General features: G+C 45.9%; 1 protein-coding gene across 1 annotated transcript; it reads left to right on the plus strand.

Moving 5' to 3' along the window:
* The first annotated feature begins 277 nt into the window (after positions 1–277).
* LOC138304050 (bactericidal permeability-increasing protein-like) lies at positions 278–324,691 on the plus strand. Its single transcript, XM_069243745.1, has 15 exons — positions 278–465; positions 3,302–3,416; positions 8,848–8,976; positions 16,026–16,181; positions 31,878–31,941; positions 145,872–145,935; positions 146,412–146,503; positions 154,688–154,864; positions 191,809–191,865; positions 252,427–252,597; positions 256,658–256,725; positions 259,014–259,056; positions 272,952–273,015; positions 306,966–307,042; positions 324,283–324,691. Exons 1-15 carry the CDS (start codon positions 354–356, stop codon positions 324,319–324,321), a joined length of 1,428 nt encoding a protein of 475 aa, XP_069099846.1. The 5' UTR covers positions 278–353; the 3' UTR covers positions 324,322–324,691.
* The last annotated feature ends 252,025 nt before the right edge of the window (positions 324,692–576,716 follow it).

Raw genomic sequence — 576,716 nt, forward strand, 5'->3', positions numbered from 1 at the left:
CCACTCGGAGTGTGGGGCTGGGTTCCAATTTTGTGGTGGTGTAATACCTGAGCTGAGCAGCCCACATACATTGCCCCGCACTTGAACTTCCAGGAGTCGCTCTGTCTCGAGCTACAGTCACCCAGCCTGGCATTCGCCTGAGGTCCGATGCGAACCTCTCACATGTTTGCGTACTAAGCAACAACTACAGAAAATGTTGCAACACGGGGCAACCCCTAAAGAGAATTTTATCTGCAACTTCCGGATTCCGCTTCAATCGCAGTTTCAGTTCCATCCTTCAGCCAATAACACTACGAGCCGACCTCGGTGCCAGCACAGGGTGCCCAGATCTGCCAGAGTGAGCGAGGTGGAAGATGGTACGTGCTGCGATGCAGGGGTTTCTTTTGGTGACGTTGTCTGCTTCGCTATCTTGGGCTGCTAATCCTGGATTTGTGGCCAGAATCACGGAGAAGGGTCTGGACTACGGTATGTGTGTGGGTTATTCCCCATCTTCGAAAACAAACCGCACAGCTTTAAGCAATGTTTGCAATGGAAATCTAGAAGTTCTGTTACTACCTATTCCAGGTTACCTGTTCGTTACTGAGAAGTGCCGGTATCTCCCAACATAAGTATTGTATCTATGTTGAAGATGCAGGTAATCTCCCTCTTAAATTAAAGAAGTGAAGGGACTGAGTACCTGATAGTACCTTCCCATATAAATCACTGGGTTTAAGTGAAACGGTTCAGACTTGCGATTCTTTTACCATTTCCATATTTCACAGCAGACATATTTTGAAAAGAGTGCTACTGCATTTTTTTAGATTGATAATTTTCAGATTGCTTCTCTTCTAATTATTGAAATCAAAAGAAGAGACGATATTCCACCTTTGTGGGTTCGGAGTCAAAGTAAAGTTTTTATTACAGTAAAATTTGAAAATGTTGCCCATCCTGGTGCAAATTGCAGCTCACCGTTTACAGGTTGGTTTCTGCTGGATCTCGTAGCTGGCATTTATGCCCCTCGATATGTGCTAGACAAGCCACGGTGGAAACAGCAGTTCGTTTCCGCTCCATGGACCTAACCAATTCATCACAAGATTAGTCTATGTAAGTAGAAGTGGAGGAAAGGGTAGTCATTCTGTACTTATCATGCTGATGCGCTATTAGTTCTTTGTAGTGAATGCTATATTGCTGTAGATTGATATTCTCCACCTTAATGTAGTATAAGACAACTAACACCCAGGGTAATGAGACATTTCTGTCACTACTGGTCGTTGCCTTAATCGCAAATGCCCCTGTCAATATCCATCAGGAACATCTTCTTCTATTTTTTCTGCCAATATCCATTGCCTGCAGCATACATCAGTATCCAGTTCCAGTGATGGTAGAGACATCACTATTCAGTGAAATCTCTTCTAATCATATCTCTTTCTAAGTTCGATACACATTCATGGTGTATAAATGTCAACCACATCAATCAATTACCCAGGTGTTAATTGTACGGCGTGGCTTGTCACCTGAGTAGGTATCCAGGCGCTTGCTGCAAGTGTTTGTTCTAAAAAACACGTTTTCAGTCCCCTTTTGAAGTGGGTCAGCGGGGGTGCAGTGCAGAGGTGGAGGGTGTTCCAGGCTTTGGCAGCGAGGTGGGAGAAGGTGCATCCTCCGATGCGGCAGCGGCATATGTGTGGAATCTTTGTGAGGGCAATGTGTGCCGAGCGGAGGTTCCTACTTGGTTGGTGGAGGTGAAGGCAGTAGTTCAGGTAGGCGGGTCCTTGGTTATGGAAGGGCTTTGTACACATGGGTCAGGAGCTTGAAGTGTCATCTTTTCTGGATCAGGAACCAATGGAGGTCCTTCAGGTCCTGGGTGATGTGGATTCTCTGGGGCAGGTTGAGGATCAGTCTGGCAGCTGAGTACTGGATCATCTAAAGTCTTTGCATGACTTCAGTGGTGGTGCCTGCGTAGAGTGCGTTGCCATAGTCCAGTCGCCTGGTGATGAGGACCCACGTCACTGTCTTCCTCATGCCGATGAGGAACCACTTAAAGATTTTGTGGCATGCAGAGTGTGTGGAAGCGGGCTGAGGAAATAGCATTGACCTGGCACCCAGTTGCTACTTCACCACAGTCAGGTGCCTCTTCATCGCCAACATGTTTTATTCATAACCATTATCTTGTAAAGTGCTAATATATAGAATCTGCAAGGATATAACATATAACATATCAAAATCTAATCTAGGGTCATTATTCCGTGACTTTGCCTCACTATGCATACTATGATCACCCACTGGTCACACCCATGATCAGGATCCACCTGCAACATCTATCAACATCTGCATGCCAAAATGTCTCCTCCCTTTACCAGTAGCCATTAAAACCCACTGACAGTGCTCTATAAGATTTCCCATCAGCATGCATTCAACTCATTGCCTATCATTCAATAATAAACTACGGCCAACATAGGCTATCAATGTCAGTCTCCCTGCTGTTATCTCTCATTTGAATTATAATATTTTTTTCTAACTCTCACTATCCATTGGTATCCACAGCCAATGGAAACTATATAAAGAATCACACAGAGAACATGCATACCAAATGTCTTAAATGTTTGCATATAGAGCATTCTTTTTCATTTCTCACAGCGACCTTCATCAGTGTTTGGAGAAAACATTAAGGTAATATGTGCCTGCATATACTATGAATGGCTATTTATTTATTAAACACTGCATACTCATCCGTCTTTACTAACTCAGAAAATATGTGTCCTTATCACTGAAATTTGCACTACTCAAAATAATGACCTCTGGAAGGTAAGGACTTAAGTTCCATACACACACTGAGAGGTGTGAGAAGTGATATAAAAAGACAAGAAAAGTTCTCACCCCTATATATTTTCCACACAAAACGATTGGCTGATCACTGTTTTGGGATTTGGCAGAAGGGGCACATAATCCCAACATCTGAGAGGTGCCAAAGAGAATATCCACTCTTGACGGTTCTTCTAATGATTGTGTAAGTGAGCTAGAGGTTGCTATTAAAATGATGATGTTGCAAACTGGCAAGCCAAAACAGACATATATCACAAATAAAATACTGGCATTCCAGTTCGCACACTAGAAGAGAACCTGGTGCGACAATCATGTGATTAGGAGAAGTTCCGGAGAAGTCTCTGCAGAGCATTTTTTACAGGTAGTTATTGAAGGATAGAGATAATGAGTGTGTGCCCTCATCAGAACAAATTGTTTTTTTGTGCATGGTGAGGTATTATAAACAATCCGCCACTTTTCCAGAACCGTTCTGGTTTCATATGATTTTCTTGTGTCACTTTAGCTCGGCAGGAAGGATTATGCGTGCTGCAGAAAGAGCTCTCTAAGATCCAGTTGCCAGACTTCTCTGGGACCTTCCATGTGAAACATTTGGGACATGTGCACTACAGCTTCAATAGGTGAGTGGGTATGTGTAACCTCTATGAGCCTCCCGGGTGTGTAAAGGACTATGGCATGCACACTAAAGAAAGCAAGGCTAGTGAGTGGAGTGAAAAATCACAAAAAAATGTACTCGTTCAGGATGAAAGGGGTCTAGAAGAAAATATTGTCTGTGTATAGATCTCATGCACACTAGCAGAAAGTATTGCCCCTGGTTTTCAAACGTACCATAATATGTAGTCAGACGTTCAGGTCACGGTCTTGGAGCCCATGTAGCGACACAAGTGAGAATAAGCAGACATTATATCCATTTATCACCTACTAAATTCACGGTCTAGGAGGGAACACACAATCCTACAGAGCAAAATTGAACAAATTTGTGGTGGCAAAGAAGACAGGAAACCAATAGCGCAGGAAAGCGCGGGCAAACCTATGGATCAAAAGGAACCTGTGGGTGTTAAGCAGGGCATGCATATTCATTGTGAACATCCCGAAAACCTGACAGGATTATATTGATGAGTTGCCTGAGAAACCCAGGCTTTGCAGCAAGAGGAAGAGAAGTGACCGCTCCTTCCCCACCACTTCGCACATATGGTTATTATGTACCCTTGTATGACCTTCCTGCGTCCAATTGTAAATAGAGTGCGCAGGGTTAAAGAATAGCAGTGCCTGGGAAAAGGGAAGTGGCCTGATAGCTCATTAACCAGGTACCACGGAAATGTGTGCATAATACATTGCATAGAGTTGCCAACGTGAGTTACTGCCACTGGTTGTGATAGAGCAAAGGTGTTAAGAGCAATGTTCCCTCTAATTATTTTCACCTGTGCGCGGTAATAGGCTGTTTATGTGCACAATTGTTTTGCTCTGTGCGCCACACAACTTTCTGGTAAGACATGGCCCTCATTAAGACATTGGCGGTAAGTACCGCCAGCCTGTTGGCAGCACTTTCCGCCATATTATCGCCGACCGCCGGGGTCGTAAGACCACCTACGCGAGCATGCCATATACTACACTATGTGATGATTGCGAGGGGCAGGCCCATACAATAGGTCATCATTATACACCTTAAAGCAAATTTTCTAACTATTGCAGCTAAAAAGCAAATTACATTCAAGACTATTATCAATGGGAGCTCATAAGATCATTCAAACTTCAATATTCCCAGAAGCACATTGCTCTGCAGCAGAAAAATATTTACTTGTAACGAGTCACATATTTATCAGAAGCTCTGTAGAACATGTGGATGGTAAAATACAAATTATGGCTATCTGAAAAAAACAAGATTGCAGCATCAACATGCAGAAGAAATATTACCCATTATACCTTTTCCGAAAGGGGATAAAACAGTCATGAGAATAACAATAGAGAAACAATAGAGAAATGTCCATCAGAATACATGCAGCAGGAAAATATGGCAAGCTTTAATACAGTGTGAATTTCTGTGTGTCCACTATGCTTACCAGTTAATGTTTCGATGGAGACGCACATAGTTATTTTGCTTGCCCTTCCTTTGATGTGCCACAGATGGCCTATCAAACAGTATATGTCCCACAAAATGCATGGCCGTAATTTACTTCAGCTACAGACTGAAAAGCTGTAAAATTTGTTATAATTTGTAGGTGTCGCTTGTATATGTTTGACTCATTGGTTACTAGACAACACAATGCCTATTACGACCTGTGTCTTACAATTCTTGTCCTCTTTCTCATTCTCTCTTTCCATTCCACCATGGTCCAATAATATATGTCCCTCCTCAAACTTGCTCTCATTCAGACTTCTCCAATCTTACTCTAAATTTTTCATGCTTAGTCACTACTTGCTCACATTCTGTTGCACACTCGCTCTGTCCCACTCATTCATTTGTTGGAAGATAACACGGTCTCTCTAACACCCACTTTCTCACTCACCGTGACACACATGCTCAGGCATTCTCTTAATTTGCTCCGTATTTATTTGTTGCTCACTAACTTTTCATGTGCCCACTATCTCGCTTAATCACTTTCGCTTCCTTTTTCTCTGTCTCGTGCACTTATTCATACTCACATTCACCAGGTCACTTAATCACTCTCATACTTGTCACTCGCTGTATCTAACTGTCACCATGCAGCAGTGCTTAATTTGTGCTTGTTGTTTCCAGTGCAGAGCACCGGCACTTACTTTTGAGGGCTGGCGTTTAATTTTCTGCCTCAAGCATTTATTGCGAGCAAAAGACACATTTGGGAAAGACGGAGGAAGAGAGAAATGAAAAAGCATCACAAAGGGAGAGAGCAGAAAGCTGCAGAAGTGAGCTGAAGGGGCAGGGAGAGGCTGTAAATGGATTGAAGAGGCTCGAGATTGAACCAGGATTACGATGCCTCAGTATTCCGTGTTCGCACATTTAATTGCAGCAGCCGCATATTTAAGAGGAGGGCTTTGGGCACCTGCACGTTTTTATTTACAAATTAAGCACTGCCATGCAGATATCAGAAAAGTTCTTACACACGAAGAAGGAACTGACACTGTCAAAACACGTTAATGTGATATTACACTAATTATAACTTTACATGATACAAGGAGTGTATTCTACTGTTTTCACTGCTTGAATGCCACCTTTCAGAACCTGTTTCCCAAACACACTATACTCACAAAATTTGCAGTAGTGTGTTTATATAGCAGTTTAAACTGGTACCATAAAAAAGGCAGTTACGACATGTTTGCACGTCCAACTGAATCTCCAATGCACATAGGAAAGTGCTAAAAACCTCTGGCAGAACTGCATGATTCTCATACATACTGAAAGCGAAACAACGCTGGTGTCATTTTCCCTGAGAGTAATCACATTTATATCCACCTTGGAGTGTCCTATGGTGTTCCATGCTGTGAAGGAAACACATGCATTTAAAAGAACGAGGGTGGAATAGCTGGTGGATGAAAAAAAAGAGCTTGGGTCTGAAGACAATTCAAAAGAGATGCCAAAAGCACTGGTAGCCAGAACAAGTGAGAAAAAACCAGCACATGGAATGCTTTATTTTCTTACTTCTGAGAAATCAGACTGCCTTTCCAGTTTCTGTTTCATTCTACTTTTTACACAGTGTGGAAAGATCTCTTCATCTCTTCACTTGTTCAATAATTTATGGCCCAGAAATTGCTTGTGCAATGCGCGCTCTTCATGACCACCTGCACGCTGATAAATCTCCTTCTGTGCGGGCGGACAGGTGCGCAGCTTAGAGGGAACATGGGGTTAAGAGCCAGATGTACGTGACACACAGGTATGAACAACTACTCGCATTCACATACCCTAAGGTCTCTGTTTTTTACATTACCCAGCTGGATAAAATCCATAACTAAGCATAAAACTTCCTAAGATAGTTAAAAGTTGCCTAAATGGTTTAGGTGAGTACAGATGATATGTTAATCAGCTGTATATCCAGGTCTGTTCCCTACTTTGATGCTTGACTTGTAGTATAAAACCCAGAGAGAATACATCTAATCCAAGTTGAATTAAAAACATTCAGTACGTTTCTTATTAATTTGAATAAAACACTTAAAAATGAAGGGCCTGATTGAGAGATTTTGTGGAATGGTTACTCTCTTCCCCTTATCCCAAGTGCCATAGTACAGGACACTGATACTAAGGCAGACAGGTCATCTGTCATGCTGTGACAGAGTAACCCTTATGCCAATCTCTAAATCAAGCCCTAAATATTATGTGGTGTATCATACCATAGATCTACAAGACACTAAGCTTAGCATCCAGTGTATGAATAATGAATACACGCTCTGCTATTACCCTAGATCAAATTTAGTAGCCCTAACATTGACTATGAAAAATGTAATCATATACCTGAAGGTGGTCCTAACAGATGTCAAACGAACAGATCCTCATTTTTTCAGGACATTTCACATACCAGTGATGGAAATTATGGTGATCCAGAAAATCCGGAATGAGGAAGCAATTATTGAGGCTTATTAGACCTGACACTCTTTGGTGTGGTCTTCCCCAAACTTTTTGCCTTCTACCCTCCTATTTGCTAAAATTAGTTTTTGTTGGCTTTAAGACTCTGTGCTCTTTACCACTGCTAACCAGCGCTAAAATGCTTTTGTTCACCCCTTAAAACATGGTAGAATTTGCCTACAACTGATTGGCACATTTAATTTACTTGTAAGTCCCATGTAAAGTGGTACAACATGTGCGCAGGACCAGTAAATTAAATGCCACTAGTAGGCCTGCAAAGTTTATTGTGCCACCCACTTTAGTAGCTCCTTGAAACATGTCTCCGGTCTGCCATTGCGGTTGGGTGCAGTTTTAAACTGCCAATTGGACCTGGCAAATATACCTTTTTTCAAGCCTAACCTCCCTTTTCAATACACATAAGTCACCCCTCGGGTACGTCCTGGACAGTCACTAGGGCAGGGTGCAGTCTATTTAAAAAGTGGGACATATACTTTTAAATTGTAAATGTCCTGGTAGTGAAAAACTCCCAAATTAAGTTTTCACCGCAGTGATGCCTACCTCTTCCATAGGATAACTTTGAGTTACCTTATTACAGTTAATATGTGTTGAATCTTGTTTGGGAACATGTTTGGTCTCAAATGAATTTTAGTTTAACATCCCCATCAAAGGTAAAGACAGAATTTAAGTTACCATTCTGCAAATGCCACTTTTAGAAAGCTGTAATTTTCTTGCCCTACCATTTGGTGCATGCAGCCCGTGTCTTTGGTCACATGACTGTGATTAGCTGGCAATTTGCCTTTGTGTATTCCTCCCAGACATTGAGACATAGGATGATGAGGTTTTGGCAGGATGGACCATCCTGCTGGAATGGGTGGGGCAGAGATATCCCCTGCCCCAATTACCTTTCAACGGGCTGCCTCCAGCACACTCACCAAGGGGCTTGACACCAGGCTTTTCTTACCCTAGACCACTTGGAGCCTGGGCACGGGAAGGAAGGAAGTTCCCAGAACCATATCTGTGGGTGTACTAGAAGTTTCACCTACTCCAAAACTTGGGACTTGGAATATTATCCAAGTCCCAAGTTTTGGGAGTTGGATAATATCCATAATATAATATTATCCATATTATAATAATATCCACAGCAGCAAATCCTGTTCAGTAGGATCTCCCAAGAAGGGTATCTGCCCTTGTGGAGCCCAGTTGGCTACAGCTTGCAGCTTTGCCCTGCTGGACTTCTTTGATTTAGAAAAAAGTGACAAAGTCTGAAAGTAGAAATCTTCACCACAACTTCATCCAGCAACTCCCCGGATATGACACTTCCTCTTTGGACTACCAGCTGCCTTGCCCCTCTGAACTTTACCTTCTCAGAAACTTTTTGATTCACACAGTGAGTTATATGTTTGTATGTGTTTTTGCGTGCATGTGTGTACGCTTGTGTTTTGGTATTGAGAGGATGTCTATCTAGTTTCAGCTATGGCTTGGAAGCACTTCTGAGGAGGTCTCTTTCTCTCTTGCAGTCTGGTCATCCGTAACTTCCAGTTGCCGAACTCCCAGGTTGTGCCCATTCCAAAAGTGGGTCTGAAGCTTTCCATCACCAATGCCTTCATCCAGCTGGACGGGAAGTGGCATGTGCACAAGGCAGCTGTGTAAGTTGCAATTGGGGTCCATCCTAGTTTTGTTTGCTGAAACAACTGTACCACTTTTGGCTCAAAGGTTAATTCAGTTCCTCCTACAGTCTTGTTGATCATTCCAGACCTCGCCTGAACACACCCGCATCCAACTTTAACATAAGAACATTCAAGTATATGTGTTTTTGAAATAATTGAAGTCTTATTTTAGTTTGAAAAGATTTATTCACCTCTTGGTTAAACCAGAGGATTTGATTGAGCTTCAGGGACCTACCAGATTGGCTGTAAAACAGCGAATCGAGCAATATGTTTCTAAAAATAACCAGGACTTTATTATGGTCTCCAACCAATGTAGTAATAAGTCACACTGTAAAATGTACATCTCGCAAAAGTTTCTGAGAAATTAATATTATGAGGGCAGCAGCACTATGTGCCCCCCCCCTGTGAATGCATGAACGGTTATCTGTGAAGGACTTCCATTCCTGAGTTTGTTTGCTAGCATATTAACATTTTTGCCTGTAAAATCCCTGCAAGTGTTCCAATGCATAGAAAAACATTAGAGAGAGCCTGCTGTGGTCCCTAGGACTACTACCTATTCCTCCTGAGGCCACCTCCAACATTCAGAAAGTAGAAGCTGTCCTACTGACCAGCTCCACTCAGTGGAATAGCACCCTAAATGTTTGTGACTAGAATAGAATGGCAGCTGCGAACCACTGATACCTTGACATCTGAATCACAAACTTCTTTATGCAATGTGATATGAATCGCAAAAGGCATATGGTTGTTGGAAAATCAACGTTGACATACAAGTTACCTTTAGCACATTTCCACTCACAATTTCGTGGCTCCAGGGCTTGTTGTTTTGCAAGTTGAAGGCTTTGCATCTACATCTTTCTGATCCTCTATGACGCATGTCAGCATTCTCTTCAGTTCTCATGAATGGCTGGGCTTGGCAGGCTCATGGATTGCTATTTGTTGTATTGTGTCTGATCGTTTTTCGTACGTTATATTCAGCAGCTCACAGGCGCTAACCTCACGCCTATTTTCTTTTTACAATTTCATTAAAGGCTTTCTTAATTTCAGACATTTCTATGGTTGCGTATTTCTACCTCATGTTTAGTACAGAGATATTGTCAATCAAAATAAAAAACATGTTTGTGAAAGAATCCATGGGCCTTACGAGCGAATGTATTCTGCCCCGTGTGTAACCCCTGTATGAGTAAAGCTGGAATTATGATTTGGGAGGCACTTATTGCATCCAGTAATTATTGGATGTTTAAATGACTCAACTCAGCCTTGTTAAACCTACGGAAATATAACCAGGGAAATGTGTTCGGTATTTAATGTATCATGCAGATTTTGGTGCATTAAACACGAAAATCCGCACGTTATCCCTCAGAAACCCGTAATAGGCACTATTTAGCACACCAGATAAATAACGTACTCTCGGGTATCGTTATTTATGAGGTACAATAATTAGGGGCATATTTACAAGCCCCCTAGCGCCACTGGGGCATCACTTTTTGTCACGCTCCGGTGGTGCTGTGCATTAGGTATATTCACAAGGAGGTGCTAAGCCAATTTTTGTGGCTTAATGCCACCTCGTAAATGTGCCCTCCCTCCCGGCTCAGTTTTCTGCGGCAGAGGGGTGTGCAATGGGTGTTACTGTGGCTGTTCCACAACAACACTCATTCATTTGATGAAGCCCCAGATTTACAAGAATCTGTAATTCTGTGGCAGCGCCAAAAACTAACACAATCCCAAGGGTAGTGTTGGCATAGCGCAATGAGGAGAAATACTTTCATTTCTCCTCGTTTTTGCTTTTCCCATGTGTACTGCATTATACACCACACATAGAAAGAGCAAAACCACCATGAATGATTGTTTCTGTGCAGGAAGGTGCCCCTTCCTGCACATAAACAATCATTAAATAATGATGATTTGGTACTTCTATGTGTGCTGCATTCTCCAGCACACACATATTTGCCAGGTCACCATTGTAGATTGTTTAGGGACAGGAAGGGACATCTTCCTGCATAAAAACTATGATTCCCTTCAATGCAGACACCTGCACCTGCTTGCACTGGCAGCTACATTTAGCGCCAGCACTAGGGGAAACACAGGGGTGCACCGTATTTTTCTAAATACTGCACATCCCTGCATTTCCGAACTGACGCAGCCTGGCGCTAACAATTTTGGGACAGCACCTAACTGCTCCAGTTCGTTGTAAATATGCCCCATAGTGCCTTGGTTTCCGGGACACTCATAATCAGGCCCTATATGGCTTGTTTAACAAGGCAAAGTGCCCACAGGTTAATAAGTGATTATTTGAAATGGGGTCTCCAGCTGGAAGAGGTAAACACCCTTGTCCAAGTACGGACTACAATCCTAGTCAGGGTAAGTCACACACAATCCAAATTATCCTCTGCCCACCCTCTGGTGGCTTGGCACTGAGCAGTCAGGCTTAACTTAGAAGGCAATGTGTAAAGTATTAGTGCAATAAATCATATCGTAGCACAGTGAAAACACCACACAGGTTTAGAAAAATAGATATTATTTATCTGAATAAAGTAAGGTCGGAATGACAAACATCCAATAAGCACAAGTTGAAATATCACTTTTAAAAAGTTTAAAAGAGTCTCAATCCTTAGAAATAAACAGTATTCCCTTTGTTACACACAGTACCTGGTATGTGTAAAGAAATAACAACGCACGGAGACCGCAGAGGAGGAGATGTGTGAAAAATAGAGTGTTGCGTCTAATTTCCTGGCGCGACACAGACGATGCTTCATTTATTTCCACGCTGCAAGGGGTTTGCATTGTTTTTCGGTGCGCAGTCTTCATTCCTCACTGCAATGCAGGGATATTTTGATGCCCAGGGACGATGTGGGGAAAATCCTTGACAGGTTGAAAGAAGGCACGGGTGCTGCGTTGATCCGGTAAACGATGAGTTGAATTTTTCCATCGCAAGGCAGGCGAGGCGTCAAAGTCGGGCTCCATCATTCAGGTCAGCTGTGCAGCGATTTCTCAGTTGCAAAGCAGGCTTTGCATTGTTTTCTGCAGGCATTGCGCCGATTTTCAACGCACAAGGAATTTCTTTGAAGAGATTACATCTTTTTGGCCCTGAGACTTCAGAAAACAGGAGGCATGCTCAATTCAAGCCCCTGGAGAGCACATCTGGGGAAGGCAGAGTCCTTGTCAGCAAAGTCAGAGGCCAGCAGGGCAGCAAGGCAACAGCAGGGCAGAGTCCTTCTCAGCAAAGCAGTCCAGAAGAATCCTCTGGACCATCAGGCAGTTCCCCTTGACAGGGTGCAGGTGTAGATCCAGAAGTGTCTGAGTTGTTGGGGTCAGAGACCCAGTTAACATACCCAAAAATGCCTTTGAAGTGGGAGAGACTTCAAAGAGTGGTTTTGAAGTGCACAAGTTCACGTTTCAGTCCAGTTCTCTCCGGCAGGGTCCTAGTGGGTATGCAAATGAATGTAGATGAGACTGAGTGTCCTGTGTTTGTGGTTTTCTGGGTGAAATGTACAAGGTAGCTGTCAACCAGCGCAGACCAGACATTGATTGGGAGACAGGCTGTAAGGCACAGATGGTTTTGAGTGCATAGAAATGCTCACTTTCCAAAAGTGACATTTCTAAAATAGTAATAATAAATCCAACCTCACCAATAAGCAGGATTTTCCATTGCCATTTTGACCATACTACATATAATCTGGCCACCCCTTTCAGATTGGGATCTACCACTCAAAAAGTATATGAGGTCAGCACTTATGCTAGTCTATGAAAGGAGCAGGCCTCACAGTATTGGAAAAATAATTTAGGAGTTTCCCATTACCAGGTCATGTAAAACATATATGTACATGTCCTACCTTTTACCTACATAGCACACTGCCCTTTGGGTTACCTAGGGCCTACCTTAGGGGTGACTTATATGTAGAAAAAGTGGAGTTTAAGGCTTGGCAAGTACTTTTAAATTCCGAGTCGAAGAGGCAGCGAAACTGCACACACAGGCCTTGCAATCGCAGTCCTGAGACGTGGTTAAGGGGCTGCATATGCAAGCAGTGCTGCAGGTCCACTACTAACATTTAATTTATAGGCCCTGGGCACATGTAGTGCACTTTACCAGTGACTTACAAGTAAATTAAATATGCCAATTGGGTATGAGCCAATGTTACCATGTTTTTAGGGAGCAAGCACGTCCACTTTAGCTCTGGTTAGCAGTGGTAAAGTGTCCAGATTCCTAAGGCCAGCAAAAATGAGATCAGAAAAAGAAGAGGAGGAAGGCAAAATGTTTGGAGTGACCCTTCAGAGAGGCCATTTCCAACATATCCCCCTTTCAGCCTAAAGCCAGGGTAGACTAATCAATACTTTGATGGACTTCCCTGCTTAGGGCGATAGAACATGAATAGTGGCCCACTACCGCAGTGGCCTTGCCAGTTCTATGCCTTTCTGGACTCAGTTGGGCTCCTCTGTCTATACTCTCTGGGGCCATTGAACTGACCCATTGGGAACCCTTTTCCTCCTCTGTGGACCCCGTCTGTGAAGCTTCTAACCTTAATTTGCTGACAGATGCATCCCAGTAGGCAGACAGTTCCACCATGGCCAACAAGGTGGTGTGCCCCATTCCACCCCTTGGGTCTGACGTCTGTCCACAACCCAGGGAAAATTCTGTCCATAGGGACAGTAACCAACAGAGGCCACTGACAGTTGTCAATGTCAAGAGCCAGGCCCCAGGCCATCCACTGCAAGGTGGAGGCCTTGAATGGGGCCATTGGGTAAGCTTCTCCTCCAGTCTTGGGGCTGGCAGGGAGTGCTCTATGGGCTCCTGAGGTTTCCCTGACCTCTGAGGGGTCTCAGAGTGGGGGGCAGTAGCCCGAGGGGTCTTGTACCCCTTCTCCACTCTACCTCCTACCAGTTCGGGGGGGTCCCCTGACACTGGGTTGAACAGTGGACAGGGGTGAATCGTCCCTCACCCTGCACCTCCGTCTGGGACCTTGTAACCTCTGCATGGGAGTGGTACCCCCAGGAATCAGAATTGATGGGGCATCTGTGTCAGTCGCCCCACCCAGCTCTCATGACACTGTGGAGTTCCCATCAGGGGATGGTCTTTCGGTGCAGACTAGGTCACCCTCTTGGGTCCCCTGTGGGAACAGTCCAAGCTCTGGGGCTGGAAAGGGGGCACCCGGGGCCTCTGCCCACCCCCACCTCTCCTCCTACCTTAGGAAGGGACATGGGACCATTCCCCCCCCCAACCCCCCCCCATACCATTCTGAGACCTGTCTGGGTCACTGTGTACCTCCCCCCCCACTTTGTTGAGGGGAACCCGAACCACCCTCCTTAAGATTACTCTCTAATACCTCTCCAGACACTCTGGTACTCACCCAGAGGTCTGCCTGCTTTGCAAGTTTCCTGGGGTCAGATAACTTACAATCAACCAGGTGTTAGCATAGCCCTGGAAAACAGTAACTGAATATGTGCTCCCTGGCGATCAAATTGAACAGCCCCTCAAAAGTGTTTACCATACTACCCTTCACCCAACCATCCAGTGCTATGCAAAAGTGTCCCACAAAATGCCCCCAGGACTGATGAGGACTGCCCCTGAATCTTAACCTGCACTCTTCTGGGGGCAAATCCATATCTCTTGACAAGGATATCCTTCTTGGGGGGATACCTCAACCAGTCTCTCACATCTAGGGCCGGAAGGGCATCCCTCCCATTACCAGGTGCATGCCTCCATAGGACAGCCCCCCAATCCTCCTCAGAGATTCTGTGTGCTACTAGAGTGACCTCATACAACTCAAACCACCTGGCTATGTCATCCCCCTCACTGAAGTCAGGCACGAAATCTCCAGGTGTGGTGGCTTTTTCTCTCAGTACTGGACATAGTAGTTTTGCTGCCACCACTGGACCCTACTTGCTGTGCTTTTAAGTCCAGTTCCCTCAGACTCAGTTCTTGAGCCAATATGATTTTTCTTTCTGCCAAGGCCCTCTCAGCCTCGGCTCTTCTCTAATCTGCCAGGCCTTGGTCAGCCTCAGCTCTTCTCTCCTCTGCAGCCAGTTGAGCTGGCTGCAGCTTCAGGTACCTCTCAGCATGTCTGTCCCTCAGTTCCTCAGTTGACAGGGTGAGGGAGGAGACACTGCTTCTCACATATGATCCAGTAGGGGACCTCCTCTCTGTGGGCTCCCCTCTCTCCTCTGGAGCCACTGCTAAGTCATTTTCCTCATTATCCTTCTCAGGGCCATCACCCTTTTGGTCCTCTGCTGCCTCCCCTAGCCAGCGTGCTTCCTCAGAAGCATATAGAGTATCCTGCAGGTCCTGCTTGGTGGACCTCTTTTTCACAGCCAGCCCTCTATCCTTGCAGAACGTCCTCAGCCTAGCTTTGCTGAGGCTTCAATGGGGACAAGGTCCATCTCTTTGTAGTCTGCTGTGAAGTTGGAATCCATTTCAAATCTTTTAAGGTATCACAGGTGCAACACAAAGTCACAAGTTTATGAACGAGAGGTAGGATTACAATTTGGAAAAATGACCAATGGAGAGAAAAAAAGGTGAAAACAACTTGTAATGACCTTTAGATGTGGGTGGTAGTGTACACAAGTCACTGTAAGGCACTGCACAAACACAAGTTCTATCCTCACCGCTGATCAACGGTGTTAGTAATAGGGTCTCTAGTTCGCAGAGGTATACTCCCTTGTACAAGTAGGGACCACAATCCTATTCAGGGTAAGTCACACACAAACATAAAACATAAAAATTAAAAAAAAAATCATCTTAAAATGAGAGCAAGGTTCCTGTTGCTTCAAAGCATACGAGGGTACCAAAAACTATTGGGCACCTCATGTTGTTCCATATATTGATGCACACTAATCATACTGAAAAAAGTTTGAAATAAGGAGTTTAATTCTGTAGGGTAATATGATTTAGCATAGATGAATATGAGTGCAATCAATCAACTTGGTGCTGTCATTGTTTGTTGAAGTACGCATCAAAGTTCAATCAACAATTATCACTGGGCAGATTACTAGTTTATTTGAGGATTTAATAATTGCCTTTTGTCTTCCCTTATTAGAAAAGATCATGGTTCTTTCGACCTCAAGGTGGAGGGCCTCTCCATCACAGTAGACTTGGCCTTAGGCAGTGATGGCTCTGGGAGGCCCACTATCTCTACATCCGGTTGTAGCAGTCACATCTCCAATGTCCGGGTCCACATATCGGGAAAGCTGAGGTACGTTACTGTGCTAATGTCCCTGTAGAAAATGATTAGCTTGTACTAAATTTTGGCAAAATATTAATATGCATGTAACCACACAATAGCAAGTGTATTCTGGTAAAGATTCAGTTTAATGAATCACCACTTGAAATAGTATTTTCAATGATTGAAGAAAGTCAACCAGTTGCCTCTGTAGCCTAATGTAATGTACAGTACTGTATTGAAATGTTACACTTTTCATGATTCTAAGGGCCTGATTTATATTTTGGTGGATGAGTTACTTTGTCACAATGGAGAAGGATACCCAGTCCGACAAATATAATTCCCATAGGATATAATGGAATTTATACTTCCGTGTATGAGATATCCGTAACGGTTGAGACGGGGTAACTCATCCACCAAAATATAAATCAGGCCCTAAGTTCTGATGACTAATAATGGGTCTGTGTGAGTTCTACTCACTCATCTCTAATTCTCAATTTATCTTGAAATTGTTGTAATTCCTGATGCTGAAGCAGGATCTCCTAGTAGAAATGAGGCACGTGCATACAATACACACAAAGAACATGTCATTTATAATCACACCGGTGTCAGAAACATAACGACTTTGCAACTCAGCAAGTGACTGGCTCTGTAACCTCCTTCCCCACCCCATCAGACAGTGCAGTGGAGCCCCTGTGGCCAGGAGTTTAACCAGCAGGGGATCGAAGGGGGGGGTGCATGGACTTCTCCTATAAGTGTTCCATTGTCCCCAAATTTTTACCCATTTCTGTGGGAAACCAGGCCTTTCATATGTTACTCTCTCTGCCAACATGCACCAGTCCATGTCCCATTTCCAGGCCTTCAACTGTGGTGCATATGGTGCCCCTCACCCCCAGGGCTGTGCTATGTTTCCCTTGGCCACCACCATTCCAATGGTCACCAATAGAATCTCTGTTTTCCAGAGGTTCGTAACGTCCCATCTGTTAACCAAACACCATTTAGCTGAGGCTTACATCCCACTCCCACATAACTCATTCATGCATGCAACCACTGATGACCAGTAACACTATATACCCGGACAGTCCCATATTATGTGTAGGGAAGACCTCTCCATTCCACAACCCCTAAGGAGGGTGCCTCAGGTGATCTGACCATTTTGGCCTAAACAGTTCATGTAAAACAAGACCTATGAATTTCCAGCTGTACCAAGCTGAACCTAGATATAATTCCCACCTCCTGTGGGTAACCAGGGCCTCACCTCACTCATCGTCATCAAGGACTCCGACATCCTGCTCTCATTGCATCCTCAAGTGTTTCAACATGTCTGATGAGTTGTTGATTAATTTCTGGTATGTGAGGGATATAGCTTTCTTTTGTAGATGTTCCTCCAGGGGGGAGGATTCAGGTAATTCATTCCCCTTCGGAAGTTCGGATTGGAGTGCCTGTCACACCTGAAGATAGTGGTGGCCTTTGGTGGGTGCCAATTTAAACTCCCTCTGTAAGTCAGTGAAAGAAAGAACTTGGCTCTGTGACAGAAGGTCTCCGACCTTGGAGAGGCGGATGAGGTACCATATGTCAAACCCAGGGAGAGTCCCCTATGGTGCCCAGCACCTCTAAGTCCCAGAGGTGAGTGGCCTGTGTTAATTTCCATCCCCACCCCAGCGCGCATAGTGTTGCGTGCCAGTGGTTGATCATTACCACTGTTGGACCGTGAAGGCGTGTCCGTCTGGGGGGGGCTGCATAGATGGCCCTCAAGTACCCTACTGGTTGCATTAGGAGTCTATCCATGTGGTACATGGGTTTGTCCTGGGGAGTGTGGGGTCAGTACTTAATAGTCATAAGTTGCATTGCCTAGTGGTATTTCTTAATATCAGGAAGGGCAATCCCCCAGCGTACTACTCTCTGGTCAGTTCAGCCAATGCTATCCTTACTGGGCCCCCATCCCAAAACAGAGTTCAGAGTTCACTGTCTATTGCTTTAAAGTAAGTTGGTGGGACAGGAAAAGGTGTGTTGTGCAGGACATAGAGAAAGTGGGCGAGGCCCATCATCTTAAATAGGGCAGCCCTCCCCAGAAGCGAGAATGGCAGGGATCACCAATGTTGGATGTCAGTTTTGAACTGTGTCAATAGGGGGAGTAGATTGAAGGAATGGAATCAAGCCGGGTCAGTGGTGATATAGATGCCCAGCTTTTTGAATCTGTCTGCTACTACTTACGCAGCACAGCCCGAGGCAGCCGGGGTACCTCCCCTCTGAGGACATAAATCTTAGATTCTGTCCAATTGATAGCATATCTGGAATATTGCCCAAATTGGGTCCAGATGTGCATAATCTTGTCAAGGGTGACAGAAAGGTCTGTCACATAGAGCACGATATCATCGGCATAGAGGGATATTCTGTCCTTCCAATGCTTAGTCCACCGTAAAGCACATACTCGCTAGTCCATTTTCACCCAGGCTGCTAGGAGTTCAAATACCAGAGCAAAAAGAATGGGAATCCCTGTCTGGTACCATGTCCGAGTGCGAACACCCGAGATGTCTCTCCATTTACTACCACCTGCGCAAGCTCGTAGGTGTAGAGGAGTCATATCCATGCAATAAAGCGAGGGCCAAACCCCAGTCTCATAACACAGCAAACAGGTAAGGCCATTCTGCTGTGTTGAAGGCCATACGAGTATCGAGAGAAAGGACAAGAGCGTCTTCCCGTAAGGTTCTGATCTGGCCAAGGACACCATGGAGTCTGCACAGGTTCAGTGATGTGTTGTGGCCTAGCATGAAGCCTGATTGATCCAGATTAATCAATTTGTGAGCAATAGGGATAAGTCAGGAGGACAGCACTGTAGCTAGTATCTTCAAATCAGCACTGAGGAGAGAAATGAGCCTGTAGGAGCCACAGTCGTCGTCTGCCTTTGCCTCTTTATGTATAAACAATATGTAGGCCAGCTGTTGGTCTATAGGGAGCAGTCCTAATTCCTGGTTTCCCTCATACATCTTTTTTAAGTGGGGCAAGTTTAGTGGCTGTGAGTTTGTCCAATTCTATCGGAACCCCGCTGGGGCCCATCGCCTTACCCGATTTCAAATCTCTGATTGTCACCACTGTTTCCTCAGTAGAAAACTCTTTCTCCAGGAGCTGTCTGTCCACAGTGGTTAAGGTTGTGAGGCAGATGTCTGCCAGAAGGTCTGAGGAGTCCTCCCCTGTGGCGGTGATCCCTGGGGACTATAGTCGGGCATAGTATGTTGCGAAAGACTCCACTATTACCCTCCCGTCACTGACCAACTCGCCAAATGTTGCCCGAACCCCATTAACGCACCTATTTGCTTTTTCCCTCCTATCGAGCCACACCAAGAGCTTCCTGGCTTTGTCACCCACCATGTAGAGGCGCTGTTGTACCACCCTGTGCCAGATCCTAGCAGCCTTCTGCATCACAGTGGGGTGTTTTTGTTGTTTGAGGGACACAATGTGGATGGTGTCAGATCTCTCTCATCCAGGAAGCTCGGCCTCCAGTTCTAGTATTTCATGTGCACAGGCCTCCAGTTTAACCTTTTTTTTCCCTTTCTTTTGTCTCACTATCAGGAAAAGTCCTACACCCTTAATTACAGCCTTGAAGTCCTCCCACATCATTAGCGCAGAGTCCACAGAGGATTAATTTTCCTCAAAGTATCGCTCCATTGCTTCCACAAGCGTTGTCCTAACTTTCAGCACCTTGAGGTACCAAGGGTTCAGAGTAATGTATCTGTGGTCCTGTCCATCGCCTTATCCATAGACCATCCGTAGTGGGGAGTGACCTGAGAAGCCCCTGGCCTCGTAGTAAACCTCCTGCATACGTGAAAGTTGATGAGACAAAGTGATAAAGTAGTCAATACAGGAGAGACCAGTGTCTGCCACAGAATGAAATGCAAAATGCTGTACAGTGGGGTTAAGGGTACGCCACATGTCTATGAGCCCCAGGGGTGCAAGGAAGTCAGTGAATGGTCAACAAGCTGAACCTTTTTTTCTCGGGGAGTGACGGTCAATGATGTCGCACAGTGTCATGTTGAAGTCCCCAACTATTATTAATTCCCTTTTGGGGAGACTTAGTAGTAGTTGCCCAGGAGGTGGGTCTCCTGTAGGAGGACCACTTCTGCAGAATGTCTCTTAAAGTATTGCAGGACAACTCCCTGCTTGACCCTGTCCCCAAGCCCATTGCCATTCCAGGATAAAAGGTGTAGGGTCACTGCAGTTACAATGGTGGGCATGTTGTGGAGTCTACAACTTGTAGGGGGAGGGTGTGTCTAGTCATGGGGCCATGGAGAAGGAACAACTGCATGCTGGAAACAAAAGACCATGGTACCCAAATGTTGGTGATTGTAGTAGTGTTCCTTGCCTGAATGTAAACAATACTAAAATGCAAATAACATCCCTTTACAAACAAAACCCCCACTCTGCCTTCCTGCATTGTGGACATAGAACTACCCACCACCTCAACTGTGCAGAGTGCCTGCTGCCCCAAAATAACATAAAACTAACAGGAGACCATGGCAACCACCTATTAGCACCTTGTTGTTGTACCAAGGCACACCACAAAGGTAAGATTCTTCTTGCTGTGTCAATAAGAATTCCAATTCAATATACGTGTATGGTAGAGTTTTTATTCATCCAAGTATTCCATATGGTGACATCCACCATAAATCCAGAGAAAGATCAGCCAACACGTGTTTCGTCAACATGACTTCCTCAAGGCACAAAGGTAAGTAAAATTACAAGTCGCCAAATATTTGTTGATGCAACTTTCAAACACCAAGAAGTCCTAATGATGCGGTACTCAAGACCATGGACGTTGAACCTGATTAATTAGGCAACAGACACGACCATGATAAGCTTGTCAGATCGTGTGAAGATTTCCATACGATAAATATTGGCTACGCCAATAAAAACGCTACCATACACCTATATTAAATTGAAATTCTTATTGACACGGTAAGAAGAATCTGACCTTTATGGTGTGCCTTAGTACAACAACATGTAACTTTTAAGGAGCATTTGAATTTTTCAAATGATACTACTGCATCCTCAGTGGCTGGATGCTTACCATTTGGGCACACTTTATGTTACTAGATACTAATGTACTGATTTTGTTTGATATACTACAATATACATATGTATAGGAGGTACAAACTTCGCGCACAGCCACTGTCCTTTGTATCTATCTATTAGCACCAAATCCACTCCAAAAACAGGAATATCAATACCAAGACCAAGGGGCATATTTACAAGCCCCTTGCGTCACCTTAGCACCAACATAGTGTCATTTTCTTTACGTTAAGGTGGCTTTTCTGCCACGCCATATTTACAAAGTGGTGCAATGCTTGCATTGCACCACTTTGTAACCCCTTGCGCCACATTATGCCTGCGCCAGGCATAATGTATGCATGGGGCATGTTCTGGTGCAGCGAGGCCCAAAAAAATGGCGCAGTAAAATTTACAAGATTTCACTGTGCCATTTTTTCCGTCATTTTTAAGCCTGCGCAGAGAAAGTGTTAAAGTGACGCACCCATTATATTCAATGGGCCTCCCTATGCTTTGCTGCACTAGCGTCAACATTTTTGATGCTAGTGCAGCAAAGCGCCACAATAGCGTCAAAATTCTTCACGCTATTGTGTTAACGACTGCAATGATGTGCCGTATTGTAGCCCAGGTTGTCTGATAATCATATTGGATCCTTGCAGCGACACAAGACTTCAGTCTGTAGATTCAGGCCAGTCTTTCTAGGCCTTCCTGATTCCACTCTTGCCGAGAAGAGTGATGTTGCAGGCTTGGTGGTGTGGAGCTACGTTGTCACCTTTCATTGAGTGTCGACTGGCACTCCGAGAAGAGGCCGCCCCCTTGATGTCTCCTTGGTCGGTCCCAATGCCCAGTCCTTCCAGCCTTTTGTCAACCATCAAACCAGTCCAAGGTCGTTTCTGGTGTGGAGAAGAAGTGAGCTGTGCCATTGATTACCACTCTGAGCTGTGCAGGGAATAGCATTGAATATTTGATGTCCATGTCCCAGAAGGCTTTCTTGACCTCTGGAAAGCTGCGGTGTAGTTTCTGCAAGTGAAGTGTAAAGCTGGGGACGAAGGTAATGTTTGCATTTCCAATATGAAGTAGAAGAGTGCTGAGTGCCATTTGGAAGTCACATCCCAGTCCCAGTACTTGAATATTTAGATGTTAACTGGATAGGGTGGTGCTCCTGGCTTAGGTGGAGCACACAGGACCTGTTGAGTCCTCTCCACAGAGAAGTATTTAAGGAGGCTACATGGCTGCAACTTTTTCAGGATGAAGTCTTCCACAAAGAGATCAACTGTTGGGCCTTCTGATTTTTCAGGCACTCCAATGATGCGTATGTTATTTCTGTGGGAATTGTTCAGGCCTCTTATCCGAATTGTGTTTATTTTGTGAATCCCAAACACTTATTGCAGTAGAATTTCCATTACCAATGCTTTGTACTGAAAACCACTTAAAAAAAGCTGACATTGTAACCGATGTAAATCATGCTCTGCCCAGGAAAGGGTCTTGCTTCAGAATATTTCACTTTCTCCATTCTTACTGGTACTACGGTGACACTTATATTTGTTTATGGCCGACTTCACCTCCTAGTTTGTTTAATTTTATGATGCAGGTGACACAAGCCCTATTACTAGGACCTTACAGTATCATAATTAATGTACATTACTAGTCAGATTTATTTGATAAAGAGATTATCCCGTGATACAATCTTATATTGATCTAATGGTAATGGAGTAGCCCTTGACCTTTTCCAATGTCTAGCACACTGCTCCCCCGTTGCTGCCCTCATAACACAGAGGCATCGCCCCAGCCTCGAGCTCACCCGGAACGTCTCCCCTGTAATTGCTGACTGCCATTACTGTGCCCCTATTTGTACGTTCTGTTTTTCGATTTTTTCCATAGTATTTTGGTCCCAGGACTTCCCTGTAATTGTTGTCTGCCATTGCTGTACCCACATTTGTAAGCTCCCATTATTGTTTTTGCCACTATATTTCGCCCCTTTTTGCACTTCTGTTTAGTTGCTACTTTATTTTTTATCGCCGTTTTTCCCGCACCGTTTCCGACCCCCTGCACACCTGCCTACCAGCCGGGTCCTCCCACCTCCCAGGCCGACTGATGGAGGCCGCTGCATGGCTCCAGTGAGTGGCCCTCAACCTTTTCCAAGGTCTAGCATGCTGCTCCCCATGGCTGTTCCTCATAGCCAGATCCACAGCCTCGAGCTCGCCTCAAACCACGGTTCGGTCCCAGGTCTCCCCTGTAACAGTTGTCTGCCATGACTGTGACCGCATCTGTAAGCAGTGTTTCTACTGTTTAGGTTTTGCCTGCGGTGAAATCTATTATATTTAATATAAATCTTAAAGGGGGCTTACATTCTGCCCCTTCTCACCTTGTCCTAGCTTTAGTGCAACATCTCCAGTTGTTTACCTATCGGGACACACATACAGTGACACCCATCATTGGTGTAAAAGGTCATTTATTTAGGACAGGATTTAAACATGAACATCATAAACTTAAAACTGTAACCCCCCATTTTATCACCCCTAACTTTTAAAGATTCCTCTAATCCTCATTCTCACTTCCAAAACCTTCTTTCAATTCTCCTCCCCTAGACACTCCCCTATTCCTCTCATGCCCTCCTTGCTTGTAACATACACCCCCACACTCTGATCCTTCACCTCCTTGTTTTTCCCCTTGGAAAGGTGGACAAGCCCGCATCTGGGTCTCCACCCTCCCCCATCTTCTGCCATCCAGCAAAACCCACTTGGCGTTTTGCTGCCCCACCCCAGGAAAAACCGCTGTCTTTCAGTTTCCTTTTTTTTAATTTTTTTATATCTGTTCTTTAAACCACAGCTTCTCTCCCCATAAATCCCCTAACATCAACCTCAAGTCTGCCAGATAATATGCATTTCCCAACTGCGACAAATGCACCCCATCAGTTCTGGACAATGTCTCATCTTGTTCCTGGATGTCCTCATGCCTCAGGACCTTGATCCCTTGAGCCCAGCAAAATACTCTCATTGCCCTGTTCAGTTTTTTACGAGCCCGCTCGATGGCTCCATGTTTAACTGCCCCTCTCCATACCCGTCTGGGCACAAATTCTGTCCACACCAAACATGTCCTGCATAGCTTCTGTCTCAACAGCTCCAAGTCTCGCTGCATAAGATGCATCAAAGTGAGCCCCAACAGCCTCACCAAGTCATTTTCCCCTAGATGAATCAGTAATAGATCAGGACATCCCCGTTGCGGCATGTTACTAGTGATAAATGGAAGCAAACTTCACAACCTCATTCCACTTTTCCCCCACCAACAAACTTCGTGGTTTCTGCTAGGCAGTCCCATCGACCTGCCGTAAATTTGCTTTTCCGCAAACTTCGCCGCCCAGTGAACGAAGGAATGACCGACCAGCCATGTCTCCATCTTGTCTTTCTGTGGCCCAGCCACACATCCTGAAAAGAAAAAACACTGTAAACACTGACCTGAAAACCTAAATTTCCCCCCACCATTATGTCTATGTGCCTTGTACCACCCTCCTGTGCCTTACAACCCATCACAGCCTAATATAACGCTCGCAGCATCTAGATTTCCATCTACCTATGGCCTTATTCTTAGCCCAGTCCCAACCTAGATGGGCTGCTGCTGTAGCTGCGCCAATCCTGAACGAATGTGTGCCAAAGTCCATTGCACGCCACCCCGTCTGCCCAAGCGCCATCCTCAAAACCGCAGCAGCTGATAGCTAGTAAGCTTCCTCCCTGACACATGCATAAACACCCCACTTTCTCCCATCATACTCAGCTGTTGCTTAAAAGCCATCCAATCTTTCACTGGGCACGCCAGTTCGTCACCCCCTTTGTCCAGCCATACCCATTTTCCTTTCCCCAACTGATCCGTCTTTGAACCCCAGAGCCAAATACCCAACCTTTCCCTATGCATACAAACCTCTTTAACCTTTACCCCCAACTCTTTCCCTACGCCCAACAGTTCAGATACTCGAAAAACACCAAAAAACATCCAAACCATATATAAGCGAAATAAACCCACTTCATACTCATCCACACAACATACTGGCAACACATGCATTAACTCCAGAAATATCTCAAAAGTAATGGGTTCTCTTGCTGGTTTAACTGCACTAGCCCTGACCCTTCCCCAACCTTTCAACATCCTTCCTAACAAATCATTACGCGCTGGATCATATCCAATGAAAAGTTTCCCATAAAATGAAACCCCAGCCAGCTTTCCTCCTATTGTGGCTGGGGATAAACCCTCCTGTATCAGAAAAAGCACAAAGCGCAAAGCCTGTGCCTCAAGGGCCTGTGGACCTTGTGTCCCAAAATTGCCCAAAAACAACTCAAAAGATTGAAATTCCAATCATGCGAGCCTGTAACTCCGCCTCGTGGATACCGCTAAAGACATCTCCACCAGCCCCGTGATCATCATGTCCCCCGCTCCCAAATGTCTGCTGGGACCGCAGTCTTGTTCCGCTCTGCTCCTGGCGCCAACTCGTGAAAACACCGCCACTGTGAACGAGATAGAGAATCTGCAATCTCGTTGTTAACCCCGGGTATGTGTGCAGCTTTAAAAATAACATTTAGAGATAAACACCTAAGCATAAACTGGCGCAATAAGAGCAACACTCTGAGATCCCTAGCTCTCTGTCTGTTGACTAACTCTACTACTGTCATGTTTTCCACTTGAAAAACCACTGTCCTGTTGGCCAATTCCTGACCCCAGACTGCCAGTGCCACTAATAGTGGAAAAAACTCAAGGAATGCAATGCTCCTCCCTTGTTGCAGCCATTGTGGAGGCTATGCCTCGGCGCACCACCTTCCATCCCAGTAGATGCAGAAACCCGAAGATCCCGCTGCATCAGAGAAAATTTTAACCTGCCACACCGTGTCAATGTCACCGAAAGACCTGGGTACCCCATTGAATTCTCTCAGAAACATTTCCCATACTTTGATGTCCTCTCTCAAGGCCAATGAAACCCTTATTCTGTGATGCGGTAGCACTGCTCCTGACATGGATAGCCCCAACCGTCTGCAAAATGTTCGACCTCCCCTTACCACTCTGCATGCAAAATGAAGGTATCCCAACAATTTGTGAGCCGTTCTCAACTCCATTTTGCGAAGTGTGCGTACTTCTGCCAGAAAATCAATTATTTCTGTCACTTTTGTCGCTGGCAACCTGGCCACTAGTGCGTCTGCATCTAGGTCGATGCCCAAAAAGGTCAAAATTGATAGCGGCCCTTCTGTCTTTTCAGGGGCCAACGGCACTCTTGTCTGGTGAGCTAGTCTCTGGAAATCTGCTAGCACCCGACCACATGCCCCGGATGTGGCTGACCCTACAAATAGAAAATCGTCCAGGTATTGAGTCACCGTCCGGTGGCCACTTATTCTGACAAAAACCCACTGTAAAAAAGTGCTGAAGGTTTCAAATAGAGCGCAAGATATGGCGCTCTATATGGCGCACACAAATGGCTCCATCCAGCTGCATCCCCAGAAGGTCAAAATCTGCCGGATGAATAGGTAACAGCCTAAAGGCCGATTGGATGTCACATTTTGCCATTTCAGCCTTCCTCCTGCCCTTCAGAACCAACTTTACTGCATCATCCACTGAAGCATAGATCAGTTTGGTGTCTTCTTGTGCAATAAAGTCATTGACCGACGCACCTTCAGGCCATGACAAATGGTGAATCAAGCGGAACTCGCCCAGTGATTTTTTGGGTACAACCCCCAAAGGGGATATCATCAGTTGGTCGCTTGGCCAATCATAAAATGGCCCTGCTATTCCCCCCAAAGCCACTTCTTTTGCCAGTTTGTCCCGTACTCTCTGGGGCTGTTCCTGGCAGACCGCAAGTTATCAGCCCACCTCCTTTCTCGGGGACCTTGATAACCCACCCGGAAACCTTCACGAAAACCCCATTCCAACTGACGAGCCTTATCCGCATCTGGATGGATGCTTAACCAAGGCAACAGCATATCCAGCCTAACTGGGGTAGGACCCCTTTTGCCCAGTAGCGCCTTGCGCGCCCCTTCCTCTAAATGCTCTCTATTGTTCAGCTGGGCTGGAAGGTGAAAAACATTGAATGGCTGGGTGACGGCCCCCGCACTTGGAGCAGTCATGTTTAAACCTACACTGTGGTCGTGAGCAAAACCCTTTGTTGTAATTCCAACACGCCCCCGTGGTTGACACCAGTGTTTTGTTAGCTGCGCCCACCCCCCCGAGGCGAGGTGTGCCTGAAAAGGCTTATATACTACCGGCAAACCACTCGCCGTATGCGTTGACGCTGATGACTGCGCCAATGCCATCCATTGCATCAATAACTCTGGGTCCACATCGCCCCACGGTTTCTCAGGGTTTACACTCACCCGAGCCCTAAACTCCTCATCATAACTCAGCCATGCAAAACCCCCAAAATGCATCTGTGCCTTTCTTATAATGTCCATATACTTGAAAAGCGCAATGGCCCTGTCCGGATACTTTTCACAATATATACTAGCGAATATGAGGAAAGCGGAAGTCCAATTGTCCATTGTGATGGGAACCCTGGGCCTACGAGCCAGTTCCCACTCTTCCTCTTTAGACCCCTCCTTGGCCTGTATGTCCCTATGCAGCAGCTTAAATACGTCAACATATTCATGCTTCCATATCTTTGTCTTAGTTTTGTCAGCCACATGAGACCCCAGTGGCATGGCCAAACCCATATATGGGAGTCGCTTCCTATGGCCTCCTCCTTCCTTGCCCACTGTGCCCGTGTCATCCCCTGCCGTCTGACTAGCCGCTACTGTACTTGCTGTGGAGGAAGCCTCAGTGTCCTTGCTCGCCTCTCCCTTCTGTCCTGATACTAACCCTGTTGCCTCCAAAACTGACCCATCTCCTACACCAATGGATTTGCTTGTGCATGGCACCTTAGTGACCTCCCCCCCGTCGCCCCAAACTGACCACCATCTCCCCTTACCTCCGTCCATTTCCCCTAAGTTGTGCGGCGTTCTCCTTATTGCTCTACCACGTGACGTTGATTGCCGCAGTCCTGATGGCCCTCCAGCCAGGCCGGTGTCCTGTAAAACAAAAGCAGAGGAAGAGGTTGCGCCGCACTTGCACCCTCGCCCCCCCTCTTGAGGTCACTCACCTCCTCATCCCGGATCTCTCCATCTTCCCAATCATCCCCGTCATCCTCATAATCCAATTCCAACTCTTCCTCTCCTACCCACTCGCACCTGTTCTCCACATACCCCCGTGGCTTTGTTGGCATTGCAGTTGTTGTGTCCTGGCCCACATGGCGCGAACCATCCTTGTGGTACCCCCGCTCCAGCGGTGTAGAGAAGGCCGCCGCAGACCCCTCTAGTGCTTCGGACCAACGTGTTTGGACCGTGCTGCGCCCCATTGGCATCGCCCTTCTTCTGCCAACCTCAGCTGCTGGCATTCTCTTACCTCTTCCCACGTGGCCGTGTGCGCCACTAGGGCTTCCAGCGCTGACCTGCCCCTCGGCCGCACTAGCCTCTTGGCCCGTCCCCTCTCGTTCTGCGGTACCCATACCCAGCATCCCGCTCCTGAACTAGCTGGCTGTGGTCCACTGGCGTCTGCCACATCTCTGGCCCTTTTGCTTGCCTCACCACGGGTACCCGCTTCCTCCCTGTCCTTGCACAACTGAGCCCACCTGGCTGCAGTTTCCACCACAACCCTGCGCTGCTCCCGAATCCTGGTTTCCAGGTCCCATGCCTCCGCCTGGTCCCAACCTCTCTGCACAGACGGGCCCGGGGCCCGAGGGCCCCTGCCCCCCAGCCTACCTTATGTTTTGTTGCTCTGACCTGTCTTGGGGCTGCCCTGGATCTGTCTGTCCCCCCCCCCCCCGGATTTTCCTGTATACTTCCCCCGTTTTTTGCCCCCCCCCTTTGGGTAAGACAGGTCTAAAGGGGCCCACCCATCGCTGGGCCCGGGCAAGGGCTGCTCACCCTCTTCAGCCTGTAATACGGGGACCTCACCTTCTGTGTTGCCCCCTTTGGCCCCTGAGGGCCCTTCCAATATAGTGCCTGAGCTACCCTCTTCTGTGACCCCTGGTCCTGCCGCTTGTGTGTCCTGGGTCTCCCCACTAAAAATTAACGGGCTGTGTGCGTTAAGCGCCCCCACGCCCATATCCGATTCCTGTCCTTGGGCCCCACCATCTACATCCCTATCTCCATCTGAGTCCTGGGACTCGCACGCGGCAATCGCAGCCGCTACCTGGCTCGACGCAGCCCGCGTCGGCCGTGTCATGCCAACCCAGGCCTGGTCCAACACCCCGGGCCTGAGCAGATCCGCACGGCCGGCTGCGCCCAAAATGTGGAGCGCGGCCCTAACCGCCTCAGCGTCATGGCTGGTTGCCATGGCGCTGCGCAGTGCACCAAGTGTGAATTTAGGAACCTGCAAAACCCTCCTGAGTCCTATGCACCTGCGGGCCCTCTTTTGGCCCTTTCGCTAAGGCGCAGGGCCGCAGCCACCCCACTCCTTAATTATAACACGTAAAACGTACATATGTGCCAGCCTGCCCCCGTGTGCAAACTGAGCCCCTGGGGCCCTAGACCCAAAGTGTTGAGGCCGCCAAACCTCGCACTGCTACTGATGTAATTTGTGCCCAGTTATCGCGGGGCCCACGCCCAGCCCAAGCCACCAACCGGCGCCCCTGGGACACCTGCCGTGTACGTCAAGGCTGCCGAGCCTCACCCGCCCCAAATCGCCCAATTACTTAAACAGGGCCCACCCGGCCTCCTCCGTGCCCCGCGACCCCCGGGGCCCTCGTCCTAAAACGCTGAGGCTGCCGCGCCTCGCGCAATACCTACTGTAAAATTATGCGGCCGGCGCAGGGCCGATCCGGCTTTGCATGCCGGCCGACGCCCAGGTAAGCGCCCGCTGGATGGCGCGTTGCGGCTGCGGAGCCCCGCTTCCCGAGTAATAAAGGGAAAACACGCCGGAGATGTACAAACAACTTTCCGTCCCACCCTACCTCCGCGTACCCGCTCCTCTCAAAAACTCTGCCCTTCCCGATACTGGTCGGCGCAGAAGAGGCCGACCCACTCTCCCACCCCCCTTATAAACCCTTCCTATTAAAACCCACCCCCACTTACCTTAGACCAATCCGGCGCCTCTGCGCCACTTCCTGTCTCCCCGAACATGCCCGCGGAGAGACTAGACTAGAACGAGTCTCTCTCTCCGCGGGCCCCCTCCATTGTGCAAGCTCTGTGTTTTCTATTTCTTGTTTATGTTTTGCTTGCACAGCGCTTACGCTATGCTTGTTTGGTTTGTCCTCCGCTCTTTACTTAATCTCCCTGTGGCTACACACATTTCAAGCATGCTTTTCGGATGCATGTTTTTTTCTTTGTCTTCCGTTCTTTATCTAATCGCCCCGCTTTATACCACCACCAGTAAAAGCACAATATACTGCCTTTCTAAATAAACTAGTCATAACAATTTATGGAGTTTCAGTAACATACATTACATAGCTGCAAGCTAACACTTTTAACAAAAAAGTTATTGTTAATCATTTAGTCGAAACCTATTGCATTTATCAATGCTTGTTTGATTTTATGATTAGTTTTTCTTATCTAAAAAAGTCTGCATGAACATGCAGTCGGATAAACACAACGTTCAGTAAAATATGTTGCAAAGTTACAGGGTTTTATAAATTGCTCAAAATGCAGACGATGAGTATGTTATTAAAATGTATTTATTTGAGTCATGAATTGGAGCTAAGTCTTGGTTTTGTAATATCTGGTTTATCTGCATTTGTCTATCTATTCATTCTCACTTGTAGCATAAGGTCTCTGAAGTTGTACACGAGCATATGAGTAAATTGTTTGTGCTTGAATGCATCAGTTAGTTCTGTATCTCTTCTCCAATATTTTCCATCAGTTGCTAAAACATTTCTTGATTTGTTCTGTTTTAAGAGAGTCTTTTGATGCAAAAAAGGACAATCAGGTCCATTTGTGCCGCTAAACAAATACATTTTTCCTTACAACATTTTGGTTTATTCTTGTGGTTCTAATACAGTCAGATTTTGAATTCCATGGTCATTTGAAGTAATTATCTGAAGCCCATTTGAGTTTCAGCCCCTTGGACAGATATCTGTAATGCTAGGGATAATGAGAGTTGCTCATTCACATATGCATATGAGCAGGTGCTGGCAAGCTCCTGCGCTACCAGAATGTGAATCACATCTAAATCACAGCCATTGAGTGTTCTGATGTTAGATTTTCATACAAACAATAGTCCACAAGTTCTTGCGATTGTCTATGTTGCTGATAGGCAAATAGTTTGTTTGCTGTATTGGGAGTAATGACTAAATAGACTCACAAGTACCAGCCAAGTAGAGAAGCTCTTGAAGTACAAAATCGTTGCTCATCAGCACCACTGTTTGATGTGTCTCTTGCTAGTAAAAGAGAGGGAGGACGAAGGGCTCCATGTTGGCATTTTTAGTGCAATACGCCAAAGATTATGGTGTAGGTTTTGTGTACTGTATAATATGAATTTTACTATTATATTCATCTAAAGACATTTAAAAATAATTGAAATATCAAAGGGAAAAATTTGACAGAATATAATATCTAATTTGCATTACATACTGAATTGATACCTGTGGTATCGTTGCTGTAGTGCATGTATTCGATTCCTATGTCCCATGAATGTGGTGAATAAATTTACTGAAGTGTTATTCTGTGGCTTTTCTTTCTCCAGTTGGATATTGAAGCTCTTCCATGAGAAAATAGACTCTGCCTTCAGGAAGGCCATGGAGGGCAAGGTAGGTGCTTTGCACTTGGACATTGGTTTGGGGATTTGTTCTCAATTTTGCAGAGTAAATCAGAATTGCAAGTGTCACCTGATTCCAAAACGATTGAATCCTTGAAGGGTGTCAATTTCTAAAAACCTTTAGATGGGAGTAGAACTGTTCCGTCATCTACATATATCACTCCTTCACTGCCGTTTATGATTTAGAATAAGCCATGTGTAAGTAAAAGGACAATGTCTATCTTTAAAAATGAGTGGCAGTTTACTAAATAGCATAGGACAATTTTCTATAGAAGCTCTAGCCCCAAAAGTACTCTCATAAATGTGGGTGAAATCTTGTTATTTCTTGCACTCTCTTTCACGTCTCCCTTTCTCTCTTTGTTTCCCTTTCATGCGCTCTCCTCTTCTATCTCCATTAATGCAGTACCTCAGTATAAGATCCATTAGTACAGTCTTTGACTCCTTCTTTACACCACAAACAAATATGGCACAATACTTGGTGTTAGCTCAATTATGTATGATCTATAATGCATACATTCCCTAGCATTCATGCTTGATAGATGGCAGAAGATCTATCACAGGGCTGCACGTCAAAATAACTTTTCTCAACATATTTTCAAGAATTTTGCTTAGTCGTCCCCAACTTGTATTATATATACAAGTGGCATTAATTCACCCGAATCATAAAGGTAGTGGAAGTATCTCTTTATTTCCTTTGATCCTAGTGACATCACGGAAAGTTACATGGCACGATCTTTGGGTCATTACTCTATATTTTTTAAAACAATACTGGGAACCTCACACTGCCGCACACAAAGGGACCCTAATGTAGAAAAACATCATCGCAATCTAGCATTATGTTTATTTTAAAATACCACTAGCTTGACTCAAATTCTTGCTTCTGTAGTGGATAGGTAGAGTGTACAACAGAATTCCAGGGCTTCACGATTAATGTTCAATATTAAAAAAATTACGTTTACACGCACATTGAATCTCACCAAGACTGTTTTCCATACAATTGCACTTATAAAAAGTAAAAACAAATCTTACTCGTCAGAGGTAAACATGTGAAGGACATACAGAATTGACAAAAGTAAAGGTAACATCCAAAGTTCGATCCACTTATCACCGATAGTTGGGATTTTGTTTTCTCCCTTTTGCAGTCAGTGAAAATTTCGGCTGTATTACTTCTCACAGAATCTTATCTGCTGGGTTTAAAGGGCAGCCTCTTAAGACAGTTGTATTTCGCCCTCTGAGAAAAATCATACATGGGTACCTGTAGACGTGTTATATAAAATAAATAAATACACATTGTTACTCTGTTTTCGAGTCTAAAGGTATGCACTCCAAAGTGTGCAGAAGTTAAAAAACTTGGAACAGGACCTCACCCTGGCTTAAGGTATCTACCAAAGATGCAAAATACATCACCCTGTTCCACTTAACTTGTAAGGAAGGTCCTAGCTTTTTTTTCCAACTGAATGATCAACTTGTGAATTTATTTGTCAGATTTCTCCACCCAAGGGTTATGTCTATATCTGAAAGCCTCATGGGGGAACCCTATGACTTCTAATATAAATGAGAGAATACATTTGACAGATAATCATCTTGCATCAGATTCCTTAATAGTTGGAGGGAAATTCAAATGAGTCTTCTGGCTCAGGCCTGACATCGACTGTCAGTAAGTAGTCTTTTCGGATAGGCAGACACTTTTTGTGCAAAGTTGTCCCAGAAGGAATTTTATGCACCAATTCTTTCCTGACAGGAAATGGAACTTTGCATTCATTGGGAAGGAAGGCAAAAATCACGAGGTATGCCACATCTTCTGCTGCCGTACAAGTGGGAGAGTGGCCATTTAAATTCACCTATATGATATAGGGATTTCATTGAAAAGTTTTAAGATGTGAATCATATGTGGGGCATATAGGAGATATTGCCAACTGCTGAGTTCAAAGCTTGCCAGAACTAACTAACATGGCTAGGAATGTGTATACTTTGGCTGAACCCAAGGCCTTCATGATACTTATGTTTGTGATTATTTAGCATTCCTGTTGAGGGAAAGCAAGTGTCCTGAAGTCCTGTTTTGCTGTGTATGATTTCTGTGATATCGCAGCCCCTTTAACTCTACAAGAGGGAATATTTCTAGTTTAGCCACATGTTCCTATCAGTAATTAGTGAAAGAGTCACAAGAAGTGTTGAATCATTGCTTATAGGGTCTTAACCCTGAAAACAGCGGGAGATACTCATTGAAACTAACAACATTATTACTAGGACAAACACTCTACTGTATTTTCTCATTTAGTAGTGTTAGGGCGGATTTTGAGTTTGGTGGTCGGTGTACTCTGTCACAAACAGGCAGATGTACATTGTCTGGCAAACTCATTGCGTGCGAGTAATATTTAGTCGGGTGGACCATCAAGTTTATGACAGCTGAGCCTTCACTAGCACTGATATCAGAAACCCTAAACCCAGAATCCTAACTCAGTTGGGCTATTGGTGTGGAAACATCAGACCATCTGACCTATTTTGAGTAGACAGTGTAATATATGCTCTTTCTTGTTTTCCACCACCAAGGAAACCTAGCAGTCCTGAAGAGAAAAAATAAAAAAATAACCCCCACGCAATATGAGAACATTCCCAGGGTTTCGGGATCATTTCAAAAACATACTCTCAGTTGGGAGTTTGGTTTAGGAAAACAAAAACGTTTGGTGAGTGGCTGTCTGAAACATGGCAGCTGCTCATCAAAGTTCAGTGCCTTTAATGAGACCATTTAGGTGAGATTTAACAATATGGTGGATGGTAGCTCAGCCACGGTGGGTGGAGGAAAGACCTTCTCCACCCAGATGGGTGGTGAACCATCCACTAAGGTACAAGCCAGGCCCATAGTTCTTAAAACACTGCCTGAAACACCCTATGAAGATCTGCAAGCGCAGCCAAGATCAACTTTTCCATTCTGGTGAAGAATATCAGGAACTTGTTGGTAGCTGCCTGAAGCGGTCCTACTCTTAGGCTTTACCAACACTCACCAAGGATGTAACAAGAGCAATCACTAGGTCGATCCAAAGGTTGAATTCTGCATCATCCTTTACTAGCATTTGCTCCTGCTTCATGTTATTACCTACATTTTCAAAGTTATTTACTGTGAGTTTGCAGTGAGATAATCCATAGCAATAGCATTTTTCTGAAAACCTCCTGTGACATGCTCCCCTTTTTAGAGAAATCCACACAACAAAGCATGTGAGAGGATAGCTTATTCTGCTTTGTTTCTTGCAATGCCTTGTTTTTCCTCTTGTTTCCCCCCTATTTCAATGTAATACATGACAGACTACAATCACTGTATAATAGCTGGTCTCCAGTTTCCTTAGTGTGTGGCATGTGTGGCTGTAGATACACAGGGTCTGCATACTACTGCCATCTAGTGTTGAGCTTGGACATGTGCAACTTGTTTTTCTTCAAAGAAATCTTTGAAGTCACGATGTATAGTGACTCCATCTATGACTAATAATGCACATATGCATAGATTGTTTTCCTTCCCTGTTGGGTTCAGACATGTACCACATGAGCTCCAGGTCAACGCCTTGTGATGTTCATCATTGAATGCTTTTGGTTCATCCGCTCCCATTGGCACAAAACAATCATGAACTGAATTCACTTTCCCCTTTGTGATCTTCGCCATGTGCAGCAACCAGATTTCCCCTTAACGCATCTCTGCGGGGCCCTGACCCTCCCAGGGCCTTGTACTCCATCATCCTCTCTAAAAATGCAGAAACCGTGGTGGAAAGAACTCTGTTGCAGGATTGTCCTCAGTTTCACTCCAAATACCCTTGGGCTGACCACAACTGGGTAAGCAACCGCTATCTTTTGCTGGAGCACGAGAACACCTGCTCTGCCGCCCTCAAGTCCCGTTGGAAGAAGACCTTGAGATACTGACACGATCGGCGCCTCACTTGACTCACCATGGAGCACCGACAGGAGGACGATTCCCCCAATATCTTCAGGGACCTCTGTATGGAGTTAGAGCCAGAGCCTAGGCTTTCAAGTGAGTAGATCCTCCAGTTCATTCCTGAGCCGAGCTCCTACTTGAAGTTAGGATTGGAGGCAGAGGAACAGCAAGGCCAGCAGGTAAATCAAAGTTGATTAACTTCAACCGTGAGTACTTCCCCCCCTCCCCTAACACCATCCTCAGGTCGATCTCCAGCCCAGTGGGTGTCCACATTGAGCAATGAAGCCCAGCAATAGGCTTCCAGTCTGCGACAGCCTGCAGGCCACGGCCAGCACTGACAGAAGGGTGCTGAGTCAATTCCAAGTCAGTCCCCGGTGCTCAAACAGATGCATAAGTCCCAGCCTCCTCCTGTGTTGACAGCTCATTTGACTCTGGTGTCAAAAGCACTTTCGAAGACCACTTCCACTCTGATTCATCACTCTGTGCCAAAAGCCATTTTGGTGCTCACAGACTATAAGACCCCCTTGCTGTCAGGTTGACCAGTGCCAAAAAACCCTCGTACACAGGGTCCAAGGAACTGGAGCAGCATATCTTCCAGTGTCTCCCAGAGGAGATCAGCTCTTGACAGCTGAAACTTTGCATCCACCCACAGACTGGGAATATCATCACAAAACCACCTCCTTAGGTGCAGGACACTCTTTCTCACAAGAGGAGGAGCTCCACCTAAGTGGAAGAAACACCAGGACAGGTGTACTAGCCCACTATCAATTTGTCCCTCAGCTCCTCCTCCATCTCTTCTGACTTCTCCCCCTCCACCACTACCACATGGACTACATCCATCTTCTTTGCCAGGTGTTCTCCACATTCCTCCAATGAGGATGGGAAGCTCTTCATACTCTTTAGGCCCATGTGAGACCCCATGCAATCCTGATCCTAAATGTGACCTGTGGGATGACTATAATTTTGATCCGTTGGGGCCCACTGATCCAGATCTCTACCCCTCTAAATGTTCCCTTCCTAATGACACCACTTCCTACCATGAGGTCATCCACAGGTCTGCCACATACCCTAAGTTCGACCTACACAGCATTCAGAAAGATGAGGACTTCTTCAATGAAACGCTTTCCACCATTTAATAAATGGTTCAGTACTTGCCCAAGCTCAAAGGGGTGCTCCAGACTGCATTTTCCAAATTCAAAGAACCCATAAAGGCCAGTGTGGTGACACTCAGGGTAGATAAGAACTATAAACCATCAGCCTTCAATCCACTCTATATACTGGGCCAACTTCTACCAGACGTTTTGATAGATCACACTACGCATAAGCGCACTAAGATCCAGGGTACTGTTGATGCCCCCACCAAACAAAGAGAGTAAGAAGATGTAGCAGGCAAGAGGGTTGTCATGCAACCCTTGACTCACTGGAGAATTGCCAACTCAATTGAGTTACTCTCTCTTTATTACTGGACCCACTGCAACGAAAAGGAGGAACTTCTCCAGCATCTCCCAGAACAATATAAACACCACAGCCATAAGCTGGGTTCAGATTCCAAATAATTTCGAACACCACAGTCAGGAGCATCCTTGATGCAGCTGATACTGCAGCCTGGGGGAAATAACTCTAGAGTCCTCATCAGGCACCATGCTTGGCTGCATGTCTCCGGCTTCAAACTAGACACCCAACATCATCTGGTCAACCTGCCCCTTGACAGCATCTCTTCATCCCACAGGTTGGTAAGATGCTGGAAACAATTTAAAAGGCTATGAGGGCTCTCCAGGAACCTTTTCCCTGGGGTTCCTTTCGTAGGTCTCAATTCAAAGGAGGTGCCTAAGCTACCACCCCCAAGGTATCAGCCTCCTCCCGGAGGCAGCAACACCAATAGCAACCTATACATGGCTACTCCAGGAGAGCCTATAGAAGCAACAACTCCAAGGGCAGAGGTGGTAGGGGTGGAGCCAAGGGAGCCACTCTCGCTAAACAGTGACTGTCTCCCTTCGCCCAATCACACTAAACCTGTTGAGGGAAAACAGCAGGGGTTCCTCATACAGTGGTAAAGAATCACCTCTAATCATTGGGTCCCTTCCATTATGAGGCAGATTTACTGTTTAAAATTTACTGGAGGCCCACAAAACATTCCTCCCCACAAACACACCCTTTCCACCAGAACACCAGCTCCTCTTTCCGGAGGATGCACAGGCATTCATCATCAAAGGGGCGATAGACATCATGTCACCACTTCAGCTCAGCAAAGCAGTGTACTCTCTGTGCTTCCTTATCAGCAGGAAGGACAGGAAACTCAGGCCCATACTTGACTTCAAGCCCCACAACAAGTACATCCTGCCAGAGCACTTCCACATGGTAACGTTTCAAGATGTAATCTCCGTGCTGCAGCAATGTGGTCTCATGGCCACTCTCGACCTGGACTCTTATTTCACATCTCAAGTTACCCTGATTTCTACTGCTACCTAGTAAATGGTCAGCATTTTCAGTTCATATTGCTGCTCTTCCCGATCACTACAGCCCCCAGGGAGTTCACAAAATGTCTTGCCATTGTAGCCTTTAATCTCAAAAAGCGGTTTGAGTTGTATAATCCCATATTTATACACCTGGCTGATCAAAAGCGCAAACAGAAAACTCAGACCATTATAGACCTCTTGCATGATCTAAGGTTCACCATCAATACAGTCAAGTCCCACCTTGAGCCACTTCAAATACAGCCCTTTCTGGGAGCAGTTTGTCAGGAAAATTATTGCCAGTGTTGTTAAATTCTACCCTCAGCAAAAACAATTTCCCTTGTCCTTGTGCCCATGTTGGTTCCAGCGGCGTACTCACTCCCGGTGGCTCTTGCGGAGGCTGTTCTTAGAACTAGCTTCTTCAGGTTTAAGTGCCACTCAAGATGGTGGCCGCAAATCTTTGTGAGGTTAGCGCTCTAGTGTTTCTACCTTAGTCTTGTGCTGAAGCTTCTCTCCAGCTGTTTCACCCTGGGAGCTGTGCACTTCAACTGTCATCCTGAGGAGAATGAGCAGTGTTCCTGAGGAGCTTTGTTTCATAGAGAATTCATCCAGTTTTGAGTAATTATTTATTTTTCTTGTTACGGTGTGCACACCAGCTACTTTTTCCGTTCTGGAGAAGCTGAATTTCTTCCTTCTTCCAAAAACTGGCTATTGGCATTCTGAGGAGAATTTGTTTTAACTTAACAGAACTTCAAGCAACTGCAGTAAGGAATCCTTTCATATGATTTCCAGACTTGCCAATATATATATATGAACATATATATTCAAAAACTCTTCGCTTTGCAGACTTGCCAGCCTTAGAGACAAACCTCAGTGCTCAGACTAATTAAGTCCTTTTGGGCATGGCCATTGGGCTGGGGGGCATGACTCCTTTCTTTAATAAGACAGGAGTCATGTCCATGGGGGTTGTGCATCAAAAAAGTCATTTTTTTTACTCTAACCTGACCAGCGCCATTCTTTCCCGCACAACCTCCAGTTTTCCCTACACCTCCCCTACCCAACCGGGCCTTAGCGCCGGCTAGCATCATAGGTTAAATATGATGCCCGGCTGGCGTGCAGGAATGGCGCTAGCGGGCGCTATACTTTTTGATGCAAACCTGCGCTATCGCAGGTGTGTGCGTCAAAAAGTATAAATATGGTCCTGAATATCCTATCTTCAAGTGAGAAACACAGGCTGGAACTGGATCTGGAGGCAGTCTCTCTTTTTCTATTCCCATTTCCCCCTAGCGGATGCAGAGTTCAGATAATCAGTAAAGTCTGAGCACGCATCTGTTGGAGGGAGTTGGGTAAAAAGCATCTTCTCCTGTGGCAGTTTGATTTAATGGGTAATCTCCTGACACAGTTCTCAACATGGTGTCTGGGAAAGTCTACAAGAGTCAAGCACCGTTCAAGCTTTTCAGCTGTTACTGCCCCTCTTTCAGTCACATCACCATTTAATGGTCGGAACCGTGATGCGCCTTCTCTGCATGATGGCCTCTTGTATTGCACTAGTTCCCTGCGCAATGTTACACATGTGTCCTTTACAAGAATGCCTAGCAACACCATGATTAGAGAGGGAGTGTCACTTGGAAGATCTAGTATTGCTTTGGGCCAGCACTAATAGCTCTCTGCAGTAGTGGAACAGCAAAAATCTGTTGCAGTGTTGGCCCTTTCTCGACCCAGGCCTGAAGATGACCATCACAACGAACAGCTCCCTCATGGGATGGGGAGCAGCACATCTCGACGATATGACTATTCAGGGTATGTGAGCACCCCACCAACTGGTCTTCCACATCAGCTGCCTGGAGCTACTAGTGATCCAGCTATTTCTCAAGGCTTTCTTCTGCTGGGCACAACACAAGGTAATCCTCATCAGAACTGACAATATGACCACCATGTACCACCTTTAGATGCAAGGAGGTACGCAGCTCAGCTGCTGTCGATGCTGGCACAGGCCATTTGGTGAAGAACCCTTCACCACAAGATACATTTACTAGTGGAGTACTTACAGTGAATCAACAACAACTTTGCAGATCTGCTCAGCAGCTGCGGCAACAAGTCCATGAGTGGGCACTCAACCAGCAAGCCCTACTTACAAATTAAAGTCGTTAGGGGTTCCCTGGCATAGACCTCTTCGAAACTGCTGATAACGCAAAGTTTCACCTGCAAGTTTCCACACCCACAGTCCAAGGGCAATGCACTATAGATGAACAGGTAAAGGATATTTGCTTACGGTTTTCCTCCTCTCTTCTACTCCTTCTGTATGTGTTACTGCAAACCTCCCTCACCATAATCCTAGTGGCTCCCACGTGGCTAGACAACTGTCGTTCACAAACCTTCTGACCTTTTCTGTGGTCCTTCACAAGAAATGTACCTATTGGCCAGACCTTCCAATGCAGAACCAGGGCATGGTCAGGGACTCAAACCCCAGACTCATTCTTGCAATTTGGCTCCTGAGGTCTTAAAGTTTGGCTACCTAAGTATATCTCCAGAATGCACGTCTGTTCTTAAAGAAACCTGTAGATCCACTACACTGGCTGGCTATGCAGCCAATTAGAAAAAGGTTCATCCTTTACTGCCTTCCCAAACAATGACCAGTGACCTATTAAAAGCAGCAGCCCAGGACATAGGCGGTCATTCCTACTTTGGCGGGTGGCGGTCGCCGCCCGCCTGGCGGGAACCGCCAGAAGACCGTACCGCGGTCAAAAGACAGCAGCGGTCATTCTGTTTTTCCCGCTGGGCTGGCGGGCGACCGCCAAAAGGCCGCCCGCCCGCCCAGCGGGAAAGCACCAGCAACGAGGAAGCCGGCTCCGAATGGAGCCGGCGGAGTTGCTGGTGTGCGACGGGTGCAGTTGCACCCGTCGCGATTTCCAGTGTCTGCCAAGCAGACACTGAAAATCAATGTGGGGCCCTGTTAGGGGGCCCCACGACACCCGTTCCCGCCAGCCAGGTTCTGGCGGTGAAAACCGGCAGAACCAGGCTGGCGGGAAGGGGGTCGGAATCCCCATGGCGACGCTGCTTGCAGCGCCGCCGTGGAGGATTCACAGGGGCAGCGGGAAGCCAGCGGGAAGCCGGCGGGAAACCGCCGGCTTCCCTTTTCTGACCGCAGCTTTACCGCCACGGTCAGAATAGCCCCAGAAGCACCGCCAGCCTGTTGGCGGTGCTTCCTCCGTCCCCTACCCTGGCGGTCTCGGACCGCCAGGGTAGGAATGACCCCCATAGTCTGTTACCCTAAAATGTTGGTTCTTGCTTACATTTCTATGTGGTTGCACTTGGCTGCGGTTGCAGTGTATCAACAAAATAGAGAACACTCTTCTTTATTCAGAGACCCATTCATCAAAACCTTCAGGGAAGGACTTAAACAAGCTATCCTGTACAGGGTGCCCCCAGCTTCTGTATCGAACCTCAATGTGGTCCTAACTCAGATCATGAACCCTCCTTTCTCATGCCTTGACTTGTGTCCTCCACAATTTTTCTTGTGGAAAGTTGCCTTCCCAGTTGCCATAACATCGCTCAGGAGACTGAGTGAGCTTCAAGCTCTTATCCTAGAGTAATCTTTCTTCCAAGTTCAAAATGGCAGAGTCGTCCTCAGGACTAACCCAAAGTTTCTGCCTAAGGGCGTATCTCCCTTCCACCTTAATCAGACTATTGAGATCCTGGCCTTCTTCCCACACTCAGACTTCATGGCAGAGAGGGCCCTATGACCCTCATGTATTACATTGATAGAACAAAGAAGATTCACATGAAACACCAACTCTTTGTTGCCTACACTAAACCACACAACTGGTGCACTCTCTCCCACGTGGGCATAGCCAGATGGCTGATCATGTTGCGCCGCCGTGGCCGGGTCAGGGGTCGCGGCACACGCCGCGCTCCTTTTCTCCGGCCCCGGATTCCTGGATACACGCGGCAGGGCCAGAGGACCCAAATTGGGTCACGGTCCTTGCCGCGAGGGCAGCATTTGCCGCGCTTAGACGCACACATGTATTAAACATGGGAATTCTGGGTATCACTCTTTCCACCACTTACCGGTCACAACAGGCAAAAGCCGGATGCCTGCACATGGTGGTGTTTTTATGCATGCCTTTTTCCTTTCCCAGCATGCTGCTCACTTCCCCTCTTCCCAGCATGCATTGTTTCTCTTTGTTTGGACGCATGTTCTTTAGTCACTGTTATACTCTTTTCCCCAATCCAAGATGGTGGTGTTTCTACTTCCTGTTTCCTACTTCCTGTCTAGGGGTATATAAGGGGAATTCAGTTTCTTGCTCATTGCGTTGCAACACTCCTTTGGTGGTAGTCACGCTCCGGCTGGTTTCCTCTTGTGGATCCAGTATTTCCTGACCTATCTTCGTCTCCAGTCTTCCTGTACCCTCGGATCTTCAGCTCTAACGCCTTGGTGTCCTCCTTCTGTTTCAGGAAGTTCCTGTTGAAGGTTTTTTACCCTATTGGGGTTTTTCCTTTGGGACTCCTTCTGGAGGGCACGGACTGTAGTGGCTTGCTATTGTCAAACAGCACCGTGGCTACCGGAAGGGGTCGCCCCTACCTCGGCCAGAACAGAACCTGCAGGAACCAGGGTCGTTCCCCAACCCTCATCAACTTCGACGGTAAGCCCATTGAAAACCGTGACAGATTGCAACGCCCAAAAATCCAGTTGCAGTCCGGAACCATGGATAATCCAGTGGCAAATACGGAACCCACGAGCCAGACCCTGCTCATGACGATACAACAACAGGCTCAAGAACTCCAACAGCTACGTACTGAAAATATCATCTATTGACAAGCCTTTGCATCCAGGACCACTGATGTACCCTCAGTAGCTGCCACTACACCTCGTTTCTTCGGGGATCCTAACAAATTAAGAGAATTCCTGGATGCCTTGACGGTTTATTTTGCCTTTCGCCCCTCGCAATTTGTACAAGACAAGACCAAGGTGGGGTATTTGATTAGCGCCTTATCGGGGCCAGCATTGGCTTGGGCCACTCCTTTAGTGACAAGAAATGATCCTTGCCTGTCTAATTATTCCACCTTTGTCACTACCTTTAAACAGATGTTTGAGCGCCCTGGACTCGAGGCTTCAGCAGAAGAAGCTCTTTGCGATATCCAACAAGGGAATCAAGATGTATTACAATACATCACCCGTTTCAGACAATTAGCATCAGAAACATCCTGGGTGGAACGTACCTTGGTGACACTGTTCCACAGAGGTCTCAGAGAGGATATTAAGGACGAACTGGTGCACTCTGCTAGAATAGAGAACCTTAAAGGATTGATGGATCAGACTCTGACGATAGAATACCGGTTGAACGAACGAAGAATGGATAAAAAGAAGAGTCGTTTGCCATCTCACTCAGTGACGTCTCGCACCTTCTCTCATCGTACCGAGGAAGTCCGTCCTGAACCTAAGGGGACTACCGAGGAAGAGCCAATGCAAATTGATACGGCTCGAGAACCTTTATCAGCTAGTGAAAGAGAACATAGACGAAGGAAGGGGCTTTGTCTATATTGTGGTGCAGCTGGTCACCTAATTTGCACCTGCCCCATTCGTCCAACCAAGCCTTTGGGAAACGCCAACTCCCGTCCTCAGTGAGAAGGGTGAGGACGGGATATCGTGAAATACCTTCCATTTGTTCTTCCAGGGAGGAAGGAACTGCTCTTTTTCTTCTACCAGTTATCCTTCATTTAACTGATGGCCGGGAAGAAAGAACCTTGGCTTTATTGGACTGCGGAGCCGGTGGCATCTATTTAGATGAAGCATGGGCCAAAGAACGACAGATAGCACAAATACCTAAGGAAGTACCAGAACAAGTACACACGGTGGATGGATCACTCTTGGCCTCAGGACCCGTAAAATATACCACCCCTACTTTCTGTCTACAGTTTGGGAAACACCAAGAAAATCTTTTGTTTGATTTAATTTCATCACCACACCACGTCATGATCCTGGGAATTCCATGGCTCACACGGCACAACCCTTACATCAACTGGGAAACAAGAACTATTTCTTTATCCTCTCACTTTTGCCAACACCACTGCTACCTAGCAGGGGATTATTGGTCCCCAAAAGGTCTCTTAGCAGCACCCCCTAAGGTGGGATGCTCTATTAATGTCCTACAGGGAATTCCCAGGCATTATCAGGAATATGCCGATGTATTCCAGAAGCCAGAAAAACCTGAACTGCCACCCCATAGAGAATACGATTGCGCCATTCCTTTAGAACCATATACAGTGGTTCCTTTCGGGTGAATGTACCCTGTCACAGAACCTGAGAAGCAGATTCTTAAAGAATACCTTGATGAGAACCTACAGAGCGGGTTGATTGCTCCCTCTTCTTCACCTGCAGGGGCTCCTCTCTTCTTTGTGCCTAAGAAGACTAAAGATTTGCGTCCCTGTATTGATTTCAGAGGATTAAACAAGATAACTATTAAAGATCGGTACCTGTTACCCCTCATTAAGGACATCCTAGAAGCAGTCAGATCGGCAAAGAGAGTCACCAAGCTGGATCTCAGTGGAGCCTACCATCTTCTAAGAATTAAAAAGGGTGATGAATGGAAGACCGCTTTTAGAACACCCTTTGGTCACTACGAATATTGAGTAATGCCTTTCGGACTCACCAATGCCCCTTCCATTTTTCAAAGGTTCATGGATTCTATCTTTTCCGATCTTTTGCAACAAACAGTGGTGGTGTATCTCGACGACATTTTAATCTTTTGTGTTCATGCAGAGGAACACTCTAAGCATGTTCGCCAAGTTTTAGAGAGACTCCGACAACACCATTTATTCTGCAAACCTGAAAAGTGCGAGTTTGATCAGACGGAAGTAAAATACTTGGGATATTGCATTAACCAAACTGGAGTCGCCATGGATTCAGACAAGGTGCAAGCTATATTGAATTGGCCATCTCCTTCTTCCATCAAGGAGACTCAGTGTTTTTTGGGATTAGCCAATTTCTATCGACAATTCATAGCAGACTTTGCCCAGAGAACCAGCTACATTACTCAAACCCTTAAAAAAGATAATCTAAAGAAGGGCTTTTGTTGGACACAAGACGCAGAGTTAGCCTTTCAGGATTTAAAGAAAGCCTTTATTCAAGCCCCTATTCTACGACACCCAGACACCAGCAAACAAATCATTATTGTCGCAGACGCCTCAGAAAGAGCCATTGGGGCTGCCTTACTGCAAAAACAAGACAATGATGATTTAGAACACCCTGTATTCTACCTGTCACACATTTTATTCGATTCAGAGCGGAACTATTCCGTGTTAGAACGTGAATGACTCGCCTTAAAGACCGCATGCACAGAATGGAGACACTTTCTGATGGGCTCGAAAGAACCTTTTGAAGCCCGGACAGACCACAGAAATCTACAGTGCTTAAGAAACTTTCAGTGTCAGAATAGCCGGCAGGCTCGATGGGCTTTCTTTTTCAGCCAATATGACTTTTATATCACTTACATCCCTGGTTCTCAGAACATCCTGGCGGATTCCTTGTCCCGACGTTACCCTGAGTGCAGCGATTCTACTGTACAGAACCTATTTGACAATAACAAGATCATTGGGGTAGTACAGACTTTTTTAGACCAAGTCAAGTCCGAATATGCCCGTCTAGAAGAGACAGAGCTGAATAAGTTGCGTCCGCAACTGCATATAGATCAAGGCTATTATTATCATGATAAGGCCCTGTTCTTACCCACTAAAATAGTACAGACTGAAGCCTTACGTATGTGCCATGATTCCCCCATCGCAGGTCATCGAGGAATGAAAGCTACCCAAGAACTTCTGCTTCGCTCCTTCTGTTGGCCAACTCTCAAGACAGATACTGAGGAATATGTATCATCTTGTCCTATATGTGCTCAAGCCAAGACACCCCGTACTAAACCAGTAGGATTACTTCGCCCACTACCAGTTCCCCCAGGTCCATGGCACACTATCTCTACAGATTTCATGTGCTCATTACCCTCTTCAATGGGAAATCACGTAATAATGGTAACCGTGGACTCCTTCACCAAGATGGATAACTTCACGGCCTTAAGAAAGTTACCAACGGCAAAAGAATTAGGTCAAATCTTTACACAAGAAATCTTTCGGCTTCATGGATTACCTCAGGTCATTATATCGGATAGGGGTCCTCAGTATATCTCCCGATTCTGGAAACAATTCTGTAAGACCTTGGGAATCGAAGTGGCCTTATCATCGGGTTCCACCCGCAAACTAACGGTCAGACGGAACAACTCAATCAAGGCCTCGAACAATATTTACGTAGCTTCTGCAATGCTACGCAGAGTAATTGGGCTACCTATTTACTGCTTGCAGAATTCTCCTACAACAACTCAATACACAGCACCTTGAAAGTCTCCCCTTTCTATGGCTCCTACGGTTTCCATCCTAAGGCCTTTCCAACTCCCCTGAAAGATACTTCCAATCTTCCAGCCATCTCCTCCTATGTTCGACAGCTACGGGGTGTCCAACGTGTTATCCATTCCAACCTTGTGGCCACTAAGTCACGCATGAAAAAGATGGCTGATAAGAGCCGTTGCGAGGCTCCTCACTATCAGGTCCATGATAAAGTGTGGCTTTCCTCTAGATTCCTCCCTCTCCGACTTACTCAGAACAAATTCAAACCCCGTTATTATGGTCCATTCCTGATTCTCAAGACGATTAACCCAGTGTCTGTGCGTCTTCGCCTGCCCCAGACTTGGAAGTTCCATGTCTCTCAACTTAAACCTTACCTTCCTGATCCTTTCCACAGACAATTCTCTTGTCCTCCCCCTCTGTTGGTTGATAATGTGCCCGAGTATGAGGTCCAGGAAATCTGTGACTCTCGGTTTTTCCATGGACGCCTCCCATACCTTGTTCATTGGAAAGGCTACCCTATGAGTGAGTGTTCCTGGGAAGATGCCCCTGCAGTTCATACCCCTCTTTTGGTCCGTCGCTTTTTCCGGCTTTTCCCTCACAAACCTGGGGCCTCGGGGGCGGGACCTACTGTTGCGCTGCCGCGACTGCGAGCACGGGCCGCCACGGCACAGCACTCAGGGGCTGCAGCGGGCCGCCGTCGGACCGCGGGGGAAGCCGCAGCGCGGGTCAGGGGTCGTGGCACTCACCACGCTCCTTTTCTCCGGCCGCGGATTCCTGGATACACGCGGCAGGGCCAGAGGACCCAAATTGGGTCACGGTCCTTGCCGCGAGGGCAGCCTTTGCCGCGCTTAGGCGCACACATGTATTAAACATGAGAATTCTGGGTATCACTCTTTCCACCACTTACCGGTCACAACAGGCAAAAGCCGGATGCCTGCACATGGTGGTGTTTTTATGCATTCCTTTTTCCTTTCCCAGCATGCTGCTCACTTCCCCTCTTCCCAGCATGCAGTGTTTCTCTTTGTTTGGACGCATGTTCTTTAGTCACTGTTATACTCTTTTCCCCAATCCAAGATGGTGCTGTTTCTACTTCCTGTTTCCTGTCTAGGGGTATATAAGGGGAATTCAGTTTCTTGCTCATTGCGTTGCAACACTCCTTTGGTGGTAGTCACGCTCCGGCTGGTTTCCTCTTGTGAATCCAGTATTTCCTGACCTATCTTCATCTCCAGTCTTCCTGTACCCTCGGATCTTCAGTTCTAATGCCTTGGTGTCCTCCTTCTGTTTCAGGGAGTTCCTGTTGGAGGTTTTTTACCCTATTGGGGTTTTTCCTCTGGGACTCCTTCTGGAGGGCACAGACTGTAGTGGCTTGCTATTGTCAAACAGCACTGTGGCTACCGGAAGGGGTCGCCCCTACCTCGGCCAGAGCAGAACCTGCCGGAACCGGGGTCGTTCCCCAACCCTCATCAACTTCGACGGTAAGCCCATTGAAAACCGTGACAGATCAAGTGCATTGATACATGCTACATCAAAGCCAAACGGCAACTGCCTGTCACACTTAGGCCCCACGCTACCTGCCAAAAGGGAACTTCCTTCCTTCCTTAGTAACATAACCATAGCTGATACAAGTGAAGTAGCTACTTGGTCCACTATACAGACATTTACCGAACACTACTTTGTGGATGTCTTACCAAGCTAACAAGCAAATGTTGACCAGACTGTTTTACGTACCATTTTCAGTCCTCTGCCACATCCTCCAGTGGCCACCGCCTATGACAGAACTGCTTTAGGTTATATGCAGAACATGTGTATCCACAGCTGCACATTCCATGAATGTAATATGTTACTTATCTTGTAAGCATCTGTTTGTGGCATGTATTGCTGTAGGTTCACATGATTACCCTCCTTCTGGGAAGCCACGGGTTGATGCAGATGCCATTTCCTTTTTTTTCTCTTTTGGATAGCTATTTATTTTTCTTTCTCTTTTTAAGCACATCCTCACCCACCGTGCGGAAAACAACCTAACAACAAAGCTGATGCCCATGTGCATTCCCAGTCATAGGTGGAGTCACTATACCTTGTGCCTCAAAAGACTTCATCGAAGAAAAATTAGCTCAACACTAGATGGCAGGGGTATGAAGGGCATGTGAATCTACACCTTACTGGGTAGGTAATATGTTCTTTACTATCTAGTTGTGTCTCTAGTCACCTGTAAAAAGAAAATGCAATAGCAGCTCAATTGTAATAAATTATTACATATGAATTGTAATATCATAATCTCTGGTGCCGGAACAAACAGACAAAGTGAAAGAAAGGTCAGGTCACAGAGCATAATTACAGCTGCAGTTTAAACATTGAAAGGTTAACTAGCTTTTTCCTTCTTCTGACCTACTTTTCTAAAATGAACACAGATTAGCAGAAACAAGATATTTCTGGAGGCATGCTTATTTTTCTGTGTTACAGGCTGATAGAGGAAATATAGAATCTCGACATGTTTCTACACTTTCTGAGCTACTGGATATTTTTTATTTAATCTGACTTACTTCAAGCACATCTGATTTTAATATATTTTAAAAAAAATTACTGTTAGAAATTGTGTTTCTGGACGGCTAGGGTATACAATTAAGCCAGGCAGAACTCACCACTCTAGTCAGGGTAAGGGAGCTACACACAACACACACACACACCTGTGACACAATAAGTTCACCACAAAAGAGACTCCACACACTATTATATGAAAACTACAACTAGGCAATTGTCCCAGCATCACAATGAGTGCAATAAAAGGAATACTTCTATGTTGTCCCATCCAAATAGCGATTCTTTGTGGAGTCTCAAACTTCTTTTAGCATTGTGCAGTCAATTATCAACTCCTAAATCAGTTTTACTGCCACAAAGGGTCATATCTCTGCTTGTTACCGTAAAATTGTTTTGTACAACTGGATCACAGCTCTTTATGTCATCATTTAAAAAAAAAATGGAAACAACGATAAGTAGTTATCACCATAAGATTATGAGCATATCTCCTCCACCAGTAAGGGCTCATAGATTGAAAATATGAGCCCAGTCTTTCAACCGGGACTCAATGACTCACCGAAGGGCAACTCTTTTCTGGGTCTTTGGTTTAAACAAGGACATGCATGTAATGTAGTCATTCTAGCGTCCCAATTTCATATTTTTAATTCACTCAATGTCTGAAGAAAAAATTGATCACTCACCTATTAATATAAAGAAGTATACCAGATAGGAGGTCTTCATCAACATTTGCTGCATTTAGCCAGGCTGACCAAGTTACCTATGAGAAGAGTACTCTATCTCTGCTCCATTTCTGTTATTCTGAGCACAAGTGGTTTATATTAATAGCTATTTACCTGGATCGCTATATTTCGAAGCTGCAGCCAGAGCTGCAACAGGCCCCTCCCTGCTCTGAGTGTGCTTGGCAAGAGTATGCAACTTGATGCAGGTGCGCAAGTCATACTCCAGTCCATTGGTATTCTCAAATGTTGCCTTCTATTTAAAAGTGTGTATTTTTGCCGCTCCTTTCTTTCCTGGTGACAAAGTAGTTGTGTGACGTTCTCGACCATGTCCACAATGGATATCCTCTGCTGTATGGTTTGAGTGGGCCGGGTTCGTCCAGGTCTCAGATCTGTTAGTAATTAAAAACAGACATTGAAATGGGTCCCTATTTTCATGTCTTTATCTATACTGGCAAATGACAATGATCAACTTCTGAAAAATTGATGTAAAAAAACTTTAAGGTATTACTATATATAGGGTTGGGTGGCACTGTGTGTGTGTGTGTGTGTGTGTGTTTGTATATTCACTGAAAAATACAAAGGTTATAGGGACGTTATAGATAGGTTCACGTTTTACCCACGCAAACCATAGAAATTCAGGAGTTACAGTTATACTTATAGTTAAATTTATGTTAAGAAACTATAACTCAAGGCCTAAAGTTACTTAACTGCACGAGTTACAGTGTCTTCAGATAAGTATATCTATAAGTATAACTATAACTGCTGAATTCAGTGGTTTTGTGTGCATGAAACGGGAACCTAACCATAACTTCCCTGTAACATTTGTTTTTTTCAGTGAATTTATATGTTTTTTTATCCTAAAGTAATGCATAATTATGGTACATTAATACAACCACCGCTACGCACAGCCTTTAGCTGTGTGGCAGAGGTTGGCCCAATGATTCACACAGCCTTTGGCAGGGGCGGCCCCTCTGCTATGGCAGAGGAGAGTCGCTCTTTTGTAGAAAGGCAGCAAAAGGCGAAAAATAATATTATATTAGAAGTATTTTATCGACATTTTATTTTTCCGCTTAGCCAGTCTGCTGACTAGTGTAGGTGCCCTCTAAGTGTGCATGTCAGTGTGGCCTCCCAAACCAACATGTGCACTTAGAACTTTTCACCCAAGCTGTATTTCACAGCCGGGTGGAGACCAAGAACATGCTCCCACTACCTCACTGAGCCGCATTTCAGCCTGCTCAGGCCAATCCTGGTGCTTCTCTCATGTTGGGTAACAGCATGTGAAAACCGTCTGAATTGGGTAGGAGGGGAGCAACAAGAGAAGAACCTGCAGTTGGAGCAAAGGAAAACAGAGAGCTGGCAGCGGCAGGTAAGTCTTTTTTAGAAAATGTTATTATTATTCCCCCTCACCCCAAACTGAGTGCTGCCCCTCCAACCACCATTCATTGCAGCAGCCGCCACTGGGGGCTTGGTATGTGAGTGCGTGTATTTTTTAAAAAAATTCTGCTTTGGATCGGCAAATCCCTTGCAAAGTTACACAGTTGCCGCACTGAGCGTCACAGCCCAAAAACATTTGAGGGCAATTTTTGCCCATGAGGGGTCCCTCAAGGATTCCTCCATGAGTCTTATGGGGCCAGGTACTTGTATCTTGACGCCTTATCTGTTTTCTCACTTTATTTTTCCCTCCTCCGGGCCACATGAGAAAGAAACTAGCACCTGCAACTTTTCTTGCAGGTTGCGGACAGCCAATCAAGGCCTTGCTTTTCCATTGGATCCGCGGATCCCTCGTACGTTAATCTGCGAAGGAGCCACATCCCTAGATAGTTTCTTTTCCTTTAATTACTCCAAAACTACTGAACAGATTTTCTCCAAACTACAAAAGGCTATGTCAAGGCTAAGACATAGCCTTCTGCCGAATTCAGGGTAAATCTGTTCAGAAGTTCGGGCAGTAGCCATGTCTGAAAATTGCATGGGGAAAAAGTGTTTTGGACCCCACCGTTCTGAGCCCTTGCTTGACGTATCACCCCAAAACTTTCCAGACAGCACCTAAATTAACTTGCTTACTGGTTTTGAAAAATTCATGAAGATTTGTCACATGGTCCCAAAGTTATTAGCAAAACAAAAAAATGCTTTGTCTACGGGAAAAGTTGGTCCTAACTAGAATTACTTACTGTCGCTCTCTCTGCCCCCCTCTCTCTCTTTCTTTATCTCTCTCTCTCTCTCTCTCTCTCTCTCTCTATATATATATATTTATATAAATATATATATATACATATTATATATATATATATATATATATATATATATATATATATATTACCTATTGGCAGTCATCAGTAGGTAGTCATAGTTAGGACCTGGGGGCATATTTATACTCCGTTTGCGCTGGAATTGCGTCGTTTTTTTTGACGCAATTTCGACGCAAAACTAACTCCATATTTATACTTTGGCGTTAGACGCGTCTAGCGCCAAAGTCCATGGAGTTTGCGTCATTTTTTAGCGTGGACACCTACTTTGCGTTAATGAGATGCAAGGTAGGCGTTCACGTCTAAAAAATCGACTCCGAGGCATGTGCGTCGGATTTATACTCCCGGGCAAAATTCACTCCCGGGAGTGGGCGGGTCAAAAAAAATGACGTATGGCCGCTTTTGCGCCGTTTTTTAGCGCCTGCAAAAGGCAGGCGTTAAGGGACCTGTGGGCTCTGAAGGAGCCCAGAGGTGCCCTCCCATGCCCCCAGGGACACCCCCTGTCACCCTTGCCCACCCCAGGAGGACACCCAAGGCTGGAGGGACCCATCCCAGGGACATTAAGGTAAGTTCAGGTAAGTGTTTTTTTTTTTTTTTTTTGTGGCATAGGGGGGCCTGATTTGTGCCCCCCTACATGCCACTATGCCCAATGACCATGCCCAGGGGACATAAGTCCCCTGGGCATGGCCATTGGGCAAGGGGGCATGACTCCTGTCTTTGCTAAGACAGGAGTCATTTCTATGGGGGTTGGGAGTCGGAAAAAATGGCGCAAATCGGGTTGAGGCGAAAAAATTGCCTCAGCCTGACTTGCCCCATTTCTTGACGCCCAAGCCCCATATCCCCCTACGCCGGCGCTGCCTGGTGTACGTCGTTTTTTTCCACGCACACCAGGCAGCGCCGGCAGCTAACGCCGGCTAACGTCATTGATTAAATACGGCGCCCGCATGGCGCTTCAGAATGACGTTAGCCGGCGCTAATCTTTTTGACGCAAAACTGCGTTAGCGCAGTTTTGCGTCAAAAAGTATAAATATGGCCCCTAGTTTCCACAGAAAAAGCATTTTTTTGACTTGCCTATATCTTTGGCACTGTTTGATGAATCTTCACCTAATTTTCCAACAAAAAGTGCCCTGGTGATTCTTGTTGCGCATGGAAAATTTTGGGGTGATCCATCAAGCGGGGGTAAAGAAAATGGGGGTGAGGGTGTAAAAAAAGATGTATTTCCCATGTTAATTCCTATAGGACCTTGAGACACAACTACAGCCCGAACAACTGGACAGATTTACACCAAATTTGGCAGGTAGGTAGCAGCATTCAGTACACAGATTACATTTTCGCTTATTTGGTGTAAGTCTGTTCAGTAGTTTTTGAGATATTAAAGGAAATCTAAATTTGTATATCCGGGATCACAAATAATTTGCAAATTTTCACAAATATTTGCGAATAAGCGTGCAAAAAGAAGCACTGTCCTTGGCTGACAGCAACCTGACTAGAAAGTTGCAGCTGTCATTTTATTTCATGGGAGACATGGTCCCCAGGGGTGAAAATACTAATTGGAAGTGGCAGAAGGGGTCAGGATGGTGGTACCCTGACCCCAGGGGTTTGATACAGGTGAGTTTTATGGCAAATTATGGGTTTCAAACAATTTTGGGTCACCATGTGGAATATTTGTGAATTTTCAAGACTTTTCAGGAATTATTTGCAAAATATTCATGAATGTGAATAAATTTGAAAGAAAAGACACAAACTCAATCATACACAAATTCATTCACTTATGTATGCACTCAGAGACTCATGTGCCCGCTCACGCACCCACTCAGCCACTGATCCACTTACTCACAGACTTAGGCCCATATTTATACTTTTTTGTGCCGCATTTGCGTCATTGTTTGACGCAAAAGCAGCACAAACTTACAAAATATAATAGTATTTTGTAAGTTTGCGCTGCTTTTGTATAAAAAAATGGCGCAAATGCGGCGTAAAAAAAGTATAAATATGGGCCTTAGTGAGACACTGATGCCCCCACATACAGACCCACTGAGACACTCATACACCCACTCACAGACCACTCATTAGCAGTGCATTACAGGGGCGCAGGTTATAGTAAGCTCAGGTAACTATAACTGCTGAACATCTCAGATTTTGTGAAAGTAAATTCAGGACCTATCTATAACATCCCTGTAACCTTTGTTTTTTTCAGTGAATTTCTAAGGTTTTTAAAATTCTATTTCCTAACTATAACGTCCCTGTAACCTTTGTTTTTTCCAGTAATTATATATGTATATATATACATACATATATATCTATATGGATATATAGATATACATATATATATATATATATATATATATATATATATATATATATATATATATATATATATATATATATATATAAACACGTCCCTCTGTGATGCCCCGGATACAGGTATCTGCGACAGGAGATTTGCGTGTTGTTGGGTTCAGTCCCCAGCTTCAGAAATTCAAGACGCGTCCAAAGAAGATGATTCATGCGCTCTCGGAGTAGTATAAAGTTGTTTTATTCAACAGAATCCAGCCCCTGCAATGCATTTAGGCACACCCGTGCGCGAACAAGGCCGTGTGGGTGAAATGCATCGCATTTGCTGGATTCTATTGAATAAAACAACTTATGCTACTTAGAAAGTGCATGCATCATCTTCTTTGGAGGTGTATTAAAAATATATATATATATATATATATATATATATATATATATATATATATAAAAAACGATATATATAACTATAAATATATATATAAATATAACCGCCATATCCTTAATAACAAAGGCCACGCAACCTTTAGATACCCTCTGCTTGTTGCATCCCACTTAAAGCCCTGTCTATTGTGGAAAGGAGGAGCATATTTATACTTTTTGGTGCAAAACGCACTAACGCAGTTTTGCATCAAAACGTTTTGCACCTGCTTGCATAATTCCTGAGCGCCAGCCTGACACCATATTTATGGAATGGTGCAAGCTGGCGCAAAGGGTGAGCTAGCGTACAAAAAATTACGTTAGCCGGGTGGGGGCGGCGGTATGGGATGAATGGGTTTTGCACCAAAAAATGACATTAGGCAGGATAGAGTAAAAAAAAATGACTCTAACCAGCCTATCACCATTTTCTGATGCAAAACCATCCATACTGCATGAGTCCGCTGTCTCTCTGGTGTGGGTGGGGATGTCCTAGGGGACCTAAGGAGGGCACCTGTAGGCTTATTCCATGATGTTCCACAGGTCCCCTAATGCCTGCCCTGACCCAGGCGTTAGCTTTGCACCATTATTTGACCCTTCCTCCCCCCTGTGTGGGATTTTAGCACGGGGGATAAATATGGCGATAAGAGCCATAGAGTCATTTTTTGCACAGGAACGCCTCCCTTGCATCTCATTGACGCAAGGTAGGTTTCCACGTCCAAAAAATGACTTTAACTCCATAACTTTGGCACTAGACAGGTCTAGCACCAAAGTATAAATATTGAGTTAGTTTTGCACGAATTTGCGTAAATAAAAATGACGCACATTCGGAGTTTCTGATTTCCTGGCGTTATGTTAGGTTAATTGTTTTATATAGTGCAGCTGTTACTCAGAAGTGTGCCTCAGTTGTTTCCAGATAAAACGATGCACCCAACAGAAAGGTGCCATTATTGAAAGAACAGTGTCTCCAGGACTTTGCAAAATTCAAATGATTATAGAGTTTTGCCTAAGATGAAAAGGGAAGGTGTTGCATTCCCCAGCTGCTTGTACATAAAGGAACGCCGCCATAGCGTTCTCTCTTAAAGGAAGGGAGATGTCCTATTTTCAGGTGTGCCTGTAGTCACTCGAATGCCGCAAAGCCTCAAAGCCTCAAATATAGTTTTTTGTGATTTCCTGGTGGCCGTCGCATTCTTGGTTATCTGCTTGATGCAGAGTTCAATTACTCGTTAGGTTCATCCGATCCATGCTACCTGTTTGTTTTTTGTTTTGGCTTTAAAATTCTAACACAATTGTTGACCTCTTTCCATATTGTCTTTGTTAGTGTTGATCTGTGACACCTTGTTCACACCTTTCTCCTAGCTTGGACTATCAATCAGCTGCAACTAAGTCACTTTCAGATCACTTTAAAATAAGGTGCGTGAAAAAATGTGTAGTGCCGTTGTACATGGTCTTTAATGCTGGTAATTTGAGTTGGCGATTGATTCTTCGTGTCAAGACAAATACACAATGAAACGCTTGAACGCAGAAACCGTGCATCCACTGGCATTCGTTTTTTCCCCCCTCTTATTCAACACGTGACTAATTTGTGCATATTTAAGGAATATGTGCTCAATAGAGAGCCGTTGCGTTCGATTAATTGTTTAAAAATTTTGCTGCCAGCAGATGTCACTAAAATCCTTGAAATCCAATTGAGAGACTTCTCTTGTAGCAAGACATGATTATACTTCATCCATTATGGAATCCGGGGCAGTAGCACATAAAGCGAGATCTGTGGGCGCGAAGTTAATGCAATCTCTGCCTCCGTTTGGCTTATTAGTGCCTTATTTAGGCTTCCCGTTTATGCTTGTTACTCGAAATTCCCTAAAGTACGCTTTGGGGCATATTTATAGTGCTCTAGCGCCAACTTGCGCCACATTTACTGACGTTTATGTGGCCCAACGAGGCCAAAATCACTGCGCCTTATTTACAGGGCACTGTAACCCTTTGTGCTACATTATGCCTGCGCCAAGTATAATGTATGTAAAGAGGGTGTTCCCCCGTTAAGGGAGCAGGAAAAATGACATAAGGCGATCTATGAGGTTTCCTTGCGCCATTTTTTAAGGCACTTTTAATGCCTGCTCAAGATAAGGCGTTAAAAGGGGCCTTCCATTCTTTATAATGGGACCCTATGTACTCTGCCTGCAGAGTGCATCAATAGTGTCAGGAATAATGACACTATTTCCCCGTACCCTGCGCCAAGGTGCTCAGTATTTTAAGTACGGCACACACATGGTGGCGGGAGGGGGTGCTAAGGGGCACAGGGAAAGTGGCTCTGCACTTGGTGCAGCACCACTTTTCATAAATCTGCCCCTTTGTTTGTAGTTTTTATGTCTCAGCCTACCAACTGTCTGGTTTGCTAAAGACATTTTGGGGACATTCAGAAGTTAACCGAGGGCTGCATTCTGCGCATTTGCTTAGCGCCGGCTTTGTGGTTCGTAACAGACATTTTCTGGCTTTTAATTTGCTTTAGGCTGTCCAACTTGAGTGAGTCCCTCTTGTTGCCTAAACCTTGTTTACTATATTCTTTCACAAACTCCCATTCTGTTAAGAGGCCTTTAAATCTTGTTCTTATCTTGTCACATTTGCTGTGCATTCAAAGTCATAGTTAAGATGTGCCATACTAGGGTGCTTGATGTTTGCTTTCTCTGACAGAGCTTTATAGGAAGTAATGCAGATTATCCTGTGCTCACCATGGCACAGAGCAGGCAGGCTTAATTTAGAAGGCAATGTGTAAAGTATTTGTGCAAAAACTCATACAGTAACACAATGGAAAAAACACAAAAAGTACTCCACATCAGTTTAGAAAAATAGAAAATATTTATCTGAATAAAAGAAGACCGAAATTTCAAGAATCCAATGTACACGAGTAAAGTTATGAATTTTGCAAGATTAAATCCTGCTATAGTGCTTAGAAACAAAATAGCTCCAACTGGGGCAATTATGATATCGTGACAAGAGTCATTCCTAACAGGCTGATGTTACTCCCCTCGGAGTGTGGGCCGGTCACGGAGTCACACGGGCTCCAGGCACAGTACCTTTTGTAAAAGAGGAAACAAAGATGTACCACGGAGTTAGGGAGATGAAGTGTTGCTGGGGCCAGTGCGGCATCAGGTCCAGACTCGGCCAGCGAGGTAAGGCATCAGTTCTTTCCTACTGCACAAGGGAGGCAAGATGTCAGTTCCGGCAGGTTGCAGGGGAGCTGAGGAGCCATTGGTGTGAGGCGTCGGTTGTTTGTGACCCGGCAGGGTCGAGGAGCTCAACCGGCCAAGACATGGGTGATACCCTGAAACCAGTCCCAGAATTCTTGTTTCTGTTCCAGGGAGGACCTGGTCTGGCAGTTTGGGCTGGACTGTTCCCATGGGGAACAGGGTCAAGACTGATTTGCATATGGGTGGGTCTAAATTAGATTGGCATGGCAAGCAAAAAAACTGATGGATTAAACCCAGATCTGTGACTAGGGGTGAATGTTTGATTTGTTCTGCATTCCATCAATCATGTGTTGTTTTAGCATTTGTTGCCCCAAGTGGGAAGGGTATGCCCTGACGTGGGTCCTGTGCTTCCTATGCCACCAGATTCAAGCTAGCCTGGCTGATGAACGGTGATACCCTGAAACAGGTCCCAGGATTCTTGTATCTGGTCGAGGGAGGGCCTGGCCTGGCAGTTCGGGCTGGACTGTTCCCATGGAGAAATGGGTCAAGACTGATTTGCATGTGGATTGGTCCAAACTGGAATGGCATTGCAAGCAAACTGATGGATTAAGCCCAGATCTGTGCCTTGAGGTGAATGTTTTATTTGTTTTGCATTCCCTTCATCCTCTGTTGCAAACTTAACTCCATATTGATATTTTGATGTTAGACCAGTCTAGCGTCAAAATATTGGAGTTAAGGTAATTTTTTGGCAAAGTGAAACCACCTTGCGTTATTGAGATGCAAGGTAGGCGTTCCTGTCCAAAAAAAGACTCAAAGCCCCTAGCGCTTTATTTATCCTACTGTGCAAAAAAGGTGCACGGGTGGGAGGTGAGCCTAAATAATTTTCCTAAGCCTGCTTAGTGCCATTATTTAACGCCTGGGTCAGACCAGGTGTTAGGGGACCTGTGGACCCATTTCCATGGCCAAACACCATGGAAAGAGCCCCAGGTGCCCACCCCAAGCCCCAGAAACACCCTCATCCGCACCAAAGGGACAGCAGAGGATGGGGGGGGGGCATCCCAGGTAAGTATAGGTAAGTCTTTTAAAAGAAAATTAAGTGCCATTGGCAGCCCTGAAATGGGCCCCACCTACATAGCCCTTGGTGCACCGGCCATGCCCAGGTGACACTTGTCCGCTGTGGAGGCCATTGGGGTGGTGGGCATGACTCCTGTCTTTTCTAAGACAGGAGTCATGTGGTATGGATGGTTTTGCGTCAGGAAATGACACTAGGCTGTTTAACAAATTTTTTTTGCCTCTAACCATCCTAGCTTAATTTTTTGAGGCAATCGCCCCTTCCCCCATACCGCCACCCCCACCCGTCTAACGTAATTTTTTCTGACAGTACCCCAACTTGAGCGCCGGCTTGCGGGATTCCATGAATCGGGGGCCCAGCAGGTGCTCTGGAATGACGCAAGCATGCGCTACACTTTTTGACACAAAACTGCGTTTGTGCAGTTTTGCGTCAAAGAATATAAATATTGGCCTTCATTTACCGGCCCTGGGCACATTTAGTGCACTGTACTAGGGATTTATAGGTAAATTAAATATGCCAACTGGGTAGGAGCCAATGTTACAATGTTTGGAGGAGAGAGCGCCAGCCCTTTACCACTGGCCAGCAGTGGTAAAGTGTGAAGATCCTAAAACCAGCTAAAACAGGATCAGAAAAATGGAGGGAGGCAGGCACAAAGTTGGGGGAATGACCACCCTAAGGCTGCCAGCTCTAACAACAAATGACAGATTTTTATTTTAGCTAGCTAAGTAAGTGGGTTATTGCTTTCAACGCAGAAATCCTTTAGTTACTTGCATTTAATACGTTTCAATCCTTCTAATATAGCACAGTGAGATATGAAGGACAGATGACTCCTACACCTTGTAACCCTCACTGTTTTATGCAACAAACATCTTGTACTTTGATGTACATACTTACATGATTTAGTGTATCATGTAAAGTATAATATGTATGTTATTTAAAGCGCTCTGACATCCTGCACTGGGATAATTAGCGCTATGAAAGAAATAATAGAAATAAAATAGTAATAAGATAGAAATCAAATAATGGTATTTACATTGTCATTTGTGCACATACTGGGACAGACCAACACATCTTCCGTTTACAGTATATGCATTTCTCATATGAACAGGAACTCAACAAGGTCAAAAGCGTGCCTCTGTAAAGCACTGGTGAAGTAATAACAAGCTGTGAGCCTTTCTTCCCCTCCTTTCCATTTGCATCTATGGGGCATATTTATACATTCTTTGCGCTGAATTAGCGTCATTATTTTTTACTCTAATTCAGCGCAAACTTAACTCCATATTTATATTTAGACGCGTCTAACGCCAAAATATTGAAGTCATTCTTTGAATGCATGAAACCACATTCCGTCAAATGAGATACAAGGTAGGCGTTCCCGTCCAAAAAATGACTCAAAGCCCCTAGTGCCTCATTTATCCTCCTGTGCAAAAAAGGTACACGGGGAGAGGCTGGCCTAAATAATGGTGCTAAGCCTGCTTAGTGCCATTATTTAATGCCTGGGTCAGAGCACGTGTTAGTGGACCTGTGGACCCATTTCCATGGTCAAACACCATGGAATGGGTCCACAGGTGCCCACCCCAAGCGCAAGGAACAGCCACACCAGAGGGACACCACAGGATGGGGGGACCCCATCCCAGGTAGGGTAAGTAGAGGTAAGTATTCTTGAACGCTTTTTAAAGTGCCATTGGGGGCCCTGAAATGCCCCCCCCCCTACATAGCACTGGATGCAATGGCCAAGCCCAGGGGACCCCTGTCCCCTGTGCTCACCACTGGGGTAGTGGTCATGTGGTATGGATGGTTTTGCGTCAGGAAATGACGGTAGGCTGGTTAAAGGCATTTTTTTGCCTCTAACCAGCCTAATGTAATTTTTTGGTGCAAATCCCCCTTCCCCCATACCGCCACCCCCACCTGGCTAATGTAATTTTTCCAGATGCTAGCCCACCCTTCGTGCCGGCTTGCGGGATTCCATAAATTTGGTGCCTGGATGTTGCTCTGGAATACACAAGCTGGCGCTATACTTTTTGATACAAAACTGCGTTTGCGCAGTTTTGCGTCAAAAAGTTGAAATATGGGCCCAATTGTGAGCCTCCAGATGGCACCCAGCCAGGTTCATATTGGAGTATTAGGAGGTATGATGGCCCCTTAACATAACTTCTGCCTTTTTCTTTGGCCCAGCTGGAGATGAAGAGAAATAAAAAAAGCCCCCTCTCTGCCTGCATGTTGCTGCTTAGAATGAAGCAGACAGCAATGCAGGCGCTGCTAAAGTGTCCCAGTGTTACGCACAAAATGCAAAGTTGTTCTTCACAAACAACAGCATCCCATCACTGCTCCTCTAGGCACATCAAACCGCCTCTTCCTTCCCTATCCTTTGAACATGCACTTTTAAGAGCTTACTTTTTTTCCAAACAGCAAGTGCAGTGAGACCAGGACTATAAGAACTCATGGAAAAATTAAACCTACGGTAATGCTTCAATTTACATTTTAAACAGGCTAAAACAAACACAATTATTTTCCTTGCACTATAAGATACCACACAGTGCCTGCACCAGAATAAACTTTTTGACTCTAGTGTCATGTTAAAATCCAAAGTATGACTATAGTTTACTAACACCACAACTTATCACAATGCTTTGGGGCACACACTCCAACAACACCCCTTTATCTCTATTGGTCATTCTGAGCTACACTTACCAGACCAGACATTACATTTGTGCAGCAGGTACAGTGACACCATGCCCAACACATGCACAATGAACATAAACCACAGCAATATTTCACCCATCTACATATTCCACTTCTGACCCTAGACTCATCTCATCCCTCCCAATTCCCCATGCTTTTACAAAGTCCTAACTTCTATTCAGGCAGCAAGTCTACTGGCTCCAGGACGATAATGTCACTCCTTTGTGCTTTTATGCACAAATGCGCTAGTTGTAACATTATGGGGCATACTTATAATGCCCTAGCTCCACCTTGCACCATATTAACATCATTATTTTTTATGTTAATGTGGCCCAACAAGGGCGAAATCCCTGCATTGTAATAACAGAGTGCCTGAATACATGCATTGCGCCACTCTGTAACCCTTTGCGCTACATTATGCCTGCAATGTATGCAAAGGGGGCTTACCCAGTTAGGGGAGCCGTAAAAATGGCGTAAGGAAATCTATGAGATTTCCTTGCACCATTTTTTACGGCACTTTTAATACCTGCCAAGGGGGCTTCCATTTTTTAGAATGGGGCTCTATGTGCTCTGCAGGAGTAGCACCAATATTTTGGCGCTACTCCTGCAGAGTACATCAATAATGTCATAAGAACTAATGCTATTGTCGCGTACCCTGCACCATGGTGCGCTGTATTTTAAATACGCCGCACACATGTGGCAGTAGGGGGGTGCTAAGGGGCGCAGGGAAAGTGGTGTTGCACTCCATGCAGCACCACTTTCCATAAATCTGCCCCTAAATCCTCCTGCTACTTGCAAACAAACAGATATCAATATAAAAGCCACTCTGAGAATCCCTTCTCCACCCACCGAAAGGAGTGAAGTGGGTGGAATGGAGTGAGGTGGAATGGAGTGGGATAGAAAGGAGTAGGGTGTATTGGAATGGGTTGGGGTTGATTTCAGTGAGGTAGATTGGATTGATTGTGGTTGATTAAATAGAGGGCATTGGGGTTCATTAGATTGGGGTGGGGTGAACTGGTTTGTGGTTGGGTGGATTGGATTGAGGTGTTTGGATTGGATTGGAGTGGAGTAGATTGGAGTGGAGTAGATTTGATTTGGTTGGATTGGGGTGGATTGGAGTGAAGTAGATTAGGGTAAAGTGGATTGGATTAGTGTGAATTGGATTGGATTGGGGTGGATTGTTTTGAATTGGAGTGGAGCAGATTAGAGGGTCAGATTGTTTTGGATTGGAGTGGGCAGGTTGTTTTGGATTGGAGTGGGATGGATTGTTTTGGATTAGAGTGTGTCAGACTAGTGTGGGGCACATTGGTATGGGGCTGACTTTAGTAGATCAGATTGTTTTAGATTGGAGAGGGGTGGATTGTGGTGGATTGGATTTGAGTGGGGGGAATTGGGAAGGTAGGTGGGAGGATTGTATTGGATGAGGTGGATTTGATTGAGTGGGGTGGATTGGATTGGGGTGAGGTGGATTGGAATGGGGTGGGTGGTTTGGAGTGGGGTGGGTGGTTTGGAGTGGGGTGGATTGATTGTATTGGAGTGGGGCAGATTGTTTTGGATTGGAGTGGGACTGACTGGAATGGGGCACCTTGTTTTGGATTGTATTGGGGAATATTGAAGTGGGGAGATTGTTTTGGATTGAAGTGGGGTAGATAGGAGTAGAGTTCATTGTTTTGGAGTGGGGCAGATTGGATTGAGGCTGATAGTTTGGCATTGAAGTGGGGCAGATTGTTTTGGATTGGAGTAGGCCTATAGTTTTGGATTGGAGTGGGACAGATTGGTGTGGTTCAGACTGGAGTGAGACAGATTATTTTGGATTTGTGTGGGGTAGATTGTGGCACATTGCATTGAACTGGGGTGCATTGGGGAAGGAGAGGGGTGGATTGGATTGGATTGGTGCAGGGCAGATTGGATTGGAGTGGGGTGGATTGTGGAGGATGGAGTGGGGTAAATTGGGATGGAGTCGGTGGATTGGGGTGAGGTGGATTGGATTAGAGTGGGGCAGATTGTTTTGGATTGGAGTAGGGAAAACAGGAGTGGGATTGATGGGAAGGTGGCAGATTGTTTTAAATTGGAGTGGAGCAGAGTGGAGTGGAGAGGATTGGAGTGGGCAGATTGTTTTGGATTAGAGTGAGGTGGATTTGAGTGGGGCAGATTGTTTTCGACTTGAGTACGGTGGATCTAAATGTGGCATGGAGAGGGGGGATTAAATTGGGACCGATTCGAGTGTGACAAATTGTTTTAGATTGGATGCAGAGGGCAGATTAAAGTGGGATGGATTGCAGCGGGCAGATTGTTTGGGATTGGAGTGGGGCAGATTAGATTTAGGTGGATTGGAGTGGGCATATTGTTTTGAATTGGTGTGGAGCAGATAGGAGTGGGGCGGATGAGAGTGGGGCAGAGTGGAGCTGGGCAGATTGTTTTGGATTTGTGTGGGGCAGATTGGAGTCGAGTAGATTGTTTTGGATTGGAGTAAGGCAGATTATTTTGGATTTGAGTGGGGCTGAATATTTTGGATTGGAGTGGGGTAGATTGGAGTAGGCAGATTGTTTTGGATTGGGGAGAATTAAAATGGGGCATATTGGAGTGTGGCAGATTGTTTTGGATTGAAGTGGGGCAGATTGGAGTGTGAACTATTGTTCTGGATTGGAGTGTGGCAGATTGCTTTGGATTGCAGTGAGGCAGATTGGAGTGGGGTGGATGGGATTGGACAGATTGTTTTGGATTGGAGTGGGGCACATTGGAGTGGGACAGATTACAGTGGGGCAGAGTGCAGCGAGGCAGATTGTTTTGGATTGGACTGGGGTGGACTGGAGTGAGGGTAGATTGGAGTGGGGCAGTTTGGAGTGTGGCATTGAAAAGTGTGGCAGATTGATTTGGTTTGGAGTAGGGCAGATTGTTTTGGATCGGAGTGGTTTTGGATTGGACTGGGGCAGATTGATTTGGATTGAAGTGGGCAGATTGTTTTTGATTGGAGTGGGGAGGAGTGAAGTGGGGCACATTGTTTTGGAATGGAGTGAGGTAGATTGTTTTGGATTGTTACGGGGCAGATTGGAGTAGGGCAGATTGTTTTGGAGTGGAGTGGGGTAGACAGTTTTGTATTACAGTGGGGCAGATTGGAATGGGGAAGATTGTTTTTGGAGTGGGGAAAATTGGAGTGTGGCAGATTAGAGTGGGGCAGATTATTTTGTGTTACAGTGGGGCAGATTGTTTTGGACTGGAGTAGGACAAATTAGAGTGGGGCAGATTGGAGCCCAGCAGGTTGGGGTGAGTGGTTTGGATTGTAGTACGGCAGATTGGATTTGTCTGGGGTGGATTGGAATGAATAGAGCAGATTGGAGTGGGATGGATTGGGGTGGCCTGCACAATTATGTGTTAAACCATCATTTAAGGAATTGCACATAAGAAAGAAAAAAAATTCACTTTGCAATATTTAGAACAACATAATGCTCATCTTTTGACAATAACACCCACAAGCAAAAACAAAAAAAATTAGTGCAAAGCAAGAAAAGACTTGCCAAACTAAAAGAGAGTAAACTATAGAAAATAAATCTGTGCAATTTTGTTTGTCCTGCTGGGCACGTTTTTGCCAGTCATACACCTTCTATTTGCATGCATACAGAAAAAAATAGTACTTAAATTGTCAATCAGTGCTTGGTCCCTGCTCCATAGAGAGGAACAGAAATGATGCATGGCCTGCAGTGATGAATTACGCAGCTGTAAAGAAGAGTGCCAGGCAATCCAGCAAATGGTAAACAATGGGCGGGCTCCACGCCCTTATTGTTGACAACATTGTTTTGAAAGCGAGTCGCCTGTGCTAGCGCCTGCTGTCACAAGCTCCACCCTAAAAGAAAATGCTCTTTTAGACCCCGTCTTAAACTTATTAAATCACCTAAGCAACACAAGCAGGCCTCTTGCTTTTTATTACTTTTTCAGCCCTAGCCTATACGACATTCCTTAAGCACCTTAATTACATTACATGTACTACGTGCGGTAACCCCGTATGCCAAAAATAAGATCACTGTACAATAATAATTTGTCGGTCCGCAATACAATGCAGCTGCATATTTAATTCATACACCACCTCTGCCATAAAGCACTTTTTCATTCAAATAGATTTGACCTACCTGTGTTATCATCTCTTACTTATGACAATGTGCTCTTTCAAAACAACAACAAATCCTCATCAGTAATATTTCATAACACTATAGCAGGCATCTCTTTCTCCTGACCCTACCTTTTGCACATGCACTTCTATGTTACTTTTTTTATTTGTGCAACAGGTGCAGCTGCACAAGGACAATCAGGTATTAAGGATTTATTGAAAACAAATTACTGCTTCCAATTGAATTTTGTTACAGGCCACAAGGATAGCATTTCCTCTATCTCAATGCCACTGTACTCTATGCCACTGCATTCCATGCCACGGCTCTCTAAACCACTCTACAACACTCTACTCTGCAACACTGCACTCTCTGCCACTGAACTCTCCTCCACTCTACTCTACGCCACTCTACTCTGCTCCACTGCAATCTATGCCACTGCACTCTATGCCACTGGATCACTCCACATTATGCCGCTGCACCCTATGCCACCCTAATCTACTGTGCACCTCTGCACTCTATGCCACTGCACTCTATGGCCCTTTATTCTACACCTCTGTACTCTGCTCTGCACCACTGTACTCTATGCTAATGCGCTCTACTTTACTATGCACCACTGCACTCTTCACTACTGCACTCTGCACCACTCCAGTCTAGCCTCCTTCACTCTACTCCACACCATTCCACGCCACTACTCTGTGCCACTCCACTCTACCCCGCACCACTCCACTCTACCCTGCAGCACTACGCTCTATGCAAATTCACTCTACGCTAACACAATCTACTCTACACCACTGCAGCCCATGTCACTCTACTGTATGCTGCACCACTCCACACCACTCTACTCTACGTCCCTGCACTCTATGCCAGTCTACTCTAAACCAGTGTGCTCTACCCAATGCCCTATAGACCACTTTACTCAAAATCAATGCACTCTACGGCTTGCACTCTTTGCCAATGACTCTGCACCACGGCACTCTATGCCACAATACTCTACTCTACAACACTGTATCACTTCTGCACTCCACGCCACTGGAGAGTACGCCACTCCATACCATTGCGCTCTATGGCACTACACTCTATGACACTCTAATCTACTATGCACCACTTTACTGAATGCCACTGCTCTCTGCAGCAATCTAGTCTGCAACATTCTACTCCACTGCAGTCAACACCAATGAACTGTAGGCCAATGCACTCTACACCACGGCACTAAAAGACACTCTAATCTATAAGACTGCATTATCTACCATTGAACTCTCTGCTACTCTGCTCCACTGCACTCTATGTCACTGCACTCTACTCTGCACCATTCATCTCTACCCCAATGCACTCTATACCACTACATTCTATGCCACTGTAGTTTACTCAGCAGCACTGCACTCCATGGTAACGCACTCTATGCCACTCTGCGCTATTTTACTCTATGCCACTCTACTCTATACCTCTTCCCTTTATCCTTCACCACTCCACTTTACCCTGCACCACTTTACTCTACTCTGAAACAATCTTCTTTATGCCACTGCACTCTATGCCACTCTACTCCACCCTCCACCACACCACCCTGCACCACTCCTCTCTGCGCCATTGTACTCTAAGCCTCTACAGTCTATGCTACAACACTCTACTTACACCCACCACTGCACTCTACTTCCAATACACTTTACACCACTTTACTCAAAACCAATGTTTTCTAAGCCACTATACTCTATGCCAATCTAATCTACACCGCTGTACTTTATGCCACTTCACTCCAGGCCACTTTACTCCACTCTATGATTCTCTACTCCATTAAACCCTACTTCACTCTATGACACTCTACTCCACTCTGTGCCACTCCACTACATGCCACTCTACTTTGACACTCTATGCCAACCACTCTACACCACTCTCCTCCATTCTATGTCACTCTATTCCATTCCACTCCACTTCTCCACTCTGTGCCTACTCTGCTCTGTACCCCTCTACTCTAGAGCACTCTATTCCACTTTAAACAACACCATCTACACTGCTCCACTCTGCTCTATACCACTCAACAACACTCTACGACTCTCTACTCCACGCTGACACTCTACTCTACATCACTCAACTCTACATCACTCAACTCTACAACACTCCTCTTCTCTACACTCTTTCACTCTACAAAATTCTGCTCCCTCTATGACACTCCACAACACTATGCAACTCCACTCTATGCCACTCCATGACACTTCACTCCATGTAACTGTACGCTACACCACTCCATGCCTCCCTACGCTACTGCATAACACTCCACTCTACTCTATGAAACTCTACTCTACAACACTCCATGCCACTCTCCTTTATGCCACTTTTAGCCATGCTGAACTGCTGCCAAGCTGGTGTCAACATGGCTAAATCATATTGGCAAGGCCACTAGCTCTTGCATAGGAGAGATCTATTGGCTTTGCCAATGCTTGTTAAATACCATGAACTCGGTTTCACTCAAGCAACAGTTACATTGCACAAGGTTACATTACACAAGGTCACATTACTATTATTGTTTTAGTATATGAAGATTAAGGGATGGATTTAGACCTCAGTGGACGGGTTACTGTGTCACAATGGTATAGGATATCCCACCTGCTGAAGTCTATATCCCATAGGATAGAAGGGGATTTAGATTTCAGCGGACGGGATATCTGTCACAGTTGTGACAGAGTAACCTGTCTGCTGAGTTCTAAATCAGGCCCTAAGTGATTTGCCCAAAATCCCAGAATGTTGAGCCAACACCAAGACTCGAACCTGGTTCTCGAGTTCCAAAGTCAGTGGCTCTGGCCGTAATATCACACCTCTCATATTGTGCCCCGTTGCACAGTTACATACTGTTTGAGATAAAAATTAGCCACTAATGCTTGTTTTGCAGTAAAGATTCACCGCAAACACACTGAAACAGCCCAAATGGTAGAGTGCAATCAGATGTTTCACTCAGTCCTATTGTTTTTTGCTTGTTTTTTAGTGTAAAATGAGTCCTTGTGTCCAAAGTGATCAAGAGGACGCATTTTGCGTAAAATACAGCTCCAAAGGAGAGTTTTGCATTTCTCATATTTAAGTGTAATTTTATGTAATTTTGCCAACATTTGACATAGTTACACAAACAAAAAATGAGCAACTTTTGCACACCAGTACTATTATGTAGTTGAAACGCTGGAGCAGTACTGTTTTAGCACACCAGACAATGATAAATGGTTGAATGCCACTAGGAACTTTCAAGGCATTGGTTGCTTTTGACTGCAAACACACTAGCATATGTTGACACGTATAAAGTAGACAATGGAACATAACAAAATAACATAGTCAAAGCAATGTAGAAACACAGTTAAACAACATAGCATATCACCTACGATGCAGCCAAAAAATAACTCAGCGTTCTTAGATTGCAATAATGCAGCACAAAAAAGCAAGACATATTTGATAGAGACTTCTAGCTGCATATTCCTTAGCGTAGAATAATCCTCAGGCATCAGACTGGGTCTGGAAGATTTTCCGAGTCAGTTTTTGACTCACTTTTTTCTCATCTTTTGTTTAAGCTTTATGAGATATTTTATCTCGTGGTGTGTTAGGGATGTCCCCAAATAAGCCAACGGACTGTAAACCTTGTGGTCCCTATCACAGAGAGATGCTTGTGACAGACCTTCATTTGGTTTGACAATAGTGCTGGGAGCAGGATCACAACTCCAAGACCTGGGAGGACTGCCACTCCATGATTCCAAAGGCTCTGTAGGAATGTTCTCTGAAACTCCTTGCCACCTGATGTGTGATGACCCTGCGATGTTCAAGATTCCAGTTGAACAGAAATCCCAAAACAATTTGCTGAGCCACTCCGGACAATCGTCGTCACACTCCAAGTCGTATAATTAGTCCTGAAAACACAAGAAGTCCAAGAAGTCAAAGCAGTGTTCAACCTCCCCACCGCAGTACAAATCATCGGATGAGGCATGGGAGAGTCAGCACTTTAGGCCTCATTTCACTTTGAAGCCTGTGTTAGGGTTTGATCTGAGCCTCTCAGAGTCTCTTGGTTCCAGAATGACCCCCACCCAACTTCAGGAATTTTATGAGGACATGCAGCTGATTTTTGTTAGCCCTCTGAAGTGCCTATGGGCCCTACAGTTTTAGGAGGGGCCTCTTCTGGATTTGTGCCAGGTGGGCCCACCCTCAGCACCAGTAGGGCCCCAAGGATCCAATGCTGCATCTGGAGTGGCTCCATCCATGAGATCGCAACCATCCTCGAAGCCTGCTTCAGTGCCATGCTCCTGACGCCGCTGACATCCCACTGGGTGAGGCAGCACAGGCCCTGTCATCATACCTGACATGGAGCCAGATGGATGTTGTCAGATCCTGACTCTGGCATCGACCGGTAGCGTGCCTTCTGAATCAGAGCCAGTGTCTTTTTCCTGTGACAGCCCTGGAGAGGGTGTTGATTTAGAAGGATCTGAGGACTATTATGATTACCATCACTCCCTTGATGAACTAGAGGACAACTGGCATAAGGTACTGGCAGATGCCAGTGGTTTTGGTACCTCACCAGACACTGGCCTTGTCTCTCACCCTACCGTGTCTACGGAGGAATGTGCTTCATTTGTTATGGTGATGTGGAGGGTGATCAAGGTCTTGGACCTTCAGTTGTCCTCATTGGCAGTTAAGACGATCATCTTGACAGAGGTTCTTCAGACGAGAGTCACCCCTTCTGAATCTCTACTCCCATTTTTTGAGGCACTTATGGATGTCCTGCTGGGGGGGCTAGTCCAAGTCCTGCACAGGGGCTACTCTGCACAGGTCAATTGCTCACCACCATTACCCCACTCCTGGGAATGCCAATTTTCCTACCCAGCAACCCATCCCGGAGAGCTTGGTGGTCCAAGCCTCCACTTTCCTGATAAATCCTGGCACTTCCGCTACCACTCCACTGGATAGGAAACTCAAAAGGCTAGACACTTTCATTAAGAGGATGCTCTCTTCCTCTTCCAGCCTAGACCTGCAGTGGATGAACACGGCATTACTTTTGGGCCTATATACCTGAACTATGTGGGATTCAAGGGCACAAGTGCTGCCCACAGTCTTGGAGAAAGTCCAGGCCATACTTACCCAACTAATTGCTGACAGGCGAGACGCAGAAAAGTTTGCCACCAGGGGCGAACTGGACCTGATGACTAAATGGGCAGGGGAATTGCATTATCAGTGGCATTTAGACTCCACGTCTGACTGAGAACCACTGGCTGTTCAGGGATGTCCACGCTTTGCTCATGGACATACCCTTTTATAGCTTTTGCCTTTTTGTTGTGAAGGCAGACTCAAAACTGGAGCCCTTTAAGGACAGCAGAGCTACAGCCAGGTCCTTGGACCTATCCATGCCCCTCACCAACCACAGTCTCCCTTTTGCCCCTTCCATGACTATGGTGATGGCTATCAATTTCCCCCTTTCCTGTTCAGTCAACACGGCCAGTAGGATTCCTAGCCTTTTGGTACTGCGGATGCGGTTCCCACAGAACACATGGGAATACCAGCCAGAGGTCAGGCTAGTCCACCACTCCCCCAGCAGCCACAACCTCCAAAACCCTTTTGTTTTCCCTTATACCAGAATGGACACCCAGTGAGGAGAGAGATTCACAATCACTTGTCCCACTGGCAGTCCATAACATCAGACAAATGGCTTTTACAAATCATCCAGAGGGACTACTCCTTCCTCTTTCTGGGAAACCCCTACCCATGCCAATAACTTACAAACAGCTGACAGAGGACCACCTATCCTTGATCTTCTAGAAAGTGTTAACTCTTTTGGCCAAAGGAGCTGTCAAGAGGGTGTCTGCATCGAAAGTAGGTTATTGTCCTATTCCTATTACTTTCTGGTACCCAAAGAAGGGGAGAAGCCTCCATTCTATTCTTCACCTGTGCCTTCTCAACACTTTCCTGAAGAAAGAGATATTCAAAATGCTCACATTGGCTCAGGTTCTGTCTGCCTTAAACAACAGAAACTGGATGGCTTTTTGGAATTGCAGGATGCCTATTTCCACATCCTCTTCCTGCCTGTCAACCAACAGACCATATCTGCAGTTGATGGTGGCCCAAGAGCACTTTCAGTTTGTTGTGCTTCCCTTTAGCCTTACCAGCGCCCCTGGGGTGTTCACTAAGGTTATGGTAGTGGTTGTAGCACAACTGCGGAGTTCCGGGTTTCCAGTCTTCCTGTACCTTGACAATTGACTGTTGAAGGCAGGCACATACAATGAAATCGGCTCCCATTTTCAGACCACGGTGGGCCTCCTGCACTCACTGGATTCACTAGCATCATGCCCACGCCACACTTCACTCCGTCCCCGAACCCTCCTTTCATTTGAGCTCTTCTGGGCATGGTGCAGTTTCCTAGTCTTTAGAGCAGCGACTCCAGGATATTCAGGTGATGATTCTGATGTTTCAGCCTCTATCCTGGATTTCAGTGAGACTGACTCTAAGGCTGTGTAGCCTCATGGCCACCTGCATCCTGCTAGTGACACATACTCATAGTCAAATGTAGGCTCTGCAGTGGGATCCTGAAGGTCTAGTGGACACAGCATCAGGGGCTTGCCTCTGACCTGGTCCAGAACTCAGATGGAACTGCAAATTACCTGCAGTGGTGGCTGACGTAACGTGATTGTGGGAATGACAGATCTCTCTCCCTTTTTAAACTAGAGTTGACTGTCCTGACAGACCCATCACTTCTGGGATGGGGTGGCTATTTGGGTGAAGTGGAGATCTAAAGACTCTGGTTTCTGGCAGAGTATGGGTTCCACCTCAACCTGTTGGAGCTTCAGATGAGCCAATTGGCATTGAAAGCCTTTCTTCCTTCGAACAAGGGAATGCTGGTGCAGCTGTTCATGGACAACACCACCACCATGTAGTACTGCATCACACAGGGTGTGGTGGGGTTGTAGACCCTTTGTCATCTCTGGACAAGGCTGGAACAACAGTGGCAGGTTCACTGAATGCTGGGACAGATTAACTCAGCCGTTGATGCCTAGCAGATAACAAATGACATCTCATAAAGGTAGGGAGAGCCTTGGTTAGATCTGTCCACCCTCACAGAGAAAATGCAGTTTCAGCAGTCCTGTGTGCTTGGGATTCCAAGTCAGCTTGGAGACAGTTTTTATCTTGAGTGGAGCTCTGGCCTCCTGTAATCCTTTCTACTGATACCACTTCTGCCCAGATTTCTCATGAAGATCACATGGGTTCAAGTTATTCTTGTGTCTCCGGATTGGGCCCAGAAAGTCTGGTATTATGAGTTCCTGAGCATCAGTCATTCGATCATGCCGTCCATGTCGTAGTTGGACTCTCGCTCCTAGGTGAGACTGCTGGTTTAGGAATGACAGCACTTTTATTTGTAGGCGACTAGGTCACTCCTACAAAAAGTCTCAACTGCTGGACCAACTATCCCGGCTGACCAGCAGTACCCCACCAAAAACCCAAACAGTAAAAGGTGATTTCTGGCAGCCTTACGCTTGGACTCTGGAGCGCTACATCTCAGAGGAGTCGTGGAGGAACGGAAGTTACCCTTTTCTCATGTTAGCAATAAGTCTCAGTCACACACAGGCAATGAAGGAGATGCAGGAAAGTTTTCAATAGGTTTATTGAAAAGACTGCAATCTACAGTAAAATGAGCTGCAATGATAAGGATAATGAACAATATAGGAAGCATAACTGTGAAAATGAGAGTTGTGAATACAAAGAACCCCACCATATTGCAATAAAAACGAAATGTAAAATCCATAGTATGGAGAACCTGTCCTCTAATCTAATGAGAGCTAGGTATGATAAACCTAATATTCCAGTACCATGTCCATGAGAAACGCCTCCCAACTCCTGTTAGCTTGGAATGAGGTCTTTAGGTCAGACTCCATGGGAACACGAAGGCTGATTTCTGCAGCAAGGTGACGTGCAGCATAGATGGCATAGATGGCATCTGGTAAGACTCCCTCTGATAACCTTGTCTGTGTGAGACATACTTATACAGATCATGTAGGACCACTGACGCAGATATGTTAACAAACAGTTGATAAGGAGGCAGACTTCTGGCAGCAATTATGTAAACAATCCCCAACAAGTACACATTATGTTCCTGTCACACATAAGTGAGAAAGTGACATGATGAGGGGGCACAGGCCTGCAAGCGTAAGGGCCAAGCTAATCTCCTGAGTCCCAATAAAAACTAAATAGGATTCACTACACTCTCCCCATTGCCGGAACAAGGATGCTAATACGCTATATGGGGTGCATGAGTCCAAACTAAAATGCTCTAGACTAAAATAACGCTAAAATCTCATTAAAAACTAGTCTAAAAACATACAAGGAGATAAAAAGTCGACCATGACAATCACAGTAGGCCAAATGTGAATCAAATTAATAAGGCAATTTGGCATTACATTTTTAAATTTTTGAATAAGGCCAATGGTCAAATTATTTAACAATAGTCGTGATCTTGAAGAATGTCTCCGAAGTCATCAAATGGGAGCGCATCCAGGAATGACTCCACATTGTCAGATCGATGACAGAATTGGCAGACGGATCCATGGAGCACAAGTGCACGGAACCCTCAAGCGCAGGATCACCCGTGAAGGCAACATTGTGAGAAAGTAGCCTCTTTCTATCATGGTTACCCCCATTTTTGGCCTGTTTGTCAGTGTGTTTGACTGTGTCACGGGGGTCCTGCTAACCATGACCACATTGCTAATGCCCTCTCTCTTTAAATTTGATAGTTGGATACTCTTAATACAGTGTTCCACTCATAATTGGCATACTGGTGCCCCCTTATAAGTCCCTAGTATATGGTGCTTAGGTACCCAGCGCATTGGGGTTCCAGGGGATCCCTATGGACTGCAGCATTACTTTTGCCACCCATAGGGAGCCCATGCAAAAGCTTCTACAGGACTGCCATTGCTGCCTGTGTGAAATGGTGCATGCACATTTCACAGCCATTTACACTGTACCAGGTCACTTATAAATCACCCATATACCAGGCCTTCCAACCCTGAAAGCTGGGTGCAGAGTATCTGTGTGTGAGGGCACCACTACACTAGCAGAGGTGCCCCCAGGTCATCCAGGACCATTTTCCCGGACTTCGTAAGTGTGGGGATGCCATTTTACGCGTGCACTGGACATACGTCAATACCTATGTCCAGCTTCACATTGGTAACTCCGAATATGGCCATGTAAGGTGTCTAACATCACTGAATTATACCCCAATGCTGATTCTAGCGTTGGTTGTATGATTCCATGCACTCTGGGGGCTCCACAGTGGACCCCCAGCACAGCCATACCAGCCTTCTGAGGTTTTCCAGGCAGCCCCAGCTGCTGACACCTCACAGACAGGTTTATGTCCTCCTGTTGCTCAAGCAGCTGGAGCCCAGGAAGGCAGAACAAATAATTTCCTTTGGGAGAAGGGTGTTACGACCTCTCCCTTTGGAAATAGGTGTTACAGGCATGGGAGTGGTAGCCTCCCAGAGCATCTGGAAATGCTTGAAGGGCTCAGATGGTGCCCTCCTTGTCTTCCTCGCAAATTTGGCGCAAACCTAACTCCATATTTATATTTTTACGTTAGACCCATCATTATGTAAAATATAGGAGTTTGCAACATTTTTTAGATGCGTGCACCTACCTTGCGTCAATGAGATGCAAGGTAGGCGTTCCCATCTATAAAATGGCGCTATACCCATAACCCCATATTTATCCCCTGATGCTAAAATGATGCACGGGTGGGAGGAGGGGCTAAATAATGGCGCAAAGCTTGCTTTGCGCCATTATTTAACTCCTGGGTCAGACCAGGCATTAGGGGACCAGTGGACCAATTTTCCTGGTTAGATACCATGAAATGGGTCCACAGGTGCCCTCCCCAAGCACCAGGAAGAAGCACACCAGAGGGACACCAAAGAATGGGGGACCCCATCCCAGGTAAGTAAGGTAAGTATTGGTAAGTATTTTAAAAACATTTTGGGGGCACTAACTTGGGGCCTCCTGCATGGTGCAGGGTGTAATGGCCATGCCCAGGGAAACTTGTCCCTTGTGCTGGCCATTGGGGTGGTGGTCATGACTCCTGTCTTTCCTAAGACAGGAGTCATGTTTTTGGTGGTTGTGCTCCAGGAAATGGTGCTTGTCTGGTTAGAGGTTTTTTTTTTTTGCCTCTAACCAGGCTAGTTTCATTTTCTGACGCACAACCCCCTTCTTCCCTACCACCACTCCCCCCGGCTAGCGTCTTTCTTGAAAACACTAGCCCAAGTTTAGCGCTGGCTTGTGACATTCAGTAAATACGGCGTTGTTTAGTGACGCAAGCCGGAGCTAAACTTTTTGCCACAAAACTCACTAGGGCAGTTTTGCAGCAAAAAGCATACATCTGGGCCTTAATGCTTTAGCGTTGGGAATGCTTGCTTTGGTGACAGCCTCTAAAGCCGGTCCCGGGATAATGACAATAATGTGTTTCCCTTGGGCCAGTGGTCCCTCCTTGATGACAGCCATCAGCAGTCAGAAATTTTCTGTTGGTGCAAACTGTTGTTCTGCATTAGAATATAAATGTGATTTATATGCTATGGGCACCGTGTCACCATCATTAAAGGTGACACGGGTGAACCTAATGGCACTAGCAATTATTCTGATGACCACATTTGTTTTGTTGTCACATGTGTGTAAGTGTTTTGCTTCTAGCATGTCGTGCTGCAGTCCTCTAAGGATGCGGGTGTTTCACTGTCCAGTGTCTGCTTGAGAAATCTGGCCGAATTAAATCATAAAGTGGTTTGATGCATTGTACCTAATCTGGAATGTAAATTCTGCCAAAATTAAAGAAGCCAAGTAATGACTTTAATTCCCTGATAGTATTTGGTGGTTGGAGTTGAGCCCTTTTTTCTAAAAAGTGAGGGCCAAGCTCTTGCCCTCTTTCAATAGCACATATCCCAGGAACAATACACTGAGAAAGGCTATTTTAGTTTTCTTAAAACTGCATTTGTAATCAAGGGCTGTGAATCCTAGAACGATCCAATCGACCTTGGCAAGATGAATGTTGAGGTCATCATCTGTGAGATAGATGTCATCCACATAGGACAATGCCTCAGGCTCAGTATCATAAAATATTACACAGGCTGAAAACAACCCTGGTCTGTTCTTATAGCCCTGGGGCAAATGGCAAAACTGGTTTTGTGAGCTAAATGAGAATGCACTTAGGTCCTGACTTTCATTCACTAAGATTTGGCAGAAAAAACCCTAGGAAATATCCAAGGTTGTTTTGTATTTTTTACACATTATGTTGTTAATTAGTGCGGTGCATGTGACAAAGCCCAGTCAACAGCATAGGCTTCTTTTACTGCTTGCGGAACAAGATCTGAGAAAGAAGACAAAATGACATCTTCCCCATGTGGGCGCTTACAGACGTGTTCGGGTGGCCAGTCTCTTTCTGCCAATAGGATATCACAGTTGAGTTCATCCCAAAAAATAACACTAATTGTGTGCTCTCTGTTTCCCTCAATCTGGATATTTAAATCACAAGCCCTGTTAGGTTGGAGAATGCACCCGTCTGCAGTCTCAACTGCAAGAAAGCCTTTAGTTGATGTCGCATCCCAGAATCTGGCGACATATCATGACTTCTGCCGTGATGTCCAGCAGGGTCACTGCCCTCGTATTGTTCTTCAGCAATGTTCTCAAATTGGCTGACATGTTTGACTGAAATTGCTGCCACCTTTTTCTTTTTAAATTGTGGTTTTGTTGTGGGAATTTGCCTTCTTTCTTGTTTGAAGATCGCTGTGAGGCCCATATTTAGGGAAAATGAAGGAGTGTGACACCAAAATTGGCAGTGCTGAGCTCCATCATTTTCACAGAGCAGGGATCTGTCATTTTTAAGTGAATACGGTGCACCAATTTAGCTGCCAATGCAGACATCCTTGCACCATTGCGCAAGGATGTCTGCGTTGAGGGGTGTGATGGTTTATGTGCGGGAGGTGCCCCTTCCTGCACATAAACAATGCACATAAACAATCTCTAATGACGCTTTGGCACATCTGTGTGCAGACTGTGAGCAGAATGCAGCACACACAGAAGTGCCAAAGCGTCATCTTCAAATGATTGTTTGTGTGCAGGAAGGGACACCTACCCACACATAAACAATCAGTTCTGGCATTTTACTCTTTCTAAGGCATAGAAAAAGCAAAAAAACGAGGTGGAATAAAAGTATTCCTCCACATTGTGCCTTGCTAATTCCTCCCTGGGGGTGGCGTTAGATTTTGGTGCTGCCTCAGTTTTACAAAATCTCGTAAATCTGAGGCAGCATCAAAATGCAATGTGTGTTGCTGTGGCGAGCCCACAGCAACACCCATTGCATGCCCCTCTGATGCAGATAACTACATTGGAGTCGCCCATATTTACAAGGAGGTGTAATGGCACAAAAAGTGGCATTACATCTCCTTGTAAATATGGAGCAGAGGTTAGCGCCACTGGAGCGTCACGTAAAGTGATGCTCCAGTGGCGCTAGGGGCTCATAAATATGCCCCTCAGTCTTTCATCATTTCACATAGTCAGGACATTGCTCTGACTGGCCCACTCTCTCACTGCGTCTACCCGGTGTGTCCTGAAAGGAACGAGAGGGACGTGAATCAGTATATCTGTCAGGAGTTTTTAAAGTTTCTCTATTTATGAGATTATGACGGTATTGGACTTTTTGCCTTACGCAGGGTCATCCCCAGTCTTTTTGCCTCCTTCCTCCTGGTTTTTCTGACCTCTTGCTGTTGGCTCTAGGACTCTGAGCACTTTATCACTGCTGACCAGTGCTAAAGTGCAGGTGCTCTCCCATCTAAAGTTGGTATGATTGGCTTATACCTAATTGGCATATTTAATTTACCTATAAGTCCCTTGTACAGTGGTATCTGTATACCCAGGGCCTGTAAATAAAATACTACACTGCTTGCACCACCCACTGAATTAGACTTTCAAAACCTGTCTCAGGCCTGCTAGCGCAGGGCCTGTGGGCGCAGTTTTCTGCCACAGGGACCTGGCATCTAAACTTACTTGCCAGGCCCAGAACTCCCCTTTTACTACATGTAAGTCACCCCTAAGGTATGCCCTAGCTAGCCCTATTGGCAGGGTGCCATGTATGTAGAAAGGCAGGACATGTTCCACATTGCATGGCCTGTCCTAGTAGTGACAAACAGCCTAACTTGGTGTCTCACTGCTGTGAGTGCTGCCTTCTCATAGGATTGCATTAGAAATGCCCTGCCTTATGTGTAAGGGGTATTGTCTGATTTATGAGGGGTAGCCTAGGCAAGTTTGGTATGGTTGTGATGGTGATAATAAATGCTGCTTACTGGTGTGGGTGTATTTTTTATTACTATCACAGAAATGCCACTTCTAGAAAGTGTGCATTTATCTGCGCTTATGACTCTGGTGTTTTACAGCTTGACTCCAATCCACGTCTGGGCAGAGTGACAGTTGGGGCTTTGTGCATACTTTTCAGACAGCCTGTACACAGGGAGGAGGGAGGTGTCACAGAGGTGCATCTGCATACTGAATAGTCTTCCTGGGCTGAGAGAAGGGAGAGGCGGGGCACACCTGCATTTGTAAAGTGTATGCCCTGACCTCACACAATAGGGTCGTTAACCCCCCACTGATGTTTGGAGCCTGTGCTGAAAGGAGAGAGGGGCACTCCCAGAACCAGTTGTAACTGGATGGAACCTCTTCTCCCTACCATTGTAAAACACTGTAAGAACTGACTATAAGTACAAGGGAATTTTCCCCACAATTTGGAGACTTTTGGAATCATCTTGGAACTGGACACCAAAGGCTGAAAGGACTCACCGGGAACCGCCATGGACTGCTGCTGCTGTGCTGACCTGTGACCTGCCTGCTCACTGTGAAGGACTTGCTACTTGCTGCCTTTCCCTTGTGCTGGCCTGTAGCTGGGCCCTCCACCTGAGGACCTTGTCTTAAGATTCTGCTCCCCATGGTCAGGGTGCTGTGGCCCCTGACCCCTGCATCCATTTCTTCACGAGGGGTGCTTCTCCGTGGTTGCGCTGTCATAGCGCTGATTGCAGTGCGCTTATGGAGCCTTGGGAGCTCGTAGGCTCCTTGCTGCATTGTGCACCTTTAAATGAGATCACCACAGCGGCCCGGGAAGCTGGAAGAACACTCGCGCACCGCATCGGGTGCAGGCGAGTGTCTGCTCGGGCCCCAGGAGGGGTCCGATCTTCTTGTGGCTTCACGGCAGGACCAGGGTAAGGCGCAGGGAGTGCCCCCTTCCCCCTGGCCTCTGCATTAGGAGCAGGATGCTCCTTTTCTGCTGCTAGGTAAAACAGGCATTATTGTGCCCCCCCCCTTGGTGGAAGGGCCAGTGGAGGCCCAGGGGGGCCCCCAGAGATTGCGGGTCCCGGGAGGGGCCTGTCATTAAACCGGAGGGGTTGCGTGGTGCCCCCCTCCTGCCCTAAGTTGTTTTTGCTGGCTTTGGCCCCCCTCGTGAGGGCCGGCTGAGGCCCTGGGGGGGCCCCAGTAATCACTGTCCCCGGAGGGGCCTGTCTATAAAAGAGAGGAGGTGCATGTCACCCTCCTCTGACCCCAGAGTATAAGGGAGGCCCCCGTTTTGCGCATAGGAGCGCCGGGGGCCCCATTGTTCGCCTTCTAAGCACTGGAGGTGCCTTCATTCAACCAGGTACTGTTTAAAGGACCAATATAGTTGCAATCCAAAGTTCTTTCTACAGACTTTTGTTTGATTCATATATTACCTACCTGCGTTTGATGTTTTTACATATGTGTATGCAAATGTTCCTTTTATGGACATGCTTGCTAATATGTTTTTCTAACTTGCCATATGTTTTCTAATGTTCCTACTATGGGCATTTTATGATATTCTTATGACAAGTGCTGTGATGTAATAACGTGTTTTCCTGACTACTGCTTATGTTGCAGAATACTGAGTAACTTGTGTGTTATTTGTGACTACTGCTAGGTTGCAGAGTAACTAATGTGTAATGTTCTGACACCTGCTTAGGTAGCAGGATAGTACTGATATGTGATGTTTGGTCTGATAATTGCCTTGTGTACAATACAGTATATTTTCATATAATCTGGTGTGTTTCCTTTGTGGTGGGGATATTGCGTCACATGTGTTGTGTGTGTTGTGCAAACGTTTTACACACTGCCTCCAGGTTAAGCCTGACTGCTCGCGCCAAGCTACCAAGGGGGTGAGCAGGGGTTATCTTGGACGTGTAACTACCTTGCCCTGACTAGAGTGGGTAAGTTCTTCCTTGCTGAGGTGCATACCGTAGCCAACCAGAAACCCCATTTCTAACAGGCAGTCATTACAACATTGGCAGTAAAAGCCGCGTACCGCCGTGCAGAAGACCGCCAACACACCTCCGCAGCCGCGGAATTCCGCCACAGCTATTATGACCCACATCTCGGAATCCGCCAAAATTCAGACACCCACACAAGTCCGCCACACCAAAGGTCAGTGATAAACTGGCGAAAACAAAACCGACACCGTCACGCACACAGAAATACGCCCACACTATCACGACACACGAATCCATGCGGCAGTCTTTCAACCGTGGTATTCCATTGGCGGTAGATACCGCCGCGCTCAAAATACACACACTTCTACAAAACATCCCCACATTGGACAATTCAAAATACACACACCTGAGACACATACACACACCACTCCCACATACCCAATACAATATAAAACACACACCCACATCACCCACAAACCCCCACGACAAAAAATTCAGAAAGAAGGCCAGAGAGAGACACCACCAGCAAGTACAACAGCATCCACAGGCACATAACACCATCACCCACACAACTTCCACGCACCTCACACAACACACCACCACACATCACCACACTTATCACCACACACTCCACCCCACACATCACCTACACCACCCCATGGCACGGCAAAGACAACCCAGGTTCACGGAGGAGGAGCTCAGGGTCATGGTGGAGGAAATCGTCCGGGTCGAGCCACAGCTATTCAGATCACAGGTGCAGCACACCTCAATAGCAAGGAAGATGAAGCTATGGCGAAGAATAGTGGACAGGGTCAACGCAGTGGGACAGCACCCAAGAAATCGGGAGGACATCAGGAAGAGGTGGAACGACCTACGTGGGAAGGTGCGTTCCGTGGTCTCAAGACACCACCAGGCGGTTCAGCGGAATGGCGGCGGACCCCCACCTCCTCCCCCACAACTAACAACATGGGAGGAGCAGGTCTTGGTGATTCTGCATCCTGAGGGCCTCGCAGGAGTAGGTGGAGGAATGGACTCTGGTAAGTCAAAGCTTTACTCTTACATCCCCCACCCTACCTGCATGCTATCACATACCCCCACCATCACCCCCAGCACCCCAACTCCTCACAAATGTCCCAATTTCACAAACCACACATCCCAACACCAAGGCCTGCATGCAAAACCAAAGCATAGACACCCATCACCAAAGCATGCCCACTGCACATACCCATACACCCCCCTAAACCACCGTCACACAAGCTCCCACACAGGAATGCTAGCACTGGGGTACACGGTCACCCACCCATTGCACACCATTACACACACAGATTTAACAAACATCCCTTTATACCCCTGAAGGACCCCTACCCAACATCACCGGACAGGAGGGTCCACACGTTCACACCACCAACAGAAGAGGCCCACAGTGATGACAACACCTCTGTCCAGCTGGATCTAGATGACCAGCCCGGACCATCGGGGACCTCGGGACAGTCGGTTCCCCTCACACAGGCACAGGCCACCACAGACCTTCCCCCCCTCTGGAAACACAAGCACAGCCCCCACCCAGCGGGCCCATACCTCCGTCCCCAGGACACGTCAATCAGCTGTGTGTCCACCACTACAGGGGGCCCAGGATAACCCACCACCCCAACAACAACAGGGACCTGGGGGCAGTGGCAGTGGGCACACAGTCCAGGGGACGGAGGCCCAGGAACACAGGGGAACTTGGAGGGCTGCCGTGCGATAGGTGGAGGACAGGCCAAGGGAACCCACTCTCCACGAAGCCCTCTCCTCCATCATGGGAGCATACCACCACTCCCAGGAGACGATGGCAACGGAACCGGCCAAGTTTCAGGAGACCCAGCGCATGCAGGAGGAACAGTATATGGGCTTCAGGAAGGAACTCAGAACCATCAGCTCCACCCAGGGCACCATCGTAGGGGTGCTGAAGGAAGTACTCAACACCAGGAGGGACACTGTGGCACTACAAGGGGCCCCTGACACTAGCATGGATGATGAACTGCCCACCACCTCCGCCGGCGCTAGTGGACAGGACGCCCCGCCACAGGTCCACCACACCAGCACCCCACCCCCTGCAGATGGAGAATCACCCCGCAAACGGTCCCTGAGATCCAGGACAAAGACAGAGAACGATGCCAAGACCCCAGCCAAGAAATGAGACCACCTTGATTGTCATCCTACTGTCCCACTTTGTCACCCTGTCCATACTTAAACTGCCCCAGCTCCACTTCCTATGCCCATATGGGCAATGCACCTGTGAGACTAATAGACTGGACTCTGCCATGGACACTCCTCCGCCATCACCCCTCACCATTTAACTTCCCTCTCCAATATTTTGCATTTAAATAAACACACCTAAAGCACAAAATGATCTGGAGTCTGTCTGTGATTTCAAAATAGTGTATTTGCAATTACAGTGACAAAATGTTATTGAAATAGTAATGTCAACATACCTATGTCACACAGCTCTAGTCCATGAGGAATGTAAGCAGATGTCACACAGTGGGACCCACATCTGTGAAACGGTAAGGGAAAGTGACAACTCAGAGACCCTACACTGGGTGAAAACGACAGACAGGAGAGAGGTAGTAGTGTAAAAGTACATGTAGTATTCAGGATTGTATTCTTACCTGTGTTTCACTGGAAATATTGCTGGATCACTGAGTCCCTGTTCTGCATGTCTTCTTCCTCTGTCCACAGGCTCCACAGCTGCCACAACACAGCCATCTGGACCATCCTCCTGCAGAAAAGGCACCTGTCGTCGCAAAGCCAAGTTGTGAAGCATACAGCAGGCCACGATGATCTGGCACACCTTTTTTGGTGAGTAGAATAGGGATCCACCTGTCATATGGAGGCACCGGAACCTGGCCTTCAGGAGGCCGAAGGTCCGCTCGATCACCCTCCTAGTTCACCCATGGGCCTCATTGTAGCGTTCCTCTGCCCTTGTCCTGGGATTCCTCACTGGGGTCAGTCGCCATGACAGGTTGGGGTAACCAGAGTCACCTGCAAATGGCGAGGGACAACTGTTAGACACACTCTAACCTGTAGGGATATACCCAGACAACCATTCCCACTGTCTTGCTTCTAGGTGCTCACCTAATAGCCACACACGGTGCCTCTGTAGTTGCCCCATCACATAAGGGATGCTGCTATTCCGCAGGATGTAGGCGTCATGCACTGAGCCAGGGAACGTGGCATTCACATGGGAGATGTACTGGTCTGCCAAACATACCATTTGTACATTCATAGAATGATAACTCTTCCGGTTTCTGTACACCTGTTCACTCCTGTGGGGGGGGACCAAAGCCACATGGGTCCCATCAATGGCACCTATGATGTTGGGGATATGTCCCAGGGCATAGAAATCACCTTTCACTGTGGGCAAATCCTCCACCTGAGGGAAAACGATGTAGCTCCGCATGTGTTTCAGAAGGGCAGACAACACTCTGGACAATACACACACCCACCCAACAGCCATCCACCTCACAACAGCCTCCAGCGCATGCACCTGCACCCAAAGTCACCAAACGTACACCTCCTACTACCACCACCTCTTCCTCCACTCCCAAACCCCCTCCAGCTACCCGTGCCAGTGTGTCCAAGAAACTTTTCCTGTCGACCCTTGACCTCTTTCCCACACCTCCCCCACCCCGTCCATCTCATAGGTCCCGAAGTAGCACCTCACCCACAACATCTCCGGGACCAGTGGTGCCTGTAGTCACCGGTATGTGGAGTGCACCGGCCACCAGGACAGCCAGTGTGGCACAGAGCCACAGGACAGCCAGTCCCCCACCTGTGAAGCATCAGAAGTTGGCCAGTGCCCGGCAGGAGAGGGGGAAGACTCCAGCCACTAAAGCCGCTCCCAGGGGTCCCGGTGGGAGTGTGGAGTCAGCTGTGACACCTCCCAAGGTGGGGAAGGGCCACAAGAAACCCGGCAAGTACGGGAAGAGATGCACGGTGGAGAAGACCACCATCATCCCTGCTGTCCAGGAGGCCACCGCCAGCCTCAGCCCAGCTGCCCAGGAGGCCACCGCCAGCCCCAGCTCAGCTGCTCAGGAGGCCACCGCCAGCCCCAGCCCAGCTTCCCAGGAGGACACCGCCAGCCCCAGCACAGCTGCCCAGGAGGCCACCGCCAGCCCCAGCCCAGATGCCCAGGAGGCCACCGCCAGCCCCAGCCCAGCTGCCCAGGAGGACACCGCCAGCCCCAGCCCAGCTGCCCAGGAGGCTACCTCCAGCCCAGCTGCCCAGGAGGTCACCGCCAGCCCCAGCCCAGCTGCCCAGGAGGCCACCGCCAGCCCCAGCCCAGCTGCCCAGGAGGACACCACCAGCCCCAGCCCAGCTGCCCAGGAGGACACCGCCAGCACCAGCCCAGATGATCCTTGAAGGACCGCCAACTCAAGCACCGCTGAGCCATGAAGGACCGCCAGCACAAGCCCCGCTGAACAGGGCACCGCCAGCACAAGCACCGCTGGGCTATGAAGGACCGCCAGCACAAGTCCCGCTGAACAGGGCACCGCCAGCACAAGCACCGCTGGGCCATGAAGGACCGCCAACTCAAGCACCACTAGCCCATGAGCGGCAGGGGCACTGACGCTACTGGGTCCGTCACGGGTGAGTGATGCACTCTGGGCACCAGTCCCCCTCCAGAACCAGTGGAGAGATCCATCTGCTACCTCTGTCCTTCACAGGATGAAGCACTCTGGGCACCAGTCCCCCTCCAGAACCAGTGGAGACATGCATCCACTACCTCTGTCCTTCACAGGATGAAGCACTCTGGGCAGCAGTCCCCCTCCAGAACCAGTGGAGACATTCATCCACTACCTCCTTCCTTCACAGGATGAAGCACTCTGGGCACCAGTCCCCCTCCAGAACCAGTGGAGACTGTTATCCACTTGAGAGACTGTGGCTTTGCACTCCCCAGGATTGAACAGTGGGCAACCCACCCACTGTAGAGGCTTGAGAGACTGTGGCTTTGCATTCCCCAGGATGGAACAGTGGGCAACCCACCCACTGTATAGACTTGAGAGACTGTGGCTTTGCCCTCCCAGGATATGGCAGTGGGCAACCCACCCACTTTAGAGACTTGAGAGACTGTGGCTTTGCACTCCCCAGGATTGAACAGTGGGCAACCCACCCACTGTAGAGACTTGAGAGACTGGCTTTGCACTCCCCAGGATTGAACAGTAGGCAAACCACCCACTGTAGATACTTGAGAGACTTTGGCTTTGCACTCCCCAGGATTGAACAGTGGGCATGGAGCCCCCTCGTGGATTTGGCGTCGTACACTCATCCGGCTGAGGTGCCCCCCCATCCCTTCCTCCTGATGTGCCTGTTGTATTTCTATCTGATGCCCCTGCAGTGTTTCTTCTGTTTTGATCGGGTATCGAGTGTGGGCCTCGCCCATGCATTTTGGGCCCAGTGGTCCACGGACTATAAATGGTGCAATACCTGGACTGGTATTATTGGTGTAAATAATTGTTTATGGTGTATATATATTTTGGAGTACTGTATTTTAATAGATTACAATCGTTACAATCATTTCCTTTTGTCTTTGCATTCTTCCAGGGGGCTTGGAGGGGGGTGTAACTGTGATGTATTGATATGCATTAGTGTGTGTGTTGTAGTGGGTGAGGGTGGGGGTGTTGCGTGTGGCGTGTCCCTGTTTGTTGCCTCCCCCCTCCCCTGTGTCGTAGGTGCAGTACTCACTGTGGTCTTCGCCGCCGGTGTTCGTGCTCCTGGTAGAGGAGCAGGAAGACTATCGCAGGTAGAATTTGGAGTTCCGGTTCCATGGTGTCTTCGTTCCTCGTGGGGTATGTAGAGGTGAGCGTTTTTCCTTCGGGATTCCTGTTTCCGCCGCGTTTTTATCCACGGTGATTCCGCCCCGGAAAAGGTTGCGGATTGCCATGTCATAATAGTGTGGGCGGTACATTGTCTCCCGCCTGTCTGTTGGCGGTGACCGCCGCGCTGTTTGTTTGTACCGCCGTGGCGATCTGAGTGTTAAAGTGGCTGTCTTTGTTGGCGGTTTCCGCCACGGTCGTAATTGTAATTTTTTTACCGCCGGCTTGTTGGCGGTCTTACCGCTGCTTTAACACCATCCGCCAGGGTTGTAATGAGTGCCTATATCTCCTTTCAGAGCTGTCCAGATGTGGAGAGTCTTCTCTCTGACTTATTCTGTCTTTATTTTGTTTTTGCTTATCCCAGAGTTTTTTAGAACCCTCTTGTGCTTGTTTAGTACCTTCTTTAGTGGTGGTACTCTGAGTTTCAGGCTTTTCAGCTTGACTCCCAAACTGTCCCGTACTATACTAGTATAGGTGTCGGAAATAATATTCGGTAGTTGCAGCTCCTGCTTCAACTGTGGAATCTCCCAGAGCCTTTGGCATATGGCCAGCACTACTGCTTCCCCTTTGTTGTTACCTAGTATTATTGAGGAGACCATGTCAAAGTACACATTAATTTCATCCCCAAATCCAGGGCTGGGGCAGCCCTGTGCTCATTTTGAATTTATTTTAATACTTTCGGCAAATTGGCAAGTGTCGGGGAACCATGCGTGGTAGTGTAAATTGCAGTGAAGACTGTACCATAAGTGGTGCAGTTGTCCACTGAGGGAACCATTCTGAATGGCAAACACATTGTGAGAATTCTGTGTTTATCTTGGGGCCCTTTATGGGGAAACACTGCTTTGTGAAAAGTATAGCACCCCTGCTGAGAAGTGGTGGTACTTTTCTTTCAAATTAAAGAGTGTGTTTGCTCAGTATATCCCTATACTAGTTCATTTGAGGTTTTTTTCTACCTTGTCCTTTGTCATGTTCCTTACTTCATGGAGATGTGTCTGCACCCTGAAGAAAAACATCCTGTTGAACTCCCTTCTGCAAACCTCACTCAGGGTTTGTTTTTAAAATGCCAAATGTGAAGGCAAACCTAAAAGTAGATTTACCCCGTAAAGACAATAAGTTAATTGACCCAAATATTTTTAAGGTCTGCCATTACGCTGTCAAATGCCAGTGGTACTGAATACCAAGGCTATCCAGTCTTTATTTTACCTCATACCTCTTTTATTTACCAGTAAGCTGTCCCTGGCCCTATATCTCACTCTCATAGGTTCCTTTTCATCCCTGTGTAGCCCTTTCTCTCTATGTTCCTTCAGCTTCCTCCTTCTTTCTCCTTTTCTGATTTTCTCTCTCCTGTGGGTCAAAAACTAATGATGATAAACTAGTCCTGGTCCCCAGTAATGACTGTCAGTTTTCACTTCCTGCAACTATGTGCACAAACTAAACAATGAATCTGCTTTAATAGTTGAACTGTTTTCCTTTCTTTGCTCAGGTGTTCTACTTGGGAACCCTCTGACTGAGCCCTCCTGGGCAAGGTGGCAGATAAAAATTCTGTCCATGTAGGCTACACCTGTCTGGTTCGTGGCAATGGGTTAAGCTGGTCCATTGCAATAACTGTGTTTAGTGAAATTACAATATTTCTCAGCTATCATGTTCTATTTCTTCTACCAAATTCACCTTTTTGTAATCCATTCCTGGTGCCTAGATACTCTGGCCATCACAGGTCTGTGTTTGGGTATGCTGTTTTATTTTCAGTGCCTTGCAGTTGTAGAAGCTTCTTGGTGGCGGTTCTGATTGAAAAACAAAATAGTTTATGATGACCACAAAGTCAATCTTGTTACAAACTGATCAGGAACCAGCTGCCCATTCTGATTTCCTTGGATTTCTTGAACTTTTGCAGTAAACCATTTTGCAAAAATGTTATCTTCCTGTGAGGAAGGAACAGATCCATTCGAAAGCAGACCTTTGCATGCCAATTTTGTGGAGTTTTCTGATGATGGCATGGTTGGAGACAGTGTCAAAGGACATGGAGAGGTCAAGCAAGATGAGGATAGGTTTCTCCTCTGTCCCGCTTGTTTCAAAAGTCACTAATGGACGCGATGACTGTTGTTTCACTGTATGGTTCGTTCTGAATCCTGATTGAATGTTGTCTAGAAGATGTTGAAGTTCGAGATGGGTGGTTGTGCGTTGCTTGCTGATGGCCTTCTCAATAAATTTGACTGTACAGGGGAGCAAGAAGATGGGTAGGAAGTTGCTCAGGTGATTTAAGTTGGCTTTGGGCTTCTTGAGGAGGGTGCTGATTTCTGCAAGTTTCCATTCATCCGGGAAGGTGGCAGATGTGATGGAGTTGTTGATGATGTGGGTCAGAATTATATTGATTTGTGTTGTTCCCAGGTTGTAGATATATTGGGTGCATTGATCCATTGGGGCATCTGAGTGAATGGTCAGCCTAATGGCTTCTGTGTAGTTTCAGGTCATGGTTATATGGTCAGTCAAGTGGCCAACTTGGTTGATTGTGGGTAGGTTAGCGATAAGTTATCCTTGCAGCTGTTGGAGTTTCCTATAATGAGGTCCACTAGTACCTTTTACTTGGTGTCTCTTATTTGTTGGGGATACCGTCTGAGTACTTCCATGTAAGTTCTGTCTGTGTTGTTGTGGCTGGCTCTCAATTTCCTTTCTAGTTTTTTATAGTGTTGTTTGGTGTCTCGGAGGTCTTCTGTGTACTCGCTGGCCTGTTTGTTTTACTATGCTTGTTGGATTTTATGGGTGTGAGGGAGTCCACACAGTTCTTGATTCAGTTGTTGAAGTTGTTAATTTTTTTGGCGATGTTGTCTGTGGGGCTCGGTTAATCCGTGTTGAGGGCACTGAGTCAAACTGCTTCTGTGATTTTGCTCTAGCTATGGCTTGAAATGGTGAACCTAGAACAGGTGTTGACTTGAATAGTGTTGGTTTGGAAGTGAATGATAGAGTGATCAGTCCATGTGTGCGGTGTGGTGGAGTTGTATTTTATGCTGTCGCTTGAGTAAGGATGGGGCGAGTGTGTGTCTTGTGTGTGTGTTGGTTCTGAGACCAGCTGGTTGAGTCCAATGTTGCTAAAACGTTTGTGGAGTGCTGTGGAGCAGGGGTCGTTTCTGTCTTGCAGGTGAAAGTTGAGGTCACAAAGGAGAATGTAGGCTCTCGAGTTGATGGTGAGCAGAGTGATGAAGTTGGTGATGAGGCTGGTAAATGTGGCTCATAGTCCTGGTGGTCAGTAGGAGAGGGTTTCCATTCAGGGTGAAGTTTTCAGAGATGTGCAGCTTCAAGTGCAGGTGTTCCATAAATGGGGTGACGTTCTCTGTAGATGTTGTGCATTTGATGAATTCCTTGTAGATGATAATGAGTCCTCCTCTTGGCTTGTCGAGGCAGTCAAGCTGAGCAATCTTGCAGCCTGCCATAATGATGTCAAGAACCGATGAGGGTTGAGCCAAGACTCTGTTATGAAGAGGACGTTGCATGTTTTGCTGCTCAACAGATCCCATATTTCGGTTGTTTGTTTCCGGAATGATTGTGTATTGAGAAGCATGCATGTCAGTGGGTGCTAACAGACAGCTTTGCTGTTATTTGTGGTTTAGCGTGGGGGTGTAGGTGTTGTTGGTGTTTGTGATGTGTGTTTGTTAGGAGGAGGTGTTGAAGGCGTTAGTATTTGTGTAGGGATGTTGGTAGGTGGCTGCGGGAGAAGAGGCATTCGGGAAGTTGAAAACTCACCTGTGGGTGAGGTGAGGCATGGCAGCAGTTGGGAGAATAGCATTTGGGGTCTAGTGATTTAGGAGTGCAGCAGAGTATCACTGGGCAGTAACCCAGTGTTCCTGGCACTGGGTACGTTCCAGGAGCAGACAGGAACAGACAGGCTTTCCTTTTGCGTGCCTTTGGTGTACCTGCTGCACATGTCCATTGCACGTCCATGTTACAGCTCTAGGTCATGAGCGGAGGGTAGTGATGTAATTTCCTGTGCTGATGGGAAATTAGGTCATTTTGCTTGGCTTCTTCTTTTAAGGATGGTTTTGGCTGGAAAACCAGGATGTAATTCCCTGTCCAGATGGATGATGAGAGATCCTGTGATGCCACTTCCTGTGCTGATGGGTGATCGGAAATGATGCCCTCTTGCTTGGCTTCTTCTTTTAAAGAGGGTTTTGCTGTCATAACCAGGAATATAACTTTCTGTCCAGATAGATGATGGGATATTCAGTTATGTTATTTCCTGTGAATGTGGATGATGGGACAGCAAGAGGTGTCACTTCCTCTGCTGAGGGGTAATGGGATGCTTTCACATGTCTTAACATGTCCAAAAATGTTCACAGGTCCAACAATGTTCAGAGGAGATGGTAGTGGAGAGGCCAGATTTCCCTTGTGCTCTATCCTGTGATTGGAGAAAGTCTATCAATCAATGATAGCGGTTTTCTTGTGGTCCATCACCTTCCTTTCATATATTTTTCTTTGCCATACTGTAAAGTGACCCATAGGTTCCTATTTGAAGGAGACATGATCAACCTGCCTCCAGGAAGGCCTGTCTTCAGCTTCTTGGCCACTCCCTACCTGATAGGGTCAAAACTGGTTTTCCCTTCTACCATGGTTGTATCCTGACTGTCTGAGGATGAGTAGGAGAATCCCTTCATTTCATATCCAAGTGAAAGATAGTGCTAAAACTGCCATTTGTTTTTCTAACGATTTCTACCCACTCCTCTCTATGTAATCCTTACTAAGTCGTCCGCATTAAACAACTATTGGTCTTGCCTGGACACAGAGACAAACCTTGTCCTCTCAGCCAGAGTTGTTAACTTTCCCTGGTAGTGATGTGTATTCCATCTCTGGAGGTGAGATAGGTGGCAGAAATGGTGTTCCCTCCTATGGCGATGGTAAACTGGTTGTTTGGAAAGGTCTTGACATCTTACATCACAGGTGATAGTATTAAAGCTGACCTTTGATATGTGAGCTGCTCCTTTTCACTACCAGATATTGAAACCCTGTTAAGTGATCAGCAGTTAAAACCCATTGGCCTTTTCTGGGTTTACAAACAAGGAATTGTTCTTTGAGCCAGAGCTGGTACCTTCCACCCAAGGAGATGCATTCCTGCTGTAGAGGTGTGATGAGCTGCAGAACTGCTTTTAAGGCAGTTCTGACTCAGGCAGCCTTTAATAATTTTTAACAAAGTTCTGCTTCTGATTATGTTAACATCAAGTCACCATGAGGTCATATTTTAAAAAACTGGACAGGAAAGAACCTTTTTCTAGCCCTTTCCTATGCCGAGATGTAAAATGAAGAATTTAACCCCACCTATGGGGCTAATGTATGAGTGGGGTTGCGTCGCTCTTGAACCATGTGACGTTGTGCATGCACGACGCAAGCCCATAATGTTATTTATCAAGCCACATAAGGCCACCTTGCGTGGCCTTGAGTGGCTTGATAAATCCAGAATAAAGCAATACAGCTCAAATTGTTGGGTTGCGTTACTTTGCCCCATGGAGACATTGCATGGGTGTTGTGTGGGTGTTTCCATGCAACACCCATGGATTTTGACACATTTCCGGATTTACTAAAAGTGGTAGACCTGGGATTGTTTCAACATCCTAGGCCTTCCCAGGTGAGGCATTATGAGGAGAAATATCCTTATTTCTCCTCATTACTTTCTTTTTCTATGTGTGCTGCAGAAAGCAGAAAGAGTAAAATGCCTCCATGCTTCATCGGATTGTTATTGTGCAGGGAGATGCCCCTTCCTGTACAAAATCAATCCTCCTTACAACACAGACACTCTTACATCATGGTGCAAGGATGCCTGCGTTGGCCCTATTCAGCCAAAACGGTGCCAGCGCAGGGACAGAAGCAGCAATGCGCTGTATTCTTTTAAATACAGTGCATTCCTGCCCTTTCCTTGTCACGCAGTGCAGCACAGCAAGGTGACTTACTGTGCTTTGCAGTGTGACTGTGTCATGGGTATAGCCCTGTGCTCATTAGGAAAAAGTCTAGCCAGCGTTACATACAGAAATATCTTATGGGTTCAATTTCACTGTGAGGGCACAGCAACCCCAATATGTAGTGTGCCTTATTTTTACATACTAGCACTACGTCCAGTGGACTTTTAGGAGTTACTTACGACCACATAAAAATAAGCTTTCCTACAAAGCAAAGGCATTTTCCCTGACGTGTCACTGCAATATATTTAGGTCCATATTTACACTTTTTGCCTCAAAACTGCGTGAATGCAGTTTTGCATCAAAAAGCATAGCGCCAACTTGTGTCATTCCAGAGTGCCAGCCGGGTGCTAAATTTATGGAATCCTGCAAGCCGGCGCAAAGGTTGGGCTAGCATCTGGGAAAATGATGTTAGCCGGGTGGGGATGGCGGTATGGGGGGAAGTAGGTTTTGCATTAAAAAATGACGCTAGGCGGGTCAGAGGAAAACAAAAAATGCCTTTAACCAGCCTAGCTTCATTTCCTGATGCAAAACCATCCATACCACATGATTTCTGTCTTATAAAAGACAGGAGTCACGCCCATCACCCCAATGGCCAGCACAGGGGACAAGGGTCCCTTGAGCATGGTTATTGCACCCAGTGCCATGTAGGGGGGCCATTAAAAAAAAAAAATACTTACCTCTACGTACCTGGGATGGGCTTCCCCCTCCTCTAGTGTCCCTCTGATGGGGGTGGGGGGGGTTCCCGGAGCATGGGGAGAGCACCTGTGGACCCATTCCATGGTGTCTGACCATGGAAAAGGGTCCACAGGTTCCCTATGCCTGGTCTCACCCAGGTGTTAAATAATGGTGCAAAGCTAGCTTTGCACCATTATTTGGCCCCTCCTCCCATCCGAGCATCATTTTAGCACGGGGTAAATATGGGGCTATGGGGATAGCACCACTTTTTAGATGGGCACACCTACCTTGCTTCTCATTAATGCAAGGTAGGTTCACGCATCTAAAAAATGGTGCGAACTCCAACATATTGATGGTAGACGTGTCTAAGACAAAATATAAATATGTAGTTAAATTTGCGCCGCATTTGCGTAAAAAAATGACGCAAATGTGGTGCAAAAAAGTATAAATATCGGCCTTCATTTTGTCATAGATGTAACTGGTATAAATGTGCACTGTAGCCCTGATATGACCTTTGAAGTTTCATTCCATAAGTGCATATACAAAATGATGATGGCTGGAACACTTGAATTAATCTCAGACACTGTCAATCACTCTGGCTACATCCTAACCCATTAATGTTGAGCCCACCACACCACCTCAGTTTGCACTCAGCCATGTGCAAATCAATCTTGACCCTACTCCTCATGGGAACAGTCCAGTTTGAATTATCAAGTGAGGTCCTCCCTGAACCAGGGCACAAGCAATCTAGAACTGGTTTCACCCTAAGCAGGGCTCTTCAGTCATGTATAACTTGGTCCTAGTGGCACAGTGAGTTTGTGACCTACATCTTGGAATAGCTGGTGCACTTAGGGCAGCATATGCTAAAACAACAAGCTGATGGATTGAATGTTTGAAGTCATCTCAGCCTCTGGATCTCAGCCTCTGGCAATCACTCGCGGTGCATCCCAATCCATCAATTGTTGGCTCACCATGCCACCTCAATTTGGACCCAGCCATATGCAAATCAGTCTTGACCCTACTCCTCAAGGGAACAATCCAGCCCAAAATGCCAGGTCAGGTCCTCCCTGAACCAGACCACAAGCAGCCTAGGACCAATGTTGCTGTAGCTAGGTGCTCTTCAGCCAAGTATAGCTTGGTTCCAATGGTAGAGTGAGCCTGGGAAGCATGTCTGGGCATACCCAGTGCACTTAGGTTGGCAAAAGCAACAAAGTGATGGATAGGGATGCTTGAATGAATCTTATCAGAGGCATGGTGATTTTTTTACCCACATGTCACCTCAGTTTGGACCAGGCCATATGCCCACCATGTCACCTCAGTTTGGACCAGGCCATGTGCAAATCTGTTTTGAATCTTTTCCTCATGGGAAAAGTCCAGCCCACACTGTCAGGTCAGGTCCTCCCTGAACCAGACCACAAGCAACCTATTACCCTGTTGGACTTAGTTAGGGTTTTTCAGACAGGTATGGCTTTCTTCTAATGCCACAGAGAGTCTGGTACCCATGTCTGGGCGGCATACCCGGTACACTTACGTAGCAAAAGCAAAAATAATAAGATGATGGACGGAATGCTTAAATTAATCTCAGCCACTGGTAATTACTTGGCCTGCATCCCATTAGTGTGGACCCAGCAATATGCAAATCAATATTGATCCTGCTCCTCATAAGAACAGTCTACTTGAACTACTGGGCCAGGTTCTCCCTGAACCAGAACACAAGCAGCCTGGGACCAGTTTTGCCCTAGTTAGGACTCTTCAGTCAGGTACAACTAGGCTCCAGTGGCACAGTGAACCTCAGGACCCTTGTCTGGGGATACCTAGCATACTTTGGGCATCAAATGCAAAAACAACAAGGTGCTGGATGGAATACTTGAATTAGTTTCATCCACGGGCAATCGCTTTGGGCAGCATCCTAACCCATTGATTTTTAGCCCACCACCCCACCTAAGTTTGGACTCAGTCAGTTGCAAATCAATCTTGACCCTGCCATTCATGGGAACAGTCCAGCTTGAACTGCCAAGCGAGGTCCTCCCTAAACGAGGACACAAGCAATCTAGAACTGGTTTCGCCCTAGTTAGGACTCCTCAGCCAGGTACAGCTTAGCACTTGTGGCACGGTGAGCCCAGGACCCATGTCTGGGCATACCTAGCACACTTAGGGCATCAAATGCAAAAACATTACATTACGTTAAAATGTATGGGGCACGTGGCAACCCGGAGGCCTCCCAGTGCTGATGCAAGACCATTAAACAGACAAAGCTGACCGGCTATAAAGGGAAAAGAAAAGTCATCAGCTTTTTACGAAAAGAGAGTTCTGAGTTCTCCAGGCGGAGTTCCATTGGGAGAGAGTTCCGTAAATTACCTGCTCTAAAGGCAAAAGACCCGCCTCCCCATGAAGGATGAAGATCTAAGTGATCTTTGAGGAGTATAGGGGGTTATAATCCGCCTAAGGAAGGCCGGACCCTTTTTATGAAGTGCCCGGTGAACAAAACAAATAGCTTTAAAGTTGATGCGCTGTTCAATGGGGAGCCAATGGAGAGAGGCCAGAGTGGATTTAGCACCATGGGGTCTGGGAGTGCCCATTAAAAGGCGGGCAGCAGCATTTTGTGCCACCTGTAGTCTCTTTAGAACATAGGATGGAGAACTCATAAATAAAACATTCCTGTGGTCCAGGCGAGACAGTATAAGAGCCCGAACATAAGCCTTTTAGCTAAAAAGGGAAGGAATGTAAAGATTTTCCTGCAGGTCTTCAACAAATTCATACAAGTAGCAGCCAGTTTCTCTGAGTGACATTCCATTGTGAGGTGGGAGTCCAGCCAAAAGCCTAAGCTTTTTATGTTGTCTTTTGGGGAAGGGATATCATTTAATCCTGCTGAAACTGAGGCAGGGGACTTAAGGCGAGGGACGTTCCTCAACAACATAACCTCTGTTTTCTCATCATTTAGCTTGAGTTTGCTGTCAGCCATCCATCTGGCAACATCCGACAGACAGGAAGAAAGGATGGCATATTCTGAGTAGGTGCCAGTTGAAAAAGAAAAGACCAATTGGGTATTATTGGCATAAGAAACAAGGGATAACCCATAGGGTTTCCCGATATTTGCCAGAGGGGCCATATAGATATTGAAAAGCACAGGGCTTAAGGACGAACCTTGTGGGACCCTGCAGGTAAGAGGAAAAGTGTCAGAGAAGTGTGCCTGTTCAAGGTCTTGGAAAGTCCTCTGACTCAGATATGATGAAAGCCATTCAAGGCAAATAACCTCAATTCCCATTTGAGAATTTCTGTGAAGTAGGACCTTATGATCCACAGTGTCAAAGGCGGCACTCAGATCAAGTAGGATGATTGCTGCATATACACCTTCATCTAAGTGTTGTCTGGTATCTTTGGTAACTGCCAGCAGGGCAGTTTCGGTGCTATGTAGTGGTCTAAATCCTATTTGGGTGTTATGCATAAGATTATGTTCCTCAAGAAAGCCTGGCACCTGAGTATTAATATATTTCTCAATTATTTTTGATGCTATGGGGAGAAGCAGCGCAGCCCTGGTGGATTCTGACGGCCGGGACATCCATGGCGGTAAACCGCCGGTCCCGGCGGTGTGAGTGCGGCGGTACCGCCGCGGTCATAATATGGCAATTCGTACCGCCAGCCTGTTGGCCGTATGAATGCCACTTTAACCCTGGCGGTCGGTCACCAGGGTTGTAATGATGCCCATAATCCTAAAGCTAGGATAAATGGAGGAGACAGATCCAAAGGAGATCCAGATTTTATGGAGCAAAGGTAGTTATCTACCATCTCTTCACTCAAAGGCTGGAAGACTGAAAGTAGGACTCGGGGACCCTGACCGTCAACATAGGAGACGGACTTATCCTCATTAGGGGGATTACTAGGGAGAGGTGCCTGAGTGTCAGAGATTTTCTTTTGGAAGAAGCAGGCTAGCTTATTGCTATGTTCCTTAGAGCCCTATTTTACATTGTTGACGGAGGGAAGCTTGGTCATTTCCTCAAAGATATAGAAAATCTCTCTGGGAGAATGGGAGGACTGTTCAATCCTGGAGGTATAATAGGATGCGTGCGCAGCCTTAATTTCCGAGTGGAAGGTTTGAATCATATTCCTATAATCTCTTTTGAGGCCAGGGTCGTATGATTTCCTCCATTTCCTCTCCATCCGCTTACATTCTTTTTTTAAATGCAGCAGATGAGGAGAGAACCAGGATGATTTCTTTTGACGAGTGGTCTTCATAATGGTCTTAGTAGGTAAAATAATATCTAGGAACTTGGAGATCCATTTATCAAACTTTTCTGCTGTATAAGGCTTACGAAAAGATGGGGAAGAATGCAGGTTTGTTAAGGTATACATCCAGTCTTTCTCATTCAGCTTTGACCACTGACGTACGGTTAACTTACCACGGGGCTGGAGAATTGGAGAAAAGGAAGTAGGAAGTGTGAGTGCAACTAAAAAATGGTCGGACCATAACAAGGGAAGGGGGGCCTGTGCTGATAGATTGGAAAGATTACTAAAAACAAAATCAATTGTATTGCCTCTAAGATGGGTGGGGCCAGATATCAATTGTGTCAGGTCTAAGGCTACTAAATTCGTAAGTAGGGCTTTGGCAGAGATATTGTGAGGCTCATCTACATGAATATTAAAATCACCTAGGATAGTGCAGTTGGAATATCTGCACAAGGTGATGGATGGAATTCTCAGCCATGGGAAATCACTCTGGGCTGCATCCCAACCCCTTGATTTTGTGCACACCATTCCACCTCAGTTTTGATACAGCCATATACAAATCAGTCTTGACCCTTCTTTTCATGTGATCAGTGCAGTCCATCCCAAACTGCCAGGCCATGTCCTCCCTGAACCAAAACACAAGCAACCTATCCTGATTGCCCCAGTTAGGGCTCTTCAGACAGGTATAGCTTGGGTTCTGTGCCTCAGTGAGTCCGGGACCCAAGTCAGGGCATACCTGGTACACTCAGAACAGCAAATACAAAAACAAGTTGATGAATGGGATAATTGAATAATTGGGGTAATTGAATTAGTCTAAGCCACTGGCAATCATTTGGGCCGTATCTCAATTCAGCCTTTTTTTTGGCAATTATGCTACCTCACTTTGAGTACAGCTTTATGTAAGTCAATCCTGAACCTTCTCCTCATGGGTACAGTCCATCCCAAACTGCCATAGCATGGCCTCCCTGAATTGAACACAAGCAAGCTAGGACTGACTTTCTCCAAGTTAGCATTCTTCAGCCAGTATAGCTTTGCTCTAGTGACACAGTGAGGCCGGGACCCATGTCAGGGCATACCCAGTACACTTAGGGTAGCAAATGCAAAAACAACAAGGTGACGGATGGAATGCTGGAATTAATCTCAGCCACTGGCAATCACTCAGGACACATCCCAATCCATCAATGTTTTCACCCACTACGCCCCCTACGTTTGGACCAAGCCTTATGCAAATCAGTCCTCATGGGAACAGTTCAACCCAAGCTGCAAGGCCAGGTCGTCCCTGAAGTGGAACACAAGCAACCTAGGACCAGTTTCGCCCCAGTTAGGATTCTTCAGCTAGGTATAGCTTGGTTACAGTGGCACAGTGAGCTCAGAATCCACGCCTGAGCATGCACTGCACCTTAGGGCAACAAATGCAAAAACAAAAGTGTGATGGATGGAATGTGTGACATGTGGATCGAATGTAGATCTACATTCAATCTAACTCATTAGGGAATGCGGGGAAGTGGGAGTTCGGTGGGCAGCGGTTGGTGGCAGACGACTGTCCTGAGGAGGAATTGCTGACATCGGCTCCTGTAATCAACTAATGTGTCTTAAAATAAAGAAGTGCTCCAACCTGACTGATGCGCGTCTCTACAATGGCAACGAGGCGGGCAGGAGCGGTGTCGGTGTAAATGCGGTTGGTGCCGCGTATTCCGGATTTGTGTTAGTGTACTTGTGCCGTGTACAGCGTCAGCGATCCTCGTTAATAAACCGGCTTGGCTCTGAATACTTCACTTCTGCCACAAAGAGTACAGGGTATTTCGTGCTATCAGATGAATTTGGATGAGCAAGGAATTCTGGGTATTCTTTGAAGATTGGGAAGGTTTCCATTTCCTTTGTTGGTTATACGGTGATAGACACACCTTTGTGCCTGTCGGATGTGAATTAACTACAGTGATAGGCACACCATCGTGTCTGTCGAATGCAGATAATAATTCCTATGTACTTCTACTGGAACACCCGGTGATAGGCACACCATCGTGCCTGTTGAATGCACATAATATTTTCTATGCACATTTACTGGAACACTATAGTATAGTTATTCGCATGGACATTTAAGAGACAATTCATTATTTTACGGTATTGACACATTTTGTGCTGATAGTTTGGGTTTAATTTATTATTAATTGTGAATTTGGTTTTTTTGGTGGTGTTTCTTACATATATATACATACAGGACTGTTATGTAAAATGTCTAGTATCCAACATCCACCATTTTTCTTAAATGAACCAGGAGATCCTCCTGTTTAGTGGGAATTGTGGTTGGACTTATTTGAAGCGTACGTGGATGTATTGGAAGAAGGTGAATGTTCGCCCAAAAGACATTTGTCATTGCTTAAACATTGGTTGGGGCTGTAGGTTTGAGGGAATGCAGAGAATGTGCGTGGAGAAGATGTGTACAAGTGTGCGTTAAAACAGTTACACGAAAGGTATGGTAGGAAGATTAATGTGGTTATGGAAAGATATACATTTTATTCCAGGGAACAGAAGGTGGACGAGTCGATTGACCAGTATATGGTAGTATTAACAGGCCTTGCAGTTACTTGTGCTTTTGATCATATGACATATGACCAAGTTTTAAGAGATCAATTATTTATGAAGACTAAATCTAAAAAAATACAAGATAAACTATGGTCTTCAGGCGAAATATTTTTGAAAACAGCTATTGAAGTGGCAAGAAGTATTGAGATTACAGAGAGTTGCATACAAATTATGAGGGATGAAGTCAAGGATAATGGCACCATATGTACTGTGAGTAGTGATAGGGATGGTAAGGAAAAAAGAAAAGGGTTGCTACACATTGTGTTGGCGTGGGTAACAAAACTGGGACGAACAACAATGTAAAATTGTGTTTTAGATGTGGTGCCAGCTCACATTTTGCAAATTTTAGTGGATGTCCAGCTGTGGGCAAAATTTGCAGTGCTTGCACGAAAAAAGGACATTATGCTTGAATATGTAAAAGATTTGGGAGGAAAGTGATTTGCATTGCGGAGAGCGTGGATTATGACGAAATTGATGAAGGGATGCAGAATATGGTGTTAAGTATTCAAAGTAGTAATGTTAAGGGAAGAGACCATCAGTTTCCCAAGTGTTGCTTAAGTATTGATGGTGTTCAAATGGAATTCATGGTGGACTTGTGTGCATGGTACACTATAATGGAGAAACCATTATTTAATCAGTTATGGTCTGGAAGGAAATTACAAAATACTAAAATAAGCCCTTGTAGCTATTCAGGACATAAAATTGCAATTGTGGGAAAACTGCAATCAGAAATTGAGTTTGGGGGGAAGAAGTGTTCAGGAGAGGTTCTTATAGCTGAAAGTGGGACGACAAGGTTGGCCGCATATATGTGAATTGGGGTTGAAAGAGGACCCTAGTGCCAGTCTGCCAGTGTACACCGTGAGTGTGGATAGGTTGCAGAATGATTTGTACTTTGACTTAAATAAGATGTTTCCAGCTGTTTTTAGCAGTCATTTGGGAAGTATGAAAAATTTCCAACATACAATTGTATTCAAACAGAATGCTGTTCCAGTGAGACAAACGTTGTGGAATGTTCCCTTTAATTATAGAGGGAAATTAAAGTAAATGTTACGGGATTTGTGTGACAAGGATATTATTGAACCCATTGAGTGCTCAGATTGGGTTTCACCGATTGTAATTTTAGTGAAGTCTAATGGGGATCTTAGGCTGTGTGTTGACTTGCGGGCACCCAATGATGCGATTTGGGTAGACACATTTCCATTGCCAAAGTTGCAGGAATTGTTGTCCTCAATTGGAGTTGCTACAGTATTTTCAACGATTGATTTGGCTAGTGCTTATCATCAAATACATTTGAATCCTGAGTCTAAACATTGCACAGCATTTATTACACCAGAAGGAATGTTCTAGTAAAAAGGATGCCATTTGGATTAGCTAGTGCATCTGCAGTTTTCCAAAGGGAGTCATCCAAAATACTTTCAGATGTAAAGGGTGCAAAGGTGTTCCAAGACGACATATTAGTATATGGAAAGGATAGAATCAAGCATGACAGTAATTTAAAGGCAGTTTTGCAGGTACGAAGAGACTTCAGATTAACTGTTAAAGAGAAAAAGAGCAAATTTGGAGAGAGCCGGATGGAATATTTAGGCCATATTATCTCTAAGGATGGTATTCGGCCTAAAATTAGTCATGTGAAGGCTATTCTTGAAGCTCCGGAACCTAAGTGCAGGGAACAACTTCTGTCATTTTTAGGATTGGCTGAATTTTATTCCTTTGTGGAAAATTTTGCATCCAAAGTGGAGAATCTTCGTGTTTTGCTCAGGAAAAATACAATGTTTTGCTGGAAGCAAATACATGCCAAGAAGTTTGCAACTATAAAAGAAGAAATTGTGAATGCATCCTGTCTAAGATCGTTCGATGAGACTGCAGAATGTACCATATCAGTGGATGCTTGTGGATATGGTATTGGAGCAATATTGTCTCAACAAAAGAAAGGGTACTCATGGGTATTTGCATATGCATCTCATACTTTAGCACATGCAGAAAGGAACTATTCTGTAATTGAAAAAGAGCTGTTGGCTACTCCTTGGGCTGTGCAACAATTTAGAATGTATATATGGGGGTGCAAATGTAAAAACTGTATGGATCGCAAGCCTCTGGTTAACATATTGGTTTCGGGAGGTGGAAGGAACCTTACTCCAAGGTTAGCAAGGTTGGTTTCGAAATTACAAATTTATCACTTTGAGATTTTGCATTTGCTAGGGAAGAGTAATTGTGTGGCAGATGGGTTGTCTTGTTTATCATTGTCTCCTAGAAGTGTTGAGGAGGTTGACAATGGCGAGTGTGAGGTTGCGTTCACTTATGAGGATGTGATGTTCTTGCAAAACGGGTAGATGGATGTTGAGATATCTGAATGTGCGTGAATGAAGGAAATGCAGAAGGATGATATTTTGTTGAAAGTGAGGGATTTTATTTTGAGGGCGTGGCCATCGGAATGGAGTTTGCAAGGTGAGTGTAGTACGTACTGGAAGGTTAAAGAAGAATTGTCGGTGTCGAATGACATTATATTGAGAGGAGATAAAATTGTGCCACCCTATGGTATGCATGGTACTATTGTCAAGGTGAGGCATGAAGATCATGGTGGCATGGCAAGTACTAGGAGGAAGATTAAGGAAATCTTTTGGTAGGCAGGTCTGGATGGCATGGTGGACCGTTGGGTAAGAGAATGTGATAAATGTATGTTGAGTGATAAATCTGTGAAACCATTAGTAGTGCCATTACAAATGGTTGAACTGCCTGATGGTCCGTGGAGTAAAGTTGCAATTGATTTTATGGGCCCATATGTTACTTAACCTACTAAGGAAGCATATGCTATTGTCTTGATTGATTATTTTTCCAAATGGCCGGACATTCGAATGGTGGGCAATATAACTACTGATACAGTTATTTAATTTTTAAAAGATGTGTTTGCACAGGAAGGCTTTCCCGAAATTATCGTTTCAGACAATAGGGTGCAACTCACATTTGAAAGAATGCATTCCTTTTTGGAGAGCTGTGGTGTAAATCATGTGAGGGTATCATTGTATCGCCCTCGGAAAAGTCAGAGAGAAAGGAAGTTACCTGGGCATTTCAATGAGTTTGTGATGGGAAGTAAATAAGTGGTTATTATGGTATTTCAAGTTTAGGAAAATGCAAATATGTATATTTTGTTACGTGTTGTTTCTGTTTTCTAACTGGAAAAAATATAATAAGAAAAATAATAATAAGATAATTAGTTATTTTTTGCTTAGATAAGGGGATGTGCGGAGCTAGGATCGAATGTAGATCTACATTCGATCTACCTCATAAGAGAATGCGGGGAAGTGGGAGTCAGGTGGGCGGCGGTTGGTGGCAGACGACGGTCCTGAGGAGGAGTTGCTGACATCGGCTCCTGTAATGAACTAACGTGTCTTAAAATAAAGAAGTGTTTCAACCTGATTGATGTGCGTCTCTACAGAATGCTTGAATTAATATCAGCCACTGACAATCACACGGCTGTACCTGACTGATGAGCCCATAACTAGGGTAAAAAAATGGTCCTGTGAGGCTTGTGTTTATGACTACTTAAATGAACATTAAAATCCCCAGCCTAAACAAGATAAACTTTATTCTTCATTGGAATAATTTGTTCAATAAAGGCTTCTAGGGCTCCCAATACATCCGTATTATTTACATTAAAACATGCAGATCATAGTGATTAATGTTTTGCAAATTGAAATAAAATAATATTGACTACAATACAATCCCCCATACTTTGTGTTTTTTGAGTGTCCAATTCAATTTACCTTCTGAAAAAAATCTATTTTTAGAGCCGATCAGTATTCCACACCCTATTTGACAACCACTTAACTGTTTTATTCTTCAAAGCATCGTGGGTCTCGACTTGGTTGCTGACAAGAGGTTGAGCGTTTTTTTAATATTAAACATACAGGGTTGAAGTGGTGGTAAGTGTTCAGTGTTGATGTTAGTTAAGGAGCCTTTCATTGAGCCCACGGATGTACTGTGAGGGTTATCCTCCCTGTTGCTCTCCTTATTTCCTGTAATTGTTCTTGGAGAGCAATGTGTCCGTACTCCAGGCGGTATACTACTACCATGAACCAAACCTGGACCAACATCATTATCCTGAGATATATTAATTTGACCAAAGCACCTCATTCCTTCAAGAGGAGTAGTGTGTACTACTGCGGGGGAGATGTCGTTTTTAGCCTATCAGAGTCAAAAGTGGAGGGGAGTCAGAGCAGCTTCAACCATACGCTTATTTTTTTTTTTTAAGTTTCAAAAGTTTTATTAAGAATATATAAGGCGGTACATACAGCATATAAACAAACTGTTTAGCTTTCAAAACATTGTTTTTGTTCTTTTACCACAATTATTTCCATTGTGAGCATATATGCATGTACTGTCAGGCAAGTAAAAATTCCCAGTTGCATAGTTGAGTTTTGTACCCTTATTTTGAAGAAAAAAGGAAAACAGGTGGGGGGGGTGGTAAGGGGAGGAGGAGCGAGGATAGGGTTGTGTGGGGGGTTGATCTTGGTATAGGGGAGAGATGAAATAGTCATATGAAATGGGGAGGGGGAGAGAAGGGGAAGAAAGAGGAAGAAAGAGGGAGGGTAATCGCGGGGGATGTAAGATGAAGAGACTCGGGGTAGGCAGGGGGTCTTTGTATCCTGAGACTAGCTTGTTCAGGCCGAAGAGTAAATCGTTCTGTACTTCTCCGTCTGTTGCAAGTTATTATCTAGGGGTAGATAGTATGTATGTTAGATATGGTGAGGTCGGTTAGAGAGTGTCTACATCTTATATGAGTTGATTTCTCCGTTCTTGTTTGTGTTAGGAAGCGACTTGTATTACTATGTTGGGTAGTTCAGGGTCTCGGGCATATGTCAAAATTAGAGGCCTGTGGATTGATAGAGAGAGAGAAAAAAGAGAGAAAGGGGAGAGGAGAGCGTAGCTAGGGAGAGAGAGAAGAGACAGTAGGAGAATAAATGTGTTTCCGGGGTCTAGGATTTTCAGAGGGTGATTGGTAATTGATATTCCCTAATCATTGATCATTGAACATTGGTCATCCGTTGGTCATCCACCAGCCGCTTCATGGTCTCTTCAAGAATGGGCGCCAGACCTCCTCAAATTGTTCTGCTTGGTCCTGTAGGTTATAAATCACTCGTTCATGGGTAGCCGTTTGATACATGGCCGTCATCCATTCTATGGGTGTGGGGGCAATGCTAGATCTCCAGTGCCGGAGTATGCATATTTTGGCCGTGGCAAGCGCCGTGTGGATTAATCGTTTATGTGCCCACGATAGGGAGGGATACGGGCGAATGCCATGTAGAATGATAAATGCTGGTGGGGTCGGTTTTGGTATCTGTATGAAGTCCGATAAGGCGAGGCGTACCGCGTCCCATAGTGACTGTACCGTTGGGCAGTGGCATAGAATATGGAGTTGGTCACAATATGGCTCTGTGCATCTCCAACAGTTCGCGTGCGGTATCAACCCTGCCCTGAAGAGTTTAACGGCGTCCAGTACCACCCCTGAAGGATTTTAAATAGGCAAAATTTCAGGCGTGCTAAACGTACGCCCCTGTCGAGGGCTTCTAGTATGTCTGACCATTCTTCGTCCGTGTAGGTTATCTCTAGTATATCCTGCCACTTTAAGCGTAGTCGTTCAAGTAAAGGCTGAGAGTAAAAGTGGTTAGTTAATTCGGCATAGAGGCCAGCCAAGATGCCTTTTTGTCAGCCCCATTTCTGAAGATAGGTGACGATGGGTGAGGTTTTGAGCATCCACGGGGGGTTCCTAATGTTCTCCGCATACAGTGTTTGAGCTGTAGATATCGCCACCCCTGGTTACTTTGGATACCGAATTCTTCCTGGAGGGATGCGAATGTGCGGAAGCTATCTCCATCTATTATGTGAGATATATTGTGGATACCTGCCTCGGACCATTGGGGCCCCAGACGAAGGCCCTTATGGATGCGTCTATTAATCGGAGTGAGGAAAGAGGTATCTGTAGGGGGAGCATGCCTAGCACGTATGTGAAGCGTGGTAAGGTAACCATTCTGACCGCCTGTGTCCTGCCCCACATGGACAGGCCTAGTAGGGACCATTTGGCTAAGTCTTGTTTCATTTTAGATATAAGGGGGTCTATGTTGTCCCTGACCATATGTTCTAGACTTTGGTTAATGAACGTTTCTAAATATTTAAGGCGGGTCGGGGTCCATTTGAATTGGAGGCCATGTATCGCTGCCCTCATCGTTATGCGGGATAATGGTAGTGCCTCACTTTTATCCCAGTTTACCCGATATCCGGATAGGGATGCGAAGTCTTCTATAGTGGAAAGTAGTGCTGGGAGCGAGGTTTCTAGATCGGACATTGTTAACAGAATGTCGTCTGCGTAGAGATAGATTTTGGATATGCCCCCGGTAATATGGATCCCTTTTATTTGGTGAGAAATTCGTATGGTAGCAGCTAGGGGTTCCATGGCCAATAGAAATAGAAGTGGGGACAAGGGGCATCCCTGGCGTGTGCCCCTTCCAATAGGGAATGGGTCTGACATGATGCCCCCACAGTTAACTTGTGCTGTGGGGTGGTCATATAATAAACGTACTTTAGAGATAAATTGTTTCCCCAGGCCAAAATGCTTCATGGTTGTGAATAGGTAGGACCACTCAATGCGGTCGAATGCTTTCTCCGCGTCTAGGGACAGGGCTAGGGCTTCGTCAGGTAATTGTATGGATTCTAACAGTGTATGGCAAAGAGTTTGCATATGATTTCTGGAGGTACGGCCTGGTACAAATCCTACTTGGGTATTGTGAATCAATGATGGTATCACCTTGCGGAGCCGCGCTGCTAGAACACTGGCTAGGAGTTTGACATCCCCATTCAAAAGGGAGATAGGACGGTAACTGCCGCAGAGAAGGGGGTCTCTCCCTGGCTTAGGCAAGATGACAATCGTGGCTTTATTGGATAGAGCGCCCAGGGAGCCTTCTTGACATGCTTCCGTCAGTGCTTCATGTACTGCGGTTATTGCCTCCTCCCCAGCCCATTTATAGAATTCCGCAGGGAATCCGTCCTCTCCTGGAGATTTATGGTAGGGGAGGCTTGTTATAACTTGGGTTATCTCTTCTTTGCTTATGTTACCGTCCAAGAGGGCCCTGCCTGCCTCAGACAGACGGGGTAGATTGGCCGCGGTAAGGAATATCTCCATTTGTGTTTGATCTGTCGTTGTTTCAGGAGTGTACAAATGTCGGTAGTACTTGGCGAACTCGTTTACAATGTCTTGTGGGCGAGTTAGCACTGCTCCTGAAGAAGATGTTATGGCCGCAATGGCAGAGGCTGCCTCACTTTGTCGGAGCTGCGCCGCTAGGAGGCGACCTGCTTTTTCCCCTTGTTCGTAATGGCGGCCTCGCAATTTTTGCAGTGCGTATTCCGCCTGAGATGTATAGAGTTCGTTGTGTGCCATGCGGGCCTGTTCTAAGGCGTGTCGCAGCCTAGGGGATGGTTGGGCGGTATATTGTTTAGTGAGGTCCTGTATCGTGGTCTCTAAGGTGGTTTGGCGGGCTATTCTGTCTTTCTTGGCCAGTGCTGCGTCTCGCATCATATTCCCTCTTAGGGTTGCTTTTGGTGCCGCCCATAGGATCCTTTTTGAGGATACAGTGCCTGTATTCTCGGCCATGTATGTAGCTACATGAGCTTTTAATTGTTCCTTCCCTTGGGGAGAGCGGTATCTGTGTACAGCCAATCGCCATGGTTTACGACCAGAGAAGGAGAGTCCCACCTGGATCCGGATCAGTATTTGGGAGTGATCTGAGAGCCCGCTGTCTAGGATGCAGGTGTCTTGTATATGAGGGATTACAGTGTGTGATACTAAGAAATAATCCAGACGCGATTGGGTGCCATGGACGGTGGATAGGAAAGTATATTCCTTATCTTTCGGGTGTTGTATTCTCCAGCAGTCCACTAGACCGACGTCGGTGGTCAGGTCTGTCAGAAGCGCTCTGTCGTGATTGTTACATATATCAGCAGGGCCTGTCCTATCCATTATGGCGTCTTGGACGAGATTCCAGTCTCCCCCGATTATGTATCGAGTAGTTCCGATTTCTGTCAGGAGTCGATTTAGCTGTAGAAGGAATGGGCGTTTTGGGCCGGTTGGTGCGTAAATGGATCCCACGCATAAAACAGTGTCCCCTAGTTTTAGTTTAGCAAATATATACCTTGCCTTCCGTATCATTCCAGGTTTTAATGATAGTGACCGGGAGGGATTTACGCACTAGTATCGCCACTCCACATTTGCGGGGCCCGTTACTTCCAGATTCCTGACTTGTTGGACGGCAGCTGAAGGCAACCCTCCCTACCCAATCCCGTGTAGGTTTACTGGATTCCAGAGTGTCAAGGTGAGTCTCCTGAATCAGAGCTATATCTGTTTTTTTGGATTGAAGATAGGACAGTATCTTTTTCCGCTTAACATAGCTCGTCATGCCGTGTACATTCCAAGAGAGTATACGTAATGGTCGCGTCGCTTGAGGGTGGGACTTCGACATCTTGGATAATTGTGAGTAAGCACCCTGGTTCCGGGGTTGGTGTTGGTGGGGGGGGGGGGAGGGTGGGAGATATTGACTTAGTTGTTAGAGTGGGAGTTGTGTTTCGATATGATACGGTGTTTTATCTTATACGGGGGTTAGCAGCTGGTGGAGGCCAAGGGAGTCCTCTGGAGAAGAAAGAGAAGAGAGAGGAGAGGGTGAAGGAAGAGAGGCAATATAAGTAGGATGAGAGCCAGATGGACGGGAAATATGAGGGGAAAAGAAGACAAGGAGAAATGAGAGGGAGAAGAAAAGAGGGAGAAGGAGGGGGAAGGGATGGATGTGTGTGCTGAAGTTGAAATTGAGAGTATAGCAAGAGAGCGTGCAATTGGGGGGAAGAAGTGGAGAAGGATAGGGATAAGGGAGGTTAGGAGTCCAACCTCCTTCGTTCGTTAGGTCTGTAAACGTCGGGACCGATTTCTCTCGGAGCTCTCGTGCCGTCGGGCAATCTCGATCGGGGGGGGTGAGGGGGTAAACAACAGACAGCCAGTTATCGATATGCCGATGATAAGGAGGGGTGGGGGGGTACACTGCAGTGCTTATGTTTATGTATCGAGAAGTGGGTCTGTTCATCGGTGGTTAGTGGCTAGTGTATTAGTTATATAACTAAAGTGTATATTGGCAGAAGTAATGGTCGGTTAATAACTATAGTACCTGGGCGGCGCTGGAGAGGAGGGGGGGTGTCGGGTGTTGATGGGGTATGGTGTTTAGGATGTTGTGCCTAGTACTTGATGTTGTATGGTATCGTAGGGTGTTTAGGAGTTCATAAGATAGGGTCGTAAATTAAAGTAGGGACTGGGCAGACAGAAAGACCGAGACCGGCTGGCGAGGTGGGGGGGGGCAGGGCGAAGGAGGGGGGAAAGAGCTCAAACAGAGTATTACAGTTCTCGCGTATGTAAGGGTACATAAAGATACCAATATACAATATAATATAATACTTCCTGAGCATTTCTTTTCAACTATAACACTGCCTCGTCTCGTCTCGCCTTACAACGTTTCAATGACATATTAGGTTGATCAACATAACATATCCTGGTATCTTATCACATTATCATGTTAGGAGCCATTATGCCAAGCGTCTCTCTATTAATCGTAGGATAGGTAATGAGTGTAGCTGAGCCCCGGGTTACGCGAGGATAATGCGTATCTCATCCTATTACAAGCTCCTTGCCGTGTATTATTACATCATAATACTGACCTACTAAGGTCTTACTTGGTATGTGCCACCATCATAGTCGTTCTGTTGTAGATGATAGTTTAAGATAGTAATAATGATTAGGATGGGGGTAGGTACGAACATCCGGGGAAAGGAATAGCTAATAGTTTATAATTTACATTGTGATGTTATAATGTGGTGTGGTGTGGCAGTGTAGGATGTCATATTGTTTCGCTTTGTTATGCGGTATTATGTTGTATTATGTCCTTGTGTTCTATTTATTTATTTATTTTTTTCCCCATTTTCTTATTGTAGAATAAAATAAAGTCAAGTAATGGGAGCTTTGATATGTCTCAGGTTATATCGTATTGTGTTGTGTGTCCCTGTATTGGAATTAATTTATCTTTACGTGGTCTAGTCCCATCCCTTGGGGTGATAATGGGGGCTAAACGGTTCTAATGTCAGCGCTGGTCGAGTGTGGCGTGTATTAGGAAGATTTCTCATACTTTGTTCTTTACTACCGTGAGATATTTTGTAGTGTGTGGAATATAAGGTAAGTTCCATGATAGTTAGTTAGTGTTTATTTTTTGTTATCTGTTTAATGCCCCTGTTACCTTGTTACCTTGTTATAGGGTTATAGGGTCGGGACCGGGCCCTTATTCAACATACAGGGAGTTGGTGGGGTCTGATCCCTGTTCTAGTAATCATCATCTGTCGTGTACTGAGGGCAAATAACGATTTACTGGTAGTTTTCCATTATAGGGCCTCGGCTCTTGTCATAAAGAACATAGATTTTTCATGTATCTGGTTTTAACATTGATACTAGCAGTCTTAGACAATTACAATAGTAATACACATATGATCTGGAAAGGTACTCATCCTTCCGCAGAGTCTATAGTTGTTATTTTCGACTCTCTAGCGAGAGTCCCACAAGTCGTCTCGTCGCGTTACCTTCTCAAGAAGATCCAGTTGTAGGCTTTAAAGGGGAGCGGGATTTGTCTCTCTCCGATAGTTGGGTGTGGGTTACTACTGCGTGTAAAATCTGACCCCTGTCATCATATCATCTGGTTAGTCTCTCCATGTCTCTACCTCTATGACTGGCTCCGGTGTCGTGTAGAGCCGTCTTCGCCTTTTCCATTCCCGAGTGGGGGGTTTCGGCCCTATCACTGCCTCCTACAATGTCATGCTCACTGTCAGTGTTGAGAGAGTCCATAGGCTGGGATTGGAAAGAGTCAAGGAAGAGTCTCAATTCGTCGGGGTTATAAAAGTCCTTGGATACTCCATTTTTGGTAACCCACATTCTTGCAGGGTCAAAGAGACCGTATTTCATCTCTAGTTTGCGAAGCCGGGGTCGTAGGGCTAGGAAAGCCTTTCTACGCTCGTTGGTTTCCTTGGAGTAATCGGCGGTTATTCGGATCTCGTGCTGGTCTATTCGGAAAGGGCCGTGGTTGCGTGCTACTTGGAGTATTTGTCGGGTTTGATTATGCCGCAGCAAGCATGCGATGATTGGGCGGGGCCTTGAGGAGTTGTCAGAGCGTTTTGGGCCTATCCTGTGTGCCCGTTGGAATTCTAGCGGCGGGTCAAAGTCCAATGAAATCATTTTTGGAAGAGTGGAGGTCAGAAAAGCCTGCATATCCGAGCCTTCTTCGTTTTCCGGGATCCCAAGTACGCGAATATTGTCTCTCCGGCTCCTGTCCTCCATGTCCGTTAGTTTGCACGTGAGGTAGAGGAAGTCTTGTTCTCGCTCCTGAGACGTGTTGATCTACGTCTCTAGTGATCCCATGCGTTGCTCTAGCCCTGTCACTCTAGACTGAAAGCCTGCAATGTCAGATCGCATGGATTTGGTTTCTAGTGTCAATGAAGTTATAGAGGCGTCCATCCCCTCTATGCGGCGGCTGACGGTGGTGATCCCTTGTAGTATCCTGTCCATAGTTGTGGGTTGATCTTTATCAGACATCGTGATGGACTCGTTTAAAGGTGGCGATGTTTGAGGGTTTATCTTTGTGGGGGTTAGGCGTTTGTGTTGTAGCGCTTCTGAGAATAATAGTTGTCGTGCAGGGTTGCTGACAGGTTTATGGTTCGGTTTGTTGCCGGGCATCGCCTCAATTGTCTGCAGAGTCTGGCCACGTGGGGCCCGAGTCTCCCTCCGTGGGTTCCGATAAGGATATAGATGTTCTGTGCTAGCCTGGTCTCGAATTTATATTGTCTCTTCTCGTTTTCCTGGGTCTTTGGTTGCTGGTGATAGACTTGACTTCCCCCTCTTTCCTTCCCTCCTCCTGTCTCCACGTCCACTTATTTATTGTTCTCCGTATATCTTTTTTGCCCTCATTCTCTTTAGTGTATCCTCCTAGCGTTTTTTGTAAATGGCAGAGGCCTGTCAATGTCAATGTCAATGTCTATGTCTATGTCTATGGGGCAGAGAAGGTTATATTCAAGGAGTTGCCATGGGGTCGTTGTAGAGCCTACATTGGCCCTTATTGTTGGAGAGCTGTGACTTGTGTCTGCCAAAGTTGATTCTTCAGTGGTTGACGTTGAATAGCTGAGGGGGGGAGGGGGAAGGTGGCTGATTTACTTTCCTCCAGGTCTTTCTGAGCAGGGGTATGTGTGGCTCTTCTGCTGTCCCCGTCAGTAGCCCGTGCTAAGTATAAGTATAAGTATAAGGGGCGATGAAGGCTTTGATTTCTTACACTGGTGCCAGTCCTCTCCCTTCTCCTGAATCTCTGTTCTCTTGGCTCCCTCTGGCTCTCCTCATCTCCGATGCCCCTCCAGTCGCTCACCCCTCTCGTCTCTTCGCCTCCGCGTGCCTCCCGTCATGCCCCTCTGCCCTCCTCAGTATTAGCTGTCTGGAGGGGGGGCGAGAGTTTATTATCCCAGCGGGAGGGTTTTGTTGACCCTCTGTGATGGAAAAGAGGGGAGAAGTCGTGCCTCTGCCTCCGGCGATGCCGTTCTTATTTTGAAGATTCTCGATCCTACCTCTCTGGCCGGGTTTCTCTCCCGGCTGTCGAAGGGGCCGCACCCCTTTGCTGCGTCTCCCCGTCTCCCTGTGGAGGGTCAAAGGTCCGTGGGTGTTTGTTGGCGTTGTAGGGAGATGGATGCAGGTCGTCACAGCTCCCGCAGTCCCTGCGGCCTGTTCAGCTTGCTCCTTGCCGCTGCGGGCACGCCGTCCCCGGTCTTCCGAAGACGCGACTCCGCCCCTTTTGCCAGGCCTTATCGGCCTGGGGCGAGTCGCGAGTTTCCTGCCTTGCGTCCCGCTCCTACGGGGTCCCCGGACATGATTCCGTGTCGCTGCTGTTGTAGGGGAGGGGCACCGGACCCGGTGTGTTGTCCGGCTGTCTTCTCGCCCCCGTCACCCCTCCGGGATCGCCTCGGCACGGAGCTCTCGCTCTAAGCGGCCATCTTGTTTCGTGGCCCGGCCACGCCCCCAACCATACGCTTAGAAAGAGGGAGAAGGCTGGGGGAACAACATAATTAATAGGCTGGGTCCTTTCTACATGTATAGATTCCATCAGCAGAGACATGCTATTGTCTAACAATTTGATTTTAGTTAACGCTATATCAAAGTACGACTTTAGAAGATGTTCCAATTTCAAAAAGCGGTCCCCCCAGTTATGAGATGTATTTTGACAATTTAATAATGGATCACCTGTCGCTGGATTGACCAAGGAGGTATTTATTACACCTACGGGTTGAACCAAAGAGCCATGAAACAATTATTCCCCGGGACATGAGTTCAGCCGCAGCCCCTCCTCTGATTCAGTTTTCTGAGTTAATAATTCTGATAGCATCGGTCAAATAGGTCATTTTGGAACCCCCTTTTTGCCCCCTTTTGCCATAGCATTTATAGAGGAGACTAATTTGCACTTACCCATAACTAGGGAATAAGACAGGGGAGCTAGTTTCAACCACAAAAATCTGGAATGCAGATGTAGAAAAGGTGGCCCAACCAAGCCTTCTACAGGCTCACTCTTAGTATGGTCTTCACTCATTATTGGAGCCCTGCCGCCTGGCTCCTGGATTCTGGGAAATGGAGTCCCTCAAGCAGCAAACTGTCATCCTGGCGCTCCTCGCCACCAGCATGCTTCTGCACTCTTGATTTTAAAGCTTACCTTCCAGGGTTTTGGGATTCTGAGGAATGGATTCCCTCAAGTTGTAAATCATCAGCCTGGCGTCCCTCGCCGCAAGCACCCTCCTGCGCTTAAAAGCACTTTGATACTAAAACACGCCTCCTGGGATCATGGATTCTGTGAGAATGGAATACCCCAAGCAGCAAACCATCATCCTGCTCTTGCACCATTTATGGCAAACATATTCTATTCTATACTGACCATCCATTTTCAGATACGTTTGTCTGTGCTTACACTCAAGTCCTGTTGCTCCACTAGCTGACTGAATATAAATGTGCTGGCCATCTTGGAATTTTGGGTAGATGAATGCAATGTTTATTTGCAGTAGACAATCAGTGTAGCAGCACCTGGGAATGAATGCTGAGAGAAGCATAATGCTACAGAAAATAAAATAACTCTTTTTTTTTATGTATCCATTTTCAGACCCCTTTGGCTGCTCTCTAATACTTGGTATGCACACTCAACCCACATGCCTTACAGATGTGAAACATATGGGCTTCATCAGTGCTTGTTGAAATTGTGTCAGTACTGATCCAAGGTTACATACACTAACACCATAAGAACGTTTTTGCCCCTATCTCAAATCTTGCCTCTACACTACCCCTTCACCTTTGCAAATTCTTCACTTTATACGTGTTTTTTTCAATTCACCCTTTTTTAGTAAACTTAGCGAAAACCTCAGCCAAACCTATTATTGTGAACAATTATTTCTATCTTCCTTCAGGCGCATTTGCTATAGTGTTAACATAATTTCTTGTTAGTTGTACACTTTTCCCATTTGTGTCATGTTCTTCAAATATACAACTTTATGACATGTCAATTTACTCTTAACATGAAATATTTGCTTTTTAAAAATGTCAAACACCTTTATTAATCTACTATTGTGTTCTTTTACATCCTTTCCAGAAACTAGTACATCACTCGAGTAGGAACAAATCCTTTCTATCCCTTGAAATGTTTCTCCAAACAACATCCTTGTGAAGTACACCATACACATCAAGTTTGATGAATGGAGACCAATAAGACTCACACTGAGGGTGCAATATAACCTGGACACCAAACGTATTGGGATGAAAACCATTGCTTTTCCCATCCCAGAGGTCAGATTATTATTATGCAGTAAAGGACCCCTGTCCACTGACTATGCCCAATTCACAGTGCATAGGCATTAGACAATCTTTTCTCATCAGGCCCCATTCATTACTTATGACAGCCTTTTTGGAGGTGGTCCTGTTGGTTATGAAATCTCTTTTGCAGCAGCATGTCCACAACATCGCCTTAGACATTTCTTACCTTGCTGACCACTAGTTTAATTCCTCTCTTCTGCCTACCTTGGCCCATCTTAATTCATCCCTGAACACTTCAAGACACAATTTAACCTTCAGAATATTAAACAAAACTACCCATTTATTATCCCCAAATATATGTACTCAAATTACGTGCTTGGACTCTGCTGGGGACCACAAGGTCCAGGAGCCCTGTTGCCCACCTGTTTTCTGGAATGAGGAGAGAGGCAGGGCAGGCGAAACAAAACGTGGTCGTGTTCCCCGCTGCTCGGGACACTCTTGGCTCTAATGGAGTTCATAATGTCCAGAAGTCCTGTCTTTTGTGTGTGAGGAGAGAGACGTGGCACGGCACTTCAAAGCATGGTAATGCTCCCACCTGCATAGGATGTGCCTGGGCACTGCCCGGACGACTGGGCCAAGAGAGGAGGTATGTGCACCAGTGAGAGCCTGCAGGAGGCTGGGCTGGTCCTGCTCTCTTTGCCCCACTGTATTAAATATTCTCATGTTTTGTCTCCAGACCACTGGACACTCTCTGCGGTACCTTTAATGATGCTGAAAATCAAGGCACCTGAAGTTGGTATTCCATCACGCAAATGAACATCCATTAACAAAATGCTGGAGACAGTGATGAGTGTAACAACAAGTGAAATTGTCCTCACTGAGAGGTGTCTCTCACTGGATCAAAGATCTTATCTGTAATGTGGGTTCCAAGCAGGGGGTGGCCCAGACTAATTGTATTATTTATTCTCCATCGCTAGCCCTGCCCTTTTCAGTCCCTGTGGAAGAATTTTTATTTGGGATTGAACTTGAATCCCCCTCTGCACCCATAGTTGAAAAGAAGAAATGATGGGGGCGGGAGACAACATCAGAGCCCATGGTTGTATGTAGTGATGATGCACCATTTGGCAGAATTATTGCTAGAAACCTCTTGGAGGAGTTTTGTGCTAGGTTAATTTCTATTTTCCTCCTGTAGCTGTCATCTATCATGGTTCTCCCGGGCCAGAATGAACCAAGGATAAGTTTGTCCTGGTTAAATAAGATTGTCCTGGTTCATTTTCTGAATCTCCTATGACTTTATTGCTCCTCAAGATACGCCTCTATCATACAGAGGGGGTATGTGTTTATTACACAGTGATAGAGTGTAAGCCAATGCTAATTCTGGTTTCCAATCTTGAACTGAAGACCAATAGAAGAGCTTGATAGTCCCTAGTACTGTTTCCATGTACCTGCCTCGAACTGCCTACCCTGTGTGTTGATTTTTGCTGGGATCCCAGCTATGAGATGTGACCAGGGAGAAATGGAAAATGAATTGTTAAACCAACTACATTGGTTGTTCAAGAATAGAGTCTCTAATATTATGGATGATAGCCAAATCTGCTTGGCAAGAAGGATAGGATGGATTGGAGCTCTACGGGAGTAAATAGGTAGTGATTACATCGTGGTCAATTTTAGAAATCCCATGTTGCCTAGAAACATACTTAATAACCATGTACAGTGAGGCCAGAGGAATGGCTGAATTCTTGCCCTTCCTCTTGGTTATTTTTACAGGCCCGTTTTTTAGAACAGTGGCATACTTTCGACGGTGGGTAGATGTGAAAGTCATTCCAATATAAATACAGCTGTCTGTCTAAGTATCCCTTTGCCAAATAGATTTGACATTTTGTCCAACCTCACATACGTTGATTGACTTTCAGATTTCTCTGGAGATGGAGTTTCTTCCAGGGTGGCAAGTTCTATGAAAGTCGAGGTGAGCGGTCTAGCTGATATCACCTTTGTTCTGCCAACAGTTTCAATTTTAAGCTGGAACGCTGTTGGGATTTGAATCAAAATGTTGTAGCCTTTTGAGACCTGTGAAAAGCCCCTGTCAGGCCTTAGATGGCTTGATTCACACAGTTTGCTTGCTAATCTGCAGCTCATCAAGGCTCCGTTACCCAGGCCCAGAGACCCCACCTTAGTTAGGCAGGCATGCAAGACATACAAAGCTGCTTTAAAAATGAACTACCTAAAGAGGACTGGTATCCCTTTGAATCTGTGACCACCTCTAAGAATCACAAGGAGTTTGGCTCACAGTAAAACAATGTAGACAAAGAGAGTGTTTTAAAACAATTTGTAGTAGTAGTTCTGGCAATGAGTGGGTAAAACACTTTTTATATATTTATTTCCGTCCTAAGAATACGTCTCCACAAGCTAAATTGTTGCCTAAATTGTAAGATAGCTCCAAATTAGTGGTAATCCTTAAAGAGGACCAAGAAGCTATAATACAAAGCCAAAGCTGCAAGGCGCCTGGCCCAGATGGGATGCCAATAAATCAAATTAAATGTAATGTGGAGATATAGGCTCCACTCCTTACAAAGGTTTATTACAACCTTGCACCAGACGTAATACCGCATTCTTAGTCTCTTTCCACCATCATGCTGATTATTAAAAAAAAAGATGCTGAATCGGCTCTGAGATGCTATATTTCCATTTCCCTTATAGACAGCACTGTTAAGATAATTGTTAGGGTCATTTTCAATTGAAAGCAAGAATGGGCACATGGTAATAAAATACTTCATTCTTGCCACTATAGGTTCAGGGCACGGTTAGGTGCAGTGTAGCAGTGGTTGACTCTTCATCTTATAATTGGTAAATATACAATTGACAAGCACTGTACCCTGTACTTGGCATTCATGGACTTCTCTACTGCATTCAATTGTGCAAACCGGACTACGCTGTTGATGTTGCTGGGTTTAACGCTTGACCAGAACCTTGGTGAACGTGTTTGTATGCTTTGCTTGAGATCCTGTTGGCTAAGGTTAGATTCAGACCTCTCGAAGAATTATCAGTGCCTTTTATTCTCTCCAGGGATTTCGGCAGGATTTTTTTTTAGCTCCCCTGTTATTTATTATTTGTATAAATAATTTATTTGTATGAGTGCATTTAAAGTTGGTTGCTGAGGAGATCACAGTTCAGGCGAAGCAACTCTGGGAATGCTACTTGTACCCTACGGATGCAGTGTCGAGTGCTTCTTCCAGGCATGAAGCCACATTGGTGTGGATGTATAAGGTGAGAGAGGGTCTGACTCAACCTAGTTGCCAAGACTTTAGCAAAGATCTTGACGTTGACGTTAATTAAAAAAACGGTCAATAGGATGAACATTGGTCGGCAGGTGTCCTGCTTTGGGTATCACAGCGATTGTCGCTTTGCCCAGGTCAGTGGGGAAGGTGCCCTGGGACAACACCTCTCCATAAACGACCAACAGGTGGGTCACTAAAAGGGTGTAATAGTGTTTGAAGTATTCATTGTGGAGGCCGTCGGGGCTTGCCAAATTAGAGACAAGATACCACTTGGTTCACTAAATCAGCCATTAAAGGCAGATCCAGCTCCTGAGCCAAGGAGGGTGGAATTAATGATAAAGGTATGTCCTGTAGGAGGGGATTCTCAGTCTCATATCAGGGGTGGCAGAGTCGCCCTTTAGTGATTTTGGTAGAATGTCACAAATGCTTGAGCAATTGTGGAGGAGTCTTTGTCGAGAGTACCCAAGGGGTTTCTCATGGCTGGCACAAACCTGCTGGAGATGTCCTGGGTCGTCAGCCAATATAGTAATTTGACAGATTTGCCTCTGTACTCATAAACTCACTGGCTTGATGCCTTCCAGCACTGCTTCACCTCCTCCAGGGAGGCCTTTCGTAACTTGAACCACAACACTGTCAATAGGCAATCCAGCTCACTCAAGTCAGGTGAGTATTTGGGTTTCCAAGCCTGCTTTTTGTATCTGTTGTGCTAGTTCCTCCTGGCGCACATAGCTTTTGAGGAGACCCCGTAGGGTAGGTTTACTTGCCGCCCACAATGTTGTGGCCGAGGAAACAGAGTTTGCATTGGTCTGGAAAAAGGTTTGTACCTCCTCTTCTATAAATGCTGCACTCCAGATCTAATAGGTGCCACCCGCTAATCCTCCACATCGGATGAAGAGTGTCCAACTGAGCACACCACTCGAGGAGGAGGGGAGTGTGATCGGATAAACCCCAGGGTAGGATTCAGATGGATAGTAGAGATAGAAGGTCACCAGCTGGGAGCCAGAGGAGGTCGATCCTAGACTCAATGCAATGAGCAGCAGACTGATGAGTGTAGGACTACAATGAAGGATTCCATATGCGCCAAGCATCACAGAGGCCCATTGAGTCAGCTCAGGAGACCATATGTGAGGAAGGCACCTGTCTGCTGTGGTGTATAGTATCAAATGTGTCTGTCATAGGATTGGGGACTACGTTAAAGTCCCCACCTATCAGGGCCGTTCCCGGCAGGAGGCCCAATACAGTAGATTGGACTGCCCATAGAGTGGTTTGCAGGAGCTATTGGGGAATATAGCAGGAGATAAAGTTGCCATGTTTTGCTTCCATACATCTCTCAATCCCCACAAATCTTTCCTGAGGACCTTCGTGTACTTTGATAACTGTCATGGGAAGGGTTTTGTGTAGCAGGATCACGACTGCCTGTGAGCCTCTAGTGAAACCCACATTATAGACCCGGTTATATCCGAAAAGGCCCAGGGAGGACGAGATGAGTCTCCTGAAAAAAGATCACATCTGGTTTGTATTGTTTGGCATAGCACAATACTAGTTTCCTTTTAATGATGTCCAGAAGACCGTTTACATTCATGGGAAATAACCATAACTATTAGGGGGGCTGTTGCTGAGGATGTGGTGGAGTAGGGTCCCACAGTAAGGGTGGCCAGTTAAGCATGGTATCATAAAGCTGAGCACAGAGGATCAAATAAACACAGTGGAGAACTTGCACAGTGATTACTTGAAAGTAAAAAATAACAAGAAAACAACAATCCTAAATAACATAACACAACCCTCCCCATCCGCCCTTTCCCAATTCTTCCTTCACTGAAGTATCTGTTGCTCTAAAGAAGACCATGAAATATTAAACTTAATGGGGAAAATTTGGGTGGTGTTTACTGTCACCCGGATAAAGGATTATAGTGCCTGACAGCAGTTGTAAGTAGAAAGAATATTCTTTACTCCCCATGGTCAAGGGGTCTGGCGGCAGATGCATCCACCACTCCTGAGTCACAGGTCTGTGCCAAAACCGATCAATATATGGTGGTCGTCCCCTGTTTGGCAAGGAGAGGATCAAGTCAGGGGATCTGGTGATTTATCAGGGGACCCAAACAGCTGCAGGGTAACAATGAGGTTCATGTCTAGATCAGTCTTGCCTGGGTTCTCCTCGATTGGAGGTGGACTCACTGAAACCTGGCATCCGCCTCTGTTTGGGATTGAGAACATTTCGTCCGGGGCCCCAGGGGCGGAGGGTGGTGAAGGTGGACCCCCCAATTCCAAGGTCAGTGGGCCAATAAGGGGTATTTGTACAGTTACTTTATCACCAAAGCAGTATCAAGTTCAGTTCCACACTTTACATAGATTTTAGTGGAGTGATCCTGATGCTGGGGATGAAGGATTCTGAGGATGATGAAAGATGCCTTGGGTGCTGTGTGGTCGACGGAGGTGTCCTTCCGGTTATTTCTAGGTCCACAGGTTAGGTGGGGTGAATTTGACAACAGGGGTCAGTGCCTCTCTAAGTCCACTTTAAGCAAGTAGAAGGCCAGCAGCGGCTGGTCTACTGATCTCCGTACACAGCGGACCCAACAGTACCCTTCGGTGAAGGCGGTGTGCTTCTTTGGTGACCAATCTGAACTCAGATGACACTCCTGGGTCGAGCAGAGTCAGGTGCAATTTTTGGCCTTCAAAGATTGGTCTATTCGATTGCCCATTGGTGGTCAGCTGTGATTCGAAGAATGTGGCTACTGACTCGCCGAAGTGGACTAGTTCAGATTTGATGACCCTGGTGCTGTTCCAAGGGGTCAGTCGACTGACCATGGAGACACTTTTTTGGACTGGGGCTCAGGCGCTAATTTTCCACAAGCCAGGAGTCACAGGCACAGTACTCTCTTTGCTAGCCCAAGGTGCGGCAAGTGCCATTCATCAGTCAGTGCATCCTCTTTTGCCAGGTCCAGGGATAATAAGGGCAGTCCTTCTTCAGTCATTTCTCTGTTTCTGTTGTGATCTGTGATTCAGGGTGCCAGATGTGCCATATTTATGCCCAGAAAGTTCCCTGGGATGGATGATGTGGTCACTAGGGGCCAGATGTAGGTAGCAAAAAATTTGCGAGTCGGAAATTGCGATTCGTTGCGACTCGCAATTTCCGACTCGCAAAATGGTATCCAAGAAGAAATGCGACTTCATTTTGCGACTCGCAAGAGAAGTCGCACTGCAGATTGCCAGTCCGCTGTTAGCGAGGTCGCTTTTTGCGACCGCGCTAAAAACGAACACGCAAATTGCGAGTGGGTGTCGCAAATTGCGACTGTGCCGCAAATCAAATGCAGGTGCAGCAGAACACCCTGGAAAACACTTCCTGGCTCTTGATGATGACATCACAGCCAGGAAGTTTACTAATACACCTGGGAGGAGGGAGGACCACACCCATTTTAAACTGCTGAACAGCCAACAGGAGGAACAGCAGCTACAATGGCAGAAACACCCAGGAAGAGAAAGCTCAAATTTGCAGAGAAAGAACTGGAGGTGCTGACGGAGGAATGCTGCCAACACCACGAACAACTATTTGGGAGAGCAGCCCTCAGTGTGCCAGAGCAGGAAAAAAGGCGGATTTGGAGTGAAATCCAGGACAAAGTCAACTCAATGGGTGTGAGCCACAGAAGTATTGAGGAACTAAAGAAAAGGTGGTATGACCTGCGCTCCCGGACCAGGGAGAGGGTGGTAGAGCAGCTGCGGGAGATGAGGGGCACTGGAGGGGGACCATCTACCATACCACCACCCACACCCTTGGAGGAAAGAGTGGAGGAGACCCTGGAGCCAGAGGCAGTGTCCGGGATAGGAGAGCTGGACACGTCAGCGCCAGGACCATCAACCAGTGAGTACCATGAGACATACATGTACACCCATATCTGCCATACACCCACCCACCCAGTACACAGCACCATGCACAACCAAAATAGCTCCATTTCAGAGTAGCAACCACCTGCATGGTGCATTATGGGCAATGTAGTCAAGTAGGCAGTCGATAGGCAACAGTTTATTAGGAAGCAGACAACAGATGGTAGATACTGACAGTGTGTTCCCTATGTCCCACAGGTCTCCCACACGACACCACCTCCAGCCATAGCATCCAGGGGCCACAGGTCAGCCACCAGCCAGCACAGGACCCAGGACCAGCCACCACAGGGACCTGCACCACCCAACCACGGTCCCCTCCTGATGCACCAGTGGCCATACTGGAGAGTGAGCCAGCACCCGGTCCCAGCCACAGTGCCAGTGTACAGGACACGGAACCTCTACCACGTTGCAGGCGACGTCTCAATGTCCCTCCAGTGCCACAGGGTGAAGTAGGGGACGCCTCCATGTCCGCCGCCGAGGCTACACTCCTACATGGTCAGGGCCTGCAGACAAGGGAAATAAGAATTATTTCATGGGCCATGTGGCGCATGGAACGCAACCAGACCACAGGGCTGCAACAGGTCCACACTGAGCTGCAACATCTCAACAGCACTGTTGGTGACCTTGCGCTCTCAATAAGACAACTGGTGTCTGAACTTGTCACCGAGAGAGAGGGTGCAAAGCTCCGTGACCGGCAGCTCATCCACCGCCTGGACCGCATGGCTGCCTCCATCGTCAGGCTGGCTGTTCACCCCACTGGGCTGTCACGGTGCACAGTCAGCCACCAGGTGGACATGGGCCACTTTGCCAGCGATGTGGCACGTGGGCTGGGACGTATTAGCCACGCAGTCGATCTGATGGAGGCACGACAGGTGGCTAGGGGCGCGGCAGACACGCCGCAGGACAGTGAGGAGGGCTCTACCATAAGTAGTGCTTCAGCCACAGACACCAGGGTGTTGCGCAGTGGTAGCGCACGGCAGGGCACTGCAGACGCTCCAGGAACCAGCCATGCTGGGCGAGCACGGCGTAGGGTGTGAGCTACACACTGTCATAGACTGGAGGCACATGAGGTTAATGTGTCCTCATAGCAGGTGGACTTTTACAGCCCCTGATCTGTAGTTTCTGTAAATAGTTTATTGGTGCACATCATTAAAGTTCTTGTTTGTTCCACTTCACACCTGGACTCTTTGTGTGTGACATTCATGTGTGTGGTGACAGTTAGCACGTACCTTCCAAAGTATTGGTTTGCAATGTGGACCCGTCTCTGTCTGCCTTGATTTGCAATGCTTCTATCCCCATGATGGCGATGTGGTAGCTCTTGCTCTTCATCCTCCGAATCTGGGTCTTCTGGGGTGAGAGGTAGCCCACGTCTGGTGGCAATGTTGTGCAGTATAGCGCATGCGCCAACGATCTTGAATGCTGTTATTGGGACATACTGGAGGGCACCTCCACTTCTATGGAGGCATCTGAATCTTGCCTTCAATAGTCCAAAGGTCCTCTCTATAATATTTTGGGTCCTCCTATGTGCACTGTTGTATTGCCTCTCTGTCTCATTGCTGGGTATTAAGTACGGGGTAAGTATCCATGGTCGTAGTGCATATGCACTGTCACCTGTTTGGCACAAAATGTACAATGTTAGCTGGGCATAGATGTGTTCCACATTGACCTGTGTGTATGTCTGCAAGGTGTATTCAGCTATACCTAGGAGGTATCCGTCTCCAAACTCCCCACGTTCTAGGCATTGGTGTATCCCACTGTGCCTGAAAATGTAGGAGTCATGTGTACTCCCTGGAAATTTGGCAACCATGTCAGCGATGACATAATGGGCGTCACATACCATCTGGATAATTTCTGCCTCATTCCTGGGTAGGTATATGTATATGGACATGTGTGTGAGTATGGCATCTAGGAATGCTCTGAAGAACCGTGAGAGTGCACTTTGGGAAACCCCACCTGCCACAGCAATGACCCCCTGATAGCTACCCGAGGCCAAGAGGTGCAATGAGCATAGCACTTGCACATGTGTGGGGATAGCGCTGCCGCGCACAGTCTGGCGTCGAAGCTGCGGATTGAGTAGGTCTATTAAATCTAGGATTGCTGCGCTGCTAAGTCTGTATTTATCATATATCTCCTCCTCAGTTTGTTGGAATAGTGTTTGTCTGGTTCTGTATATCTTCTCCTGTCTCTGGCTCCTCCTCCTCATCTGCTGTGCGGCGTGGGCTCTCCTCCTCCTTGCTATCACATATATCTCCGCCATCTTGAGTAACCCAGGTGCCTTCTGGGTCCCCTTTTATACTTTGGTTATGGTTACCACCTGCTCTGAGTTAGTGGTAAATTGGAAGTGCAAAATGGGCTTTTTGCGACTAGTCGCAATTTGCGAGTGGCTATTGCATATGGTTTGCGACTCGCAAATTGCGACTTCCTATTTGCGGGTCGCAAAATGGGGTCGCTATTTTTGCGAGTCAGTAATGGCTCGCGTCGCATTTTGCGATTCGGAAATGGGATTTTTGCATCCCATTTCCGATTTTGCGGGGTCACAAATTGCGATTCGGGCCATTTGCGACTCGCAAAAGTTTGCTACATCTGGCCCTAGGTTCCCTCCTGCCTTGTGATGACCTTTGGCTATGAGTGCATTCCAGCAATCCTAGAGTGCACCATTCTGCCCACTCTCAAGATGTGCAAACCCTTCCTTGGATGTTAAGAGCGTGGTTTCCCACCCTAGAGGTGAGGCTACCTGTGGGTTACACGCTCATGAGAAAAACGGTTTGGCCATTTTCCCTTCTCTGTTCCTGCTACCAGCCTGTCTACCTGAACAAAGAGGCAGCCCTACATGAGGGTGATCGCTTTTCGCCCACCAAATGCGACTTCGCCTTTGAAGCTCTTTTTGGGCCAACACCTTGGGTGGCCTCCTGTGAGGGGAAGTTAACACCTTCCTCTGCAGCAGACTTGTATTATCTTGAAGCCTGGGATCCATTCACACAACTCCCAGCGACGACAGAGGACTATCTCGTGTCCAGCAGCTGTGCAAGGCCACCGGACAAACTGGGCAACAGAGTGGCATGAAACCTGTCTTAATGCCCAAGTTGATTTTAAAATCACTTTTGAGGGACATCAAAACATCTTATGCATAACATCAAAAGTGACATTAAATTTGACTTGGGCATCAAGTTGGGTTCAATGCCATGATTAATTTGATACCATAAAGTACCCATTTTAATAGTCCCATTCAGAAGTTAGCCAGCCTGAGATGTCAGGTGCTAACTCTGTGTTAGCCAATGGGGCTACTTACTTTTCCACACTAACAATGGCAATTTAGAAGTTTTGCTCTTAGGGTATGCCCTACTTAATAATATACTGCTCCTTGCCTTAGGGCTCCATAGCCTTATTTCAGGGCATTCTGGTATATATTGTTAAGGGAAGTTGGGGCTTTGCATTGGTTTAAATAGCAACATCATATTAGCAGTTTTTAAATTGCCATTACAGGCTGCAGAAGCTTTGTCACACACAGGGTGGCACAATCATTGCTGCAGCACTAGATGGACACTCCAACTTACATGCCCTGGGTACCCTTGGTACCATATACTAGGGACTCTTAAGTAAGTCAGCTTATACCAATTCAGCGTACATTTTGTAATGTTTAAAAAACTGGCAGTAACGTCTGGTTAGCAGGCCTCAGTGCAGTCTCAGAGTTGAAAAAAAACAGCTGCATCAGTCCAAAACGTTTTGAGTGATCATGCAAAAAGAGGCATGCCCTTACATTTACCATGTGCAAACACAATGTCAATTAGTGTGTAAGGTTTAATTTTTAACACATTTGTCCAAAGTGTTACGTCTCGAGTGTTGGAATCCTTAAAATATCCTTGTACATTGTCCCTGTCAGTTTTGGTGGTAAAACTACCCTATTTATTCCTCCATTACGTGTTCTCCAGACCTTCCTGATTTTCCTGAAGCTCATTATGTTGGCCTTAAAATGTGAGCATCTTTAAACACATTTCCTTTTTTGATTCTGAGCAGTCATTGCCAGGATTCTTCAACACTTTGACACCACCCACAAAGTTAATAATGTGTCCTCCTATTTCTTGTGTACCCTGTGTTTTTTCTACCAAAACACAGTCCTTTCCAGTGTTGATTTCTTCGTAGTAGCCCTTCAGATAGCTTCCTATAATAAGTGGCATTCCTATTGTAGAGGGACAATGGGGGTGGGTGCAGACAAGTTTCTGCTATTTATCTTTGTGCACTCCACTTGGGAGCCACCACTGTGAACATATCTTTGACAGAGGTTGTCTCTATGTCCTAACAAAGACCATCTTTTCAGCAGGATTGTGAGACAAACCGTATGGTAACAGAGTGCATTTTAAGATTTAAGTCTCTGCTATGGAAGATGTACAGCAAGCTGATTTTACAAAGCTATTCTTCTGGAGATAGTTTGAGAAAGGGAGCTGATTTCACACCTTATTCCAACTCAAGGGTGCTGCTTTAGTCTGTTGATAGCTGGGGAATATCTCTTTGAAAAAGTGGGTGACTACCTTCTGACAATCCAGAGTCAGAACACCCTTTTCTGACAGGGCCTCGCGGCAGTGGGACTTCTGGTTGCAGACAATCATGCTGAGCTACAACATTTTTCCAGTCTACTTGTAACCCTTTCACAAGGGACCGGTCAGATTCAGATAAATGGGTAAGAAAGTTCAAGTCAAGAAATAACTGCTGGCCACATGGGTCCTACTGACTTTTTTCTGCTCTGATTTCAGTAATGTGACCGCGACCTGCATATGTAGTGGTCTGCAACATGGCAGAATTCATGCCTCCCAGAAGCCCACACCCAAGTTTCTCTATGCTAATTTCCAGAGTTGACACAGTTTTCAGGGAATAAGCCATCTGGTGGCTAATACAATTGCAGGTGGGTCATCCCTTGTCCAGGAAGTGAAGCAAGCCCAAAGCAACTCAAACTATTTTTCACAAAGCGACCTAGTGCTCAGAATTCTCATCCTCTACCAACCCCATGACCAAACACCCAGGGGCAATTTGCGGGGGTGGTTCTGGAACAGCTTTAGCAGCACTTAAAAAACCTCAGTGTCATGACTTGCCCATACCACCAACATGGGGCTAGCCCCCATATAGGGCCCAGGCTGACAGATGTGTATGGGAAGATGGCTACTTCACCTACGATCATTACAGGACCTGATTACTGTCCAGAACATTTCACCTGAAAATCATTGTTTTCAGGTGTGTGTCTATAACTAGTTCATGGGAAGCAAACCAAAGCTGCAACAACCAGAGGACTTTAGTTTATGGCACGAAACTCCGGAATTGGAATCAGTGCCCTTATGACCTGGAAGTAGGTGGTTACCTCAGTGTGTGTGATCAGTTGAAAGTGTACAGCAAGATATGGTACTTTTCATGCTTGAGGTAGCAGTTTGTGTACCCCAGCAAATACCAAATGAAGAAACTGGCCCTTTTCACTTTTTGAAGGCAGTAAACAGTGCTTCCTGAAATGTTGGTGTTAGGGTTTGCAGAAAGAAACAATGCCTTTTGTGGAAAGACGTTAGATGTGATTAAAACAAGGTAAGAGGTAGCACCAAAAATCATTAACTGAAGATGTTTGTAATCTGATTTTAGTAAGCTAAATGGAATGATGTACTTGGCAGTAAAAGCTAAGAAGACCTCAATACAAAGATGACAAAGCATAAAGAATATAAGATGGAATTTCTGTTCTGTCTTTGAATTGAAAACCACAGAACTTACAGATCTAAGCAGTGAACAAAAACAGTTTCAATTCTTCATTGGTGGAAACAGGGGGATGGGAAATAAGCTGTAGGGTACCTGATATAATATTCCACCAGTGAAAGACCAGTACTGAAGGAGAACTTTACATCAAAGTTTCAATTGTGCGTGTATACCCATGCAATAAGGCATTTATAAGTATGGGAGATATTCTATCCAATGACAACTAGAACAGCATTTGTACCTTAACCGAAGATTTTGAAGAGATTCTTATTCAAGTCTATCCATAAACCTTGATATTGAAAGCAATCGCTTCTACACTCTTGCGGTGTCCAAAGTTATGCAAAATAGCTGCCTGGGGGATCCAGAGCCCCCTTCTTTGTAGACCTTGCATAGGGAACCGAATGAGTTGGGAAGAGTGTTATGTGGGTGTATCTTACTAGGATGTGCCAGCCATGCTATTTTTGAGCCCTTAAATCCAGATTCATGGTGATCTGGGATTAATTTCTGTGATTACAACACTTTCACTTGAAAGAAAGGAAAGAGGTTAGCGTATATCAGACAGTAAAAGCCAATGATGCTAGTTGCTATCTTAGCTGGCACAGAGCTTTGTTTTGAGCACAAAGAACAGGTTTAATCCAAAGGGATTTGATATACTAGTTTGGGAGATGTGCTGATACGAAAAATTAGGTGTTGGTTGCAGTTGCAGACCCATAATGCCAGGTAGAGATTGGTGGACATGATTAGTCGTGGAGCTTGGATCTGAAACTGAACAGCTCAGATTTCCCAGGGCTTGTCTTAAATTCGTCAGGTATCCAATAATAAACAGCTAAAAACATGAAGATAGTCTAGAAACTGGTGTAACTAAGTTAGTTAAAAGTCTTAGAAAAATGTATTTGTGGTTGTAGATGAGGCAATCAAAAGTTCTTGTTTCATAAGATTGTAGACAATGTAGTGAAGTCCAGAATACGGAGGTGCCACAATTGGAAAAGATGGGACAGTATGCAGAAAAGCAGAAAGCCCAAGTCTGCTTTAAAGTAAAAGATGTGATCTGGGTAGCCCTGCAGGTAGCCATGGTTTCGAAGAAAAGTGTTCTTGACATTGCTGTATTTTGCCTTAAGGCCTTGGTCATTCAAATGTCGGGGAGCAGTCAATATGACTTTTATTTTCAGCTGTGTTGGGCCTACGTTTGTGACTTTAGCCCTGATTATATGTGCACTGGATTTAAATGAGGGGATTCCAGGTGTCCATAAATAAAGTTTCGTCCAGCATATCCACACATAATGTTGCCTACTTACTGCAAGTTAATCCCACAGAATAAAGAGTATCCATGAGGCACCAATTTTTCGGGCTCAAATTCCCATTGAGTTACCCAGTTCTGTGTGGATTAATACTCTCATTTACTTCCTGCTCTGAACAAGTGGGAACTGGGTGGTAACTGGTAGTGAAAGGCAGCTCTGTGGGAAAAAAATTCAAAGTGAGGGTGCTGCCATCAATGTTACATCACTAAAGTCATAGGGACTGTGAAAAATCTACAAAGAATAAGTGCAGCAAATTAGCCACTCACATTCAGCAGGAGGGTGGTAATAGTGAGGTGGGTAGTCGGTAGTCAATTTTGGAGCACCCTGTTGCAAATATATTATAGCATGGTGGAAGTGCACTGTCATTCACTGTCAGAATATTTTCCTTTGAATTTGTCTCTATATTTGCACAGAGATGTAGTTTTACTGATGAGACTATTCAGTGTACATATGATATTGTGTGGAAATCGTGTTTCACTGAATATTTTCACTGTGCCCATCACCAAGTAAAGTTTCTTGATTTGTTTTAAACCTATTAAAATATTTGTTTCCATAACACTTCAGAATGACAAATGAAAGTGCTTCATTTGTGCATTCCTAAGTGCTGATTTATTTTTAAATATTTGTACAGTGTAAGTGTTGTTGTGTTATAAAAAAATAGTATCCACCATCCTTCCTTCTAACACTCAACACGATTATCACACAGTTCACATTACACAATTGTCCCACTTTGCAGTGGAGAAAGAAAAGTAAACATCGGTCTCTAGGTTAACATAATAAGCAGCATGTCCCCAGAAGACAGAGCATTTAACCTCTGTGACAAGATAAATCCAAAATGTAAAGACATATTTATTGCTCATTCGCTCCCTGAACTCTAGTATGGTTATTTTACAGGAGGCCACTGCGTGCTGGACTCGTGGGGGTGAGGGGTGGGGTGAAGTAGCAGTCGAGTGCCCTTTTGTGGGGGCTATTACCTGATAGAGCGAACCGTAGTAATAATTTACCTGTGTTCGGACGCTCTTTAGGCCGATGAATCTTTTGACTAGGTGGGAACTCTCCGTACTCTTATATCGATCAGTCGCATCAAATCAATAATCAATAACGAACATAAGCAATACCTTGATCAACATAACACTTAACAATTAATCCAGAATACATTTCGGCGAACCCTGACCTTTCAGTCAGGAATAACCACACCAGTTTATTGCAAAGTTAGTGAATTTATTTCCCTATATTAACAAAGCTAGCACAATATATATGTGTCTCAACACCAAATGATAAACATAAATGAACATTAATAGCTGTCCATAACGGCGAAACAAGTGTAATCTATGTAGCATTTGAATCACAAGGCATTCGATAATGGCAATGCAAATCACTAATACGATAATCTGTAATGAGCTAATTGCGTACATTTAGTCAGCATAACAAGATCTCAAATTGCATCGTGCGACATATGGAATCCTCGTCTAACCTCAAATTAGCATCGGCATGTGGGACTTCATGCAAAAACAATTTAGCAACATAAATTTAGAAAACTCCTAGCTAGGGCTCTTATCAAAATCAGCAGTTGGTTACCTAAAAGAAACACAATGCAATTTTACAATTTTCCTTTCATATTTACCAATTACGATCAGCATACAAGGAAGTCTTCGTCTCACAGGTACCGTTTCTCGATCAGCATGGGACGGGGCAAAGGGGCAGGGGTGGACGGGGCAATTGCCTCACGGCGGCAATAAAACTACTACTTCATGCAAAGGGCATTTCAAAGTTAAAGTCTCTAGGGCAAGAATCATATAAAGTCTCTTTCTCTCGATTAGAGAAAGCATCAAAGTATCTCTCAAAATTGGCGTCGCAGCAAGATGGGCCATAATAGCTACGAAATGACGCAATGTCGGGCAATAGCTGGTAATGGCTTAATTTCTTCTCGTGCACCTGGTTTTTATAGACAACAGTTCGAATCCAGTAGGGTCTTCCATTGGAGGGTTCATAGGTTAGCTTCAAATTGTCCAATCAAAAACGACAGTTCTCAAGCTTTTACTTAAGCATACATTATCCTTGGAGATGGGTACGCACGTTGCAACATTGTATACCAATTAGTTCACTTTCAGAGCCTCCATTGTCCGCACCTGCAAATCGACCTTGGAGTAAAGAGAAAATATGCCAGGCTGGCACAAAACTTTAAGATAAGCATGTGAACGGTCTCAGTGGAAAAGTACAGCTTCAAGCAAAAAAATACACGTTTAATAGCACATTGGAAAAATACGAGCATCTAAACCGTGAGACCAGGCAACTAGGCCAAAGCCTCCATTAAAGTAATGCTAAGCTAAAGCATTTCAAACAAGCAAATCGTAGCACACGTTTATGATTATTTCGGATTAGTGCAATTCTAATACACCACGTTATATAAAGCGCGCTTATAAATGTTGGCAAACTACTCTAAGGGCACATTTTGTCCCCGTACAATCTTTATTAGTTCGGTTAAAGTCACACATGATTATTTCACACTACGTTTATGCGTTAATAAACCAAAACCTTCATTTTCTGCTTCATCAATCCCTCCTCTGATGACTACTGGTCATCACACAAATTAAGCCCACAAATTTTATTCCATTAAAATTCTGTCAGTTCTCTTTTCCTTTTAGTTCCCCTAGTTTGCGCTTTGTATTCTTCTGCCATTCTTTTCATAATTTTCTCCTCCTTTCTTCTTTTAATTCTTTCCATAATCATTATTATTCCCCTTTTTATTCCCCAAATTCCAAATACACAAATTATCACTATTAAAATTCCCTCTATTATTTTTAACAATATTCCATTCCAAATTCCCCCAATCCAATGTCCCACGGAAGCAAGTCCTTTTCCAACCTTCTCCCACACTCCTGGTTCTTTCAGTTCCTTCAAATCTGCACTTTCTTTTGTTAGATTAGCAAGCATAGTTTTAATTTTCACACTATTGTCAGGAATATATGTACAACAGTGTCGTGCACCAAGCATTTTGCAAATGCCACCGTCCTTTGCTAAAAGAATGTCTAAAGCAAGCCTATTTTGAAGAGTCATAGCTCTTTCCGCTGCAAGTTCAGCATCTATCAGGATTATAGCACCTGAAAACTTTGTCAACATGTTATCCACTATAGTAGACAACTTTCTTATCTTGATGGAATTCAGCACAACTCCCAATGAAGGAATCATGGCTCCAAATATATCTCCTACCACAGCAGCTGCGGTCTCTCTTTTCTGGATACGATGGGATCCAGATGTCTTTTGAATCATCGATAGGTCATCCAGTTGATAAACCTTTGGGAACACTATACCCAAATAACATCTCCCCCACCATCCCTTTGGAAGACGATAATAGGCATTATACCCACAAATGTAATATACACCTGGAATGACAGGGTCAAGTCCGTTCATCATGAATGTCCATTTGGCCTTAAAGATAAACGTGTGTTTACACTCACTCGCTCCTACAAAAATGTTGTCATAATAAGATTCACCTCGATATATACAAAACTTCCCTACATGCCAAGCATCTAAAGCAATTTTCCCTTGTGTCTTTATTGCAGCAAAATCATAATTATCTACTGAAGTCCTCTTATGTAACTCCTTTTCTAATTTCGCCTTCATTTGTGCCCTTCTATCATCTGTGAGATCTAAAAAGCTTATCTCTACTGCAGAGAGCGAGCAGGTAATATTTTCCCTATGAGCGTGAGCCGTTTCAAAAGGTAGCATTGGCTCGAAAAATTCCCTCATTATCTTAGCATCCCAATCTTTAGCAATCTGGCTTAGCTGCGCTATTATAGGAACATAAGCAAAGGTAACATCATAATTTGAGTAAAAATACTGTATGTTAGTTTGACCATAAAACCTAGACTTTACTATACTACATGTAATCCCCTATGTAAGAGGCATGTGGTGATATGTCACCCCTTCCTTCACTGATGTCGGTATCTGTGTACACACATAACAATCTTTCGCATCCATTGTCTCAACATATTCTGTTAGCAAGCGATAGAAAACATTATACGAAAGCTCTTTCTTATCGTGCAAGAGTCTCTCATCCAATGCTAGCCTCTTCAATGCGGTTAGTTCAGTGACAGTAACAGGAGCAAAAGTAGAAGCATCAATTCTCTCATTCTCACCCTTTCCATGCATTGCAAGCACTATTGCCATTATTATTAATACACATGTAATTATCAAGCCTATACACACATATTTACAATATTTCTTTCTATTGTTTTGCGTCATGATCTGTATAGAATCAGAGAGCTAGAAGCACCTATAAATGAAACTATTTAGCAATTCAGTTACGAAGCTGAACGAGCGCAATGTTCACACAGTTTTCTTCAGGAGGCCAGTCACTTATCGGTTAGCAGCATTTGTCTCAATTCGGCAATAACTCAGTCTTTATCGGTTTAGCAAAGTCTCAGCTGGTTGTTTGTTTCACTTTAGATTGTAGCAAGCAGTATCATTTATCACCCTTTCAATCAACACTGTCCATAAAACTTTTCTTTTCTATTGGTATCTCTTCCTCTTCTTCGTTCTCGATGCTTAGAGATACAAACTCGTCAGTCCAATCGTCATTGACTGCATATGCCCATTCAGGACCGGAATACCTTCTGTTCGGTATCCTTTTCCTTTTCAATTTTGCTTCTCTTTTCGATTCTGCCTCGCTGGTACTTTCCTCTTTTGTCAAGTCTTTTTCTTCACTCGAGGTTGGTACCACGACAGACACTTCTTTTCTTTTCTCTTTCACTTTTGGCCTTTCTCCGTCGTTCAAACCTTCTCCAGTCCTTTGTTTTACTGGTGATATACTTAGTCTCCTCTTTGCACCGTGTCCATTCGATGGACCTGCGACCTTTTCTGTAGAAGTTTGAACCTTTTCGCTCTGTTCTGCCTTGTCCCTTCCCTCTGGGGAATCGATCACGTTCTCTTTTTCTTTTTCTGTATCGTCTGTTTCTGGGAAAGCCCTCCTCTGATCAGGCTCTCCTGCTTTTTAACCTTTTTCGAGCCCTTCTTCACCGTTACTTTCGTCAGGCTCTGTATCACTTTCAGCTGCTTCAGGTTCTTTGTCACCTTCAGCTTCTTCGTCGCTGTCTGAACTTTCTCCTTGGTCTTCCCCAAGTGAGTCGGACTCTTCGTTCTCCAATAATATCTCTCTCTCTCCTGCTTCTGCCTGTCCGCTTTCAGTTCGGTTTTGTTCTGTCTCAGCACTCGGCACTGTTTTATCAGTCACTGGCAGTTTCAGCGCTTCAACTTCCTCATCTGTGGGACACAACACCTTCTTTGTGTGACTGGCGTGAATCCAGTTGGGAACCCCCGCACACTTCACAGCGAGCGATAGTTGTCGTCAGGATCACTTGGAAAGGGCCTTTCCAACGGGGTTCCAGACACGACTTTCTCACGTGCTTCTTTACCACGACCCAGTCACCTGCTTTCAGTGCGTGTCCTGGACCTTGGATCGGCGGCAAGGTGGTCGCTTCCACCTGGTGAGAGAAAGAGCGAACCACGTCAGCCAGTCCTTTGCAGTAGTCTAACACCATATCATCTGTAATATTCAAAAGCGCGTTTGCGGGAACTGCAGGAAGTCTCATAGCCCTGCCCATGAGAATTTCGTGCGGAGACAATCCAGTCTTTCTATCAGGGGTATTTCTCATTGACATTAGCACTAAGGGCAATGCGTCAGGCCATTTCAAATTTGTCGATGCACATATTTTCGCCATTCTTGATTTCAGTGTACCATTCATCTGCTCCACCAGTCCTGATGCTTCAGGGCGATAGCTACAATGCAGTTTCTGCTCAATGTTCAGCGCTTCGCAAAGTAACTTTATCACCTCGTTATTGAAGTGACTTCCCCTATCTGATTCTAAAGAGATCGGGAATCCGAAACGTGGTATCAACTCTCTCAACAATAACTTTGCAACTGTAAGGCTGTCATTTCTACGTGTGGGGTATGCTTCAATCCAGTGACTAAAAATGCACACAATCACCAACACATACTTTAGACCTCCATGCACAGGCATCTCAATGAAGTCCATCTGCATACGACTAAAAGGCCCGCTTGCCCTACCAATGTGGCTCGCGTTCACAACTGTTCCCTTTCCTGGGTTCATCTGCTGGCAAGCGACACATCGATGGCAATCTGCTTCTGCAGCTTGACGAAATCTGGGGTTAAACCAATCAGTTTTGAACAATCTTATCATGGCATCTCTCCCTAGGTGAGCTTGCCCATGATAGAACCGCGCAAGCTGTGATAAGAGACTGTTTGGCAAAACAAATTTTCCCTCATTTGAAACCCATAACTCGTCTGGTCTCTTTATACACTGTGATTTAATTCAGGAATCTCTCTCATCCTCCCTGACGTTATTCTGCAATGCTTTTAGTTCATCTATTGTGTCTACAACTTTCAAGGCAAATGCTTCAGCTGGTTCGAGTTCTGGCTCACTTATTGAATTCCATTCATCTCTGAGTAATATACAGTTCAAGGCACAAAATCTTGCGACTTGATCCGCATATGCATTTCCCAGAGAAACATAGTCCTGTCCTTTCGTGTGAGCACTGCACTTTACCACTGCAACTTCAGCTGGCACTTGAATGGCGTGTAACAATTCCCTTATCCTTTCCCCATTCTTCACTGGGGATCCTGAAGAAGTCAGGAAACCTCTCTGTGACCATAGTTGTCCAAAGTCATGCACAATCCCAAACCCATATTGACTATCAGTGTAAATGGTGACTTTCATCAATGCAGACAGTTGACATGCTCTGGTAAGGGCTACAAGTTCTGCTACTTGTGCAGAATAGACTCCTTGGAGCCATCCCGCTTCCAAGACACCTGTTACAGTACATACAGCGTATCCTGCTTTCAAAATCCCCATCCCGTCTCTTAGACATGAACAATCAACAAAAAGAATTTGGTCATTTTCATCAAGCTTAGTATCCTTAATGTCCGGTCGGGGTTTTGTGCAAAATTCAGTCACCTGAAGGCAGTCATGCTCGACGTCTTCAGCGTTCTCAATTTCAGCATTTTCTCCAGGAAGCAAGGTTGCTGGATTCAACGTAGTGCACCTTTTCAGCTGCACATTCGGTGAGCCCAGAATAATCGTTTCATACCTTGTGAGTCTTGCTCCAGTCATGTGTTGCGTTCGGGAGCGGGTCAAAAGTATCTCAACTGAGTGAGGGACCATGACTGTTACTGGGTGTCCCATCACTATTCCTTCACTCCGAGTGAGGCTGATACCAACTGCTGCTACGGCGCGCAAACACCCTGGGAGTGCTGCTGCGACCGGATCCAAAGTAGCTGAAAAATACGCTACTGGTCTGTTTACGCCACCATGGGCTTGAGTCAAGACAGACAAAGAACATGCATCACGTTCATGGCAAAACAATGTGAAAGGCTTTGTGTAATCAGGCATACCTAAAGCTGGAGCCCTGCACATGCACTCTTTCAATTCAACAAAAGCATCCATCTCATCTCCTTTCAACTCAATTTGATCCAAAGCATCCTTCTGGGTCAGTTTCAGTAAAGGCTTCGCTAGAGTCGAGAAGTTGGGAATCCACTGGCGACAGTAGCCCACCATTCCCAAAAACTTCCTCACCTCCTTTCTCGTCTTGGGCGGACTCATTTGAAGTACACTTGTTATTCTTTCCTTCATTATTCTCCGTGACCCCTTCTCTATCTGGTGACCCAAGTATTTCACTTTCTCCTGACAGAACTGCAATTTGGCAGGAGACACCTTGTGTCCATTCCTTCCCAAATGGTTCAACAGAGCAATGGTATCGGCTGTGCAGCCACTTTCTGTCTTTGATGCAACCAGTAAGTCGTCAATGTATTGTACTAGGGTTGACTCGAATGGCAATTCTAACTCTTCCAAGTCTTTCTTTAGAATCTGATTGAAGATTGACGGTGACTCAGAAAACCCTTGAGGAATTCGACACCAACTGTACACTCTGTCTAAGAATTTGAAACAAAAGAGGAATTGGCTGTCCTCATGAAGAGGCACAGAAAAGAATGCTTGTGACAAATCGATGACTGAGAACCATTCAGCATCGCAAGGGACTTGAAACATTATCACAGCTGGATTCGGTACTACTGGGCAACATTTGACTATGATGTCATTTATTTTCCTCAAGTCCTGCACAAGTTGGACCTTTCCACTCGGCTTTATTAGTCCCATTATTGGTGAATTACATGGACTGCTTAACACTTCTTTCAATACCCCCTGTTTTACAAATTCGTCAATGAGTTGGGCAACTTTCATGAGGGTGTCTTGTGCCATGTGGTATTGTGGGGTCTGGGGAAAGATTGCATTGGGCTTTACAGTCACTTTCACTGGTTCCACTCCTTTCATCAATCCCACCTCTTTCCCTGTCATGTCCCACACCTCCTTTCCGACTGTTTCCCGTAATTCGGCTGGAATATCTTCTTCAGTTATCATCGGGAAAAGACAAATCAGAGGATACTCTTCATCTACCGTTTCCATCTCATCCCCCTCTACACTGTCCTCTTCTTCCCCATCACTGCTCGTCTGGATTGTTATTCCTTCGTTCGAACACATGATCGAACATCCCAATTTGCACAATAGGTCTCTCCCTAACAGTGCTATCGGGCTTGAGTCACATACCACAAACTGATGCACCCCTTGATAGTTACCGATGCTGACTGGTACTGGATCCGTTATTGGGTTCGTCAGGTGCCTGTTTGCTACTCCCACCACTTGAACTGTCCTCCCTGAGAGTGGCAAATTCGGTACTTCACTACTCTTAACAGTTGAACGTGTGGCTCCTGTGTCAACCAAGAACGAGACACGATGACCCATTACTCTTCCCTCTACGTACGGACCCTTTTGATCAACTTCCAAGGATGCTGCAAGCACACAATCTCCTTCTTCTTCTGAGCTCTCACTCTCCCATACATTGTTTATTCCACTCTCACTGTGTAATGGGAACTGTTGTACGGTGCCATTTGTACTCATTACCTGACCGAGACCTGTGGAGGAACCATCACTTGCTGCTGACTCATTGGTGCCAAAGGTATTTGCATTTGCTGATTAGGTACCATGGGTAACTGCTGTTGCATTGGCTGCATTTGCGTCATCTGCATACGGGGCATCTGCATCTGCTGCGGCTGCATAGGTTGCAATCCCTGCAATTGATTTACGGTCTGAAAATTTGGGTTTAGACCTCTCATTTTCGGTCCCCTCATTGTCTGAAATGCATTGACATCATTGTTTTGCTGACCAACACCTACACCTGCACCTGCACCTTCCTGCACCACCATCGGGCACTCGCGTTTCCAATGACCGACAATTCCGCACACGTGACACGGCATCACCTTCTTCATTGCCTGCACACCCGTTACAACAGTGTTCAAATCCGGACCATTATTCACAAAACCTCCTCTGCCTCTGCCTCTGGCCTGTGGCTGAAACGACATGTTTCCCTGCAACTGCGGCTGCGGTACCTGCTGTTGGAACCCTTGCATCCCTTGCAAACCTTGCAGACCTGTCTGAGCTGCTTTAAGTTGCATCATCATCACCTTCTCTTTCAACTTTTTCTGTTTCACTTCAATTTCGTCGCTACAGTATTTCGCATAAGTCAAGACCTCGTCAATCGGTTTAGACTGCCAACAAATCAAATGCGACTTTATCATTTGACTTATTTCTGGTCTCAGCCCTTCCACAAATCTGAACACAAAATGAAGCATATCCTTCGCCTCTATTGTTTCTGTGCCACTGTAGTTCTTAAACGCCTTCAACAACCTCTCATAGTAACTATGAATCGATTCTTTAGCCTCTTGGGCAGTTCGATCAATCTTCTGCCAATCCACATTTTTCGCGGCCACTTTCGTCTTCAAATGCTCAATCACTTTGTAGTACAAGCTCATCACCATAGGTGATGGTGCACCCGTCTCCCTGTCTCTTTCTGGTTCACTTGTCGGCCAACCTACAGCTCTTTTGCAATCCTCCCACAAATCTGCTGGAACCACAATCTCAAAGAGAGTATTCAGGTCTTCCCAGAGACATTTTGCAAGCTTCACAAACCTATCGGTCTGTTGATACCATTCAATCGGTTTCTCTCTCAGTTTGGGAAAATCATCCGTAAAAGACTGAATATCGCTTCTGTGCCATGGTACATGTATTAATTTTCCCCCTGCTGTCTCCCTCATTGGTAACATGGTTACTGTTTCGCTACTCTGTGGTCTTTTCTCATTATGCTCTGTAGCACTGTCCCTCCTCTTTTCCTTCCTCTTTACCCATCTGCTTTCCCACTTGTCTAAGCACCTCCACACTTGTGCACTCTGCAGCAATTCTCTAAGGTGCGCCTTCATGCCTGCTGACCTCATGTGTTCAAAATCTGTGGCCCCAAAATCCAACCTATAGCTTCTGCTCAAGTGTTTCATCTTGTCTATGTCAATCCCGTTTCTGTCCGCTACTTCCTGCAAGCTTTTATGTACCTTGTTCACTTCTTTCGTAATCTTTGGACATAGGTATCTCAGCTCCTCTTCCGAGTAGGACTCCAACCTATTCACACCCATAGTCCCTTCCACCAATTCTTGTGCTTCCATGTTCAGCCTCATCCTATTCAGATAATCTTCCCATTTCCCACTGTCTGAACTTTGTGTGGAATTCAAACTGTTGAACCACTGTGTCAGCTGTTGCGCATTTACCCCCATCAGTGTAGCATTCACATCGACTGCCATTGATGGTTGCGGCAACTTTTCAGTATTCGATGTTAGAGGTATTATCAGTGGGGGGCTCGACCTCACCAGTGTTGACTGAGCACATATGGGACTAAACTCCATCAAGGACCCAGATCCATTTGGCTGAGCCGCTATAGGAGTTATCCATGGAGTGTTTTCTATGCACCTCCTCTCTGTCCCATTCTGCAGCATTGATCCCTGACTGCTCATACCTAAGTTAGGCTGACTATACAAAGGTACCGGTGGACCTACAGTAATGGGTAGGGATATCGCATCTGGGTTCTGTCCATTTCCCATGTTCTGAAGCATGTTCATTCCCACACCATGGGTCATCATTGCCGGCATGCCCATCTGACTCCCCGTCATTTGAGCATGTGCGTTTCCCCCCTGCATCTGCTTCTGAGGCATCAAAAACTGAGTTGATTCAGCTTGTGTCATTGTTGGATTGTGACCATTCTGTACTCCCCTTACGGTTGGATCTAGAATCATTCCTGCACCGTTGTCACTGCTGTAGTACCCTGGCATTTGCGGCTGATAATTTTCTGCTGGTTTCAACATGGGCACATCTGGATATATTCTCCTAACCTGCGGTATCTGCGGAGTGAACAATAAACTCGGGTCCTTAGATCCCGATGATGCTCCTGAACTCTGGGTTTCACTGTTCCGTACCGATGCCGGAGGGGCAGAACTGGTACTTGGACCTTGTCCATTCTCCGCATAAGGTGGTGGACGGTTGTTCAGCAATTGCATTATTAACTCCTCATCCTCTAACTCCTCTTCTCTTCTCAGCTTTTCCTCGTCCTCTCTATCCTTGGAACACTTCCTGTCTGTCTTACAGGTAGCTTTCTTGCCTGTCTCTTCTTCTTCCTTAGTAATTGCGGGAAACAGTTTTATTCCCTGCAGTACATCTGACCTCCACACCTTCTGTGCATTATCCCACCTAGCATCCGCTAGTGTCTTTTCTACCTTTCTCATCCTGGTCTCAAACTTCTTCTGCTGTTGCTGTCTGGCCATTAGTTCCCAAATCGCTAGAGCCTCAAACTGTGCTGGCCTTGGAGGCACCTTCATGTCGTACATCGTGAATCTCAAATTCTCTAGGATCCTTATATTGAATGTCCCATGTATCGGGAACGCTACGCTCCCATGTTTCTCTGTCAGTTTGTGCCATTGCTTTAGCCAAAGACACGGAGCTACCCCCTTCTCTTCCATTACAATGTAAGCTGGTGTACCTTCGGGCGGCGTCTCCTCTCCTACGCTCGCTTTAATGTAAGACTCCCCCTTCATCGCACTCCTAAATGCTTTAAGGAATTTCATTTTCTCGTCTTTTATTTCACAAAGTTTGTAATCAATAGGTGACTTTGATTCCCGGAATACTCTTCGCTTGCCTTTCCCCTTCCAATCGAGCCCCACGGACTGCGTCCAATCCGTGCGCGACCCTTCTCTCCAACCAACCTATCCCAGCGCGGCTCCTAGTGACGTCACACTCACACACACTGCGGCTAACAAAGCCTCGCGGCTAGTCTTCCTTCACTCACCTCTTTTCGTAACAACTTCTTGCATATATTGCGAGCTACCAAAAAAATAAAACAGATCTGTCGGTTTACTACAGGAAGGGTAACACAGTCGCTTCAGGATCTTAGGGACCTTTCACTAGCCTCGGCCGCTATTCCGTCTTTCTCGGTCCCCACGTTCGCAAGCAAATCTGACCCGCAGACCTACTCTCAACTTGTCAATGATCTAATCTAGTGCACTTAGAATCTTGTCAAAGCCCGAAGTCGAAGTTCCTTTCACTCCCTAACACCCGTACCGACTTGTTGACCACGCCCGATCAACCTACTAAACCGCCCAGACCACAACATGGATCAACATACTCCGGAGTCTCTTGACCTCGCAGGGCCCGTCTCAACAACAACAACCACGTGGACCTTTTTATGCACAAAGCGCCACATGCACATGAAGTTCGACGACTTCCCTACTCTCACACTCGGAGTCGCACCTCCGCTATTTCTATGAAGTTCGACGACTTCACTACTTCTACACTCGGAGTCGCACCTCCGCTATCCTCTAAAAAAAAAAAGATTCCTCGCAACCTTTTCATACACCCTGCGGCAATAAGCTGTGCAAGCGCAAAACCCTAACTTCACTCATACCATCACTAGTACCGCCAACGCCGAATCCACACCTCCATTCTCTCCATTCGCAAGCTCCGAGATCCCGGGAAAGTCGCGGTGGACCTAGCCCATCATCATTCTGTCAATCTATTTTATCCAAGAAAAATCTAATTCAACTTCTCGAGTGGGGTCTCAAAATGCGTAACCGTTAATTCAACACCATGTACTTTAAGAGTACAGGGTCCCAAAAGACATAACCGTCCTCTGCTACCATCTACTGATAGAGCGAACCGTAGTAATAATTTACCTGTGTTCGGACGCTCTTTAGGCCGATGAATCTTTTGACTAAGTGGGAACTCTCCGTACTCTTATATCGATCAGTCGCATCAAATCAATAATCAATAACGAACATAAGCAATACCTTGATCAACATAACACTTAACAATTAATCCAGAATACATTTTGGCGAACCCTGACCTTTCAGTCAGGAATAACCACACCAGTTTATTGCAAAGTTAGTGAATTTATTTCCCTATATTAACAAAGCTAGCACAATATATATGTGTCTCAACACCAAATGGTAAACATAAATGAACATTAATAGCTGTCCATAACGGCGAAACAAGTGTAATCTATGTAGCATTTGAATCACAAGGCATTCGATAATGGCAATGCAAATCACTAATACGATAATCTGTAATGAGCTAATTGCGTACATTTAGTCAGCATAACAAGATCTCAAATTGCATCGTGCGACATATGGAATCCTCGTCTAACCTCAAATTAGCATCGGCATGTGGGACTTCATGCAAAAACAATTTAGCAACATAAATTTAGAAAACTCCTAGCTAGGGCTCTTATCAAAATCAGCAGTTGGTTACCTAAAAGAAACACAATGCAATTTTACAATTTTCCTTTCATATTTACCAATTACGATCAGCATACAAGGAAGTCTTCGTCTCACAGGTACCGTTTCTCGATCAGCATGGGACGGGGCAAAGGGGCAGGGGTGGACGGGGCAATTGCCTCACGGCGGCAATAAAACTACTACTTCATGCAAAGGGCATTTCAAAGTTAAAGTCTCTAGGGCAAGAATCATTTAAAGTCTCTTTCTCTCGATTAGAGAAAGCATCAAAGTATCTCTCAAAATTGGCGTCGCAGCAAGATGGGCCATAATAGCTACGAAATGACGCAATGTCGGGCAATAGCTGGTAATGGCTTAATTTCTTCTCGTGCACCTGGTTTTTATAGACAACAGTTCGAATCCAGTAGGGTCTTCCATTGGAGGGTTCATAGGTTAGCTTCAAATTGTCCAATCAAAAACGACAGTTCTCAAGCTTTTACTTAAGCATACATTATCCTTGGAGTTGGGTACGCACGTTGCAACATTGTATACCAATTAGTTCACTTTCAGAGCCTCCATTGTCCGCACCTGCAAATCGACCTTGGAGTAAAGAGAAAATATGCCAGGCTGGCACGAAACTTTAAGATAAGCATGTGAACGGTCTCAGTGGAAAAGTACAGCTTCAAGCAAAAAAATACACGTTTAATAGCACATTGGAAAAATACGAGCATCTAAACCGTGAGACCAGGCAACTAGGCCAAAGCCTCCATTAAAGTAATGCTAAGCTAAAGCATTTCAAACAAGCAAATCGTAGCACACGTTTATGATTATGTCGGATTAGTGCAATTCTAATACACCACGTTATATAAAGCGCGCTTATAAATGTTGGCAAACTACTCTAAGGGCACATTTTGTCCCCGTACAATCTTTATTAGTTCGGTTAAAGTCACACATGATTATTTCACACTACGTTTATGCGTTAATAAACCAAAACCTTCATTTTCTGCTTCATCATACCAGGGGGGGGGGGGCGGGAGGGATGTATTTGAAGGCATTCTGATCTGCAACTGATTCTATTGGCCGGATTTTCTGACTTCTAAATTCGGGCCTAATGTGGGAACTCCAGGCCATTTGTAAACAAGAAAAAGCAATATCCCTCTGGGAGATACTGTTTGGTCTGGCTCCTAGTTTGACATTTGTGCAAGTTATTCTTTTCCCATATAAACCAAAACTAAAATGACAGAGTTGGAATGCAGTGTTAATAGCATAGGCTGAAACCTTATCTATTATTTGTACAAGTAAGCAGCTTTCTAATAATTAGTTCCAAGAATATTTTCTGGTGAACACAGCATTGTATATTTTAGGAGGATTTCTTATGTTTTTTACTACATGCACGTAGATATATGTAATGCTGCGTCAGGTTTTTAAAAAATAAGTTTAATGATATCTTGTTTCTTGATCTACAATTTTCTACTGACAGAATTAAATGTAAGTTTATGGGAATGCAACATTATAATAAGTAAAACGAGTTGCTTGAATGATGCACACTGGTCATCATTGATTATGTAATTATATAGAAGTGATGTCAAATCGCAGGTAAAATTAAGGTGCATGGTGTAAGAAAAATTGTTATTGATTGATGCGTAAGTAAAATTGTTCAACCATTTTATGTTGCTCATATTTGAAGGCATCTGGTATTTATTATTTATGAGGGTCGAGCGCAAAGCGCTCCGTCCCCTGTTGTAATCTTTCTTTGGGCTCCAAACCACGCCCTTGTCACGTCAGTCTCTTTCATTGGTTCGTGGGCTTGCCTTTTAAAATCTGCTTGCTTTCATTAATGAAAGGCATGCATACCTCATGCCTTTTCTGGTGTTTAGCCCTCCTCGAGTGCAGCGATCAAGTACTGAAAACATACGAGGCTCGCTGTTTTCCGTCCGGTTTCTAGACTACTTTTTTCTCTTTTTTCACAGTGCGATCTCGCTGGGCAGAAGTCTAGCGCTTTGCATGACATCGACCCTCTTACATAGTTAATTGCACTTTTGCCGGTATTGCACTTTTGCCGATAGGTTTCACCACCAGCAAACTTTTATTTCCCTTTGTGTGTCTGCTTTGCATTTATGGCGGCCGTCAGTCGCTTATGTGAAACTTTTACATTTCACTTTATAAGGCAAGAAAAGTCCAGTTAGTTATGTGAAATTGTTTTACTTTTCAATTTAAGTTTATGTGGCAAAAAAAGTCCGGTTAGGAGTTTACAATGCTAATTGATCTAGCTCGAGCAAACGCGAGACCCATTACATTGCAAATGCTTGTTTTTAAAATGGATTTATTGCCTTTGGCAGAGAGGAAACGTTTCAAAAAGGGGCATTCGGGACACTACAATGGTAAAAATACAGATTTGCGCTACAGCTCACTTTGTGATGTCCTGTTATGATTACCTAACTTCAAACGTCTTTCCATAGCTCAAGCAAAGAATTTCCATCTAAGCCAATGGTGAGCAGAATGATGGCCTTCTGTTTAACTTCGTTTATCTGATGACCATTTCCTCTGTATTCAGTTTCATCCTTATCGTATGGGAAGTTTGTCAGTCAGTTATACTTCGTTTTTCAACGAGCTAAACAGCAGGGTTAATAAACCGCTGGTTTTGACAATGCATTTTTATTTTTCCATCAGATATGCCCGGTTGTTTCTGACTCCATCAAAACTAAGTTGCAACCTTTCCTGCAGACTCTGGATGGTATGATGAATATGTTTATTTTTCTGCCTCATACTAATTTGATTGTTCTTTTCTTTTCTCTTTCATGTTATTTTATTCGTTCATCATCTTTTCTTATACGCTTCCATTCTCTTATTCTCGCATTCATCTTCCTTTTTTCTTTCTTCCTTCTTGTCTTGTCTTCTTTATAGTTCTCGTTATTATTCTCTGTTTGCTGTTTTTTCTCTTTCTCTCCCACTTATTCTCTCTTTGTTATCCTTTCTATTACTCTGCCTCACCTTCTTTTTCTAGCTTGGTTTCTTTCTTTGGCTCATTGATAGTCTTTTTTTTTTTAACTCTCATTCTTTCTGTCTTTTTCTCTCGCGTTCTTCTTTCTTTCTTTCTTTCTTTCTTTCTTTCTTTCTTTCTTTCTTTCTTTCTTTCTTCATTCTTTCTTTCTCTTTCTATCTTTCTTTCCCAGTCCCGCCTTCTCTGAATACCTTACTTATCTTTTTCAGTCACAGTTAAACTGGACCATATTGCTGGAATTAACTATTCGTTAACTAGTCCTCCAGATGTTACGGAACAGTCAGTTGATGTTTATCTGAAGGTAAGAAATGATAGAGACAAGATGGAAGGCCTGAATGTGCTACTGATAATTGGGGGTTGTTTGGCTATTTTTTGACATTGTTCATGAAATAGTAGCCACTGGATCAGGAGCCTATTAAACTGGTGAACCAATCGTGATGTATAAAATATTTTCACCACAAAAAAGAAGCAGCCACAAAGATATATGCACATCTGCCACACATCACCAAGGCTTCTAATGTAGATTTTCTTTGTTAGAAATGGGGTCTCTAGTTGGCAGAGGTATTCATCCTTGTCCAAATAGGGACCACAATCCTAGTCAGGGTAAGTCACACAATCCAAATTATCCTGTCCCCACCCTCTGGAAGTTTGGCACTGAGCAGTCAGGCTTAATTTAAAAGGCAATGTGTAAAGTATGTGTGCCATAAATCATACATTAACACAGTGAAAACACCATAAAAATACACCACACAGGTTTAGAAAAATATAGGAAATGTATCTGGTTAAATTAAGGTCAAAACGATAATGATTAAATAAGCACAAGTTGAGATATCACTTTTGCAAGATTAAAAATAGTGTTAAATATTAGAAATTAACAATTGAGTATTGATCACCCAAAGTACCTGGTTTGTGTAAAAAAAAATACCATGCACGGAGACCACAGATAAGGAGATGCGTGGAAAAATAGGGTGTGGGTCAGAAGTTACGGCATGGCACAGACGATGAGTCGTTTCTTTCCATGCTGAAGGGGTTTTGCGTAGATTTCCAGTGCGCAGTCTTGGTTCCTCACTGCGATGTGGGGATCTTTTTGACACCCAGTAGCGATGCGCAGAAATCCTGGGTGACCTGGACAAAGTCACAGGCGTTGTGCCGACCTGGTATGGCGATGCATCGAATTTTCTGTTGCACGGCAGGCGCTGCATTGATTCTTCACTCAGGAAGTCGGGCTGCAATGTTCCAGTTCCGCTGTGTGTCGATCCAGTATGGCTGTGTGATGAATTTCCAGCCGCAACGCAGGCGCTGTGTCGACTCTTCACTCAGGAAGTCAGGCTGCGTCGTTCCGGTTTAGCTGTACATCGATTTTCTTGTCGCAAGGTAGGATGTGCATCGTTTCCAGCAGGCTGTGTGTCGATTTTCGGTGCACGAGGACTTTCTTCAAGAGATGAAGTCTTTTTGACCTTGAGACTTCAGAAAACAGGAGGCAAGCTCAATCCAAACCCTTGGAGAGCACTTCTCAGCAAAGTCAGAGGGCAGCAAGGCAGCAGTGCAACAGCAGGGCAGCAGTTCTCCTCAGCAAAGAAGTCCAGATGAGTCATTTGGGCAGCCAGGCAGTTCCTCTTGACAGGTCGCAGGTTCAGGTCAGGAAGTGTCTGATTTTGTGGGGTAAGCGACCCAGTTTATGTACCCAAAATGCCTTTGAAGTGGGGGAGACTTCCTTCAAAGAGTGGTTTTGAAGGGCACAAGGTCCCCTTTCAGTACAAGTCTGTCTGCCAGGGTCCCAGTAGGGGGTTTGTCAGTCCATTGTGTGAGGGCAGGCCACTAGCCTATGAAATGGTAGTGCCAGGCCCTCCACCCTCCTAGACCAGGAAGACCCAATCGGTATGCAGATGAGTGCAGGTGTGACTGAGTATCCTGGGTTTGTGGTTGTCTGGATAAAATGCACAACCAACCCAGCCCAGACGTGGATTGGAGACAGGCTGCAAGGCACAGATGGATTTTAAGTGCAGAGAAATGCTCACTTTCTAAAATAGTAATATAAAATCTAACCCTACCAATGAGTAGGATTTCAATTACCATTCTGGCCATTCTAAATATGACATGGTTACCCCTTTCTGATCAGAATCTACCACTCAAACAGTATATGAGGGTAGCCCTAATGATACACCCTGAAGGGAGCATGCCTCAGTTTTCCACTACCAGGACAGATAAAACACACATGTACCTGTCCTGCCTATAAACTACATAGCATTGCCCCACGCCAAGCCTTATACTTCCTTTTTTTCACATATCAGTCACCCCTAAAGTAGGCTTTAGGTAGCCCATGGGGCAGGGTGCTGTGTAAGTAAAAGAAAGAACATATATGTTTATGTTTTACAAGTTCTGGTAGTGACAAACTGCCAAAGTCGTTTTTCAGTACTGTGAGGCCTCCTCCTCTCATAGGCCAGCTTTGGGTATTCCTTAATACAATTTCAAGTTGTAACTTCTGATTTGAAAGGATTAGCTACATCATTTTTCATATCTTTTAGAAAGTGGGCATTTCTCTACTCTTACTGCTCCGTGTGCCTGCAGGCCGGTCTCCAGTACACGTCTGGAGTCGATGAGAGCTATTCTTTGTGCATTTCCTCTAGACAGCCGCAAAACACAGGGAGAGTGGGTGTGACAAAGAACTGATCTGCATTCAACTGTGTTCCTATAGCTCTTCCTGGGCAGGAGGATGGAGAGTGTGTTGACACTTACACCTCAATAGGCAGTGTCCTCTATCCCACACAAAGGTCTGATTTCCCCCTACCGATAGGCTGGAGCCTTCCTGGGCCTGAAAGGGGGACCTGTGCACTTCAAGGAGCTGAAGTCACCCCAACTTCAAAGACACATTTTCGTATAAGTATTGGGGCTCTGGCCCTACCTAGACAGATCACTAATGGACCTGTGAAGAACTCAACCAGGAGTAAGGCTGCTGTGGTACAAGGATCGCCACTCTGCTTGACTGACTGTTCTGAAGAACTGATTCACTGCTTTTCATAGCTGCCCCTGCTGCCTACTGATCACTGCCCTGCTGAGGACAAGGACTGGCCCGTCTCAATTGAACCCAGAGTGACTCCAAGGGCTTGCAGGCTTGTCCCCTGCTCTCCTGCAGTTTCATGGACATCAAAGACTGCCTGCAACTCTGCTCCAGCTGCTGGACTCTGCCATCCATGAGTCTTACCCTTGCCTGAGGTGCCACACAAGTCCTTGGCCTCCGAAGTGGGTTTTGCAGCTGCTTTTCTGCACGAATCAAAGCATCCGGGCCATTGGGCCACTCAGAACCGACACAGTGCCCCTCGATACTGACTTAGTACTGATTCGCCGATGACACGGGACCACGACAGTGAGTTTCAGTGACGATGCAGCACCAATCTGAGGACAACCGCTGCAAGGCTTGATCCTGACGCATTTACCAGGCTGCACAGATTGAACCTGACACATGGAGTCTTCAAGGCCGACACTTACTCCATCCAAGGTGTTCTTTCAGCAGGCTCTGCATGAGTTCTGTAGCCGGTCTGCGGTCTATCGCGGTCAGCCTGAACTTTGGATTTACCACCTTCTAGCGTGACCTCAAGAAACCTCAGATGGCCCAGTCCACTTGTCCTGGAGCACTCTAGGCTCCACTGGCGCCATCACCCACACTTTCTGACCATGTTGAAACACAACCAGTGTGGCATTCTGGCCATACCAGCGCTTCATGCCTTCCTGACTTGCTTCCAGGTTCTCTTGTGCAAGAGCTCTGAAGTGGGCAGTCTGGTTTTTCAGAGCCAGCATGTAACTGAATACATTCTGGGGGGGTTATTAGGGGCTTTCTCCAAAGCCTCCTTTACCTGACTCAAAGGTCCCCTCACAGGGTGGCCATACAACAGCTCAAAAGGACTAAAGCTAAGTTCTTTTTGAGGCACCTCTCTGTAAGTGAACAGAAGGCATGGCAAGATGATGTCCCATTTACGCCTCAAGGGCTCTGACAGACCCAAAATCATGCCCTTCAAGGTTCGGTTGAATCTCTCAACCAGACCATTGCTTTGAGGGTGGTAGGGAGTGGTGAACATGTATGTACCCCACACCTTCCACAGAGACTTCATATAAGTTGATATGAAGTTGGTGCCCCTATCAGACACAACCTCCTTGGAGAACCCCATGCAGGTAAAATCCTCCATCAATGCACTGCCAAACACTTGGGGCAGTGATCGATCTCAAAGTAATGGCTTCTGGGTACTGGGTGGCATGGTCCACCAAGACCAAGATAAACCTGTTGCCCATGGCTGTCTTGGGATCCAGAGGCCCCACAAAGTCAATACCAGCCCTTTCAAAGTGGTTACTAACCAGAGAGAAAGGTTGGAGGGGAGCCTTGCATTTCCCCCCACTCTTGCCACTCGTCTGACAAGGTGGGCAAGACCTACAATGAGCACCAGAGTGCCTACACATTTGGGGCCAATGGAAGTGGGTGACAAGCCTCTCAAAGGTCTTGTCCTGCTCCCAAATGACCAGCTAAAGGCATGTCATGAGCCGACCCAGTAGGGAGGCTCTGTAGCACTGGGTACCACCAGCGCATGGGCTGCCCCAGGCTCAGGAAGCTTAGGCTCGCTATATAGGAGGCCATCCTCCAAGTAAATTAAATGTGACCCAGGCTCCTTGCGTGATGCCTGGTCTGCAGCCTGCTGCTGCAAACCCTCCAGAGTAGGGAATTACTTCTGTGCCTCACAGAATGCTTCCCTGGTGGCCCCCCTTCCTGCTGCCACTGTGACAGCTCAGGGACGTCGCCCAGGTCAGCCAGCTGTTTCCCTTTAGGCTCCAAGGCCATAGACCAGGTAGACACACACACCTACCCAGGCAGATCCAACATTTCCAAGTGTGACCTGCGTTCCACCTCCATCCAATGGGAATCTTCCAGGTCATTGAAAAGCAAACAATTTGTAGGCCTGGTTGGACTCACAGCTACCTTCAAGTAATCTCAGACCCCACCCATTCAAAGGGAACCTGCGCCACTCTGCACAGGCGCTCTGAGTTGTCCACTGCAACTACTTGGTGAGATGCACGGGGATCTATCTGCTCTTCAGACACCCGGTGACTCCTCACTGTTGTCACACTGGCTCCTGTGTCTCTCAGAGCCACCGCCCTCTGTCCATTGATGGTCACCCACCGCCAGTACATCTTAGTGTTATCAGGCATGAGGGTCCTCTGGACCATCTAACTGTCCCCTAGTGAGACAAGGGTCATCTCGGCTGGCTCCCACCCACCTGGAACCAACTCCTCCCCAAGCACTACACTGGCCAAACCCTGTGACTGAGCACCAGTAGGTGCCGGTGTCCACTTGGGAAATTAGGGATCCCCCCTCATGTGACCCTCCTGATCACATGCAAAGCGCTTGAGGGATCCCTTCTCTGCAGGTTTCCCTATAGAAACCCATGGTTTCTTTTCTACTGGGGGCTCGGATTTTTTATCCTGGGAACTAGGTTGGGGCTCTTTAGAGAACTCCCCCTGTTTACCCTTACCCCCCACTTCTTCTGGCGGGGACCCTGCCCACCCTTGGCATGGTCTCCCCATACCTCTTTTGGAACCTGGTGCTCTCCCAATGGTCTGCTTCCTGCAGAAGCTTCCTGGGGTCAGTCAGCCTGCTATCAATTAGGTGCTGGCGCAGCTCTAGAAAACATAAACTGTACAAGTGCTCCTAAGCAATCAAATTGTAAAGCCCCTCATATGTTGTCACCTTACTTCCCTTCACCCAACCATCCAGTGACCTTCAAAAAGAATCAACACATTCCAACCATGTTGGGGATGTCTTCTTCTTATAGGACCTAAACTTGTCCTTATACTGATCAGGGGTGAGACCATACCTTGTGATCAGGGAGTCCTTCATGCTAGGGTAGGTGAACCCCTGGGCATCGTCTAAGGATGTAAGATTATCCCTCTCCTCTACCTCAAAGTGCTTCCACAGACCCTCCCCCCAATGAGCTTCAGGGACCAGATTCATATGGAGAGCAGACTCATACCCCTTGAACCACAACAGTATGTCATCCTACCTTTTGTAATCCTTCACCAGGTCCTTAGGAATGTGCACCCTACTCTCAGGCTGCACTGTGTTATTGCTGCCACCATCCCTACTAGACTGGCTCCTCAGTGCCTTCTGCAGCTCCTCCTTCCTGGTGGAGCCCCTGATGGGACAAGCAAGGTTTTTGCAGAACTGCCTCAACTGGGCAAGCAAGGACCCTCACTGTAGTCAGGATAAAGGAGAATCACCCTCAGTTAACCCCGGCTAACCCCCTTGGTAACTTGGCATGAGCAGACAGGCGTAACTTCAGAAGCAAGGTGTGAAGTATTTGTAACAACACACTGAGTAACCCAGTGAACCCACCAAAAAATGACACAACACAGGTATAGAAAAATAGGGTCCTTGCTTGAACAGGGGGTAACCTGACTGCCAACCAAAGACCCCATGTCTAACATTAATCATCTTCAATACATCACAATACATCAGCGAGCAAAATACTCCTAGACTGATGATGCTAAAAAAAACAGGACTCAGGATTTTTCTGTTACACCCAGGCTGTACAGGAAATTCTTCTGACCATGATACCTCAAACTCCTCATCCAAACCAGAAAGAGTTTAGGAATTGCCTCCTGAGATAACACTGCATGCCAATCCTTTAGAGAGGTCATGTCCTTTCCTGACTACTGTAAACCATCCTATGATTTCTAAAATATTTTGAATTGTAACTTATATGTTGACCATGTAAAGTGCTCCATTGCACCTTGCTAGTTTTGTGCTCTGTTATTACATACTTACAAAACTGTTTGTGGAAAGAAATACTGTTTCGGACATCTAGCATTGGGTACTAAAATCCACTCCTTTCTATGGATGATTGAGTGACCTAAACATTGCTCCTCTCCTCCTTCTATAGCAAAGATGCCTATTGTAGATCCACAGGGGCCAGACCGATGGCAGATTTTCTGGATAACCAATGACTGTGTGTTCCATTTAGATTACCTGTATGTGAATGTATCTTTTGTGGATATCTCAAAAATCTTGCATAGATCGAACCTAAAAAAGAGGTTTTAAGATTGTCACCCCTTGTTCTTGAGATATGAATGAATTTGACAAGACATGTCTCATCAAGCAGAAGGTTTAACCAGGGGAATTCTTTAGATATTGTCTGATCTTGACTGAGTTACTGAAGCAGCTGGAGACAATCTTGATTTTCCAGGTGAGAGTAATTGTGATAGGAAAAATAAAAACATGAGGCACAAACCCGACTATGGAATCATTCAGAGTAAAAAAATGGAGCAAGTAAACATTGTTACTGGGTTTCCAATAAGGGCAAAAATACCCCGCTTGTTCTTTAAAGTCCCGATCATATCTGGATTACTGAATTTTGATATCAGGAAGGAAAAAACTGGCCAAAAGAAAGGGTCAAATAATGGATGGAAACAATGAATCACAAGACCTACTTATGAAGGAAAGCATATATTTCAGTCTTATGGAATATCTTGTTAGGAAGGGAAGGATGAATTGCAGTCATAGGGAAAAGAGAGTCAGAAAGAAAATGAAAAAACAAAGTCACAAGGACAGGGCTCATTAGCAAGGAGAGGATGCAGCACATTAAACAGGAAGGATACTTATTTTGAAGGACATGGGGCCCCATCATGAGTGTGGCGGTCCGAAACCCAGACTGCCAGACCCGTGGGAAGGAGACCGCCGCAGGGCTGATGGGCTCCTAGATATCTGAGGTCTCACCAGTCAGCCCAGTGGAAACCATGTGGCGGCATTGGCCTTAGCTCCTCATAGAGCTGATGCCAAAAATGTTGCACAGAGGGTGCCCCCAACATCCTCGGAATGCACACTGTTTGCCATACCAGACAGTGTGCATTTTGAGGGTGCTGGGCAGGGGGGCCCCTGCCCTGCCCACAACATGGTCTTCGGCAGTGCAGGGTCTCCCAAACCCCCCCTCACCCCCCCCATGATCCCCAGCACTTCCTTTCTGCCAGCCTTTTCATGGCGGGGTCCACCCCATGAAAATGCTGTCGCAAAGGGGACTCGTGATCAGCATGGTGGTGCTGAAATCAGCACCACTAAGGCTGATCACGGCTCCAACTGCTGCCACACGGTTGGGAACCATGTTTCTGGTGGCGGTGGTGATCCTTTAGCGGTCTGACCACCAGGGTCATAATGTGGCAGTCCGATCGCCAGGAGTGTGTCATAATGAGGCCCATGGTAAAGTTAGAGGTATGGAGATTCCTTTGAAAGTCCCACCTTCTGCATACAAACATAGCTAATTAACTTTCAATTCTAATAAACAGAACTACACTAAGGTGATGCAATGATTCTTCTGATTGCCTGTTATAAAACAATACACAAAGTACTGTACACTTGCCACATGCTGTGTTCGATTCTTAGAGAATGGTGAAAGAAAACAAGTGATCAAGGAAAGCAACCGGTTCTCACAATTAACTTTTCTGCTTCTAGGGGGAGTTTTTTGATCTCTCGCATCACTCTCAGATTCCTTTTCCTTCACCAGCTGTGGCCTTCCCAGTGGACAACAACCTTATGGTTTACTTTGGGATTTCCGATTACCTCTTCAATACTGCCAGCTTTGTGTACCAGCAGGCAGGCACCCTGGTCTTCACACTCACAGATGACATGGTAAGGGAAGAGCATGTAAAAAATAAATCCAAAAAAATATGGCATACCCTAATATTTATTCTTTAAGATAGAAAAAAAAGAATGCTCTTTTTTCATTTCATTCCCTGCAAATGTATTTTCAGTCAGTCAGAGGGTTTCGACTTTAAACTTGCAATTCTATGTAACGCACCAAAATTGTTGATAAATGTTTGACGTCTATGGAGCACTAGTATATGGAATGTATGTATATGCATAAACAGGCGGGCATAAGGCCTGTATAGTTATGGTTATGGTATTGTTTACACTGAAAAAGGCATTTTTGTTTGCTAAGAACTTTGGCGCTGCTTGACAAATCTACACAAAACTTTCCAATACACAAGTTCCTCCAAATTGAGTGGCTTGCATGTTCATGAAGTAGTGGACAAACAAAAAGTGGGACCTATGGGAAGCCGTTCATGTCAAAATTACAGCTCCCCATATTGGACACCTCCTGAAATGCATAGCGTGCTGCAAAATGAATATGACACACACCAGAATGAATGTACTATGTGTCAAAATAATTATGATACCTGGCAGAGTGAATCTGAATTGAACCAAAACAAATATGAAACCTGGCAGCATGAATATGCTACTTAGTGATTAATATGAATAACAGACACACCAAATTGAATAAGAAATGTACTGAAATATATATAAATCATACTGAAATGAATATGGCCCTCACTGTAAATAATAAAGCAATCACTGAAATGAATACAATATTCACCAAAAAGAATGGGACATTTCTTGAAATGATTGACTTATGCCAAGAGAAATATGACATACATTGAAATTAATATAGCAGATTGAAAATAATATAAAGTATTGAAATTAATATATTATATTCTGAAAAGGAAACAATGCACATTGAAACTAATACAGTGTACATTGAAATGAGCATTAAACATGTTGCAATTAATCCGAATTGTGCTGAAATGAATATTACCAAGATGGCAATAAATATGAGACACACAGAAATGAACAGGGGATGATTGAAAATTAATATGGCTTGTGTTACAATTAAAGCAACCCCATTGAATTGAAGTTGACATGTCTTCAAATGAGTATGAGCACAGCTGAAATTCACATGAGATTTGTTGACATTAATATGACACGTATTCAAACTAATGTGATACATATTCAAATGAATATGATATATGTTAAAATTGGTAAGTTGCATCTTAAAATTAAAATTAATATGACAAGTGTTAATATGAATATGACATCCATTGAAATAAACTTCACATTGATTGAAAATAATATAACACATGTTAAAATGAATATGACCTACGTTGAAATGAATATGACCTTCATTGAAATTAATTTGACATGTTTTAAAATTAATACGAGTAATGTTAAAATGATCATGACATTTAGCACAATGAATATGGCTTGCATTGAAAGTGATATGATATACATTGACATGATTACAATATATGTTGCAATGGATATGATTAATGTTCAAATTAAGATGTGTTAATATGAATGAAGCATCCATTGAAACAAATATGAGCTCCACATGCTGAAATTAAAATGAAACTTGTCAAAATGAATATATTGTGCTTTGAAATTGATATGATACACAGCAAAATAAATACTGCATATATTGAAATTAATATGACCTATGTTGAAATGGATATGACCCTTGTTAAAATTATTATGACAAGTGTTAAGGTGAATATGACATCCATTGAAATGAATGACATTCATAGAAAGGAATATGACACATGTTAAGATGACTATGAGCCACTTTGAAATTAATATGACACCTGATGAAGTTAGTATGGCCCACATCAAAAGTTATTTGACATTCTGTAACATGAATATCACACGTCCTGAAATTAAAACAAAACTGTGAGATAAATGTAACATGCTTGGAAATGAATTAGGCAAATATTGAAATGAACACAAGCCATGTTTAAATGAATGTGACTGCTGTTTAAATGAATATGGCTTGCTCTGAGCTTATGTCGATTTGCTTTAAAATTAATATTACATATTGAAATTAATGTTAAATATTCTCAAAGAGTCGCATTACGATTTTGGCGGTTTGTGCATCACCATGGCGGCGGTGTGACCGCCATCTGCTTGGCAGTCAGACCACAGTATTATGATGTTGACAGTCCTATAGGGAAAGACTGCCGCAGTCCCGCCAGCACCACCAGGCAGCGCAGACCACAGCGGTGGCGAGGGAGGCAAAAAAGGCCAATGGAGCCGGTGTTTCGGATGGAAACATTATGATGTTGCCTACCGCCAGCGTTACCGTGGCAGTCCAACCACCACATCCCAGCAGGTGGAAACGGAAAGCATAAAGGAAGCAACTCACCTGTAGGCAGTGTTACTTGACCTGTGCCGCCATGGAGCCCATCACACAAACGTCCTGCCGCAGGTGCTGCTCATCGATGGACCCACAGCACCCACATTGCAACACAATGGAAGGCCAATGGCATGCACAATAGGTTGTAAAACTAATATCCAAAGCTCACAATGCAAACAATACCTGCATAATAGTGATGGCGACATCAGAAGCATTCATAGACACATTTCACTTTGCACATGCCCCTAAAACAGCATTTGCATAGGAACTGACCATTCATGTATCTCAGGGACAAACAACATTTGAGCCAAGTGATATGCCTAGCTGGCAAATGTGTAAGTGCAAGTCAAGAAAGCACATACAACGGCAACAGCGTGGTCCAGCCATCTAGATGATGTAGCTGTAAGGTACACACATCAAAGTGGACACAGGGTCAGTCAAATCCAAAGGAAGCTACCACAATTTAACACCCTCCATGTGTGGACAAACAAAAAACTCTAGCTCCTGCACATGAGACGAAAGTACAATCTGTATCAGGGGACAAATCTACACCATACATGCTGACACTGGCAAACACAAGATGAAATACTTACCCTAGCAAGCATAACACAATGCAATGACACCCCAATTGGATCAACACCCACAAATCCATACAGTGAACATCTACCCTTGTCTTGGGTGACCAACACTTCCCACAAATGCAGATATTAAAAAAACAACAGCAAATGTGGTGGGTGTGTCTGTGGGTGTTGTGGCAGTGTCTGGAGGTATGGTGACTGAGGTGTGTGGGGCTGTGGGTTGTGAGCTGTTGTAGGAGGCTGGCCTGGCTTGTAGTGGGTACCTTAAGTACTTACACCTTATACCAGGTCCAGTTATCCCTTATTAGTTAGATGTAGTAGTGTTCTAGCAGCTTAGGCTGATAGAAATAGCTGTAGCGGAGCAGCTTAGGCTGAACTAGGAGACATGCAAAGCTCCTGCAATACAACTTATAGTTACACAGTACGTATACACAATAAAAGACAATACTCAGTGTTACCAAAAATAAAAGGTACTTTATTTTAGTGACACAAGACCAAAATTATCTTAGAGGCAATACTCCTTCTGGAGATAAGTATTATACACAATATATACACTAGACACCAAAAGTGAAAATGACTGTGAAATGTGTGTGCACTATTTCACACAGGCTGCAATGGCAGGCCTGTGCAAGGGTTTGTCTGAGCTCCCTATGGGTGGCAAAAGAAATGCTGCAGCCCATATGGATCTCCAGGAACCCCAATGCCCTGGGTACCTAGGTACCATATACTAGGGACTTATAAGGGGGGTCCAGTGTGCCAATTGAAATTGGTAAATGAAGTCACTAGCCTACAGTGATAAAGTTAAAAGCAGAGAGAGCATAAGCACTGAGGTTCTGATTAGCAGAGCCTCTGTGACACAGTCAAGCACTGTACAGACACACACATTAGGCCATAAACTATGAGCACTGGGGTCCTGACCAGCAGGATCCCAGTGAGACAGGCAAAAACATACTGACATACAGGTAAAAATGGGGGTAACATGCCAAGTAAGATGGTACTTTCCTACAGCGGTATTTCATTATCAGGACATGTAAAATACCCCAGTATATGTCCTACCTTTAAAATACACTGCTATCCTGCCCATTGGGCTGCCTTGGGTCTACCTTAGGGGTACTTTACATGTAGTAAAAGGGAAGGTTTGGGCCTGGCAAGTGTGGCACTTGCCAGGTTGAAATGGCAGTTTAAAACTGCACACACAGACACTGCAGTAGCAGGTCTGAAACATGTTTACAGGGTTGTTCATGCCGGTGGCACAATCAGTGTTGCAGGCCCAATAGTAGCATTTGATTTACAGGTCCTGGGCATACATGTTGCACTATACTAGGGACTTACGGGTAAAACAACTATGCCAATCATGGATAAACCAATCATCAGGTCAATTTAGACAGAGAGCACTTGCACTTTAGCACTGGTCAGCAGTGGTAAAGTGCTCGGAGTCCAAAAGCCAGCAAAAACTAAATGTAGCACATAGTTGAAAACATATATTTATTTTAGTTAATTAATTTGTGTTCATATCAAATACTTTCAGAATATCTAATATTAATTTTAATATGTATTGTTAATTTTAAAGCAAATCAACATTGATTCAAGGTAAGCCATATTTAAACAGTGAGCATTTTAATTTACACATGGCTTGTGTTCATTTCGATATGTGTGTTATTCATTTCAAAGCATGCTATATTTATCTCATATAGGGCCAGATGTATCATCACAGGCCTTTGCGATTCGGTAATAGTGATTTTTAAGGAGTCGCTATTACCGACTCGCAAAGTGGCATGTATCACATTTGCGATTCAGTAATAGCGATTTCTTAAAAATCGCTAATGCTATTACCGAATCGCAAATTGGGATACCGGCCACCTTTCGCAGCTATGGGCCAACAATTTTTTGCATTTCCAAAATTGCGATTTCTGAACCAGGAATCGCAATTTTGGAAATGCAAATCCCCAGGGTGCTGGAGAACTATGGCCCCCTCTGCTGCACCCCAAAAATGTTTTGAGGGACAGGTAAAGTACACACATGCCATAAGGGCATGTGTGCTTTACATGTTCAATTTAAAAATGCATTTCAAATGCATTTTTAAATTTTGCACCAGGTTACCACCTGGTTGCAGTCCATGGTATTTTGCATGTGCAAAATGCTATTCTGCGAAAAATCGCAATTTGCGATTTTTTGCAGCATTGCCTTGCGACCTGGAATTTGCGAATAGCAAATTGCGACTCGCAATTTCCAGGTCGCAATGCAAGAAATCACAATTTTTGCGATTTCTTATTTGTGGTCTGCGAATGCCTTTCATGCATTGCAGACCACTGTTTTGCACTTGCAAACGGCCGAATTTACCGATTCGCACCGTTTGCGAGTGCAAAACTTTTTCATACATCTGGCCCATAGTTTCATATCTATTTCAATAAGTGTCATATAAATTTTAATGAATGTCATATTAATTTTGACATGGGTCATATCAACTTCATCAGATATCATATTAATTTGAAAATGTTTCATATAAATCTTAACATGTGTCATATTGCTTTAAACGAATGGCATATTCGTGTCAGTGAATGTCATATTCATCTTAACACCTGACGTTATAATTTGAATATGGGTCATATCCATTTCAACATAGGTCAAATTCATTTCAACATATGCAATATTCATGTCGCTGTGTATCATAATGATTTCAAAGCACAACATTCATTTTGACAAGTTTCATTTTAATGTCAGCATGGGTCACATTCAGTTTAAGGCATGTTCAATTAATTTCAAAAGGGCTCATATTCATTTCATGGCATATTCATCTTAGCATGTGTCATATTCCTTTCAATAGATGTCTCATTTATATTAACGCATGATATTGATTTTAACATGACTCATACCGATTGCAACACATATTATATTCATGTCAATCTGTATCATATTACTTTCAATGCAAACCATATTCATTTCTTTCAAAATAATGCATTTTCATTTCAGTACCTTATATTCATTTCAAGCTGTCATATTCATTCCAATGTGTGTCATATTCCTCTTGGCATATGTCAGTCATTTTAAGAAATGTCTCATTCTTTTTGACAAATATCCTAAGTGTTTCAGTGATTGCTTTATTATTTACAGTGAGGGCCACATTTATTTCAGTATGATTGATATATATTTCAGTATATCTCTTATTCAATTCTGAGTGTGCTCTATTCAAAATAATCACTAAGTAGCATATTCACTTTGCCTGGTTTCATATTTGTTTTGGTTCAAGTCAGATTCAGTCTGCCAGGTATCATATTAATTTTGACACATAGTACATTCATTCTGGTGTATGTCATATTCATTTTGCAACACGGTATGCGTTCCATGAGGTGTCCTATATAGGGAGCTGTAATTTTGACATGAATGGCTTCCCATAGGGACCAGACAGACATTTCTATTTTACTACTTGTAAGAAGATTCTTTGCTTCTCAATATAGAAAAAAATGACTGCATGGCATTTCAGAAAACATGGAGGGAATGTAGAACGTTACACGAAGAAGTGCCTTTTCTTGGGTTTGTGTAAATCTGTTCAGTAGTTTATGAGAAATTAGAGCTTAAAATGTGAACAGGTTGGGGGTGTGGCCACGGGCGTCAAGTTGGCGGTCGCACTCTAAGAGTGCTCTGGACCTCTCCGTCATCCGCCCGGAAGGCCAAGCCGTGCCGCACCCGTAGCGACAACCTAAGAGACCCCTTGTGGGTCTGTGGGTGCTGCGGGACCTGAGGCTGACAGACCGGGTGAAATCCGACACCGGGAGGCACCCCGGGGAGGATCAGACCCAGAGGCGGGAGAGGAGCGGAGTCGGCGCGACTCGAGGCGGCTCTTCGGGGAGGGGAGCCGAGCCGTGGCCGAGACCTGGGGCTGTCAGGTGCTGTGTTCTGGGCCCCACGCGGAGGGGCGCTGGCTGCGGGACGCCGTGCCGCACCTAGGCGGGGGACCGGAGGAGCGTAGCCGGACGCTGCCAGCCGCTAGTGGGTGCCACCGCCGGGACAGCGGAGAAGACTCTGCGGGGCCGGGACGGTGCCTGGGGCCACGGACGAGAGAGGATCCTGGGCTCCCTTGCCTTTGGGGCCTGCGCCTGGACGTTGGTGAGCGGAAGGTGAGCGGCTGGTCCCCTTGAGGACACTAAGGAGAGCCCAGTCCAGCGAGGGAGACGCATGGAGAAGGGAAGCCTGCCCACGCGGGCCATCTGAGGGAGAGGCCCGGGGCCCGAGGATCGAATTCCCTAACCGGTAGGGAATAAATACCTGAAGAAGCTGGGTTGGAGCCGAGACCCTGCTGAGTCTAGCGAGAACCCTATTGCAGCAGCGGCGGGGGCATCGAGCGGGGACCCCGACGCTGACACAGCGATCTAGCAGTCGCCGAGGTGAGGTGGGCGGTGGACTTCGCGCGGAGGCGACACGTACCGGAAGCGGGCCGGAGCGGGGACCATCTCTCCGCCCATCCTCCTCCTGCGGCAGGATCTCCGGTACCCCCTGAGAGACTTACCCCCGGACCGGGGGAGCGCCAGAGACAGAATGGGAAAGGACAGGGCCACCAGGCAGCCCCCGGCCTCGCAGCAGAAAATAGAACAGTATACCGTCCCAGCGCCCCTTCATGGAGAGACCACATCGTTATCAGGAGCCTCCACACCGGATGGAGTAAACGCAATCCTAATGGCTATTCAGTCCTCACATCTGGCAGTGGAGTCCAAGATAGGAGAGGTCGGTGTGAATATGGGCCTCATTAGGCAAGACTTCAGGAATTCAGTGGGCCGCATAACAGAGGTTGAAACTAGGGTCTCACAGACGGAGGATGACCTTGCTAAGCTTAAAATTAAAGTGGCCCAACTGCAAACCCGAACTGGCGAACTCCATCGAAGGGCCGAGGACGCTGAAAATCGCTCCAGGAGGAACAACCTGCGTTTTGTGGGATTTCCAGAGGGAGTGAAAGAGAACAAAGCAGTCGAGTTCTTGGAGAGCTGGATCAAATCCTGGATGCCGGACCAGTCGCTGTCGCTGTGGTTCTCGATTGAAAGGGCGCACAGGTTTCTGGCCCCCCGGCCGCCCCGCGGGGCCCGCGCCGGCCGATGATAGCTCGCTTTATTAACTTCAGAGACCAAGACAGAGTACTTGCAGAAGCCAGGCACGTGGCTGATCTCCTATGGGACAATCACAAAATCCTGGTGTTCCCGGATTACACCCGCAAGGTACAGAACAGACGCTGGTCTTACGAGCAGGTCAAGGAGCAATTAAGAGCCATGAAGCTCTCTTACATGCTGTTGTTCCCCGCACGCTTGAAGATCATCCTAAACGGGAAAGCTCACTTCTTCGACTCACCGGAGGAGGCATGGACTTGGCTGACAGAGGAGGTTCCGAGGCCCAGCTGAGAGCCTAAGGAGCCAGCAGAAGCTTCGGCTGAGGACCGCGTGCTCCCCCGAAGGGAGAGGAATAGAAGCCGTTGATGTGCAGAACTGGAGGTCGCGGCGGAGCAGAACCTGCGGCCCGGATGAGTGGAGATCGGGAGGTCGCACCAGAGTCGAACACAGAGGCAGCAACGGGAATCATACTGGAAGGGAGAGACACCAACCAAGAGACTAGCGAGGGTGACCCAGGCCTGTCCCAGGCGCTGGGCTGAGGAAACTTCTCAGCCAGAGCTGGACTGCAGAGCCCTACTGGAAGGGCACTTGATGGGGACTCTCCGAGTATATACTGAATATTTGCTGTGAGACTAAGTTCTGAAGCCCGAAGGGGGCACTATGGCTAACCTTCTAAACGAACAGTGCAAGAGATCCGTGTTTCAGGAGGGGTCCATCACTCCACACTAACGCCAGGTTTAGTAGATAAAACTGGTTAGAATGGGTGTTAGGGCGACAGATGCTTCTTGGGTGGGAGTATGGGGTGGGGGGAGTTGGGAGGAGTTATGTTTACACCACAGTTACAAGTTAATGTATGCTTAGGTTTCTTGACCCGTAAGAGTTTCTTTTTTCCTTCCTTTCCTCTTCTTTCCTGTCCCACGTCGCGAAATACCTGGAGGGGAACCCCTTTGGTGTGGCCCAGCTTACACACCATTCATGTGCTGCATCCAAAGATTAAAATTCTGTCCTGGAATGTAAACGGCCTCCTGGACAAAATTAAGAGATCAGCGATATATATATAGTACCCTGCGCAGGCATGCCCCCGCAGCGATTATGCTACAAGATACTCATCTACTCGGGACCAGATGCCCCATGCTGGCCAGAGGAGGATATGACAGAGTCCATCACGTGGGCTTCTGTAGAAGCTCCAGGGGTGTGGCTATACTGCTTCACCGCTCACTGCCAATCACAATAACAGCCATGCGCGCTGACACACAGGGTAGATACATAATGGTGGCTGGGCATATACATGGGAGACCCATAAATCTAGTGAGTGTATACGCCCCCCGCGGGACTGGAGACCTTTCTGGCTTCCCTCAAACAGATTATAGCAGACCTTCCCCAGGAGGGGACTTTAATACAGTACTACACCCTGAGCTAGATGTATCAGGAAATAAAACGGCCGGCCGCTCGTCCAGAGCGTCGACGCTCAGAGATTGGGCGGATAGCCTCGGCTTGTGTAACATATGGCGAACCTGGCACCCCAACACTAGGCAATACACACACACGTCAGCGGCACATGGGTCACATGCCAGAATAGACCTCCTATTCGCCCCAGCGCTAGATATACTTAATGTTACAGGAGTTGAGATCCTTCCGCACGGGGTGTCCGACCACGCACCTATACAGGCGTGCCTGGGCAATACCGACCCGACCAACAGACCCACTTGGAGGCTGAATGCCTGGTACCTACAGGAGGAGGATTACAAAGAGGCAGTGAGAACCCGTTTGATACAATACTTTGAGGACAATGTAGGCTCAGTGCAGTCGCCGGGCGCGGTCTGGGCAGCATGTAAGGCAACAATTAGAGGCCATGCCAAACACCTCATCCGAGTGAGGAAACAAGCCCATATCTCCCAAATAGCCGAACTAGAATCGCAGACATTGCACCACGAACGCAGGCATCTGGCCTCTCCCTCAGCCCAGGGCCTTCGCCAGCTCCTGAAAATGCGCCTCTCCCTCGGGCCAGGACCTTCACCAGCTCCTGAAAATGCGCGAAGAGGTCAAAGCCCTCACCCTAGAATCAGCCAAGCTCATGTGGAGGGCCTCCATTGCCCGAGTATATGGGTGGGGGGACAAAAGTGGGAAACTCCTGCACTGGCTGGCCACACGTCCACTGGCCAACAGAATTATACCCGAGATCGGGTCCGGAGGGCTCTTCAGAACCCCTAGGGACATTGCACAAAGCTTTGCAGCTTACTACGCACACAGACACAGAACACAGACACAGAACACCCACGGACCCAAACGGAGAGGGACTCCCTCCTCCTCGACGAAATTACCCTTCCCAAGGTGTCACTCATAGTCAAAGATGCGCTTGACGAGCCACTAACCTTGAAGGAAGTGACTACTGCAATAACCGCACTAGCTTCGGGTAAGACCCCCGGCCCAGATGGCTTACCAACAGAGTTATATAAAAGCTGCAGTGACACAGTAGGGCAACACCTCCTTAACATGTATGAGGAGGCCGAGAGCAGGGGCCATTTTCCACTTGGTATTGACCAAGCCACAATTGCTGTGATCCCTAAAACCCAGCCACCATTGCGGAACTGTGCGGATTAAAGTCCCATATCCCTTTTAAATATTGAAGTTAAGATACTCTATTCGATCCTCACAGCAAGGCTAAAACCAGCCCTCTCAGCGCCGATCCACCCGGACCAATGCGGCTTCATGCCAACCAGAAGCACCAGACACTGCATTAGACGCCTACACCTAGCCCTGGCACACCGTGATACCCTAGCCGACTCATCGAAAGCTCTTCTCCTCCTTGATTTCGAGAAGGCGTTTGACACAGTGGATTGGTCATACCTACATCAGGTCCTGGAGGGCAACGGGATTGGCCCCAGATTTAGGAGACTCGTGAAACTTCTGTACTCACAACCGACGTCCAGAGTACAAGTAAATGGAACCGTGTCGGACCCTTTTCACATAGGGCGAGGCACGCGTCAGGGTTGTCCCCTATCCCCAGTCCTCTTTGCGCTAGTGATAGAACCGCTTGCCAAACTGCTCAGAGAGGACCCTCTGATTGAGGGATGGTCCTGGCCCTCTGGCTCAGAAGACCGCATGGCACTCTATGCAGACGATGTTCTCTTATACATTGCGAACCCAGCCACGAGCGGTCCGCGTATTCTGCAGATACTTGATCTTTTCTCGGAGGCATCTGGCCTCACTCTGAACAACCGTAAGTCCCTACTTGTCCCGTTGCACCCTGCGAGGGATTGCATTGATTGGCAGCAGACCATCCCCATTCGACGAAACAGTTTTAAATATCTGGGGATCTCAGTCTCCCTTGTACCAGAGTTAGCGTGGGAACTCAATGTGGCACCACTCGTAACTAAAGCTAAAACCGACCTCCAGCATTGGAAATCCCTGCCCATTAACTTACTTGGGAGAGTCGCTCTCTTTAAAATGATGGTTCTCCCCAGATTTCTCTATCTGCTGCAGAATTTCCCATTCCGAATCCCCAAAAAATGGTTTAAAAACCTGGATTCAATGATCCGCCAATTTCTATGGAAAAGTGCCTGTCCGCGACTGGCACTCGCTACATGCCAACGTAGCATGTGCGAGGGGGGTCTCGCGATGTCAAACTTTTACTACTACCACCTTGCGACGCAACTTATTGTGGTGAACGACTGGGTTGGAGGAGGCTGGTCGGATCCGGCCTATAGACTTGAGCTTGGCACTCTGAAATACGCAGGAGTATTCTACGCCCTCTATGGATGTCCAATTCCCAACTCCACCCCGGAGGTAACTAAGGTGACGCTCCTGGGATGGAGAGAGGCTCAGAGGATTACCGGTTGGTGGAAACGAATCACCAGTCAGACCCCGTTATGGCACGGTAATCTCATGGCTGAGGTCAAGAAACTGCAGGGATTCCAGAAATGAGACGAAATCGGAATCTTCACACTTGGGGATGTCTGGGAGGGTTCGCACATGAGATCCTTTGAGGGCCTCCAGAGCGCCTTCTCCATGAACAAATCGCAGTTCTATAGATACCTCCAGATCCGTCATGCTCTAACGACACACATGCGTACTGACACGCCCATACCAGACCATTCGCCAATGGAGGCAAAGGTACTAATGGGCAACCTGGGCAAGGGAGGAATCTCACAAATATACCGCTCACTGATTTCCAATACCCTTAGTCCAATGACCAGACTTCGCAACAAGTGGGAGGGGTGGGTGGGAAGAATTGAGGAGGGGGACTGGAATGATGCCTTAGCAGCCCCTGGTACCCTAACTATATCCTCCAGGCTCCGTTTGGTAAAATCCTACTTTTTACATGCTGTATACATGACACCCAAGAGACTGTGCGAGGCAGGCCTCTGCTCCACGGCTGCCTGCCCAAGATGCTCCCAGCCGGAAACCGACTTCTACCACATGATATGGTTATGCCCGATCATAAAAGACTACTGGAAAGAGGTTGCAGCACAAATCTCTGGGGCCCTGCAAACTGATTTAATTCCCGAACCGCTCCTGTTCCTACAGGGGGTTGCAGGAGACACAGATTTGGGAAGAATTAAGAGATCCTTTGTGGGAATAGCATGTCTGGTTGCCAAAAAGGATATTATGACCAAATGGATGACAGAGGGAGCTCTATCCCTAAATAAATGGAAACTGGGGATGGACTGGTGTGCACAACAAGAGAGAGTGGTGCATGAGGTCAGGGGGTGCCCGGGCAAATATGATAAGATTTGGGGGGGATGGGAGGCCTTAAGAGATGACTAGATTACAAAGGATACCAATTTACATTCGAAATGCCAATTCCACTGACAGACCCAAATACTCACTGACCTGGACCCTCTGTTCAGTCATGTACTGGGTCCAGGGGAGCCCAGCCCCACACAACTGAGAGGGTTCGATTACCATAGGGTAGACCCGCGATCGAGACTGGCCGCTGGGCGCCAAAAATGCCCCAAACATTTGCAACCCACATCACGAAGCACCCGTGGACAGGAGACACTCTTTTCCCTTTATTTAACTCTCACACCTTTTCTCTTTGGTTTGTTTCTTTTGCATTGTTTTAACCCAACTCCAGTGATCCTATTAAATCCGAAGTAAGTTTTATGCACATAGTAGGACGCTATGCAATAATGTGTATCACTTGGCTTGGAAATGTTCATGTAAATCTTTCTGGAAAACAATAAAGCTTCTTTATTTTAAAAAAAAATGTGAACAGGTTAAATTATCAAGATACATTAACAATTTGAAAACCATAGTTTATTTGCCTATAACCTTAACACTGTTTCACAAATTGGTGCGAAATTTGGCAGATGCATGACATGTTTTCTTTACTGTTAGTATATTGTAATTTATGGAGATTCGTCAAGGGGTTTAGAGTTAAAAGAGGTGGTCAGAAAGCGTTAATTTGCTAATAACTGTGACATCATTTAACAAATTCACATGAAATTTGGCAACATTTAACAAATTAAGTTTTCTGTCGGTATGACAAGTTTCGTGCTGATCCATCAAGGGGGTAAAGTTAGCAAGCATTGACAAAGCCAATGGGTCTTGCCTATGCAAGAGCTAATGGCTACGTCAATGTATTTTAGCAATGTTATACAACTGTGCAGCTCCTGTGCAGCAAGGCTGAAAGTAAAGAAAACAAGCATTTGCAATGCAACGGGTCTCGCGTTTGCTCATGGTAGAGCTGATCACGTTGTAAACTCCTAACCTGACTTTTCATCTATCGGCAAAAGTGCTTTTATGTACGTAACCCGAAAAAGTGAAATTAACTGTGTAAAGCGCTCGACTTCTGCCAAGTGAAATCGCCGCTAGGAAAATAGAGAAAAAGTAGTCCACGATCCGACAGAAAACAGCGAGTCTCGCATGTTTTCTGTACTTGGTCGCTGCGCTCGAGGAAGGCTAACCACCAGAAAAGGCATGACGTGTGCATGCTTTCCACTGATGAAAGCAAGCAGATTTTACTAGGCAAGCCCACGAACCAATCAAACACACTGACGTGATGTCGAAAGGGCTCCAAGCCCTTTTCTAACAACTAAAGCGCCTCGCTGCGATAGGCATGCACGAGCTCATGCAATGCAGGCTCAACCCTAAAAAGTGCCATGATGCATCCAGCCTTGTTGCACAAATACACTGTTCTACAACAGTGCTAAAAGACATTGACAAAGCCAATAGCTCTCACACAGACAAGACCTATTGGCTTTGACAATGCTTGTTTTAAACCAATGCAGGCTTTTGAGATAACAGCAGGATGATGTCCAAGCTGGAACAAGACGTTCCTATTTAAAAAAAACTATTCTGCAATGTTTAAATGCCAAAATGGAAATAAACAAGCACTGGGAAAGCCAATTGGTTTACCCTATGGGCAAACTATTGGCTTTGTCAAGCAGGTGCGGTGGAAAACGGGAGAGTGGGTGGAGGTGGAGAACAGGAGGGCACGTAGGGGTGGGTGGAGGTGGAGAACAAGAGGGTGGGTGAAGGTGGAGAACTTTGGCGGCAGACATGTAGGGGTGGAGAATGGGAAGGTATAAAAAGCTCTACGATGCAGGCATAGCCCTTTTTTACCGTCTGTCTGTTGGGAGGGGGAATAAGAAACAGAGACAAAGGTCAGAGGGGGGATGGAAACAGTGACAGGGCATGTTCAACCTCCATGCCCTACTTTAGGGAGTGTCACAAGTAATTGAGACAGAGACAATAAACAGCAGAGCTGTCTCCTAAGTATATGAGACACACCAAGACTAGATGCCTGGCCCCCTCTATCCCCAACTATTAGTGAAATGGCTCAAGAGCAATACACCCACCATAGCCATGTAACCTGAATGCTGCAACCAGACTCTGCCTTTCATCCTTCAGAGGTCAATGAAATGAGTACACTTGAGTTTGGTAATTGTCACATATGTTATGCTAGTGCTGAGACATTCTTGATGTTATTATTATTGGAAATCACACTTTAGATATGTTTACAAGCAGGCACTCCTGAGTGCTCACATTGCATGATCAGCCTCAGTGGAGCCTTTGATGATGATCAGTTGGCGGAAGAGGTGGGCGGGAAGAAAGGTCACGCGTCGAGAGCTATGTGAACTGCACCGCCAGTCACCCCCGCACCTCCACTTATCATTACTCCTACTGCTCCTCCTGCCCCATTCAAAAGAATAGGAAGTTTCCAACTTATTCCAGCTACCTAGACAGCTTAGCTGGTTCATGCCTCTGCTGAAGAGATTTGTAAACAATGATGTAGCTTAGTATGTCGTTGGACTACATTTACCTGTCATATATATATTTTTTGCAGTTTTATATAGCACATACTCAACCTGAAGGTAGTGGATCACTTTACATAAGCACCAGTTACATTACATTAGGACACATTCATTTTGGTAGGCACAGTGAGATTTTGGGCTACATGTACGTAGCATTTTGCACATCGCACACAGCGAATCGGGCCATTTGCGGTGTGCAAAATGCACTTTGGCATGTTCAAACCCATGACCCTGATCTCATGGACGGCAGAGATACACTGTACATAGTCACTAGGAGAGTTTCCTGTCCTTCCTACAGGTTGAACCAGCTCTGGGTCAACATCAGAAGGACCAGTGAGAAGGCTGACGTCTAGCATTATGAGAGGTGGTCATGTAAACAACTTAGTAGCAAGTTCATTTGTTCTGCACTGAATCCTCCATAGTACTTTCCATTGTTTGCATCCCTGTTGTTGTTGCGTATTGGTTGGCCTGAACATTAGGGAGAAGAAAATAAGGAACCCTTTTCACTGCAAATATAAATGCCACCTCCTGAGAGGCATTTGCATGTCACATTGGTCAATTTTACACATGGCCCAACTCACAAAGAGATTTTCTACTCGTAAAGTTACGAGAGAGGATTCTCTGCACTCGTGGTGAGTCTCCACTCTCATTGTGGAATCACCGTACTCAGAGCTGCGATTCTGCCACGAGCGCGGAGATTCGCCACTTTATGAGTCATAGGTCCCTTTGTGAATCAGGCCCATATTGACTATTGGTTACTCCAAATCAGTAAAACAGTGATCAAATGTGGTTCCACCTTCACAGACCAGAGTAACCTAGTCATTTTGAACAGTTTGTTGGCGAATTAAGTACCTGGACAGGATTTCAGCTTGAGTTTTAAAACAGCAGGGTACAAATGTAGAAGTGTTCCAACTGCCAAACCATATATCTTTTGCACAGATGTGGGAGATTGTCCCTCAACGTGTTTCATTGAAACTTAACTGCCATAACCACAACTAATGTCTAGGGCTAAAGCAAAATATCAGAGTCCATAACCCACCTGCAGGTTGAACTTCACAAGCTGGGATAAGTGGTTCACTGAGCAAGGAATGACTCAAGTTATTCTAACATCTATAGGTTATAGTCCTGAACAGAATGGTCTCTGTCTTGCTGGAGTTGAAATGTAGACTTCTCTGTACTAGTCGCTAATTTAATTCTTAAGGAGAAAGAGCCCACAGGCCCGCCATGTCAGCAGAGTGACATGGAGCCTCTGCTCCCCTGGGCGAGTACACTCTGCAATATTTAGAGATCTCCACAAGGCAGGCAGTGTTCTCCCTGCTTTCAGGGCTGCACCAGAGCTGTGGCTCCACTGGAGGTGTATAGCTTGGCTGAGCAGGTCTTGTTTGCTGAACTCCCCTAGCACACTTTATTGTTTCTCGATTACAAATTTTCAAAAAAGAAATTTGGTCTGAGAGTTTAAAAAACAATGGCTCTGATGTACAGGGAAATTTCTCCCTGAGACTTTGGTGGGCGGGGTCCTGTGGTGGGTGGGGGTAGGGGAGTGGGAGAGGGGGAAAAGAGTGCAGGGGATAAGCTCATTGTGCTACCCAGGACCACCATGCTCACATTGCAGTCAGGGGTAAGGAAACTATGCGACAGTCACTCTGGCCTAAACAGGTAAACAGGGTGGAGAGAGGACAGCTCTAACCTGGTGGCTCTTTGGATGATTGGCCTTCAGATCAAAGATTTAAGCTAGGGGAGCCAACATAGTTGAAGCACGACAGGTTTGGTGTGGAGGGACTTAAGGGCATTTGCTGGTTTATGGGGCTGTTCCCACATAGTCGAATTTCAAATGACAATAAAAGTGTTATCCTCAAAAGATCCTGTATTATTCATGATCTTGGTATAGTGTTGCTTATCATTTATTTAGGGATAAATTTACCCAGAAACTGAGAGGTACCATACATTTTCCTACCTCTTAGGAAATAATGTTGCAAAAGACGAGAGGATTTGAACAGGAAACGTCCAAACCACTGCAAGCAGGAGTTACATCCCTGAGCCATTTCCAGGAGTTTGGTAATATCCACAGTGCCAAATGCCATTGAAAATTAGATGGTGGGACACCCCTCATAGACTGTCTGCAGTAGATCATCTTTCACTTTTTAAAGAGTTCCCTCAGTTCCTTTTCCTGGTCTAACAGTAGCCTGGATTGGCAAATGTGGACATTCTGGCACATGCCGTGTCTCAACACATACAGGGAGTGCAGAATTATTAGGCAAGTTGTATTTTTGAGGATTAATTTTATTATTGAACAACAACCATGTTCTCAATGAACCCAAAAAACTCATTAATATCAAAGCTGAATATATTTGGAAGTAGTTTTTAGTTTGTTTTTAGTTTTAGCTATGTTAGGGGGATATCTGTGTGTGCAGGTGACTATTACTGTGCATAATTATTAGGCAACTTAACAAAAAAATATATATACCCATTTCAATTATTTATTATTACCAGTGAAACCAATATAACATCTCAACATTCACAAATATACATTTCTGACATTCAAAAACAAAACAAAAACAAATCAGTGACCAATATAGCCACCTTTCTTTGCAAGGACACTCAAAAGCCTGCCATCCATGGATTCTGTCAGTGTTTTGATCTGTTCACCATCAACATTGCGTGCAGCAGCAACCACAGCCTCCCAGACACTGTTCAGAGAGGTGTACTGTTTTCCCTCCTTGTAAATCTCACATTTGATGATGGACCACAGGTTCTCAATGGGGTTCAGATCAGGTGAACAAGGAGGCCATGTCATTAGATTTCCTTCTTTTATACCCTTTCTTGCCAGCCACGCTGTGGAGTACTTGGACGCGTGTGATGGAGCATTGTCCTGCATGAAAATCATGTTTTTCTTGAAGGATGCAGACTTCTTCCTGTACCACTGCTTGAAGAAGGTGTCTTCCAGGAACTGGCAGTAGGACTGGGAGTTGAGCTTGACTCCATCCTCAACCCGAAAAGGCCCCACAAGCTCATCTTTGATGATACCAGCCCAAACCAGTACTCCACCTCCACCTTGCTGGCGTCTGAGTCGGACTGGAGCTCTCTGCCCTTTACCAATCCAGCCACGGGCCCATCCATCTGGCCCATCAAGACTCACTCTCATTTCATCAGTCCATAAAACCTTAGAAAAATCAGTCTTGAGATATTTCTTGGCCCAGTCTTGACGTTTCAGCTTGTGTGTCTTGTTCAGTGGTGGTCGTCTTTCAGCCTTTCTTACCTTGGCCATGTCTCTGAGTATTGCACATCTTGTGCTTTTGGGCACTCCAGTGATGTTGCAGCTCTGAAATATGGCCAAACTGGTGGCAAGTGGCATCGTGGCAGCTGCACGCTTGACTTTTCTCAGTTCATGGGCAGTTATTTTGCGCCTTGGTTTTTCCACACGCTTCTTGCGACCCTGTTGACTATTTTGAATGAAACGCTTGATTGTTCGATGATCACGCTTCAGAAGCTTTGCAATTTTAAGAGTGCTGCATCCCTCTGCAAGATATCTCACTATTTTTGACTTTTCTGAGCCTGTCAAGTCCTTCTTTTGACCCATTTTGCCAAAGGAAAGGAAGTTGCCTAATAATTATGCACACCTGATATAGGGTGTTGATGTCATTAGACCACACCCCTTCTCATTACAGAGATGCACATCACCTAATATGCTTAATTGGTAGTAGGCTTTCGAGCCTATACAGCTTGGAGTAAGACAACATGCATGATGAGGATGATGTGGTCAAAATACTAATTTGCCTAATAATTCTGCACTCCCTGTATATATTTTGAAAGTATAAATGTGGTGCCTTTGTGCAGCACTGTCTTTGCCATGCAGAAATCTTCACGTACTTCTGGACTTTTGTCTGCCCCCAAAATTTTATCTCAGCTAGCTTCCCTGACTTTTTGAAATACTACATGAATATCAGTTAAATATAGCACTCAAAATCAGTCAGAATATCGACCACTAAAATATCGTGAAGGTAAGCACATGTAATTAAGAATAGATTTGTTATACTGCTCCACATATATGAACCTTCACAGTATATTTATCTTCAAATTACACAGACATGTAGTTAATGCAAGTAAACCTAAAGCTGCATATACCAGCGGCGGCACCAGCAGCAGCCACTGCAAACCTTTAACAACGAAATTATAATAAACCAGGTTTATTATTGTTTAGTTGTTAAAGAGGCGGGGCATTGGGGATGACGGTCACGAGGAGTAGTGCACTGTGCTGTTCCTTTAGTTCACATGTATGTTTGGCTAACAGTCTCGGGCCGGCCAAACTCACATGCGCACTGTGCTCTCTCCAGTCCGCCACTATGTTGCCGTACTGGAGAGAGGAGGCACTGGCTCCCAGTCTGCCTGGCAGCACTCTGGTTGGGTGGTCAAGCCAATCCTAACGCTGCTTTGCCCCCTGGCAAGAAAAAGTAGCAGTGGCGCGGTGAGGAAGCGAGGTGGGTACTTTTTTTTTTTTTAATGTAATGTTTCCTCCTCCCCTTCCCTCCACCTGCCGCCCTGCCCATTAACTGCACAGCATTTACCTTCATGATATGGGGGTTAGTCGATATTCAGGCTACAACATTTTTGTGCGTGATATTCTGACATATAACCGATCTTTCTTTGCCAGCCTTGCGGGGAAGCTGCACGGAGTGCATACTATTTACCTCCCACGCTCACGCATTTGTTATTGCCAGGCTGACACTTTCCTCCACAAGGCTGTGGAAAAAGTGATAACGCGAGACGAACTGTACGACTCTAGACCAAAGAAATACAGAACTACTAGTTCTGCTTGTTTAACATCAGTGCGCCGTTTTCATTGAAGAAAACATGGAGGCGGTCAGGGCCTCAGGAAGATTAAAGTTGTGAAGATTGCTGTGTTATAAGTACAGTTCTAAAAAAATGGCGATTAAAGGCACCGTTTAAAATAGGAAGATAATTGGCATTGAGATGTACAAGCTTTTTGTAGTTCCCATCCGTTTCGATGTTTCAGCACAAGGTATGTTTATCATCACACTGTATCTGAGACTGGCTGCTGAATAATGGAAACAGGAAGTCAGCTGCCAAGTGAGTGTCGAACTACAGCTGGCACGTGTCCTAGATCACAACAGCAAAGAAGGTGGCTTGAAAGCTGCTTCTCTTTGAAGACTGCTTCTGATGTACTTAGAAGAGGTGAATCTTGGAAGCTCCATTAAAAGTGTAGCAACTCCTTTTGCCGGCACAGTCTCGTGCTCCTTCCACTGCAATCAGTAAGTGAACTGGCACCATGCACTACAGCATGCATGGCTCCTCCTCAAACCGTCAGGGTGCCACTGTGAGAGCTGTGGAAGGCAGGAGGAACTACCAGGTTCCATATCTCACTCCTGAAGAAGGTGAAACTTTTTCTTCCTAAAGAAGACTTCCACCCAGATGGAGGTAACGACTTATCCACTAGTCTTCCAGATACCATCCTTGCGCTCACAAATGGTATCCTATAGCAGCAGCATGGTTCATAAGGAGACTGAAGACATCAAACCGTATCACCGCATACTAAAGGATCTATGCTGGCTTCCTCTGCGAACCCGCATCATTGTCAAAACTAACAGCATCACAAACAAGCCATTAAACCAACAGTCCTTGCTTTCCTAGCAAGTAAGATAGCCATGCTTTATACTATGAGCACAGGCTTTGTTAAACAGGAAACAAAATACCTCAAGAAGGAAAAAGGGAACACTGCCCTTTTTTGGTCAGACATCCAGACAGCATCCCGTCAACATCTGAAGGGCCCGACTCTTATTTACTTCAGGAAAAAGCTGAAAACTCATCTCTTCGAAGATGCCGTTTTTCACACAGCCTCCCTACCTTGTCACCCTTCTCCTTATTGTATCCTTCGCCCGAGGCTTGCCCGTGTACAGCGCTCTGTTGCTTTGCGCTATACAACACCCACATATAGATATGGTTTGCATAGTGATATTTTTAAATCAAATTAGCATGTGAAGTATACTTGCTCCATTTATTTTCTTGCCTCATTTGTTGCATGTTGTGCCTTCAAGCTCAACAGCATGCTCGCAGTGTTCATTAAATAAACATCATAATTTTATCATAATTATGAGAAGACTGAACTTAGTTCTTTGGATAAGCTGTTTCCAGCATAAAGGTTCCCAGCCTTCAGTCACGTAGAAACATCTGTATTATGCAACCTACAGGTCATCATGAATTAGCATCATACAAAAATATCACATGACAGCAGACACGTTCTGTTACAAAAGAGCCACCGAACAAACACGGAGGGTTTAGTCTGGTACGCTTGAGCTTTGAGGAATGGTTGATTTAGTTTACTTTGCTGCGTGGTGTTTCTTGCTTGAAATAATATTTTCTACTAAATATAACAATTATCGTTCGTTGGTAGTCTTTTGTGTTTAAGTCGGTTGGAGGGTGTGGATTAGTGAGCAGTGAAATGGGGATTCTGATGGTGTAGGAAGCCCTAGAAATAAATGATAAGAGTCAGGAATCGCTCAGCTGTACAGACCTAAGAGGCTGCACCCTGCGTATGAAGAGTTTGGTCCAATTGTCTAAGGGGCATATTTATACTCCGTCTGTGCCGATTGTGCATCAAACATTTTGACGCACAATCAGCGAAAACGTTGCCCCGTATTTAAACTTTGACGTCCGAGCCCGCGGATGACAAAATTCCACTGTGTGCGTCATTTTTTGGATACGGCAACCCGCCTTGCATTAATTATATGCAAGGTAGGCATTCCCGTCCAAAAAATGGCTTAAAGGGCCGTGCGTCGTATTTATGCTTTCGGGGCAAAATGACGCACGGCCGGGAGGCGGAGCCAGAAAATGACGCATAGCCCGATTTGCGTCAAAAATTAACGCCTGGGTCAGGGCAGGCGTTAAAATGGGGCAAACACACCTGTATTTAATCAGAACACGCAGAACAAACAGCAGAGCAGCAGAGCAGCAACAGGGAGCCATAGAGGTGATACTAATCCAGCGTGCACGCAGAGCCCAGCAGCAACAACAGCAGCTACCACAACACCAGCAGGGACCCCAAAGGCAGCGCAGAAGGCAGGAGAGGATATTCTGCCCAAGAACCACCCTTTAGGGCCTCAGGGAACACGACATCATCCAGAGGTACCGGTTGAACTGGCAGGCCATTCAGCAGCTGCTGCGCAACATTGAACAGCAGTTGGCCCCCACTTTGGTGACACCCCGCACCATCCCAACAGAAACAAAGCTGCTTGCCGTACTTCATATGCTGGCAAGTAGCTCTTTCCAAACAACTGGTGCCCTGGTTGGCGGAATATCACAACCATCATTCTCCGCCTTTTTGCCCAAAGTACTGGATGCCATCATTCGACTGACACCCGCCACATCTGCTTCCCTAACACACTGCAGAAGCAGCAGGAAACAAAACAGGGGTTCTGCCTCATCAGTGGCTTCCCACACGTCCTTGGTGCAATCGACTGCACACATGTATGCCTTGTGCCACCTGCTGCAACTGAACACCTCTACCGCAACAGGAAGCACACACATTCCATCAACGTGCAGGCCATAGTCGATCACCAGGGATTGATCACCAACATCGTGGCTAAATATCCCGGGAGTGTACATGTCTCATACATCTTCCCTCACTGCACCATCAATCAACACTTCCAGGATGGACGGTGTGGCAATGGACTACTTGTTGGTAAGTACAAAAACATACTTATATACACACTGCACAGCAACCCTCTAAGACACACAACACATACACCACAACAGCAACATGTAAACAGGAACACACTGAGGTCGTGACATCGCTAGCCATGTTTCTTAGGTCACCATTGAACCAGTCACACATCGGAAATTACTGTACAGTCTAATGTTAAGACGTCAAAGATCACAACGTGTGGAGTGGGTTGCCCAAATGTCACCTTGCAAAATGTAAGTGTCCCAAAGACCTTTACATTAATCTATTGCCTAAGTCTAAAGGTATGGGCTGGCCAGGGTACATTGATATGAACGTTTTAACAACACTGTCAATTTTAACTGTGCATGGAACTATCATCTCACCCCCAGTGAAGACACACGGACACCTGTATGACAAGTCACAATGCTAGGGAGGGCACACTGTACTGCAAATCCCAAAACATACTGCTGACAAACGGTTAGCAGACAAACACTCGTTCAGCAACGGAAATAACACAATGCAGATGGTACATCCTACAAGCATAGGATGCCACATTATTACACAAAAGAGTCACAGACAACACAAGACAACTATTGCAATGAAAGGTCATTTCAATAGTGCCAGCTACATCAACATGATCCCAATCATTTTCTCTTGCAGCTGATCAGGGGTATGGCATCCAGCCATGGATCATGACACCATTTGGCAGCCCACTGCTGCAGAGCGTGCCTACAACGACGCCCATAGGAGGACACGCAGCATTGTCGAGTGGACCTTCAGCATCCTCAAGTCAAGGTTCCGCTGCCTCGACATCAATGGTGGTATCCTCCTATATTCCCCGGAGATTGTCTGTAGGATCATTCTCACATGTGCAATATTGCACAACATTTGTATCAAAATAAAGATTCCCCACCTGGAACCAGAGCCACACATGCCTGAAGAGGAGGAAGAGGAGGATGCTGGCCTGCAACAGGAGGGGGAACTACAGAACACGGCCGCTGGTATATGCAGGCGGCAAGAGATCGTAAATAATTTCTTTTGAATATGATCACCTTCACCACTTTAGTTAACAAATTTAAATAAACACCTATTCTTATCACCATATCATGGTCTGGCTATTCCTTTTTGCACACCTTCATCTCTACTTATCAGAATAAGAGTGTTGCCCCATGGAGCATTGCTGAGATACTGAGTAGGACACGGAACATCCCAGAGCTAATGTGATGCCTAACATACAGTGGTCACATACACACACACTCTTAATGACACATATCATGTACATTTCTCCTTTGAAGGCCAATAGCACAGGACCACAACTATTTCACACATACATGTTGAAATCGAGGTCCAACGCAGCATATGGCAGTTAAGATAGTTAAGACACCATCGCTCAATAAGGGGAAAACAAGCCTCATACATGAGGCAGTCAATGTGCTTTGGCATCAGTAACAGGAATGCCTGACCAGACCCTTGACAGCAGTAAGTCCAACTGCATCCAATATTTGCAAGGACCATCTATGACCAGAGTCCCATAGAAGCAGAACAGAAACAGCACAAGTGCCACACATATGAGCAGCATTGCACACATGACATTCCATGTACATGTCAGCCCATTTCCTAACTCCTGACACACCCATGCACCTGGTCACAACCCATCTGTCGGAAGAGGTCCCTGGAATACTAAGATGTGTACCCTGATATTACCTCCTCTACACACACAGACCAACATTAGCAAACCAGTGTGCTACACCCTTTCCTATGGTATGCCATTGTCATAGAACATCTGACTGCAAGGACGTCAGGTCAATTTATACTCTGTCTTCTAGTTTCAAAGCCCTGTCAACACATGTAGATTGCTTCCCCTGTGAAAATGTCTGTTGGCCCTTAGAATGCAAGCCTCACCTACAGGACTGGTGAGAAACAGATGCAGCACACACCTGTGATCACCTCCATGCACACCATCCATTTCAAAAGCACTGCCCCTGATGATGCCTGGAACAACATAGGAGTTGCCATTATGTCAAATACACCGTCAAGCATTGATTCTAATTAAGCCGTGTAGCACAGCCACTGGGTTCATTTGTCACCTTCAAAAACACAGGACATACACAGTTTTACATGTCAACTGTCTAGTTTGTCCTCCAAACAGTCTCAGTCAGACCACTGATTACGTAACTTGTCAAGTGTCTGGATCCTGAATCACCTTGCATTCTGTCAGCCTGACTGGCAACTGTCTGTGCATTACACCAAAGTATCCCTGTGTCCACATATGTACCACACTTGCCTTAGCAAACCTCTCATTCATCAGGGGGCATTGGGCATGGGCTTATTCCATGCATACACAAATACATTGTATAACATCATCTGCCTTTTAACTGTACCATTTGAGTTACATCCTCTAGGAAAAGCAAAATTCATGGCCCATCCCTTGTCTGGGTTGCATTTATGCATGAATGACAAAGTGTGACAGTGTCCCAGGGCTGTAGGCAGGGATTGGGTACGGGGCTTTCAGCACAACCAGCAACCTCTGATAATGTCCATGAATAATACACAAATGTCAGGACCATGACAGTTCACACACAGAATCACAGTGCGCACAACATAGTGATGGGCCGTGTGTGGTGAATAGCTGCGAGAATAATCAGCACAGAGGCTATGATGTTCCCAGATGCAGTGGGAAGTGCAGAGGCCAACTTGTGTAGAAATGTTGTAATGACACCTGCCGGAACATGACACCTGAGACATTATCTCACTCAGCACACCAAGGTTGCCCTGTTGACTGACTCATTACACGTCTTTAGTGACAGGGTGGGACCATCCACATGTTGGTTCACATGTACACATCCACTTTACTCACATTGATCAACCAAGGATACTCAGTAGATACAGGAATAACTGCCACTGACTCATGATGAGTCCTGGACCGAACAGTGACAAATTACACCCCAAAAAATATACAGGATCATCATTGGACCACACACATGAACAAGACACCTATGTGCAATTGATCTCTGGAAACAAGTGGACATGTGCTGTCTTGTATGCTGGTCCACCACAGCCACTTGATAGTTGGGGCTCACTTCTATGGCCTCAACTGTGGTGTCATCATACATTTGAGATTCACCCTTGTCTGTCTGTGCAAACAACATGGTCACCACTTCCTCAATGCATGTGTATGACTCACTGTGGGATTCTCCAAGTAGTTCCTAGGAAGCTCTTACCAATACTCTAGGACAGTGGTTCCCAATCTGTGCGCCGCGGCTCGCTGGTGCGCCATCAAAACTAGCCAGGGGCGCCGCACACAGTTTGGGAACCACTGAGCTATTTATAGCCCTTGGGCCAGTTCGTACAAAATAAAACTACTCAGTTGTAGCAGCTCTTTTTTAATTTTGTCCTTGAGCGCCCTCTGGTGGTTAAACACAACTAAAGGGATTCTACATTTCACAATATTTAAACAGTTATGTTATAACTACATAAAAATGAGACCTGCCCATTTTACTAGGGTTACCGTCAACCAATATTTTCCCCTTACTAAAAAACCCTATGCATGCTGTAATTAAACAACTGTTACATTTTTATTTTTTACAGTTATATATAGAATTACAATACCTTCATTGGCGTCATCCCAATTCTTTTCAGGGAGAAAAATGGATGTACTCCCTAGGCCAGGCTTACATCCCCCACCCGCCAACAAAAAGTAACATAATGGGGAGCCGCAGCCAGTGGCCAATAGATCAAGGGAGCCGTGGGTCGAAAATGTTTGGGAACCACTGCTCTAGGACATAGGATGTAGAAAATGTGGACCATTGACATGAACAAGCGTCTGCCATCCATCTGGTGCATGCTATGTCACATGTGGTGTCTACGTGACCCTAAAACTTGGAAGTACACTTTACGGGTGTTGTTACATGTATGACTAACACGTGCCCTCGCTCATTTCCAATATGACTTGCATCTAAGGTTTGGACACATTGACGTCACATTCATACAACCATATGTAAAGTTATGCTTCATGTGATACACACACACTTGGTCAACCAACACATTAGTTGCCAAAGCACACAATTTGATCCAAAGGCATTTAGGTATTGTACATATGTGCGTCACATTGCTATCCTCTCCTTATGCCAAACATGCACAATTTGTGCAACACATATATGTAGGCCACACTTATGACCATCTATTGCGTCAGCCAACTGTAAAAATACTGTGAAGGGAGTAGTGGATCATGTTCCACTGCAGTATGATGTCACACATGTGATTATACACCATCAACATCATACTGTCTTCAATTAGCCAATATCTGATGTGTCCCAAATGTAACATAACCAAAAAACAAGTAAAAATGCCCCAAACCAGATAATGCACTGTAATTTTGACATCCCTAGCGTTGTGCGTCATTTTTTGTTTACCAAAACTGTATTTGCGTAATTTTTTTTTACGCACAGGAATGAAATTTAGCCCGCATCCAGATATTTGTACAGTCCATGTACCATTATGTGGATGCGGGTTAATATTCACTTCTGTGCGTCAAAACAAATGACTCAAATACAGTTTTGGTAAACAAAAAATGACGCATAACGTGAAAAAGGCGGGACTTTTCATACAGGAAGTGATGTAATAGGATATCCTGTTTACAGTTCATGTACAGTGGGTGTACTTTCACTTTCACTTTGCAGTCTATGATCCTTCTATACTGTGTGGCTGTGTAGAGAGTGTTGCCCTGAGATTTTGTGCTGTTTTTGTCCTGTGTGCTATCTATAGTGTCAATTTGTGAAATAAATACTGTTGGTGTATACTGTACTACTGTGTTTTGTCTACATTTGTCCATTTATCTTGTGTTTTTCTTGTTTGTGGGAGTCTGTTGTGGGTAGTGTTAGTTTGGGGATAGTTGGGCTCTTTTAGTGTTTAGGTTTACTTTTTTTCTGTCTTTGTACCCCTACTTTACCCCTTTTCCCCTTTCTATTTCTTTTACCCCTATTCCATTTAATTTCTAAGTATGTCTGGTGGGCCATGTCTTGGCAGGATGGGGGAAGAGGAGTTGGGGGGGGGGTTCATCTGGCTTGTGACGCATTTCTTACCACTCATGATCCAGGCAGAGGGCAGGGTGATACAGGGGTATCTGACAGAGGCACGCAGAATCCGGTGGGGAAAGGTGCTGCATCACCTGCAGCGTGTGTATGCCAGCCAGAGGAGTGACCACCAGCTGAAGCACAGGTGGACTGACCTCATCACCAGGGAGCAGGATCTCTTGGACCACCTGGGAAACATGATTGGTGGCACTGTTGGTGAGTATAAATTATGTTAATGTTCACGATTAAATGCTCTGTAGTGACATCAGGGGATTAGTACAATGTCTGCCAGCTAACTTGATGACTGTGTGTAATGCTAGGGAAATATAAGGGGATCATTGATGCACTATGGCAAGGATCACAATTGCTAGCTGTCAGGTAGCACGTGCTCAGGAAACTTACAGGTTACTTTTCCATGAAGGAAATTGGTGCGGCCTTTTTGTCAGAACAGCTAACAAAATATGAGCCAATGATGTCTATATATTTGGGTACTATTGACAGAGAAGTACAGATGTACCAACATTTAGGCCAACTATGTTGACACAATTGCTAGACTGACTTTAGAATCACTACATGATGCAGAAAATGAGTGCTGCCTTCACGTCAATTGATAATAGCAAAGTGGCTCAGACATATGTCTCATGTGAGTCTGGTGAGTGTGGAAGGAAAGCGTTCACGGAAGTACTATGAATGTGTGGGATTATTGGGTTCCTTGATCTTATGGGATACATGTCAGTTCTTGATTTGAAAATACTGTGAAAAGGTGTAAGGTGCCCTCAGGTAACATCTTAAGATGTTTTTTGGAATTAGTTGAGCCACAATCCAAATATGGATGGCAGTCTAAGTGTATGCACATGGCATCACATCTCCATGGTTGGTGCAAATCACCATAGCTGGGCCACACCAATTGAATAAACTGTAACAACAGGATGGCTTACAAAAGTCTCTGCCTCTCCCTCTGTACATTGGACCTATGTGCAATAAATGTGTCATGGCCACAAGGCATGTTTGACTGGTAATGCAGTCCTCAAGGAACCAGGCTTTGGATGTCTCTCTTGGATGCACATGATGAGACGATTACACTCCATATTTTTTAGTGCTCACCAATTACGGGGCATGTTTGCAACCACAGGATAGTTAGGTCCAATGTATGTGTGCAGATATGTGTGTAACTGTCACAGGAGACCCATGCTATGTACAAGTTGGCCGTGATATATAAAATGCAGTACCATCATGTCTGAATGGCTGCCATTTCCTTATTCGGCCTACACATTGTAAATGTTTATGAAATTGTTGCACTGTGCACCGATTTTGAGCACATTTCTTCCTTCCATACCTTACAGGTGGACCGGCACCCTACATGGTGGGAGAGGTGGCAACATTTGAGGACCCCGACCACTCCAGTAAGTGTTGATATGTCTGTTATGTGTTGTGTTTGCTGTTTATGGACTCGTGTGAGTTGGACGCATAGCAAGGTGTGATGCGTTGGGCAAGCTTTTCTTTTGTTTTGAGTTTGCCAATGCATATCCAATGGTATCATGTAGGGATTGAAGGACATCCCTGTAGGCCCCACTGTGAGTACATGGGTTAGTCATGTGTATGACACTTGTATCACCAAGAGTTGCAATGGAAGTCAGCCTCAATTTATTCAGCCTGTCAGACCCACATTCTCTAAGATTGTTACAGCAAATATCTTTCCAATAGACATCTGCTTCCCTATTTACCTACGTTATTTTGAAACATTAGGTAGAACCTCCTAGCAGCATGTACTTCCACATGTAGTGCAACAAGTCTGTGGAACCTGAGTGCAATGGTCTAGGTGTGCATGCAATTCATAATCATGGGTGTTCTAGCAACTCTGTGTCTGATGTAAGTCAGGCCTCACTGGAAGTATATGTTGTGTACCAAGTTCTGCATTTCCTGACATGTCTGACCCTATGAGTGCTCTAGGGTTTGCTGACTCCTAATTGTAGATAGACCTTACCTGTGGTGTGTCTGTAGAGACAAACATGTGTGGAGTTTCCTATACACTCCTTGGTGTACATGTTGTTGGCAAATTATAGTTGTGTATCCACCACCCCCCCTCAAACATGGGCATGGGTTTGTGAATGGGGTACCTAGTACTGATGCTACCAGTATGTTACACATACATGTGAATAAGTGACGGTTTGGTCGCATACTAGTATACACACTCAGGTTTGGCACTTGGTACTATACTGGCAAGTCCAGTTACAACTTGCAGACCATGTGGCTTTAGTTTTGCTTTCCGTACACTGACATTTGTAGCCCAGATCTTGGCGGAGGATATGCATCATGATTCTTAGATGATAACTGGCAGAACTCAGATTGCAAATCAAAGCCAGTTATTACCCATCTTGTAGGTTATGGATGTGCTTTGTGTGATGTGACCTTTGTAGTCTGGCCTGCCATATAATTCCTCAGGGACATTCAATGCTCTGTATTGTGATATAAGCTGTTACAGTAGATGTAATGTCTGATAAACTTGCTGTGCCATTTCACACAATGCAGTTACTAATGTAGAATATCTACATTTGTCTTCACAGCTGCTAACATGACTCCAGACCAGGTCCGTGAATTTCACCGCCGGGCCAGGCGATATCAGCACATCCTGCTGGTGGAGTCGGGGTTCCGGATGATGGCCCGGCGATATCGCCATGAACCGGCCTCCGGGGCATGGAGAGCCTTCCCACAGGGTGGGCCTACTTTGCTCACTACAGCCACCACCAGCACAACCACCAATACGAGCCAGGTGGCCCCACCCACAGCTGCCACTGTTTGTCCAACATCTGCTGGACTTCCAGGCCCCAGCATTGCCACCGCTGCAGGACAGCCCACTAGGCCTGGCACCATACCCACACAGACCTCCTCCACCGGTACACAGACTGCCACTGCTCCATCTGTTGACCCTGCAGCCTTCAACTGAATGGACATAAGATGGACAAAGTGCTGCGCAAGTTGAGCCACCTGAGCCGGGACGTGCAGCACATTAACCGGCGGATTAAGTCCATTAAGAGGACCCTCCGGAGGGCCAACCTCTAGACACTTTTTTGATGGACATGATTCCCTCCCCTCCCTCCTCTTTTCTTCTTCTTATAGTTAGTGGGCTTAGGGGGCTTAGTGTTAGGTTAGGTTAGGCTGTTAGTTTAGTTAGTGTTAGTGGGTGTGGGGTGGGGGGCCTGCTTGTTTCTATTTTTACTTATTACATGTGTGGGGGGTGGGTGGGGGGCTATGTTTGGGGTTCTTGTGTGTAAAAAAAAAATATATATACCAAATATATATATATATATATATATATATATATATATATATATATATATATATTTGTATAGGATAGTATAGTATGTGTTTAGGTTAGTATGTGTTGTCCTCCATGTGTCCCCTCTCATAAGGGGGGTGGGGGGGTAGATGTTTATTACGTTTCATTACATGTGATAAGTAAGTGTAGCTTAGGTTAGGTAGGGATAGTTGTGGGTAATGAGTAGTCAGGGTAGATTAGGGTAGGTAAGATTTTTCCCTCAGTTTCCTCATCTGTGATTAGCATTTAATAAATATTTGGTTAACCCTTAATTGTATGTGTTAAATGTACTTGATTGTGGGTTTGGATTCAGTGTACATCAATTTGGTACTATAACATCTGTATTCTATGCTACAAACAAATCCCAACTGAGCTGTATGATTGGCAGCTAGCCAGGCGCTACCTTGCAAAGTGTCGACCCTTCGTTGCAACCACCAATCACAGTTAATATGGATCCCAATGTGTTTCTGTTGATAAGTGTGTTTTCAAAGTCACTAACAGTGCTTCCAGACTTGGTATTGGGGAAACAGTTTTAGGTCTGACTGCAGTGTGATGATCATGCACACCCTTATAAGATGAGTTCTCATTGGCAATCTTGTATTCTTGTCTTCATGACCCTCATACATCATTTGTGACACAGTTCGGCATGATTACCTATTTGTATGTTAACTCAGACCCCTTTATTTGTGCAGTTTTTTTAGTGTTTACTTAGATTAGTGTGGCATGTTTATTGTGTTATTTTTGCATGTTTACAACATTTTGAGGCCACTATTTGATGACTTAGGGGGTCATTCTGACTTTGGCGGGCGGCGGAGGCCGCCCGCCAAAGTCACGCCGTCAGAATACCGCTGCACGGTCAAAAGACCGCCGCGGTAATTCTGAGTTTCCCGCTGGGCGGGCGGGCGACCACCAGAAGGCCGCCCCGCCCACCCAGCGGGAAACCCCCTTCCACGAGGATGCCGGCTCCGAATGGAGCCGGCGGAGTGGAAAGGGTGCGACGGGTGCAGTTGCACCCGTCGCGATTTTCAGTGTCTGCTATGCAGACACTGAAAATCTTGGTGGGGCCCTGTTAGGGGGCCCCTGCAGTGCCCATGCCATGGCTGGCGGTAAGGGGGTCGGAATCCCCATGGCGGCGCTGCCTGCAGCGCCACCATGGAGGATTCCTCAGGCCAGGGGAAAACCGGCGGGAAACCGCCGGTTTCCCTTTTCTGACTGCGGCTTTACCGCCGCGGTCAGAATTGGCCTGGATGCACCGCCAGCCTGTTGGCGGTGCATCCGCGGTCCCCGGCCCTTGCGGTCCATGACCGCCAGGGTCGGAATGACCCCCTTAGTTATCCCCTGAGGAAGCATTCTTCTGTCCAACACAGCATGGTGGTGTATGGTTTCTCACTTCATCCGATTTGTCCCTCAGGATGGGCAGAGTATGATGCAATCATGGGCACTGTGCAGAATTCTCTGACTACATATTATCAGGACGGTTGTATTGACAAGCTACGTAATTTGACAGTAGGCACATTTCAGTTATCTACTTCACAGTTGATATGTCACATTACCCAGAGACAGATTTGTTGTGTAAGTGCTATTTATTGAAACGTGCTGTAGCGCTATCTGTACATTGGAGGGTTTCAAGGACCTTTTGGATAGTCTCCTGGGGAATGTTTATCGGCTCGTCATCCATGTCATCAGGGAAATCTGGGACAGGCATATCGGCAGGAGATCCATCTTCCTCTGCAATGAAACAGGGTACAATTAGTGTGTCTGTGTTGTGGCAATTTTGATGTGACGTGCCTGCCTTTTGATTAATTCACTTTGTGATCTTGTTTTGTGTTAATTTCTCCAGTCCTTCAGATGGGCATTCTTCAAGGCCTATGGCCCACCTGTGTGTCGCATGTATGTATTTGAGTTATCAGACTTGTCAGCTCCATTGCCTCTAGGTGTTGGTTTATGCCAAATAGAGAATTGCCACCTTCTTGTCCTACTCAACCCTCCGTGTACATCCATTCTCATGGTGAGACCTTTCACTGGCTGTGGGTGTTCTGATGGCCCTGGCAGCACACTGAACAATCTGGACCTGCCCCAATCTCTGATCTTTCACATCCACTTAAAAGTAATTGAAATGTGGCATATCCTATGCATGGCAATGTTATGATCCGATATGGATGTTGACATTGGTAATGTGTCCTGCTGATGTTGGGGAATGTGTGTTACATTGGATTGCCCTGATAATCATATCAGTGTCCTATTTCCTCCTCTGACAGTGCAGATGTTTTTCAGTGACCAGTTACATGGGTCCCCTCCTCAATGCTGTTGTCTGAGCAGTATAACATTTGGGATGTTGCATTGTTACCCAGGCACAGGATGGACCCTGACATATGCAGCATGGCTGTGTCCTTTGTGCTGTGTAGCTCCTATTGCTGTTTACATTGGCTGATGTTTGCGACAACTATGGGCATTGACATTTGAGACTACGGGGGTCTTTGTCTTGTTTCTGGGGATTGTGGCAGTTGTCATCCTCACCCCCTAATTTAGGTGTGTATGATCCATGGGGAGGTTACTGCCATTGGCTACTTGAGCTGCACACAGAGCAGAGGTGGTAGTGGCAACTGTTGTCGCAGTTACATTCCAGTTGTCGGTATGGCTAGAGGTTGTTAATAGGGCCCTAGTTAATGTAGGGGGTATGTTGGCTGACGTGTGCCGGGATGTCAGTTTGACGCAGTGGCCTTCCCTCCTGGCGTGGCTTTCCCTTTGCTCCATCGTTGGCATGACAGCATGCCCCCATGGGACTGTTGTTGGTGTTGTGTAATGGTGTGCCCCAGGTCTTCTCAGAACGGGCCATGCCCCCCTGCCATGCCCCTTTACCCATGCCACTCCATGTATTAGATGACTTCCATGCATTTAGTGGTCGGTATCCCCCCTGGTTGTAGATGACATTAGTGAATTTTAATTCCCCGTGCACCTTACTGTGCATGTGCGTTGTCTCCTGGTAGTCTGCGCTGTCCTGTCCGAGAAACCCTGTGACGATCTCCTCAGGGATGACGGCTGCGACCATCTCCTCCATGTGGTCCAGGGCCTCCTGGTGTGCTGGACTCCCCCCTCCAGTCTGCAGTGCTGCCTTCCTGTTCCTGGCCATCTTTTCCTTGGTCCTGCGCTTGCAGTCATGCCAGCGTTTCTTGCACTCGATGACAGTTCTGCGTACTTCAGCCACACTGTTAGTCTTGTCGACAATTTGTTGCCAAATGGCCTCTCTCCTACTGATTGGCAACTTTGATGTGACAAACAGTTGGTGCTGGTGTTCTGTCACCTCTTTAACCAGAATTTCCTGCTCCTCTGCACTAAAGCGACACTTTCTTTTCTTTTTAAAAGTGTCCTGGTTCTAGTGTGGGTCCTACTGGCTGGTTCCTGGTCTGCTGTCATCTTCCTGGGGTCTGTAGTGACATCTGGGATCCATTTTGGCTCTCCTCTGGTGAAATGACAGTGTTCGCTGTTTTTTTTTACGCCATTGCGTCAAAAAAACCGGCGCATATCCGGTTTGCGGTGTAGTAAAGCGACCCACAGTCATTTCCGCCATGTTAACGTCGTTTTCCTTTACGACTTGACGTTGTGGTGTGCGTCAAAGATAATGAATCCCACCTGTTTGCGCCGCCGTGCGTCAAAGTATAAATGTGACGCCCGCACGGCGCACCAAAATGCCGTTAGCCGGCGGTAATATTTTTGACGCAAAACTGCGCCGGTGCAGTTTTGCGTCAAAAAGTATAAATATGGGCCAATGACTCCCACCTGTTGTTTGCGCCACCGTGCGTCAAAGTATAAATATGATGCCCGCACGGCGCACCAAAATGGCGTTAGCCGGCTGTAATATTTTTGACGCAAAACTGCGCCGGCTCAGTTTTGCGTCAGTTTTGCATCAAAAAGTATAAATATGGGCCTAAGTTAATATATTTGCCCGCGCTTGCTCAATATCAACACAACCTTCTAGTCTGTCTTCTGCATCCTAGTACGTAATCGCTGACTTACCTGTCTTGACTTAGGAGAACGTATTATGCTTTCAAATATATAGTTCCTTGCTCTCCAACCCTCACTTGGGACACACCGCTTTCCAGAGGTGTAATTTACGGTTGACGAACTGGGACTAAGAGCAATGGAAATGATTCTGATGCATCAGAGAGGGTAAAATGTTGCAAACCGGATTTCCTAAGATTTTTTTTACCTTCCGCACAATTAACAGCTAGTTAACATCTGCTACTGGTGGGGTCTGTCTGTCTATGTTTGTACCTCCACCTGCCTCCGGAGTAAAACCTCTCTCCAATTTATTAGGTGTCAGCTTGAATTCTTGTGCCATCAGCGACCCCTCTTCAGCTACTCTGAACTTTCTTCTGCACTCTGTGTTTGATTCTGTGAAAATATATTTAATTACAGAGGGAGACAGCAGCAACACAATGAGAAGTCAATGCAAGTGACTAAAAAATGGTGGCAAAACAGTGTGGACAATTTGACAATGAAGTCAGCTTCCAGAGACCCGAGAAAGGTGCATCATACATTCTGCCTTCACAGAAAAGACCCCAACCCTTAACTTATAGAGAGGCTCTAAATAGGGGTGGTGGCCATGGTACTTGATTTCCCAAACACTCCATGATGTTGGCAGTTGATGCAAAGATAGTTACTGTTATAGACCTTAAGACTTGGCTGGTAGGTTCTAATGTTTAATTTGTAAAATCGTTTCTGTGAAGACCTATTGGTAAATTGTATTAGCTCCAAACTCATCTAGATCTATAATGCACAATCAGTCAATTTTGTCAAGGTAAACCAAGTGGGTTAAATTTAAGTGCCAAATCAGATTTAGGAGCCAACTACATCTTCACAGATAGACACCTTGTGCAATATTGTGATCTAAAAATACATTTCTGTTTGAAACCTGGCCCCCAAAAACACGTTTAGGAGATTATTTCATTATATCTCTTAGTGAAAGATCACAAAACAGGAGTCCCTTTAGTAGGGTTGTGCGTAATTTGCAGTAGGCGCTGAAATGCATCCTCACATCCACTTTGGACACAAAGGTGCATTCGGGCTAGTGCAAAAAATTAAAAGCAACTCAAATAACACTGCTCACATTCTGTAGTATGAGCTGTTCCTGTGTATTCGAACTGCGCATTCGATTACATTTTTCTCGCAAACAGCACACAGTTGTACTGCGTGCCATAATAGTGTAATTTCAAGAATTTTATATAACAAGAGTAACGCGAAATTCCCGAAATTACACTAATTACACAAGCGTAACACAAATTTTGCTCTCCCCTACTTTTTTGGTTCATAGAAGGTGAGTCCATTAGAGGATGGCAGAGTCTGTTTTCCTGGCAGTCTTTCTTTTATGATCTTTGAGTAAGCTATATTTTTCACAAATTTAAAGGACTTGTGCTACCAAGAATCTTAACCATCAAAGAAACCTAGATAAATTGTTACTATACTCTTAGGTGTACACAAGTAGTATTTTTTTATGATATGCTCACAGTTTTATTAATCAATTGTATTTGCTGGTGTTAAACAACGATTTTCTCACATCTTTTGAAGCACAAATGTTGATCATAATCATACGTTTTTATCTTGTTTTCCCCACTGCAGATTCCAAAGGATTTCAAAATACGATTGAACACTTCATCCATTGGAACGCTGATCCCTCAGGAAAGTGGTGGTATGGATGGGGGGAAGGGGCAAACAATTCAGGAACAATGTATAAGGACAGTAAGAAAATTAGGGCCAGATGTAGCAAAATAATAGTTTGCGAGTTGCAAATAGCGAGTCACAGCGACTCGCTATTTGCAATTCGCAAAATATTATGCAGAAAGGTGTCTCAGACACCTTCTGCGACTCACTATGGGGTCGCAAAGACACACCTCATGAATATTAATGAGGTGGGTCGCAGTTTGCGACCCGATAGCGAGTCTAGGCACTCACAGGGATGGTGGCCTGCTGGAGACAGCAGACCACCATGTCCGTGACTGCTTTTTGAATAAAGCAGTTTTTTTTTTTCTTTTTGCAGCCCGTTTTCCTTAAAGGAAAACGAGCTGCAAAAAGAAAAAATTCCGAAACCATTTGGTTTCGTTTTTTTTTTGAGTAGGCAGTGGTCCATAGGACCACTGCCTACTCTGAAAAAACATTTTTTTGAGCATTCACAAAGGGGAAGGGGTCCCATGGGTTGCCATCCACTTCAAGTGTCACAAACCAACTCTGCATGGCGATGCGGTCGCAAATAGGAAGGGAACACCCCTTCCTATTTGCGAGTCGCAGCCTCAAATTGCGAGTCAGTACTGACTCGCAATTTGAGGTTGTGCATCGCATTAAGCCTTTTGCGCCTCGCAAACTGCGTTTTTCTCAGTTTGCGAGGTGCAAAAGGCTTCCTACATCTGGCCCTTAATGTTTACCGTACAGACAATAAATCATCATCACATTCCAGTTTGGTGAGATCAGTTTCTATGGTGATGTGGTTGATTACTTCTTGTTGTTGGCCAGATCCATATCAATCAATCAGTCAAAAATTTCAGAGCGTGGTGCTGTCACCCCTGGAGATATCTGGGCCCTGGTGTGTGATGTCTCTGTTGAAGAGCTAGGTCTTGAGTCTCTTCCTGAAGTCCGCAAGTGAAGGTGCAGTTCGGAGGGGGAGGGGTAGGCCTTCTAGGCCTTGGCGGCGAGATAGATGAAGAAGTGGCCACCGCTAAGACTACATCTAAATCTGTGTGTGTGTGTGTGAGGGCTAGAGAGGAGGAGCGCAGGTGTCTGGGGGTGGGGAGGCATGGAACTGTAGTCGGTGGTTGATGCAGTCTAGTCCTTGATCGTTTAATGCTTTGTCGGCATGAGTGAGGAGCTTGAAATGACATCTCTTCTGGACGAGGAGCCAGTGGAGGTTTCTGAGGTGGGTGATGGTGTGGGCGTGTTTGTGGAGGTCCACAGCAAGTCTGGCTGCTGTGTTCTGTATGGTCTGCAGTCTTCTTAGGACCTGGGAGGAGATGCCAGCATAGAGAGGGTTGCCGTAGTCAAGGTGGCTGGTGACGAAGGCCTGGGTAACAGTTTTACTGATGTGAGCTGGGACCCATTGAAGATTCTGCATAGCATGCGGAGGTTGTGGAAGCAGGAGGAGGTGATTGCGTTGATCTGGCACTTCATGATTAGTTTGCTGTCAAGGACAATGCACGTGTGGTCCATGGGAGCATTTCCAAGTTCTCCTGATGCTGCCGTCCAGCACCTGCAGATCCATAGAGCTTTCAGAGTGATTTTTTTATGCCTTGTTTTCAATCTACGTATTATTTTCTTCATAAATATACAGGTGCAAGACACATTTATTCAAAAAATATATGTGATTCTGACCCTTTGTTCATCACAGAGATACTTTAAGTTGATGCTGCATACTAAGAAGAGATTGCACACCCTAAAGAATTTCCTGATGGTTCCTTGTCATTCAATGTTAGTTATGTAGCAAGTTACTACATACAGTAGATTCCTCTGTGGTATCTAGTGAGTCATAAGGTGTGGAACGCAGAAACATCTGATGACCCACATTACAAGTGGTCTTTTCAAATCTCGGTTGTCTCCCCATCCCAGATTGGTGGTGAAGTTGAGGGACGAGTGTTTATGCTATTGGCCATTAGTAGTTCTTAATTGTCCTTCCCTTTTTTATGCACCCTCAATTCTGGTCTAGCACATTTTCATGGGAGGTGCTTATAGTTATAACAACAATAAACAGTTCAGTATAGAGAAAAAAAACATAATCAGGACATCGGAATTATGTTGGCTGACCTGAACTTCATCGTGTAGCCCAATGCATTCAAAGGCCTTGGCGGGACTCCTGCCACAATCACAATATTCCAATGTTTTCATATCCCGCTTGTGAAGAGAATTTTAATCCCTTTAATTATGCAATGTTTTAACGTCATTGCAATCCTTCTTTGGGGGCTCGGGTTACATGGGCCTGCTCATGATAAAAGACAGTAAAGACTGTTCAACCCTTGGAGACCGCATCATCAGGCTATTACAAACAACTGCAAACATAAAAAATACTAAAGTACTTGTTCAGATCTGCATAGTGGGCCAGTTTATTCTTTACCAGAGTTGTATGTGGGAGGCTATGACTAACGAAATGCGGAGTAGAAATTGAAGCCCCTCTATCAACAATGCTGATAGCCTGTTTCTTTGGCCGGATCTGTACCTAAGCTGTATGGATTAATTTTTAAAGTGTAGAAGTGATCAACAAGGGTATTTAACCACAGAATAGGTTAAATTCTGCGCAGCGGGATAAAACATCATTAAACGTCATTTGTTGATTTGGCGTCGAGTTGTTTTATTTTTCTGCAAATTGTCTGTAACATGGAATGGGATCTGTCTAGATAAGTAGGTTTTACTATGTAATACACCTATCAATCTAGCTATAAAAGAGAACCAGAGAGCTCAAGTCAGGAAATTTAGTGTTGCTGGTGTTGTAGGGTGCTTTATATTAGAGCTGCTCTCGATCCAAACTTGTGAACTACCCAGACTATGTTTATATATATTTAGGTGTGTATATATATATCTATATATATATATATATATAGATATATATATAGATATATATGCACATATATCCATATATCTATCTCTCTCTCTCTCTCTCTGTATATATATATATATATATATATATATATATATATATATATATATATATATATATATATATTAGCCAGTGGCAGTTGCTACTGGGTATAGTTATAATTAGCTCAGCTTTTCCATAAAAAAAATGTTTTGTTTGTTTGTTTTGTTTATACCTTTCGCACCATTTTATGAATCTCTTGTTTGCCTACTTTCTGCATGGAAATCCAGGGTGAACCATCAAGTGGGAGCGGGAAAAAAAGGGGGGTCCCTAGATGCAAAATCCCAATGTATATTCCATAGACTTCTTCAAGAAGTGCTACCGCAAAAACTACTGAACGGAATAACACTAAATATGGAAAGAAGCTAGATCTTGGACCACAGCTTGTGCTTTTTGTGATTTGGTGTAAATTCGTTCAGTACATGTTTAAGAAATTAATGTTAAAAAATGTTTGTTGATCTGGACAGTTACATTCAAGGGAATCTCGGAGGAGTCATTCAAAACTTATTTTGGAAAACATAGTATTTTGATTGGCCCTGGGAGCTTTCTTTCCCTGGGGCCACCTCATTCCCGCTGGTGTGAGTGCTCTGATTGGCTGCCGACAACATGAGAAAAATGTTGCTGGCAGCCATTACAGGACTCTGGCACCAAGTCCCCTGTCTGGAACTTGAAAAAAAAAGAACTTACTTAAGGGGACATGGTAGGGATACCATGCCCACTAGTCCTTATGGAGGGAAACCAGATAGACCCCCCAAGGGCCAAAATTTAAAAACAATGGCAGTTTTTGCCACAATACCACAATACTCCAGTTGGATCAGAAAAAAACAATTGCAGCTGGGGCTTATTGTTTAATTAATGGAAGTACAGTTCGCAGCCCCACTCCCTAAGGCATATTTGGCCCTGTGGACACCATCCCATGGGCTGATTTAATAAATATGGGGAAGGGGTGCTTGTACCCCCGTTCCCAAGCTGTATTCAACCCCAAGGACCCCATCATCCGGGGCCTGAAGTATTTTTTAAGGTGAGGGGGCTGTGCAGCCCCACTCCCTGAGCCTTTATCAGCACTGATATAGGCGGGAAATAGATCAAAAGATTGCTCCCGCCTGGAGGAAGCAGCATCAATAGTTGCTTCTTCTGGGTGGGATCAATACTGGCTCCAATAGCATTTGGGGAGCCAGCTGACCCTGCGGTTGCTCTGGGCTCCCCTCCTTGCCCCTTACATGTTGATTGTGGTTACCCTGGGTGGGCACCGGTGCATCTACTCATATTAGAGACAGTCCCAGGGGATAGGGTACCCGGGGCCATAATAGGCTTGGGATGAGGGCTGGGTGGCCCCCATCCCCTTAATTAATGCCGTGGGCCAATGGAGATGTGGGCCACGGGCCTGAAAGCAACTCGCAGAGGGGGGACACATGCCCCTTTCCTTATCAAAATTATTCTGCTGTGGAGGATGGGGTCTCAGAGGCTGAAAAGCCTCGGGAGGGTCATGAGCCATGTGCCACCCTCCCCATAAATACTATACCTGGCCCAAGGAATGATGTCCCTGGGGACATAATAGGTTCAGGGAGAGGAGCCATGCCATCCTCCATATCTCTTTAAATTATACATGGCACTGTAGTGGAGTCTCCACAGCCTGATGAGGCTCAGGAGGGTGGACATGTGCCTCCCCTACCACATATATATATATATATATATATATATATATATATATATACGTCTATAAAAGTTGCTCCTTACGCCACAACGCGGCAGACCAGGAAGGGGTAGCAACCCCCTATTGCATTCCAATTATCTTCATCTTACTTCGAGCGATCGATATCCGCTGAGAAAAGACAAAAGTCCCATTCACATATGGCCTGCTAACGTGTGTCTTTAATGGCACACACACCACTCGACGTGTTTCACAAACTGAGTTTCCTTGTTCACGAGCAACAAACGTCGTGATAGTTTCTGTTTATGTTCCACTACTCCAACTTACAATTGACACAGCAAACGGACTACATAGTGTTCTATACCAAGCAGGACCATAACGATTGCGGCCATCTTTCAATGGCTAAATTTTGTAAATTAACAATAACAGAGGCAATTCAAAAGGCTATGAAAACATTATAGGACAGGTTACTTTGTATTATAATCCTGGCAAATACATTACAAAGGTAAAATGTTACTGGCAACAAATGCTACAACACTTTTATCCCTGTCAGAATTCACAATCCAATTATCACTAAAGCTGTAAATTCATCCACATAAGAGCAAAATATTGGTGGCCATCTTGGAGTGCCTATCATACGCTAAATGATAATGGTTACAATTTAAATAACGCCCATAATTGTTTTGCTCATAATTTTTATAATCATGCCCAGTGGGCTTCATATTACCTCCAAGAAAATTGCATGCTTTAGACTTATCTACACCAATGATTAATAAAATCATGTAGAAAAAAGAAAGAAAACAATCTTTCATCCATATTAAACACTTTAGCACATGTTGTGACTGAAATTTACCAACTGTAAAACATTTTTCTTAAATTGACAAGCTAATTCATTTATTAAACCCATATAAAAGGCTATAATAGCTCTTTTGTGTTCCATCATTCTCGTACTCATCCTGCTTGGAATTCAGTCAATATGTCCTTTTGTGCTCTACCACCACAGTGACTGTAAAAAACAAATAACAAATATAAAATATAAAACTGACTTTAAAAACATTTAAAACATGCTACTGACGTGGCCTGAAAACAAACAATCAGATCATATAAAAGGACCCTATTTCTCAACTAGAAACATTGGTATATGCCCATATTTTACTTCAAACAACAAAGCACCTATTTTTATGACCAACTAAGAAATACTAATCACCTACATGTACTGCCAACTCCTCATGCAAGTTAAGACCTGTTGCATGGTGTATTGAAACTTATAAAATATTTTGACTCTAATCTTCTCAACAGTAGAGTTCTATTACCTCCTCTTTTACTGATTGTAATTCTATCCAGAACTACAAACCTCATTAAGTTGACTTTCTTTGAATGAAACTCCTTAAAGTGTCTAGCTACTGAATACGTTTTATCCTGATTTACAATAGCTGGGGCATGTTGCAATACCCGTTTCTTTGCTCCATGAACAGTACTTCCAATGTAAAGTGTATTACAAGGACACAGTAATGCATAAACACAATAATCTGAAAGGCAAGTTAAATGTTTCTTAATAATATATGGTTTCAAAATTGTAGGAAAGTTCACCGTTTTGTGTTCACACTGTGCCTACAAGCTTTACATTTCCCGCAAATTTAAAACCTTGCACTGGATTATCAATTTACTCTTGTGGTACTAAACTTCTTCTCAAGGAAACATTTAGAGAAGTACTTCTCCTAAATGTAAATAAAGGAAAATCACCTACATTTCTAGAAAATGTATCATCAGTTTTTCAAAACTGGCCAGAATGTACTGAAAATCTTTCTCACTTCACTGGTACTGTCATGATAAGTTGTAATAAACCTAATAGGTTGTTCTGTATCTTGATTTTTATTCTTCATGACTAACAGGTCATTTCTCTTAATATGAGAGACTTTTTGAATCACCATATAAATCATAGATTTATTATATATGTATATATATATATATATGACAAACGTTCCCTGTGACTAATAACAAAAGAGCTCCAGCACGCTCAGAATCATTCAAGCAAAGGCTTTATTCCAAAGCATGGAGCAAAAGGCGTAATACATTTTGGCTGTCAAAGCAGCCTTCCTCACAACCAACATTAGACTCCCTCAATCCATTGATACAAGGCAACTGTGTCCCTAGTAGATGATGTGTTGCCTGACTTCCGTCTGTCCCATAAATATAAACAAAACATTAATTTAAAAATGCATGCCAAAAAAACCAATTCATGTTCATTAGCCACAAATGGAAGAATATGTTTACAATCAATGTAAAATCATCTCATACTTCAAATATGACAATTCAAATATTGAAATACAATTACTAAAATGGCAACGTGTTTCTGAGAAAATTAACAGCCCCACTGGGCCTTATCCACTGGACAAATCTAACATAATACTGCTGTAAACATTAAATTGCTAGTGCATATGAAATCTATGATCCTTCTACATTATCTCATATGTACCATTATACAGATGAAGTAAATAATAAAATAATAACTTGATAGTCTGCATTGCACATAGAATCAAAAACTAATTCATTAGAACATTCAAGTGCTATGCCTTGTGGTTAATTCCTACTCACATGGAAAATCTAAATCTAAAACATGGTGCTATAGGACACAACCTCACTAGAAAGGCTATACATCCGACATATATCCGGGGAGGTTTTGGTAATACAGGTATGAAAACAAAACTGCATTATAAATGAACAAACAGGTCTTTGTGAATATTAAGACCCTGCAGGCCTTTGTATCCAACATGAAGACATACCTAGACTCAAGTCTCCTCAGTTGCTGTTGTCTATTGCACCCTCACCTTCTTTTGGGAGCAGTGTCAAGTACAAAGTATCTAAGTTCACTGACCTGGCCATTATGGGCTTCATACATACATAGAAAATACATTGGAAAATACATAGATGGGCTTTCAATATTTTACTTCCTACGTAGAGCATGGGACAAGGGCATTTAAGTACATATATGGAAAACTTTGTTCTACAGTGCAGATTCTTATTAATATGAATGGGCTGATCAAATAATGACACAAAAGAAGTGTTAACCCCAAATTCACAAGCTTTGCACCTGTGGTATTCCCTGAATCCTGGACCTTCCCTGATACATTCAGGACTGCTCACTACTGGCTTTGTGAAAAGTTACCAATGGCCTCACTGGTATCTTATCTCCTAGTACTGGGTCATTTGTAATCAAATGCCAGTGTCTATTGAGGATGACTCTCAATTGAATATGTAACACACTGAAGCCACTGATCATCCGCAGAGGTTGATTCTGCCAAACAGGAGCTGTTCCCTCGATTTCTGATTTGCTCTTATTTTGCGCCTGCAATAACCAATTAATTGTAACCTCTATCGTCAAATCTGCTACCTAGCTCATCCTGAGCACTCATAAGTCGTTCCTCATCACTACAAATTCCACGCACATATACATTCTCATTGTAGGGAATGCTATATTTCAACTTATTTGGATGAAAGCTGCTGGCATGCAATATGCTGTTGTTTTGCAAAAGGTTTTGGTGCGTATCTTACTTTGCTTGACAAAAATTATGAGGTCTAAGAAACAGATTATGTGTTTGCTCACATGTGTAGTAAAGCACAGATGCATATTATTTTGATTGATTCCTTCTGCAAAACAGTGAACTGACTGTTCGGACCCTTTCCATATGACAAAAGGTTTGTCAGTGAAGCACGTCCAAAGAACAATATTGTCTGCAATTTCAGATTCATATTCAACAGCTAGCACCTGCCCATATGCAAATTAGCATAGCTGGGGGCGAAGCAGGTGCCAGTTGCGGTACCTCTCTACTGTCTGTAAATCTTATCACCAAACAGAAAAATATTATTATGTAAGCACTAATGTGCCATCTCTAACACTATCTGGGTATGTTTGTATAAAGAGATGTGCCTAGTGCTCAAAAATGTTCCACTGCCCTCAACCCATCTTCATGTTTGATGCTTGTATACAGGGAAGTCACAGTGAATGTCATCAACCCAAAATCATCCTCCCAACCAATGTCATAAATTCTCCACAAGAAATCCCCTATATCTTGGATGTAAGAGGGTACATTTCTCACTAGGGGTTGCAAACAGTAGTCAATAAACTTAGAAGTATGTTAACCCCCACCCCTTTAGCAGAAATAATAGGGCATCCTGTCGGATTGTGGACATCTTTCTGAACTTTTGAGAAAAGGTAAAAAACTCGAAGAATGGGAATATCAACTCTCAAAAACTGGTATTCATCTTGTTTGATCAAACCAACTCCTCTCCAATTCCCAAGTTCAGACCTAAAAGCTGAATAAACACTCTTCACTGCCCCATAGTCTATTGTGCAATAACAGCTCTCTTCATTCAATTGACTTAACGCCTCATAGAAAAAATATGGAAAGCGGACAGAGGACTACATTCCCTCCTTTGTCTGCCTGCCGCATGACCACATCATGCCTATTTTTCAATTTAGTAATGATTCTCCTATATTTCAACGTGTCACTTATTCCTTTCCCTTCCACTTCTTGTCCATATGCTTTTGCAGACTTATAAGCTCCTGTGTCACCACTTCCGAGAACACCTCAATGGCATCTTTTGGCAGTGTCGGGGTAAAGATGGATTTCGGCTTGAAGTCCGTAGTGGGCCTCTCATATATATCCAAACCTTGCTGTTAAAGTAGGAGCTCCTCAGAAATGTGCTTCTCTTACTCATTCATCCTTTGCAAATCTTCCAGTTCTCTTATAGGGGAAATATCAGATACCAGTAAGTTAATTTCCCGCCTCTCCAACCGACATGGGACATCCTGTGCTTGCACTACTCTCACTGCACAACATTTCTTCAACTTAAGTTTCCTCATAAATTTAAACAAATCAATCCGAGTCTGACAGCAATCAAAATGCGCTGGTGGACAGTTGGATAGTCCAAGGTTCAGGACTTTTTGCTCCCCCTTATTGAGTAGTGTAGGAGGCTGGCCTGGTTTGAAGTGGGTACCTTGGGTACTTACACCTTATACCAGGTCCAGTTATCCCTTATTAGTGAAGTAGTAGTGTTCTAGCAGCTTAGGCTGATAGAGGTAGCTATAGCAGAGCAGCTTAGGCCGAACTAGTAGACATGCAAAGTTCATGCAATACCACTTATAGTTACACATTACTTATACACAAGTAAAGACAATACTCAGTGTTACCAAAAATAAAGCTATTTATTTGGGTGACAGTACCAAAAATATCTTAAAGACAATACTCCTTCTGGAGGTACTTATTATACACAATATATACACTAGACACCAAAATTAGACACGTAAATAGTCATAGAACAATGCAAACAGTAGGAAACCCTATAGAATGCAATGGGAGAAAATAGGTCAAGGGGCAACACAAACCATATACTAAGAAAGTGTAATGTGAATCACAAATTCCCCCCTAGACAAGTGTAGTGTGTGCAGAATCTCTGGGAGAGTAAGAATACAGTAAAGGTAAGTAAATTACCCCACCCCAGACCCCAGAAAAGCAGGAGTAAAGTACTGCAAGTTTCCTCAGGACACACTACACCTCGTTTTTGGGATTTTGCAGCAGCCAACTAAGTCTGCAAAGAGCAACTGCTGGATTATTGGACCTGAAGACCTGCAAAGGAAGAGGACCAAGTCCAGAAGTCGAAAGAAGTTCCAGGAAGGACAGGAGCCCCTGCCAACCCAAAAGAGGGTGCAAAAGAAGAGTCCCCAGTTAGTTGAATACTGCAGAAATGCACCCTAGGACGATGCCAGTGGGTTCCTGCATGATGAAAAAGATGTCCCACAGCGTGAAGATTGTTTCAGATGAGATTTCGTATTAGAAGGTGCCAACAAGCCTTGGCTACGACAAAAGTGAATTTTTCATCAAAATGGCACTGGATTGACCCAGGACCGACCTGGGGGCCTAAACTCTGTGTGAGGAGGAAGAGGGGGCTCCCAGCACTTTAAAGAGTTCTCAGGATGTCAGCCAGCACCCCTATAAGCCACAGGATCCAGGTTCAATGGAGGTGCAAAATGTGGTTGATGCAGCACAACAAAAGAAGGTCCCACGCCGCCGGAGAACAACTCAGCGAGTTGACTATCACAGGGTGGCGTGCTGGGGACCTGGGCCAGGCTGTGAAGGAATTTGCAAAGAGTGCACAGAGGCTTCAGGAGGTGAAGAAGACACAACACACAGAGGTACCGTCGTTCTCGGGGAAGGCAAGGTCTTACCTCCTCCAAATTGCGTCAGCAGGACCCCAGGACAGTCTATGTCAATTATGTCCACCTTCTGTGTCCTTATGAGCATGCTCGTCATTGTGAGAGGAGTCCTAGGGTACCGGTCGTCGTCTTGGAAGATGCCTGCTTGGAGCAGGGGAGTGACTCCATCACTCCACTGGAGCCTTCTTCAGTTCTTCTGGTGCAGGATGATGACAGTGAGTCCCCAGAGCATGCCCACCATGGAAACTGTTGCAGTTGCTGACTTGGAGCTGAGGTTGCTGAAGAAAAGTGTCTCTTGTAGACACTTTGTTGCAGTTACAGCGTTTCTTGGTGCAGGCTGCCGTTGATCTGAGGTCCGAAGAGTCTGAAGTTGTTGCAGAGGATTCCTGATGGAAACTTGCAAGCAGAATCTGAAGAGGACCCGTAGGAGAGACCCTAAATAGCACTAAGAGGGGGATTGGCTACCTTATCAGTTATGGACCTATCAGGAGGGGTCTCTAACGTCACCTGCTGGCCCTGGCCACTCAGAGCCCTCCAGAGTGCCCCCACACCTTGCAAAGCAAGATGGCTGAAGTCTGGGACACACCAGAAGAGCTCTGGGCACCACCCCTGGGGTGGTGATGGACAGGGGAGTGGTCACTCTCCTTTCCCTTGTCCAGTTTCCCACCAGAGGAGGGGAGAAGGGGTCCATGAACTGGTGTAGACTGAGTTATGCAAGGAGGGCACCATCTGTGCCCTTCAAAGCATTTCCACAGGCTGGGGGAGGCTACCCCTCCCCAGCCTGTAACACCTATTTCCAAAGGGAGAGGGTGTAACACCCTTCTCTCAGGGGAAATGCTTTGTTCAGCCTTCCTGGGACTGGGCTGCCCAGACCCCAGGAGGGCAGAACCCTGTCTGTGAGGTGGCAGCAGCTGTAGCTGCAGTGCAAGCCTCAGATAGCTGGTGGAGCCCCCGGGATGCATGGAATTGGCTCCCCAATTCCAAATTTACAATGGGGGGACAAGTCCATGATCTTAGACATGTTACATGGCCATATTCAGAGTTACCATTGTGAAGCTACATATAGGTATTGACCTATATGTAGTGCACGCGTGTAATGGGGTCCCTGCACTCACAAAGTCCAGGTAAATGGCCCTGAACTCTGTGGGGGCACCTTTGCTAGTGTAAGGGTGCCCTCACACTTAGTAACTTTGCACCTAACCTTCAGCAAGTGACTTTTAAGTTACTTAAGTGCAGTGAAAATGGCTTTGAAATAGTGTGTGCACTATTTCACGCAGGATGCAATGGCAGTCCTGTGTAAGGGTTTGTCTGAGCTCCTTATGGGTGGCAAAAGAAATGCTGCAGCCCATATGGATCTCCTGGCACCCCAATGCCCTTGGTACTTAGGTACCATATACTAGGGACTTATAAGGGTGGTCCAGTATGCCAATTGAAATTGGTCAATGAAGTCACTGGCCTATAGTGACACATTTAAAAGCAGAGAGAGCATAAGCACTGAGGTTCTGATTAGCAGAGCCTCAGTGACACAGTTAGGCACTACACAGGCGTACACATTAGGCCACAAACTATGAGCACTGGGGTACAGGCTAGCAGGATCCCAGTGAGACAGGCAAAACACACTGACATATAGGTTTTTATCTATGAGCACTGGGGTCCTGACTAGCAGGATCCCAGTGACACAGTAAAAACACACTGACACGCACTCACAAACAGGCCAAAAGTTGGGGTAACCATGCTAGAAAGAGTCTACTTTCCTACAAGTACTATGTCAGACAGGTTGATTATACTGTGGGGATATCCATCACCTATTTAGTCACTGATTTGTCTTTGGGTTTGAACAACCTTTTTGGTGGTACTGTGTATTAATTTTTTTCTTTTCCTTTTTCCTTTGCTGTTGTTGATGCAGCAGTTATTCCACCTCATTTGGGATTTCTTACTCATCCAGGTAGTGGTCTTAAGCTCTGAGTCTGATCTATATGTAAAAAACGCAACTCATCTTCAAGTGGTGGCACATCCTGCACTGTCCGCCCTTCCTCTATATCTGTATTCACCTCTGGGCTGAGCTCAGAACTAGTTTGCTACTGTGCCTGTCTGCCTGCCTCCAGAAGCTATTAAATCAGTCAGTTTCTGCCTGTGTATGCTGTCAAAGCGGCATGAGAAGGTGAAAATCTGGCCTCTCTGATAATCTAATTTGTCTCTTTTAAATTTTAAAGCCTTCCTGTTTCTAATTGAATGCTCATATTTTCCTAATTGTTTCCTCATCTCAGCTTCTAGTTTATTTGCAAGGTATGGATCTTGACTTTGATCCAATTTCACTTTTAAATTCTCTATCTCTTCCATGAAAGCATCACGATTCAAGTTACCGTACTTGATAAGAATTGCCATCCTCCTCCTCAAGGACTCTAAATTATTCTCAGCACATTCCTTGAGCATGTTAGGATTAGGATTCTCGTAAATCGGTGCAATTATTATGTGCAGCCCCCTGGGGTCACGCCCCTATTCATGTAGCCTCTAAGAGATTTAGGGCCAGATGTACGGTGCATTTTTCAAGTCGCAAATGGCGAATCGGGTCGTTTGCGACTTGAAAAATGCAATTTGGGGTGTACAGACCCATTTTTGCGATTTGGTAATCTATTTACTGAATCACAAAAAGGGTTTGCGAGTTGCAATTCGGAAGGGGTGTTTCCTTCCTAATTGTGAGTCTCACTCCCATGTATAATTGACTTGTGACCGCGAATGCGGTCGCAAAACAATCGCAGTTAGCACCAGTTTCAAACTGTGAATGGCAGTGAAAATATTTTTCAAACTTTTCATTTTTTGTTTTTGAAATGCATCTCGTTTTCCTTTAAGGAAAATGGGCTTCATTTTTAAAAAAAACTGCTATATTTAAAAGCAGTCACAGACATGGTGGTCTGCTGTCTCCAGCAGGCCACCATGCCTGTGAGGGCAGCCATTCCCACTGGGGTCACAAATAGCGACCTAGCTCATGAATATTCATGAGGTAGGTCATTTGCGACCCCATTGGGAATCACAAACAGTGTCATTGACACTGTTGTACATCAGGTTTTGCGACTCGCAATTTGCGAGTCGCAAAACCTGAATTTCGTACATGTGGCCCTTACTCTCCCACCATTTTGAAATTTCTCTTTTATGTAATTTTTCAAGTTGTTTGTTCTAGATTTGACATCACTAGGACCCAATCCTGGTGCTCGTCAAGTTCAAAGTCACATTTAAACATCCTCTCGACAACGCTCACCCTGTCTTTAAGCTACTGTGCCAACATGACTAGGAGCAAACAACCTGTGCTGTCAATGTCATGTTCTTCAGAAAAATGCTGCTTTGCTTTCTTCCCAATGTACAAATGTAAAGCTGAGAGCTGGCTTATCATGCTGCCCAGGCATCCTCCGTCACTACGGTTGCACTATCCTCCGCTCTCGAAGTACAGTATCTGGATAATCCAATCAGGGAACCTTCTCAATGTGTAGAATAGGTTCTTGAAACCGGCAAAGGAGGCGCTCCAGAGCAAGATGGCGTGTCAGATCCAATGCCGCTGAAAACCAAAAATAAATAAGAACAAAAGCTCACTGTGACTGATAACAAACGAGCACCGGCACGCTCAGGATCATTCAAGCAAAGGCTTTATTCCAAATCATGGATCAAAAGGCGTAACATGTTTCGGGGTCAAAGTAGCCTTCCTTACAACCGCCATTAATCTCACTCAATCTATTGATAATAAGGCAACTGTGTCCCTAGTAGATGAAGTGTTGCCTGACTTCTCCCTATCCCAGGATCATAAACAAAACATTTATTTCCATGACACCAATGTGCATGCAAACAAAACCAATTCACGTTCATTAACCAGAAATGGAAAATTTGTTTACAATCAATGCTAAATTATTGCATACTTCAAATATGACAATTTAAATTATGAAATACAATTAATAAAATGACAACCATGTTTCCAAGAAAATCAACAGCCCAAGTGTGGCCTTAACCACTGGACAAATCTCATATATCACTGCTGTGAATATATATATAGGTATATATATATATATATATATATATATATATAGCCCTGGGTAATGGGATTGCTAGGGCCCAATGAGGCTAGGGGAAGGGGCAACGCAGCCTCCTCCCATTTTAAACAAAAAACTGCACCTAGTAGATGGGGTCCAAAGGCCCCATGAAGGCTCAGGAAGGGGAATAAAATGTGCTCCCTCACTTTTTGATTGGTTCGGTCCCGGGGGTGGGATCCCCAGGGGCCTTATTAGCTTGGGGAGGCAGGGCACACAGCACCCCCCTTTCTCATCATATCTAGCCCATACATTTGGGGTCCCCGGCACCTAAGAAGGCTAGGGGAGGGGCTGCACACCCCCTACGATTTTGGACCTGGGGATGGGATCCCCCGGGCCAATTAAGGTCCGTGGATGAGGTGTGCACACCCTCCTCCCCTGTTTAATTGTTGTTAGCCATGGGCAATGGGATCCCTGGGTCCAATTAAGGGTCGGGGAACGGGCTACATGCCTCCCTCAGCTTAATACATATGTTTTGGCCCCAGGGTATCTGATACCCAGGTTCTGAATGCCAACCCTATGCCATGCATGCCAGTAGCTGCTGCACATGGCTGCAGGCCGTGCACAGCATGTGATTGTATGCTTGCAGGTAGTTGGAAGCAGGGCATGGCTGCAATGCAGGCCCTGCCTTGTCTAACCCTACGTCATGCATGACCAAAGATTTGCGTGGCTTTGGGTTGGCTGGCTCCAGATGGATGCCTGAGGTAAGCTGGATGCAGGACTGGCAGCAACATTTTGTCTGACTCCTGCAGGAGCAAGATGGTCCTAAAGGAAAAAAAGCTTACTGGGCCCATTAGAACACTCTATTTGTTTTACAACTGTGAGGGTTCCTTCAGCTCAATTGTCCAGATATACCAATATTTCTGAACCTTAATTTCTCATAAACTACTACATTTATTCACACTATTGGGCAGTTATTCTGTAGCCCTGTCTAAGTAAGTCTATGAAAAATGCATGTGGATTTTGCATTTTGGGACCCACCGTTTTATTTGGCCTTCGCTTGAAGGATCACCCCAAAACTTTCCATGCAGAAACTAGTAAAAGTAGCACCTTTTTGTAACGTTTTTTGAAGATTCATCAAACAGACCAAAGTTATTAGCAACACAAAAACTCTTTTCCTATGTAACAGCTGACCTAACTATAACTACCCAATGGTGATTGCCACTGGGTCGTTATAGTTAATACCATGTTTCCATTAAAAATTGATTTTTTTGGTTTGCTTATATCTTTGGGGGTGTCAGACAAATGTTGACAAAAATTTCCAAAACAACGTCTCATCTACCTCTGCTCCAAAGTTTCACGGTGATCTATCAAGTTGGGGCCAAGAAAAAGGGTGTTTCAAAAATGCATTTTCCCCATTCATTTTTCCATAAGCACAAGAACAGTCCAAACATCTTTTTGACATTCAGAGTAAATCCATTCTGTGATTTTTGAGAAATTAAAACTAAAATAATAGATATTTAATGCTGCGGAGGATCTGATTGGCTGCGACAACATCAACAACAATGTGGTGGTACCCATCTTAAGAGTTGGAACTCATTGCCGAGCACTGTGTAAAAAGTAAAAGAAAGTTATAAGGGGACAAAGGAGAGATGCCATGGCTCTCCACAAGCCTGATAAGGTGGGTCTCTAAGGGCCAAAGCCTTTTTTTTCAAACATAGATGTAAATTCATTGGGGATCGGCGAATATGAGGCAAAATAAAAAAAAAAGAAAAAGTGTGGGTGGGCCAGGGCCCGGGTTGGCAGTACATATACATATTTGGGGGAAGGCGGCTCTAGGTGGGCCTGGAGATCCCATCGGCCAGAGTTGGGCTTAAATTATAAGGGAGGGGCATTGTGTACCCCCACCCCGAGCCTGCAAAGGCTTCAGGGACCTCATTCCCTGTGGTCGAATTTATGTAAAATGAGAGGGGGTGCGTGTCCCCTTCCTCAAGCGTTATAAGGCTCTTGGGAAACCCCATTCCTGTGATTGATTTTTCAAAAAGAGGAAGGGCATGCACCCCCATCCTGAGCCTCAAAAGACTCCAATGATGTGTCCTGGAAAGCCCACTTTCAGGGCACCCATATCTTTTCTTTTTTGATGAAGGCCATGGGGGAGCACTGTGCACCCCTGCCATCCACAGTGTTGACCTAATTTATGTCATTTCAGATGTTGTAGAGATGTTATCAATAATGTCAGAGGACATGTCATGAGTGATGTAGTATGTGAAGTAATTAGCAGTGTAGAGTGAGTTATAGTTACTTTAGGACATGAGTTATAGTTACTTGAGATAACTGTAACCAGTGAATTTCAATGGTTTTGTTTTTAAAATCCACCCACTTTAGTCATGGCAAGGGAGTTACACGTCCAAGATAACCCCTGCTCACCCCCTTGGAAGTTTGATACAAACATTCAGGCCTATCCTAGAGGCAATGTGAAAAGCGTTTGCACAACACACACGTGACGCACTATCCCCACCACAAAGGAAAAACAACAAGTTATATAAAAATAAACAGTATTGTATACCACATCATTTAACCAAACAAAACATGTCAGTAATGCCCTGCTACCAAAGCAGTTGTCAGAATGTTAGTAGTAGTAGTAGTAGTAGTAATAGTTACTCTGCAGAAATCAGCAGTAGTCACACATGACACATAAGTTACTTATTATTCTGCATCATAAGCAGTAGTCAGGAATCACATTACTAAAGAAATGCACTTGTCATATAAATATCATAAATACCCATGCCAGGAACATTAGAAAGCATATGGCAAGTCTTAAAAACTTTTTATCATAGAATGCCCATAAAAAGGAACATCAGCACATATATGTCACATCATATCAAAAACAGGTTAGCAGAACAGTCCCAGCAAGCCCATAATAGGAACATCAGGAAGCGTGTTTCCAGAGAACAGTAGCTATTTTTGTTGATGAGGGCACTTCCAGTGCCACGAGACACAACAAAGGGGGCCCCCAGCGCTCCTTGTGCAGAAGAGGGCCTGTTTGGTGATTTTTGAGGGAGGGGGCTGGCACACACACCCTCCAGTTTTGTACAGGCCCTTGCTGGGGGCCCACCATCTCTGGGGCCTTCCTCGCGGACAACGACAGGCCCTCCCGTGGGGGGGGCAAATCACAAAACACAACACAGGTACTATGCGGTGTGGAGGGCCTCCGGCGAGGCTTCCGCCCGCCCGCGGTCTCCGAGGATGAAATAAGGGGTCCAGTGGGGAGGGGGTCTCCGTTGAGGAGTCCTTCCCTGCGCGTTTCCAAGTTGAGCCCCCTTCTTTTAGAAAGGGGCTCCACTGCCCCGAGGGGCTCCGGAAACCTGGCCTGCAGCACCCGATCTGGTGTGCAAGCAGTCCGTGGTCCCCGGGCGGCAGTGAGGTTTCCCTGAAGGCAGTTCCCACTGGTGCCCCGGGGGTGCTCCGTGTAGCACACTCCGCCCCGGGGGCACTGTCTGGAGCACAGTTGCTCCTGTCTCCACCTTCCTCATGCCCCAGGGGCACGCTACACAGTGTGCTGTTGATGTGCTCGGGCAGCACAGACGCCCGAGTCGTGACAGTGAATTCTTGAAGCCCCGACAAGCGCTTACACAGAGCGAAGTGATTCACACCCAAAGCGCTCTCCAGGCGCTTTCAAAAAATAAAGAAGGGGCGCTCACCAGGCGCCCAGACATCAGGCAGAGCGCTTCTTGAGGCACTGTGCCAGGAAAAGGGAAGCGCTCCTTGTGCACTTCTGGCAGGTCATGGCAGGGGTCCAGGGCCACAGCACCCAGCCACTGAGGACACAACAGAGGGAACACAGGGCGACAGGGTCCAGCAGCAGGCCAGCACAAAGGGTTGCAGGCAGTTGACAGATCCTCCATGTCACCAGACAGGTCACAGGTCAGCACAGCAGCAGTCCAAAGCGGTTCCCGGTGAGTCCCTTCAGCAGCATTCTGTGTCCAGTAAAAAATATTTTTCAGTTCAGAGGGTCTCCCAATTGTGGGGGAAAATCCCCTGTACATCTATTCAGTTTTTCAGTGGGTTTAACAAAGAAGAGGAGAGGAGGTTCCAAACAGTTACAACTGGTTCTGGGAGTGCCCCCGCTCTCCTCTTGCACAGGCTCCAAACATCAGTCGGGGTGTAAACGATCCTTTTGTGTGAGGCCATGGCACAGCCTTTACAGATGCATGTGTGCCCCGCCTCCCCCTTCTCTCAGCCCATGAAGACAATTCAAAATGCAGATGCACCCATTGTGACACCTCCACCCTCTCTGTGAACAGGCTGTCTGAAAAGTATGCACAAAGGCCAACAGTCACTCTGCCCAGACATAGATTGGAGTCAAGCCGCAAAACACCAGATTCAAAAGCACAATAGAAATGATCACTTCTAGAAGTGGCATTTCTGTAATGATCATAAAAAGTCCTCCTACACCAGTAAGCAGCATTTCTCATAACCATTACAAAAATACCAAACATGCCTACGCTACCCTTCATAAATCAGACAATACCACCTAGACATAAGGCAGGACATTTCCAAAGCAATCCTATGAGAAGGCAGCACTCGTAGCAGTGAGAAACCAAATAGAATGTTTGCCACTACCAGGACAGGCCACACAACCAGGCCCACATCCTGCCTTCTACATACATAGCATCCTGCCCATAGGGCTAGCTAGGGCCTACCTTAGGGGTGACTTACATGCAGTAAAAGGGGAGTTCTAGGCCTGGCAAGTAAATTTAGATGCCAGGCCCCTGTGGCAGTAAACTGTGCATGCAAGCCCTGCTCTAGCAGGCTTGCGACAGGTTTGAAAGGCTACTTCAGCGGGTGGCACAAGCAAGCGCTGCAGGCCCACTAGTAGTATTTAATTTACAGGCCCTGGGTATAGAGATACCACTGTACAGGGGCTGACAGGTAAATTAAACATGCCAATTAGGTATGAGCAAATCATACCAACATTAGATGGGAGAGCACTGATCAGCAGTGATAAAATGCTCAAAGTCCTTGAGCCAACAGCAAGAGGTCAGAAAAAATAGGAGGAAGGAGGCAAAAAGTGTGGGGATGAAACCGCAAAAAGGGCCAGGTACAACAATTGGCAAAGCCAAAAAGAGCAAACAGCAAGCACTCACAAAGGGAACACATGTGTATATGTCACCCCATATTTCCTTAGAGACTTAGGGGGTTATTCCAACTTTGGAGGAAGTGGTAATCCGTCCCAAAAGTGACGGTAAAGTGATGGATATACCACCAGCCGTATTACGAGTCCATTATATCCTATGGAACTCGTAATACGGCTGGTGGTAAATCCGTCACATTTGGGACGGATTACCACCTCCTTCAAAGTTGGAATAACCCCCTTACTGCTTCATTTAATGTGCTTAAAGCTATCTCTATCCATTGCACATAAATTCTGCCTTCCTCCTTATTAACATGATTTTTTCCAAGGGCGCCTCTATAATGGCTGTGGTACTGCACCCCTACCATTGCACTATTTTTCAGAGAAAATATTCATGAATTTGAGTGTGACTGTAGACTTTTTCTAGTGTAACATCCGTGATTGTATCTAAACATTGATGACACTACTGTGATTTTACAACTGGCTTTAAGATCTGCCATGATATGTACTTCTCTGTGAGTAAAAAAATACAACCATTGATTCGCAATTGATGTAAAAAGTGTTACTACTTCAATGATTTAAAAAATGATATGATTTGTATCGTCATCTGTGATATCATCATGTGAGGTTCTGAGCAGTGTGTTCAGGGGGCTATACAGATTCGTAGCTAACCATAAACAGTAATTTTCAATATTTTTAGCTTTTGGAATTAACCTGTGCATCCCTTTAAACAATTTTGTGAATATGCATACATTTATAATACAGTGTTGGCAAGAGGAACGCTGCCATTGTTTGAGTTGCAATTTAACTTGAAAATATTTTTGTATAGCTAGTAATGTGTCTTTGTTTAATAAATATAAATAAAATAATTCAATGTAACAGCTCTTAAGATTTATCAAGTACAGATTGAATGATTGGGGATGCTATTTGCACGAGTGTCCTCAAAAATAATTGTACCATTCAAATTCCTCTGGGGAATACACTAGTAAATACTGCTGGCTATTATTACACCGAACTTGTCATGAATATAGACTGCGATCCAGCCTGTAACATTAGATTTGCTAAATCTGTTAAGCAATGTTTAAGGAATTTGAAGAAACAAAGATACTGGCGGGGGTTGAGAGAGTGTAGGTGAAACCGTATTCAAACAGATGGCTGAATTGGAATGCAAAATCGGATTGGCTGGTCAATGCGTTAGTCCCGGCAGCCATTTCCCGGTTCTTAGACTGTAATTTGGTTGAAGAATATAATTTTGAGGTTATAGACAAACACAAAGCAAGAAGGGCAGGCTTCAAGTTGGCTCTGTGCTCAGGGCCTGACGAAATAGAGCTGGAGGCACTTGTAGTGTCCTACTGGACACACATGTGTCCTTCTGCATGTAGTAGTTTGCCAGCTTCCCGAGGGCTGGCTTTAACACCCACACCACCCATCCATCACATGCGTCACGGGTCAGGTGACCCTGCAAATAAAATAATCCGAGTGCATGTGCTAGTGCCTAAATGAATCCCGTTTTCATCTCTGTCTATGTCATCATTGTCCAGCATGAGGGCCCAGGGCCCACGAAATAACAGAAGTGACGTGAGACAGGCAACTGTGTTCAGGAAAATCTGCACACTTGAAGAGGAATGAAGACTGGGGTCACTTGGGGCACTAGGAAGAAAACAGCGGCTGAGTTCAAAAGTTCCCCTTCCTCTGTCTTGGTACAGCCCATTTGTAGAGGCCCACCTCTGTTTTAGAGAAAATCAGCAGGGAAGGATGAATGACCCTCCTGTGAAAGTTCCATTTGGGCGCTTATTCTGTTTTTGAAGTCCAGAATGAAACTGGAGAGTGCCTAGAGGCTGTCCCTGTAGGGACACCCTCGCCACCACGAGGGGGAGTGGTGTGTAGATGGACAAGAAGAATCTTTTGGTTGACTAGTAGAAATAGAGGCTGGTTACCACTGTGTCAAGGGGGTGTGAATCAGAAAGCCCACTTCTGAGAAAATTGGATGGCATGTCAAGAGCCTAAAATAAAATGGTGACCCTGGAACTGTGCTGGTCAGGAGAGGAGGCGGTTGCTCCAGGAGGGGAGATGGGTGTAAGCCCAGTGTTATGGTGTGCTCAAGAGGGACTGCAGGCACAGACACATGAGGTTTCTGAGCCATGTTGTGAGCCTAATGCCAGCTGATTTCTACTGGTTGTGGCCTAAGGAGAGTAAATTGGGAACATTAGTTAATGATTATAAGGATACTACTACATGTATAGTTGAGATCCAATTATAAAATGCAGTCCAGGCAAACATTTCAGGTGCCTATGCCTGATTAGTGCATGTGGGGCCGTAAATGAACATTGTGTAGCTCTTGTATTATGGAGAGGAAATCCACCAAGGACCACTAAATACATGCCAATGCAGCTTTTCTGTAAGTTAAGCCTTGAACACAAAACCTTTCTGCTGGTGTCTGTGTCACTAAAGCATTACTAAATTTTACACTCCAACAGTCTCTCCTCTGACGGCCATCTATGTCGTCACAAAAAGGACACTCTCATTTCAATGAGAAAACTCAGCCTTGTGGTTTGATAACGTTTTGGTCTACTGTAATTCCCAAATCTTTTCAAGTTTTTATAATGATAGCTCCTCATTCTCCATTTCAATCTCTTCCCTCCTCTGTTTCCTCTTAGTTCTTTTCTCTTTCCATATTTTGTATAATTTGCAAAATCCAAGTGCAACTAAGGCACATACAGCCACACTTCACACAGGTTTCAAGATCCTTCCTATTCCTCCCTTTTCCAAGTTTCCAAACCACTTTCCAATGGTTGTAAAACCATTACCTATTGCTTTCCTTACCCTGGTGGCTGTCAGTTCTTTCAGGTCATTTTTCAAATGTGTGATGCTGGAGATAAACTTTCTTATAACCTTACTATTATCAGGTATGTATGTGCAGCAATGTTGCACATTAAAAACTTTACTGACTCCGCCTTCCTTCGCCAATAATATGTCTAACACAAGATAGTTTTGCAAAACCCTTGATCTCACAGCAACATCTCTGTATCCATTTGCAACACTGCTCTAGCATTATCAGTAGATAGCTAATCTACTATTATCGACAACTTCCTGATCTTGATATCTGGAATTTGGTTTGTCTTTCCAGTCTGGATTATCCACTTGATACATTTTCATAAAAACTACCCCTACATAACATGTACCATACCAGCCTTTCAACAGCTTGTAACAGACGTTCTTTTGACAAATTAAATAAACACCTGTTATGGCAGGGTCCATTTAGCACAAATGTCCAGGCACTTTTAAACAAAAATACAGGTCTACATTCACTAGTGCCTACAAAATGTGTATCCGTCTTTAAGTGAAATCTATATATCCATAATTTCCCAGCATGTTGCCAGTCTAAAGCTAAGTATCCTTGTGTATTGCTACCTGAAGCACGTACAGGATCTTTTTACCAATCTTGTAAACTACTCCTTTTTCAATCTTTGCTTTTATTGTTTTCTTTCTGTCATCTACTTGTCCAATTAACTATTTTTCTACTGGTGTGAGAATACAGGTTAAACTGTTCTTGTGTATCTATGTGGTTCCAAACGTCCGGGTCTGTTCAAAGAAACCTCAATGTTTATTGCTTCAGCAGTTCTACTTAGATACTGATTTACAGGCACAAAGAAGAAACATCATTTCAAAGTTAGAAACAAATGCTGTATCTTGGTTATACAATCAAGTTAGTAACAGATTGCAAGAAATTCCATATGTTAGTTGCAAGCTGTAATATGTTACTCCTTCCTGTACTGATGATGGGATCTGTGTGCAACAATCATGCACCTCAGTAGTCTCAATGTATTCATACAGTAACATGTAGTATACATTTGACGACAAATCTCCCTTTGAGTCATCAAGGTGAAGTAATGTCTCATCTTGATATAGGGGATCTTGTTGTGTATACGATTCTACCAACACTGGTGTAATTGTGCTCTCAACCTTGTCCTTCACAGGCAGACTCAATCCAACTATCAATAAAATATTCACAATCATACATACTATTGCTAATCCTACACACATATACTTATATTTACTCTGTTTTCCTTGATTGAACTCATGGCTTGTCTAGAGTCAGACCAAGATGTCAAGTTTAGAAATCAAATAAAAAAATGCAAGGTGCCTTTCAATTATTTACTGCATCTCTCTCTTTTTTTCTTTAAGTGAGCAAAGCAAAAACAAAATCAAAAATATTCTCAAAGTCTTTTTACAGTCATTTGCAAAGTTCTTGATCTTCAAGAAAGTTCATCAAGTTTTTTTTCTACTTGCAAAAGTTCAAAATCATTACTAAACATTTAAATGTCTCTAGTAATAAAACATCTGGTAATCACTGATTAGTACTTCTAGCAAATAATGCTTCTGTTCATCAAGCAGCAATGAGATTTCAAAGTTAATTTTGAGAGCAATTTCAAGTTCCAAAATATTCAGTTGAATCCGAATTGTCAGCACAAAATGCAACAAATTCCTTCTCCCATTCATTAGCTACTTAGTAAGTCTATTCAGGAGCTGAATTTGTGCAACTTAGCACTCTTTTTCTTTTCGACCTCCTTGTTGCTCGATCTTCACCGTTACTTTGATCAGACTCTTCTGTCACTTCAGCTACAGTTGGAGGCACATTAATTTCTGTGTCTTGACTTTCTGAGGGCCACTGGTCTCCAAATACAATTCTCATTTCAGGCATAACTGGGGTTTCAATGTTCACTGAGCTAGCAGAAGTTGACTGACTCTGACTTGACCCTCCTGCAACTTCGATTGCCTTTGACACGCTCAGATTTTCACCACACCACTCTGTGCATGTTCTTCAACAGCCACCTGTCCATTTGCATGTGTGGCTCGCATGAACCCAGTTCGGCAGATCAGCATACTTCATAGCAGTTGTAGTCACTGAGGTAACCTGGAAAGCCCCTTTCCAGCGTGGCTCGAAGCATGACATTCTGACATGCTTCTTAACCAGTACCCAATTTTCTGGAGTCAAGTTGTGACACTGTTCTTGTGTTGGTTGAGCAGTTGCTTTTTCAACCTGATGAGCCAAACAGCAAACCACATCAGCTAGTCCTTTGGAATAGCCCAGCACCATGGCTATAATGTTCACACGTATTTGCAGTCACAGCTGGCAACCTCATAGCTACCCTAATAATTATTTCATGAGGGGACAGTCCTGTCTTTCTGTCAGGTGTGCTGTGCATTCTCATCAGAATAAGGGGCAATGCATCCGGCCATATTAAAGTTGTGTCTGCACATGCTTTAACCAGTAGAGACTTAAAAGTTCTATTCATTTGCTCGACTAATAAATTTGTAAGAGTAAAAGCGCTGTGGGATGGAGCGTTTGGCAACTCTTGATATTCTCATTCGGGGATCGCAAGATAGCTTGCTCATAACAGGTCAAACAAGCATGGGTTAGATATTACGTCTTGGTTCTGGTCAAAAGGACTTCAACAGAATGGGGCACAAAAACGATTAGTGGGTGGCCCGTGACTATTCTTTTGAACTGGCCAATATTGACACATGTAACGGTAACATATATTAAGAATGCATCAGCCACAGGATCAAGTGAGGTGGAAAAATATGCCACTGGTCTGTTGACACCGCCATGTAACTGCATCAAATCAGAAAGTGCACAACCGTCACTTTCACAACAGAACAATGAAAAACATTTGTTGTAATCAGGCATTCTCAGAGCTTGAGTTTGTCCCAGGCTTCCTTTCAGCTCTGAGAAGGCTTTCATGCAGGTGTCACCAAATGATACCAGATCAGATACCTCATTGTGTGTCAATTTCAATAAAGGCTTGGACAAAAGAGAAAAATTAGGAATCAACTGGCGGCAGGAGCCGACCATTCCCAAAAACATTTTGACATCTGTCTGTGTTACTGGTGGGTTAATTTGCATAATTACTGAAATTCTCTCTTCAGACACCTTCCTTTCACCTTTCGCTATGTGGTGACCTCTGTATTTCACTTCTTTTTGACAGTACTGCAATTTTGCGGGAGAAACTTTATGACCATTTTCACCTAAATGGTTTAACAGGGCAATTGTATCTCTTTTACTTGCTTCAAGTGTGTTTGATGCAACCAAATGTATTACACCAAAACGGAATGAAAAGGCATTTTAAGAGACTCCAATTTCTTTTTCAAAATCTGATAAAAAAATGTATGGTGATTCCATATACCATTGAGGCGTATGACACCATGAAAATAAAGGGTTTCCAAATTGAAATGCGAATGAATATTGCCTTTAGTTCATGGAGTGGAATGAAAAAAAATGCCTGACACAAATCCATGACAGAAAACCACTCCACCAAATATGGAATCTGGAACAAAATCACTGCAGGATTCAGTACCACAGAAAAACATGGATTGACAATCTTGCGGTATTTTCCACTGGACTTTTGAAGTCCCAAAATAGGAGAGTTACATGGACTTCCTAGGATCTCTTTTAGAACACCTTGTTCAATTAAATTTTCAATAACGGGAGTTATTCCAGCAATTATTTCTGGAATCATATTAAAAGGCGGTATCCTTGATTACACTGTATTTGGCTTCACTTTGATTTTAACTGTCTCAAATCCTCCTATGAGTCCAATGCCTTTTCCTGAAAAATCCCAAACTCTTGCCATAACTATCTCCTGCAACTCCTTGGGAAAATCTTTAACCATCATCATTGAGAACAATGAAATGAGAGGGTACATGTCTTCATTTTTACTGGGCATTTCATCATCACTTGATAAGTGGTATAGTTCAAGGTCCTACAAAGCCCCTCTGTTGTGAAATACCCATATTAGTCATATATGATATATTGGGTCACCAATTGAGGTTTGGACCAATTTCTTCCCAAGGTTAAAGACTCAATATGAGAAAGGTAGGTTGCTCCTCCCATCATATGTATAAGGACAAGGTTTCTTGATGAAAAGGTGGTGATTATTAGTACAGCTAAAACATTTTGTCCAATAGACAAATACATCAATTTTTGCTTAGTTGATCCAAGTTCTTCTATAGTAAGGTTTTAATTAGCAGCCTACATGTGTTTTGCCCCCTACATGGCTATAAGTCTGGGGCTTTCTCAAGGCTCTTATTATGGTCAGTAGAAACATCCTTTTTGTCATCCAAAGTACTTATGCTTCTACTTATGATGGGTGGATCAACCTATATTTTTTCATTTCATCATCACTATTTGTCTGGATTGCTATTCCCTTGTGGTGCAGCTAATGGAACAATTTAGCTTACACAACAGATCATGACCTAACAACCTCACAGGACTTGAATCACAAACCACAAGTAGGTGCCAGTCCTCAAGTGACACAATGTTGACTGGGATATGTTCTGACAGTGGAACGCGTAACTCAAGTGTCAATCAGGAATGAAACATTGTGTCCTATAACATTGGCATTTACATAGGGAACACGTTGATCTACTTCTAGGGATGCTGCTAACATGCATTCCTCATCATTGGAACTGTCACTGTTATATATTCCTGAAAACTCTTCATCACTCAAATCAATTAAGGGAAATTGTGTTCCCAACTGATTTACATTTGCTCTTTGATTCATGTTTTGCTGAGGAACCATCACTTGCTGCTGTGTCATTGGGGTTTGGAAATCTGCATTTGCTGAGGGACTTGAATCTGTTGTGGAACCTGCATCTGTTGTTGGGGACCTACAATTGCTGTTATCTTGTAGGAGCAGCTACATTTTGGATTCGAGGTCTTTGGAGTCTCTGAATTTGAACTTGACGATTGCCAACAGTCTGAGCAGCACCACCATTGTGCACCAAATTATTCCCATTATCATACAGACACTCCTGCTTTCAGTGCCCAAATTTGCCCCACGCATGACATGGCTGCATTTTGTTAATTGACTGCACATCAATCACATTCCCACTCTGATGTATCCGAACACCACCTTCTCTACCTCTAAACTGAGGCACGTTGTTCACCTGCTTTGGTACACCTTGCTTTCCACTAGAGTTCACCATCCTCTGCAAGCTCTGAATTCCTGCATGAGCAGATTTAATTTTCATCATCATCAATTTCTCTTCCAACTTTTTCTGCTTCAATTAAATTTTGTCACTAAAGTACCTTGTGTACTGCAGTACTACATCAATCGGTTTATTCTGCCAACAAATCAAATGCTGCTTAATTATGTTGCTAATCTCAGGTTTTAATCTTTGCATGAATCTAAACAGAAAATGACTCATGTCGTTTGGCTCAATAGTTTCAGAACTTCTATGATGTTTAAAAGCTTGCAGCAATTGTTCATAATAGGTATGAATCAATTCCTTAATTTCCTGTGCTGTCCTGTCAATTGTGTGCAACAACATCTTTTGGGGAAATTTTGATTTTCAGAAATTCTATCACTTTATAATACCCTTTCATCACCTCTTCAAACGGCACACCTGTAACTGGATCTCTTGGCTGTTCACAAGTTGGCCAATAAACACTCCGCTGGCACTTAACGCACAAATCGTCTGGAACTACAATGTCAAACAAAGTGTTCACATCTTCCCACAGACATTTTGAAAATTTCACAAATCGTTCTGTTTGCTTATACCATTCTACTGGCTTCTTCCTCAATCTCAGGTAATCGTTTGTGAATGACAATATGTCACTTCTGCACCACAGGACATGTACATAACCTCCACCTGGAATCAGCCTCATTGGTAGCATTTTTATAGTATCATTGGTTTGATTTGCTCCAGACAAATTCAGCTTTGCTCACTTTTGGTCCCTTTTCTTTGCCATCTGCCTTCCCATTTGTCTAATTCTCCCCAAGCTTGAGTGTTCATAAAGAATTCTTTAATCTGCATTCTCATGCCAAGTTATCTCATGTTTGCAATGTCTTTGGTACTGAACTCTAATCTGTAACTCCTTTGTAGGGGCTTTCACGTTTCTAAATCCACAATACATTTTTCAGCAAGTTTTTACAAATTTGTCTTAAGGCAGTCCTGCACGTTGTGTAACATCTTTACACGTGAAGCAGAATTCATCTTCATTGTTTGTATCCAATTGTTCCAGCTCAAGTGTTCCCTCAATAAACTCATTTCATTCTAATTTTAATCTGGGCACATTCACTGCTCTGTCTCTTTCTGGGGTTTCTTTGGTTCTGACGTACTACTACTTGTTGTACCTGTTGCTCCTCTTTGGCTCAGAGAGTCTAACCACTCGCTTCACCGAGAAAACCTTGCAAACTTCAAAGTTCCATTTTCTCGGTCATATTTGGTGTGGGCATACATAGAGGTGGAGTTCCTTTCAGACATCTCACATCAACTATCGATCCTGCTTGATTTAACATCTGGTTAGGATCTGTAATGCGTGTGGTCGTCAAAGCTGGAACATACAAAGCTATTCTTTTCATTTCCAAATTGTTTAACTATATTGATCTCTGCATATCATATGGTGACATCCCTGCAGATCCAGGATTTGTTGTCTGGCTATTACTTCCAGTGTTACCTGAAGCATACAATGGAACAACTGGACCTATGGTCACAGAACCTGCCAGGGCATTTGGTCCTGTCAAATTTGTCGTATTCTGTGGAATTGTCATTCCAGCACTTTGACCAGTTAAGACTGTACTGAAAGTCTGTACTGATTGACTTGGGGTAATATTTGGTGTTGTCTGCACTGGGGTATACATGGGCATAGTCTGATGCTGGCTAAAATTTTGCACGGGTGCTGTCATATTAGGTTTAGATAGCTTTTGATTCACACAAGGTTTTGTCATTTCCTGACTCATGACTGGGCTTGTAATGTGGTGTGCTGTACTAACAATTGGAACCGAAGGATAAATCAGGAGCAACTGAGTTACTGAACCAACAAGTGTACTTGGAGCTACCTGAACCGGGCTTTGTGTAATTGGAGGTGATGGCACATTTGGGGCTGCACTCTGCACTGTTCCCTGAACTGAATTATATGATGGGGAACTCATTTTCTCAGCCACTTTCATGTGTAGCTGTCTTTTCATTCTCATCTGCTGTCTGTTCTGCTTTCTCTGTCTGAATGTGTTTCATTTTAGGTTTTGTACTCCTATCACCTTCCTCTGAGATCGCTGGAAACATATGCACCCTAACTAATATCTCTGCTCTCCATATTTTATGATCTGCAACCCATGTAGCTTCGGCTAGTATTCTAGCTGCTTCCTTTATTCTGTTCTCAAATTTTGCAGTTTCTCTTTGTCTAGCAATAAGTTCCAAAATAGCAAGGGCTTAAAATTGTGCGGGTCTTGAAGGAGGCTTTAATTCACCTAATATTCTCCTCGTGGGAACAGTCCATCCCAAACTGCCATGGCAGGACCTCCCTGGACCGTAAATCAGTATTCTGGCATTGGTTTCACAGTATCACCCCTCATCAACCAGGCTAGCTTGAATCCAGTTTCACAGTGAGCAAAGGACCCACGTCTGGGCATATCCTGGTCACTTAGTGGGACTTTAGAAATACAAACGGATGATGGATGGAGGGCTAAACCTTTTCAAACACTCACCCCCAGTCACAGATCTGGGTTTAATCCATCGTTCTTTTGCTCACCATGCCACCCCAGTTTGGAACCAGCCATATGCAAATCAGTCTTGACTCTGCTCCCCATGGGAACCGTCTTGCCCTAACTGATGGCAGGCCTCAAGTAGCTTTAAAAAAGATGGGGTGCAAAAGGGACACAACACTGCTAGAGCAGCTGCACTATGTTGAGCCCCCTGGCAGCAGAAGCTGCCCAACTAGGTTTGGGTGCTGCTTGCAGCCTGGGGAGTGCTCCTGCCTTGTTTAACCCAAATGCATGCTGAAACTCCTCTCTTCTGACACTTCATATGCTGGTGTTACTTCAGGTGTTACCTGTTCACTCTTCCTTAAATACATCTCCTCTCAGCGCACTTCTTAAAGCCTTGCAAAATTTCATTTCTGCAAAATTTCAATTTATAATATGAATTTCAATGAAGACAGGAAGTAAAATTAATCCCACAATCTTTCTAACAAGCTATTCTCAACCAATGACAACGTAGTATTGTCAACTAATACATGTTTCTCACCAAACAATTGTAACGCGTACAAATGACGTCACACTCACTTCACTCAGCAGCTGCAGTTGCTTTGCAATTGTCTCTCACACAATTACTTAGACATACACTAAATGCAAAATATTGAGAGCAGTTAAAACTAAAAACCTATCTACACACTATGCCTCTCATTACGACTTTGGCGGATGGAAAAGGCTGTCTGACGAAGTCCCGTGGTCGGGTTACCTCCAATGCGGTCCCCTTCTTGCAGCCCCTATTAAGAGTTTCCTGCTGGGTCAGCGGGCAGAAACAGAATTTCCATCCGCCGTCCCAGTGGGAAAGGCCCACACCATTGACACCAGCTCATAATAGAGCCAGCAGCAATGTTGCAGTGCTTAGGGTGCACCAGCACCCATTCCGCTTTTCCCTGTCTGTAAAGCAGACAGTGAAAAGCGCAATGGGGCTGTGCATTTACTTGGCATGGGCAGTGAGGGAGCCCCATGGAGCTTCCTGCACCACGACTCCATCAGCCCTTACATGGAGAGTACCGTCATGTAACCGCTAGCAGAGAAGCGACTCGTAATCCCCAGGGCAACACTGCCCTGGCGGATAAGTACTGCCAGCAGCACCAGCCCTTCCAGTGGAGGAGAAGTGACGGTGCTGGCAGTCTGAATGTGGCGCAACCGCCACAGTCATAATGTGGCTGTCGGACTGCCGCATTGGCGCCAGTCCAATTGCCATCGAAGCTGGCAATCTGAAGACCACCAGGTTCATAATGAGGGGCTATGGGTAGTGCTCAAATGCACTAAAAGCTATCACTGTGGCTTTCACAATTATACACGAGTGAAGCTTGACCACCAATTCTTACCCTGGTTAATACAGAACCTCCCTAGGCCTTTGAGATTCACCTAAAGTAACCAACAACTCACACTCACTCAAGGAAAACTACTGGCACTGTCAATGGTACTGCATGACATATACCTCACTGCAGACAATAAATTAACCAAGTGTCTTCTACACTTGTGCGTTACCACGGGATCTTAGGCCTCAATGGACCCATCAGCAACAACAACTGCGGACAGTTTTTAGCACAAAGCACCACAATCACTTCGAATACGATGACTACGCAAACACCGCACAACATCATACTTCACTATAATCTGTAGTAAAAAGCATTGCAAGTGCAAATCTCTACTTATACTTACACTCCACTACACTTGTACACACAATGCTAGAATTTCATCAACCTATCAACTAATCATAGAACAACTTACAGGTTGGGCGATTTTTGGACTGAACAATAACATGCCAAATACTGAACAAAAATATGGCTACAGCTCTCATGGGACGTAACTGTCACTCTGCTACCAGAACTACAAACATGTTTTTATCATCCTTCACAGGAAACAAAAAGCTTCAATGAAGTCGACGGACCTTTGGACCCAGTAAAGAGTGTGGTTAGCCATACACAATCATTTTAAAATTACCCCAACAAATGTAAACACCATGACCAATGTGGCCACAGAAGGAAAACTCCAATCAATAAAAGTTTTAAGCCATTATTTCATATCCAAAAAGCTAAAGTTACATACATTTTGCGCAGAATCAAATTGTAATGGTGAAACACTTTTACATCAGCACCATTAAGCATTCAAGTAGAATAATACATATCACTAAAATTATCATTCAAGCAATAAAAACATATCTCATATCAGACTGTGTTGACATTTGACAAAACAAATTAAATCAAGGTTGGACTTGAATTGACCCTACAACTAGCCAAATTAGGACATGAATGTATGGGAGTGGACCAACACATGCTGACAAAATACAAACGTAGGCAAAATTAATTTGGAAACCATCTACCTTGGGCTAAAATAACTAACTAGAAAAATAAAATAGACAGGTGTCAGCATGCTAACTTCTAATACAAAAGGGCATGTCAAAGGAAATAGCAATTAACAGGGAGATATACCTCTCCTAGAGACAGCATTCAAGAGATGTCTTCGTCAGCAAAGCATGTAGGTCATTGGCAAAGTCCGTTAAAAGCACCATCAGGGTAAGTGCAGAACACTAGCTGCACAGAGAGCAGTTCTCCGGGACCACCAGAGGACAACTCTAGGACGGCTAGGGGACAATTAACTGAAACTTATGAAGTCCATCCCTATAGTAAAGTTCACAAACGTCTCTGATTGGACAGTACATTTGTTCCACATCACGCAAAAGGGGCAATATTCAATCAGAGTCTAAGCACAAATCACATTTGCAACATAGCTGAGTTTTCTCATGTTTGGGCTGAAGTCATCTCCTTCCGTGTGAATCCAACAATCGATTACAATTATCTATCACTCTGCAACACGATTAATTCTTCCCAGGATGTACAATGGACTCGTCTCCTTTTCATGTGAAAGTCCATGTTGAAAGAAACAATTTACTTGACGTTTTGTCCACAGGCCTATATGTTCAGGAACCAAGGTCATTTAGCAAAAGTCTTGTAAGATTAAACTCTACTATTCATGAAAACAACCAAATAGAAAAATCAATGTTAGAGAAAAAGAATGATTCATCACTTTACATGACGGCAAATATGAAGTTTGCAGGCCTAGTAGTGATAACACAAGAAATATAATGCATTAATATTGTTATTATTAAAACACACACAATATGCAACTTGTAAATTCAGGAAAATTAATCAGAAAGGTTAAAAACATTTCATTATGAATTGCATTCTTTGTTAAAGCATCACATTAGGTATGTGCACATTAGGTATTTTTATGTGCACGTAATTATATATTCATAAAGAACACATTAAATATTATAAAATCAATTTCATTTGACTACTAGCAGTTATTCTAATGTTTAACATATATTTTAAAATTATATAAATCTTGTAAGCACATTGTCAATCCTGGTAGGCACAAGGATGTCTACCACAGAATAAAACATGAACACTTTTGAAATATGTGTCAATTTAGCTTTTCTCTATGTTTAGCTTTTAATATTAAACCTTTCTGCGGACGTCTAGGTCACTAAAAGTATTGCAAAATTTTACTCTCCAACAAAGTATGGAATTATTTCAGTTAATCTTAAAGCCTACATATTGTTCAGATATGAGAAAGAACTTATAGATGCTTCTTACAGTATGATCAGTATTTGTGATGTACAATTTGTGATGTACAATACAATGTCAAACATATAAAGCAATACTATCTTCCCACTATGATAAGCACCTACTAACCCAAACGTCTAAGCTTCTCCAACAGGGTTCTGTCCTATGATCAGGAGGAATTGTATTAGTGACAGAACACATCCCAGGAGTGAGGAGAAAAGAGATGATAACTCCCAGTTTACCTTAACCCCAGGGAAGGATAATTTTTCAAACAGTTGTATCAATGAAAGCATTCTGGGTTCTATTCCCATATTTTTAATATGAAAGCATACAGGGTCGTTCCACAGAGTCAAATGTTTTCTCGGTAGCATTGTTATTGATTTAGTCACCTTTTTAGATTTTGCCTGCACATGCGTGCTTACAAAATCTTTTTGGGATAAAAAGAATCATACAAGGGCCTTAGAAACTGCTCCTTATTTACCTGAATTTACCATTTGCTCAGTCCAACATCACTGTAATTTACGTGCATCTGATTGGCCAGCATATCATCTACTTTTACGTCCTGCTGTCTACTGCTTTGCCGTTCTGCTGCCCATGATGTCGGGTGGGTACTCTTTCCCGTCACTGCCATTCACTAATGGCCAGTCCCCTTACCCTGGCTACTCCACTGTGATGGTACTTTTTTATTTATACACAAGCACCCCACTGGCACTCCCGCCCTCCTCCCACTCCCCCACAAGACAAAACACTCTTTCCTCCTGTCTTCAGTGACACAGTCAGAGATGGATTGATATTTGTATTTCTACCATGTCACTTTACAGAAAGCAGTAGAAAAATACTCAGAAAATGTCTAGTGACACGGTTGTTCAAACCCACTTTGCTTTGATGGCTTGTAAAGATTGCAGTATCTGTTGAACATTTTCCAAATAAATGCTGGGTCAAGGAGTGTTCCAGGTCTTACATGTAACAATCCACCCAATTGCCACGTGTCCAAGTACACCCCATAAAAATATAGGCACATTCTATAATAGTCTCAGGATTGTCATGTTTTCAGCTCTACTTAACAGCACAAAATGATTTCCTGTGTACCACATGTGGCCTTGATGTTAAAGATTCTATTTATTTTAATTCTCAAGACCTGGTATTTGCAATGTAGATCTTTGCCATCAGTTGGCCAGAGGGCTGAATGCAATACCATTTGCATGCGTGGTCTCTTGAAGAAAGCTTTCGTTACTATGGCAATTTCAACCTTTAATTTCCTCCTTTATTAGCCTTTTACATTTTCCAGAGCTGGCCCTTTTCTGTGCTGCAGAAGCACACTTGTTTGCGTGGTCAGTAGAGGTGACAGCATCGGCAGTGCTCTATGTAGGCTACATGTGTAGCCCTGTACTCACTTTAAAAAAATGAAAATAAAACATAAAGGATGCAGCCCAAAGATTTTCTTAGGAGCCAGAGGCTGAACCTACTCCAAGGGCCTGCAATAATTTCCTCTGATTATTGTTGAGCAACACCTGGGAGTCACTCACTGATTTTGTTTCATGTACATTGGTAATTTGAGAAATGACTCGCAAGGCGTAGTTTTTGAATATGTAATGGGTTCTTGAGACCCTGCAATATTCTCTGCAGTCGTTTTTTGACCTACATAACCCTGTTGGCAAAAAACAAAGCCAAGAAAAGCCTCCCAGTGACAATACTGCCAGAGAGGTGTCTCTTTCGGAGTTCCCCCATTGCCTGTAGGATAAATTGAGCAGATGAGTCTGTCACTACGGACGCTGTGCTCTACTTTGGGAATTTCAACATCCTAATGCATTCTGGGATTAGTCCTGGTGCATTTCAGTTGGTCTGATGGAATTCAGGCCCATATTTATACTTTTTTAGCGCCGCATTTGCACCGCTTTTTGATACAAAAAAGGCGCAAACTTACAAAATACAATTGTATTTTGCAAGTTTGCGCTGCATTTGCGTAAAAAAATGACGCAAATGCGGTGCTAAAAAAGTATAAATATGGGCCTCAAAATCTATCTTGGTGAGGGTAATTAGATGAGTGTGAATATAGGATTAAGAGGCTAAAGATGTTAATTCACTTCAAGTTATACTGCATATTTGTTCATGCTTTGTATAATTACAGAACGCTATTGTTAATACCAATGTCGGTTCAATTGTGAATATTTTTTTAAATAACGGATGATATTAGCTTTTTATAGGCACTCGATTTAGTTAACCTATGTTACAAACTATTTAGATTTTTTTTTAAATATGGTAACCGTGTTATAGTTATTGTGTATTGTAGTGTTCTGTTGAACATTATTAATTTGCTTAAATAAAAACACTTTTAAACAATGGTTTGGTACTGAAAAGCCCTTTTATTACTTTAAATTGCACAGAAGCTCAACTGCTGTGCAATGTGTAAAAAAACAAAATTGACAAAGAGAGTAGATTTTTTTGTAGGCGCAACCTGTTGCCTTTCCCAATGCTTGTTTTACATATATAGGCAGTTGTCTAACTTTCTAGGGTTCAGCCTGGTGGCCGTTTTAGGCATGAATTAATACTGGTATGGTTATTAAAGCTTCCACAACACTCAGCAGTGTTCTGGCCAATAATGTGAGGACTTTATTCTTGACATTGATTAATGATATGTGATGATACAAGTTCCATCTGCTACTAGGGTTGCCAGCCTTATTTACCAGAGCACTAATGGCCAATAGAAGGTCTTCTATCATCACTCCTTTCTCCAATGTTTTTATTTTAGTTATTTTTATTTAATAGTTTTATATAGTACTCTCAAGACCCGTAGGGTGTCGGAGCAATTTACATCGGATCATGTTCAACAGATCACGCATATAATACAAACAGTTGAATCGAATTAGGACATGCCAAGGGTTGAGCACGATGGAGGGGGAAAGGGGGACAAGGAGATCTAGGGGCTGAGTCTTGTCTTGAAGGGCAATTGATGTCCTGATAGTTGAGATGCTGCTATCCTGTTTGTTGAGATGTAAATTGAGGAGGAGATCCTTTAGTTGTCTTTTGAAGCTCAAGTGGGAGTGTTTTGTCCTGCTATGTTCTAGAATGGAGTTCTAGATTTTTGGGGCATTGCCCAAGAAGGAGTGTGCCTGGGTTTACTGTTTGTGGGCTTTCGGTGGAATGAGGAGTAGAGTGTTTGAGCTCCTTTGGCTTCTTGTCTGAACTGCCTTTTTTACCTTTGAGTTTTGAGGTGAGGTAAGCTGGTTTCCCAATGTGAAGGGCTTTATGGGTGAGGCAGACATTTCTGAAGTGGCAGCAAGTTTCAATTGTGAGCCAGCTCAGTTTATTCAAGGCAGAGGAGATGTGGATGTATTTTTTGGTTCCTGTGACCATTCTGGCTGCTGCAGTTGAAGAACTGCTGAGGGGAGCGAGGTGGTATTTTGCAGTACTTTTGAGGATGGAATTCCCACATTCTAATCTAGACAACATCAGTGCTTCCATGCAGATTTAAAATAATTCAGCAGTAGATTGGGTTTGGTTTTGTTCAGGAGTTTCAGGTTGTATGAGGCTCCCTTTGCACTATTCTTTATGTGAATTGTCATGATCAGTTTGGGGTTCAATTTGATTCCTAGAGATTCTGCGGCATAAGCTGGGGTTAGCCTTCACTTAATAGCATCAAAGGAGTCAGCCATTCTTGCATCTGTGGGGACTGCTCTGTCTTTGATATAAGGAGAATTTCAGTCTTATCTTGGTTGAGGTTTAAGTGGTTGTGAGATATACAGTGATAGACTTCTTCAAGGGTGGCACTTAACCGGTGTACATCATCTAGTGAGGAGATTTCCATGGAGAGCTGGGTGTATTCTTCGTATAGATGGATGGGGATGTTTGCTTGGTTGTGAATGAATGTGAGGAGCTCCATAGAGATATTGTGCAGTATAGGTGAGAGGACTGAGCCTTGGGGGATGCCTTGGGTAATTGTCATTGTGTCAGTATTTATGATGTTTATTTTTATTTGTAGACATCGGTTTTGTAGAAAAGATGTGAACCAGAGTAAAACCACCACTTCTGTGCTGATCCTTTTTTGGAGGGACTCGAAGAGGATCTTGTGAGTGACTATGTTGAAGGCTTCAGATAGGTCTAAGAGTATGAGCAGGCAGAATCGGTCTGTATCCAGGGAATTGTGGAGGTTATATATCATTGAAAGCTACAGAAAGACATGATGTGATTGGACTTTTTATTTTTTGAAGTTTAAATGGGAACCTGTGTGCTCTTTGGACTTCAACCTCCCAAGACCATTTTGAAAATTCCAAGAAGGCTTCTTTAAACAGTTCCACCACAAACCACTGAGTGTCAGATCCCTCATCCCCTTCTGCAACACCTAGTACATGAAGGTTATTACGCTCCAATCTATTTTCAAAATCTTCAAGTTTCCACTGAGTGTCATCTATTTGCACCTTTAATAGACAAGATACTTCCTTCTGGGCTGTAAGATCATCCTTTACTGTGGAGATATGATTTTCTTCCTCCCCGATCCGTTCTGCAAATTCCAAGCAAGATTTGGAAACCCCCAGGATAGCTGATTGCATTTTGTGGCATGCAGCTTGAGTCTTTCGGTTCTCAGCTTTAGTTTCATCCCTATGGGCCATGATACTTTGACATATAGTACTTAGTGAGACTCCCTCTGAAGTTGAAGCTCCACCACCCATCTCCCTCTCAATTTTGTTGCCCAGGTCAGTATCGGCCAATACTCACACAGTTGAGTAGTCCCAACACAGATCCATGACCCCGAGGGTTCCTCCATCTGTATTGCTGTATTCCCTTTTTTCTTTTCACCAAATCGTACCTATACCAGCAGGACTTGAGGATGGATCTTCAGGTCTCTGAGTTTGTAGCAACCCCCCTTCCCCGGACTAGACTCAGCTGAGTCTGATGCTTCATCCTCCCCTGACCAGCTCGAAATGTCAGACAAGGAACAGAACTCCTCCCCAGTCTCTATCTCAGCCCCTCCTCTTGCACTTGACTTTGCCAGCCCTGTCTTGGGGGATTGGTTGTCGAAATACGAGACTCCATCCACTACAGTTTTGGGGGGGATGGGACACTAGGCTCCTTTTCATTCACCTCCCCATTATCTAATCATCTTTGTTTCAATTTTCACCCATGAGCTCTGAGCCCCTGAGCCCATTTTGCTACTGCTCAGTGGACCGCCCAGCATATATCTGATCATTTAGTATTGGTAATGTTTGGTTCTCATCTTGCCCCACTAAGGCTACCTCTGATTGACTTACAAATGTGTCCTGTATTGCCTCCTCCACACTCACCTCTGTACTCCGGGCAACATTGTTGGTAACAGTCTTGGCGCGTGGGCCCTGTGCAGAATCTCTCCCCCGGGGAGGGCCCACAGGAAATTTTGACATAATAGATTTTCTGGCCCCACCGGTGGTGGATTGTGCTCATCCTGCTTCCAGGTTCCTGAGGCTGAAACAAAGTGGCACGTTTGTGCACTCTCCAGAGCTGCTGGGCCGCGAGTCTTCTATCCTCTTGTGAGTTTAGGAGACACCAATCTAGCCTGAGGAGTAGAATGCCGACCCTGCCTCCCATTGAGCCGACCGATGACTCTCAGACAGCTCGAGGAGGGAGGCTCCGTACACCGCAGTAGGTCTCTGAGCAAAACCTAGTGGGTCCCGCTGAATTGAGTTCAAGAGCACGAATACCAGTGGCCCCATGCGTCCTCCATCACAATTCCATATCGTATCCCGGGGGGGGGGAATCTTCTTAGCTGCACCGAAGCAGAGGGTTAAACCAAGGAGCCGTGACAGCCATAATCAGGTGGCCGCCATCTTGCCCTCATGTAAATGCAGTTAACAACTGTCTGGGCAAATTTGATAAGGTGTAGGTCTCAACTATGGATTGGGATGTAACAGTTAGCATTGCACTGTTGGAGTAATACAATATGTTCAGCATTGGCATAAACAACATAGTATAATTATCAAACCAAATTAGAAAAAGAGAGAATATTTTCAAAAACAAAACAACACCAAAACTATTCAAGTTGAATAAGAGGACCAGAGATGTGATTGTTAGTTTTGAGTCAAAAGCATGAAGAAAATGAAAAGCAGCATTGAAAAGTATCAGCTAGTAGCTGACTAGGGCCTTGATGAATTTCAGGCTGACCACATTATATTGGTAGTCAGTTAAACCTTGTTTATGCCTTGGAGTCACATTTAGAGTTTGGAGGAGGGGGGACACTGCTATAAATCAGTGGTGTTCTAGATCTGGCAAACTTGTGGTTTCCTCACTCTAGAGTCAGGGAAGAGCAGAGCCTACACTGGTTCTACTTGTGAAAAATCTCTATCCTCCTACCCCTCTGCCAAGGGGCCATCAGTTCACAGGGTAGGACACCCATCACTCATTTTCCCTAACTCTCTCTGCCATGCATTATAATGGGCAGGGACCAACCAGGAAAATGTAAAACTGCCACAACATGCAGAACGATAACTTCCTGTGCAGAGGTGTAATTTGTTTCCTTATTCTGAGATAGCAAGCTTTCATTTTGGTGGCTCCCTTCACAAATAGAGTTCACAATCAAGGAGGTGGGATTTTATAAACAAGGTAGACTGTCCTCTGCCAGGTTGGTTGAGTCTTTTTTCTGGACCTTCCGCCAGTTCGTGGTCTTCAGAAGCTGGAAGGAGTCCTTCAAAGTCAGAAATTTAATTGTGGAGCTCCTGCTGAAGCTCCTGGTTTTTATGCTAAAAGATCCAACCGAGACAAAGTTGGATCCGTAGCTGCCAAACCCGCTTCATTGTAGGGATACATTTGCCACCTCACCATGAACCAAGGATTTACCTTCAAACTTAGTTACCTTTTTAATTCTCAAAATCCACCAATGAGGCAAGGCTGGAAGCCGAAGGCAGGTAGCGTTCCATGAGGTAATATACTTTTACTGTGAGATCCTTCTGAATCAGTTTAAAAAGCTAACAAGGGAACAAACCTGCTTTACTTTTTGCAGAGTAGATGACCTTCCTGTAGGAGACTTAAAAACTTGTAATTGTTCTCTGGAAGTGAAAGAAATTAATAAAGGCCTGATTTAGAGTTTGGCAGATGGATTACTTCTTCACAAATGTGACGTATGTCCAGTCTGCCTTTATCCAAATAGCTTGAGATAGAAGGCACTTGCAACAAGGCAGATAGGGCATCCATCATGTTTGTGATGGAGTATTCATCCAAGAAACGCTAAATCAGGCTCTAGGTGATACAAATTCAGGAATATATCCAGAACTGCAGGGGTAGGACTTCTAACCCACAGTTGCAAGGGTTTAGTTCAGTGCACCAGTGCTGATTAAGAAAATCCTGGTTAACAGCAGTACCAAAACTGTCCGGAGACAGATTATGGTCACTACTGATATAATGGTCCGCCAGCTGAATTTATATGTGGGCAGACCATAGGTTGGCAACCTTCTCTGATGGCCCTTACTCTGTGGGGCCATCGGAGCATTGCTTGTATGTCCATCCTGCTGATCCAGATGGCAGACATATAGTAGTTTTTTACTGCCTTTCACTGGCAATTAAACCCTGGCAGTAAGGAACAGTAAAAAATTAGATGACTCCCATGGGGGGCGGGGGAGGATTTTTCTTTATTATCAAAAAAAAAATCTGCTAAATAAATAACATTTTGATGGAGCTGTGTGTCAAACTTAAAAATGAAGCATGTACAAGAACTACAGTGACGGCTCTTTCTGCCAATACCTCAGAAATGACCACCGACTTGGTGATCATTTCTAAATTTGGGAGGTGGGTACTCTGTCGGGTCAACAGCGTAATATACTCCGTTGCCCTAATGGAGTAAACTCTGTCTGTCCAAGAATATATCAGCCCCAACGGCCTGTCCATAAAGTTGGAATGTAACCACAACAAACAAAAGATACTAAAACATCAGTTATTGTGGCAACTGTCACTGAAAATATAATTTAAAAAAAAAACATTTTAGCAAGTTGAACATCCTACACTCTACTGGTATTTCTAAAGCTAAATTAAGTGGGTGAGCTCAAACAATAAACAGCGTCTCTGCCTATTAAGTTTATAAGATGGACCACACTGCATACTTTCCGAATAGCAAGTCTAGCTGTTTGTTATCAGAGTTCTGGCAAGGAAGGAAAACACACATGCCTCAAGGAAGGACAAGAGTCATGGCACCGCCATCTGCTTCAGCAGATAACTCTCCAATGGAAAGTGGATCTGAATTGGCAGCAATCTGGCAGAATCTTTGGTGATAATCTCTGGTGTGAAGACTTCTCCCAAACAGTGATCAAGTGCTGGGATTTTTGTAGTGTTTTGACCGCCGATTTGATTAAATGTTTTCAAAGTAAAACAGGTTTTGATACACTGTTATCTCTTTAGTCAAAACTACCATGGCCTAAAACACGTAAGCGCTGTGTTCACAACACTAGAAAAGTTAGTCCTGGTCTGTTCTGCACTCACTAGCTTCTTTGGGCAGGCTTTTGGGCACTAGGTCTTTCCCCAGTCCAAGACTCTACAATGTGCAGTCCTCAATGGTCAGGTGGGATTTCTTGGTGTCAGAGTTCTTTCTGCCTTTTGTGTCCCTGTAGCAGGTAACAAGAGGTAAGGCCCCTGGTGAACAGTCCCTGTTTCTCAGTTGCAGCAGTGGTAAAGAGTCCTGGGGTCGTCTTTATTCATGCTTCCAGGCAGAGCCATCTTCTTCCATATTGTTTCCTTCCCAGGTCCCAAAGTGTTTTGAGTAAGTAGAGGTGAGGTTCCAGTATTGTCCTATGCATTAGCTAGAGACTGCCGACACCTAAACCTGACTGTTTCCTTTGCAGAAGTCACACCTCTCTTTCAGCACTTCCTCTCCTAGTTTACAGCAATCCTTCAAGTTCCTCAACCAAGACAACTCCATCTATCCTGCCCTGTGGAAGTGAGAGGTCCTCTTCTATTGCAGGGCTAGAACTAGACGACAATGCTTGTGGAGATAAACCCACAAAGGCTAGAATATTTCTCCAAAAGAATAGTGGCAGTTCCTGATGGCATCACTGAGCATTTCCAAGTCAAAGGAATAACTGTGAGAGCTAATCCTTGTTTCTGACCACCCAAGCAGCTAATATTTTCGAAGTGACAACTGTTTCCAGCACCTTTACCCTCCTACTATCAGAGGCAAAAACATTATGCTTCAGGAGTACAGTAATTAGCAAGGCAGCCAAGAATGTGTATTCATTTTCAGGAGCAGGGATTACAGGGAAACTGGTTCTAAACATTCAGGTAGCACAACATACACTTCCCTATAGTTACTTTTCCACTAAAGGTATCAACAATCCACTTTCAGTACTGAATTAGATTTAGATTAGAATGTATTCTTTATCATGTGTCACTAACTTCATCTGAACTGCAGCCCATCTAGAGCACAATGGTGCTCTCTGAACCCATATACTCTTGTCACATATGTGATTTCACATCATTAGTATATGGCCCTCATTCTGACCCTGGCGGTCGGTGATAAAGCGGCGGCCAAGCCGCCAACAGGCCGGCGGTCTAAAATATGCAATTCTGACCCTGGCGGGAACCGCCAACACAGCCCGCCAACTTAACACTCCGACCGCCACAGCGGTACAAACAAACAGCGCGGCGGTTCCCGCCAACAGCCCGGCGGCAGACAAAGTACCGCCCACCCTATTACGACCCACCAATCTGCCACCTTTTCCGGGGCGGGAGCACCGCCGATAAGAACACGGCGGAAACAGACTACGAACGGGAAAACGCTCACCTCTACGCACTCCACGCGAGATTCCGGCAGTATGGAGCCAGAGTTGCAGGTCATCCCCGCACTCCTATTCCTGCTCATATACCAGGAGCACGCCCGGCGGCGCGGAAGACATCGGTGAGTACGGCACCTACGACACAGGGGAGGGAAAAGATTACCGGCACACACCCACCCACCCACACCCACTACAACACACACATCAATGCATTCCCACAGATCACTGTCACAACCCACAAACCACCCCCCTCCGAAATAATGCAAAGACCAAAAGAAGAGATCATAAACGGGCAGATATATTGAAATATGTACACCATTAATCCCAATAAATAAATAAACTATGTACAAAATATATACAGCTACTAAATGTAGTCCAACCACTGTCCGTGGATCACAGGGGTCCTGTGCAAAGGGGCAAGGCCCAGTCCCACGACAAGAACTCCACGGAGAGAACACTGCAGGGGCATCAGAAAGAAAATAGGACAGGCACCTCAGGGGGAAGGGAAGGAGGGGCACCTCAGCCACTTGAGTACACGACGCCAGATCCACGAGGGGACTCCATGACCACTGGCCCATCCTGAGGAGAGCAAAGCCACAGTCCAAACAGTCCATACAGTGGGTGGCCTGCCCACTGGGCCATCCTGGGGAGAGCAAAGCCACAGTCCATACAGTCCATACAGTGGGTGGCCTGCCCACTGGGCCATCCTGGGGAGAGCAAAGCCACAGTCCATACAGTCCATACAGTGGGTGGCCTGCCCACTGGGCCATCCTGGGGAGAGCAAAGCCACAGTCCATACAGTCCATACAGTGGGTGGCCTGCCCACTGGGCCATCCTGGGGAGAGCAAAGCCACAGTCCATACAGTCCATACAGTGGGTGGCCTGCCCACTGGGCCATCCTGGGGAGAGCAAAGCCACAGTCCATACAGTCCATAACAGACCCCACTGCCACTGGAGGAGGCAAGTTGGCCAGAGGACATCCTGCAGCCCTGCCCGAGATAGATCCTGCCCTGCCACGTCTGCCAAAGGGCCAGCGGTTCTTGCCCTGAAGGGCCCAGTTCAGCGGTTCTTGAGACGGCGGGGCCCAGTTCAGCGGTTCTTGAGACGGCGGGGCCCAGTTCAGCGCTCCTTGCCTTGAAGGGCCCAGTTCAGCGATTCTTGAGACGGCGGGGCCCAGTTCAGCGCTCCTTGCCCTGAAGGGCCCAGTTCAGCGGTTCTTGAGACGGCGGGGCCCAGTTCAGCGGTTCTTGAGATGGCGGGGCCCAGTTCAGCGCTTCTTGCCTTGAAGGGCCCAGTTCAGCGGTTCTTGAGACGGCGGGGCCCAGTTCAGCGGTTCTTGAGACGGCGGGGCCCAGTTCAGCGCTCCTTGCCTTGAAGGGCCCAGTTCAGCGGTTCTTGAGACGGCGGGGCCCAGTTCAGCGCTCCTTGCCCTGAAGGGCCCAGTTCAGCGGTTCTTGAGACGGCGGGCCCAGTTCAGCGGTTCTTGAGACGGCGGGGCCCAGTTCAGCGGTTCTGGAGACGGCGGGGCCCAGTTCAGCGGTTCTTGAGACGGCGGGGCCCAGTTCAGCGCTCCTTGCCTTGAAGGGCCCAGTTCAGCGGTTCTTGAGACGGCGGGCCCAGTTCAGCGCTCCTTGCCCTGAAGGGCCCAGTTCAGCGGTTCTTGAGACGGTGGGGCCCAGTTCAGCGGTTCTTGAGACGGCGGGGCCCAGTTCAGCGGTTCTGGAGACGGCGGGGCCCAGTTCAGCGGTTCTGGAGACGGCGGCCGGTCTATGGCCAACTGCTAATTGCCTGGTGGTGCCCTCCTGGCCAGCGGGGATGGTGCTCCTTCACTGCCCACCTGGGCTGTGGGTGGTGGGGCCCTCCTGGCCAGCTGGGCTGGGTCCTCCCTGGGCAGCGGCTATGGGGGTGGTGGGCTCTCCCGGGGCAGCTGGGCCGGTTCCTCCCGGGGCAGCGGCTATGGGGGTTGTGGGCTCCTCCTGGGCAGCAGGCCTGCTGCCTGACCTCTCCGACTTGCTGCCCTTGCCCTCCTTAGTCGTGGGCCTGTGGCCCTTTCCTCCCTTTGGAGCTGTGGCTGGTGACTGTCTCTGGGTGGTGTCCGGGGGGGATGTAGAAGGCGGGCTCCTGCGGCGACCCTTCCGCCTTCTGCTCCTCTTCCCAGGGGGTGGGCTGGCTGTCCCCTTGCTGCTGGGCGAAGATCCAGACATGCGGGCTGGCGGGCTCCAATACCCCTGCACCCTTGTCAAGGGGGCTGCAGGGCTGGTGGTGGCTGAGGTGCTCTTCTTACCCCGACGAGAAGGAGGGGGGGGCTCAGGGTCAGGAAAGAAGTTAGTAGTGGCGAGGAAGAGCTTCTTGGGACAATGGAGAGTGGTAGGTACAGTGGGAATGGGAGTGGAGGGAGAGGATGTGGTTGTAGGTGAGTCACGTTTGCTGTCTTTGGGTGCAGGTGCAGGAGGGATAGGCTGTCGTGAGGTGGATGGCTGTTGGGTGGGTGGGTGGCTGCGTTTGTGTGGTGTGGAAGAGGGGGTGACAGACACAGTGGGAGAGGACACAGGGGACGTGTAAATGGCAGTGGGGGTGGTGACTGCACGTGTGCGGACTGGAGTGGAGGGTGTGCTGGTGATGGAAACATTGGCTGATGGTGAGGTGAATGGAGGTGTGAGTGTAGACGTCACAGGGAGGGAGGAGGGAGACGAGGAGGTGGGGGTCACAGAGGTGGTAGTGACTGTTGGCATGTCTGCATCGGAATGTTGCGTGTGTGAATGTCTGCGTGATCTGTGGTGCTTATGTTTGGATGAGCTTCTCTTGGGTGTTGAGGTGTGTGCAGGCTGGTCTGATGGTGTGGGTGGGACAGGCAGAGGAACAGGAGACTGGGAGGAGGGAGTTAGTAGAGGCAGGCAGGAGACAGGGACAATGGCTGCCGTCAGTGCTGAGGCCAGAGCCTGGAACGATCGCTGATGGGCAGCCTGACCCAAATGAATGCCCTCCAGGTACGCATTGCTGCGATGAACCTCCCTCTCCACCCCCTGGATGGCATTCAAAAGGGTAGTCTGCCCAACAATGAGCGTTCGGAGGAGGTCAATGACCTCCTCACTGAGGGCAGCGGGGGTAACAGGGGCAGGGCCTGAGGTGCCTGGGGCGAAGGAGATGCCCGGCTTCCTGGCAGAGCGGGCACGGGGCGAACGCTGAGGGGCTGCTGGGAGGGCGGAGATGGTGCGCTGGGTGGCGGCTGTACCTGTAATGGCGGGGGGCACGGATGGTGCCACCCCCGCAAGGGAGCCCTCTTCCGAGGACGTGTCCGTGTCGCTGCAGGGTCCAGTCGTCCCCGTCGTGGAGCTCCCCTCGCCCTCCGTCTCACTGGTCCAGTCTGACTCTGTGGCATGGCCCTCCTGGGCCATGTGAGATGCAGCTCCCTCCTGCCCCGATGCCACTTCTCCTCCGCCTGATGATGCTGATGCACACAAGCACAGAAAGACAAACAAAAAGGGGGGGGGAGAGAGAAATAAAGGGATATTGAGTACATGGATCTCCGGTACAGTTAGCGGACATGACAGACACAGATGCCCCCTGCACTAAGTTGCGCACTTGGGGTACGCTACGCATTCCGTGGAACATGGCCTACACGCCTAGAGTTGACAACTGCACCCATGGATGACACGGCCCAGGGATGGCTGTACTGACAAACTACTGAGGGTGGTGGCTGGGGACACAGGGGCTTACGGGGGTGCCCAGCCTACAGATATCGCCCTGGCCTAGGGGGACCCCCAGCCCTCCTCCCCCACCCAGACACCTCCACTGCGCGACAACAGAGTAGATAATGCTTGTACTCACCCCCTTGTGTCTGCTGTGCTGCCCTCACGTGCCCATCCAATTCAGGGTAGGCCACCGCCAGGATCCGGAACATCAGGGGGCTCAGTTGACGGCAGGCACCCCGCCTACGTTGGGAGGCCATCCCCAGCAGAGACTCGGCGGTCTTCTTGGTCCCGCGGCGGATGTCCTCCCACCTCTTGCGGCAGTGGGTGCCCCGTCGATGGTGGACCCCCAGGGCCCGGACTTCCTTGGCGATGGCACGCCAAATCCCGATCTTCTCATGGGCGCGGACCTATGTGACACGTACAGGGAGGGAGAAATACCACGTTCAAGTTTCTCAGCATTTTCCTTTCCAGTGGCCCAACGCCCCCCATCCCCGCCAGGCCCCCCGCCATGCCCAACATGCCCCCCATCCCCGCCAGGCCCCCCGCCATGCCCCCCGCCATGCCCAACATGCCCCCCATCCCCGCCAGGCCCCCCGCCATGCCCAACATGCCCCCCATCCCCGCCAGGCCCCCCGTCATGCCCCCCACCATGCCCAACATGCCCCCCATCCCCGCCAGGCCCCCCGCCATGCCCAACATGCCCCCCATCCCCGCCAGGCCCCCCGCCATGCCCCCCGCCATGCCCAACATGCCCCCCATCCCCGCCAGGCCCCCCGCCAGGCCCCCCGCCAGCCCCAACATGCCCCCCATCCCCGCCAGGCCCCCAAGCCAGCCAGTGGCCCCAAATCCATATTGAATTAAACTCACTTGTTGGTCTGGAGGACCGTAGAGTAGCGCATACTGGGGGAGGACCCCATCCACAAGTTTCTCCAACTCCTCTCCAGTGAAGGCAGGGGCCCTTTCCCCAGTCGCAGCAGCCATTGTCCCTTCCAGACCGAGGCCACAGCAACACTTGCAGTATAGGTCCTCTCCTGTGAAAGTTCAAGTCGCAAGTGGATAAGTAGATAGAAAATGGCGGTCACGTCCGCGGCGGTGCGTACCGCGGCGGTGCGTCCCGCCACCGCCGGCGCCCTTCGCCATTGGCTCCTGAAACCCATAGGCTTCAATGTTAACCAATGCGGCTTCGCGCCGCGGTCTTCGCCCGCCGCCCGCCGCGGTGTGCCACGCCAGCGCATTGACCTCACATCCCATTGTCACACTTCACAGGTCAGGCAGCCGCCATTTCCAGGGCCCACATGGCTCAATTTCAACTGCGTCACACAGGCCTAGGCCTTGCATAGCCACTCAGACACGCCATTCACTGCATAGAGAATCGTATACTGTGCTAGCTGTGAGTACGTACCTGTGGGTTGCTTGACTGTGTGCTCCATGTTGTCCTTCCTAGGCACCGTCCGCTGGGTTGGGCGAGGAGACGGATGAATCCTCCCGTGTACCGACCGCTGGTGGACCTGTCGACAATGGAAGAACGCCACATTATCCTGACCTACCATCTTAACCGTGCCACTATCCATGAACTGTGTGCCCAGCTGGAGCCCGACCTGATGTCCCCCATCCGCCAACCCACAGGGATTCCCCCTCTGGTGCAGGTCATGTCAGTACTACATTTCTTGGCAAGTGGGTCATTTCAGACAACCGTGGGAATTGCTTCCGGGATGTCTCAGCCCATGTTTTCGAAGGTGTTATCCAGAGTGTTGTCTGCCCTGATGAAATCCGTGAGGAACTACATCATTTTCCCTGAGGTGGGCGAATTGGCTACAGTGAAGGGTGATTTCTACGCCCTTGGACATATTCCCAACGTAATTGGTGCCATTGATGGGACCCATGTGGCTTTGGTTCCCCCAAGAGACAGGGAGCAGGTGTACAGGAACAGAAAAAATTACCATTCAATGAACATCCAGGTGGTGTGTTTGGCTGACCAGTACATCTCGCATGTAAATGCCAAATTCCCAGGGTCAGTGCATGACGCCTACATCCTCAGGAATAGCAGCATCCCTTACGTGATGGAACAGCTACAGAGACACCGTGTATGGCTAGTGGGGGACTCTGGGTACCCCAACCTGTCGTGGCTACTGACCCCAGTAAGGAATCCCCGGACCAGGGCAGAGGAACGGTACAATGAGGCCCATGGGCGTACTAGGAGGGTGATCGAACGCACCTTTGGCCTCCTAAAGGCCAGGTTTCGCTGCCTGCATATGACAGGTGGATCCCTAATGTACTCACCTAAGAAGGTGTGTCACATCATCGTGGCCTGCTGCATGCTTCACAACCTGGCTTTGCGCCGCCAGGTGCCTTTCCTGCAGGAGGATGGTCGAGACGGTGGTGTTGTGGCAGCGGTGGAACCTGAGGAGAGTGACGAGGAGGAAGACGACGGGGCTGAAACAGACAACAGGGACAGAATCATTGAACAGTACTTCCAATAGGACACAGGTAACATTTCAAAGATAATTTAGTAAATGTTAACTACTCTCCAGCATCTCTGCTGCCTGTCTATTTGCCCCAGTGTATGATGACTGAGTTTTGGCTTTTCCCTCCCTATTTCAGATCTGGGGTCCCCACTACGAGTCCTGTGCTTCGTTTCCCCATGGACTACAGCTTTGTGGCAGCTGTTTGTTGACTTCACCATGTACAAGGACATATTTGCACTGTCATGTCAATTACAATCTATTGAAATCACAGCCAGACTCCTGATATTTTGGTGCAAAATAGGTGTTTATTGAAGTGCTCAAAATGGGATGGGTGGTTTCAAGTGGGTGGGGGCTATGGTGAAGGAATGTCCATGGCAGAGTCCAGAGTAACAGTCACACAGGTGCATTGTCCAGAGGCCTGTGGAGAGATGGAGCATGGGCAGTTCAAGGATGGACAGGGTGACAATGTGGGACAGTGGGATGACATCAGGTGGTATCCTTTGCTGGCGGGGGTCTTGACATCCTACTCTGTCTTCTTGCGAGATCTCAGGGCCCTCTTGCGGGGTGGTTCTTCTCCTGCAGGAGGTGGGGGTCTGGTGGGCTGCTGCTGTGCGGGGGCCTCCTGTCCACTAGCGCCGGCGGAGGTGGATGGCTGTTCTTGGTCCAGGCTAGTGGCAGGGGCCCTTGGGTGTTGTTCAGTGTCCGCCCTGCTGTTTACGAGGTCCTGCAGCAGCCCTACCATGGTAACCAGGGTGGTGTTGATGGCTCTGATGTCCTCCCTGTACCCCCGATAGTGTTCCTCCTGCAGCACCTGGATCTCCTGGAACCGGGCCAGTACCGTCGCCATCGTCTCCTGGGAGCGGTTGTATGCTCCCATGATGGTGGTGAGGACCTCGTGGAGAGTGGGTTCCCTGGGCCTCTCCTCCCCCCCCTGTCGCACAGCTGCCCGCCGAGTTGCCCTGTTTCCCTGGGCCTCTGCCCCCTGGCCGGTGTGCCCACTACCACTGCCCCCAGGTCCCTGTTGTTGTTGGGGTGGTGGGTTATCCTGGGTGCCCTGTAGTGGTAGACACACCGCAGATTGACGCGCCCTGGAGACAGAGGCATGGGCCCGCTGGGTGGGAGCTGTGCTGGTGTTCCCAGAGGGGTTTGGGTCTGTAGTGGCCTGGGCCTGTGTGAGGGGAACCGACTGTCCAGAGCTCCCCGATGGTCCGGGCTGGTCATCGGTGTCCAGGTCGACAGAGCTGCTGTCATCGCTGACGGCCTCTTGGGTGGGGGGTGTGGATAATTCTGGCCCCTCCGCCGCGGTGTGTTGACGGTCGGGTCCTGCAGGGGTATAGAGGTATGGTTATAGTTTCAATGTGTGGCATATGGGTGTATCTGTGGGTTCTCGTGTCCCCAAGTGCTGGCATTCGTGTGTGGGGGCTTTGGTGAGGGTGGCTTGTGGGGGGGATGTGTATATGCATTGGGCATGCTTTGGTGATGGGTGTCCATGCTTAGTGGACGCATGCAGGCCTAGGTTTTGGGATGTGTGGGTTGTGATGGTGAGACATTGGCGGGGAATAGGTGTGCTGGGGGTGGGGGTGAGGATGGTGGTGGGGGTGAGGATGGTGGTGGGGTGAGGATGGTGGTGGGGGTGAGGGTGGGGGTGAGGATGGGGGTGGGGGTGAGGGTGGGGTTCGAGGATGGGGGTGAGGGTTGGGGTCTGATTTGGCATGCAGGTGGGGGGGAAGCAGTATTGAAGCTTCAACTTACCAGTATCCATTCCTCCGCCGACTCCTGCGAGGCCGTCAGGATGCAGGATGTTCAAGACTTCCTCCTCCCATGATGTGAATTGTGGGGGTTGAGGTGGGGGTCCTCCGCCAGTCTTCTGCACGGCGATGTTGTGCCTGGATACCATGGAACGCACCTTCCCCCGTAAGTCGTTCCATCGCTTCCTGATGTCTTCCCGATTTCTGGGGTGCTGTCCCACTGCGTTCACCCTGTCGACAATCCTCTGCCATAGCTCCGTCCTCCGGGCAATGCTGGTGTATTGTATCTGTGTGCCGAACAGCTGGGGCTCTACCCGAACGATTTCCTCCACCATGACCCTGAGTTCTTCGTCTGTGAAGCGGGGTTGTCTTTGGGGTGCCATGGGGTGGTGTGTATGATGTGTGGGGTGGAGTATGTGTATTTAAGTGAGTTGAGTGTGGTGGTGTGTGTTGTTTTGTGTGTGGATAGTGTGTGGGTGATGGTGTTGAGTGGCTGTGGCTGTTATGTTTTGGATGCTGGTGTCTCGCTCTTGCCTTCTTTCCGAATTTTTAAGCGTAGGGGTTTGTGGGTGATGTGGGTGTGTGTTTTATATTGTATTGTGTGTGTGGGAGTGGTGTGTGTATGTGTATCAGGTGTGTAGGATTCAAATCGTCCAATGTGGCTGAGTTTTGTTCGTTTGTGTGTATTCTGACCGCGCCGGTGTGTCCCGCCAATGGAATACCGCGTTTGAATGACCGCCGCGTGGATTCGTGGGTCGTAATGGGATGGGCGTATTTCTGTTGGCGTGGCGGTGGAGGTTTGGTCACCTCCACCTTTCCGCCGACCGCTGGTCTGGCGGTCTGTTGTGGCGGTCGGATTTTCGGAGGTTTGCCTTCTGCGGGTCAGAATGACCGTGGCGGGTTTCCGCGACCGCGGCGGGATTATGGAGGATTTCTGACCGGCGGTAGGCGCCTTTTACCGCCGAGGTCAGAATGACCACCTATGTCTTGTTCTATCTACCATGACCTTATATGAAAGTTAAATAATCTAAGTAGATGAAACCTATACACAGAATGGGGTCTGTTCACAAAGGTAAATCTACATGTGTAGATTTACTACAAGTACTTTTACTCTTATACTTTTTTACAAACAGTTTTTTATTAGTTTTCAAATCATTATAAAGACAGTCCTGAAATGTTCATTAAATGGCCTACAGCATAAGTAGAGGAAATTACAAGAACAGTGTTATATTCGTAAAGAGACCATAAAGGTTCCCCCTTAGCTAATACATTAATAAAGAGCTACATCCATGACTTTGCATCACCGTATATTCCTGTAAGGGTCATAAGCACATTATATAAAACATTACATCTGAAAGAGGTTAAGAATAATGGCTTGCATGATAAGGTCACAATAGCAAAATGCTCTACGAAAGGTGGATCGGGCAGGCAACAAGGGCTACACCCCAATAGGGCGTCACAAGGCACGTCTCCTAGGGGGTCTAAGTAGGGGATCAGATCTGAAAAAGGGAAGGGTCCTTGTGCAGGTGGGGCATGAAAACAGAGGAAAACTCCTTGAGAGATACTGCACCAGTGGCCCCCATATATAATCAAAATTTTCCTGGAGCAAGTCATAATATCAGTTAGCCGCTCCATGGTAAGGGCGCGCCACAAGGATGCATTCCATTTTGACAATGATGGGGCTTCAGGCTTCTTCCAGGTGGATGCCAAAGTCATTTTGCGGCCCTGCAGCATAGCCAAAGAATAAACCTGTTGCCATACGTCTGGTATTGAAGAGATGGGTATCTAAGGCCCACTAATACAGTTCCTGGTGTTGAGAGTACGGATTAGCCTAATATCTCTTTAATTTGAGCTGAAATTTCCTCCCAGTAAGGGCATATGGTTGGGCAGTCCCATCAGATATGGTAAAATTCCCCCACTAGGCCACATCCCCACCAGCATCTGTCTGAGGTATTGGGAAAACTTTTCTGCAATTTCTCAGGGTATAGGTAACAGTCAAATTTAACTTTATTATGGGCTTCGCGTAGGCCTAGGAAGTCATTAAACCTAGAAATATCACACCATAAGCTGTTTGTCTTCTATCGGTGTTCCTCGTGTTTGTTCCCAAAATGTCACATGGCGCAGAGGGGGGGGGGGGCGGCGTATACAGTATGTGGCGAATATCAAGAGAGCATATAAAAAAGATGTGCATCCTTTGGAAGATCCAGCCTTGAGGAGGAGATCTCTAGTGGCAGCCTGTTGCACCTCCGCTGTAAGGACCCAGTGTTTCAATTGGGCATAATGGTAGGCCTCAGTTTTGAGGAGGTTAAAATCTCAGCAGCAATGATCAAATGTTACTATGTCCCAATTATGAAATAGATCTGCTATAGTGAGACACCCCCATATTGCCACTTATCAAAGGGGCCACGTGACACGGCGGGTGGGAAAGCCAGGTTAAAATGTTTCGGAGTATGGGGTAAGGGTTAAGATGTTATCCTATCAGTCTTGGTGACTATGTCCTATGTTTTCAAAGTGGTCGCTGTTGGGGTGCTTAAATAAACGTTGTGCTGTCTGTCTGCTTTAGGTTTCCAGAGAATATCCCAAATAGTTCTACCCACTATTGCTCGATCCATGCGCAGCCATTGTTTGTCAGACATGTTCATGGACCACTCAGATATAACCCAAAGCTGAGCCCCTGTATAATAGGTCAAGAAGTCAGGGAGCCCCAACCCCTCCCCTCTCTGAGAAGCATCAGGATGCGGTTAGCCAGGCGAGCTTGGCTGGTCGCCATATAAATTTCGTAATGAGTGAGCAACAGTAATCGGAAGACCCTAAAACAAATACACTACCCTGGGGAGCACTGTCATTTTAATAGCATTTATACCACCTAACCAGGTTAAGTATAGCAGGCACCGGTGCGTCTAATCAAGCTTAAGTTACTGCAGTAGAGAAGTGTAGTTTTCCTTATAAAGATCAGATATTGCAGGGGGTCAGTTTTACCCAAGGTATGTGATTTCCTTCCTTGCCAATTAAAAGGGGGAGATTAATGTCAGTTGTATAATTTCAGCTGGGGAGACTGTGAGATTAAACATAAATGATTTACTGAGACTGACTTAAAAGCCTGGCACTGATTAAAAATGGCAAAGTTCAGTTTGGAGGGCTGGAAGGGAAGTCAACCGGGAAGTGAGAGAAAGTAAGATGTCATCTGCAAATACTGACAGTTTATGTTCCTCCAAGCCAAAAAAAAATCCATTGGATCAATGGGGCAGCTACTGTCTTTACTGCCAGGCGTTCAATGCTAATTGCAAAAAGTAGAGGGAAGAATGGACAACCCTGGCATGTGCCCCTTGTTTGGGGAAAAAATCGAAGGCTGCCCAATTCACTAACTCTAGAGCAAGGACAGTTATTAGCTATTATCATGGCTATGAAGCACTCATGAAACCCAAACCATGACAAGGTATGGGATAGGAAGACACAGTCTACCCTATCAAAGCCCTTCTCAGCGTCCAGCATTAACAAAATTGCTGGATGGGATTTCTTCGTAGCCTCTTCAATTAAATGTACAACTCGCCAAAGATTATCGTAAGTTTGGTGCTGTGCGATAAAGCTCAATTGATACCCGTGGATCAATTTTAGCATTACTTCCTCTAGCCTATGAGCCAAAATCTTAGTGTACAATTTAGCATCTAAGTTAAGGAGAGTTATCGCGGGGCATGGCTCACATAAGTCTGAGGGTTTCCCTGGCTTTGGTATCATCAAAATTAAGACTTCTCCCATTGAGGGAGTGACTGCGTGGGTATTGGCTATATGGTTAAAGAGTTCTGTTAGATGTGGTACTAACTCAGAGCTAAAGGTCTTATAAAAGGATGCATTAAAGCCATCTCGGCCCAGAGCTTTATGGTGTTTAAGAGAATCAATGGCAAATTGTACTTGTTCTGGTGCAATGGGAGCACTAGGGATTTAATTATGGGTTGGGGGATACCCGAGGCAGAGTAATCCCTGCAAGATAGGATATTTGCTCCTTATCATTCGGAAAATCTTGGAGTGCCCTTGCCTTCCTATGTTCTGTGTGTTGGATCTGTCCTGCTTCATCTTGAAGTTGCTTGATATAGGCCTGCTCCTGTTTGGCTCGTAGTTGCTTTTCCAAGTGTGAGACTATCTTATTACCTTTGCCATATGTATTAGGTTAAAGCCGTAAGAGAAAGAGCTCTGCCTTATTAGCATATGTAGCTTTGACTTTCTCTCAAAGGGCTGTGATTTTCCTTTGTAGGCTAAATGTAGGAGTCCCCTTATTAGCTTTTTCAACTTTGGTAAACTCTGCCTCAAGCATTTCCCTCTTCTCTGTCTTTTGTCGAGCTAGTGTGGTTATCAGGGTAAGCATTTCCCATGAATGACAGCCTGAAAGGCATCCCATAACACAGAGGGGTCTACCTGTCCAGTTTTGTTAAGCTGAAAATATTCCCTAATTGATTTCCTGAGTTCAGTGCGAAATGCAGGATCTCTTGATAGAACATTAGGGAAGTGTCATCTACAAAAGGAGGGATTCTGGGGGCCAATCCAAAGCTGTTTCCAGAGGCTCATGATCAGAGATCGTTATGGGGTAGATAGTGGTATCCAAAATGGAGTATTATTCTTACACTTTTGAGTAACTTTAATTTGTTTGACTATTTACCATTTATGAGTGTAAAATTACTCAAAAGTGTAGACTTACATATTCCCACCTTCTAAGGTAGTGGGTGGAGTAATTAAAAACTTCAAATATTACAGTATAGTTACTACTAGCAGTGACATTACAACTGTATTGAATGTTCCACACACTTGCCACAGATCTCTACAATCAGGATGGAGATCGCACTGTGGTAAATTATAGGGAAAAGTTAATATTTTTATTAAATTTAAAAAGAGAAAAAAATTTTTTAAGTTAAATAATAATGTTAATCAATTTTCTACATTTATTTTAAACGCAGACCAATTTAAAAATGTTACAACATCAACTTAATTTGATTTATTCTTAATGAATTAAATAAAAAACAATATCTTTTATGAAGTTTAAGAAAAACTCCACCCTAAATTAAAACATTATTTCTTATTATGTATTAAAATAATTAAAAGTGATGTATACAATGAAAAAAATAAAATTATGTTTACCGAATATTAATGTTATATTAAGTTTACATTTTAAAAATGTAAGAAAATATTTAAAAATAAAATAATTATGTTTATTTATAGACAATTTGTTTCAAAAATTAAATACAATGTATTTGTGTTTTTAAATAGTTTACATATTTGAATTTATATAAACATTATTTCCTATCAGGTTTTATTTTGAGTCCGTACCTCCCTCATTTCCTATTGTAGGATGTTGAAGTACCTGTGGATGTCCCTGTCTTTTGTTTGACTTACTCCAGCTGTAAGCTGAATTACATTTAGTATTATTTGGGGTTTTCGGTCCTTTTTGATTGAAGTAACTATTTTCTATTGGAGGATGTTGAGGTACCGGTGGATGACCCTGTCTGTTGCTTGACTTACTCCAGCTCTAAGCTGAATTACATTTAGTATTATTTGGGGTTTTCGGTCCTTTTCACTGTCGTACACACAAAAAGTGATGAGAAAAATGCTTACAATTTGTCTAACCACTGGCAATCACTCAGGGGAGAATCCCAATCCATCATTCTTTTGCTCACAAAGCATATGTAGATCAGCCTTGACCCTGTTCCTCACTTGAACAGTCCAGCCTGAACTACCAGGCCAGGTCCTCACCGAACTGGCCCACAAGTAACTTAGAACCAGTTTTGCACTGATAAGGACTCATTAGCAAACGATAGCTTGGTCCCAGAGGCACAGCAAGAACAGGACCAATGTCTGGGCCTAGCCTTGTCACCTAGTGTGATACACCAAACACACAAAAGGTGATGGGAAGCAGCTTGCAATTTTCCTAACCACTGGCAATTGCATGGGGAAGCATCCCAACCCTTCTTTCTTTTGCTAACCAGTTTGAACCCAACCCTATGCAAAATAACCTTGACCCTGCTCCTCAGCTGGAACTGCCAGGCCTGGCTCTCCCCGTACCAGAACAGAAGCAAACGAGGATCAGTTTCTTACTGATAAGAGCTCATCCGCCAGGTATAGCTTGGTAACTATAGAAGGGTAGTTTGTGAATAACACATGACTTACTCTTTTTTGGGTCAGTATATATCCTTCTCTAAACCTCTCCCTATGCTTCCCTTAAACCTAAGCCCGCATTACTTCTTCCTTATTCCTTCACATTTATTAGTATTCCCCATTTTCCAGGCATTTACCCCATCTTCTCACATTTACTACTAAAAGACAAAACTAATGGTGTCTAGATATTCCCAGACACAGCATAGATCTTCACCGATACAAAATAAAAAAGGCTTAGGCAGAGACCTCCGCTCATAGGTTTGTGAATAGAATTTTGTAGTATGTTATTAATACTATTGTATTATTACTAAGACGACTGCAAAATACAGTTTGTGAATAGAATCATATTTCGCTGGAAAGCCCACACATTGTGATTCGGTTTAGCAGTGTACGAATGCAGTGAAAACTAGTACAACTAGACATGAAGAGTTGGGGGACAAACATGATGTTCTTTCTTGCACATAATTTACCAAGCGTGATTCAGTAGCTGCAGTCAAATGGATGTATTATTGTGGTGCTCCTGGTTCAAGAGGATGTAAAAATGTTAAGAATGTTCTATAGAAATATTTTTTATAGAATATCATTGTAACAAAATTACCACAGGGCCATTGTGATGCTTGAACGTGCTGTAATAATTCCCAGTGTGGAATTTTTTTTTCCTTTTAAGCTAAAACAAATGTTGCATTTGGGCCAAAGTCGACTTTAGGTTCACATGCAAAATACAAGTGTTTTCCATCACTTCCAGGCTGTTGGGATGGAAAGGTCCCTTGCATGGTGAAGGCACTGTCCCCCTGAACTGAGTGCCCCAGGTGCAATTATGTCTGAATCCCTGGTGCTGATTTGTGTTGCTACAGGAGAACACGGATCATATATGTGTGCCATGACATAGGTCTGTCGCTCGGATTGTGGTCTTTTTGGACTGAGAGGGGTACCCAAAGTACTATCCCCATAGTGGAAAAAGGCAACTGCCTTTCCCAGGGGTTAAGTAGCATGAGTGTGGTGGTGGCAACATAGTATGTAGTGCTCAGTAGAAACTAAATGGCCTTTTTTCATGTGTCAATGAAGTGAGGCCTACAGGCTCTCCCATGTCAAGTTCCGTTCCGGTGTGCTTATCTCACAGTTTGCTTACACCAGGTTAGTATGTTGTGCTGTGCAGTGCATGTGTGTTATATGCATGTATTGTTTGGGTGTATGTGCACCTGTGAACAGTACAATACATGGAAGATGTAGTGCTGTGCAGTTCATGTTTGTTATATTAATTTGCTGGGTGTATAAGGGCCTATGAACTGTACAATACGTGGAGGATGTAGTGCTGTGCTGTGCAGTGCTTGTGTGTTATATGCGTATGGTGGGTGTATGTGTGCCTGTGAATGGTAAAATATCAGTATACTTGAAAAGGCGCTCCTTGGTTCATAGAAAGGTCTTTGACAAGGGCTCTGGGAACATCTCAGGAAGGAGATGGCTGCTGTGATTCCCCTCGCTAGTAGTATCTATCATCATAAACATTAGTTGTAGGTGGATGAGTGTAGTAGCCCTTTCAACATTAAACTTCCTGCGATGGATATAAATACTAACTAGAGGCGTAAAAATAAAACTATTTGTTGCTTTAGTGATGTTATTTATGATGACATTTTTTGACCTGTTAATTAAAATTACCATTGACATCAAAAATGATCTCTCATTTAGGATATCCTCTTTGGAAATAGAAGATAGACTGTTGCAGTACCACATGCTGGCAATACAGACTCTCAGACATTGATTGTAGATGGAATTCTGCAGTGCCGCATTGATTCCCTGCAATGAATACATATAAAATCAAGGCTGTATTTATAGTGCCATTAAACCGATTTTTTCAAATATTCACTTTTTGTGTTGAAAGGAGGAAAAGCTGTCACTTAATTTAAGGGTCTTCCACCCTGCCCCCCCGTGAGAAAGGCAGGACCCCATGCACCCTTTTTTGTTTTAATTTTCTCTCCAACGATGGGGACCCTCCCCAGGATTTATCAGGGCACCCTGCTCACAAAACATTGGGATATTGAATGTCCTCCTGAGGTACTGTATTTATGAATGAGGTTGTTTATTTGCCTTTGTTGGGCACACTTTCATGGAGGATGTACACATTGCTGAATGTATATTCATGGTACTTTCAGGTGCATAGTCTCTTCGTGACACATACTTGCCTCTACACTAATGCAGGGAAGTCAAGGCTGGGGAAGGACTTGAAGAATTCAACGGGACAACGGCAAATTAAACCTATATCCTCCCAAGCCAAACGCTTCAAATTCGGCATCAGCCACGGTTTAAAAAGAAACTCTTGAGCTGTAGCTTTAAAAAACTACCAAGAACGTTGTGTAAACAGATTGGTTTGCTGCCAGTTCCTGTTTCGCCATAGCTAACAGCTCGAATTTGGAGAAAATGGCTCAATTGAAGCCCCCATTGTGTTTGTTGTAAACCCCATAGGGAGACAGCAAATATGGAATTAACGCTTCGAGGCGGTTTCTCCCGTGATGTTATATGTTAATGACATATTGACGTCACTGGAATGGTGAATGATTATGCAAATCTGAAATTACAAATAAAGATATCTTGAGGTTTTTCCCAATGCCACAGTACCTCCCTTCAAAATGTGTTAAATTTCTATTGTGGGATATTCGCGCTAATTGGAACCAGCCCCTGAATGTCAGTATACAGTTTTCAGAATAGCTCACATTAATATGAAACGTTTCAATGTATCTACAGGTTGAAAAGCTTTACCCAGACATGTTGATGAAGATGAGGGTATCGGCACCTTCTGCCCCATTCCTGACTTTCACTCCAAGCAACATCAGCTTCACTCCTGTGCTGGATATCCAAGCGTTTTCCATTCTACCCAACACCTCCTTGGCACCCCTATTTCTACTCAGTGTGGTTAGTGTGTCTATACACCCTTTATAAATGAAACAAATTCACTTTCAGAATCACAACATCCTCTCTTTCCAATGATGTCTGAGCTTTGTCAATAATTGAAAGGTTCTATATTGTTAAAGTGACGATAGGTCCACAGGAAAATGTCACAATAAATCATTATTTCAAAAACTACCTGTACCTGATTAAACCTTGCTAGGATCTCTTTGAACAAACTATGCTAATGAACAACATTCTAAAACTCATAGGCATTTATGTAACTGAGGATGTCAATTGCATCAACACTATCTGTACAGGCTGACAAATGCATTAGAAGGCAAGTTGCGTAGACATTAGGCCAACAAGTGCAGCAGAGAGACATCCATTTATGAGGAAGGATCAAGCAGCACTTTGAAGCAGAGATTCAGGCTTAAAGAGCTTTTCTTGTAGCGGTATTAGAGCCCAGAACAGAATTTGACGGTGATCATAATAATGCAAAATTATGAGATTATCAAGGATGCCTCGAGCCAAGTCCAGAGTGAACGACTGTGATCAGTAGTGATGAGCATGATGTGTACTTACAGTGGAGCAGCAATTATCAAGATAGATGCATTCTCTGAAAGGTTCTAGATAGCCACCGTTCTTCAAGAGTTGGTTGTAAGAAACTACAAAGTGATCCAACAACAGAGCATCCCGACTGATGGCAAGGTGAACTAAATTTCTTCCTTATGGATTAAAACCTATAGAAGCGGGCCCTCTTCTTGCAGATGAAATGGCCTTATGAGGCCCAGGGGCTGGAGAATTAGCACTAAGCCATTCCTGACTCATTTGTTGCAAGATTCCCTACAGCTGATTCCAGCAGGTGAGACTGGAGATGAGTCACTGGAACAGTGACCCACGAATTCCTGCATAGTTAGTAAGTTGGAAACATTCTTTGTGTCACCATTGATAGAGCTACCAACTGGGTGGGCATGATTAAGACACTGGTTGGGATGCTGCTTTGTTGATGAATGGGTAAGATCTGCTTTAGACATTGGCCCACTGGACATCAATATACTCTTAACAAAACCAACTGTTAGGTAGTTTCTATGGGGCGTCTAGAGGCATGGAGCTCTCACCTTCTCATATGTCTTGGTTTCATCTCGCTTCTTAATGTGCTACAGGGTTATGTGCCATCAGTCCGGAAGGTGGTGCTTTTTACCATTTTGGTAGGAGAGATGTTAGATACGTTACCTCACTTGTGTGATTGTGAGCCAAAATGGTTCATTTGCTAGGTATGGGCTTTTTTTTATAAATCCTAAGGTAATTGATATATATGTTTTTTACTGTTCTGGATTTCCGTGGGATGTATATAGTTCAGGAAGCCTACACCCAGCAGTAACAGGAGCAGAAGGTGTATAAATGAACTTCTAGAGTATGACAATCATTCTGCCAGCCTACTGTGAATGTGTTTTTCTTGAGGGAGCAGGAAAGAACCTCCAATGGCTGACCCAATTGGGATTATGAAGGTTGCCATAATACCACATTGATAAATTGACTACCCTTAAATTTGGCAAAACCAGCACCTCAAATGTCCAACACTTAGAAACAACAGTTCTGAGGCATGTAGCCCTAGTTAAAAAAGCTGGTTGTTACTACGTTCCGTCTGACCTTCCACAGATAAATAGAGCTATTCTGCCACTTAAGTCCGAATGTGGAATTAGAAACAACAGGCTACTCTGGTGAATTCAGCTCTTTAAACCACATATCTACTAAATATATTTATGTATTCCTACATTCCTACACCCTAGCCCTAGGGTGCACTCCCCCTAGGGCTGAAAGTGCTATATAAGGATCTTCATAAGTCCTCACATTAAAGTGTGCTCGATGTCCATGTGTATCTTTCTATATGTGCACTATACAAAGGCCAGACTAAACAAGGTTTGTGAATGCATCAAATTAAAATTTATAGATCTCATAAAAGCTACCAAAAGGCTTCCCCGCACTTATATCTGCAACGGAAGTATTTCATAATCAGAAGGAACTTTTAAGAAATGGCTGAGGGGACCCCCAGTACCCTGTCCAACTGTGCAGCAAGAGGCATAAGAAAATCAAAGTGAATGAGCATCATAGGTCCAACAATTAATTAACTAATAATTACATTGTTTCCACTTTTTAATCAGCTTCAACATTAATATGCAGAAACCTTCATTTAATGCTGCTGCTGTTTTTATAAGCACTAGACCTTAAATTTATATGTTACAGTTTCTTAACTTTACTGAGGTTTTAAGCCAATGAATAGACACAACCATAGAGCTGCCTGACTTGAAAAGTATTATGTTACGCAAATTCACTTAAACAGCCTCTTTACTCCTACATCCAACCCTTATATTTAAAAGGAAAGGGGAGGCACATCTCTAGCACAAACATCTAAAGCACAGCATTCCTGTTTTGTATTTTTAATTCCATTGGATTTTATGAGTAAATTGAACCATATTAATTTTAATTCTATTTACCCATGTGTGTGCGCGCACTGGTGTTCTTATAGACTACTAAGATATTGCAACACATGCAAATAATGTAATTTCTATCTACTGGTTTACATGCTGTCTTAATAAGCATCCACAATAGTCCTAAAAACCATGCCTGAAAACTGACTTTGACTCAAAATTTCCAGTTGACAGCTCTCCTTTTTTTCTTTGGAATGCCTCTCTCCTTACTTTCCATCAGCTGTATGCCTCCTCTCTGAGCTCTGCCACAAGTCACATGCATGGCCACCTTAATCCCCATTATTGTATCTCCGGAAATTGCCCACACCTCATTTCAAAGATCACAACTTCTCCTTTAAAAGACATACCCATGCAACCTGACAATACCTAATTTGCTGTAGATCATCTATTATTACCCCCGACCTATGCATGAATTCTCATGTCCCTCCCTCCCACCAAGGATCACACCTAACTCCTATTCTACCACATAGAAACTGAAGTAGATTTATGGCATGGTTTTTTTAACAGCACAAGTCTAATTCCAGTAAGCCAACAATGACACCCCCAAAAAATCCTAAGCCTGGATTCCGGAGCTGCGTTCTGTCTGGCGTAAAGTGCTACAACACCTCTTCAGGGATAGTATGTGCTCTATAAATTCAATTACAATACAATATATAACCCTCCTGCCTCATGCTAACACTAGTTCCATAACAATCTGCAGTTGGGCAGTTGATTGTAGATCATACAAACTGTGTACAAATGTCCTTATTCTACCTGACACTCTAGCACCCACATAGAAAAAAACTGCTGTGGGTAAGGTCCATCACCCAGTATTGTACCTGTCCACTGCAATAAACCAACCATCACCAACTCAACAGACATGGAGTAATTGAATAGATCTACCACATGCTACTGGCCAGTGGAGGACACTGTGAGTCCCAACTAGCTGCATACTATGACCTCTTTTGACATCTCACAATGGCACTCAGATATGGGATGATAGTAACAAAGTCTATCCAAGCAGCTCTCTGATCCATGTCTCCCTCCAACCTATACATGCTGAGAACCATAAACTGTAAACAAGGAGTGTCAGACAGGACAACCCAGTTCAGTAACCAGATAAGCGGACTATGAAAATAAGAAATACCATAAAGAGACCTGCAGAGCTGCTCAAAGTTGCCAGCTTACTGAAAACCATAAACAGTATTCCTGTATCTCACACTTTTTCATCCATCACACTGCTAAGCTTTGCGTCTCATAACACGAGAACTACATCTCGATGGTCATCACACATGACGCAGAAACACTTCTATATAGGACCAAAACAAAGGCAATATTCTTGCAATCACACACACCATACACAGTGTAGAGTAGTGTGCAACTCATGTGGCAGGCGCTTTAGCGCCCCAAATAAGGGTGGTAAGCCATGTATAAATGTAGCAATGCAATACAATGAACATTAAGAAGTTGGTGTTCTTTGCCTAACCAAAAACATTGATGCAATATCTGTTTAATCCACAGTGAGGACGTTTACATGTTCCTTTATATGCTCACTTTATTTACATTAAACATCATGGCCTCTACGGGGTTTAATCTCGTTCTCTTCTTATTTTCAGACAACGACTCTTTCAGCCAAGGTTGCAGCAAGATCAAACAGAATAATAGGAAACCTCATGCTTAGCAGGTGAGGCCATGTTGATAATGTACATGTTTTCTTTAGCTTTTCATTAAGCAGAAACAGTCCTAAATCGAAATGGTACAGATGGGTCGCAGTAGTGGTTTGTAACTTTTAGGGAATTGACCAATTCGGCTGTGACTGTCTCATCGCCAAACTGAAAGCATGAAACATGGTAATTTCTGTTAAATTGTTTGAAGACGTTATTTTATTAACGTTAGTAAATAAATTTATAACTGGGACTTCTTGTTCATTTTACATTTTTGAATAGCGCGGTACTTATAAGAATTCCCATAAGCTTCCACTGTACTGTTCCGCCCTTACAGAACTTCTCAGGGATGTACTCCTTCGAGATACTCCTCCTCATCTGTTGACGGTCTCACTTGCTTCCACCAACTTTTTCCCAGTTACTTCTTGATACTAATCAGTCACGAACCCCGTTTATCTGTAAACTATAGGTATACTGCATATTTTGGTAGTATAATAATAGTTTATATTTATTTCCTCATACTTTCCATAGACTTTTACTGGTATTAAATACCAAATTTTGCTGCACTGAATTTATTTTTGTGGCATTTTTGCGCCATTAAACGTGCACTTTTATGTAGGCTCACACTATGAAATCCACCAGGGTTTCGAGTATCACCTTGCATAACCTGAGCGCTCAGTGCCCAGTTCTGGGCATTACTTTAACAACCAAGTGGTGTGATAGTCCATTCGGTTTCATTACGTGGAACAAATACTACAACAACTACTACTATGCTATGCTTCCATAGGCTGAAAAGGAAGAATGGAAACAGACGTTCCACGTGACGTAGGGCTAGGCCACCAAATCACCTGGTGTTTGCATCATTACACATATACCCGGAGTACTGCTCCCCACCGCTCAAACATATCAGCAGTGTCCTACCGCCAAATCCTCAAAGCAGGCATAAAGCACACCCATCGTCGTCTCCCAGTTGTACCTTGCTTCCTGGCACATTTCACTTCCTCACATTTCTCAGACATATCTCTCTCCGACTTAAACATGCACATGTGGCATGCTCCTCTTCCACCCAAAAAATTATGCACTGAAACAAGAATATCGCTCCTCTTCTCGCCCCAAAACAATCCCCATATAGGGCAGCGTGCCTTCACTCGAAAGAAAAACCTATACCAGGCCTTTGTTCCTCCTACAACCCCATAAAAAACATGTGCATTGCCTCTTTCTATCTCTCTCCCATAAATTATTAATGCTTCTCTCGTAACTGTATACAATTTAGTGGTATCTTCCAGTTTCTTTATGTTCCGCCTCCCCAGTCACATGGAATGTTCCCATGTCTGGTAACTCCGTTTAGAATGTTGGAGGAAGCTTTAAGAGAAAGTTGGTGTGAGGCATTTTAGAGAGAGAGAGAGAGAGAGAGAGAGAGAGAGAGAGAGAGAGATTGGCGGCATAACTTTGTGTACAAATAAACTACTTCATATTTATACCTGCATACCTACTTTACCGTTCGCATATGACTCAACGTCACCAAGGGCTCACTGCTTCAGGGCTTTTCTTTTGCAAATCCTCCATTTAAGGTGTGTTAATTCAATTGGATCAACTGAAATTACTTAGGGGTCCATCTCCTTAGGTTGTTAAACTAAAGCCCAGGGGTGGAGCTCGTGACCTTGCTGACATTGGGTTATAGAGGAAAGTTGTACATAAATATTTTAAGAAGGGGTGCTTTCATCCTCATTAATGTCAAAATAATTTTGCACAAAGGAGAAAGAGGGTTAAGGCTTCACCATTGTAAACTGACTGACCATACAAACATGGAGTATATGTCTAAAACAAATGCAACCCAAGTTGATTCCTATTTGTGTTGTATATTAATTGGACTGCCTCACTGTATTAACACTGTTGCTGCCCTACTTTTATGACACATATACTTATCATCTTTCTCCAACCCCTCCAATCTGAATACCCATATGTGATAAGCATGAGTTGTGCATGCAAGTGTGCAGTCTTTCTGTGCTGCACTTACTGGGCTTTGCAGGTTTGAGAAGGGTAGGAGACAAACCATAAATAAATCTTCTTTTGTGAATCTTTTTGAGCAAGGATCAACACTCCATCTAAGCATCATTTATTATCATTTTCGGAAGTGTAATGTTAGATAGCAAACTGTGACTTTGAGAAGGATTCCCAATCCTTTTCTGTGTTAGGGAATGGCCCTAAACCTTGTGACCATTGCATATTAGTATCGTATTCCTTGCCGTCTTCCTATTTTGCTCATTATATACTGGATGTACATTTAACACATTGCATTTTCTTGCAGGTTAGAGCTAGCCTTGAAACATTCTGATGTTGGCCCGTTCTCGGTGAGTGTTTATGATATAAATAAATTCTCATCTCATATGAAAAGAGATTAGATTCATACCCATATCCACCGGTGGAAGAACTCCCACATCCTTGTACTGCTTATAGTAAGCGCTCTCATGTTTCTATGGATTCTAGGCGTCTCATCCCTGATTTATAACATACCAGGACTACAAGTCCCAGATGCAAAGAAAATATCCTGCACTGGCCCATCTACGGCACATGGAAATGGGAAATATGGGAGCTGTGCACAGTGTGCCTCCTAATTTACACGAGTTACAATCTGTTCATAACAAGCATTGGCAAATCCAATAGGTCTCGCCTTTTTTGGTATGTTGTACTGCACAGCAGCAGCTCTACAACATGGCTGAAAGTAAAAAAACAAAACAAAAAATGATGCGTTCATGACTAACCGAGCCATACTGATTTAATTTTCTTTGTTTTCTTTTGAAACAGTAAATCTTTCCAAGTAATAGTGCATGTGTTGTACCTGGCAGGAAATGATTAGAGTTTACACCTCTAAGCCACCCTCCAAACCCATCTTTCCTAAGCATCAGGAGTGCTTATTGATTAATACTCTTTTCAGAATTGTATGGCCGTCTTGTAGATGGACTGGAACCGAGAAGACAAAAAAACAATGTAATTGAATGATCCCTTAACCCCTTCGCTGCAAGGCCTTTTCCCCCTCAGGTGCCAGGCCTTTTTTTGGCTATTTAGCGCAGGGCGTGCTTGGGCCCTCATAACTTTTTGTACACATAAGCTACCCACGTCAAATTTGTGTCCTTTTTTTCCAACATCCTAGGGATTCTAGAGGTACCCAGACTTTGTGGGTTCCCCTGAAGGAGACGAAGAAATTAGCCAAAATACAGTGAAAATCTAGTTTTTAAAAAAAAATGGGAAAAAGGGCTGCAAAAGAAGGCTTGGGTTTTTTTCCCTGAAAATGGTATCAACAAAGGGTTTGCGGTGCTAAAATCAACAGCTTCCCAGCTTTCAGGAACAGGCAGACTTGAATCAGAAAACCCAATTTTTCAACACAATTTTGGCATTTTACTGGGACATACCCAATTTTTATGATTTTTTGTGCTTTCAGACTCCTTCCGGTCAGTGACAGAAATAGGTGTGAAACCAATGCTGGATCCCAGAAACCTAAACATTTCTGAAAAGTAGACAAAATTCTGAATTCAGCAATGGGTAATTTGTGTAGATCCTACAAGGGTTTCCTACACAGAATAACAACTGAAATAAACAAATATCGAAATTGAGGTGAAAAAAAACAGCCATTTTTCTCTACGTTTTACTCTGTAACTTTTCACTGCAATGTCAGATTTTTTAAAGCAGTATACCGTTACGTCTGCTGGACTATTCTGGTTGTGAGGATATATAGGGCTTGTAGGTTCATCAACAACCCTAGGTGCCTAGAGCCAATAAATGAGCTGCACCCTGCAGTGGGTTTTCATTCTATACTGGGTATACAGCACTTCATTTGCTGAAAACCTTTGTATTTCCAAAATGAGCACAAGATTAGGTGTTGAGGAGCAGTGTTTATCTGCACATCTCTGAATTTTGGGGTGCCCATACTAGCATGTGAATTACAGGGCATTTCTCAAATAGACGTCTTTTTTACACACAGTCTTATTTGGAAGGGAAAAATGTAGAGAAGGACAAGGGGCAATAACACTTGTTTTGCTATTCTATGTTCCCCCAAGTCTCCCGATAAAAATGATACCTCACTTGTGTGGGTAGGCCTGGTGCCCGCAACAGGAAATGCCTCAAAACACAACGTGGACACATCACATTTTTCTACAAAAAAACAGAAGTGTTTTTTGCAAAGTGCCTACCTGTGGATTTTGGCCTCTAGCTCAGCCAGCACCTAGGGAAACCTACCAAACCTGTGCATTTCTGATAAATAGAGATCTAGGGAAATCCAAGATGGGGTGAATTGTGGGGCTCTCATCAGATCCTGTTACTCAGAATCCTTTCCAAACCTCAAAATTTGCCAAAAAAACCCTTTTTCCTCACATTTCGGTGACAGAAAGTTCTGGACTCTGAGACAAGCCACATATTTCCTTCCACCCAGCGTTCCCCCAAGTCTCCCGATAAAAATGATACCTCACTTGTGTGAGTAGGCCTTGTGCCCACGACAGGAAATGCCCCAAAACACAATGTTGATATATCACATTATTCCCCAGAAAACAGAGGTGTTTTTTGCAAAGTGCCTACCTGTGGATTTTGGCTTCTAGCTCAGCTGGCCCCTATGGAAACCTACCAAACCTGTGCATTTTTTTAAACTAGAGACCAAGGGGAATCTAAGATAGGGTGACTTGTGGGGCTCTCACCAGGTTCTGTTACCCAGAATCCTTTGCAAACCTCAACATTTGGCAAAAAAACACTTTTTCCTCATATTTCAGTGACAGAAAGTTCTGGAATCTGAGAGGAGCCACATATTTCCTTCAACCCAGCGTTCCCCCAAGTCTCACGATAAAAATGATACCTCACTTGTGTGGGTAGGCCTATTGCCTGCGACAGGAAATGCCCCAAAACACAATGTGGACACATCACATTTTTCCACAGAAAACAGAGGTGTTTTTTGCAAAGTGCCTACCTGTAGATTTTGGCTTCTAGCTCAGACGGCACCTGGGGAAACCTATCAAACCTGTGCATTTTTGAAAACTAGAGACCTAGGTGAATCCAATATGGGGTGACTTGTGGGGCTCCCACCAGGTTTTGTTACCCAGAATCTTTTGCAAACCTCAAAATGTAGCAAACCCACTTTTCCTCACATTTCGGTGACAGAAGGTTCTCAAATCTGAGAGGAGCCACAAATTTCCATCCACTCAGCATTCCCCCAAGTCTCCCGAAAAAAATGATACCTTGCTTGTGTGGGTAGGCCTAATGCCCGCGACAGGAAATTCCCCAAAACACTATCTGGACACATCAAAATTATCAAATACAAAACTCCCTGGTTTCGCTTGGGGCACCTGAGTTTTTGGTCCGGGGCTCAGCAGCCATCTAGGGAAACCTACCAAACCCACACGTTTCTGAAAACTAGACACCCGAGGAAGTCCAGGGAGGTGTGACTTGCATGGATCCCCCAATGTTTTCTTACCCAGAATCCTCAGCAAACCTCAAATTTAGCTAAAGAAATCACATTTTTACCACATTTTTGTGTGGGACCACAGCACCGGGACAAATTTCCTACCCCGGAACGTTCTCCTCAGTCTCCCGGTAAAAAGGATACCTTAGTTGGGAAGAGCCAAAAACATGTCGAAATTGAGGGGGAACCAAAGTGGGTCCAAAAGGGCAGTTTGAAAAAAAAACATTTTTAAGCTGACAAGTGCAGCAGAATTTTTATCGGTATAGATGAGACAATGCTGGGTGGTAGGAATTTGGTGGATTCCTGCAGATTCTGGAAGGTTCCATCACAAAATTGTGGGAAAAATGTGTGCTTTCCAGCAAAGTTGGAGGTTTGCAGGGCATTGTGGGTAAGGAAATGGTGCGGGTGCATATGAAGCACACCACCCTGGAATCAACTAGATGTTTTGTTTTCAGATGTGTCTAGATCTTGTGGATTTTTCTACATGGCAGCGTCCCAAAGTAAAAAAAAGTGCAGCCCTTACCATTCCAAGTGGGACAATTTTGAGAGTTACCAAGCTCTCATGGCCCAAATGTAAAACAAAAACCAAAAATAATCAAATGTCCTCTTGCTTGCCATGGGATAAGATGTTTTAGTGTGAGGGGGAGAACTGAAAGACTGTTAGCCCCTTCAGTTCGGGTGGGGGCATAACCAGGCCCATACTGGTTGGTAGCCACCACCCCACTATTGTCTTTTATTTTTTTTAATTCCCTGGCATCTAGTAGACTTTCTGTCCCCACAGGTGTGGATTGGGGGGTAATTGCCCAATCTGCCCAATGGTGGGCAGAACAACTTTGGCCCCATTTATTTGGGGTGGGGGTATGGCCTGACCCCCAACCTTTTATTTTGAAAAAAAATCTTCCCTGGTCTCTGGTGGGTTTTCTGCCCCCCCCTTGAGGCAGACAGTCCTTCCAAAAATAGGCCAATCTGCCCCCAAGGAGGACAGTTATGGCCAACAGTAATGTGTCCCCATGGGGAGTGACCCTTGCCCAAAGGGCTACCCCCCAAACAAAACACATACGTACACACACACCAATCCATGGTGTCTAGAGGGTTCTCCCCCCGGGGGCAGAAATGGCCTAAAAATAACTTGGCCCCTGGGAGCGACCCTTGCCTGAGGGATCGCTCCCCACACATAAAAAAATAAAAATAAAAAATAAAAATTATCCCTGGTGTCTAGTGGTTTTCTGCCCCCCGCCCCCCCCAATCCCCCGGGGGCAGAAATGGCCTAAAAATAATTTGCTCCCCTTACGTGCAAGTATGGATAAAATAAATAATCCCTGGTGTCTAATGGTTTCTGGCAGAAATGGCCTAAAAATATTTTGCCCCCCCTGGAGTGACCCTTGCCTAAGGGGTCGCTCCCCAAACATAAAAAAATAAAAATAAACAAAAAATATATATATCCCTGGTGTCTAGTGGCCTAAAAATAATTTGCCCCCCTGGGGAACGGCCCTTGCCCAAGGGGCCGCTCCCCTTATGCACAAGTATGAATAAAATAAATAATCCCTGGTGTCTAGTGGTTTCTGTCCCCCCCTGGGGGCAGATCGCAAGGCCGATCTGCCTCGAGGGGGGGGGAGAAAAGGCCTAATGATAATTTGGCCCCCCAGGAGCGACACTTGCCTAAGGGGTCGCTCCCCAAACATAAAAAAAAAATGTTAACAAAAAATAATTTGCCCTGGTGTCTAGTGGTTTTAGGCCAATCTGGCCTAGAAATAATTTTCTCCCCTGGGTAGAGGCGCTTGCCCAAGGGGCCGCTCCCCTTAACTGAAATATGCAACAAAAAATATCCCTGGTGCCTAGTGGACATTTCTGCAGCCCGATCGCATTGCGATCGGGCTGCAGAAATGCTGTGAAAGACAAGAAAGGAAAGGAAAGGTCTTTCCTTTCCTTTCTTGTCTCCCCCCCACCTCCCGGTCGAAAGAGAAATGCAAAAGCATTTCTCTTCTGGGATCGCCCTGGAAGCAAACTTCCAGCATAATCCGAGGTGACCTCTGATGAGGTCAGCGTGCAATTTGTGCTCTGACGTCATCACACGTCACTGGGGGAGTGGGGGGGATCGGGGTGCTAGCGCTCCCCCCTTGGGCCGGGTGCAGGACGAGCTGGTCTCGTCCAGGGCACACGGGAACAGTGGGGTTAAAATCCTGAAGCTTTTTGGATGGGCATCAGCCTATTTCCATCCACCGGTTCCACCACCTTTTTGTGCTCTCTCTGAAACTAAACATGAAATAAAAAGACCTAGGGACTGATTACACCCTTGGGGGAGGGGATTACTCTGTCACAAACGTGACGGATATCCCGTCCGCCATATTATAAGATACATAGGATATAACAGAACTTGTATTACGGCAAGTAGGGTCTCGGTCACGTTTGTGACAGAATAATCCCCTCCACCAAGGTCGTAATAAATCCCTAGTAGTCTGATTATGAAAGTTTGGGCTGTGGATAAAAATCCTAAATAAACAAACAAATACTGCATTAAAGAGCGAACAACACTGGAGTCTCTACGCACCTTTTACTGTGCTTACAATAAGTAGGGAGAGGTGAAACAATCTTGTGTGGGTAATTATAAGAAAATGAAAATTGTTTTTAATATGGAGCACTTCAGCAGTTTCCTAATTTTTCGTCAGATGGAAGTATTATTGCCTGTAATGTACAAAAAATCATAAATGCAATTTATTATTTCCAGTTACCACAACTTCCTTTTGTGCATCACACATTTATTTACTTATTTATTTTAAGCGTTTCTCTTGCACTAGAGGCCGCCTAAATCACATTCGAGGCCTGAATTGAAAAGGATAAAAAGCCCTTTGCCAGACAATGAAAACATGAGAGGCAGAATGCAGTTTGATGCATAGGGTGAACATAGAGCTAGCATTCTTTGGTCACTGTAAACTAATTTAAGAAAAGATAATTTCTTCTGTTCCCTGCTTACGGCCATTTTATTCCATTATCATCTCTTCTGAAAAAAGGAAGTCACGTTTACACATTCACCTCCCCAAAGCTAGCATATTAGAAGTGTGTGATAGAATGAGCCCTGGCACTCTTGAGTCCACTGTGAATTCACTCTTAGCAAGTATTCACTAGCTGCTGCTTGGCTCGCACTTTAACCAAACTATGTAGATTTTATCAACTTGATTTACATCAATAGTCTCCAAGTCTCTCATGACGCTCCACTCAGGCATGAGTTCGAAGATAAAAGCTTATAGCATTACATGGAAACTAATGTGTCCAGGACTTTACAGAGATATGAGCAGTGGGTTCAGTCAAGGACAAAAATAGAAAAACAGGATCTGCTGATTGTCTCCAACTGCTCAGAAGAGGCTGGCAAATCATTTTTATATATGTCACGGACAAAACATGTCATGGCCTGCCTAAGCAAAGGATGTGGTTTTACTGTCAGGGATGCAGAGTTTGAATTGGGGAACCAGTTTCGAGTCCCGGCATCAGCTCAGCATCTTTTGATCTTGGGCACATCACGTAATCTCCCCTTGCTCAATAATCCTGCCCCCCGATATACCTCCGTAACAAAATGTTATTCAGAGATTTTCATTTTTTATTTGTGTTTTTGGATCATTAGGGAAGCAATTTAGCTTGGGTAGACATTGCAGATCCAGGCTGAATTTTTCTGGACGACATTTTCAAAAATGGCGGATGTGTTGCAGTAATGATGAAGTATTTCAGGAACCATGAGACCTATATACATCAATCTGGTATCAAAATATAGGTTTTGGGAGTCAAGTAACCTTATAGAGACAGAAACCCTTCAACCATTTTCCAAAATGGCGGCTACAATAGGGGAAGAACAGACATAAGTAGAAAGGAAACAAATAATAATGTTTTTTAAACCTTTTATGTATACATGAAACAATGTTTATGATCTGAATATGACAACAATTATGTTAATCACATCTGTTTTAGAAACATTTTCATAGTTCACTTTCTTTCGGCAATCGCTCCTGGTACATTTGGAGAATGTTAAAAGAGCATATTGACAGGGACATCTTGTAGCACAGTTACATGTACATGTAAGTTCTGTGGTTAGAGGCTTTAACATTTTGTAGGTTTTAGCACCCCATCAATATCTTTCCAGTCAAATTAACCTGGATCTTTCTCTACATATGCATGATACAAAACATTTACAAATCTTCTGATCAAGTGAAAAGCTCTTTTCATGTGTCCACACACAGAATATGATGTCGGTGGAAGGTAACTTAGCAGGATTGATCTCTTGAACTCACTTTACCGCAGATTGTCAAATGTGTGATAGTCAGAACTTGTTTTTCCACAGATGCACAAGGTATTTTTCTATCTCTTTAGAGTCACCTTCTTCATCTGGCTCAACAAATCCTTTTAGAAACTTCACAAGTTCAGCTGTTAAAGCTCCAAGCTTTGTTTCAATTTTACTCATAGCGTCATCAACCATAAGAATACTTTCCTTGATAAGAACACTGGGCATCTCTGGGTCAAGTTTCTTATACAGAATATGAAGCCGGAGTAAGTGTCTTTTCTCCCCTGTTCCATAACATATCCGTAACTCTGACAATCCTTGACTTATTAACATTGCAACAAACCTAAGTAGCAGAATAATAACATATGTGTCATTTGACAGTACAATGACTCAATTGGAACCATTTCAAACAGCCCACTCAACATGTAGCACTACACGAAAGTCAGCTTCCTCCAATGTGCTGTTAAGTTCTTGAACAATAAGTCCAGTACTTTTGGAATATATCTCTGCAGACATCAACTCCTTATTGACAATCATTCGACTTGCAATAATTGGAAATTCAGTGTTCATGAACCATCTGAAATGTTTTGGCGAGTTAACATCTCCAAGTTCATCTTCTTTGGTATAGGTGTCGAATTTTTGATGCAGGCAAGGTCAATTGTTCCATCTGTAGACATTCGTCTAATTCTCTCACATTCTTTGACAGATAGTTCAAGATAACTTTCAAAGACAATGTGCAGTTCTTCAAGGTGCACACTGACTTTGCTATCTGTAAAACAGTCTGAACAACCTCTCTGAAGTTTTGAATGGATGAAATCTTAACCATTCGCAATTGTGACATATAGTCCACACTAACAGCAGTTTTCATTAAGGACACTTTTCAATTTGAAATACTTCAAGTGAAAGGATTTTTTCAAGATCTTGTATGAGTTTGTGCTTCACTGGTTTGGTTGCAGCATCTCCATCAAATAATTGGTTTGTTGGAAGAAGATCCTGCAACAGAATGTCCTTGATACATTCACCCCTTTCTTTTGCTACATCCATCTCTCTATGTGCTTGCAAAAGCTGTTCTTTTGTCACCTGTTCTGTAGTGGCTGGTTGGATGAAACTCTTACTATGGCATTTAAAGAGTGGAAGTTCCGCTTTAGTGATTGTCAAACAGCTTTTTCTCTTTCAATACAAATATTTACTGCGTCAGTTTTGTGTATAGTTTTGATTCATGTTCCAGGACATCTAGTAAACATTTCTTTGTATCGTTATCCGCATATTGTTTGGTCACCAAGTTATGCATTTGCACCTGCTCAGTGCTTTCAAAGGGGGTTTCCTTGCTGCTACATGAAATAAAGCAGGCTGTCAACATGTTTCTTAAAACGTTCCCGTCTCTTTCCCATGAGTATGGGGTGAGGAACAGTTACACGATGGGCCAATAATTTTGAATTTTCCCTCTCTCTGAAAACATTACAAATAGAAAGGACTTCATGGCAAACTATCTGCCTTTCAGCAACATATTCACTTTTACGTGTTGGAATAACAATTCCCTTGGTGCGTTTCTGTGATCTCTGGGTTTTCTGTTCCAGTTTCATATCTGGAGCAACAACATTGATCTGTCTCTCTCTGTCTTTCACCACAAAATGTCTTTGGATGAATTTTCTGCAGACTTATGTTTTTTCCACCTCTACCTTCTTCACCTTTTGTAAATACCAGGACCCATGTATCAGATAGATTATGCAATCAAATTTGCAAAACACAGTAATCTGTGACTCCACAATCTTCATGTGCAGCTCCCAATTACCTTCCCAATCAGCAAGTACCAAGATTTTCATTAGAGCTATCATGTGTGAAACATTTCCCCAGTACTTGCAAAGTTCTGAGTTTTCTTCACATTTTTTGACAAACTCTATTAACTTGGTTTTCCGGTTTTCTGATTTTGAACTGAGTTTATTGAACATTGTCTGGCTTTGCATTATGTCTTTTTAATTAAGTGCACTCTGTGCCTTGTTCTCTTCTGAGATATAATATGCAACACTTAATTCGTCATTCTTGTTCCAGAAAGCATTCCAACGCAATGTTTCTATAGTCTCAGATATCATGAGCATACCTTGTAACGATAAACGTAATGAGTTATGCTCAATACTGACTGGACAGTTTTGCTTCAAAGATTTCATCCTCAATAAGTGCATTGTCTATGCCACATCCACTGAGATACCTTCCTGCACACCACAATGCAAATTTTGTCATGTGGAAAATGCCCATCATGTGATAAATATCATCAAATTCTACTGGATTGCTCATAAAAATGTCAGCTACAATATTGAAAACACCTTCATTCCAGAAAATTGGCAGGATAGGCTGGTCTTCAAGCTGAGCACTGAGAGTGCAAACTTAACTGAAGGTTGGTGGTTACATTACAGCTGGGAGCTCATTATACATTCATATTTTCAAATGTATTCATACATGCAGTTTGGGTGGGCATACAAATCTGCTGCAAATACATTCACCATGCTGTTTAGATCAGGTACTTGGCTGAAAATTTCATCTTGGAAGAAATTAGCTGCATATACAAATATGTTTGCCCTTTGAGACTCACATACTCTGTACTTTGTTCTTTCATCAATCCCTTTGGCTCTTGTTCTGGTTAAACCAAAAATAACACATCGAATATCCTCTGCTTTCTGATTAGTTGTTGGAGGTGGACAAGGGGTAGCCATTGATCTTCTAAGTGGATGGGCACTGGTTTTGGTTCTCGTTACTTTCGCAGAAGACTCAGATTCTTGTTGTGATTCTCAGGTTTCTGCTATTTTTTAACAAACTTTTTCCAGGCTTTTTTCCATTGTATACGACTTGTAGCACTTGTTTTTACAATGATAAAATATTTGATCCTGTCCACCCATCAGTTTCAACTTTTGTGAGCTTCGTCTTGCCGTATTTCTGCAGCATCTCAAACTCTTATCTGTCCACTGTGTTGATGTTAGCTTTTCTTTCGGTTTAATATGGCATATGTCCCATTTTTCTTTGTTGAAGCTGTCCTCAGATTTTGTAGTTAGCAACACTCTTCAGGAAGTAAAGATCCCCTGCTGCCACCTGCATTACTCTTGTTTACGAATTTGAATCACCGGAAAACCTGAAACAAAAACAATGTTAAAATAATTACCAGTATGGTGGCTAAAACACATCATATTTGAGCCACCATTTTGGAAAATGGTGGAAGATTTGCTCTGAGAAGTTATTTTCTGTTCTCTATATGACTACTTGACCCCCAAAACCTATGTTTTGCTACCAAAATGAAGTATATAGGTCTCATGGTTCCTGAAACATTACATCATCACTACAACACATCCGCCATTTTTATAAATGTCATCCAGAAACAATTGTCCCGGATTAGCAACGTCTACCCAAACTAAATTGCTTCTATAATGATACAAAAACACAAATTAAGAATGAAACTCTCTGTACATCAATTTTTTATAGAGGTATCTCAAGGGGCCAGTATTATAATAAATGAAGGCGACCTTGTGTAACTTAACGGGTGCTCACATAAAGCGCTCCAGTTTTGTTAGGCCGAGTTTGCGCCATGCATAAAAATATGGAAGCACACAAGTGAGACAGTAGCTTAACAGAGGTTGGCCAGAACCACCATATGGCTGAGAGAGACATGGGTTGGTATAGGGTGGGGGGTACTCCCAGAGAAGCATACACAAAAGTCGGCTGTATAAAACCTGCACTCTTATGGAGTGCTTGAAGAAAAAAAAGAGTCCACGAAAAGCAAGGACTCATGGAAGTTCTGAAGGAGTCAACCAGAGAGGTGGTAAAACATCTATGCTCCAGGGAAGGGACAAAGGCATGCTGGAGGGACTAACAGAAACAGGCCCAACTAAAAGAAAGCAAGCAACTGTGATTGACAAAACAGAATGGCAGTGGTAAGCAAAGGGCAGCATGCACTGCTACGTTAGCTTAGAGCATATCCCCAATGTGTCTTTGCAACCACACAGCTGTGCTGTTTAGTAGCATGGTTACCTTCAACCTAGAAATTGCATTGCCCATAGGAAGAATCACTATATTTAAATTTCCAATCTACTTCTCACCTAAAGTAAGTTGGAATTTAATATTAAAAACTAAAAATTAATTACTGCAAGCATACCTCAATACATGTTTATAATCTTTTAAGTGATATATTATCAATTATTCCTAAATATTGTTGCTATGGAAAGTTAAAATTCCTAAATATAGAGAAGCAACCATTTATTTAAAGTATAGAAAATTAATGTCATACAGCTTTTCAATTAATTTTTTACTTCTGTCTAATATCTGACTTTTGTATTTTGATGGGAAAAGATTGTATTTTTGATTTAAAAAAAGGTTTGATACTCCTTCTTTGTTGGAAGGTTAGGGGCTGCTTTATACACTTCTTTGGAGTATGCAGATAGTATTTTTGGTTAACCTGCTCCCTCAGTGGCAGAAATTTATACCAACCCTCCGTGGTTTTAGTGATAGCAAGATGGAACGTGCGCATGTCCAGCATCTTGCCAGCTATCTAGAGTTCACCTTAAACAGTCACAACACAGCAGATATGTTGACCTTCTAAGGGTCCGGAGAACGGCTCTATACTAAGCAAATTGCACAATTCTCTGGATTCTCACCCTGGTGTGACTGCAATATTCCTTAAAATATCTGGATCCTTCTGTACCCTGAATTGACTAATGATCCTTCTGTAGTAGGAGATCTCTTATTTAAATGTGCTTTTTGTTTCCAAGGTCATATAACATCGATCCATTCTAACAAAGGGGCTCCATTCGGCTTCCTGTGTGGCTGCTGTCTTTGTTCTCCAGTGTCACTCTTCTTGAAAGGCCATTTCGCTTCAGTGCTAGGCAGAACTCCCTGTGCTGACTACCACTATGAACTCCTTTATTCTCCTTATGTCTCTGTCTGCTTCCCACCTTTGGTCTGAATCCGTCCTGCCATTGCGTCTACACGTTTCATCCACATTACTGTCCGTTCTCCATTCCCCTTCGCTGTACCCATATGACCTTATCTCCCTATCTATGCACTCGCATTAACTCAGCCCCCCCGAGGCTGTCCCTACATCACCTTCCTTTTTCAGCATCCACTCTGTTTAATACCACGACCACCTTCCTCCGGTGTCCAAACCATTGTGTCACCTTGGTGCAATTCCTATGCCCGCTCCTCTATGCCCTTTCATTGCTACAGAGCGTTTCCCTGTCTCTGTTCCTACTCATCGTCCTCTCCCTTTGTCCTCAGCTCACCTACCTGAAACTTCGAATTGCTACCCTGCTTTCTGTTTCTGGGCCCATTTTCACAGCACTGCCCTACAATTGCCTCTTCTTCCCGTCTCTGCCCTCTCTTCTACACTACCTGTCTTTGTGCTTGTGTAGTACCTGGGATGCACTCTTATTAGGTATTTTGTGTGAGGGAGACACTCAGAAAAGGGGGATGTCTGTGCAGCTGGGCTGTGCAGATTGTTGCGTTAATCTATATTCTCAGCACGTACACTTCTACAGTGCGGCGAAGTACTTGCATTTCATTTGAATTGTCGTGCGTGTAGTGGCATAACTAGTGTGTCATGGGCCCTAGAGCAAGGAAGGACATATCCCCCGGCCACTGTTTGCTGTGTGAAATACAGCAATAACCCGGTTTCAGTGGGCCTCTCATCCCTCTGGGCCCCCGGTGCCACTGCACCTGATGTACCGCTGGAAACTACAACTCAAGAGACTGTCTTAGGAGCAGCTGAGGAGCAGTCTGAGTTCGGACATTGTATCATATGATCCATGTCGTATTTACTGTACATATGGATTCTGGTGCAATAAGCACCAAAATCCATGTGTTACTCCCCCAAAGCATGTGATTGGTGGTTTTTATTACATCCAAAAAAATAACGAACTCCACAGTATCGTTACCTATCAGGTGTGATAAATAGCTCCTCCGTTCTGACAAATTTGGAATCAGGGCCTAAGAGTTTGTATTGAAGACTGAAAGGAGCTGCAGACTATTTTGTCTAGATGAGACCATTATGTGTTGTCACAGAGAATAATTTTAATTTAAGATAAATCGACCAAGCAATTGTCATATGTTATAATATGGAAAAATGCCCCGATGTTCAGAACCCTGTTGTGGATTCCGATAACCAAGGTTGTGTTTCTCAAAGGGTAAACAATGCTCTAACAGGATATGTAGCACTGGGGAAGAAACACGTGTTTCCTGTTTGAAACGTTCTGAGAAGCCAAGAGGCGGGACAGAATGAATGAAGAGGGTGACTGATGGAGGGCCACGACAGCTGACAGGGAACCTGAAAGGTCTATGTTATCTTGCAGACAGGTTTCAGTCTCAAGAAATGGAGAGTCAACATTTCAGGAACGGTTCCACCAAAGCCCAAACCTACCCTTCCCACAATGAATGGTGTTGTGGAGCCTGTTTGCAAATATACCCACATGGTTTAAATAGCACATATGATTAATAATGATGAATGTTACCAACTTGGTCACTGTATTTTCACTCTTAGATTAATTTGTTCTTCTCCCTAGGTGTCCCTGTTGGATATTACTGTGAACTACTACATCTCTCACATCCTTCTTCCTCACGTTAATGGTAAGTCGCTAGCACAGACAATGGTGCAAATGCAGGTCGCACTTTGTTGACGATGGTTGGTGCGTCTCAAGTGACCTGACAATAAGTGGAGACTTGTGCTGTCTTGGGGTGCGGCGTCTTGGGGTGCGGCCGAAGCGGGGTAGGTGAATGGAGGACGTGTGCTGGTAGTGCCTTTGAGGGTAGAGTGTTTGATAAAGGGTTTCCCACAATTAAAGTGTGCCATAGTGGGCACCTGGGCCTCATCAGTGTGTGTCAAATATTTCTGCAAGGAAAAGGACATGTTAAAGGGGCAGGGAACTTGTATAAGAACCAACAACTGCTAAGCATAGCTTGTACAGAACAAAACTATATAAGTGCAGGATGATGCCAACAGAAGTACCTGCTAAATAAAGCACATACAGCAGCAAAATATAAGCAGTACGTTTTCCTGCTCCTAGTCGGTGTCAAACACTATTTACAATGGCATTGTGTGGAATTCGTGCAGTGCGGGTCATTCTCTAGAAATACAAATTCCTGATATATTTCCCAATTCCCACCCATGAATGTCTAGACTTCATGGCATGCTCGATATTGCTGTACATGGTTGTCACTTGGTGCACTTCTTAACTTTACCACAACCCTCCATCCCCCACTAACAACCCCACCCCACCACACCCTATTTCCGAATGGAAGAAGTTCCATCTTGGCAAATAGTTTTATTCCATTTTCCTTAGACTCTCCATCGTAGAATACATTTGATCCCAGTCATTTGATGGAATGAATCAGTTTGAGACACTTGGACACTGATTGTTATTTTATAGCACAACCTTCCTCTTCTGTCATTTACCTCAGGTCCACCCACCTTTCCCTCAGCTTACAGGAAGAGATCAGGGACATTCATCATCAGCCATCTGTGGACTTGTGAACTTATCTTCTCTAGTAATCTGCCCGTTGTTCGATTTCTTCTCAGGGATTCCATTGAAGAGAGGGTTCCATGTCATTCTCAGTCATTTTCAAGAGTATGTCACAGTTACAGATATTGTATAACTGGTTAGCATGTAACTAATACTCGACTATAAGGTAAGAGATGCTTCATGCTCCAATAACAGTGGATATCCTTCAATTGCTGTACAGGTCCTTCCTCACACACCTACCAAGAGCAGAAACTTGCTTCTGCGTATTTCCTGCCCACAGTCCGGTTTCTTTGGACAGCTTCGCCAACCAACCTGTCGGTCTCAATGCATAACACCAAAAACAGATGGCAATCTGAGTGGCAGGAGAAACCTCTGCTGGAGAGGTTCCTTTATGTGATAGACCCAAACTTAACATGTCCAATAACTAATGCTCAAACCTGATAGGTGGGTCACCTATCTGTTAGAATCGATAGCCCCATAGCACAATAAAGAGTTTGACTCACCAATAAGCATACTCCAACTCCGAGGAGTATTTATTTCAGCCCCGAAAAATGGAAACAAATGTTCTACACATCATGGGGTAGTTTTGAAGGGAATAAGGAAGCCTGCTGGAACCAACATCTTAAAGAACATCACCCATAATAGAGATCAGGAGATTAATTCAGCTGCCTACATCACTCAGTGAGGTGTTCATCAAGGCAGTATCATTGTAACTCTAACATTCATTTTATTCATCTGCAAAATAAATGTCCGACACCTAAAACACAACATTTGTACCTAACGTTGTGACTGTCACCTTTTCACCAACTCCCAACCTTGGACAGCGAATTCAATACCCTTCCTCCAAATCCCGAGAACTACTTATTGGACATGGCACCTGGTACCCTGTGTCAGTGTCTCTATTACCAGCATGAAAAGAATTAGCAATAAAAAGTATCCTTGTCGGATCCCCCGTCCTGACAGGAAAGGGCTTGCTATTACACCATTCATCATTTGCTGTGATTTCGGTTATTCACAGATAATTTTACTATATTTTCAAAAACCTGGGCTACGGTTCATATATTGAAGGGCTAAGTACGGAAATTTGTTTTCTAGAGTATCAAATACCTCCTCAGCATTTTCCAGCACCGTTAGGTTATAGGCCAGAGTCTGGATATCATATTTTCTCCTCACTGGTAGAACAACACTGCATTAAGGCATTGTGATCGGGATATCCAAAAGATTTCACCAAATTAATCTATTCGTCATGGACTTGGCCAGCACTTTGAACTCAACATTTTTCTAGGATCTTGATGTACTCAAGATGCAGCGCTCCAACAGATGTTCTTTGGTTTTTTTGTTAATTACAGCCTTCCTAAGATCTTTTGGCAGCGCAACTGGCCTTCCTTGTTTTCCACTCTATTCCCACACATAAGACTCAATTTATTTGCTCAAGTTTCTCACAAATTGTATAAGGAAGTTATTTACCATATCTTGATATTTTCCTGAGCTGCAGGCAGCTCTACTGGTGAGAGCCCAGAGTTTAAAGTATCTCTGTCAGCCTGAGCGAGCTATAGTAGCAGGTAGTATTGTACAAACAAAAACAACCAGGTATACTTCACTACCTCTAAGCATAACTCCGTTGATATTTATAGTAATTTGCAAACACCTCAGCAATCACTTACCTAACAGAGCATTATTCTAGTTTTACTTTATATTGTTACATCTGACAATGGGGCGCCATCCACAATGCCTAGGCTACATCAGTGGTGGTCAGTTTCAACTTTGCTCCCTCATATCAACATTCCTTAACTTTTTTCTTTTTACCAGTTACCATGTAATCTGTTTCTAGATCTAGGAGCACATATCACATACCTTTACACCCCCCTTTCTGTCAACTCTGTATGTATATATATATTTGTTATTTGGGGTAAATCCGTTCAGTAGTTTATGAGAAATTAACAGAACTCCAAATTTGTATATCTAGGGACACAAATGATTCGCGACCCATCCCGATCTCGTGCTGAGATCTGATTGACTGACAAGGAAGTGTTGTCAGCCATGTTAGGTCTTGGCTTCAGAGGGACCACTCCAGGGCTATAAAGCATTTTTTGAAACATTTTTGACACGATTCACAGCAGATCCGCTGATCCAGTGAATTTTTTTTTAGATAAAGTGAAGCGTGGGTTCCTGTGCTTCATCTTTATCAATTCCCTGGGTGGGCCAAGTCCCAGGGGAAATGTTTATATGTAATGTGGGGGCCACCTCCCCCCCGCACCCCAGGGACCACCACCTCCAGAGGCTATATTTAAATTGTGTGGGGGAGGCCCATCAACCTCCCCCAAAGCCCTGGGGACCACTCCCTCCCCAGGGCTATCACGGTGAAGGGGGCCGCAGGGCAAACTCTCCACTTTTTGATAGCGGTACCTGTTAAAGAGGTCCCGTTGTCAAAAAGTGGAGTTTTCATCTCTGTTCCCTGCATGCAGATATGCGTGCATTAAAGAGAGATAAAAACTTTGCTCCAGCAACCACAGAGCTGGTATTTAAAGCAGTTTCTTGGTTGCTGGAGCAATGGAACCACAGGGGAGGGCTTGAGCCTCCCTGCCGCGCTCCCAGATAGCCCATAAAGGGCAACAATTTTTTTTTTTAAATGGTGTGGGACAGGAAAGGCCTTGAGGCTCTCCCTGCGGTCCTAGATAGCCTGTAAAGGGCTGCCAAAAGTTTACAAAAATAAATAACTGGGGTGGGCCCGTGGAGGAGGCTTTGAGGCTCCCCCAGAGGTCCCAGATAGCACATAAAGGGCAAAGAAACTAATCATAAAAAACAAACATAGATTATCAGCGAAGGTAACAGAACTTCACAATGACAGTTCAGGGTTCGACTCCAGGTATATCCAGAGTCATTTACCCCCTTTAATTTTCTTTCACCTGTAAATTTTTAAGGCTCCTACTGAAAGATGATCTTACTATTTTTGAATGACAAATATACTCTTCTTTTCAAATTGATCAGAAATATCTAATTTTAAGTATATCATACATCAAAGCCTGAAAAACTCTTTGTCTCTCTCCCTCTCTTTCTCTCTCTCTCTTTCAGTCTGTTTCTCCCACTCACACATTCACTCAGACCCTTACGCAGCCACTCACAAACCCGCTCAGACACACACACCCACTCACACACCCACTTAGACTCTCACACACCCACTCACAGGCCCACTGATAACCTCATGCAGCCACTCACAGACCTGTACAGACACTGACGCACCCACTGAGACACTAATGCTCACACTCTCACACCCCCACAGAGACTCTCACAACTACTCTCATCCCGAGATACATAACCCTCTTACATCTATTCTCACACCCAGAGAGACAGACTGCTGTCAACTCCCTCTGCGCACAGCCAAAGGACCATGCGCAATGTGGGGTAGGGTGGTGAGGGGGGTTGGTCTCAGGGTCTGTCCATAGGCCAGGCCCTGTTGCCAGTTACTGTAGCGCACAGCTGAAGGCCATGTGCAGCGATGGTTGGTCTAACGTATAGTAATGAAAATTACTATACAGTAAAAAAAAAACATAGAAATTCACTAAAAAAAAACAAAGGTTACAGAGACGTTATGGTTAGTGTTAAAAATGGGGTCTTTGGTTGACAGTCAGGTTACCCCCTGTTCAAGCAAGGACCCTCACTCTAGTCAGGGTAAAAGAGAATCACCCTCAGCTAACCCCTGCTTACCCCCTAGGTAGCTTGGCAGAGCAGTAGGGTTAACTTCAGAGCGCTAGTTGTAAAGTATTTGTACCAACACACACAGTAACTCAATGAAAACACTACACAATGACACAACACCAGTCTAGAAAAATAGGAAATATTTATCTAAACAAAACAAGACCAAAACGACAAAAATCTAGCATACACAAGTCAAGTTATGAATTTTTAGAGATTAAATTAAAAAATAGCGCTTAGAAACAAAAATGCTTCGATGAGATGTTAACACAGTGTCGTGACGGAGTCGTTCCCAACAAGCCTACACCAGCGGCGCCGGACACGGAGTCGTGTAGACCCCCAAGTACAGTACCTTTGGTGAAGAGTGAAAACAAGCCGATGCGCGAAGTCGGGGATCACGGCGTCTGTGCGAAACGTTGAATCCGTGAACTTAGAGCGGCATCGGTCACGACGTGGTGCGGTGACTTCCACGGAGCCGCGGACTTCAGCGGGCTACAGCGGCGTCAAGCCTGCGAAGAGCGTCGCGTTCCAGCCAAGGTCACGGCATCAGGTGCAGGCGGCATTACCGGATTCAGCAGCGGCGTCGGTCCGGAGTCGTCCGAAGTCGATTTTCTTGGATTTCCACCAGCTTTCCTTTCAAGGGCCCAGGGACTGGATAGGGCACCACTTGTCAGAGCAGGAGTCTCTCCAGAGACTCCAGGTGCTGGCAGAGAGAAGTCTTTGCTGTCCCTGAGACTTCAAACAACAAGAGGCAAGTTCTAAATCAAGCCCTTGGAGATTTCTTCACAAGATGGAAGGCACACAAAGTCCAGTATTTGCCCTCTTACTCTGGCAGAAGCAGCACTGCAGGAAAGCTCCACAAAGCACAGTCACAGGCAGGGCAGCACTTCTTCCTCAGCTATCAGCTCTTCTCCAGGCAGAGGTTCCTCTTGGTTCCAAAAGATTTTCTCAAGTCTGTAGATTTGGATGCCCTTCTTATACCCATTTTAGTCTTTGAAGTCACCTTTCTTCAAAGGGGACTCACACCTACTTGTGAAATCGTGCCTTGCCCAGGCAAGGCCTCAGACACACACCAGGGGGTTGGAGTCTGCATTGTCAGAGACAGACACAGTCCTTTCAGATGAGAGTGACCACTCCACCCCTCCATCCTACCAGAGATGGCTAATCAGGAAATGCAGGTTACACCCCAGCTCCCTTTGTGTCACTGTCTAGTGTGAGGTGAAAAACAACCCAACTGTCAAACTGACCCAGACAGGGAATCCAAAAACACGGCAGAGTCACAGAATGGTTTAAGCAAGAAAATGCTCACTTTCTGAAAGTGGCATTTTCAAACGCACAATCTCAAAATCAACTTTACTAAAAGATGTATTTTTTAATTGTGAGTTCAGGGACCCCAAACTCCACATGTCCATCTACTCTCTAGGGGAATCTACACTTTAATCATATTTAAAGGTAGCCCCCATGTTATCCTATGAGAGAGACATGCCTTGCAACAGTGAAAAACGAAGTTGGCAGTATTTCACTGTCAGGACATACAAACCACATTACTATATGTCCTACCTTATCCATACACTGCACCCTGCCCTTGGGGCTACCTAGGGCCTACCTTAGGGGTGCCTTACATGTAAGAAAAGGGAAGGTTTAGGCCTGGCAAGTGGGTACACTTGCCAAGTCGAATTTATAGTGTAAAAGTACAGACACTGCAGTGGCAGGTCTGAGACATGATTACAGGGTTACTTATGTGGGTGGCACAACCAGTGCTGCAGGCCCACTAGTAACATTTGATTTACAGGCCCTGGGCACCTCTAGTGCACTTTACTATGGACTAAACAGTAAAACAAATATGGCAATCATGGAGAACCAATTACGTACACATTTTAAACAGGAGCACTTGCACTTTAGCACTGGTTAGAAGTGGTAAAGTGCCCAGAGTAACAAAAACAGTAAAATCAGAGTCCAGCACACATCAACAACCTGGGGAACAGAGGCAAAAAGTTTAGAGAGACCATGCCAAGGATGAAAAGTCTAACAGTTAGGAAATAGAATTAAAAATAAACTTTGAAATTTGCTTAAAAAAACAAGGGTTACAGGGACATTATAGTTAGGCTCACATTTTAAACGTACAAACCACAGAAATTCACCAGTTACAGTTAGAGGTATCTGAAGTAACTATAACTCGTGCCCTGATGTAACTATAAATTGCACCTCACTGTGCACTGCTAATTACCCCACAAATTACAGCACTTATGTCATCTTTGATAACATCATTGATAATATCACTGTAATATTTGCAGTAAAATGTTTGTGTATGGTGAGGGTGCAAGTTACAGTTATACTACTGTACTATCTGAAGAGTATCATAGTACTTACATTTTTATAATTAAAAAAATATAAAAATTTAAGATACACTGTAATATATTATATTATGCAAATATAGGGGCATAGTTACCAAAGAGTTGACCTTGGGGCTCAACTGCGACACAACTCTTAAGTTAGATTTATTGCGTGGTCTTGTGTGGCTTGCTAAATTTAGAGTAACACAACAGAAAGCAAATCGCTGCACTGCCTTACTCTTCCTTAGGAAGGCATTCCATAGATTGAGTGTGGGAGTTCATGCGCATCCACCCATAGATTTTGGCACATTCCCAGATTTACCATTATTGGTAAACCTGGTAATTCTTAAAAATTCTATGCCTTCCCAAGTATGGCGTAATGAGGCGAAATATCTTTGTTTCTCCTCGTTACTTCCTCTTTCTACGTGTGCTGCATTATGCAGCACACGTGATAAGAGGACATTGACTCTTAGGATTGCTTTTGAGCAGGAAGATATCTCTTCCTGCACAAAAACAATCCTGCTTACAACACAAGCATACCTGCACCACGGTGCAAAGGTGCCTGCATTGGGGATAGAAAGCATGTTGTGCACCAGTGCAGGTAAAAGATAGGAATGTACGGTTCAATATTAAGGACAGCACATTCCTGCCCTTTCCCGACCACGCAGCGCACACAACAAGGTGACTTGCTGCACGGCATGATGCCTTAATGTATATGTCTGTCAGTGTATTACAGTGTATTTTCGATTTTCTAACATATTTACATATGCACAAACCAGAGTACCCGCATAATACCTACAAATTACCACACTTCTCAAAACTTTTTTTTAAAATGCACAGTTCTTCCTAGACAGCTGGAAAAATGTATAGAAAATTATAAATACATTTCTCTCCCTATTACCACTTTAATATAACGGTAAAAGATAGTCAACAACAATAACACATACTTCTTTCCCATATCTAATAACGTAACCCAGAGCACAGTGAAACACAGAACACAGTCAAACTGTGCTAAAAACTACATGGCTGACCCTTACCTTGACTTCTCATCTGCATGTACTGAGGTATACTTCAAACTTACTGTGGTATACCCTGTGACAATATATAACTACATTTTTTAAATGTTTTGAAACTTATAACTGTAACACTGCTCACAGTATTCACAAATATTTTTTTTTAAAACATATACACCTCATAATGGAGATTCTCGACACATTGCATCTACATCCATTCAAACACTTTCAATCTATGTCTGTTTCAGTTACCACACTACACTCTACGCCAAGTCACTCTGTGCGACTCCACTCTACCTCTACACTCTACATGACTCCAATATACTCCACTCTACGTTATTCCACAGTATGCCACTCCACTCTGATACACTCCACTCTATACTACCCCACTCTACACCACTCCAAATACACGATTACAGTCTGCAACACTCCATTCTATGACACTTCAGTCCAAACTATTGTACTTTATGCCTCTCCACTGTTTCACCACTTTGACGTACACTACTGCACTGTACGCTCTTCCAGTGTTTTACACTCCACTCTCTGCCACTCCACTTTATGCAACTCCACTGTACGGCAAACCACAGTACGCTTTTACACTGTACATCATTCCATTTTATGCAACTTCACTCTGCGCCACTTCCCTCTCCATCAGTACACTGTAAGCTATTACACTCTATGCAATTCCACTGTATGACAGTCCACTCTACGGCACTCTATTCTACACTGCTCCATTTTATCCTCTCCACTCTATGTCACTAAACCCTATTCCAGTAAACGCAACGCTATTCCACTCTACATGACTCCATTGTACGCTACTCCACTATATGCCACTTCACTCTACACCACTGCTATCTACACCACTAGTCTCTATGCTATTCCACAGCACGCCACTACACATTACAGCGTTCCACTCTACACCACTTCACAGTACGTCATTACATAGTACACCACTACATTCTACCTCATTACCCTCTATCCTGCTCTCCTCTACAACACTCCACTCAATGGTATTCTACTTTACGCCACTCCATTGTATGCCATTCCATCTTATGCCACTCCAGACTCATTTTTCCATTGTATGCCACTACACTGTACCTCACTGAACTCTATGTACCTCCACTCTATGTTACTTCAGTGTACACCACTCCACTCTATGCTGTTCCACTCTAACCCACTCCAGTGTACGTTAAATTTGCTGTACTGCACTCCACTGTAATGTCACACACTCACCTGATCCCAACCATGGAGACAACACTGAACCGATGCTAAACCTCAACTCCCTCCAGGGAAGACGCAAGATCCAGGCACAATATACCTAGATCCGATGGCATCCAGTGGGGTAACGAGGGAAGAAGAAAATGAGAATGCTCAGTGACTGGACTACTCTGCTTAAAAGAAGGCGTCACTCCTGAGACCTTCTGGGTATGCTAAGGCAGGCATTTGCGGGACAAGCACCTCAGAACCAATACACTGAGAAGTTCAAGAAGAGGCAGTTACCATCAATACGCTAACGAGGCTCTACACATAACAATGCACTACTTCACTAACCAACACTTACAGGTTTCTTCAAAATCACAGCATAAGAGCAGAATAACCAGCTTCTCATATAAGAATCTTCTGAGGCTCTCGAGGAAGAACTTGAAATACTGATTACTGACTGGATCCTCTGACACTCCTGAGGTAAACTTGGAACATAGGTTGGAGTTACTGAATCTCCCAAGATTGCACTCAATACATGTATTAGAGTTAGGGACACTCCCAATGCATACTGGAAAACAAAATCACACTCAATGCATAGGTTGGAGTTTAGCGAAACCCCAAGGTATGCTTAAAAAACAAGGTTACACTGAGAAATAGGTTATACTTGGAACAAGGTTGGAGTTACTGGCACTCCCAAGGTTACACTCGTTACACAGGTTGGAGTTACTGACACTCACAAGGTTACACTCAGTACATAGGTTGGAGTTACTGACACTCCTAAGGTTATACTCAGTACATAGGTTTGGAGTTTTAGAGAAAACCCCCAAAGTCTGCTTCAAAACAAGGTTACACTTGGAACTAGATTGAAGTTACTGGTTTGCTAGAAAACATAGAATGGAGGTTACAAGGTTCATGCAAATATTAATTGTTTAGAAGAACATTCTTCTCAACACTTCTATTCAATGGAGAAAACACACGATTAAGTCTCTGATCCATAAGCAAAAACAGTTCATGTAACAAGGTTGAAGAGAGGGTCAGGAGTAAGAACAAGCAAGGAGCTCTGGAGGATAAAATTTTGAGAAGGAACAGCAGAGAAGCCTAGAGGCTCAAAGGGGCTGAATGTCCGGCCTGCTTACTACCACTATAAAAGATTAGTGCACACTAACCTGAAGGGAATTTACTTAGTTTTGTCTAGTTCTTTAACTGGAATTTGAAGATGGTAGGAGGCTCAGTGCAAGACGCTCAAAAGGAAGCAGAATCGTAGCTCATGAAGGAAGACACTTGAAGCGTCACAGAAGCCAAGAACACAAGGTCATCAGGAAGGCTTGGAAGACTAGAGCGGTAGTACTTCTGGGCAACTTGAAGGTGAGTACAGGGAAGAAGTTAGAGTCAGACTTGAGCGCTGAAGGTCCGGGCCACTCAGGAGGTGAGTGTAGGGACATTGCATGCGCAGGACTGGGAAGTTGAAGATCTGGGCGACTCAGGAGGTGAGTGCAGGACATAACTTACGCAGGATGGGTATGAGGCCAAACACAGATGCAAGTTCTGAGTGGGTTTGTATACTGGAAGGCTAGAAGGTTCCAGAAGGGCACATGTCCCACATGGAAGCATGGAATATCCCAATGAACCGGAGGGGATGATCACATGTTACATACAATGGAAGTGAAGTCTTTCAAGAGACAGGTGTAAATAGCAGTTGGCAACAATTAGCAAGTACAGCGGAACACCAGGTGCATGATGGTACAAGTTAGTAGTTTACAGAGGATAATGTAACTAATCTAAATAGACACATGATATCTGGAGGTGCACAATAGCCCTAAATTGCATAGCAACAGAACAGGAGGGTCAATGGTTCTGGCTTCCTGGAAGGGAAATCATGGAGGGATTGAGGCTAAAAGGCACCCTAAGGAAAGCATGACTGGGAGAACTCAAGGAGGGGAAACGCCACAAGGGAAGGGTGGCATGAGCCTCGTGAGTAAAACCCACCTAACATAGTGCACAAGATGGAGTCATGACATGTACTCTACTCAACTCTACACCACTGGACTCTACACTATTTGACTGTACACCACTACACTGTACCTCACTGCACTCTAGGCCAGTCTACTCTATGCTATTTCACTATATGGCAATCATTTCTATTATACTCATCTCAATGCCGCAACACTATACACCACTCTACTGTATGCTGTTCCACTGTATGCCACCCCACTGCACATTCTCCACCACACCACTCTACTCTACTCCACTGTATGCCACTCCACTACATGCTGTTCCACTCTATGCCACTCCACTCTACACTATTCTACTCTATGTGACTACACTGTACTTAGCTTCACTATACACCACTGCACTCTACGCTACTCCACTGTACTCTATTGCACTTTACTGCCCCAAACGTCTATGTAACTCCATTTGTCGCCACTCCACTGTACGCTATTCCATTGTACAGCAGTACACTCTACAACATCCCACTGTAAACTATTCCACTCTGACACCCCACTGTATGCCAATCCACTGAACACCATTCCACTGTACCTCACTCCACTATACTTCACTATACTCCAATCCACTGTACACAACTACACTCTACGCCACACACCTCTGTACACTATTCCACTGTATGCTACTCCACTCTATGCCACTCTAGTGTACTCTACTTCACTCTATGCCACAACATTCTACGTTATTCCATTGGAGGCCGCCCCACTCTACGCCCCTCCACTGTATGCTGTTCCACACTACCCCACTCCATTGTACGCCACTCCAGTCTAGGCCACTCCACTCTACACCAATCCACTCTACTCACTCAACTATATGCCTCTCCTTTCTCTGTACACTATTCCACTGTGTTCCACTGCACTGTATCCTAATCCATTTTATACCACTGCACTGTATGCCACTACACTCTATGACACTCGATTTTACACTATTCTATTGAATGTCCCCCCACTCTACGCCCTTCCATTATACCCCACTCTTCGCCACCCCCTTGTACTCTACTCCACTCTTCCCAACTCTACTCCACGCTACTGCACTCTACTCCACTGAACAACACTCGATGCCCTCCACTCTAAAACACAATACTCCACTCAATAGCACTCCACTGTACAACAGTTTACTACTCTCTATGCAAGTGTAAAGCACTCTTGTTTACTCTATCCCACTACATGCCACTCCCCCACTTTACTGTACTTGATGCTATCACACACTACTCCATTCCACTGCACTGTACTTCACTACTCCACTCTACACCACTTAATTCAACCCAACTCTATAACAATCAACTCTTCGACACTCAGTGCCACTCCCCTCTACCACCCTGTATTGCACTCTACTCTACTCCACGCCTCTATGATCTACAACACTCTACACCACTGTATAACACTTTCCAACACTCTACCAAACTGCAGTCCGCTACACTGTATCCCATACAAATCCATTCTATGATAATTTACTACATTGTGTACTACTGCAGGCTACTCTATTATACTCCTTGCCACTTTACTCTGCAAAATAACACTACGCTCTATCACACTTTATTCCACTCTATTCTACAAAAAATAGTAGAACATGCACCCTCACCATGTACCTTGTTGTTATCAATTATATAATTTCAGATGTTGCAGTGATGGTATAAAACATGTCATGACTGATAACATGGGAGGTAATTAGCAGTGCATGGTAAGGGCTCAAGCTATAATTACTTTGGAGCACAAAATATGCAGTGCTGATAAAAATACATAAAAATTATGTTTTGGCCTGAAGAGGCATCAGAACTAGTGGGACAAGGTGTCTCTAGCCTGCCACTTATATGTTTTTATAACCCATTTTTTGTGGCAGATGACTGAGCCCCAAGTTCTAAAATGGCTGCCACTACTTCTTTGTTTATGTGGTGGCAGTCAATCAGTTCATATCTTTCGGTATGCTATGTTGGACCTGGCCCTTTTCACAGGGTGAACCCAAACGTTTGCCTTTCCCCCTATTTTTCTGACCTCTTTTTATTGACTCTAGGACTCTGAGCTCTTTATCACTGCTGATCAGTTCTAAGGTGCATGTGCTCTCCCTGTTAAATATGGTACGATTGACACATTTAAGTTACCTGTAAGTCTCTTGTACAATTGCATTGACTGCAGTGCAGCTTGCTTTAACATATGTGGTATTGTCTAATCTATGAGTGATAGCGTAGGCATGTTTGGTATGGTTTTAATAGTAGTGAGAAATGCTGTATACTGGTGTAGGTCAATTTTTTATTACCATTGTAGAAATGCCACTTTTAGAAAGTGGGCATTTCTCTGTGCTTATGACTCTGGTATTTTGCAGCTTGACTCCAATCTGCATCTGGGGCAGAGTGACAGTTGAGCTTTATGTATACTTTCAGACAGCCTGTACACAGGGAGGGTGGAGGTGTCACAAGAGTGCATCTGCATATTGAATGGTCTTCCTGGGCTGGGAGAGAGAGAGGTGGGGCACACCTGCATTTTTAAAGGCTGTGCCCTGGCCACACAAAGGGCTCGTTTACCCCCCACTGATGTCTGGAGCCAGTGCTGGAGGAGAAAGGGGACACTCCTGGAACCAGTTAGTACTGGTTGGAACCCCTTCTCCTCCTTTTGTGGCAACTGCACAAAATGAGTATAAGGACAGGCTCATTTTCCCCCACAATTTAGACACTAATGGACTGAACTGGACACTGGACGCTGGTGGAAGGATCCACCAGGGACTGCCTTGGGACTGCTGCTGTGCTGACCTGTGATCTGCTAGGTCACTGAGAAGGACTGCCACTGTCTTTAAGCCCTTTTGATGGCCTGCTTGCTTGGGCCCCACAGCCCTGTGCCCCCTTTGCTGTCTCCAGGGGCTGGGTTGTGTGCCCGCTGCATATTCTTTCCTGAAGCACAGAAGTGCTGAGTTCCTTCTTTTGAATCAGTATGTGAGGAGAGCTTTATTTCTGAAGTCCGCACCTGCTTCGGGCACAAGGAAGCACTGGTGTCACCCAGTGTGGGCGCCCCCACCTGTCCGACATGGAAGAGGTCACGAGCAACAGGAATCCAGCGCAGAAAAGGTGCGCTTTAGGAGATGGACCCAGAGCACCAGAGGAACTGCTTGGGGAGAAGTCACAGAGGCGACACGGGTGGGTGTGGAGGGTTGGCCATGCTTTTGTGAGGAGGTGTCGGGCCCTTGGAGAAAGCACTGTCACCTGCCAACTGGGCAAGACGGAGCATCTTCCTGCCGGTCGGGCAGGAGGGCTGAGCACTGTGCCCCAGAGCTGGGAGTCTCGCTCAGCTGAGGCGTGGGCCCACAGGAGAAACACAGCCAGCTGGAGCTGCCCTGCTCTCCCCTCATCCACCTGCAATGAGGTACTGTGGTTTCTCCTGGTCTGGGCTGCCCCCGCAGAGGACAGGAGCGACCTGGAAAGCCCTGGGAGGCTCCAGGTGTGCTCCCCATTGGAGGCGGCTGAGTGCGAAGCCAGTGTAGTTTCATAGCCGCTCTGCAGGCACCGGGTATGGATACTGTCACCCTCATTGCGTGGGCACTCTGAGTTATGCCATGATGTGTCTCCCATAATGTAGGGTGAGATAGAGTTGTTCCTGGGTATAGGTCTCCACGATGATGTCTTGGCCTCCCTAATACAATGTTCGCAATGACGTGCATCCTGGGTGCCTGACTAGAGTCTGATGGGAATATTTTATCCTTTGTGCATACATGCTCAGGACTTGATATTCCTGATAAGGTGTTTTCATGCGATATGCATCCATATTGATGATACTAATGACTTGCCACTTGGGAAATGTTTTTCATGATATGTGTGTTAATGGGGATGTCTTGGCATTTGTGATAAGGAGTTATTCTGATGTGCATTTTTGGTGATACTGACAACATGACTACTGCTTGTGACTAAACCTGTGTTTACTTGGCGACGCTTATTTCTGAGGATTACAAGTAGCCTGTGTAATGTTCTGACAACTGCTTGTGTAGCAGGGTGTAACTGATACATGTTGTTTTTGGTCTAGTGATGTTTTATGCAATACTGATTATTTTTATATAACTGGGTGTTGTGTTTCCTTTGTGGTGTATTTATTGTGTCAAGTGTATTGTGTGTGTTGTGCAATCGCTTTACACATTGCCTCTGGGATAGGCCTGACTGCTTGTGCCAATCAACCAAGGGGGTCAGCAGGGGTTAACTTGGGTGTGTAACTCCCTTGCCCTGACTGGAGTGGTGTGTCCTGCCTGGCTTAGGTGCATACCCTAGCCAACCAGAAACCCCATTTCTAACATGTTAGATCTCCTAATCCTCTGCAGAGTAAAATATACAAATCTTTTTAACTTTAACTTCTCAAAAACTACTGAACAGATTTACACCAATCACAACATCTGAGGTTTTTGCACCAAAATCTAGCTTTCTGTCAAATTTGGTGTAATTCGGTTCAGCTGTTTTTATGATATTAATTTTCAATTATCTTTTGTTGAAATCTACACAGGGTTAAAACAAGAGTAGTTCATTCATGGTACATGAACTAATAAAATTGAGTGAAAAAGTTCCATAACCATGTTGTGTGGATCAAGTGAACTATGATACTAAGCAGGTAAGGGTCTATATGTAGACATAATATACTAGATATTGAAAGTGTGCTGTGGCTGTCACAGTTATTTCAATAATTCGTCCTTTCATGTACCCACTCTTTTAGTGACAGTACAACACACTCATGCTCACCAATCAATGACGAGGCACTTTCAGTTACTGCCAAGCCTATTGGGCATTTCTGCTAGCTTGTGAGAAACTTGAGTATTCCTATCATGTGTGACTGCTGCTCTGAGAGTTATGATGGTGCTGTTGATAGTGTGCAACTGCTTGTCTGTGAAGGGTGTGAATCTCCTGAAGTAGAAGGTGCTTGCTTGTTTTGCCACTGGGTGCTCTTCAGAGTGTGTGACTGACATTCTGTGAGGGCTCTGAAAGGCTGTATGTACAGTGTAAAGGCTAGTCTGTGAGGGTTGTCAAAGTACTGTTGTAGTTTGAGACTGCTAGTGTGTGAGGGGAATGAGAGCTCTGTCATAACATCATACTGCTTCAATGTGAGGTTGAGAGATTACTTTTGCTAAATTTGAACTATTAGACTGTGAGGGGTTTGAGAGTGCCTCTAGGAATGTGTGGCTCCTATTCTGATGAGCGTGAGAGTGCTGAACATTACATATAAGACTGCTAGCATTCATGGAGCAACAAAGGTGATTTAATGCAAAATAGCCTTCTCTCACACCTAGCAAAACCAAAAAGATAAGTTGGCAGTCTTTCTCTACGGTTCCACTCGGACCTATCATCCATCACATTGAAATATGGTGCCTGTGTTACCAAAAGTTTATTTCTAATTTATAACACCAAACACATCAACAATTAAAGACACAGTGATTATGGTGGAGGAAGATAAGCCTTCTCTCAGTTCAGACCTCAGAGTAAATATATATATATGCATAGTTTATTGTAGAGATAGCACATTTTAATCATTTGAGTGTCACTCTTCAATAAAGAAATGAGATGAGATTATATTTATGGAAACATAATCTGAGTTTATTCTAATGTAACTTCAGCACTGGAAAGAATTTAAGCCATCTACATTCCTAAAGAGGTGGCAAAGGTTCAGACTGCTCATCTATTGGTGGTTATAAGTGACAATCACATGTCTCTCCCCACACAAAATAGCCATTCATTGTAACTAGCAAAGTATTAAATAAGCCAATGTGAACTCAAGAACTTTGGCCTTGATTTGCAAAGACCTTGTGTTAGATTTGGGTGACCTTTTATTAAAGCACACTTAATAGAATGTCTACTCGAAGGATTTAGAATCCAATACACATTGTAATTTGCTTTGCATTCTAATCCAATGTAATGGAACACATCATAATGTGCGGCCTTGTGTTACTTGGGCAAAGATAGCATTCTATGGTTGGTACATGGGTGTTCCCATGCAAAGAGACACAGGTTTAGACACGAATCACTATCTACAAAGTCGTAGAGAGGTATGTGTGTCAAACGTCTGAACCTCGCTGGGGCAGGTGTAACGTGGAGAAGTGTGTTCAGTTCTCTTTGTTTTTTAGGTGTGACACAAACTAAAACCATTTGGTTTTACAAAACCATTCTATATATATTATGTACTTACATGTATGGGCTTTCAGGAAGACATATTTACCCATTTTTCTGTTAGTGTGCCAATCACATTTTCCTCACACCCACTGTGGCATACAGTATGGGGCACTGAATCACCACACTTCAGTCACCAGTGTTAGAGCGCCTGACCTTTATAAGTAAACTTACAAGAGGATGCAAATAGGTCGATGAACCTTTTGACTCGCAATTAAGATGATCCCACCATAACTCCAGTACATGCAGATCAATAATCAATAATCAACAATATCAATAATCAACAATAATCAATTACAATAATAATCATTGGAGTCAGTAATTGTCACACACCATGACCTTTCAGTCATGAATAACCACACCTTCTAGTAAAAGTTAGAATATTTATTTCCCTATATTACCAATGATAACGTCATGTAAATTAATCTCAAACTCAAAAGATACACATACAGAAACAACACTGTCTGTCCAAATATCCAGAAGAAACCTAATTTAATCAAAGCTTGGACTACCACACATTCTAAGGTTACGGTACAAATTAATAACAAGAACAATTGCGCAAAGAATCACATACATTTAGATTCAACAGAGAAATTGATCAAACATTATTCCCCATTGGCAGATTGTCATTAGTGAGAATCTTTATCTAACATCAGATTAGCATCAGCAAGTTGGGCTTCATGAAAAACAATTTAGTAACACAAACTTGGAAAACATCTAACTATGGCTCTATCAAAACAGTGCGGATGGTACCTAGAAAGAAAAAGCAAAGAGGCATAACAAGCCTATGTGTACAATAATACCTCTCCTCAATTGGATCGGCAAGCTAAAATAATCTTCGTCATCAGGACATCAGTTCCAGACATCTATGGTACCATCTCTGGAAACACCTATGAAAGGTTGTTAGGGAGACGAACCATCAGTCTCTGCTATCTTCTCTGTTAATACCTTTTATTCTGTACCAGACATCTGTGATGGGCTCTTAAGGAGACACACCATCCGTCTCTGCTACCATCTCTGTTAGCGCATCTGACCTTAATAAGTAGACTCACAAGGGGACGCGACTAGGTTGATGACCCTTTTGACTCGCAATTAGGATGATCCCACCATAACTCCAGTACATGCAGATCAATAATCAATCGACAGTATCAATAATCAACAATAATCAATGACATTAATAATAATTAGAGTCAGTAATTGTCACACACTATGACCTTTTAATCATGAATAACCTCACCTTTTAGTAAAAGTTAGAATATTTATTTCCCTATATTAACAATGCTAAAGTCATGTAAATTAATCTCAAAATCAAATGATACACATACAGAAACAACACTGGCTGTCCAAATCTGCAGAAAAAATGTAATCTAATCAAAGCTTGATCTACCACACATTCCAAGGTTACGGTACAAATTGATAACAAGAACAACTGCGCAAACGATATCACATACATTTAGATTCAGCAGAGAAATTCATCAAACATTATTCCCTATTGGCAGATTTCCATTATTGAGAATCTTTATCTAACATCAGATTAGCATCAGCAGGTTGGGCTTCATGCCAAACAATTTAGTAACACAAATTTGGAAAACATCTAACTATGGCTCTATCAAAACAGTGTGGTTGGTACCTAGAAAGAAAAAGCAAAGAGGCATAACAAACACATGTGTACAATAATACCTCTCCTCAGTTGGTTCGGCAAACTAAGGTAATCTTCATCATCAGGACATCAGTTCAGTCAGCAAGGCATCAGGATTCAGCATCAAAGTTCAGAAAAGGCAAAGTCTTTAAGCAACTTGAAAGAATAGAGGTAAACCCTCAAGAAGAACAGGGAGAATGGCGTATTGCCTCTTGGTGCAGTCCCGTTAAGTTAAATTGCCTAAAACTAATTCCCAAGTCCCTATTGGTCAAGGGATTGCATGTTCATACTTTGTCCAATAAAACTAAAACTTCAAATCTATGAATTCTAGCACTGTTCCATTCACATGGAGAAGTGTGGCACAATGGTTAGAGTGGCAGACCCTGATGCAGAGATCTGGCCCAGGACCAGGATTCAGTTCCCACCTCAGCGGGTCTTTGGCTCAGATCCCTTGGACAAGATAATTCTCATCTTGGTGCCTAATCTAATGAATGGGTCCCACTCTGTAAGTCTGGGCAATAGCTTGCTTAATCTCTACAACAGTCCTCACAGCGCTTGGATGCCTGACTTCACCCTGGGGCTGTCCAGGAGTGGGCACCTCATAGGGAAAAGCCAGGAGCGGTATGCGTACAGCGCTTTGAGACCCTAACGGGTGAGTAGTGCGCTATTCAAGTGCACAGTTTACAGTTTTTTACATGTCGCTGATTGGTTTCTCCTGCAATGTCCTCATCATCCGGTTTGTCAGATAACAATATTGTTGCAGCTATTACTCCAGTCAGTGTCTCCATTGTTCTTCTCCTGAGAAAGTCAGCCTCACACACGTTACCCTCATATTGTTACATTTACCAAGAACAGCATTTTCTAGCAGTCGATTCTCATGAGAAAAACTTTTAGCTATGAGCACATTTACACAATACAATGGAAAATCACAGTTTAACTCTCTAAGACAGCCATTTTATGAAATGCTAAGAAATACATCTTGACATGAGGCCTGGCAACTAAGCCAAGACCTCCGCTAAGTTAAGGCCTACAATTAATAAACCTAATACATAATCCATAACCCTTAATATGACATTGCTACATTATTCAAACATTTACTCAACATTTCATAGTAATAGACTATTAATAAGTACACTTTGTGAGTATTGCTGGCCACTCATCGTGATCACATTTTCAAATGCGTGCATTATTTTTCTATCGTTATTACATTTTCTATGCAAATCCATTACTAAGAATACATGAACACTCATTAATAATTTTTATTAAAATGTGTGCTCTTTCACTGGTTAACTTCACTGTGAGTGATGACATTTTGCCCTTTTACTAGAAGCACATACACACACAAAGTAGCACCTTATCTGCCAGAGACAGAAATATATATCATCTGGCTATCCAATATTATAATGACCTTTGCATTCAAGAAGCCTTTTTTGTAATTATATGTTGATTCCATAGTGAGAGCCATCCTGACTGTAACTGCATCACTGGAGACTTAATCCACATTCACTTTAGCCCCCATAAAGTTTTTTGGGAAGTTAGCCCTGCCAAGTGCCACGCATCAGGGTTTGCTCTAATGCAGTTTGTTTATGCCCTTCCTAAAGGTTGGTTGTGCTACCCCACATGCACTGCGCAACCTCGTTGGGACCTGAAAGTGAGTGGTGTAGCATAGAAGGTTGTGAGTCTTAGTTGAGAGAGTCAGGGACTGAAAGTGACACTGCGCATTATCTCCTTATTACTGTTTCCCTACTCTGCACCTCCCTTCTCTTCTTTTATCATGTCGTTCTGTCAATTATTTTGTTTCTTTAATAGTCTTCCATCTTTTCTTCCGTTTACATTTTCTCTCCTTTTTCTCCAATTATGTCTGTCTTTCAGTGTATAAAAATATTTCCCAGGTTGTTTCTGTCATGTTCTTATGGTCTCATTTTCTGACTGCCTTCACTGATATTCTGTGTCTCCCAGTTTCTTATCCTTTATAACCTTCTCTCTCTATAGCTCCCTGTCTCAAAGAGGAACGAAGTTACTGGTGCTTCTGGTGCAGTGGCACATGATCCTAAAGTTGCGATGAGCCCACTACACTGCTGTTTTGTTTGTCTTTCACTATCCATTGAACAATAGGAGGCAAGCTATCCCCATGCTAGAATTAGGGCCCATTGTAACCTTTGTACACCACTGCAATCTCACTCAGGCACTGCCCTTTCTCTCTCTCTCTTTTTGTTACCCTCACTTTCCTCTTGGATGTCTGTCCTGTCCCAAACACACTTTCTTTTGTTCCTTCCCTTGTACTTTTGCTACTTTCATTAAGAAAACAGAATTTCTACTGCTAAAATACAAAGCCATAACGTCAGAGATTATTGAAGTAAATGTTCTGTTGAACTGCTTGCAATACAATGTCACACTTGGGGTATTTAAATGCCACACATAAAGACACTGCAAACATAAAACTGTGGCACGTGCATTGTTGGAAATGGCCCTCTCTTCGGGGTCACCCCCAAACATTTTGCCTTTTACCCTTCACTTTTTGCTGCATTTGTTTTTGTTGGCCTTAGGACTCTGTGCACTTTACCGCTGCTAACCAGTGCTAAAGTGTTTGTGTTCTCTCCCTAAAATGTGGTTCAATCGGCTTATACCCAATTGGAATATTTAATATACTTGTACGTCACTTGTAGAGTGGCATACCATAAACTCAGGTCCTGTAAATTAAATACTACCAGTGGGCCAGCAGCACTTATTGTTGCAACCCCCTAAGTAGCCTTCTAAAACTTGTCTTAGGCCTGCCATTGCAGCCTGAATGCAATGTCACACAGCCATGTCGACTTGACATGTAAACCTCTTTGCCAGTCCTTACATTTCCCTTTTATTATATATACCGCTAAGGTAGGCCCTCAGTAGCCCAGAGGGCAGGGTGCTGCGTAATAAAAAGGCTGGGCATGTACGTTTAAGTATTATATACAGTGGTAGTGAAAAACTCCCAAATTTGCTTTTCACTACTGCAAGGCCTACCACTCCCATACGATAACACTGGGGATTCCTTATTAGATGTATTAAGCTGTAATTCTTAAATGAAAGGAAGTAGATATACCATGTTTGGTAACTATGGAACTGTAATAATAAACTCTCTTTAATGGTAAAGTTGGATTTTTCATTATAATTTTGAAACACTACTTTTCAAATTTTTGCATTTTCCTGTACTTAGCCCTTTGTGCCTATAGCCAGCGTGGAGCCAGGGCAGGGAATTCAGAAAATCTGGGAACCTCAAAGACTCTTTCCAGAAACTTCACCCACCTTCTATGAGCCCGACACCAGGGATTAAAAAAAGGACTCTCAGACCCACTCTTCAGTTCACAACTGGAACTGCGGAAGGACTCTCAGAGGCCTGTATGCTGCTGTGACCTGTTGTGCATTCTGCCAGGCTGCTGCTGTACCCTGAAGGACTGCTCTGCTGCCTGGAGCCAGTCTTGAACCCTCATAGGTCAGTCCTGCTGTTGAGCCTTGCTTCTGCACCTCTACCCAGGACTATCAGAAGTAGCTCTAAGGGCTAGAATGCTTGCCTCCTGTTCAGAGTCACCGGGGACATAACAGTCTCACACCATCTTGAACCCACACCTGGATCCTGCCTCAGTGATTCCTGAACCCACAAGAGGTCTACATGCACTCCAGGGCTCTTGGTTGTGGTGACAAAGGTGACCAGATGTCTGCAGTTGGTACTTATATCTTTTAGGTGTTATTTTGAACCTTAAACTTTAGAAAATCCTAAATCTGTTTTTACTGATTGGATGTTTGTTGTTTTGGTTACAAATAATTCATTAAAATGTATATTAATTTTCGTGGAATTTTTCTTGTGTTCTGGTTTCACTATATTACTGTGTGTGTGCTGCATAAATACTTCACACCTTGCCTCTAACTTAAGCTTGACTGCTTTTTGTATCAAGCTACCCATGGCTACGCACAGGTTAATTTAGTGACATTTTGTAGTTCATCTTGCAAGGGATTGTGGTAGTTGCTTGACCAGGGCTCCCACCCCACTCAACCAACAATCCAATTACTCACATGAATACTGAACATGTTGTAGTTATGGGAATCTCTGTACTAAGTTTTCATTTCTAGGCACCATTATGTTTTATTTTTCACTCTGTGGCTCCTTCCCATCTCAACAGTGCTTATTTTGTAAAAGAAGAAGTGCCAGAGCTCTCGTCTGGAGACCACTGCATCTTGCACCACCCATTGTCACTGCTTACGGTGCCAATGGCATACTTACACAACTATTAACCATCATACTGATACAAGTGTGACAGTTCAGGCAATGCAAGGCCCCCAAAGCTATTAGAATGGTTTTGGTGGCAAATATTAGTTGTTTTTAATGTATATTGAATTAACAAACAACTGTTTTTAGGCTCATCTCTAAATTACACGAACAGTGACACAATGTGGCAGCTGTCATAAGTGCTGTTGTGTTGACAATTAAGTGCTGATGCTGAGCACTGAAATCCACTGTCTCAAATTAAGCACTGCATCTCAGTACATTTGTGGCCAGTACTCCTAGCACAAAGGGCCATCAGGATAGCAAGGATATATTTATAAGAGCAACCATATGATTATTCCTAGCCGTCTTTTCTCCTCGTCTGTTTCTACAGGATGGTCATAGCACTCTTGCTTGTCATGTTACTTAAACAAGTGGATGCCTGCAGAGTGAGCACATCTCTCTATTTATCCATCTTTACTAGAGAAATATTCATATTGAAGGGGGAAATAGAGAGCTTTATGCCAGCAAGGTGACTTTCTTAGCACTGTCAGATCAAACAAATTGGGACCATACATTTTAAGACGAGCTGTTAAGAGAATTGTAGGAAGTTGGCTCTGTATGTACTATTTCAAAGTAAGAGATAGCATGCACAGAGTCCAAGGGTTCCCCTTAGAGGTAAGATAGTGACAAAAAGAGATAATTCTAATGCTCTATTTTGTGGTAGTGTGGTCGAGCAGTAGGCTTATCAGAGGGTAGTGTTAAGCATTTGTTGTACACACACAGGCAATTAATGGGAAACACACACTCAAAGACAATTCCAGGCCAATAGGTTTTCATATAGAAAAATATATTTTCTTAGTTTATTTTAAGAACCACAGGTTCAAGATTTACAAACCATACTTTAAATGAAAGGTATTTCACTTAGGAACTTTAGGAACTTTGAATTAGCAAAATAGCATATACAGTTTTCACACAAATGGCAATAAGCTATTTTAAAACTGGACACTGCAATTTTCAACAGTTCCTGGGGGAGGTAAGTGTTTGTTAGTTTTGCAGGTAAGTAAACCACCTACAGGGTTCAAAGTTGGGTCGAAGGTAGCCCACTGTTGGGGGTTCAGGGCAACCCCAAAGTTACCACACCAGCAGCTCATGGCCGGTCAGGTGCAGAGGTCAAAGTGGTGCCCAAAACACATAGGCTTCAATGGAGAAGGGGGTGCCCCGGTTCCAGTCTGCCAGCAGGTAAGTACCCGCGTCTTCGGAGGGCAGACCAGGGGTTTTTGTAGGACACTGGGGGGGACACAAGTCAGCACAAAAAGTACACCCTCAGCGGCATGGGGGCGGCCGGGTGCAGCATGCAAACAGGCGTCGGGTTTGCAATGTAGTTCAATGGGAGACCCAGGGGTCTCTTCAGCGATGCAGGCAGGCAAGGGGGGGCTCCTCGGGGTAGCCACCACCTGGGTGAGGGAGAGGGCCACCTGGGGGTCGCTCCAGCACTGGAGGTCGGATCCTTCAGGTCCTGGGGGCTGCGGGTTCAGTGTCCTTACCAGGCGTCGGGTCTTTGAAGCAGGCAGTCGCGGTCAGGGGGAGCCTCTGGATTCCCTCTGCAGGCGTCGCTGTGGGGACTCAGGGGGGTCAACTCTGGCTACTCACGGGCTCGCAGTCGCCGGGGAGTCCTCCCTGTAGTGTTTGTTCTCCACAAGTCGAGCTGGGGGCGTCGGGTGTAGAGTGCAAAGTCTCACGCTTCTGGCGGGAAACGTGTGTTCTTTCAAAGTTGCTTCTTTGTTGCAAAGATGCTTCTTTCTTGGAGCATAGCCACTGTCCTCAGGAGTTCTTGGTCCTTTTAGATGCAGGATAGTCCTCTGAGGCTTCAGAGGTCGCTGGACCCTGTGGAACGCGTCGCTGGAGCAGTTCTTTAGAAGTGCGGAGACAGGCCGTTAGAGCTGGGGCCAAAGCAGTTGGTGTCTCCGTCTTCTCTGCAGGTTTTTCAGCTCAGCAGTCCTTCTTCATCTTAGGTTGCAGGAATCTCTCTTGCTGTGTTCTGGGAGCCCCTAAATACTCGATTTAGGGGTGTGTTTAGGTCTGGGGGGTTAGTAGCCAATGGCTACTAGCCCTGAGGGTGGCTACACCCTCTTTGTGCCTCCTCCCTGAGGGGAGGGGGCACATCCCTAATCCTATTGGGGGAATCCTCCATCTGCAAGATGGAGGATTTCTAAAAGTCAGAGTCACCTCAGCTCAGGACACCTTAGGGGCGGTCCTGACTGGCCAGTGACTCCTCCTTGTTTTTCTCATTATCTTCTCTGGCCTTGCCGCCAAAAGTGGTGCCGTGGCCGGAGGGGGCGGGCAACTCCACTAGCTGGAGTGCGCTGGGGTGTTGTATCAAAGGGGGCGAGCCTTTGAGGCTCACCGCCAGGTGTTACAGTGCCTGCAGGGGGAGGTGAGAAGCACCTCCACCCAGTACAGGCTTTGTTACTAGCCATAGAGTGACAAAGGCACTCTCCCCATGTGGCCAGCAACATGTCTGGTGTGTGGCAGGCTGCTAAAACTAGTCAGCCCACACTTGTAGTCGGTTAAGGTTTCAGGGGGCATCTCTAAGATGCCCTCTGGGGTGTATGTTACAATAAAATGTACACTGGCATCAGCGGGCATTTATTGTTCTGAGAAGTTTGATACCAAACTTCACAGTTTTCAGTGTAGCCATTATGGTGCTTTGGAGTTCGTGCATGACAGACTCCCAGACCATATACTCTTATGGCTACCCTGCACTTATAATGTCTAAGGTTTTGCTTAGACACTGTAGGGGCTTAGTGCTCATGCACATATGCCCTCACCTATGGTATAGTGCACCCTGCCTTAGGGCTGTAAGGCCTGCTAGAGGGGTGACTTATCTATACCTATAGGCAGTGTGAGGTTGGCATGGCACCCTGAGGGGAGTGCCATGTCGACTTAGTCATTTTATCCCCACCACCACACACAATCTGGCAAGCAGTGTGTCTGTGCTGAGTGAGGGGTCCCCAGGGTGGCATAAGACATGCTGCAGCCCTTAGAGACCTTCCCTGGCATCAGGGCCCTTGGTACCAGGGGTACCAGTTACAAGGGACTTACCTGGATGCCAGGGTATGCCAATTGTGGAACCAAAAGTACAGGTTAGGGAAAGAACACTGGTGCTGGGGCCTGGTTAGCAGGCCTCAGCACACTTTCAAATCATAACTTGGCATCAGCAAAGGCAAAAAGTCAGGGGGTAACCATGCCAAGGAGGCATTTCCTTACAAGAATCACTCACTACTTCATTATGTCTGGGAGCTCCTCCTAATGCACAACAATCTACTTTGCATCTATAGCTCAAAAGCAGTGGGTCTTCTCCATTATTTTGGATTTTGTATGGATGAATCTATTGCCTTCTCACCAGGACGCTGGTGTTTGTTCACCATTTGGAGGTCAAAGCCTCAGTGTGAACACTAGTGCATTACCGACAGCATTCAGAGACCTTACACATTTGAAGTCTTACGCACCACTCTCACATCTGTCACAGATTAAAACTCATAGGTTCCTAGCACTACTCACACCCCTCATTCTTACATCCTCCGCAGACAAATGGTCACACACTATCAGATGCACTCTCACAACCCTCACTGACTAGCAGTCAACCCTGCTGAAAAAGCACTCACAGCCCTCGCACAGTAGCAGTCTCACACTATCAACTGCTCTCCTACACCCCTCAATGTGCAGGAATGTCATACTACTAACAGTGTACTCGTACTCCTCACACTAGCAGTTTCTTATCCCTCACGCACAAAATGCCAAACAGTACTAGCAACACTTTCATCCACAGTTCCAACAGTGGTCTCACATACAAGCAAATTAACACTGACAGACCTTGCACATCTTTTACAAACTAACAGTCACACATTACCAGATGCATTCACGCAGCCGTCACAACTTGCAAGAAGAAGCAATATGTCTGGCTTATTGGTGGATGAAAAGCTGTTTGGGTGAGCGTTTTTGTTTGCCTGTGTGCCTGCATGGATGATGAGTGACCTTCATCTGCAGGTCTTCTGCCCCTATAACATATTGCACGGGCATTGAGAATGATAGCATTCTGCTCCGTTAGAAGGAGCACTTCCACATCCAAAGTAGTTCTCTACAGTGTTAAGAACTACTATGGCAATGTATGCTTTTTAAATAAAAAATTGCTTTAAAACAATTCTTTTATATCAGAAGTTACCCGGCAGCTCTCCCAAACAATTACATTTTGGAAAAATGACAAAACAAAACAAGTGCTGACAAAGCCAAAGGACTAGGCCCACAGCTTGACCTGAAATGGAGCCGGCAGTGTTGCGGCGGTGCGACGGGTGCAGTTGCACCCGTCACGCTTTCCACTGTCTGCTATGCAGACAGTGAAAAGCTCCATGGGGCTGTGCCAGGGGCCCCCTGCACTGCCCATGCCTGAGGCGGCAGTGCAGGGGCCCCCAGGGGCACCGCAACCCCCCTTTCCGCCAGCCTTTTCATGGTGGTTCCTACCACCATGAAAAGGCTGGCGGAAGGGGGACTCGTAATCCCCTGGGCAGCGCTGCCCTGGAGGATTAAATCCGCCGGGACCTCTGTTACGGAAAACCGCCGGTCACGGCGGTGAGACCGCAGCGTCGTAATACGCGAGTTTGCAAAGTCCAAAACAGCCCTGGTGGTCTTTGACCGCCAGGGTTGTAATGAGGGCCATAATTATGTCCTGCTCTACCATTCATGGATGCAGTGTTTTGTGTGATTTATTTGTAAATCTGAGACTCAGTTCTTGAGAAGTCGGGCAAAGCTTCTGTGACTTTGTCCAATTTTGCCCTAGTCTAAGTTTCCAGTGCTGGCTTTGACACTGGACTTAAAGTATCATTGCCATGGATGAATTCTAGGTAAATATCATAAGCACGGTATGCGTCCTTGTGCGGCATCCTTAGTGACAACTTACATTTTCTTCCGTACTGCATTGCACAATTAAACAATGCAGCAGGTTCAGGCAGCAAACGTCTACTGTAAAGAGTGAAGGAGAGCAGGTGCATGGGAGGGAGGCACCCCCTGTAAATATAAAACAAATGCAGGGCAAGCAGAGTGGGGCAGCAAAATTACCGCTGAGTAAACACCTGCACCTACAGTGCGTTGGTGTTTGACCCCCAGTAAAATACCCGCAAATCCACATAATCCAAGAGTCAGGTAAAACATCAGTCATACAAACAAGTGAATCTCAAACCGGTACATCTTTTTTACATATTTTTTCAAATGAATGTGCAATGTAAGCTAAAAAATCTAACAAACAAATCACATACACCAAAATCTACATTTTTGAGCAATTTAACATTATTTAGCAATTTTAGTTGAATACTAGTGACGCAGAGCGTTTGACTATATAGAAGGTACTGTTTACAGTCAAAACTCGGAGAGGGTCAGTTGTATCAGCAAATACCAAGCTATGACAAATCAAATGGGTTCGGATTTCTTCAAATTGAAACTGCTTCATTAATTGATAATTTGTATACATGATTGTGCAGATCAGTGAGTGGTGCATGAGAAAATGAGACAAATGAGTAATGGATGGATGAGTGAGTGTGTAGGTGTGGATACATAGATGAATAAGCTCATGGAAGAAGGGTTAAATTCACCCCTCGCCTATCCTTCATCTGCAAGTCTACACTGAACCCAAGAACACATCAGGCCCAACCATCTCCTGCAAGAGTACAAATCTGGCTTTAAATCATGCTGCAACATAGTTATTTCCCACATCAAAGATGGCATCCTCCTGACCACTTATGAAGTTGACCTCTCCTTCTAGATATTGCTAGACCGCTCAGCCACCTGTGATAATGTTGACTATCCCACCCTCATCCAGACTCTGAAGTCTTGAAGTGGGTACACTGGCAATATCCTTCACTGTTTCACCTCATTCATGTGTAACCAACACCAGCTTATTCACATGGACACATCAGCCAATCAATCAAAGCATTTGTAAAGTGCACTACTCACCCGTGGGGGTCTCAAGGCGCTGATGGGGGGGGGTACTGCTGACACAGTCTCCGAGTCACAGAAAATCCTTATCACCTGCAGAGCCCATAAAGGTTCCATCTTGTTCTCCTTCACTTTCAGCCTCTAATTGGAGCAATTTAGGCTCTATTCACCCATAATAGCATCAGCGTTCACCAATATGCCAACAATACACAACTGCATTTGAAAGACACCCCCGCTTCAGGCATTCAAAGACTCAAACACTGCCTAGCCCCCACCTAGACCTGGATGTCCAGCACCTTTTCAAAGCTGAACTTCACTGATACAGAGTTCCTGCTGTTAGCTAAAAATAACAAGCAAAACTTGCCTATTCCGGCTTAATGACATGAACCATGAAAGCGTTGAACCCCAAATTTCACCCATTGCCAATTTAATTGGATTCGCCACGGACACAAACCTCATCTTCAAGGAACAGATTGCCAGGAAAACAAAGGCAGACAAATACCAGCTTCTTCCATTAAAGAAAGTCAAACCATTCATCCCAGAAAGCAAATCCAGTATTGGTGTTCCAGCCTCATAATCTCATATTTGAATAAAGGCAACACCCTGCTTCGTGATGCCTGGTACCCGTCTTTGGCCTGAAGCAATATGATATCAGCTCCATCCTGGCTCCCATTGTAATCTCAGACGTCTTCAAAATCAGAAGAATATTTTACAAAGCTGTCACAACCAGAACCCTTGCCTATCTTTCTGGCAAGTTAATTATTTCTGGTGGCACTTGGCACACTCACAACCAGGACACCAGTCATGACAGACTGGAGGGAAAGAGGAATGTAAGACAACTCACAACAGTCCTTCTTCAACCCTACACTTAGGATCTGGAACGACATCTCTGTATCCATCAGGTCGCCCCAACCTTCAATTTAAGAAAGTGCTGAAGATACACCTCTTTAAAGAATGCTAAATAACTATGCAGCTGTGGCTCACTTCTACCCCTAGAACCCAGCTACATATTCAGTCTTTTGTTGACAGTGCCTGCCTTTGAGCCTGTATTGTGCATCATTGTCTTTTAGCTTTGCTCGGCTACACAAATACCACATTCACGGATATGTACACATGTACATGAATATAAATAGAAGACTATATAGTTACTGGACAAACCTTGTGTGTGGATGGATGAATGGGCGAGTGAGTGCACAACTAGATGAATGAGTGACTGCATGAATGGATCAGTGGGTAGTGCATGGATGGGTGACAACAGTTTCCCCTGTTGTTGCCAATAGACTACTTCCCCATTCTGCTACTGTCGCTTATTCACTCATCCATTTCCATTGACCATTATTCACACATTCATCCTCTCATGCACTAAGGCACTCACCCATGCATTCATCCATTCAGTTAGGATCTCACGCATTCCTCTATCCACATACTCATTCACATACCCTTCAGCCATGCATTCTCACATTCACTAACGCACTCATCCATACAGTAACATATACAAAATTGCTAGCCCGTGACAAACCACTTTCAGTTTTAAGAAATCAGGCCTGCTGGCTATCTATGGAAATACTAGTTTGCAATATGTAATGGAAAATGACAGATATATATATGCATTATTTTGCAAAACGTTATGACATTTTGCTTTGGAGTGATTTTGACATTTATTCTACCTTCTTGTCATTATGAATTTGACAGTCACTGACTATCAAGAGCAAGATGAAATATAACGACAGAAAAGATTCAATTTTGTGGATTCATCATCAAGGTTGTGTGCTGTCCTCCAACTTTAGAATATTTTTACAAGAACTTCAGGAGCCTCATATATTCACTTATGATGTGAAAACGGAACTCTTCTCCGACAAACGGAAGATACTCTGTCACCAGGGGTTTCTAATGAGCTATAGGGATTAGAAGACTTTTTCAGTATGTGGATTGGGCTCTGTTGTACTCTTTCACACCTTACCTCAGAGAACATATGTCCTCATGATAGAAACAACCCCACTGCTTCTCTGAAGCCCTGGCAGTGCAGCATCCTCCATGACGGTTACCATTTGAATGCAAATAGAAGTAACCCTACCCATAGGGCAGAAGATAAAGAGAAAGGATGGTCCCACATCAGCTTTCATTTCCTCTAAGTAGGCAGACTACTAAGGGCCTCATCATGAGTGGCCTGGAAATAGAGTTTTATTTCCCCACTCACTGACTTACCGATACCGTGGGTGGGTGGGGGAGGATGTTGGCACTGGTAATACTGAAGTGAAGGAAAAATCTGACCTATCAACAATAGAGGTCGTGAGCATAAACTAGAAAATAAGCGTTTATCAGGCGAATCAATAAAATTGGGTCTGATTACCGTCTTAATTCCTCAGTTTGGCTTAGACTTACTCCATCTTTCAGCAGTCCACAACTGTGGGTGAAAGTAAAAATCTTGTGAATGCGATAGTTGCTGTTACCCAAAGAGATTAAAGTGGCTACTTGAAATGAGAGCCTTAGTCGCATGACACTGGTATTTGGATGAGATATGAAATATGATTCTCTAGTTGCCATATCAAAATGTGCCATTCGGGGAGACTCATCTGTGAGCAGGAGATTCCACCACCATTAACAAGGTGTTTGGTCAAAGCCAGAACATTCCCAGTTGTACTTATTTCCAGCAATAATGGAAGGCTCATACAATTAAAGAGGCATGACTGGTGCCCACACTTATAAAGTGCAGTATAGGACATAAGTTCCCGCTAACGAAATGTTCCCTGTCAAGCTGTGTTTTCTTTGAAGAAAAGGTGACTGTGCTTACAGGGTCGCACATCCAACGTATACATACAATTGCCCGGGGAGATTGTATCTTGTTATAATGAATAACGTTCAGTGGGTGCCGTATTGGTATTACACCCAACCACCCAGTGTGTAGGTTGTACCGACTGGAGATCCAATGAGAACTGAAATGTTTAATTTAAACTGGCAATTTAAAATAATCTGTCTTTTCTTTCCAGGTGCCCAGATGAGGGCACATCCATTGTTTCCTTATTGATGGTTGAAATGAGGTTACAACTCTTCTCTGTGTTCCACATTGGCCAGTCCTCTATCCTTTCAAAGCTATACTCTGTTTAGAATCAGGGGTCTGCATAACTTATCCTTGTGCACTCCCAACATCCATACTCCCTTCATGTGTAAATTCTTAGGTGAGGCATGTCAAGCCTTGCCTTCCAGAGGTGGCAGCTAGACATTCAAGAGATTTCCTCACCCTTGTCTTCTTACAAACAAGCTTATCATGGAGCTTGTTTCTTGAGAGCTATTGAATCTTCATATGCAGGAGGTCAGGAAGTCTCATGTTTCTTATTTAGGTGTGATCTGCTGGCTTAAGGGTTCAGCCATGTCCAAGGAAGAAAAGTTTGAAAGGCCTCTTGGTTTGGTCCCTACCAGGGTCTGTAAGGCCTCTGAAGATAAGGAATACATTCTTTACTCTGAAGTTCAGCATTTTCCTGTTTACTCCTGCCCTAAACCATGCTGATACAGCAACAATGGGTAAATTACTAGCTGTTTCAGTTTACATTAATCAGTTGTAGGGATACACAGTTTTCCCAAGAGAAACTCAGCAATATGTGTTCTCTTTGTTGATGTTAAGAATCCATTTGATCCCAACAGAACCTTGTCCAGCTTCTGATCAACTTTAATAATGGCAGGGGCATCTTTAGGATTTTGGGGGCCCTGAGCCAAACATATTATGGAGGCCCCTGTTCAGAACAGCTTTGAATTTATGATCCAATTTCAGCTCTTTCAAGCCCTCTTTGGCCAGGCCACTGATAGTGCACAGGAACACTAGTCCAAATTCAAAATGTATTTACATCTTCTATTCAGGGATAGTATTGTGTGTTTTCAATATTGTAATACAGCAGCAGCTCACAAATATTATGCACATAATATCTGCAATATCCTTCTTTTTCTCAATTGTGGGGTCCTGTTTTGCCGTAAAATTAACTTTGTTTTGGATGTTGCATGAAACATAAACACATTTCTCTGCAAACTGTCAGTAATAGACTCTCACACATCACCCACATAAAAAATAAAGGAAAATGGGATTTAAAGCAACAGGGCAAGCCTCGCAGCAGACGCAGGACTGGCTCCATCAGGGCCCCCCTGAAAGTCTGGGGCCCTGGGCCAGAGCCCACTTTGCCCATGCCTTAAAACGTCTCTGAGTAATGGTTACTTTTTTGATGGCGGGCCCTTCCTCTTTAATAAGGGCAAGTATAGCTAATACCAGTGTTACACTTTTATGTCAAGGATTAGATTATGAGATAGCTCCTTTCTTTTGATGTGGGGATACCCTGACTGTCTCCTGCCTAAACTTCTTCTCCACCACCTGGTATTTATCACCAGAAAGGTGGAACAGCACCTTTGGTGATTGAAGCACTTCAAGAAATCTGCAGCTAGGGCATGCATTCAGACATACTTCATATGACTCTTGTGAGTTCCTAAAAGTCGGAAACCTGAATATGCACAACATTTTTGAGAATCAGACCACTGGTTCAGAGACACTAGTTTTTATTAAACTCGTGAAGCAATTTATTTCTGTTAGGTAGTTGCGTCATTTTGAATTTCAGGTGGGAACTGGATGTAATGCCTTAGTAGGTAGAATTAGTGAAACAGATATGTAACACTGAGTGAATTTCTTGAATTTATTTTATTATGTATTGTTGTTTTTCTTATTGTATGTTTTAAAATGTTTTTAGGACAAATTAAAGGACGAAATAACAGGGATGGAGAAAATATGTTGGGTGGAAGAAAAAATCAAACAGTTTATTTAAAAGTCATTTATTTTCTTTTTTCAGATATCTTAGGGAAAGGATTCCCACTTCCAATGCTTGATCATATACAGCTCTTTGATGTTGTCCTTCAGCAACACCAGGTCTGTAAATACATGTGATTTTCACCCAGCTATTTTTTGGTATCCATGGCATTCATACATATCTGTACCAGAACACTGACATCTTTATATCTCTCATTCTCTTGCTGTTTATCCTTCTCTTTCTTTCCCTCTTCAATCTTTTTCCCTCTCCTTGTTTATGTTGCCATGGGTCCCTAACTTCCTTGCCCCCTCTATTTCTCTACTATAGGCCCCTTGTAGTAGTCCCACCCCTTCAGAATTTTGCCACCAAAATGGCAATCCTGATTGATCATTAGAATGTGGCAATCACAATATTGTGTAATATATGGCCCTCTGCTTCTCTCTCTGCCATCTTCCCTTTATCACTTTGCCCCTTCGCTTTCTTCAGTGCCCCTTTATCGTTATTGAGTGTTCCTTTTGTATTAGTTGCCCATCCACATAGGTACTGTATTCTTTTTTCAGTCCTTTTTCACTTATGTTCATCCAACATTCAATTTTCTCACCTCCTCTTTTCTCCCCACGTAAATTCATCCCTTTACCCTTTCCATCAGAATCTGTTAAAGTAGTCTTTTGCATTCATAGTCCTCATATCGTACTTGTCCTCCGTTTTTCAGATTACCTTTCCACCATTTTTCCAGTATTGACTCCACGCTGTCTTCTTACATTTTCCATTTATTCCCTTTTCATACGCTTTTGCCAATTGCTCGCTGACTTTTTCACTCTTTACACTCTCTTCTTACCCTCTGTACTCAAGCAATGTCAGTACTTCAATTGCCCTCTTATTCCCTTCTTGTGTTTTTCACTTGTTTAAAAAAAAAAAACAGTAACTAGACACCACATAGAAAGTTTACCAATGCCAGTAAAATATGTACCCCATCAGGCCTAAAATAAAACCTTAATTGGCACATTTGTCCTATCTCCAATGGTCAATTAGATTATATTCATAATTTCTCTCCAAAATGGAGGGGAGTAACAACATCGAAGTTTTAATATCGACCTGCACATTTATTGACTTTACAGTATCTACTTGCACTATGTTGTCCTGGTAAGTAGATGTGAATTTAGTATAGCAAACCAATACTTCTTTATGCTTGCCTATCTTGACAATACAGTGATAGCCAATATTGTGGAGTCAATAAATGTGTCAACATCGTTGCCCTTAATACTGAAACATACAATTGTGTAACGATCTGTAGATTCATTTGCGGGTAAAATACAACCCTGTCCTACTAAATACATAAAGTTAATGTCTGATAATTCAAAATTGTAGCCATTACTTAAGTTCTCCTCCTTTTCTCCTGAAATTATTTCCCACACTGTTGTAGAGACCCAAACAGGCAGGGATCTCTGTGAGCATGAGGCAAATAACTTAGAAAGTACTGAATGAGGACAATCTATGCCATAAGGTTCTACATCACTAGGCAAAATATATGATTTTTTTGCGCCACTCTAAATTTCAAAAGATCAAAATACAACATGGTAGCATTATGTATATTTATTTTAGAAAGAGGAATTTCACTGCTCTCCAGCACAGTTTATGCTTTATATCCTGCATAACTGAGTTGCTAGTTAAAATGGATGCCCAATGTACTTCTAAAGGCCGACCCGCCAATTCTGCAGTCTCTTTTCATGTTCTAAGTGCTGAATTGTCGCATTGGTGTCTAAATTCATGCAAAATGAACTCAATCTCATTTCAGTACAAGCCTTCTTCTCCCCCGTAGGCCACCTAGATCATGGTTGCATTACGAAAGTCCTGTACACATATGTGAGATTGAAAAAACCAAACAACTTCATGGCACTCTTTAAAACCCCCATGAAGTCCTGGCTATTTGAGATCCCAAATAAATTGTTGCAGGTCCCAGTATAGTATGTTAACACCTCTTTAAGACAATCAGCAAAGGATGAAACCAGGCTGGTACAGAAGTTTGGTAAAATGTTCTTTCTTTTATTATTTGCCTTATTCCATAGCAGTAAATTAATATTTTTGCAATTATTCCTTTCTCTAACAAGACAGACCTCATTTCTGATATGGCTACAATGCCAGTACTGCTGCCTTTAATGATGTCATGCAGGGTGTCACAAGACAAAACCCATTTCCTAGATTAGGGATTATCTATTTATTTAATGCATTTTTTCGCACTGTCTTGTGACTTTGCATTCACTTCAGAGTGCTGGACAGCATGGAAGATAAATTGAATATGTAGTGGAAATGTCACTGGAGGGCAGAGATCCCTATGCAGTATTCTTCAGCAGCTACCCTCTTCCAAGGCCCTCATCACGTGGTCTGAGTTATTGCCAATTCACATGAAACTGTGTTTCTGGGCAAATTGAGAATTACAAGGGATGGAAAAATACTGAATCCTGGTAATTCCCACCCTGACAGTTCACCATCTAAAAGCTGGGTGTATTTGCCAGTAAGGATGGCCCAAAGATGGGGAATGAATGCAGAATCAGACCTCATGTTAATTCCCTATTGTTTAAGGGACTCTCGGAATTAAACAGAGGTCTGCTGTCCCTTGCAGGTTTAATCCCTGTGTTTGCATTCAATCACATATACAAACGGAAACCTTATTAGTTCTTATTTATTAAGCATGTCCTTTTGGAACCTCCTCCAAAAGTATCATTTAGTACCTCCATAGCACACCAATGTATAAACCATTCAGTATGCCAATTACACATCCCTGTTTTTGCACATATGTGTGAAACTGGAGGAGTTTACACCAATAAGCTTAAAAATGCACAGCGCAAGTGGGAACTGAGGCCTAAGGCCAAACTCTACAGTTGAAGATGCTGATGGATAAGGATACAAAAGGAACTAAGTAATAATGGTACAGAGGCACTGAAGAAAGTGATGGGGAGATGTACTAAAAGGAAACTGGCAGAGAGGGAAAGGTGCAGACCACATAAGCAACGCTATTGCAGTCTCCGAATTACAACACTGCCATTGATCCTCGATGCATTTGACATGTCTGTGGTATTGAAACGAAAACACAGATTTGACGCCATGATTCCTGTCATCCCACGCACTCTAGTGATATCTACGGCAGGAAGCTGCACACAGCAAAATTCTTAGCGCAAATGATTGTAGTAAACACTCCCTGAAAACAGTAGTGCACTAAAACATGCAGTCAGGCCCTTCTAAAGTATATTAAATATATTATTGATCCACATAAAGTACTAAAGGGAATATCCCGGATCACTACCAGCACTTTGTACTCGACATAAATGTAGCTAATGACTCATTCGTTATAGCAGTTGATTTTAATTAAATGATTTTCCAACAAAAGGATATTACTAATGAGATGGTATAGTTGAATGACTCAAGAGTGTCAGGCAATAAGTCCACTGATTGATGGTTTGGGCTTAATGGCTCCAGGGAGGTGGGGATACCCAGGTGAAATGGCATCTTTTCCTTCCTCTGTGCATTCACAATATTTATGAATTGATTATTTCTTTGTAAGTAAACAACCTGCTTGAATATCTGAGGTACAGTTCTACCCAATTTGTGGTATCTGTCTACACGCCACTTTCTTTCCATTAGAAGGTCTCTGGAGCCCTGAGCCCAAATTATTGATGAACGTTTCAAAACTGGTCTGACAAAAGCTTTTCAGGAATATCTTCAGTTTGTGTTGTAACTGATACACAGAGATAATAACATTTAGAATAATTGCCAATTATCAGGTAAGCTTGAAAGCAAGTATAAAATATTTGTGCATTAAACAAGAAAGCAGGGATTCTTGTATTGATCATTTTTTCAAAGAAAGGACGTCACATGTTTAAGTATTAATCAAGCTTGTACAGTGTAAGGTATGCAGACCCACGCTTCAGAAAATCGGTCCAGGCTGAGGCTTCTAAAAGCAGATCTACATTGGGGGTCTGATGTTTCAAAATCTAGAGGCAAAAAGTTCATCCACCCCTCCACGATTGGAGCAGAGGTGAGCGGGTTTTTCAAAAGTTTGCAGAATGCCAAGATCGTTGCGAGAAAGTACACTTAAATTATGTGAAGTGCACTTTGGTACATCTCTAGTGAACATTGAAAATGTGGGTATACATCACTTTCAAAAGTTATTTAAATAGCTGCAAAAGATCTGTTGTACCCTGCCTTTCATTAGACATTTTCTTCTCGAAATAGGAAGTGGAATAAGCTTTCTGAAGTCTGCTTGGCATACATCCCAAAACACTCGAAATAAAGTTGTTGTCCTGCTAATTCTGTGCACAGATGTGTGCATGTGAGCATGCATGGTCTCTGTTTGTCCTCAAAATATATGGACTGATTTACCAAAGAGTTTTACCTATTCTGTGTCTAGGAGCAGTGGCTGCTGCCACTGAACGGTGATGGCGGGACAGGGCTTGACGGGACAGGGGGGTTGGGGGGGAGGGAGGGGGGAGGATGGGGGTAAAAAAAAAAAAACACACCTACCTTCAAGGGGAGACACGTTCGTCTCCAACTCCATCCTCTTCCTCTTCCCGGCTGCAGAGGCTCCCAGCGAATCACAATGCTGCTGTCACCAGCATGACAGCAGTGTTGTGATTGGTTTGATCTGCCTGCTTTGCTGCTCAGATTGGGAATAGGAGCCTGGGCATGTTAGGCTAGAGAACATGCAAAGTGCGCATGTCTTTTTGGCCGGCACAACACGGCTACGGCTGGCCAAGCAGACAGGCACGCTTATTGCGGTGCATAGCCCTCCTCTGGCCCCCTCCCTCCAGCCCAGCCCCACCCCCGTCCCTCCTTACTACAAGGAAAAATAAAATGATAATAAGATAGTGTACATTACTATCATTTTATTTTTGCTTTTTGGAAAATGCAGCAGGGAAAAGCTCCTCCACTTTAGCGGAAATAAATGTGTTATAAGCCTTAGTTATGTGTAGAAAATCTGTGACACTGCTCAACAGAAAGCATGTTATCTGTATTGCCTTAAGAAGAACTTTGTTTTGTGGCACAGAATAGAGTTTGGCCAAAACTGTATGGAATTAATCTGATAAGGCTTAGTAAAAGTAAAAAAATGACCTTTCTTATTTGTCATTACCACCAGTTGACTTTTTTGCAGACACATTTAGTTGAATTCCTTTAATAGGATCAAGAGAGGACATATAAGTAATTACTGGAAAGGGCCTTTTTATCACTCACTAAATATGGAATGCCTGAAATGGGAAGAAACATTAGAAAGCGTGCCATTGAAGTTGATTAGAGGAGAAAGCTGATCAAAGTAAAATAACCAAATGTTAGACCTGGCATCATTGAAATGGTTCCCCCTAACTTTCTTTCATCTGACCTCCTGCTTTGCTGACCTCGTTTTGCTGTCTTTAGGACTCTGGGCACTTTACCACTGCTAACAAGTGCTAAAGTCCATGTGCTCTTTCCCTAAAACATGATAACATTGGCTTAATCCACAATTGGCATATTTAATTTACTTATAGGTCCCTAGTAAAGTTCACTATGTATCCCAAGAGCCAGTAAATTAAATGCTACTAGTGGGCTTGCAGCACTGATTGTGCCATCCACTGCAGTAGCCTTTCAAACATGACTCAGGCCTGCTTTTGCAGAGCCTGTGCATGCTGTTTTAAAATTCTCTTGCCAGGTCCAAACCTTCCTTTTTAATACATGTAAGTCACTTCTAAGGTAGGCCCTGGAAAGCCCCAAGTGCAGGGTGCAGTGTATTTAAAAAGTTGGATCTGTACTTTTTAGTTTTATGTGTCCAGGTAGTGAAAAACATCTACATTCATTTTTCACAATTGCAAGGCCTATTTCTCCCATAGGTTAACACTGGGATTTCCTGGCATTTTTCATAAGTGTAATTTTTCATTGGAAAAATATATATATTTTGAGTTTGGTGTCTCTAACTCACAATTTAAAATCACAACTTATGGTAAAGTTCTATTTTAAGTTGCAAGTCTGAAAATGCCACTCTCAGAAAGTTTGCATTTTCTTACTTTAACCATTCTGTGCCCTTGTCTCTGAACATACATTTATGGCCGGTGAAAGCTGAGCTTCATGCATTCCCAAAGGAAGCTTAGGTGTGCCTGATGGGCCATCCATCTCCTGATGGGCCATTAACATCCTGATGGGTCATCCTGGGCAGGATGGGAGGGAGGAGCTGACACTTGCACCTGAATGGTCTGTGCCTGTCACCACACAAAGAGCTGCATACCCTCTTGAAGTGAGTCTGGAGCCAGAGCTTGGAAGGGCGTGGACATTGTGCACTTCAGAGGCCTCTCTTTGAAGTCTCCCCCACTTCAAAGGCACAAATGGGTATAAGTACGGGACCTCAGACACCACCACTTCAGTGCACGTCTGGCCCTGAGGACATTCTGCCAGGAAGAAGGACTGCTGTGTTGCAGAAGAGAGTGACTCCTCTGGACTCTGCTGGGCTTTGCTGGAATACATTCCCAGAACAAAAGTGACTCCAAAGGCTTGCTGACTTTCCACCTGTTCTAAAGTCTCAGGGACATCATAGGCTTCACTTCATCCTGCAACTGCACATGGACTTTGCTTGCTGTAAGTCTTGCCCTGCCGGCAGTGACAATCCGGTCCTGGACCCTTGGAAGTGGGTATAAAGTGCTGCAACTGTAAACTTCACAGATCACCGTCATTGTGGCTGTCAGAACGACGCATCTCCTTCAACGCTGATGAATCGCTGCTTTAGAAGACATCTCATCACTGGCTGCATGGCTTGATGGCAACGCATCTCCTACATTTAATGGGCCTGGCAGCGGTGCATCCCGACTGCATGTGTCAGAACTGACACATGGCCTACATCGCCAGGATCGCCAGTGACTGATCAACTCAGCTTCTCTTCGCATCCTCCCTTGACGGCGATGCAACTACGAACCAAGGTACTGATTTCAGCAGGACAAGGTTGGCCCCTGTATCCAACCCCCACTCCATCGTTGTTGGTCTGAGTTTTCAGATTTCACTTACCTTGACTATATTTTGCTGATTATTGTGTATAAGTTTATTTATTTCGATTATTTTTGTGCTACTGCTCACTGATCCTGCCATTTTCTTTCCCACTGTGTGCCTCCCATCACCCGCTAGGCCCTCCCACTTCCAAGTCTTACTTCTGGAGGCCACAGCGCAAAGGCACACCCAAGGCAAGACCGTCTGCACGCGTCCATCCCTAGCGCCAAAACCCTGGGCCCTGGGACGCCATCATCTCCTTCACCCGACATAATTTTCCTCACAAGACCTGGCTCACCCTGCTTCCCCACCCCACAGCCTCTGCCATGCCTGATAGCTACAAGATTGCTCACTGAGACTGCATCAATAAGAACCGAGGTGGAATCGCTTTCATTCATGAGGAGAATATCCAGTGCGCCACTACCACAGATTACATCACCCCGATCATCTTCCAACTCCAAACCAGCAGCAAAACCACCATCAGAGGTACCCGGATCTACAGAGTAACAGGACCTCATCTCATCTTCTGCTGCTCCATTTCCGACTTCATCTCTCCACTCACCTTAGACTCTGAAAACTCCAGTTTCCTTGGTGACCACAACTTTCACCTCGATCACCCCAACAATATCAACACAATAAACTTCCTCAAAAGCATGAACCACATTGGCTTCACCCAACTGGTCACCAACACCACCCACACAGCAGGACACACATCTGACCCAATTTTTTCGACCAGCAGCAGAATCAAATAAAGCCTTGTCACTGAGCTGACCTGCCCTGACCATGACATTGTCCATTTCACCATTGTCAGTGCCCCTAAACCACCTGGTACATCACACAGCAGCTGGAACAAGATTTCAGAGAGCCAATGGACTGAACACGTCCTATCTGCCTGCATAACGCTACCAACCTCGAGCAAGCAGTCAAGAACACAGACTGTACTAATGTAGTCGCCCCTTACGAACCCACAAAATCCAAAAGATCCTCCAAGCAAGCCAGCAGGTACATGACCAATCTAAGAACCTCACAGCTTACCTGCGAACAAATCTAAAGGAAATGGCACATTAGCAGGGAGCCTGCAGGTTTAACCACTTTCAGAACCACCCTCAACCAATACCACCAATGCCTAGAAAAGAAAAAAAGAATCACCCTGGCTGACCGCATCGAAGCAAGTTCCAACCACAGCAAGGAACACTTCAGTATCCTCAGTGAGTTCTCCAGCCACTCAGCCACCAAAAACGTCATCACCTCTCCACAAGATGTCTGTGACTCTGTAGCAGACTTTTTCAAAAACAAGATCTCTACCTTCTAAAGTAGCTTGGAACCCCAACCCATCTTGATCCCTCAAACGAAAATCACGACCACCTGCTCACCACCTGGGAATAGTCCACCATGAAAGACACTACTGCCATCATGAGCTCCATCCACTCACAAGCACCCATGGACCAATAACCCCACCATATCTTAAGACTTGGAAACAAGACAGCAGTGAGCTCACCACCATCCTCAATGCGTCGATCACCACGGACACATTCCCTGTTGAATGAAAGCACACAGAATCAAGCCCCTACTGAAGAAGCCATCTGCTGACCACAACAAAAGCAACAATATCCACCCCATATCTCTGCTACTCTTAACCAACAAAGTCCTCAAGAAGGCCATTAACCGCCAACTCACTGAGCACCTGCTGAACCATGATCTTCTGGACACCTTCCAATCAGCATTCTGCACCAATCACAGCACTGAAACTACCTTGCTGGCAGAGACTAATGACACCAGATTGCTCCTCAACCAAGGAAAAATGGCAGTCCTAATCCTGCTTGACTTTTCAGCAGTGTTTGACACATTATCACACCACATTGTGATCAAAAGGCTGCACAACATCAGAATAAGAGGAAATGCCCTCAATTGGATCTCCTCCTTCATCACAGGTAGAATCCAGAGAATTTGCCTCCCGCCCGTCACCTCAGAACCTAAGGACAAAATCTGTGGCATCCCTCAAAGTTCATCCCTCAGCCCCACCCTGTTCAATACCTACATGACTCACTTGACCAGTGTCGTAAGACCGCATGGACAAAACATGATATCCTACACCGACGACACCTAGCTCATCCTCTCACTATAAGAAGACCCCGTCACCACGTTAACAAACTTTGCAAGTGCATGACGAACATTGCCAACTGGATGACTACCAATTGCCTTTAACTCAACACAGACAAGATGGAAGTGCTGATCTTTGGATACACCTCTCCATTGAATTACTCATGGCGGCCCTCCTAGGACCCCCACCAACACCAACCAGCCATGCCTCAAACTGTGGCATCATCCTGGACAATAAGCTGGCCATGAAAAATCAGATGAAAGCAGTCTCTTCAACCTGATTCCTCGCCCTCTGCATGCTCTGCAAGATTTTGAAGTGGCTCCCTATCGACACTTGATGCCCCATCACTCTAGCCCTGGTCACCAGCCAACTGGACTATGGCAACGCACTCTATGCAAGTGTCACCGCTCAACTCCTCTAGAGACTACCGATGATACAGTACTCAGCAGCCAGACTCATCCTCAACCTCTAGAAGTGGACCCTCATCCCACCCTCACCTCAAGAAGCTTCACTGGCTCCCCATTCAGAAGAGATGCCAGTTCAAGATACTGATCCATGTTTTCAAAGTCCTCCACAACCTAGGACAAGAGTACATCAACAACTGACTGAATTTCCACCTCCTGTCCAGACACCTGCGCTCTGCCTCCCTCTCCCTTACCCACACCCTCGTATCTGCAGTTGCAACAGTGAAGAATTCTCCGTCTACCACCTTGCCGCCAAAGTCTTGGAACGACCTCCCATTTCACCTACAGACCTCATTCTCCCTGCTGAGATTCAGAAAAGGACTGGCTATTGGACTAAGCCTAGGCAGCAGAACTCCATGTCCCTGGACACCCTCACAGGTGATTAGCTGCGCTTCACAAATCAAATTGGATTTGTTTGGGTTGAATTTACTAAGATTGTGGTCCCTACTTGGAAATGGTGCATTCCTCTGTCAAATAGTAGCCCAATTACTAACACGAAATGACACTTGAATATGCTTCTGCCATTTGGTAGCCAGTGAAGATAGATTTCAGTACAAGCAATGAATCCAGCATGGTGGTTGAAAATGTTGTATGAAGTTGCAACAGATAGTTTGCCACTGAAGACTAGTGTGTCCTAGTGAATCACGAAAGGTTTTGCTAGCAAAACACTATCCACATTGTAAGTTGGACTTGTTAATAATCTCTTGATTGTGCTTGTGTTCTGGTTGATTGAAAGCTCCCGCTGCAAATGGCGGCATAATTACGTGAAGTGCCATAATTTGCTGAGGTACATTAAACAATTAGAAGCAATATTCCTCAAAACTATATGAATTATGCAGCCATGGTTTGAATTTTTACCCGAGCCAGTTTCTAACAGGAGGAAAAACAAAACCTTAGGGACACTGTTACTAGTGACTAGATGGAAAAATGTAAGTGTATAGAAGCAAAATTGATACTTTAGACTTCAGTAGTGGATAAAGAACTGGAAAGAATATCAGGACTTGGTAGATGTAAGGGGAGCATAATAAAGTCTAAGGAAAATTGGCGTTAGTAAATTTCATGCTTGGCTAAAAAACACTTGATAGGTTATTGCAGTTTTTTAGGAACAATTGAGAAAGATAACCACCAACGTACAGAGACGCAGGTAAGGAGTAATAGGATACAGGCAACAACTGTACTTAGGCAATGTTGAGCAAGGACAGGACCAGTAGCACATTTACATGTGCAGATTGCTCCTGTCCAGCCCAACAGGGTATCCAAGCGGCAAGGGGCATCAAACCTGTGGCTCAATTCGTAGCAAAATGGGAGGTGGCATAGAATTACAAAGATCTGCAGCTGCTGACAATGGCTGTAAAGTTGGTTAGAGCCTGCTAGGAGTGTAGAAGAACATAGGGGAATGCAGAATGCAGAGGACAGGGAACCCTAAAAAGATCGGGGGATACCATGTTGTCAATGAATCCGAAATTGTTTTACAGTCAAAGAAGTGAAGCACCAAGCAGCCATTTTGTCTTTGGCGTGGAAATCGTTAGTTTGCATTTTTGCATAGATTAGTGCTGTTTACTAATTCACTCACATTGAAACATGAAAACTACTCCGCCAAGAGAATTTGATGGAGCAATTGAATGCTCTATATAAATCTGCAATTAGATTAGAATAGAATCCCCTTCTGACACATGCCTTAATTACAAAGTTTAGTTTTACATGCATTGACGTATGGTATCATTTTTATTTTATTTTTGTCCTCATATTCTCAAATAAATATGCCAACATATGCCAACGAGTCACAGTAACAGTCTTACCTCTAAATACACCAAAAAAGTTTCTGTAACAGTCTTAAGTTTCAACTGAGATGGCGGTTTGTTTTGTAGACTACACTGTAGACAGTATGGCCTTTAGTGGCCTACAGGCCTTAACCTATTCACCAGGTCTATGAGACTCGCAGCTGCTACAAATAGTGAAACAGTGTGAGCCAAATATGAATGCCAATATTGTGCATTATGATCCCGATTTACAGTATGGCTGATGGAATCAATACAGTCAAGTTAGTGGAAGACTCTACGTCCACCACCCTGCATTTACTCCACCTGCCAAATTTAGTCCACTGCAGGCCATGTAGTGAACCCTATAATGATGTAAGAACTGCTGTCAGGACAGTTAATACAAAGTCATTCAAAGGTTTGGTTTCCTTCTATCATTGGAGACAGACGCTTAAACCAAACTTTTCAAAGATTTTTCTTTTTAAAAAATAAACTCCCAAATCGAGTTTCTTTTTGGAAAAGAAAAAAACTAATGACCCCAACACCATGAGAGCTTTCTCCCATGGTCTGATGGCCACTTTTTTGTTTTGACTGTCCCTCACCGCCAGGATATTTCTGGCAGTGACTGACTGTTAGAAAAGTGTTTCCTGGTTGGCTAAGGTATGCACTCAGACCAGACAGGAACCACCACTTTAGTCAGGGTAAGCTAGCATTAGAAATGAGGTCTTTGGTTGGCAGTCAGGTTACCCTTGTCCATGCAAGGACCCTCACTCTAGTGAGGGTAAAGGAGAATCACCCTCAGTTAACCCCCGTCACCCCCTTGGTAGATTGGCACAAGCAGGCAGGATTAACTTCTGAGTCTAGGTGTAAAGTATTTGTACCAACACACACAGTAATTCAGTGAAAACACTACAAAATGACACGACACAGGTTTAGAAAAATAGGTAATATTAATCTAAACAAAACAAGACCAACACGACAAAATTCCACCATACACAAGTCAAGTTATGAATTAAAAAGCAAAAAGTCTTAAATCCTTCGAAAACAATGCTAACACTGTTAGCGTGAGAAAGTACCTGGGTTGCGTCAAAATAACACCGCACGGGCGAGTGTGCATCAGAAAAGGCCAACAATGCGTTGATTTCTTACTCACAAGCGAGACCGTGCGTCGTTCCTCCTCCGGTCGGGTCGACATGCGTAATTTTTCCTCTCTACAGGAGAGCGATGCGTCAATCCGGACAGGCACCTTGGGTCTGGGCAGGCTTTGCGTTGTTTTTCCATGACCAGTGAGGTTTGCGTCAAAAATCTGGTCGCATGGTATCAGAAAACCAGGTTAGGTGGGGTGCAATCTTAACAGCCTCCGTCAGCTGGTGTTGCCCATTGATTCTACAGCTGCGTGCGTCGATCTTCCAGCATGATGCAGGTGGAGCGTAGATTTCAGCCGTGAAGCAGGCGGCGAGTTGCTTCTCAGCCGCGTCTCGGAAGGTGCGTCTAAGATTTCCCCGCACGGCTGCCTGTGCGTGGATTTTCAGTCTTGGTCTGCCAGCTTCCCCTTTCAAGGGCCCAGGAACTGGATAGGGCACCATTTGGCAGGGTAGGAGTCTCGGCAGAGAGTCCAGGTGCTGGCAGGGGAAGTCTTTGATGGCCCGGAAACTTCAACAACAGGAGGCAAGCTGAGGACAAGCCCTCGGAGATTTCTTCACAAGCAGGAATGCACAACAAAGTCCATTCTTTGTCCCCTTGCACAGGCAGAAGCAGGATAGCTCCACAAAGCACAGTCACAGGCAGGTCAGCACTTCTCCTCAGCTCTCCAGCTCTTCTCCAGGTAGAGATTCCTCTGGATTTCCAGAAGTGATCTAATTTTCTGAGGTTTGGGTGCTCTTCTTATACCCATTTTGGCCTGTGAGGTAGGCCTTTTTCAAAGGAAAGTCTCTATTGTTTGTGAGATCCTGCCTTGCCGAGGACAGACCCCAAACACACACCAGGGGGTTGGAGACTGCATTGTGTGAGGGCAGGCACAGCCCTTTCAGGTGTAAGTGACCACTCCTTCCCTCCTTCCTAGCACAGATGACTCATCAGGATACGCAGGCTACACCCCAGCTCCCTTTGTGTCACTGACTAGAGAGAGGTGCAAATAGCTCGACTGTCAAACTAACCCAAACAGGGAATCCACAAACAGGCAGAGTAACAGAATGGTTTAAGCAAGAAAATGCCTACTTTCTAAAAGTGGCATTTTCAAACACACAATCTCAAAACCAACTTTACTAAAATATTTATTTTTAAATTGTGAGTTCAGAGATCCCAAACTCCACATGTTCATCTGCTCCCAAAGGGAATCTACACTTCTATCATTTCTAAAGGTAGCCCCCATTTTAACCTATGAGAGAGCTAGGCCTTGCAACAGTGAAAAACGAATTTGGCAGTATTTCACTCTCAGGGCATATAAAGCACATTAGTATATGTCCTACCTTAAACAAAAACTGCACCCTGCCCATGGAGCTACCTAGGGCATACCTTAGGGGTGTCTTAAATGTAAGAAAAGGGAAGGCTTAGGCCTGCCAAGTGGGTACACTTGCCAAGTCAAATTGGCAGTTTAAAACGGCAGCCACAGACACTGCAGTGGCAGGTCTGAGCCATGTTAACAGGGTTAATAATGTGGGTGGCGCAACCAGTGCTTCAGGCCCACTAGTAGCATTTGATTTACAGGCCCTAGGCACCTCTATTGCACTGTACTAGGGACTTACCAGTAAGTCAAATACGCCAATCATGAAAATCCAATTACACATACATTTTACATAGGAGCATTTGCACTTTAGCACTGGATAGCAGTAGTAAAGTGCCCAGAGTAACAAAAATAGCAAAAACAGAGTCCAGCACACATCAGCAACCTGGGGAACAGAGGCAAACAGTTAGAGGAGACCACGCCAAGGATGCCAAGTCTAACAGCTAGATATTCACTTAGAGATAACTTATGCTCACCATCTGGTAGTTTGGCACAAATCAGTCAAGCTTATCTAGTGAGGCACTGGGTAAAATATTTATGTAATGCACACACATGCACACACACACACACACACACAAACTAACTCAAAGAAAATAGCACAAAAAAGACTCCACACAGGTTTAGAAATATAGAGAATATTTATCTGAGTAAAGCAAGACCAGAACTACACAAATCCAAAGAGTAGACGTCAAGATAGGATTTTTTAAAGATTAAATCCAAAAATAGTGCTTATAAATCACTAGAGGTCAAAAGGTTACTTGAGGTCATGAGGGACCAGTGCAAATCCAAAGTTCAGGCCGACAGCGATGGAGGGTAGGCACGCTACAGAACCAATGCCTGGACAGCTGAGAAAGTACCTTATATGGAGCAAAGCGTCATCCCTGAGGGCACAAAGTGTAAATATTTTTCATGCAGTTGGGTCACTATCATCATCAGGCTCTGTAGAGGTGAATGCCATGCGTTGTTGCTAAGCTGCGCAGAACGTTATCATTGGGCCTTGCAGGTCATGAATCTGCTGTCAATGAACAGCCTCTAGGTTGGCGCTAAAGGGCGATGAGGCGGAATTTCTCATGCAGTTGAGGCAATGCATTGGTTTTTGTGGTAATTAGCTGCAGAACTCCCTTCAGATGCCCAGGACTGGAGAGAGGCACTTCAGGCAAGGATAGGACTCACAGACGGCAGAGACCAGCAGCACCAGGAGAGCTAGAAACAGTCTTTGATGTCCCTGAGACTGCAGAAGAACAGGGGGCAAGCCAGCAAGCTCTTGGAGTCACTCTTGGTTCAAGTGAGATGGGTCCAGTCTTACCCTCAGCAAGGCAGAGATCATCAGGCAGCAGGGCAGCTCAGCAAAGCAGAGAATCAGTTCCTTGGAACAGTCAATTCATGCAAAGTAGCAAAGTAGACATTTCACTCTGTTGGTGTAAACCTGGCGGTCTGTCCAACTTAAACTTCCTTCAAACTCTAAATCAAGATTCACAATTTTCAACCCCCTTCCACCCACAGGCCCTTCAGTGCTTGTAGGCATGTGTGATTCCTTCCATCTCCTACAGATACAAGTCTTTTTAGAAATAATAAATAAAAGGTTAATTTACATTCAGCCTTCTCAAAGCCCTATTATATTGTAGGACACCAAAGATAATTCAAATTTAAATGCCTCTACATTTGTCCTGAAAATTTCAGTGAGTACTTTTGATTGCCTCATAACACTATTGAAGGTGCACTGCACATGTGGCCAAGGGTATATCTTGAAAAGTGTCTTCATGGACAAGTATAATTTAAAAATGGTGAATGTATGATAGTAATTTGTTAAAACTGATTTTTGCCTATTTCTTTTAACCCACTATAAACATACTGTTTAGCTTTAGCATAATACTTGTTACTGCGTTTTGTCTCTGCTGTGAATATTCTTTGCTGAACGAGGCACACCTTTCTAAAGTGATAAGTGAGTCTTATGGTGACAAGTGGTCTGATGGCTAACCTGTGTCGCTGAATGCAACACTTGCACCCAACCCATTTGAGTGAAAATTAGATGCACAAATCAAAGAGGGAAAGCACATGTCTCTAAAGTTTGTCAACATCATAATGTTTTTGACAGAGAAGGCCATAGTCTCATTCGCATAACATTACTCTGATGGTTGCCCTGACTCCACTTGAAAGTTGATTATAGTAACATTGGTGGATACTTACAGTTCTTAATGTGCAAATACATTTCTTACAACAAATGCACAAAGAGTACATTGGGAATTCATTACAGCTTTAGGATTAATGCATAATATCCCCATGATCTTTGAATCATGACCTTTTCTAAGAGCAAATTATGGGCCGTATTTATACTTTTTGGCGCACAACTGCGCCAACGCAGTTGTGCGTCAAAAAATTTAACGCCATTCCAAAGCGCCATGCGGGCGCCTTATTTATGGAATGACGTTAGCCGGCGGAGCTGCCTGGTGTGCGTAAAAAAAAATGACTTACACCAGGCAGCGCCGGCGTAGGGGAAAATGGAGCTTGGGCGTCAAAAAATGGGGCAAGTCAGGCTGAGGAAAAATCTTCGCCTCAACCCGATTTGCGCCATTTTTTTTTACTCCCAACCCCCATTTAAATGACTCCTGTCTTAGCAAAGACAGGAGTCATGCCCCCTTGCCCAATGGCCATGCCCAGGGGACTTCTGTCCCCTGGGCATGGTCATTGGGCATAGTGGCATGTAGGGGGGCACAAATCAGGCCCCCCATGCCACAAAAAAAAAATAAAAAAACTTACCTGAACTTACCTTAAGTTCCCTGGGATGGGTCCCTCCATCCTTGGGCGTCCTCCTGGGGTGGGCAAGGGTGGCAGGGGGTGTCCCTGGGGGCATGGGAGGGCACCTCTGGGCTCCTTCCGAGCCCACAGGTCCCTTAACGCCTGCCCTGACCAGGCATTAAAAAATGACGCTAAAGCGGCTGGACGTCATTTTTTTTGACCCGCCCACTCCCAGGCGTCATTTTTGCCCAGGAGTATAAATACGGCGCACATGCCTCGGAGTCATTTTTTAGACGGGAACGCCTACCTTGCATATCATTAACGCAAGGAAGGTGTCCACGCTAAAAAATTACGCAAACTCCAAGATCTTTGGCGCTAGACGGGTCTAACGCCAAAGTATAAATATGGAGTTAGTTTTGCATCAGATTTGCGTAAAAAAAAACGACGCAAATCCGGCGCAAACAGAGTATAAATATGCCCCTATTTCTATAAAAGGTTAGTGAATCGGACCCATGTTCTCCATCCCTTTTTGTAGTTCCCCAAGCAAACTGCAATATTGATATGCTGAAGTAATGAGGACTAGCACCGGTTGAAATGGTCTGGGGGATTGGGTATGGGTCACCAGTGCACCCATGTGAGGAGACACCCATTCCAGCCTGACTCCTGTCAGAGTCAAGAAGGCAACAGGTAGGTGAAACACCTTAGCATCTGGATAATGTCTAGATCCATAAAGGAAACATTTCGGACTTGATAAGAACTTCATATGCCCCTCCTTCCTGACCACGTTCTTCTCTTTTTACAGAATTTTCTCTTGTTTGGAGCAAATGTTCACCATACCTAAAGGGACTAGAGATACACCGAATCAACTGATTATATAAACCAATTGATACAAAATCGTCATCTGTGTTTGGAGAGAGCAGTTGTGAGTGAAAATATAAAAGTTCTTATGTATACGTTGGATGTCTTGCGCTGCAAATGGAATCCTATCAAAAATGAAAACATAAAAAAAAACACTTATTTAAAAAATACCAGTTTTGCTAATGCCACCTCGTAATATGTATCGTAACAATCATCAATGTTAGAGAATTTGAATGAGGAGTCATGTTCACAGTATGATCTGTAAAAATTTCTAAGAATTCCATTGTATGTTTTGCCATGCAAATTGAATCATATCTAAGCTGAGAGAATAAAAGCACTACAAAAACATATAATTTACAGATGCCACCTTCGTAATATGTTTCATAACAATCAATAAAAGATAGAAATGTACGAGGAGTCATGGATTTCTCTATGATCCTTAATCAATTATTTGATCTCATTAAACATATCACCGGTAGAGTCGCCATGGGCGCGCTTGAGTGACTTGCAGAACATGATAACTTATCTTTAAAATGAGCAAGAGCTGTATGCCTTAATGAATGAGAACACCGACCCTGGGTGTGGGAATACCGGTGTGGTATTCCTACTTCCAGAACTATCAATTCCCCAGGAGTGTGTATTCCTATTTGTATCCTGAGAAATAGGGAAATGCCGTGGATATTGTTGTTTCCAGCCGTAACTGAGATAGTAATTTATCATTTTATTGCCATTTTACACCCAGAAATTTCGCCAGCTTTTCTCTGAAGAAATATTCAGATTCAAAAATCAGTGTTTTTCAGTTTTCCCTTTGACGTTGAAATCCTGATTCAGGTTGAAATCCAATTAAGAGTCAAATCAGGGTTATCTCTGTCCGAAATAATGCTTCTTGTAATTCATAGCCATAAAGTTGAGTAAGCAGGCACACACACAAGTCTTTTACAAACCAAGAAATATGGACGTAAAGATTGTCACTATATCTATAGTTTCAGTTTACAGAGCCTCAGCTACTAAAACTAAAGCAATTCAGTATTCAGAACAATATTGTCCATCATCATCTAAAGAGTGATGGCAAAGTTATGGATCTTCAGTAGCACTGATTTGAGCAGACTATGTTTTCCGTGCATTTATTTTAATCTTTGAACTAGCCAATGTACAGGGATACACATTCAGCACTCATCATAAATTGTACTGACTAAGAAAACAATCTTCCAATAATTGATACTATTTCCTCTGCTAAAGCTTTGTAATTAAAAGATATTTGTTATCAGACTGTTCTAACTGTAACTATGGATGCAACTGCATTTCAGCATCTCCTTACAAAAATAATTTTTGCCACTATTTCTGTTTTCTTTTTATCAACTCATATCATTTTTTGGAGTTTTACAACAGGCATTGCACACTGAGTAGTGGCAGGTGGAGAAAAATGAAAGTGGTGGAGTGTGAATATCTGACTTAAATTGTAGAGAGGAAGGAAAGCAAGCTAAACCACTTCCCCCTGGAGGGTTCCATAGACAACTCTGCCAATAGACTTGGCATGCAGTGTGCTTTTTACAGCACAGATTGTCTTAAAAGAGATGTTGCATGAATGCTGCATTGACCAAAGTGCTGCCCTGAAAGAGCCACCCAAGGTAAAAAATAAACTCTGAATGTCGCTCATTTTACTGAGTTTGTGGGGCCCTTTGTGCTGGGAAGGAAGTGAAAGTGCTTTGATTCCGAGTAGTATATAGCGTAGGTGTGTAACAGGGCCCAGGCATCAGGATAGTGCTTTGTTTTTTCAAAAAAAGGAAAGGGTTCAACATTAATGTTCTGCATCTGGCTTTCTGTGCTGCTTTTGTTAAATATGAAATAGCAGGCCAATTGTTTTGTAAATACGTTGATTTGTCTGATACTTGAGGACTGTATCACCTTGGATAACATGGACAAGATTCCCTCGTTATCCTATTTCAAGCAAGCATTCTTTAAATTGAGTGTTCAATTTTTTTGAAATTCCCCAGACACAATTGATAATAATTCTAAGATCTATGTTAAAAATCTGTTCTTCAGGCATATAACTGAGCTTTGATTGGTTTGTGTACAATCAGCGGACACTGTCATGATATATTCCACGATTTCGACTACAGGAGGGCAGGATCCATACCTACTTAGGGTACCCAACTCAGAACATAGATTTTATGCACTGTGCATTTTTTAGTAGCCGTCCCTCAACAAGGATCTTGGTTTCCTTTTAAGCCAAAGTGTCCTTGCGACAATGTCGATTCAGTCTCCTGTGCATTTTATGTTACTCTTAAGGCTCTACAGCTTACCTAGATCACTATTTATGTGCCCAATTCTGTGTGCTGAAAATATTAGGTCCCACAAGTTAGGTGTTATGTGTGCAGTTTTTACAACATTTCGGGCCAGATGTAGGTAACAGTTTGCACGTCACAAACAGCGATTTTCGCTGTTTGCGACGTTCAAACTGCACTATGCAATGCACAAAACCTGTTTTGCGATTCGGTAACTTAGTTACCGAATCGCAAAACGGGTTTGCGAGTCGCAATTAGGAAGAGGAGTCCCCTTCCTAATTGTGAGTCGCAGTGCAATGCCAGATTGCTTTGTGACCGCGAACGCGGTCGCAAACCAAATAGCAGTTTGCACCCATTTGAAATGGGTGGTAACCCATTCGCAAAAGGGAAGGGGTCCCCATGAGGCCCCTTCCCCTTTGTGAATGGAACTGCAAATATTTTTTTCAGAGCTGGTAGTGGTCCTATGGACCACTCCCAGCTCTGAAAAAATGAAACAAAAACGTTTAATTTTTCGTTTTTGTAATGCATTTCGTTTTCCTTTTTACGAAAACGGGCTGCATTACAAAAAAAACAAAAACGCTTTATCAAAAAGCAGTCACAGACATGGTGGTCTGCTGTCCGCAGCAGGCCATCATCCCTGTGAATGCTGCCACTTGCAAAGGGGTCGCAAACTTCGACCCACCTCATGAATATTAATGAGGTGGGCCTTTTGCGACCCCATTTCGAGTCGCAGATGGTGTCAGGGACACCATCCTACATTCCAATTTGCGACTCGCAAATTGTGAGTCACAAATTGGAATCTTCCTACATCTGGCCCTTAGAGTCATATTCTATCTGCTGCACGGTTATCAGTTTTATACAGTTGGGCATTAATAATAAGAAATAAGTATGGTTCCTAGGGCCTATTATAGTAATTCTGTTAACGTGACCTTTTGATACTTTAAGGGAAGGACTACCATGATGATGCTTCTCTTCTTCTTTTACTGTTTTTAAATGCATTATATAACTGATTGTATTATATTATTTTTATATTGTATATTATATAGTGTTATATTAGCTGATTTCTTTTTTTGAAGGATGCAAACTGAATTTTTAAGCAGGTATGCATTTGAACTGTATTTTGTTTCATGTAAGCTTTTAATTGATGATTAATCGATGACTTGTACTTTTACAGCATTAGCCAAATAAAGGATTTGAACCAAATGTTGATTTGTTATGGTGAAGTTTGAAGGGACTAGCAAGTTGCCCCATATGAGCATGTGAGTATCCTGCCTAGCCCTATTTTTAGGTTGATCCTAAGCAGCGCGCATGCGCTTTTTTCAACATTTTGTAATCTTCTTCTCTGGGCTTTCACCATGCCCATTTCACACCCATCACTTACAATCGTTCCTTGGCCTGGCTTTCAAAATTCCCTTGATTTTATATGTCAATGCTTTACATTTGTCCTGGCTTGAGCCTGCTTCGTTACCGCCTTGGTGACTGACCCTGTTACATGGATTATTGCACGATCGGCCATATACGTTAGTGTGGCCCACAACCTTTTTCTTTTGCCTCTCTGCTGTGGGTTCCGTAGTGAAGTTTTATGTAACCCAAACTAGATCAGAGGAGTACTTTACATGAGTGAGACTTACGTTCAAGTTTAGCAGTTTAAAAATATACAAACGTGCGCATTTTAAACAGAAAAAAACACAGAAATCCTCAACGCCGCTCTCCTGGCACAGCGGGAGAGCAGATACTACAATATTCACTGCACTCAGGAAATTCGCCCCATAATGCTTTGCAGGGCAATACCTTTAGAAAACATTTTGGCCCCTAACTCAGCCTGTGGTGGTCCTATGAGAATGGGACCACCGCTAAACCGTTCAGGTCCTCTCTGGGTCCCCACACTGGGTTGGGGGGCAGCCCAAATTAGTAACCTCTCCCACCATACAGTGTCTTTTTAAGTTCTCATGGCTGGAACATTTGTTGTATGGCTGAGAATATTAAGGGGGTCATTCTGACCCTGGCGGTCGGCGGTAAAGCGGCGGTAAGACCGCCAACAGGCTGGCGGTCTTTTTTCATGTATTCTGACCATGGCGGTTACCGCCATGGTCAGCCGCCGCTTCACCGTTCCGACCGCCACGGCGGTAACGACCGCCGGGCTGGAGACCTGGGTCTCCAGCCCGGCGGTCGTCACATACCGCTGGCGGTATTCCAACCCGCCTGACCCCGGCTTACCGCCATGGATTTCATGTGGTTGCGGACCGCCATGCAATCCATGGCGGTAAGCACTATCAGTGCCAGGGAACCCCTTCCCTGGCACTGATAGGGGTCTCCCCCACCCACAACCCCCACCCCAACTCCCTCCCCTACCCCCCCACCACCCCTGCCACCCCCAAAAGGTTGCAGGACCCCCGTCCCCCACCCCGATCCCCAACATATACACACACATACACACATACAGGCACGCATTCATGCACATACACACACCCCCCGCATTCATGCACGCATTCATGCACATACACACACCCCCCCCGCATTCATGCACGCATTCATGCACATACACCCCCCCCGCATTCATGCACGCATTCATGCACATACACACACACCCCCGCATTCATGCACGCATTCACACGCCCCCTCAATATACACACACGCACACCCCCATGCACGCACACAACTCACAACACCCCCCACCCCCCTTCCCTAGCGGACGATCACCTTACCTGTTCCTGGTGATCCTCCGGGAGGGAACGGGCAGCTCCGCCGACACCGCCACGCCAACAGAACACCGCCACAGCGAATCACAGGTCGTGATTTGCTGGGCAGTGTTCTATTGGCGTGGCGGTGGAGGTGGAGCTACCTCCACTTCCCCGCCTGCCGCCAGTATGGCTGTTGGCGGCTCTTCGTCCGGAAACGGGCGGAGCGCTGCCAACAGTCAGAATGGCCCATGCGGAAGACCGCCAGCACTGGCGGTCTTCCGTACGGCGGTCCCTCGGCGGTCTATTGAAAAGACCGCCGAGGTCGGAATGACCCCCTTAGTGTTTTTAACCTCTTAGCTGCTGGGCCTCCCCCAGTGCTGAGCCCTTTTTTTGGCTATTTGGGGTAGTTCGTGCTTAGGCCTTCATAACTTTTTGTCTACATAAGCTATCCACGCCAAATTGGTGTCCTTTTTTCCAACATCCTAGGGATTCTAAAGGTACCCAGAGTTTGTGGGTTCCCCTAGAGGAGACCAAGAAATTAGCCAAAAAACAGCTAAAATGCAGTTTAAAAAAAAAAAAAAATGAGAAAAGAGCTGCCGAAGAAGGCTTGTGGTGTTTTCCCTGAAAATGGCATCAACAAAGGGTTTGCGGTGCTAAAATCACCATCTTCCCCGCTTTCTGGGACAGGCAGACTTGAATCAGAAAACCACATTTTTCAACACAATTTTGGCATTTTACTGGGACATACCCCATTTTTTCTATTTCAGGTGCTTTCAGCCTCCATCCAGTTAGTGACATGAATGGGTATGAAACCAATACTGGATCCCGGAAAGCTAAGCATTTCTGAAAAGTAGACAAAATTCTGAATTCAGCACAAGGAGTCATTTGTGTAGATCCTACAAGGTTGTCCTAGAGAAAATAACAGCTGAAATAAAAAAATATTGAAATTGAGCTGAAAAAAACAGCCATTTTCTCCATGTTTTACTCTGTAACTTTTTCCTGCAATGTCAGATTTTTTAAAGCAATATACCATTATGTTTGTAGGTTCATCAAGATCCCTAGGTACCCAGAGCCAATAAATGAGCTGCACCTTGCAATGGGTTTTTATTCTATACCGGGTATACAGCAATTCATTTGGTGGAATATAAACAGTGAAAAATAGGTATCAAGAAAACCTTTGTATTTCCAAAATGGGCATAAATAAAGGTGTTGAGAAGCAGTGGTTATTTGCACATCTCTGAATTCCGGGGTGCCCATACTAGCATGTGAATTACAGGCCATTTCTCAAATAGACGTCTTTTTTACACACTGTCTTATATTTGGAAGGTAAAAATGTAGAGAAAGACAAGGCTTGTTGTGCTATTCTGTGTTCCCTCTTGCAACAGGAAAGGCAACATGGACACATCACATTATTACATTGAAATCTGACGTGTTTTTTGCAAAGTGCCTAGCTGTACATTTTGGCCTCTAGCTCAGCCGGCACCTAGGGAAATCTGCCAAACCTGCACATTTTTTAAAACTAGACACCTCAGGGGAATCCAGGATGGGCTGCCTTGTGAGGCTCTCGCCAGGTTCTGTTACCCAGAATTCTTTGTAAACCTCAAAATTTGACTAAAAAAACACTTTTTCCTCACATTTCGGTGACAGAAAGTCCTGGAATCTGAGAGGAGCCACAAATTTCACCCAGCATTCCCCCAAGTCTTCCGATAAAAATGGTACCTCACTTGTGTGGGTAGGCCTAGTGGCCGCGACAGGAATAGGTCACACAAGGGTCAATGTTGGTCCTTACATGAGGCAACTGTTGACCCTGGGGTGATCCATTCCTGAAGCAGGCACTAGGTACAGGCACTCAAGTGGGGTAGTGTTTTTATCAGGACAGGTGAGGAATCACTGGGTGCTAGGAATTCTCTGGATCCCAGGATATTCCCTTAGTTTGTGTGACAGAAATGCAAGAAAAATAGAGTTTTTATTCAACATTTCAGCTTTGCAGGGTATTCTGGGTAAGAAAACTTGGGGGAATCCACACAAGTCACACCTCTGTGGACTCCTCCGGATGTCTAGTTTCCAGAAATGTTTGGGTTTAGTATGAATGAATGAATCTTTATTGCCTGATTAATTAAAATCATTACAACCTATTAAGATAATAAAAATGAAAAATATAAAATAAAATAAACACCAAGAAATACCCTTCAGATGCCAAAGCTGATGCCTAATCATAGCACCTTCTATCTATGTTCAATAAAATACTATAAAGCCCAGAAAAATTGCCCCAGCCTGGGGTCCCCAGATGTTAAACACAAGCTGTTGCACAAGTAAATACCCGTAATACCACCTTCTGCAGGCACTAATTAACTGTTTGCCTGTTGACCCAGACCCGTTTCCAACGTTCCCCAGGACCCGCGAACAAAATATGCACTAGCCAGGGAACTGCTGTGTATAAGGAGCCTCTCTCATCTCATCATACAAGGCCGTTAGGTGACAGAGAGGGATGACTTGGGAGGCAAGCGCCATCTTGTCAAGGCCGTTTCTTTGAGGGCCCCCCTCCCTCCACAGGAACCCTTGCTAGTTTGGCTCCTTGCCTGATGTAAGGCTAAACACAGCTTATGAAAGAATTTTCCAAAACAGGCTTGTTCCATGGGGACCACTGCAGTAAAGATAAGGCTTAGAGCTTCATTACATGTTCTCACCCCAACAGAGGTTTTGACAGTAGGCGCCGTTCAGGCGCCAAGCAAGGGCAACAGCATACAAGATGTTTTATCGATTCAGCGTGGTATTTTCACATCATGCATTCATGCATGTGCCCTTGGGCAGTTTTCCACTTCCATCGATATTCCCAGGCAGGTAAGGTTAAAAGGCGCATCTGAAGAATGTTCTGGAACGCTTGTTCTCCTAGAGGGGCTTTTAAATAGGGGCTGACCTTTGGTGATTGCATACGATTCATGCAAGCCATCAGCTCCATGGATATCCCTAACTGTTAAAATATCTTTAGCTCTTGCAGCTTGCACGCCAAGCTCTTTCAGTTTTTTCTTCAAAACCACTTTCGTGAAGGCAGGTTCTATAGAATAGGAAGGGGCCAGATTGAACTGTTCCTCAGCCTTTGTTAGATAGACGGACCAATTTTTTTTTTTTTTAATTGCTTTCAAAGCCCCCTAAGGCTGCATTCCTCTGCCCTGCTAACACTTTGATAACACTTTATCATATCCATTTTGCACAGCAAGTCCATGCATATTATATCTAGTTCCAAACGTATCCCTGCATGCCTTGTTGATCTAGGGATCTTGAGGATCCTTTTGTAAGCTCTCATCTGGGCATTCTCTAGGGTGACTGTCAATTTGCCCAGAAAAGCCAAATGGCCATAAGTAATTGAGGGTAGCAGTTTTGCTCTTATCACCGTCCCTAAGGGCTCAAATGTAGGACCCTTGAGCTCTTGATGGAGTCTTGCTAATAAGTGGGAGGTTTTTGCTGCTTTAGAAGTCAATGCCGCTGCCTGGTGTATTGCTCTTCCCATGTTTGATAGCCAGACCCCCAAGAAGTGATATTTATCTTCCAGCTCTATACTTAGAGGACCAAGTTTCCATCTTCTATACAAATGTTTTGACTGACTGCTGAAAACCAAAACTTTAGTTTTAGTTTTCTGCATTTGCTTTTAAAGCATTTCTTTTAGTATAGTCATGCAGTATGTCAAGGTCCCTTAAGAGCCCAATCCGGGTTTGGACAAGCAAAACCATGTCGTCCGCATATTGTATTATGGGGAGCACCAATTGCCCAAGCCTCGGAGGAAACATATTTCCTCTGAGCAACTCAGCACCCAGGTCAGCTGTGTATAAATTAAAGAGAGTGAGGGCTATAACGCAGTCCTGTTTTAGACCTTTGTTGGTAAAAATCTTCCTAGTCACGCATGATTTTGTGATTTTTACTCTCACCCAGGTGTCCGAGTATATGGCCATTACTGAGGCTAGCAATTTCCCTGGAATCCCCCAGGACGCTAATTTCTTCCACAGGATATGCCGCACCACCCCATCGAAAGCCGCAGTCAATAAAGCATGGAAACAGTGATGGAGATGTTGGCTTTAGTGCTTGTTGTCCAAGATATGAAAGTGCCAGGACATTGTCTAACGTGGAGGAACTAGGTCTAAAACCGGTTTGATAAGGTGGAATAATGCCATTTGCTGAGATCCATTCTTCCAACTCTTGTAATAAAACACTTGCATATGCTTTACCATCTACATCCAGTAAGGCTATCATCCTATAGTTTTCAGGGCAAGTAGTGTCCCCTTTTTTATAGATAGATTGAAGTATTGATCCCTTCCAAGCCGCCGGAACCACCGAAAAATATAAGCAGTCATTAAATAGAGTGGTCAGGGGTACTTCCCAGTAAGCTTGATCGTCTCTGAAGATGCTCCCTGGTAGCTGTTGGGTCCAGGAGCCCCATCCCGCCTCATTTTGCCAAGATTAGTTTTCACAGTTTTAATAGTGATGGGGCCAATTTTGTCATCTAACACACCCAATTCATTGTGACCAGAGCTATGAGCTTGATCTCCTTCATATTTTATGTCTACATACAGATTTCCCACATGCCTTTTTCAGTTGCTGGCAGAGATCACATTAGTGCTTGTTTCAGAGTCGTAGAGCAATGTGCTGATGAAGTCCCAAAATTCTCAACTTTTCGTAAATGGAAGCAGTGTTGCCAGATGTTTCCAATGTTCTTCCGCCTCTTTAACCTACAACATTCATAGTGCTTTTTTACAGTCTTTTCGTGCCTACTTCCTTATTGCATCTGAGGCTGGAGTTCTGAGCCTCATGTAGCTCCTTTCCGCCAGCCGATATCTCTTTTTATGCTGTGACCATTCTTTGAGTACTAGCTGCATGACCACCCTATTCTGTTTACACCCAGTTTGACCGGGCTGCACTCTGTTGCAGAGGTGAGCTTGAAGTTTTTTAAGCACCAGCCCCCATTGATCTATTATTTGACCACCCCCCCTGATGAAAGTTTATAGGTCTGCTTGCCTTCTTCCATGCCTCATATTTTATTCTGCAGGCAGCAGACCATTTAATGCGTTTTATAGTGGGGCCTTCTGCAAGTTGACAACCACTTGCTTTATACAGGTCATGTCTCGTAGCACCTAGATCAACTTTTACTGCCACCGGGGTATGGTCACTTTAGGATCTGTAAATCACCTTGTGGCTTAGGCACCGGCTCAGAAGTGCTGGGCTTAGAAAGATATAGGTCCTCATTACAACCCTGGTGGGAAACGCCACCTCCCGCCGTTAAGACGGCTGGCAACATACCGTCACCGCGTCGGTAATCCGCCACGGGTATTATGACCCACACGGAGAATACCACCACAATACAGACATCCACACAAGTCCACCACACCAAAGGTCAGTGATAAACTGGCGATAGCAAAACCCACACCATCACGCCAAAAAGAATACGCCCACAGATTCACGACTCACAAATCAAAGCGGCGATCATTCAACCGCGGTAAACCATTGGCGGTACACACTGCCGTGCTCAAAATACGCACACACCCACAAAACTACACCACATTGGACTATTCAAACTATTCAAACTACACACACCTGACACACATACACACACCACACCCACACTCTCACACCACTATACAACACACACCCACACTACCCACAACCCCTTACAACTATAAAAAAAGACCAAGCACAGAGAGACAAGCAAAGAGCACACACTCAATCAAAGGCACAGAACACCATCACACATACACCATCCACGCACATCACAGTATACACCCCAACACATCACCCCACACATCACCTCACACATATCACTCACACCACATCCATGGCACCCCAAAGACACCCCAGGTTTTCTGAAGAGGAGCTAAGGGTCATGGGGGAGGAAATCATCAGGGTAGAGCCACAGCTATTCGGATCACAGGTGCAGCAGACGTCCATTGCAAGGAAGATGGAGCTATGGCGTAGAATCATGGACAGGGTCAACGCCGTGGACAGCATCCAAGAACCAGGGATGACATCAGGCGGAGGTGGAACGACCTACGGGGGAAGGTGCGTTCCGTGGTCTCAAGACACCAGATTGCTGTACAGAGGACTGGCGGTGGACCCCCACCTCCTCTCCCACAACTAACAACATGGGAGGAGCAAGCCTTGGCTATCATGCATCCTGAGGACCTAGCAGGAGCAGCAGGAGGACTGGACTCTGGTAAGTCAAAACTTTACTAGTATATCCCCCCAACCCTTCCTGCATGCCATCACAAACTCCTACCCCCACCCCCATCACTCCACCACCTCACATATACCTCACTATCACAACCCACCCATTCCAACACCAAGCCCTACATGCAACAACAATGCATGGACCCCCATCACAGCCCTGCATGGACACCCATCACCACAGCATGCCCAGTAGAGAGAATCACCCAGCCCACACAATCAGCAATCACACAAGGCCAAGGCGACAGGGAAAGCACAATTATACAGAGAAACACAGCCATTGCACAAGATGGCACACACAGATACAATAACAATGCATTTGCATCCCAACAGGACCCATACGCAACATCACCGGAGAGGAGGTGCCATCAACATCCAGTCCCCCCCGCAGAAGAGGCCCACAGTGATTACAGCAGCTCTGCACGCCTGGATCACAATGACCAACCTGGCCCATCAGGGACCTCTGGACAGTCGGTTCCCCTGCCACAGTCCCAACCCACCACAGACCCTCTCCCCTCAGGAAACACCAGCGCAGCACCCACCCAGTGGGCCCATGCCACTGTCCCCAGGACACGTCAATCAGCAGTGCATCCACCACTACAGGGACCCCAGCCAACACCACAAACACAAGACGATCAGGGCACACAGTACAGGGGACAGAGGCACAGGACAATGGGGAAGCTGGGAGGACTGCTGTGTGACAGGGAGAGGACAGGCCCAGGGAACCGACCCTCCACGAGGCACTCTCCAACATCATGAGAGCATACCACCATTCCCAGGAGACCATGGGCAAGATACTGGCCAAGTTACAGGAGACCCAGCGGCTGCAGGAGGGACAGTACCTGGGGATCAGGGAAGACATTACAAAAATCTACACTATCCTGGTCACCATAGCAGGGGTGCTGGCTGACCTGGGCAAGACCATGAGGGAGGCAGTGGCACAACAAAGGGCCCCTGACACTAGCCAAACCGAGGAACAGCCTTCCACCATCGCCGGCACTAGTGGACAGGAGGCACCGCCACAGGACTAACAGGCCACCAGCACCCCACCCCCTGCAGAAGGAGAACCACCATGCAAACGGTCCCTGCGATCCAGGCAGAAGACAGGGAACATTGCCAAGACTCCCACCAGGAAATAAGACTCTCCTGATTGTCACCCTTCTGTCCCACTATGTCACCCTGTCCAATTTGCTCTGCCATTATTCCCCTCCCTATGCCCCATTGGACAATGCACCTGTGATACCAAGAGACTGGACTCTACCATGGACATTCCTCCACCATCACCCCAGCCCCTTGCCCGTACCCCCATACTATTTAGCACAAAAAAATAAACACCATTTAAATATAAACCATACTGGAGTCAGTGTAATGATTGGAAAGATGTATTCTTACTACAGTCTCAAAGCATTGCAACGTCTATGTTCATTGAATAATACCAATGTATGACAGTTGGTGGGCATCAGTACACATAGCAGGAGCCAGAATGGGGTTCACAGACCTGAAAAAAGGGAATCCAAAGGGAACAGTCAGTGGCCCTAGACAGAGGGTCAGGGGCTGCCATGTACAATGTCCAAAAGTATACTGAAATGTGAAGTTGAGTTACAGTCCCTTACCTGTGTGTCACTGGAAGTACTGCTGGATAATGTTTGTTCTGTTGTCCACATCTTCTTAATCTGCCTCCTGTTCCTCAGTGTCCATAGGCTCCACCGCTGCCACAAGACCATCACCAGGCTCATCCTCCAGCAGAAAAGGCACCTGACATCTCAAGGCCAGGTTGTGCAACATACAGCATGCCACGATGATCTGGCACACCTTCTTAGGTGAGTAGTACAGGGATCCACCAGTCAGATGGAGGCACCGGAACCTGGCCTTCAGGAGGCCAAAGGTCCTCTCAATAATCCTCCTTGTTCGCACATGTGCCTCATTGTAATGTTCCTCTGCCCTTCTCCTGGGATTCCACACTGGGGTCAGTAGCCATGAGAGGTTGGGGTCACCGGAGTCACCTGAAAATATTGAGGGACAACTGTTAGACACAGACTAACCATTATGGACAACCCCATGCCCAGACACCTACTTATACTGTGTGGTGACCTTGGGCTCACTTACTAGCCACTCTCGGTGCCTCTGGAGTTGGCCCATCATATAAGGGATACTGCTATTCCTCAGGACTTAGGCGTCATGCACCGAGCCAGGATATTTGGCATTCACATGGGAGATGTACTGGTCCACCAAACACACCATTTGCACATTCATCGGAAGATAGCTTTTTCTGTTCCAGTACACCTGTTTATTTCTGTGGGGAGGAACAAATGCCACGTGTGTACCATCAGTTGCACCAATGATGTTGGGCATATATCCCAGGGCATAGAAATCCACTTTCACTGTGGCCAAATCCTCCACCTGGGGGAAGACGATGTAGCTGTGCATGTGTTTCAGTAGGGCAGGGCAGACAACACTCTGGTCAACACGTTGGAGAACATTGGCGGAGACATACCTGATGCCATGGCCACTGTTGTTTGAAAGGATATGGAGCACTGACAGGACCTGCATGTCAAAGGAGACCAGATCCTCGGGGTTTGCGCATGTTCCCAACACGTCGACCTCTTGGCAGCTCCAAACTCCACTAGTTATTATAGCACAGAGTTAAAGAATGGCCAAGTGGGGGAATGGGTTTTGGGTGGACCCAGCGGGGAAGGAGACCTGTGGAAGCATGAGTTAAACAACACAATTGAAAGATTAATCACAATGACTTTCAATAAGCTTTGTTTCAAATAACACTTACACTGAAAGCATGAATGGCCTAAAGCTTCACTATAACTAGGCCTCAGGAATCTAGGTACCTGGAAATCAATAAAGGTTATGCAAAGTTTCATATGAACATTCCAGAATTAGCATATCATATTTTGAACAATGAACGCTCTCCAAACAGTTCTTAGAATTATCACTGCATTACAACAAAAATCAAAGAGCACCTGGTTTTCTCTGCATGAATGACCTGTACTAGAATAATGAATAACACTGCTACGTCACACTCTCATTCAGAATTCCAAGACTCAAATGTTCAGGAATTATTATGCACCTTAATCAAACTGCACATCAAGATTTCAATGTCTAGAAATGATTGCGCACTCTGCCGATCTGTATTTCAAAAGTTAAAACGCCAGGAATGATTTGCTCACACTGTTGCCAATTCGAACATCTAGATTCAAATGCAATGAAACGATCGTGCGCACTGCTGATCTGTAATTCAAGAGTTAAATGCCTGGAATGAATCGGGCACACTGTTGCCGATTCGAACATCACAATGCAAATGCCATGAAATGATCGTGCACACTGCCGATCTGAATGGCAAGAATTAACTGCCAGGAATGAATTGCGCGCACTGTTGCCGATTCGAACTTCACAATGCAAATGCCATGAAATGATTGCGCACACTGACGATCTAAATGCCAGGAGCCAAATGCCAGGAATGAATTGCGCACACTGTTGCTGATTCGAACATCACAATGCAATTGCCAGTAAATGATTGCGCACACTGCCGACCTGAATGCCAAGAGCCAAATGCCAGGAATGAATCGCGCACACTGTTGCTGATTCGAACATCACAATGCAATTGCCATGAAATGATCGTGCACACTGCCGACCTGAATGCCAAGAGCCAAATGCCAGGAAAACAATCGCGCACCTGGCTTTATGTTTAGGACCAAAACTCGAATGTCACTGGAAATGGAGTCGGGGGCCTAACCCGACTTCCGCCTTACCGCCCTGCTTGATGATCACCAAATAAATGAGGGCGGGCCTGGAAATGACTTGATAGGCCTCCGGGACAGGAGCTCAGGAAAATGCTGCTGCTCTGCACCGGGACCTCTGAATAGTGAGCACGTGGAGCTGGGCTGGCGCCCACGAGCCACACCCAACCATGCTGCAGGAAAAGCTTCTAGAATGTCTTAGAATAAGGACCACACCCTGTAATCCTGAAAACAAGCCTTGCAAATGACATTACATACAGCATTAATGACTTTTCAAGGTAAAAGCTCTGCAATGCAAAAGGTTAACATGCAGCATAGAAACACAATGCATGAAATGTGCCCTTGCATAAGGACTGGGTTTTTGCATTTACATCGCCCGTAGAGCGCGCACTGTCCTGATGTTGACACTGCACTAGAGGGGGAATTCCTGTGGGATGGCGGGTAGCTGACATCAGGTCTGGCTCCAATTGGGCACACAGTTCTTGGATTATGGCACAATCAAGTCTGTATGTGATGATAATGTCTGTCCTCCATTGTCGCCAGGTCCACCAGAGGTCTGTACACTGGAGGATGCCACCATCTCTTCATCTTCCTCAGCGGTTGTAGCCTATGGAGGAGAGCGGTGAGCAGAAGGTTATATTTACACATGGATAGCACAACTGTGTTAGAATTAATGTCACAGGAGGAGTGTTTGAATTCGAGATTCAGTATATGTGCCAATATGTGCTGTGAAGCAGTTAGGTGCCATGCCATGTGCCCCTCTGAAATGGCAGCTGCCTGACCTGTGAGGAGGGACAAGGGGAAATGAGGTAACTGCACTGGCGTTGTGCTGCATTGCTGTAGGCGGTCAATGACCGCAGCGCAACTCTGCATTGGTTATCATTGGGCCCTATGGGTCCCAGGAGCCAATGGCGATGTACACCAGCAGTAACGGTACGCACTGCCAATGACATCACCGCCATTTTCTATCTATTCACTCACTTGCTACCTGACCATCAACAGGAGAGGACCTACACTGCAAGTGCTGCTGTGACCTGAGTATGGAAGCGACAATGGCTAGAGTGTCTGGGGAAAGGGCCCCTGCCTTCACTACAGAGGAGTTGGAGAAACTGGTGGATGGGGTCCTCCCCCAGTACACGTTACTCTACGGTCCTCCAGACAAACAGGTGAGTGCACTGTGAGCATGATGTGTGGGCAATGCCTGTTTGGAGTGGTGTGGATGTAAGCCACATGTTGAGGGGTGCTAAGGCATCCTGGCCTGAATGATGCATGAGAGGTGGTCACTGCATGTGCATCCGGGAGTGGGTGGGAACTGGTGGGAAATGAGTATGATGGTCCGGACAGGTGAGTAATTACAAATTCTGCTGACTTTTCCCTCAAGGTCAGCGCCCACCAGAAGAAGGGTATTTGGCGTGCCATCACCAAGGAGGTGCGGACCGTGGGGGTCTATCACAGGTGGAGCACCCACTGCCGCAAGAGATGGGAGGACCTGCGCCGCTGGAACAAGAAGACGGCTGAGGCCCATCTGCGGCTTGCCTCCCAACGTGGGAGGGGTGCCCGTCGCACCATGACCCCCGATGCTCAGGATCCTGGCGGTGGCGTACCCGGAGTTGGATGGGAGCTTGAGGGCATCACAGCAGCCACAAGTGGATGAGTACACTCTCATACTGCTGATTTTGCCCGCAGTGGAGGTGTCTGGGTCGGGGAGGTGGGCTGTGGGTTTCCCTAGGCCAGGGCGAGCGTGCTAGTTAGGTCCCCTTGTTCTGGCAGACCCTGTGGCACCCCACCTGTGTACAGTGCCAAGTACACCTAGTCAGGCTCCTGTGACATCCATGTGTGCAGATGTCGGCCATAGCCTTGTAGGCCATGTCCCAGGGAATGAACAGTGGACCCCAAGTGCGCGGCGTAGTGCAGGGGGCTTCGGTGTCTGTCGTGTCCGCCAACGGTAACGGTAGCGGTAATGCATGCACTCAACATGTCTTTCTTCTGTTGTTCCCCCCCTTTTTGTGGTCTCCCTGTTCTTGTGTACATTAGCATCATCAGGCAGAGGAGCAGTGGCACCGAGGTGCAGGAGGGAGCTGCATCCCACATGGCCCTGGAGGGCGACACTACGGACTCGGAATTCCCCAGTGGGACGGAGGGTAAGGGGAGCTCCACGGCAGGGACAGGAGCTGACACTAGTGATACGGACTCGTCCTCTGATGGGAGCTCCCTTGTGGTGGCGGCCACATCTGTGCCCCCGCATCTACAGGTGCAGCCACCACCCCCCCTACCAACACCGCCCTCCCAGCAGCGCCTCAGCCTTTGCCCCGTGCCTACTCACCCAGGAGGGTGGGCATCGCCTTCGCCCCAGGCACCTCAGGCCCTGCCCCAGTCACCCCTGCTGCCCTCAGTGAGGGGGCCATTGACCTCCTCGGGTCCCTCACTGTTGGGCAGTCTACCATTTTGAATGCCATCCAGGGTGTAGAAAGGCAGTTGCAACAAACAAATGCATTCCTGGAGGGCATTCACTCTAGTCAGGCGGCCCTTCAGCGAGCTTTTCATAAATGTCAGAGGCAAAAAATAAGTGCCAGTACTCAAAAATTAATGCTGGTATAACAAAGCACTAAGGGGCATATTTATACTCAATTTGTGCCGAATTTACATCATTTTTTTAATGTAAATTCAGCACAAAACGAACTCCATATTTATATTTTGACATTAGACCCATCTAACGTCAAAATATTGGAGTTAGCACCATTTTTCAGATGCGTGAACCTGCCTTGCATCAATGTGATGCATGGTAGGTGTTCCCGTCTAAAAAATGGTGCTAACCCCATGTCCCCATATTTATCCCCCATGCTACAATGACACAGATGGGAGGAGGGGCTAAATAATGGTGCACCAGACCAGGCTGTAGGGAACCTGTGGACCCATTTCCATGGTTAAGCACCATAGAATGGGTCCACAGGCACCCTCCTCAAGCCCCAGAAACACCCCCACCCACACCAGAGAAACACCAGAGGATGGGGGACCCCATCCCAGGTAGTAGGGTAAGTATAGGTCAGTATATATATATTTTTAATTAAAGTGCCATCAGGAGCCCAACTTGAGGCCCCCTCCATGGCACAGGGTGAAATGGCCATGCCAGAGGACACTGGTCCCCGGTGCTTTCCATTGGGGTGGTGGGCATGACTCCTGTCTTTCTAAGACAGGAGTCATGTGGTATGGATGGATTTGCGTCAGAAAATGACAGTAGGCTGGTTAGAGGAATTTTTTTTGCCTCTAACCAGCTCAACATCATTTTTTTGTGCAACACCCCCTTCTTCCATACTGCCACCCCCACCCAGCTAATGTCATTTTTTTATGCTAGTCTACCCTTTGCACCAGCGCTCAGGAATGGTGCAAGCTGGTGCTAAACTTTTTGATGCAAAACTGCGTTAGTGCGGTTTTGCATCAAAAAGTATAAATTTGCCCCTAAATGTATTTCAAGGCGCAAGTGACTTCCTTCTTTGCCTAATGAAAATGTGTGCACCAGGATAAAGTCTAGGGTTTGGATATTCATTAATATTTAACACCAAATCGGGTCAGTGACAAGGACTTTACTTTGACTCTGCGTTGACATAAAATACACACTAATAAAAGGCAGCGTGGAGGGGGACCCACCAGATGTGGCCATATGATGTTCAGGATCTTTTAGATAAACATTTATCATTCTACTCAGTCTAACGGCAGATGACATCATAAGTCATCTTAAGTTCTTTGCACAATCACAAATAATTCAGTATTATGACACCTATACTTCACATAAAGAAACAGTTTTCAAGTGAAAGAGCAAACCTTGAAAGTTATTTATAGTTTAAACCATTAACAATTTGGTGGTATGAAGGAGGATTGTTACCTTTTGAGCAATATGGGTTTAGTTCTACTAGATCATCTGAAGACAATGTATTCATTATCAAAGAAAAATATGTGATGTTCAAAAAAAGAATGTCCATGTTTTTTTATTATTTTATTATCTTTTTTTGATCCTGTAGACCATGTAACATTACGATTAAAACTTGACTGACTGAGGCATTCCTCATCTTTTATTACAAGCACTAAAATAGTTGCATTTGGATAACTGATCAAAGTACCAATGGGTACCACAAATGAACATACAGAATAGGTTCCAATTAGAATAAAATAAAATGGGCCTGCACACTGGCACTACGGTTGTTTTCACTTTATCTGTTCAGGTTGTCACAAACTCTTGTTGAAATGCACTTCTTTGTACCATCTTTGAGTGAGAAAAAAAATAATGTATGAAGATGATGTAAATGAGACGGACCTTACCCTAATTGGTTTGCATAATAAACTGGAGGCATTTATGATCATAGGGTAAAACACTTATGCCAGATGAGTATTGCCAAGACAATATTCATGATAGTTAGTATTAGTCCAATTGTAAACAATGTTTCATGGTATTTCAATCACCAACAACCAGCAGCATTTAAGAGATATGCCTTCTTGACCTTTTGTTTCAATTGGAATTCCTCAACAACAGAGCATGGGCATGGTTGGGAAGGCAAAGGTTTGTTGGTCTCAGTCTGTTATGTTTTTTCTGCTATGGACAGGGCAACACTTCATACCCTCTTGCAAGTATATGCATTGAAAATATTGGCTCTTACCTTACATGGCTGTGAATGTTTGAGATTATGGGACTTCTATGAACTACAAGAGTCTAGAAGAGTATTTAATTGGCAGTATTAAGTTTAGAGCTTGAATTGGTTGGAATTTTGTTCAGGGGCTATCCCAAGATATTGTAAACTTCTTTCAGAAAAACTAACCCTGAAGTTTCAAGATGTTTACAATAGTCTAAGATCCAAGAAAATGATCTATTTATAATGATAGGATATAATGATGTGCAGCAACTAGATGTACCTAGATGTAAAAATCCATGATATTGACACATTTTTGACAAATTTCACTTTTAAAGTGTGGCTGAAAAACCCGGTGTTGTTAGGAAGAAAAGTCTAGAGTTGTATTATAAGCATTGCCTACAAATCATTTGACTCATATCAGTTTTAACGATGTTGCAAGACAAAGGTATGGAGTTTTATATGAAAGTAAACTTAAATATGAATGTGCACCTGTTTTATTTCAGCGTTAAATTGGGAGGGACTAATTTTGTGCATAAGATAGCCATATTTTTCTGGTGTAAGATACTATCCGTGTATTATTTGTATGTCAGGACCTTATGGAGTAATGCAGCAAGTATTTAAGGTCACTATTTATGTAGGGAAACATCAACTCCTGTTTGGATAATATAGCTTTTTTACACAACACGAATACTGTTTAAAATATTTTAAGACATTTAAATTATTGCAACTTGTCTGTGCAAAATGACACCCCTCTTAATTAAATTTTCAAATTAAAAATTGTACACTTTTTAAAATGATAAAGTCTATATATTTTTTAAAATACGTTGGTGGTACTGAAATAATATTTTTAATGTTAAAATGTATTGTTCTGTGGAAAATACATATCAATAAAAAAATGTAATTCAAAGTTAATTTAAAAATTGAATTAAGAGAGTTGTGGCTATTGAGCAGACATTTTGAAATTAATTTGCAGCATCGTATTCCAAACTAAGTCCTATCACATACGTAATGTAAAACTATGTTTACATTTTTAATTTTTTGACTGAGACAAATGTAATCTTTTAAGTCCGTTTTTTTGTTAGTTTGTATTTGTGCTGTAAATATCACACTGAGCATTGCTGCCCAATGCCAAGGGACCCCTTGTAAAGTAGATTTAAACAATATACTTTCAATCTGCTCTGCCAGTAAAGTCAAAGAGCAAATTTCAACACAGTACTTGAGGTTAAGCACAGTCCATCTAACATATTGTAAAGGCCCCAAACTTCCACCACCTAATATGCTCAGCACAAATGAAGTTTTGAATCTTTGAGTAATTGGTTTGAATCAGTTTGACTTAGTCAAGCTGTTATTGTGATACCCACACTACTTACTATGTGAAGGAAGCATCCTGTAAGATCAACTCCACAAGTGTGTTCTGATGGATACAACTACCTGTGGATTCCTCATCTTATGAATTCTCCCAATGCGCCAGCATTGAACGGAAATTTTCTTCCTTGCTCGTCATATCGACGAGGATATCACAATTGCACGGCTCCGCATGCCACTCCGTCTGACGTCATCGTGGCAATAAGAAGTCCTCGCCGGCGTGCTGACGTCAGTTCCCTTTATTACGTGCCTTCATCGCTAACGTTTTTTCCTGGCTCTCGAACAGTTACTGTTTCGAAGGTGTTCTTGTTGTCTAGTTACAATGTCTCCACCGAAGAAATCTGACTTTAAGCCATGTCATGAGTGCAGGGATCGCATGTCGGTCACAGATTCTCATGAGGACTGCTTGTGAAACCTAAGCTCGAACCACAACGTGGAGGGGTGCGTGTCCTGCCAGTGGATGAACCCGAAGGTCTTGAAGGAGAGAGACACTAAACTCTTCTTGGCAAAAGCTACGGAGGAGCATAAGATTCATAGAAGATCTAAGACGAGGGAGTCTTCTTCACAAAAGTCCTCGAGGTCTCACAAGAAGCGGCGTCTGCACGATTCTTGATGCCGTTCTTCCAGGAATCGGTCTTGGTCCCCTCCAAGATGGCACCGTAGGGCACGGGAGGTAAGTCCAACGGTCAGTCTCAGAGTCCACAGGATTTCTGGCGTCGTCGTTGATAGAGGTCTTCGATTCCCCGGCGAGTCCCCTGCGAGTCCTCCGGTTCACTTTTCTCCTGTGTCAGCTCAAGAGCCGGTGGCACAAGCTTCGGATTCGGCTCAAGCGCCTCAGGATGAGCAAAGGTTTCCTGCCTTCCCGACTCCGGGAGCGGATCCAGCATCATTCCTTAATGCTATGTTTAGCATTTTCAACAGAGCTATGGCCCCTGGTGGTGCACCGGCTGGTCCCACAGGTCCATTAGCTTTCTCACTGGGTTTTCCGGCGCCATACAAACAGGCCCCGTTTGTACCCTTCTATCCAGCTGACGGTGCTGGTCCGGCACCAATGACGTCGTCGCCCCAGATGATGTTGCTGGCGGCACCGATGGAGTCAATGCCAATGCCAATGCCGGATGGATCCGGATCCGGATGCAGTGTATCTCCATCCTCTCCTCCACCGGAGTGTCCAACTGTTTTGAAACCGGCCTCATCGACATCAGCTAAATCTCTGTTGACGCCGCAGTTGGAGGCCAAACTGAGGTCAAGGAGGAGGGCCTTGAGGCTCTTGGAGGAGCAGGAGTATCAGCAACAGCTGTTGGAGGAAGGGCAGATTCCTGAGCCTATGGGTGAATTTTAGGGTCTGGACTCTGCAAGTGGCCTAGATACATCCCCTGAGTGGGATCTTTCATCCCATGGTGAATTCAAAGAGGAGGCAGCATCTTATCACAGGGTTATAAGAAAGGCTGCTGAATTCTTGGAACATCCTTTACCAGCATCGGAGGTGAAGACGAACATCTTGACTGAGGTGTTGCATCCTTCCTCTAAGTCTGCGGAGTCCCTACTCCCTTTTAATGATGCCCTTACTAAGTCCATTTTCTACATTTGGAGGAAACCTGTCACGACTCCAGCAGTTTCCAGGACTGTGGCTAGGAGGTACAGAGTTGCTCCAGGGGATCCACAGTTTTTGTCTCAGCATCCAACACCTGAGAGCTTGGTAGTGCAAGCATCTTGTTCTGCCCGATCTGCACCTGGTTGGTTCCCTACTACTCCAGTGGATAGAGTCTAAGTAGATGGAGCAAATAGCAAAGAAGGGTTTCTCCTTGTGCAGTACGGCCTTGAAGTCGGTCAATGCTACCTGTGTGCTGGGGAGATATATGATGGACACGGCAAGAGCTGTGGTGCCAAGCTTGCCTCAGGATGTGCAGGGGCAGTTTGATGAGCTCCTGTTGGACACTCAAGTGGCAGCATAGCAGGTTATCCAGTCTGGTTTGGATACAGCTGATTCAGTTGCGAGGGCAAGGGCACTTCGGTGCCGACCAGGAGGCATGCGCAGCTTAGATCTTCTGGCTTTTCCACAGATGCTCAGACAACTTTGTAGGACCTTCCGTTTGATGGCAAGAAGTTGTTTGGATCCAAGGCCGACTCTGCTTTGGAGCATTTTAAAGACAGCAGGGCTACTGCAAAGTCCTTGGGACTCCAGGCTCCAGCATCCACACCCCTTAGATCTTTTCAGAGGTTCAGAGGATTTGGCCATGGGTCCTCTTTTCGTGGAAGGCCGCAGTCGAGCATGCAGCAGCCTGCCAACCCTCTCTATAGGTCTTATAGAGGGTGGGGGAGGATTAGAACACGAGGAGCCACTCAGCAGCCTCTTACTCTTATCTCATCTTCTTCCTCTTGGGGAACCCAACAAGGAAAGCATCCCTAGTTTTCTCTCCATCTTGAATCATACTTCTCCTGTAGGGTGAAGGCTATTTCATTTTCTCCACGAGTGGGAGTTAGTCTAAAGTAAGCTGTGAAAAAACATCCAGCATGCGAGATCCGATGATATTAGTTTATTTCAAATTTGTATTATCCAGACTAATCACCCCAGCGCAGACCAGGCCGTCGCTCCCCTGCCTCAACTGCCGCTCCTCGACGTTCGGCTTTCCTTGCGGACACACCAGGCAGAAAACCGAACACCGAAAAACAGCCTCGTGCGAGCGGCTCCGGTGCGCGTGCATAAAAACCTCACTATTTGACTGCACGCGCAATGGGGCTCAAAACTATTACATTTAGTTTTCCCTTTAAAAAAAACAACCAACATCAACCCTCTTACTTTACAATATAATACTGGTAACACTGGTGAATGAAAAACACCTGGTACCCAACATCAGCCCTCTTACTTTACAATATAGTACTGGTAACACTGGTAAATGAAAAACACTTGGTACTAATATATATTATGTTTTCATTTTACCATAACATATTAAAACTTAAGCAACACAAAGATTCTCACTTAACGGTACCTCAGAGGTAAATTGTGTGCTCTACAACTTTTTCTAACAGGCAAAAGTTCAGAGCATGTGTCCACCACTTTAGGACCCAATGGTTTAACACCACCAGATTTTTGTACACTCAAGGATTTCTTCACTATTGTATTCTGTCCTAGCAGATCGCTAGGTGGCAAAGAAATATCCTTTGGTAAAACTTTTACCACTTTTCCCACATTCCAGCAAGTACATCCACCAACACGAACAGCATTACCACACACTTTGTCAATCCTCAAAGGTTCGGAAAACTTTGAGTCACCTTTCCTGACAAAACTAGGCATTTTGACCCGTACCCAATCACCAACCGTGAATCGTAACTCCTTCACACTTCTATTCTTGTCATAGTATGTTTTTTGTTTTTCTTGGGCTTTTCCCATATTCGAACAAACCTTAAAGTCAATGTCTTCCTTACACATAGAATGTTTAAAAAATGTGGACAACCAAACTGGTCTAAATAGAGTGGCAGGCTTCCTCCCTCTAAGCGCTTCAAACAGAGACACCCCTGTGCCTGAATGGGGTGTTGTTCTGTAGAACCAGAGCATACTCTTCACAGCTGCGTCAACCACACACCCATTAGCTAAATCCCACAGGACACATTCACCAACCACTCTATTAAAGCGTTCAACCAAACCATTAGTTTGCGATTGGTAAAGTGAACTCTTCAAATGTTTGATTGCACACTCATTCAGAAAATGCTTCTCATCACTTGAAACAAACTAGACCCCATTATCAGACACAAGTTCCTTGGAAAACCCTTCCTCCAAAAATACATCTTTTAGAAAAGACACACCTGATGTGGAATCAGCATGTCCTACAAACTTCACATGAAAAGTAATCAATTACAACATAAGCATATTGTAATTTAGGTGGAAGCGAATTGAACGGCCCTAATAAATCGATACCAATCTTTTCCCACGGGCCTGACGGACATTCAATAGGCTTAAGCGGAGGAGTTGACGTCTTCAGCGTCTTATCACTGGTGGAAAAGATGTGACAATATTTGACTAATGTTTCAATGTCTCTGTCCATTTGCGGCCACCAATAGTATTCTCTCACCCTTTTCTTGGTAAGTGTAGAACCCAAATTACCCTCATGTGCTTTCTCCAGAATGATAGATCTTATAACTTCAGGAGGCACAATCTTATCGGTTCTCAATAGTACACCATCTTCAATTGACGTTTCATCTGACACCTTAAAAAAAGGTTGAGCACTCAAATTCAAACTTTTCTCATGAGGCCATCCTACCTCGACATATGTCAATACTTTAGAGAGTACGGGATCATTTGTTGATGCTTCTTTCCAGTACACTTCGGAAAATTACACAGTACGTTCCAATTCGATAGCCACAATGAAACAATCTTCATACTGAATGTCATCTTTCCCACCAATTTCTCCAGTAATGGGATTCCTAGAGAGATAATCTGCTCTCACATTTTTCCCCCAGAAATGTGCACAACAGTAAAATAAAATTGCAACATTCTGGCCACAAATCTTGCGATTCTTGGTGTGCTACTTTTGACATTAGTACCATTTAAAATAGAAACCAATGGTTTATGGTCTGTTTGGAGCAAAAAATGTCTTCCCCACAGATAAGATTTAAAATTCTCTATAGCCCACCAACATGCTAATAATTCTTTTTCTATTACAGAATAGTGTATTTCATTTGGTCCTTCCCAAAAATCCGTCGCCCTTTGAAAACAAGGACATCTTCAAAGAAACCCACTAAATCAATCCTCCTTCCCTCGTACGAAACCAGTGACCTGTCTGGTGGGTTAAATTGTCGTGCACCCCAATTTTGCTCAAATAACTACTGAGTAATCATAGTGATCCTGGCAACTGAATCAGCTAACAACCTTAAATGTTTGTCACCTACCTGAACTAAAATGTAAGGGTCAATGCAGTGATCAGGATGACTTCTTATGTCATGGTCACCCACAGCCAGAATCATTTCCTGCATCTCACTCATCAATTCAACCATTCTTCCATCACTATCATCAACGACAGCAATGACCTTAGTGTTACCACTTTTGTTACTTTGACACACTTTTGCAAAGTGTCCCGTTTTGCCACATAATCAGCATTGAACATTCTTTGCTGGACAATTCTTCCCTCCTTTCAGATGCAGTGGATAACCACACCTGAAACATATGTTAGTTTGTTTGAAAAAACTATTATGCTTGGCCACTTCTCCTTTGCTGCATGAAGGATTACTCATCTTGCGTCTGTCGTCTGATCTCTGAACCACATTAATTTGTTCCACTTGTGCATGTTCCAATTCTTTAGCTGATTTAATTGCAGTTTCAATACTTTTGGCAATTCTAATTGAATCTGATAAAGATGGATCTCCCAAGGACGATAACTTTTGCTTGATAGACTTATTGAACAGTGACATATGAATTGGTCACGTATTAACTGATCAGCAAATGCTTCAAAACGACAATCTGAAGAAAGTTTCTTTAAAGCAGATATTTAAGTATTGACATCTTCTCCACCTTTCTGTTCCCTACTAAAAAACGTATGTCTTGATATAACCAAACTTGGTGGAGCATCAAATCTGGTAACCAGTTTCTTAAGAGCTTCTTCAAATTCGTCAAGCTCTTCGCCATCCTCCAACTGAATATCAGGTAAATGTTTAAACACAGATCTTCCCTCGAATCCTAAGGAATGCAGCAACAAACATTTTTTCCTTTCAGGTCTAAACCTTGATGCCCCAATAGCACCCAAATACGTTTCAAAGGCATCATACCACTGTTTCCATGGTGTAGCTGGCTCCCCAGGTGTTTCCAAAAATGGTGGAGGAGGGTTAACAGATTGCATGACAGCTAGATAGAGTAACAATGTCACTTAGAACAATGCAAAAACATAAATTTCGATATCTTTACCAACTTACAAATCTCTCAGCAAGTATTTGCCTGTAAAAAAATCATTGAATCCTTAGTTAGATTTACTATTTAAAGATGGCTGCCACGTTTCCTTAAGAACAAAGACTTTCTGTAGATACACCCTTTGACTAGAGGGTCATAGGAAGAACAGCAGGCAGTTCTGAGTTAAGCCTCACCGTGATTAGCACTGTCCATAGGCTCCTCAGGGATTGAAGTTGAAGAGAACCATCAGCACGTGTGGGCCTCGTAAAGAAGATGTGAACGCTTGGGGTGATTTAGCTCCACAGCTCGTCGCCACATAAAGTAAGCTGCGAAAAAACATCCAGCATGCGAGAGCCGATGATAATAGTTTATTTCAAATTTGTATTATCCATAGTAATGACCCCAGCGCAGACCAGGCTGTCGCTCCCCTGCCTCAACTGCCGCTCCTGGACGTTTGGCTTTCCTCGCGCACCCACACACAGCAGAAAACTGAACACCGAAAATCAGCTTTGTGCGAGCGGCTCCATTGCACGTGCATAAAAACCTCACTATTTGACTGCACGCGCAACGGGGCTCAAAACTACTACATAGTCACCTTGGACTCTTGGGTGCTGAATATTGTGGGGAAAGGTTATGCCCTTCCTTTTCGGGAGTTCTCCCTCCCATCCTTCCCTGTCATTTGTTTTGCATGGAAGATCATCTCCTGTTGCTTCAGCAGGAGATGCAAGTCCTTTTGTTAAAGGGGGCAGTGGAGTTGGTTCAGGAGCAGGAAAGGGCCAGGGAATGCTATTTAAGATATTTCCTGATTCCCAAGAAGGATGGTCAATTGAGGCCTATTCTGGACCTGAGGATTTTGAATTGGTTCCTCAAACACGAGAAATTCAAAATGCTGACTATAGCACAGGTGCTTCTGGCATTGAACAAGGAAGACTGGATGGTGTCTGTCGACTTGCAGGATGCTTATTTTCATATCCCCATTCTGAAGTCGCACAGGAAGTATCGTAGGGTCGCAACACTACCAGTTTGCGGTCCTTCCTTTTGGTCTTACTTCCGCACCTCGAGTCTTCACAAAGGTGGTTGCAGCGGACCTCAGAAGGAAGGGAGTATATGCATTCCCTTACCTGGATGATTGGCTGATAAAATGCAGGTCCCTAGAGCTTGTGCTGCATCACTTGCAAATGACAACACAGTTGTTGTTCAACCTGGGCTTTACGGTAAACATGCCCAAGTCTCACCTGGAGCCCTCTCAGCGCCTCCTGTTCATAGGGGCAGTACTGGATACAACACTGAATCGGGCCTACTCTCCCCCTCAGCAGATTCAGGACATTCAGGTGTTGATTCCAATGTTCCAAAGGGGTAGTGGCTGTTCCGTTTCTCAAGGTTCTACGTCTGCTCAGTCTGTTCGCTTCTTGCATTCTGTTGGTCACTCATGCACGTTGGCACATGAGAGCTCTCCAGTGGTGCCTCTGCAAGCAGTGGGTTCAACACAAAGGGGATCACGAGGAGTCGATAACGATCTCCAGAGGCGCTGCAGTGGATGTACAATGGTGGGCTGTGGACGGCAACCTTTACCAAGGAAGACCGTTTTGCCTCCCACCCCCGGGTAGCCACAGTCATAACGGATGTTTCTACTCCACGGTGGGGAGCTCATCTGGGGGACCTGGAGATCAAAGGCCTTTGGTCTCCAGCAGAACAGATGTTTCACAGCAATCTGTTAGAACTATGGGAAATACGTCTGGCTCTCAAGGCCTTCCTTCCATCCATTCACGGTGAGTCAGTACAAGTCTTGACAGACAACACTACCGCAATGCGGTGCATCAACAAGCAGGGGGGAGTAGGGTCATATTTTCTCTGCAGAGAGGCTCTGCGGCTCTGGTCCTGGGCGCAGGACCATCGGATTTGCATAGTTGCCAACCATCTGGCTGGGTTACTCAATGTACGTAGGGACAGTCGCATTCGGCATTTCTTGGCCGATCACAAGTGGCATCTCCATCCAGACCTGGTTCTTCACATCTTCCGGATTTGGGGATTTCCACAGATAGACCTGTTTGCCACTCAGGAGAATGCACACTGCCCGACGTTCTGCAGCCTCCAGTATCTGGTTCAGGGAGCGTTGGGGGACGCGGTTCAGATATCTTGTTGCAACCAGTTGCTTTATGCGTTTCCCCCATACCCTTGATTCCTCTGGTTCTGAGGAAGATTCGCCAAAGATCGGGCTCAAGTCATTTTAATAGCCCCGTATTGGCCAAGACGGGTGCGGTACACAGACCTTCTCCAACTCTCACTGTGCCCTCGGCTCCATCTCCCTCTGAGAGCAGACCTCCTCTCGTAATCACCAGGGCAGGTTCTACTCCCCCACCTCCAGTGCCTGCACCTACATGCCTAGAGATTGAAAAAGGAAATCTGAGTTCCTTTTCTCTCCCTCCAGAAGTGGTGGATGTCATCTTATCGGCCAGGAAACACTCCACCAAGGCTGTCTATGCTAACAGATGGGCAAAATTTGTTGTTTGGTGTGGAGAGAGACAAATTGATCCCTTAAAGGCCCATTTGTCTGATGTTTTGCTTTTTTGCCCTTTCCTTGGCACAGAAGAGATGTGCAGTTGCGACTGTGAAAGGTTATTTTTCAGCCTTTCTGTGCCTTCCTGATCGGCCTTCATTATTTAAGTCTCCTATAGTTATTAGATTCCTGAAAGGTTTGATTAACAAGTTTCCTCCAATTCCATTTATCATTCCTCAGTGGGATTTTAATTTGGTTCTGACTTTCTTGATGGGTTCACCGTTTGAGCCTATGCATTCTTGCCCGTTGAGGGTTTTAGTTTTAAAGACATTTTTTTTAACGGCTATCACATCAGCTAGGCATGTGAGTGAGATTCAGGCTCTTAGTGTGAAACCTCCTTTTACAACGTTTTATGCTGACAAGGTGGTGCTGAGAACCAGGGCGGCTTTCCTTCCTAAAGAGGTCACTCCCTTTCATATGGGTCAGTCTATAACACTTTAATTCTTTTACCCTCCTCCTCATCCATTAAAGGAGGAGGAAAGACTTCATGGCTTGGATCCAAAAGGGGCTCTGAGTTTCTACATTGAGAAGACAAGAGACTTTCAAGGTGATGATCAACTCTTTGTTGGATATGTGGGCAAGATGAGGGCAAGGCCGTCCACAAGAGAACCCTTTCCAGGTGGGTCATTCTTTGCACAAAGATCTGTTATTCACTGGCAAAGAAGGTTCCCCCTGAAGGTATTAGGGTTCATTGCACCAAGGATAAGTCTGCTACTTCGGCCTTGGTTAGAAGTGTCCAAGTTGCTGAAATTTGTATGGCCGCAATATGGGGCTTCCCTCACATTTTTGCGAAGCCTTATTGCTTAGACTCTGAAGTTAGGAGGGACGGCCATTTTGTATGTTCTGTTTTGCAGGATATCTTGGTTTGAGCCAGTCAGGCATCCACCTCCGAGTGCGGGACTGCTTTGGGATTCTATTCATAATGTGAGGAATCCATAGGTAGTTGTATCCATCAGAAAAACAAGTAACTTACCATCGGTAACGCTACCGTAGCTACCTGTGGATCCCTCACAGTCCCACCCGCCTCCCCGTTGCCTGTTTGGTCGTACCAAGACTTCTTTTACTATATATGCATTTACGTGTTCACTGTTTTTATATAAACAAATATTATGTTTTGTGTTTGTATTTGTATATATTGTTCTTGTGAAGTCGGTATTCACATGTTCGCCTCTAAGGCACGTAAAGAACGGTGAAACTGACGTCAGCACGCTGCCGAGGACTTCCTATTGCCACGATGACGTCAGACGGAGTCGCATGCGAAGCTGTGCAATTGTGACATCCTCGTCGACGTGAAGAGCTAGGAAGAAAATTTCCATCGTATGCTGGCGCATTGGGAGAATTCATAAGGTGAGGAATCCACAGGTAGCTACTGTATCTGCCAGAAAAAGCATTACCGGAGGTAAGTAACTTGTTCTTTTAGCTATGACCCCTCAAAAAAGAAACTCAACAGACTCCAGACTCGGACTTTACCATAGTCTTTGGAGTCATAAAGCAACAAAATTAAAATGTAAGGACAGTAAACATTTAAGGGGCAGGTGTTTAGGCAGAAAATTACGGTGTATACATTACCCAAATGTTTTGGGCATTTAGGACAGTTCTTACATTTCTAAATTTGGAAACATTCACAATGTCTGGCAAATTTTGATCATGTTGAAAGTTTCCTGCAGATTTTGTATGTCTGCATGAATTTCCAGGCAAAGCATGCACATTTTTGATAACACGGGAAGAATGACTGGGGCTTAAAAGATAGGGCTGAAGGGGCAGCTATCAACTGACAGGTGAGTAGTGGTGCTGGAAGTAACTGAGGTACCAATTTCTTGTAATGCCAGACAGTATGTGGTGCATGGGTGAGTTCTTGCACAGAAGCCTATTGAGTCACTGAGACTTTCAGTAGAGGCAACCTTCCACCTACTGACTAAGGGGCTCATTTAAAACCCCCTTGTGCCACCGTAGCATCATTTTGTTGATGCTACGGTGGCACAAACAGTTCCTCATACAGATCAGTCCCCCAAACATGGGGCCATTAAACCAGCTTGCAAAGCCTCCCTCCACATTATACCTGCACCAGTTACAATGTATGCAAGGTAGGCGTTCCCCCACAAAAAGGCCCACAGAAATGGCTCAGTGAAATCTACAAGATTTTACTTGCACCTTTCTGCACCTTCACATTGTCATTTTTTTGATGCATGCTCAGGGCAGGCGTTAAACGGACGCTGTGCTGTTTGCAATGGGCCAGCATTGCTGGACTAGCATCAAAGTTTTTGACACTAGTCCAGCAATGCTAAGGTTTAGTACCACAACTGCATCAGAATTTCTGACACAGCTGTGGACACTGGGTGCCATGGAGCACTGTATTATAAATACAGCGCTACCGTGGAGTCGTTATGGGGGATGAAGGGTGACACAAGAAAACTGGTGCATCAATCACGATGCTCCAGTTTCTTGTAAATGAGGCCTTAAATGTTTCAAACACTTGTGAGCTATTAGTGGTACAAAAAGACAAGAGGGACAATGAGGTATGGCACGCGGGTGCAGAGACCCAGCCATCAAAAACCCAGCCATCAAAGAGAGGCTGCCATGAGATGAGTGAAAAGAGGACCAATATCTTGCCATTATAGTGAGCCAAACATATGCACTGATGTGACAAAAAAATACACATTACATTCAGCGTTTAGAAAGGTTGCAAACAAAGGAAAAAAGGAATACAGTTAATAAAGTTTGATGTTGTTTGATTTATTATTTTCGGCATTAACTTAAATAATTTCTGAAGGTCTCTATCGTCCCTCCTTTTCTCTGTATCAAATATTCCTTGTATTATGTGCCAAGATTAAAAAGAAGACGCATTGAGAACAATTGAAGTCTCTTCTTATACCTTTTGTCACGATATAGCCTTTAAGAAGTATAGCCACAGTTTCCAGCTTTACTATACCTGTTTGGAGTGATGACTCAAGAACAGTTATTGTTATGGCTACTTTGCATTTGTATAGTGAAGCCGGGACTTTTCGTTTATGTATCTATGTCCTATTTCAATTTACCCAATATGTGTTGTTAGTTAAGAAAAATGTTGCTTCAACTACGGAATACCCAGACCTTCACTTTCCCACACTATCATCAATACTTTGAGACCTTTAAAAATATCTTCTTTCGTTCTGTTTTTCTTTTCAAGGAAAATTATTTTGCAACAAAAAGGGATATTTTATTTTAAATGGCATTTCTAGGAAGTCCTTCTCCCACGATTCCTATTAGATTGTGGTGGATTGTCTTACCAGAACTACAGTTCTATTTCAATTTAGAGCAACTTTATACTTTTGATTTTGTATATTTTTATTAATTGAAAATGTTTTCGGATGTTTTGCTTTTTGCCCTTTCCTTGAAACAGAAGGGATGTGCAGTTGTGACTGTGAAAGGTTATTTATCGGCCTTTCTGTGCCTTCCTGATCAGCCTTCATTATTTAAGTCCCCTATAGTTTTTAGATTCCCGAAAGGTTTGATAAACAAGTTTCCTCCCATTCCGTTTATCATGCCTCAGTGGGATTTGAATTTGGTTCCTACTTTCTTGAGGAGTTCACCATTTGAGCCAATGCATTCTTGCCCATTGAGGATTTTAGTTTTAATGACAGTTTTCTTAACGGCTATCACATCAGCTAGGCGTGTGAGTGAGCTTCAAGCTCTTAGTGTGAAACCTCCTTTTACAACGTTTTATGCCGACAAGGTGGGGCTGAGAACCAGGGCGGCTTTCCTTCCTAAGGTGGTCACTGTCTTTCATATGGTCAGTCTCTAACACTCTCATTCCTTTACCCTCCTCCTCATCCATCAAAGGAGGAGGAAAGACTTCATGGCTTGGATCCAAAAAGGGCTCTGTATTTTTACATTGAGAGGACAAGAGACTTTCGAGGTGATGATCAACTCTTCGTTGGATATGTGGGCAAGATGAGGGCAAGGCCGTCCACAAGAGAACCCTTTCCAGGTGTGTCATTCTTTGCATAAAGATCTATTGTTCACTGGCAAAGAAGGTTCCCCCTGAAGGTATTAGGGTCCATTGCACAAGGGCTAAGCCTGCTACTTCGGCTTTGGTTAGAGGTGTCCCAGTTGCTGAAATTTGTAAGGCCACAACTTGGGCTTCCCTCCACATTTTCACGAAGCATTATTGCTTAGACTAGGAATTTAGGAGGGACGGCCATTTTGAACATCCTGTTTTGTAGGATTTCTTGGTTTAACCAGTCAGGCACCCACCTCCGAGTGCAGGACTGCTTTAGGATTCCATTCATAAGGTGAGGAATCCACAGGTAGTATCCATCAGAAAAACAAGTTACTTACACTTCTGAGAAACCAATGAACACTGGTTTCACTTTCTTTCACACTGGAGCTCCAGCCTCATGCAGCAGGGTTATCCTTCAAGAGACATCGAAACACAGGTATGGCACAAAGCTCAAAGTATAACTCAAGGTTTTCACAGAATTTGCTGACATAAGCTTCAAACAGCAGAGCAATCATTTGTCTGATAAAAACTACTGGTGTGCGAAATTTAATTTATTTGCTTTTGAGTAATTATGCAAAGTTTGTAGAAAATTATATGGACCAACCTGAAACCACAGTAATTCGCTGTTCATTTGTATTGTTTCTGTGTGCTTGTGCAAACGATTTGCTTCAAACGGTGCGTAATATGTGACAATTTTGGGACCATTCTTCATTTACTGTAAATAAAGAAAGGGGTTGGGGATATCACATCTAGCTTAAGGATCTCAGACTGCAAAGCTGCCTCTCAAATCACACAAATTTACCAACCCTTCCCCAAACAGACAATTGATACAACTACCTATCTGTAAATGTTTAAATATGGAATTGCCTCCCACTCTCATCAAAAACCATTAACATGCCGCCCTCCCGCCCCCCATATCTTTGAGACTCTGGCAGACTGAAGGATGTACGCAAAGCACTGACTGGTGTGGACCCTGGAGGGTTCGGCCTGATCTTCCCTGCTAATCCCCATGACCAGTACTGAGGGGGAGCCCAAAACCCATCCTGAGAGACATTGAGGGAGTGCAACTGGGGGCTGTCGTGAAGCCTGGAGACATATGGCCAGTGGTACCCTTCCTTTGTGATTTTGACAAATTGAGGAGCAGGTGAGGATCTGGACTGATGGAGCCCACGTCTGTGCTGCCAGCGTGGCAATCATGCCACTGCCTTGCTTGGGGGGGGGCACCACCCCCACTTTAGTGACTTGTTGTTTGGGGAAAGGCCCTCCCCCTTTTTTTTCCTTGTTGATGCTGGAAGCCGCTGGCACCGCACGTCAGGGGTGTTGACTGAGCCTCAAATCTTCATTGGGGTGCTGCTGTAGGCCTTGTAGGTGAAGTTCCTCATATTGCAGACACTCTGGAACATTGTCTGGCCCCAGCCTGTGGCCACATTGTTCTCCCACCACTCCCGTGAGGGACTGACATGCAAACCCCCCCTCCTTTGTGAGGAGAGCTAACGGTGAGGGGGGGCGCTTCTCCCACCTGAGGCATATTCTGGAACTATCCCCTGTGCCTGAGGGGGCTCTTGATTTTGGGGAGGCTGTCCACCAAGTGTAGAAGTGCACCTCATTGGGCTGGGGAGGATCCTGCAAAAATTTGATCTGCACTGTTGTTGCCCTGAGGGTGCTAGGAGAGCTAGGTAGTCTGTGGTTTCACCATTCAGCCCCTCATCACCTGTGTCCATCTGCATATACCATGGCAAGAGACAAACCATCAGCCTCAGCCTTGCAGCATAAAATAGACAAATTCATGAAACTCACTACCTCAACAGATGAGGCTGGAGCAACTGCGGTTAATACCACGGCAGCAGAGGGGCTACAGACTTCCTCCATTCTACAGCCAATCCAAGATCTTAAAGACACAATGGAGGGCAAGAAAGGGGAACTAAAAGTTGATTTGGCTTTTATCCAACCAGACCTGGAAAACACAACCATAGGGTCACGGAGGTAGAGGGCAGAGTAGCTGAGACTGAGGACACCGTCAAGTTGCATGAATCTTGTCTGGTGACCTTCCAGCTGGACAGTTGGAGGCTCGGGTTGAGGACGCGGAGGAAGCATCCAGGATCAACAACATAAGCGTTTTAGGAACTCTGGAGGGAGCTGAAAGGAGTGCGCCTACTCCATCTATACATGAGTGGCTGCTAAGCTGGGATCCTACAGGAGAGGTGTCAAATTTCTGACTGGTTCCCCCCTTTCGGTGCACCACTTTATCCATTTACTGCTCGGGTGCTCAACTACACAGACCCAGATGGCATCCTCCGAGTGGCACACAGAGCAGGATTGATGACCTATCAAGGCTCTCCTGTGATGAGTTTTCTGGACTATACTCAAAAGGTCCAGCTGCAGCGGTGGTCCTTCCAGGAGGCAAAGAAAAAAACTGAGGGCCCTGTGTGTCACATACATGCTCTTCTTCCTGACCTGTATACAAGTAATCTTTCAAGACAAGACTTTCTTCTTCAACACTCCTGGGGCAGAGTGGGAATGGATAGAAGAATGACTCCCAATGCATGCTGGGGGACCTTCCTCACAGGGGACGGGCAAGGGGGGAGATGGGGTGAAGTAGATGGGCACTGGTAGCCTCCTAGGGAGTGGCATACAGCTCCAAAACACAACTGCATTATTGGGGGAGGGGAACCTGATCCCTGGGGCCTGAGATATCCCCTGCGTGAGGGGACTTATTGGCTCTGGCAAAGGTACCATCTGGACAACTTGCCTCCAATTTGAGGACCTCGCCAGACACCATGTAATGATTCAGTGGGCACAGGTTGGTAGGTGCCTCTACCAAATACAGTGAGGGCGTGCTGAGGCTACACATGGTCTCACAGGCTGATCCTGCTGCTTCTTTCTTTCCATCTTCCTCTTTTTCTTTAGCGGGTCTGAGTTGATTACAGTTGGGCGGGGGTAGGCACAATAGGGGAGACACATATCTCTGATTAGCCCCATTGGCTACTGTCCCTAGTTGCACTATGACAGGTACTTCTAGTTCATGAAGTATGGGGAGGGAGTTTGGGAGGGGAAGGCAAAAGGAAATTATTTTGGGTTATTCCTAAGTTGATATTACCAGAAAATGCTGCACTTCAGAAACAAGTGACCACATGGGTAGATTACTGACAATGCCAGATCATGCATGTCACACCTGATCAGGTAGTTGAGTCACAACAATGTGATGACCAGGGCAGGCTTACAGTTCTTATTGTGTGTGGAGGCTCATATAACTGCCCATACAGGGGTAGGACCCCATCCATCTGCAACTCTTCCGAAGTGAAGGCTGGGCCCTTTCCACTGTCGATTATCATTGGTTCCAATACTCCATAGAGTGCCATGTTAGCCAATGAAGAATTGCACAGCGGTGCAGATCGCCTCTTGCCATGACGTGAACGCCGGTGGAGTGAGGTCACTTCCACCTGTCCCTGCATACAGGACAGGCGGTTGCCATTTTCTAATGCTAGTACACATGTACAGATTAAAAAGTGCGTCATTGTAGTCGAATGTACTCACATAGACAATTCCAGTGTCCAACATACAAGCATGCTCTATGTGAATTGACTTTGAAAAATTCACCAGGCTCACAGTATCTATGGTTATAGGTGTTTATTTAAGACCTCGTGCTTTTAACCACAGTTTGGTTTCAGTTTTAATGTAAATAGCACTGCAACACTTATACTAACACATAATTCACTCACACTACACAGTTATACAGGAGCACCTTGATTACTTTACTTTAAATTGTTGAATTTGAGTTTCTAATAAACGTGATATATGACTCATAAACCTCATCGGTACAAAAAGTTCTTTATGGTGCAACCACTGTCATGGAGGTTAATTCATATCCTTCCCCCAGAGGGACCAAAACATTTTTTGTTACATTAATGTCATAATGAGGGCCCTAGTGTTTGGCAGATGGGTGACTCCATCACAATGGTGACAGATATCCCATCTGCCGAAATATAAATCCCATTATATGCTATGGGATTCATATTTAGGCGGATGGGATATCCATCATTGTTGTGAGGGAGTAACCCCTCCTCCAAACTCTAAATCGGCCCCATAATCTTTTTGTCCCACCTTGTGGGGCTTGTTGGGGGTTTGCTCACAATCTGCCCCTTGTAGAAAACCCATTAGGCACCAAGGATTTCGTTTTTTCTGAGTGTGGGTGAGGCCCCTAAGCAAGAGCCACTGACCTTGATCACCCAGTGTAAGATAGTGTTTCTGTTCCCCCTTGCAGACAGCATATTGGGGATATACCCCAATCTGCTATCTCAGGTGGTGAAAAACCCACTAGACACCTGGGCTTAGAAACAAAAGGGGTGGAAGCAGCTCACTATGGTATAGAGCTATGCTCGCCACCCCAAAGAGGGGAATACAGCATTTTTGGAGAAAAGATTGGAGTTTTGCCACCAATCGATCCATCCCCTGAGCATGTAGAAAGCCCACTAAACACCAGGATATTGTTTTATAAAAGAAGAAAGGAATAGGTGTGGCCCAACCCTGCATAATGCCATGGCTCCACCATAAAAGGGGCAATTTATCAGGCACCATTCTGAAGTTAAGCTAAAACTGTGATTTCTATGGAATTAATCTTTGGTCTTGAGAGGCCTACGGAAGCAATGTGAATCTCATCTAACCACACAACCTTTCCACAGCTCTGCAATTCTCTATTCTTCTGTGTGACAGTGAAACCTTGCAGGGGAAGGGCATTATCTTGGGGATTTCTTTGACAGAACATTTTTTAACGTTTTCAAAATAATCAATTATTAGTAAACCCCTTCTAACTCTTTACCCACTTACTTACATTCTGTGTAACCTTGGTGCAAATTAAAACACAATATCTCACAATTAAAGATATCAATTTCTATGAAGCCTTGTTCTAATTATAAATGAATAGCTGGAAAGACAAGTTAAAACCGTACACAGAAAAAAAACATGAATATGTATTCAAGCAACCTGAATTGCTGTGCTGCCCTACACAAAATCCCCGCAAACGAGGGCCTTAATTTACAGGCCCTGGGCACATATAGTGGACTTTGCAAGGGACTTACAAGTAAATTAACTGTGCCAGATAAGATAAGTCAATATCATCATGTTTTAGATACAGAGCACCTTCACTTTAGCACTGGTTAGCAGTGGTAAAGTGCACAGAAACAGAAACAGAAACCTAAAACCAACATAAGAGAATTCATTAAAAAGTGGATGGAAAGGCAAAAAGTCTGTGGATGACCCTGCAGAAAGGGCCAGGTCTAACAGATAGATACATAGAAGAGAAAATATTCGATGATAATAGCACTCCTGTACTATTGATTTCAGTGCCTAACTTTATTACCTAACCATGTGATGCTCTTCTTTTTTATACATGAACCCTGAAGAGCTGGTGGCATGCAAAAAAACGGGCTTGGGAAAAATATAAAAACTGGGCACAACGATGGACACGTTTCATAGAGACATAGTACAATTGGTGCACATTTTTGCATGCCTGTGTGTTAACGGGTTAAAATACAAAAGGTGGCGCCCTATAACCCGTGCCCTCTACATGTGCTGCTAATGACCCCTGATATTACAGCATTCATGAGAACTTCTATAACGTCCTTAAGAGTATAAATGAAACATTAGCCATCAACATTTTGAAAAAAAACTGTGCATGGCGAAGGGACAAGTTATAGCTGCTTGAAAGAATTATAACTGCTGAACTTCTATGGTTTTATGCGAGTAAATTCAAAACCTAATGATAACGTCCCTGTAACCTTTGTATTTGTCAGTGAATATATATATATATATACACTGACAAAACAAAGATTAGAGTGATGTTATACCTAAGCAAGATAGTAAGATTTTAACTTACATTGAAACTTACATTAAAAATCTTATAAAATTACTGAAAAAAAGCAAAGGTTAAAATGAAGTTGTACGTAGGTTTTCTAATAATAAAAAAACTAATGTTTAAAAATCATAAAACTGAAATTCACCCATTAATATGTGCAGACGTGAGTACAATTTGCACTGATATAGAGTTCAAATGTCATCAGTGATGTAAAACGATGGCCATCCTGCCCACAGTCAATCAAAACCCCCACAAGCGGCTATCCAGCCACACACCCCTACACTCCTGTAGAACCTCTCTGGATGGCACGAGGGGACCTCAACAAACCCCACAATTCATTTTTTTATTTTTGTCACATGAATATCCCTCTGTGACATGCCACAAGGCCTAGGGGTTCAGGGTAACCCTACACTCCCTATTACATCATTTTTAATTTTATTTTTTTAGGACTCAGGGCCCGAGTCCCCAAGTTCTGTAATGGTGGTAGCGACATTTTTCTTCATGTTGCGGTCACCAACCACATGGCTCTGCCCCGCAGAACTCCTGCAGAACCAGTTAATCAGAATGTTTTTGTTGTCTTTTTCTCAGGAGGAGTACTGTGGCACTAGATATCAGAATGTTTTAATCTTCGTTTCCCAAAAATGGGTGAACAGATACACACCACATAACAAAAAAGCACCTTTTTTTCTCGGTCCACACTTGACAGATCACCTGACAATTTTACATGAAGGAGCTGAGGAAGATTAACTTTTTTTTTTACAAAAGGTTTCTTGAAGATTGCTGAGGTAGCACCAAATTTCTTAGAAAAACTAAAATTGTAATTCTGACTCACATATAGTTTACATGTGACTACACAGTGGCTACCACCACTGTGTAACACAAACACACACACATATCACATTCCCATACACATGTGTGTGTGTGTGTGTATGTATATGTATGCAATAATTTTCATTTCGTGTATAAGGAAGTCCTGGACACCTTCAGTAAATTGCAAATATTTTACTGAAAGAAAAGATTCCCCCCCCAACGCATTTCAGCCATAGCCTTCATCACATGATCAAAACTATTGCATTTTTTGGATTACCGGTTCCTCACTTGGACCGCCACGTCAGAGCTTTGTATTCTGGAGAACATTGTGGGCTATATATATATATAAACCTAGTGGTGATCGTCACTAGGTAGTTATAGGTAGGACCATGTTTCTAAAAAGAAGTGTTTTTTTACTTGCCTATATCTTTGGCACCACTTGAAAAATCTTCACAAAACTTTCCAAAATAATTTGTGTCCTGGTTTAGGAAGAGTGTTTTTGTTGTTGTTGTGGTGTAATTCTATTAAGTAGTTTTTGAGAAATTAAGGGGAAAACAAATTTGTATATCTAGGCACATGAAGGATTCGTGAACCTCTACGATCTCTTGCTGAGATCTGATTGTCTGATAACACTTTAACAACAGAAGCTGTTGAAGTGTTGTCAGTCATCTTGGGACTCAGCTTCAGTGTTGTCATATGAGATGTCATCAGTGAAGTCATCCGTGATGTCACTGACCATGTCATGGGTGATGTAATATGTGAGGCCATAAGCAGTGCATTACTGGACCCAAAGTTATAGTTAGCTCAGGTACTATAACTGCTGAATTACTGTGGTTTGTACGACTAAATTCGGAACGTAACTACAACGTCCATGTAACCTTTGTTTTTGTTTGGTGAATGTCTAAGTTTTTTTAATTCTAATTCCTAACTATAACATCCCTGTAACCTTTGGTTTTTATAGTGAATATATATAAATATATATTTTTTTTATCCAACCCGCTTCAAACAGAAACGATGTGCGCACTGAGGAGGAGCAATAAACTCTACAGGGGTTGTTAATGATGCAATAAATTACTTTAATGCTCCTCTTGAATATGTGTGCATCATTTCTGTTTGAAGGTGTTTGGATTTTCCCTGACATTGCATGCCACTCACACCTGGGACCACAGATTGTGGCGGCTTATTTCTGCAGTGATATATATATATATATATATATATATATATATATATATATTGAGAGAGAGAGAGAGAGAGAGAGAGAAAGAGAGAAAAAGAAGAAAGAGAAAGTTCAATTTACAAATAATAAAACATGGAAAACAAATCTATATCAGCATATGAAGTAATTGCTACAGAACTGTCATAGGCAATGTAAGAATTGTTAGATGAAGCTCTCTACTTAAAAAAATAAGGGCTATTAACAGAGAATGCATGTATTAACCAAATAAATCTAACGAACAAATTATTTTGAACTTGTAGTCTTTTGTGACCATGACTACAAAATATCTTAAATGATGCAAATCACTGTAAAAAAGGGCCATCCCAAAGTAAAAAAAACTGGCATAGAGACAAGAGGCAGATATTAAGTTGGAGCTGCTGCTTACTGCAGGCTCCATTGCGAGCTGCCCACAACATGTTTTATTTTAATGATGGTTCCTAAGAAACCAAATATTTGGGATTTTTAAGAAAAAGTTCAGAACCAACAGCCAGAACATGGTCTCCCTTACTTGATAGGCCCAAAGCCAACCAGGAAAGACAGATTTCTGTTTTTGTACATAAAAGGACACATGCAATGCTGTGTGCATTGGGAAAGAAAATAGTATTATAAAAACTAAAATATGTGGCTTTATAAGATTATTGTATTAAATGCAGAATGGCAACACTCAACATTTTGAATTGCCAAACAATTAATGAAAGTAACTGATTTATCCAGCTTTTGTTAAACTGTTGTACATAGTGGAAAACACTGCCCAAGAGAGCAAATGGAAGTTTGGTCCACAGTAGGTAAACACCCAACAGAAAGGCATCCCAATAGAAAACTAAATTGAACTGTTCATCACTGCAAAGTATTGGTAGATTTGCCCCAAAAAATTAAAATATGCATGTCAAGGTGCCTTCTTTCATGTTAGATGAACAAATTTCATTATCAGTGTTAAGAATTTTTAAAGCAGACAGAGGCAGTAAGAGGATAAAGATGAACAATTTGTGTATTTTACTGTATGTTGAGGCCACTGGACACACAGGAAATGTGCCTGTGATCATTTGTTGGCATTCTGTTTAGATACCACTATGTGCTCCTCATGGGTTAATGACCTACAAACCTTAGTAGAAGTATAAACAAAATGACTGCTCCTTGCTGAATCGGGGACATTGCTGTTCAAGGCAGCAACAGAAGGGACTCACTACTCCAGAAACCACCTTCACATACCTGAGACCTGTGGAGAAGAAGCCTGCATGCGCTACAAAGCAGCAACTGCTTTCCCGTGGCATGGGACTCTTGCTGAGCTGGGAACATTGATAATCAAGGCAGCAGCAGCAGAAGGGACTTTCTCCTCCAGAAACCACCTTCACCTACTTGATCCCCGGGGAGGAGGGGCTTTTATGCGCTACAAAGCTCCAGCTGCTTTCCCGCATCGCAGGACTCTTGCTGAGTCGTGGGCATTGTTGTTCAAAGGAGCAGCATCAGAACGGACTCACTTCTGCAGAAACAGAAACCACCTTCACATACCTGAGCCCTGAGGAGCAGGGGCTTGCACGTGCTACAAAGCCAGCTGGTTTTCCACGGCACGGGGTGCACCCATGCAAAGCCCTAGCCAAGGACAGGCTCATCTGTTCCTGTTCGTGACCAACCGAGGCTGGGCTGTACACCCCACTGACATCTCCATTGCCAGAGATACCACTCTGATCATAGCACGCCATAGGTAAGTGAAAGGAAATGGGGTGAAGTATGCTGCCACATAGCCCTGTTAGCGTGTCTGATCTTAATAAGTAAACTTACAAGGGGATGCAAATAGGTTGATGAACCTTTGGACTCACAATTAAGATGATCCCACCATAATTCCACTACATGCAGATTAATAATCAATAACCAATACACAATATCAATAATTGATAATAATCAATGACATTTATAATCAATAGTCAGTAATTGTCCCGCACCATGACCTTTCAGTCATGAATAACCATACCTTTTAGTAAAAGTTAGAATATTTATTTCCCTATAGTAACAATGCTAAAGTCATGTAAATTAACCTCAAAATCAAATAACACACATACAGAAACAACAATGGCTGTCCAAAGGGATGGAAGAAACGTAATCTAATCAAAGCTTGAACTATAACACATTCTAAGGTTATGGTGCAAATTAATAACAAGAACAATTTCGCAAACGAGATCACATACAGGTAGCTTCAGCAAAGAAACTTATCAAGCATCATTCATTATTAGCAGATTTTTATTAGTGAGGATCCTTAACTAACACCAGATTAGCATCAGCATGTTGGGCTTCATGCAAGACAATTTTGTAACATGTATTTGGAAAAACATTTAACTATGGCTCTCGCAGAACAGTGCGGTTGGTACCTAGATAAAAAAGCAAATCTGCATAACAAACACATGGGTACAATAATACCTCTCCTCAAGTGGATCGGCAAGTTAAGATTGTCTTCAACATCAGGACATCAGTCGATCAGCAAGGCATCAAAGTTCAGAAAATGCAGAGTGTTTAAGCAATAAAGTTAAGCATGTCTCTTGTCAAGATGCACAAGAAAATAGCGGTAATGTCAAAAGGCAAAAAGTGCAATGGTTCGAATGCTGGCTTCTTCTCCCATCCTGTTAAGTTAAATTCACTAAAACTACTTACCAAATCGCTGTTGGTCAAGGGATCGCATGTCCACACTTTGTCCAAAAAAACTAAAACTCCAAATCTATGAATTCTACCATTACTCTGTTCACACGTCGCTGATTGTTTTTTCCTGAAATGTTCTCACCATCCGGCTTGTCAGGTAGCAATATTGTTACAGCTTCTACTCCAGTCATTGTCTTCATTGTCCTCCTCCAGAGAAAGTCAGTCTTACGCACATTACATACATATTGTTACATTTAGCAAGAACAGCATCTTCTAACAGTCGGTTCTCATGAGAAAAAGATTCTCAGCTGCGAGCACGTTTACACAATACAATAGAAAATCAAACGTTAAGAATGACAGCTTGACATGAGGCCCGGCAACTAGGCCAAGACCTTTGCTAAGTTAAGGCCTACAATTAATATAGCTAATACATAATGTATAACCTTTAATATGACATATTATTACATTAGTCAAACCTATGCTCAACATTTCACAGCATTAGACTATTAATAAGTACACTTCGTGAACATTGGCGGCCACTCATCGTAATCACATTTTCAAATGCGTGCATTACTTTTCTACATTATTATATTTTCTACAAAAATACATTACCCAGAACACATGAACACTCATTAATAAATGTTATTAAAACACCTGCACTAGCAATCCCTCCTCTGATGACTAAATGTGTCATCACACTAACTTTCCCTCACAAATTGTCACACCAGCAAAAATTCGGTCAATTCAATCCCTTCCTACCTTTGTTCCCTTTTTGAATTTTACCTGTTCAATTTTTCCCTTTTCTTTTCTTCCATCCTTTGATAATTCTTTGACCTTTTCAATGTAATCCTTTTACATAATTTACACAATCCCCATATTCCAATTAGGCAAACCATATTAATGAATATCCCCTGCAAGATTTTCAATAGAATCCCATTCCAAATGTTGCTCAGCCAATTTCCCACTGAAGCAAACCTTTGCCAATCTTTTCCCAAACACCTGGTTCTTTCAATTCTTTCAAATCAGCACTTTCATTAGTCAGATTAGTAATTAAGGCCCTCATTATGAACAAGGCGGTCGAAACCGCCGTGTTCATGCTGGCGGTCTTTCTAGTGACCGCCAGCGCCCCCAGAACCCCGCTGGCCTTATTATGAACATTCCTGATGGCTGGCGGGCGGAAATATTGTTCCGCCCGCTGGCCCAGAGGAATGTCTGGCTGGGACATTGACGGTGGCTCCACATGGAGCCGCCGCCAATGCCTCAGTGCGGTGGGTGCAGCTGCACTCGTCGCGCAGATCACTGCCTGTAAATCGGGCAGTGACCTGCGCGATGGGGCACTGCACGGGGGCCCCTGCACTGCCCATGCCACGTGCATGGGCAGTGCAGGAGCCCCCAGGGGTGCCCTTGTGCACCCTTTCCGCCAGCCTTTCCCTGGCGGGGAAACCCTCCAGGGAAAGGCTGGAGCCTGAGGGATCATTATCTGAGGGGCAGCTCCACTGCCCTGTCAGATGATGATGCCGACCGCTGCCAGGCTGCCTGACGGAGGAAGCCTGGCAGTGAGTGAGGGGTGCCTATGGCGGGCCCCCATAGGTTCATTATGTGGTGGTGTGGGCCGCCATGCCGGCTGGCGGAATTTCCCGCCATCGCCGGCATGGCGCCCCACACCACCAAGTTCATAATGACCACCTAAGTCTCTAATTCTTTACTATTATTAGGAATATACAAACAACAATGCCTAGAATTAATCATTCTATAAACTCCATCCTTCGCTAAGAGAATGTCTAAAGCAAGACAATTCTGAAGAGTCATACCTCTTTCAACAGCTAATTCAGTATCTATCAAGAGTATGGCTCCTGAAAAAAATTTCAGCATGTTATCCACAATAGTAGACAATTTTCGAATCTTTATCAAAATTAGAACAACTCATACTGAAGGAATCATTGCTCCAAATATATCTCCCACTGTATTAGAAGGAGAATCTCTCCTCTGTCTTATATGATGTAATTCACTCACTTTTGGAAACTTCAAATCATTCATTTGATGAATCCTTGGGAAAACTATTCCCAAGTAACATATCCCATACCGTCCTCTTGGAATACGGTAATAAGTATTAAGACTACAGATGTAACAAATCCCAGGAGTAGCTGGGTCCTGTCCATTCGACATTAACGTTCATTTACTCTGAAACAAAAACACATGTCTACATTCACTCATTCCGACAAACAAAATGTCAGTGTGTGAGTTAGGCCTATATATGCAAAGTTTCCCTGTGTGTTGCGCATCTAAAGCTAATTTCCCTTGTGTATTAATTGGACCATAAGTATAATCATTCCTGTAAGACCTTTTCTCTAAGCCTTTTTCTAACTTCTCCTTCAATGCTTTCTCCTGTCATCTGTGTGATCTCAGAAGCTTTTCTCTAAAGGTATTAGCAAGCAAGTTAAACTATTGCAGTGTGCGTAAGCTGTGCCAAATGTCAATCTAGGCTCAAAGAAACCTCTAACTAATACTATGTCATTATCCTTAGCTACTCTACTCAAATACCTAATTATAGGGACAAACGAAAACACCATGTCAGAATTTGAATAGAAATACTGAATGTACTCCTGGTTATAGAATCTTGTTAGTAGCACACTACAACTTATTCCAAATGTTAAAGGCAAACTATGGTACGTAACTCCTTCCTCAACTGATGAAGAAATCTGCGTACACACATAACAATTCCTCGCATCCATCATCTCAACATACTCACTCTTCACTCACTCACATACTTCTGCTTCAGCAACTTGTCTAAACCTTGGGTTGAACAAATCATGTTTGAACAACCAAATCATGGCATCCCTCCCAACATGTGCGTGACCATGATAATACCTAGCCATTTGAGACAACAGACTATTTTGCAAAACCAGTTGACCATCTTCTGAAACCCACAATTCATCTTGTCTTTGCCCACATTTCATTTTACCCTATGAACGTTTTTCCTCCCTGGTAGCATTATTTGGCAACATTTTCAATTCCTCCAAGGTGTCAATTACTTTCAATGCAAAACTTGGACATTTTTCGCCTTCTTCAGGAAACACTTCCCTCTTATCTTTGAACGATATACAGTTCAATGCGCAAAACTTTGCAACTTGATCCGCATATCCATTTCCCAGTGATGCAAAGTCCTGCATCTTCAGATGTGCACTGCATTTCACCACTGCAATCTTTTCAGGCATTTGAATAGCATGTAACAGTTCTTTAATCCTCATAAAATCTCTCTGTGATGACAACTGGCCAACTTTGTGGACTATTCCAAATTCATATTGGCTATCCATATAGATTGTAACTTTCTGCTGAGCAGAAACATGGCACGCTCTACTAGGGCTACCAGGTTCGCTACTTGGGAAGAACATACTCCTCAAAGCCAGGACGCTTCCAAAATACCAGTAATTGTGCACACGGCATATCCTGCTCTCAGTGTCCCTGCATTGTCTCTCAGACAGGAACCATCAACAAAGATAATTTGGTCATTCTCTTCCAATCGGGTATCTCTAATGTCAGGTCTCGGTTTTGTGCACAAATTAGTTACTTCAAGACAATCATGCTCAACGTCTTCCAATTTCTCAATTTCAACATTTTTATTCGGAAGTAAGGTTGCCGGATTCAGCACTGTACATCTTTTCTATGACACATTTGGGGACCCTAGAATACACGTTTCATATCTGGTCAACCTCACACCAGCCAAATATTGGGTTCTCATCCATATAAGTAGAATGTCAATAGAGTGAGGGACCATCATAGTCAGTGGATGTCCCATCACAATACCGTCACACTGTGTAAGGCTTTGACCAACCGCTCCAACTGCACGCAAACAACCTTGTAAGGCTGCTGCAACTGGGTCCAAAGTAGCTGAAACATTTGCCACTGGGCGGTGTACACCTCCATGGACCTGTGTCAAGACAGACAAAGAACATGCATCATGCTCATGACAAAACAATGTGAAAGGTTTTGTGTAGCCAGGGATACCGAAAGCTGGAGCCTTGCACAGACTCTCTCTCAATTCAGTGAACGCCTTCATTCCAGCCTGGTCTAACACTATAGAATCAGTGACTTCCTTATGAGTCAGCTTCTGCAATGATCTCGAAATGACTGAAGAATTTGGAATCCATTGGCGACAGTAGCCTACCATCCCTAAAAAGATCCTGACATCTCTCTGTGTGGTTGGGGGATATATCTGCAATATTGCTGTCATCCTTTCTCTGGATATCTTTCTTGATCCTTTCTCAATCTGGTGACCCAAGTATTTCACTACTTTTTGACAGTATTGCAATTTAAGTGGAGACACTTTATGGCCATTCTTTCCCAAATGGTTCAGTAAGACACTTGTATCATACTTACACTCGTCCCTTGTCTTGGATGCAACCAGCAAGTCATCAATGTACTGTACTAAAGTCGATTGGAAAGGCAATTCCAACTACTCCAAATTCTTTTTCAAGATCTGATCGAATATGGAAGATGACTCTGAAAACCCTTGAGGAATTCTGCATCAACAATAAACTCGATAGAGAAATTTGAAACAAAAGAGATATTGACTGTCCTCATGAAGAGGTACAGAAAAGAAGGCTAGCGACAAATCAATGACAGTGAACCACTCAGCATCACATGGAATCTGAAACATTATCACAGCTGGATTTGCCACCACGGGACAGCATTTATCCATAATTTCATTTAATTTTCTCAAATCCTGGACAATTCGAACTTTCCCACAGGGCTTTTGCAAACCCATTATCGGTGAATTACATGGGCTGCTCAAATACTTCCTTCAAAACCCCTTGCTTTACAAAGTCGCAATTATCTGGGCGACCTTCATAAGAACATCTTGCTCCATGTGGTACTGTGGAAGTTGAGGAAAAACTGCTTCGGATTTACAGTAACTTTAACTGGCTCAGCTCCCTTTATCAGACCTACTTCTTTTACTGTCAAATCCCACACTTTCTCCTTAACCGTTCCCTGCACATCAGGATGAAGCTCCGTCACTGTGAACATCGGGAAAAATTCAATCAGAGGGTTCTCCTCATTTGTAGTTTCACCTTCTATTTCTGGGGCTTGGTCATCTTCATCATCACTATTCATCTGAATCTCAATTCGATCATTTGAACAAGTAATCGAACATTTGGTCGTACACAGCAAGTCTCTTCCCAGTAGGGATACTGGACTTGAATCGCAGACTACGAATTTGTGCAATCCCTGAAAGTTAGCAATTTTAACATTAACCGGTTATGTAATCGAGTTAGTCAAATACTGATTCGCTACTCCTACAATCTGAACTGTTTTACCTGAAAGGGGCAAGTTCGGAACTTCTGCACTTCTCACTGTAGAACGTGTAGTTCCAGTGTCAACCAAGAATGAAACTCTGTGACCCATATCCTTTCCCTTCACATAGAGACCTCTCTGATCTACTTTTCAGGAAGATGCAAGCACACATGGCTCCTCATCTGAACTGTCGCTTATCCAATCATCATTTATTACATTCTCACTTTGTAACGGGGATTGGTGCACTGAGTTATTACTCTGGTGAAGCCTCTGACCTGTGACCTGTTGAGAAAGTATCATCTGTTGCTGTTTCATTGGGGCTTGATTTATTTGAATTTGCTGTCTAGGTACCATGGGAACCTGCTGTTTCATTGGCTGCATCTGTGTCAGTTGTATACAGGGCATTTGCGCCTGCTGCATGGATTGAAAATTCTGCACCTGATTCATATTATTTTGAAAATTTGGATTAGGACCTCTCACTCTCAGTCCTCTCATATTCTGGAATGAATTAATGACATTACTTTGCTGAAAGACACCTTCCTGCATCATCATCTGACACTCTCATTTCCAATCTCCAACGGCTCTGCAAACGTGACATGGCACTAACTTCTTCATTCCCTGCACATCATTCTGAACCGACATAGTACCTGTATCTGGACCACGATTCACATTTCCTCTACCTCTCATCTAAGGCTGAAACATCATATTCCCCTGCTGTGGCTGCAGTAACTGTTGTGGAAAATTCTCTTGCATACCCGTGTGAGCAGCTTTAATCTGCGTCACCTTCGCCTTCTCTTTCAGCTTTCTCTGCTTCAACTCAATCTCATCACTACAGTACTTTGCATACTGCAACACCTTATCAATCGGATTTGCTTGCCAGTAAAACAAATGACTCTTAATCATCTGGCTAATCTCAGGACCCTTCCACAAATCTGAACACAAAATGAATCATGTCTTTTGCCTCAATTGTCAGTATCACTGTAATGCTTGAACGCTTGCAACAATCTCTCATAATACGCATGTATCGACTCCTTTGCTTCATGAGCTGTCCTGTCAATCCTCTGCCAATCAATATTCTTGGGCAAATTTCCCGTTTTCAAAAATTCAATCACCTTATAGTAATATTTCATTACCTCTGGAGATGGTGCACCTGTATCATTGTCTCTCTCTGGTTCTCTTGTTGGCCAATCTACACTCCCCCTACACTCTATCCACAGATCAGCTGGAACCATTATCTCTAGTAATGTGTTCAAGTCCTCTTACAGGCACTTTGCAAGTTTCACAAACCTGTCTCTCTGCTGATACCACTCTATTGGCTTCTCTCTCAATTTTGGATAATCATTCGTAAATAATAGAATGTCACTTCTACTCCGAGGGATATGAATACAATTCCCTCCTGCAATCGCTCTCACTAGTAAAAGTTTGACAGGATCTTTATCCTGCTACACATTTGCAGTCAGCTCCACAGAATCCCTTTTTCCCTTGTCTCTTTTCTTTACCCATCTGCCTTCCCATTTATCTAATGCTCCCCACGTCAGGGCACTTTGAAGCAATTCCTTAAGATGTGCCTTCATTCCAGCAGATCTCATGTGTTCAAAATCTTTGGTCTCAAAATCTAATCTGTAACTCCTTTTCAAATGCGATACTTCTCTGCCAGGCCTGCTAGTTTCTGATGCACATTGCTCACTTCCCTTGTCATCTTCGGGCACAAATATCTCAATTCTGCTTCTTTGTAGGATTCTAACTTGTTCACACCCATAGTTCCCTCAATGAGTTCACCCGCTTCTATGCTTAGCCTAGCATAATTCAAACACTCCTCTCCCTTAGGAGCACTCCGCGGGGTATTTAACTTGCGTAACCATTCATTCAACAGCATTCAGGGTCTGCGGTGTCAACAATTTCAAACTCTGGCTAACATTTTACCCTACCATTATATCTGGGAGTGCTACAACTGGTCTGAGGTCTAACAATTATATTGATCCGGCAAAAGTCTGTCCCACAGGAGAGACTACTCGAGCATTCTCATTATGTCCTCCCCTCATTATACTCTGGGACATGGCCCCCTGTTCACCTACAGTAGGTTTCTTCTGTGCAAATAAGGATACGGCTGGACCAACAGTAATAGGTAACAATATAGCATCTGGGGTTGTTCTGGCACTTAATCTCTGTGGGAGAGTAACTCCCATGTTCTGATTCATCATCGGAGTTATATCTGAATGTGTCCTTCTTACTAGAGTGAATCTTGGCATTACCTGTGGCTGCACTTGGGGCAGCAAAAGTGGAGTTGGTTCAGTCTGAACCAACATCGGTCTTGGGAAAACCTGTTCCATAGGCACCATTAGGTTCAAAGTCGTTCCCATAATGGGCACATCAGGGTAAATTCTCTGAGCCTGTGGTGGTTGCACCTGATTTTGCACTACAGGAGTAGTAGGCACATTAAGACCACTCTGCATGGGGCGTGGCTAGAGGCCGATGGAGCAGTACGCGTAAAGCGGAGCTCCCGGCGCCCACTGATCAACGCACAATAATCCTGAAGCCCCGGCCGACTCAGTCGACCAAAACAGACCAGAGACATGTGGAAAAACTCCCGGAGCTCTGAAAAATGGGAGCCTGAAGCGATCTAACTACCCCGAGAAAAATCTGTGGTCCGGAGCCGAATTGATGGAGCGAGACAAAATGGCGGCCCCCACAGAGACGCGATAACGCTCTCTGAGATGGGCAAGGAGCGGAAATACAGCCGAGCCCGACACAGGGGGAGGAGAACTGGTGTCAGAGAAGGCGATCGACACTAGAACCAACCCCGAAAATCAAGATCAAGTAAGCGGCGGGAGAGCCGGTGAGCTGATAGAGGCGGGGCCTGGTGATTCCCACCTGGGTCCTCCACTCACAGAACGGGGAAGGAAGAGATTCTGAGATGCCCAGATAGAGGGAGAATATATACTGGAACCCGGGGACGCACTCGGCCGAACAGGACGTGACTGGGTCGCGCCCCCCCCAGGAGACAACGAACCGGGGTTGCCGGCGGCGTGGGAAACCAGGCAAGGGCTGAGAGGAGCAGGCTGGGGAGCCTGAACTGGGCCCTCTTCCCTGACTGGAGACCCAGAACAGTTAAAAATGGTGACGGGAACACCGGAGTGAGTAGCGCAGCGAAACGAGAGCGGGGAGGGGTGCCCCCGGGCACACCATACACTGAGCAACAGCAGAAAAAAGGGTGGCAATCGCAGAAAGGGCCGACAAAGGGCACACAAAAAAAGCACCAAATACCCTCCAGAGCAAGAAAGGAGGAGAAGGAGAAGGGGAGAGGGGGAAATAAACAAAAAAGACAGAGAAGGAAGAAAGGGAGAGAACAGAAGAAAGCGACACTGTGGAACAGTGATAGCGACCAGCCAGGCGTAAGCAACGCACTGACAATGGGCAAGCCAAAAAAAAGAGAAAGCCCAGGAGAAGAAATAGGCTCACAAAAAGAAGGCACGCATAGAGAAGCAGAAGGGAGCACCACACTAGACACCCTGCTGCAAGCGATCCAGGCATCCAGAGAGGCACTGGAGTGCAAAATTGACACACTGTCTTCCGACCTGACCCTTCTCAGGGAGGACCATAGGAAATTAACCAACAGAGTAACGGCAAACGAGAAAACACTAGCACAACTCACTCCTGAAAGCAAGACCCTTACTAAAACAGTGACCTTACTGACATCCAGGGTTCAACTACTCGAGTCACGAGCCGAGGACGCCGAAAACAGAGCGCGAAGCAGCAATCTAAGGCTGATGGGCGTCCCGGAGAAATCCAAACATGAAGCACCAGACATGGAATCCTACCTAGAGCAGTGGATACGCAAAGAAATAGCACCAGAGGGCCTATCACAATACTTTGCAATAGAGAGAGCCCACAGAGTACCAGCGAGAACCCCTCCCCCTGGCGCAAGAACACGCCCGATCATAGCAAAACTCCTTCATTTAAAAGATCAAGACTTTATTCTATCACAAGCACGAAAAAAGGAGGAGATCGTCATTGGGGGATAAAAAATAATGATCTTCCCGGACTTCTCTAAGGACACCCAAAGGCTGAGAGCCACCTTCCTAGAGGTCAAGCGACGCCTGAGGGAAAGAGGTATCAAATACGCCATGTTGTTTCCGGCAAAACTAAAGATTTTTATGAACAATGACACAATCTTATTTACAACACCACAAAAGGGCAGGAATGGATCGAGGAACTAGGCCCGGCAGAGAAACAAGGGAAGGCGGAAAATAACAGGAAAAGAGGTGGGCCGGCTCTGAAAAGAGAGAGGTACACTGCGGATATAGCCCCGCCACCTTCTCAGACACTTAAAGAAAAACAAGATGCAGTGAGGGCCGTGGCATCCCTGGGTCTTGGGAGGGCTGCCCCTGCATCCCCACGGCGGTTTGAATCCTTATCAGAACAGGACTCGGGACCGGATGAAATCTCCTGCTCCTCACAAGACACAGTATCATCGGATTAAATCATCTGAAACCCCAAGGCAGAACCGCAAATGGTCACACAAAAGGCAGGTGAAAAGTGAGTAGAGGGTAAACAACAGAAGATTAGACGTAACAGAAACTGGCAAGGTAGTCCGGACCAGAAGGGCAATAAGGGAAAATGAAGCAGCAGCAAAGACTCCATGGACAAACGATTAACCCACACACAAACAACAGCAGGCATAATAAGGGCTTCGGGGCCTATGGGCCTTAACCACGTAAAAAGGCAAACAGGTGTTGGCACGGGGCCTATGGGCTCGGCACACGGTTTTAGACCAGCCCCCCCACACACAAAAAGGTTGTCAAATTGGGGAAAGTTTGGACGGGGTCAGTTTGGATACCGGTCCTGGGGACAGGGAATTTGTTTAATAGAAAAGTTATTAAGTTAGTAAATATGGGGCATCAACCAAGGGGAATAGACTCACGTAACAGACCATATAGACCACACTCCAGGCGCTGTCACCCGGGAAGTGGAGACACAGGCGCAAATGCATTAAAGACTTACATACAAAGTATGACCACGGATAGATCCCTAGATTACAAGATTCTTACTTGGAACATTAGGGGACTAAACAGTCCAGGTAAGAGATATAAAGTATACAATCAGATTAAACGGCGAGGGGTACAAATAGCAATCCTACAGGAGACCCACTTGATAGGGAAAGAGGTATAAATTGTACGATACGCAGAGCGGAATACCTATCCCGCACAGTATCGGACCACAACCCGCTGTTGTTTACTCTGGACTGGCAGAAAGACCACCCTCCCGTACCAGACTGGCGACTGAATTTAGAGTCATTAGGGGATAGTGCATACCGACAAACTATCCGAGAAGCAATCAAAGAGTTTTTTACGCACAATGCAGGTTCGACTCCCTCCCGAGGGCAAGAATGGGAGGCGTTCAAGGTGACAATCAGGGGCCAGTGCATGGCAGGAACATATGGGGTTAAGAAATCAATAGAAGGGGAACTTGATAAACAGGAAAAAGCCCTAGGTCACTGGAACGTAGTAGACCAGACAACCCAGACTTGGCCCCTAGCATAACTGAGACCAAAAACAAGATAGCGAATACCCTTGAAAGACTCAGGAGGTTTGATTATAAGAAATACACTAGTAGGCAGCACATGGAAGGGGACAAAGCGGGAGCATTATTGGCTTGGCTGGCGTCCCCACCTAGACAACAGTCGCTGGTGATGGAAATAGTGAACTTGGACGGTAGAAGATTATTTGGTCAGGGGGAGATCAATGCCAGCTTTGTCAAATACTACTCAGAACTATATGCCCCCCCCCACTGAACCCCTGGAACCAGACTGACTGGTAAGCCTGGAGACCATCCGGTCCCAAACACTGGGAGAAGACATTTGGGGAGGTGATAACGGCACAGGAGGTAGCCGTGGCAACGGAGACAATGGCCAGGAGGAAGGTCCCAGGGGCAGAATTTTATGGAGAATATGTAGACATATTGGCGCCAAGGCTCAGTGAAATGTATAGAGAGGCGTTTGGGAATGGCACTTTACCTAGATCCACGAGCGAAGCCATAGTAATCCCGTTGCCAAAACCAGACGGCCCGTCCACTGACATGCGATCATACCGCCCACTTTCCATGTTGAATATGGATTATAAAATACTGAGTCGTATCCTCGCTACCAGGCTGATGCCACATATGGAAAAAATTAATCCACCCAGATCAGACAGGCTTCATCCAAAATTGTAATACGGCCATAAATATTAGAAGACTGATAGGAATAATGCACTCGGGTGCACCCGACCTCACCACTGCAGCAGTATTGGTAGTGGACACAGAGAAAGCGTTTGATAGCCTCAGATGGGATTACCTACAGATGGCAATGGAGGGGATGGGACTGGGCCCGGGGTTCATGAGATGGACCAACCTGTTATACGCCTCCCCCACGGCAAGAGCCCGTACGGGGCGAACTATCTCCAACTCTTACGACATGGGGAGGGGTACCAGGCAAGGATGCTCATTGTCTCCATTGCTGTTTGCCATTGCAGTAGAACCACCAGCGCAGATGGCCAGAATGGGAGAACACTACGAAGGGATAAACATAGGGGGCAAAACACACCAAATAGCGCTCTACGCAGACGACTTGATATTATTCTTCAAAGATCCACATGGAGACCTCCCTAAAGTCATGGCCCTGCTGGATTGGTTCGGGGACATATCGGGTCTCCGCATCAGCTGGCAGAAATCTCTCCTATTCCCACTGCAGAAGGGGGCACCCAAGATCACAACAATCCAGAATCTGGGATGGTCTCCGACAGTGTTCCGATACCTACGTGTCAATATTTACCATGAACTAAAAGACCTACTAGATGGAAACCTACACAATGCCATACGACAATTAAAAAGCAACTATCCAATTCTGGCAGACACTACCGTTGTCAGTGACTGGCCGAGTAGCCCTGATTAAAATGGTGGCCCTGCCAAGGCTATTATATATCTTTTCGAACCTGCCAGTGCTGATCCCCCATTCAACTTTCAAAGAAATTAACTCCAGCCGCACTAGTTTCATCTGGGGGGGGCGGGACGTCATAGACTAGCCCTGCACAAACTCCAACGACCCACGAGAGAGGGAGGACTAGCAGCCCCGGAAATGGAACTATACTACCTGGCCAGCCAGCTACAATGGCTGGCTAAGGAATGGCATGAAGTAACATCCGCAGAAACCGGGGACCCTGAGAGGGAGAAAGTAGCAACAACCCTCGCAGATATACTATTAGCTCAACGAGGACGGAAAAAAACAATGTCAAAACGAACATCAGGTCATAAGTGCATGCTGGAAGCGTACCTTACAGCACACCCGAGTTAGGGCCCCATACACACTGGAGGTCCCCATGAAATACCTGACCCTGCTTCCAGGAGGGAACCACATAAAAGGGATCCAAAAGTTAGAGGCGCATGGAATCACCACGATAGGAGAACTCTTCAGGAATGGAGAGCTCATGACATACACAGACATGATAACAAACAATGGAGCACCCCCCGGGATGTTCTTTACGCACAGATCCCTGATAACATTGATAAAGAGACACTAGAAGCAGGGCCCACGAGAACCACCTAAGCATGCTGGATGGCACACTATTTGCACGTTAGGGGGAGATAAAAAGGTAGTTTGAACGATATATCGAACATTACAAACAGAAACATCACAGCCCGGGTCTACAGGGTGTCTAGATATGCCCGGTTTAAACTGATAAATATATGCATATATCACAGAGCATACCTTAGCCCTGCGAAAATAGCATCAATGTACAGCAACACAAACAACGCATGTCCTAGATGTGCGGAAATTGGGGCTGACTTACTACACATGTTATGGACTTGCAGAGAGCTGAAGCAATACTGGGAAAAGGTATTAGATGACACCAAGAGGATCACGGGCAGGAAACTAGCCGCCACCCCGGCAGTTGCGAGGTTGGGGAACTTTCCCAGACCGCACTCAAAAAAGGTGTCCAGTAAATTCATGGACTTAGCATTGATCCTTGCAAAGAGAGAAATCACAATGCACTGGAAGGACCCCAGGGGTCCAAGAGTGCTTACGTGGAAAGACATGTTAACCAAATGGGCTGAAGCAGAGGGAGAGGCGTTACGCCTCGAGCTGGCAAAAGGAATGGGGAGTGAAGAAAGGATGCAGCAATGGGACACTCTACTCGATCGCCTGAATAACCCAACAACAGGCCTCCAAGAACAAAACATTTAATCGGAAGGAACGGACCCAGAGGACAACGATAATACGAATTACCACAGCAAATAGCGCCATACTAGACAATCTGCAATAAATGGCCACTCCCGGAGTGACAGGGCATGAAAAGAAGGTGTATCAAGATCCGGACAAGTATAAATAAAAAGGAGGAGGGAGAGGGGGAAATAGTTAATTGTATACATGTTTGGAATGAAAACTATAAAAATATATTTAAAAAAAAAGATCACTCTGCATCACATTTTGTGTCAGGCTAGCATTAACTTGCCTCAGACTCATTGTCCCATTAACCTGTGTCGGAGCTGTTGGATCAGCACTGGTGCTTGGACCACTCTCATGTGCTGCAAATGGTGGTGGGCGATTTCTCAAAATCTCATCATCATTTGATTCCTCCTCCACTGTAAAATACCTTCTAGCCTCTCTACTTTCGGATGGACTTCTGTTAGTTTTTCTAGTAGCTTTCTTTCCTTCCTTCTCATTGTCCTTCTTAATTGCAGGAAACAACTTCATCTCCAAACTCTCTTATCACTGTCCCACCGAGCCTCTGTTAAAGTCTTTTCTGCCTTTCTCATCCTCCTCTTGAATTTCTGTTGCTGTTGCTGTCTGGCTACTAGCTCCCAAATCACTAATACCTCAAACTGTGCTAGTCTCGGAAGGGGCTTTGATTCATATAGTACCATCCTTAAATGCTCTAGAACTGTCAAATGGAACGTCCCATTTGTAGGAAATGCTAAGTTCCCATCCTTCTCTGTCACTTTGCACCATTGCTTTAGCCAAAGACACTGCGTGACACCCTTCTCTTCCATTATAATGTAAGCTGGTGTACCTTCTGCCAGTGCAGCCTTGCCTATACTCGTTGTAATATACGTATCTCTGCTTAAAGCACTTTTAAAAGCTTTGAAAAATGTTCATGAATCGCGTACACTGCCGATCTGAACAAGAATATGTAAATGCCATGAAATGATCACGCACACTGTTGCCGATCTAAACACCAAGTTTTATATGCGGGAAATGAATTGCGCACACTCCCGATCCGAACAAGAATATGCAAATGCCATGAAATGATCGTGCAAGCTGTTGCCAGCCTGAACACCAAGTTTTACATGCGGGAAATGAATCGCGCACACTGCCGATTCGAACAAGAATATGCAAATGCCATGAAATGATCGCGCAAGCTGTTGCTGATCTGAACACCAAGTTTAGCATGCGGGAAATGAATCGTGCACACTGCCAATTCAAACAAGAATATGCAAATGCCTTGAAATGATCGCGCAAACTGTTGCCGATCTGAACATCAAGTTTTACATGCAGGAAATTAATTGCACACACTGCCGATTCGAACAAGAATATGCAAATGCCATTAAATGATCGCGCAAGTGGTTGCCGATCTGAACACCAAGTTTTACATGCGGGAAATGAATCGCGCACACTGCCGATTCAAACAAGAATATACAAATGCCATGAAATGATCGCGCAAGCTGTTGACAATCTGAACACCAAGGTTTACATCAGAGCAATGATTTGTGTATTCTGAAAGTTACACGAGTAGGCCCAAATCTCAACAGTCTTTGAGAACGGGGTCGGGGGCCCAGCCCAACCTCCGCCTTACCACCCTGCTCAAGGATCACCAAAATAATGCGGGGCAGGCCTGGAACATCAAGGTAGGCCTCCGGAACAGGAGCTCAGGAAATTGCTGCTGCTCTGCACCGGGTCCTCTGAATAGTGAGCATGTGGAGCTGGGCTGGCTCCCTTATATAGAGTCTGGCCCAGCCCACAACCACACCCAGTCATGCTGCAGAAAAAGCTTCTAGAAGGTCCTAGAAAGGGACCACACCCTAACACACTCAGTAAGTCTGCAGCAATACCTTGCAAATGAACAGTTATTGCAAACTCATTAATAGTGTTTTTCAAGGTTAACGTCTGCAATGCAAAAGGTTAACATACTGCATATAAACACAATGCATGAATTATGCTCTTGCATTAAGGCTGGGTTTTTGCATTTTTGTCGCCCTTAGAGTGCGCACTGTCCTGATGTTGACAGTACTCCCATCTCCCAAACGCGCTCTAGGGCCTGGTTTGCCTGGGTTAAGACGACAACGTCTCACTAGTCGTGGAGCATGAACATCAGATGATGAAACCCATGAGTTACTTTCAGGACCATAACCTTTCCAAGAGATCAGATACCACAGGTTATGACCTCTAAGTCTAGAAATCCAACACCTGTTTGACTTCTTATTCCACTTCCCCATGTACTAGAACTGGAGCTGGTTGTGAGTGTACCTTCTGGACTGTTTTTTTCAGGAGGGAAGTATGGAACACCGGATGATTACGCAGTGACCGGGGCAACTGCAGTTTATAGGTCAATGGAATAATTTGATAGAGGATAGTGTAAGGACCTATGAATTTGGGATTAAATATGTGCTTTTTCTTGAAGCCTGGATGTCTTGTAGAAAGCCACACGTTTCCACCTGGTTGATACTGAGGTCCTTCACAATGTTTCTTGTCGTAGTGCTTTGTGTATTTTTGTTTAGCTTTTTATAAATGCTGTTGAATCAGTTTCTGGGTTTGGTGGAGGTGTTGAATCGTTTCCGACACAGCTGATGTAAGAGAACTTTCTTGAGGGATCGTGATGGGCATGGTATCAGGATGATAGGCAAACAAGCCAAAAAAGGGTGTGACACCAGTAGAGGTGTGAAACTAGTTATTGTAGGCAAGTTCAGCTAACCAGAGCATTGATGTCCAGGAATGAAGTGCTTACTCAGCGTAAGCACGCAGATATTGTTTCAATGTCTGATTCAGACTCTCAGTTTGGCCATCTGTTTGAGGATGATGGCCAGTAGATAGTGTGGATGTAACTTGAAGCGTTTTGCACCACGTTTTCCAGACGTTGGAGGCAAATTGCGATCCTCAATCGGAGAGAATCATTTTCGGCAGCCCGTGATAATGGACCACTCAGTAGGATGGTTGCCAGTTCACTGGAGATGGGCAATTTCTTACAGGGAATGAAATGTCCATATTTTGTGAGACTATCTACCACCGCAAGGATTACTGAGTGCTGTTGAACCACTGGTAGTCCTGTAATGCAGTCTAAAGAGATGTGTTCCCAAGGTCGATGTGGAGTTGGGAGCGGATGCAACAAACCTTTCGGTTTTGAATGACTTGTCTTGATGCTAGCACAGACTTCACAGTTAGTGACCATTGTTTTGACATCTTTTGTCAGAGTAGGCCACCAAAAGTAGCGTTGGATTAATTCAAGAGCTTTAGGAGTGCCTGGGTGACCTGCCATAGGTATAACATGCAACCAATGAAATGCTAACTTGCGAAGCTTGGTAGTGGGCATGAACAAACGAGCGTCATGGAAAGGTAATCCTTGCTTGATTGATCTTTTGGGATCTGCTTGAGCCCATGCTTGCCATTTCTCAATGGTGAAGGAATTATGGATGTCTTCAAAGAAGTCTTCGGTTTTTATGATACAGAGGACATTGTCTGGAGCAATGATAGCTCTGGAAGGCTGGATTGTAGGCAGCGTGGTAGACTCTTGGCGGGACAAGGCATCTGCTTTGCGATTGTCTTTACCAGGATGAAAAGTTACCTTAAAATTTAATTCGGCAAAAAACAGCATCCAGCGTAATTGCAGAGGAGTCAAAAGTCTAGCTGAACTCATGAACTGGAGATTGCGATGATCAGAATATACTCTGATAGTGTACTTGGCACCCAACAAATGAAGTCTCCACTCTTTAAAGGCATCACGGATCGCCAGAAGCTCTTTTTCAGCAATGACATAGTTCTGTTCAGCTTCGTTCAGCTTTCGAGACATGTAAGCTACAGGATGAAGTTGGCCAGTGTCTTTACTTCGTTGTGACAAGACTGCACCAATTTCCACATCTGAGGCATCTGCTTCAACTATGAATGGACGATCCACATCAGGGTGAGTCAAGACTGGGGCAGTGGAAAAAGCTTAATTCAAAGTTGAAAAGGCTCAGTCAGCTTCTGAAGACCATACAAATGTTTCTTTCTTTCTCAATAACTTGGTGATTGGCACCACTGTTTGCGAGAAATGGTTTATAAACCTGTGATAAAAGTTTGCAAAACCCAGGAAGCACTGTACATCTCGAACAGTCTTTGGAGTGGGCCAATCAGATACAGCTTGTACTTTCTTTTCTGCCATTAGCATACCTTGAGGGGTAAGGATAACCCCTAGAAACTCAACTGTGGTAACATGAAACTTACACTTGGTTAGTTTGCAATATAAATGATGCTTTTGAAGAGCTGTAAGAATCTTCTTGACATGTTGTACATGTTCGGTTTCATTGTCAGAGTAGATCAAAATATCATCGATATAGACTATTGCAAATATGTCGAGATACTCTCTAAGGACGTCATTCAGGAAAAATTGAAATGCTGCTGGAGCATTGCACAGTCCAAAGGGCATGACGGTGTATTCAAAGCGACTGTATCTTGTCTTGAACGCAGTTTTCCACTTTTCGCCTTCTCTCATTCTGACTAAATGGTAACCACCTCGTAGATCGAGCTTAGTGTAAATCTTTGCTTTTTTCACTTGATCCAACAAGACATGAATCAGAGGAAAGGGGTATTGGTTCTTGATTGTGACCTTGTTCAAACCCCTATAGCTAATACAGGTTCAAAGGTCCCCATTTGCCTTAGGGACAAAAAACAAAGGAGAAGCTGCAGGAAACTTGGAAGGGCGGATGAAGCCAATCTCTAAGAATTGATCTAGGTACTTTCGTAAGTGTTGATTTTCATGTTCTGACAAGGCATACACACGACAGCTAGGGAGTATCGCTTCTGGAGTTAGATCAATTTGGCAGTCATAAGGTCTATGAGGAGGCAAGGTTTCTGCTTCTTTTTCATCATATACATCTTCATAGGACGAATACTGCTTGGGCAACTTTACTTCTTTCTCCGCTGCAGTGGCTATGTGAGAGTTGCAATTTTTGGCGACTTGAGACGTCTGGAGACATTTCTTATTACATAGGGCGGAAGAGAACACGACTTTCTGTTCTGCTCAGTTAATCTCAGGATTGTGATGAGTTAACCATGGGAAGCCAAGGGTAATTGCATACTGAGGATCATGGATCACGTCAAAGATTAGCTTCTCTTCATATTTGGTTCTTTGATTTCCCCCATCACAGATCATCGACAAGGGGACAGTCTGAGGAGTTACTGGGCCTCAAGTCAAGAGTTTTCCATCTACTTCTTGTATTATCTCTAGAGTCTTCATCTTGGTGCATGGGATTCCCCCATGCGCGAACCAATTTGGCATCAACAAAGTTCCCGGTAGTCCCAGAATCTACGAGGACCTTCTTGAAATAGTTATTTTTCTTTACTTTAACTTTTATGCCCAGCTTGAGATGTTTAGACTGTGAAGGGTCCACGGTGACACCCAAGAGCAACCCTTCTTTACATCTTGGGTGATTTAGTTTTTCCGGCTCGACTTGTACATTGGCTGCAAGTTTCTGGACAGGACCTTGTTTGCTCTTTGGTTTGATTGGACAATCTTTGGCGAAATTACCCTTTCGCCCGCAATAAAGACATTGTCCATTCTTTCTACGTAGGTCCTTTTCGTCTTTGGTCTAAGGTCTCCTGATAGTTCCGATTTCAATAGGTTCTGGAGTTCTCTCTTTCTGGGTTCTTGATTCTCTATGATCGTGAACACGCCAGGAATATTTCTCAGTCTTTTTGCGTGTTCCGCTTCGTTCTGCTAGACGATGATCTAGCCTCAAAACAAGGTTTATTAGATCTTGACAATCTGTAGGCTGCGGGTCTATCTGGGCAAGAATGTCCTTTAACGCGTCCTTGAGTCCTTTGTAAAACAAGGCTGCTTGCTTTTCTTCAGGCCAGGATGTCTCAGCTACCAGCCGATGAAAATTAGCTAAGTAAGAAACTAGATCCTGGTTACCTTGTAGCAAGTCTAATAGTTCACGATCTGCTGACAATCTCACTGTTTTTCGATCAAACACTTGTTCAAACTCACAAACAAAACTTCTCCAATTGTAAAGCAGGGGACTGTCTTTACGCACAAGAGGGATTGCCCAGGTGGATGCGTCCCCAGTCAAGTAAGATAACAAGAGAGCCACCCTGGATTGGGCATCAGGGAGGGTGTTTGGTCAGCAGATAAAATGTAATTCCACTTGAACCAAGAAAGATTGCGCTTTCAGGGGATCACCTGAAAAACGTTCTGGAGGAGCTAGGGGAATAGCTGAGGGAACGTTGAGGGAAATGTTCGTAGGAGGATTATCTCCAGAAGCTTGAGAAGGAGGACCAGGGCAAGACACACCCAAAGGATTTTGTTCCTTCTTTTCTACCCTTTCCTGCAGCTGACTCACTCTCTCAGCTATGCTGGCTGCTATATCCTTTGATGACACTACCTCTGCTTGGAGCTGCGTGATAACCTTGACTAGCTCGTCCAATGTGGCCATGCTGAGAACACACGCAAACCAGGAGGATAATACATTAGTGGGCTCACTATTCAGGGAGACCAGATCCTCTGGCCTGCGCACGCTCCCAACATGTCCACCACTAGACAGCTCCAAAACTCTGATAGATTTATCACAGAGCCTGAGAGAGTCCAAGTGGGGGAAAAGGGGATTAGGTAGGGAACAGCTGGGAAGGAGACCTGTAGGAAGCAAAAGGTTAAGCAACACAATATCAAGATATAATCACATTGACTTTCACTAGACTATGGTTCTAAGCATTGTCATTCTGTAACCATGGATAACCTAAGAAGTGACTATAACTAGACCTCAAGAACTCTGGGTACCTGGAAAAAATCAAGAATGGTTAATACAATGTTTCATATGAGCTTTTCATGAAATGTCACATACTGTCTAGGAAAATAAGAACCTTCTAGAATAATGTTTCAGAACAAACATTGCATCTTTACATGACGACAAAAGGCAATCTGAAACATTCCCTGGAAAACAATAGGAATTGTACTAGGGACTTAATATGCACAAAGAATGTCACATTTTGAATTTTGCATCTTCACAGAAAATCCAAAGTCCCAGGATAAATGTGTGCACTTCAATAAACTCTACACATCAAAGTGTCAATTGCCATGAAATGATAGCGCACACTATTGCCGATCTGAACATCAAGTTTTACATGCTGGAAGTGAATCGCGCACATTGTCGATTCTAACAATAATATGCAAAATGCCATGAAATGATCGCGCACACTGTTGCCGATCTGAACATCAAGTTTTATATGCGGGAAATGAATCACGCACACTGTCGATTCGTACAAGAATATGCAAATGCCATGAAATGATCGCGCACACTGTTGCTGATCTGAACATCAAGTTTTATAAGCGGGAAATGAATCGCGCACACTGTCGATTCGAACAAGAATATGCAAATGCCATGAAATGATCGCGCACATTGTTGCCGATCTGAACATCAAGTTTTACATACGGGAAATGAATCGCGTACACTGCCGATCCAAACAGGAATATGCAAATGCCACGAAATGATCGCGCATGCTGTTGCCGATCTGAACACCAAGTTTTACATGCGGGTAATGAATCATGCACACTGCCGATTCGAACAAGAATATGCAAATGCCATGAAGTGATCGCGCAAGCTGTTGCCGATCTGTACACCAAGTTTTCCATGCGGGAAATGAATCGCACACACTGCCAATTCGAACAAGAATATGCAAATGCCATGAAATGATCGCGCAAGCTGTTGCCGATCTGAACACCAAGTTTTACATGCGGGAAATGAATCACGCACACTGCCGATTCTAGCAAGAAAATGCAAATGCCATGAAATGATTGCGCAAGCTGTTGCCGATCTGAACATCAAGTTTTACATGCGGGAAATGAATCGCGCACACTGCCGATTCGAACAAGAATATGCAAATGCCATGAAATGATCGCGCAAGCTGTTGCCGATCTGAACACCAAGTTTTACATGCGGGAAATGAATCGCGCACACTGCTGATTCGAACAAGACTATACAAATGCAATGAAATGATCGCGCAAGCTGTTGTCGATCTGAACACCAAGGTTTACATTAGAGCAATGATTCGGGTATTCTGAAAGTTACACGAGTAGGCCCAAAACTGAAGAGGCTTTGAGAACGGGGTCGGGGGCCCAGCCCGACCTCCGCCTTACCACCCTGCTCAAGGATCACCAAAATAAGGCGGGGCAGGCCAGGAACATCAAGGTAGGCCTCCGGAACAGGAGCTCAGGAAATTGATGCTGCTCTGCACCGGGACCTCTGAATAGTGAGCACGTGGAGCTGGGCTGGCTCCCTTATATAGAGTCTGGCCCAGCCCACAACCACACCCAGTCATGGTGCAGAGAAAGCTTCTAGAAGGTCCTAGAAAGGGACCACACCCTAACACACTCAGTAAGTCTACAGCAATACCTTGCAAATGAACAGTTATTGCAAACATCATTAATTGTGTTTTTCAGGGTTAAAGTCTGCAATGCAAAAGGTTAACATACTGCACATAAACACAATGCACGAATTATGCTCTTGCATAAAGGCCGGGTTTTTGCATTTTTGTGGCCCGTAGAGCGCACACTGTCCTGATCTTGACAGTTTAGGGCTAAGGGCAGAGGGTGGAAGGGGCAGTTTTAGGTGGTTGGGTGGGGTGGAGTATGGTATCAGGTGTAAAGGGACAGGATGGGGAGAATTTGCCTCGCATGTTCCTTTACCAAACATGCTTTTACAATGAAATTTGTTGTAAAGGCATGCGTGGTAAAGACGCAGACATTGTTGAGACTGCATTGTTAAGGCATGCATGATATACGCATGTGTTGTTCCATCATACATCCCTCATATCAGTCTAGGGTGTCAGAGCACTTTACATCACAATGACATTATGTAGGAGGCTGGCCTGGCTTATAGTGGGTACCTTGTGATACTTACACCTTGCGCCAGGTCCAGTTATCCCTTATTAGTAGATTAGAGGTGTTCTAGCAACTTAGGCTGATAGAGGTAGCTATAGCAGAGCAGCTTAGGCTGAACTAGGAGACATGCAAAGCTACTACTATACCACTTATATCATATACCACTATATCATAAGAAAACACAATACTCAGATTTACTAAAAATAAAGGTACTTTATTTTAGTGACAATATGCCAAAAGTATCTCAGAGGATATACTCCCTTAGGAGGTAAGTAATATACACAAAATGTATGCCCACAAACCAAAATCAGGTAAGTAACAGTTAGGAAAGTAGTGCAAACAATGTAGAATCACAATAGAATGCAAACAGGGAGAAATAGGCCTAGGGGCAACACAAACCATATACTCCAAAAGTGGAATGCGAATCACAAATGGACCCCAGGCCTAGTGTAGTGTGTAGAGGGTCGTTGGGAGTGTAAGAAAACACTAAAAGGGTCTAAGATACCCCACCCCAAGACCCTGAAAAGTAGGAGTAAAGTTATCCTACAACCCAGAAAGACAGTAAAGTCGAGATAGGGGATTCTGCAAGGACAACAACTGACTGCAAAACACTGAAGACTTACTTCCTGGACCTGAGGACCTGTAAAGGAAGGGGACCAAGTCCAAGAGTCACTCAAGTGTCCAGGGTGGGGCAGGAGCCCACTAAACCCCGGATGAAGGTGCAAAAGGGATGACTCCGGGTGGAAGAAGCCAAAGATTGTGCAACAACGGAAGGTGCCAGGAACTTCTCCTTTGGTCAGACGATGTCCCACGGCGTGCTTGATGATGCAGAGTTGTTTCCACACAGAAAGACTACAAATAAGCCTTGCTAGTTGCATGAGTCGCGGTTGAGGATTTTGGGTGCTGCTAGGGCCCAGGAAGGACCAGGAGGTCGCCTCTTGGAAGAGGAGACAGAGGGGGTGCTTAGCAACACAGAGAACCCACGCAGAAGCAGGCAGCACCCACAGAAGCACCTGAACAGGCACTCAGAAGATCTGAGGACAGCAGTCAACTCAGAGTCACAAAGGAGGGACCCACGATGTCAGAGTCCAACTCAGCGAGTTGGGCAATGCAGGACGGAGTGCTGGGGACCTGGGCTAGGCTGTGCATGAAGGAAGTCTTGCAAAAGTGCACAGAAGCCCTAGCAGCTGCAGTTCACGCAGTACACAGGATTACTGTCTGGTGTGGGGAGGCAAGGACTTACCTCCACCAAATATGGACAGAAGGTCCACTGGGCTGATGAAGACACTTGGACCCAGCTCCTGTGTTCCAGGGACCACGCTGGTCAGGATGAGAGGGGACCTAGAGGACCAGTGATGCAGAAGTTTGGTGCCTGCGTTGGCAGGGGGAAGATTCCGTCGACCCACAGGAGATTTCTTCTTGGCTTCCAGTGCAGGGTGAAGGCAGACAGTCCTCAGAGCATGCACCACCAGTAAACAGTCGAGAAAGCCGGCAGGATGAGGTGCTCCATTGTTGCTGGAAGTCTTCTTGCTACTTTGTTGCGGTTATGCAGGTGTCCTGGAGAAGTCAGCGGTCGATCCTTGGCAGACGTCGAAGAGGGAAGTGCAGAGGAACTCTGGTGAGCTCTTGCATTCGTTATCTGGTGAGATACCCACAGGAGAGATCCTAAATAGCCCTCAGAGGAGGATTGGCTACAGAGAAAGGTACGCACCTATCAGGAGGGGTCTCTGACGTCACCTGCTGGCACTGGCCACTCAGAGCTGTCCATTGTGCTCTCACACCTCTGCATCCAAGATGGCAGAGGTCTGGGACACACTGGAGCTCTGGTCACTCCCCTTTCCTTTGTCCAGTTTCGCGCCAGAAGAGGGCTGGGGGGATCCCTGAACCGGTGTAGACTGGCTTATGCAAGGAGGGCACCATCTGTGCCCTTCAAAGCATTTCCAGAGGCCAGGAGAGGCTACCCCTCCCAGGCCCTTCACACCTATTTCCAAAGGGAGAGAGTGTAACACCCTCTCTCAGAGGAAATCCTTTGTTCTGCCTTCCTTGGACCAGGCTGCCCAGGCCCCAGGGGGGCAGAAACCTGTTTGAGGGGTTGGCAGCTGCAATAGCAGCAGTGGAGACCCCGGAAAGTTAGTTTGGCAGTACCCAGGCTCTATGCTGGAGACCCGGGGATGCATGGAATTGTCCCCCCAATACCAGAGTGGTATTGGGGTGACAGTTCCATGATCCTAGACATGTTACATGGCCATGTTCGGAGTTACCATTGTGACACTACATATAGGTATTGACCTACATGTAGTACACGCGTGTAATGGTGTCCCGGCACTCACAAAGTCCGTGGAATTTGCCCTGAACAATGTGAGGGCACCTTGGCTAGGGCCAGGGTGCCCACACACTAAGTAACTTTGCACCTAACCTTCACCAAGTGCGGGTTAGACATATAGGTGACTTATGAGTTACTTAAGTGCAGTGAAAAATGGCTGTGAAATAGCGCAGACGTTAGTTCACTCAGGCTGCAGTGGTAGTCCTTTGTAAGAATTGTCTGAGGTCCCAATGGGTGGTAAAAGAAATGCTGCAGCCCATAGGGATCTCCTGGAACCCCAATACCCTGGGTACCTAGATACCATATACAAGGGATTTATAAGGGAGTTCCAGTGTGCCAATGAGAATTGGTAAAATTAGTCACTAGCCTGCAGTGACAATTTTAACCCCTTAGCTGCTGGGCCTTTCCCCCCCCCCAGTGCTGAGCCCTTTTTTGGCTATTTGGGGTAGTTCGCGCTTAGGGCTTCATAACTTTTTGTCCACATAAGCTAACCACGCCAAATTTGCGTCCTTTTTTTCCAACATCCTAGGGATTCTAATGGTACCCAGAGTTGGTGGTTTCCCCTGGAGGAGACCAAGAAAATAGCCAAAATACAGTGAAAATTTTGTTTTTTCCAAAAAAATTGGAAAAAAGGGCTGCCGAAGAAGGCTTGTGGTTTTTTCCCTGAAAATGCCATCAACCAAGGGTTTCTGGTGCTGAAATCACTATCTTCCCACCTTTCAGGAACGGGCAGACTTGAATCAGAAAACCGAATTTTTCAACACAAATTTGGCATTTTACTGGGACATACCCCATTTCTACTATATTTGGTGCTTTCAGCCTCCTTCCAGTTATTGACAGGAATGGGTGTGAAACCAATGCTGGATCCCGGAATGCTAAACATTTCTGAAAACTAGACAAAATTCTGAATTCAGCAAGGGGTCATTTGTGTAGATCCTACAAGGTTTTCCTACAGAAAATAACAGCTGAAATAAAAAAATATTGAAATTGAGCTGAAAACAACAGCCATTTTTCTTTATGTTTTACTCTGTAACTTTTTCCTGCGATGTCAGATTTCTGAAAGCAATATACCGTTTTGTCTGCTGGACTCTTCTGGTTGCGGGGATATAAAGGGCTTGTAGGTTCATCAAGAACCCTAGGTACCCAGAGCCAATAAATAAGCTGCACCCTGCAGTTGGTTTTCATTCTATACTGGGTATACAGCAATTCATTTGCTGAAATATGAAGAGTGAAAAAGAGGTATCAAGAAAACCTTTGCATTTCCAAAATGGGATCAAGATAAGGTTTTGAGGAGCAGTGGTTATTTGCACATCGCTGAATTCCGAGGTGCCCATACTAGCATGTGAATTGCAGGGCATTTCTCAAATAGACGTCTTTTTTACACACTCTCTTATATTTGGAAGGAAAAAATGTAGAGAAAGATAAGGGGCAATAACACTTGTTTTGCTATTCTGTGTTCCCCCAAGTCTCCCGATAAAAATGATACCTCACTTGTGTGGGTAGGCCTAGTGCCCGCGACAGGAAATGCCCCAAAACACAACATGGACACATCCTATTTTTTTTATAGAAAACACAGCTGTTTTTTCCAAAGTGCCTACCTGTAGATTTTGGCCTCTAGCTCAGCCGGCACATAGGGAAACCTACCAAACCTGTGCATTTCTGAAAACTAGAGACCTAGGGGAATCCAAGGAGGGGTGACTTGCGGGGCTCGGACCAGGTTCTGTTACCCAGAATCCTTTGCAAACCTCAAAAAGTGGCTAAAAAAACAAGTTTTCCTCACATTTCGGTGACAGAAAGTTCTGGAATCTGAGAGGAGCCACAAATTTCTTTCCACCTGGCGTTCCCCCAAGTCTCCCGATAAAAATGATACCTCACTTGTGTGGGTAGGCCTAGCGCCCGCGACAGGAAACGCCCCAAAGCGCAACGTGGACACATCAAAATTTTTGGAAGAAAACAGAGGTGTTTTTTGAGAAGTGCCTACCTGTAGATTTTGGCCTCTAGCTCAGCCGGCACCTAGGGAAACCTACCAAACCTGTGCATTTCTGAAAACTAGAGACCTAGGGCAATCCAAGGAGGGGTGACTCGCGGGGCTCGGACCAGGTTCTGCTACCCAGAATCCTTTGCAAACCTCAAAAAGTGGCTAAAAAAACAAGTTTTCCTCACATTTCGGTGACAGAAAGTTCTGGAATCTGAGAGGAGCCACAAATTTCCTTCCACCCGGCGTTCCCCCAAGTCTCCCGATAAAAATGATACCTCACTTGTGTGGGTAGGCCTAGCGCCCGCGACAGGAAACGCCCCAAAGCGCAACGTGGACACATCAAAATTTTGGGAAGAAAACAGAGGTGTTTTTTGAGAAGTGCCTACCTGTAGATTTTGGCCTCTAGCTCAGCCGGCACCTAGGGAAACCTACCAAACCTGTGCATTTCTGAAAACTAGAGACCTAGGGCAATACAAGGAGGGGTGACTCGCGGGGCTCGGACCAGGTTCTGTTACCCAGAATCCTTTGCAAACCTCAAAAAGTGGCTAAAAAAACAAGTTTTCCTCACATTTCGGTGACAGAAAGTTCTGGAATCTGAGGGGAGCCACAAATTTCCTTCCACCCAGCGTTCCCCCAAGTCTCCCTATAAATATGATACCTCACTTGTGTGGTTAGGCCTGGTGCCTGCGACAGGAATAGATCACACAACGGTCAATGTTGGTCCTTACGTGAGGCAGCTGTTGACCCTGGGGTGATCCATTCCTGACACAGGCACTAGGTGTAGGCACTCAAGTGGGGTAGTGTTTTTATCAGGACAGGTGAGGAGTCACTGGGTGGTAGGAATGTTATGGATCCCAGCATATTCCTGTAGTTTGTGTGACAGAAATGCGAGAAAAATAGAGTTTTTTTTCAACATTTCAGCTTTGCAGGGTATTCTGGGTAAGAAAACTTTGGGGAATCCACACAAGTCACACCTCTGTGGACTCCCCCGAATGTCTAGTTTCCAGAAATGTTTGGGTTTAGTGTGTTTCTCTATATGGCCGCCGAATCCAGGACCAAAAACACAGGTGCCTGCCTTACAAAACCAGTTTGTTTTGCCATAGACAATTTTGATGTCTCCACAATATGATTTGGGTGGTGGAATTTGGGGCTGAACTAAATTGGTGAGCTCCCAAGAGAGCACTCTCTCTCTGCTTGCCGCCGCATTCACCTGCTCTCTGGGTTGGCCTAACCCACTATTACCCAGTTGCACGAACAGCTTGCGAAGGGACAGCAGGACTGTCCTCATCACCTCCCTCATAATGTACTGGAAGAGGAGTTTTCGAATGGGACTCCTCTGACTGAAAAATCACTCCCAGAGTCTGCGCCATTGTCCTATCCCTCAGATGCTGTCTCAGTATCTGATGTCTCAGTCTCTGATCCTATGTCAGAGCGGTCCTCTATAACCCGAGTGCAGGCAGCAGTCATCCATCAAGATGCCATCTCTGCTATTGGCTAAACTGTTGCTCTAAAAAACTAGCCTACGTAGACAGTCACAAAATCGATGGTGTGTGTGAGATACGTGCAACAGTAGAGGCCACCTTACCTGCGCTTCTTCCCTCAATCAGCACGTACTTTCAAGACACTCAAAAAACACCTTGTCACATACCATTCGTCACAGTCTTTAGCACCTCCTGCGCCCAGTCCAACAATCATTATTGGTGCTCCCACTCCCTCCTCCTCGGATTCCCTCATTACCACCCAGCAAAAGTGCCCTTCATCTCTCCATAGACTTTACTAATGTACTCAGCTATTTACATAAAATACAGATGTGCTCTTTGCAGTAGGCATATAAACCTTCTGCGCTTCTTTATGGCACTAAAACTGCCACTAGACAAGTCGGACCCTTTTCCCCCCAGGGAAACCACACACATATTGACAAAAGTGATGTATATATGACAGCCAACCACCTGAAACTCAACTCAAGCAAAACCGAAATAATCCTCTTTGGCCCTCACCAAAAAAACCTGGGACCCCCCATGGTGGCCCACCACGCTAGGCCCTGCACCCACCCCCGCCAACTACGCACGCAACCTCAGCATCATCCTAGACTCCTCCCTCTCTATGACCCAACAAATCAACGCTCTTACCTCCTCATGCTTCAACAAACTCCGTATACTGAAAAACATTAAAATGGATCCCCACAGAGACCAGAAAAACTGTCACTCACGCACTCATCAGCAGCAGGCTTGATTACAGAAACGCCCTCTAAGCCGGCACCACTCTAAAACTCAAGTGCAAACTACACGCATCCAGAACTCAGCAGCACGACTCATCCTCGACCTCCACCGACACGAACACATCTCTCCAAAATGGCCCCCAGGGAAACCCTACAACATCTATAAAAAAAATTGCCCCCACAGGGGGTCACCCTGCCCACGGGCGACCCCCTGTCATTTCATTTTTTTTTTTTTTTTTTTTTTTTTTTTGAAAAAAAAAAAATCCCCTGGGGGGGCACCTACCTTTTATTTTTTTAGGAAAATTATGCCGGGGGGGGGGCGGCCCGTTTTCCGGGGGGGCCGCCCCCCAAAAGTGAAATCCCTGGTGTCTAGTGGGGTTTCCTGGCCCCCGATCGCAGCTGTGCTGCGATCGGGGGCCAGGAAACCGTTTCAGAAGGCCTCATAAGAAAGGGGAGACTCTCCCCTTTCTTACGAGGCCTTCTGAAACTGTTCCTGGCCCCCGATCGCAGCACAGCTGCGATCGGGGGCCAGAAACTGTTTCAGAAGGCCTCGTAAGAAAGGGGAGAGTCTCCCCTTTCTTACGAGGCCTTTTCAAAATGTTTCCTGACCCGCCCGATCGCAGCTGTGCTGCGATCGGGGGAGCCAGGAAACCTGAAAGTGTTTCCTGGCCCCCGATCGCAGCACAGCTGCGACCGGGGGCCAGGAAACACTTTCAGGAAGGCCTCGTAAGAAAGGGGAGACTCTCCCCTTTCTTACGAGGCCTTCCCGAACGTGTAAAAGGCCGTTTTCCCCATGAAAGCAGGAAGCGGCCGCAAGGCTGCTTCCTGCTTTCATGGGGAAAACACCTTTGCAACGTCAGCGCGCCTCGCGGCGCGCTGACGTCACAAAGGGGCGGGTGGGGGGAGACACGGTAGCTTCCGTGTCTCCCGGGGGGGGAAAAAAAATAAAAAATAAATCCTCGGGTGCAACGCACCCGAGGATTTATTAATGCCCTTCCTGGTGTCGGCCACTGGTCGTGACCCGCACCAGGGAGGGTGTGTGGGCGTCGGCCAGTGGCCGACGCCCGCACTTAAGAGGTTAAAAGCAGAGAGAGCATAAACACTGAGGTTCTGGTTAGCAGAGCCTCAGTGATACAGTAAGGCACCACACAGGGAACACATACAGGGCATACTTTATGAGCACTGGGGTCCTGACTAGCAGGATCCCAGTGACACATAGGCAAAAACAAACATACATACAGTAAAAATGGGGGTAACATGCCAGGCAAGATGGTACTTTCCTACACATTATACAGAGACAATCATCATATGTGTGTAAATCAGTGTGTAGGAAATGTTACATAAGACAGAGGACTACAAGGTGTAGGAGTTACAGGTCATCCATACTGGTAGCAGTTATAGTTTAAGAGTGCTTTGTCTGGAGAAGCGCAAACTCAGAATTTAAAACATAACACCATGTTTGGGGGCTCTCTTTAATAATAAGAATTGATTTACACTCAAATGCAACATTAAGTTAATTAAAAAGTGGGGGGGAAATCATAATGCTCTAATCTATACCTTGAAGTCTGCATGGAGCTCTTTGATGAGTTAATTGCTCACTGTTCTATATTAGGTTTTAATTTATAAACTGCAGGGGCCAAAAAAATGAGCTCTCTGATGTAGGAAGCTGGCCTGGTGTGTGGTGAGTACCTATGGTATTATCACCGTATACTAGGTCCAGGTATCCCCTTATTAGTGAAGTGAAGGCAGTGTCTAGAAACCAGGCTCTGTAGAAGTAGCTGTGGATCAGCAGCCAAGGCTTATCTAGGAGACATGCAAAGCTCATGCAATACCACTGTAGTCACACGGTACTTACACACATGAAAGAAACACTCAGTGTTACGAAAATAAAGGTTCCTTACTATAGTAACACACACACACACTAAAACACTAGCTAGACAATACTCCAATAGGAGGTAAGTAACGCACTATTATATGTATAGTAGCAATCAGAAATTGTCATAAAATCAATAGAAAACAGTGAAAAGCATTAGGCAATAATGAAGGCCTGGGGGGACCGAGCCATATAGTTAAAAAGTTGAATGTGAAAGTCGGGTCCCCAACCAAGGAAGTGGAAGTGATAGAGTGGAGCTTGAGGACCTAGGAAACCCCAAAGGTAAGTACCAGAGTGCCCCCCCAGCGACCAGGAGAAAAGAGGTAAGCTACTGGTTTTTCCCCAACCCACCAAAAAGACTTCAGAGAAGGATATTGCAAGACCCAAGACTGCAGAAAACCAGGTGTGGATCCTGGAAGAGGTAGACCTGGAAAAGAAGGGGCCCGAGTCCAATTCTCATTAGAGTGTCTGGTCTTGGCAGAAGCCATTACCCACCCGTCTTGGGATGCAGGAGTTGGTGGACGGGGAGACGAAGATGGTCAGCAATACAGCACTGGAGCAGATGAAGTTCCTGGGTGATGCAGCTGACGTCCCACACCAGATGAAGAATTGCAGTCAGTCTGTGGTTTGGAAAAACCACCAACAAGCATTAGCAAAGGCAAATGGGGCTATAAGAGAAAAGGGGAAAAGGGGGAAAAAGGGAACTGCCGGGGACCAGCAAGGTCCAGGGGGACTGAACCCAGGAAGGCGAGTCCCAAGTGACCCTCAGCAGTGCAGAAAGTCCAGAGAAGGAGAGGCAGCCCCCACAGAAGATCCACAGGTAAGGAGCCCAGGAGTCACAGAGAGGCCCACACAGCACATCTAAGAGAGGTCCCACGTCGCAGGATAAGCACGCAGAGGGCTGTGCTTCACAGGGAACAGTGCTGGGGGCTGGGGCTACAGGGAGCCTGCAGATCCCTTGGAGGAGATGCAACAATCCTTAGTAGGTGTAAGAGATGTGGTGCATTGGGGTATTGTCCTGCGTGGGAAGGCAAGGGCCTACCTTCTCCAAAGTTGGACAGCTGGTAGAGAGGACCAAGGAGACCACTCCAGACTACCACCCCTGATGCAGGATCGACGCAGCTCAGAAGGAGAGGAGATTCACGCAGCCAGTCGTCGTTGCAGTTGGTGCCTTCGGATGCAGATAAGTGACCCCTTCACTCCAAGGGAGATTCCTACTTTTTTCTTGTGCAGACTGAAGACTTGCCACCCTCAGTGGAGGCACAGCTGGGTAAATGTTGCAGTTTCTGGAAGGAGCCGGAGAAACAATGTTGCAGGGTGAAGTCATCGCTGGAGCTGCAGATTGTAGATTGTTGTGAAGTCCATTTGCCGTTCCAGTGGCCAGAAGTCAAAGTAAACATAGCAGAGGAGTCCTGCTGGAATCTTGCATGTCAAATCTGAGGACCCACCCAAGAGGAAGTCCCTAAATAGCCCAGAAAGGGGGATTGGTCACCTGGCAGGGTGACCACCTATGAGGAGGGGATGTGATGTCACCTGGCTGACTTGGCCACTCAGTTGCTCCCAGAGGCCTCTGCCCACCTTGGATTCAAGATGGCAGAATCAAGTAGCCACCTGAAGGAGCTCTGGGCACCACCCCTGGGGTGGTGATGGACAGGGGAGTGGTCACGCCCCTTTCCATTGTCCAGTTTCACACCAGAGCAGGGACTGAGGTCCCTGAACTGGTGCAGAATGGTTTATGCAAGGAGGGCACCAAATGCCCCCTTCAAAGCATATCAGTGGCTTGGGGATGCTACCCCTCTGAAGCCTTGTAACACCTATTTACAAAGGGAGACGGTATAGCCTCCCTCTCCCAAAGGAAATCCTTTGTTCTGCCTTCCTGGGCTTGAGCTGCTCAAGCAATAGGAGGGCAGAAATCTGTTTGAGGGGTGGCAGCAACGTGGGCTGCCCGGAAACCCCAGAAAGCTGGTAGGAGCAATGCTAGGGATGCTCTATGGAACCCCCAGAGTGCCTGGAGTCATACAATCAACACCAACAATAGTATTGGGGTATGATTCCAATGTGTTTGAGACCAAACATGCCCAGGTTCGTAGTTACCATTATGTAGCTGAACATAGGTAGTAACCTATGTTCAATACACGTGAAATGGCGTCCCCGTACTCACGAAATTCAGGAAAATAGAGCTGGAGTTTGTGGGGGCACCTCAGCTCCTGCAGGGTTGCCCTCACACACAGGTACCTTCACCCTGCCCTTTGGGCTAGGAAGGTCTACCATTGGGGTGACTTACAATAACCTGGTGCAGTAACCTGAAGTTAAAGGGTGCATTCACCTTTTCACGCAGGCTGCAATTGCAAGCCTGCAGACAAATTTTACATGGGCTCCTATGGGTGGCATAATACATGCTGTAGCCCATGGGGAACCCCTAGTCCCCCAATGCCCTGGGTACCTTGGTACCATATACTAGGGACTTATAAGGGGGCACCATTAAGCCAAATGTGGGGTGTGTGTGGTTGAAGCAACCAAACTTAAAGAGGGAGAGCACGGTCACTGGGGTCCTGGTTAGCAGGATCCCAGTGAACACAGTCAAAACATACTGACAACAGGCAAAAAGTGGGTACTTTCCCATATCTGACAAAATCAGTAACCCACTGACATATTCACATTATATGCACTTTGTGATCTGCATGAAGACATTCTTGGCAGCAGGCATATTAACCCTGTACTTTATGATGAGTCAAAACTTCCACTAGACAAAACTTCAATCTCTCTCCAGGGAGACCATTAATCACAGGAATTATCTTGAGATTTGTATTGTTGCCTGAAAACTGTTGGTGACAAGGAACACCCACCAGGAGCTTTTAAAGCCACAATATAGTTGCAAACACAGCGCCCCATCCTAATTCAGCACCCGGCGAGGTGGCACTTGTCGCACCGCCCTAGAGTCGACCCTGCTGTCTTACCTGGCCCTGTCCATCTCTCAGGCCATCTGGTTCTTCCTGGGACCCGTGCTGTGTGCTTGTCTCTCCGGTGTCAATCCGTCAGTGTAAGGCTCTTTTCCACCATACCTGTGAAGTCCTGTAAATCCTGTGAGTTGCCCGGTGCTGTCTTCGCATCCACAGGCAATTGGCAGGAAATGAGTTTACAGACAGCCCTTCGCCTTCAGAGCGGGCTGTCACAAATGCCAGGATGGCTGAGGGAGAGACAGGAGACAGGAATGTTGGGGGGGCAGGATGTCACCTTAGGGGACAATAATTAGCACTGGGGCAGGCAACCTCGAGACAGAAGAGACAGAGGAGAGGAGAGAGTGAGAGATAGGCAACAGAAACGGGGGCCATAAAAAACATTGTAGCACAGGGTGCCACCAGCGTACTAAAGCCTGCCCTGCTCATATCGCACAGTAACTCAACAATACTGTAGTTAAAAAGGGAGATAATCGTCAACACAGCACTGTATTTAAAAAGAAAGGGAGATACTTGGCAATACGTTATTTAGTTACCCAAACCTCCTTACCTTTTTCAAACCTTGCTGCTGTCTTCAGGGTTCCATCTTCAAGGGACAGGAAGGGTAGTGCTCAGGAGGTAGGGGATGCAGACAGCAATCAACAAAGGGCCTCTCTCGTCTTCCTTTGTTCTCAGAAGTGTAGACTGCAGGCATCTGTGGCCGCAAGGTGAGAAAGAATTCCTTGTGTGCCCAGCACAACGAAAGGGCAGAGGGTGAGTGTCCTAGAGGCAGGTCACGTGCAGGGCCAGTATAGGTAGCGCTTTCCCGTGCTAATGGCCCTGCGAATCACAGAAGAGAAGGGGACATTCTTTTGTCACCCCACCCTTGTCCCCCTTATCCCCCGCTCCAAAATCTGGGGGGAGGGCATATCCTCCGTGTCCCCCACACTTCCTACGCCCATGGGGTATGAGCCTGGATCTAACACTGGTTCCCCTGCTAGCTAATCAATATACTAATATGAAAACTACGGCCAGATTTGGCCATAACATTGAACTAATGAAATTGATGTTAAGCAGGGGTTTGAACAGGTGTGCGTTTTTGCACCCCTTCTATTTTCTATACATTTACCGTACCCCTGAACTGGTTGCCTGCACCCAGGATGTGCCGACGATAAAAGGAGCTCCCTTGCCAGCCTTGTAGTATGCAGACAAAGCTGTTTTAATTGCCCGCATGCCGGGAGCCCTGCATCTGCTAGTTCGTTCCTTCGTACATTTCATGGGAAATCTCGATCATTTACCAAACTTTTCTGAATCATTTATAATGGCGGACAGGCCAAAGTGTTCGCACCTCTCCAGCATTTCAGTCGGCTCACACTGCCTTTTAAGCATTCACACTTTTTCATGTGCGGGCGTTACCTTTAGCGCAGTAGGTTCCTGGGCCCCATACATAACAGACTTTTGGGAATAGTTATCACGGGCGATTGGATCACTGCTCAGTCGCTCTTCTCCACCAGGAGACAGAATTTAGGGCCTATTGATTAAAATATATATATTTCAGTGTGTCCCAGTGGCTTCATGTTGGGCGGAAATTGGGGTACAGGCGAGTGTTCGGCTACCTAAATGGAGGAAAACTGCTTTTGTAGGAAGTTGTTGTATGTCCCCCATCCTACTTCGCATTTCATTTGCCATAATATACTGTGCTTAGGATACTTGACCAGTAGAGTTCGAACTCGTCTGCCCTTGCTCTGGTTGTCTCTGGAAAACGGAAGAAGCTGCCCTTACAAGGAACACAATCAGTTATTGCCCAGCATGCCATAAAGGTCTGTCCATATCGTGGCTGGCGTAGTGAAGAAAGCATTTGCAGAAATTGGCTTAAACCAGGACTTTTCGAATTCTGCATTGTGCACTTTACCTGCAAAAAGCAAGTCCAAACCCTCCCAGGCAAAAGTTCAAAGGGCGGATTTAGAGTCCCTTAAACCCATGGTCACACTCTACCTCAGATTATGTCCAGAAAATCCACTCGCCAGTTACTTGTGAAATGTTGGAGGAGGATGGGATCGATCATTATTATTTCGGTTCACGGTCGACAGCATTAAATACTTGTCCTTCCCCTTAGGCCATCAGCACAACTTTGGCTCCCGACAGTGCCCTCGTAATGATCGTTCTGGCCAATCGATGTTGCCTTTAATTTTCTGTTGTGGTTATTTTATAAGATTTACTAAGCATTTCTTTGTCCCTTTATGGAAGGCAAGCAATCACAGACAGTGTATGGGAGGGTACCAAGTTCTCAGGGAGCTACAAGATACTGCAACTTGCTTCTGTATCTGTTTATTTTTGCACGTAGAAGTTCGTACGAGGGAAACTATGCATTTTGACTAACTACGCTTTTTCAGAACTGTTTTTAGAGTATTTTTATTATCATGTCTGAACATGGTTTTAATACTCAAGCTTTATTACGTCGCAACCTTGAGAACTATACATTGATTTTGGTCACGCACTTCACTTTATGGGGTAAAATGAGTCTGCACTTTAGTGGCAAATGCTGTTGGTTGTTCCCTGCCTATCGTTAGCGCACCCACGGATTTTTCAAAGAATAATCGCACTTTAATTGTTTTATCTGATATTTGGTTTTATGCTGAATAGAAATGCACTGATTTCGCTGGGTGGAAATATGATTTTATTGTATGTTTGTATTTTTATGGCTGTGTTGCCGGCGAATAAAGTTTTATGATTCTGATTCGGACTGTTCCTGTCATCCCAGTAAAAGGCATGTTGTGGCAGCTAGTGAAACAAGGCATTTTAGGAGCAAGTCCTCTGAAAAGTGACCTCTGAAATAGCAGTCATAGCTGGGACAGTAAGCTAAACAAAACATAACTTTCATGAATAAAAACATCCCTCAAAAACTAATCATAAAACAAAACAGCTACTGGCACAAGTGAATGCAGAGTGCCTTACGGAAGCCACAAATATTAAGCATGTTGAAGTAATTCCTTCGGTTAAAAGCTTCTAGAAACAATGTTTTATTTTAGGTTGACAAACAACACAAATGTGGAAAAGTACACGAACGATAGAGGACTTCTGAGAGCAGCAGAGCAATGAAAGACAAGCACATGAGACACTGCTGTGAAACATGCACTCTCATGAAGTGCTGGCGAAATTGAATTCTCAACAAATGTGTAGTCATAAAAGAATAGAAGAAGCCAAACAGAGAGGTGGTAAACAGGCTATGCTCCACTGGAACTAACAAGAGCCGGACTGCTTAAAACAAAACCAGCTAATAGAAAGCAAATATGTGCCTGACAAAAGTCAAAGCCAAAGGTAAACAATAAACGGAAAAGGGAGTGACAAAAGTCCAAGCAAATAGTAGCAATGGACGGAATGCAGTTCTAGGTAAGCCTTTATTATGTCCCCAATATGTTTTTGGAACCAGACAGCTGCCAGTCTCGTAGACTACAAATTAGTTTCTGTGGGCCCCACCTGCTGGCACTGGTTACAATTGTGCAGTAGCTCTAGGTACACTACCTTATTCCACTAATGACACTTATCTGTGTCATAAAAGTCAAATCCGTCCTCTTGGCAATCACTGAGTCAGTCTGCTTTCTATAAATAAATAGCCATCTCTTCATAAACATGCCTCAGCATAGGCCTCCTAATTCGTGATACCAAGAGTGTAGCCTTGAGAACTGTTCGTGAACAGAAAAGGAAGCTAGTTAATCCATAAACATGGCCCGAGAGGGGAAACCAAGACAAAAGCCCTACTGGAAAGTAATTAATGCCCTGCCCCGTCTTCCACACATACTATTCCATCATTTTCCAACACTATGCATGCAGCTTTAACAGCTCACAAGTTCACACACAGCCATATTCTGCACCTTGTCACATATGGGAAGCCGTTCATGTAAAAATTACAGCTCCCCATATTGGACACCTTCTGAAATGCATAGCGTGCTGCAAAATGAATATGACACATACCAGAATGAATGTACTATGTGTCAAAATAATTATGATACCTGGCAGAGTGAATCTGAATTTAACCAAAACAAATATGAAACCTGGCAGAATGAATTTGCTACTTAGTGATTAATATGAATAACGCACACACCAAATCAAATAAGAAATATATTGAAATATATATAAATCATACTGAAATTAATATGGCCCTCACTGTAAACAATAAAGCAATCACTGAAACAAATACAATATTCACCAAAAAGAATGGGGCTTTTCTTGAAATGATTGACTTATGCCAAGAGAAATATGACATACATTGAAACTAATATGGCAGATTGGAAATTATATAAAGTATTGAAATTAATATATTATATTCTGTAAAGAAAACAATGCACATTGAAACTAATACAATGTACATTGAAATGAACATTAAACATGTTGCAATGAATTTGAATTGTGTTGAAATCAATATTACCGAGATGGCATTGAATATGAGACACACAGAAATGATAGGAGATGATTGAAAATGAATATGGCTTGTGTTGAAATTAATGCAATCCCATTGAATTGAAGTTGACATGCCTTCAAATGAGTATGACCACAGCTGAAATTCACATTAGATTTGTTAAAATGAATATGGCACGCCTTGAAATTAATATGACACATATTCAAATTAATATGATACATATTCAAATTAATTTGATGCATGTTAAAATTGATAAGTTGCATCTTAAAATTAATATGACAAGTATTAATATGAATTTTACATCCATTGAAATAAACTTAACATTGATTGAAATGAATATAACACATGTTAAAATGAATATGACATGAGTTAAAATGAATATGACCTTCATTGAAATGAATTTGACATGTTTTAAAATTAATACGAGTGACGTCAAAATGATCATGACATTTATCACAATGAATATGGCTTGCATTGAAAGTGATATGATATACATTGACATGATTCTGATATATGTTGCAATGGATATAATTAATGTTAAAATTAAGATGTGTTAATATGAATGAAGCATCCATTGAAAGAAATATGACACAAGCTAAGATGAATATGACATGCATTGAAACAAATATGAGCTCCACCGAAATGAATTCAACATGTCTTAAACTGAATATGACCAATGCTGAAATGAAAATGAAACTTGTCAAAATGAATATGTTGTGCTTTGAAATTGATATGATACACAGCAAAATAAATACTGCATATATTGAAATTAATATGACCTATGTTGAAATGGATATGACCTGTGTTAAAATTATTATGACAGGTGTTAAGGTGAATATGACATCCATTGAAATTAATGACATTCATGGAAAGGAAGGAATATGACACATGTTAAGATGAATATTAACACTTTGAAATGAATATGACACCTTGTGACATTAATATGGCCCATATCAAAAGTAACATGACATTCTGTAACATGAATATCACACTTTTTGAAATGAGAATGAAACTGTGAGACAAATGTAACATGCTTTGAAATTAATTAGGCAAATATTGAAATGAACACAAGCCATGTTTAAATGAATATGACTGCTGTTTAAATTAATATGGCTTGCTCTGAACTTATGTTGATTTGCTTTAAAATTAATAGTTCATATTGAAATCAATGTTACATATTCTCAAAGGGTCGCATTACAAGTTTGGCAGTTTGTGCACCACCATGGCGGCGGTGTGAACGCCATCTGCTTGGCAGTCAGACAACAGTATTACGATGCTGGCAGTCCCAAAGCGAAAGACTGCTGCAGTCCCGCCAGCACCACCAGGCAGCGCAGACCACCGCGGCGGCGAGGCAGGCCAAAAAGGCAGACGGAGCCAGTGTTTTGGATGGAAACATTATGATGTTGCCTACTGCCAGCATGACCGTGGCAGTCCAACCACCACACCCCAGCAGGTGGAAACGGAAAGCATAAAGGAAGCAACTCACCTGCAGGCAGTGTTACATGACCTGTGCCGCCATGGAGCCCATCACACAGACGTCCTGCCGCAGGTGCTGCTCATCGATGGACCCACATGGCACCCAAATTGCAACACAATGGAAGGTAAATGGGATGCACAATAGGTTGTGAAACACATATCCAAAGCTCACAATGCAAACAATACCTGCATAATAGTGATGGCGACATCAGGAGCATTCATGGACACATTTCACTTTGCACATGCCCCTAAAACAGCATTTGCATAGGAACTGACCCTTCATGTATCTCAGGGACAAACAATATTTGAGCCAAATGATAAGACTAGCTGCCAAATGTGTAAGCTCAAGTCAAAAAAGCACATACAATGGCAGCAGCATGGTCCAGTTATCTAGATGATGCAGCTGTAAAGTGGACACATGGCCAGTCAAATCCAAAGGAAGCTACCACAATTTAACACCCTCCATGTGTGGACAAACAAAACTCTAGCTCCCGCACATGAGACGAAAGTACAATCTATATCAGGGGACAAATCTACACCATACATGCTGACATTAGCCAACACAAGCTTACCCTATCAAGCATAACACAATGCAATGATACCCCAGTTGGAACAACACCCACATATCCATACAGTGAACATCTACCCTTGTCTTGGGTGACCAACACTTCCCACAAAGTCAGATATTGAAAAACAACAGCAAATGTGGTGGATGTGTCTGTGGGTGTTTTGGTGGTGTCTGGGGGTATGGTGACTGAGGTGTGTGGGGCTGTGGGTTGTGAGCTGTTGTAGGAGGCTGGCCTGGCTTGTAGTGGGTACCTTAGGTGCCTACACCTTATACCAGGTCCAGGTGTCCCTTATTAGTGAAATGTAGTAGTGTTCCAGCAGCTTAGGCTGATAGATGTAGCTGTAGCAGAGCAGCTTAGGAGGAACTAGGAGAAATGCAAAGCTCCTGCAATACCACTTATAGTTACACAGTACTTATACACAATAAAAGACAATACTCAGTGTTACCAAAAATAAATGTACTTTATTTTCGTGACACAAGGCCATAATTATCTCAGAGGCAATACTCCTTCTGAAGGTAAGTATTATACACAATATATACACTAGACACCAAAATCAGGTAAGTAAATAGTCATAGGATAGTGCAAACAATAGAAAAGGAAAACGAGCTGCAAAAAGAAAAAAATTCCAAAACCATTTGTTTTGGTTTTTTCAGAGTAGGCAGTGGTCCATAGGACCACTGCCTACTCTGAAAAAATATTTTTGTGGGCATTCAGAAAGGGGAAGGGGTCCCATGGGGATCCCTTCCCTTTTGCGAATGAGTTACCATCCACTTCAAGTGGATGGTAACTGCGAGTTGGTTTGGGACCGCTTTCGCGGTCACAAAGCAACTCAGCATTGCAATGCGCTCGCAAATAGGAAGGGAACACCCCTTCCTATTTGCGAGTCGGAATCACATTTTGCGAGTCGTTACCGACTCGCAAAATGTGACTCTGCATCGCATAAGGCCTTTTGCGCCTCGCAAACTGCGTTTTTCGCCGTTTGCGAGGCGCAAAAGGCTTACTACATCTGGCCCCTAGTCCAGTAATCGCAGAAGATTCCAGGAATGACAGGAGCCCCTGCCAACCTAGAAGATGGTGCAAAAGAGGATTCTCCGGTTGGAAGAAGTCTGCAGAAGAGCACCAAAGAAGATGGCTGTGGGTTCCTGCATGATGCAAAGGATGTCCCACGTGGAGATGTTGGATGCAGGCGAGTTGTTGTGCTGGATTAGTCCAACAAGCCTTGGTTCAAGCAACGTCACAGATTGTGTCAAAATGGCGCTGCCTGGACCCAGGAGGGACCTGGGGGCCTCAACTCGGACTGAGGAGGCAGAGGGGGCTCCCAGCACTGGAGGGAACCCACAGATGACCAGGCAGCACCCACAGAGGTCCCAGGACACAGGGACAAAGAAAGTGCAAATTCCGGTTGCTGCAGCACTACAAAAGAAGGTCCCACGCCACCGTAGAACAACTCAGCAAGTTTAGCGTCGCAGGATAGAGTGCTGGGGACCTGGGCCAGGCTGTGCATGAAGGATTCTTGCAAATAGTGCACAGAGGCCTCAGGAGGTGAAGATGACGTGGTGCACAGGGATACTGTCGCAAACAGGGAAGGCAAGCTCTTACCTCCTCCAAATTTGGACAGCTGGACCTTAGGACAGTCTCTGTTGAAGGGGTCCACCACCTGTGTTACAAGGAGCAAGCTCGTTATCAGGAGAGGAGTCCCAGAGAACCGATCGTCATCTTAGAAGGTGCCTGCTGGAGCAGGGAAGTGACTCTGTCACTCCACGTGAGATTTCCTCGGTCCTTCTGATGCAGGGTGAAGACAGGGAGTCCCCAGAGTGTGCACACCATGGAAACTGTTGCAATTGCTGGCTGGAGCTGAAGCAGGAGTTGCAGAAGATTCCTGGTAGAAGCCAAATCTGAAGAGGAACCCACAGGAGAGACCCTAAACAGCCCTAAGAGGAGGATTGGCTACCTACCCAGGTATTGCACCTATCAGGAGGGGTCTCTGATGTCACCTGTTGGCACTGGCCACTCAGAGATCTCCAGAGTGTCCCCACACCTTAGAAAACAAGATGGCTAACGCCAGGGACACAATACAGGAGCTCTTGGCACCACTCCTGGAGTGGCGATGGACAGGGGAGTGGTCACTCCCCTTCCCTTTGTCCAGTTTCATGCCAGAGCAGAGAGGGCACCATCTGTGCCCTGTAAAGCATTTCCAGAGGCTCTGGGAGGCTACCCTTCCCAAGTCTGTAACACCTATTTCCAAAGGGAGAGGGCGTAACACATTCCTCCCAAAGGAAATGCTTTGTTCTGCCTTCCTGGGACTGGGCTTCTCAGACCCCAGGAGGGCAGAACCCTGCCTGTGAGGTGGCCGCAGGTGTAGCTGCAGTGCAAGCCTCAGAGAGCTGGTTTGGCAGTACTGGGGGTCCATTGTGGAGCCCACAGGATGCATGGGATTGGACCCCCAATGCCAGATTTGGAATGGGGGGACAATTCCATGATCCTAGACACCTTACATGGCCATATTCGGAGTTACCATTGTGAAGCTACATATAGGTATTGACCTATATGTAGTGCATGTGAGTAATGGTGTCCCCGCACTCATGAAGTCCAGGAATTTGGCCCTGGACTGCGTGGGTGCACCTTTGCTAGTGCAAGGGTGCCGTCACACTTAGTAACTTTGCACCTAGCCTTCAGTAAATTAAGGTTAGACATACAAGTGACTTATAAGTTACTTAAGTGCAGTAAAATGGCTGTGAAATAGTGTGTGCACTATTTCACTCAGGCTGCAGTCCTGTGAAATGGTTTGTCTGAGCTCCTTATGGGTGGCAGAAGAAATGCTGCTGCCCATAAGGATATCCTGGATCCCTAATGCCCTGGGTACCTAGGTACCATATACTAGGGACTTATAAGGGGGGGTCCAGTGTGCCAATTAGAATTGGCGTATTAAGTCACTAAACTATAGTGACTAATTTGGAAGCAGAGAGAGCATAAGCACTGAAGTTCTGGTTAGCAGAACTTCAGTGACAGAGTTAAGCTCTACTGACAACACACAGTAGGCCACAAACTATGAGCACTGGGGTCCTGGCTAGCAGGATCCCAGTGAGACAGTAAAAATACACTGACATACATTCACAAACAAACCAAAAGTGGGTGTAACCATGCTATAAAGAGGCTACTTTCTCACAGGTGTTGTCTGGGTGTATGATGTGTGTGATGGATGTGTCACTGGGTGTTGTGGCGGTGTCTGTGGGAATGGTGGATGTGGTGTGTGGGTCGGTGGGAGTGTCTGTTGAAATGGTAGCTGATGTGGTGTCTGTTTCTTTTTTTTTTTATAAAGATTTTATTTATTTTGAAGAAAAAAAAAAAGGAAAAAAAATAAAAACACAACATTGATACATTGTAGCAATAGTTGAAATATACAAATAACACTAACATACCACCCTCCTCATGGTGTAACCTCTGCCACTTCCGTCTTACTCGTCCTGTGAGCTGAGGGGACTTGATAGGCCCCATGGCCTCAATATAAACTGGAATAAATTTTAGTTTTTGGAGTATTTGAGTTTTAGCCTCGTCATTATGGCATTCAAGTAAGGTGGTGCCCCTTGTCAGTACCACATCTGAGGGAGATCGGCCTGCCCTCCACCTCGTGCGGTCCTGGACCGGCCCCTTTCACACCCAGAGTAGGGGTCGCTGCTGTTGTTGCCCCATGCTCCCTGGGAGGCTTTTGTTGTGGGGGGGTTGCATAAAAATATCTGTTATCCCAGATTGATCAATCGGCCAGCAGACCCACCCAGCTCCCCCATATTTTATTATATTTTTCAGGGCAACCTCTCGCCTCGTACACCATTTTTTCACATCCTGCACACCAATCCACTCCCCGTCTCCATTTGTTAAGGGATGGCGCTTTTACGGCCTTCCATTCTGACATAATGGGGGTTATTCCAACTTTGGAGGAGGTGGTAATCCGTCCCAAATGTGACGGATTTACCACCAGCCGTATTACGAGTTCCATAGGATATAATGGACTCGTAATACGGCTGGTGGTATATCCGTCACTTTACCGTCACTTTTGGGACGGATTACCAGTTCCTCCAAAGTTGGAATAACCCCCAATGTCTCTTTTTGCCACTAGGCAGGCCACTCCCAGAAATGTACGACTCGATCTGTTTAGCCCTGTCTCGCCCATTGCCCCCAGTAAAAGTGATATCGGGGATATCTCCACTGTTGATTGTAGTACTTCGGAGATCTCCCCTACAACTGACCACCAATATGACTCTATAACCGGGCAGGCCCAGACCATGTGGAAGAAATCTGCCCCCGTTTGAGAGCACTGGCGGCACTCATCTGTGGGTCGAAGACCCGCTCGGGGGAGTCTCTTAGGGGTAAGGTAGGCTGCATGTAGGTAGAGGGTCTGTAACAGCTGAAATCACGTGGATATGGCCAATGTTCGGGGAGCCATTAGAGCCTCCCTCCAGTCTAAGTCCTCCATGGGGCCCACCCAGCCCTCCCATTTCCAGCGAAGTTCCTTGAGGGGAGGGGATGTGTTGGTAAGGATGGAGCGGTATATTTGGGAAACTCCCCCTTTGTTTAGATGCCCCATCATAATTTTCGCTTCTAGCGGACTATATTCTGGGATGTTGTCTCCGGGCCGTACATGTACCAATAGAGCATGTCTGAGCTGTAGATATTTGTGAAACTGGGTGTTGTTTAAGGAGTATGTTTTCTGAAGCTCCCCAAAGGGTCGATTGTGTGTGTCGTCCCAGATGTCGCCAAGTGTAGTTATCCCAATAATGTCCCATTTCCGAAAGCCTTTTAGCATGGAGACTTCCTTTAGCCATTTTCCCTGCCAGAGAGGTGTCTGTTGAGTTAGACAAGACCACCACCCTGTGGCCCCCTGCGCTGCTCTCCATCCCGTGAATACCAGTCTGGTCACCTCCGGGACGGACTGCGGGATCACGCCCCCATATAGGGCATTAAAAACCCAGTTATAGCCCATCTCCTGAAGTTCCAATCTGTACGCGGGGTCGGTCCATCCTCCCGATAGCCAGTCATTGATCACCAGTAGGCGCATGGCTAGGTAGTAAAAATAAATGTTGGACATTCCCAGTCCCCCTTTGTGAATGTCTCTTTGGCATGTGACAAGGGCTAGCTTGGGGAGGGACCCGTGCCACAGAAATTGGCGTGTTATAGTCTCGACCTCGTTAAACCATTTCCGGGGGATGAGGTGGGGGAAGTTTTGCAGGTGGTATAGGAATCTGGGGAGCACCATCATTTTGTATAGGGCTATTCTTCCCAGTGTGTTGAGTGGTAAATTCTGCCAGCGTTGAAGGTCTCTCTTGGAATTCTTAAGGAGCGGTGTAATATTTAGTTCCCACGCAAGCTCGGGGAGTAGAGTTATATGAACCCCCAGGTATTTAAAACTATTGCGGCGGATTGGGATGTTTGTCTGCCAGCTTACACAGTCTCTCGAGGGATGTAGTGGGATCAGCTGGGATTTGTTGGCGTTCAGGGTGAGCCCAGAGGCTTGTGAAAAGAGCTCTAGGAGTTCAAGAACTCGCGGGCCTACTCATTGCCTGGTTGGAGAGGTAAAGGAGGAGGTCGTCAGCGTACAGTGCTACCCGGTCCTCCGGTCCCGCGGGCCAGGTCCAGCCTGTTATTAGTGGGTCTTCTCTTAGCAGCTTTGCCAGTGGCTCAATTGCCAGGGCAAAGAGTAGCGGCGAAAGCGGGCATCCCTGTCGGGTCCCACGACAAATGGGAAATGGGTCTGATGCCACCCCATTTACCTGAATACGAGCTGTCGGATTGGAGTAGAGCAGCTTTATCAGGCTTCTGAATTTGGGTCCGAATCCGCTCTTTCTTAGAACTTGTTCTAGATATGACCAATCCACAGTATCAAAGGCTTTTTCAAAGTCTATTAGAAGGAGGGCAAGAGGGGACTTGGTCAAGGTGCTGCGGCGAGCCAAAGCATTATGTAGTCTCCTAATGCAGTGTCTGGTGCTACGTGAGGGCATGAAGCCGCACTGATATGGGTGTATCAGCGAGGGGAGCACTGCCTTCATCCTGGTAGCAAGTAGTGTTGAGAGCACTTTGATCCCAGTTTTCAACAGGGAGATGGGTCTGTAGGCCGAACGGTCATGTGATGGCGGGCGGGTCTTCGGAATCACCACTATTGTGGCTTGATCTATTCCGGTGGGGAAGCGGCCTGACTTCATTGCATTGTTAAACATATTGAGTAGATGTGGGCTTAAAATGTCTCCACATCTGCCATAGAGCTCAGATGGGAAGCCGTCCGGTCCAGGTCTTTTGCCTGATGCTAGACCAGATATGGCCGTTGTTATTTCAGCCAGGGTTATGGTTTCCTCTAGGGTCTCTCTGGTCGCCTTTGGGATTTTAGGGAGAGTTATGTCATCCAGAAGGGGGGATTCCCTTTCTATTCGTGGGCGGGGGCGCATAGCGTATAGCTGGGCGTAGTATGATGCAAAACTCGCAGCAATTTCACTGGGGGTCTGAGCAACAGAGCCTGCTTCGTCTGCGACCTCCGGGATAACTCTGTCGGCTAGGGGGCGTGAGGCCAACCAATGCAGGAGTTTGCCATTTTTATCACCCCATCCATACACTCGGGCCGATGACGCTCTCCATGTGTGCCTTGCAGCCTCAAACACTAACTGTCTTATTTCCTCTCTAATCATTGTTAGACGCCTTAGATCAGATGCTGATGATGCGGGAGTCTCAGACTGCTCCAGGGCCACAGCTTTGGCTTCAAGGGTAGTCACTTGTAAGTCTTGCGCTCGTTCACGGGCGCGTACACGGTACCTGGCATAGCCTCTGAGTGTGGCTTTACATTCTGCCCAGAGTATGCCCGGGGACTGTACGGATCCCATATTTTGATCAAAGTACTGGGTAAGGTGGTCCCTCATTTCAAGAGTGAAATCGTTATTTTGTAGGTACCACGCGTTCATCCGCCACACGGGGCGTTGATTTGGGGCTATGTCTCCTACCCGGATATGCACCAGGGAGTGGTCCGAGACTCCTCTAGGTAATATCTCGGCACCAGTGACTTTAGGGATGTCCAAGGCGGGCATGAGCACCAGGTCAATTCGCGCTTGGGAGTTATGGGCCGCTGAAGTGTGTGTGTATTGTCGCGTTCTGGGGTGCCATGTCCTCCAAACCTCGCACAGGCCTAGGCTTGCTGTCCAGCCGTTTAACTTGGTTGCTCTCCCAACTCGGACGGTTGAAATAGGTCCGGCTACATCTATTTTAGGGTCTAAGACCGAGTTAAAGTTGCCTCCAATAAGCGTTAGTCCCTGCGGGAGGCCTATAATCGCCCGGCGGAGAGTTAGTAAGAAGGTATCAAAGCCAGCTGGGGGAGCGTATGCGCATACGATGTTAATCGGCGACCCGTGCAATATGCCGGTCACCGTAACAAATCTACCCTGTGGGTCTGATTGTGTGGCTGTAACCACTATGGGTAGTGAGCGATGAAATAAGATGGCCACCCCCCTGGAGCCCCTCGAGAAGCCCGCGTGGAAGGCTTTGTCAAAGCCTCCCCGTGCTAGGATAGAGCAGTTAGTTCCAAGTAAGTGGGTCTCCTGCAGGAGGACCACCGAGGGGGCATACCTGCGTAGGGTGTTAAACACTGCGGTTCTTTTAATTTTATCTAGGAGGCCGTTGACATTCCATGAGAGAATCTGTGTCAGTGCGAGGGTTGTGTGTGCCATGGGTGCGTTACGAGAACTCGAGGACCTGACCAGGGGCTCAGGGACAGGCCCGCTGATTGGAAGGGATTGGTGTGGCAGGTGTAGGCATTGCTATGGTATCTTATCACGAACACTTCACTAAGCCCTAACATGAGCTTTAAACTTCCCAACTTTCCCCCACCCCATACTTCTACCTCTGAAGCATCTGTCGCCCTAATGCCCAACGGGGGCTGCACAGTCGTATAGACTGCCATCGAGTGGAGTGGTGGACCCCTCCTGTATGTCGAATCAGTTACAGTTAATTAACGAAAAACCCACTGTCTATAATAAAGTCATTAGCTTGTTCGGCGTGGTGTCGTCGTGGGTGCGTTTCCGCCCCTGCCGCTCGGGATGTCATTCGGTTCCGCCGGCGTGGGCCAACGCGCAGGAGCCCAGTACATGTGGGACCAGTGTTAACTAAGTTCGGGGGACTGGCTCAAACGGTCCATTCCTCGCTCTTCTTTTGAGGTCCGCTCTCCGGAGTGAGCCACCGGCACCTCCCCTGACGGGGGGACCAGGGTCGATTGGGCGTCCTCATCTGCTTGGGCACCGGAGTTCCTCGGTCTTCCCCTTCTGGATCTGGTGCGTTTTCAACCTCTCCTCATGGTTGCTTGTGCGCCTGGGTGTGATTCCCGGGGTCCCCCAGACGGATCAGCAGTTCCCTTACGGTTTCCGATACCTTCTTCCGTCAGCCAGACCCACGCCTCCTCGGGTGATTCAAAGAAGTGCGCCTTGCCAGCCAGGATTACCTTCAGGCGTGCTGGGAAGAGGAGCATGAATGAAAGTTGCATCGCTCTCAGCTTCTGTTTCACCTGTTCGTACGATCGGCGCTTGGTTTGGACTTCTCGAGTGTAGTCTGGGAAAACCAAAATCTTCTGATTGTCCCAAAGGAGGTCAGGGGAGCACCTGGCTTCTCTGAGGATCGCGTCTCGGTCTTTAAAGTTGAAGAAGCGCGCTATCATGGGTCTTCAGGGGCCACCTGGAGGGGGCCGCGGGCCCAGGGCTCTATATGCTCGTTCGATTGCGAACCATGGCGAAAGAGAGTTCTCCGGCATCCAGGATTTAATCCAGTTCTCTAGGAATTCGGTAGCTTTACCATCTTCTGCTCCCTCCAGGATGCCAATGAATCGTAGGTTTTTGCGTCTGGAGCGGTTCTCCGCGTCTTCCGCTCTGCGGTGGAGCTCGCCAGTCCGGGTTTGTAGCTAAGCCACCTTGGCTCTGAGGTCGGTCAAGTCGTCCTCTGTTTGTGAGACACGGTTCTCCACCTCCGTAATGAGGCCCACTGCATTTCTGAGATCTTGTCTTACGAGGCCCATCTCTTCTCTCACTTCTCCAATCTTTGTTTCCACCGCCCGTTGCGAGGTTTGAATTGCAAGAAGGATAGTATTGACCCCGTCTGCAGCCTGTTCGTCAGTCGGAGCATCTCCTCCGGTTCGGGGGACCGTTGGCGTGGTAAATTGGTCAATCTTCTGCTGGAATTGCTGCACCTGTTTGGAGGCTCTGTCTTTGCCCATGTTGTCTGATGGGCCCAAGTAATTGCAGGTTTGGTCTATTGGGAGCAGTGCATATCTATGACAGGGATCTGTGTCTCTTGCCCATGTGGGCCTGATTCGGAGTGTTCACTCGGGGTGGGGAGATCCAGTCAAGGGGCGATCGGAGGTTGTACAACGCCCAGGGGTGAGTGCACTAGGTTTGTCTCAAGTTCCTTAGGGGGGGGGGACAGGTCCGGGGCATGGAGGTGTTTGGCTGTTGGGTTCCTCCGGGGTGGTGGTTCTCAATCGGGTGAACCGATTGTTGCCCTGACGTCCCCCCGGTGTCAGTTAGATGTCCTCCTCCGTGGGCTGATGTCCCCCTCTGGGCACCGATTTTGGGACTTCAATATGGGGGTTCACCTAGGCCAGGGCCTTCGTCACTCCTCCTCGTCACCCCTGCCCCGCTCCTCTGCTCGCGCTCCACGCGCCGGAACCGGTGTGGCTTCGGCGCCCCCCAGCCCGGGGGCGCAGTCGGCGGATGGTCTTCCGAGGGGGGCCAAGGCCCAGCTGGGCTCCGGGGCCTGGATCCCAGGTTCAGCCACCCGCGCGCGGCGGCGCGTAGTGCTGCCGTCCGGGGTTTCGGATGGCACAGCTTTCCAGCGCGCAACCCTCTGCGCCGCCTACGCTCTGGGGCCACGCCGCCTCTTACCGGTGAGTAGGTCTTCGGGCTCCAGGTGTCCAGTCCGGCGGAACACGGGCCCCAGTCTATTCCGGGGCTTTTCGGCCCCGGAGCCATGCACCTCCGGCCCCACTGTCTTCTCGCTGCCGCCCGCCAGGCCCCCTTTCGGCCGCAGCAGAGGGCGCGGCACCTCCGGGTGCGGTCCCAGTGGTCCTGGACGGATCCCGCCAGTCGGGATCGGCCTGTTGTTTGGTCGCGCGACGACCCCGGCCACGGGGCGGTCTCTTCTCGGGCGCGGTCTGGTCTTTGGGCCGGTGCCGCCCCTGACATCCACAGGCACCACCGAGCTCCGGATTTCGAGCTCTCGGCGTCAGACTGCACCAAGGCACCCCTCGAGTCCCGGTTGGGACCACAGCAGGATCATATGCAGTAGTGGATTCGGGTGGATTACGGAGGGGTCCGGAGCACTCTTAGAGTGCGACCGCCATCTTGACGCCCTTGGCCACGCCTCCAGTGGGTGAATGTTGAGTGCCTGCATGCTGGTGTGCCTGGTAGAGTTTGTGTCGCTGTGTGCTGCTTGTGTGTGTTGAGGTTGGTGCATGCGGATGTGTCTGTGTGCTTAGGATAAGTAGGGGAATAGGGAATTTGGATAGGGGAGAGAGAGGTGGTGGGAGGGAGGATTGGGGATGGATTGCTGTCATCATTGAGGAGGCCAGAGCCTAAAAAGATCTCTGTAGGCCAAACACCATCGAAATCATGAACACCATCCACTCCGGCTCTCCTTATCAATCCTGCACTCACCACATCCTCAACAAAGCAAGCTCCGTCATCGCACCCCAACTACGGAAGATAATCCTCAGCTCCTTCGAGTCTGCCACCTTCCCGGAGAGCTGGAGACACGCCGAGATCAACGCCCTCCTCAAAAAATCCAAGGTGGACCGAAAGGACCTCAAGAACTTCTGGCCTATCTCCCTGCTCTCCTTCCCTGCAAACTTCATTTAGAAGGCTGTCAACAGACAACTAACCCGCTTCCTCGAGGAAAACTGCACCCTGGACCCTTCCCAATCCGGATTCTGCAGCAACCGCAGTACCAAAATCGCCCTCATCGCCGCCACCGACGACATCAGAACCATACTGGACAACGGCGAAACCGCGGCCCTCATCCTCCTGGACCTCTCGGCTGCGTTCAACACCATCTGCCACCACACCCTCCGCTCACGCCTCAGCAATGCTGGAATCCATGACAGAGCCCTGGACTGGGTCACCTCCTTTCTCACCGGCAGAACCCAGACAGTTTGCCTCCCCCATTCCGCTTGAAGGCCACCAAAATCATCTGCGAAGTACCCTAAGGGTTCGTCCCTCAGCCCGACCCTTTCCAACGTCTACATGGCCCTGCTTGCTAACATCACCCGTTCCCACAACCTCAACATCATCTCATACGCCGACGACACCCAGCTGATCCTATCCCTCACCAAGGACTCCGCCAAGACCAACCTACACAAAGGAATGAAGGCCATCGCCGAATAGATGAAGAGCAGCTGTCTCAAACTCAATTCCGACAAGACGGAAGTCCTCATCTTTGGCTCCACCCCCTCCGCATGGGATGACTCCTGGTGGCCTGCCACTCTCAGAGCCGCTCCGACTCCCACCGACCACGCACGCAACCTAGAATTCATCTTGGACTCCCCATTATCCATGACCCAACAAGTCAACGCCATCTTCTCCTCCTGCTTCAACACCCACCGTGTGCTCCGAAAGATCTACAAATGGATACCCACCTAAACCAGAAGAACAGCCTCTAGCCTTCGTAAGCAGCAAACTGGACTACGGCAATGCCCTCTACGCAGGAACCACGGCCAAACTCCAGAACAGGCTGCAACGCATCCAGAACGCTTCTGCATGCCTCATCTTGGACATCCCCCGCCACTGCTACATCACAGACCACCTGAAAAACCTGCACTGGCTCCCAGTCAAAAAAAGAATCACCTTCAAACTCCTCACCCAGGGTCACAAAGCACTGCACAACACCGGACCAGAATACCTCAACAGACGGCTCTCCTTCTACACCCCGACCCAACATTTCCGCTCCGCCGACCTCGCCCTCGCAACCGTCCCACGCATCTGCAGAATTACAACCAGTGGTAGATCATTCTCGCACCTAGCCACCAAAACGTGGAACACTCTTCCCACCCACCTGTGCCAGACCATGGACCTCTTTACCTTCAGGAAACTTCTCAAGACCTGGCTGTTTGAGCAGTAGGAACACCCCCTCTTTTCTCCACCCCCCCCTCCTCAGCACCTTGAGACCCTCACAGGTGAGTAGTGCGCTTTACAAATTCCTGATTGATTGATTGATTGACATGTCACTATGAATGTCTTCCAGGAAAGCATTTGTCTGAAGTTGGCTTCCAACCCCTGGATGGCATTCACAATGGCAGTCTGCCCCACAGAAGGCTATTGACCTTCTGATACTCCTCTTACTCAGGAGGTCAATAGCCTTCTCACTCAGGGCAGCAGGAGTAACAGGGTCTGGCACTGAGGTACCTAGGGCAAAGGAGACGTCCACCCTCTTAGGTGAGTGGGCATGGCCAACTGGGTGGGGAGCAAAGAGGAAGGGTAGTGCTAGTACTGGGGGTGGCGGACAAGGATGGTACAGGAACAGTTCGTGATGGGTCCCCCACCACTAGGGAGTGGCCACTGGAGGTAGAGTCTAAAGATGATGAGGTTGATCCTGTGTCCTCGGTGGCACTCCCCTCACCTTCCGGGGCACTGGGTCCCTCCGTGTCGGTGGTGTCATGACTGGAGGTACCCTGGCCAGATGCTTCCCCACTTGGTTTCGCCCTGTCTCCTTCACTTGCCTAGGCTAATGCTCCAAATACAAAGGGGAAAAGGATCTCCACATGTTCCTGATCACACCTGAACAAAAGCTGTGATTTACAAACAGTACCATGATGTCAAGTAGGCCCCAGCAACAAACTACTTCAAGGTGGCTCCTACGTGAATCATACATATGCATGTATGTCATATGAACTGTCAACAGTTGCCCACAGGAAAATCAGGTCTCAGATCTCCAATTGCATGGGTGTCAACACCAGGACAGTGCACGCTCTACGGGCATCTAGAATGCAAAAACCCAACACTCGCAAGATAAAGTAATTTATGCATTGTGATGATATGTTATTGTTTAAACTTTTGCATTGCAGAATTCCATCCAAAAGATTCATTTTTAAGGTGCTTATAAATACTGTGCATTTACAATGTATTGCTGCAGACATTCAGAGTGTGTTAGGGTGTGGTCCCTTTCTAGGCCCTTCTGGAGACTTTCCCTGCAACATGCCTGGGCGTGGTTCTAGGCTGGGCCAAGACTCTATAAAAGAGAGTCAGCCCAACTTCCAGTGCTCACTATTCAGAGGTCCCGGTGCAGAGCAGCAGCTTCTTCCTGAGCTCCTGTCCCGGCGGCCTATTTGTATTTTCCAGTCTTCTGCACTCATCTCTCATTGGTGATCACTGTTTCCAGGCGGTAAGACTGTGTTTGGACGTTTCCCAACACCGTAATTGAGAATCTTCATATTCTTGATTTTAATTCTTAAATGAATAACAGATTACTTGTGCGCTGCAACTTTTTGACATTTGTATGGTGGTTTGCAAAAAGGGAGGACGCGCAATTTATTCCATAAAGATTTGACTTCGTTATTACATTATTGTTCATTGCGTGCTGATATTTCTTGACATTTACATGATGTTTTACGAGTTGGCAAGACGTGCAACTCGTTTCATGAGCATTTAACTTTGTTGTTCATTGCGCGCTACCTTTTCTTGACATTTACATGGTGGCATTCGAATCGGCGAAACGCGCGATTCACTTCTCGTGTGTAATTCATGCTGTTCATTGTGCGCTACCATTTTCTGGCATTTACATGGTGGCATTCAAATCGTCAACACGCGCTATTCTTTCCTTGAGTGTTTTTTCATGTTATTCATTGTGCGCTACCATTTCTTGGCTTTTGTATGGTGGCATTTGAATCGGCAAGACGCGCAATTCTTTCCTCGTGCATAAATAATGTAAGTTACTGTGCGCTACCATTCTAAGACATTTTCTTGGTAGCATTTCAAGTTGACACGTCGCATGATTTATTCCTTGAATCTACGTTGTGTGATTTCATGGTGCACAAACCTTTATGGTGTTTAATACACATATAAAAATCTGCAATGTGCGCAATTTACTTCCCAATGTTTTTTCTGAGATGAACACAACAATACCAGAATTCTAGATGTAATGCTGTGTGCTCCTGATATGTATTCCTAAAAGGAGATTCATAGGGTTGTTTAGAAATTGCTCAGAGTGTTTCCTGATTCTCATGCTAAAGAAAGTACTTGAATCTGAAAGTCCTATTTAACTTTTCCTGTTTCCTCCTCAGGTATTCGGTCATCTAAAGCCTAGTCAGTTTTTAGGATTATTCTAGGGTTGTTCATGTTTTTCGGAAAAGACGAAGCTTAGAGTTGTAGCATGGTACTGATTTCATGAGAAGTAATTTTGATGTTGTGTTTTAACCTTTTGCTTCCTACAGGTCTCCTTCCCAGCTGTTCCCGTCCTAATCCCCTTTTCCCCACTTGGACTCTCTTAGACTCTGTGATAAATCTAATCAGAGTATTGGAGCTGTCTTGTGGGCGAAGTGTTGGGAACGTGCATGGACCCCGAGGATCTGATGACTCTGACAATGGGTGAAGTTGTGCAATTATAACCATTGATCAAGTAGAACACCATATCACCTTCAACGCTTTGCCTCATGGAGCATACCTATTACCTGTCATCATACAATAGTAGGCCAATGCCAAGTTCATTCCAACAGATCCCACACAAGGTCATGCAGACATCTATTTGTCACATACGCAATAAATAACACAACAATAAGAAATGATGCTCCAAATCCTGCCATGACAGCAGTATAGTATCTTGAAGAAGGTGACATGGAAATACTCACGTCACACTGGAAACATGTCAACAGTGCACACTTCACCATGTGTAAATTGTCCTAATTGAGTCATGGAGGTAGTACTAATGTTGCTCAGATATACTACATATTTGGCATGGAAAGGTACACTGTAGTCAAAATGTGCAAATTGACAGGGAGATATGTTGCTAAAATACATAACACAATGAACAGCTAGCCCCCGTAAAATCACCACTACTATCTGGCACCCCTCACAATGACAAACTCTGATTGCATCAGTAGAAGCCATTAGTTTTTTGTATATTGTAGAGGCCCAGGGATTTACAAGCACTTGTAGAAGGCCCTGGACATGTTGCCCAATGGGAAGCTACATCACTGTCTCTATTTTGGTCCTGCAAACCCAGATGTCTGTGGATGAATGGTTCTACCCAAACACATGTGATTCCAACAAAACTGCAAGTCACTCCATGATGTGTGCCAACATTCAGGCAACAGATCTTTCCCATTTCTCATGTGCAGTGCACTTTGCCACTTGATGCCACATCAATGGCATGGAAATGGACATTGTGTGTAAAAACTCTAGTCCTACATGTCATATCTCTCATTGCTACTGAAGTTGTACATGCCAAATGACATGTAATGACGGGTGAGAGTATGTGAGCCAACAATCAATGGTGACACACTCCTGTCTGTGGCACCACATAAAATATAGCCTCATTGCATATGTCCAATTCCAAAGACAGGTTGGCATGCAACTATATGTGAGGGGATCCAGAAATCTTCCTGTGAACACAGGTAGACGAAGCATGAAACAGCAATGTACACATTTTGTTGAAAGAGAATGGGACACATGCTAACATGTCAGTACAAGGAATTTTGGCAACAGTGATGGGCCATAAATCATGTCAATGGACATTCCTCACTTACCAAGGGAAAGTTTTGATCTGTAGCTGCACCCAAAGAACAATGGGGGTCATTCCGTCGGCGGTAGCACCGCCGACAGGCCGGCGGTGCCCCGCAGGGCATTTTGACCGCGGCGGTTCGGCCGCGGTCAGATGCGGAAAACCGGCGGTCTCCCGCCGGTTTTCCGCTGCCCTTGTGAATCCTCCATGGCGGCGGAGCGCGCTCCGCCGCCATGGGGATTCTGACACCCCCTACCGCCATCCTGTTCCTGGCGGGTCTCCCGCCAGGAACAGGATGGCGGTAGGGGGTGCCGCGGGGCCCCTGGGGGCCCCTGCAGTGCCCATGCTAATGGCATGGGCACTGCAGGGGCCCCCGTAAGAGGGCCCCACTTTGTATTTCAGTGTCTGCTATGCAGACACTGAAATACGCGACGGGTGCCACTGCACCCGTCGCACCTTCCCACTCCGCCGGCTCAATTCTGAGCCGGCGTCCTAGTGGGAAGGCCGTTTTGCACTGGGCTGGCGGGCGGCCTTTTGGCGGTCGCCCGCCAGCCCAGTGCAAAACCCAAAATACCCTCAGCGGTCTTGCGACCGCGGAGCGGTATTTTGGAGGGGGGAACTCTGGCGGGCGGCCTCCGCCGCCCGCCAGGGTGAGAATCACCCCCAAAGTGTGCTCTGTCACATGTGTGATGCCACCTTCACATGTCAGACAGTAGTGAGGCACCAGCACTCATCACACACTGAAAACATGTGGCATCTTGGGAGCAGATGTCAATTTACTCACTTGACCAGACACATGGCTGAGGACAGTGATCATCACTTCTTTTTCTTTGGACTGTAACACTGAGAAGTAGTGGTCTGTTGCGTAGAATTTAGACCCATACAACAACAAACCTTCCTTGATTGATCACTGTACAAAGCAATGTGTTGTTCCTTGAGAGCAATTGTTTTGTGAATTGTACTCATTTGTGTCCTAGGTCCCTGGGCTACTAGGCAAGGCACATCAATATGCACCAAATTACTTATCTACACAAACAGTTATCAGGAGTAGATGTCAGAACCTAACACATTAACTTGGCTGTGTCACAGGCAGTAATATGTCCTGTACTCATTGTGGCTGCTGTGCTCCCTGCAAATGCCCATCAAGGTCCGGGAATGCTACTGCCAGAATGCGGGCCCCTAGGGGGGTCATGCTTCGAGGTGTGCCCGCCACGTTGGGAGGACAGCCCTATCTTTATCTCTGAGATCTTCTGGCCCAGCACCTCAGGTCCTTCCACCTCTTGCAACAGTGGGCACTTTGCTGGCTATAGACCCCCAGGGTCTGCACCTCCTGGGCGATGGCTCTCCAAAATCTCCTTTTTTTGATGCATGTTTATCTATATGGATGCAAAGGACAAATCAAGCGATTACAAACACAAGTTTTTGCTCAAATGGTTGTGCCACACATGTCAGAAACACCAAGCATAAAATGGGCAATTTGTCAACACACCACAAGTGTGAAGCACATGCCAATAAGTACATGGACATGAGTACACACTTTTGGATTCATCTGCAGACTACCCCACTACCCAGCGCAAGGCCTACAATGACTAAGCAAGCCTAATGACATCAGGTATTTGATGCTCCAGCAACATGTACTGTGATGTGAGCCACAACAAAACACCACATAGCAATGTGGTTTCTGAAGGGTAAACTTGTTAGGCCTGACTGGACAAACACATTTACACTCTGCAACACTGACGCAATGCATACAGTCCCTACAGGCAACTATCATATTACAGACTTCACCCTCACACTTGAGTGACAATGAAAGGGCTGGCATGGTGGGAAAGTATCTTCCCTGTGCATGTGTGGACATGTGGCCTACCAAATGCAGACTCATGTCACTTCAGAGAAGGTATCGGTGATATGTACCTGTACCACAAAACACTCCTTTAAACATATGTTTCTAACCTACAAAGAGAACAACTCAGCAAGTTGAGCATCACAGGATGGAGTGCTGGGGACCTGGGCCATGTTGTGCATGAAGGAATTTTGCAATTAGTGCACAGAGGCCTCAGGAGGTGAAGAAGACGCAGTACACAGGGGTACCGTCGTTCTCAGGGAAGGTAAGGTCCTACCTCCTCCAAATTGCATCAGCAGGACCTCAGGACAGCCTATGTCGATGGAGTCCACCCTATGTGTCCTTAGGAGCACGCTCGTCGCTGTGAGAGGAGTCCAAGGGTACCGGTCGTCATCTTGGAAGGTGCCTGCATGAGCAGGGGAGTGACTCCTACACCCCACAGGAGATTTCTTTGGTCCTTCTGGTGCAGGATGAAGACAGGGAGTCCCCAGAGTATGCACACCGTGGAAACTGTTGCAGTTGCTGTCTGGAGCTGAAGTTGCAGAAGAAAAGTATCCCTTGTGGGTACTTTGTTGCTGTTACAGCGGTTCCTGGAGCAGGCTGCGGTTGATCCGAGGTCAGAGGATGAAGAAGTCGTTGCAAAGGATTCTTGAAGGAAACTTGCTAGCAGAATCTGAAGAGAACCCACAGGAGAGACACTTAATAGCCCTGAGAGAGGGATTGGCTACCTTATCTGGTCAGGAACTCTCAGGAGGGGTCTCTGACATCACCTGCTGGCACTGGCTACTCAGAGACCTCCAGAGTGCCCCCACACCTTGCAGAGCAAGATGGCTGAAGTCTGGGACACACTGGAGGAGCTCTGGGCACCACCCCTGGGGTGGTGATGGACAGGGGAGTGGTCACTCCTCTTTCCTTTGTCGTGCTTCGCGCCAGAGCAGGGGACAAGGGGTCCCTGAACCGGTGTAGACTGGTTTATGCAAGGAGGGCACCACCTGTACCCTTCAAACCATTTCCAGAGGCTGGGGGAGGCTACCCCTCCCCAGCCTGTAACAAATATTTCCAAAGGGAGAGGGTGTAACACCATGCTCTCAGAGGAAATGCTTTGTTCTGTCATCCTGGGACTGAGCTGCTCAGACCACAGAAGGGTAGAACCCTGTCTGTGAGGTGGCAGCAGCTGTAGCTGTAGTGCAAGCCTCAGAGAGCTGGTTTGGCACTACTGGGGTCCATGCTGGAGCCCCCAGGATGCATGGAATTGGCTCCCCAATACCAGATTTGGAATGGGGGACAATTCCATGATCTTAGACATGTTACCTGGCCTTATTCGGAGTTACCATTGTGAAGCTACATATTATTGACCTATATGTAGTGCACGTGTGTAATGGAGTCCCCACACTCACAAAGTCCCAGGAAATGGCCCTGAACTATGTGGGGGCACCTTTGCTAGTGCAAGTGCCCTCACACTTAGTAACTTTGCACCTAACCTTCAGCAAGTGAAGGTTAGACATATAGGTGACTTATAAGTTACTTAAGTGCAGTGAAAATGGCTGTGAAATAGTGTGTGCACTATTTCACGTAGGCTGCAATGGCAGGCCTGTGCAAGGGGTTGTCTGAGCTCCCTATGGGTGGCAAAAGAAATGCTGCAGCCCACATGGATCTCCTGGAACCCCAATCCCCTGGGTACCTAGGAACCATATACTAGGGACTTATTAGGGTGGTCCAGTGTGCCAATTGGAATTGGTAAATGAAGTCACTTGCCTATAGTGACAAACTTAAAAGCAGAGAGAGCATAAGCACTGAGGTTCTGATTAGCAGAGCCTCAGTGACACAGTCAAGCGCTATAGAGACACACACATTAGGTCATAAACTATGAGCACTGGGGTCCTCACCAGCAGGATCCCAGTGAGACAGGCAAAAACCTTCTGACATACAGGTAAAAATGGAGGTAGCATGCCAAGGACGGTGGTACTTTCCTACAGCAGTATTTCATTATCAGGACATGTAAAATACCCCAGTATATGTTATACCTTTTAAATACACTGCACCCTGCCCATGGGGCTGTCTTGGGCCTACCTTAGGGGTACCTTACATGTTGTAAAAGGGAAGGTTTGGGCCTGGCAAGTGGGTTAACTTGCAGGTTGAAATGGCAGTTTAAAACTGCACACAGACACTGCAGTAGCAGGTCTGAAACATGTTTACAGGGCTACTCATGTGGGTGGCACAATCAATGCTGCAGGCCCAATAGTAGCATTTGATTTACAGGTCCTGGGCACACATGTTGCACTATACTAGGGGCTTACTGGTAAAACAAATATGCCAATCATGGATAAACCAATCATCAGGTCAATTTAGACAGAGAGCACTTGCACTTTAGCACTGGTCAGCAGTGGTAAAGTGCTCAGGGTCCGAAAGCCAGCAAAAACTAAATGTAGCACATAGCCGAAAACATATATTTATTTTAGTTAATTAATTTGTGTTCATATCATATCCTTTCAGAATATGTAATATTAATTTCAATATGTATTGTTAATTTTAAAGCAAATCAACATCGATTCAAGGCAAGCCATATTTAAACAGTGAGCATTTTAATTTACATGTGGCTTGTGTTCATTTTGATATTTGCTTTATTCATTTCAAAGCATGCTATATTTATCTCATATAGTTCCATATCCATTTTAATAAGTGTTATATTGATTTTAATGAATGTCATATTAATTTTGATATGGGTCATATCAACTTAATCAGATGTCATATTCGTTTGAAAATGGTTCATATAAATCTTAACATGTGTCATATTGCTTTAAATGAATGGTATATTCGTGTCAGTGGATGTCATATTCATCTTAACACCTGACATTATGATTTTAACATGGGTCATATCCATTTCAACATAGGTCAAATTCATTTCAATATATGCAATATTCATGTTGATGTGGCTCATATTGATTTCAAAGCATAACATTCATTTTGGCAAGTTTCATTTTAAAGTCAGCATTGGTCATATTCAGTTTAAGGCATGTTGAATTAATTTCAAAAGGGCTCATATTCATTTCATGTCATATTCATCTTAGCATGTGTCATATTCCTTTCAATAGATGTCTCATTCATATTAATGCATGATATTGATTTTAACATGACTCATACCAATTGCAACACATATCATAATCATGTCAATGTGTGTCATGTTACTTTCAATGCAAACCCATATTTTTTTTTTTTATAAATGTAATGTTAATTGCACATTATATTCCTTTCAGAATAATGCATTTTCATTTCAGTACCTTATATTAATTTCAAGCTGTCATATTCATTCCAATGTGTGTCATATTCCTCTTGGCATATGTCAGTCATTTCAAGAAATGTTGCATTCTTTTTGACAAATATTGTATGCGTTTCAGTGATTGCTTTATTACTTACAGTGAGGGCCATATTTATTTCAGTACAACTGATATATATTTCAGTATATCTCTTATTCAATTCTGAGTGTGAGTTATTCATAATAATCACTAAGTAGCATATTCACTTTGCCTGGTTTCATGTTTGTTTTGGTTCAAGTCTGATTCAAAATGCCAGGTATCATGTTTATTTTGACACATAGCACATTCATTCTGGTGTAGTCATATTCATTTTGCAACACACTATGCATTCCAGGAGGTGTCCTATATAGGGAGCTGTAATTTTGACATGAACGGCTTCCCATAAATGTCTCCTTTATGCAATCTAGTAATGGAATGTGAATGTAGGGTCGAAGGGAGAGGCATTAAGCTGGAAGGAGACAAGCAGTAGGGAGTACTGTGCTGTCACTGAATAAACTACATCTAATCTATCTAAGGTGTGGTCATGGATACATTACAAATTGGCGACGAGTTAGAAGAAAGAACATTTGCTACAAAGAATTTTATGGAACAGCACAGGAGCTATGTCACTTTCTTCAAGAACCTGAGGACTGAAGCTGCGGTGGTAAATTACCAATGAATTTCGTTGGATCTGCGCTGGTAATATTATAACAGTGTTGTGTAACTCTCAGTATCTCTGCTTTATTGGATATATTTAAACTATTCTGATGTATGGCACAGTTCCAAAAATGCGATTTCCAACAGCGTAGTTATAGAATGTTGCATCGTGTGGCTCCGTTTAGTTTAAAGGACGCAGAGTCATATTGAGCATTGATCGCGTGGCTTCGTTTATTGTAAAGGACGCAGAGCGTGCAGCTTAAGACTCAACGCGTAGCCTGGTGACGCGAGGTTGTGTGCGATATAAAAGTAAACAAACTGTACCGTACTGTGGAGATTGCCTTGCCTCCATTTTGATATTAAGCTTTCAACAAGTAAATGTACCCGAATGTAGTCATTTTAAAGGACCAGCACTTCCTGGTTTAAAAGGAAGAAAGGGAAGAAAGACTGTCATGGAGGAATAACAGAGGAGTTATATTAGACACAAAAAGAGGATTTTAAATCACAATTGTCACAATATTAGACAAAAAGAGAGGGTTTTAAAGAGCAATTATCAACATATTGGAATGTACAATCACATAACCTTTGTCATAAGGGAAACAAAAGAGGACTTTAGAGGCAGTTATAATAAAATACACATTACACAAATAAATCTACTATCTATATATGTTTTTTTCTTCTTCTTTTCTCTTTTTCTTTTTAATTATTTAACTGAACGTTGCTGGAAATATGCAATTTGAACCTCCTGCTAAATTTCTACAAAACAAAGGAGACCAGCCCATACCATGGGCTAAGTGGAAAGAAGAGATTTTGACATGTATGAAAGCAATTATTGAGGATGGAATGTCACTGGAAAGAAAAAAATATTTTACTACATTGTCTAGGTTCAGAAGGTCAAATGATTTTTAGAACTTTACCGCAAGCTACTATACAAAAATTACAAGATGAGGAATTTGATGTATTTAAAGATGCACTGTTACGGTTAGAGAATAGATTAAAACCCAGGGCAAGTATAGCATTGAACAGATTCAAATTCTATACCAGAACTCAACAATTGGAAGAGACTTTCGATGAATTCCTCACAGCTTTATGTGGGATATCTATGCATTGCAACTTTGGAGCGATTACTGATAAGATGATTCGTGACCAAATTATTGCTCGTGTCAACAGTAGAAGGATCCAGGAACAATTGTGGATGATGGGTGATCCCAAATTGCAGGATGTGATCAACACGGCGAAGGCATTGGAACAGTCGGAGAAATTGATAAAATCAGCACAAGAATCTGATAAAACGAAAAATGCGGAATTTGATGTTGTAGGTGCTATGGGAGGGAATGTTTCTGGAAATAATTCAGGTACTAAAAGTGCTATGTTTGGTGAGAAATAGGACAAGTATGACAAAAGTGTACGTATGTCATGTTATTGTTGCGTTAATATGAACCATATTGCCAGTTCTCCACAGTATCCGGCTATTAAGAAAGAATGAAAAAAATGCGGCAGAATGGGGCATTTTGCTCGAGTCTGTTCAGATGTTAAAGGGAATAATAATAACATCAGAGGGAAAGTTGCGTACATGACCAGGGGGCAGAGTAATGAAGATTTCTACAAATGTGATTTCAAAGAGGATGAGGATAAGGGGGTTGTATTGTCTATCAAAGACATTAGTAAAGATAATTATGTGGTGTGATAAGTCAACCTAAATGTAAAGTACATATGGAAGGAGTAGAACTTGAGGCCATGGCTGACCCTGGACCATTATCACGTGTGAATTTTTTATTCAAAAGTTCAGGGGTGTGTGAGGAATTACTGATTTAGTAACTCCAGACATTGTTGCAGAGGGGCTTGATAGAACAGCAATCAATATTATAGGATACGTTGAAACTGCGATTTTTTTCAGAGGTAGATCTGCAAGTATTAAGTTATATGTCAGTGAAAAAGGAGTCAATGTCCTAGGTTGGAGAGATCAGGGCAAATTGGGCATTATTTTGAACCCCAGAAGTCATGAACCAGTCATAGTGGTTGAAGGTCATGATGAGAGGCTATGGGTCAGGTCCAAATTTCCACAAGTGTTTACAAATAAATTGGGTAGACTAAGAAACTACAGTCACAAGATCAGGAACGTGTGTCGTGGGGCCCCTAACAGGGCCCCACATTGATTTTCAGTGTCTGCGTGGCAGACAATGAAAATCGCGACAGGTGCAACTGCACCCGTCGCACACCAGCAACTCCGCCGGCTCCATTCGGAGCCGGCTTCCTCGTTGCTGGTGCTTTCCCGCTGGGCGTGCGGGCGGCCTTTTGGCGGTCGCCCGCCCGCCCAGCGGGAAAGTCAGAATCACCGTGGCGGTCATTTGACCGCGCTGCGGTGTTCTGGCGGGGGAACTTTGGCGGGCGGCCTTCGCCGTCCGCCGAAGTTAGAATGACCCCCACAGTGTCTGGACAGGAGTAATACCTAAGCAGTCTTTGGTAGATGCTATTATTAATGCTTCAGCTCCTGATAATCAGGAGAGATTGATGTCATTTGCTGGGTTGTGTGAATATTACAGCATATTCATAGCAAACTTTGCTACAAAGATGGAACCACTGAGAGAACTGACATGAAAGGGGATAGAATATGTGTGGACAAAGAGACAAAGAGATGCTTTTGAGATAATCAAGGGAGAGATTGTTGAAGCGCCCACGCTTAAGCTCTTTAGTGTCAAAGCACAGTGTATAGTGACTGTTGATGCTAGCATGTATGGTATAGGGGGAGTGTTGTCTCAGAGGTGTGGTAAGGAAGTTTGGAATGTAACTTTTGCCTCACGTACCTTATCAGATGCTGAAAGAAGGTATGCGGTCATAGAGAAGGAATTGTTGGCTTGCATCTGGGTGGTTGAACATTTCAGGAATTATATTTGGGGTTCACGTTTTGTACTTCAGACAGGCCACAAGCCTTTAATAGGTATACTTTCGCCAGGAGGATGGTGGAATGCTACCGCTCGTATTGCAAGATTGGTTTCCAGACTGCAAGAATATGGTTTCCAGGCTGAATATATACCTGGAAAGACTAATGCTGTAGCAGATTGTTGATCACGAGTTCCTCAAATTGAGACAAAGGATGTTAGTAAGTGTAGCAGTGGTTTGGGATTGGATGTTGTGTCGGTTGTGTCTGAGTATATGTCTTGTGAGTTCAGTAGTGTAGAAGAAGGGAAGTGGATGGAATGCGTTAAAGAAGATTTGGTATTACAAGAAGTCAGGAGGTATGTGAGGTGTGGCTGGCCCAGTAAGAGTAGGATTCTGGACGAAATGGCACCCTTCTATAAAATAAGAGATAAATAGGAGGTTGAGAATGCACTAGTGTTCAAGAGTGTATTCCACCTAGAAGTATGCAAACAACTATTTCAAGACTTGCGCATGAAAGTTATCCTGGTATGTCCCCAATGAAAAGGTTGATACATACGTGTTTTGGTGGGTAGGTCTGGACAAAATGGCGGATAGAGTCGTGAGGGAATGTTATGTGTGTGTGAATGCTGAAAAAATGTTGAAGACGGTTCCGGCTCCTTACATCCGATTTGACATTTCTGGCCCTTTTTATTCTTTGCCTGTTGAAGCTCGTTATGCTTTAGTATTGGTTGCCTATCACTCTAAATGGCCGGAGGTGAAATTAGTACCTCAGGTTTCTTCAAGTACTGTTATTGAATTCTTCAAAGAAATGTTTGGCAATAGAAGGTATCCTGAAATGCTAATATCTGATAATGGTGTCCAGTTAGTAGCCAAAGAGTTGCAAGGATTTTTCAGATATAGTAATATTAAACATGTTTCCACTTCTTTATATGAACCCCAAGGGAATGGGCAAGTTGAGAGATTCATCCGAGTCCTGAGGGAGAGTATTAATTAGGCACAAGGTTTTGGAGGACAGTGGAAGGAAAAGTTGAGAGAAAAACTATGGCATTTCTGTATTACTCCTCAGAGTACAACAGAAGTGAGACCTTTCAATTGCTAAGAGGAAGACATGTTGCCTCTAAACTTTGTCCAAAGTGGTTTAAAAAGAAACAAAGAAAGGATTGGGAGAATGTGTGTATGGAGGAAATTAAGGAAAGTGTGAGAGTGAAGCAGGAGAAGTATAAAGAGGCGTATGACTGCAGATGGAAAGTGAAGTGACAGTTATTTATAGTAGGTGACTGGGTCAGGGTACGCAAACCAGGATTTGTGAGAAAAGGTATGTCCAAGTTTGGCAAAGCTACGAAAGTGGTAAAGGTGTTTAACAAGAGTGTGGTTACTCAGGATGGAAAAGAGTGGAGTGTGAAAAGGTTGGCTAAATGTAATGCTGGACAGGATCTTGCACCTAGTATGTATACAGCAAGTTCTTTGGTTAAAGTACGAATGGGTGGTGAGGAAATGCCAGCTTTTGGGAATGTGAGTGGGTGTAGTTGCCACAATGAAGTTATCTTAGAAGAGAATCCATTGTGTGAGAGAGAAATTCAAAATGCTACCAGATGCAGTGATGATGTGATTATGAAGGCGGGTTCTATAGCATCAAAAGTCAAATCTGACGCTTGTACAAGATATGTGTCCCCCAAACTGGTAGACTTTGTCTAGTTGTGGCAAACTATATTATTTTATCTTTAGTTTAAAAAATGTAAATACTGTACAAATCCTACTTGTTATATTATTTGTTTAAATGGGGAAATGTGTTGTATATTGTTAATATATGTGTGTGTTATTGATAGAGTAATGTCTCTTTTATTGAATCTAGTATTGGAATGTGGAATGTAGGGTCGAAGGGAGAGGCATTCAGCTGGAAGGAGACGAGCAGGAGGGAGTACTGTGCTGTCACTGAATAAACTATATCTAATCTATCACTGGTGTGGTTGTGGGTACATTACAGTGTTCTTTCCTGTCACAGTATCTCACAGTGTTATTTCATGTCATAGTGTCTCTCACAGTTCTCTATCCTGTCCCAGTGCCTCTCACAGTGTTCCTTTCTGTCACAATGTCTTTCACAGTGCTCTGTTCTGTCACAGTCTCTCTCTCAGTCTTCTTCCCTGTCACAGTGTCTCTCACAGTGTTCTTTCCTGTCACAGTGTTCCTCACAGTGCTCTATTCTGTCACTCTGCCTCTCACAGTGTTCTTTCATGGTATAGTGTCTCTCGCAGTGCTGTTATGCTGTTCCTGTGTCTGTCCCAGTGTCTCTGACAGTGTTCTTTCCTGTCACAGTGTCTCTCACAGTGCTCTATCCTGTCTCAGTGTCTCTCACAGTGTGCTTTCCTGTCCCAGTGTCTCTCACAGTGTTCTTTCCTGTAACGGTGTCTTTCACAGTGCTCTGTCCTGTCACTGTCTCTCATAGTGTTCTTTCCTGTCAGTGTCTCTCACAGTGCTCTATCCTGTCCCAGTTTCTCTCCTAGTGTTCTTTCCTGTCACAATGTCTCTCACAGTGTTCTTTCCTGACAGAGTGTCTTTCACAGTGCTCTGTCCTGTCGCAGTGTCTCTCACAGTGCTCTATCCTGTCACAGTATCTCTCACAGTGTTCGTTCCTGTCCCAGTGTTTCTCACAGCGCTCTATCCTGTCACACTGTTTCTCACACTGTTGTTTCATTTCAAAGTATCTCTCACAGTGCTCTATCCTGTCCCAGTGTCTCTCACAGTGTTATTTCCTGTCAGTGTCTCTCACAGTGTTCTTTCCTGTCACAGTGTCTTTCACAGTGCTCAGTCCTTTCACATTGTCTATCACAGTGTTCTTTCCTGTCCCAGTTTCTTTCACAGTGATCTAACGTGTCACAGTGTCTCTCACAGTGTTCTTTCCTCTCATAGTGTATCTCACAGTGTTCCTTCCTGTCACACTGTCTCTCACGGCGTTCTTTCCTGTCAGTGTCTCTCACAGTGTTCTTTCGTGGCACAGTGGTTCTCACAGTGCTCTTTATTGTCACAGTGTCTCTCACAGTGCTTTATCCTGTCCCAGTATCTCTCACAGTATTCTTCTCTGTCACAGTATCTCTCACAATGCTCTTCCCTTTCAGAGTGTCTCTCACAGTGCTCTATCCTGGTACAGTGTCTCTCACAATGCTCTTTCCTGTCACACTGTTTCTTACACTGTTGTTTCAAGACAAAGTATCTCTCACAGTGCTCTATCCTGTCCCTGTGTCCCCCACAGTGTTCTTTCCTGAGACAGTGCCCCTCAAAGGGCTCTACCCTGTCCCACCGTCTCTCATTGTGTCTCTCAAAGTGCTCTATTCTGTCCCAGGTCTGTCCCAGTTTCTCTCACAGTGCTCTGTCCTGACCCAATGTCTCTCACATTGCCTTATCCTGTCCCGGTGTCTCTCACAGTGCTCTTTACTTTCCCAGTGTCTGTCACAGTGTTTGGTTTAGTCCTACTGTCTCTCACAGTACTCTATCCTGCCACAGCATCTCTCACATTGCTCTATCCTGTCTCAGTGTGTCTCTCAGGGTTCTCATCTGTCTCAGTGTCTTTCACAGAGTTCTTTCCTGCCTATTGTATCTCACTGTGCTCCATCCTGTCCCAGTGTCTGTCACAGTCTCTCTCACAGTGCTCTATCCTGTCTCAGTGTCTCTCTCAGTGCTGTATCCCGACCCAGCATCTACTACAGGTCTCTGTCCTGCCACAGTGTTCCTTTCTGCCCCAAATAGTGCTCCAGAGTCCCTACACTGTGCCCTTGAACCCCTCTCATTCACCTTGCCATATCAGTATATCTGAATGTTGTTGTCACAGTATTATGAAGGCAGATTAGGGAGGTTTTATCTTTCAGTTGTTTTGTGTTAGTTGTGTTGCTACTTTTGTTATGTTATAGTGCTGCGTTGTTTACTTTAGAGTTGTTAACAAATGCTGCTGCATTTCTACCTAAAACCAGCTCATTCCTGAAATATTCATTCAAAGCACAAGTCAGTCCAAAACTATAGCAGAGATTGGTCATTAATTAACACGCCAGAGCTCACTTTATGTCATATGATTCTATGGGCCATATTTATACTTTTTGACGCACAACTGCGCCAACGCAGTTGTGCGTCAAAAAATCTAACGCCGGCTAACGCCATTCTGAAGCGCCATGCGGGCGCCGTATTTATTCAATGACGTTAGCCGGCGGAGCTGCCTGTTGTGCGTGAAAAAAAAATGACGTACACCAGGCAGCGCCGGCGTAGGGGAATTTTCGCCTCAACCCGATTTGCGCCATTTTTTTTAACTTCCAACCCCCATTGAAATGACTCCTGTCTTAGCAAAGACAGGAGTCATGCCCCCTTGCCCAATGGCCATGCCCAGGGGACTTCTGTCCCCTGGGCATGGTCATTGGGCATAGTGGCATGTAGGGGGGCACAAATCAGGCCCCCCATGCCACAAAAAAAAAAAAAAATTACTTACCTGAACTTACCTTATGTTCCCTGGGATGGGTCCCTCCATCCTTAGGCGTCCTCCTGGGGTGGGCAAGGGTGACGGGGGGGTCCCTGGGGGCATGGGAGGGCACCTCTGGGCTCCTTCCGAGCCCACAGGTCCCTTAACGCCTGTCCTGACCAGGCGCTAAAAAACGACGCAAAAGCGGCTGGACGTCATTTTTTTGGACCCGCCCACTCCCGGGCGTGATTTTTGCTCGGGAGTGTAAATACGGCGCACATGCCTCAGAGTCAATTTTTTAGACGGGAACGCCTACCTTGCATATCATTAACGCAAAGTAGGTGTCCACGCTAAAAAGTGACGCAAACTCCATGGACTTTGGCGCTAGACGCGTCTAACGTCAGAGTATAAATATGGAGTTAGTTTTGCGTCGAATTTGCGTTAAAAAAAACGACGCAAATCCGGCGCAAACGGAGTATAAATATGCCCCTATATGTTTACTTGAGTTGGCTACATTTCCACCATCAATAAATCAAAATACTGAAATAGTGGAAACGGTATGTGCTGATAAGCAGCACTAAGAATAGAGTTTGGACTACTCATTAATAGACGTTTTTGACTTGAATGCAGCTTTCAGAAATGTGCTGCTTTCAGCTAGAAATGTACAATGCCCTAGATATGGCACATTTAATCTGAATATAATGAAAATTTTAGATGAGTACGGTATGACATGAAGCCACACAAAGACCAGCACAGTGTGAGGCTTTAAATGCATGGGAGCATGGCACACTTGCAATAGAGAAAGTGAAATATCAGGCTTCATGTTAGAAACTGGGTCTCTAGTTGGCAGAGGTATGAACCCTGTCTGAGAAGCGACCACAGTCCTACTCAGGGTAAGTCACAATACAACCTAAATTTTCCTGTGCTCACCCTCCGGTAGCTTGGCGCAGATCAGGCAGGCGAAACTTAGAAGGCAATGTTGAAAGTATTTGTGCAATAACTCATACAGTAACAAAGTGAAAACACCACAAAAAGTACTCCACACCAGTTTAGGAAAATAGATATTATTAATATGAATAAAACAAGACTAAAGCGAGAAAACATCCATTATGGACAAATCAAGTTATCACTTTTTAGAGGTTTAAGTAAGTCTTAATTCATAGCAATCAATGAATGTATCTCGTAAGCACAAAGTACCTAGGGTGTGTCAAAAATCACAACGCTGAGGCGGCCAGAGGAGGTGAGGCTTCGAAAAGTAAAGCAATGCATTGTTTTTTCTGGCGCAGAGGTCATGCCTCGATTCTTTCCTCGCAGGCAAGGAGATGCATCGATTTATGAGGAAGCAGCCTTGGTTCCTTAGTGCAGTGCAGAGTTTGATTACAAATTGACACCCAAGGATGATGAGTGGAAAATCCAAACACTCTGTGATGATGAGACAGGCGCTGCATTGTTTTTATAGATGTTGTGGGCGTTTTCAGCTGTGAGACAGGCGCTGCATTGATTTTTCTGGTGCAGTGGATTTTCTCCCTTAGGTGAAGTCTTTGTTGGCCCTAAGACTTCTTGACATGCCTTTGGAGATCACTTATGGGGGGAAGGCAAAGTCCTTCCAGCAGAGTCAGGGAGCAGCAGGCAGCAGGGCAACAAGCAGGACAGCAGTCCTTCCAGAAAAGCAGTCCAGATGAGTCCTTTGGGCAACACTGCAGTCCTTCTGACAGAGTCCAGTTATAGGTCCAGAAGTGTCTGATTTTAAGGGGTCACAGACCCAGTATATATATACTCAAATGTGCCCTTGAAGTGGGGGAAACTTCAAAGAGTGGTTTTGAAGTGCACCAGTTCCCCTTTCAGTCCAGACCTCTCTGCCAGGAGATCCGTGGGGGGTTATCAGTATTTGTGTGGGGTCAAGCCACTAGCCTTTGAAGTGTAAGTGAGAGCCCCTTTACCCATCCTGCCCTGGCAGCTGAGTGTCCTGGGTTTAGGGCTGTCTGGGTGGAATGCACAAAAAGAGCTGTCAACCAGCACAGACCAGATGTGGATTGGAGGCAAGCTTCAAGGCACAGAGAGCAGTAAGTGCAGAGAAATGCCTACTTTCTAAAAGTGTCATTTCTTAAAAAGTACTGTTAAATCCAACTTCATCAGGAAGCAGGATTTCACACTACCATTCCAGACATACTAAACATGACAATAGCTCTCATTTCAGATCAAAAATTACCACTTAAAAGTATATAAAGGAATTTCCAATGATGGCCTATGAGAGTGGCAGGTTTCACAATAGTGAAAAACGACTTTGGTATTTTTTTTTTACTACCAGGACATGTAAAACGTACAAGTACATGTTCTTTTACTTACATAGCACCCTGCCCTATGTGCTACCTAGGATCTACCTTAGGGGTGACGTGTAATAAAAAGGAAGTTTAAGGCTTGAAAAGTAGTTTTAATGTCAAGTCAAAGTGGCAGTGAAATTGCACACACAGGACTTGCAATGGCAGACCTGAGACATGGTTAAGGGGCTACTTATGTGGGCGGTACATTCAGTGCTGCTGGCCCAATAATAGCATTTATTTTACAGGCCCTAGGCACATCTAGTGAGCTTTACTAGCGACTTATAGGTAAAATAAATATGTTATTGGGTAGGAGCCGAAGATATCATGTTTAGGGGAGAGAGCACCAGCACTTTAGCACTAGTCAACAGTGGTAGAGTGTCCAGAGTCTTAAAGCCAGCGAAAACAAGATCAGAATAGTGTAGGGAGGCTGGCAAAAAGTTGGGTGAAGACCACTCTAAGGCGGTCAAGTCTACCATGTACCCGCTTCAGCTGAACATGGACCATCAGCATTGGTGTTGTCAGTCCCCAGGCGATGCTCTATTGTAAAGTCTATTCCCTGTAGGAAGATGGATCACCTCAAGAGTTTAGGGTTTTCACCCCTCATTTGCATGAGCCATCTGAGCAGCATGTGGTATGTCTGAACCCGGAAGTAAGTCCAAAACATGTATGGTCTCAGCTTCTTCAGTGCCCACACCACAGCAAATGCTTTTCTTTCAATGGCATTCCACTTCTGTTCCCAGAGAAGTAACCTTCTGCTAATGAAGGCTACCAGCTGGTCTAGATCCTCATTTAGCGGGGCTAGGACTGCTCCTATGCTATGCTCTGAAGTGTCCATCTGCACAATGAATTCCTTGCAGTAATCAGAGACCCTGAGCACATGACTCCTTGGAAGACTCCTTGGGAGAATCATAGGCTTTCTGACAAGCTTCCATCCAGGTCACCAACCTGGGCTGCTTCTTAGAAGTCAGCTCAGTTAAAGGGGCAACAATGGTGCCATAGCCCTTAATGAATCTTCTGTAGTAGCCCATGAGGCCTAGGAAGGCTCTCACTTCGGTTTGAGTTTTAGGTGGTTGCCAGGCCATGATGGTTTCAATCTTGGCCTGGAGGAACTGCACCTTGCTGCCACCTATCAGGTGTCCCAAACACACCACAGAATCCTGCCCAGTCTGGCATTTGCTGGCCTTGATTGTCAGGCCTGCCCGATGCAGGGCTTGAAGCACCTCTGAGGTGATGCAGGTGTTCCTCCCAGCTGGCACTGTAGACAGCAATGTCATCTAAGTAGATAGCACAGAAAGCCTCCTTACCAACCTGGACCTTGTTAACCAACTGTTGGAAGGTAGCAGGGACTTTCTACAAGACAAAGGCCATCACCCAGAATTGGTAATGGCCCTTCGAGGTTGATAAGGATGACCATTTTTTTGCTCCCTCAGTCAAGGCAATTTGCCAGTACCCTGATGTTGAATCAAAGGTACTGAGGACTTTGGCAGTGCCTAGCCTGACTATGGCTCATCAGCTATGGGGATGGGGTGTGCATCAGTCTTGGTGGTGGAATTGAGGCCCCTGTAGTCCACGCAGTACCGAAGTTCTGGTTTGGCACCTTCTTCTTGTGGAAGTTTTAGTTTCGCACCTGGTGGGGCAGCCTTTGCTACAAACACCACAGGGCTGGAACAGGGACTGCTGGAGGGCTCGTTCACAGCTAAGGCTAGCATCTTGAGGACTTCCTCCTGGATGCTGACTCTCACCCTATCTGACAACCTGTAAACGTGATTCTTTGCAGGGGGACAGTCTTCAGTGTCAATGTTGTGGATGCACAGATATGTGACTCCAGGGTGAGTGAGAACAGTGAGGCAAACTCTCCCAGCAACTGGTAACAGTCACGTTGCTTCTCTGGGATTAGGGTTGCAGAGAGGTTGACAACCTCTAATTACCCATCATGTTCCTGTGCAGAGAGGAGCTGAGGGAGAGGTTCACTCTTCTCCTCCACACCCTCATCTATCATCAGGAGCATGCTCACTTCGGACCTCTCAAAGTGAGGCTTGAGTCTGTTGATGTGGAGCACCATTAGAGAGTTCCTAAGGGTCTGGAGGTCTACTAAGTAAGTGACCTTCCCCTTACGTTCTTTGATTTCATATGATCTAGTTCAGCTGTCCTGGAGAGCTATGGGCTCTACTGGCTCTATGACCAGTACTTTATGGCCAGGCTGAAACTCTACCAGAGTGGTCTTCTGGTCATACCAGCATTTCATTACCTCCTGGCTGGTCTCAAGGTTGCTCTTGGCCTTTTTCGAGAAGGGGTGCACCTGGGTCCGGAGGGACAACATGTAGCTAACCACATCCTGGGGGGGTGTTTCCTGGGAGCTTTCTCCCTTCCCTCCTTGACAATGCTCATGTTCTCTGGCAGGGTGGCCATAGAGGAGTTCAAAGGGGCTGAACCCTACTCTGTTCTGTGGCACCTCCCTGTAGGCAGAGAGAAGGCATGGCAAGAGGACATCCCACTTACACCTCATGGCCTCTGGTAGGCCTGCAATCATGCCTTACAAGGTCTTGTTGAACCTCTCAATTAGACCATTGGTTTGTGGGTGATAGGGCGTGGTGAACTTATATTTTACACCACAACCATCCCACATGGACTTGTGTACGCAGACATGAAGTTAGTGCCTCTGTCACACAACATCTCTTTGGGGAGCCCCACAAGGGTAAAGATCCCCATTAGAGGTCTTGTCGCCACAGGTGCATTCACCATCCTCAGAGGTATTGCCTCTGGGTAGCGTGTGTCATGGTCCACCAAGACCAGGATGAACCTGTTGCCTAGGACTGTCTTTGTGTCCAATGGACCAATGACATTGATTCCCACCCTTTCAAAGGGGTGCCAATGACAGGAAGTGGGATCAGGGGAGCTTTCAGCTTTTTCCCTGCCTTCCCAATGGCCTGGCAAATGATACAGGACCTGCACAATGTATCTGAGGCTATCTTCATTCTGGGCCTTGAAGTGGGCAGCAAGCCTGGTGAAGGTCTTGTCTTGCCCTAAATGTCCTGCCTGGGGTATGTCATCAACCAAACTCAGTAGGAAGGCCCGGTATCACTGGGGGACCATCATCACATAGGCTGCCCCAGTACCGGGAGCCTTAGGCTTGCTGTAGAGGAGATCATTCTCCCAGTAGATTAGGTGATCCCCAACAGCTTCACCTGCTGCATGGGCTGACGCCTAACGCCTCAAGCCCTCAAGAGTGGGACACTCTCTCTATGCTCTGCAGAATTCCTCCCTGGTTGGCCCACCCTCAACCTGCCAGCCAGCAAGCACAGGTAGATCACCTAGGGTGGTAGTGTGCTCCCTGATTGGTTCAGGGGCCTCCTCCTCAAGGAGCCCGTCAACCTCCACCACAGGAACTTCAAGGACTGGTTTCCAGCACCTCTTGCCCCTCTCCTTGGCAGTTGTCTGGGCTATTGTTCCAGTCTCCAGATACTCTTGGCTCCCTTCCTGGGCAGCCATGGACTGTGTCATCATAGAGAACCACTGAGGCAATCTCATCATCCCCAAGTGAGACCTGAGCTCTACCTCCAGCCAGATAATGTGCCCAGGTCATTGCCTAACAATCTTCAGGCATGACAGAGCTCACAGCAACTTTCAAAGTACTAGAGACCCCACCACTCAAAACCAGAGCCACAGACAGATGGCTCTCACAATTGTCTGTGTCTATGACTTGGTGGAATGTGTTCGGTAGGACCTGCTCTGCTGGTACCAGCTGACACTTGACAGTTGACATTTTGGCTCCTGTATCACGCAGAGCCTCCACCCATTGCCCATTAATGGTGACCCACTGCCTATACTTGGAAATATTGGTAGGTATGTGGGCTTTTGGCACCATATCTTTATCCCCCAGGGACAATAGAGTTACCTCTGTCTGTTTCCCAAAACTAACTGGAACAATCTCCTCTCCGAATGCTACACTGGCCAACCCAGGTGTCTGCCCACCAGCAAGGCACTGTGCCCTCTTGGGACATTTGGAGTTCCCCTTAGAGTGACCATGCTTGGGGCACTCAGTACATTCGGATACAAACATCCCTGTCTTATGGTCAAAGAACCCTTTCTTTTAAGGATCAGAATGGGACTGGTTACCTCTATTCCCATGGGAAGTATTTTGAGGGCTTTTAGAGAACTCCTTATTTTTAAGATTTTCTCCCCCCCTTTATCTTCTGGTGGGAACCTTGACTACCTTTGTGGGTGCCCCCCACAGATACCTCTTTGGACACCCTGGTTCTAGCCCAGAAGTCCACCTCCTCAGCAAGCTTCCTGGGATCAGTCAGCTTACTGTCAACTAGCTGGCGCAACTCTGTAAAACAGATACTGAGTATGTGTTCTCTCAAGATTAAACTGTACAACCCAACAAAATCATTGACTTTGTTGCCCTGCGCCCTGCCATTTAGTGCCTCAAAGGAGTAATCAATTAAATCTACTCAGGATTGGTTGGGGAGCCTCTGGCTGTCCCTGCATCTTCGGCGATACTTCTCAGGGTCAGTCCAAAATTGGGAAACAAAAAGGCTTTCATGGGAATATGCTTGATCTGGTCCCCAACCTCTAATGTTAGAAGTGTGGCCCTCCCAAGCTCTTCAGGAGCCCTGTGTACCCTCAGTGCAACTTCATCCACAGAAAACCACTTATCAATGTCATCTCCCACCACATAACTGGACACAAAATCCTTGGGTGTACAAACCTTCTTGTCTCCATCAGGTACTCTATGTATGCTGCCACCATCACTGCTTGACTCATATTGCCTATCCTTGAGTTCCAGCTCGTTCAGACTCAGTTCATGAGACAGAAGGAGTTTCTTTTCTGCTAAGGCTCTGTCAGCTTTAGCTTGCTTGCTTCCCTTTCAGCCTTCCTCTCCTTTGCCTCCGTTATTAATTTTGCCAACTGCAGCTGGAATTCTCTCTCCTTTCCTTTGGAATCATGCCATGACTAGTAACACTGCTTCCTGCCCTCACAGGTAGCACAAATCCAGGGGTGTCCCCCTCAACTGCTGCAGGTAGCTCCTCGGAAGAGCCATTCACAGGATTCTCCAACTTATCATCCTTTTGGGATTAGGACTCTGCCCAGGCCCTCAGCACCATTTGAAACTCCACCTTCTTGGTTGCTCCAAGGAAAGGTGCTCCCATCCCTCTGCAAAAGCTTTTCAACTGGTTATCTGTGTACTCCTCCAGCTTACCCAGCTCAAACTCCATGGCTCCTCTTGTAGAACCAGCCAGAGACATGATGTATATAATGTATTAAAAATGCAAAGCAGGGCAAATTACAGAAAAATAAAAAAAACATAATGCCCTTTAAATGTGGGTAGGTCATGTACACAAAAAGCTATTGTATGGCACTGCACAAACACAAGTCCTATCCCACTGCTGCCACCAATGTTAGAAATTGGGTCTCTAGGGGCAGAGGTATGTAACCTGTTCAAGTAGTTACCACAATCCTAGTCAGGGTAAGTCACAACACATCCTAACTTATGCTGTGCTCACCCTCCAGTAGCTTGGCACACAGAAGGCCGGCTTAACTTAGAAGGCAATGTATACATTATTTATGTAACAACTCATACAGTAACACAGTGAAACCACCACATAAGGTACTCCACACCAGTCTAGGAAAATAGATATTATTTACCTGAATACAACAAGACCAAAAAGACAAAAACTCCAATATGCACAAGTCAAGATATCACTTTTTAGAGGTTTAAGTAAGTCTTAATCCATAAGAATCAATGGATGTATCTCTTTAGCACAAAGTACCTGGGACGCAGAAAAAAAAAAGAACAATGCTGGGAGCCACAGAGGAGGTGAGGCATCGGAAAGTAAAGCGATGTGTTGATTTTTCTGCCGCGGCGGAGGTAATGCGTCAACTCTTTCCTCGCAGGCAAGGTGATGCATCGATTTCCAGGCACGCAGCCTTGGTTCATTACTGCGGTGGGGAGTTTGATGACAAATTGACACCCAGGGATGATACGCGGAAAATCGAAATGTGCTGTGATGATGAAACAGGCACTGCATCGACTCTATAGGTGCTGTGGTGATTTTTCAGCTGCAAGACAGGCACTGCATTAATTCTACAGGCGTTGCATAAATTTTTCTAGTGCAGTGGAGACTCTCACTTAGGTGAAGTCTTTGATGGCCCTGACACTTCTGCACAGTAGGCAAGCTGACAAGCCCTTGGAGATTACTTGTGGGAGCAAGGCAAAGTCCTTCTAGCAGAGTCAGGGAACAGCAGGCAGAAGGGCAACAAGCAGTAGAGCAATCGTTCCAGAAAAGCAGTCCAGTTGAGTCCTTTGGGCAACACTGCAGTTCTGGTAGAGTCTAGTTTTAGGTCCAGAAGTGTCTGATTCTAGAGGGTTCACAGACCCAGTATATATACACCCAAATGTGCCTTTGAAGTGGGGAAACTTCAAAGAGTGGTTTTGAAGTGCACTAGTTCCCCTTTCAGCCCAGTCTCCTCTGCCAGGAGATCTGTGGGGGTTACCAGTCCTCTCTGTGGAGTCAGGTCACTAGCCTTTAAAGTGTAATTGAAAGCCTCTCCACCCTTCCTGCCCAGGAAGACCTATCAGTATGCAGGTGAATGTAGATTCAGCTGAATGTCCTGTGTTTATGGCTGTCTGGGCGGAATGCACAAGGGGAGCTGTTAGTCCGCACAGACCAGAGGTGGATTGGAGACAGGTTGTAAGGCACAGAGAGTAGCAGGTACAGAGAAATGCCTACTTTCTAAAAGTGTCATTTCTAAAATAGTGATGTTAAATCCAAATTTACCAGTAAGCAGGATTTCTCATTACCATTCCAGCCCCACCAAACATGACAATGCCACTCCTTTCAGATCAGGAATTACCACTGACAAGTATATAAGGGAACTTCTACTGCTGGCCTATGAAAGGAGCAGACTTCACAATAGTGAAAAATGACTTTGGGTGTTTTTCACTACCAGGACATGTAAAATTTACAAGTACATGTCCTGCCTTTTACTTACAGAGCACCCTGCACTAAGAGCTACAGAGGGCCTACCTTAGGGATGACTGATATATAATAAAAGGGGGGTTTAAGACTTGGCAAGTAGTTTTAAATGCCAATTCGAGGTGTCAGTGACATTGCATGCACAGGTCTTGAGGTGGCAGGCCTGAGACATGGTTAAGGGGCTACCTATGTGGGTGGCACAATCAGAGCTGAAGGCCCACTAGTAGCATTTAATTTACAGGCCCTGGACACATCTAGTGCACTTTTTTAGGAACTTATTGTAGGAGGCTGGACTGGCTTGTAGTGAGTACCAAGGGGTACTTGCACCTTGCACCAGGCCCAGTTATCCCTTATTAGTGTATAGGGTGTCTAGCAGCTTAGGCTGATAGATAATGGTAGCTTAGCAGAGCAGCTTAGGCTGAACTAGGAGACGTGTGAAGCTACTACAGTACCACTTAGTCTCATATGCACAATATCATAAGAAAACACAATACACAGTTATACTAAAAATAAAGGTACTTTATTTTTATGACAATATGCCAAAGTATCTTAGAGTGTACCCTCAGTGAGAGGATAAGAAATATACACAAGATATATATACACAATAGCAAAAATATGCAGTATAGTCTTAGAAAACAGTGCAAACAATGTATAGTTACAATAGGATGCAATGGGGAAACATAGGGATAGGGGCAACACAAACCATATACTCCAAAAGTGGAATGCGAACCACGAATGGACCCCAAACCTATGTGACCTTGTAGAGGGTCGCTGGGACTATTAGAAAATAGTGAGAGTTAGAAAAATAACCCTCCCCAAGACCCTGAAAAGTGAGTGCAAAGTGCACTAAAGTTCCCCTAAGGACAAAGAAGTCGTGTTAGAGGAATAATGCAGGAAAGACATAAACCAGCAATGCAACAACTGTGGATTTCCAATCTAGGGTACCTGCGGAACAAGGGGACCAAGTCCAAAAGTCACAAGCAAGTCGGAGATGGGCAAATGCCCAGGAAATGCCTGCTGCGGGTGCAAAGAAGCTTCTACTGGACAGAAGAAGCTGAGGTTTCTGCAGGAACAAAAAGGGCTAGAGACTTCCCCTTTGGTGGACGGATCTCTCTTGCCGTGGAGAGTCGTGCAGAAGTGTTTTCCTGCCGAAAGAACGCCAACAAGGCTTGCTAGCTGCAAATCGTGCGGTTAGCGTTTTTGGACGCTGCTGAGGCCCAGGAGGGACCAGGAGGTCGCAAATTGGACCAGCAGAGAGAGGAAACGTCGAGCAAGACAAAGAGCCCTCTCTGAAGCCGGTAGCACCCAAAGAAATGCCAGAAACAGGCACTACGAGGATGCATGAAATGGTGCTCGCCGAAGTTGCACAAAGGAGTCCCACGTCGCCGGAGACCAACTTAGAAAGTCGTGCAATGCAGGTTAGAGTGCCGTGGACCCAGGCTTGGCTGTGCACAAAGGATTTCCGCCGGAAGTGCACAGGGGCCGGAGTAGCTGCAAAAGTCGCGGTTCCCAGCAATGCAGCCCAGCGAGGTGAGGCAAGGACTTACCTCCACCAAACTTGGACTGAAGAGTCACTGGACTGTGGGGGTCACTTGGACAGAGTCGCTGGATTCGAGGGACCTCGCTCGTCGTGCTGAGAGGAGACCCAAGGGACCGGTAATGCAGCTTTTTGGTGCCTGCGGTTGCAGGGGGAAGATTCCGTCGACCCACGGGAGATTTCTTCGGAGCTTCTGGTGCAGAGAGGAGGCAGACTACCCCCACAGCATGCACAAGCAGGAAAACAGTCGAGAAGGCGGCAGGATCAGCGTTACAGAGTTGCAGTAGTCGTCTTTGCTACTATGTTGCAAGTTTGCAGGCTTCCAGCGCGGTCAGCAGTCGATTCCTTGGCAGAAGGTGAAGAGAGAGATGCAGAGGAACTCGGATGAGCTCTTGCATTCGTTATCTAAAGTTTCCCCAGAGACAGAGACCCTAAGTAGCCAGAAAAGAGGGTTTGGCTACCTAGGAGAGAGGATAGGCTACTAACACCTGAAGGAGCCTATCAGAAGGAGTCTCTGACGTCACCTGGTGGCACTGGCCACTCAGAGCAGTCCAGTGTGCCAGCAGCACCTCTGTTTCCAAGATGGCAGAGGTCTGGAGCACACTGGAGGAGCTCTGGACACCTCCCAGGGGAGGTGCAGGTCAGGGGAGTGGTCACTCCCCTTTCCTTTGTCCAGTTTCGCACCAGAGCAGGGCTAAGGGGTCCCCTGAACCGGTGTAGACTGGCTTATGCAGAATTGGGCACATCTGTGCCCAACAAAGCATTTCCAGAGGCTGGGGGAGGCTACTCCTCCCCTGCCTTCACACCATTTTCCAAAGGGAGAGGGTGTAACACCCTCTCTCAGAGGAAGTTCTTTGTTCTGCCATCCTGGGCCAGGCCTGGCTGGACCCCAGGAGGGCAGATGCCTGTCTGAGGGGTTGGCAGCAGCAGCAGCTGCAGTGAAACCCCAGGAAGGGCAGTTTGGCAGGTCCAGGGTCTGTGCTACAGACCACTGGGATCATGGGATTGTGCCAACTATGCCAGGATGGCATAGAGGGGGCAATTCCATGATCATAGACATGTTACATGGCCATATTCGGAGTTACCATTGTGAAGCTACATATAGGTAGTGACCTATATGTAGTGCACACGTGTAATGGTGTCCCCGCAGTCACAAAGTTCAGGGAATTGGCTCTGAACAATGTGGGGGCACCTTGGCTAGTGCCAGGGTGCCCTCACACTAAGTAACTTTGCACCTAACCTTTACCAGGTAAAGGTTAGACATATAGGTGACTTATAAGTTACTTAAGTGCAGTGTAAAATGGCTGTGAAATAACGTGGACGTTATTTCACTCAGGCTGCAGTGGCAGGCCTGTGTAAGAATTGTCAGAGCTCCCTATGGGTGGCAAAAGAAATGCTGCAGCCCATAGGGATCTCCTGGAACCCCAATACCCTGGATACTTCAGTACCATATACTAGGGAATTATAAGGGTGTTCCAGTAAGCCAATGTAAATTGGTAAAAATGGTCACTAGCCTGTTAGTGACAATTTGGAAAGAAATGAGAGAGCATAACCACTGAGGTTCTGATTAGCAGAGCCTCAGTGAGACAGTTAGTCACTACACAGGTAACACATTCAGGCACACTTATGAGCACTGGGGCCCTGGGTTACCAGGGTCCCAGTGACAAATACAACTAAAACAACATATATACAGTGAAAAATGGGGGTAACATGCCAGGCAAGATGGTACTTTCCTACACAACCCCCCCCCAAACGAAGGACAATAAGACTAGCCATGACCTGATGAGTCTTCATTGTCTAAGTGGAAATATCTGGAGAGTCCATCTGCATTGGAGTGGCTACTCCCAGGTCTATGTTCCACTGTATAGTCCATTCCCTGTAGGGATATGGACCACCTCAACAATTTTGGATTTTCACCTTTCATTTGTTTTAGCCAAAGTAGAGGTTTGTGGTCTGTCTGAACAATGAAGTGAGTGCCAAACAGGTATGGCCTCAACTTCTTCAGAGCCCAGACCACAGCAAAGGCCTCCCTCTCAATGGCAGACCAACGCTTTTCTCTAGGGGTCAACCTCCTACTAATAAAAGCAACAGGTTGATCCTGGCCCTCAGAATTAAGTTGTGATAGGACTGCCCCTACTCCTAATTCAGATGCATCAGTTTGGACATAGAATTTTTTAGAGTAACAAGGGCTTTTCAGGACAGGTGCAGAGCACATGGCCTGCTTCAGCTCCTCAAAAGCTTTCTGACAGTTTGCTGTCCATAATACCTTTTTAGGCATTTTCTTGGATGTGAGGTCATTAAGAGGGGCTGCAATGGAGCCATAGTTCTTAATGAACCTCCTGTAATACCCAGTGAGGCCTAGGAAGGCTCTCACCTGAGTCTGAGTGGTAGGGGGAACCAAATCAATAATAGTTTGGATTTTCCCCTGAAGTGGTGCAATCTGTTCCCCACCAACAAGGTGTCCCAGATAAACCACCTTACCCTGCCCTATCTGGCACTTTGAAGCCTTGATAGTGAGGCCTGCCTTTTGCAGGGCCTCCAAAACTTTCCATAGGTGGACCAGGTGATCATCCCAGCTGGAGCTAAAGACAGCTATATCGTCCAAATATGCTGCACTGAAAGCTTCCAGCCCTTGCAGGACTGTGTTCACCAACCTCTGAAAAGTGGCAGGTGCATTTTTCAATCCAAAAGGCATTACAGTAAACTGGTAATGTCCTCCAATGGTTGAAAATGCAGTCTTAGGTTTAGCATCTTCTGACAATTTGATCTGCCAATACCCTGCAGTCAAGTCAAAAGTGCTTAGATACTTGGCAGATGCCAGTGTATCTATGAGCTCATCTGCCCTGGGTATAGGGTGAGCATCAGTTTTGGTTACCAAGTTGAGACCTCTATAGTCTACACAAAACCGCATTTCCTTCTTTCCATCTTTGGAATGGGGTTTTGGTACCAGTACCACAGGAGAAGCCCATGGACTGTCAGAGTGCTCAACCACTCCTAGTTCTAACATTTTCTGGACCTCTTGCTTTATGCAGTCCCTGACATGGTCAGGCTGCCTATAGATCTTACTTTTGACAGGTAAACTGTCTCCAGTATGTATAGTGTGCTCACACTAAGAAGTGGTACCTGGCACAGTAGAGAAGAGTTCAGAGAATTGATCTAGGAGATTTATGCAATTATCTTTCTGCTCAGCAGTAAGACAATCAGCCAAAACTACACCTTCCACAAGAGCATCTTGTTCTGTGGAAGAGAAGAGATCAGGTAGAGGATCACTGTCTTCTTCCTGTCCCTCATCAGTTGCCATGAGCAGGGTGATATCAGCCCTGTCATAGTAGGGTTTCAGGCGGTTGACATGGAGCACCCTAAGGGGACTCCTGGCAGTGCCTAAGTCAACTAAATAGGTGACTTCTCCCTTCTTTTCAACAATTGTGTGGGGTCCACTCCATTTATCTTGGAGTGCTCTTGGGGCCACAGGCTCCAAGACCCACACTTTCTGCCCTGGTTGGTACTGAACCAAAACAGCCTTCTGATCATGCCATTGCTTCTGGAGCTCTTGGCTGGCCTGAAGGTTTTTACTGGCCTTTTTCATGTACTCAGCCATCCTTGATCTGAGGCCAAGTACATAATCCACAATATCCTGCTTAGGAGCTTTTAAAGGTTGTTCCCAACCCTCCTTTACAAGTGTGAGTGGACCCCGAACAGGGTGTCCAAAAAGAAGTTCAAAGGGGCTGAAGCCCACTCCTTTCTGGGGTACCTCCCTGTAGGCAAAAAGGAGGCATGGTAGGAGGATATCCCATCTCCTGCGGAGTTTTTCAGGGAGACCCATAATCATGCCTTTGAGATTTTGATTAAATCTCTCCACCAGTCCATTTGTTTGTGGATGATAGGGTGTTGTGAACTTGTACGTTACACCACACTCCTTCCACATGGCCTTTAAGTATGCAGACATGAAATTGCTTCCCCTGTCTGATACTACTTCCTTTGGGAAGCCCACCCTGGAAAATATTCCCAGGAGGGCCATTGCCACTGCAGGTGCTGTAGTGGTCCTTAAAGGAATAGCTTCAGGATATCTTGTGGCATGGTCCACTACCACCAAGATAAATCTATTGCCTGAAGCAGTAGGAGGGTCAAGGGGGCCAACTATGTCAACCCCTACCCTTTCAAAGGGAACCCCAACCACAGGCAGTGGAATAAGGGGTGCCTTTGGGGTGCCACCTGTCTTGCCACTGGCTTGACAGGTTTCACAGGACTTACAAAATTCCTTTGTGTCCTCAGACATCCTAGGCCAATGAAACAATGGAACCAGTCTGTCCCAAGTTTTCATTTGACCCAGGTGCCCAGCTAGGGGAATGTCATGTGCCAGGGTTAGGAGGAACTTTCTGTACTCCTGAGGAATCACTAATCTCCTGGCAGCTCCAGGTTTAGGATCCCTATGCTCAGTGTACAAGAGGTTGTCCTCCCAGTAAACTCTGTCAGAGTCACTGACATCCCCATTAGCCTGTTTGACAGCTTGCTGTCTGAGACCCTCTAATGTGGGACAGGTTTGCTGTGCCACACTCAGCTCCTCTCTGGCAGGCCCCCCTTCACCCAAAAGCTCAGCAGTGTCTGCTTCCAGCTCCTCTGGTGTAGGTTCTGCACAGGGAGGGAATTCTTCTTCCTCAGAAGTTGAATCCACTGTAGAGGGAGGGATAGTAGGAAGTGGTTTGCTTCTACTAGCCCTAGCTTTAGGGAGCACTTGGTCCATTGTTCCAGGATCCAAGCTTCCCTGTCCTTTTTGCTTTTTGGCCTGAGCCCTTGTCAAAGCAAAAATATGCCCTGGGATGCCCAGCATTGCTGCATGGGCCTCCAACTCCACATCTGACCAAGCTGATGTCTCCAAATCATTCCCTAATAGACAGTCTACAGGTAAATCTGAAGCTACCACAACTTTCTTTGGACCAGTAACCCCCCCCCAGTTGAGATTAACAACAGCCATGGGGTGGCTAAGTGTGTTGTTGTGAGCATCGGTTACTTGGTACTGGTGACCAAGTAGGTGTTGTTCAGGGTGGACCAGTTTCTCTATGACTATAGTCACACTGGCACCAGTGTCCCTGTAGGCCTGAACCTCAACACCATGTATTAGGGGTAGCTGCTTGTACTTATCCATATTAAGGGGACAAGCAACTAAGGTGGCTAAATCAATAGCCCCCTCAGAGACTAACACAGCCTCTGTGGCCTCCCTAACAAGGCCAACCCCAACTAAGTTACCAATAGTGAGCCCAGCTACTCCCTTGGATTGGCTATTAGTAGGTTTGCTCCCACCACCACTGCTATTAGTAGGGACACTAGGTGTAGCAGTAGGGGTTGTAGTGGTAGGAGGCTTGGTGCCTTTCTTTGGACAACTGGGATCTGTTGTCCAATGGCCTTTTATTTTACATAAATAGCACCATGGTTTCTTTTCCTTGTTCTGATTAAAAGAGGATTTGGGCCCACCACCCCCACCAGAGTGTTTTTGTGGGCCTGATGAAGACTCATTTTTAGATTTGTCCCCACCTTTGTCAGAAGACTTACCATCCTTCTTTTTGTTGCCATCTTTGTCACCCCCTGTATGAACTTTTCTGTTCACCCTTGTTCTGACCCATTTGTCTGCCTTCTTTCCCAATTCTTGGGGAGAGGTCAGATCAGAGTCCACCAAGTACCGGTGCAACAAATCAGACACACAATTATTAAGAATATGCTCTCTCAGGATCAAGTTATACAGGCTGTCATAATCAGTAACTTTACTGCCATGTAACCACCCCTCCAAGGCCTTCACTGAATGGTCAATGAAATCAACCCAGTCTTGTGAAGACTCCTTTTTGGTCTCTCTGAACTTTATCCTGTACTGTTCAGTGGTTAAGCCATAACCATCCAGGAGTGCATTCTTAAGAACTTGGAAATTATTAGCATCATTTTCTTTCACAGTAAGGAGCCTATCCCTACCTTTTCCACTAAATGATAGCCATAGGATAGCAGCCCACTGCCTTTGAGGGACATCCTGTACAACACAGGCCCTCTCAAGTGCAGCAAACCACTTGTTAATGTCATCCCCCTCCTTATAAGGGGGAACTATCTTGTGCAGATTCCTGGAATCATGCTCTTTTGCAGGATGACTATGGGGAATACTGCTGCTGCCACCATGGGTTTCTAAACCCAGTTTCTGTCTCTCCTTCTCTACTTCTAAAGTCTGTCTATCCAAATCCAGCTGTTGCTTCTTGAGCTTCAGTCTGGTTTGTTCCACTCTCAATCTATTGAGCTCCCTTTCTAACAATCTGTCATCAGGGTGGGTGGGAGGGACATGCCTTGAAACAGAAGTATGGTGAGAATGGACAGAAGGAGACCTGTCCCTTACAGAAGCCACCCTAACAGCTTGGCTAACAGAAACATCACTACCAGTATGGTGAGAATAAATGCTTTTGCTATGATGTGAGACAACACTATTTATATGGTGTGGCTCATCATCATTACCAACTATGCTAGACTGTCTAATAATGGGCAGGCTAGGAAGTTTCTTTCCTGAATCTTTTCCTGGGGGAGTCCCTGAATCAGATTGAGAACCATTAGCTACTTTTTCAACAGATTGGGCACTTATGGCCTTATCCTGTACTCTAAGCATGTTAATTAACAGTTCTAAGGAAGGATTCTTCCCTACACTCAAACCTCTCTCTATGCAGAGATTCCTTGCTGCTTTCCAGCTAAGGTGATCATATGCAAGTTTGGACAGATCAACATTTTGGCCTGTGCCAGACATTTTTTAGAGAGAGTTAAAGTGATAGTAAAAGATAAAAAGTTTGTCAGAGCTGTTAGAAAGACAGAGAAAAACAACTTTTTAAACTTTTTAGAACTTTTTAGAAAGTTAGAAGTACTTTTCAGCACTTAGAAAAGAGTGAAAAGAGGAAATGCTAAACTTTTTGGCTATGTGTATATACACTGACCTTGTTTTGTATATTTTTCTCTTATGAAAAGTACAATGACAAGAGTGGTAAGCAGTCTCAAAGCACTTATCCCACCGCTGCACAACCAATGTAGGAGGCTGGACTGGCTTGTAGTGAGTACCAAGGGGTACTTGCACCTTGCACCAGGCCCAGTTATCCCTTATTAGTGTATAGGGTGTCTAGCAGCTTAAGCTGATAGATAATGGTAGCTTAGCGGAGCAGCTTAGGCTGAACTAGGAGACGTGTGAAGCTACTACAGTACCACTTAGTGTCATATGCACAATATCATAAGAAAACACAATACACAGTTATACTAAAAATAAAGGTACTTTATTTTTATGACAATATGCCAAAGTATCTTAGAGTGTACCCTCAGTGAGAGGATAAGAAATATACACAAGATATATATACACAATAGCAAAAATATGCAGTATAGTCTTAGAAAACAGTGCAAACAATGTATAGTTACAATAGGATGCAATGGGGAAACATAGGGATAGGGGCAACACAAACCATATACTCCAAAAGTGGAATGCGAACCACGAATGGACCCCAAACCTATGTGACCTTGTAGAGGGTCGCTGGGACTATTAGAAAATAGTGAGAGTTAGAAAAATAACCCTCCCCAAGACCCTGAAAAGTTAGTGCAAAGTGCACTAAAGTTCCCCTAAGGACAAAGAAGTCGTGTTAGAGGAATAATGCAGGAAAGACACAAACCAGCAATGCAACAACTGTGGATTTCCAATCTAGGGTACCTGCGGAACAAGGGGACCAAGTCCAAAAGTCACAAGCAAGTCGGAGATGGGCAAATGCCCAGGAAATGCCAGCTGCAGGTGCAAAGAAGCTTCTACTGGACAGAAGAAGCTGAGGTTTCTGCAGGAACGAAAAGGGCTAGAGACTTCCCCTTTGGTGGACGGATCCCTCTCGCCGTGGAGAGTCGTGCAGAAGTGTTTTCCCGCCGAAAGAACGCCAACAAGCCTTGCTAGCTGCAAATCGTGCAGTTAGCGTTTTTGGACGCTTCTGAGGCCCAGGAGGGACCAGGAGGTCGCAAATTGGACCAGCTGAGAGAGGGGACGTCGAGCAAGACGGTAGCACCTGGAGAAGTGCCAGAAACAGGCACTACAAGGATGCGTGAAACAGTGCTCGCTGAAGTTGCACAAAGGAGTCCCACGTCGCCGGAGACCAACTTAGAAAGTCGTGCAATGCAGGTTAGAGTGCCGTGGATCCAGGCTTGGCTGTGAACAAAGGATTTCCACCGGAAGTGCACAGGGGCCGGAGTAGCTGCAAAAGTTGCGGTTCCCAGCAATGCAGCCCAGCGAGGTGAGGCAAGGACTTACCTCCACCAAACTTGGACTGAAGAGTCACTGGACTGTGGGGGTCACTTGGACAGAGTCGCTGGATTCGAGGGACCTCGCTCGTCGTGCTGAGAGGAGACCCAAGGGACCGGTAATGCAGCTTTTTGGTGCCTGCGGTTGCAGGGGGAAGATTCCGTCGACCCACGGAAGATTTCTTCGGAGCTTCTGGTGCAGAGAGGAGGCAGACTACCCCCACAGCATGCACAAGCAGGAAAACAGTTGAGAAGGCGGCAGGATCAGCGTTACAGAGTTGCAGTAGTCGTCTTTGCTACTATGTTGCAGGTTTGCAGGCTTCCAGCGCGGTCAGCAGTCGATTCCTTGGCAGAAGGTGAAGAGAGAGATGCAGAGGAACTCGGATGAGCTCTTGCATTCGTTATCTAAAGTTTCCCCAGAGACAGAGACCCTAAGTAGCCAGAAAAGAGGGTTTGGCTACCTAGGAGAGAGGATAGGCTACTAACACCTGAAGGAGCCTATCAGAAGGAGTCTCTGACGTCACCTGGTGGCACTGGCCACTCAGAGCAGTCCAGTGTACCAGCAGCACCTCTGTTTCCAAGATGGCAGAGGTCTGGAGCACACTGGAGGAGCTCTGGACACCTCCCAGGGGAGGTGCAGGTCAGGGGAGTGGTCACTCCCCTTTCCTTTGTCCAGTTTCGCGCCAGAGCAGGGCTAAGGGGTCCCCTGAACCGGTGTAGACTGGCTTATGCAGAATTGGGCACATCTGTGCCCAACAAAGCATTTCCAGAGGCTGGGGGAGGCTACTCCTCCCCTGCCTTCACACCATTTTCCAAAGGGAGAGGGTGTAACACCCTCTCTCAGAGGAAGTTCTTTGTTCTGCCATCCTGGGCCAGGCCTGGCTGGACCCCAGGAGGGCAGATGCCTGTCTGAGGGGTTGGCAGCAGCTGCAGTGAAACCCCAGGAAGGGCAGTTTGGCAGTACCAGGGTCTGTGCTACAGACCACTGGGATCATGGGATTGTGCCAACTATGCCAGGATGGCATAGAGGGGGCAATTCCATGATCATAGACATGTTACATGGCCATATTCGGAGCTACCATTGTGAAGCTACATATAGGTAGTGACCTATATGTAGTGCACGCGTGTAATGGTGTCCCCGCACTCACAAAGTTCAGGGAATTGGCTCTGAACAATGTGGGGGCACCTTGGCTAGTGCCAGGGTGCCCTCACACTAAGTAACTTTGCACCTAACCTTTACCAGGTAAAGGTTAGACATATAGGTGACTTATAAGTTACTTAAGTGCAGTGTAAAATGGCTGTGAAATAACGTGGACGTTATTTCACTCAGGCTGCAGTGGCAGGCCTGTGTAAGAATTGTCAGAGCTCCCTATGGGTGGCAAAAGAAATGCTGCAGCCCATAGGGATCTCCTGGAACCCCAATACCCTGGGTACCTCAGTACCATATACTAGGGAATTATAAGGGTGTTCCAGTAAGCCAATGTAAATTGGTAAAAATGGTCACTAGCCTGTTAGTGACAATTTGGAAAGAAATGAGAGAGCATAACCACTGAGGTTCTGATTAGCAGAGCCTCAGTGAGACAGTTAGTCACTACACAGGTAACACATTCAGGCACACTTATGAGCACTGGGGCCCTGGGTTACCAGGGTCCCAGTGACACATACAACTAAAACAACATGTATACAGTGAAAAATGGGGGTAACATGCCAGGCAAGATGGTACTTTCCTACACTTATAGGTAAATTAAATATGCCAATTGGGTAGAAGACAATGCTACCATGTTTAGGGGAGAGATCACAAACACTTTAGTCCTGGTCAGCAGTGGTAAAGTGTGCAGAGTCCTAAAACCTGCAAAAACGAGATAAAAAAATGGAGGGAAGCAGGCAAAAAGTTGGAGAAGACCACACTAAAGCTGTCAGGTCTAACAACTCAGTTAAAAAGACAGCTCATATTTGGATACATGGTGAACAACAGGTATGGAGGAGATAAATGAATGAAGGAGGTAGGTTGCACCCTGTATAGATGAATAGTAAATCAGTGAAGAGCACACAAGTGGGGGGTGACGTAGGCACCCAGTCCAAAGCAAGCATTGATAGTTATTCTAGTGATAAGGGTTTGTAGGATTTGTTGTCTTCCCAACAACCTCCATATAATGTAGTTCTACCATCTGGAGGGATTCAACCAGCAGCCCAGATACATGAGAGGAGCACTTCCTGTTGTGTTGGTCTCAAAAATAGCTCCCCCAGTTACCACTAGCATTGCCCCAGCCCAAAATTCCCAAAAGATTGTGTGGGTTCTAGGCATTCAAGAAGGTGCTACTTTACCAGATCCAAACGTTGTGTTTCCAGCACCTGGTACACCAGGTGTTACTGGATTTTTTTGAATTGGGAGCATAGTCCTGGGTAGAAGGGACACCCAGTGCAAGTAGTTACCACTACTATTGCTCCAACCCAAAATTCCCATGTGATTATATGGGTTCCAGGCATTCAAGAAGGTGCTACTTTACCAGATCCAAATGTTCTGTTTCTAATATTAGTAGCTGTTACTGGATATTTTTGAATTGGGAGCATAGTCCTGGTTAGAAGGGACACCCATTGCAAGTGGCACCACAGAGGAGACAGGTGACAGCTCCATAGCGCAAGTCGCTCCAACACCCCTACGTGTTGTCAGGCTAAATGTAGAATTGGATGAGTTTATCAAAGGAAACCTGGATGTGAGATATGTAGCTGGATATCATGAAGAAGAGCTTCAGTTCGTATATAAAGAAGTTACCCTACATGCAATTTAAGCCTATGCAATGTTAAAAAGGGCAGGTATTGAATTTCAAGTAAACTTATCTAAGAGTCAGACTTTGCAAAAAGAAAATTAGGTTGTGCTAAAATGATGATATACTAAATAGCATAAGAACTCCAGGATTCAAAGCACCTTTAATGGAATTATTGATCAGTATAGAGGAATGGAGTAATCTAGAGAGAATAAGAATAAGTGAGCTCAGAGAGCAAAGAAAAAGAAAGACATGGAGGATTCAAGGGTGCACTAAAAAAGGGTAACCAGAGTGACTCCGATACTAGAGCTTATCACCTGAGAGATGTGCATGAGGAAGGTATGGGCATTTGAATTTGGAATCATGGTGATCTTTCCACATTTGCAAATCAAATTCTAAAAATGAGAGAAAATCCTTACTTGTTGTACACATAGGTTGAGCAATTTGAGAAGATTTCAGCAATGTTGTGGGAAGACTTGAGTACCTTTTTCTATATTGTGGTTCCCAGTGATTTGTGGGCTGACTTTAAATTGGTGGTACAGTAGCCAAATGCAGAATGCCAGAGGATAGCACAGGCTTATGGTTCGTCTACTGAGGGTATGCTGAAATATGATCAAGTATCAATCAATCATTCAAATAATCAAACAAATGTATGGCACACTTAACACCCTCAGTTCAGTCGCTGGTTGAGGCAGGCTGGTCCTTGGTTATGTAGGGTGTTGTAGGTGAGTGTCAGCAACTTGAATTGTCATAGTTTGTGTATGGCGAGCCAGTGTAAGTTCTTGAGGTGTGAAGAAATGTGGGACTGACTTGGGAGGTTGAGGATGAACCTAGCTACTATGTTCTGGATGATTTGGAGCCTTTTTGTTTGGTGTGTGGTGAGTCTGACATAGAGAGCGTTTCCATAGTTGAGGCAGTGACAAGGGCTTGTGTGAAGGTGTGCCTGGTGTTGGTTGAATGCCATTTGAAAATCTTACATAGCAATCAGAGGGTGTGGAAGCAGGAGGAGGATACTTCATTGACTTGGTTCTTCATGCTCTGTCAGTGTGGGGAGTCTCTAGGTCCCGGGTCAACAGGAGTCTTCCCACAGAGGAGCGGTGTTTCCAAACAGTAGAACTTTGGTTTTGTTGATGTTCAGTTTGAGACAATTGTCCCTCATACATTGGACGATGTTGGTCCTGCAGAGGTGGCAGCTGGTTTTAGCTGAGGTAAGGTCTTTCAAAAGTGAGAGGATCAACTGAGTGTCGTCTGCGTAGGAGATGATATTTAGCCTGTGGACTTGTGCTATGCTGTAGGTTTGGAAGAGGGTGGGACTGAGGGATGATCCTTGTGGGACTCCACAGATGATGGGCCTAGGTTGCGAGATGAAAGTCAGGAGGAGGACTCTCTGGGTTCATTCTGTGTTCATTCGTCTCGGATGCCGGTATGATGGAGTCTTTTGAGCAGGGTGTGGTGAGAGACTGTGTTGAAGGTGGCTGAGAGATCTAGGAGGCTGAGGGCAGCCGAGTCTCTTTAGTCAAGGAAGTTAATAATTTTCTGAAAGATAAAGTCCCACAGAAGGAGATTGATTAGCCAATGATAACCCAAAACACAAAGAAGCTAAGGAGTCAGTGCATGCTTATTGTGAATGCCTACTGTAGGTGATCCAACAGCATAGTGGTGTTGAAAACTCAGACACAGGGAATTTGAGAAACTTTGTGTCCAGTTTGTTGTTGGGTTGGGTCCAGAAATCAGTTCTGATATTCAACAAAAAGTAGTCAATTGGAAGAGTCAATCTTTGGATGAAATACTTTGGTATGCAAAGTTTTGAAGTGATGAATTAGAGAGGAAACAGAAAAAGATTAAGAAAAAACTGAAAACCAGAAAAAGATTAATGAAAAGTATTCCAGAATTCCGTACATGGAAAATGCAAGTTATCACAAGAGCGCTGGTGGCAGAATGCAGAGAGTCTGATGTCAAGGTGTAGGACAGATGATGTGTTACAGGAACATTGTCCCACAAAGGAGAGAGATTACAGTGTGCAGAATGATCTGAATACTGGGATTGAGGCAGCAATTCTTAAAAGGTCTGATGAATGTCACTTTTGTAACAAATTGAGCAATTGGAAATAGGAGTGCCATTGTAATCCAAATAGAATGTAAGGTTTTGGCGAAATGCAAAATACAAATTAGAAGTCAGTATAAAATATGCAGGTGCAGCAACCTTAGAACCCTAGTATGTCCCAAACTCCAATCATGCAGATGCCCTGAGCCCCAATGGCACCGCAAAACAATGGTAACCCAAGGTTTAATGAGAACCCAGCTCATAGAGTCAACATGAAGTCTTTTGAGAATCATGGCAGCTTCCACTAGTTCCCAGTCTTCAATATTTCTGGAGACTATAGCGTTGAATCACAATGACAGAGCCTGAGAGAGGAGGAAGATTGTGTGCTTGGCGCAGTCTTGGAATAGACCAGAGATGCCCATTTGTAGATAGTGAGGTGAATGGCCACCAGTGTCACTTTTGATCGACACTGGTGCTACCTGTTCTACTGTCAGGACAGTGGAAGTCCTAAACCTACCCCTCTTTGGAAAAATAAGTTGTATGGCAATAGATAAACTCTGGATCCCTTGTCAGCTAAGGTACCTTTAGAGATAGGGGCCTTTGAGGAGGGCCATCATTTCTACTATGCAATTTAAGTCCAATCAATCAATCATTCATTACTCTTCAAATTAAAGTATGTGATCTACTGGTCACAGGAGAGTGTTCATTTCTAGTATGCAGTTCAAGTCAAGCCTATCAATCACTTAATCAATAATTACTCTGCAAATTAAAGTGTGTGACCTACTGGTCCCAGGAGAATGTTCAGCTTCAGACATGAAGATGTAGGTTTAAAATTGGCCAAACAAGGAACTAATGTTGGGTTGTTTCCCATGATCCCACAATGAACCACATATTGTGCCTCTCTGAAACATTCTGTTAAGCCTGAAGTCTGGGTCTCCTCTGCAAAGATATTGGTCTTATAAAAGGTTTAGAGCCAGTGTGAATCAGAAGCAAACCAAATGTAGAGTACACCTGAACACCTCAGTACAATCTCTCACCTGAGACAATGGCAGGTATCACCTCAGTGACTGAGTCCACGATAAAGCAAGGGATTCTGAAGAATATCTTGGGAGGTCCACATAAGTCCCTAAAAACAGGTCTGCAGAAACAGAATGGCAAACTGAGATGGTTGAGAATCTTGAAAAGATCAATAATATTGTTGTCCCATATTGACTTGCAGTATCTAATCCTGCCATAATGGTGAAGCTGAGTGGTTCACAGTGATTGATTTGTATGGCGCATTCTTTTCCATCCCACTGTACAAAAAGAGTCTGTTTCTCTTCACATTCGGTTCTAGGTTCCAAAATAGAATTTCCACATGGTGCTGAGTTCCACAAGAGTATATAGAGAGACACTTGATCTTTTTAGCAGATCTTGGAAAAGAATATGGAGACTTTGAAGTTGCTGTGCAATTCATCCCTAGTGCAATACATCAATTACCTTTTAGTGGCATCGATGTCACAAGAACCATGCACACAAGACATTATTGCTATGTTAAATCATTTGGCTGAGAATGGACATAGTGGCCCTCATTATGACCTTGGCGGTATATACCGAATACCGCCACGCTGACTGCCGCCAGCATACTGCCGTGGAGGCAGACATCTGTCTGCCAGATTATGACACACAAATACAAAACCGACAGAAAACAGCCACAACCACAAATCCGCCAAACCCACGGTTCATGATAAACTGTCCGTACTACCACGCATACCATTACGCCACCCATACTACACCCTCCAAATAATGACCCACAAATCACTACAGTAGACATGCAACGGCGGTAAACCATTGGAGGTAGATCGGCCTATTTTTTTAGGCCGATCTGCCCCCAAGGGGGCAGAAACCACTTAGTGCCAGGGATCTTGTGTGTGTGTTGTGTGTGGGGAGTGGCCCCTTGGGCAAGGGTCGCCACCCAGAGGGGGCAATATATTTTATGCCATTTCTGCCCCCGTGGGGGCAGAAGCCACAGGAACACCAGGGATTGTTTATGAGGGGCACAGATCGGCCTATTTTTTTAGGTCCATCTGCCCCCAAGGGGGGCAGAAACCACTTAGCACCAGGGGTCTTGTGTGTGTGTGTTCTGTGTGGTGGGGTGGCCTCTTGGGCAAGGGTCGCTCCCCAAGGGGGGACAATATTATTTACAACAGCCCTTTTTAGGCCCATCTGCCCCCAAGGGGGGGTAGAAGCCACTAAGGCATCAGGGATTTTTTTAGTTTTTTTTTTTTGTGTGGAGGCGGCCCCTTGGGCAAGGGTTGCCCCCCAAAAGGGGCACACAACTGTTGTCCATTTCTGCCCCCCCCCCCCCACCTTTGGGGGCAGATCGGCCTATTTTGTTTTTGGCACATCTGCCCCCAAAGGGGGCAGAAACCACTTAGCCCCAGGGATCTTGTGTGTGTATGTTTTGTGTAGGGGGGCGGCCCCTTGGGCAAGGTTCTCCCCCCATAAGGGAGCACAGTACTGATTGCCATTTCTGCCCCCCCCACCCCTTCGGGGCAGATCAGCCTAGATTTTTTAGGCCCATCTGCCCCGGAGGGGGGCAGAGACCACTAGACACCAGGGAACATTTCTAAATGTTTTGTGGCGGGGTGTTTGTCAACTGGCAAAGTATTTGCATTTGTGATTGTAACAGTTTATTTCTCCTTTTTGTTCTAGTTCAAAGCTTTTGCTTCCTTTGCTGTGACTTCTTGCAGTTTTGGCAGTGGTTTACCTGCAGTTTGTGTAGTTGTATGTTTTAGGTAAAACAAAGATTCACTTCAAAGGAATATTGATGCCATGCATGAATGACATTTTTGTAAGGGGTGTAATAAATGCAGGATTGTGTGTGAAATTGTCCTTTGATTTGTGCACAATGATATTTGTTTTCTCTCATACCTAATTTTCTTTTCTTTTTTCTTTTTAGTGGAATATCGTTGGTGATTGCTGTGTCTGTGCAGAGTAGTTGCTGGTGAGTCTAGCTTTTTCAGGCAAGTGAGTGGTATAGTTTTAGAGTACATAACTCTTTGTGATAAAGCCACTTTGTTTAATACTTATTTTACACAGTGCTGGTTGTTGTTGGCAATCGATTTGTTGTTAGAAAGGATCATGGCTAGCTGCAGGGTGACCACTCATCAGGTTGTTAGTATGCTTTTTGAGTCGTCTTCTGATCATGATTATGAGACTTACTCTGCATCTGGGGCATCTGCATCTGAGGCAGAGGAGGAAGAAAGAGATTCAGTGAATTTTATATCCAAGAGGAATCTTCTGATGAGGAAACCACTCTCAGTGCAGACGAAGGGCCTGTTTTAGAGGAGGGCACTGATGTGACAATAGTGCAGCAACCTGGGGCTGAAAGGTTTCCCTTTGGAAGACCTGAACTCTGGATTGCCCCAAACATGGAGCAGCCACAGTTTACTGGTCTCCCAGCGTGTAGAGTGTATACGGAAAACATTTTGCCTGTCAATTTCTTTGAGTTGTTTATGGACGAAGTATTTTTGGGAGAGATTGTTGAGCAGACTAATTTGTATGCAGAGCAGTATTTGAGGGACAAGGCTGCCAGACTTAGGTCACAGTCCAAAGCTACCCAGTGGATTCCCATAAATCTGGAAGAGAGGAAAACATTTTCGGGTTTGACTTTTTTGATAGGGTTGATCAGGAAGCCGTCACAGGCTTCTTAATGGTCTACTAGTCCCTTGATGGCAACGGCTCTATTTCCTGCAACCATGACTCTCAATCGGTATTTGCTTCTTCTTCAGATGCTGCATTTTGTTGACAATGCTTTAGCCTTGCCACGAGATCACCCTGATTATAATCGTCTTTTTAAAATTAGGCCTATCCTTGATCACTTTGTAGATCAAGGATGAGGCATCATTTTTATTGGCAGACCGAGGGAAACATTGGGTGGTAGGAAATGTGTACTGGTTCAGTGATCCTACAAAGAAAAGTGTGGAAAATTTGATTTTTTTAGTTATATTTGAGGTTTGCACAGGAGTCTGGGAAAGAAATTGTTGGAAGATCCACGCAAGCCTCACCACCCTGGACTCCTCCGCCTGTCTAGTTTTCAAAAATGTCTGGGTTTGGTAGGTTTTCCCAGAAGACCGCCGCACCTGGGACCGAAAACGCAGGTGTCCCCCCCACCTGCAAAACAGGTAGTTTTTTAATAGATCATTTTGATGTCTCCACGTTGTGTTTTGGGGCATTTCCTGATGCGGGCACTAGGCCTACCTACCCACACAAGTGAGGTACCATTTTCATCAGGAGACCTGGGGAACACTGGGTAGAAGGAGGTTTGTGACTCCCCTCAGATTCCAAAACTTTCCATCATCGAAATGTGAGGAACAAGTGTTTTCTTTTGAGGTTTTCAAAAGATTCTGGGTAACAGAACCTGGTGAGAGCACCACAAGTCACCCCATTCTGGATTCCCCTAGGTGTATACTTTCCATAAATGTATAGGTTTGCTAGGTTGCTGGGTTTAATCCATTGTTCTTTTGCTCACCACGCCACCGGTATGGTAGGTTTCCCTAGGTGCCGGCGGAGCCAGAGGCCAAAATCCACAGCTAGGCACTTTGCAAAAACAGGTCAGTTTTCTTTAGGAAAATGTGATGTGTCCACGTTGTGTTTTGGGGCATTTTCTGTTGCTGGCACTAGGCCTACCCACACAAGTGAGGTACCGTTTTTATAGGGAGAATTGGGGGAATGCTGGGTGGAAGGAAATTTGTGGCTCCTCTTAGATTCCAGAACTTTCCGTCAGCAAAATGTGAGGAAATTTTTTTTTTTTTTGCCAAATTTTGAGGTTTGCAAAGGCTTCTGGGTGAACCAGGTGAGAACCCCACATGTCACCCCATCCTGGATTCCCCTAGGTGTCTTGTTTTGAAAAATGCACAGGGTTGGTAAGTTTCCCTAGGTGCCGGCTGATCTAGAGGCCAAAATCCACAGCTAGGCACTTTGCAAAAAACAGATCAGTTTTCTTTGGGAAAATGTGATGTGTCCATGTTGCGGTTTGCAAAAAGAACAGATGATGAACGGAATGCTGAACAATGCAAACGTTCACCCCCAGTCACAAAGATCTGGGTTTAATTCATCATTTTTTTGGTCTCCATGCCACCCCAGTTTGGACCCAGTCATATGTAAATCAGTCTTGACCCTGATCTTCATGCGAACAGTCCAGCCTGAACTGCCAAGCCAGGTCCTCCATGGACCGGAAACAAGCATCCAAGGATGCTTTCAGGGTATCACCCTTCATCAGCTAGGATAGCTTGAATCCAGTGGCACAGTGAGCACGGGACCCACGTCTGGGCAGACCCTTCCCACTTGGGGCGACAAATGCAAAAAGAACAGATGATGGACGGATTGCAGAACAATGCAAACATTCACCCCCAGTCACAAAGATCTGGGTTTAATCCATTGTTTTTTTGCTCACCACGCCACCGGTATGGTAGGTTTGGTAGGTTTCCCTAGGTGCCGGCTGAGCCAGAGGCCAAAATCCACAGCTAGGCAATTTGCAAAAACAGGTCAGTTTTCTTTAGGAAAATGTGATGTGTCCACGTTGTGTTTTGGGGCATTTCCTGTTGCGGACATTAGGCCTACCCACACAAGTGAGGTACCGTTTTTATAGGGATAATTGGGGGAATGCTGGGTGGAAGGAAATTTGTGGTTCCTCTTAGATTCCAGAACTTTCCATCAGCAAAATGTGAGGAAAAAAGTATTTGTTTAGCCAAATTTTGAGGTTTGCAAAGGATTCTGGATTCCCCTAGGTGTCTAGTTTTGAGAAATGCACAGGGTTGGTAAGTTTCCCTAGGTGCCGGCTGATCTAGAGGCCAAAATCCAAAGCTAGGCAATTTAGAAAAATACACGTCACATTTCAATGTACAAATGTGATGTGTCCATATCAATTGTAAAACAGTGTGTAAAAAAGACGTCTGTTTGAGAAATGCCCTGCAATTCAAATGCTAGTATGGGGACTGTAGGAGGCTGGCCTGGTTTGTAGTGGGTACCTTTGGTACTTACACCTTATACCAGGTCCAGTTATACCTTATTAGTGAAATGTAGTAGTGTCTAGCAGCATAGGCTGATAGAGGTAGCTATAGCAGAGCAGCTTAGGCTGAACTAGGAGACATGCAAAGCTCCTGCAATACCACTATAGTTACACAGTACTTATACACAAGTAAAGACAATACTCAGTGTTACCAAAAATAAAGGTAGGTTATGTTAGCGAAACAAGGCCAAAAATATCTTAGAGGCAATACTCCTTCTGGAGGTAAGTATTATACACGATATATACACTAGACACCAAAATAAGGTAAGTAATTAGTCATAGGCTAGTGCAAACAATAGGAAATGCTATAGAATGTGTTAGACCTGACAACCTTAGGGTGCCCACCCCTAACTTTTGCCTGCCTCCCTCCACTTTTTGGATACTGTTTTTGCTGGTTTTAGGACTCTGCGCACTTTACCACTGATAACCAGTGCTAAAGTGCACATGCTCTCTCCCTTTAAACATGATGACATTGGATCATATCCAATTGGATTATTTAATTTACTTATAGTCCCTAATACAGTGCACTAGATGTGCCCAGGGCCTGTAGATTAAATGCTAGTAGTGGACATGCAGCATTGATTGCGCCACCCACTTAAGTAGCCCCTTAACCATGTCTCAGGCCTGCCATTGCAAGGCCTGTGTGTGATGTTTCACTGCCACTTCGACTTGGCATTTAAAAGTACTTGCCAAGCCTTAAACTCCCCTTTTTCTGCATATAAGTTACCCTTAAGGTAAGGCCTAGGTAACCCATAGGGCAGGGTGCCGTGTAGACAAAAGGCAGGACGTGTTCCTGGGTAGTTTACATGTCCTGGTAGTGTGAAACTCCTAAATTCGTTTTTGCACTGCTGTGAGGCCTGCTCCCTTCATGGGCTAACATCAGGGCTACCCTCATATACTGTTTGAGTGGTAGCTGCTGATCTTAAAGGAGCAGGAAGGACATATTTAGTATGGCCAGAACGGTAATACAAAATCCTGCTGGCTGGTGAAGTTGGATTTAATATTACTATTTTACAAATGCCACTTTTAGAAAGTGAGCATTGTTCTGCACTCAAATCCTTCTGTGCCTTACAATCCACTTCTTGCTAGGTTCAGTTGACAGCTCCCTTGTGCACTCACTCAGAACAACCCCAAACACAGGATGCTCAGCCTCACTTGCATACATCTGCATTTTGAATGGGTCTTCCTGGGCTGGGAGGGTGGAGGGCCTGACACTTACATGTCAAAGAACAGTAGCCTGCCCTCACACAAAGGACTGCCACACCCCCTACTGGGACCCTGGCAGACAAGATTGAACTGAAAGGGGACCTGGTGCACTTCTAAGCCACGCTTTGAAGTCTCCCCCACTTCAAAGGCACATTTGGGTATTTAAACAGGGCCTCTGCCTCTACCAACTCAGACACTTCCTGGAGAAGAGAACCTGAACCAGAACCTGCAACCTGCCAAGAAGAACTGCCTAGCTGCCCAAAGGACTCACCTGACTGCTTTCTGGAAAGGACTGCTGCCTTGTTGTTGCCCTGCTGCCTTGCTGCTCTCTGGCTGTGCTGAGAAGTGCTCTCCAAGGGCTAGGATAGAGCTTGCTTCCTGTTCCCTGAAGTCTCAGGACCAAAAAGACTTAGGGGGTTATTCTCACTTTGGAGGAGGTGTTAATCCGTCCCAAAAGTGACGGAAAAGTGACGGATTTACCACCAGCCGTATTACGAGTCCATTATATCCTATGGAACTCGTAATACGGCTGGTGGTATATCCGTCACTTTACCGTCACTTTTGGGACGGATTAACACTCCTCCAAAGTTAGAATAACCCCCTTAATCTCTGCAAGAAGAACTCCCTGTGCGGCAGAAATCGATGCACAGCCGGCAGAAAATGACGCACAGCCTGCATCGCGGTGAAAAATTCACTGCATGCCAAACCGGTACGACGCAGCCCGACTTCGCAAGGAGAAGATCGATGCAGCACCAGTGTAGCGACCAGAAATTCAACGCACGGCCCACTGGATCAAAGCACAGCTGAGCCGGAACGACGCGGCCCGACTTCCTGAGAGGAATCGACACAGCACCTGCCGTGCGGTAGAAATTTCCCTGCAACGGGCACCAGATCGACGCAGCCCCTGTGACTTTGTCCTGATAGCGCTGGAATTCAACGCATCGTCCCCGGGACGTCCGAAAACCCCGCAACCCAAAGAGGATCCAAGACTGAGTGCCGGAAATCGACCAAAGCCTTCCCTGCGTGAAAAATAAACAATGCATCGCCGTGTGCGGACTGAGATATCGATGCACACCTCCCTGTTTTCTACGCATCTCCTCCTCTGCGGTTCCTTGCGGAGATTTTGTACGCAAACCAGGTACTTTGTGCTTGCAAGAGCCATTTAGTGCTTTTAAGAGACTGAAGACACTTTGTATCATTTTTACATTGATATCTCAACATATACTTATTGCATCTTAATCGTTTTGACCTGCATTTTACCAGATAAATATTATATATTTTTCTAAACACTGTGTGGTGTATTTTTGTGGTGTTCTACTGTGTTATTGCATGATTTATTGCACAAATACTTTACACATTGCCTTCTAAGTTAAGCCTGACTGCTCAGTGCCAAGCTACCAGAGGGTGGGCACAGGATAATTTGGATTGTGTGTGACTTACCCTGACTAGAGTGAGAGTCCTTGCTTTGCCGGGGGGTAACCTGACTGCCAACCAAAGACCCCATTTTTAACAGAATGCAATAGGAGAAAAAAGGTGTAGGGGCAACACAAACCATATACTAAGAAAGTGGAATGCAAATCACGAATTCCCCCCTACACAAGTGTAGTGTGTAGAGAATCACTGGGAGAGTAAGAAAACCACAAAGGTGAGTAAAATACCCCACCCCATAACCCAGGAAAGTAGGAGTAAAGTACTGTAAGTTTCCTTAGGACACACTACAAGTCGTGATCAGAGTTATAGATAGAACCAAGCAAGACTGCAAGCAAGAAATGGTGGATTTCTGGACCTGAAGACCTGTGAAGAGAGTAGAGCAAGTCCAGAAGTCGCAGAAGATTTCAGGGAGGACAGGAGCCCCTGCCAACCTAGAAGATGGTGCAAAAGAGGAGTCTCCTGTTGGGAGAAGACTGCAGAAGAGCGGCAAGGAAGATGGCTGTGGGTTCCTGCATGATGCAAAGGATGTCCCACATGGAGATGTTGGATGCAGGTGAGTTGCAGCACTGGATTTGTCCAACAAGCCTTGGTTCAAGCAATGTCACGGATTGCGACAAAATGGCGTTGCCTGGACCCAGGAGGGACCTGGGGCCTCAACTATGACTGAGGAGGCAGAGGGGGCTCTCAACACTAAAGGGAACCCACAGATGACCAGGCACCACCCACGGAGGTCCCAGGACACGGAGACAAAGAAGGTGCAAATTGCGGTTGTTGCAGTACTACAAAAGAATGTCCCACGCCGCCGTGCAGCGAGTTGAGCGACACAGGATAGACTGTGGGGACCTGGGCCAGGCTGTGCACAAAGGATTCTTGCAAATAGTGCACAGAGGCCTCAGGAGGTGAAGATGATGTGGTGCACATGGGTACTGTTGCAAACGGGAAAGGCAACCTCTTTCATCCTCCAAAATTTGACAGCAGGACCTTAGGACAGTCTGTGTTGAAGGGGTCTACCACCTGTGTTCCAAGGAGCACGCTCGTCTCCAGGACAGGCATCCAAGAGAACTGGTTGTTGTCTCAGAAGGTGCCTGCTGGAGCAGGGAAGTGACTCCATCACTCCACTGCAGATTTCTTTGGTCCTTCTGGTGCAGGGTGAAGACAGGGAGTCCCCAGAGTGTGCACACTGTGGAAACTGTTGCAGTTGCTTGCTGGAGCTGAAGTTGCAGAGTCGAAGTAGCCCTTCTGGATACTTTGTTGCAGTTACAGCGGTTCCTGGAGCAGTCTGCAGTTGATCTGAGTGCAGAGGATGAAGCAGTGGTTGCAAAGTATTCCTTATGGAAACTTGCAAGCAGAATCTAAAGAGAAACCCACAGGCGAGACCCTAAACAGCCCTGAGAGGGGGATTGGCTACCTTATCAGGTATGGACCTATCAGGTGGGGTCTCTGACGTCACCTGCTGGCACTGGCCACTCAGAGGACTCCAGAGAGTCCCCACACCTTGGAAAACAAGATGGCTGAAGTCTGGGACACACTCGAAGAGCTCTGGGCACCACCCCTGGGGTGGTGATGGACAGGGGAGTGGTCACTCCCCTTTCCTTTGTCCAGTTTCATGCCAGAGCAGGGACTGGGGGTCCCTAAACCGGGGTAGACTGGCTTATCAAGGAGGGCACCATCTGTTCACTTCAAAGCATTTCCAGAGGCTCTGGGATGCTACCCCTCCCAAGCTTGTAACACCTATTTCCAAAGAGAGAGGGTGTAACACCCTCCTCCCAAAAAAAATGCTTTGTTCTGCCTTCCTGGGACTGACCTGCTCAGACCCCAGGAGGGCAGAACCCTGTCTGTGAGGTGGCAGCAGCTGTAGCCGCAGTGCAAGCCTCAGAGAGCTGGTTTGGCAGTACTGGGGTTCCAAGGTGCAGTCCCCAGTATGGGCTCCCCAATGCCAGATTTGGAATGGGGGGACAATTCCATGATCTTAGACACCTTACCGCCATATTCGGAGTTAACACTGTGAAGCTACATATGGGTATTGACCTATATGTAGTGCACGCGTGTTATGGCGTCCCAGCACTCACAAAGTCCGGGGAAGTGGCCCTGGACTGCGTGGAGGGACCATTGCTAATGCAAGGGTGCCCTCCCACTTAGTAACTTTGCACTTAGCCTTCAGTAAATGAAGGTTAGACATATAGGTGACTTATAAGTTACTTAAGTGCAGTGAAAATGGCTGCGAAATAGTGTGTGCACTATTTCATGCAGGCTGCAATGGCAGTCCTGTGAAAGGGTTTGTCTGAGCTCCTTATGGGTGGCAAAAGAAATGCTGCAGGCCATAAGGATCTCCTGGAACCACAATGCCCTGGGTACCTAGGTACCATATACTAGGGACCTATAAGGGGGGTCCAGTGTGCCAATTGGATTTGGTAAATGAAGTCACTGGCCTATAGTGACAAATGTATAAGAAGAAAGAGCATAAGCACTGATGTTCTGGTTAGCAGAACCTCAGTAGCACAGTTAAGCACTACTGACAACACATTAGGCCACAAACTATGAGCACTGGGGTCCTGGCTAGCAGGATCCCATTGAGACAGGCAAAACACACTGACATATAGGGTTTTCACCATCAGCACTGGGGTCCTGGCTAACAGGATCCCAGTGACACAGTAAAAATACACTGACGCACACTCTCGGCCAGGCCAAAAGTGGGGGTAACCATGCTAGAAAGAGGCTACTTTTTCACAGGGACTCCGGAATTCAGAGGTGTGCAAATCACCCCTGCTTGTCAACACCTTATCTTGTGTCCATTATGGAAATACAAAGGTTTCCTTGATACCTATTTTTGACTCTTTATATTTTACCAAATAAATTGCTGTATACCCAGTATACAATGAAAACCCATTGCAAGGTGCAGCTCATTTATTGACTGTGGGTACCTAGGGTACTTGATGAATCTACAAGCCCTATATATCCCCGAAACCAGAAGAGTCTAGCAGACGTAACAGTATATTGCTTTTGAAAATCTGACATGGCAGTAAAAAGTTACAGAGAAAAAACGTGGAGAGAAATGGCAGTTCTTTGTACCTCAATTTCAATATTGTTTTTTTATTTCAGCTGTTATTTTCTGTAGGAAAACCTTGAAGGAACTACACAAATGACCCTATGCTGAATTCAGTTTTTTGTCTACTTTTCAGAAATATTTAGCTGTCTGGGATCCAGCATTGGTTTCACACCCATTTCTGTCACTAACTGGAAAGAGGCTAAAAGCACCGAAAAAAGTAAACATTGGGTATGTCCTAGTAAAATGCCAAACGTGTGTTGAAAAATGTGGTTTTCTGGTTCAATTCTGCCTGTTACTGAAAGCTGGGAAGATGGTTGTTGTAGCACAGGAAACTCTTTGTTGGTGCCACTTTCAGGGAAAAAATCACCAGCTTTCTTCTGCAGCCCTTTTTTTCCTATTTAAAAAAAAAAATGAAATTTTCACTGTATTTTGCCTAATTTCTTGGTCTCCTCCAGGGGAACCCACAAACTCTGGGAACCTCTAGAATCCCTAGGATGCTGGAAAAAAAGGACGCAAATTTGGCATGGATAGCTTATGTGGACAAGAAGGTATGAGAGCCTCAGCGCAAAATGCCCCAAATAGCCAAAAAAAGGCCTGGCATCTGAGGGGAAAAAAGCCTTGCAGCGAAGGGGTTAATTACAATCAGTGAGAACACTGTTCAACTCCACCTGTGGGGACCCCCAAAACATATGTAGGCAAATTTGCATACTTTTCTGGGCATGAGACTACAAATGCAGAGTCACATTATTTCAAATCACCACCTTCCAAAATGCAGAAGATTTTGCTAACTGACATCAAATTAATCTGTTCAGATTTCTTTGTTTCCCGACTTGCTGTACAAGGTTATAAATACTGGAAGAGCACTATAGATATGAAAAGTGCATGGGGGAAACAAGATTGGCAAAGTCAGGGTGTGGAAGCTTTGTTTAGAGCATGCCTTATTCCTGTTCAAATAATATTTTTACACAACACGGTTCAACAAACATCTTTCCTAGGGTTAGCAAAAATAATTAAGGAAATAAATGTGCCCAGTATCATAACATCAGCCAAATTCACCAATTGGCAAACATTCCTAAATGTCACCGAGGAAGAACTAAGGCCAAGATTTATGGTGGCCTTGCATCATTCCAACCCCATATTAACGCCATTTTTTTACGCTAATGTGGCGTTGGAAGGGCAAAGGCGCCACACCATATTTACAAAGTGATGCAATGCTTGCATTGTGCCACTTTTTAACCCCTTGCACCACATTATGCCTGCGTTCCGGTTCTAGGGGCGCCATAAAAATGGCGCAAAGGAATCTATGAGATTCCTTTGCACCATTTTTATCGGCATTTTTTAGTGCCTGCTAAGTGCAGGCATTATAAGGAGGCTCCCATTGGTTACAATGGGCCTCTGGGTGCTTTGCAGGATTAGCGTCATAATTTTTTACGCTAATCCTGCAAGGCACCGGACTAGCGTTAAAAGGTATGATGCTAGTCACCCTGACTACCGCCATGGTGCGTGGTATATTAGATACGACGCACACATGGTGGCAGAAGGGGGGGCACTAAGGAGCGCAAGAAAAGTGGCGCTGCACTAGGTGCAGCACTACTTTTCATAAATCTGCCCCTAAATGCTTAGGTTCAGGACGGTACCTATAACTCAACGCTTTCAAGTCCAGACAGGTGTGGTTAATGTGGCCAATAGACACAAATGAGTGTCAGGTGCGCATTGTGAATTCCTCAGGGGGTTTTAAGATGAGCCGGCCAGACCCTCACTGTGTCTCTGGTCAACACTTGGCTATAGTTACCACATACAGTGTGGGTAAAATGTGCCAACAATCCTTACGCAACAGTTAAGGAACATCTAAGTTTCCTATCAGAGCAAGATTTCTTGCAAAGTCCAAGAAAGCCCAGCTCTAAATGATTCTTGTATGCCATATACAATGAAATATAGAAGCTTTCTCAAATGGAAAGCTGCAGGATATGTCCTGGGTACCCGTTGTGCTTTCGTCGTAGATTCAATGTTCCTGGGACACAGAACTTGTCATGGCCTTCTCACCTCACATTTGTTTGACGACTACTTGCTTAACCCATGGAAGACACATTCTTCATAACTTCCAGCAGTGTTGCTAACTACCAGCACATCGTTTACCTAGTCTTGTCTGATTGGACTACGGGTATTCATAAGGATAGAGTACTTTACATTACTATCTAGATGAACTTTTTAGATGATTCCTCCACTATTTAGCCTTGAAAAAGTCACTGTGTGACGAAACACGTGCTGGCTGTATCTTTCCGAATCAAATAACATCACCTTTTGGAACATCAAGAAGACTACTGTATTATACGTTTTGGACCCTCTACACCAGTTTCTATTGTCATATTGTAAAACTATTCGCATTTACGAGTGCTGTGGTCTCAATTGTATTTATGCATATTCTGTATAAAACCTTTTTATACCCAACACTATTTGCCTTTAGGCAGTAGGGCGAGTTGACCACTTGTGCACCAATCGTGAGTGAAACTACTCATTGGACTACACTAGGAGGTGCAATATCATTACCATTACTACCTTGTTCAGAAATTTTGTGTACATATGCCCTACCATATACTAGGGACTTATAGGTAGGTTAATATTGCCAATAATAATTAGCCTAATTTGCATATCCACTTTACACAGAGCACTGGCCCTGGGACTGGTAAGTAGTACCCAGGGCACAGCCAAGAGTCAGTAACCACCAGTATCTGTCCAAAAAGTGTGGAGGATGTCCAGGGCAAAAAGGAGGACTTTCCTACACCCCCACACAAGAGATAAGAGTAGCAGAAATGTGGCCTCACATTGATACTACTAATGTGAATTATGACAAGCTGAGCAGACTGAAGGCACAACTGTTCCAAAAACAAGTAGCATTGATATCGGGTAGTGTGACACATGCTCTCCAGATAGTGAGATCATCAGCCAAGATGCAATCCCTGTTATATACCAACTTCCCCAGGCACTTTGGAGAGCTCGTCTTCAGAATATTTATCAACTCGAGCACTACAGGGATTGTACATTTCTTTAAGGCTGTTGGGTCTGGATTTGTTTCCATCTTCCAAACTGTCTTCTGAGTCATTCCATCAGCTATCCATTCACTCTTTTCAAGTGTTTTTAGCAGCTTTCCTGTGACTTTGGCGCTGATTGGCGGGATCCGGCTGCTGCTACTCCTGATACGCAGTGGTTGTGCTTTCTCAGCTAAGCGGAGTAATGGAGCTACTACCACCAGCCCAGCTGTGCCGTGACCACGTGGTACAGTTCTTTGGTGCTCCGTTGTTGGAGGAATTGGCACATGATTGATCATTGTCATTCCGACCACTCCTATGGTGCGTGCAACCTATCTTTCATTACAGGGTGCCTCTTCTAGTGTCTACCTTTGATGTGTCTTGCTGTTCAGCCAGTGTCTCCTGTGGACAAGGAGCTGCTGATGTTCCCGAAGAGGGTTCATTCACCGTCGTGCCCCATGAGACTGTGGTTGTCTCTTGATGCCACTTTTGAGCCACCTCTTGTGAACTATTTGGCTCCATCAGACACTATGGATGATGCTACCTTTGCTACTGATCCTGCGCATGAGGCTTCTGCGCACTTCTGTTTTGTGGATCCCTCTGGCAATTCTGTGATCAATTTGGCATCTGACAATGTGGAGCCATTCCTGGATGTGCTCCCATTCGATGACTTTGAAGACATTCTTCAAGATTATGATTATGGTTAAATGATTTGACCATTGGCCCTACTAAAAGTGCCAAATTGCCTTATTAATTTGATTCACATTTGGCCTGCTGTGCTAGTCATGATCGACATTTTATCGCTTTGTATATTTTTAACCTAGTTTTTAATTAGATTTTATCGTGTTTTTAGCTCAGAGCATTTTAGCTTGGATTAACACACCCTCAATAGTGTGTTAGCATCTTTGTTCTGGCAATGGGGAGGGTGTGGTGAATCCAATTTAGTTTTATCGGTTCTCAGGAAGTTAGCTTAGCCTTTTGGTCACCTAGTAACTTTAAACCTAGTTAGCTTGCTCTTTTCTAGCCCACTGATTTCTTTCAAGATGGCTTCCATTGTTTATAGTTATCAAAATCATTGATTTGCATTATCAGTGCCACTCTGGGAAGGCATCACTATCAGCGTCATAATCAAGTGATGTACGTAGGTAGTCACATCATGTACCTTTCTCACTTACGTGTGATAGGAACATAATGTACACTTGTTGTGGATTGTATACATAATTGCCGCCACAAGTCTGCCTTGTTATCAATTGTTTGGGAACAGTCAGGGGTCCTACATGATCTGTATAAATACATCTCACAGAGACAGGGTAATCAGAGGGATTCCTTACAGATGCTACCTATGCTGCACGTCACCTCCCTGCAGAACTCAGCGTTGGTGTCACCACCGAGTCTGACCTCGAGACCTCATTCGAAGTTAACGAGGGTTGGGCGGTGCTTCTCATGGACATAGTACTGGCAGATTAGGTTTATCACACCTAGCTCTCATTAGTTTAGAGATTAGATTCTCTATGCTAGGGATTTTACATCTCATGTTTATTGCAAGAAGGTGGGGTTTTGTATTCACAACTCTCAACTTCACAATTAAGCTTCTTTTATTGTTTGTTATCCTAATCATTGCAGCTCATGCATTTTAGCGTAGATTGGAGTCTTTCAAGTAAACCTATTGAAAGCTTTCCTGCATCTCCCACTCCCACTTCCGTTCCACCACGACTCCACTGAGATGTTTCAATCTAGAGTCCATGCGTAAGGCTGCCAGAAATCACATTTGACTGTTTGGGTTTTTGGTGAGGAACTGCTTGTGATCCAGGAGGGTTGGGCCGACAGTTGTAACTTGTTGAAGGAGTAGCTTAGTCACCTACAAACAAAAGTGTGGTCATCCCTAAACCAGCAGTCTCGCCTAGGAGCAAGAGTCCAACTACGACAACATAACATAACATGACATAAAATAACATAATATAACTTAACATGGGGATTTAATACTTCGCTCATTCAAGTTAATCACAACACATTTTGGGTAGACTCTATTAAGACGCCATATAAGGAACAAACAGCACTGCATGGGTAGATTCATTCTGCTTGCACAAAGGCACACCAACCTTTAAAAAGGGCATTACCAAAACATCCCAGAAATGTTGATCTGGTTAAAAAATCTAGGACTCATTACAAAGAGTTCCTGAGATAACAGAAAATTAAAGAGGAGGCATGGATTGCTTTACGAGATGCTAGTCTCAAGCGCAATAGCACAGCATTTTGGAGAGTAAATAATTTACTTACCTTTTTTTAGAGAGTCCTCTGACTCACTGTTGAATGTGGAATTCTTCATGATGGTTGTGTCAATAACTTCCTACCATTCACTCCCTGTCCATAGATGTGGAGGGTTCTGATGATATGGTTAAAACCCTTTCGAGGAAATGTGTAAGTGGGGAATATAGAATTAAACTTAAAAGAACCTGTAAGTACAATTACAACTATCTGTAAAGAGAAGGCCACAGGACAAAATGGGGTCCCATTAGACTTGCTTATTGGCAACTCAGACCAGTGAACTGCCATCTTGATGAATGTCTTTACCACCTTTTGTAGCAAGGGTATGTTGCCCTTTTGGCCTCAGTCAGTGTTTGTACCCATTTTTAAAAAAGCTGCCCAGATCTGACATCAGCTGTTATCTTCCCTTGTTGCTTTTGGACTCTTTCTTAAAGATTGCTGGGGGAGTTTTGTTGGCTCGATTGGAAGAGAGTGAGCAGACAAACTAAGGGTTATCAGTGATGTGCAATACGGGTTCTGGAAAGACATAAGCACTATTGAACAGTGCATAAATCTTCTTTTTATACATAGCTTCACAGTGGTAACTCCGAATATGGCCATGTAAGGTGTCTAACAACTGGGAATTGTACCCTAATACTGATTCCAGTATTGGTTGCACAATCCCCTGCACTCTGGGAACTCCACTATGCCCCCCCCCCCCCAGTACTGCCATACCAGCCTTCTGAGGTTTTCACTGGGGCCCCAGCTGCTGCCACCTCACAGGCAGGCTTATGCCCTCCTGGGTCTTGAGCTGCCCAACCCCAGGAAGGCAGAACAATGCATTTCCTTTAGGAAGGGGGTTTTACACCCTTTCCTTTTGGAAATAGGTGTTACAGGCATGGGATGGGTATCCACCCAGCCCCTCTGTAAATGCTCTGAATGGCACAGATGGTGCCCTCCTTGCATAATCCTATCTACACCGGTTCAGGGACCCCCAGTCCCTGCTCTGGCGCGAAACTGGACAAAGGAAAGGGGAGTGACCCCTGTCCATCCCCACCCGAGGGGTAGTGCCCAGAGCTCCTCCAAGGTGTCCCTGGGTTCTGCCAGCTTGTTTTCAGGATGGTCAGGGAACTCTGTGAGCATCTGAGTGGCCAGTGCCAGCACGTGACATCAGAGACCCCTTCTGATAGGTGCTTACCTAGTTAGGTGACCAACACCCCTTTCAGGGCTATTTAGGGTCTCTCCTCTGGGTGTTTCTTCAGATTCGGATTGCAGGACTCGAGCAGGAAACCTCTGCATCCTTTACTTCATCTTCTACCGACGGATCAACTTCTGACTCCTCCAGGAGCTCTACAAAACTGCAACAAAGAAGCAAAGACGACTTCTGCAACATTGTAACTTCAGCTCCTGCCAGCAATTGCAACAGTTTCCAGGTTGTGCATCCTCCGAGGACTGCCTGTCTTCATCCTGCACCAGAAGAACTGAAGGAATCTCCTGTGGAGTGACGGAGTCACTTCTCTGCTTCAGCAGGCACCTCTCTGCAGCGACGACTGGTGACTTGGACCCCCTCTCCAGATAACAGGCATGGATCCAGCAACACGGGTGGTGGACTAAAGTCACTGTGGCAGTCCCATTGTCCAGCTGTCCAACTTTGCTGGAGGTAAGGGCTTGCCTTCCCACGTAAGACAGTACCCCCTTGCACCGCGTGACTTGCAGTTGCTAAGGCTTGTGTGCGACCTTCTCAGAAGTTCTTAATGCACAGTACAGCTTAGGCCCCCAGCACTCTGTCTTGCGACGCACAGTTCCCTGAGTGGTTCTCCGGCAGCGTGGGAATCCTTTTGTGTTGTGCTGCATGGGCCTCCATTTGCACCTCCTTTGTCCCTGTCCTGTGGGACTCCTGTGCCCTGCCTGGCCTTCTGAGGACTCTCTGAGTTGCTGAGAGTCTTCCTCTGTCTCTCCCTCCTAGGTAGGGTCTACCAGGTCCCTCCTGGTCCTGGACAGCGCCATGTTTTACTAAATGTGAGCTTTGCATTTTCCAAGGCTTGTTGGCAGAATCCAGTGATGCAAACCAGACTGAATTCATCCATCCAGCGTGGGGACATCTTCTGCACCAACCAGGAACCCGCATCTGTCTTCTTTGGTGCAATACTGACTTAGGGGGTCATTCTGACCTCGGCGGTAAAAGGCGCCTACCGCCGGTCAGAAATCCTCCATAATCCCGCCGCGGTCGCGGAAACCCGCCACGGTCATTCTGACCCGCAGAAGGCAAACCTCCGAAAATCCGACCGCCACAACAGACCGCCAGACCAGCGGACGGCGGAAAGGTGGAGGTGACAAAACCTCCACCGTCACGCCAACAGAAATACGCCCATGCCATTACGACCCACGAATCCACGCGGCGGTCATTCAAACGCGGTATTCCATTGGCGGGACACACCGCCGCGGTCAGAATACACACAAACGAACAAAACCCAGCCACATTGGACGATTTGAATCCCACACACCTGATACACATACACACACCACTCCCACACACACAATACAATATAAAACACCCACCCACATCACCCACAAACCCCTACGCTAAAAAATTCGTAAAGAAGGCAAGAGCGAGACACCAGCATCCAAAAAATAACAGCCACAGCCACTCAACACCATCACCCACACACTATCCACACACAAAACAACACACACCACCACACTCAACTCACTTAAATACACATACTCCACCCCACACATCATACACACCACCCCATGGCACCCCAAAGACAACCCCGCTTCACAGACGAAGAACTCAGGGTCATGGTGGAGGAAATCGTTCGGGTAGAGCCCCAGCTGTTCGGCACACAGATACAATACACTAGCATTGCCCGGAGGACGGAGCTATGGCAGAGGATTGTCGACAGGGTGAACGCAGTGGGACAGCACCCCAGAAATCGGGAAGACATCAGGAAGCGATGGAACGACCTACGGGGGAAGGTGCGTTCCATGGTATCCAGGCACAACATCGCCGTGCAGAAGACTGGCGGAGGACCCCCACCTCAACCCCCACAATTCACATCATGGGAGGAGGAAGTCTTGAACATCCTGCATCCTGACGGCCTCGCAGGAGTCGGCGAAGGAATGGATACTGGTAAGTTGAAGCTTCAATACTGCTTCCCCCCCACCTGCATGCCAAATCAGACCCCAACCCTCACCCCCATCCTCGAACCCCACCCTCACCCCCACCCCCATCCTCACCCCCACCCTCACCCCCACCACCATCCTCACCCCCACCACCATCCTCACCCCCACCCCCAGCACACCTATTCCCCGCCAATGTCTCACCATCACAACCCACACATCCCAAAACCTAGGCCTGCATGCGTCCACTAAGCATGGACACCCATCACCAAAGCATGCCCAATGCATATACACATCCCCCCCACAAGCCACCCTCACCAAAGCCCCCACACACGAATGCCAGCACTTGGGGACACGAGAACCCACAGATACACCCATATGCCACACATTGAAACTATAACCATACCTCTATACCCCTGCAGGACCCGACCGTCAACACACCGCGGCGGAGGGGCCAGAATTATCCACACCCCCCACCCAAGAGGCCGTCAGCGATGACAGCAGCTCTGTCGACCTGGACACCGATGACCAGCCCGGACCATCGGGGACCTCTGGACAGTCGGTTCCCCTCACACAGGCCCAGGCCACTACAGACCCTAACCCCTCTGGGAACACCAGCACAGCTCCCACCCAGCGGGCCCATGCCTCTGTCTCCAGGGCGCGTCAATCTGCGGTGTGTCTACCACTACAGGGCACCCAGGATAACCCACCACCCCAACAACAACAGGGACCTGGGGGCAGTGGTAGTGGGCACACCGGCCAGGGGGCAGAGGCCCAGGGAAACAGGGGAACTCGGAGGGCAGCTGTGCGACAGGGGGGGGAGGAGAGGCCCAGGGAACCCACTCTCCACGAGGTCCTCACCACCATCATGGGAGCATACAACCGCTCCCAGGAGACGATGGCGACGGTACTGGCCCGGTTCCAGGAGATCCAGGCACTGCAGGAGGAACACTATCGGGGGTACAGGGAGGACATCAGAGCCATCAACACCACCCTGCTTACCATGGTAGGGCTGCTGCAGGACCTCGTAAACACCAGGGCGGACACTGAACAACACCCAAGGGCCCCTGCCACTAGCCTGGACCAAGAACAGCCAACCACCTCCGCCGGCGCTAGTGGACAGGAGGCCCCCGCACAGCAGCAGCCCACCAGACCCCCACCTCCTGCAGGAGAAGAACCACCCCGCAAGAAGGCCCTGAGATCTCGCAAGAAGACAGAGTAGGATGTCAAGACCCCCGCCAGCAATGGATACCACCTGATGTCATCCCACTGTCCCACATTGTCACCCTGTCCATCCTTGAACTGCCCATGCTCCATCTCTCCACAGGCCTCTGGACAATGCACCTGTGTGACTGTTACTCTGGACTCTGCCATGGACATTCCTTCACCATAGCCCCCACCCACTTGAAACCACCCATCCCATTTTGAGCACTTCAATAAACACCTATTTTGCACCAAAATATCTGGAGTCTGGCTGTGATTTCAATAGATTGTAATTGACATGACAGTGCAAATATGTCCTTGTACATGGTGAAGTCAACAAACAGCTGCCACAAAGCTGTAGTCCATGGGGAAACGAAGCACAGGACTCGTAGTGGGGACCCCAGATCTGAAATAGGGAGGGAAAAGCCAAAACTCAGTCATCATACACTGGGGCAAATAGACAGGCAGCAGAGATGCTGGAGAGTAGTTAACATTTACTAAATTATCTTTGAAATGTTACCTGTGTCCTATTGGAAGTACTGTTCAATGATTCTGTCCCTGTTGTCTGTTTCAGCCCCGTCGTCTTCCTCCTCGTCACTCTCCTCAGGTTCCACCGCTGCCACAACACCACCGTCTCGACCATCCTCCTGCAGGAAAGGCACCTGGCGGCGCAAAGCCAGGTTGTGAAGCATGCAGCAGGCCACGATGATGTGACACACCTTCTTAGGTGAGTACATTAGGGATCCACCTGTCATATGCAGGCACCTAAACCTGGCCTTTAGGAGGCCAAAGGTGCGTTCGATCACCCTCCTAGTACGCCCATGGGCCTCATTGTACCGTTCCTCTGCCCTGGTCCGGGGATTCCTTACTGGGGTCAGTAGCCACGACAGGTTGGGGTACCCAGAGTCCCCCACTAGCCATACACGGTGTCTCTGTAGCTGTTCCATCACGTAAGGGATGCTGCTATTCCTGAGGATGTAGGCGTCATGCACTGACCCTGGGAATTTGGCATTTACATGCGAGATGTACTGGTCAGCCAAACACACCACCTGGATGTTCATTGAATGGTAATTTTTTCTGTTCCTGTACACCTGCTCCCTGTCTCTTGGGGGAACCAAAGCCACATGGGTCCCATCAATGGCACCAATTACGTTGGGAATATGTCCAAGGGCGTAGAAATCACCCTTCACTGTAGCCAATTCGCCCACCTCAGGGAAAATGATGTAGCTCCTCACGGATTTCATCAGGGCAGACAACACTCTGGATAACACCTTCGAAAACATGGGCTGAGACATCCCAGAAGCAATTCCCACGGTTGTCTGAAATGACCCACTTGCCAAGAAATGGAGTACTGACATGACCTGCACCAGAGGGGGAATCCCTGTGGGTTGGCGGATGGGGGACATCAGGTCGGGCTCCAGCTGGGCACACAGTTCATGGATAGTGGCACGGTTAAGACGGTAGGTCAGGATAATGTGGCGTTCTTCCATTGTCGACAGGTCCACCAGCGGTCGGTACACGGGAGGATTCATCCGTCTCCTCGCCCAACCAAGCGGACGGTGCCTAGGAAGGACAACATGGAGCACACAGTCAAGCAACCCACAGGTACGTACTCACAGCTAGCACAGTATACGATTCTCTATGCAGTGAATGGCGTGTCTGAGTGGCTATGCAAGGCCTAGGCCTGTGTGACGCAGTTGAAATTGAGCCATGTGGGCCCTGGAAATGGCGGCTGCCTGACCTGTGAAGTGTGACAATGGGATGTGAGGTCAATGCGCTGGCGTGGCACACCGCGGCGGGCGGCGGGCGAAGACCGCGGCGCAAAGCCGCATTGGTTAACATTGAAGCCTATGGGTTTCAGGAGCCAATGGCGAAGGGCGCCGGCGGTGGCGGGACGCACCGCCGCGGTACGCACCGCCGCGGACGTGACCGCCATTTTCTATCTACTTATCCACTTGCGACTTGAACTTTCACAGGAGAGGACCTATACTGCAAGTGTTGCTGTGACCTCGGTCTGGAAGGGACAATGGCTGCTGCACCTGGGGAAAGGGCCCCTGCCTTCACTGGAGAGGAGTTGGAGAAACTCGTGGATGGGGTCCTCCCCCAGTATGCGCTACTCTACGGTCCTCCAGACCAACAAGTGAGTTTAATTCAATCTGGATTTGGGGCCACTGGCTGGCTTGGGGGCCTGGCGGGGATGGGGGGCATGTTGGGCCTGGCGGGGGGCCTGGCGGGGATGGGGGGCATGTTGGGCCTGGCGGGGGGCCTGGCGGGGGGCCTGGCGGGGATGGGGGGCATGTTGGGCCTGGCGGGGGGCCTGGCGGGGATGAGGGGCATGTTGGGCCTGGCGGGGGGCATGGCGGGGGGCCTGGCGGGGATGGGGGGCATGTTGGGCCTGGCGGGGGCATGGCGGGGGGCCTTGCGGGGATGGGGGGCATGTTGGGCCTGGCGGGGGGCATGGCGGGGATGGGGGGCATGTTGGGCCTGGCGGGGGGCATGGCGGGGGGCATGGCGGGGGGCCTGGCGGGGATGGGGGGCATGTTGGGCCTGGCGGGGGGCCTGGCGGGGATGGGGGGCATGTTGGGCCTGGCGGGGGGCCTGGCGGGGATGGGGGGCGTTGGGCCACTGGAAAGGAAAATGCTGACAAACTTGAACGTGGTATTTCTCCCTCCCTGTACGTGTCACATAGGTCCGCGCCCATGAGAAGATCGGGATTTGGCGTGCCATCGCCAAGGAAGTCCGGACCCTGGGGGTCCACCATCGACGGGGCACCCACTGCCGCAAGAGGTGGGAGGACATCCGCCGCGGGACCAAGAAGACCGCCGAGTCTCTGCTGGGGATGGCCTCCCAACGTAGGCGGGGTGCCTGCCGTCAACTGAGCCCCCTGATGTTCCGGATCCTCGCGGTGGCCTACCCTTAATTGGATGGGCGCGTGAGGGCAGCACAGCAGACACAAGGGGGTGAGTACAAGCATTATCTACTCTGTTGTCGCGCAGTGGAGGTGTCTGGTTGGGGGAGGATGGCTGGGGGTCCCCCTAGGCCAGGGCGATATCTGTAGGCTGGGCACCCCCGTAAGCCCCTGTGTCCCCAGCCACCACCCTCAGTAGTTTGTCAGTACAGCCATCCCTGGGCCGTGTCATCCATGGGTGCAGTTGTCAACTCTAGGCGTGTAGGGCATGTTCCACGGAATGCGTAGCGGACCCCAAGTGCGCAACTTAGTGCAGGGGGCATCTGTGTCTGTCATGTCCGCTAACTGTACCGGAGATCCATGTACTCAATATCCCTTTATTTCTCTCTCCCCCCCCCTTTTTGTTTGTCTTTCTGTGCTTGTGTGCATCAGCATCATCAGGCGGAGGAGAAGTGGCATCGGGGCAGGAGGGAGCTGCATCTCACATGGCCCAGGAGGGCCATGCCACAGAGTCAGACTGGACCAGTGAGACGGAGGGCGAGGGGAGCTCCACGACGGGGACGACTGGACCCTGCAGCGACACGGACACGTCCTCGGAAGGGGGCTCCCTTGCGGGGGTGGCACCATCCGTGCCCCCCGCCATTACAGGTACAGCCGCCACCCAGCGCACCATCACCGCCCTCCCAGCAGCCCCTCAGCGTTCGCCCCGTGCCCGCTCTGCCAGGAAGCCGGGCATCTCCTTCGCCCCAGGCACCTCAGGCCCTGCCCCTGTTACCCCCGCTGCCCTCAGTGAGGAGGTCATTGACCTCCTCCGAACGCTCATTGTTGGGCAGACTACCCTTTTGAATGCCATCCAGGGGGTGGAGAGGGAGGTTCATCGCAGCAATGCGTACCTGGAGGGCATTCATTCGGGTCAGGCTGCCCATCAGCGATCGTTCCAGGCTCTGGCCTCAGCACTGACGGCAGCCATTGTCCCTGTCTCCTGCCTACCTCTACTAACTCCCTCCTCCCAGTCTCCTGTTCCTCTGCCTGTCCCACCCACACCATCAGACCAGCCTGCACACACCTCAACACCCAAGAGAAGCTCATCCAAACATAAGCACCACAGATCACGCAGACATTCACACACGCAACATTCCGATGCAGACATGCCAACAGTCACTACCACCTCTGTGAACCCCACCTCCTCGTCTCCCTCCTCCCTCCCTGTGACGTCTACACTCACACCTCCATTCACCTCACCATCAGCCAGTGTTTCCATCACCAGCACACCCTCCACTCCAGTCCGCACACGTGCAGTCACCACCCCCACTGCCATTTACACGTCCCCTGTGTCCTCTCCCACTGTGTCTGTCACCCCCTCTTCCACACCACACAAACACAGCCACACACCCACCCAACAGCCATCCACCTCACGACAGCCTATCCCTCCTGCACCCAAAGACAGCAAACGTGACTCACCTACAACCACATCCTCTCCCTCCACTCCCATTCCCACTGTACCTACCACTCTCCATTGTCCCAAGAAGCTCTTCCTCGCCACTACTAACTTCTTTCCTGACCCTGAGCCCCCCCCTCCTTCTCGTCGGGGTAAGAAGAGCACCTCAGCCACCACCAGCCCTGCAGCCCCCTTGACAAGGGTGCAGGGGTATTGGAGCCCGCCAGCCCGCATGTCTGGATCTTCGCCCAGCAGCAAGGGGACAGGCAGCCCACCCCCTGGGAAGAGGAGCAGAAGGCGGAAGGGGCGCCGCAGGAGCCCGCCTTCTACATCCCCCCCGGACACCACCCAGAGACAGTCACCAGCCACAGCTCCAAAGGGAGGAAAGGGCCACAGGCCCACGACTAAGGAGGGCAAGGGCAGCAAGTCGGAGAGGTCAGGCAGCAGGCCTGCTGCCCAGGAGGAGCCCACAACCCCCATAGCCGCTGCCCCGGGAGGAACCGGCACAGCTGCCCCGGGAGAGCCCACCACCCCCATAGCCGCTGCCCAGGGAGGACCCAGCCCAGCTGGCCAGGAGGGCCCCACCACCCACAGCCCAGGTGGGCATTGAAGGAGCACCATCCCCGCTGCCCAGGAGGGCACCACCAGGCAATTAGCAGTTGGCCATAGACCGGCCGCCGTCTCAAGAACCGCTGAACTGGGCCCGCCGTCTCAAGAACCGCTGAACTGGGCCCCGCCGTCTCAAGAACCGCTGAACTGGGCCCTTCAAGGCAAGTAGCGCTGACCTGGGCCCCACCGTCTCAAGAACCGCTGACCTGGGCCCCGCCGTCTCAAGAACCGCTGAACTGGGCCCCGCCGTCTCAAGAACCGCTGAACTGGGCCCCGCCGTCTCAAGAACCGCTGAACTGGGCCCCGCCGTCTCAAGAACCGCTGAACTGGGCCCTTCAAGGCAAGAACCGCTGGCCCTTTGGCAGACGTGGCAGGGCAGGATCTATCTCGGGCAGGGCTGCAGGATGTCCTCTGGCCAACTTGCCTCCTCCAGTGGCAGTGGGGTCTGTTATGGACTGTATGGACTGTGGCTTTGCTCTCCCCAGGATGGCCCAGTGGGCAGGCCACCCACTGTATGGACTGTTTGGACTGTGGCTTTGCTCTCCCCAGGATGGCCCAGTGGGCAGGCCACCCACTGTATGGACTGTATGGACTGTGGCTTTGCTCTCCCCAGGATGGCCCAGTGGGCAGGCCACCCACTGTATGGACTGTATGGACTGTGGCTTTGCTCTCCCCAGGATGGCCCAGTGGGCAGGCCACCCACTGTATGGACTGTTTGGACTGTGGCTTTGCTCTCCCCAGGATGGCCCAGTGGGCAGGCCACCCACTGTATGGACTGTTTGGACTGTGGCTTTGCTCTCCCCAGGATGGCCCAGTGGGCAGGCCACCCACTGTATGGACTGTTTGGACTGTGGCTTTGCTCTCCCCAGGATGGCCCAGTGGGCAGGCCACCCACTGTATGGACTGTATGGACTGTGGCTTTGCTCTCCCCAGGATGGCCCAGTGGGCAGGCCACCCACTGTATGGACTGTTTGGACTGTGGCTTTGCTCTCCCCAGGATGGCCCAGTGGGCAGGCCACCCACTGTATGGACTGTATGGACTGTGGCTTTGCTCTCCCCAGGATGGCCCAGTGGGCAGGCCACCCACTGTATGGACTGTTTGGACTGTGGCTTTGCTCTCCCCAGGATGGCCCAGTGGTCATGGAGTCCCCTCGTGGATCTGGCGTCGTGTACTCAAGTGGCTGAGGTGCCCCCCCTTCCCTTCCCCCTGAGGTGCCTGTCCGATTTTCTTTCTGATGCCCCTGCAGTGTTCTCTCCGTGGAGTTCTTGTCGTGGGACTGGGCCTTGCCCCTTTGCACAGGAACCCTGTGATCCACGGACAGTGGTTGGACTACATTTAGTAGCTGTATATATTTTGTATATAGTTTATTTATTTATTGGGATTACTGGTGTCCATATTTCAATATATCTGCCCGTTTATGATCTCTTCTTTTGGTCTTTGCATTATTTCGGAGGGGGGTGGTTTGTGGGTTGTGACAGTGATCTGTGGGAATGCATTGATGTGTGTGTTGTAGTGGGTGTGGGTGGGTGGGTGTGTGCCGGTAATCTTTTCCCTCCCCTGTGTCGTAGGTGCAGTACTCACCGATGTCTTCCGCGCCGCCGGGCGTGCTCCTGGTATATGAGCAGGAATAGGAGTGCGGGGATGACCTGCAACTCTGGTTCCATGCTGCCGAAATCTCGCGTGGAGTGCGTAGAGGTGAGCGTTTTCCCGTTCGTAGTCTGTTTCCGCCGTGTTCTTATCGGCGGTGCTCCCGCCCCGGAAAAGGTGGCAGATTGGTGGGTCGTAATAGGGTGGGCGGTACATTGTCTGCCGCCTGGCTGTTGGCGGGAACCGCCGCGCTGTTTGTTTGTACCGCTGTGGCGGGCGGAGTGTTAAGTTGGCGGGCTGTGTTGGCGGTTCCCGCCAGGGTCAGAATAGCATATTTTAGACCGCCGGCCTGTTGGCGGCTTGGCCGCCGCTTTATCACCGACCGCCAGGGTCAGAATGACCCCCTTAGTCTTCTCACCAGTGGTTCCACTTTTGCACCTTCATCCGGGTTAGCAGGGGCTCCTATTCTCCCTGGACTTTTCAGTGATTCTTGGACTTGGTCCCCTTCTTCCACAGGTCTTCAGGTCCAGGAATCCATCATTGGTGTCTTTCAGTCTCTTCTGGTTCTTGCATTATCTTCTATCACGACTCCTAGTGTGTTTTTAGGAAACTTGCTGGGTTTTACTCCTGCTTTCCTGGGCTCTGAGGTACACATTACAGTTTCCTAGATGGGAAACCGACTTTCGCGTTCCACTATTTTAGTCTATGGTTTTTGTTCCCCCTAGGCCCACCTATTGTGATTTTCACCATTTGCACTATTTTCTGACTATTTACTTACCTGTTTTCAGTTACTAGTGTATATATTGTGTAATTTACTTACCTCTTAAGGGGGTAGAGTCTCCAAAGTATTTTTGGCCTTGTGTCACTAAAATAAAGTACCTTTATTTTTGGCAACACTGAGTATTGTCTTTCATGTGTTTGAGTACTGTTTGACTATAGTCGTATTGCAAGAGCTTTGCATGTCTCCTAGTTCAGCCTTTGCTGCTCTGCCTACAGCTACCTCTAGACTGCCTGGCTTCTAGACACTAACTACATTTCACTAATAAGGGATAACTGGACCTGGTATAAGGTGTAAGTACCTTTAGTACCCACTACAAACCAGGCCACCCTCCAACAGAAGGGTGGCCAAAGAGTAGTGAGACACTAAGGACAAGTGTATCTGCAGAACAAATCCCACAGGCTGTCACTGAGGAGACTCAGCCAAGCAAACCAAGCAACAGTAATGATGAACAGGCAGTAGTGAGAAGTTCAAAGAGAATAAGGGTGCCTAGTCAAAGGTACTCAACTTATTTAATTTGCTGAAAGTGAACTTGATCAGATCTTTTATGGCCTGGTGGTTGGTGGACAGTGAAGAAGGCTACCAAAGTAACGCTTTCTTAATTTTGATTTGCTGGTTATTATCACTACAAGTGAACTACATCAATGAACTGAACTTTATTGAACTATGAAACCCCCTTGGGTCAAGGCTCCTGTGGAAGAGTAGGGTTAACACTTTAGAAAAGGTTAAAGGAAGGTTAGGCATAACTCACACAAACTACTCTACAGGGAGTGCAGAATTATTAGGCAAATGAGTATTTTGACCACATCATCCTCTTTATGCATGTTGTCTTACTCCAAGCTGTATAGGCTCGAAAGCCTACTACCAATTAAGCATATTAGGTGATGTGCATCTCTGTAATGAGAAGGGGTGTGGTCTAATGACATCAACACTCTATATCAGGTGTGCATAATTATTAGGCAACTTCCTTTCCTTTGGCAAAATGGGTCAAAAGAAGGACTTGACAGGCTCAGAAAAGTCAAAAATAGTGAGATATCTTGCAGAGGGATGCAGCACTTTTAAAATTGCAAAGCTTCTGAAGCGTGATCATTGAACAATCAAGCGTTTCATTCAAAATAGTCAACAGGGTCGCAAGAAGCGTGTGGAAAAACCAAGGCGCAAAATAACTGCCCATGAACTGAGAAAAGTCAAGCGTGCAGCTGCCACGATGCCACTTGCCACCAGTTTGGCCATATTTCAGAGCTGCAACATCACTGGAGTGCCCAAAAGCACAAGGTGTGCAATACTCAGAGACATGGCCAAGGTAAGAAAGGCTGAAATACGACCACCACTGAACAAGACACACAAGCTGAAACGTCAAGACTGGGCCAAGAAATATCTCAAGACTGATTTTTCTAAGGTTTTATGGACTGATGAAATGAGAGTGAGTCTTGATGGGCCAGATGGATGGGCCCGTGGCTGGATTGGTAAAGGGCAGAGAGCTCCAGTCCGACTCAGACGCCAGCAAGGTGGAGGTGGAGTACTGGTTTGGGCTGGTATCATCAAAGATGAGCTTGTGGGGCCTTTTCGGGTTGAGGATGGAGTCAAGCTCAACTCCCAGTCCTACTGCCAGTTCCTGGAAGACACCTTCTTCAAGCAGTGGTACAGGAAGAAGTCTGCATCCTTCAAGAAAAACATGATTTTCATGCAGGACAATGCTCCATCACACGCGTCCAACTACTCCACAGCGTGGCTGGCAAGAAAGGGTATAAAAGAAGGAAATCTAATGACATGGCCTCCTTGTTCACCTGATCTGAACCCCATTGAGAACCTGTGGTCCATCATCAAATGTGAGATATACAAGGAGGGAAAACAGTACACCTCTCTGAACAGTGTCTGGGAGGCTGTGGTTGCTGCTGCACGCAATGTTGATGGTGAACAGATCAAAACACTGACAGAATCCATGGATGGCAGGCTTTTGAGTGTCCTTGCAAAGAAAGGTGGCTATATTGGTCACTGATTTGTTTTTGTTTTGTTTTTGAATGTCAGAAATGTATATTTGTGAATGTTGAGATGTTATATTGGTTTCACTGGTAATGATAAATAATTGAAATGGGTATATATATTTTTTTGTTAAGTTGCCTAATAATTATGCACAGTGATAGTCACCTGCACACACAGATATCCCCCTAACATAGCTAAAACTAAAAACAAACTAAAAACTACTTCCAAAAATATTCAGTTTTGATATTAATGAGTTTTTTGGGTTCATTGAGAACATGGTTGTTGTTCAATAATAAAATTAATCCTCAAAAATACAACTTGCCTAATAATTCTGCACTCCCTGTATATAAACTATTTATTTGAAGCAACACATTTATACAATTTTGCACAAGTAGAAAACGACAAGTAGTAACCATTCTTTAACTTTCAGATGTACTTTTTCTAGGGCCTGATGCAGAGAAAAGATGTTTCTCTTTTTAACAAACCAATGTAGGGTAGTAGTGGCTATGGTGCTGATCGTCATTATCATTCTTGTAATTAGTCTGCTAATAGGTTTACGTTCCCCTGTATATCTAAGTCCTATCAAGTCTACCCGTAAGCATATTCTTATTGCTTCACATTTAGAAGAGCAGCCTGGTCTTGATTTGAGAATTTTTATAACGATGTCTCAGACGAGAAGTTTCCCTTTATTGTGTTTTTAATCTGTTACCTGAGTACACAAGACCAATGCATATAGTTATACATTTGCCTGCATCTGTGGTGGGAGGTATGACCTATCACTAAGTTCCACTTAATTATGGCATTTCATGTAGTATAATGCTTAGTTTGCTGAATAGTCAAGGTAATTTTGAATGTTATTTTTTTTGTTATGATTTGGTCCTGTCAGTGCCTATGCACAAACATTTGAATCCTCATACAAATGCAAAGGAAATTAATATTCTTTTTAATGACTTTTAGTGATGGTCCGGCAGCGCAGAGGGGCTTGTAAAGTAGCTCCTGGGTATAGATATCTGACTCCTAAAAGAGGGCAGAGTCAGCAAGATGCTGAAAGTGCAGCAGTGCTGCACATACATCACAAATAAGAGCAAGATTAGAAAGTATCTAGAAAATATCACTGGGTTGTCGACTGAAATGAAGTAATTGGAAGAAATAGGAGTCTGGGAAGCAATTAGGAAGGGATTTTCTGTAATAGGTAGTTGGCTTAGCAATATTGCTTTTGGACATCTAGACGCTCTATTGAGACTTATCTTGGTTATTTGTGTTTGTGTGAATTGCTTATTTTCCATGGTGAAGGATTTTAGACTGATGAGGGTGAAAAAAACATCCACTGAGAATAATGGTACAAAGAGGAAGAGAGAAGATGTAGAGTTTGAGGATAAGCAAATAAGGATTTGTGATGAGTTGAGGGACATGAAGAACTCTAAGCATAAAGCAATGGATAAGAACATTTTAATGTAGTCACAGGGTGTTTAAATGTCTTGTGAGATGGCTATTCTAGCCCTCAGATGGAGGACTGGTGCAGTGTAATACATTGTATGCTTCTATTTTTCCTAATCATACGTTAATCCATGTGTTAAGGTGTGGCCATATAATTATAAAGAAGCCACACTCATAAGTGCAATCATTAACTTATGGTATATTTACGTTTATCCAAATGTGCTTTCTTGAAGTTGACCTAAATGCGAGTAGGCCACATCTGCTCTAAGGTCCCTCTCTGTTGAACGTGATGTTGAAATGTGCTTTGACATTTTCCTTCTCGTTTCAAGTGCCAGATAGCCTAGTTAGTTAAAGAAAAAGCTCATTCTTTGCTTTTAGAAATGCTAGAATAGAGAGGGCTAACTGGCAGTTTGTTGTGAATTACATTGTGGGTGGGGATGAGAAGAATCTGCCTGTACCATGAATTTTGGACCGCTGATACATTTAAGGCAATGGATCTGTGTGCCCCTTTGTTCGATGATCAGAGCAATGGAAGATTACATATTCCAAGAAGAAGGCACAACCTGTTTGGTCCATGTGTTGGGAGTTTGTGGGAAGAAGTTGTGGTTGAGAACGTAATGTATTTTTAACTTTGTGGGACGAGCTCTACTACTCTACCTTGCTAGGGAGCAGAGAGAAGAGACTGTGGGTGGAAGCAGAAGCAGCAAGCAGCAGAGGGAGCGGGGAGAGAGAGCTCACCGCTCACTGCGACCCGCTCACCGCGCCACCAACAAAACCACCGGAGTCATCAGAGCCACAGAAGCAGCCTCCTGCTCGCCCCTCCCGGTTGACAGCGCTGCGTGGACCCTTGTGCAGAGGTCTGTGTGGAGGTGTTGTCCGCGGGAGAGGCCAAGGGAGATGCCAGACCCGGCCCAGTGCAGCGCGGCTTGAGGCCAGGAGGTGCACCCCAGAGGAGCAGCAGTGCAGGTGACATCCAGACTATCAGGAGTATTACCATGTGCCTGGAGGCACGGAAGGTATGGTGCGCTGCAAAAGTAAATAAAATAAAGAAAGAAAGAAAACGTGAATAGTGAAGTCTTTCAGGCCAGCCACCAGTCAAGCAAGTCACCAGTCTTTATTGCCAGCCTTCATTGTCAGCGCCGCTAGGCCTTATTCACAGGCACCAGTGCCAGCACCACCATCAGCGCTTGAACCAGCACCAACACTGACACCGGCGCTAGGTATCTGGGCACACAGAAAGCACAGTCAGACAAAAGGGAGCGTGACTGCCGTAGTTGACTATCTCAAAGTGCGTGCCACAACCCCCCCTGCAGAAGCGGTCCTGCTAGGTTCGGATGCGGCTTGGGGGGCTGCTAGATAACCCCCCGCGCCTCACAGACCACACCCTTACCTCATTCATTCAGGATACAAGGTCATTTTTCACGACAGGTATAATCAAACAGAATCAATCGAATATAACCGAATGTAATCAATAACCCGCAATTATTTGGAGTACAAGCTTGAGTAGAACTAAAGCACAAATACAAGCACAAGTGCACTGCAGAAGGTCTCAGTTTGGATTATACTGCCTCTGACTATCTTCTATTGTCGCCTGTATTGTCCATCCAGCCTAATTAAGAAGAAGGAGAATGAGGTCAGGCAAAGCAAGAAGCAATATTCCCAATCTAACCAAGAGAAAAAGGAAAAGGGAACTGAACCCTGATAAGGTGGCTACAAAAAGGAGGGCGAGTAGTGCTTCAGAGCCCCAGAGCCCCTATAGGGCTCGGAGTACAACCAATAGAACCCGCAGAAGCCCAGTAGTACAAAATAACAGCATGGAAAAGATGAATGTAAGAGAGACAGATCCGTTGATAAATGAGACTCTCTTAGAGGATGAAGCAAAGCATGCAGTCCAATCCAACTACCGTAAGATAACTGACTATTATTCTCTCTCAAGCAATGTCTCAAGCAATGGTGAACACAAGGAGGACCCATTAGGTAAATCAACAAGTAACCTAGTAATAAGACAGGATCCCTTGTCCAACTGGAAATGGCTACCTTCGGTACTATCCTCAGGAAGGGTCTGCAATAGTTGAACAGCAACCGAACAGTCTTCACAAGGGGCATTGAGCAATTTTTCATGGAATATAGGAGGCATGCAGCCAAAAGTGGAAGATCCAGCAATAATCCAATTTTTTGGTTCCTGCGATATAATAATGATACAGGAATCCTGGGCCCAAGTGTCCACAACCCTAATTGAATACACAGAATTTATCACACCAGCAGTGAAAACCAGCAGGTTTGGAAAGGCAATGGGAGGCTTAGTGTTATATGTCAGTACAAGCATCCTCGCCAAGCCATCATAACTTAATGAGGGAGATCTACTGTTCCAACTGGTCCAACTAGACGGGTGGGGAAAAAACATGCATGAACCACTGATATTAATCAATATATATATCAACCCAAATAAGAAATCAGCTGAAGTTAATAACCTGATAAAACACTTGGGTGGTCATTACAATCCTGGCGGTCGGTGTTAAAGTGACAGTAAAACCGCCAACAGGCCGGCGGTAAAAAAAAATGGAATCACGACCGTGGCGGAAACCGCCAACATAGACAGCCACTTTAACACCCCGACCGCGAACAAAAACACGGCGGAAACAGGACTCCGAAGGGAAAACACTCACCTCTACACAACCCACGAGGAACCAGGATGCCATGGAACCAGAGCTGCAAATTCTCCCTGCCCTTATCTTCTTGCTTCTCTACCAGGAGCATGAACGCCGGCGGCGAAGACCACGTGAGTACTGCACCTACGACACAGGGGAGGGGGAGGGAAAAAACAGGGACACACACACGCAACACGCAACACCCCCACCCTCACCCACTACAACACACACACTAATACATATTGATACATCACAGTTATACCCCCCAAACCCCCCGGTAGAATGCAAAGACAAAAGGAAATGAGTGTAACCATTGTAATATATTAAAATCCAGTACGCAAAAATATCTATACACTATTAACAAACATATACACCAAGAATAGTAGTCCAGGTATTGCTCCATTGAAGTCCGTGGAACACTGGGCCTACACTGCCTGGGCGAGGCCCACACTCAAACCCGAACATGACGGAGAGAACACTGCAGGGGCATCAGATAGCAATAAAACAGGCACCTCAGGGGGAAGAGAAAAGGGGGGCACCTCAGGCGGTTGAGTGCACGACGCCAAGTCCACGAGGGGGCCCCATGCCCACTGTTCAATCCTTTGGAGTGCAAAGCCACAGTCTCTCACGTCTCTACAGTGGGTGGTTTGCCCACTGTGCAATCCTGGGGAGTGCAATGCCACAGTCTCTCAAGTCTCTACAGTGGGTGGCTTGCCCACTGCATTATCCTGGGGAGTGCAAAGCCACAGTATCTCAAGTCTCTACAGTGAGTGGTTTGCCCACTGCTGCATCCTGGGGTGTGCAAATCCACAGTCTCTCAAGTGGATGCCTTTCTCCACTGGTTTTGGAGGGGGCCTGGTGCCCAGAGTGCTTCATCCTGCCAAGGACTGAGGTAGTAGATGTCTTTCTCCACTGGTTTTGGAGGGGGCCTGGTGCCAAGAGTGCTTCATCCTGCCAAGGACTGAGGTAGTGGATGTAAATCTCCACTGGTTCTGGAGAGGGCTTTGTGCCCAGAGTGCTTCAACCTGCCAAGGAATGAGGTAGTGGATGTCTTTCTCCACTTGTTCTGGAGAGGGCTTTGTGCCCAGAGTGCTTCATCTTGCCAAGGACTGAGGTAGTGGATGTCTTTCTCCACTGGTTCTGGAGGGGGCTTTGTGCTCAGAGTGCTTCATCCTGCCAGGGACTGAGGTAGTGGATGTCTTTCTCCATTGGTTCTGGAGGGGGCCTGGTGCCCAGATTGCTTCATCCTGCTCAGTACTCATGGGCCAGCGGTGCTTGTTGCGGCGGTGTCCTTGGCAGCGGTGCTTGTGGCGGCAGTGTCCTATTCAGCGGTGCTTGTGGCAGCAGTGTCCTGTTCAGCGCTGCTTGTGGCGGTGGTGTCCTGTTCAGCGGTGCTTGTGGCAGTGGTGTCCTGTTCAGCGGTGCATGTGGCGGCAGTGTCCTGTTCAGCGGTGCTTGTAGCGGCGGTAGTTTGTTCAGAGGTGCGTGTTGCGGCGGGGTCCTTGGCAGTGACTCAGCTGCTGGCGGTCCTGTCTGGCCCAGCGGGGGTTGGTGCTTGCGGTCCTGTCTGGCCCAGCGGGGCTGGTGCTGGCAGTCCTTTATGGCCCAGCGGGGCTGGTGCTGGCGGTCCTGTCTGGCCCAGCGGGGCTGGTGCTGGCGGTCCTGTCTGGCCCAGCGGGGCTGGTGCTGGCGGTGGCCTCCTGGGCAGCTGGGCTGGTGGTGGCGGTGGCCTCCTGGGCAGCGGGGATGATGGCGGTGGTTCCTGGGCAGCTGGGCTGGTGCTGGCGATGGCTTCCTGGGCAGCGGGGAGGATAGCGGTGGCCTCCTGGGCAGCGGGGCTGGTGCTGGCGGTGGTCTCCTGGGCAGCGGGGCCGGTGCTGGCGGTGGCTTCCTGGACAGCGGGGATGATGGCGGTCTTCTCCGCCGTGCTGCTCTTCCCAGACTTGCTGAGTTTCTTGTGCCCCTTCCCCACCTTGGAAGGTGTCGCAGCTGACTCCACACTCCCACCTGTACCCCTGGGAACGGCTTTGGTGGCTAGAGTCTTCCCCCTCTCTCGCCGGGCACTGGACAACTTTTGATGCTTGACAGGTGGGGGACTGTCCGTGCTGTGGCTCCGTGCCACACTGGCTGCCCTGCTGCCCGGTGGACTCCAGAATCCGGTGACTACAAGCACCACTAGTCCCGGAGATGTTGTGGCTGAGGTGCTAGGTTGGGACCTGGAGAGTCGGGCCCTAGGAGACTGATGGGGTGCAGGAGGTGAGGGAAAGAGGTCAAGGGTGGACAGGGAAAGTTTCTTGGGAACACTGGGACGGGTAGCTGGAGGGGGTTTGGGGGTGGAGGAATAGGTTGTGGTTGTAGGAGGTGTTCGCTTGGTGACTTTGGGTGAAGGTGCATGCGCTGTAGGCTGTCGTGAGGTGGATGGCTGTTGGGTGGGTGTGTGCCTGCGTTTGTGTATCTTGGGAGGTGGCGTCACAGACACACTGGGAGAGGACACAGGGGACGTGTGAATGGTAGTGGGGGTGGTGACTGCACGTAAGCGGGGTGTTGTGGTGTGTGTGCTGGTGATGGAAGTAGTGGCTGTAGATGTAGTGCATGCAGGTGTGAGTGGAGACCTGACTGGGATGGAGGAGGGAGACGAGGAGGAGGGGGACAGAGTGGAGGCAGTGGATGTTGGTGTGTCTGCATGTGTTTGATGCTTGCGTGAGTGCCTGTGCGATGTGTGGTGCTTATGTTTGCCTGAGCTTCCCTTGTGTGTTGAGGTGTGTGCATGCTGGTCTGATGGTGTGCTTGGGATAGGCTGAGGTACAGGGGATTGGGTCTGGGTGGAGGAAGTTGGAGGGGGGAGGCTAGAGACAGGGACAATGGCTGCCATCAGTGCTGAGGCCAGAGTCTGAAAAGCTCGCTGAAGGGCTGCCTGACCAGAATGAATGCCATCCAGGAATGCATTTGTTTGTTGCAACTGCATCTCTACACCCTGGATGGCACTCAAAATGGTAGACTGCCCAACAGTGAGGGACCTAGGAGGTCAGTGGCCTCCTCACTGAGGGCAGCAGAGGTGACTGGGGCAGGGCCTAGGTGCCTGGGGCAAAGGTGATGCCTACCCTCCTGGGTGAGCGGCCACGGGGCAAAGGCTGAGGGGCTGCTGGGAGGGCGGTGCTGGTAGGGAGGTGGGGGCTGTACCTGTAGATGCGGGGGGCACAGATGTGGCCGCCACCACAAGGGAGCTCACATCAGAGGACAAGTCTGTATCACTAGTGTCAGCTCCTGTTCCCGCCGTGGAGCTCCCCTCCGCCTCCGTCGCACCGGTGAATTCCGAGTCCGTAGTCTCGCCCTCCAGGGCCATGTGGGATGCAGCTCCCTCCTGCTCCGGTGCCACTGCTCCTCCGCCTGATGATGCTAATGCCCACAAGAACATGGAGACCACAAAAAGGTGGGGGAACGACAGAAGAAAGACATGTTGAGTGCATGTATTACCGCTACCTTTGGCGGACACAACAGACACAGAAGCCCCCTGCACTACGCTGCGCACTTGGGGTCCACTGTTCAATCCCTGAGACATGGCCTACAAGGCTATGGCTGACATCTGCACACATGGATGTCACAGGATCCTGACTAGGTGTACTTGGCACTGTACACAGGTGGGGTGGGGTGCCACAGGGTCTGCCAGAACAAGGGGACCTAACTAGCACACTCGCCCTGGCCTAGGGAAACCCACAGCCCACCTCACCCACCCAGACACCTCCACTGCGCGCACAATCAGCTGAATGAGAGTGTACTCACCCCCTTGTGGCTGCTGTGATGCCCTCAAGCGCCCATCCAACTCCGGGTATGCCACCGCCAGGATCTTGAACATCAGGGGGGTCATGGTGCGACGGGCACCCCTCCCACGTTGGGAGGCCATCCCCAGCTGGGCCTCCGCCGTCTTCTTGCTCCAGCTGCGAATGTCTTCCCATCTCTTACGTCAGTGGGTGCTCCTTCTGTGACAGACCCCCAGGGTCCGGACATCCTTGGCGATGGCACGCCAGATGTCCTTCTTCTGGTGGGCGCTGACCTACATGAATTGTACAGGGGAAAAAGGAACGTTATTACCAACTGCACCGTCACAGTCATTGGCCCCCATCCCTACCCTTGCCATGTGGCACATGCACTCACCGTCGTTTCAAGCAAGCCTCAATCTCTCCCCCCCATCTTTCATCCACCCCACACAGGCATAGCCCATACAGCATGCTCCCAGTGTACTTACCTGTTTGTCTGGAGGACCGTAGAGTAGCGTGTACTGGGGGAGGACCCCATCCACGAGTTTCTCCAACTCCTCCAATGTGAAGGCAGGGGCCCTTTCCCGAGCCATTGTCTCTTCCAGACTGAGGTCACAGCAGCACTTGCAGTGTAGGTCCTCTCCTGTCGAAGATCAGGTATAGAGTGATTGAACAGATAGAAAATGGCAGTCACGTCCGCGGCGGTGCGTACCGTCACCGCCGGCGTACATCGTCATTGGATCCTGGGACCTATAGGGTCCAATGTTAACCAATGCAGAATTGCACCGCGGTCTTTGACCGCCTACCTCGACGGTGTACAACTCCAGCGCAGTTACCTCACATCCCATTGTCCACTTTACAGGTCAGGCAGCCACCATTTCAGGGGCCCACATGGCTTACTTTTTAACTGCATCACACATACCTAGGCCTTGCCTCAACACTCATACAGGCCAAATTTCGGATTATGATTTGTGTTCTGTGTAAGCTGTGGGTACGTACCTCTGAGTTGGTTGACTCTGTGCTTGCTGTTGTCCTTCATAGGCACCATCCGCTGGTACATGTGAGGAGATGGCGGCATCCTCCGGTGTACAGACTGCTTGTGGACCTGTTGACAATGGAGGAAAGACATGTGATCATCACCTACAGGCTTGATCGTGCCACAATCCTGGAACAGTGTGCCCAGCTGGAACCAGACCTGATGTCAGCTATCCGCCATTCCACAGGAATCCCCCCTCTAGTGCATGTGCTGTCAGTACTCCATTTCATTGCAAGGAGGTCATTTCAAACAACAGTGGCCATAGCATCAGGGATGTCCCAGCCTATGTTTTCCAACGTGTTGTCCAGAGTGTTGTCTGCCCTGCTGAAACTCATGCGGAGCTACATCGTTTTCCCTCAGGTGGAGGATTTGCCTACAGTGAAAGGTGATTTCTATGCCCTGGGACATATCCCCAACATCATAGGTGCCATTGATGGGACACATGCGGCTTTGGTACACCCTGCAGGAGTGAACAGGTGTAGAGAAACCGGAAGAGTTATCTTTCTATGAATCTGCAGATGGTGTGTTTGGCAGACCAGTACATCTCCCATGTGAATGCCAAATTCCCTGGCTCAGTGCATGACGCTTACATCCTGCGGAATAGCAGCATCCCTTATGTGATGGGTCAACTCCAGAGGCACTGTGTGTGGCTATTAGGTGAGCACCTGGAAGCAAGTCAGTGGGAATGGTTGTCTGGGTCTGGGGATATCCCTACAGGTTAGTGTGTGTCTAACAGTTGTCCCTCGCCATTTGCAGGTGACTCTGGTTACCCCAACCTGTCATGGCTACTGACCCCAGTGAGGAATCCCAGGACAAGGGCAGAGGAACGCTACAATGAGGCCCATGGGCGGACTTGGAGGATTATAGAGCGGACCTTCAGCCTCCTGAAGGCCAGGTTCAGGTGCCTCCATATGACTGGTGGATCCCTATTCTACTCACCAAAGAAGGTGTGCCAGATCATCGTGGCCTGCTGAATGCTTCACAACTGAGCTTTGCGACGACAGGTGCCTTTTCTGCAGGAGGATGGTCCAGATGGAGGTGTAGTGGCAGCTGGGGAGCCTGTGGACAGTGAAGACGAGGAAGCAGAAGAAGAGGACATCAACAATAGGAACTCGGTTATCCTGCAATACTTCCAGTGAGACACAGGTGAGAATACAAACCTACCTACTACATGTACTTTAACACTACTACCTCTCTACTGTCTGTCGTTTTCACCCCGTGTACGGTCACTGAGTTGTCACTTTCCCTTACGATTTCACAGATGTGGGTCCCACTGTGTGACATCTGCTTTGTTTCCTCATGGACTAGAGCTGTGTGACATAGGTATGTTGACATTTCAATTGAAAGAGCATTTTGATATTGTAATTGCTAATACACTATTTCAAAATCACAGACAGACTCCTGATTGTTTTGTACTTTAAGGGTGTTTATTTAAGTGCTCAATATTGGAGGGGGTTGTAAAATGGTGAGGGGTGATGGTGGAGGAATGTCCATGGCAGAGTCCAGTCTATTAGTCTCACAGGTGCATTGCCCAAATGGGCATAGGAAGTGGAGCTGGGGCAGTTTGAGGATGGACAGGGTGACAAGGTGGGACAGAAGGATGACATTCAGGGAGGTCTCATTTCTTGGCGGGGATCTTGGCATCGTTCTCTGTCTTTGTCCTGGATCTCAGGGAACGTTTGCGGGTTGGTTCTCCCTCTGCAGGGGGTGGGGTGCTGGTGTGGTGGTCCTGTGGCGGTGCCTCCTGTCCACTGGCGGAGGTGGTGGGCAGTTCATCGTCCAGTCTAGTGTCAGGGGCCCCTTGTTGTGCCACAGTGTCCCTCCTGGTGTTGAGGACTTCCTTCAGCACCCCTACAATGGTGCCCAGGGTGGAATTGATGGATCTGAGTTCCTCCCTGAAGCTCAAATACTGTTCCTCCTGCAGCCGCTGGGTCTCCTGAAACTTGACCAGTACAGTTGCCATTGTCTCCTGGGAATGGTGGTAGGCTCCCATGATGTTGGAGAGGGCCTCGTGGAGAGTGGGTTCCCTTGGCCTGTCCTCCCCCTGTCGCACAGCAGCCCTCCCAGTTCCCCTGTGTTCCTGGGCCTCCGTCCCCTGGACCGTGTGCCCACTGCCACTGCCCCCTGGTCCCTGTTGTTGTTGGGGTGGTGGGTTAGCCTGGGTTCCCTGTAGTGGTGGACACACTGCTGATTGACGTGTCCTGGGGACAGAGGTATGGGCCCTCTGGGTGGGTGCTGTGCTGGTGTTTCTAGAGGGGGGAAGCTCTGTGTGTGGCCTGTGACTGTGTCAGGGGAACCGACTGTCCAGAGGTCCCCGATGGGCCGGGCTCGTCATCTAGATCAAGTTGGACAGAGTTGCTGTCATCACTGTGGGCCTCTTATGTTGGTGGTGTGGACATGTGTGGACCCTCCTGTCCGGTGACGTTGGGTAGGGGTCCTGCAGGGGTATAAAAGGATATTTATTACATCTGTGTGTGCCATGGTGTGCAATGGGTGGGTGACCATATACCCCAGTGCTTGCATTCCTGTGTGGGACCTTGTGTGATGGTGGTTTAGGGGGGTGTATGGGTATGTGCAGTGGCCATGCTTTGGTGATGGGTGTCCATGCTTTGTTGTTGCATGCAGGACTTGGTGTTGGGATGTGTGGTTTGTGATGTTGGGACATTTGTGAGGAGTTGGAGTGATGGGGGTGAGGGTGGGGGTATGTGAGGGTGGGGTGTGTGATAGCATGCAAGTAGGGTGGGGGATGTAATAGTTAAGAGTTGACTTACCAGAGTCCATTCCTCCATCTACTCCATCTACTCCTGCGAGGCCCTCAGGAAGCAGAATCGCCAAGACTTGCTCCTCCCATGTTGTTAGTTGTGGGGGAGGAGGTGGGAGTCCGCCACCAGTCCACTGAACCGCAAAGTGGTGTCTTGAGACCACGGAATGCACCTTCCCCCGTAGGTCGTTCCACCTCTTCCTGATGTCATCCCTATTTCTTGGGTGCTGTCCCACTGCGTTAACCCTGTCCACTATTCTGCGCCATAGCTCCATCTTCCTAGCTATGGAGGTGTGCTGCACCTGTGATCCGAATAGCTGTGGCTCTACCCGGATGATTTCCTCCACCATGACCCTGAGCTCCTCCTCAGAGAACCTGGGGTGTCTTTGCTGTGCTATGGGGTGGTGTGGGTGATGTGTGGGGTGGTGTGTGTAGTGATAAGTGGGGTGATATTTTAGTGGTGTGTTGTGTGAGGTGCGTGGAAGTTATGTGGGTGATGGTATTGTGTGCCTGTGGATGCTTGGTAGTAGTTTGTAGTGTCTCTCCCTGGCCTTCTTTCTGTAATTTTGTTGTAGGGGTTTGTGGGTGATGTGGGTGTGTGTTTTATATTGTAAGGGGTGTGTGGTAGTGGTGTGTGTATGTGTATCAGGTGTGTGTATTTCAAATTGTCCAATGTGGCTGTGTTTTGTAAGAGTGTGTGTATTTTGAGCGCGGCGGTGTGTACCGCCAGTGGAATACCGCGGTTGAAAGACCGCCTCATGGATTCGTGTGTCGTGATAGTGTGGGCGTATTTCTGTTGGCGTGACGGTGGAGGTTTTGTTTTCGCCAGTTTATCACTGACCTTTGGTGTGGAGGACTTCTGTGGGAGTCTCAATTTTGGCGGATTCCGAGCAGTGGGTCGTAATTGCTGTGGTGGAATTCCGCGGCGGTGTGTTGGCGGTCTTCTGCACGGCGGTAAGCGGCTTTTACCGCCAATGTTGTAATGAGGGCCTAGGTGTACATAACAAATATAATATAACCGGCATACTGGTTAATTTTGAGTGACTTCAACCTCAACTTATTTCATAATCCAAGTGAGGGACATATACAAACAGTAGCAGTAGTGCCAAGACAAACCATCCCAGTGAATATAAAGAAAGACAAGATCAGAGAGAAATTAATAGAGACCAGTGAGTCTGTTGGCCTATTCAGGCTAAATGGACGGAATCCGGATGATACCCGCCTGTATGGACAAGATCCTCTGGAAAAAGGTATCTTATCTACATTACACACCGGTTAATCCATCACTATACAAGTTTGTGGACAATTTCATAATTCTGGACCGCGTGGCAAGTGATCATAAACCACAGGTAATTAAGATACTATCCACGGTGCGTAAACCAGAGAAAGTGGTATGCCTCAAAGGGGAGATCGGCACTGAAAATCTCAAGCGACTGAAATGGTCATCCAACTCCATCAAAAGTCAAGCGGAAGAGGCTGTGTCCAGACTAGAATCCATGGTTATGGACCCCACTAATCTGACAATGGTTTGAAAGGACTTTGTCAAGGATCTCACAAGCCAAGGTCTCCCAAAAAAACAAAAAAGGAAGCTCAATTGATGTATCACAAAGGCATACATATGCAAAGGCCAGTTCGTATGAGGAAAGCAGTGGTGGGTAGGCTACTGAGGAAACTGCGCACATTTCCTGAGGATAGAACATTATTGAGCACCCTTCGAGAGCAAAGGAAGCTCCCAAGAAAGGAAATATGGTCGTTTAAAAACCGTCAGCAGGAAACACTATAGGCCAAAATGCACTACGCGTCAAAATCATCAGACTCAAAACGATTCTGGAAACTGATTAGGGGTTCCAAAGTAAGCCCACAATGCTAACATAACAGAGGAAGCCTGGGTCAACCACCTAAAGTCGCATTTGAGGGAAATGCCCATCGGAGGAGTTGCGCAAACCCAGCGGAAGAAGGATACCCATGAACCTGATGTCATGACCACCTTGATAATCACGGCACCTGAGATAACAAGGATCACTGGGCGATCGCAAACTGACTGTGCGCCCGGGCCCAAAGGTCTACTGCAAGCAATATTTAAACAAACAATACAAAGATGGGAGGATTTCCTGGCTGCAATGTTTAACCGCGGTCTATTAACTGTAACTGTCCTAGCAAGTTGGAAGGGTTCAATAATCCATCCCATATATAAGGGAGGGAAGGTCACCTCTCCAAGCAACTATAGACTGATTGCCCTCTTAGACATAGACCTCAAGTACTTTTCTGTATGTTTGCTGCAGCACTTAGAATCATGGGTCACAGATAACAACATACTTCCCATAAATCAAAGTGGATTTATTAAGAACCAAGGTAGCATAACAAATCTTATGGCACTGGGACTGATCATTAATAGAGGAAAGGCAACGGGGACACCTACATACTTGTGTTTTGTTGACTTTAAAGCTGCATTTTATTGTGTACCCCACTGCCAACTGTGGACAAAACTACAGCAATGGGGGCTGCCATTCACTATTTTAAACACTATTAGACTGCTTTATTCTGATACATGGGTGAAGGTTAAACTTGCAGATCGTTCATTTCTATCAAGTGCAGTTAAAACAACAGTTGGTTTAAAACAAGGCTGTGTCTTTGCACCAATTCCCTTTAATATTTATATAGCAGACCTCTCTACAATGCTAAATAACCAGTCTCCCCATTCACCCAACCTTGGCGGTCATCAATTATCTTACATGCTATCTGCAGATGACCTGATGCTGCTCAGCAACACCACAATTGGTATGCTAAAACTGTTGAGCAACGTAGGAGGGTACGCAAGAACAAATTAATTGGAACTAAACCAAAGTAAAACAAAAATGATTGCCCTCAACTGCAAACCCTCTAACAAACATAAATGGTATCTAACTGGAAATATTATAGAGGAAGCAGCCTCTGACCGGTTCTTAGGGGTCATGATGGATGCAAAAGGCAATTATGCATGCCAGAGAGAAGTGATAAAAACCAAGGCACAAGAACTCATTTATGCCTGTAGAACCCTAGCAAATACCATCTGTGGACACACTCTAAAACCGTTGACAGCTATAATGAGAGAAAAACTGCTTCCAACGCTCGCATATATAATTGAAATAATGAGGGGGATGAAAGAAGCTCTCCTGGATAAATTCCTGGTAAAGGCCTACAAGCATGTATACCAGTTACTTGGATCAGCATCACCGGCCCAGGTTAGACTGGAATTTATGTTGGTAAAGCAGACATTAGCCCCACCTGCGGCTTTTATCAAATGCTGTCACAAAATGCCTCACACCCCAAAAGGGAAGCTGGCTAGTTTAGTATGGCAGAAAATCAACTTTGAAAGGGGCAATAATAACTATAAAAAGTATTTGGAAAGAAACCTAAATCATTTGGGCCTAGTTGATGTATGGGACCAGACGCTCTCTATTCCAGCATTTAAGAAAGTAGTGAATAAATCAAGCAAACAACGTAGATGGCTAGAAAACAGGGAGGAACTGGCTAAAAGGTCTCACAGTTGATTGGTTCTTAACTCATATAAAACACTAAAAGAATCCCCGCTATTGGCTGCTCCCTAGTCATTGAAAATTAAACAACGCTTTCTAAGGCTAAGACTGGGCGATATGCCAACGCTAGACCTCATACCAAAATGGAAGTCAGTGTCATAAAGACACAGCCAGGAATGCCGCTTAAGTCATCTTGCGGCGGAAACCTTAGGGATCGTGGTCTGTATATGCCCAGCTTTGGCTATTCAAAGAAGACAAATGCTGAAGGAAGAATTTAATGAAATAGGGATCAGAACATGCAGACAAGCCCTAATTGAGACACTTAACCGAAGAACCACAATATTGAATATTAGGCTGGTCCAATTTCTGGAAACTTTTATGTCCCTAACTGCCCCTCCAAAAACGTAGGTATTTCGGCAAACGAAGATCTACTTAGAGTACATAACATAGTTAGGCGGTAACCATCCAATACCTAACTAGTCCCTAGTTATAGATTAGAAGAAAGGTTACGCTCTTATTTGTCAGAATTGCACTTTAACCCTAAGTTACCAAAGCCAAGTATTGGAGCTTAAAATCCCGCACCAAGGCCAGGTGCCCCCCCATAAACTCTTGCAAACATGATCAACACCAGGGGAGTTAACACATATATTACTATGAATTTAACTACCTTTCATATACTCGAAAACAGCTTTTCAGGAGGCAGGGTGGTTATCATGTAGCTATGGTTGTTAACATGTTTTTAACCAGGTTTTATATTTGCAATTGGAGTTAAGACGGGTTAACGTGTTCATTGCACTGATTATGTCCTTAGTCATTTATTGTATTAATACAATTTTGTGCGATTTTATGGAGATGGAACATTTCATGGTTTTTATTCATTCATAAAATAAACGGTTCACATTAACTTTGTGTCTTAGGAGAGCCAGGGAGATCCTTTCCTCACTTTGCTGAGGGATGCCTTTCCCAACTCTGCTGATTTCCTCTATTTCCATTTTCATAAGTTAGATTCCTGAAAGATTGTGCTTCTTTGCCAGGGGCCTTTAATTTGCTTTATTTCAGAATGAACCATCAACCTGGGATTTCGCCTTGCCATCTCTAAATGCTTTATTTAGTTCAGGGAGGTTCCTTTATAGAACCAATACATTCTCCATGTTGCATGTTGAACCGTGTAATGATCTGCGATGTCATCTATCTATATATGTTGGTGGATAGATTAACAATTTTGAATTTTATGCTTACTTGATTCATTGATTTACTAAAATAATAAAGTTTTAAACTTTGACTGATCTACTAATAAACCTTCATAGTTAGGAAACCATCCTCTCTGTTGTTATTGTGGGGCCCGATAGGGTTCACTGTAATTTGATTTGTTGTATTGATGTTAGCTCCCAGAATACATTTTCAGTTGATATCAAAAGGTCCAAATGACCAGTGGCACAATCTGTTGGATGACTACATCACAATCTGTAGTTATAGTGAATTGTGCTGGATCAAGATATGTGCATATGAGGCAGAATACATTGTGAGTCTATCACAGTGCCTGAACATGGGTGAAAGGGAGTTCTGATTCCGTGATCATCCACTCTTTGGCCTGTCTGAGGAGAAATGGCCACATATGTGCTGAATGTAATTATTATGTAATATGAAGGAAGTATACCCGATTGTTGACATATGGACATTTCAAAAGTTAGAGGAAATGCCGAGAGAGGGTGAGCAAAAGAAATACTGGTGAAGGTGAGGTGAGACAATGAATTACAAGCAGAAGGGCAGAGTATAAGGATAGTGATGAAGAGGAAGGCGATGATGTGTGAGGTATACTGATGGAGTATTGATAAAAGATGTGGGAAGAAAAAAAGTCTTACATTTCTAACAGAGAAATCCAACACCCCCAGAGATTGATCCATGCAGGTGTACACAACAATAGAAATTCAGACCCTGAAGGATAGGCTTGTTACGCCTAGTTTGCGTTATATACTCAATAGATATGGGATCTGCATTTTTTCTGCTCAGTCCCCACAAGAACAGACAGAACATCAGAGTGTTTATTAACCTGGGAAACTCACTTAATGGAGATGGGCTGATTATCCACCCCCAACACCAGTGTCCCCCATTTATCTGCCCCCTCATCACTCAGCAAGACTATAAGAATGAGCCTTACAAGCTCAGGCTCAAGGCAGCCAACTGAGTACTAGTCATTTAATTCATCCATTTTTATTTCTGGACCAAGGACAGATAAATACAATTTTCTTTGATTGGATCAGTGTTTGACTAATGGTAAAGTTAGTGAACAAAGACACGAAAAGCACCGCACGGCATTAATTTACCAATCAAGAAAGAGAGAGACTGAAACAGAACTAAGAGCCTGATTTAGATCTTGGCTGTATGGTTTTGCCATTGGCTTTTCGACCAGAAAAAAGTCCGCCACTGTGATTGTACGCCCGCTGTATTTAGATGTTGATGGTCCCATACATGAAAGCCCACATTTGAAGCACGGTCCCCGCCAGGGAATACTGCCCACATCGATGGCGGTGAGGAAAAAGGGGATGCCGGCAAGAACCCGGACACCCTTCCTGCTTTGCAGATTTGGATGTGCCTTCTCACCAAGAAAAAAGTGGCGGTCCGACCTCCATGTCTGAGTTGGTGGATTGGGGGGAAAGGGGTGAAAACTCACTTCTTTTCACCCTTCCAACCTTGTCTTTGACTGTACACAACTGGACAACACCTGCCGTCACATCTGCCACCGACCCATGGAGAAAGCATAACCCCCCATCGCTGAACTTGAAGGTAGGGTCACCGCATTGCCAGGATACATTCAGTGGGCACTGCATGGGAGGTCGGGACCACTGCAGGCATATACATGTCACAGTCATTTTTTTAAATTGCTGTGACATGCATATGTCAGGGACATGGGTGGGTCAGACACTGATGGGGTCACACTGGTACACAACACATATCACACACATACACAACTGTCATTCTGGTGTCAGTATTAATTGGCAAAAGAATGCTGGCACTACAATGACGGTCAACTGTGTCCATGTGTGCACATTGCCAGGGAACCTGTACCTGTCATTTTGTGGTGCAAGTTGTGTGTGCGAGTCAGTGAGTGTATATGTGTGTATGCAGTCCAATTTGCTGGTTGAGGTGGAGGAAGCTGAAATTGGTGATGTGGATGTGTCTGTATGTGTGCCACCCGCATGTGGATGTTGCTTTGTAAGTTGTGCTGCCGTGTGGCACATTTAGGTGAGTGTGGTTGTTGTGTGGTGGGCATTGTTGTGTGTGTAGTTGTGTGTGTGTGTGAGTGTGGTTGTTTAGCTGAGTGTTGTGTCATGGATGTATGTCAATGTGTGTTTTCAGATGACATGGTTACCCTGATTAAAATGAGTATTCTTCCCAAGTTTACTCCTCTGTTTGGTTGTATTGCATTAACATGTCAAAGGTGTCACTTCAAAAGGTTCAAGGTAGTGTTAATAGCTTCATCTGGAGGGTCACTAGGAGCTGGAATGTCATAGAAGAAGCAAAAGGCAAAATCTCCAGAAGGGGGTCTGCAGTTGGAAGATATTAAATATTATTGTAAGGCATTTTAATTTAAGTTCTTCAGGGTCCTTTTAGGTATATTGGTTAATATGGGCTCCAAGGGCATGGACAGGATGTTTCAGGCTGTATATGGGATCTCAAATGGATGCAGTTGACTACTTGTATAAGTTTGGAGATGCCAAACACTACAAAAAGGTCAGGTTGAAAGTTTTAGTAGTGCCTTTATCTGTGTGGATGAGGCTCTGTCAGCTATGGTCGATTCCATATTTTTCCCCACTTGCCTCGATTTAGAACTTGTCCCATATTCCTGAGTACTTAACATACAATCTGAGCGCCCCATTCTGGGAAGTGGGAATCCAAAAAAGGGGTGATTTGTTGGATGTCAACTCTTTAAAATCATGGGTGAATTAAGCATTAAGTCAGGAGGGTTGAGTGCCTAAATTAAAATATTTTCCATTGGTCTCACTGCAACCTCCAGGAGATATAGAAGCCGTTCTACATCACGGGGATTAACGAAGAAATTGCAAGGGGTTAAGGACTGATTTGCCACCACCATACAGCACCTGGGATCGATGCTTGCCCAGTGACCAGTTGGAAGCAAGTATCCTTTTGCACTTTATACAAGGTTGTTAGTTCTGCTGCACCCAAAAGTAACCATTGGATTATGTTACACAGGGCCTACTGGACTCCGTTAAAGCATTCAAATATCTTGGATATGTCAGTAAGCTGCTGCAAGAAGTGTAACAAGCCCACTTAGGATGATCTCCATATGTTTGTTGAATGCTCAGGATTTACAACATTCTGGGAGAAAGTAAGTGCACCAATATCCAAAACTATAATCGAAAAGATTAAGGTGAGTCCTTGCCTGTGTTTTTTTTGGGTTAAACCAAGAGCCAGAGGAAGAGCTTAACAGATGGAGGAAAAGGAACCTAATTTTTTATTTAATAATTATAGCAAGGCATACTACTTTTAGAAACTGGGTCAATCCTCCTAACCTAGAAGACTGGTTGTCCTAAGTAAAGACAGTATAATAAATGGACTCAGGGAATCAAAAGTGCAAGAATAAGGCAAAAGCATGGTCCCCAGTGGTTGAATGACTACGAATTATGTATGGAGAAGTCCTATGATTAAGTACACCATTTGCATGTAATTTCTGCTGGTTTGGGCAACTGCAGTGCTCAGTGACCCTTAGCGAAAAGGAACAGCCCTCCCCTGGCCTTGTACCATTATACGTGTGGAGGAGTTGGAGTGGCCATCATTGATGAATGGGTCAAGCAGGTATGGTGATGAGGACTTTAAAAAAAAGTGTGTTGTCAGCATGTACCGGTTGGGTTGTGGCAGAATGGCAATGGGTTATTATGTGAATGTGCTGTGTTGTTTACTATGTAGTGCGGGTGTGCACATATGGCTAAGGTATAGTGTGTGTGGGTCACTTACCTCTCTTCCATAGCCCCTGCCATTGTACGAAGTCCATTGGGTCCTGCAGATGTCTCCCTTCATCAGCAATCTGTCGCCAGTCAATCGGTTTGAATAGCCGTAACATCTAAACACAGCGGGTGGAAGACCATCGACTTGACTGTCTTCTCGGGTCCACCGCCGATGGGCTTGGCGGTGTGACCACCAAGATCTAAATCACGCCCTAAATATGAATGTAACCAAGGTAATTTAAATAACTCTATAACTAAGGTTCTCACATGCTGTAAATGAGAATATGTACTAACTTAACATGAACTAAAATATTTTTTAGGTAACGAATGCATATGAATGCATTTTTTAAAAGTGTGTTTCAGAGAGATTGCTGAGGAAAGTGATGTAAGGAGGAGCATAGGGAGCATAGGAGTATTTGAGACACTCAAATGATTCCCTCCATTTCACAGACCTTAGTCATGTTTAATGTAGTCTCATATTTTCAGAATTTAAATTTTAAATATACACAACAGTATACTTTTTGGTATTCCTTTATTTGACACTGATAACAAGCATTGGCAAAGTCAGTAGATATGGCTTATTTTAGGTGTATGTGTTCTTCACGCTGTATGTCTGGATGCGGTAACAGAAAAACTAAAGAGAGGAACCCTAGTACTGGTCAGGGGGCACACTGTTTCAAGCACAGGATTCTAGATCATTTGTTTTAAGCCACATCCTTAATACTACAGCCCATGGAAACGTTTCCTAGTTACGCTTCCTTGGCGATGAGCTTTTAGAGACCACCCCACTTTTTCATCCCTCTCAAAGACTTTTATACGTACATATGTATATTAAGGATTTTACTCGTTTTTAAGTACCTGGCAATAGTGTCAAGCATGGATTAGCACAGTGTAAATCTTCTAACCCCAAGGTTTGTCACACGGGATAACCAAATCCCTTGTTTTCTAAGGTAATTTGAGAGATTCCATCTAACAAAATATCTATCTATAGTCTTTACCCGAAAAGCATTATTGGTATTAGCATTTATTGTTCACAATAAGGCAATCATTCTTTCTTTATTATATTATTTCAAAATAAATAGATTGGGCCTATGGCACCTGACAAAGCTTTCCCCAGTGAACCAATAGGGAATCTAGCCTTTATCATTGCCTTGCCACAGAAGCAATAAGAAACTGGATTATTAATTGGGGTGAGTTGCTACCCACCTCAAGAAAAATTACAACCATTGTCAGGACAAATCACTGAATTAACCTGAGTTCAACCACCTGTTAGCTATGGCACTGAGCAAGCAGGCTTAACTAAGGGTAATAAGTAAAGTATTTGTGCAGCATCAAAACAATAAAGTTAAAATTAGGTATTGGGCAACATTTTAATTACACCAGCATAATTGGCCTAATTTTGGTAGTTTCACAAAACAAAATGTACAGAAAATTGCTACCGATGTGCCACTTGACCACATCATGTAAAATATGGGTGAACTATTAACACAAGATATACTGTACGCATAATTTTTGGATGCAAACGGAATTTCAGGTAGATTTTTTCCACAAGAGGACCGTTCGTTAAATCTGTGAGTGAAAAACTACAAAGGCTAACTCAAGCGGCAGTGTTTTAAATGCATGTAGTAGTTCATTTAAAATGGATGGTCAACAAACATTTCAGGTAGATTTTTTTATCTGAGTTGACCATCGGGGTAATTTTTTGAGTGCAAAACTACAAATGTGAGTGCAAGCAGCTGTGTTTAGAATACGAGCGACCGAAAGTTAATAAACAAAATGACATGAAAAGTGCCAATGAAAGTCATGGGTCACAGTAGACCAGGATCTATGCACGCTTTCAGGCCAACCACAATGGTGAATGGGTTGCAACCAAGTTTGCCCTGTTCAAGATTCTACCTTCTGCCTTTAGCCCTCAAACTCCCAATCCACCACAGAAATACACTTCAAATGTCCACCAGGATCTCATTTTGAGACTCACAGTGTGTCAGGCAGAGGCCAAACAGCAGGGTCCAGTCCAGGTCCAGTTGCCGCTGGTCACCTGGGCAGTTGCAGGAATGGCCTTGTGACTTGTGTACCAGCAGCTTTAATAGAAGGTCAGCCTTATGACCCTTGGAATCCATTTATTTGCCCAGGGTACAAGTGGGAGAGCAGGTCCAGTCCCCTAGGCTCTTCTCTGGGTTCAGACAGTAGGTTCAGTCCTCTTCTGATCTTCCACAGATAAAGGAGTATCTGGCATGGGTGTCTGAAGATGCCACCTTTATGCCTGGCTTAAGCTAGTGGGTGGGAATAATTCCTGGGCACGTCCTACCCAATGGAGTAAAAGTTCCCTGGGCTAATCCTATGCACTTTGGGTATTTTCAAGATGGCAAGTCTTCTGCCACTTGAAACTTGGACTGCGGGGCCTGTGTTTGTGTGTGGAGAATGTAATATGGCAATCCTACTGTTCTCCGAAATCTCACACTTAAATCCATCTGGGGCAGTCATTATACTTACAATACATCCAGAAACAGAAATTTGGGAGATCAGCCAGAAAGTGGATACATGAGAATTGTTTAGGTATCCTGTTTCACCTCCTTTCAAGTGCACCCCCAGTGTTCTATGTAAACGCCCAGTAGACCTGTCACACAGACACTCCATCAGGATGTGACACTGTAATGTCAATTACTGGCCAAAGGTGAGTGGAGCCTGCCTTGCTCTGGGTTGTTGGCTGCCATTTGCTTCTGACATGGGAGGCTTTTGTAAAGTTATTCAAATTCCTGGACCTAACCACACTCGTCACTTTGTCAAGGGACAACAACAAAACCTCCCAACACCCATCGCTTTGATCCCTACTCTGGGAGCAGTTCCCTCGCCTCTTCAAATGCCATTTAATAGCTGGTAGAAATTGTAGAGCAAATGTAAATACAGCCTTCAGGAATTTTGGATAGGAATAATGTAACTTTTTAGATATTATTTTTGCCTATTATTCATGAAACATCTGACAATTGAATTGGATTTTCAATTACTATAAAAAATCGTTGTGTAAGTATTTCTTTAGTTAGTTTCACCACAAAGATATAGCATTAGGATTTTTAATCTGTACCCTGGTGTTGTACAAAGAACATCCAGGCATTACAGACAGTATGACCTAATTAGGGATGGCTTTTAGGTATTTAAAAAGAATGTTTTGACCTGTCAAAAGCGTTTATAATGACAGTTTGAATTTCTGTTTTTACATTGCTACAGTCAGTCTACATTGGTAGGTCACTGTGCCATGTTTACATTCTCACTGTAGTAGACGGCACAATAGGTTTTGCAGTCCACTAGTGACATTTAACGCTTGGTGCACTTTATACCATATACTAGGGACGTATTTGTAAGTTACATATACCAATCAGGAATATGCCAATTCAACCATGTTGGGCGGGAGGGGCTACCATCACTGTGCCACTGGTTTTCAGGGTTAAAGGGCACAGAGGTCTAACACCAGCAAAAAGCATGGGTCCAGCAAAAGGTGAAAAATCCATGGTGATAACATAGAAAGGGCAGATTTCCTACAGTTACCAACTCAGGGATGCTATACTGAGCATATGCTTTCCCACAAGCCACCAGAAAGTATACTGTCTTAAAATTAAAAATATGTTGTTATGATCTGTTTCTATGTTATGGAAGCCAAAGATTGATAATCTTTCTATGTCACAACCTATAGAATATTATCTAGGTTTTCAGACTGTATGGCTTGTAAGAATTCTGATGACCTAGGTAATGCTAATGAGAAAAGCTGTGTAAAGGCTGGTGGTTACTGTACTCCTGTTCTTAAAGAATAAACCCAACTTACACCTTCATTGGAGTTGGACTGGTCATTTTGGAGAAGAAAATTGTAACATAAGTACAGTTGGCAAAACAATCTAAAACACTTTTTAATAGGGCCTATAACAATTATCAAAATGAATTCTTATACACCTTTGATTTATCAGAGGGATAATCAGCACAAAACCCCTAGCCTACTATGGTGATCCACAAAACTCCATGTAACAAGATACCTGTTTACAGTGTTTAGCACAGTGTAGTAACAACCCACACTTAAGTGCCTACTGGCTTTAACATAGGCTTTTCAAAATAAGTAAGTGGGATGTGGTGCCTTTGTTGTATCTTTCATAATAAAGAGATTGGACCTATGGCCTCTGACATACTATTTCATAACAAACAATGATCAGGGCGATAGCATTTACCTCTAGCTTGCCACCATATCAGTTTAGGCCCTCTGTATTAAGGGTAAGCATTCCAATAAGACAATGCAATCACAGGTATACAGTCATAATAATAAAAATTGGGTAAAAATGCAGTTGACAAAATAATATATTGTTGTGTAGCCATTTCAAGTATAGCTCCATGCATGTTAGCTTAACATACTAGGCCGCTGTGCACTTTGCCCTAGATATATTTTATTCAGCTTTGCATTGTTATTTTACAATAACCAGTTTTTACGGTCTTGTTTTAATTTCTTCTATCGTACTGTTTAGCTTAGCTCAGCACTGTGTTCTCAAATAAAGCATTGTTGATCGTCCTGTGTTTCAGTCAAGGCTACAGTCTGGTACATTGCTGGTAAACGTGGTAGAAGTTTAGTCTCCAGCATTCGTAGAAAACACACATCATTACGTAGGGACATTTTCTTAGAACATCTGGATGTTAGTTATAAAAACACTTTCTAGTCCTAGTACACGTCAAGAGGGAGATTCCAGCCAGGGAACCACAACTGTATGCTGAATGCCCTGTTGCAGATGCTGATGCAGATTACAGGCCTTTGCTCAGGTATGAGGGTTGAGTTTCCTCCCGGGGGAACCTGAAAGGCAGGCTTAGAGCTTAACATGCTGTGCTCGAAATATAACTTAGAGAGAGAATAATCTAGCGGCACTATGATAGCCTTATTCTTGTGCTTCACTCTCATCATTACTATTTTAATATTATTGTGTTATGTAGTTCTGGTTATTGCAGCTCACGCTTTGTTATCCAAAATGCAGTTGTTTTGTTAAACCAATCTTTAAAACTTATACTGCTTCTATTGTCATTTATATATGATACCGCATTATGTATGGGAGAACTGGTTGTGACCTGAGTGACCACGACTTCCCTGAGAAGTACTGAGATGTCATGCGCTCGGCTGCCCAATTGTCTCTACCATTTGGGAGAGATGAGGCACTGCTAGTTAGCCGGAGCAAAACGCGGATATGGAGTGACAAGCGTCATCTACCGTGGGTCAGACTCAGTCCCCCAAATCGTGGATGATCTTGTTGCTCAAAATCCAGTAGTCTCATTAAGATAATGAAAGCCTACGTGACATGGCGCCGCCAACGTTTGGTCAGGCTCAAATTTTCTGGTCCACCGGAATATCTCAGTCTCACTATATATAATGACACCTCAGTTCCGTATACGGAGACGTCCGTGGTGCTGAGGATTTCCACCACAGCCGCATAGGTAATCCTATTTTAGCTGGTGGTTGTTCAAGCTTGAACTTTAAAAGGAAAAAAACCCATCTTGGTGTGCCTTCTCTGAACTCTTATTGCTTCTATGATGGCGAATCCCCAGGTTGTACAAATAGCTCTTAACATGAGACAACCTCTCACAACACACTTACTAGCACATGGCCTTATGGCCCAGGGAGGTCCAGTCACGTTTGTGGTGGATGCCCACGCAGCCTAAAGAACAGAGCTTTTTTACTCATGGGTCACATTTCCAGCAGTTGATAGGAACACAAATACATTTCATACATATACAGTTGCGAACGCGCCTGGGCAATACAGGGCGTACGCATACTTAGAGATACCTCTATCTTATCAAGAATATAATAATTGGCTTGATGGCACCCTGCCCCACACAATATTACCAGTAAGGTTAGGTCCACTAAGTAATGACGGTCCTACCTGGCCTTTATTGGCCACATATACACCACATCCTGCGGTTGCGAATTTGGCAGTAGCTGAGGTTCGACGCTTATACATTGAGTTAACAGCAATATACCGGCGAATAGTACAATTTGTGATGCAAACTTTAAATACAAACCCAGCGCGAGCTGCTCCAGCACAACCACATGCAGTAACACCAGGTATAAATCCGGTGACTGTACATTCAATTATGGGTAAGGTCCCGGCCAAACGAGAGGAGACTCCATTTTGGCTAGCACAAAAAATGAATACGCTGGAGGCAGTATTTCCCTATACGGACCTCAGGATAAACAAAGAATATTAACTATGTGCTTGCCCTTTGGGATGGTCCCTACAGTTGAACACTGTAACACATGGGGCACGGTATTTGCAGCGCTCTATACAACGGCACACGGTACTCCGACACTAGCCAACCTACAGGAAGTCCTTAAACAAATTCAAGATTAATACGGGGCTGCTCCGGCCCTAGATTTGGGAATGCAACTGATGGGCAATTTTGCCACAGTTTCTTCAATCATCCTAATTAACCTTAAAGGAGAAGCAGTTGCACTCGCAGTGCGCATGCAGCTCCGTGACGTTCTGCAACAAGATCAGGAGCGAGAGCTGCCTAAAATAATAGTGGAAACTTATTCAAGTATCGGTCGAGATAGCCTAGAGGCTAGACCACAAAAACCTCAAATTCAGGGTAAAATTAATAAAGATAATACTAAACAGCTACCTGAGGGTACTAAGAAACGCTGGGAGAAAAAACAACAAACACCTAAAAAAGAAAGGGGAGAATCTCCACAAGTGGAGACCCCACAGAATGGATATAATCTCAGAAATAGAGAGAATATAAAACGCCTGATAGATATCAATATACTGATACACGCCAATCTTGTTCCTTTCATGGACTCATCGGAAAAGAGAAATGAGAGAGGTGGGCTATCAGAGTGGAGAACAGAGTACGTGAAACTGAGACAGGAATCACAACGCTCTTTGGAGGTTTCTGTTAAAAAGGAAGAGAAACCTGTACGGCAAAAACAACGATTTAAAAAGAAAAAAGTGGCAGCAGTCTCAGTTCGACATGCCACTCAGGAAGATGGTTCTCTTGAAGAACAAGAACTGGACTCTAACACAGCTAGACAGCGTGGCAGAGGTCACAATAGTTTGCTGGAATCTTCTAGAGCTTCTGGAGGTGAAAGCAACTGATGACTTTATACAAGTAGAAACAGCGGACATGCGTGTCTCCGAACCCGATAGGGTGTATGAAGTAACACTACAACTGGAAGGAGACATTGAACGCACGATACACGCAATCTTTTGGACCGTGTAGTCAAAGTATATGACATCTTGTTGGCCGAACAAGATTGTCTGCCTGATTTTGTCCGCACCTGTCCATATGGAGAAGAGGTTATTAAACCTTCCTTCTCGCCCCTTGTTCCACAGGAACTCGCTGAGTCCTATTCTATAGAATGGGCTCTAGCACAAGCACCTGCGTTATATAGAAATCACATAGGGTGGGATAGGGACTCTCCATACCATGTCATTCCCATTAAAAGTGAACCTCAGCCACAACCGCAGTATCCCATAAAACAAGAAGCAAGGGCACCGGTGAGAGAGATACTCACGCAATTAGAATACCAGGGTGTGATTGAACCCTGTGTCTCACCGATGAATAACCCCTTATTCCCTGTAGCTAAGCCGGTCCATTCATACAGAATAGTCTTAGACTACAGACATTTAAATGGACATACACGTACATATGCTATACAAAACTCACATAGCACTGCACTTATGAGCAACATAGTGCGGAAAAAATTCAAAAAATTCTGTAGTTTGCCCCAGGGGTATAAGAACAGCCCAGGACTCTTTGCGGCTCGTGTGACTGCTATTTTACACGAGATAGACCCTGAAGCATTGTCATACGTGGACGATATATATCTCACGGATGACGAGTTACTACAAAATTTAAGACGGGTAGCCTGCATTGTTGTAGGCTTTGCCGAACTCGGCTACAAACTCAACTTTAAAAAGTCAAAAATTGCCTTCCTCAGCGTCCTGTTTCTGAGATATGAGCTGTCGAGTGAAGGAAAGAGCCTAGCGGCACAATTTTTAGAAAAATTTGCACAATTGCAACCACCAAATACGATAAAAAAACTTCAGTCGTTGTTAGGCTTTCTAAATTTTGGCAGAACATACCTTCCTGATTACGCAACACACATAAAACCTTTGTATGACTTAATACGTCCCGATTTCTCAAGTAAATTCTGGACGGTTGAACATACACGCACTCTTCAAGATTTACAGACAGATATGGTAGCAGCAAAACATTTACACACAAGGGACATTTAAACACACTTGGTCATCAGGGTAATAGCTGGGGCCATCGGTTTCACTTATGTAACATTTAATGAAGGTGAGACAGTCCCGATAGCATGCACATCACATTTGTATTCAGCTGCTGAACAACGCTTTGCACCCACGGAGAAAATTCTCACTGCTGTGCAGATGGCTGTTATTAAAGAAAGACCTCTTGCCCAAGGAAAACGCATTATTGTCGTTTCTCCTATTCCAGCCCTAGAGGCTGCTACAAAAGCTAGTGTTCCGAACGCGACAGCACTTCATCCACGATGGATACAATGGGCTACGTCTCTAACAGCCACTGATGTAGACTACATTTTGGACCCAAAATTACAAACTCAAGAATTTCTACAATATGAAGTAGAATATCCAGTTCCAGCAGACACCTTGCCTATTGATCAATATCATGCAATAATGTACCCGGTGGCTCTGTGCAACCAGCGATTGGAACTAAACATCAATATTCTGCTGCATGCGCAGTCATAAGCGGCTATATGGAGGGGAAGAAATTCTGTCTCCAACATACCTATACACAGACCTTAGGGAATTGTACAGCACAATTGGCTGAGCTAAAAGCTCTACTGATGGCACTAGAACATACGGATCCGACACAGTTCACACTGATTGTGATTCATATTATTGCGTCCAGTCTTTTAACGAATACCTGCATTACTGGCGTTTGAATGGGCTCAGAGATTCAAAAGGCAACACCATAAAACACAGACTCTTGTGGGGGAAGGTAGCAGACCAGAAAGAGACGCTACCCAAAGTCCATGTTGTGCACACACTTGGACACCAGCGCATTGGAATACACGTTGCTGGAAATACTTTGGCTGATGAAGCCGCAAAGTCAGCAGTGGCAGTTGCCACTGTAGCTGCAGTGACTCGTTCGAGTTCCAAACCAGACACAGACATTATGGCTGCCATAAAAGCTAGGGTTGATGGCACGCCATATCCTAAAGGATTTCCTAATAAATATCAGTACTTGATGGGAGGTATGCTGAACGCTGAAGTTAAAATTCCAGGCGTAGGCGTACGCGACATCCCCAATAAAGATGTAAGACCTCAATTGATTAAAGCAGCGCATGAGGGGGTGGTATCTGCACATGCCGGTGTGGCGGCTACAATTTCACTCTTACAGGCCCGTTATTGGTGGCCAGGTCTCTATAAAGAGACTAAGCAGTATGTCCTTTGTTGTGACATCTGTCAACAAATTAAAGTTTCCACAGGCCAAGCGCCCGCCGCAGACACCTCTCTTAATTTCCAATAGACCATTACAATGTGTGTACTTGGACCATTGCAGTCCATTAACACCTGATAGTGCATACAAATACATATTAGTCGCTGTTGATTCCTGCTCCAGATTTGTGTGGGTGTGGCCACAACGCTCGGCTGACGCTCGGACTGTTATTAAAGATTTGCGAGACTTTGTCGGTACATATGCAGTTGCGGCATTCCATTCGGACCAGGGCCCTGCTTTTGCCTCAAGGGCATTCAGGGACACCATTGCTTCATTGGGGGTCCAACTCCAGTACTCGTCTCCATTTCATCCCGACAGAAATAGTGTTGTGGAGCGATTAAACCGCGATTTAAAGCAATCCTTAATGGCCAGAGTCTTAGGTACGGGTCGTAGTTGTCTAACCCACCTATATGGAGTTCAGAGAGCACTAAATAACCTGCCTAGAAGGTCCCTGGGGGGTCGTACTTCATATGAGTGCCTGTTCAGAACACAAATGTTTGTTCCGGATCTTGATGGTCCTGGTGTGGAGGCAGCAGAAACACCTTTTGACATAAATGATTGTGTCACTGTTTTACAGGAATTACAGCAGTTCCGTGAAGATAACTCTTCTAAAAGGGCTGCCTCCACAGGAATTAAGGATGTGCCAGTAACATCTACCGGCTGGATTGCCAGGGTTGGTGATTTTGTACGTGAAAAGGTCGCAGTAAAAAAATAATTTGGCCCTTCTTTTCGAGCACCAGTCCCTGTGTTGGGGATACACGTTACCAGAACTGTTATTCTACCTGCGTTGCCAGGTGCCAAAGAAAATAGTTTTGTTTCCATTGACAATGCCAAACTACATGTGGCCGATTCTGCACAGCCGACCAAGAGGAAAGTCCAGTAGTTCCCGAATCCTTCTCACTACTGGAGAAGAAGTTCCGCTTCAAGTTGTTTATACCAACGCTGATACCTCCTTGAGCTTGGGGAGGGTGGATGATGATCTTGCATTAGTTCCACTAACAACAAGCAATTTAGAAACATTTGATCAAGTCACTACGACTACTAGCCAGACGGATGGTGCTGTCTATAGTGTACCACCACAGGAAACACCAACTCCACCATAGGCCACGGCTACGCCATTTGCACGAACAGCCTCTGGTTACTTTGCCGACTACAACGACGGTCTATCGGACTCGTTTGCCTCTTTGACAGCTGATCTGTCAGGTGCACGTAAGCTGCTACAATGGCTTAAAGAAACATATTTCATTTTTCCATGGAACTATGTATGGCTTTCTTTGACTGTCTGAGCCTTTCTGCTTTGGATTGGTTTTGTCATTACTTTTTTCATGTTAATACATGGTCATTTTCTTCCTGAGAGATCAGCGGTTGAACAGGTGGCAGAGGTTTTGAAACCACATTTTTCATCACATAAGATTCAAAGAGACTTGTCTTTTGTGAACATTTCTGCAGTACCAATTCCTGATGGGATTGTGTGGGACAAAGTAGTGTTTGATCTATATTGTCCCACTGAAATTATTCAAGTACCGTATGTGTTAAAATTATCAATGAACGATATAGTCATACCAGGCATTGTATCTGATGATTGAGATGTGAAAATAGTTGATTCTATGATGACAGAATTGCAATATTATACTGTCTATGAAAACGAAGATGTTTACCAGGTTAAAGAAAATTATGGTGATATGTTTTGCTATAATTATTATGGGCACCACTTCATACATAGAGGGAGCAGTCCAAAAACAATATTTAATTACACGCAATGGGAACATTGTCCAACTCCCCCGCAAGGGAGTTCAAAAACTTATCTGGCAAAAGTACACAAATGTAACTATACTGTAAATGAGCTCAATGACTGGGTCCAGAATGGTACATTTAATGCTTCACTGATACATCCAGGCGGGTGGTTATTATAGCCAATAGATACCAACGGGTGTCATCAACGTTTTGTCACCTCCTAGGGGGTTTCCGAATGAGTAGGTCAGACCCTCGCTACATATCACCAGAACATGCTGACATAATTACAACATATAGTGTAGGAAAATTTTGCCAACAGTGGCCAAAATCATCCTCACTAGATGTGGTTAAGACACACCCCAGTCTCCTGTCTAACAACACTGACTTACAAGATTTCTTGTCAGGCCCAGAGATACCACTTAGGAAGTGTTTCTTGTATGAGGTATACAATGAAATATGGAAACTTTCCCAACAAGAGGCTGCAGCCCAGTTAAGGCAGATAGATCAGGAAAATTTGAAAAAAGCATTAGCTGTTGTGGATAATGGGATTCACACCTTGTCCGACTGGATATATACAATTAACAACATTGTTTCTTCTGCTATAGACATTATACGATCTGATATGTCTTCTTTATATCATGGACAGAGTCAGACCAGGTCCATTATGCAGTTGGGTTGGACACTTCAGACATAGAAGGCGGGTCGCGTTCCGTGGCAGCACATCAGTGCCAGGGAAATTTTGTTTTCCTTTAATTTGACGCGACAACAACAACTAATGGCTAAAAAGGAGGCGACTTATGTCATGCTTAACATTGAAAAGATAGAAAGACTGCCTTTTACCGTGGCCGAGATTCCTTCAGCAGAGTGGTTGATACACGGGGTTATTAATCTGCCTATTTCTACATTACAATTCACTTCTTGTTTGAAACACGTTCCGGTAGGCAGATATGAAAAGTTGGGAGATAGTTACATCCATGAGGTGTGGGAGGTTCCCTTCTCGTACAAATGCCTCAATGGCATGAAATAGGTCTTTCTTAGCGGTAGTGAATGCGAAACAACAATCAGCCCTTCGATGATTTGGAAGCAGCTGTCCTTGCATGGGGCGGGTAATGCCTCTGTTGAGAACTTGGCTTGCTATCTGAAGGGAGTTCCAGTCCCCTTGATTAAACGCACGTTCCAGGTGCTTTCAAACGGCAGCTACGTCCCTCTCAATAGTGAAGACTGTTGTGGCATGCCGGCCGGAATAGTTTACGTTGTCTCGGTCTCTAAGGTTGTTACATGCTGCGGGAACGTGTGGTTTTCCCCCACTAAATTTAGGGAGGTAGCTGATATCTGGCCTCACATTGCTACTTCCAAGGTGAATTTTGACAAGTTAAGTAGACTGAAGGCTTTATTGTTTCAGAAGCATGTGGCCCTTACATCTGCACGCGAGACCTACACACTTCAAGTGGCAAGAAATACAGTCCCTGTTAAATACGAACTTTCCGAGATGCTTTGGTGAACTCGTGGGACGTATATTTAATGCGCCCAGCACGGCTGGATTAGCACATTTTTTCAAAGCTGTTGGCATTGGTTTTGTTCACACCTTTTCCTCTATATTCGGTTTGATACCTTCGGCTATTCACTCAATTTTCGGAAGCATTTTTGGGGGATTTCCAATAACTTTGGCTTTATTAGCCGGCATTTTGCTCTTGCTGTTGTTTTTCCGCAAGGGCTATCCCGCCGCAACAGGGACAAATGAAGGCGCTCCCATCAGCGCAGCTGTGTCATGAATGCATGATGCAGCAGTTTGGAGCAACACTCCTGGAACATTTGGGGTGTGACTGGTCTCTGTCATTCAGACCGGTTTTGGATTGTGTGCAGCCCGTGTTTCGGTGCCGTTGGTGCTCTTTTGAACATGCACTGGAAGTTTGTCTTTCACAGCAACGCCCCTCAGTGATTGATGCTGATCTGTTGATGTACTCGTTGAGGGTTCATTACCAGACATGCGCGCTGCGGCTACTTTTGCTCAGAGAAGCTGATTACGAGCTACCCTTCCTGGAGGAAGTTACCATTAACTCGTTAATAGGCACTGCACAGGATGCTGCCTTGGTTGACACTGGGGCTATGGAACACACCTGCTCCTTAGTGGTTTTTGGCACGGATTTACCGGTTTTGTCATCTGCCGAAGTGGAGGATCTCCTGCTTTCCATGACTGATGCTTGATTTGGAATTGTCCTAAATTGACATTTTCCTTTGAATTCGGCCTTGGACGCATGCTCATCTTTTAAATTGCTGAGTAGTATGCTTGCGTGTCCACTTGACTTGTCAAAATTAAGTAGGGTTTTAGATATATTTTAGGTTAGGGCATTTTAGCTTTGGCTTGAACCACTTTCTACCGACAAGGGGAGGGTGTTGTGTAGCCATTTCAAGTATAGCTCCATGCACGTTTGTTTAACATACTAGGCCACTGTGCACCTTGCCCTAGATATATTTTATTCAGCTTCGCATTGTTATTTTACAATAACCAGTTTTTACGGTCTTGTTTCAATTTCTTCTATCGCACTGTTTAGCTTAGCTCAGCACTGTGTTCTCAAATAATGCATTCTTGATCGTCCTGTGCTTCAGTCAAGGCTACAGTCTGGTACATTGCTGGTAAACGTGGTAGAAGTTTAGTCTCCAGCATTCGTAGAAAACACACATCCTTACGTAGGGACATTTTCTTAGAAAATCTGGGTGTTAGTTATAATAACACTTTCTAGTCCTAGTAGACGTCAAGAGGGAGATTCCAGCCAGGGAACCACAACTGTATGCTGAATGCCCCGTTGCAGATGCTGATGCAGATTACAGGCCTTTGCTCAGGTATGTGGGTTGATGTCCTCCCAGGGGAACCTGAAAGGCAGGCTTAGAGCTTAACATGCTGTGCTCGAAATATAACTTAGAGAGAGAATAATCTAGCGGCACTATGATAGCCTTATTCTTGTGCTTCACTCTCATCGTTACTATTTTAATATTATTGTGTTGTGTAGTTCTGGTTATTGCAGCTCACGCTTTGTTATCCAAAATGCAGTCGTTTTATTAAACCAATCTTTAAAACGTATACTGCTTCTATTGTCATTTATATATGAGACCGCACTATGTATGGGAGAACCGGTTGTGACCTTTATGACCACGACTTCCCTGAGAAGTACTGAGATGTCATGCGCTCGGCTGCCCAATTGTCTCTACCATTTGGGAGAGATGAGGCACTGCTAGTTAGCCGGAGCAAAACCCGGATTTGGAGTGACAAGCGTCATCTACCGTGGGCCAGACTCAGTCCCCCACATCGTGGACGATCTTGTTGCTCAAAATCCAGTAGTCTCATTAAGATAATGAGAGCCTATGCGACAATATAACCCCAAGAGCAGCAAACAAGGATTGTCAAAGTGAAAATCGGATATCTGTTAATGCACATTCACAAAATACTATGGGCCTCATTATGACCGAAGAGGCCGACGGTACACTGGTGGTAACACCGCCAACAGGCTAGCGGTGTTCCGCCAGTGTATTATGACCGTGGCACATCAGCCACGACTATACCGCTGGCCCCACCACTTGACCACCAAGTGGAGGCGCCAGGCGGTCATAATCCCCAACTGCCAGCCTGTCCATGGTGGTAAACACTGCCATGGGAAGGCTGGCGGTAAGGGGAACTCGGGGTGCCTCTGGGGGCCCCTGCACTGCCCATGCACTTGGCATGGGCAGTGCAGGGGCCACCAGGCACAGCCCCATCGATCATTTCACTGCCCAAATTTCAGGTAGTGAAATGCGCGACGGGTGCTGCTGCACCCACTGCACATCAACATTGCCGCCGGCTCCATTATGAGCCGGCTGCAATGTTGATGTGACTTTTCCGCTGGGCCAGCGGAAATGTCATAATAGGGAGCCACCAATACCGCCAGCACTGGCTGTATAGTGGCGCCCGCGGCTTCAGCGGTCTTTTTGAAAGACCGCCGAAGTCATAATGAGGGCCAATGTCTAAAGGTGTGAAAAGTGTGAAAGAAATGCACCCATAACAACTCAATGATTTTAAAATATGAGTTTCACAATAAAAAAGGTCAGGCTTACTGCTGCTATTGTACCTTTTCATAATAAACAGTTTGGATAAATCAGGACTATAATCCTCATCATTGTCTTGTCATCACAACCTGCCGAGGCCTACTGAATTGTGCATATGCTTTCTCACAAGGCAACCTTCAGGCAACCAGTCATAAAATTACAAGAATGTATTTGGCAAAATATATAATCCCTCCTAGGAGAGTTAACAGGGAGTATCAGAGTAAAGAAATTCTTGCCCAGGGTTTGTCAGAGGGTGTGACCAACACCAGAGCCCTTGTTTACTCTTGTGTCAGTATCTGACCCCATGCTTTACAACAGTATAATAACAATTCACCCTTAAAGGCCTACTGTGTTGAGCATACGTTTTCCCCAAACGCAATCACCAGATATACAGTTATACAATTATCAATAACAACACAATTACAGTCAGTAAAACAGTGTACACCACCCCTGCAAAGAGGGCTTAACAAGTATTCTCACAAGACTAATCTTCTACTTCATGGTCTTTTAGAGGGTGTAACACCAAACCTCTTGCCTCTTACAGTGGCCCGTGAGATCCATGCAACTAAATTACCATCTACACACTTCAACACTGTGTGATCTCAATCCACTGTTAAATGACTTTTGGCTTTAATATATGTATTTTTCCAATAAATACATCAGGCATACTGCTTTTGTCATAACTTTTCATAATAAAAAGGTCAGACCTATAGAATCTGCCATGATATTTCACAATGGACCAATCAAGCCTATAATATTTATCATTGGCTTGTCACCTCAGCAGCTCAGGCCTACTGTGTTAAGCTTTCCTAAGACCTAAAAAGTATTATCTCAGGGAAAATTGTCTACCTCAGAGTTTGTCAGAGGACTTGACTAAGCGCCTGATTTAAGCATTAGGCGATTGAGTAGTGTCTGTTGGGATGGCAGAGGGAATTACCTCCACCATCTTTGCGGTACTCCGCCCTCCAAGTTTAGAAATGACAGCTGTCCCAGTGATCATCTCTGTAAAGATGATCACCACCATTCTCTGAGGTTCCTTTAATGTACTAAAATTTTGGTGGACAGCTGCTCTTTCTTTTGACACCATCCCATTATACGTTTCTTATTGTGTTCAGAAGAAACTCCCAAAAAGTGAGTTTTAGATGTTTTTGAAAAATAAAAAAAACAAATTATCCCCCAAATCCATGGATTGTTCTCCCAAAGTATAGGACCATTTCTGTTTTTTTACATCTGTTCCTCACCACAAGGTTTTTCTTGGCTGTGTCAGACAGGAAATAAAGCATTACACTATCCACCCATAATAGGGCAGATGGTGCAATGTCTTTGGTATGTTGGTACTCTTTTGGGTCATCGGGGGAAGTATACCATCAACTGAGCCACTGGAGGTTCCTTCGATGGAATACTTTGCATTAGAGTAGCCTGTCCACCAAACACTAAATCAGGCCCTAAATCCTTTGCCTAGATCTGTCGAGATTCCATGAAAAAATACCTGTCTTTAGGCTTTAATGAAGAGCAATACCAACCCACCTTTAAATGTGTGTTAATGTTAATATAAATTCTTCAAAAATAAATATGTCAGGCCTACTGCCTTTATAGGGTGACCATCCGTCTGTAATTTTCAAGGACTGCCCATAATTTCACCCTGCCGTCGTTGCCCGTGATGAAAGGCTTAACAGACAGCATTTGTCCTTAATTTTAGCCTACCACCCAAAGGACAACTGACGGCAGGGGGTCTCCTGTGCTTTGAGGGAGGGAGGGACAGACAGATAAGAAAAGGCCTTCTTGCCAGGGTGTCTCTTTCCCTAAGGAAATGCAAATGTGGGAACCTGGGAAATCTGCAAATGCCAGGGGGCTTGAGAACCTGCATTGACTTTATTCAAAGGAGTCACTTGAAGCTTTCTGATGGCAAAAATATTATCTTTTAGGGAGGTATTGTATTGGTGTTCCAAGGTGAGCTGTGGAGTGTGTGGTTTTAATGGAGTGTTATACAAAATGTCAATACTAGGTATAAACTGTATATTATACAAATCTGTATTTGAGAATCACTTTTTTAAATTTAACCAAAATGTATTTGTGCATTTTGTGGCAGCCTATATTATGCTGTAATTGTATTTATATAGCACTTACTACCCCCTGATGAGGCGTCAAATGCATGTTTAAAATAAGGACTTACACATTCACAGTTCTTTCAGGGACCTCGGTACCTCATAGTACTAACAAACATTGGCAAAGCCAATAGGTCTTGTCTACGCAAGAGTAATTGGCTTTGCCAATGTGTTTTAGCCATGTTATACACCAGAGTGGCTGCTGTTCAGCTTGGCTAAAAGTTAGTGGCATAGTGGTGTAGAGTAGAGTGTCATAGGAGCAGTGGCGTAGAGCCCAGTGGTGTAGAGTACAGTGCATTGGCTTAGAGTGCAGTGGCATGGAGTGGCGTGGGTCTGGGTAGAGTGGCATAGAGTTCAGTGGAGTAGAGTGGCAGAGAGTGCAGTAGTGTAGAGTGGTGCAGTGGCATAGAGTGCAGAGTAGACGCGTGGCAGAGAGTGCAATGGCATTGAGTGGAGTAGTATAGAGTGGTGCAGTGTAGAGTATAGTGCTGTAGAGTGCAGTTGAGTGGAGTGATGCAGAGTAGAGTGGCATAGAGTGCAGTGGCGTAGAATGCAGTAGTACAGAGTAGATTGGTGTACAGTACAGTGGCGGAGTGCAGAGTAGACTCATGTTGCTTAGAGTGCAGTGGCGTAGAATGGTGCAGAATGGAGTATTGTAGAGTGGTGCAATGCAGAGTAGAGTATAGTGCCTAGAGTGCAGTGAAGTAAAGTGCAGTGGCGTAGAGTGAAGTGATGCATAGTGCAGTGGCATAATAGTACAGAGTAGAGTGGTGTAGAGTGCAGTGTTGCAGAGTAGAGTGTCAGTGCAGTGGTGTAGAGTGGAACAGAGAACAGTGGCATAGAGTAAAGTGGTGCAGAGTAAAGGGCAGTGGCATACAGTGCAGTTGTTTAGAGTGCACTGGCATATAGTGCAGTGGCATAGAGTGACATGGGTCAGAGTAGAGTGGTATAGAGTGCAGTAGAATAGAGTGTATGGGTGCAGAATGTAGTAGTACAGAGTAGAGTGGTGTAGAGTATAGTGGCGGCCAGTGCAGTGTTTCAGAGTAGAGTGTCAGCGTGCAGTCGTGTAGAGTACATTGAACTGGAGTGCAGTGGTAAGAGTGGCGTAGAGTACAGTGGCGTAGAATAGATTGTTTCAGAGTAGATTGCAGTTGCATAGAGTGGAGAGGTGCAGGGTAGAGTGCAGTGGCATAGAATGCAATGTCACAGAGTGCAGTGGCGTAAAGTAGATTGTTTCACATTAGAGTGAAGTGGCTTAGAGTCCAGAGGTGCAGGGTAGAGTGGAGTTGCGTAGAGTGGCATATAGTGTGATGGCATAGAGTAGAGTGCTGCAGAGTGCTGTGTCATAGAGTGCAGAGGTGCAGAGCAAATTAGCGTGACATACAGGGGGTCATTCTGACCTCGGCGGTAAAAGGCGCTTACCGCCGGTCAGAAGACCGCCATAACACCGCCGCGGTCGCGGTAAACCGCCACGGTCATTCTGACCCGCAACTGGCAAACCGCCAAAAACCCGACATCAACAAAATTCCGCCACGCCAGCGAAAAACTGGCTATGACCAAACCTCCACCGTCACGCCAACAGAAATACGCCCATGCCATTCCGACCCACAAATCCCCGCAGCGGTCTTTCAACCGCGGTATTCCATTGGCGGTACACACCGCCGCGGTCAAAATACACACACCTTTACAAAACACTACCACATTAGACAATTCAAAATACACACACCTGAGACACATACACACACCACTCCCACACACCCAATACAATATAAAACACACACCCACATCACCCACAAACCCTTACGACCACAATTGCGACTGAAGGACAGAGAGAGACAGCACAGAATAGAGTAGACCATCACACAGAGGCAAATCACAACATCACCCACACAATATCCACGCACAAAACACCATACACCACCACACTCACCACACTCTACAACACATACACCACCCCTCACCTCATCCACACCACCCCATGGCACCCCAAAGACACCCCAGGTTCTCTGACGCAGAACTCAGGATCATGGTGGAGGAAATAGTTCGGGTAGAGCCCTAGCTCTTCGGGACACAGGTGCAGCACACCACCATTGCCAGGAAGATGGAGCTATGGCAAAGAATAGTGGACAGGGTCAACGCTGTGGGACAGCATCCACGAAATCGGGACAACATCAGGAAGCGGTGGAACGACCTACGGGGGAAGGTGCGTTCCATGGTATCAAGGCACAACATCGCGGTGCAGAAGACTGGCGGCGGACCCCCACCTACTCCCCCAGAATTCACAGCATGGGAGGAGGAAGTCTTGCACATCCTGCATCCTGAGGGCCTCGCAGGAGTAGGCAGAGGAATGGACTCTGGTAAGTCAAATCTTCACTACTTCATTCCCCCCACCCCACCTGCATGCCAAATCATACCCCCAGCCTCACCCCCACCCCCATAACACCAACTCCTTGCAAATGGCTCACCATCACAAACCACCCATCCCAAAACCTAGCCCTGCATGCGTCCCCAAAGCATGGACACCCATCACCAAAGCATGTCCACTGCACATACCCATCTCCCCCACAAGCCACCGTCACAAAAGCCCCCACAAGGGAATGCCAGCACTGGGGTACACGGCCACCCACCCATTACACGAAATGGCACACACAGAAGCAATAACCATACTCTTATACCCCTGCAGGACCCGAACTCCATCACACTGCCCAGGAGGGTCCAGAGATGTCCATCCCACCCCCAGAAGAGGCCCCCAGTGATGACAGCAGCTCTGTCTCCCTGGACCAAGATGACCAGCCCGGCCCATCGGGGACCTCGGGACAGTCGGTTCCCCACAGACAGCCACAGGCTACAGCAGACCTAACCCCCTCTGGGAACACCAGCACAGCTCCCACCCAGCGGGCCAATGCCTCTGTCTCCAGGACACGTCAATCAGCGGTGTGTCCACCACTACAGGGCACCCAGGTTGACCCACCACCCCAACAACAACAGGGACCTGGGGGCAGTGGTAGTGGGCACACGGTCCAGGGGACAGAGGCCCAGGGAAACAGGGGAACTGGGAGGGCTGCTGTGCGACAGGGGGGGGACAGGCCCAGGGAACCGACTCTCCAAGAGGCCCTCTCCTCCATCATGGGAGCATACCACTGCTCCCAGGAGACGATGGCTACGGTACTGGCCAGGTTCCAGGAGATCCAGGTACTGCAGGAGGAACAGTACATGGGGTTCAGAGAGGAACTGAGAAACATTAGTTCCGCAATGGGGACCATCGTCGTGGCTCTTAACCAGATAGTCACCACATTGCGGGACCATGTGGCACCACAAAGGGCCCCTGTCACTAGCATGGACCCAGACCAGGCTACCACCTCCACCGGCGCTAGTGGACAGGAGGCCCCCACACAACGACAGGCCACCAGAACCCCACCTCCTGCAGAAGAAAAACCACCCCGCAAGCGGTACCTGAGATCTCAGAAGAAGACAGAGTAGGATGCCAAGACCCCCGCCAGCAAAGGATACCCCCTGATGTCATCCCACTGTCCCACATTGTCACCCTGTCCAAACTTAAACTGCCCCTGCTCCATCCTTCCACAGGCATATGGACAATGCACCTGTGAGACTGAAAACTGGACTCTGCCATGGACATTACTCCACCATCACCCATCACCGTTTTCAATCATGTCCCTAAATTTAGCACTTTAATAAAATCATTTATTGCACTTAAAAAATCTGGAGTCTGCTTGTATTTTGAACAAATGTATTAGACATAACGGTGCCAAAATGTTCAGTTACATTGTGATGACAACATACTACTGTCACACAGCTGTCCATGGGCAAAACAAAGCAGAGGTCACGCAGTGGGGCCCACAGCTCTGAAAACGGAAGGGAAAGTCACAACTCAGTTAATAGGAACTGGGGGGAAACACAGACAGTAGAGAGGCAGGAGACTTTAAGTAAATGTAAAATGGCGGGGTTGATTCGTACCTGTGTGCTACTGAAAATACTGTTGTATCACTGTGTCCCTGTTGTCTGTGTCGTCCCCGTCGTCTTCCTCCTCTTCACTCTCCACAGGCTCCACAGCTGCTACAACACCACCATCTGGACCATCCTCCTGCAGGAAAGGCACCTGGCGTCGCAAAGCCAGGTTGTGAAGCATACAGCAGGCCACGATGATATGGCACACCTTCTTTGGTGAGTACATTAGGGATCCACCTGTCATATGCAGGCACCTAAACCTGGCCTTCAGGAGGCCGAAGGTCCGCTCGATCACCCTCCTAGTCCGCCCATGGGCTTCATTGTACCGTTCCTCTGTCCTGGTCCGGGGATTCCTCACTGGGGTCAGTAGCCACGACAGGTTGGGGTAACCAGAGTCACCAATTAGCCACACACGGTGTCTCTGTAGCTGTTCCATCACATAAGAGATGCTGCTATTTCGCATGATGTACGCGTCATGCACTGACCCAGGGACCTTGGCATTTACATGGGAGATGTACTGGTCAGCCAAACAGACCACCTGGACATTCATCAAATGATAACTTCTTCTCCTGTACACCTGCTCACTTTCACTGGGGGGAACCAAAGCCACATGGGTCCCATCATGGCACCAATGATGTTGGGGATATGTCCAAGGGCATAGAAATCACCCTTCACTGTAGCCAAATCGCCCACCTCAGGGAAAACAATGTAGCTCCGCATGTATTTCATCAGGGCAGACAACACTCTGGACAAAACCTTAGAAAACATAGGCTGAGACATCCCTGATGATATGGCCACTGTTGTTTGGAATGATCCACTTGCCAAAAAATGGAGTACTGACAGCACCTGCACCAGAGGGGGAATCCCTGTGGGTTGGCGAATGGGGGACATCAGGTCTGGCTCCAGCTGGGCACACAGTTCCTGTATAGTGGCTCGGTCAAGTCTGTATGTCAGTATGACATGTCTTTCTTCCATTGTCGACAGGTCCACCAGCGGTCTGTACACGGGAACATTCCTCCATCTCCTCCCAAGTCCCAGCAGACGGTGCCTAGGAAGGACAACATGGAGCACAGAGTCAAGCAACCCACAGGTACGTAACCACAGCTTGCACAGAACACGATTCGCTATGCATTTAATGGCTTGTATGAGTGGCAATGCAACGCCTAGGCCTGTGTGACGCAGTAGAAATTAAGCCATGTGGGCCCTTGAAATGGCGGCTGCCTGACCTGTGAAGTGTGACAATGGGATGTGAGGTCAATGCGCTGGCGTGGCACACCGTGGCGGTAGGTGGTCGAAGACCGCGGCGCAAAGCAGCATTGGTTAACATTGAGCCCTATGGGTCTCAGGAGCCAATGACGATGTGCGCCGGCGGTCGCGGTACGCACCGCCGCGGGCGTGACCGCCATTTTCTATCTGCTTAATCACTCGAAACCTGATCATCCACAGGAGAGGACCTATACTGCAAGTGCTGCTGTGACCTCGGTCTGGAAGAGACAATGGCTGCTGCGACTGGGGAAAGGGCCCCTGCCTTCACATCTGAGGAATTGGAGAAACTTGTTGATGGTGTCCTCCCCCAGTATGTGCTACTCTACGGTCCTCCAGACCAACAGGTAAGTACACTGGGACCATGCTTTGTGGGCATTGCCTGGGTTGAGTGGGGTGAATGAACGATGGTGCGGAGGGGAGCGTATGAGGCATGCATCAAACGACAGATGAAAACATGTGCCACATGGCAAGTGTGGGGATGGCGGGACACTCACATCGAGCATGCAGAAAATTCAGATATTGTATTTTCTCTCCCTGTACGTGTCACATAGGTCAGCGCCCATCAGAAAGTCGACATTTGGCGTGCCATCGCCAAGGACGCCCGGAGCCTGGGGGTCCACAACAGACGGGGCACCCACTGCCGCAAGAGGTGGGAGGACATCCGCCGCGGAAGCAGAAAGACCGCGGAGGCTCTGCTGGGGATGACCTCCCAACGTAGGAGGGGTGCCACGCGTCAATTGACCCCCCTGATGTCTCGGATCCTGGCGGTGGCCTACCCAGATTTGAATGGGCGCGTGAGGACATCACAGCAGACACAAGGGGGTGAGTACACTCTCATTCTGCTGACTATGCACGCAGTAGAGGTGTCTGGGTGGGGGAGGAGGGCTGTGGGTATCCCTAGGCCAGGGCGATTTCCGTAAGGCATGGCCCTGTGCCCCCAACCCCCACCTCTGTAGGGTGCCAAGTACAGCTATCCATGGCCCTGTGTCACCTATGTGTGCAGTTGTCGTCCATAGGCTTGTAGGCCATGTCCCACTGATTGAGTAGTGTACCCCAAGTGCGCGGCGTAGTGCAGGGGGCTTCTGTGTCTGTCCTCTCCGCCAACTGTGTTGCCAATGCATGCACTCAACATGTCTTTATTCTCCCCCCTCCTTTTTTTGTCTGCTCTTCCTGTTCATGTGTGCATTAGCATCATCTGGCGGAGGAGAAGTGGCATTGGAGCACGAGGGAGCTGCATCTCACATGGCCCCGGAGGGCCATGCAACGGACTCTGATTTGACCAGTGAGACGGAGGGCGAGGGGGGCTCCACAACGGGGACACGTGGAGACATCAGCGACACCAACACGTCCTCGGAAGGGAGCTCCCTTGTGGTGGCGGCAACATCCGTGCCCACTGCAACAACAGGTACAGCCGCCACCCAGCACACCAGCTCCGCCCTCCCAGCAGCCCCTCAGCGTTCGCCCCGTGCCCGCTCGCACACCAAGGCGGGCATCTCCTTCGCCCCAGGCACCTCAGGCCCTGCCCCAGTTACCCCTGCTGCCCTCAGTGAGGAGGTCATCGACCTCCTCCGGACGCTCATTGTTGGGCAGTCTACCCTTTTGAATGCCATCCAGGGGGTGGAAAGGGAGGTGCATCGGAGCAATGCATACCTGGAGGGCATTCATTCGGGTCAGGCTGCCCATCAGCGATCGTTCAATGCTCTGGCCTCAGCACTGACGGCAGCCATTGTCCCTGTCTCCTGCCTCCCTCCTCAAACTCCCTCCACCCAGTCCCACTCCCCTGTTCCTCTGCCTATCCCAGACACACCTACAGACCAGCCTGCACACACCTCAACACCCAAGGTCAGCTCATCCAAACATAAGCACCACACATCACAGAAGCATTCACACAAGCAACATCCACATGCAGACATGCCAACAGCCACTGCCTCCTCTGTGTCCCCCTCCTCCTCGTCTCCCTCCTCCCTCCCTGTGACGTCCCAACTCACCCTTGCATGCACCACTTCATCAGCCACTACGACCATCACCAGCACACCCACCAGAACACTCCGCACACGTGCAGTCACCACCCCCACTGCCATTTACACGTCCCCTGTGTCCTCTCCCAGTGTGTCTGTCACCCCCTCTTCCAAACCACACAAACGCAGGCAGCCACCCACCCAACAGCCATCCACCTCACGACAGCCTCCGTCACAAGCACCTGTACCCATAGACAGCACACTTGACTCTCCTACAACCACATCCTCTTCCTCCACTCCCATACCCACTGCACCTACCCTTCCCATTGCTCCCAAAATGTTTTTCCTCTCCAAAATTAACCTCTTTCCATCACCTGACCCACCCCCTCCATCTCGTAAAAGTCCAATTTGCACCTCAGCCACCACAACCCCTGGACCTACAAGGAACATAGTCCAGGGATATTGGAGTCCCCCACCTTCGAGGGCAGCCACATCGGCCAGCAGCAAAGGGACAGCCAGCTCACCCCCTGGGAAAAAAACAAAAAAAGCCAAGGGCCGGCACGAGAAAACAGAGACGGCAGCCTCCACAGGCACCACCCTGGCACCGTCAGGGAGTGGGTGCCACCTGGCACATCTCCAAAGGGAGGCAAGGGCCACAGAGGATCAGGCAAGGATGGCAAGGGCAGCATGGCCGACAAGTCCGGCAGCAGGCGAGCTGCCCAGGAGGGCCCCACCAGCCGCATTCCGGGGGTGAAGAAGGACACCCACGGGCACGGGCCACCAGCACAGGAGGGCCCAGCAAGCGAGAAGTCGGATGGCGAGTGAACACCATCTATTGGCTGGATCTGGTGCCCTGGAGACACATGTGAAGCACCGCTGAACAGGGCCCTTCAAGACAAGCACCGCTGAACAGGGCACCGCCGTGTCAAGAACCGCTGAACAGGGCCCTTCAAGACAAGCACCGCTGAACAGGGCACCGCCGTGTCAAGAACCGCTGAACAGGGCCCTTCAAGACAAGCACCGCTGAACAGGGCCCTTCAAGACAAGCACCGCTGAACAGGGCACCGCCATGTCAAGAACCGCTGAACAGGGCCCTTCAAGACAAGCACCGCTGAACAGGGCCCTTCAAGACAAGCACCGCTGAACAGGGCACCGCCGTGTCAAGCACCGCTGAACAGGGCCCTTCAAGACAGGCACCGCTGAACAGGGCACCGCTGTGTCAAGAACCGCTGAACAGGGCCCTTCAAGACAAGCACCGCTGAACAGGGCACCGCCGTGTCAAGAACCGCTGAACAGGGCCCTTCAAGACAGGCACCGCTGAACAGGGCACCGTCGTCTCATGAACCGCTGAACAGGGTCCTTCAAGACAGGCACCGCTGAACAGGGCACCGCAGTCTCTGCACCGCTCCGCTTGGCCCTTCATATCAAGCACTGCTCCGCTGGGCCCTTCATCTCAAGCACCACTCCGCTGGGCACCGCCGTCTCTGCACCGCTCCGCTTGGCCCTTCATCTCAAGCACCGCTCCGCTGGGCCCTTCATCTCAAGCACCGCTCCGCTGGGCCCTTCATTTCAAGCACCGCTCCGCTGGGCACCGGCGTCTCTGCACCGCTCCGCTTGGCCCTTCATCTCAAGCACCGCTCCGCTGGGGCCTTCATCTCAAGCACCGCTCCGCTGGGCACCGCCGTCTCTGCACCGCTCCGCTGGGCACCGCCGTCTCTGCACCGCTCCGCTGGGCCCTTCATCTCAAGCACCGCTCCGCTGGGCACCGCCGTCTCTGCACCGCTCCGCTTGGCCCTTCATCTCAAGCACCGCTCCGCTGGGCCCTTCATCTCAAGCACCGCTCCGCTGGGCACCGCCGTCTCTGCACCGCTCCGCTTGGCCCTTCATCTCAAGCACCGCTCTGCTGGGCACCGCACCGCTGGGCACCGCCGTCTCTGCACCGCTCCGCTTGGCCCTTCATCTCAAGCACCGCTCCGCTGGGCCCTTCATCTCAAGCACCACTCCGCTGGGCCCTTCATCTCAAGCACCGCTCCGCTGGGCACCGCCGTCTCTGCACCGCTCCGCTTGGCCCTTCATCTCAAGCACCGCTCCGCTGGGGCCTTCATCTCAAGCACCGCTGACACATTGGCAGAAGGGGCAGGCCCAGATCAGTGTCGGACAGGGCTGCACGATACACTCTGGGCACCAAGAGTCCTCCAGTACCGCTGGAGTCTGTCATCCACTTGTGAGACTGTGGCTTTGCACTCCCCAGGGTGGCACAGTGGGCAACCCACCCACTGTAGAGACTTGAGAGACTGTGGCTTTGCACTCCCCAGGATGGCACAGTGGGCAACCCACCCACTGTAGAGACTTGAGAGACTGTGGCTTTGCACTCCCCAGGATGGCACAGTGGGCAACCCACCCACTGTAGAGACTTGAGAGACTGTGGATTTGCACTCCCCAGGATGGCACAGTGGGCAACCCACCCACTGTAGAGACTTGAGAGACTGTGGCTTTGCACTCCCCAGGATTGAACATTGGCCGTGGAGGCCCCTCGTGGATCTGGCGTCGTGGACTCATGTGGCTGAGGTGGCCCCCCTTCCCTTCCTCCTGAGGTGCCTGTAGTTTTCCTATCTGATGCCCCTGCAGTGTTCTCTCCAATGGATTTGGGTCTCATGTGTGGGCTTTGCCCATGTGTAGAGGACCATTGGCCCACGTACAATGACAGAAAGCCAATTCTGACGGGACAATATACATATGTGTATATAGTTATGGGATGTTCGTCGTACTTATTTACTTTGCCTTACAATATATTTGTATTACAATTACTTATTATTTTGTCTTTGCATTGTTCCGGGGGGTTTGGGGGGTGTCACTCTGAGTTGTTGCTCTGCATTGGTGTGTAGGTAGTTGGGGGTGGGGGGGGTGTCGCGTATGTGTATGCCCGTAATCTTTTCTCCTCCCCCCTCCCGTGTGTCGTAGGTGCAGTACTCACCGATGTCTTCTGCGCCGGCGTTCCTGCTCCTGGTAGAGGAGCAGGTAGACAATAGCTGGTAGGATGTGTAGTTCTGGTTCCATGCTGTCCAGATTCCTCGTGGAGTGTGTAGAGGTGAGCGTTTTCCCGTTCGTAGTCTGTTTCCGCCGTGTTTTTATCGGCGGGGCTCCCGCCCCGGAAAAGGTGGCGGATTGGTGAGTTGTGATAGGGTGGGCGGTTCATTGTCTGCCGCCTGTCTGTTGGCGGTGACCGCCGCGCTGCTTGTCTGTACCGCTGTGGCGGTCGGAGTGTTAAAGTGGCGGGCTGTGTTGGCGGTTCCCGCCAGGGTCGGAATTCCATTTTTTTGGCCGCCTGCCTGTTTGCGGGTTGTCCGCCGCTTTAACACCGACCGCCAGGTTTGGAATGACCCCCACAGTGTCTTGATGTAGAGTGCAGGGGCATAGAGTTGAGTGTTACAAAATAAAGTGCACTAGCATAGAGTGCAGTGGTGTACAGTGACGTGTTGCAGAGTGGAGTAGAGTGGAACAGAGAGCAGTGGCGTAGAGTACAGTGGTGCATAGTGCAGTGGCATAGTAGTACAGAGTTGAGTTGTGGGGACTAGATTGGTGTTACCTAAACTGGAGTGGTATAGCGTGCAGAGGCGCAGAGCGCAGTGGTGTAGAGAGGTGTAAAGTGCTTTGGCATAGAGTAGAGTGGTACAGAGGTGAGTAGAGAGGCACAGTGGGAAGTAACATAGAGTGCAGTGGCATAATGTGGAGTGGTTCAGAATGGAGAAGAGTGCAGTGCAGTGGCATGGAGTGGTGTAAGGTGGAGTGAAACAGAGTGGGGTGCAGTGGGGTGGAATAGATCAGAGTGGAGTGGAGTATGCATGGTGCAGGCAACCCCACCAACACAGGACGATCAGGGACCTGGGGTCAGTGGCAGTGGGCACACGGTTCAGGGGACAGAGGCACAGGACAACAGGGACACAGGGAGGACTGCTGTGCGACAGGGGTAGGACAGGCCCATTGAACCCACTCTCCACAAGGCACTTGCAGGGATCCTGTGAGCATACCAACATTCCTAGGATACCTTGGGCCAGATACTGTACAAGTTGCAGGAGACCCAGCGGATGCAGGAGGGACAGTACCTGGGGATCAGGGAGGACCTCAAACACATCCACACCATCCTGGTCACCATTGCAGGGGTGCTGGCTGACATGGCCAACACCACTAGGGAGGCAGTGTCACACCAACGGGCCCCTGACACTAGCCACACCGATGAACAGCCCTCCACCTCCACCGGCGCTAGTGGACAGGAGGCCCCGCCACAGGACCAACAGGCCACCAGCACCCCACCCCTTGCAGAAGGAGAACCATCCCACAAACGGTCCCTGCGATCCAGGCAGAAGCCAGAGAACATTGCCAAGACCCCCACCAGGAAATAAGACTCTCCTGATTGTCACCCTTCTGTCCCACTCTGTTACCCTCTCCACCTTGAACTGCTATTGCTCCCCTTCCTATGCCCCATTGGACAATGCACCTGTGATACCAGTAGACTGAACTCTACCCTGGACGTTCCTCCATCATCAAACCAGCCCATTGCAATACCCACTCCACTTATTTGCACATAAATTAACACCCTTGGAATTAATACAAGTATGGAGTCTGTCAATTGATTTAAATATGTATTCGTAGCTGTAAACATTGCAATTCAACTGTACAGTCATGTATACATAGGTATGGCCTGTAGTGGGCAGCAGGGAACACACCAGGAGCCAGAGTGGGGCACAGAGATCTGAAAATAGAGATGCCAAAGGGTACAGTAAGTGGGCATACAATTTGCAAAATCAGGCTGACATGTACAATGTCCAACACAAAACAGCAATGTAAAGTGAAGTTACAGTGTCTTACCTGTGTATCACTGGAAGTTCTGTTGTATGAGTGATCTTCTGTTGTCCACATCTTCTTCCTCTGCCACCTCTTCCTCACTGTCCACAGGCTCCACCACTGCCACAAGACCATCTCCAGGCTCATGTTCCTGCGGAAAAGGCACCTGGCATCTCAAGGCCAGGTTGTGCAACATGTAACATGCAACAATGATCTGGCACACCTGTCAGATGGAGGCACCGGAACCTGGCCTTCAGGAGGCCAAAGGTTCTTTCAATTATCCTCCATGTTCACCCATGTGCCTCAATGTAACGTTCCTCTGCCCCTGTCCTGGCATTCCTCACTGGGGTCAGGAGCCATGAGATGTTGGGGTAACCAGAGTCACCTGCAAATATTTGAGGACACCCATATACCTACATCAACTGTGTGGGGACCAATGGCTCACCTATTAGCCACACCCTGTGCCTCTGTAGTTGAGACATCACATATGGAATGCTGCTATTCCTCAAGATGAAGGCATCATGCACAGAGCCAGGATACTTGGCATTCACATGGGAGTTGTACTGATCCGCCAAACACACCATATGCACATTCAGATAGTGAACCCTTTTTCTATTCCTGAACACCTGTTCATTGCTCCGGGGCGGGGGGACAAATGCTACATGTGTACCATCAATGGCACCTATGATGTTGTGGATATGTCCCAGGGCATAGAAGTCAGCTTTCACTGTTGCCAAATCCTCCACCTATGGGAATACGATGCAGCTGCGCATGTGTTTCAGCAGGGCAGACAACACTCTGGTCAACACGTTTGAGAACATAGGCTGTGACATCCCTGATGGCCATGCCCACTTTCGCTTGGAAGGAACCACTTGCCAGGAAATGGAGCACTGACAGGACCTGCACCCGAGGGGGATACCTGTTGGGTGGCAGTTAGCTGAAATCAGGTCTCGCTCCAATTGGGCACACAGTTCTTGGATTGTGGCCCTTTCAAGTCTGTAGGTAAGGATAATGTGTCTATCCTCCATTGTCGACAGGTCCGCCAGGGGTCTGTACACTGGAGGATGTCTCCATCTCATATTCATCCTCAGCGGTTGAAGTCTAGGGAGAAAAACGGTGAGCAGAGGGTCATATTCACACATCTATTGAATTAATGACGCATCTCTTCCTTTACAGAACCAGTATGTGAAGTTCGAGAGTCAGTTGGTGTGCCAATGTCTGCTGTGACGCAGTTAGGTGCCATGGCCTGTGCCCCCCTGAAATGGTGGCTGTCTGACCTCTCAGGAGAGACAAGTGGAAATGAGGTAATTCCACTGGTGTTGTGCACCGTAGCCGTCGGCGGTCGATGACCACCCCGCAACTTCGCATTGGTTAACATTAGGCCCTATGGGTTCCAGGAGCCAATGGCAATGTACGCCGTCGGTGATGGTATGCACCGCCGCGGACGTGACCGCCATTTTCTATCTGTTCACTCACTTGCTACCTGACCTTCAACAGGAGAGGACCTACACTGCAAAGGCTGCTGTGACCTGTGTCTGGAAGCGACAATGGCTCATGTGTCTGGGGAAAGGGCAGCTGCCTTCAATTCGGAGGAGTTGGAGAGACTGGTGGATGGGGCCCTACCCCAGTACACTTTACTCTCTGGTCCTCCAGACAAACAGGTGAGCACACTGTGAGCATGATGCGTGGGGCATGAATTTATGGAATGCTGTGTGTGTCAGACTCATGTAGTGGGGGCCTGAGGGGTCCTGGGCAGAGTGCTGCATGTATGGTGGTCAATGTATCTTCGTAAGGGGATGGGAGGGATGTGGTTGGCCATGAGTATGACAGTCCAGACGGTATGACTAATCCCTTTTCTGCTGTATTTTTCCTGCAGGTCAGCGCCCATCAGAAAAAGGGTATTTGGGGTGCCATCGCCAAGGAGGTGCGGACCCTGGGGGTCTTTGACAGACGGAGCACCCACTGCTGCAAACGGTGGGAGGACCTGCGCCGCTGGGCAAGGAAGATGACGGAGGCCCAGCTGGGGCTGGCCTCTCAACGAGGAAGGGATACCCGTCGTACCCTGACCCCACTGATGTTCGGCATCCTGGCGGTGGCCTATCCAGGGTTGGATGGCTGCTTGAGGGCATCACAGCAGTCACAAGGGGGAGAGTACAGATTCAGAATCATGACTTTGCGTGTGTTAAGGTTGTACCTGGGTGGGGATGTGGACTGTGGGTGCCCCTAGGCCAGGGTGAACATGGCAGGGTAGGTCCCTTGTTGGTCAGGCTCTGAAGCACTCCAATCCCAATGGTGTTAGTGGGCAACTACTACTGGGCATGGCCCTGTTTGTTTCAGGTGTGCAGCTGATAGCTTTATGCTATGTACCCCATGGGCTGGTGACTATTTTTGTAACTGGTAGTGCACGGCCTAGTGCATAGGCTGCTCCCTGTGTTGTATACGCCAACAGTAGTGTTGTTGCTGACATTGACCAAGTGTATCCTTTGTCTCTCCCCTCCTTTTTGTTTTGTCACCCTGACCTTGTGTGCATTAGCATTATCTGGCGGAGTAGCAGAGGCACCAGCGACGGAGAGAGCTGCATCCCACATGGGCCTGGAGGCCGAATCCACCGATGGTGAGGGCACCAGTGGGACAGAGGGCACGGGAAGCACCACGACAAAGACAGGAGGGGACACTACAGACAGCGACTCCTCCTCCGATGGAAGCTCCCTGGCGGTGGCGGACACCTCTGTGCCCACCCCAACAACAGGTACAGCTGCCATCCCCCCTACCAGCACCGCCCTCCCAGCAGCCCCTCAGCGTGTTTCCCATGCCCCCTCACCCAGGAGGGTGGGCATCTCCTTCGCCCCAGGCACCTCAGTCCCTGCCCCAGTCAGCCCTGCTGCCCTCAGTGAGGAGGCTATTGACCTCCTGAGATCCCTCACTGTTGGGCAGTCAACAATACCGAATGCCATCCAGGGTGTCGAGAGGCATTTGCAACAAACAAATGCATACCCGGAGGGCATTCACTCTGGCGTGGCTGCCCAACAGAGAGCATTTCAGGCTCTGGCCTCCGCACTGATGGCAGCCATTGTCCCTGTCTCCAGCCTCCCCCCTCCAACTTCCTCTACCTAGTCCCAATCCCCTCAACCCCAGCCTATCCCAAGCAAACCTTCAGACCAGCATTCACCCAAATCAACACACAGAAGTGGCTCAGGCAAACACAAGCACCACACTTCATCTCACAGGCACTCACACAAGCACCATGCCCATGCATACACACCAACATCCACTGCCTTCACTGTGTCCCAGTCCTCCTCCTCATCCACCTCCCTCCCAGTAGCGTCTCCACTCACACCTACATGCACTACATCCTCATCCACTACCTCCATCGCCAGCGCGCCCATCACTACACACCCCTCACTGGCAGTCACCACCCCCACATCCATGCACACGTCCCCTGTGTCCTCTCCCACTGTGTCTGTGACCCCTCCTGCCAAAGTACACAAACGCAAGTACACATCCACCCAACAGCCATCCACCTCACAACAGCATCCAGCTCATGCACCTGCACCCAAACACAGCAGACTGACACCTCCTACAACCGCTCCCTCTTCCTCCACTCCCAAACCTTCACCCTCTTCCCACCCCAATGTCCCAAAGAAGCTTTTCCTAGCAAATATTTACCTCTTGATCTACCCCTCCCCCCGTCCTTCACCTCGGGCCAGGGTGGCTAGAACCCAGCCCAGCACCTTAGCCACCAAGTCCACATCCGCTGTGGTTTATGCAGCTGTCAGAGGCTCTAAGGGGGCACCCGTCAGCCCTGCCAGTGTGCCACCAACCCCTGCCAAGGCCAAGAAGATTCCGCTACCAGGCAAGGTCAAGAAGGGGGCAGCATTCAGCAAGGAGAAGGAGCCACAACCACCCAGCAAGGCCACGTCAAAGACTCCAGCTGCCAGACCCAATGTGACACCAGCATCTGCCAAGGGCAGGAAGGGGCACAAAACACCAGCCAAGGCACTTAAGCCATCTGAGCCTGCAGGTGAAGGCCTGGTGGCTACCAGCACAGCTGGCAGCACCGCCACCTGCACCGCCACAAGCACCGCCGCATGCACCACCACCTGCACTGCCGCAAGCACAACTGCTGCCATCAGCATCAGCCCCAGTGGGAAGCCATCCGAGGCTGCAGGGGAAGGACTGGAGCCTCCCTCCACTGCTGGCAGCACCGGCACCTGGACCGCGGCCAGCACTGCCACCTGCACCGCCGCAAGCACCGCCACCTGCACAGCTGAAAGAAGCACCACGGCCAGCAGCGGAAGCCCCCGTGGGCAGCCGTCCGAGGCTGCAGGGGAAGGGCTGGAGCCTCCCCCACCACTGGCCGCACCGGCACCTGCACCGCAGCCAGCACTGCCACCTGCACCGCCACAAGCCCCACCGCAAGCACCACAACCTGCAATGCTGAAAGTAGCACCACTGCCAGCAGCCCCAGTGGGCAGCTGTCCGAGGCTGCAGGGGAAGGGCTGGTGCCTCCCCCCACCACTGGCAGCACCCCCACCAGCACCGGCACTACCACCACTGTGCAGCCGTAGCCGCCGGTGGATGGACTGTAAACCTGCCTCCATGGAGTATCATGCATCCTGGCCACTGCACATCTCGTGGCTCTGACACCCAGGTGAGGGACTGTGACCTGGCACCCCCCAAGTGCTGCATCACTGGGCACAAAGCCCCCTCCAGAACAAGTGGATGAAGGCATCCACTCAGCCCCTCCTTGCCAGGAAGAAGCACACTGGGCACAAGGCCCCCACCTGAACCTGTGGAAGAAGGCATCCACTCAGCCCCTCCTTGCCAGGAAGAAGCACACTGGGCACAAGGCCCCCTCCAGAACCTGTGGAAGAAGGCATCCACTAAGCCCCTCCTTGCCAGGAAGAAGCACACTGGGCACAAGGCCCCCTCCAGAACCTGTGGAAGAAGGCATCCACTCAGCCCCTCCTTGCCAGGAAGAAGCACACTGAGCACAAGGCCCCGTCCAGGACCAGTGGAAGAAGGCATCCACTCACTCTATCCTTGGCAGGATGAAGTACACTGGGCACAAAGCCCCCTCCAGAACCAGTGGTCACACCACCCACTTGAGAGACTGTGGCTTTGCACTCCCCAAGAGCAATCAGTGGGCAAGCCACCCACTTGGGAGACTGTGGCTTTGCACTCCCCAGGACCAAGCAGTGGGCAAACCACCCACTAGAGAGACTGTGGCTTTGCACTCCCCAGGAACAAGCAGTGGGCAAACCACCCACTTAAGAGACTGTGGCTTTGCACTCCCCAGGAGCAAGCAGTGGGCATTGGGCCCCCTCCAGGAGCTGTGGCGTAGTACCATCTTCCGGCTAATGGTGCCCCCCTTTCCCGTCCCCCTGAGGTTCCTGTGTGTTTTCAACCTGACGCCCCTGCAGTGTTCTCTCCGTTTTGAGGCAGGAGTCAAGTGTGGGCTTGGCCTATGTGTTATGGCCCAGTGGGCCACGGACTATTTTTGTGTGGACATTGTCCCTCATTTTGTATATATTGTATATATTGTACATACTGTTCATTTATTTATGGATGTATTTCTAAGTATTTCTAATATTACACTCATTTAACTCCATTCCTTTTGTCCTTGTGTTATTCCAGAGGGTTACGTGGTGTGTATGTAATGTTGTTGCATGTGTTTGTGTGTATGGTGTTGGAGGTGAGGGTGAGGGTGGGGGTGTTTCGTGTTGCATGTGTGTGTCACTCTCTTTTTCCTCCCCTCCTCCCCTGTAAGCTAGGTGCAGTACTCATTGTGGTCGTCGTCGCCGGCGTTAGTACTCCTGGTATATGAGCAGATACACCAGCATGGGAAAGACGTGCAGCTCGGGCTCCATGGCGTCCTGGTTCTTCCTTGAGTGTCGAGAGGTGAGTCGTTTCCCTTCAGAACACTGTTTCCACTGTGCTTTTGATGGTGTTGGTTCCGTCACGGAAAAGGTGGCGGATAGGCCTCTTGTAATACAGTGGGCGGAACCTTGTCTTCCGCCTGACTGTAGGCGGTTACCGCCGCGGTGTTTGTGGCTACCGCTGTGGCAGTCGGAGTGTTAAAGTGATTGTCTGTGTTGGCGGTTTCCTCCGTGGTCATGATTCCATTTTTTTTACCGTCGGCCTGTTGGCAGTGTTACCGCCGCTTTAACACCAACCGCCAGGGTTGTAATGAGGGCCCAAGTTCCCACCGAAGATAGAGCCTGACATTTGACTATGGGGGTGATTCTAACCCTGGCGGTCGGTGTTAAAGCGGCGGCCAACCCGCCAACAGGCTGGCAGTAAAAAATATGGAATTCTGACCCTGGCGGGAACCGCCAACACAGACAGCCACTTTAACACTCCGCCCGCCACGTTGGTACAAACAAACAGCGCGGCGGTCACCGCCAACAGCCAGGCGGCAGACAATGTACCGCCCACACTATCACAACTCACCAATCCGCCACCTTTTCCGGGGCGGGAGCACCGCCGATAAAAACACGGCGGAAACAGACTACGAACGGGAAAACGCACACCACTACGCACTCCAGGAGGAAGGAGGACAGCATGGAACCCGAATTAAACATCCTACCTGCTCTCGTCTACCTTCTCATCTACCACGAGTACGAAGTCCGGCGCAGACGACAACGGTGAGTACTGCACCTACGACACACGGGAGGGGGGAGGACGAAAGGTTACGGGCACACACATATGCGACCCCCACCACCCTCAACTATGTACACACCAATGCAGAGCAACAAGTCACAGTGACACCACCCAAACACCCCTGAAAAATGCTAGGACATAATCAAAATTGGAATAAATATTTATGTACCAAAAAGCTCCTGAAAATTATCTTACAACCATGAAAGATATTCACAAGAAAACAAATGACATACACATCAGTGTATAACTGAAGTAACAAGTCCTGCACATCCTACAAATTCATCATGTCCGTGGGGCAAAGTTTTGAGAAACAAGGGCAAAGCCCACACAGGAGACCTGAGTCCTTTGGAGAGAACACTGCAGGGGCATCAGATGTAAAAACTACAGGCACCTCAGGGGGAAGGGAAGGGGGGGGCACCACAGCCACATGAGTCCACGATGCCAGATCCACGAGGAGCCACCATGCCCACTGTACCATCCTGGGGAGTGCAAAGCCACAGTCTCTCAATGTCTCTACAGTGGGTGGGCTGCCCACTGTACCATCCTGGGGAGTGCAAAGCCACAGTCTCTCAATGTCTCTACAGTGGGTGGGCTGCCCACTGTACCATCCTGGGGAGTGCAAAGCCACAGTCCATCAGGTGGATGACAGTCTCCACTGGTCAAGGAGGAGGCATGGTGGGCACAGTGAACCATAAACAGGGATTGAGACGGCGGTGCCCAGCGGAGCGGTGCTTGAGATGAAGGGCCCAGCGGAGCGGTGCTTGAGAAGAAGGGCCCAGCGGAGCGGTGCTTGAGAAGAAGGGCCCAGCGGAGCGGTGCTTGAGACGGCGGGGCCCAGCGGAGCGGTGCTTGAGATGAAGGGCCCAGCGGAGCGGTGCTTGAGAAGAAGGGCCCAGCGGAGCGGTGCTTGAGACGGCGGGGCCCAGCGGAGCGGTGCTTGAGAAGAAGGGCCCAGCGGAGCGGTGCTTGAGACGGCGGGGCCCAGCGGAGCAGTGCTTGAGATGAAGGGCCCAGCGGAGTGGTGCTTGAGAAGAAGGGCCCAGCGGAGCGGTGCTTGAGATGAAGGGCCCAGCGGAGCGGTGCTCTTCTCCACGGCGGGCCCTGTTCAGCGGTGCTCTTCTCCACGGCGGGTGTGTTCAGCGGTGCTCCTCTCCACGGCGGGCCCTGTTCAGCGGTGCTCCTCTCCACGGCGGGCCCTGTTCAGCGGTGCTCTTCTCCACGGCGGGCCCTGTTCAGCGGTGCCTATCTTCACGGCGGGCCCTGTTCAGCAGTGCTCTTCTCCACGGCGGGCCCTGTTCAGCGGTGCTCTTCTGCACCGCTGGCCCTGTTCAGCGGTGCTCTTCTCCACGGCGGGCCCTGTTCAGCGGTGCTCCTCTCCACAGCGGGCCCTGTTCAGCGGTGCTCATCCAGCAGGTCAAGGGAGCCAGACCTGGCCTGGACTCCCTGCTCAGTCGCCCTCGGACCGTGACGTTTCTGGACCCTTCGGGGACGGACTCCTGGCCTCCTTAGTGTCCTCCTTCCCAGCTGGGATGTGACATGTGGGGTCCACCTTCTCCGTGCTCCTGCTGCCCTTCCGCTCCTTTGATGGGGCTCTCGGGCCCTAGCCTCCCCTAGATGGTGTGGCTGGTGAAGTGGCCGCACATTGCTCCTTGGGGGCAGCCCTGTCGGTCCTCGCACGGCGGCCCTTGTTTTTGCGGGTCCTCTTGCCGGGGGGGGGGCTGGACGTGTCCTTGCTGCTGATCGATGTGTCACTGCTGGCAAAGGGTGGACTCCAGATCCCATGCACAACAGTGACACGCGAAGCTGGGCTGGTGGTGGCTGCGGTGCTCTTGGGACTCTTTGCAGATGGAGGGGGGAGCTCATCGGAGGGAAAGAGGTCAAGATTAGCCAGGAAAAGCTTTTTAGGTCCAAGGTAAAGGGTAGGAGAAGTGGTGATGGGAGTGGAGGAAGAGGATGTGGTTGTAGGAGAGTCAGGTGTGCTGTCATTGGGTGAAGGTGCTGGTGCTGTAGGCTGTCGTGAGGTGGATGTCTGTTGGGTGTGTGGCTGCCTGCGTTTGTGTGTCTTGGAAGAGGGGGTGACAGACACAGTGGGAGAGGACACAGGAGACGTGTACATGGCAGTGGGGGTGGTGACTGCACGAGTGTGGACTGTACTGGAGGGTGAGGTGGTGATGGAAGCACTGGCTGATGTTGGGGTGCATGCAGGTGTGAGTGTAGACGTCACAGGGAGGGAGGAGGGAGACGAGGAGGAGGGGGACACAGAGGTGGTTGTGACTGTTGGAATGTCTGCATCTGGGTGTTGCTTGGGTGAGTGTTTGTGGGATCTGTGGTGCTTGTGTCTGGATGAGCTGCTCTTGGGTGTTGAGGTGTGTGCAGGCTGGTCTGATGGTGTGGATGGGATAGGCTGAGGAACAGGAGACAGAGAAAGGCTGGAGGCAGTAAGAAGAGGGAGGCTGGAAACAGGAACAATGGCTGCCGTCAGTGCTGAGGCCAGAGCAGTGAACGCTCGTTGATGGGCAGCCTGACCCGAATGAATGCCCTCCAGGTACGCATTGCTCTGTTGCACCTCCCTTTGCACACCCTGGATGGCATTCAAAAGGGTTGTCTGCCCAACAATGAGCGTCCTTACCAGGTCAATGAGCTCCGCACTGAGGGCAGCAGGGGCAACAGGGGCAGGGGCTGAGGTGCCTGGGGCGAAGGAGACGCGCGCCTTCCTGGGCGAGCGGGCACGGAGCATAGGCTGAGGGGCTGCTGGGAGGGCGGGGCTGGTGCGCTGGGTGGCGGCTGTACCTGTAGAGGCGGGGGGCACGGATGTTGCCGCCACCGCTAGGGAGCTCCCATCCGAGGACGTGTCGCTGTCGCTGCTCTCACCAGCGGTCCCCGTCGTGGTGCTCCCCTCGCCCTCCGGATCACTGGTGCCCTCGGTGTCTGTTCCTGGGCCCACCGGGGCCTTGTGTCCTGCAGCTCCCTCGTGCTCCGATGCCAAATCTCCTCCGCCTGATGATGCTAATGCACACATGCACAAGAAGATGAAGAGAAAGGGTGGGGGGAGAAAAAAGAAGACCAGGTTGAGTGCATGCAATGTCAACACCGTTGGCGGAGAGGACAGAGACAGGAGCCTAATGCACTAAGCCGCTCATTCGGGGTACACTACTCAGTACTACTGACTAGGACAACAGGCCAAGAGACGTCAAACGCGCACATGGGAGATGCTGGACCTTCAATGGCTGTACTTGTCACCCTACAGAGGTGGGGGCCGGGGGCACAGGGCCATGCCTAAGGGAGAGGACTACACTACAGAAAGCGCCCTGGCCTAATGTCACCCCAGCCCTCCTCCCCCACCCAGACGCCTCCACTGCGCAGAAAGATAGGAGAATGTGCTGATACTCACCCCCTTGTGTCTGCTGTGATATCTTAAAGCGCCCATCCAATTCAGGGTAGGCCACCGCCAGGATCCGGGACATCAGGGGGGTCATGGTGCGACTGGCACCCCTCCTAGGTTGGGAGGCCATCCCCAGCAGTGTTTCTGCGGTCTTCCTTGTTCCGCAGCGGATGTCCTCCCACCTCTTGCAGCAGTGGGTGCCCCGTCTGTTGTGGACCCCCAAGTTCCGGACTTCCTTGGCGATGGCACGCCAAATCTCGATCTTCTGATGGGCGCTGACCTATTTGACATGTACAGGGTGGAAAGGAGGAAATCATCAATGACCTGCATGTTAGATGTGATTGCCCCCCCCCACCAACTTTGCCATATGGCACATGCTCTCATCTGTCGGGCGTTGCACTCCTCATTCGCCCCCCACCCCACCAACTTACATCCACCCCAATCCACACAGGCATAGCCCATTCCATGTGCACCCGGTGTACTCACTTGTTGGTCTGGAGGACCGTAGAGTAGCGCATACTGGGGGAGGACCCCATCCACGAGCTTCTCCAACTCTTCAGACGTGAAGGCAGGGGCCCTTTCCCCAGTCGCAGCAGCCATTGTCACTTCCAGACCGAGGTCACAGCAGCACTTGCAGTATAGGTCCTCTCCTGTGGATGATCAGGTCTCGAGTGATCAATCAGCTAGGAAATGGCGGTCACGCCCGCGGCGGTGCGTACCGCGACCGCCGGCGCACATCGTCATTGGCTCCTGAAACCCATAGGGTTCAATGTTAACCAATGCGGCTTTGCGCCGCGGTCTTCGACCGCCTACCGCCACGGTGTGCCCCACCAGCGCATTGACCTCACATCCCATTGTCCCACTTCACAGGTCAGGCAGCCGCCATTTCAAGGGCCTACATGGCTTAATTTTGACTGCGACACACAGGCCTAGGCCTTGCATTGCCACACATACACGCCTTTCAACCCATTGCCATTCTTTAACTGTGCAAGCTGTCTGTACGTACCTGTGGTTTGCCTGACTCTGTGCTCCATGTTGTCCTTCCTAGGCACCGTCCGCTGGGACTTGCGAGGAGAAGGACGAATCCTCGCGTGTACCGACCGCTGGTGGACCTGTCGACAATGGAAGAACGCCATATAATACTTCGATACAGACTTGACCATGCCACTATCCATGAACTGTGTGCCCAGCTGGAGCCAGCCCTGATGTCCCCCATCCGCCAACCCACAGGGATTCCCCCTCTGGTGCAGGTTTTGTCAGTCCTCCATTTTTTGGAAACTGGGTCATTCCAGACAACAGTGGCCATGTCATCTGGAATGTCTCAGCCTATGTTTTCAAAGATTTTGAGCAGAGTGTTGTCTGCCCTGATGAAACTCATGCGGAGCTACATCATTTTCCCAGAGGAGGGTGACTTGCCTACAGTGAAGGGTGATTTCTATGCCCTTGGACATATCCCCAACATCATTGGTGCCATTGATGGGACCCATGTGGCTTTGGTACCCCCAAAAGACGATGAGCAGGTGTACAGAAACAGAAAAAGTTACCATTCGATGAATGTCCAGGTGGTCTGTTTGGCTGACCAGTACATCTCCCATGTAAATGCCAAGTTCCCAGGGTCAGTGCATGACGCGTATGTGATGCGAAATAGCAGCATCCCCTATGTGATGGAGCAGCTACAGAGACAACGTGTGTGGCTAATAGGTGACTCTGGTTACCCCAACCTGCCTTGGCTACTGACCCCAGTGAGGAATCCCCGGACCAGGGCAGAGGAACGGTACAATGAGGCCCATGGGTGAACTAGGAGGATCATCGAAAGGACCTTTGGCCTCCTGAAGGCCAGGTTTAGGTGCCTGCATATGACAGGGGGATCCCTGATGTACTCACCAAAGAAGGTGTGCCACATCATCGTGGCCTGCTGTATGCTTCACAATCTGGCATTGCGACGTCAGGTTCCTTTCCTGCAGGAGGATGGTGCAGATGGTGGTGTTGAAGCAGCTGTGGAGCCTGCGGAGAGTGAAGAGGAGGAAGACTCAGAGGACGACACAGACAACAGGGACAGAGTAATAGAACAGTATTTCCACTAGCACACAGGTAATAATCACCCATGCCATTTTACATTTCCTGAAAGCCTCCTGCATCTCAACTTTGTCGATTTCCCCCCAGAACTATAAACATGATGTTTGATTTTCCCTTCCCTTTTCTGTGCTGTATGAGCCACTGCGTGACCTCGGCTTGGTTGGCCCATGGACTAATGCTAAGTTACCTCGGTCTGTGTAATTCACAATGTTAATAATACGTAATTGATATGTAATGTGTCATACATTTGTAAATAAAACAGGCTGAGTCCTGATTGATTTCAGTGCAATGTGTGATTTATTATTAGTGCATAGATATTGGTACATGATAGTGAAACAGTGATGGGTGGGGGTGGAGTAATGTCCATGGCGGAGTCCAGTTCTCAGTCTCACAGGTGCATTGTCCATATGCCTGTGGCAGGATGGAGCAGGGGCAGTTCAAGGTTTGACAGGGTGGCAATGTGGAACAGTGGGAGGACTTCAGGGGGTATGTGATGCTGGCGGGGGACTTGACATCCTACTCTGTCGGTCTTTTTGATCTCAGGCTCCTTTTGCGGGGCGGTTGTTGTTCAGCAGGAGGTGGGGTTCTGGTGGGCTGTCGTTGTGGTGGGGCCTCCTGTCCACTAGCGCCGGCGGAGGTGGTAGGCTGTTCCTGTTCCTGGCTAGTGACAGGGGCCCTGTGTGATGCCACATGGTCCCGAAACGTGTCCTCTATACGGTTCAGGGCCTGGACTATGCTCCCCATAGCGGTTGAGATGTTGGTGAGTTGGTCGCTGAACCCCATGTAGCGTTGCTCCTTCTGTGCCTGGATCTCCTGGAACCTGGCCAGTACCGTCGCCATCGTCTCTTGTGAGTGGTGGTAGGCTGCCATGATGGTGGTGAGGGCCTCTTGGAGAGTGGGTTCCCTGGGCCTCTCCTCCCCCCCCTGTCGCACAGCAGCCCTCCGAGTTGCCCTGTTTCCCTGGGCCTCTGTCCCCTGGACGGTGTGCCCACTCCCACTGCCCCCAGGTCCCTGTTGTTGTTGGGTTGGTGGGTTACCCTGGGGGCCCTGTAGTGGTAGACACACCGCTGCTTGACCTGTCCTAGAGACAGAGGCATGGGCCCGCTGGGTGGGAGCTGTGCTGTTGTTCCCAGAGGGGGTTGGGTCTGCAGTGGCCTGTGTCTGGGTGAGGGGAACCGACTGCCCAGAGGTCCCCGATGGTCCGGGCTGGTCGTCAGGTTCCAGGTCGACAGAGCTGCTGTCATCACTAGGGGCCTGTTCCGGGGGTGGCATGGACATTTCTGGTCCCTCCTGACCGGTGTGTTGTCGTTCGGGTCCTGCATGGGGTAAGAGGGTATGGTTATTGTTTCTGTGTGTGCATTAGCTTGCGTTTTATGGGTGCCCTTGTCCCCCAGTGCTGGCATTCCCTTGGGGGAGGTGTTGTGAGGATGTTTTGTGGGGGGGGATGGGTATGTGCAGTGGTCATGCTTAGGTGATGGGTGTCCATAGTTTGGGGATGGCATGCAGGGGTTGGTGTTGGGTGGGTTGTGCTGGGGAGACATTCTCAGGGAGGATGTGTGCTGGGGGGTTGGGGGTGAGGGTGGGGGTTAGCATGCTGGGGGGGGGGTGAAGTGGTTGGCCTTGTACTTACCAGAGTCCATTCCTCCGTGTACTCCAGCGAGGCCATCAGGATGCAGGATGTTTAGTACCTCTTGCTCCCATGTTGTGAATTCGGGTGGAGTGGGTGGGGGTCCCCCGCCAGTCTTCTGCACTGCGATGTTGTGTCGCGAGACCATCGAGTGCACCTTCCCCCGTAGGTCGTTCCATCGTTTGCGGATGTCCTCTCGATTTCTGGGATGCTGTCCCACAGCGTTGACCCTGTCCACGATCCGCTGCCACAGCTCCGCCTTCCTTGCTATGGTAGTGTGCTGGACCTGTGAGCCGAAGAGCTGGGGTTCCACTCTTATGATCTCCTCCACCATGACCCGGAGTTCTTGGTCCGAAAAGCGTGGGTGCCTTTGTGGTGCCATGGGGTGGTGTGTATGAGGTGTGGGGTGGTGTATGTGATGATGTGTGTGTTGGTGTGTGGTGCTTTGTGCTTCTATGTGGTGTGTGTGATGTTGTGGTGTGCCTCTGTGTGTCTGGCTCTCTATTCTCTGATGTGTTTCTCTCTCCTTCGTCTCTGGTTTTTGTTGGTAGGGGTTTGTGGGTGATGTGGGTGTGTGTTTTATATGGTATTGGATGTGTGGGAGTGGTGTGTGTATGTGTTTCAGGTGTGTGCCTTTCAAATTGTCCAGTGTGGTAGGGGTTTGTAAAGGTGTGTGTATTTTGACCGCAGCGGTGTGTACCGCCAATGGAATACTGCGGTTGAATGACCGCCGCGTGGATTTGCGGGTCATAATGGGATGGGCGTATTTCTGTTGGCGTGGCGGTGGAGGTTTGGTCTTCTCCAGTTTACCGCTGGCCGCTGATGTGGCGGACTGCAGTGGAGGGCGGATTTTTGGAGGTTTTGCAGTTGTGGGTCAGAATGTCCGTGGCGGCTGACCGCGGCCGCAGCGGTATTGTGGCGGCCTTCTGACCGGCGGTAAGCGGCTTTTACCGCCGAGGTCAGAATGACCCCCTATGTCCTTTGCATGCACAGCAAATGTGATGAGATAAGAACAAGATTTACAGGCCCGTTTACAGAAAGGAGCACTCAGAAGGATACTGTACATAAGGTTTGGGTAAGATAAGGGACAAACTCAAGCTGCATAGCCTAAAACAAATTAAGCCAGCAAATTGAAAGCAACAAAATGTGAGTTACAAACTACAAGGCCAATGGCAAGCAACAGGCAGAATGCATTCCCAATGAAGCACAATGAATGTACTTAAAGTGACAGCCGTGGGATACTTTGTGGGGAAAGTCCAGTATTTTAGTCCTGTCCGTATCTTTCATAGGTTTGGCCACATCAATCAACCAGGTAGTATGACGAGAAGACCTGGAGTGGTTTCATGTTGCAGGAAAGGGCTGTACACCCATTCTATCAGTTTGCCACCAGTTCCTATGGTGTAGAGCCTCTGGCACAGCTCTTGTAGAGTTAGTGCTAGGAGGCGGACGTGAAATTGGGCATTTAGTGATTATTTAAGGAGGTTGTAAGTAAGAAGTTGACCGGGGTGAACATGGCAGTCTGCCACAAGGGTTTGGAAATTTAGCAGCTCGCCGTCAAGAAACAAATCCTCCAATTTTAAGACACCTGCAGCATGCCACTGATGGAGTTACTCTGAGCACAGCCATCCTGTGCGAGTGGGAAGGCTTAGCAAAGGTAGTGCAGGAGCACAGGGTTTCTTCATATCAGTGAGTTTACAGGTTCTAGTAAGGCAAGAGAAATCTGTGCATGATAACCCTGGATGGTGATCCATAGAATGGTCAGTAGGGAACAATGAGCAGTGCATTAAGCCTTCCTTAAAAGTCTTTACTGATAAACCCCATCTCATACAGGGAGGTGGGCAGAAAGCCAGTGAGCCACCCATTGGATCTGTGCAGCTGAATAATAGCATTCTAAGTCCAGAAGAACTAATCCACCCACAGTCACGGGTAGCTTTACAGTGGAAAGAGCTACCCGACGGCGCCGCAGCGACCAAATCTGATGTGTGGCTTGTGAAGAAGGATTGAAGGACGAGCAGGGGAAGGTTTGCAAAATAATACTATCATTGGGGTAGCACACCATCTTCACTAGTGCCACATGGCCCACTACAGAAAGCAGAACAGAAGACGGAAAAGCATACTGGGCTTGGAGGGACCGTGACGCTCTGCTGAGATTTCCATCCTGCAAATCAGTGGGAGAATGGTAGATATTAATCACTAGGTATCAAAAGGTAACTGGTTCCCAGTTCAATCTGAGATCTAATTGTTTATAAAGGGGAAAACCGTGCCATATGTTTAGGAGACACTAATTACATTTTTACATTTTTAGATTTTGTTTGTGCAATATACATCCCAAATATTTTTAAGATTCTATGTGTACTTGACACTTGGGGATAGCCCAGATCACTAGTTTGGTGTTTGTTGAATTTCAAAACCATTTAAAAACATGGACAAAGTGGGCAATTGCCTTGCACAACCTTGCAAGGGGTCTGGCCCCTGCTCACTCTTTACCAGAATGAACAGCGGACCATTACACCAGAAGACTTTGCCAAGGTGGATTGGTGTTGCTTGTTCAACCTCTTGACAGTGCCTCTTCTGTTTCTCTCCTGTGTGCAGAGACACCTCCCCAGGTACCTAATGCCTTCCGATAGTCTTGGTAGACCCATCTTGTCTGATTGTAGGAATTGTCCCACCTTGTTCTTCTCGTCCTTATTTATCCAGTTCTTAGCAACATTCCTTTGAATCACTTGCCATGGATCTCCCATTTGATCTCGATTTCATCCTCCTCTTTTATTATCTTTGATTGGTAGTCCGGGCTCTCATTTCTGAGATAAATGTAAAGTCCTAGACATACACTCTCGTGCTGTGAGACTACAGACATGTTGTGGATACCTCACATCCTGATATTAGGTGTGAGACTGTCGCCCATACCATCTGCCCTGCCTCATTAAATCATTTTTACGATGAAAGTCCATGGGCGGTTGGGGTCAGCCAGATGTTTTTGTTCAATTTGTTTAAACTAGCATAAGGTTAATTACCTTATGTTTCCCAAAGTGTTTGCCAGGGGTTTTAAAATGTTCAGAAACATAATAAAAAAAATTGCTGTTACATTCTCTTCAAGAAAGATTGGGTAGATTTGGGTAGAGGTGATGGCCTTAACACAGTGCTGAAGAGCATTAATTTACTACTGAACAAGGACGTAATGTGACACCTGAATGTAGCATTCCAAGAGGCAATCACAAAAAGACCTCAGTGAATAAATAGTGCTATGTTAAAAAAGAGTAAATAAATGCCCCGAAATTGTCCTGAATTTTGACCCTTTTGTCCTGAATTTTTGTCCTGAATTTTGACCCTTTGTCCTGAAGTTTTTTACAGTGCTCTCCAGAATTTGCCTCAATGCCAGGTGGTCACCTTATGCCTTTATCTTAACTTTTCATATTATGAGATCAGGCCGAAAGCCCTTATCAATGGTTTGTCATGGTAGCCAAATCAGTCCTGAATTATTGATCATACACTTTTGCACAAGTCAAAACGTGCAATATAAGCACTTTTGTTCAGATGAAGCAGACTTCTCCATAATCACATGCTGTACTCAGGGTATTCAACATGTGGGAAGAGATGTAACCCCACCATCTGTAGTGGTTCTTAAAGCTATTTTTCTGTTGACCGCATAAGTAGAATGGCAGCTGCACTGTTAAAAGACTTATAAAGTTTACCAACGAAGGTTACTCTAAGAAGGCATGCCACATCAAGGCAGCCGTGTTGAAGGGGGAACTTTCATAATTCATCACAATGAGGCCTCCCACAAATATGTTATTCATACCAAACACAGTAAAAAGCACTTGACTTATTTGAATTCGTGTTGTGAAATAAATAATATAAAACATGTTTTAATTTACACTATTTCAACTGAAGTACGTTTTCACGACGCGGGCACGTATATTTTATAACAGAAGGTTTTCGACAGAAGTTGGTGTAGTTGAGTAAAGGTGGGACCCTGGCGCCCCACCTAATGCTCGAGTACTAGAGTAGCGTAGGAAGCACTCTTCTGTCACTCGGGTAATAGCATGAAAAATATATTATGTAACAATCCCTGGTCAAACAGGATTACTTTAGAAGCCATCCCAGAATCATTAGATGATCATCCCACTACTGCAGAAGTCATTTTCACGTCATCAGACATCATCAAGCTCTTGAAGTCATCAGCAAAGTTTAGACACTTGAGCCTGATGATTTCAGGATGACTTGAAAATGACCATTTGATTACCTCACAAGATAAGAATATTCCTGATGACTGAGGATGACTTGAAAATTGGTTTAGGATTACTTCTTAAACTGAGATTGTTCCTGATGACTTGGGGATGATTTAAAAATGACTATCTGATTACTTCAGAGGCATTAACAAGATTAAATTGTTTCTGTCCACTATTTTGGTTGCATTTTCATCAGGAATGCTGTACCGTTTGGCTGAGCACTGAACAGTGAAAACTATTAAGCTACTAGAGCTGCCAGTAACATACAAATAAGCAAACAGTGTGCTTTAGAAAAATGTGTCAAACGTAATTTGCAGGGTAATAATTTTACTGTTTTTATTACATTGAAGTACAAAGGGGCAAAAAATAAATTGTGCAGGTGCATTTAACAGTAATAAAAGTTAGTAAATCTTGATTATTGGGATATGCAAATTTCTTGAAATGTTTATTTTTATTACATTTTTAAGTAATTTTCATCTGCTATGGACTAGTTCAAGCAGAAAATACCTAGCCACACCATCATCCAACTGCTGCATAAATTATGATTCCAACAAAAACAATGTTTCCTACACAATGGGGCCTTAAAACAGACTGCAGTCTTGGTGCATGCAATACCATGGCAAGAAAATTGGAAAAGCTAGCTAGTCAACTTTCAAATGTTTATTGGTGTATGCAGACATTAAACAGGTAATAAATAAGTGAAATGTTTGTAGATAGGATTATGACCTCAACTTATGGTCTGGTGTGGTAGTCTCATATTTGGAATGCACAGAATAAATGAGGAATCCTTTTTATTATGTATTACAAGAAGTGTATACAGGTAGGTAGTTTTGTTTTCTGATTGGTACAATATTGTCTGTTTTATGCCAACTATTTTACTTTGGAAGTTGTAAAATACATTGTTAGGAAAATGTTGCTCCTGTGCTTTTATGACTGGCAAAGGATTATGGGGGTTATTCTAACTTTGGAGGAGGTGTTAATCCGTCCCAAAAGTGACGGAAAAGTGACGGATTTACCACCAGCCGTATTACGAGTCCATTATATCCTATGGAACTCGTAATACGGCTGGTGGTATATCCGTCACTTTACCGTCACTTTTGGGACGGATTAACACTCCTCCAAAGTTAGAATAACCCCCTATGCGTTGGTAAAGAACATTTTATTTAGAACAGCTAAATGTGTTTTGTTCTTAAACGTTGTATTTTCGAAAGCATTAGGGTCCTGTCTGTTTCATTTGCCATTACAATGTCAAAATAGTTATACAAGAATTCCACAGAATGCATGCATGCCAACATTTTAAAAGACGGTGATTGTAGGAAAGTACCATCTTGCCTGGCGTGTTACCCCCATATTTCACTGTATATATATGTTGTTTTAGTCTATGTGTCACTGGGACCCTGCCAGGCAGGGCCCCAGTGCTCATAAGTATGTGCCCTGTATGTGTTCCCTGTGTGATGACTAACTGTCTCACTGAGGCTCTGCTAACCAGAACCTCAGTGGTTATGCTCTCTCTGCTTTCCAAATTGTCACTAACAGGCTAGTGACCAATTTCACCAATTCACATTGGCATACTGGAACACCCTTATAATTCCCTAGTATATGGTACTGAGGTACCCAGGGTATTGGGGTTCGAGGAGATCCCTATGGGCTGCAGCATTTCTTTTGCCACCCATAGGGAGATCTGACAATTCTTACACAGGCCTGCCAGTGCAGCCTGAGTGAAATAATGTCCATGTTATTTCACAGCCATTTACCACTGCACTTAAGTAACTTATAAGTCACCTATATGTCTAACCTTCATCTGGTGAAGGTTGGGTGCAAAGTTACTTAGTGTGTGGGCACCCTGGCACTAGCCAAGGTGCCCCCACATTGTTCAGGGCAAATTCCCCGGACTTTGTGAGTGCGGGGACACCATTACACGTGTGCACTATACACAGGTCACTACCTATGTATAGCGTCACAATGGTAACTCTGAACATGGCGATGTAACATGTCTAAGATCATGGAGTTGTCACCCTAATGCCATTCTGGCATTGGGGAGACAATTCCATGATCCCCTGGGTCTCTAGCTCAGAACCCGGGTACTGCCAAACTGCCTTTCCGGGGTCTCCACTGCAGCTGCTGCTGCTGCCAACCCCTCAGACAGGTTTCTGCCCCCCTGGGGTCCAGGCAGCCCTGGCCCAGGAAGGCAGAACAAAGGATTTCCTCTGAGAGAGGGTGTAACACCCTCTCCCTTTGGAAATAGGTGTGATGGCTGGGGAGGAGTAGCCTCCTCCGGCCTCTGGAAATGCTATGATGGGCACAGATGCTGCCCATCTCTGCATAAACCAGTCTAAACCGGTTCAGGGATCCCCCAACCCTGCTCTGACGCAAAACTGGACAAAGGAAAGGGGAGTGACCATTCCCCTGACCTGCACCTCCCAGGGGAGGTGCCCAGAGCTCCTCCAGTGTGCCCCAGACCTCTGCCATCTTGGAAACAGAGGTGCTGCTGGCACATTGGACTGCTCTGAGTGGCCAGTGCCAGCAGGTGATGTCAGAGACTCCTTCTGATAGGCTCTTACCTCTCTTAGTAGCCAATCCTCCTTCCTAGGTAGCCAAACCTCCTTTTCTGGCTATTTAGGGTCTCTGCTTTGGGGAATTCTTCAGATACCGAATGCAAGAGCTCACCAGAGTTCCTCTGCATCTCCCTCTTCACCTTCTGCCAAAGGATCGACCGCTGACTGCTCAGGACACCTGCAAAACCGCAGCAAAGTAGAAAAGACGACTACTGCAACCTTGTATCGCTTCATCCTGCCGGCTTTCTCGACTGTTTCCTGGTGGTGCATGCTCTGGGGGTAGCCTGCCTCCTTTCTGCACCTGGAGCTTCGAAGAAATCTCCTGTGGGTCGACGGAATCTTCCCCCTCTCCTCATCCAAGTGGCGACATCATGGTCCTTCCTGGGCCACAGCAGCATCCAAAAATCCTAACCGCAACCCTTGCAGCTAGCAAGACTTGTTTGCAGCCTTTCTGCTTGGGAACACCTCGGTAAGCTTCTTCACGACGTGGGACATCCATCCTCCAAAGGGGAAGTTCCTAGTCCTCTTCGTTCTTGCAAAACACCAAGCTTCTTCCATCCGGTAGCAGCTTCTTTGCACCCTCAGCTGGCATTTCTTGGGCTCCTGCCCACTCTCGACACTGTCGCGACTCTTGGACTTGGTCCCCTTGTTTTACAGGTACTCAGGTCCGGAAATCCACCGTTGTTGCATTGCTGGTGTTGATTTTCCTTGCAGAATCCCCATATCACGACTTATGTGCTCTCTGGGGGTTGTATGTCCACTTTACACCTACCTTACAGGGTCTTGGGGTGGGCTATTTTTCTAACCCTCACTGTTTTCTTACAGTCGCAGCGACCCTCTGCAAGCTCACATAGGTATGGGGTCAATTCGTGGTTCGCATTCCACTTTTGGAGTATATGGTTTGTGTTGCCCCTATACCTATGTGCTCCTATTGCAATCTACTGTAACTTTACATTGCTTGCATTACTTCCTTTTGCTATTACTGCATATTTTTGGTATTGTGTACATATATCTTGTGTATATTTCTATTCCTCATACTGAGGGTACTCACTGAGATACTTTTGGCATATTGTCATAAAAATAAAGTACCTTTATTTTTAATATATCTGTGTATTGTGTTTTCTTATGATATTGTGCATATGACACCAGTGGTATAGTAGGAGCTTTGCCTGTCTCCTAGTTCAGCCTAAGCTGCTCTGCTATAGCTACCTTCTATCAGCCTTAGCTGCTAGAAACACCTCTTCTACACTTATAAGGGATAACTGGACCTGGCACAAGGTGTAAGTACCTCTGGTACCCACTACAAGCCAGGCCAGCCTCCTACAGTGATTTAAAAAAAAAAAAATTGTGACAATGTAGTTCACCCATAGACTTCTGTTGAAGGAGAGGCAATTTCAGGCAGGAGACGTCCAAAATAAAGCAAGTTTTGGTTTAAAAAATCAGGAGTCTCCTGCCTCAACCAGGTTTATTGGCATGAATGAGAATGCCATGATGATTATTTCGTTGCAGCACCGTTTATTCAATCCTGTCACGCAATTAGAGTGCCTTCCTGCATAATGTAAATGTCTCTGACACTATTGAGTATATATAATACAAAATGTGTATAAAGTTGAGAGTTAAAAATATTTTTACAAGCAAAAAAGAGAACATTTAATTCTGAACACAAATTTAAATGGTATGTTTTTGGCATCGCCCACTTGTGCAACGAAAACGGCACTATTTGGCGGTACCACGTTAAGAAAAGCTGGAGCTACGGATTAACATGTGGCATACGTTTGTCCTTTTTCTATCTCACGTTTTACCGGAAGTTTCCCTCTAGTATCGGAAGCGCGCCTGTATAGCCAGACCAGCGAGGAGAAACAAAGAATACGAGCTACCGTGCAAGCGACATGCCTTCTGTTTGCAGGAGAGTGGAAGGGAGATGCATTGAACCTCGTCAATATTTTTTTTTAACCCCTTCTGTGCCGCAGACGTAGTGGTTACGTCCTGCGGCACAGTGCTGCTGTGCCGAGGACGTAACCACTACGTCCTCGGCACACAGCCCAGAGGGAGCGCTCTCGCTCCCTCTGTGTGCTTCCCCCCACCCCCCCAAAGTCAGGGATGGAAGGGGAAGCCCTTCCCCTTCCACCCCCGACCCCCCCACCCCCCCATAATGACGTCAGCGCGCGATCGCGCGCTGACTTCATTATGGGGATTTCGCCGCACAGGAAGCCATTTGCTTCCTGTGCGGCGAACGGAGAAGAGGTGAGTTCCTCTTCCCGGTGGGTGGGGGGTTTGGGCTAAAGAGGCACCGGGGGAAAGGAAAGGCTTTTCCTTTCCCCCGGTGTCTCTTTGAGCATTCCTGCTGCCCGATCGCATTGCGATCGGGCAGCAGGAATGCCCACTAGACACCAGGGATTTTTTTTTGTTGTTGTTCGTCACTGTTTCTTGTTTGCGGGGAGCGGCCCCTTGGGCAAGGGTCGCTCCCCTTGTGGGGGCAATTAGTTACGGCCATTTCTGCCCCCCTTGGGGGCAGATTGGCCTACTTTTTAGGCGGATCTGCCCCCAAGGGGGGCAGAAACCACTGGATCACCAGGGATTTGTATTTTCTGTGCATTTATGTTGGGGGAGGTGCCCACTTGGGCAAGGGGCGCCCCCCCCAAGGGGGCAGAGAACTGTTGGCCTTTTCTGCCCCCCTTGGGGGCAAATCGGCCTATTTTTTTTAGGGCCATCTGCCCCCAAGGGGGGCAGAAGCCACTTAGGCACCAGGGATTGTGTGTGTAGTGGATGGGGGGGCGCCCCCTTGGGCAAGGGTCGCTCCCCTTTGGGGGGCATGTCTTTTAGGGCCATTTCTGCCCCCCTTGAGGGCAGATCAGCCTATTATTTTTGACCCACCTGCCCCCAAGGGGGGCAGAAGCCACGTAGACACCAGGGATAGTGTGTGTGTGTGTGTGTGTTAGTGGATGGGGGGGGGCTTGGGCAAGGGTCGCCCCCCACTTTGGGGGCACATGTACCCAGGCCATTTCTGCACCCCTTGGAGACAGATCAGCCTATTATTTTTAGGCTGATCTGCCCCCAAGGGGGGCAGAAACCACTAGAACGCCAGGGATTTTTTTTAATGTGTTTATTTTTGTGGGGGGGCGTCCCCTTGGGCACGGGGCGCCCTCCCAAGGGGGGCATTGACCTGTTGGCCATTTCTGCCCCCCCATGGGGGCAGATGGGCCTATTTTTCTAGACCCACCTGCCCCCAAGGGGGGCAGAAGCCACGTAGACACCAGGGATAGTGTGTGTGTGTGTGTGTGTTAGTGGATGGGGGGGGGCTTGGGCAAGGGTTGCCCCCAACTTTGGGGGCACATGTACCCAGGCCATTTCTGCACCCCTTGGAGACAGATCAGCCTATTATTTTTAGGCTGATCTGCCCCCAAGGGGGGCAGAAACCACTAGAACGCCAGGGATTTTTTTTTATGTGTTTATTTTTGTGGGGGGGGCGTCCCCTTGGGCACGGGGCACCCCCCCAAGGGGGGCATTGACCTGTTGGCCATTTCTGCCTCCCCTGGGGGCAGATGGGCCTATTTTTCTAGACCCACCTGCCCCCAAGGGGGGCAGAAGCCACGTAGACACCAGGGATAATGTGTGTGTGTGTGTGTGTTAGTGGATGGGGGGGGGCTTGGGCAAGGGTCGCCCCCCACTTTGGGGGCACATGTACCCAGGCCATTTCTGCACCCCTTGGAGACAGATCAGCCTATTATTTTTAGGCTGATCTGCCCCCAAGGGGGGCAGAAACCACTAGAACGCCAGGGATTTTTTTTAATTTGTTTATTTTTGTGGGGGGGCGTCCCCTTGGTCACGGGGCGCCCCACCAAGGGGGGCATTGACCTGTTGGCCATTTCTACACCCCCTGGGGGCAGATGGGCCTATTTTCTTAGGCCCACCTGCCCCCAAGGGGGCAGAAGCCACTTAGGCACCAGGGATAGTGTTGTGTGTGTTTTTTTTGTTTTTGTTTGTTTGAGGGCTGTCCCCTTTGGCAAGGGTCGCTCTCCATGGGGACACAGTACTAAAGGTATTTTTTGGCTTCCTTGGGGCAGACAGGCCTATTTTTTTAGTAGGCCCATCTGCCCCTATGGCAGAATCCACTTAGGCACCAATTTCTAAAATGTTTGATGGTGGGGTGTTTGTCAACTGAAGAAGTCTTTGCATTTGTGATAAAAAATGTTTTCCTCCTTTTTGTTCTAGTTCAAAGCTTTTGCTTTATTTGCTGTGGCTCCTTGCGGTTTTGGCGGTGGTTGACCTGCAGTTTGCACAGTTGCATGTTTTAGGTAAGTAAAAACAATTTACTCCAAAGGAGTATTGTTGCCATGCATGAATGACATGTTTGTAGGGGGTGTACTAAATGCAGGATTGTGTGTGAAATTGTCCTTAGGTTTGTGCACAATGATATTTGTTTTGTCTTAGTTCTAATTTGCCTTTCTTTCTTTCTTTTTAGTGGGATATCATTGGTGATTGCTGTGTAGTTGCTGGTGAATCAAGCTTTTTCAGGCAAGTGAGCGGTATAGTTTATGAGTTTGTAACTCTTACTAACAAAGCTACACTTTGTTACTTGTCTTACACAGTGCTGGTTGTTGGTGGTGAATTTGTCCAGTTAATTTTAGCAGGAGAGATCATGGCTAGCCGCAGGATGACCGCTCAGCAGGTGGTTGGTATGCTTTTTGAGTCACAGTCTGATCATGACTATGAGACGGACTCTGCATCTGAGGCAGAGGAGGAAGTCAGAGATTCTGGCAGTGATGTTTCTGTTGGAGGGGAATCTTCTGATGATGAAGCCACACTCAGTGCAGATGAAGGTTCTGTTTTAGAGGAGGACATTGATGTGCCAATAGTGCAGCAACCTGGGGCTGAAAGGTTTCCCGTTAGAAGACCTGGGGCCAGATGTACGAAAAAAGCAATTTGCGACTTGCAAATTGCGAGTCCCTGCGACTCGCAATTTGCAACTCGCAAATTGCTATGCAGTACGGTGTCTCAGACACCGACTGCAACTCGCAATGGGGTCGCAATGACCCACCTCATGAATATTCATGAGGTGGGTCGCAAATTGCGGCCCCATTGCGAGTATAGGCACTCGCTAACATGGAGGCCTGCTGACGTCAGCAGGCCTCCATGTTAGCGACCTGCTTGTCAATAAAGCAGGTTTTTTTTTTTTTAAAGTGTAGCCCGTTTTCCCTAAGGGAAAACGAGCTGCACTTTAAAAAAATCCGAAACCTTTAGTTTCGGTTTTTCAGGGCAGGGAGTGGTCCCTTGGACCACTCCCTGCCCTGAAAAATTAATATCTGGTCCAGTCACAAAGGGGAAGGGGTCCCATAGGGACCCCTTCCCGTTTGCGACTGGGTTACCATCCACTTCAAGTGGATGGTAACTGCGAGTCCATTTGCGGCCGCTTTCGCGGCCGCAAATGGAATTGCATACCAGTGCGAGTCGCTAATAGGAAGGGAACACCCCTTCCTATTAGTGAGTCTGAAATGCATTTTGCGAGTCGGATCCGACTCGCAAAATGCATTTCTGCATAGCAAACCCACGTTTGCGATGTCGCAAACGGCGATTTTCGCTGTTTGCGAGTCGCAAACGGGTTGCTACATCTGGCCCCTGATGTCTAGGTTGCCCCAAACATGGAGCAGCCAGAGTTGCCTGCCTTTACTGGTCTCCCGGGGTGTAACGCCAATACAGAGAACTTTATGCCTATCAATTTCTTTGAGTTATTCATGGATGATGTGTTTTTGGAAGAGATTGTTGAGCAGACTAATTTGTATGCGGAGCAGCATTTGAGGGACAACGCTGCTAGACTTAGGCCACACTCTAGAGCTGCCCAGTGGATTCCCACAAATTTGGAGGAGATAAAAAAGTTTTTGGGTTTGACTTTTTTGATGGGGTTGATAAGGAAGCCGTCACTGGCTTCTTATTGGTCTACTAGTCCCTTGATGGCAACAGCTATATTTCCAGCTACCATGAGTCGTAATCGGTATTTGCTTCTTCTTAGGATGCTGCATTTTGTTGACAATGCATTAGCCTTGCCACGAGATCACCCAGATTCTGACCGTCTTTTTAAGATTAGGCCTGTCCTTGATCATTTTGTAGATCGGTTTTCGGAGGTCTATGTTCCAGGCAAAGAGATAAGTGTGGACGAGTCTTTGGTCCTCTTCAAGGGTCGTTTGGTTTTTAGGCAGTACATTCCTAGCAAAAGGGCACGATATGGAATTAAATTGTATATGCTGTCTGAAAGTAGGACAGGATATGTGTATAGTTTCCGTGTGTACACTGGTAGGGATTCCAATATTGACCACCCTGGTTGTCCTCCCACTTTTGGAGTTACTGAGAAAATTGTGTGGGATCTTGGTAGACGACTGTTCAATAAAGGTCACCATTTGTATGTAGATAACTTCTACACTGGTGTGCAGTTGTTCAAGGAATTGTTTAGAGTGGACACAGTTGCTTGTGGCACAATCCGTTCTAACCGGAAAGGCTATCCAAGGGAGCTTGTCTGTAAAAAACTTGAGAGGGGACAGTGCTGTGCCTTGCGGAACGAGGAGCTGCTAGCTTTGAAATTTTCAGACAAGAGGGATGTCTACATGCTAAGTACCATCCATGATGAGAGTACTTCCCCTGTGACTGTTTGGGGCCAGGTTGCTGAAGTGCGCAAACCTGTGTGCATTTTAGATTATAATAAGCACATGGGAGGTGTAGATAGAGTTGACCAGAGGTTGGAACCTTATACTGCTATTCGTAAGTCTTATGTTTGGTATAAGAAGTTAGCACTTCACCTCTTCCACTTAGCAACCTTCAATGCTTTTATTGTGTTTAGGGATAGGTCTCCAGACTCAAAGATGACATTTGTGAAATTTCAGGAGTCAGTGATAGAGAGCCTTATTGTGGTGGAACAGGCCAGAGTTCCTAGAGAAGCAGTGGTGGAGGATGTGGCTAGATTGAAAGATCGCCATGAGCACATTCCTCCCACACCCAAAAAAGACTTTCCAGCTAAGAAATGTAGAGTGTGTTTTCGAAGAGGTATCCGGAGGGAGTCTCGAATGTACTGCCCAGATTGTCCTTCAAAGCCTGGGCTGTGTGTCGGTGCTTGTTTTAAGAATTACCACACCCAGAAGAATTTCTGGGAACAACCATGAGTGTAAACTCATGTCTGTTTTGTATTTTCATGTGTTTAGTTTCATGGTTAGCATTTCTGTCATGTTCTTAGTTAGAGCTTTTGTGTTTGTTGTTTTGTAATTCTTTCTACTTAGTTAGGGGTTCCTCTGTTTAAAAAAATAATAATAATATGATGCCATTGTGTGTGGAGTGGGGCTTGGCTGAGACTGTACATATTGACTTGATGTTGGCTACTGCAACACACTGCCAGCCAAACACCAGTCCACACACTCCCATCAGCTGGTGTGATTGTTGTATCAGGCATGTGGGCGTATGTAAGTGATGGGCCCTTGAGTGGCGCTGTCTGTCGATGTGAGTGTTGTAATGTGCTGGGCCCGTGGCTGGCGGTGTGAATGGCCTTGTGTGTGTCATGTATGAAAGTTGTGTGAATGGACTGTAAAGCGGTTGGTGCCTTGTCGCGGCTTTACAGCTCACGAGCTGTGAGTCATTGGTTCAGTTTTTTGCCTTTCAGTTACTAACAGTGCTTTTCATTTTTGTGAAAGCTCTTGTTAGTAAAATTTGATCCACTGAACCATCTCTCACCCTCGTGCCAAATCCAACCAGTATGTGTGGTAAAAATGACCAAACCTGCTCCGCTGTAATCAGGCGTCGCAGCACACCTATGACACGCTAGGTGCCTCAGGTGGGACCCCGATGATGAAGCATGCCACCAACTTGGTTGGTGGGTGAGGGGTCTTTTTCACATAACCTAAGTGTGTTTCTTTTCAAAATTTTAGTGTTTGGCACATCACGGACGTATGTGGGCACATCAAAATGATATATTACAAAACTACCTGTGTTTGGGGGGGGAGAGGGCACCTATGTTTTTGGTCCTGTGTGCGGCCTTCATCTAGGGAAACCTACCAAACCCAGACATTTTTTAAAACTAGACACGCCAAGGAGTCCAGGGAGGAGTGGCTTGCGTGGATCCCCCAACATTTTCTTACCCAGACTCCTCTGTAAACCTCAAAATGTGCTTAAAAAAAGCATATTTTCCTGACTTTTCTTCGTACGATCACCACTCCAGCACAAAATTCCTACTCCCCAGTGTTCCCCTCAGTCTCCCAAATAAAATGACACCTCACGTATGTGGGTCCCCAAAGCAGAGTCAGTCTAAAGATGTATAAAAGAATATGTCCTTATAAACTCGCAGTACTATCCCCTGTATCTCTACAATTTTGGGCCTTATTCTGTTGGAGGCACCTGGCCCACCCACACAAGTGAGGTATCATTTTTATCGGGAGACTTGGGGGAACGCTGGGTGGAAGGAAATTTGTGGCTCCACTCAGATTCCAGAACTTTCTGTCACCGAAATGTGTGAAAAATGCGTTTTTTTTAGCCAAAATTTGAGGTTTGGAAAGGATTCTGGGTAACAGAACCTGGTCAGAGCCCCTCAAGTCACCCCATCTTGGATTCCCCTAGGTCTCTAGTTTTCAGAAATGCACAGGTTTGGTAGGTTTCCCTAGGTGCTGGCTGAGCTACAGGCCAAAAACTACAGGTAGGCACTGTTTTCAATGAAAAAATGTGATGTGTCCACGCTGCGCTTTGGGGCGTTTCCTGTCGCGGGCGCTAGGCCTACCCACACAAGTGAGGTATCATTTTTATCGGGAGACGTGGGGGAACGCTGGGTGGAAGGAAATTTGTGGCCCCTCTCAGATTCCAGAACTTTCTGCCACAGAAATGTGAGGAACATGTGTTTTTTTAGCCAAATTTTGAGGTTTGCAAAGGATTCTGGGTAACAGAACCTGGTCCGAGCCACACAAATCACCCCATCTTGGATTCCCCTAGGTCTCTAGTTTTCAGAAATGCACAGGTTTGGTAGGTTTCCCTAGGTGGCGGCTGAGCTAGAGGCCAAAATCTACAGGTAGGCACTTTGCTAAAAACAGGTCTATTTTCTGTGATGTGTCCACGTTGCGCTTTGGGGCGTTTCCTGTCGCGGGCGCTAGGCCTACCCACACAAGTGAGGTATCATTTTTATCGGGAGACGTGGGGGAACGCTGGGTGGAAGGAAATTTGTGGCTCCTCTCAGATTCCAGAACTTTCTGCCAGAGAAATGTGAGGAACATGTGTTTTTTTAGCCAAATTTTGAGCTTTGCAAAGGATTCTGGGTAACAGAACCTGGTCCGAGCCCCGCCAGTCACCCCTCCTTGGATTCCCCTAGGTCTCTAGTTTTCAGAAATGTACAGGTTTGGTAGGTTTCCCTAGGTGCCGGCTGAGCTAGAGGCCAAAATATACAGGTAGTCACTTCGCAAAAAACACCTCTGTTTTCTTCCAAAATTTTGGTGGTCTCCACGTTGCGCTTTGGGGCGTTTCCTGTCGCGGGCGCTAGGCCTACCCACGCAAGTGAGGTATCATTTTTATCGGGAGACTTGGGGGAACGCTGGGTGGAAGGAAATTTGTGGCTCCTCCCAGATTCCAGAACTTTCTGCCACAGAAATGTGAGGAACATGTGTTTTTTTTAGCCAATTTTTGAGCTTTGCAAAGGATTCTGGGTAACAGAACCTGGTCCGAGCCCCGCCAGTCACCCCTCCTTGGATTCCCCTAGGTCTCTAGTTTTCAGAAATGTACAGGTTTGGTAGGTTTCCCTAGGTGCCGGCTGAGCTAGAGGCCAAAATCTACAGGTAGTCACTTCGCAAAAAACACCTCAGTTTTCTTCCAAAATTTTGGTGGTGTCCACGTTGCGCTTTGGGGCGTTTCCTGTCGCGGGCGCTAGGCCTACCCATGCAAGTGAGGTATCATTTTTATCGGGAGACTTGGGGGAACGCTAGGTGCAAGGAAATTTGTGGCTCCTCCCAGATTCCAGAACTTTCTGCCACAGAAATGTGAGGAACATGTGTTTTTTTTAGCCAATTTTTGAGCTTTGCAAAGGATTCTGGGTAACAGAACCTGGCCCGAGCCCCGCCAGTCACCCCTCCTTGGATTCCCCTAGGTCTCTAGTTTTCAGAAATGTACAGGTTTGGTAGGTTTCCCTAGGTGCCGGCTGAGCTAGAGGCCAAAATCTACAGGTAGTCACTTCGCAAAAAACACCTCTGTTTTCTTCCAAAATTTTGGTGGTGTCCACGTTGCGCTTTGGGGCGTTTCCTGTCGCGGGCGCTAGGCCTACCCACGCAATTGAGGTATCATTTTTATCGGGAGACTTGGGGGAACGCTGGGTGCAAGGAAATTTGTGGCTCCTCTCAGATTCCAGAACTTTCTGCCACAGAAATGTGAGGAACATGTGTTTTTTTAGCCAAATTTTGAGGTTTGCAAAGGATTTTGGGTAACAGAACCTGGTCCGAGCCACACAAATCACCCCATCTTGGATTCCCCTAGGTCTCTAGTTTTCAGAAATGCACAGGTTTGGTAGGTTTCCCTAGGTGGCGGCTGAGCTAGAGGCCAAAATCTACAGGTAGGCACTTTGCTAAAAACAGGTCTGTTTTCTGTGATGTGTCCACGTTGCGCTTTGGGGCGTTTCCTGTCGCGGGCGCTAGGCCTACCCACACAAGTGAGGTATCATTTTTATCGGGAGACGTGGGGGAACGCTGGGTGGAAGGAAATTTGTGGCTCCTCTCAGATTCCAGAACTTTCTGCCACAGAAATGTGAGGAACATGTGTTTTTTTAGCCAAATTTTGAGGTTTGCAAAGGATTCTGGGTAACAGAACCTGGTCCGAGCCACACAAATCACCCCATCTTGGATTCCCCTAGGTCTCTAGTTTTCAGAAATGCACAGGTTTGGTAGGTTTCCCTAGGTGGCGGCTGAGCTAGAGGCCAAAATCTACAGGTAGGCACTTTGCTAAAAACAGGTCTGTTTTCTGTGATGTGTCCACGTTGCGCTTTGGGGCGTTTCCTGTCGCGGGCGCTAGGCCTACCCACACAAGTGAGGTATCATTTTTATCGGGAGACGTGGGGGAACGCTGGGTGGAAGGAAATTTGTGGCTCCTCTCAGATTCCAGAACTTTCTGCCACAGAAATGTGAGGAACATGTGTTTTTTTAGCCAAATTTTTGAGGTTTGCAAAGGATTCTGGGTAACAGAACCTGGTCCGAGCCACACAAATCACCCCATCTTGGATTCCCCTAGGTCTCTAGTTTTCAGAAATGCACAGGTTTGGTAGGTTTCCCTAGGTGGCGGCTGAGCTAGAGGCCAAAATCTACAGGTAGGCACTTTGCTAAAAACAGGTCTGTTTTCTGTGATGTGTCCACGTTGCGCTTTGGGGCGTTTCCTGTCGCGGGCGCTAGGCCTACCCACACAAGTGAGGTATCATTTTTATCGGGAGACGTGGGGGAACGCTGGGTGGAAGGAAATTTGTGGCTCCTCTCAGATTCCAGAACTTTCTGCCACAGAAATGTGAGGAACATGTGTTTTTTTAGCCAAATTTTGAGGTTTGCAAAGGATTCTGGGTAACAGAACCTGGTCCGAGCCACACAAATCACCCCATCTTGGATTCCCCTAGGTCTCTAGTTTTCAGAAATGCACAGGTTTGGTAGGTTTCCATAGGTGGCGGCTGAGCTAGAGGCCAAAATCTACAGGTAGGCACTTTGCTAAAAACAGGTCTGTTTTCTGTGATGTGTCCACGTTGCGCTTTGGGGCGTTTCCTGTCGCGGGCGCTAGGCCTACCCACACAAGTGAGGTATCATTTTTATCGGGAGACGTGGGGGAACGCTGGGTGGAAGGAAATTTGTGGCTCCTCTCAGATTCCAGAACTTTCTGCCACAGAAATGTGAGGAACATGTGTTTTTTTAGCCAATTTTGAGGTTTGCAAAGGATTCTGGGTAACAGAACCTGGTCCGAGCCACACAAATCACCCCATCTTGGATTCCCCTAGGTCTCTAGTTTTCAGAAATGCACAGGTTTGGTAGGTTTCCCTAGGTGGCGGCTGAGCTAGAGGCCAAAATCTACAGGTAGGCACTTTGCTAAAAACAGGTCTGTTTTCTGTGATGTGTCCACGTTGCGCTTTGGGGCGTTTCCTGTCGCGGGCGCTAGGCCTACCCACACAAGTGAGGTATCATTTTTATCGGGAGACGTGGGGGAACGCTGGGTGGAAGGAAATTTGTGGCTCCTCTCAGATTCCAGAACTTTCTGCCACAGAAATGTGAGGAACATGTTTTTTTTTAGCCAAATTTTGAGGTTTGCAAAGGATTCTGGGTAACAGAACCTGGTCCGAGCCACACAAATCACCCCATCTTGGATTCCCCTAGGTCTCTAGTTTTCAGAAATGCACAGGTTTGGTAGGTTTCCCTAGGTGGCGGCTGAGCTAGAGGCCAAAATCTACAGGTAGGCACTTTGCTAAAAACAGGTCTGTTTTCTGTGATGTGCCACGTTGCGCTTTGGGGCGTTTCCTGTCGCGGGCGCTAGGCCTACCCACACAAGTGAGGTATCATTTTTATCGGGAGACGTGGGGGAACGCTGGGTGGAAGGAAATTTGTGGCTCCTCTCAGATTCCAGAACTTTCTGCCACAGAAATGTGAGGAACATGTGTTTTTTTAGCCAAATTTTGAGGTTTGCAAAGGATTCTGGGTAACAGAACCTGGTCCGAGCCACACAAATCACCCCATCTTGGATTCCCCTAGGTCTCTAGTTTTCAGAAATGCACAGGTTTGGTAGGTTTCCCTAGGTGGCGGCTGAGCTAGAGGCCAAAATCTACAGGTAGGCACTTTGCTAAAAACAGGTCTGTTTTCTGTGATGTGTCCACGTTGCGCTTTGGGGCGTTTCCTGTCGCGGGCGCTAGGCCTACCCACACAAGTGAGGTATCATTTTTATCGGGAGACGTGGGGGAACGCTGGGTGGAAGGAAATTTGTGGCTCCTCTCAGATTCCAGAACTTTCTGCCACAGAAATGTGAGGAACATGTGTTTTTTTAGCCAAATTTTGAGGTTTGCAAAGGATTCTGGGTAACAGAACCTGGTCCGAGCCACACAAATCACCCCATCTTGGATTCCCCTAGGTCTCTAGTTTTCAGAAATGCACAGGTTTGGTAGGTTTCCCTAGGTGGCGGCTGAGCTAGAGGCCAAAATCTACAGGTAGGCACTTTGCTAAAAACAGGTCTGTTTTCTGTGATGTGTCCACGTTGCGCTTTGGGGCGTTTCCTGTCGCGGGCGCTAGGCCTACCCACACAAGTGAGGTATCATTTTTATCGGGAGACGTGGGGGAACGCTGGGTGGAAGGAAATTTGTGGCTCCTCTCAGATTCCAGAACTTTCTGCCACAGAAATGTGAGGAACATGTGTTTTTTTAGCCAAATTTTGAGGTTTGCAAAGGATTCTGGGTAACAGAACCTGGTCCGAGCCACACAAATCACCCCATCTTGGATTCCCCTAGGTCTCTAGTTTTCAGAAATGCACAGGTTTGGTAGGTTTCCCTAGGTGGCGGCTGAGCTAGAGGCCAAAATCTACAGGTAGGCACTTTGCTAAAAACAGGTCTGTTTTCTGTGATGTGTCCACGTTGCGCTTTGGGGCGTTTCCTGTCGCGGGCGCTAGGCCTACCCACACAAGTGAGGTATCATTTTTATCGGGAGACGTGGGGGAACGCTGGGTGGAAGGAAATTTGTGGCTCCTCTCAGATTCCAGAACTTTCTGCCACAGAAATGTGAGGAACATGTGTTTTTTTAGCCAAATTTTGAGGTTTGCAAAGGATTCTGGGTAACAGAACCTGGTCCGAGCCACACAAATCACCCCATCTTGGATTCCCCTAGGTCTCTAGTTTTCAGAAATGCACAGGTTTGGTAGGTTTCCCTAGGTGGCGGCTGAGCTAGAGGCCAAAATCTACAGGTAGGCACTTTGCTAAAAACAGGTCTGTTTTCTGTGATGTGTCCACGTTGCGCTTTGGGGCGTTTCCTGTCGCGGGCGCTAGGCCTACCCACACAAGTGAGGTATCATTTTTATCGGGAGACGTGGGGGAACGCTGGGTGGAAGGAAATTTGTGGCTCCTCTCAGATTCCAGAACTTTCTGCCACAGAAATGTGAGGAGCATGTGTTTTTTTAGCCAAATTTTGAGGTTTGCAAAGGATTCTGGGTAACAGAACCTGGTCCGAGCCACACAAATCACCCCATCTTGGATTCCCCTAGGTCTCTAGTTTTCAGAAATGCACAGGTTTGGTAGGTTTCCCTAGGTGGCGGCTGAGCTAGAGGCCAAAATCTACAGGTAGGCACTTTGCTAAAAACAGGTCTGTTTTCTGTGATGTGTCCACGTTGCGCTTTGGGGCGTTTCCTGTCGCGGGCGCTAGGCCTACCCACACAAGTGAGGTATCATTTTTATCGGGAGACGTAGGGGAACGCTGGGTGGAAGGAAATTTGTGGCTCCTCTCAGATTCCAGAACTTTCTGCCACAGAAATGTGAGGAACATGTGTTTTTTTAGCCAAATTTTGAGGTTTGCAAAGGATTCTGGGTAACAGAACCTGGTCCGAGCCACACAAATCACCCCATCTTGGATTCCCCTAGGTCTCTAGTTTTCAGAAATGCACAGGTTTGGTAGGTTTCCATAGGTGGCGGCTGAGCTAGAGGCCAAAATCTACAGGTAGGCACTTTGCTAAAAACAGGTCTGTTTTCTGTGATGTGTCCACGTTGCGCTTTGGGGCGTTTCCTGTCGCGGGCGCTAGGCCTACCCACACAAGTGAGGTATCATTTTTATCGGGAGACTTGGTGGAACATAGAATAGCAAAACAAGTGTTATTGCCCCTTGTCTTTCTCTATATTTTTCCCTTCCAAATGTAAGACAGTGTGTAAAAAAGACG

This window comes from Pleurodeles waltl, chromosome 7, assembly GCF_031143425.1.
Source record: "Pleurodeles waltl isolate 20211129_DDA chromosome 7, aPleWal1.hap1.20221129, whole genome shotgun sequence".
In the NCBI taxonomy this organism is placed as follows: domain Eukaryota; kingdom Metazoa; phylum Chordata; class Amphibia; order Caudata; family Salamandridae; genus Pleurodeles; species Pleurodeles waltl.

Excerpts from the sequence above, each read along its gene's own strand:
- LOC138304050 (XM_069243745.1), top strand. The coding sequence starts at position 354 with ATGGTACGTGCTGCGATGCAGGGGTTTCTTTTGGTGACGTTGTCTGCT. Across the intron at positions 16,182-31,877 it reads CACATATCGGGAAAGCTGAG|TTGGATATTGAAGCTCTTCC; the intron begins GTACGTTACTGT and ends TTCTTTCTCCAG. Across the intron at positions 256,726-259,013 it reads GGAAACCTCATGCTTAGCAG|GTTAGAGCTAGCCTTGAAAC; the intron begins GTGAGGCCATGT and ends ATTTTCTTGCAG.